At 39.7% G+C, this 576,716-nt stretch overlaps 2 protein-coding genes, 1 long non-coding RNA gene and 1 pseudogene across 3 annotated transcripts; 2 read left to right on the top strand and 2 right to left on the bottom strand.

The window, feature by feature from the left end:
• The first annotated feature begins 709 nt into the window (after positions 1-709).
• Positions 710-31,814, top strand: LOC137770131 (uncharacterized). Its single transcript, XR_011075129.1, has 5 exons — positions 710-876; positions 4,331-4,431; positions 11,922-12,009; positions 25,790-26,166; positions 30,610-31,814. It is a non-coding gene; the product is annotated as an uncharacterized lncRNA (long non-coding RNA).
• Positions 31,815-33,788: 1,974 nt separating this feature from the next.
• On the bottom strand, positions 33,789-34,269 carry LOC137770092 (ubiquitin-conjugating enzyme E2 D2 pseudogene; annotated as a pseudogene).
• A 24,739-nt stretch (positions 34,270-59,008) lies between these two features.
• On the bottom strand, positions 59,009-60,012 carry LOC137770948 (sterile alpha motif domain-containing protein 1-like). Its single transcript, XM_068553987.1, has 2 exons — positions 59,710-60,012; positions 59,009-59,531 (listed from the first exon to the last, which is right to left on the bottom strand). Exons 1-2 carry the CDS (start codon positions 60,010-60,012, stop codon positions 59,046-59,048), a joined length of 789 nt encoding a protein of 262 aa, XP_068410088.1. The 3' UTR covers positions 59,009-59,045.
• Positions 59,209-477,283, top strand: KDM4C (lysine demethylase 4C). Its single transcript, XM_068552402.1, has 22 exons — positions 59,209-59,364; positions 102,064-102,224; positions 107,840-108,015; positions 120,515-120,629; positions 145,412-145,605; positions 167,202-167,251; positions 179,789-179,892; positions 183,712-183,849; positions 282,806-282,999; positions 285,949-286,184; positions 288,567-288,811; positions 292,559-292,667; positions 314,982-315,163; positions 316,822-317,035; positions 318,951-319,027; positions 341,018-341,073; positions 343,281-343,389; positions 393,400-393,585; positions 419,372-419,542; positions 461,106-461,225; positions 464,481-464,573; positions 476,355-477,283. The coding sequence occupies exons 2-22, from the start codon at positions 102,081-102,083 to the stop codon at positions 476,529-476,531; spliced, it is 3,090 nt and encodes a 1,029-aa protein (XP_068408503.1). The 5' UTR covers positions 59,209-59,364; positions 102,064-102,080; the 3' UTR covers positions 476,532-477,283.
• Positions 477,284-576,716: the final 99,433 nt, after the last annotated feature.

Consider the following 576,716-nt stretch of genomic DNA (forward strand, 5'->3'; position numbering starts at 1 on the left):
GTATTGTATTTGATTAATATGGGAATTATGGTTATAACAAACTTATGGTTACCAAAGGGGATGAGGGAGGGGATAAATTAGTTTGGGATTAACATATACACACTACTATGCATAAAATAGATAAACAACAAGGACCTACTGTATAGCACTGGGAACTACATTCAATATCTTATAATAACCTATAATGGAAAAGAACCTTAAAAAGGATAGATATATGTGTACGTATAACTGATTCACTTTGCTGTACACCCGAAACTAACACAACATTATGAATTAACTATACTTCAATTTTTAAAAAATGGTTTTAAAAAAGAGAGAGAAAGCAGAAAAAAAAAAGGGAATTATGTTTTCTTCATAATGTTTGGTTTAACTTGCCAAGAAAGCCTGGGTGGCCTGGAGTCTTCTTTGCGAGAAGGCTTTGGACTCCTCTTTCAATTTGCTTTTAAACTGTTTTCCTGCACATGGACAAAGAGGTTCCTCCCCAGGACTTTTCCATTCCGGGAAGCAGACTGTGCAGTGCTCGGGCCACAGAAGTGAAGCAAACGCACATAAGCTGTGATCACTACGCGCCAAGGGAGAAACCGGGAAACCACTCGGGGCGCAGCCGGGCCGCGACGCCCCTTGCCCCGGAAGCCGCGTTCTGACGTCACCACGCGGCAGCGTCCCTGCAGGACCTCAACGGAGCCTATTGTATCACGGGACACGCATGGCTACACTCTGGTCTTAGAGCGTTGGTGCGGACTTTCGCTCGGTGCTCTATGCACCTGTTCCTCCCGCCTGCTCAAACTTCTTTCCTATTTATTAAGAGGGGGGCGTCCCCATCTCCCGGAAGCAAGGAGATGCGAGAGGACGGCGCCAGTTTAGGTGCAGCTAAAGGTAATGGAAGCTGATCCGGAGCCTGAGACCCATCAGAGGCTCACGTGACGGTCTAAGGGCTACCACTGCCTACTAAGGTTCCCCGCCACCGAGGGATCACGTGACAGATGGCTGGCTCAGCTGTCACGTGATGCCGCGTCGCGCGCGACTTTGCGCTGGAGAGTGCTAGTTCTGGACTGTGTGTCTTTGCCTCCGCGGCGGCTTTGGTGCCCTTCCTTTGCCGCATGCGCAACACACGACTGCCTCCTGCGTTGTCCCCCGAGCCACACTTCCACCATTTCTTCCTCCCGGGTCCAGAGCTGTGTGTCCGCTTGTCTGCCCCTCTTGGGCTCTGGGGGAGAAGGTGATTGGGGAACCGGAGGTCAGGGGTGTCGGGACAAGAGGTCTTCGCCCGCATCTGCTGAGACTGTCGTGATCGCCATGCTGAGGGTTGGGGAAGAGTGCCACAGGCCAGCGGCGATCCCGGGGATTCTGTCTTGTGTAACGTGCTCTCGAGAGAGCTGGAGTGAGGAGCGTGCGTCCTAGTGACTCATGATGCGGCCACGTCACCGTCACCTTCTCTCTCCCTTGGGACTTCCTGGGAGTGAGCCGGTGTCCTAGGAGCTTATTCTCATCCTTAGGAGAATCATTGTCTCCCTCTCCTCCGCTAAGGGGTTTCGGGCCTTACACGACTTTTTTCTGGATTTCTGACCATTAGCTTCTACATCCCCCGAGGCTTAACTCTAAGCTGACCTCCCACTGGTACTGGACCTGCGCCATGGCCCTTATGGGTATATAAAGTATAACTATAAATTGACCTGGATTTTTTAGATTTTTAGCTCCCCAGTTCAAAACATACCTTCCTTGTCCTTGATTTCCATCCCTACACCATGGTAGTAGGACTAATCCACCATTACAGTCCACCACTACCGTCTGTAGACACTTATACTGCTGGACGTGGCATCTCCCATCCGCTCCTCTTATGATATTTGACATAATATTATCTGGCTACTGTATCGAAACAAATGCTTCCAAAATCTCAAAAGTATTTTCCTCTGGTTATTAGGTGTACTGTTTTATTAAAACTTTTTTTTTCTTTGTACTACCTTGGTATTACCAAACAATTCAAACCTGATCCTTACAAGAACAGTATTTTTTATTATTAGTAAGAAGACTATTTTAAAGTGAAGTTGTCTGTGCACCAGACATGCAACAGCGAAATTCCTGTTTTAGCAAATAAAGATGAGGCTGTCTGATCATTTCAAATGTCATGAAAAAGTAATACTTTTAAATGCTTAAAAATAAAACAAATAGCTGCCTGTTTGTCTTTTAAGTTTAGCTTGTTGAAAACACTTTTATGAATCAGTCTAGCACATTGTGAAATGTTCTTATTGAATGAATGAATGACTCCTCTATGTCAGGTTTAAAGATAAAGTATATGATTTATCTGTCCAGTGCACATGTTGGTAGCCTTGTGTTAATGCTCTTGGTAGGTCTGCAGTTCAAAACAATGTTCTTTCACTCTGAACCATGGAATAAAGCATTCAGTGCACTTCTTATCACATTATCAGGAGTTGTTATAAATGGATCTCCTGCTTTTTCTTCATAGTTAAGCAAACTTAATTCTAAGGAATTACTCTCAAAACTTCTGCTACTAAAGGTAAGAGTTTCAGTGATTTTTAAAAATTCAATCTATTTTTAACCTGTTTGGTAAAATGTTTTATAGTCATGTGATTCAAATATTGAAATGTAAAAAAGTATATAGTGAAAAATCTGTTTCACATCCTTGCAACCTATTTGCTCTGTTCCAAATGCACCCTATCCCAAAGACAACTAGTTGGGAGGAAATACAAATACACTTATTTTCTTTCTTTTTTTGACACAAACAGTAAACTATTTTATACAATGTTCTGTATCCTGGTTTGTTTTTGTTTGTTTTTTGTTTTTTGTTTTGGCTGCTTTGGGTCTTCGTTGCTGCGTGCGTGCTTTCTCTAGTTGCGGTGAGTGGGGGCTGCTCTTTGTTGCAGTGCGCGGGCTTCTCATTGCGGTGGCTTCTCTTGTTGTGGAGCATGGGCCCTAGGCGTGCGGGCTTCAGTAGTTGTGGCATGTGGGCTCAGTAGTTGTGGTGCATGGGCTTAGTTGCTCCGTGGCATGTGGAATCTTCCTGGACCAGGGCTCGACCCCATGTCCCCTGCATTGGCAGGCAGATCCTTAACCACTGCACCACCAGGGAAGTCCCTGTATCCTGCTTTTTTCATTTAAAAACATTTTTGTTTTCCATATGAGTATATAGTATTATCCTTTTTTTTGTAGAGTTGTACAGTATTCCATGGTACATATATCCTATAATATTTTTTTTTTACCAGTTTCCTATTGATGGGCATTTGGGATCTTTCCAGTCTTCTGCCTATCATGAATAATGCTGTAATGAAAAATAAACTGTTTTGTAATTGTGCAAGTGTATGATGATATAAATTTGTAGAAGTTAGTTTCTGTGTCAAGTTATACGCATCTGAGATGTTGATAGACAAGTGTCAAACTGCCTTCTGTAAGGATTGTACTAATTTAACTTCTGTAAGCATTGTACTAATTTAACTTCCACGAGCAATGAATATATATTCCCCATAAACTCATCAACAAAATATTAGCATACTTATTTTTTTTAATAAATTTATTTATTTATTTATTTTTGGCTGCATTGGGTCTTTGTTGTTGGGTCTTTGTTGCTGCACACGGGCTTTCTCTAGTTGCGGTGAGTGGGGGCTACTCTTGGTTGCTGCGTGTGGGCTTCTCATTGCAGTGGCTTCTCTTATTGCAGAGCTCGGGCTCTAGGCATGCAGGCTTCGGTAGTTGTGGCACGCGGGCTCAGTAGTTGTGGCTCATGGGCTTAGTTGCTCCACGGCATGTGGGATCTTCCCATACCAGGGCTCGAACCTGTGTCCCCTGCATTGGCAGGCAGATTCTCAACCACTGCACCACCAGGGAAGTCCCTAGCATATTTTTTTGTCTTTGACGATTTGATAAGATTGTCATTGTATCACATAATAGCTTTAATTTTAATTTCTGTTAGGAGATGAGCATCTTATATTTAGGAGCCATTTATATTTTCTTTTCTGGGAACATATTGCAAATCCTTGCTCGCTTTCCTATTGGTTTGTTTTATTCATTAGTTTTTAATATACATTTTACGTCATATTAAAAGGACTTGCAGCAGGGATAAATGTCAATATGATTAGGAAAATTTGAAAGGAAAATTTTCTGCCTGGGTTAATTCATTTGCTGTGATGGAGCATATTTCACTCTGGGCTTCTGTCAAACATGGAAAAAAAAGGGGGCGGGGAGGTATTTGGCAAAAGGAAACAAACAAATGAGAGAGAAAGAGAACCTTAGTGGGTTCTAAAAATTCTAGAAGAACTGTAAAGCTTAGGGAAAAAAGATATCATTATCCTGATTTTATTTGTTTTGTTTCCCCTAGAACAAGAGAAGTTGGTAGGGAAATGGAAAGACAAAAGTTCTGATGATTTGCCCTTAATTTCACCAAGTTAAGTCAACTTCAAGAGTCCTCTTGTCAGAAAGGTAAGAACTGTATCCCCCAAATCAACACAATGTATCTAAAAGGTTCATTCTTGCTTAGACTGCTGAAAAGCATCTCTAACAAGTCAGCTAAAGTACAAATACTTACCTATCTGGTATTTAATTCTACTGAAAATGGACACCAGAAATCCTCTTTCTTTTTAATAAATTAAATTAATAAGATAAATAAAACAATACAAATTGAGTACCTTTGGAAGCATTGTTAATATGAAAGGTCCAAAAATAAAGCTAAATTTCTCCAGTAACAAGCAAGTGGTTAATTATAGCTTGATACGTCATCAGTTAGAAACCTCAAGAAGAAAAAAATACTTAGAAATTTACATGATGGTGTAGGGACATATTAAGAACCCCAGAATTAGTATGAACATTATTTTAAGTTGAAGACTTTTGACAATCAATGGGTGCAGAAAGAAGCATTCTTAGAGCTTCCCTTATTTGACTAAAAGCAGAAACTTCTGGGAAATAAGGCTGCCAAAAATTCCCTCTTCATCGTGGGTCTACTCCCAGGAGAGAGACCAAGAGTAAACCGTTATAAATCCCTCTCCCAGGGGTTTCATGGCCATAAAGAAGAAGAAAAGACCACTCACACCAGCATAAACAAACATTATCACAAACTTTCTTCCCCATTTGTTCTTCTAAAAACCCATTTGTCTTCCCTAAAGAAACCTATTTGTTCTTCCCATAGAAGCCGGTTCTCCCCAGTCCCTTTTCCCTACTAAGTTAGGTATATAAGCTACCTCCTTAGTTAGCTCCAGATACATATGAATAAACCTTTTACTCTTGGTAACGGTCTTTTGTCAGTTTAATTATCAGGTCCCCCTTCTGAATTTAAGAGGTTGGAGGAAAAGTTTTTCCTCCCCAGCAGTGGTCAAAGGGACAGCAGTTTTTTCCGTGAGAAAAAGACAAATAAAATGGGTGGTGAGGGGAACCTCAAACATTTTCCAAAAAGAAGAAATCCAAATGGATTTCTTTGGATAAAATAAATTGTAAAAAGCCATTCAATCTCATAAATATCCAGAAAAATGTAAGTTTAAATCACCCCTCTGGTTGACAAATATTAAGAATCTGACAATAACCAACACTGGCATGTATGATGAGCAACAGAAGCAAACACTGCTGGAGAAAGTGTAAATAGATGCAACAACTTTCCAAACAGTTTCATGTTGTCTAGAAAATTGAAGATCCAGATAACCTATGACCTAGCACATTCACTCCCAGCTAAACATTGAGCATCTCTCAACAATTTGTTAGAAATATAAATTTATGGGCCCCACTGCAGACCTTCTGAACCAGACTCTGCATCTTAACAAAATCCACAAGTGATACATAAGCACCTGTACTCCGGGCTATATGGACGAGAATGTCCCTGGGAGCCCCAAATAGAAACAATCCCATTATCTGTGAACATGAGACGAGTGTGCTATATTCATACAATAGAAATCCGTTTATCAATGAATAGGAACAAATTACAGGTAAATGCAACATGGATAAATATCACAATGTTGAGGGAAAGAGGCAAAGCACAAATAAAATATGTAGAGTGTAAATCTACATACGTAACCCTCAATAACGGTCAAAACCAAAGTGCACTGCTAGGCATGCACACTGAGGTAATGATACTAAAAAGGGGGAGGGGGGGAAAGTAAAGCAGGAAAGTGATTCCTAAGGAAATCAGAGTGGAATTTACCTCTGGAGGAGAGAGGGTTGTGATCTTAGAGGGAGGGTGGCAGTTGTGGGGTTATTACAAAACTAGTATAGTTGTGGATAGTGTTTAAGGAGTTTTGTTTTATGATTATTTCTTTTTTTTGTTTTATGATTATTTAAATAGTGTAATGTTCTATGTAGTTTTCAGTATGTGTGTTATATTTCATATTAGATAAGTAAATGCTATAGACTCATTTCCAATTAGGAAGAAATCAGCTACGTTAACACACGCAAAACTACAGATTGAACTTCTTCCAACCAACACATAGATAGATGAGAAAAGCAAGAAGCAGGAAATAACAGCAAAGTAAATTGGTTCTGGATAGAGAAAAACCAAGGTCTCCCAGTTTCTATTCTACTAAAAATAAGGTCTTTTTTCCCCCAGTAAAGCTATCTCTATCTCTGTTGTCCACGAGGGAAGTTTAGGCACACAGCCCCAGGCCCGAGGAGTGGGTGTGCTCTGGCGGTGGAGGTGGAGGGAAGCAGGGGAATTGCAGGAACTTGGGAGGAGGCTGTATAGGCCATTCGAGGTGGAGGAGAGGTGGAGGCAAGGGAGGGAGGGCATGGCACTCAGAGATCAAAGAAGTGGGCTGTACCCCACAGAGCTAGCCTGCCCCTCTTCTTCCTGCCTACCTCTTCACCTTTGACCCAGAACCCTCACAGGAATAGCAGTTCTGGAGCTCTTTTTCTGGGTCAAACAGTGCGTGGAGGGAAAGGGCGTTCCATATTAGAACTCATTGTCAAAGGAACATACCCCAAATTGAGCATTAAGGAGGATTTAGCCACTAGGGCACCTACACAGGAAGTTAGGTCAGGTGAAAAATCCCCAAGAAGAAAACAGTCAACTCAGGCTGAGCTTCCTGTAGCACTTAACAGTGAGGCCTGACATTCACAGAGTGGCCTTGAAGCCTGTCATTATTATGGCCTTGTTGTGGGTTGGTGCATGTATTATTTTAGTCTAGAGAAAGTTCCTTTCTATAAAAAAGTAGAATATACAAGATAATGAAGTCCCAAGTTGTTGAAAATAAGCCTCACTTGAAAGAAAAAAAAAAAAAAAAAAGAACAGAAATTCCTAAGGATGTGTCCAAACATTAACAGAAGATAACAGGAGCTGAGGACTCTTTTGATTCATGGTCACTTCAGAATACAACTCACTGTTAAGAAGGCTGGGTTTAAAATTCCAATCAGGGCTCTAAGAAAGTAGGCAAAAGGCAGAGGGAAATGAATTTAAGATGGACTTTGAGAAAGAACTACTGAAGAAATCTGAAAAATGTTACAAGTTTCTGAGAAGATAAAACATAAATCAGTACAATTTTCAGAAACAGAAAGGGTCATTAATTGTCTTAGTCCATTCGGGCTGCCATAACAAAATGTCACAGACTGGCTAGCTTATAAACAACAGAACTTTATTTCTCACTGTTCTGGAGGTTGGGAAGTCCAAGATCAAGGCGCCAGCATGGTTGCCTGGTTCATAGCTGTGCCTTCTTGCTATGTCCTCACATAGTTGAAGTGGTAGGCAAACCCTCTGGGGTCTCTTTTATAAGAGCATTAATCTTCCACCCTTGATGAGGGCTTTACCCTCATGACCTAAGCACCTCCCAAAGGCTCCCCATCCTAATACCATCACATTAGGCACTGGGATTTCAAAATATAAATTTTGGGGAGGGGGATATAAACATTCAGACCATAGTATTTTTTTTTAATAAATTCATTTTATTTTATTTACTTTTGGCTGCAGTGGGTCTTCATTGCTGCACTGGACTTTCTCTAGTTGCGGCGAGCGGGGGCTACTCTTTGTTGCGGTGCACGGGCTTCTCATTGCGCTGGCTTCTCTTGTTGTGGAGCACGGGCTCTAGGCACGTGGGTTTCAGTAGTTGTGGCACACGGGCTTAGTTGCTCTGTGGCATGTGGGATCTTCCTGGACCAGGGATCGAACCCGTGTCCCCCTGCATTGGTAGGCGGATTCTTAACCACTGCACCACCAGGGAAGTCCCAGACCACAGTATTAATGAAGCAAAAATCATTAAAGAGACCATCAGTGTGAGCTCTGTCAAGTGCTGGGGGAAAAAATTTAGACTTTGGAAAATAGAGCAGTTGCTATACAAAGTAGAGAACCAGGATGAGCTAGCCACATTGAGCTGAGTAAAACTGCTGAATGTACATAAGAGGTCTCCAAAAGAGAAGGACAAATCTGTTGATTACAAAGAGAATGCCACTTGATATGACTTTGTTTGTGCTGTGGTACCAAAAGTGTGCCTGCCAGAAATTGTACCTTACTCTGACATTTATGTCGCTGTCTTATTTCCCCTATGACTGCAGTGGTCTGAAGGGTAGAGGGTTGACCTTATCCAAATATACTTTCTCATCTCCCACCCTCAGCACCAAGCTGATGTAAGTACCAAGTTGTACACTGTAAATACTTAATAAATACTTTAAGGCATGAATGAAAGAAAAATAGAGAGTAGAGAGGTTTTTTTTTAAAAAAAAGAAAAAGAACAAGCTAAAAAAAACTTAACTTGCTGTTATAAAGAACAACATAATGAGTTCTTGAGAATTGATTCAAGAAGATTCCCTACTACCCCTGCTCCACCCTCTCAATCACCACAAAGATGAAATCACTTTGTGTTTATTATTTTAAAAGGAAAATAAAATATAATAGAGGGAAAGGCTTGCAGGTTAGTTTTTTGTTGGGTTTCTCTTTTTTTAATTTAATCTTCTCTCTCTAGCAGCCTCTACAGATGCTTTCTTTTCTAGGTTAGTAACTATTGTCCTGATGGAGGCAAGTGGGAGGGTCCCTGGGGAAGTGGGATCCACTGGGTAAGAAAGACACTCGGAAAAGACTTCGCTTGGGTTTTGTCAGGAGGGGAAAACAAAAGTGGGCCATTGACCCAGACAATCTTGTCTGAGAGCTGCCATCTAGTGTTCATTTCTGAGAATATGCCCTGACATACTAATCCTGTGGTTCTCTATCTGAAGGACAGTTTTTATTGATGTTTTATCATTGTGCACCAGATTTTAAGATAATTTGGTTACCAAAAGAAATACAATACGAAAAGAATTGTGTTTCTCATCTGTTTAACTGCATACATGTAATACTGCCAAAACAAAACTTTGGATAAATATTTCTAAAAGAAACGATCCCATACTGAACTGATGTAATAGCAATTAAAAAATAAAAATAATATGCAGGTTATCTTCTCCATCCTATTGTTAGTAATTGTTACCAGTAGTTTTTATTGCAGAGAGGGCAAGGAGAGAAGAACCATTTATTGTGTATCATCAGTGTGCCCGACTCTACAAACATTGTCTCATGTAAGTCTTAAAACAGTCCTCTGAGCACTTTTCCCCTCACCTTTATTGAGGTATAATTAACAATTAAAACTTGAGTTAAGGGGAATTCCCTGGCAGTCCAGTGGTTAGGACTCTGCACTTTCACTGCCAAGGCCCCGGGTTCGATCTCTGGTCTGGGAACTAAGATCCCACAAGCCACACAGCGCAGCCAAAACAAAAAACAAAACTTGAGTTAAGTTTTTCTAACACCATTTTACAGATGAGAAATTGAGGTGAAGTAACTGGGCTTTATATCAAAGAGCAAGCTGGGTAAAGAACCCACATACGTGATACTCACAGGCCATGCACTTTCATCTAAAGCACAGTGCCTAGTAAACTTTTTGAAATTCAGGGGAAGGCTTGCAACTCCACGTTTACTGCTTTCATAAACTGTTAGAAGGCCTAATCAACTTCGTTTGGAAATCACTGCATGAAAGGGAAACCCAACCCTCCACATTGGTCTGTAGGGCCACTTCCTTAAAACAAATTGTACTCTTGAGACCTGAACCAAAATACTCAAAATTCTAAGTTAAAAACACTAGGGTGGGTAATTCCCTGGCGGTCCAGTGGTTGAGACTCGGTGCTTTCACTGCTGAGGGCCCGGGTTTGATCCCTGGTCAGGGAACAAAGATCCCACAAGCTGTGCAGTGTGGCCAAATAAATTAATAAATAAATAACAGTGCAGAGTAATGATTTAAAAAAAAAAAAAAACAACCAGGGACTTCCCTGGTGGTCCAGTGGTTAAGACTTCATCTTCCCATGCAGGGGGTGCAGCCTCAATCCCTGGTCGGGGAGCTAAGATCCCACATGCCTCGTGGCCAAAAAACCAAAACATAAAACAGAAGCAATATTGTAACAAATTCAATAAAAACTTTAAAAATGGTCCACATCAAAAAAAAAAAAAAAAGAACCTTGGGACTTACCTGGTGGTGCAGTGGTTAAGAATCCACCTGCCAGGACAGGAATAAAGATGCAGACTAGAGAATGGACTTGAGGACACGGGGAGAGGGAAGGATAAGCTGGGACGAAGTGAGAGAGTAGTATTGACATATATACACTACCAAATGTAAAATAGATAGCTAGTGGGAAGCAGCCACATAGCACAGGGAGATCAGCTCTGTGCTTTGTGACCACCTAGAAGGGTGGGATAGGGAGGGTGGGAGGGAGACGCTAGAGGGAGGGAATATGGGGATATATGTATACATATAGCTGATTCACTTTGTTATACAGCAGAAACTAACACAACATTGTGAAGCAATTATACTCCGGTAAAGATGTTAAAAAAAAAAAAAAAGAATCCACCTGCCAATGCAGGGGACATGGGTTCGATCCCTGGTCTGGGAAGATCCCATATGCCACAGAGCAGCTAAGCCCGTGTGCCACAACTACTGAGCCTGTGCTCTAGAGCTCGAGTGCCACAGCTACTGAAGCCCGCGTGCCTAGAGCCTGTGCTCCACAACAAGAGAAGCCACCGCAATGAGAAGCCCATGCACCGCAATGGAGAGTAGACCCCTCTCGCCACAACTAGAGAAAGCCCGCATGCAGCAAAGACCCAATGCAGCCAAAAATTAATTAATTTTTTTAAATCTTAAAAAAAAAAACACTAGGGTAGTTTTATTCTTGAGTTTTACTAGAGCAAATTCTTAAAATATATGAGGTATTTTAGTTACACTCTAACTTTACTACGTTTCAACTGAAACTTCATGTTTTATATTACATTTATTTAAACTTTTAGCTATTCCATATTATATCAGGAATCCAAATTCTTGCATGGAATCAATCAAATAAGCTATGCCCTCAACTCCCAATTTTGTGTATAAACCGTATTCATCACAATAGAGAAACACGCACAGTTAATTTTTTAAATTAAGGCAAAATATTAAATTTCCTTGGTTCAGGGACTTCCCTGGTGGCTAAGACTCCAAGCTCCCAATGCAGGGGCCCTGGGTTCGATCGTTGGTCAGGGAACTAGATTCCACATGCCGCAACTAAGAGTTCGCATGCTGCAACTAAAGATCCTGCAGGCCGCAACGAAGATCCCATGTGCCACAATTAAGACCCGGCACAGCCAAATAAATAATTAAATATATTTTTTAAATACTTTACAAAAAAATTTCCTTGGTAATGTATTTAATCACCTTTTGAAGTTTGACAAGTATTTTAACACAAAATTCCCTAGCTTGGAATAAATATCTTAGAGCACCAATATGATTCATTAATGAAACATTTATCAGAGAAAAGAGGACTCGTTGATTTGACACCCATCTGTCTAGATCCTGAGCTTTTGTTCTTAGGCAAGATTATTTTTCTTTGCTCCTGACAACAATTCTATAAAGTTTGTAATAATTGTGTGATATTCAGGCGAACTAGTGTTGCAAATAACCCTAAATTTTAGGGGGCTCAACACCATAAAGTTTTATTTATTGTTCACATTATAGTCTAACACGGATCGGTGGGGTCTTGCTCCATGCATTTATTCAAGGAACCTGGCTTCTTCTGCCTAGTGCTCTACCACCTTGAAGGCAGGTAAGATCTTTTTTTTAAAATTAATTAATTAATTAATTAATTTATAGCTGCGTTGGGTCTTTGTTGCTGCGCGCGGGCTTTCTCTAGTTGCGGCGAGCAGGGGCTGCTCTTCGTTGCAGTGCGTGGGCTTCTCATTGCGGTGGCTTCTCTTGTTGTGGAGCACAGGCTCTAGGCACGTGGGCTTCAGTAGTTGTGGCACGTGGGCTCAGTAGTTGTGGCTCGCAGGCTCTAGAGCGCAGGCTCAGTAGTTGTGGCACACAGGCCTAGTTGCTCCGCGGCCTGTGGGATCCTCCCGGACCAGGGCTCAAACCTATGTCCCTTGCACTGGCAGGCGGATTCCTAACCACTGTGCCACCAGGGAAGTCCCCACACATGTATTTTTAATTTAACAAGCTATAATACATTTGTAGCATTCCACATTCTTTTTTAGAGGGGAAAATTATATTATGTACTTTACATGTTAAAACAGAGGTGCTTTCAGTTACACGTGTTTAAATTTTAGTATTTATTAAGTGCCTCCAGCTAGACTAAGATTCTTTATTTCAAATTCTGCGATCCCTGGCCTTTAATTTAGGCTTCCTTTGAATAGTGTGAAATTACACTATTATATTTCCAATTACTGAAAAGTTAGAAAGGAGTTAAATTCATTAAAATATATGTGTGCAGAAGTCTTAGGTCCATTTAATACGAAGATATGTCGTCCTTTGGAGCACATATCTTCTTTTGGCAATTAGCTGGGTACTCTAAATGCATCCTTTCTATGGTATGCCCTCTTAAAGGCTATAGGCTTTTGGTGATAATGCATCAAGTAATTAGTCATATATGTAGACAATTTAGTAGAAGATTCCTGTCATCAAATAGTTCCTGACATCCCCAGAAGAAGGAAACATGGAGGCTTGTGAGTCAGAACAGGGTGACTTTAACAGCAGCGTAAGGGAGTTGCTGAGGTTAATTTGGGCTTTCATTTTTTTCCAATGGCCATGTTTTTACCGTGGTTACATTTGTACTCCATGGTCTGTTGAAAGGATGTGGCCTGCTTAGGGCTTTCATAGGTACCCAACAAGGCAGTATTTACTCTTTGACCTGGGCAAGAGGACCCTGCACTGTAGTGGCCACCACATATCAGAAACATGCTAAACTGCTAAGGCCTACAGGGGAGGGAAAGATTTTCTTTTCCTTCTAGCCATCTTAGGTTCTCTGGCTGGGGCCCTGTATTTAGACTGACAAGACAGACTAAGAGAAAAACAAAGAGTTTATTAACATGGGCTTCCCTGGTGGCGCAGTGGTTAAGAATCCACCTGTCAATGCAGGGGACACGGGTTCGAGCCCTGGTCTGGGAAGACTCCACATGCCGCGGAGCAACTACGCCCGTGTGCCACAACTACTGAGCCTGCGCTCTAGAGCCTGTGAGCCACAACTACCGGAGCCCGTGCCTAGAGCCCGTGCTCCACAACAAGAGAAGCCACCGCAGTGAGAAGCCAGCGCTCCACAACGAAGAATAGCCCCCGCTGGCTGCAACTAGAAAAAGCCCGTGTGTAGCAACGGAGACCCAATGCAGCCATAAATAAATAAATAATAAATTTATTTTTAAAAAAGTTTATTAATGTATGCATCACGCAAACACATGGGAGCAACTCGGAGATGAGTAACTCAAAAGAGTCGTTAGAACTCGGCCTATATAGCATCTCAAAAAAAGAACAATAAATTTTTAGATAAATGACAAGGCAAAGGAAAAGACTTTTGAGTTTCTAGGGCAGCAAATTGTGGGAAGGCAAATATATGGGGGAACTAATGGAAGGTAAGATGTGTTATGGAGATTCCTCTGGTGCTGTCTCTGGGCTGAAAAAAGCATCTAGAGTTGTCTCCAGTAATTAACTTTTGTCCTTCCTGGTAGAGAGAAGAGGGGGAACATGTTAATGAATTTACGTCCTGCTTTTAGGCAAATCGGGGGAGGGCAGAAAGCTTTCCTTATATCTGCTTTTTCTCAATTGTCTTCAGCAAAAAATAATCCTGATGCCAAAGTGGCATATTTTGGGGTGGTATGTTCTGCTACCATTCACGCCCCAGGAGATAAACACCCCAGCATATCTCTAGCTGTGTGTCCTCAAAAGAAAATGACATTGGGTCCAAATGCTAAGAAGCCTCCTCGGTTGTGCATAGCCAACGTCATAGATGGATGTTGCTTCAGAGACTGGAAAGGTTTTGAGTAGCAGAAGCACTTAAGTAGAACGTAACAAATTACTTTGTCAAATCCTTTCAGATAGCATTAACGCAAGGGATTCTTACATAGCACAGTTACGTAACAGTGTGGAGAATTGATTTCTTGCTTCTCTTTATATTTCAATGAGTGGTTCCAGAATTACTCAGGAATTAGGTTATTAGCACAGTATCTGCAACAGCTGTGGCTGAGAAACACTTAAGAATATTAAACAATTCATATTATCTTTAAAGTCCTTTGTATGAATGTCAAGACCTAATATACACAAAATATGATGCTGACTACTAACACTGGCAACTGGATGGACTGTGAACACTAAAATCATATTAGTTTTATTTTTATAACAATATTTAGTAAGATTTAATTACATTTGCCAAAAATTAAGATTGTCCAACTCCGAATAATTTTGACTTAAAATCTTTATATTCTTTAATTATAACACATTTTGCCTTTTAATTTTGGAAGATAATTCGGAAAACTTTAGAAGAAAAATAACTTCTTAAAAATGTGTGAAAATAATTTAAAAAATGTTTACAGTAATTTAATTTACACTTGGGGAAAATATATTAAAATCTATACACTTAGAACACAATTACATTTTACATTTTTAGTCATTTAGGTCAGGGGTTGGCAAGCTTTTTCTGCCAAGCTCTAGACAATAAATAGTATTTTAAACTTTGTGGGTCAGTCTCTAGGACAACTACTCAACTCTGCTGTTATAGCTCAAAACCAGCCACAAACAATACATAAATAAACGGACATAGCTATTTTGAAATGAAACTTTATTTACAAAAAGTTGGTAAACCAGATTTGGCCCATGGCTGTAGTTAGCTGACCCCTGATTTAGATTATTACTGTCAATAGAACCTAAGTAATATTAAAGTCTTAATTATAATAACATAATTAGTAATATTGCTTAAATAAGGGCAAGAAAAATTAATATTACAGAATAAAAAAAGTTTATGAGTTATGTGTCTTAATTTTATGAACCTTCCAAACATCAGCAGTCCATCAACAGAACACCTGAACAGGTGCAATATTAAAGAGAATCAGCAAAAACCTGAGAAGGAGCAGGAAGTGAAGTAGGAGAAAACCAAGAGAACGGGTGTCCTGGAAGTCAAGAAAGCATGTCAGGGAGAAGAAAGTGATCTTATGGATTGATGGAGGGAAAAATCTAGTGAAATAGCTTTGAGGGATCATGGGAGATGAGTCATCTAGACAGTAATTATAGACAGTTTATCCATGTCAGCATCATTATGTTTATTACTGCTCCTCTAATCACTCATGTCGCTTTGCCTCCTCAGTAGAGTTAAAGCCTGATAATTGTACACTGTATTAGGAATATTCCCAACTGTGTGCTAGTGTAGGGCAAATTCAGAAGTTTTGTGTATAAACAGTATTTTTGTCTTATAACCATTAATATCACATTCCTTTTATCCTCACTGCCCCTCAAAACAAAGAAAACATCTGGGACTAGAACCACCGAGGTTTTCAAATAAGCTGAAATTAGAGTTTTGTAGCATTGAAATTGAGTCTTTTCACCAAAGTATAATATAGCTTGAAATAGGAAACAGCAATTAAGAGTCTGCCCAAATCCACCGACCAGCATTAGGATTGGGCTAATCTTTCTTAGTTGAGAACACTATAGAAGAAAAGTCCCATTGGGCCTGGCAGTGAGACGCTTTCAGGCAGTTAAGAAAATTCAATTTACCTTTGCTGAACGTTTGCACGTTGTGCCACCTGCCTCTGGCAGCAGAGAAGACCTAAACTGCACACACTGAAGGGTGTTTAAGTACAAAAACAAGGCTGCCTTTGACACAGTGAATGGAACCAGGGTGCACCTGCACTTCCAAATTTCTCAATTTCAGCGCAAGATGGGCTCGGTCCAAGCGTTCCTGTGGAAGTTCCTGTTCAGGTTTCCCATCTGAACGCTCACACCCGCAGAGACATTAGATGCTCCACACTGGTGCCTCCACACATGGCACTTGTGCTCTCTGAAGCTTACAACTCAGTCGTTGCTTAAGGGGCCTAAGCAAGGGCTTTTAAGCCCGCCCAGCACCTTTCCACTTGACAGAGGCTGTAGGGCCGTGAGCCTAAGGGAGCCCCTTCACACGACGCGAGCTCTTGGATCCAGGGCAGCACCGAGGCCACGCCTCTGAAGTCCCCGCTCCAAATGGCCCGCGCGCGGGCACGGAAACCTATTTCCAAGGGAGGGCGTTGGCTCCGGAGGTCTCTCCCCAAAGGCATCCCGCGGGTAACTGGGCATCAGTTCCTCTTTCCTGCCTGAGTATCTCCCCGTTCTGTGACGACCAAGTCCCGCTCCAAAGGTGCAAGAAGCTTCCGGGCTGTGGATTTAGCTTCTGTGCTGCGCAGAGCGGACCTGGAAGAACCGGAGTGGCGTAGGCAGTCAGTTGACCCACGTGACTCGCTTGGACCCGGCTTAATGGTGCTCGCATTCCTTGGGTCACGTGAGGCCATGGGCAGTCAGGAGGCTGGGCATCCAGCTCTTTCTGCGCGTGCGCTGGCAATCTACTCCCCCACCCCCCACCCCACCCCTGGAAAAATCTTTCAAATGGCATTCTCAATACTGGTTCACTTTGTCCTGCTACCTTCCTCTCCGAGGTCGGGACACCCAAGCCCAAGTTCTCTTCCTTCCCAGCGCCTGGTGCAGGTGAAGGATCTGGAACCAGGCAGTCAAGAGGTGCGGAGACCGCTGGGACGCGGCAGTTTTCCTTCGTGTTCGCGTATGCTGCAGTGTGCTTGCTATCACGTTCAGCGAGCTGCGAACACTGCAAGTTGGCCGGGGGTTTTTTTGTTTTGTTTTTTAACATATTTATTGGAGTATAATTGCTTTACAATGTTGTGTTAGTTTCTGCTGTATAACAAAGTGAATCAGCTATATGTATACATATATCCCCATATCCCCTCCCTCGGGCGTCTCCCTCCCGGAACCCTCCCTATCCAACCCTTCTAGGTGGTCACAAAGCACCGAGCTGATCTCCCTGTGCTATGTGGCTGCTTCCCACTAGCTATTTTACATTTGGTAGTGCATATATGTCCATGCCACGCTCTCACTTCCTCCCAGCTTACCCTTCTCCCTCCCCGTGTCCCTAAACAGAATTTTAAGAAGTTAGACAAGATAAAATGAGAAACTGATTTAGACTTAGGTCCCAAATTTACAGTTTCAATGATTCAGGAGAATTCCTTGGTAGCCATACTGAGCCTGTTTTCACATTTGTAAAAGGGTGAGGATTAAAAAAACTGATACTTTGGAAACGCCTGTCATTCTGAATGGATATTTTTAAAATGTTGACTGAAATTTAAATGGATAAATTATAAAAAGAAGATGACAAAAAGGCCTATTATCATTTCATTACCCAGATAAACCCTGGTGGCCCACTGATAGGAGAAGGGGCTTCTCTAAGTTTTCTTCATCCTGATTTCTGCACACTCCCTTCTTTAATCTGCTTTTGGAGGCAGGGGGTGACATTTTGGCAAGTTTTTTTTTTTTAACATCTTTTTTGGAGTATGATTGCTTTACAATGGTGTGTTAGTTTCTGCTTTATAACAGAGTGAATCAGTTATACATGTACATATATCCCCATATCTCTTCCCTCTTGAGTCTCCCTCTCTCCTGCCTGGGTTTTTGATCCCCAAGCTCGCAGTTCTCTGGAGGTCGGGAGTTGACGGCCGGGCCCAGCGGAGCGTTGGTGCCTGCCCAGCGGAGCGTTGGTGCCTGCGGAGGTCGCTTGGTGCCAGACTCAGTCCTGTCCCTCGCCTCTTGGGCCCTTCTTTTTCTGAAACCATGATCCCTAGAGTTAGTTCCCCCAGGATATTCTCCAGACCCTGTGACCAGCTTTTTCATTTTTCCTTCCTGGGGCCAATGCTTTCTACCGTGTCTACAGCCAAAATATCTCACCACCAGGAGGACCTTCACCACCAACTGGTCATTTAGGACTCTTCCTCGTTCGTGGAAATCCACGGGCCTTTTGCCACTTCTCTTTTCTGGTAGGCTATCTCTCAGGCTTAAGGTAGTGCAGGCCTCCCACCTGTACAAAATGGGTCATCCCTATGGCCCTTAAGACTAATTACACTGACCCCCATCATTTTTTCGACGTTTAACCCTCCAGTTTAGTTTGTTCTTTCCTCATGGTCTTGATTACCAACCCATCTTAGGACCAGAAGAATTCATTCACCTTCACCTTTAAAAGGTGGAGGTTGGTTGGCATCTTTCCTCAGGCTGCGTTGTTAAAACACATGTTTCAAAATCAGGTATAACTTTTCCTTTGGTATTTAGGTTTAACAATTTTATGAAACAATATTTTTCTCTTTGAGCTGCCCTGGCATCATGCACTTCTGAACCAAACAATTCATATCTGATCCTTATATCAAAGGAATAGGTTTGGCATTAGCTACAATGGAAGACTACCTCAAAGCCTGTCCTCTTTGAATGCTCTTCCTTGGACTTAAGCGGCTGCTGTGTGGAATCCCAAATAAACCCATATGGAGGAGAACTGAGGCTTCTGGCCAGCAGCCCCAGCTGAGTTTCCAGCTGGCATCTACCAACAACTGTCTGCCTTGAGAGGGAGGTCAGTTGGGCCTTCTTTCTTCCACACCTCGGAGAATGGAGTCATTTTCAAGATGTAGTCTATGAGTGGCGTTTGGGAAAACAGATATTAGTTGGTATGTTGCAGTGAGATGGGAATGAATGACAAGCAAAAGTTGGCAGAAAGGGAAGAAAGTCAATGAGATCCCCATGAAGTGGGCATTCCAGACAGCGAGAGAGGTTGGTGTTCCAAGACTTGTGGGGAATGGAGACCTATTATGATAAAGTGACAGTAAGCACAAATATTGAGCTGAGAAGTACTGGGAAGGAATAAAGAGCAGGTGACTAAAAGTGCGGACTAAATAGAGATGTCTTGTAGCGGAAAGATGGATACCCAATCACCTGTTGTAGGTGATTGGTTTAGAAAGAATTGCTTCATCTAGATACTTGAAGAGCCATCATACAAGAATGGTAGGGCTTCCCTGGTGGTGCAGTGGTTGAGAATCTGCCTGCTAATGCAGGGGACACGGGTTCGAGCCCTGGTCTGGGAAGATCCCACATGCCGCGGAGCAACTAGGCCCGTAAGCCACAGCTACTGAGCCTGCGCGTCTGGAGCTTGTGCTCCGCAACAAGAGAGGCCGCGACAGTGAGAGACCCGCGCACCGCGATGAAGAGTGGCCCCCGCTCGCCGCAACTAGAGAAAGCCCTCGCACAGAAACGAAGACTCAACACAGCTAAAAATAAATAAATAAATTAAAAAAAAAAAAAAGGTAACAACATTAAATTAAAGAATGGTTAACAACACTATTATTAAATTATACCTTAAAACAAAGGCTGGGAATTCCCTGGTGGTCTGGTGGTTAGGACTCTGCAGTTTCACTGCCGAGGGCCCGGGTTCAGTCCCTGGTTGGGGAACTAAGATCTTGCAAGCCCTGTGGCGTGGCCAAAAATACAAGCAAAAAACAAAGGCTCTTTCATTCTTATATTAAAAAGTGTGCATTTCAAAAGTTTACATCATTCACCAAACAGACTCATTCACTCATGGGTAATTTTTGTATAAATTTCCCCGCTAAGAATTGTTGGGTTCCGTTAAGTATACAGCTTGATATATCATCACCCAGAAATCGCAAAGAAGAACAGAAGGAAATTTAAAGTCAAAGTGGCAGCAGTTTTTAGGGGATAATTTGGATCATGCTCAGATAGAGCTCTGCAGATTTTTTATTGGACTTTTCTTTGCCTATCTAAGAAACTAGTCAAATGAACATGAAATAAACCAAAAAACTTGAGCTTCATAGAACTTTCATCAGCCCAAATAAGTGCATTTATTTAAGATATTATTCTTAGCACTTTACCTCATTAATTAATTTTGGTTTATACAAAATACTCTTCTGAATATCTACAATGTAGCAGTTATTTCTGAGCATTTCCTCCTGGAAACTCACAGAAATGAACAAGCATATTTTGCATGCTGTAGGACTATTGAGAACAATCGTGGCAAAAATACGATAACATAAAAATAGGTGAGGTAATAATTTCACTATATATGTATATATATCAAATTATTATGTTGTACATAATAATTTATTATGTTATTGTTACGTTGTACACCTTAAACTAAATACAAGATATAATTAAAATACAATGTTGCATGTTAATATCTCAGTAAAACTAGGAGAAAAATAGGTTTTGGAGTATAGTTGAAAAACACCAGGAAGATCCTGGAACTAAAAGTCAAAGAATTTTCCCAGCTAGGTGTTTAGTCTGCCTTGGCATAATTACATTGAAAATGTTCTAATATTACCCTCAATAAATCATATTCCAAGTATATGGGAGCAAATGGTAAATTGGGCTGGAAGGAGTTTCCTTACAGGCAGAGATTTTTACCAAACCAGTTAAAGAGTGTCAAAGAATTCTATTTTTCTGGAAATAATGAAAAGAATCATGATGTGTTTAATTTCAACAGTGACGCTCGAAGACGTTTAAAAGTTGAATGAACTGGTTTTTTTTTAAAAATTAATTAATTATTTTTTATTTTTGGCTGCATTGGGTCTTTGTTGCTGTGCACGGGCCTCACTGCAGTGGCTTCTCTTGTTACGGAGCACGGGCTCTAGGCGCGCAGGCTTCAGTAGTTGTGGCCCACGAGCTCTAGAGCGCAGGCTCGGTAGTTGTGGCGCACGGGTTTAGTTGTTCCGCGGCATGTGGGATCTTCCCGGGTCAGGGCTCGAACCCGTGTCCCCTGCATTGGCAAGCGGATTCTTAACCACTGCGCCACCAGGGAAGCCCCCTGAACTGGTTCTTTAACATATTTGTATGTATACTATTGTGGAGTTAATGAATAGAATCTCCTCGCATAAAGGACGCGGTAGGACTCCCCGAGTCCAGGTTAGACACCGCGGCACTGCCCGCCGTGCGGTCTCTGACATCGCGCTTCTGATGTCACCGCTCTGGGGACTCCCATAGGTCCAGGTCGCCACGCGGACGCGTCTGATTCAGCCCAGTGTGAGGCGCTCCCCGCAGCTCCGTTTAGGTCCGTTCCTCCCTTCTGTTCATCTCACCTGGCCAGGGCTTTCCGGGCCTCAGGGGGCAGGAAATTAGGCAAAGGGGGTCCTTGTTCAGGTGAAGCACGGAGGACGGAATTGGACCGAGGAATGTAACGTAACCCCTCTAGGCCATGGAGGCTCACGCGGCGCCAAGTGTGCGGGGTAAGGCGCTCACTACAGCCATTGATCGTCAGGTGATTCGCCTTTATGCACCTTTCGTGTACCTCCAAAAAGTCACGTGACACATGGAGACCGCTGGGTCCCAGGGGAATGTTTCTGTAACTGACAGCAGTCTGGCGTTTGACACCATAGGCGTTCATTGCCTATACAATGGCCCACTCACCTTTTTAGATGGGGTCCTGACCTGTTCGCCCAGAACATTGCTGTTGGGATGGGGGTGCAGGGTGGAGGCATAGGTGAAGGCCTGAGGACCGCTTCTGAACACTGCTTCTTCACGACGGCTTCTGGAGGCACCACGAGGTGCTCACTTTTGGAGCTTGGGGAGGCAGGGGCCAGTAGGGCAGTTTCCACCAATGTCCTTCATTCCTGTTGTGACTGTCAGTCTGGTGGAGTGAGCCGCCAGCTGAACTTTGCCCCTCCTGCTGTCTAAGACTTTTTCTGCAGTGCTTCCTGTATGTGGTCTTAACCCACCACCATCCTCTGGTCAGTTTGGCTCACCTCCTCAATTAAGGCTTAAACCCCCTTCCACTTTCTTTTTTACTAGGCACCCTTCAGGCTAATAAAAACAGGTAGGTCCTAATGAAACTTAAAAGCTTTTGCAAGGCAAAGGAAACTACAATCAAGACAAAAAGACAACCCTCAGAATGGGAGAAAATATTTGCAAACAAATCAATGGACAGAGGATTAATCTCCAAAGTATATAAACAGCTTATGCAGCTCAATATTAAAAAAACAAACAACCCAATCCAAAAATGGGCAGAAGACCTAAATAGAATTTTCTCCAAAGAAGACATACAGATGGCCAAGAAGCACATGAAAAGCTGCTCAACATCACTAATTATTAGAGAAATGCAAATGAAAACTACAATGAGGTATCACCTCACACCAGTTAGAATGGGTATCATCAGAAAATCTACAAACAACAAATGCTGGAGAGGGTGTGGAGAAAAGGGAACCCTCTTGCACTGTTGATGGGAATGTAAGTTGATACAGCCACTATGGAGAACAGTATGGAGTCTCCTTAAAAAACAAAAAATAGAATTACGATATAATCCAGCAATCCCACTACTGGGCATATACCCAGAGAAAACCATAATTCAAAAAGACACATGCACGGGGCTTCCCTGGTGGTGGAGTGGTTAAGAATCCGCCTGCCAATGCAGGGGACATGGGTTCGAGCCCTGGTCCAGGGGGATCCCACATGCCTCGGAGCAGCTGAGCCCGTGTGCCACAACTACTGAGCCTGCGCTCTAGAGCCCATAAGCCACAACTACTGAGCCCACATGCCACAACTACTGAAGCTCATGTGCCTAGAGCCCGTGCTCCGCAACAAGAGGAGCCACCCCAATGAGAAGACTGTGCGCCATAACGAAGAGTAGCCCCTGCTCGCCACAACTAGAGAAAGCCCACGCGTGGCAACGAAGACCCAATGCAGCCAAAAATAAATAAATAAATAAAAATAAATTTTAAAAAATTATAAAAAAAAAAGACACATGCACCCCAGTGTTCATTGCAGCACTATTTACAATAGCCAGGTCATGGAAGCAACCTAAATGCCCATCAACAAGACAAATGGATAAAGAAGATGTGGTACATATATACAATGGAATATTACTCAGCCATAAGAAGGAATGAAATTGGGTCATTTGTAGAGACATGGATGGATCTAGAGCCTGTCATTCAGAGTGAAGGAAGTCAGAAAGAGAAAAATATATTAACGCATATATGTGGAACCTAGAAAAATGGTACAGGTGAACTGGTTTGCTGGGCATAAATAGAGACACAGATGTAGAGAACAAACGTATGGACACCAAGGGGGGAAAGTGGCGGGGGGTGGGGGTGGGGGTGTGATGAATTGGGAGATTGGGATTGACATGTATACACTGATGTGTATAAAATGGATGACTAATAAGAACCTGCTGTATAAAAAAGAAATAAAATTCAAAAATAAAAAACCTTTTTGATATTTTTAACAAACTTCCTAAATATCAAAATCTGAATAAAGCTTTTTAGTCTCCACCTGACTCTGAGATACTTCGAAAGAACGTCTCTGAGACATCTCAGAGAGAGATGTCAAACTAATTTTACTTAGTATGTTAAATTACTTCAAAAACATTGTCAAGTGATTGGAGATGAACCTTAGGTTATGGTGTATGGATAAATGTCATTTATATAGGTATTCCAAAATTTATATGGAATCCCTAACATCTGATATGTCCTGATATGTTATCAGTCGTAACACTAGTTATTCTAAAATGTTATATCCAAGTTTCCTGCTAATTACATTGTACTCAAATCTTTAACCATGCTATTTTAAGTTTTGTCCTGATGCTTTTACAAAATGAAGATTTTCAAGAAGACTGATAAAAAGGAACTTTTTAAGAAATCTAAGTTTCTGATAGCCTTTAGATAATATCACTGGACTGGGTAACATATGACAAAACTATTGAGAAACCTGATTATTTCATCCAGATGAATGGGAATTAATTACATGAGACTGAATAAAGTGGTAAATATGATTTGTAGCTTTATGACTTTGGGAAATATACTGGCTTTAATCTTTGTTTTTCAGAAAAACCTTCTCTTATGCGATGACCTACAAGTTGATAAAGTATGCCTTTGTAAACAAAGACGAAACATTTATCTTTTTCTCTCTACCTGATCCTGCCAGAATTTGTTGTCTCCAGCTGGCTCTCCTGTGGATTTGATATTTATGTCAATCATTGTTTTAATTTGTTCTTTATTTCCAAATTGTTTGTGCTTTGTGTCTCCCTGCTGCACTATGTCAATGTTACTAGGTGCATTACTTATATCCTGTTTTATAAAATTGTTGCCTCTTGCAGTACCCAGTGTGTAACCAGGCCTCCAACAAAACTCCTGTGGCTAAACATCTTAAGGAAATAGATCACTTTTATAACATACAATAATTGTAATAATATGATCTAGGTATGGGAAGAAGCAGCAAAGGAAAATGTCTCCTGGATCATAATTAGAGGATCCAGAGAATCTTTAATTATCAATAGGGCCTAATCCAAAAAATAGCACCTGGAGTGGCATATCAAGAATCTTTGCCTGACCTGGGATGAGCCTTCCAGCACCGTGGGACAAAATTTGATAGTGAAATGTCTCCCAAATATTGGTTAGATTCCTGACCAGGAGGAGAGGATCAGTCATCTGCAACTGCAGCCCTCCAACGTGAGCTAATAAACCCTGAGGAAATTCAGGAAGGTGAAGAATACCTGCCATCTAGCAGCCATCAGACTGCAGCCACTCCCTGTGGTGAGCCCTGAGGACACTCAGGATGTGAAAATACAGGATACAGGCTCCAGATAGCTGTGGTGCATATCAAAGAAATGATTTCAGTGAGCCCAGACTCTTGCATCTTCCCATACATAGAAAAACACTAAATTCCTTAACTTGAGATGCGGCCTCCTGGGCATGAAGCCCTCAAAATTCCTGATAACTCTCAACTTTTAGGTTGTGAATATTTTTAAGTCTACAGGTGTAAAGTAGACACTTCCAAAGTGGAACAGAAGACAAATCTCAACATTTGGAACACTGCCGCCGATGGCGGACACTCTCAGAAAGATCCATCTGACGGAGCAGTTAGAACATTGTCACCCCTTTTTCCACAAGATTGTGGAATGGACATTGACAGTGGGGAATTGTAACAGGGAAGAGCTAAATCAGACTCCACACTGGATCTGTTTCTTTGACTTTAACCTTTGTTTTTCGTTGCTTTTGTTATAATCATACATAATGGCCTGCCTCAGGAAACCCTGCCCACCTGTGAATGGCTGCAAGAAAAAAGAAACTAACACATCCTCTTACTGAGGCTGGTCATTCCAGGAGATGTTTTGCAAGACTGATGGCCCTTTTACTTTACTTCCTCACCTCCTCTCCCTCTCTGATTCTATGAAAGCAACTGGCATCTAGACCCAGATAAGATGGTTTATTGGAGACACTAGTCTGCCATCTTCTCAGTCTGCTGGCTTTCCGAATAAAGTCGTATTCCTTGCCTCAAAAAAAACCAAAAACCAAAAAACAGAACAACAGGTAGGTCCTTCAAATCAGTTGAAGAAGCTGAGTTCAAAATTATATTTGGAATATTTCCAGTGGAGTAAAAAATATTTCAGCAATGCAATTTGTGTTGTGAGTGATGGTGTTGTTGGTAAGATGTGTCTTGATATGCTATACAACAATAAGTTAATGTCTGAATACGTTCCATGGTTTCTGACAACTATGCAGTCAGTAACTGGTGAGAGCCATACACTTATGGACTTTTTGATCCTGCAGGACAAGAAAGATTTGACAGAACAACCCCTCAGCTATCCACAAACATATATTTCTAGTCTGAAAAATTTCAGTGGTCTTCGGCCCTTATTTGGAAATGTGAAAGAAAAGTGGGTACCTGAGATAATTCACCATTGTTTGAAGACTCCTTGTTTGTTGGAACCAAAATTGATCTCAGAAATGTGATACCCTCTATTATCGAGAAGCTTGCCAAGAACACAGAAACCTCTCACTCCGCAGACTGCTGAAATGCTGTTCTGTGACCTGAAGGCTGTCGAATACATGCAGTGTTCTGCATTCTCACAGAAAAACCTAAAGGATGCGTTTGACAAAACACTATTGACTGCCTCGGAGACTCTGGAACTGAAGAAAAGCCGCAGGTGAGTGCTGCTTGGAACATATCTCCAGAACTCTGCACCATTGGTGTTGTCATCAGACTAAAAGCAATGTTTAAATCAAATTAAAAATTAAGGCTCTGAGCCAATTTAATGTACCATTGTAAAAATGTATAATTTAAATGATACGTTACTTTTTTGTGCTATGAATGCTCATAAAGTGTTAGAGAAAAGTTTTTTGATGTCCAAAGTGTTTCCTGTGTAAATAGTGTCTGTTGGTTGACAAATCAAAAGTTTCTGTCTTGATGGCATTATTGCAATGTTAGCAGATGCTTGCCAGCAGGTGTGACTAGTAAACACTGACAATATAGACGCTTCCTGCCAAAAAAAAAAAGTTTGGAGACAATGAAGGTGAATTTACCACACTGAAGTCCTCCAGCAGTCATAGAAAAAACCGTGTCCTGTCAGACGTGTAACTCCTGCCAAAAGTTGACCTTATCTATGGTAAAAGAGGCCATACCATTGTGACCCTTGAAACTTGTCTGTATTATCTTTTATTCGGTGAAAAGTTCACACACCCAAGTGGTTGTAACTGATACCTCTGAATGTATTGTGGGAACAGATGTGTTGCGTATGTGTAATACTTCTCTTGATTATTAGGAATGTTCCCAGTGGGGAAATGCCACAAATTAAACAGTGCTAGTGGGATGAGTATACAACTAGGAGCCCACCTGGATCTTCCAGCCCAGTTATGAGATACCAGTAGAGCAGGACAGGATGCCAGGTGAAGGGAGGAGAGGGGATGAGCAGATAACTATACTGACTAAGGAAGTGGTAGTAAGAGGACACATAAGGAAACTATCTAGCAGGCTATACAGACTGCCCTCCTATTTTGACTGGCTAGTTCTAATGAGCCTTTTGAGCTTCAAATATCAGTGCTTGACAGTGCTTGCAGTAGACTGCATCTGTGGCACTAAGCAGTGGTGCCCACTAGGGTTTTGGACAGAGCATTTTCCTAACACAACTGCCTGGTATACTCCATTTGAGGGGTAATTATTGTCTTGTTATTGAGTGCTGGTGGACCCTGAGAAGCTAACTATGCAATAGCACATGATGTTATTCTCTGACCTGCCCATTCTGGAGTGGGTCAAAAATAAAAATGCCAACAAAGTGGGTATTGCCCAGCAAGCATGCATTATGAAATGGAAATGGTATATCCAGGAAAGAAGTAAGACTTGGTGTATTACTTTTCTATTGCTGCTGTAACAAAGTACCACAAACTTAGTGGCTTAAAACAACACAAAATTGTCTTACAGTTCTGAAAGCTAGAAGTCCAAAATGGGTTTCAGTAGACTGAAATAAAGGTGTTGGCACGGCTGCCCTCCTTCTAGAGGTTCTAAGGAAGAATCAGTTTCCTTGCGTTTTCCAGTTTCTGGAGGGTCTTGGCTCATGACCCTTTCCTCACATCATTTCAGCCTCTTGCTTCCATCATTACATCTCCTACTACCTCTTCTATAGTCAAATCTCCCTCTGGCCTCTTTCTGTTAAGGACACTTGTGATTACATTTAGGGCCCAAACGGATAATCCCCATCTCAAGATCCCTAACTTGATCACATCTGCAAAATCCCTTTTACCACATAAATTAACACTCATAGGTCACAAGGATTAGAACCTGGAAATCTCTGGGGGCTGTTATTCAACCTAGCACACTGGGCATTAATGGAATCTCACAGCTACATTATTACTAGGAAGATGTGGCTATCTCAGATGCAGGATCTATGCTGTCACCTTAGGCTTCTTGGGGGCCTGGGTACAGTACAGCTCCTAAGGATGCCCAAGCCTCATGGATATGCCAGCTAAGTTAAAGGCCAATGGGGTTGTGTAGGAAAGAGTTAACATAGCAGATCTGAGCCTGCTTATCCTTAGGAAGTTCTGCTTACAAGGTTGGCCTTTTGCTGGTGTCTGAGATGTGATTTGGGGAGGGTTCCCACCATCCACAGAACTGATAAGAGTGGCTCATTGTACCTAAAATGTTTGTACAACCAGTGTGGATTATGCTGGATACCTGCTTTCCTCCTGGGAGTCTGGAATTTTGGTATGTGTTAGGCAGAAAGTGCCTACATGACCAGTCCCCCAATAAAGCCTTGGGCTCTAATGTGCTTGCTCCATGTGCGTTTTCTATCTGCTGTTTTGTTTTGTATCATTTCACAGTAATAAATCTTAGCTGTGAGCACAACTATATGCTGAACATTGTCTGTCCTCCTAGTAAATCATCAGACCTTGGGGGAGGGTGGTCTTGAGGACCCCTACCTCAGTTGGTGTCAGAAATGGGATTTGCTAGCCCAACTCTGACTCATTGAAATATGGCAAAAACAGCTTGAGAAAAGTAAAGATGAAGGAGTGAGGGATAACACATCTTTAGTACTAACTATGCTGGCTATTGAGTCATTCACGGGATGAAACAGCAGTATTTTCTGAGAGGTGGAAGTTACCTGTGGAATTTGAAAATGATAGATCCAACTCCAGGAGAGTTGGCTTGCTGGATCTCCTGGCTGTTTCTGGCTGTGCTGGCTGAAGCGAGGGGCAAAAGTGCAGCCTGTGCTAAAATGTGCTGAAGTGAGGGGGAAAAGGTGATGCCTTTTTGTATTTTGTTCTCTCCTTCATGTGGGAGGAGAAAGGGCCCCCAAATTCCCAAAGGTGAGTTTGGATGACCCAGAAATATTAAAAGTTTGTATTGCTTTTTTTTTCCAAGTTGAACGAAAAAAATGTTAGGTCAGTTCCCACGGCTAGAGCAAAGCAAACCAGAGGGGGAAAAGGGAAAAAAGCACTGCAGCCATTTCTTCAGCCTAGTTACCATCACTGGTACAGTAGCCCTATCCTCCCTCTCCTGCCCCCAATTCCAGCTGAGAGCCTTCCTTGGTAGCTCTAATGTTAATCCTGGAAATGTTAAATTTACTGGTAGAGGGTTGAGTAAATTTCCATTTAAAGGTTGAGGGGAGTGCGCTGTGTTGAAATAGCTTTGTGCTTTGCGGTTTTTGCATCTGGATGTAGGATAAAAATTGATGGAAAATATTATATGCTTATAATTTCATAAATGCTACAGGGATCATCCCAGGCAGGGAAAGTTGCAAAGAAAAAGTGTTAGTGGGACACACAAATAAATACTTGCTTTTTGCCATTGGTGGGTGGATTGAAATTTTTTTTTTTGAGTGTTGAAAACAAAGTCAGTCTCTGTAACTGATATTTGTTATACTTTTTGCCTATTGTAACTTCTGGAAAAAAATGAAACAACATGAAAAGAGAGGCACTCTCCAGATAGAAATACACTTTTGGAGTTTTACAAAGCAGATTTGAGTTGCTAATGAGCTTTTGTAAAATCACATGTCTGATCCATAAAGCCTGATGATTTTCCAGCCTGATGTGCATATTTTTGGGTGGGTCTTTTTGGACTCTAAGGCTGACAAGATAAAAAGGGTGTCATAAAGCCTCACTTGTCAGTTGGACTTGGAACATGGCTCTCTGGCCTTGTAGTATCTGGGCTTTGAATATGCTGCTAAAGAAAAGCTGCTGGCTTTTTTGGAATCCTGACGCTTAATTGCCTAGACCTGACTCTAAGCTGAAACCTGGTCTGGGCTATTTCAGCCTCAGCACTAGCTGTGCCAAACTAAAAGCTGACGAAGTTCTGCTCAAAAAATAAAACTCAGATTCTGGAATAGTTACACATTTAGGACACTTCTCTGTGGGCTAAATTGTGGAAACATCATGGATGTTGGCTGGACCATCTGGGTCACAAATGCCCACAGAAAAGGGCTTATTTCTGATGGGGCCGTGTGAAATTGAGCTGCTGATCAGCTCTGTATTTCTGATACAGAGACTGAATGCATTCCTAACAGGATTCCTGCAAAAGCTAGGGAGTGTGACACCTCCACCCACTACTAACAGGTCAGACTCTGGACCCCGTTTCAGGGTCGTCTCAATGCTGTTGACTTGTATTCAGCTTTCTAAATTAGTTGCAGTTTGCAATGGCGGTCTGATAGCCTGGCTCTACTTCCCTCACCTTTTTCCTGGTATACACACCTTAGTAAGGCAGTTTGATTATTAAATGCAGCTGTCCCCAGAAAGGGACTGATATTTTCTAGGCTGTTCCCTGGATAAATGATTAGGACAAAATGGATGGCAGGTTATTAAGCCCATTATAATTATCTTTTAAAAATTTAAGATTTCATTCTGACCCATTTCGAATATGATGTGTCTTTCTGGTTAAATTATACAAAAATGTTCTTCTGTGAAAATGCTTTTATGCATTTTGCATACAATTTTTCCAGGTGAATGGCCTAGATGAGAGTAGGGGATAATTGAAAAAATGTTGTTACCATTGCTGAACAGGACACAACTGATTTTGTAATGATGCAGGAAAAAGTAAAACCCCAGCACCTGGGGATGGGGAGGCAGTGGAGGAAGGGCATTAATTGATCTTTGTTTTTCAGAACTGTTCCTGGAAGCCTTGCCCTCTTCCTAAAGGAGAAACTATATGCCTTTTCAAGCTGCGAGTTCTCTGAATTAAACTGGTTGCTGAGGCTAGGCTCACACCTTACCAGCACTGAGATGGCAGGGGGTGACCCCAGTGCCAGCACTTTCCTGCAGAACACCTATAGATATTGTCCACACTTGCGAAGCTGTTGAACTGATGTTATAGACAGGTAAAACTGTTTGGAACTGACTTGCCTCAGGGAGTCCCTCTGAAATCAAGGACTGAACTGCATAATTTGGACTGGACTGAGAACCCAGAGTGGGAGGTTTGACAGTACAAGGCCACATGGGGCCCTGATAACCTGTGCTGCCTGACTAATGTATGTCCTGCTTGGCATGCCCCAACATTTGTGAACTCTTTGTTTCTATGGTTACCACTTGCGATCTCTGGGACTGTACTTGTCTGTGTGCCCCGACTATCATACTACCTCAGTCCTGGAAAGCTTTCAGGTCAGCTTCAACTTACTGGCTGTGCCTGAATTGATGCCTTGGGCTAGGTTAAAAAAAAAAAAAAGTTAATCAGAAGCTTAAGGATGAAGTCATCTGGCTTTTTCAGATAGATCTGTATAGTTAATGGGACTTGTTTTAATTGGCTAAATAAAGGACCCTGAAAGGGCATAACTGAGATGAGTACTGCAGGCCGCTCTCACCCTGCTGCAGGAGGTCCTACTGATAATACTTTCGCTGTAAAGATGCCTTGGCCAAGGGCCAAGAGCCTGCTTATCCTTTGAAAGTACTGCTTACAAGGTTGGCCTGGTGTCTAGGATGTGTTTTGGGGAGGGTTCCCGCCATTCACAGAACTGATAAGAGTGGTTCAATGTACTTAAACTGTTTGTACAACCAGTGTGGTTTATGCTAAATAGCTGCTTTCCTCCTGGGAGTCTGGAATTTTGGTATGTGTTAGGCAGAAGGTGCCTACATGACCAGCTCCCAGTGAAAGCCTTGGGTACTGTCTCTAATGAGCTTCCCCAGGAGGTAACATTTCACATGTGTTGGCACAACTTGTTGATGGGGGAATTAAGCTGTCCTGTGTGACTCTACTGGGAGAGGACTCTTGGAAGCTTGTACTTGGTTTTCTCTAGGCTTTGCACCATATGCCTTTTTCATTTGCTGACTTTGTTTTGTATCCTTTCACTGTAATAAATCTTAGCTGTGAGTACAACTATGTGCTGAATTTTGTCAGTCCTCCTAGTGAATCACTGAACCTGGGGTGTGGTCTTGGGGCCCCCTATACAGGAATGTACTGGAATGATACAGCTGTGCAGCTTTAAAGAAAACTGTAAAACTATGCATGGAAAAGGGAACTCTGCTGATTGAGCATAGTTTAAGTTGTGGTGTTTGCTCTAAAAATGCCTCCCAAAATATGCCTTGTTGCATTTTCATTGACTCATGGCATTGGGCAATGGGCTAGCAGTGTAGTTTGGTACTTGGCAGCAGGAAAGTTGGATGATCAAGTCTTAGCTCAGAGGGGCCAAACGGGGCATAAGATTGCACAAGACCCATGCCCTCTGTTTGTGACCCATGTGAATGCCTATGGAGAAGGACTCTTGGAGGATGAACATCACTGGAAACAAGCTGATTTGACCTGAGCTTCCCAGGTAAGGACCATAGCCACCTGAACATACTATTGCACAGGGCAGCAATCCATCTACAAGTCAGAACCGGGCCTAAAAATAAGCTCCAGTGATTCCAGCACCTGAGACAAAGGAAGCCTGGCACACATACCCAAACTGCCAACCACGCAGTCAAGTAGCAAAAGGAACTTGGGGACACATAGTCTGGGGCACTGGACCTGGCTGGTCTTGGCATGTGGACTGTGTAATTAACTCATTCACTCTTTTCCTCCCAAGTCTACCTCCTGGGATTCGGGGATACTGCAATTTGTGTGTATCAAAGAAGAGCCAGGAGGTGGGAGATTCTAACTTGATGTCCTTTTGCTGCCCAGCTAAGCTTGCTAGATTTGGGCGGTTGTGGATAATGATGATAATGATCATGGATGTGAGATGACAACTCTAAAGTGCTTCTAGTGTTGCCCACCTATCAGAGGACTGTAGATGTTCTAGGTGGTACAAGGAAGAAACCACTGAGCCACCTAGGAACAAGTCTGGGCGTATGGTGTGAATAAGACATGGGGACAACTGGCAAAAGGGTGACATGATTGCTGTGGGGACTGATGCCAAGCACTTGGGTGTGGTAGCTAGCACAGGACAACCTTAACTGCTGGGGAGGGATGGGACTGGGGAGGGTCCATTCATCTCTTTCAGCTCTGATCTGCAGAGCATCTGGCTAGTTTTTTTTTTTTTTTTAATGTAATGACTGTAGTAATCAGTTTATTACACAGATTAATCATTCTTGAACATACAAGCTCCAGAGGAGCAATTGGGTCTTTAAGTATACCCAAGTATTTCCATCGAATGAATTTTCACCCTTACATCCAGATAGACCTAAGCAGTTAAAAACATAAGAAAAATAAGAGCTATTAGCTATGTATTAACTGAGAAACCACATACAAACCAAAGAATATGGAAGAGAGAAAGAGGGGCTGAAGGACGAAGGTTGAAGTGTGGGGAGATGTAAAAGAGTTGGAAACAAAGCCCGTCACACTTTACTTACTAATAGCTCCAATCCATTTAAATGTTGACCAGTTAAACTTAGACCTTAAAATACAGGATGTAGGTAGAGTTTAATCTGATTGGTCATAACTTTCACCTAAGACGTTAAGTCCTTCGGAATAAAATGAATACAGAAACAGCTTCATGTTCTTCGCCTTGCTTTTCATAATTGTTTTGAGTTTAATGGGATTTCACTTAAAAAACAATCTCCTACAGGTCAGTGGAGCTTTCCTTCCCCATCCAAGCACACACCATACTCACCACCCCTCACTCTGCTGTTATCCAAATTTAAGTCAATAAGGAAAGCTTTTAGTCTCACACCTAGGTTATGCCTGGAGAACTGGCTTGTCACACACACACTTCTCTGCTAGGAGGCAATGTTGGTACAGAAGTACAGTATTTCTAGTTTGTTGTTCCAAGTATGTACAACACACAGCACTGCTGTATCAGGTAAACGTGTGCACAGGGGAAGATGAGGCCTGGGATCATAGAAAGCAGTCAAATGGAAATCAAAAGGACTTTCAGAGTTCCCCTATCTTTATTTGTAGAGGTTATCCAATAATTTCTTTAATGACATCGCATACTTCTGAGTCCATTCCCGAGCTATTCTGTTGTACTTTTCTCTATCTGTTTTGCAGATCCGAGCAATCTCAGGCACTAAAGGATCATCTGGATTGGGATCACACAACAGAGAACAGATGGACAAAAGTACTCTTGAAATAGTGCTGGAAACCACTGTGACTGTAGAATATCAAGACAAATGCTGCCATTACTGTTAATATTTGGATGATAAAGTCTTGTTGTAAATGCAACCTTAGGTGGTTTGAAGGGGTAATCTGCTGGGAAATGAATGTCAAGAAAAATACTCCACCCTGATAGGGACTGTCATTTGGCCCCATTATTGTAGCTTGCCCATGGAACATATCATCTCCAACGGGACCTGCTGAACACTGTGCTGTCCCGCGCCCGGTCGTTCAATTCCTTGTGGATTCTCTTCAGAGCCATCGCGGGGGGCGGGAACAGGGGCAGGGCAGGGACGGGGAAGGGGCCAGGGGGCGCGAGGCCGCCTTGGTGATAGCGGGTCGGCCGGAGAAGATGGGGAGTTCCGGAGCGCGGGTCCGGCGGGACGGACTTGGGGCCGTGGCCCACTCGGCTCCTGAGCCTGCCGTAGGGTTCACCGCATCACCCGGCGGCGGCCCCCTTTATGCGCTGCCGCTCGAGCCGCCCCCGCGGCAGCTGCCGCTTCCTTCCAGGCTCAGCGCCGCCTCCTCAGCCGCCGCCGCGGATCCCTCCGCCAGGGAGCAAGAGCCCAGGCCTCGGGCTCAGCCGGCTACTGTGGGTCGGACGGTCGGAGGGACTGCTTGCTGCAGGGGGACCGAGGGACGCGCGGGCGGGCGGCCTGGCTAGTTTTTAAGGCAGACTGCCACCTCCAACTTGACCACTGGCCGATAGGGAATCTTAATCCAAGAGCTCTCAGAAGCTTCCCAGCAGCTGCTGACTGCAGGAGTTCACAGCTGCCACGCCAGACAGTAGAACAAGATCAACTTCCTCGAACCCGATCCGATTTCCTTTTACCTATTCACAGGCCTGTTTACAGACTATAGCAACTGCTCTAAGTTAAATCGATTGTTGTATCTCTGTTGCCTGGGACAAATTAAAAGGATTTGTATAATTAGGATATCTGATGGAGTGGCCCATGTTTCTAAAGAGAGTTCTTGGCTAGTGATGTGAGCGGTTAGGGGGTGAAGTTGTAGGGAAACTGCTCTGTGCAGGTGTCCTTGCAAATATCCATATAGGCCACGTAGACAAGGCTTCACCTCAGGAGATCTAAGTCTTGGTGAAATGCCCCATAATCCTCTCAGAACTTGAGAGAGTGGGAGGCTTGGGAGGAGCTGCTACAAGGCCATTTCTCACCCTCCTTTTTATCTTTCCTCGAGGCTGTTATGAGACAGTTTCTTACTGCCTCCCAGGCTCTGGTAAGATATAAGGGCTTCTGCCTTGAAACTCCTCTCTTCCCCACACTTTAGGGTACAGCTGCATGCTATAAAATTGCTTAGCAGGAAATACTCAAACTGCTTAGTATAAAACTGGTTCCTGGGACTTCCCTGGTGGTCCAGTGGCTAAGACTCCATGCTCCCAGTGCAGGGGGCCCGGGGTTCGATCCCTGGTCAGGGAACTAGATCCCACATGCCACAACTAAGAGTTCGCTTGTCGCAACTCAAAAGATCCCACATGCTGCAACGAAGATCCAGCACGGCCAAATAAATAAATAAATAAAACTGGTTCCTGAGAACCAGAGCGCCTTATCACCCATGTTGCCTTGTTATCTGACCCCTTTTGCTTTAGTGCTGTCTTGTGGGGCAAAGGACACAGGGAGCTGGCACCTTTGCGGATCTTGCTATTGCTGTCTATGGAAATAAGAAACTGCCTGACTAAAAAGGACTAATTATTTCTTCAGCAGCTGAATGTCTCAGCCTTGCATGAGGGCAAGGACAAATGCTCTGCACCCACCCTTGGCCCGTAAGTATGGATTTCTTTCTTCTCCCAACTCAGTTTAAATACTAGTTAAATTTGAGTATGTTAGAAAAGTGATCAGGACTAGTTTTTGTTTATATTGTTACAAAAATTTTTGTTTTTGGAAGTAAGGCATGCTCATGATGACTTTGTAACAGATGAATTCTAGGCTTGAACTGTTGAGCCTAGAACCACTGGTTCCTGTCTGGAGAGTAATCTGGGACCTCTTAGTGTTTTATTTTTCTGTTTTGGTGGTATGTGTGAAATTGTCATTGTTGTTGTTTTTTAATCTTGTTTTCTGTTGTTGTTTGCTTGTTTTTTAATTCATTAATAAGTGAACAGCCTTTGGAAGGGAGGAGGACAGATTGAGTCCACATTGTACTTCCTAGATCTAGTTTAGAAAAGATACTCCCCACCTGGTACTCTTAGGAATTCCAAATACCTCATTTAATAACATACTTCCTTAAAAAATTTGCCTTTTCTCTTCCACCCATGAATAGGTCTGGTATTTGATGGAACTCATGAAAGTGGGTGAACCTAACTTGCCCCTCTTCTATAGGATGCAGTGAATGCATATGTGACTGTGACTTTTCAGGTAATTTGTCATTTCCTTATTTCTTTGAAATTAACTTCTAACTCCTTTTATTGATAATGAAGAAAAATATTGCACTTTTTGAGATACACCAATTGAATTGAGTGCATAATTTAAATAGTTTTTCCTTGTCAAAAAAAAGTAGATGTAGCAACCAATCTATGTTTCCCATGTATACTTATATTATCATTATCTCCAATTTATAGAGAAGGAAACCGAGGCTTACAGAAGCTCTGTGTGATCACATTTCCACAATTCACAGTGAGTAGAACTGGGACTTGAACTCAGGTCTGTCTGACGTCAAGTCATTCCCTTAACCACTCTGCTCTACTACAGGAAATTACAAATGAACCTCAGAGGAGCTCATAATTTGACAGGGAATTTGAGGGAGGCCCAAGTTAGACATAATTATGAGGCAGGGCCTCCATTTGATTTATGTTGGCAGTTATGACCTAGGGCAGGCTTATAGTAGGGGCTCAAAAACTATGTGTTGAAAATAAATGATAGGCATTAGTACCAGTATTCTGAGGAGCTGGTACATTCACCTCTGAGTGGACATATCATAATGTAGAGGCAGCAGGGAAACCCAGAACAGAAGCTCAGTAGAAGCAGGACACCAAGGTCAAATGGAGAAATCCTAGAAATAATCTCCTGCAGATGTGTTGACACAGGTTTTAAATCTCCCTGTGCAGATTTTTTTTTTTTTTTTTAAAGAAATTCACGTTCTTGGGGCTTCCCTGGTGGTGCAGTGGTTAAGAATCCGCCTGCCAATGCAGGGTACATGGGTTCGAGCCCTGGTCCGGGAAGATCCCACATGCCGCGGAGCAACTAAGCCCGTGTGCCACAACTATTGAGCCTGCGCTCTACAGCCCACGAGCCACAACTACTGAGCCCACGTGCCACAACTACTGAAGCTCGTGTGCCTAGAGCCCGTGCTCCACAACAAGAGAAGACACCTCAATGAAAAGGCTGCGCACCGCATCGAAGAGTAGCCCCCGCTCACTGCAACTAGAGAAAGCCCACGGGCAGCAACGAAGACCCAATGCAGCCAAAAAAAAAAAAAGAAAAAAGAAAGAATAATTAAAATAAATAAATTAAAAAAAAAAAAAAAAGAAATTCACGTTCTTTTATTTATTTATTTATGACTGTGTTGAGTCTTCGTTTCTGTGCGAGGGCTTTCTCTAGTTGCGGCAAGTGGGGACCACTCTTCATCGCGGTGCGCGGGCCTCTCACCATCGCGGCCTCTCTTGTTGCGGAGCACAGGCTCCAGACGCGCAGGCTCAGTAATTGTGGCTCACGGGCCCAGTTGCTCCGTGGCATGTGGGATCTTCCCAGACCAGGGCTCAAACCTGTGTCCCCTGCATTGGCAGGCAGATTCTCAACCACTGCGCCACCAGGGAAGCCCCTCCCTGTGCAGATTTAAATGTCTTTCTTTCCTCTCTTTTAAAAATATGTTTTAGGTCTGAGAACTTAAGATCAGCCTACAGGCAGCCCATTCCAGTCAGCTTGAGTGCCCACAATTTCTCACCCTCCAGCCTCTACATGTGTGTTGATGCTGTACTGAATGTCTGTTTCCTGCCTTTCAATCTCTTACAATTCTTCTATCCTACAGTGCACATACATAAAGTTTCTATTTCTTAAAACTGCAATAAATCACTTTCAAAAATAAAAATAGTAACAGATACTCCCTCTCCCACCTGCTATCTTTAGAGGCAAACAGACCAGGGTTCAACCCTAGATTTTGCTGCTTCCTAACTGGAAACTTGCCTTGGTTACTTATTCTCCTCAAGACTCAGTTACCTCTCCTGAAAAATGGGGATTTTTTTTTTTTTTTTTAACATCTAACAGGGTAAAAGTGATATGAAATTAAATCATGCATGTTGGGACTTCCCTGGAGGTCAAGTGGTTAAGACTATGCGCTTCCACTGCAGGGGGCATGGCACAGACTCAGTCCCTGGTCGGGGAACTAATATCCCACATGCCAGGAATGCTGCCAAAAAAAATTATGCATGTTAACCATCTAGCTCAATACCTGCCATATAATTCGCCCTCAATATATGTCATTTTCATCCCTTTTCACTACTTATCCCAGAATGATATAATCCTTTCCTTTTCATCTGGTAAAACTTCACTTCATGGGCATGTCTCACTTTCTACCTGTACTGTGTTTTGTTTTTTTTTAAATTTATTTAATTAGTTTATTTTTTATTTTTGGCTGCGTTGGGTCTTCGTTGCTGCGTGTGGGCTTTCTCTAGTTGTGGCAAGCGGGGGCTACTCTTTGTTGCGGTGCATGGGCTTCTCATTGTGGTGGCTTCTCTTGTTGTGGAGCACGGGCTCTAGACACGTGGGCTTCATTAGTTGCAGCATGCGGGCTCAGTAGTTGTGGCTCACGGGCTCTAGAGCGCAGGCTCAGTAGTTGCTCCGCGGCATGTGGGATCTTCCTGGACCAGGGCTTGAACCCGTGTCCCCTGCATTGGCAGGCGGATTCTTAACCACTGTGCCACCAGGGAAGCTCCGGTACTGTGGTATTTTTGTAGTTGTCTTATTTTCCCTGTAAGACTACAGTGTCCTTAAGGAGAGAGGATTGCTTAGAATGCAAGATCCAGTCCCCGCTTCCCTACATCCAACTCCCTCACCCCCCATTTACACAGAGTTCTTTGTACACAGTATGTTCTTGTTAAAGACTTGTTAAAACATGATTAAAATAAAAGAGAGGAAAGAAAAAATGAAGAGATAAAATAACAGACTGTGCATTAAAAAATTTATTGAAGTCATCAAAATGATTCAGAAAGATTTCCAACTAATATTTACCTGTCATGTACCCTTCTCTCCCAAATTGTAGTACTAAAATATAACATGTAACTTTTTTTTCTTTGAAAAGTAATGAATAGTGGGAATTCCCTGGTGGTCCAATGGTTAGGACTCTGTGCTTCCACTGCAGGGGGCATGGGTTCCATCCCTGGTCTGGGAACTAAGATCCCACAAGCCGTGGAACGTGGCCAAAAAAACCCCGAAAGTAATAAATATTGTAAAAGTGGATCTAGCTGTTTGGGTTTTAGTGATTGGTATTTGTTCATTCCTTTTACTTGCCTCTTCTAATTTGACTATCTGGCAAAAAGGTTCCCAAATATCTCAACTACCAATATAACTGAACTGTCACTCACAAAAAGGAAATCAGAAGGAGGTATCAACTGGCTAAGCTCCAGGATTGTAGAAAAACCCTAATAATTAGTGACCCAAAAAATACTGTCTAAAATCTGCCATCTAGTGTGGACTTTGTAAAATTACATATTACTGGACACATTAATGCTATGATTACTACTAGGGCTTCCCTCAGTGGACACTAGGTTTCAAAATTTTAATTGTCAAACAAAATGATCAAAAGTAGCATTAAATTTGATTTCCCATTTAGTTTTAACCATAGATATATAGAGAGGTAGAGAGATAGATAAATGCTAAATAGATATAAATAGATTGATATGCAAAATAGAGCTTTTGCTCAGCATAGTAAGGTGGTATTGGAAACCTTTAAATATAAAAACTATCTAATAATGAATTTATATAATTGGTAATAAAAACAAAGAAACATATTCCCCTTGTTTATCCTTATTATTGGTAAATGTCATTCCTGACAGGAGAGGGTGAGTAGGAAAGTATCATTTGTTGGGCACAATCTCTGTGCCAGGCTCTTAACCTACTTTAATCTAATTTAAATCTTATCTTTTGGTCTTTGAGTTAAAATATTACAAACCTCATTTTACATATAAAAAAATTAAGACCTAAAAGGTGAAGAAATTGGCTTTCTATCACAGCTGGTTAGTAAAAGCACCAGGATTTGTACCCATGTCTGGAAACTCCAAAGCTCATGTTCTTTCATCTCCATACTGCCTTTTATACTTTGTGAGATGCTGGAAATAGTGTACCAACTTACACTATGTAGCAATAATCCCCTCTTTCATTTCTGATATCAGTAATTGATGTGTTCTCTCTCTCTCTTTTTTTGTTTTCAGTCTTGCTAGAGATTTATCAATGTTTTTTTATCCTTTCAAAGAACCACCACCTTTTAGTTTCATTAATTTTCTGTATTGTTTTTTATTTTCAATTTTATCTCTGCTGTTATTTCTTCTGACTGTTTTGGGTTTATTTTTTTCTTTTTCTAGTTTCTTTAAGTTTCTTAAGTCTTAGATTATTGATATGAAAGCATTCTTCCTTTCTTTTATTTTTTTATATTTATTTATTTATTTATTTATTCATTCATTTTTGGCTGCATTGGGTCTTTGTTACTGCATGCGGGCTTCCTCTAGCTGCGGCGAGCGGGGTCTACTCTTCATTGCGGTGCACGGGCTTCTGATTGCGGTGGCTTCTCTTGTTGCAGAGCTTGGAATCCAGGAGTGTGGGCTTCAGTAGTTGTGGCTCGCGGGCTCTAGAGCGCAGGCTCAGTAGTTGTGGCACACAAGCTCTAGGGAGCAGACTCAGTGGTTGTGGCGCACGGGCTTAGTTGCTCCGCGGCATGTGGGATCTTCCTGGACCAGGGCTCGAACCCATGTCCCCTGCATTGGCAAGTGGATTCTCAACCACTGCACCACCAGGGAAGTCCCAAGCAATGCATTGTTATTCTCTGGCTGTTTTCAAGATTTTCTTTGTCTTTAGTTTTCAGCAATTTGATTGTAATGGATTTTGATTCAAGTTCATTTGTGTTTTCCTGACCTTCTTGAATCTCTAGGTTATTGTTTTTTTGCCAAATTTGGTAAACTTTTAGCCATTGTTTTTCATACACACACACACACACAATAATGCACTCTTTCCTCTTCTTCTGAAACTCCAGTGACATGAATGTTAGCCCTTTTGGTATTGTTCACAGATCCATGAGGTTCTGTTCATTTTTGGCAGGAAGGGGATCTTTGTTTTTTCCTCTGTTGTTCAATTTAGATAATATCTATTGATCTATTCTCAAGTTCATTGACTCTTCTGTTACGTTCTTCTGTAAGATTTTTTTTTAGTTATTGTATTTTCAGTTCTAAAATTTTTTAAAAACTTTTTGCCTAATTTATTTAAAGAATGGTACTACTTTCTAGTATTTTTTTCTTTTGTATTAGAATCTGCGTTTGAAATGCTAATTTCTCTTCCTCCCAAGGTTTTGCAGCCATCTCCACTACACCGTTAGACTGATGGGCAGTTGTTTGCCAGCCGCAGCTGGTTTTAGCTATGAAGTATACACATGTACTTAAGTGAAATATCAAATCTAGTAAAGAATCCATCCCAAGTTACCTCTACCTTCTTTAAATTTTCAGCTCTTCTGAGATGTCTACCTAGATATGTATCTTCTCAAAGTTTAAATCTCCCTTCTGATATGTTTAAATATGTGTATCTCATAAGGGCAGTTTAAACTTTGGGGAAAAATGTTTCACTTTTACTTCAGATTTCATTATACATTCTCAGAAGCCTTAACCTTCACCCTTTTGATAAATTACAATTCTTTTTTGTTTGTTTGCTTGTTTTTGATTTTTGTTTGTTTGGGTTTTAAAAAATTTTTGTCTTTCTTTTTCTCCAGTTCAACTATTTTTATTTGAATGTTTGGGCTGTTGCTCTCTGGGAAATGACTGCTCCCCAAGAGAAACCAATAAAAAGAGTTTCTAAAAGTGTCCTCTTCACCTTTTTCTTTCTTTCTTGTTTTCATTGAGCTATAATTGACATATAACAGTGTGTAAGTTTAAGGTGTAGATTTGATACACTTACATACTGCAATATGATTACCACTGTAGCATTAGCTAACACCTCCATTATGCCACATGATTAGCATTTCCTTTTGTGGTGAGGACATCTAAGATCTAGTCTCTTAGCAACTTTCGAGTATATAATACAGTATTGTTATATTAACTATAGTCACAATGCTGTGTATTCGATCCCCAGAACTTACATGTCTTCTAACTGCAAGCTTATATCCTTTGACCAACATCTCCCCAATTCTCTCACCCTCTTCCTAATTCCCACACCCTAAAACTTCTATTTGGTTTCTCTTTATATCTGCTACTTCTTTGCTAAGAGTTTCTGTCTTTCCATTCACTTCAAGAGTGTTTGCCCTTGTTGGAGGTTTTTAATAATAGCTGCTTTCTTTTTTTTTTTGGCTGCCCCTCACAGCTTGTGGGATCTTAGTTCCCCAACCAGGGATTGAACCCGGACCCCAGCAGTGAAAGCACCAAGTCCTAACTGCTGGACTGCCAGGGAATTCCAATAATAGCTGCTTTAGATTTTTTTTTTTTTTTTTGGCTGTGTTGGGTCTTTGTTGATGCATGCGGGCTTTCTCTAGTTGCAGCGAGCGAGGGCTACTCTTCGTTGCGGTGCGCGGGCTTCTCATTGCAGTGGCTTCTCTTGTTGCGGAGCGTGGGCTCTAGGTGCGTGGGCTTCAGTAGTTGTGGCACACGGGCTTAGTTGCTTCACAGCATGTGGGATCTTCCTGGACCAGGGCTTGAACCCATGTCCCCTGCATTGGCAGGCGGATTCTTAACCATTGCGCCACTAGGGAAGTCCTAGATTCTTTATCTGATAATTTTAACATCTGTGTGATCTCAGTTTTGGCATCTGTTCATTGTCTTTTCCCATTTACATTGAGATTTTCATGGCTTATCATATGTCAAGTACTTTTAGATTGTATCCTAGACATTTTGAACATAATGTTGTGAGACTCTGTGTCTTGTTTAAATCCTATGGAGTATTTTGATTTTTTTGCTTTAGTAGGCAATTAACCCAGTTTAGTTCAGACCACAGGTTCCATCTAGCCTTCTGTGGGTTGTGGTTTCTATGTCGGTTCCATTTTTAAAGTCTTTGCACTCTATTTGGCTCTGTCCTGTATGTGGCCAGTGTGAAGCATGGGCAGAGGACTGTCACTTTAGTTGTCAAAGATTTTAGTATGCTATTTAGGATCAGATCCATGCATGTGCAGCTCGGGGGTGAGCTCAGGAGTTCAGAAACAACTTTTTGAGGTCACTTTTCCAAAATCGTCTTCTGTAATCTCATCAGTACTGTTCAGTTGCCTAGGCTCCCTTTGTGGTCCTCTCACCAGAAAGCTGGGGCTTTATTTACCTTACTCTGCTGCACACTTTCCCTGACCCATCCAGAATCAATTGCTAGCAAGACAGAGAAGGAGAGAAAAAAAAGCAAAGGTTGTTTTCCCCATTCTCTTGGGACCACAGATCATCCAGTTGGAGAGCGAGTTTCCCTTAGAGTTTTAGGTACCTGTTACCACCACCACTGGTCACTACCAGGAGAACACTTTCCCTCATCACCAGCCTGAACTAGAGGACTTCTAGAGCTATCTTTGTCCACACAGATATGTACTTCCTGGTTTGGAGCTGTGCTGTGACTAGGTTGGGGGATGCAAAAGGGGGAAGGAAGTGGTAAACTCAACTCCAGTTCTCTGGTACTGTGATTTCTGGTCTTCCCCAATTTACCTGCTTTTATTTACTTTTCATAGTCCTTAGACTGTTCCCTGCATTCTGTCTAGGTTTTTTAGCTGGATGAGTGGAAGAGACAGAGCAAAGTGTGCTTACTCTTTTTTACCTTCAACTTGAACTCACGGTGTCTTTTTCTTTTTTTTTTGGCTGTGTTGGGTCTTCGTTGCTGCATGCGGCTTTCTCTAGTTGTGGTGAGCAGGGGCTACTCTTCGTTGCAGAGCACGGGCTCTAGGCATGTGGGCTTCAGTAGTTGTGGCACGCGGGTTTAGTAGTTGCAGCACGTGGGCTCAGTAGTTGCGGAACGTGGGCCCTAGAGCGCAGGCTCAGCAGTTGTGGTGCATCTTAGTTGCTCCTCGGCATGTGGGATCTTCCCAGACCAGGGACTGAACCCGTGTCCCCTGCACTGGCAGGCAGATTCTCAACCACTGCACCACCAGGGAAGTCCCCACGGTGTCTTTTTTATACAAATAAACTTTATGCAAATTTGTTGAACATCTATTAGTACATGAAATAACAATAATGTTAATATTTTCCCCCTAAACCCAAGGCTATATCTTTAGTTGTGTGAAGCGTGAAACTACCATACAAACTCCCATATTACAGAGTATCATGGAGATTTAATTTTTGTCTAATTACCAAAGTAATATGTGTGGAATTCAGAGTTTGAAAAATGTAGAAAAGCACAAATTTAATTTGAAACATAAATCTCTGTAATCCCAACACATAAAAAGAACCATTGTTAAAGTTTGTATAGATTGTTTCTAAGATTTTGTTCATTGTAAATATGTACACGTTTTAAATAAAGGTAAAAACATTATATATTGTTTTGTTTTTTTCTTTAACATAAGAATATATACTGTTATTTTTTCCTTTAACATAGTTATTTTTTTCTTTAACATAGTAATATATTGGCCAGTGTTTTCTATGACAATAAATATTATACACTACAGCAAGCTTTTTTTAAAAAAATTTATTTTATTTATTTATTTTTGGCTGCTTTGGTTCTTTGTTGCTATGCGCGGGGTTTCTCTAGTTGCAGCAAGTGGGGGCTACTCTTTGTTGCAGTGCGCAGGCTTCTCATTGCAGTGACTTCTCTTGTTTTGGAGCTTGGGCTCTAGGCACGTGGGCCTCAGTAGTTGTGGCACGCAGGCTCAGTAGTTGTGCCTTGTGGGCTCTAGAGCGCAGGCTCAGTAGTTATGGCACATGGGCTTAGTTGCTCCACGGCATGTGGGATCTTCCCGGACCAGGGCTCAAACCCATGTCCCCTGCACTGGCAGGCGGATTCTTAACCACTGCGCCACCAGGGAAGCCCAACAGCAAGCTTTTTAATGGCAGCATTGAATCCTATAATTTATTTAGTCAGAACAACACTATGAGGATTTAATATTTCAAAATTTTAGCTATCAAAATAATGGTAGGATAAGGTCTCATACACATAAGTGACTCTCACCTCCAATTGATTCCTTGCACAAAATGCCTGAAGTAGAATTGCTGGCTTAAAGACAATGCACATTTTTAAGGATTTTGATACATCTGTTCAAATTTCCTTCTAGAAAAGATGTTGGAATGTGAATTGATACCTATTTCTTCTTTTTTTTTTTTAATACATTTATTTATTTATTTATTTATGGCTGAGTTGGGTCTTTGTTGCTGCGCACGGGCTTTCTCTAGCTGCGGCGAGCAGGGGCTACTCTTCGTTGTGGTGCGCGGGCTTCTCATTGCGATGGCTTCTCTTGTTGCGGAGCATGGGCTCTAGGTGTGCAGTCTTCAGTAGTTGTGGCTCGCGGGCTCTAGAGCTCAGGCTCAGTAGTTGTGGCGCATGGGCTTAGTTGCTCCGCGGCATGTGGGATCTTCCCGGATCAGGTCTCAAACCCGTGTGCCCTCCATTGGCAGGCGGATTCTTAACCACTGCGCCACCAGGGAAGCCCCCTATTTCTTATTAGGTAGTTTTTTCCTGTTTTTATATTGAATTAATTTTAAATTTACAGAAAATTTACAAGACTAGAACAAAGAATTCCCATATACCCTTTACTTAACTTAGATTTACTATTTTTGACATTTTGCCATATTTGCTTCCTCTCTCTTTCTCTCTCCACACACACATGCGTGCATACCATGCACACATTAATTATTTATACTTTTTGAAACATTTGAGGCTGGGTTGCATACATCATGTCTCCTTTCCCCTGAAAACTTTAGTTTGTATTTCCTAAGAAAAAGAATACTCTTTTACATAACTACAGCGCAGCTATCAAATTTAGGAAATTTAACATCACTAAAATACTTCAATATGAAAATAACAAGGGATCAAGAGGACTAAACAATACATCTGCTAGATAATTAATCCTCTTAAGTAGAGCTAATGAAATTAGGTTGACAGAAATGGTTTTTGTCAGCGCTGGGGGCTCCTGCCTTCTCAGTGGCATCACCGAGGCACTTCATATAGGCAAAGCCATACCTACCTTGTACACAACTATCACCAGCATCTCTGACAACTCAGGGCACGAGGCAGGCCCCCAGTGAATATCCATTTACTGAGTTAATGAGCAACAAGGATTACCCAGAGTTTGCACCTTTAGTCTCATGATTATTTTATTTTGTTCTTTTGTTTGCTGTTGTTAAATAACAGGAAGTTAGAACAAGGGAAAATACAAAATTTTCTGCCATCTATATGGAATCTGTAGCTAATTTTGTTCACTTGAATAGTGGAAGTGGAAGTAGCTAAGAGACTCTCCAAGTCTGACCAAAAATGGGGCTTCACCAGACAACATTCTGTCACCTCTAAGGGGTAGGGTGGGGCGGAGTCAGGAGACGGGCTGACTTCTGCAGTCTCATTACAGACAGTCTTTGGAAAACTTATTTCCAAACCTAGGAGAACTCAGGATCTAGTTCACATGTGACCTCCTTAAAAAAGTAGTAGCAGTTTAACATCTGCCAAGCAAGAGGTGAGAATGGAGAATCTTTGGCAAAAGATCTGGCAAACATGAAGGGGAGCATGTTAGTCTCTTCTTCTATACCTGTGGTGTTTCTTCAACAAGAATTAGCTCATAGGACATTGATAAATAAGCCTATGCCAGTATAACAGTGGAAATTATGGGTTCAAGTGGAATTTTCCTCTGCACATTAATGTTTGGGAGCAATTAAAGGAAAAAAAGCAAAACAAAACAAAAACTTACAATGCAGGAAGACCTTAGGAAAAAGATGAAAATACTACAGAAACCCCCTGTTTAGAGAAAAAAATGTCTGGGTTAGTGATTGCAAAAACCTGGCCACACTTTCCCACATTAAACTATTTTGGGAAGCTGTGTGTGCAGATGAAAAATTGTAAAGATATTTCTCTGGCTGTTACTAAAATTTGATCAAGAATGCTATACCCCAGATAAAATTTTAATTTTTTAAGAAATATTTACTTATTTATTTATTTTGGCTGTGCCGGGTCTTAGTTGCTGCAAGCAGGATCTAGTCCCCCGGCCAGGGATCAAACCCGAGCCCCCTGCATTGGGAGCGCAGAGTCTTACTCACTGGACCACCAGGGAAGTCCCAAGATTTTAATTTTTGATGAAATTAGTCTCTAAGGCCCTTAAGAACCTATCTTGTCTAAGAAAGAAGCAGAAGTCCATAGCGCCTAACGCGGCCAGAGGTCCCCTAAGGGTGGCAGCCCCACACTCCGGAGGAATTTTAACTGTGCCAGCAGTGGAATTGCTAGTGCTCTGGATAGGCTGCAAGTGGTGTGCCCCATTCCTAATTAACCCAAAAGTCCGCAATTGCACAGAACTTGAGGTTTTTTAGGACCGCGTATTTGGAGTTACTGCAGAAACTCCTGTTACACAGCAAAACAATCTCCCGGTTTCTATTTTACTAAAACTAAGTCCCCTGCCAAAGCTATCTCTATTGTTCACGAAGGAGGCATGGGCACACAGACCTGGAGCCCTGTGCTGGGGGGGGGGGGGGGGTGAGGGGTGGGGGAGGGGTGGAGGGCAGCAGGAGAGTCCTTGGGACCCTGGGAGGAGACTGAAGGGTGGAGGAGGTGCCAGGGGCGGGCTGGAAACTCCGGGCACTCAGCCAGGCAGGCGGGAACCAACACTCGGAAGAGCTTTGCCTGGGCGGTGGGTGCGGGAGGGCAGAGAGGTGGAGGCACAAGGCCCGCTCCTTCTCCTCCTGCTCCGGGGTCAGCACCTAGCTGCCCCTTCGCCTTCGACCCCGCGGGTCTCCCCGACGCAGCAGCGGTGGCTTCAGTCGGCAGCCCACGCTGGGGGCGACGCCCCGCGGCAGCAGTTCCGGACCCCTCTTCTGGGTCAAATGCCCCAAGGAAGGAGAAGGCGCCTCAAGGAGGGACTTAACCAAGGAACATCCCAAGAATTGAGTTAAGGAAAATTTAGCCTACGGTTCTCAAACTTATTGGTCGTAGGACCCCCTTAACACTCTTGAAAATTGTCTCTGTGGGTCTATCCATCGACATTTATTATATCAGGTTTTAAAACAAAGAATTTAAACACAGTAATACAGGTGCCTTTCCATTAGCCTTCATGGCAGTGTTGAAATCACTCCTAGTTGTAGCTGCAGACAACCCCACTGTGAATGAGAGCAGAAAAGGCCAATAAAGTCGAAGTATATAATGAAAATGGTTTTAACCTGGCCAATTCCTGGAACAAACTTTGACAAGCACTGCTCCAAAAAAACCCACAGCTTAGAAACAGGGCCTTTATTTCCTGGAACGATTTAGACAGGAGCCCTGGGGAACCTAGACCAGGGCCTGTGCTGCTGGAGTTGGCTAGACAGTGACCTGCAGAATTTACAGGGGTGCCCTGGGATGCTGTGCACGTTTCAGAAAAGGAACAGAACATTCCAAGTAACTAAACACAGCATGCTGAGAAGGATACACTTCACTTGAAAGGAAAAAACCAGAAGCTACTGACAAGGTATCGGAATGTCAATAGCCTCACAAGATAAGAAATCACTTGAAGAGAACAGCCAACAAAATAGGAATGCATCTCTCTGATGAAGGGGCTAGATAAAATCAGCAAACATTTAAAAAGTAATCTAATTCCAGTGAAAAATATACTTGTTATGGTGTAAACTAAGAAGAAAATACAAAGAAATCTGTAGAAAAGTTTTAAGTTTATAGAAAAATGACGAGTAAGAATTTAGTATACCTTTTAGAGAAGATAAGATAGTTCTTAATGAAGCAAAACTACTTGAAGAGAAAGTTAAGTGTACTCTGTCATGTGACAGGAAGAGGAAGTTGAAATGAGCAAAACAGGAAAAACTGAAAGTACATCAAAGGTCTCCAAACGAGAGGAAAGGATCTCTCGATTATAAAACTGATGATGCTAAAGTTTTGAATAATTGTCTTGCACAGATCAGTTATGTGCAGGTCAATTCTGAAACTGAGGGCAAAAAAATGAAGAAAATATAAAAGAAATTGTATTTTCTGAATTAGACAATGGAGGGTCAGGGGATCAGCAAGTTGAGAAAGTTAAAGACAGAGAAGATAATACTATCAGTTATCTATTGTGTCATAATAAACAACCCCAAAACTTAGTAGCTTAAAGCAGCAATGATTTATTATTATCTTTAAATGATTCTCTGGGTGGGTTGACAGTTTATCTGCTGGTTTTACCTGGGCTCACTGGTACAGAAACATTGAGCTGAAAGACAGTTGGGCTGGAAGGTCAATGTGGCCTCACTTACGTGTCTGACAGTTGGTGCTGTCCATTGGGAGCTTTGGTTCTTTCCCATGTGACCATTATTCTCTAGCAGGCGAGACTGGCTTCCTTACATGATGGTCTCAGGGCAGCATCATAAAAGGGTAAATGCAGAATCTGCAATGTCTCTTAAGATCTGGCTTTGGAAGTCACAGAACATCACTTCTGCCACATTCTGTTGATCAAATCAAGTCACAAGATGAGTCCAGATTCACAGAGTGGGGAAATAGATAACCTCTTGATGGAAGGAAGAACAAAGTCATTGCATAGGAGCATGGGAGAAATTTGTGGTCATATTTTGTATTTTATCATAACAGAGAATGAATATGACGAAGACCCAAGCTATATTAACATTAGTTTCAGGAGAGAAACCGTTTACAACTTTATCTGAGTGATGAGATGTCAATTATGCATGATTGGAAGAGCACTTAAGGAAGGTGGAGCCGGATATTTGATCATTGTAGACAGCGCAAGGTCTCTTGAAAATATAAAGCTTCAAGCTGAAAATTGGACTCATTGATCAGACAAAAAACCTTACTGGAAGAATTTGAGCAGAGAAGAAAGATTAGGAGCAGTTAGGTACAGCAGAAGGGAAATATTAAAATTAGTGAATTCAACAAAATAGAGGGAAACTATAGAATATGAAAATATCTTATAAGGCAACACGTTGTTCTGCAGAAGAAAGCCCATGACTATTGGGTCCTTGTTTGTGATACTGAAAGAGCTATTGCCGGAGAGATGAAGCAAGCCACCTTTCTGAGACAGAAATTAATAGAGGAATGAGTTTAAAAAAAAAAGTTGCTAATGCTCTGAAAACTAGGGATTGTTAAAGCAACGTTTCGTGATCTCTTTCCAACTAATACACAAATTTCATTTCCAAGAAGAAGAGTCCTTTATTTTCTGTTATAATCAGAGACTATAAAAGTAGCAATACAATATCTGATGTCTCCTTCAATGAAAGGATCTTTTAAGTTCATGCCTGAGGGTGGAGGGGTACAGTACTCCTCAGTGATGAAGGATCTTCTGTGAAATTACAGGTACTCTATGATCATTAGTAGAAGAGATTTGCTTAGACTGGAACCCTGATGCGGTCGGTACTAATTAGTATCGCCCCAAATTCCTCCCCTTCCACCACAGTGGATGGCTTGGTTGACTCTGGTACAAATCCCAACCCTTCTCAGGTTCACCTCACAAGCTTACTACCAGCAGGGCCTCTGTTTTCTCCTGGTCAGTTTGGACCACTTCCCCACCACAGGGACTTCATGGGCCCGAAACTTTTCTTCTACCTTTTCTTTCTGGCTCCACCTGAGGCCTAAGAGAGGCATACCTGGCCTCTACCTGAAATATATGGCCTGTTCTATGATGATTAAATCTATAAACACTGACCTCTACCTTTTATCTTTAGTAATATGTTTTTGCTAATTACCAATAATGCTGCTCTTAACATGTATTTTGATGCATATATATATGCAGACTTAGGGGAGAAATTGCTGGGTCACAGGGTATACATATGTTCAACTTTAGCAGGTAATGCCAGTTTTCCCAAGTGGGAGTGAGCACTTAAAAGATATATAAACAGAAGTCCTTCACTTCACTTGCTGAAGACCCCAAAGCATTTTTTATGGAAAATAAGTATTAACTTACGATGAAACATAGATAAAGTATGTATAAAAAAAAGAATTTGTTTTCATTTTGGCAGAGACAATAATTTCTCCACCAAACAGAACATTTTGTTTCTATAATTCATACCAGAGTACTATTTCCTAGCATATTTCAATAAAGCTTGAATGAGTGAATTAATTAATAGGTCTTCTCCATAGATTGGTTTAAATCAGATACACTTTAATACACTGGAAATTATATGGTATTTAATGGTTAGATATGTTGTAAGATAGACTTTTTACTCCAGATAATTTTTTCTTGGGTTTACAATGTAAACCAATACACCTTGTTCCATTAAACCTCTGGCTTACAGACTAAAGAAGTTGGTTAACACACACATGGTATTGTCATATGCTGTTGTAAATGGACCTGCTGCTTTCCTTACTAACCAGAAGTGATTTCAGCAAACTAAGGAGAGAAAATATTTTAAAAATCATCCCCCTTTTTATTAAAAAAAAAAAAAATAACAAGGCATACCTTGTTTTTGTTTTTTATAAGTTTATTTATTTTATTTATTTATTTTTGGCTGTGTTGGGTCTTCGTTGCTGCATGTGGGCTTTCTCTAGTTGTGGCGAGGGGGGCCTACTCTTTGTTGCGGTGCCCGGGCTTCTCATTGCGGTGGCTTCTCTTGTTGCAGAGCATGAACTCTAGGCACGTGGGCTCAGTAGTTGTGGTTCACGGGCTTGGTTGCTCCGCAGCACGTGGGATTTTCCCGGACCAGGGCTTGAACCCATGTCCCCTGCATTGGCAGGCAGATTCTTAACCACTGCGCCACGAGGGAAGCCCCATACCTTGCTTTATTGTACTTCGCTTTATTGTGCTTTGCAGATAATGTGGTTTTTACAAATGGAAGGTTTTTGGCAACCCTGCATTGAGCAAGTCTATGGTCACCATTTTTCCAATAAAATTTGCTCACTTCCTGTTTCTATGTTGCATTTTGGTAATTCTCACAATATTTTGAATTTTTTCGTTATTTTATTTGTTTTGATGATCTGTGATCAGTGATCATTGATGTTACTGTTACAATTGTTTTGGGGCACCACAAACCACACCCATATAGGATGGCAAACAATTGATAAATGTTGTGTGTGTTCTGACTGCTTCACTGTTCCCCCTCTCTCTCCCTCTTCTTGGGTCTCCCTATACCCTGAGACACAGCAGTGTTCATACACATACTGATATTTCAAATCCTTTTTAGTTGCAGGCAAAGAATATACAGGCATACCTTGGAGATAATGTGGGGACTGTTCCAGACCACTGCAATAAAGTGAGCCATATGAATTTTTTGGTTCCGTAGTGTATATAAAAGTTATGTTCACACTATACTGTAGTCTATTAAATGTGCAATATCATTACGTCTTAAAAATGTACAGACCATAATTTAAAAATACTTTATTGGCAAAAAAACGCTAACCATCATCTGAGCCTTCAGAGGTTGTAAACTTTTTGCTGGTGGAAGGTCTTGCCTCGGTGTTGACGGCTGCTGACTGATCAGGGTGGTGGTTGCTAAAGGTTGGGGTGGCAGTGGCCATTCCTTTAAATAAGACAGCAATAAATTTTGCCACATCAAATGGCTCCTTTCACAAATAATTTCTCTGTAGCATGCAAGGCTCTTTGATAGCATTTCGCTCAGAGTAGAACTTCTTTCAAAATTAAAGTCAGTCCTCACAAATGCTGCTACTGCTTTATCAACTAAGTTTATGTACTAATCTAAATCCTTTGTTGTCATTTTAACACTCTCCACAGCATCTTCACCAGGAGTTGATTCCATCTCAAGAAACCACTTTCTTTGCTCATCCGTAAGTTGAAGCCAATGCTCATTTACCATTCGGAAAAGTCCTAGGGCCCTTAAGAATCATGCAGAATCTACTCTGCCTGTGCTCTATAAATGGAACAACAAAGCCTGGTTGGCAGCCCATCTGTTTACAAGATGGTTAACTAAATATCTTAAACCCACTGTGGAGACCTACTGCTCAGAAAACCAGATTCCTTTCAAAATATTACTGCTCATTGACTGCTCAATGTACTTGGTCACCCAAGAGCTCTGATTCAGACGTACAACAAGATTAGTGTTGTTTTTATGCTTGCTGACACAACACCCATCCTGCAGCCTATGGATGAAGGAGTCATTTTGACTTTCAAGTCTTATTATTTAAGAAATACATTTCATAAGGCTATAGTGGCCATAGTTATCCTCTGATGGATCTGGACAAAATCAACTGAAAACCTTCTGGAAAAGATCGAGCATTCTAGATGCCATTAAGAACATTTGAGATTCATGGGAAGAGGTCAAAATATCAACATTAAAGGAATTTGGGGGACTTCCCTGGTGGCGCAGTGGTTGGGAGTCCGCCTGCCGGTGCAGGGGACACGGGTTCGAGCCCGGGTCCGGGAGGATGCCGCATGCCACAGAGCAGCTGGCCTGTGCACCACAGCTGCTGACCCAGCGTGCTGCGGCTGCTGGGGCCCGCGTGCCTGGAGCCCGTGCTCCGCAACAAAAAAAGAGGCCACCGCCATGGGAGGTTTGCACCCCGCGGCGAGGAGTGGCCCCCACTCGCTGCAACTAGAGAGGGCCTGCGCGCAGCAGCGAGGACCCAACGCAGCCAAAAATAAATAAATAAATAAAATAAAATAAATAAATAAAGGAATTTGGAAAAATTGGATTCCAACCCTCATGGATGACTTTGAGGGGTTCAAGACTTCAGTGGAGGAAGGAGCTACAGATGTGATGGAAATAGCAAGAGAACTAGAATTAGAAGTGGAGCCTGAAGATGTGGCTGAATTGTTGTAACCTCATGGTGAAACTTGAATGAATAAGGAGTCACTTATGGATGAGCAAAGAAAGTGGTTTCTTGAGATGGAATCAACTCCTGGTGAAGATGCTGTGGAGATTGTTAAAATGACAACAAAGGATTTAGATTAGTACATAAACTTAGTTGATAAAGCAGTAGCAGCATTTGTGAGGACTGACTTTAATTTTGAAAGAAGTTCTACTCTGAGCGAAATGCTATCAAAGAGCCTTGCATGCTACAGAGAAATTATTTGTGAAAGGAGCCATTTGATGTGGCAAAATTTATTGCTGTCTTATTTAAAGGAATGGCCACTGCCACCCCAACCTTTAGCAACCACCACCCTGATCAGTCAGCAGCCGTCAACACCGAGGCAAGACCTTCCACCAGCAAAAAGTTTACAACCTCTGAAGGCTCAGATGATGGTTAGCGTTTTTTTGCCAATAAAGTATTTTTAAATTATGGTCTGTACATTTTTAAGACGTAATGATATTGCACATTTAATAGACTACAGTATAGTGTGAACATAACTTTTATATACACTACGGAACCAAAAAATTCATATGGCTCACTTTATTGCAGTGGTCTGGAACAGTCCCCACATTATCTCCAAGGTATGCCTGTATATTCTTTGCCTGCAACTAAAAAGGATTTGAAATATCAGCATGTGTATAATATGGCTGAGAAAGCTAAAAAATTACTTATGCTAACAAAATTATTGTAACAGAGTATTACATTTCACTGTGAGTTACTGACAACCCTGATAAAGGAACTATCCAAGTAAAGGAAACAGTAGAGAGAAAACTCTTTCAGTTACTGAAATTCTTAAGGGTCAATAGGACCAAAGGAAAAAGGCACTCAGTTTCCTTTTCACTTGTTTTTGCCTTCAAGTTTTCCCCTTTCTAATCAACAAAAAATTTTGTTCAAAAGGAAAGGGAAGGTTCAGAAGTTTTACCCTTTATTTAGCAAGTTAAATCAACCTGGGTGGTCCATTTGTCAAAAGGTGGGTAAGAAAGTTGCTATAAAAAATATACAAATATTAACATACTAAATATTTGAAAACCTTTTAAATTGAAATGTCACTTATATAAAAGTGCACAAATCATAAGTGTACAGCTTGATGAATTATTACAATTATTATCATCCAGGTTAAAAAACAGAACATAAGCCGCACCCCAGAGGTTCCTTTCCCCTCCCCTCCCAATTGCTCCACCCCTTTCTTCTCCTCAAAGGCAACCATTATTTTGACTTTTTTTTTTTAATAAATTTTTAAAATTTATTTATTTTTGGCTGTGTTGGGTCTTCGTTGCTGCATGCGGCGAGCAGTGTGGCGAGCGGGGGCTACTCTTCCTTGCAGTGCACGGGCTTCTCATTGCGGTGGCTTCTCTCGTTGTGGAGCACGGGCTCTAGGCACGCCGGCTTCAGTAGTTGCGGCACGTGGGCTCAGTAGTGGTGGCGCATGGGCTTAGTTGCTCTGTGGCATGTGGGATCTTCCCGGACCAGGGCTCGAACCCGTGTTCCCTGTATTGGCAGGCGGATTCTCAACCACTGTGCCACCAGGGAAGTCCCCATTATTTTGACTTTTAACACCATAGAATTATCTATTTTTAAATGTTAAATAAATGGAATAACACAGCATGTATTCTTTTGGGTCTGTCTTCTTTCACTTACCATTGTTTTTGTGAGGTTGTCATTCTGTTCTGGGTAGCAGTAATTCATTTATTTTTATTGCAGTATAGTTTTCCATTGTAGAAATTTATTGACTTTTATATCTCCGCTTAACTGCTGATAGATACTTGGGTTGTTTCCAGTTTGGGGCCTCACAAGTAATGCTATAAACCTTTTTGTGTATGTGCTTGATGCATATGTATATGTATTTCTATTTGTGTTTCTGTTTCTCCACATTGTCACCAATGTTTGTTTGTCAGTTTTTATTTTTAGCCATTTTTGTGGATGTATGTTGGTATCTCATTGTGGCTTTATTGTGTGTTCCATGAGAGCAAGGCCACATCTGTCCTGTTCATAGTTGTATCATTATCCAAAACCTGTTCATAAAACATAGTACAAATAATAATAAATAACAGTAATACATAATAAAAAGGATTTAAACAACTATAAATACTGAGTTTGCAACTTCAACTTGGGTATGTAGTTTTTATTTGCTAAAATGAATATTTAATTTTTTATTGTTATGACTTGATGTCATAAATAAGTCCCAATGTTTTCCTTGATGTGAAAGAAAACATAAACTACCTCACTTGTTCCCCCAGCACCCCACCCTTCCAAACACACACGTACAAGTTTAGGACAATGGCCCAGGGAGAACTAGAAGCCCTAGGGAAAAAAATGACATGTCTCCCCAAAGCTATAATTTTATTCAGATATTTTGATGGGGAAATTAAATATTTTAACTGGTAATTTTAGGTGTTTTTCTTATATTAAACACAGACATAATGGTATCCAAACTGATTGAATATTTAGCTTATACAGAGAGTTGACTCACTTCAGTGTCTAGCCCACATCCTTGGTCACCATATTCTTCTTGGCCATTGTGACTCCCTTAGTGGAAAAAGACTGGAAAGCTTTGATGATGATGGGGAATTAGTGAAGTGTTTCAGTTGCGTGGAATCATGATCCAATTTTTATCTTAGGAGGGTAATTCTGACTTGCAGTACAGAAGATGAGTTGGAGGGGGAGGGGGTGAGTGGAGAATGCATTGGAGGTAGGGAGATCATTAGGAGACTTTTGTAATAATCCATGTAGGAGATAAATTGATCTGAACTTCAGAACACAGGACACAGAGAAGAACAGGTACCAAGATTTCTAATTTTATTAGGTACTCACTATCATATTAACTATGACACTTTAAAAAAATCATCTGAACATCTAGTTATTGGTTGGTTTGTATTATACCTGTAGAAGTAACATACATATGTGATAATGATAAATGGAAACATTAATGAGTATTACTATTATTTCTTTATATTTGCAAAAGTCTAATGCACTTCAATATATTCAAAATTAGACTATATTATTTAGTAGTGTATCAGTTTATCAATTTGCTGCATTATACATATTTTAAGAAATTTACAAGTATTGTCTCTGAGGTGAACAGTAGTTCACATAACATAAGCTTCAAGGAAAATCTATATATCCATTATACAGCCTCCATCTTATTACAATTGGCGTTTTTAATTGGACCTAAATAAATTAATCTACTACATGGCTAAAATGTTAATTTTCATTGTAATTTACAACAGAGGTATTTCAATACATTAGGGACACAACATTGTCTTCTGTGACATGAATCCAGTTGATTTTCTAGTAGGCTCACTTCAATTTCCAAAACTGTGAAGTGCTTAATAGATTCACAGTGCTTTACAGCTTTTGAAGTGTTTTGACACTGTACAGTATCTTCTTTAATGTTCAAAAATGCTCAAAGTCAGCAAAACTGATATGTCACCCTCGTTTTTCAGATTAAAAAAACTGAGACTCGATTTACTGTGTTCAACAAACGTTATTTGTGCAATATTATGTGTCTACAAATTGTGAGTGGACTGGAATTCAGGTTTCCAGACTTTTAGTTTTGGTGTACTAGGTTCCTCGTCTAATACAGCATATGGCTTCCTAGGACCCTAGTGTTTAGTAGTTGACATATTTCTTAATCTCAATACTTCGGTTTTCATATCTGTAACAAGGAGGTAATAATCATACCTATTCATTGAATGACTTAAGGATTAATTTCATTAATATATGTGAAGCTCTTAAAACAGTGTCAAGTTCACAGTAAGCCCTAAATGAATGTTGTTATATGTTTATTGTTTTAGCATATCCGATTGACTTGTAAGGAGGGTTGGGATCCTCATAGTATACACATTTGGAAAAGTCCCAGTTGAGTTTACATATTAGGGAAGTTCAATCGTGTACCTATGTGGGTAATGTTTCTAATTTAATGACTAAAGAAATGTGGTGACCCAATAATTCCATTAGCTTTACTTAATCACCCATATTTCATCTGTCCTCACAATGCTCCTTCCAGTGAGAAAAGACTTCCAGGGTGCGGTAAGTGGACCTGTTTAGATATTAAAAAAAACAGAAATCAGTGGATTGTAGTAGAAAACTCAGCATATGAGACAGCCCGAGTGTGCTCAGAAGTGTAAGGTTCTGCCCAATCTTTCTTCGCCGAGAAGACGTTAGGGGAAACGTCACAAAGGACCCAGCTGGGAACTCTACAGGAAGTTAAAAAAATTGTTCAGCTTTGCAAAACACCTGGTGCTCAGTCATCTGTCTTTGGTAGTACAGAGACCTTAGTTAAGTAAGGTCTGTGTGGTTCTTTCTGACACCTTGGAAGGCAGAGGTACAGCGCAGAAATAACAAGTTGTAGCAAGCTAATTTAAGTACGTTCTGAGAGGTCCGGAGGTACCTGCACTTCCTGTTACTACAATTCAGGCCATAGTGCTGTCACCACAAGTTTTTGAGAGACCCCCTGTCCGAATTCCTATTAGGGCCGCCTCGGGACTCAAGAGCACACCTGCGCGGGGCGGACCTTGTTCCGCGTAGGTGACTGCAGTACAGGACAGTTTCGCTGTCCTCGACTAACAACACAGCTTCTTGCTTGAGTTACTTGTTAAAGGATTGGCAGGCACACACCCTTCGCTCACTCGGGATCTCCCATTTCGGTCTGGAGGCTCAGAAGCCCCGGCCGTAAGACGCTGTCATTGCTGCCCAGCAGCGAGCCGCGACATCCTAGCCAGGCTCGGCTGGGCATTCCGAGGCCGCACCCAGGGCAACGCCACTCTGACGTCTGCGCTCCGGAGGCCGCCATAGGCCCGCGTCGGAGCCCAGGGCGACGTGTGGCGCGTGGACTCCATCAGGTCCAGCCCTGCGGGAACCCGGTAGGCGCTTCCAGGCAAGGTTCTGTGCACCTGTTCCTTCCTTCTGCTCAAGTGTCTTCCCCTTCTGGGCAAAAGGGGACATGTCCGTCTCCACAAAACACGAAGCGCGGTGGAAGCCTAAGCTAAGAACAGTGCAGAAGATTAAGCCCAAAGCAAGAAGGTGCCTGGCACCTTTAAGCTGTTTGGAAGTTCACGTGACCCACTAAGTGCCGGGCCCCAGCGGTCACGTGATGGCGCGCGCGCCCTCGCGCAGGGAGAGCCGGCTGGCGCTGTGCGCGCGCCTTTGCCGCTGTCTCCCTGCCCCTCGACGGGAGGGTGAGTAGCGGCGGAGTCATCGGGAGACTGGGGCCGGGTGCGCGTGCGCAGCGAACAGCTGTCACCCAGTGCGGAACAAGTCTCCCAAATTTCCCGAATCTCCCTGGGCCGGAGGCCACCGTTTGCCTTCTCACCTTCCTCTTCTGGGTCGTGTCCTCTCCCCCGCCCGCGCGCCAGGTAACCGCTTTTCCGGAGTCCGGGGGATGGGGACGGTGGGGGGAGGGGCCCGGGCGGTCTTCCCGGCACTGCCCCGCTCTGCGCGGGGCAGCAGGGGGTGCCGGCGTTCGGCGGAGCGGAGACGCCGGGCCAGAGACGCTAGGTCCGCGGCCGCCGCGACTGTCACGCTGGCGAGAGAGAGGCCGGCCATGGTCTCAGGGGTGGGAGGCGAGAGCCAGTGACAGCCCGCTCCGGCCCTCCGGGGGTTCGGTCCCCAGGCTCGCCGTTCTCCCGGGGGCCGGAGTCGGGGTCGCGCTCCTTGGAACAGAGGAGCGCGCGGGTGGTCCGGGGATGCCTACTCCTTACCTTTCCCCTCCCAGCCCGGTCTGCGGTGGACTCCGCGGAGGCCGGGCCTGGTGCGCCCCTCGGGGCCATCTCTTCCCTGGGACTCTCATGACCCGCGGGGTGGGGGTGAGGGCTCCTCTCCAGACCACCCCACCGTAGGTAGCCAGCTCCTCTCTCGGGTCCGTCCGTAGCCGCTGTGGCTATCCTTTTGGTTTTTCCGGCGTGGGGCCATTTCTTCCTGCAGTGCCTCTCGCCACGATGCGGTGTAGACAGTGGGTGCTTAATAAGTATGAGTTGGATCGGGTCGCGTGGAATGCCAGGCATGGGACGTGGCGGGGGGTGGGAATGTGAAGAAAGGAGCCAGGCAGGCTGGGGCTCCGGGCTCGAGCTTGGGGTTTTCCTCGGGGCTCAGCCAATGAAACCAGCAGGGCTCGATTCGGATGCTTTCCGGGTGAACTCGGAGCCAGCCTCCCCTTGAGCTGCAACCACGCACGTTTGCACGGTCTGGTTTTGGTTGTGGGCGAATGCCAGGGAGGGTTTTTGTGTGGTTCCTCCCCCTGGAGAAGAGAGGGCAAACTTAATTTTTTTTTTAGCAGTTGGTAAATTACCCTGCGGGGTGATTTATCAAGCGCTGCTTCGGAAGTGTAGGTTAAAAGTTGCAGTCGGTCCACTCTTAACCTTGTGGAAGTTTCTTGGTAGGCTCGGTTCACCTACGTTCGGACCAAACTTTGCCCTATTTCACCCACTTGAATTTGCAGTATTTTTTTATTTTTTATCTCGGGAAACTCAGCGTCACTGTTTCTATGGCAACGGTTACTAATATTCTAATTTCGAAGCGTCGTGTTTGAAAATTAGTGGCTTTAAATCTTAAAGGTCCATTTTTACTTTGTAGCACTCAGTTCTTTATGATCATTAGTCTAGTTCTCCTACCTTGCGGGTCCCCTCCCAACTCTCAGGCTTTGTTTCGGAACGTGTCACACGGTTCGGGTTTTTTAGGCCCTCTTTCTTCCAATTTAAGGTCTTATAAAAAGTTTGCACATAATCTTTACAGCACCCCACGAACTTGGCAATACAGTTTAAATCGGAGACTTGTTTCATTTTATTAACAGACTGTAATCTGTTGCTTTTGTAAAGTTAAAAACATGTTTTAAACATTGCATGTGCGCAAATGCTTAAAAGAAGAGTCTGTTAACATTCAGTAAGAACGCAGATTTTAAGAGGCTGAACAGGTACTTAATTTTAAAAAAAGTTTCTTAGACTTAAATTTCAATTTAAGGACGAAAATCTGGTATATTGAGTTCTCTTCTAGACATCGTAACGGGGCTAGGTTAGGTGCCGCTGGGGTACAGTCTGAATTCTTTGCTTTTCTCATTGTTTTCTAATTGCCTGTTGATTGCCTTTTCTCCTCTACTACAATGTTAAGAGCTCTGAGGACAGGTTTTGTGTGTGTGCGTGTCTGTGTTTTCTTTGTTCTGTTTCCAGCAGTTTACCATAGTGCCCCAGGTGCTCAAAATACCCTCTTTCTTAATAACAGCTTTATTGAGATATAATTCACATACCATGAAATCCACCTATTTAAAGTGGATTTTTTTTCATGGTTTTTAGTATATGTATAGAATTGTGCAACCATCAGCACAATCAATTTTAGGACATTTTTATCACCTCAAAAAGGAATACTTTCCCATTAGCAGTTACTGTCCATTTCTTCCAAACCCAATCTTCACCCCAGCCCCAGGCAAGGGCTAATCTGCTTTCTGGCTCAGTAGACTTGCCTCTTCTGGACTTTCCATATAAATGTAATCATAGTATACTTGATCTTTTGTGGCTAGATTTTTTTCACTTAGCATAATATTTTCAAAGTTCATCCATGTTATATATAGCATATTTCAGTACTTTATTCATTTTTATGGCTGAATAATATTCCACTGTATGGATATATCACATTTTGTCTGTTTGTTGGTTGATGGGCGTTTGGGTTGTTTCTACATTTTGGCTGTCATGAGTAATGCTGCTATGAACATTCATGAACTAGTTTTTGTATGCATATATCTTTTTTTTTAACTCTTGGATATATACCTAGTAGTGGAATTTCTGGATTAAACATTTTCTCTTGAATGAGTGAATGAGCAGGTAGGGATAGTAGTATTGATAGACCCCTTTGAGGGGCCTATTGACTCTTTCCTGCTTCACTACCAAGACCACTTCTTAGAGGCAGAATTCTCTGTGTGTGGCTTTGTCCTGAGTATAGTGCTGTGTTTTTCTTGTCTGGATGCCATTAAGATCGTCCCTTTCTGTTAGCCCAGTCTTTTTTCATATGTAATACTCATAATGATTATTCCCTTGATATTGATTTATTTGTTGTATGTTTATTAGCGATATGATGATAAAACAGGTACATTACATGCTGTCATTAAACTCAGTGTCTAATGCAGGTCTTTCAATCTTTTAAAATTTATATTTTCTTTTTTGTAATATGAATAGTTAATGCTTCTCTCCCTACCTTCATTTCTGATATGAATTTCTTGGGAGTTGTACCATAGTTAAAGTCACTGCATTTTCTTTATCCTTATCAGTCTAGAAGGGTTTTTGGGGCCTAAAGTATAAATTTAAAATATCGGATTATTATTTTTCTCCCTGCAGCTTCACCCCTCTCTCCCCTCCCCAAAGATTCCCCTGTGCCCCTACTCTTTATACCCTTTGGGAGAAGATGCTGATCATCTAAGTCCACACTTGTAGGGCCTAATCCTTTTCCCACCTAAGCAATTGGGACATTCCCTTTGAGGAGTCTGTTTACCTTGTTTCTCTTTCAATGGCCTCACCTCATTCTTTCCCTGAGTCCACTCAACAAGGCTTTGCCCAGCCAGTCTCCTCCCTCTCCCCAGTTGCCTGGCTTGATGGGGTTCGGTACCCAGCACACATTCTTGTTCTCCCTGCCTAGCAGCCTGTGCTTCTTTGTCTGGTTAATTCCATCTCATCCTTCAGATAGCTCAGCTCAGTTGTCACTTTAGGTTAGTCTTTCCTCAGTCCTATATACTTGCCATAGCAGTGTTCTGTAATCTCATTTATAGACTTAAGTCTAGTTGTGTATCACTCTTTACTTTCCATCCCCATGTATGCACAGAAAAAGCTCCACATGAAATATTGAAAGTGGTTACTTCTGGGCAATGGGAGTATGGTTAATTTGTCTCCTTCGTGTTTATGTGCATCTTTGGATTTTTCTCCTATGTATCAGTATGACCTTTGTGAACAGGAGAAAAAACCAGTTAAAATCCATGTTTGTTAGAAAATCTGGAAACAGGAGACTTTGGAGGAAAAAAAATCATTAGTAATTGCCATTTTTAACCTTTTTTGTTTTGTTTTAATAACCTAGATGAGATTTTACTATAGCTTTTCAACATCAAGCTTTTATTACATTTCTATTCTTTCTCATGTGTAGGGACTTCTAGGGATTAGTGAGGTTGCCTGGGGTGGTCTTCCCTAGAAACTTGAAATTAAGCTGATTCTTAGGGACCAGAACATAGCATCTATTTGGGTATGAGAACTGAGTTTGTGCTAAATAACTCATTTCCCTTTTTTTCCCTGAGAAATGTCCTTATTTATACATTTGTATGTTTCATAGTACAGTTTTTCCTTGCAGAATTGCTTGTTATTTGCGCCATTTGTTTTATTTTTGCTGTGGTTTATTCTGCCTAGTAGTGGGTACTTGTCTTCAATAGATCACACCTCTTATGTGCCATGCACTGTGTTAGATATGGAGCATATTGTGAACACAATAGACAAGTGATTCCTTACTATTTCATAAAAGAGGATTATTTTGAATGTGACTGTTTAGTTACACCATTGCTCTTGCTCTGTATTTTCAGATACACATTGGCTTCAGCTACTGTGGTATTTATGAATTGCTGCTCCATAGAGACTAAAATTTTTTTAATTTAATTTTTATTTTATATTGGTGTATAGTTGATTTACAATGTTGTATTAGTTTCAGGTATACAGCAAAGTGACTCAGTTATACATATATCTATTTTTTTTTTTCAGATTTTTTTCCCATAGAGTTTATTACAGAGTATTGAGTAGAGTTCTCTGTGCTATACAGTAAGTCCTTGTTGATTATCTATGTGATATATAGTTGTGTGTGCATGTTAATCCCAACCTCTGATTTATCCTAATTTATCCCACCCCAGCTTTTCCCCTTTGGTAATCATAAGTTTGTTTTTCTAAGGCTGTGAGTCTGTTTCTGTGAGACTTTAAAATTTATTCTAGATTCTTCTGGGTTTGTATTATACATTACTGTGGGTAAATATTTAAGGAGCAGAATAATGTATCATCAAAACCGTTTTGCTGATGACTTCTTTGTTTTATATTTCCATCCAGTTTTAGTTATTAATTTGGCATCTCTACCTGTTAACTATAACAGGCCAAACTGTGATCTTTCCTCTCAGCTCTGGTCCTCTGAGATTTTCTTGCACCTCGCTCCATTTCACTGTTAACTTGGGAAACCTGAGGGTTATCCCAGACACCTCATGGCTCTTCAGCCCTCGCATTTGTACCATCACCAAACCTTGTCACTTCTGCTTCCTAAATATGAATCAGATCAGTCTTCTAGTCTGCACCTGGTACCACCTCTGTATCCACTCTACCCCCCTTGATATCTCTTCTCTACTCAGTGATCTTTTAAAATGCAAATTGGATCATTCTAATGGCCCTCAGGACACTTAAAAGTCCTGCATTATCTCTTCCTATCCCAAGCTCCCCCCCAAGCCTTATTTATCAAGAGATGGTTCTACCTTTCTGCCCAGTGGCTTTTCTTTTTTTTTTTTTTTTTTAATGAAATAAATTTATTTAGGGCTTCCCTGGTGGCGCAGTGGTTGAGAATCTGCCTGCCAATGCAGGGGACACGGGTTCGAGCCCTGGTCTGGGAGGATCCCACATGCTGCGGAGAAGCGGGGCCCGTGAGCCACAATCACTGAGCCTGCGCGTCTGGAGCCCGTGCTCCGCAACAAGAGAGGCCGCGGTAGTGAGAGGCCCGCACACCGCGATGAAGAGTGGCCCCCGCTCGCCGCAACTAGAGAAAGCCCTCGCACAGAAACGAAGACCCAACACAGCCATAAATAAATAAATAAATAAATAAAATATAAACACTGGGTTCAATTAACTGCCCATCCATTAAAAAAAAAAAGAAAGTAAAGTAAGCGCTTACAAATCAAACAATTCTAAATACAAGAAAAATTAGGCTAAATAAATTTCAGGTTCATGTGACCTGGGAAATATTCAATATTAAATTAATACCTGGTATTAAAAATAAATTATTTATTTATTTATTTTTGGCTGCGTTGGGTCTTAGTTGCTGCGCGGGCTTTTTCTAGTTGCGGAGAGCAGGGGTTACTCTTCGCTGTGGTGCGCGGGCTCCTTCTCATTGCTGTGACTTCTCTTGTTGCGGAGCACAGGCTCTAGGCCCGCAGGCTCAGTGGTTGTGGCGCATGGGCTTAGTTGCTCCGCGGCATGTGGGATCTTCCCGGACCAGGGCTCGAACCCCTGTCCCCTGCATTGACAGGCGGATTCTTAACCACTGCGCCACCAGGGAAGCTGCCCGGTGGCTTTTCATTTCCCCAGACCTTACAGACCCTTGCTGAAGGTGCCATTTTCTGCCAGGCAGATTTTCCTTCCCACTCTCTTCCTTTCCAAGTACATCTTTCTGGTCTCTGCTTGAATGCAGTTTCTCACACAATCCTGACCTGTCACCCCTACCTTCTCCCCAATCTAAATCAGCTTCCCTAATGATAACCGATCCTAATTTACTAAACTTTTCCTTCCATAACACTTAGCAGTTTGTAATCTTATATTTATGTGATTATGTGATAGTTTGTTTCTAAACTGAAAGAATTCTACAACGGCAGGGATCAACTATTATTCACTTACATCACACCAGCACACTGCTGTCTCACCAGCACTATAGTGTAGGTGCTCAGTAAACCTTTGTTATACAAATTAATGACATTTACATATATGAAAAAATTAAGGAAATTAAAATCAGGCACACGGTAGGAAATACATTTTACCCATCCTGACCACACACACACACACACACGTATAAAACTGAAACAAAAATTTCACAAAACAATAGTTTGCCACCTGTTCTGTACTCTGATATTGTCTGTACTCTGATATTGTATCACATATTATAAAAATATTGATATAACCCACTAAATCAGGTAGGACTGCTGACTGCAGTTTGAATAGCAGAGGTCGAAGGCAATCCATTAGCCCCTCTCCCCCCTTTTGAAACACAATTACTATTTTCTTAGTCTTATCTGATGGGAAGTATAAGTATAGCTTTAAATACCACCTTCCAACCCCCCTCACACATTTAAAGAATTGGCTATTGCCAGAAGCTAGTTATTCTTAGAAGTTCTGGCCTGATCTCAAAGGAGGGTTGCTTAAGGTCAGGTTGAGAAAAATCTAAACCTGACTCGTTTTAGGTCTTCTCTTCCAGGTTTCTCTGGGGTCACTAATAGCGCTCTTCCACCCTGCTTCCCTGAGCTCATTACAGGTGTGTTTTAAGGCTGGCTGCTCATCAATTTTATTTTCTCAATTTATTACAAACCAAACAATTCCAGAAATGAAAACGAGGGGGTCAAGGCAAACCAGTAAGTATTTGTGAATGTATGAATTAAGGAGCCTGGCCAGGCATGAGTGTCACGTTCAGCGTATCACTAGAGCTTATCCTTAGGGCTGTGGTTCTCATTTGTTCACTTACCAAAACTCCTGCAAGGAAAAGGCTTGGTGCTGTTTAGCCCCACCATGAAATATTGATCTCTTATATATTTTGCTAACTAAATATTAGAAATAACCTAAGTGTCTAGCACAGGGGCTATTTTAAGTGAACTCTATGCTCTGCTATTACTAACTTGGAAGAATATTTAAAAACATTAGGTAATTGCAAACCTTCTTTGTTTAATGAAAAAAAGCAATAAACAAAATTATATACATTGTATGATTCTAGTTGTGTTTAAACATGTTTATAAATGGGTGTATGTCTAGAAAAAATACACTGCAATGTTAACTTGGTGGTGGGATTACTGGTAATTTTGATTTCCCATCATTAAAAAAATTTTTTTTGAGAATGAACATTATTACATTTATAGTAAGAAAGGCTCAGTTGAAAGAACAAATTTCCTATACATTACCATGTATTTGCAAATAGGAAAAATAACACCTTTCTTAAAATGGTGGTTAGGGACTTCCCTGGTGGTGCAGTGGTTAAGAATCTGCCTGCCAATGCAGGGGACACGGTTTCGAGCCCTGGTCTGGGAGGATCCCACATGCTGCGGAGCAGCTAATCCCGTGTGCCACAGCTGCTGAGCCTGCGCTCTAGAGCCCATGAGCCACAACTACTGAGCCCGCGAGCCACAACTACTGAGCCTGCGCACCACAGCTACTGAAGCGCACATGCCATAGAGCCCGTGCTCCACAACAAGAGATGCCACTGCAATGAGAAGCCTGCACACCGCAACGAGGAGTAGCCCTCGCTTGTCACAACTAGAGAAAGCCCGCATGCAGCAATGAAGACCCAACACAGCCAAAAATAAATAAAATTTAAAAATAATACACTTTAAAATGGTGGTTAGAGGCCAGTTTTCTAGTGACTGTGTTTTGGGAACCTCTGTCCAAGTAGGACTTACATTCTACCTTCATGATATGTAATCTTGCACTGCACAGTGTTCTACGTATCTGCTCCTAGCCTGCATATTTTTCCTTTTCTGTCTAAGTTATCAAAGTTTACTAAGCCTTGCTTTTTATCTTTTATTTTGCTGAAATCTCTCCCTGTCATAATCAAGCATGTTGATAATGAATGTTCACTTATGGTTGATAATTTAGAAAGTCCTAATAGCCCTTATTAAACCCTGCAGTCTGGCATGAGTTGAAGGGATGGAGAGGGTTTTGGATGAACTAGGTATACAGGTGATACCTTCCTGTTAAATTTGGAAAATGTCTAGTTATAGTGGGACTTACAAACCAAATTGAAGGAAACATATAGTAATCGTTTGTAATGTGTAATCATCAGTAAAATTTCCCAAAGCTGTATTTAAAATTATTTAGGCTTTTAACACTCAGGCCTTAGTAGATTAAATTAAATATTTGAAAATATATTTGATAACTGTACAAAATACATATTCTAAGTATTGATTTACTATCTACTAGAGAAGGAATGGGAAAAGTTTGAAATTAGAGAGAAATGTCAAAATAAGGACAGTTAGCCAGATAGGACCTTTTGGAGTGTGTGTGTGACAGTGACAGCACTTTTTGGGGATTACATATTCCTGTTCTCATTTTCAGCATTGCAGGTTCAGAAATCTGAACTTTTCCCAGTGATCCAGAGTATGTCAGGCATTGGAGGACTAAGGTCCTCAGTGTCACTCCCTAATCAAACTCACAGGAAGAACCAGAGCTCAGACCCAAAGCATACATGTTTGTTCCTCAGGGCTCTTTCTAGAAAGTCTGGTCCCTGGGAAAGCACACATTATTTGGTGACAGGCAGGTCCCACAGATGGAGATGGTAGCATTGAGGAGTAATCTGAACGGGGGTATTTTTCACCTGCTGGGCTTCTCTTGACCCTTAGAAGTACTCACTTCTGTTCATCAGGACATTCTTCCTGCAGGTACGTTTTTCCTGTTGAAGGAGGTTAAAGAAGACAAATTTCTTCACTTTGGCTCTTTCTTTATCTTCACCTTTTAACTCTTTTTTTTGCACTAGGCATTTGTTTAAATTCTAGTCCTGAGGACATCCCTTTGTTTCTCTGATTGAAAATCAGTCTTGTTGCTTTGGTTCTGTTTTGGGAGTCCATCAAATACTCAGCAAGGTCATGGGCATCCCTTTGAGTGGGAGACTGATGGTACTGATGAGGCTTATTTATTTATTTATTTTTGCTGGTAGCTTATCTCATCCATTTTGTTCTTATTTAATTTTCAAAAGGAACCCTCGCCTAAAATTTGGACACTTTACTGAGAACTCTCAGTCTACAACATTCAGGCAGCTTTCATTAGCAGGAAGAATCTAGCCCTGAGATAGGGGAATTCAATTTTCATTCCTTTTTGATAATTTTATTTATTTTTGTTTATTTTTAAAAATTTGTTTTATTATTTATGTACATATGTTAAAGAAATATTATTTTAAGTAGGCAGTGCAAGATATACAACAAGGTATAAAACTGAGAAGGTGTAAATGGGTAAAAAGTACATATATTCTTACCTTTGGCCATCAGATAGGCATTTCCTCTTATTAGTCAACCATTGTTAAAACTGTTTCTTTTGGGGCTTTCCAGACATAGTCTATATATTCTTTATAAGATATTTTGTACAAGCATATGTGTGTATATGCATATGTATGCATTTTTTACACAAATGGTAGTACCTATACTTATTGCTTTGAATATTTTTTTTTTCATTTAACTGTAACTTGGATGTGACCTTCCCCTCCCCCCCTCAGTTTTATTGAGGTATAATTGACATACAGCACTGTATAAGTTTAAGGTGTACAACATAATGATTTGACTTACATACATCACGAAATGATTACAACAGTAGGTTTAGTGAACATCCATCATCTCATATAAATACAACATTAAAGAAATAGAAAAAAAATTTTCCCTGTGATGAGACTCTTAGGGTTTACTCCCTTATCAACTTTCATATATAACGTACAGCAGTGTTAATTATGTTTATCATGTTGTATGTTATATCCCTAGTATTATAACTGAAAACTTGTACCTTTTGACTACCTTCATCTAATTTCCCCTTTCGCCACCCCCTTGGATGAGATTTTTAAAATATAAATATAGAGCTTTTTTTTTTTTTTTGGCTGCACCACATGGCATGCGGGATCTTAGTTCCCTGACCAGGGATCGAACCCATGCCCTGTGCAGTGGAAGCACAGATTCTTTTTTTTTTTTTTTTTATAAATTTATTTATTTATTTATTTATTTATTTTTGGCTGTGTTGGGTCTTCGTTTCTGTGCGAGGGCTTTCTCCAGTTGCGGCGAGCGGGGGCCTCTCACCGTCGTGGTGCGCGGGCCTCTCACCGTCGTGGCGTCTCCCGTTGCGGAGCACAAGCTCCAGACGTGCAAGGTCAGTAGTTGTGGCTCACGGGCTTAGTTGCTCCGCGGCATGTGGGATCTTCCCAGACCAGGGCTCGAACCCGTGTCCCCTGCATTGGCAGGCAGATTCTTAACCACTGCGCCACCAGGGAAGCCCAGCACAGATTCTTAAGCACTGGACCACCAGGGAAGTCCCTAGAGCTTCTTTTTTTAAAGTGATTGCACAGTATTGCATTGTATGTGTGTATGATAATTTATTTAACCAGTGCAGTATTGAAAGTTATTTTGATTCCTATTACAGCAATCTATTTATGTACCATTACCTCAACGTTTTAATTGTTGTAGCTTTATAATATATTTTTAGAGCTTTCCAGGTTATTCTTGTTTATTTTTCCTCATTATATTTAACTTATAATATGTCAGGTTCTAAAAAACCTATTTATAGTTTTATTGGAAATAAACTTAATAGAGAAATGTAGAGAAATATCTTTAGAATATTGAGTTTTCCTGCCTACAAATATGGTATGCCTTTCCATTTAAGTCTTCTTTTAAGTCCTTATAAAGGATATTTTAAAGCTATCTTTACATAGATCTTGCACATTTCTTAAATTTATTCCTTTGTATTTTAAAAATAATTTTCTTTTTTAACTTTGGGACAATCTCAGGCTTTTAGAAAAGTTGTATTAATAGTACAAAGAACTTTTATTTCCTTGAAAAATTTGCCTTTATGCCCCCATCACTCCTCAATACTTGGGTGTGTGTTTCCTATAAAGACAATTTCCTGCATAACCACAAGTATATACATTAAAATCAAGAAGTTAAATAACATTGATACATTACTGTCATCTAATCTTTAGACCTTTTTACATCTCACCATTTGTTATAGCACTCTTTGTAGCAAAAGTATCCAGTCCAGAATGATGCATTGCATTTTCTTGTTTTCAAGTTTCTTAAGTTAACATCATTCAGTCTCAAATCGTTCTCAGTCTTTCTTTGATTTTCATTATATTGACACCTTTGAAGATTACAAGCCAGTTATTTTAGAGACTCCCTTAATTTTTGTTTGATGTTTCCTCATGATTATATTCTTGAGGCATCTTTGGCAGGAATATCACAGAGGTGATGCTGTATTCTTTTAATTATATCTTATCAGGTGGCATACAACTTCATTTTGTTCTATTACTAGTAATGTTCGATTTGATTGCTTGATTAAGACAGAATCTTCTATGCTTCTCTGCTCCAAAGTTATTCTTTTGTTTCAAAAAACTCTGTACATATCTTGTTCCTTATCAAGCTTTCACGTTATTCATTTATTTTTGTCAATTTGGATTTATGGTTTCCTGTTTTATTCAGGGAGCTATAATTTGTTAATATTATTTATACTGATGCTTAAATTGTCATAGGTTTGGCCCCTGGGAACCCTTCAAGGTAAATTCTCTGTCCTTTTGACATGTCCCATCGTTCTCTGAGCACTCCCTTCCTTTCAGGCACAGTGAGAGATTCAGGCTCATCTTGAACGTTCCCTACCTCAAATATTTAGAAGCCAAGATCTAGGTGCTTGTTGACATTGGGGTGTTGCTCCCATGCCCTCTCAGTGAACAGAGCTAGGGAATATGCGTATGTTCAGATATACTTATCCATATACACACGCACTCAATACACATACACAAAGAATTGTATAACACATGTACTAATACTGAACAATTCTTGTATTCCTGGAATAACCTTTTGGTCATGGTTTATTATTTTAATGTGCTTTGGATTTTGCTTGCTCATTTTTTTTTTTTATAAATTTGTTTATTTTTATTTTTGGCTGCGTTGGGTCTTTGTTGCTGTGTGCGGGCTTTCTCTAGTTGCAGCGAGTGGGGGCTGCTCTTTGTTGCGGTGCGCGGGCTTCTCATTGCGGTGGCTTCTCTTGTTGCAGAGCACAGGCTCTAGGCTCGTGGGCTTCAGTAGTTGTGGCACACGGGCTCAGTAGTTGTGGTTCACAGGCTCTACAGCGCAGGCTCAGTAGTTGGGGCGCACGGGCTTAGTTGCTCCGTAGCATGTGGGATCTTCCTGGACCGGGGCTCGAACTTCTGTCCCCTGCATTGGCAGGCAGATTCTTAACTACTTTGCCACCAGGGAAGTCCCACTTGCTCATTTTTAAAAGAATTCTCATCAGTACTCTTAAATAAAATTGTTTTTCAGTTTTCTTGGGCCAATTGTCAAGTTTTGTTACCCATTTTAGCCTTGCTTCTTAAGGATTTTAAAGCTTATTATTTTTTTTTCTTGTGCTCAGGAGCAGCTTAAGTAACATTGGGTTATGTTTCTTAATTGAGCATAATTCTGTGCAACCATCTGGGCTTGGTGCTGCAGATTTATTCTTAAATTTAGTGGGCTTTGGTTTGTTTGTTTTTGTGGTAGCAGGAGAGTTGAGCAAAGAGGTCAGTTATATTTAGGGTTTGGGTTTGGGGGATACTAAATGTGCAATCATTGTACCTACTTGCTATTAGATTTTAGGATAGGGATTTCCATTTCTGAGCCTTAGTCTCATAATTTCACAGAAAACTTTTAAGAATGGGAATGAAGTATTATATGTAAAAAGCACAGTAAAGAACCAAATGCAAGGCTTTTTTTTTTTTTTTTCTTTAAAAGGTTCATTTTAATAAGATAGTGGTATTTAAAGAGTTGTCAGCATAGTTCTCAGTCTCACACTGTTGAAGGAGTTTGTGCAGAGGGACTGGGCCTCCCTCCATAAGACCAGGAAAATGGAGACATTTGTTTTGCTATTAACAACAAAGAAAAATTATGAGTCAAACAAACCAAGTGCAGCCCAAGTAGAGTTCATTTCTGTGAACACTAATGAAGGTTTGGCCTTATATTTTAATATATTAAACCATATTTTATAATCAGTAAGAAGCATTGGGTAACAGATTATGATTTTTCCTTTGAGCTTGTATCATGATTGTATTTGTGTTTATTATAATTTAGTTTAATATTTGTGAACCTGAGGAAAATTAAACTCATCTAGTAGACATTGAACATATTTTTAGATGCGTTTGCATGTCACGTATAGCTGATACTGCATATGGCTTATGCGATTGTGGATTGGTAGGAATATAATTTCCAAGTTTGCATATGAAATTGCACTTAAATATGTTCTCAAACTGGTTCAACATTTGGCTGTCGTTTTAATATTTTAAACTAAGAACCTAAGAGTAATTTATATGGCCTCCGGTGAGTTTTTCTCGTAGGTATAAATGGTTTCGGTAATCTCAGATGTAAAAGTTACGCGGGCTTCACTGTAGTGTTGGCGGCGACGCGTGTTTCACCCTGGGTGTCTACGCGGCTCCGGGATCCAGCTGGTGTGTGGGCGGCGCAGTGCTGGTTAACCAGCCCGCCTGCAGAGGGCGCCGCGGGCCGGTGGTAGCCAAGAAGCCGCAGCAGGTGCTGTGGGTCCACGGCAGCTCTCGCCCTTCCGCTGAAGTGGCTCCTCCTCCCAAAGCTCCCCGAGCGATACAGTCCAAGCCCAGCAAGCTTTTAGTCAGAACTCACAATCATGTGAAATACAAGTTTTGGAAACTGTTGAAATCGCCTTCTTCGTTTTGTGTGTCCTTGTCACACCGCTGCATAATAATAGAAAGTGCATCAAGTTTCTAAATTCTTCTTGGTCATAGGAGAACAATCCTTTTTTTCTGTTCAAGCAGAAATATTAGTTGGCATTCATTGCATAATTTTTGGGGTCTATCCGGACCCAAATTTTAATGTAATTTTCTTAAAAATTGGAAATAACAGTTAAGGTTTTTTTCCTTAATTCACATTTATTGAAAATGGATCAGAATTTCCCTTTTTAGCCCTTTTCATGACAGACACAAATCTCTCATAATCAGATAGAAGGTTAAGTTTCCATGTTTTAAAAATGATTTTTATTCTTATAACTTTTAAAACATTTTTTTCCAAGTTTAAATGTTTTATTGATATGCAGATTAGAGATTACTTTTGGCTTCAAGTTAAAAATAGTAGGTTTGAAAGTAGAGTCCAACAGTAAAGAAAACATTGGTCATTTTAAATTAGTATTTTCTAAATTCTTAAAAAGAAGATTTAATGCCGCAGTGATGCTTTCTCTGTCTTGTGATCACTGTTTATCAGGTACTTTTCCCCTGAAAATTTAATTTTTTACTTTCTTCCAAAAGAGAATTTAGCAGTATGTCTATATTTATATTTACTGATTTTTTAATCTTATCTTTGTCTTCTCTGTACCTTTGACAAATTGAATCATAATGTCTGTCATGACACTTTCCTGCATTGCAATGTAAGAAATCACTTGCTTTTATGAAACACTGCGAACTATTTCCTAGATAAAGAGATTTCTTATTTTGAATTACTGCTGTTTGTAAACTTTCTTTCCCCTTGCCATTATGATACATTTATGTGACAAGATTTCTTACCAGATTACAGGGTATTAGTAGGATTCATAGTTCTCATAGCTAGAAAAGAATTTTATTCTAGTGCGCAAATGATTTTCTTTTTTTTTTTTTTTTTTAATATTTCTCTAGGCTGGGCTGTGTCTTAGTTGCGTCTTAGTTGCGGCACACAGAATCTTTAGTTGCAGCATGTGGACTCTTAGTTGCGGCATGTATGCGAGATCTAGTTCCCTGACCAGGGGTCGAACCTGGGCCCCCTGCATTGGGAGCGTGGAGTCCTACCCCCTGGACCACCAGGGAAGTCTCTCTAGTGTGTAAATGAATTTCTACACAGATTACCTTTTGATGCTAAAATTATTGTTGATGTTATAGTTGATGATTTTAAGTTCTTCCACCAAAGGAGCCACACTTGATTGTTCATTTAATCTATACATTATAGGTATTTATAGTTGTGTTATTGTTTGTGTAACAGAGTAAGCTGAGGGAAGGAGACCTAAGCAAATTAATTCCTTTTTAAGGGCTTGAATACAAATACATAACCCAGGCCTAGGCTTTTTCAATTAAAATAATGCCACAGTATATAATTTAAAAAACAGTTTCAAGCCCTATGTTGGGGTGTTCATTGGGCTTGCAGGTCTGTCTTGCTTTGGTACCTTTAATATAAAAAAATATGGAGTCACGAAAAATAAAAACTAGGAGTGATTATTTGCTTATTACTGGTAGATTTTTTTATATTAAAGAATAGTTTCAGCATAGAAGTAAAAAAAAATTTCTTGGTATTAATTTAAAGTATGTTTAAAATTTCCAGGTATTTTCAGGAATTCATAACTTATATTGATTGTTTCATCATTTAAAAAAGATTTTATGTAATGCTTGAGGCATGTGAAAGACATGGTATACAGTACTATGAATTCACCCAGATATAAAACTTTGTTAGAGACTGTCATACAGAGTGAAGTAAGTCAGAAAGAGAAAAACAAATACCGTATGCTAACACATATATATGGAATCTAAAAAAAAAAAAAAAAAAAATGTCATGAAGAACCTAGGGGCAAGATGGGAATAAAGATGCAGACCTACTAGAGAATGGACTTGAGGATACGGGGAGGGAGAAGGGTAAGCTGGGACAAAGTGAGAGAGTGGCATGGACATATATACACTACCAAACGTAAAACAGATAGCTAGTGGGAAGCAGCCGCATAGCACAGGGAGATCAGCTCAGTGCTCTGTGACCACCTAGAGGGGTGGGATAGGGAGGGTGGGAGGGAGACGCAAGAGGGAGGAGACATGAGGATATATGAATATGTATAGCTGATTCACTTTGTTATAAAGCAGAAACTAACACACCATTGTAAAGCAATTATACTCCAATAAAGATGTTAAAACAAAGAAAAACTTTGTGATTCTCTTCTATCCCAACTACCTTCGCTTGGCAGCCTTGTCCTGATTTTCTTTTATTGCTTTTTATTTTTGTTTTTGTTTTTTTTTTGGCTGAGCCATGTGGCTTATGGAATTTTAGTTCCCTGGCCAGGGATCGAACCCAGGCCCTCAACAGTGAGAATGCAGAGTCCTAACCACTGGACTGCCAAAGAATTCCCAACCTTGTCCTTATTTTTATGTTCAGTATTCCTTTGCTTAAAAAAAAAAAAATGTATTTTGTATGCATTTATCCTTAAAAAACAAATTAAACTTTATTTTCTAGGTTTGTAAATGGACACGTACTTTGACTAGTCCAAGACTTAACTTTCTGAGGTTCATCATATTGTTGGGAGTAGCTTTGGTTTGTTAACTTTCACTGCTGTATAATATTCCATTGGGTGAATATACTCTGATTTATTGACTGATTCTTCTGTAGATAGACATTGGAGTTGCTTTCTAAATGTCAGTAGAGCAGGGTTGTATGTATGTATTTACCTGGCTGGCTGGCTGGCTGTGCTGGGTCTTCATTGCGGCACGCGAGACCTTCGTTTTGGCATGTGGGATCTTTTTTTTTTTTTTAAATTTTTATTTATTTATTTATTTATTTTTGGCTGTGTTGGGTCTTTGTTTCTGTGCGAGGGCTTTCTCTAGTTGCGGCAAGTGGGGGCCACTCTTCATCGCAGTGCGCGGGCCTCTCACTCTCGCGGCCTCTCTTGTTGCGGAGCACAGGCTCCAGATGCGCAGGCTCAGTAGTTGTGGCTCACGGGCCTAGTTGCTCCACGGCACGTGGGATCTTCCCAGACCAGGGCTCGAACCCGTGTCCCCTGCACTGGCAGGCGGATTCTCAACCACTGCGCCACCAGGGAAGCCCGGCATGCAGGATCTTTTAGTTGCGGCATGCAACTCTTAGTTGTGGTGTGTGGGATCTAGTTCCCTGACGGGGTCAAACCTGGGCCCCCTGCATTGGGAGTGTGGAGTCTTAGCCACTGGGCCACCAGGGAAGTCCCTAGAGCAAGGTTTTTAACTTCTGCACTATTGACATTTAGGGCTGGATAATTATTTTGTTGTAGGTGCTTTTCCTATGCATTGTAGGGCTGTTAAGCAGCATCCCCCCCGTTGGCCTTTCCCTCACTAGGTGTCACTAGCACTCCTCCAGTTGTGACAAACAAAGAGGACTGCAATGGTTTCAGACAATGCCAGTTTTCCAAACAGGATAAAAATCCCTCCCCTCACCTTCTGTTGAGAACCATTGTTGCTTTTGACCCATGTACAGTTTAAAATTATCTTAAGGCTTCCCTGGTGGCGCAGTGGTTGGGAGTCCGCCTGCCGGTGCAGGGGACACGGGTTCGAGCCCTGGTCTGGGAGGATCCCACATGCCGCGGAGCAACTAGGCCCGTGAGCCACAACTCCTGAGCCTGCGCGTCTGGAGCCTGTGCTCCGCAACAGGAGAGGCCGCGATAGTGAGGGGCCCGCACGCCGCGATGAAGAGTGGCCCCCACTTGCCACAACTAGAGAAAGCCCTCGCACAGAAACGAAGACCCAACACGGCCAAAAATAAATAAATAAATAAATAAAAATAAATAAATTAAAAAAAAAAATTATCTTAAAAGTTTCATACATATGGGGATTTAAAATTTATCTTTTAACTCATAATTTTACAATTCCTCTGTTTTAGTAAATATATATCCCACATAAATACAAGGTCTTATTATTGGGTTCCTGAATAATTTTTAAAAGTATAAAGGAGACCTGAGATCAAAAAGTTTGAGAACTCCGCTCTGCGCTTCCAATTCCCCACTTACAGAATAAGGTTAATAATAATACTTACCTCGTAGGGCTGGGCTCTTGGGAGGATTAAATGAGTTAATTTTCCTATATTAGCACTGTTATTATGTGCTCCCTATCCCCCATAGAAGGATAGCTCACCCTTTTTTGATCCAATTTACTTAAGACCCACTTCAAACTCACCTCTTCTTTATGCCTTCCCCCACAGTGGCCATCTGTGGTCTTGCCTTTTCCCCAGGAACTCCTGTAACATTTATGTTTGTACCTTGAGTTTGACTCTGAAGTACATACTGCGTGTATTTGTCAGTTTTGCTAGGATTCCTCATTCTTCTGGATTTTTGCTATCTGACAAAGGGGAAGGAACTTCTGGTCAGTTGGCCAATCTTTATTACTGTTGTTTTCCTTGTGATTTTGGTTGAGTTAGGCAGTTATCCTGGGAGGAATTCTTTTTACTTTTGGTTTCTGCATCTAGAGCCAGGTGGAAGCACATTTCAAGCACCTGAGCCTCCCTTTCCACCTACTTGCCCATTTAGTTATCCACAACAAAATTTGAAAATATCTTTTCAAAGCTTTGTGACCTTGAATGAGTTTGTTAACCTCTTGATGTTAAGTTCTTGAATGTTAGCTGCCTCTGCTGTTAGTAATGCAGAGTCTTCTGCTTCTGCTTGGTCACATATTTGGGGATTGATTGGAGGAATCTTAGGATGACTTTGTGGTCTGCCTCCATTAACTTTTCTGTAGTGGGCATGGCTCTTTCAATAGTCAGTGCTTGTGTTCAGCATTTTTGAGATTGCTCTCATATCTTTACCTATCTAAGATAAAGTTTTTTCTTTCCTCCTTATTGCCTCCAGGTCCTTGAAGTTAAATAATTTTAGCAGGCAAATTCTTTGATTAATCTTATTTAGCTATAGAAAGAGAGGGTTGTCATTTGAATGAATGAATGAATGAATAATTTAGGAGGGATAGTTAGGTCTGAAAATCTGTGTGCTTTAGAGGAAAATAATGGGATTACTTATCTTAAATGTCAAGCTGAAGAATTGGAAATTAAAGTGGTTTGCCAATGTCATTTCAGATTCCACTTGAATGGCTTCCAATTGGAAGCCATTTTTACTAAGAGAATGGTTTGTTGAGAATGTTACCTTTGGAAGTTTCATCCATCTAGGTAGAGGTTGGGGGTCTGTAGAGTTAAAAGCTCGGAAACCAGGAAGGTAAATAAGAACTTCAACTTGAGTAAGTTACTCGATTTTTATTAATGTAAATAAGCAATTCCTTCCATCCCTCTACCCTCTCTTCTTTTCCCTCTCTCACATGTAACGCTGGGCTCATGAAGGATCTTAGAGATCATTTAGTTTATTGGTTCCCAGATTTGAAAAAATAAGCTGGACTGACATAGGCTTGTCAACTTTTAATTTTCTAAAGTAAAAATTATAAAAGAAAACTTACTATAACTTACTGTTCAAAAAAGCACCAAGAAAGCAGAAAGAGCATTCTTCAAGAAGAAAAAGTGTAACTTTATGAAAAATCAGAACACTTTCATTCCTGTTTTTTAGTGAACTGACGGAACCACTGCCCACTAGTGTTTAGGAACATTGAACTTGTTTAATTTCCTAAGTTTAAAGGTTACCAAGACTAAACATTAACAAAGATGAAGTGCTTATACCTCTGGGTATAGATGGAACCACAGCTCAGACCACTTCTGTGGCCATGATCTAGTCCAGTGGTTCTTAACTATTTTTGGGCTCATATGTGATACATTTTTGAGAGTGATGGGAGCTATAGATCCTCATCTTGGAAAAAATAATTGGACAAGAACAGTGTTAGGACTGAAAAGAATATCAAACTATATGTGAGACCATGAAAAACTTATGCTAATACATTCGAATGGACAGTTTTCCAGAAAAATATAAATGCTGAAATGTATTCAAGTTGTAGAAATATACCATCTGAGAGTTTTTATTCTGTAGTTATATGTCTTACCACAAAGAATACCAGGTTCAGATGGTTTTGCAAGCTAGTTCTACAAAGTATTCAAATTATACCTAATTTCAACCCTCGCAAACTCAAAATTTTCCTCTTTCAGGAACACTTCCCAACTCATTTTCTCAGGCTAGCAAGTCTTTTTTTTTTTTTGGCTGCGTTGGGTCTTGCTTGCTGCATGCAGGTTTTCTCTAGTTGCGGCGAGTGGGGGCTGTTCTTCATTGCGGTGCGCAGGCTTCTCATTGTGGTGGCTTCCAGGCACGGAGCACAGGCTCTAGTCACGCGGGCTTCAGTAGTTGCAGCACGTGGGCTCAGTAGTTGTGGCACACGGGCTTAGTTGCTCCGAGGCCTGTGGGATCTTCCCGGACCAGGGATCGAACCTGTGTCCCCTGCATTGGCAGGCAGATTCTTAACCACTGCGCCACCAGGGAAGTCCCAGGTTAGCAAGTCTTAATACCAGCACCAGACAATGACAATATGAATAAGGAAAATTACTAGCCTCACTTATGAAGGTAGGATATGAAACCTTAAATGAAATATTAACACAAATAATTCCACAGTGTGCAACTCTGACAATACATCATCATCAGATTGGATGCATTCCAGAAATATAGGTTAGTTCAACATTAAAATCATATTTAATCTCAGTAGTAAAGGAGAAAACCGATCGTAATAGATAGAGAAAAAGCATTTGATAAAATTCTTTTAAAAGCAAACCAACCCCCCCCCCCCAATAAAACAAAAAACCTTGAGAAAAGGATAGAAAAGAACTTTCTAACCTTTTAAAGGGAACCTATACATAGTAAACATTATTCTGAAGAGTAAAGATTAAAAGCATTCCCTTTACAATAAGACATTCTACTGTCACTCCTTTTTAGCACTAGGATGCCCTAGCCAGGTCAGTAAGATGAGAAAGAGAAATAAAATGAATAAGTATTGTCAAGGAAACAACAAAAAAATTACTATTCTCAGATGATTTTCACATGATCAATGTAGAATCATTAAATAATCTATAGACAAATTTTTGGAAAAGAGATTATTAGCAAGGTAGCTGGATATGAGATCATTTAGAAGTTAATGACATTTTTATGGGGCTTCCCTCGTGGCGCAGTGGTTAAGAATCCGCCTGCCAATGCAGGGGACGTGGGTTCGATCGCTGGTCCAGGAAGATCCCACATGCTGTGGAGCAGCTAAGCCCGAGTGACAACTACTGAGCCTGCGCTCTTGAGCCCACAAGCCACAGCTACTGAAGCCCGTGTGCCTAGAGCCCGTGCTCTGCAACAAGAGAAGCCACCGCAATGAGAAGCCCGCGCACTGCAACGAAGAGTAGCCCCCGCTTGCCGCAACTAGAGAAAGCCCGCCTGCAGCAACGAAGACCCAACGCAGACAAAAAAAAAAAAAAAAAGTTAATGACATTTTAATATACCAGCAACAAAAGAAAACAATACACCAAAATAAGAAATGTTGTATTTAAAACAATTAAATGTTCTGTTTAAATGTTTAAGTGTTTAAATGTAAAAGTGACTGTATTCTTCAAAAATGACAATGTCATTGAAGACAAAAATAGATTCTGGAAATATTCCAGTTTTAAGAATACTAAAGAGAAATGACAGCTACACGCAATACCTAATCCTAGACTGAATTCCCTACTGGAGGGAAAAAAATGCTATAACAGATATTATTGGGTCACTTGACAAAATTGGAACACAGAAATTAGATATAAGTATTGTATCTATGTTAAACTTATTGGAGTTGAAAAGTCTTGTGTCTGTGTGTAAGAGAAGACCTCTATTCTTAGGAAACACACACTAAAGTTTTTAGGGTAAAGGGCCACGATATATGCAACTTACTCTCAAATGGCTCAGAAAAATTACATGTATGTGTGAGTATGTGGAGAGAAAGAGAACACAAATTGATAAAGCAAATAGGGTAAAATACTAATTTGATGAATCTGGGTTAAGTGTAACAGGGCTTTTTTTGTTTTTTATTTTTCTATTCCTGCAGTTTTTCTGTAAATTTCAAATTATTTCTAAAGCAGAAGTTAAAGAAATACTATTTACAATAGCATCAAGTATAAGAGTAAACCTACAGAGCTTTGTGTTTTTCTTTAACTCAAGTTAAGTTCCCTTATTGATTTGACTTTCTCCTAAGTCAGGGATGGAGGGCTTGGCACTATGGAACAGACAAGGGAAATAGCTCTGTTTAGCCACAAGGAAATATTTTGACAAATGTTGAAATTGCATTATTTTTATGCCTGTATTATAAAGGCATAGAGTAGTTTTTCCAAAAGTTCTTGAGTAGTTTTTATTTTAAAGATGTAAATCAGAAAGAAAGATACATCTATTATTTTATTTCTACTTAAAACATAAATATACATTCATTTGCTCATGTTTTGTTGTAAGATAAAGCCTTTTCTTTGAGTAAAGGTTTGAGTCCTGCATTTCCTCTTTTGCATAAGCAATACACTCCCAATATAGCATGTACCACTCTCAGTTTCTGTTTTTTTTAAAGTGAGAGTTTAGACACTTGAAATAATATGAGCCAGAATCCTTCTAGATTTTACAAATCCCTTTACCCCCTAACTTTTTACTACTGCAGTTCCCACACTTCATTTGGCACTTTTTTTTTTTTTTAAATCATCTTATCTATACTGGATTTTTCCAAAATATTTAACTTAAATTTTGTAGAAACAGTAACATTTTTGTATTCAGACTTCATCTACTTAAATAATATTTAATCACATCACATAATGGCACAGTTTGCATAAACTGGATTGGAAATAAGCACTGTTGATTGCTAAGCATGCATTTCAGCTGATACTTAGACACAATAGGTATAGCCTACTAGCCTCGCCTATGTTGTGGGCAGCAGTGACGTTTTTCACAGACATTGCGTTAGTATTTGGTGAATTGGTTAAGCAAAAGGCTATTGAGAGCTTCTACTATGCTAGACCAGTAAGGGAAAGTAGCTGTAGTGGCTGGCTAGTTTGTTAAATGGCTCAGTTAGTAATTTTACTCAATTACTACAAAATGAATTTTGAGTAATTTGGCTTAATTTCATTAAGATACACAAGGAACTGATTATTTGTATACCAGGTTCTTTTCTACTCACCGTTAATTAGTTTATATTTGATAATTTTATCAGTCATGATTCGATTACAGACAGTGGACACGTCCCTGGTTAACTTACCCAGAAAGAGATTTGATATTGGAGTTGTTGAAGGTTGGAGAACAGGTTCTTGGCTGGGACCCCAGGGACCTATCTCCTGGGATATCTCCCAAAACACCATTGCTGGTGGGCCTGCCTTGGGAACTGCCATTTCTGCCACAAATAGAAAACTGAAGAATCAGGGTACAGGATCATAGCACCTTGGCTGAGATCTGGGGAGCAGGAAGTTGCTGCTGCATTTGTTTGTTCCATGGACTCACTATCTAAGTTGTGATCTAGGGGTCAGGAATCATGCCAGAACTGTTAAAGATCCAGACTACCTATGCTAGATCTGTTCCAACAAAAAGGATGCCTCGTGGGTTTCCACCTCTTTCCCCACTCTGCCCAGTTCTGAATTCAACTGTCTTCCTATTGGAAGAATTTAAATCATATCTGGAGTGCCTGTTGCAATGTAGATTTCAAGTCTCCAGACCCTGCAGTCTCTTTTTTTTTTTTTTAATAAATTTATTTATTTTATTTATTTATTTTTGGCTGTATTGGGGCTTTGTTGCTGCCCACGGGCTTTCTCTAATTGCAGTGAGCAGGGGCTACTCTTCGTTGTGGTGTGCGGGCTTCTCATTGTGGTGGCTTCTCTTGTTGTGGAGCACAGGCTCTAGGCATGCGGGCTTCGGTAGTTGCAGCACACAGGCTCAGTAGTTGTGGCTCGCGGGCTCTAGAGCACAGGCTCAGTAGTTGTGGCACACGGGCTTAGTTGCTCCACGGCATGTGGGATCATTCCAGACCAGGGCTCGAACCCATGTCCCCTGCATTGGCAGGTGGATTCTCAACCACTGCGCCACCAGGGAAGCCCCAGACCCTGCAGTCTCTTGAAGATGCAGACTCTTCAGGCATTTACCTTATGACTTACGTTATGCCTGGGTGACTCAGGCTTGGTTTCTTCCCTTTCTTTTTTCCCCTCTAAAATCAATCTTTCTCTCTCTTTCTCCCCACCCACCTCCCCTTCTCTCTGCTCATCTCCTTTCTCTTAATGCCCAAGGAAGACAGTGGCTGCCACAGCCCCTCATGGCTTCCTCTGTTCCCCACTTCTGAGTTCCTGGGGGAGTGATTGATCTAGCACAGGTCAGTTGTGGTCTGCAGGATTGGCTGCCTGGCTCACTGCTGTAGGTGGGAGAAATTCTTGAGGGGAAGGGAGGAGAATGGCTTCCATGGGCTGGGGGGGGTTGGTAGGGGCTTTTTCTGAATGATCTAATTAAAAGGGCTTAGGTACAGTCAATTCTCATTATTTGTGGTAGTTATGTTCTATAAAGTCACTGTGAATACTGAATTAGTGAATTCTGAACCATTGCTCCTAGGGGAAATACAGGTTAGATTCCTATGCGTCTTTGATCACAATGCTTGTCAATGCTTGTCAAGGTGATATATTGATCTTGTGTTATGTGTGCTTCTGTTTAAAGACACCTTATTTAATATGTAATTATTCATTCATTAACAGTGAACTAGGGCTTCCCTGGTGGCGCAGTGGTTAAGAATCCACCTGCCAATGCAGGGGACACGGGTTTGAGCCCTGGTCCAGGAAGATCCCACATGCAACTAAGCAACTAAGCCCGTGTGTCACAACTACTGAGCCTGCACTCTAGAGCCCGGGAGCCACAACTACTGAGCCCACGTACCACAACTACTGAAGCCCACGTGCCTAGAGCCTGTGCTCCGCAACAAGAGAAGCCACCGCAATGAGAAACGGCGCACCAAAATGAAGACCCAGCAGAGCCAAAAATAAATAAATTTATAAAAAAACAAAAAACAAAAAAGAAACAGTGAACTCATGCCAACAATGTAACTGATAACTGAATGAAGCTATGTAACATGTATTTTCATCATAAAGCACATCATAGCTTTCTTGCATTTAGGAACTTGTGCTTGGGGGCTCGTTTAAGCAGCTAAATCACCAAAAAGAAGCACAAAAAAATGCAAAAAACACTGGCAATAAATAGACTGCAAAAAGGATACTTGTTTACAGTATGAGGGCTGAAACAAGAAGGCAAATCATTGCCTTATTTGACCTCAGCTGGATGAACATGCATGTAGGGTGATTCACATATTTCACCACTCCATGCGTGTTTGTGAATAACCATACAAGTGCCGCAATCATTGATTTTGGGGTTATAAATTTTAGCAAATAGGTGAATTTGCAAATGCAGAATCCAGGAAGAATGACAATTGACTGCGGATATGGAGTGAGAGTGAGGAGAGCATTAAAAAAATGACATTGGTAGTTGGTGAGGAGTGTTGTCGGGAAAGGCTTCATAATGCAGTTTATACTTGAGATAAACTTTGAAAGATAGGTTTTTGCCAGATTGCCAATGGAGGAAAGGCCAAGGAAATAGCATAGTAGTTATGAATATGGTAATAGAATTTTAGGTAAGGCTCAGGTCACATCCTCAGCTCTTACTATGGGATCTGGGGCAAGCATTTTAATTTCCATCATTGGTGAATTAGAGATATTCATGATCACTCTCAGTGGAGTTACTTTAGGGTTTAAATAGGAAAGTGCACAGTAATGCACTTTGTAGATGTCTAGCTCACAGGAAGTACTCATTAATGTCATACACATGATGCATGTCTGTATACAGTACAGCAGAGGAGGGAAATAGCCTGGCATCCATGGGAAATTTGGTTAGAATGAAGCAAAGGTTTCAAGTAGGCTAAAGGGCTCTTTGAGGCTGGGGGAGAAGACAAGACCTGGATCGTGGTTTTCATGCTGAAATGGTTCTGAGCTATTAAAGGGTTTAAAATAGGGATGGCGTGATCAATTTTGTGCTTTGAAAGTTTGTTCTGTATTTTTTATAGTGTATAGAGAGAATTGAGGGGAAAATCAAAAGGTATGTAAATCAGCAAAGACTCTTGGAGTAGTTTAGGAAAGAAAGGACCAAAGCTTGACTTAGGATAGTAACATTGGGAATGGAGATTAGAGAATGGATATGAAAGATATTCAGGAAGTTGAATAGACAACAGTTGGCATCCACATGGAAGTGGAGAGTGAGGGAGGGCTCAGGATGGCTCCTCGGATTCTGATGTGGTCCTTGCAGTGTAGGGCAGGGCTTGTGTAGGAGATGTTCTTCCTTCTCCCTTCCCTTTACACTCTTTAAGGTTGGATCCCACTGTTCTTGTACTACTAAAGGCTCTCATGGTGCTCTGTGCTTCTCTTTATTGCAGCACCTGGCCTGTGGTATCATAACCACCTGTGTATTCCCTCTTACACATAAGCTCTTTGAGGATTAGTGCCGGTCAGTGTTGGTCACAAAAAGACAAGCAAGACTATGGATGGATTGAATGAACCAGGATGGAGACTTTGGGATAGAGAAGTAGATTTTGGAGGAAAGATTCCTTTTTATCCCTGTTAAATTTTAGATTCAGTTTTGTCTCTGTTGAGTGTGAGAATCATCTCTGAATGGCTATGCCCAGTAGGCACTTAGATTTACTGGACTTGGATTCAGGGGAGAGAGGTTCTTGCTGTGTATTTCTTTTTTTTTTTTTTTAAATCTCATTAATAGCTTTTTAATATGATTTTTAAAAATTTATTTATTTAATTTATTTATTTTTGGCTGCGTTGGGTCTTCGTTGCTGCGTGCGGGCTTTCTCTAGTTGTGGCGAGCGGGGGCTACTCTTTGTTGCAGTGCGCAGGGCGGTGGCTTCTCTTGTTGCGGAGCACGGGCTCTAGGCACGCAGGCTTCAGTAGTTGTGGCTCGAGGTCTCTAGAGTGCAGGCTCAGTAGTTGTGGCGCACAGGCTTAGTTGCTCTGCAGCATGTGGGATCTTCCTGGACCAGGGCTTGAACCCATGTTCCCTGCATTGGCAGGCGGATTCTTAACCACTGTGCCACCAGGGAAGCCCTGCTGTGTATTTCTGAGGCATTGGTGAGGACAGTTGAGGCCAATGTGGATGAACCCTCCCGTAATGTCTGTGTCTGGTGTAGAGGGAAGACAACCACAGAAAGAACCTTGCAGTCTATCAGTAGTGAGGGGTTTGGCTGAAGAGGAGCATGGAAAGCAGTTCCAGAAAGTGGAGTGACGATAAGAGAGTGACAAGGGGATGGTGTATGTCCCACCATCCCCAGAAGCTGTGGCAAGAGAGGACTTGTCCAGTTATAAAGACTGCAGAGAGGTTGGTAAGAGGATTAAGAACAACATTATTGGATATAGCAATTGGAAAGTCACTGGCAACCCTTTCCAGAATGATTTCAATGCACTGGTGCATGGAGATGTCAGATTGCAGTGGGATTGAAGATTGAATAGATGAAGCAGATAAAATGAGTGTAGGCTATTCTCTGTTGGGTTTTGTCTATGAGGGTTGGGTAAAGAAGGCTGAAGGCTGTAGCTGAGGTCTATGTAGGAGGGGCCATGGTGTACAGGGAGCCTTTAAGAATTATATGGGAGAGATTTGAGCATGTCTGTAGGCAGTGGGGAAGAAGCTAATAGAAGAGATTTAATTTGAATAGGTTTTTTTTTGTTTGTTTTTTAAAAGCCAACATCTGTGCCTACTATAGCCTGGCAGTGTGCTAAAGTGTTCTATTTAGCAACTTATTGAGTCCCCATCATAGTGCTGTAGAGGAGGTAGTGTTATCTCATTTGACTGATGGGGAATCAGGCATAGTTTAAGTAATTTTCTTGATGCCCTGCAGCTATTAAGTGTAGGAGGCATGTGGGAAGGATTAGAATCTGACTGGTTTGACTTTAAGGTCAGGTCTTGCCTCTTTACTTGGTTGCCTCTTAAGTGAAGACAGTCACAATTTGAAAGAAATATACCAAATGATTTAGTTCAACTCCCATTGTGATGGTAATTTTGTATAAGATGCCATTTTCTTTGGTTGATATTACCACTGTGATGTCAGTTTAGTTGAATTGCTAGAAAGTGGAGTAACTGTCATTTGTTACCGTAACCTTTTGTTTTGTCTAGTGCTTCCACCTAAGGATTTGGGCATGGCCTAATTAAGCAATATGGTTACTGGTCTTCGTATATATATATATATTTTTTAAAATAAATTTATTTATTTATTATTTATTTATTATTTTTAGCTGTGTTGGGTCTTCATTTCTGTGCGAGGGCTTTCTCTAGTTGCGGCGAGCGGGGGCCACTCTTCATCGCAGTGCGTGGGCCTCTCACTATCGCGGCCTCTCTTGTTGCGGAGCACAGGCTCCAGACACGCAGGCTCAGTAGTTGTGGCTCACGGGCCCAGTTGCTCCACGGCATGTGGGATCTTCCCGGACCAGGGCTCGAACCCTTGTCCCCTGCATTGGCAGGCAGATTCTCAACCACTGCTCCACCAGGGAAGCCCTATTTTTTTTTTTTTTTAATATTTATTTATTTTGACTGTGCCTGTCTTAGTTGCAGCACACAGGATCCTCACCACAGCATGCGGACTTCTTAGTTGCAGCATGCATGCGGGATCTAGTTCCCCCACCAGGGATCGAACCCGGGCCCCTTGCGTTGGGAGTGCCAAGTCTTATCCACTGGACTACCAGGGAAGTCTCTGGTCATTGTATTGATAGTGATGAATGGAAACTTCATCCCAAGGGAAAAGGATAATAGGATTTCTAACAATTAGGTGGTTATTATGTTGCACAAGCTATAACTGAATGGAAGTTTGCCTCCCCCCCCACCCATCCATTTTCTAATAATTGCCTACTTAGTGGAATCTGATTGGTGATAAAGGAACTCTGATACTCAGCCATTGAACATTGTAAGTTGAAAGTAACAGGGCAGACAGAAAAAAAAAGTCTGAGTATTGAATCCAAAAAGTTCAGTGTTCTAATTTATGCCTTTTATTATTTATTTATTTAGGCTGTGCTGGGTCTTAGTTGCAGCATGTGGGATCTTCAGTTGTGGCATGCAGACTCTTAGTTGCGGCATGCATGTGGGATCTAGTTCCCCAACCAGGGATTGAACCCAGGCCCCCTGCATTGGGAGAGCGGTGGCCCACTGGACCACCAGGGAAGTCCCTAATTTATGCCTTTTATTTTATTTTATTTTTTTAAATTATTGTTTAGAAATTTATTTATTTTATTTTTGCCTGCGTTGGGTCTTTGTTGCTGTGCCTGGGCTTTTCTCTCATTGCGGCGAGCGGGGGCTGCTCTTTGTTGCGGTGTGCAAGCTTCTCATTGCAGTGTCTTTTCTTGTTGTGGAGCATGGGCTTTAGGCATGCATGCTTCAGTAGTTGCGGCACACGGGCTCAGTAGTTGTGGTGCACGGGCTTAGTTGCTTCGCGGCATGTGGGATCTTCCTGGGCCAGGGCTCAAACCCGTGTCCCCTGCATTGGCAGGCAGATTCTCAACCACTGTGCCACCAGGGAAGCCCTTTATGCCTTTTAAATGAGGAATTTTCCAAGGCATTTTCTGGTTTATAACAGAGCAGAGTATTGATATGTATATACATATAAACATATAAAAGACCCTTTTTGTTCCAGTTTTGCTATTTCTCTTTTAATCTTATTTTTTTCTCCTTTGCTCCATCATTCTACTGCTTTTCTATGTAACTATCTGGTGATGCATATAGTTTTAATTCATATCTATCATGTATTTTTAATGCTGTAACAGTCCCTTGTTCCCACCCCTCCCACCTCCCCCTCCCCCATTGGCTTTCGGAATATAGACTATCCCACATTCAGTGTTTAACGTGTTGCTTTCTTGTGGTGGTGTTTAGTTTGTTCCACTAGCCCCTGTATTTCCTGACCACTGGTAGTTAGATTTAATGGCTCGGTTTAGATTCAGATTTACTTTTTTGGGTCAGTATGATTAATAGGTGATGTTATATATTTTCCATTGCTTCATGTCTACTTAGTCCACCGATTGTGAGGCTGATTCCTCCATTATAAAACTTCCTATTAACTTGTCAACTCTTGATTTTAACATCTATTGATGATGTTTCTGTATATTCTTTATGTTATTAGGGATTGTAAAAAAAAAAAGGTAAATGGTGATCATAGAATTGTGTTATTTTTTCTACTTTTATTAGTTGGAATTTTTCTATAAAGAACTTTCTACCATTAATTCTTTGCTTACCCTATGTACTGGCAGAAAAAATTTCCCTTCTTCCCTTCTAGATTCTTTGGTCTAATAATTAAATTGACATAGGCAGATTAATAGGAGAAAAACAATTTTGAAAAATACTAGATTTAATTTCATATGTACAGGAGCCCCAAGTATATGAGACCCAAGGGCAGGTTGGGCAGTTGAGGCTCATATGCCATCTTGAGCTAAGGAATGGGATAGGGGCCTGGGGCTTCAAAGGTGAGGAGGGTAATTCACTGGACAATAAGAAGAGCGGATGTTTGATAGTCGATGTTTGCCCTGTTGTACAGGTAGGTCTTTCAGATAAAAAGCTATCTCTGGTAATAGCTCTCTTTCTGACCCAGGCTCCCTATCTAAATTCTTCAGGTAGTTAAGGGATAGGTAAAAGTTTTTCTTGACTCTGCTGGGTCTTGATTGCCTTCAGCTCAAAAGAATCCACATGCCAAAGTGACATATTTTGAGGTCACAGATTCTCCTCCTCACCTAAAATATCATTTGTTCAGGAAAGACAAGGGCTTGATTCCTTCCTTTTATTTTATTTTACTTTTTTATTATTTTACTTTTGGCTGCTTTGGGTCTTTGTTGCTGCACGCGGGCTTTCTCTAGTTGCAGTGAGTGGGGGCTACACTTCGTTGTGGTGCGTGGGCTTCTCATTGCAGTGGCTTCTCGCTGCAGAGCATGGGCTCTAGGCATGTGGGCTTCAGTAGTTGTGGCATGTGGGCTTAGTAGTTGTGGCTCACGGGCTCTAGAACACAGGCTCAGTAGTTGTGGCACACGGGCTTAGTTGCTCTGCGGCATGTGGAATCTTCCCAGACCAGGGCTCGAACCTGTGTCCCCTGCATTGGCAGGCAGATTCTCAACCACTGCTCCACCAGGGAAGCCCTATTTTTTTTTTTTTTTAATATTTATTTATTTTGACTGTGCCTGTCTTAGTTGCAGCACACAGGATCCTCACCACAGCATGCGGACTTCTTAGTTGCAGCATGCATGCGGGATCTAGTTCCCCCACCAGGGATCGAACCCGGGCCCCTTGCGTTGGGAGTGCCAAGTCTTATCCACTGGACTACCAGGGAAGTCTCTGGTCATTGTATTGATAGTGATGAATGGAAACTTCATCCCAAGGGAAAAGGATAATAGGATTTCTAACAATTAGGTGGTTATTATGTTGCACAAGCTATAACTGAATGGAAGTTTGCCTCCCCCCCCACCCATCCATTTTCTAATAATTGCCTACTTAGTGGAATCTGATTGGTGATAAAGGAACTCTGATACTCAGCCATTGAACATTGTAAGTTGAAAGTAACAGGGCAGACAGAAAAAAAAAGTCTGAGTATTGAATCCAAAAAGTTCAGTGTTCTAATTTATGCCTTTTATTATTTATTTATTTAGGCTGTGCTGGGTCTTAGTTGCAGCATGTGGGATCTTCAGTTGTGGCATGCAGACTCTTAGTTGCGGCATGCATGTGGGATCTAGTTCCCCAACCAGGGATTGAACCCAGGCCCCCTGCATTGGGAGAGCGGTGGCCCACTGGACCACCAGGGAAGTCCCTAATTTATGCCTTTTATTTTATTTTATTTTTTTAAATTATTGTTTAGAAATTTATTTATTTTATTTTTGCCTGCGTTGGGTCTTTGTTGCTGTGCCTGGGCTTTTCTCTCATTGCGGCGAGCGGGGGCTGCTCTTTGTTGCGGTGTGCAAGCTTCTCATTGCAGTGTCTTTTCTTGTTGTGGAGCATGGGCTTTAGGCATGCATGCTTCAGTAGTTGCGGCACACGGGCTCAGTAGTTGTGGTGCACGGGCTTAGTTGCTTCGCGGCATGTGGGATCTTCCTGGGCCAGGGCTCAAACCCGTGTCCCCTGCATTGGCAGGCAGATTCTCAACCACTGTGCCACCAGGGAAGCCCTTTATGCCTTTTAAATGAGGAATTTTCCAAGGCATTTTCTGGTTTATAACAGAGCAGAGTATTGATATGTATATACATATAAACATATAAAAGACCCTTTTTGTTCCAGTTTTGCTATTTCTCTTTTAATCTTATTTTTTTCTCCTTTGCTCCATCATTCTACTGCTTTTCTATGTAACTATCTGGTGATGCATATAGTTTTAATTCATATCTATCATGTATTTTTAATGCTGTAACAGTCCCTTGTTCCCACCCCTCCCACCTCCCCCTCCCCCATTGGCTTTCGGAATATAGACTATCCCACATTCAGTGTTTAACGTGTTGCTTTCTTGTGGTGGTGTTTAGTTTGTTCCACTAGCCCCTGTATTTCCTGACCACTGGTAGTTAGATTTAATGGCTCGGTTTAGATTCAGATTTACTTTTTTGGGTCAGTATGATTAATAGGTGATGTTATATATTTTCCATTGCTTCATGTCTACTTAGTCCACCGATTGTGAGGCTGATTCCTCCATTATAAAACTTCCTATTAACTTGTCAACTCTTGATTTTAACATCTATTGATGATGTTTCTGTATATTCTTTATGTTATTAGGGATTGTAAAAAAAAAAAGGTAAATGGTGATCATAGAATTGTGTTATTTTTTCTACTTTTATTAGTTGGAATTTTTCTATAAAGAACTTTCTACCATTAATTCTTTGCTTACCCTATGTACTGGCAGAAAAAATTTCCCTTCTTCCCTTCTAGATTCTTTGGTCTAATAATTAAATTGACATAGGCAGATTAATAGGAGAAAAACAATTTTGAAAAATACTAGATTTAATTTCATATGTACAGGAGCCCCAAGTATATGAGACCCAAGGGCAGGTTGGGCAGTTGAGGCTCATATGCCATCTTGAGCTAAGGAATGGGATAGGGGCCTGGGGCTTCAAAGGTGAGGAGGGTAATTCACTGGACAATAAGAAGAGCGGATGTTTGATAGTCGATGTTTGCCCTGTTGTACAGGTAGGTCTTTCAGATAAAAAGCTATCTCTGGTAATAGCTCTCTTTCTGACCCAGGCTCCCTATCTAAATTCTTCAGGTAGTTAAGGGATAGGTAAAAGTTTTTCTTGACTCTGCTGGGTCTTGATTGCCTTCAGCTCAAAAGAATCCACATGCCAAAGTGACATATTTTGAGGTCACAGATTCTCCTCCTCACCTAAAATATCATTTGTTCAGGAAAGACAAGGGCTTGATTCCTTCCTTTTATTTTATTTTACTTTTTTATTATTTTACTTTTGGCTGCTTTGGGTCTTTGTTGCTGCACGCGGGCTTTCTCTAGTTGCAGTGAGTGGGGGCTACACTTCGTTGTGGTGCGTGGGCTTCTCATTGCAGTGGCTTCTCGCTGCAGAGCATGGGCTCTAGGCATGTGGGCTTCAGTAGTTGTGGCATGTGGGCTTAGTAGTTGTGGCTCACGGGCTCTAGAACACAGGCTCAGTAGTTGTGGCACACGGGCTTAGTTGCTCTGCGGCATGTGGAATCTTCCCAGACCAGGGCTCGAACCTGTGTCCCCTGCATTGGCAGGCGGATTCTTAACCATTGCACCACCAGGGAAGTCCCCCTTCCTTTTATCTTAAATCTTTGGAGTATTATGTTGATGTATTCCAATGGTGATTGATCTTTTTTTTTTTTTTAAGGAATATTATAGACTTACAGGTTTAAAAATATTTTAGTGTATTTATTTCACTACAGACTCATGGTTTCTTGCTTTATTTCGTTGATTATAGTCTATTATTATCAATTATTTTTATGCTCAGTTCCCCCAGATTTAGCCCGTGGAAGTCCCTTCAAGTTGGCTTTTCTGTCCTTTTGACATGTCCCCATTGTTCTTTTGAGTATTTCCTTACTTTCTAGCGCAAGATATTCCAGGCCCACCTTGTAGTTTTTCTTCCCCTGCCATGGAATCAGACTTTTATCCAAGAAGCCCTGGTTCCTTTTAGTGGAGAATGGTAGTATTTAGCAACAGAGATTTGAGGGATCATTGGTACTGGGGTGTTACTGCTCTCCAAGCCTCTCAGTGGGCAGAGCTAAGGAATTATCTGTACATATACATGTACATATACATATATGCACATAACACACACACACTGTGAGTTTATACCAGTACCTCTAAATTCCCTCCGTGCCGTAAGTTAACTCTAGTTTCCTCCCTCTTTTTATTTGTGAACTCCGTTCTCCGACAGTGAGAATCTTGGCTCCCATTACCAGTTAGTATGTATCCATGTTCTCATTGCTGCTGCTGTGTTTGCACGAATGTCCTTTTCATCCCAGTCAGGCTCTATCATGCTGCATGGGGCCACCATGGCTATCTTCTGCCTCCCAAAGTGTTCCTATGTCCTTTTGACCTGACTCCTGTTAGTTGTTATTTTTTAAACTTTTTATTTTGAAATAAATTCAGAATAACAGAAAACTTGCCAAAAGACAAAGTTATTCCCATACACTTCATCTAGATTTTCCAAATATTAGAGTTGTTCCATGCTCATCATTTTCTCACTCTCACTTTCTCTCTGTTACTCTGTGTGTGTGTATGTGTGTATACACATATTGTTTTCTGAACCGTATGAAAGTAACTTGTAATACCCCTTTACCTGTAAATACATCATCATATATTTCCTAAAAACAAGAATATTCTCTAACCACAGTGCAGTTATCAGGATCAAGAAATTAACCTTGACACAGTTCTATTATCTCATCTACCAATCTTACTCAAATTTCACCATTTGTCCCACAAATATTCTTTGTAGTAAAAGAGAAGAAGGGTGTGGAGAAAAGGGAACCGTCTTGCACTGTTGGTGGGAATGTAAGGTGATACAGCCACTATGGAGAACAGTATGGAGGTTCCTTAAAAAACTAAAAATAGAATTACCATATGATCCAGCAATCCCACTACTGGGCATATACCCAGAGAAAACCATAATTCAAAAAGACACGTGCACCCCAATGTTCATTGCAGCACTATTTACAATAGCCAGGTCATGGAAGCAGCCTAAATGCCCATTGACAGATGAATGGATAAAGAAGGTGTGGCACATATATACAATAGAATATTACTCAGCCATAAAAAGGAACGAAATTGGGTCATTTGTTGAGACGTGGATGGATCCTAGAGACTGTCATACAGAGTGAAGTAAGTCAGAAAGAGAAAAACAAATATCGTATATTAACGCATGTGTGTGGAACGTAGAAAAATGGTACAGATGAACCGAGCAGAAGTTGAGACACAGATGTAGAGAACAAACGTATGGACACCAAGGGGGGAAAGCGGCAGGGGGTGGGGGTGGGGGTGGGGGTGGGATGAATTGGGAGATAGGGATTGACATGTATACACTGATGTGTATAAAAGTGATGACTAATAAGGACCTGCAGTATAAAAAAATAAAAATAATAGATAACTAATAAGAACCTGCTGTATGAAAAAGTAAATAAAATTCAAAAATTCAAAAAAAATACCATTAAGTCGCTTAAAAAAAAAAGAAGAGAAAAAATTTTTTGTTTTTTGGTCCATGATATGAGGATCACATACTACATTAATCTTTTAATCTGGAACTGTTTTTCATTCTTTGTCTTTGATGACCCTGACATTTTTGAAGAGTACAAACCACTTATTTTTAAGAATGTCACTTAATTTAGCCTTTTCATTGTGATTAGATTTAGGTTACATACATTTTTGGCAGGAATAGCCATATACGTGGTGGTGTGTCCTTCTCAGTACGTCATACCGAGAGCTTTTCTTTGCTGTCTTGCTTTCTAACTTAGGGCCCCAGGCCTGTGGGGTCCTCAGATGACAGGAAAGAGCAGCCTTTAAAGCCAAATGCTCTTGTTGTGGTTCTGTACCTGGTTAGGGATGCTAATGGCCGATGTAGAGGCTTGCCACCTCCCTTTCCCACCCAAGTCTAGAACCAATTGAGAAAGATGAAGGAGTCAAATGGAAGGCCGGAGTATTATGAGCTTTGCTACTGATAAAACTGGGGTTGGAGAATGTTGCCGTCTCTACTTCTTTCCCTCCAGTCTGGCCTTTGATGCTGGTCTTTGTTGGTAGGGCTGCTGTAATAAATTACCACAAACTCATATGGCTCAAAACGAGAGAGATTTATTCAGTTGCGGTTCTGAAGGCTAGAAGGCCAAAATCAAGGTGTCAGAAGGGCCATGCGTTCTCTAAAGGATCTGGGAAGAATCTGTTCTGTGATTTCTCTTGGCTGGTTGTGCTTGCTGACATCCCTTGGTTTGCAGCTGCATGGCTTCAATCTGCCTTCATCTTTACATGGTGTTCTTCCCTCTGGGTCTGTGTCCCCTCCCACCTTTGTAAAAAAAATTTTATTGGATTATAGTTGATTTATAATGTTGTGTTAGTTTCAGGTATACAGCAAAGTGATTCGGTTATACATATACATATATTCATTCTTTTTCACATTCTTTTCTCATATAGGTTATTACAGAATATCGAATAGAGTTCCCTGTTCTGTGCAGTAGGTCTTTGTTGGTTATCTATCTTATATATAGTGGTATGTATATGTTAATCCCAAGCTCTTGATTTATCCCTCCCCCCTGTGTTTCCCCTTTGGTTGCCATAAATTTGTTTTTGAGTCTCCTCCCCTTTTATAAGGAGACACCAAAGTCATGTTGGACTAGGGTCCACCCTAATCGAGTTTGACCTCTCTTGACTTGATTATATGTACAAAGACCCAGTTTCCAAATAAGGTCACATTCACAGGTATTGGGGGTTAGTTTTTTTTTGTTTTTTTTTTAAATTTATTTTTGGCTGTGTTGGGTCTTTGTTTCTGTGCGAGGGCTTTCTCTAGTTGCGGCGAGTGGGGGCCGCTCTTCATCGCAGTGCACGGGCCTCTCACTGTCGCGGTCTCTCTTGTTGCGGAGCACAAGCTCCAGATGCGCAGGCCCAGTAGTTGTGGCTCATGGGCCTAGTTGCTCCGCGGCATGTGGGATCTTCCCAGACCAGGGCTCGAACCCGTGTCCCCTGCATTGGCATGCAGATTCTCAACCACTGCGCCACCAGGGAAGCCCAGGGTTTAGTTTTTGACATGTCTTTTGGGGGACACAATTCAACCCATAACAATGCCTCACCAAGGTTGCCTGCAAAGAAAACGCTTACTTAGCTCCCTGTGAAACCAAGCTGGGTGAGCTGCAGTGGTGGAACTGAAAGGCCAGACTTCCAGCTGCCTCAGGTAGGGCCTAGGCCCTCCCTCCGGTGAACCTGGCTCACAGGGACTGGAGTAGAGCAGGGTAGTAGCACCTGCTCTGTCCAGGCCTTGGCTGCTCAATTTCTTTTTAAAATCTCACTGTAGGAAAGGAGAAGTAAGTGAGGACTGGAAAGGATGGCCTCCAGAGTTTGGGTAAGTCCTCATGAGGAGCCAAGGGGAGGCGGGAACAGAGTTCTCTTCGAACACTAGCCCAGCTGGTATTTGTCCCTCGGTTCCTTTTCTTTCTAACCAAGTGCATTATCTGCTTAACTGGTGAGTGCTGTATCTCCCAGGGGGCTGTGCTTTATAGTAGATCCTCAAGTGTCCTCTTCAGTGTAGACCAGTTCTGTGGCAGGCATTGTCTAAGAAACTAATACTCCCATGGTGAGAGCCATCAGTTTTTACTCTTCTCACAGAAATTGTTTAAACAACAGGACACAGGTCAGAAATACAGGTGTATATAAGGAAAGCAATATAGGCTATAGATTGACATTTAGCAGGAAGGCCTCAGCCTTAGTTTCTTTTTTATTACCAAATAGAGATATATTATTAGAATAAGGAGAGTAGATGTTTTCCCTTCATGATAAGGTAAAATTTTTCAGGAAAGAGGCTTGGGTGAGTTGTTTAAGTATGAATTAGTGTTAGAGTTTTTGTTTTTGTTTCCACTTAATGAAAAAGATCTTTAGTTCATTAAAAAAGTTCTTAGGGTACTTACTATAAATATGATTATTTGGTTTGAGTGGTCTTGAAAACATTGAAGGCCAGCTCTGTAGAGGCAAAATAACAAAGTTATCACAGATATTGTTGTCACTCACTTTGGGGACTCAGTCTGTAAAGAGGCGTAGCATTAAAAAAAAATGTCTATTGCATCACCTTCAGTAGAAAATCATAGAGATGTTTCTTGCAAAATATGTCTTTCTCCAACTAGGAAACATTGTTGCAAGAGCACTTTAAACCTTCTTTTCTGCTTGGCTCAGAGAAATAAAGGTAAAAGAGAGAGAAGCGGGGCTGGGAATTTGATCCTAGCAACATGATTAAGTTTAATAATGATAAAGGTGGATTAGGAAAAACTCAAGGAACTGAAAATTTATAAACTAACTTTTAAGGGTATGTAGGCAACCCCAAAATGAAATGAAAATGGTTATAAATGTCCAAAAATGATCAATATCACTAGTAATCAAAGAAATGAAACTTTGCACCAGACTTTTTTGCCTGTCATATTGGCAAAGATTTGGGTGGTGGGATTAACATTAAATCTTAAGATACTTTGACGTTTTAAATTTTATCATGATCATATATTAACTTTATAGATTGAAAAGGTCTAAATATAAGCTATCTAGGTCTTTAGTAAATGTACCTGATTTGGAGGTTAGAACTGGTTTTGTGTAATCAAGGAAGTAGTGACGTTAGGAAGAGGCAAAGTTTACTTCTCAGATGAGTTAGCAAGCTAGATCAAGGGTGAGGGTTTAATTCTGATTGTTATGTATTTGCTGCATATCTTAACAGTCTCATCGCTTGTTTTTCTTTTTTTCAGAAAAAAATATTTATTATTTATTTTTTGGCTGCATTGGGTCTTTGTTGGCTGTGTGGGGGCTTTCTCTAGTTGCGGCGAACGGGGGCTACTCTTCGCTGTGGTGTGCGGGCTTCTCATTGCAGTGGCTTCTCTTGTTGTGGAGCACGGGCTCTAGGTGCGCGGGCTTGAGTAGTTGTGGCTCGCAGGCTCTAGAGCACAGGCTCAGTAGTTGTGGCACATGAAATTAGTTGCTCCGCGGCATGTGGGATCTTCCCTGACCTGGGCTCGAACCCGTGTCCCCTGCATTGGCAGGCGGATTCTTCACTACTGTGCCACCAGGGAAGCCCCTGCTTCAGTTTCTTATCAGAGCCATTGTTCTGTTTTTTAGACCAAAATCTTGACTCCTCTGTTTCTCACTTCTATCACAAAATTTTGTTCAGAAGAGAGCCGCAATCTGACCACTTCTCACTGCCCACCCCGGGTCTAAGTCACCATTTTAGTTTGCCTGGATTTGTGTAAATTGCCTCCATGCTTCTAGCCTTGTCCTTTTTTGATATAACAGCCAGAAGGATGAGTCAGCTCACTTCTCTGCTTAACATTCTCCAGAACCGTTACCTTAGAAAGCCATGTCATCCCCTTGGTGGGAAACACATGTTAGAACATGATGTACAAGAGGGGGAAGAAGCTCAAGTTTACTTCTATCTCATTTAGAGTAAAAACCAAACCCCTTTTCTCCCCTCTCACCCCACGCCCCATGTCCTCTCTTACCATTCTCTCCCTTGCTTACCACACTCACTTCTTGCTGTTCTTTGAAGAGCCCAAGAGGCTCCTTCCTGTTGGCTTAGCCTCAGATGCTCTTCTTCCAGATATCCCATGGTTTATTTCCTCCTTCAGGCCTCTGAAAGGCTTCCCTTGCCCACCCCGTGTGAAGCAGCTACCCCTCCTCTTGCACTCTGTGCCCCTACCCTGGTTTACTTCTTCATAGCACTTATTATTTATTGTCTGTTTCACTCCACTACTGTTAGGGCTTTGTTTCATTCCTTTCTGAATGTCCACCCACCAGTCAGGCACTCAGTACTTTGTTGTTGAATGACCAGCTGAATTTCCAAATTTTCCTTAGTGGCTTCTCAAGCCCTTTGCCTAGAGAAAGAGGCAGGCTGCCCTTGTTCTTCAGCCGTGGGAAAGTAAGGCTGCCTTCCATGTACCAGATGTTTCTAAGAGGTGCTCTGGGGACTTCTTCCCCTTTCTCACTGCTCAGATTTTTATATTCTATTACTCTGGTAATATTACTGGTCAAATGAATCTGTTTTCTAAGTAACTTTTCCATGTTTGGGGCCAATGCTTTCCTTTTTCCTGCATTTGGTATCATTTAATGTAAATACTTCAATGACATTTTGGCATTTATTCCTTCATTCAGTTAGCAAATAGTTATTGCAGCAGATATTATGAGCCAGGCTGGGTACCAGATGGGACGCCAGGGGTTAAAGAGATGGAGGTCCTGCCTTTCCCTTGAGTAGCTTGGACTTCAGTGTTTGGTTGCAGGTGCCGTTGGGACAGGCAGCTGATGTAAGAGAAATGCAGAGAGGGAGGTCGAGAAACACAGGGTGGCTCACCTAGGCCTGCCGCAGAGGGTTGGGAATCTCCATAGTGGACAGGAGTTTGAAAGGTGAGGAAACAGGTAAAGGCTGCTCCAACAGGAGAGAATAATTTGGGCAAAGGCCTAGAGAGCTGTACTTGTTTAGAGAAGCAAAAATCAATGAGTATTATTGGAGCATACAGTGTAATGCAGGCTGTGGTGGTGGACGAGGCCATGATAGTTCTTGCAAGGGCCTGATCTGGATGCTTCTAGAGGGTTATGTGTATCCTGTATAGAGGTGAGACTTTTATCCTGCAGCCCATGGATTTGGGCATGTGCACCTGAAGGGAAGTGGCTGGTGAGTGCAAGGTTTTTAATTTGCATGCCCCCTTTCTGAGGCAGGGAGAATACAGAATATTTTCTGTTGTGTATTAATATATCTCCACACAGAGTATTTTCAAATTTATAAATTCCTGAAGGGTTGGCAGGGTTTAGTTTTGATGTACCTCATTTTCCTTGCATGCACTTTGTTTTTTTGTTTTTTGTTTTTGGCCGCGCTGCATGGCTTGTGAGATCTTAGTTCCCCAACCAGGGATCAAACCTGGGGCCCCAGAGTGAAAGCATCTAATCCTAACCACTCAACCACCAGGGAATCCCCTCCTCACATGCACTTTGTGAGATAGACGCTCATTTAAACCTTCAGTAAATGCTGATCACATCATCTGTAGTCCTGATCTGTTTTAACTTCTTATTATCCCCTTGCATGTTTTCCCCTTTATCTACCCCATCCCTTCCCAACTTCTCTTTTTGTCAAGCAGATTAAATTTATTATAAAAAGACTAGACAAGGAAAGCTTTGTTCTGAGAGGATTTGCTGTCTGAGCTGTTGGATGCCAGGCAGTGTTGCTGCATCTGGAAGTGGGATGGGGCTGGACTCCTTCCTGAGGCACGCATGCCTGCCCATGCTCCTTATCACCTTGGCATTCCCTATGCCTGGCACACAGTAGGTGTTCAATAGATGTTTGTGGAAGGAATCATGCTGTTCATCGACAGCAGGATTAAGTTTGTGTTTTCGCAGCACTACTACTGCCTACTTTTCTACTTTGATCTCCTGTATAATCTTTTCTTTCTAAGCTCCAAACTAACCTCCCCTCTCCATCCCTGCAAACTTCCAAATATTTTCACCACGTAAAGTGTTCTTTCTCTCATCTGTCAAACTTCTGCATCTTCTCATATGGCTTAACTCTGCCTCTTTCTGGGGAAGTCATTTCTGAGTAACTCAGGTGGAGTCAGTAACTCCTTCCTGTGTATAGTTTTGTATTGAAGTTTGTTCGGCCTCTAAACAGTGAGCTTGGAAGACAACCTTACCCCTTTCTGTGTCTCCAGTACTTCAGCCTGGTGTCTGGTGGTTTTGCAGACACGATAGTTTGTAAGTTATTATAGGAAAGCATGTCACGACGAGTAGAAGTGCACCTGAGTAAGCCCTGTGCTGGGGATGTGGAATATTGTCCATTAACCTCTCAGCCAGCACCAGGCCTTTATACAGGTGCATGAATGAGAGTCTGTTTCAGAGCTGGTGCATAGGAACAACACCTTCTGTAAACTTGCAAAGTTAGAAAATTTATTCTTTTTTTAAAAAAATAATTAATTAATTAATTAATTTTTGGCTGCATTGGGTCTTCGTTGCTGCGTGCAGGCTTTCTCTAGTTGTGGCGAGCAGGGGCTGCTCTTCATTGCGGTGAATGAGCTTCTCATTGCAGTAGCTTCTCTTGTTGCGGAGGACGGGCTCTAGGCACACGGGCTTCAGTAGCTGTGGCACGTGGGCTCAGTAGTTGTGGCGCATGGGCTTAGTTGCTCCTCGGCGTGTGGGAATCTTCCCGGACCAGGGATCAAACCCGTGTCCCCTGCATTGGCAGGTGGATTCTTAACCACTGTGCCACCAGGGAAGTCCCTAGAAAATTCATTCTTTCTAGGAAGGACTCTGAGGAGGAGAGCAATATAATTAGGTCAGTGATTTAATGCCAGGAATAGGAGCTTGGGAGGAGGAGTAACTAGAGGCAGTTTTTCTTTTCAGGAGTCTGGGGAGAGATGAGGGAGTCTCCCTAACAGGGTGGTAGAAGGGAATGGTTAAGTAACTAAAAGAGTTTTTGCTGGGGGAGCTTACCTGCTATTTGGGAGAAATGACCACTGACCTCACCACCCAATAACTCAGCACTGATGCCCGCATCATCTTCTCTGCAGAGACTGCCCCAGCCATCATGGAGGTGGCCGAGGTGGAGAGTCCGCTCAACCCCAGCTGTAAGATCATGACCTTCAGACCCTGCATGGAGGAATTCCGGGAGTTCAACAAATACCTCGCATACATGGAGTCTAAAGGAGCCCATCGAGCGGGTCTTGCAAAGGTGATTATCCTCAGATCTTTCAAGCCAGAAAATGATCACTTGGCCTTTCAGTTATGCTTAGTCTTCTTGATTTCAAGAAGAACAAGAAACAAGAAACTTGTTTCTTCCAAAGGAAGACATTTGCAAAATCTTTGTTCTTGTTAATCCATTAGTGCAGTTAATGCAGTGGGAAGCATCGATAGGCTTAAAGTAGAGGAGAGGAGGGATATGGTGGCTGCTTGTTTGTTTATTTGTTATTTTTGTGACATTATTTTGATAAGATCACACTGGCTTCTACATGAAGAATGAATTTGAGGGGGAGGCAGAGCAGAAGCAGGGAGTCTTGTCAGGGGTAGTTGTGATGTGCTCAGGGACATAAGGGTGGTTCCTAAGGCGCTGAGGACTGCATTGCAGGGTTGCCCCCATAAGCCCAGAGTTAGAGCTTTGAAAGAGAGATTGTCTAGATTTGAATTTAACCTGAGATAGGTGTATCTTTCTATAATGGAAATCTATTTCAATTTAAAATTTTCCTCAAGAATAGATTTTATTGATACTTGCTTCGTTTTGTTATTGTTCTAAATGTTAAGTTTATAATCTGGGTTTCTGTAGACTTGTTGGCATCACCACATAAATTCCTGAGCCCCAGCAGAGCCTTCTCTACTGTGGCTCGTCACGGGTTCTCCTTGGAACCCCATCTCCGTGGAAGGTCCAGTAGCATTGAGAGCAGACAGTAGCCTCGGAGAGAACTTGCAGAACTGCAGGGGTTGGTGTTCAAGTCCTCCTCCTGCATCTGGACGCAGCTGCTTGTAACCTTGGACTATTCTGACATCTCTGCCTTGAAGTCTGTTCTTTGATATGTATGGTTCAAGTCACTCCTAGAAAAGGTTTAAAATTTGGGGATATTAAGTTGAGTGAAAGTTGATTAGGGGTGGGTGAGAGAGAAAAGGAAGATAAAGGTTTATAGTGAATTTCTCAGATGAGCTATCCTTAATCTTTTCGTTAGGTTCGCTCTTAAAGATCTCATTTTTGGAAGCTTAACATTTCCGGTTGTCTTTGAGGAGGAAAAAAATCATGCTTAAGTTGAAGAGAATGATATTTCAGAATCATTTGACACACAGAATTTTGATCATAAACTTAAAATGAACCGGTTAGCAAGGTTTTGGGCTTTATTTGGGCAGAGGGGTGTTATGGTGACTGTCTGTCCTCTTCTCTGGGCTCTGAATGCAGCCCTTTGTCCTGTTGTTCTCCCTCTTTTGTTGCCTGAAAACATATATCTTACTGTGTTCCACTGGGATTAGTGAATGTTCTGTGGTCGGGGGCACGTTTAGTAACCTTAGAAGAGGAAGCAGCAACTAGCCTCACAAGGGAGCTGCAGGCACACAGAGGACACCTGTGCTGCCTTGGGTGTTCTCTGACAGAATGACATTAATGAGAACTACAGTTAGTTTTCTGAATGTTAAACCAGACAAACCTGAGTCCAGACTTTTTTTTTTTAAGTGAGACTCATTGACAAAGCTGGAGTTATTCAATCTTGTGGTAATTTCCTCATTTATTCAATCTTGTGGTAATTTCCTTTTACTTATTCAATCTTGTGGTAATTTCCTTTTACTTATACTAGGCATACAATAAACTGTTTTATTCCTAGTCATTTTTGCCATCTTTTACATCAAATCACATGGACCCAGTTTCACCTGATTTCCTTCTTTTTCTGGAAGTTACAGCAACAGCAAATGTATAAAACTACACCAAATCAAATCAAATTGTAAAGATAAAAACTGCATTAATGTTGCTAGTTTACTTAGAGGGCTAGCCCTGGGGACCAGAACCACCTATGAAATTCTTTGTTGATGCACCATTTAATGAATTGGTCTTAATTTATGATTTGAAGAAAGTGGTTGAGAAGTTCCAATAGTAGTGACTTTGGCCTCAGATTACAGTCTGTCTTGCTTGATAACATTTAAAAAAAATCAATTAATTAATTAATTTATTTTTGGCTGTGTTGGGTCTTCGTTGCTGTGCGCGGGCTTTCTCTGGTTGCTGCGAGCGGGGGCTGCTTTTCATTGTGGTGCGCGGGCGTCTCATTGCGGTGGCTCCTCTTGTTGCGGAGCATGAGCTTGAGGCACGTGGGCTCAGTAGTTGTGGCTTGCGGGCTCAGTAGTTGTGGCTCGCGGGCTGTAGAGCGCAGGCTCAGTAGCTGTGGCGCAGGGGCTTAGTTGCTCCGCGGCATGTGGGATCTTCCTGGACTAGGGATCGAACCCGTGTCCCCTGAATTGGCAGGCGGATTCTTTACCACTGCGCCGTCAGGGTAGTCTGGTTGATAACATTTTTTAGATTTATACTTTAGATTTAACTTTTTTTTTCCAGAGTGAGAGGTTTGACACCCTGACTTTCTGTCTACAAAGTTGGTAGTCCAGTTGCGAAAGTGAAAAGTGACAGTGTCCTTAAATGTAAAACTTGTACTGTTTTTGTGGAGAAAGGTTATGATGAAGCATTATTATACGAGCAATGGCTAAATTCTTCGGCAGCAGTGTTCTGGACGTAGCCTGTTCTGGGCCTGAGGTTATGCATAATACAGAGCTTCACAAGTAGCCTGGAGGGTGCAGATAGCTATCTGTGCCCAAAGGTGAAGAAAGAGTGTAAGAAGCACTGCCCTTCCTCCTCCTGCTCCTTTCTCAGTTGGTAGATGGTAGTAATAGCAACATATTTCAGGATAAGTAGTGCAAATACAGATTTTAGCTGGACAATTTTTGCTGGTATAGGGCCCAGGCTGGGGTCGGGGAAATGGTAATATGAAATATATATATATATAAATATATATATATAAAGTCCTAAGTATGGTGTGCTTATGATTCCTATGTAAGAAAATCTGATGTGTTAAGATTTAAAATTATAGTTAAAAAATAAGATTTTTGTCATAGACCTGAACTTACAGATTTTTAAAGTTCTGTCTGAACATTTTAACTGAAGTAAATGAACACATGCACGAAATATTCACAAAGGTAATATTTAGAGTTTTGTAAATGTATTCCTTCTTTAACTTTAGAGAAGAAAATTTTGTTCAAAATTTTTTGGGGTGAACAACTGCCTTGTTTTTCACAACACAGGAAAATATTTAACTCTAAACATAATATTGATTTTGATTGTAGATATATTTCTAAACAGGAGCCTGAATAAATCTATGTTTTATATTTTGGAATACTCACATTTATTTCTGATGAAGAATAAGTTAGTATTTATAACACTCTCAAATACTGCCCTCTCCCCTTTCAATATGTGATCAAGACAATGTAGTATGTTTATCCATATCCATTTGGTGCGATTGTCCGTATGCTTTTTAAAATACTGAGTATGTGTCTCATTTTAAGCTAACATACCTTGGAGAAAATAAAATGTATAATATTGCCATATTGCTGATGAAAATTAAATTAATTTTAGACTTGACTGCTCCCCCCACCTCTTTTTTGAATTAATAGAGTCGTTTATCAGCTGTATAACATTGGCCAAGTCACTCCTTCCCCGACTTCAGGTTTTCTCATCTGATGAAGCTTGACTTAAACCTTTCCCAAAAGCCAGTTGCAGGTGCAGTGTAGATAAAATGTGAAAGACAAAACCTTAAAACTCTTAGAAAACAAAATAGAATGTATTCATGCCCTAGAGTAGGAAAATATATATATTTTAAACAGAAGATCAAGGCAAAAAATGAAGAAATTGGATTATATTAAAGTTAAGAACTTATGTTTATCAAAATATACAGTTTAGAAGGTTGAAGGGAAAGTTACAGGGTAAGAGAAGATATTTGGTATATGTACACACACATACATATAGATATTTGCAAATACACACACACACACACACACACACACACACACATTCTTCTAAGAATAACCAGCCTATATACAGAATCTCTATACATTAATAAGAAAAAGACTGACAGTGCAATAGTAAAATGAGCACGAGGCTTGAATAAGCACTTTACGAAAGAGGATATCTGTAGGATCAGTGAATATATGAAGAGATTTCTTTAGTTATCAGAAAATGCAAATAAAATCCACACCTGAGTACCATTACACACCTTCCAGAAAGACTAAAATTTAAACGATCAACAATGCAAAGTGATGATGAAGATGTGGAGCGACAGGAACTTTCACACATTGCTGGCAGGAGCATGAAATGGTACAACCACTTTGGCCAAAGTTTGGTAATAACGATTAAATTTGATCTGTACGTATCCTATGTCCCAGTAGTTTCACTGTTAGGAGGGTATGTGCGTGTGTGTATTTTAGAGAACCGTGTGCCCACATGCAGCAGAAGATGCATACAGCAATATTAATAGTGTTGTTTGCAGTTGCCAATAATTAGAAAAAAAACAAGTGACCACCAAGTAGTCACCCTTACAAATAAATATTTATACGAAGGCATACTAAGTAGGAATGAAAGTCAATGAACTTCAGTTACCTAGGTCATCATATTTGAATCTCACAAAAATATTGAGTAAAATATAAAAGATAAAGAATGTATGTATATATGGATGCTTACGTTTCTGTACATTTAAAAAACTGTTGTTAGGGTTTACACACAGACATAAAACTATAAAGCCCAGCAAGGAGATTAATAGCGTAAGTGCCATGATAGCGACCACCTTTTGAGTAAGAGAGGGATGTATTTGGAAAAGGGTATCAGGACCTCTGGGGTGCCAGCAGTATCTTATTTCTCACACCTGAGCAGTGGGTACTCTGGTGTTTGCTTTATAATAACTCACAAAGCTACGTATTTGTGATTATGCATTTTCTGTATGTGTGCTATCTATATTTTGCAATTAAGTTTTTAAAAGAAGTTTGTCTCTAAAAATTAGGATAACTTCTAAAGGTGGATAAATTCCAGCTATAAACCATGACTCAATTCATAACTTTGTTCCTTCTAATTTTTGATCATATGAATATGTATTTTTGGTTTTACTGTTGATGATCTTTTCATTGTTAGTAATTAAGTGTTGAAATATTATGGGAAAGCAGTGGTGTGCTGAGCTACTTCATACAGGCACATGAGAATTGAGAGTGCACATCTTTTCCAACCCCATGTTCAGTGACATCACATTGGTAAGCTCAAATTGGCCATGGCGGGAGTAGTTACACCATGGAAATAGGCAAAAACCACAAATCAGGGTTCCCCCACCTCCCCAGAAAGTTGTTGGTTAAACATTTACTTGCACACCGCTCTGATTTGCCATATTGTGTGAGAGGTGTTTAAAGAAACAATATCAACTAAACCAATACTTATTTTTCTCATGGTACTATAAACAGCACTTGAACTCTAGCAAGTTCTTTTACTTTTGTGTGTTTCTCAATTTTACCTTTAAAATAGAGAGGTTAACAGTAGCCACTAAAAAATAAGTTAATACAAGTACAGTATTTTGTATAGTGAGTACTCAGTAAATTTTGCTGTTTTAAAAAAGTCATGTCAGTAAGGTGAATATTTGGGAGAATGTAAGCATTTCCTTTAATGTGAATCTTCACAGTTCTTTTACACATTTGTCATATAAATGCTGAGAAATTCTTCACTTGTATTCTGTTGGAATAGGAAAGCTAAATAACTGCTTGGAATGTTTTCCAAATAATCTTTTATTATTTTCCTTTTAGGTGATTCCTCCTAAGGAGTGGAAGCCAAGGCAGTGCTATGATGACATTGACAATTTGCTTATTCCAGCGCCAATTCAGCAGATGGTCACAGGGCAGTCAGGACTGTTCACTCAATACAACATCCAGAAAAAAGCCATGACAGTGAAGGAGTTCAGGCAGCTGGCCAACAGTGGCAAGTGAGTAGATTCAGTTTACTATTTTTACTTCTTTCAAAGATATAGGTGAACATGGTAAGAAACCAAGTAGATGGGAGCTTGTGGTGAAAAGCAGGAGTCTTCTGCACAATCTCTTTCAGTCCTCATTTAACTGTTACTGTTTTCTGTTTTTCAGGTGGTTGCCTGCCTACTTACTTTAGTCTACTGCTAGGGAAATTGTTCCTCATTTTATCATCTTATTCATAATATTTGTAAATTTTTTTTTCCTATCTTTTAGTTGCCATGAGTTTTTGATTCTACACTTGATTCATCTTTGTTAGGCAAATTTTCTTCTGTGTGTGACAATGTTTAAGTCTTTTTTTTTTAAAAAAGCATTCCTCTTTTTTAATAATTAATTAATTAATTAATTAATTTTGGCTGCGTTGGGTCTTCGTTGCTGTGTGCGGGCTTTCCCTAGTTGGCATCAAGCGGGGGGCTACTCTTCATTGTGGTGGGCGGGCTTCTCATTGCAGTGGTTTCTCTTGTTGCAGAGCATGGGCTCCAACAACTTTCCGGGGAGGTGGGGGAACCCTGACTTGTGGTTCTTGCCTATTTCCATGGTGTAACTACTCCCGCACAGGCACGTGGGCTTCAGTAGTTGTGGCACGTGGGCTCAGTAGTTGTGGTGCACGGACTTAGTTGCTCCGCGGCATGTGGGATCTTCCCGGACCAGGGCTCGAACCCGTGTCCCCTGCATTGGTAGGCGGATTCTTAACCACTGCGCCACCAGGGAAGTCCCGACAATGTTTAAGTCTTAAATGATAAGTTATATATATTAGAAGATGAGTAATTTAAAAAGAAAATCCTTGAATGACTTGAAGGGCCACCATTATTGTGTTAGTCACCTGCTGCTATCTAATGAATCACCCCAAACCTTAGTATCTTAAATCAATAAACATTTAACATCTCAGTTTCTGAAGGTCAGGAATCTGGGAGTGGCTCAGCCAGGTGGCTGTGGCTCAGGGCCTCTCCTGAGGTTGCATTCAAGTTGGCTGGGGCTGCTGTCACCTGAAGGCTTGACTGTGACTAGAAGATTTTCTCCCAAGATTGCTCCCCTTACGTGGCAGCTGGCTGGAGTCCTGAGTCCTTTGCCACATGAACTGCTCCTCATGTTGTGGCAGCTGGCTTCTTCCAACGCAAGTGATCCAGGAGTTACCAAGATGAAGACACAATGTCTTTTCATGACCTGTTTCTTGACTGTCATTTCTGCCATATTCTATTTGTTATAAGCCAAATGCAGCCCATACTTAAGGGGAGGAGAATTAAGCTGTAAGTCTTGAAGGGAGGTGTATCAAAGAATTTGTGGATATATTTTAGAAACTATCACAGTTATGATTATTATTAAATTGCCCTCCCGTTTTTTTTTAAAGTTTCTGATATGGTGGTTAAGGCCTTAGATCAAAATATTAATCTGGAAAAAAAAATACCCCCCCAAAACCAACCAACCAATCATCCAACCAAAAAACATCAGTGTCTAAATTCTCTGGATGGGTATTCATGAGATTAAGTCCTCTGGATAAATTTAGTTGATATCTTTTAAAAAAAAAATTTATATTTGACATAGTAAGCACTTGATGGTACTTGAAGAATCTTTTTTCTGTGTGAAGTTCCTATTATGGAGCATTCTGGCTAATCCAAAGCAATTAGACATTTTATAATTAATTCAAGTCCCTCTTGAATTTTTTTTTTTTAACATCTTTATTGGAGTATGATTGCTTTACAATGGTGTGTTAGTTTCTGCTTTATAACAATTGAATTGTTTTTCATAGGCATTAGTAAAGCCTCATTGTTTCAGATTTCACTGATTGAGAATGTGAAACTTTTATCATGGACTAGGCTTGTTTGCTTTCATACTCTTTAAGAACTCTTTAATAAGTTCAATGCTAAAACAAGATTGCAGAAGCAATTTTATCCAACTTTTCTTTTCCTAACCCAGTGTTAGAAAGATATTTTCTTTTCTTTTTTTTTCTTTTAACTTAATTAATTAATTAATTAATTTTTGGCTGCGTTGGGTCTTCATTGCTGCACATGGGCTTTCTCTAGTTGTGGCAAGAGGGGGCTACTCTTTGTTGCGGTGCGGGCTTCTCATTGCGGTGGCTTCTTTGTGGTGGAGCATGGGCTCTAGGTGTGCGGGCTTCAGTAGTTGTGGCATGTGGCCTCAGTAGTTGTGACTCGTGAGTTCTAGAGAGTAGGCTCAGTAGTTGTGGCACATGGGCTTAGTTGTCCATGGCATGTGGGATCTTCCTGGACCAGGACTCGAACCCGTTTCCCTGGCATTGGCAGGTGGATTCTTAACCACTGTGCCACCAGGGAAGTCCCTATCCAACTTTTTATAAGTATAAACTGTTTACCATATTCTGTTCTCCATCTTCTAGTGCCTATTTCCAGAGTCATTCTTAAAGTATTAAATAGCTTACAAAACCCCCCTCCAGGCTACGTGGGTCCCTGGGGGCATAGGAGGGAGGCCGGGGAGATCAGGAGAGGCAGGTGGGAGGGGCCGTCCAGAAGAAGCTGGAGAGGAGCGGAGGGCGATTGCCCTGCCCACTCAGGCATGGGGAGCCTGCTGAGCTCCCAGGCTGGTCCCCTGCTCTCCCAGGTGCCCCCCCCACCCTACCGGCCATATTGGCCCTGGGGGCATAGGAGGGAGGCCGGGGAGATCAGGAGAGGCAGGTGGGAAGGGCCCTCCCAGATCCCAGACCGGAGGTGCAGGAGAGGAGAGGAGGGCATTTGTCCCACCCACTTGAGCCCAGGAAGCCTGCTGGGCTCCCAGGTGAGGTCCCCTGCACTCTGAGACCAGGGATGGGGGGGGGCACGCCTGGGCCCCTTCTGTTCCTTGAGCCTAAGCCCCACCGCCCACAGCCCACAGGGCCTTGTCCAGACCTGTGGGTCCTGAGCATTAGCCCCACCCACTGCCCAGACCTCACCCTTGCTTAAGCCCCGCTCTCCACAGCCAAGGCCTCCCCCCCCACTTTTTTTTTTTTCCTTTCCTTCCTCCTCTTTTTTACTATTGTGGTACTGATGTACCTTCTGGTTGTTGACTCATCTATATTTTTATTTTTACATTCTTTCTACAATATCTGTTAGTTTCCTAGTCTAATTTTATTTTTTACTTTGTTATTTTCTCTCTTTTTTTTTTTGCCAGCCCATGCAGTTTGCAGGATCTTGATTTGCAAGCCTGGGGTCGGGGGGAAGCTCCTGCGGTGGGAGCTCTGAGTCCGAACCACTGGACTAACAGAAAACCTCAGACCCCAGGGCATATTCATCGAAATGAGGTCTCACAGAGTTCCTCATCTCAGCAACCAAGACCCAGCTCTACCCAATAGCCTACAAACTCCAGCGTTGGAAGGCTCAGGCCAAACAACCAGTAAAACAGGAACACAATCCCACTCATTTAAAAAAAAAAAAAATGAGATGGCAAAAAAATATGTCACAGATGAAGGAGCAAGGTAAAAACTTACAAGACCCAGTAAATGAAGAGGATATAGGCAATCTACCTGAAAAAGAATTCAGAGTAATGATAGTAAAGATGATCCAGAATCTCGGAAATAGAATGGAAGCACGGATTGAGAAAATACAAGAAATGTTTAACAAAGATCTAGAAGAACTAAAGAACAAACAAACAGGTGAACAACACAGTAACTGAAATGAAAAATACACTAGAAGGAATCAATAACAGAATAACGGAAGCAGAAGAACGAATAAATGAGCTGGAAGACAAAATGGTGGAAATAACTGCTGAGGAGCAGAATAAAGAAAAAAGAATGAAAAGAATTGAAGACAATCTCAGAGACCTCTGGGAGAACACTAAATGCACCAACATTTGGATTATAGGGGTCCCAGAAGAAGAAGAGAAAAAGAAAGGGTCTGAGAAAATATTTAAAGAGATTATAGTCGAAGACTTCCCTAACATGGGAAAAGAAATAGTCACCCAAGTCCAGGAAGCACAGAGAGTCCCATACAGGATAAACCCTAGGAAAAACACACCAAGACACATATTAATCAAACTAACAAAAATTAAATTCAAAGAAAAAATATTAAAAGCAACAAGGGAAAAACAAAAAATAACATACAAAGGAATCCCCATAAGGTTATCAGCTGATTTTTCAGTGGAAACTCTGCAGGCCAAAAGGGAGTGGCAGGATATACTTAAAGTGATGAAAGAGAAAAACCTACAACCGAGATTACTCTATCCAGCAAGGATCTCATTCAGATTCGAAGGAGAAATCAAAAGCTTTTTTTTTTAAAGATAATTATTTTATTTTTTAAAAAATTTATTTATTTATTTGTGGCTGTCTTCCTTCTTCATTGCAGTGGCTTCTCTTGTTATGGAGCACGGGCTCCAGTAGTTGTGGCACGTGGGCTCAGTAGTTGTGGCTCGCAGGCTCTAAAGCACAGGCTCTGTAGTTGTGGCACACTGGCTTAGTTTCTCCGTGGCATGTGGGATCTTCCTGGACCAGGGATCGAACCTGTGTCCCCTGCATTGGCAGGCAGATTCTTAACCACTGTGCCACCAGGGAGGTCCCTCAAAAGCTTTTCAGAGAAACAAAAGCTAAGAGAATTCAGCACCGCCAAACCAGCTTTACAACAAATGCTAAAGAAACTTCTCTAAGCAGGAAACACAAGAGAAGAAAAAGACCCGCAAAAACAAACCCAAAACAATTAAGAAAATGGTAATAGGAACATATATATTGATAATAACCTTGAATGTAAATGGATTAAATGCCCCAACCAAAAGACACAGACTGGCTGAATGGATACAAAAACAAGACCGTATATATGCTGTCTACAAGAGACACACTTCAGACCTAGGGACACATACAGACTAAAAGTGAAGGGATGGAAAAAGGTATTCCATGCAAATGTAAATCAAAAGAAAGCTGGAGTAGCAATACTCGTTTCAGATAAAATAGACTTTAAAATAAAGACTGTTACAAGAGCTAAGGAGGGACAGGACACTACATAATGATCAAAGGATCAATCCAAGAAGAAGATATAACAATTATAAATATTTATGCACCTAACATAGCACCCGAATACATAAGGCAAATTCTAACAACCATGAAAGGAGAAATTGACAGTAACACAATAATAGTAGGGGACTTTAACACCCCACTTACACCAATGGATAGATCATCCAAACAGAAAATAAACAAGGAAACACAAGCTTTAAATGACACAACAGACCAGATAGATCTAATTGATATTTATAGAACATTCCACCCAAACGTGGCAGAATACACTTTCTTCTCCAGTGCACATGGAACATTCTCCAGGATAGATCACATCTTGGGTCACATATCAAGCCTCCGAAAATTGAAGAAATTTGAAGTCGTGCATCTTTTCTGACCACAACGCTATGAGATTGGAAATCAATTACAGGAAAAAAACCGTGAAAAACTCAAATACATGGAGGCTAAACAGGGTGCTACTAAATAACCAAGAGATCACTGAAGAAATCAAAGAAGAAATAAAAAAATACATAGAAACAAATGACAACGAAAACATGATGACCCAAAACATATGGGATGCAGCACAAGCAGTTCTAAGAGGGAAGTTTGTAGCAATTCAATCTCACCTCAAGAAACAAGAAAAATCTCAAACAATCTAACCCTACCCTTAAAACAACTAGAGAAAGAAGAACAAAGAAAACCCAAAGTCAGTAGAAGGAAAGAAATCATAAATATCAGAGCAGAAGTAAATGAAATAGAAATGAAGAAAACAATAGCAAAGATCAATGAAACTAAAAGCTGGTTCTTTGAGAAGATAAACAAAATTGATAAACCCTTAGCCAGACTCATCAAGAAAGAAAGGGAGAGGATGCAAATCAACAAAATTAGAAATGAAAAAGGAGAAATCACAACTGACACTGCAGAAATACAAAGGATTATAAGAGACTACTACAAACAACTATGTGCCAATAAAATGGACAACCATGGAGAAATTGACAAATTCTTGGAAAGGTACAATTTTTCAAGACTGAACCAGGAAGAATTAGAAAATATAAACAGTCCTATCACAAGTAATGAAATGGAAACCGTAATTAAAAATCTTCCAACAAACCAAAGTCCAGGACCAGATGGCTTCACAGGCGAATTCTATCAAACATTTAGAGAAGAGCTAACAGTGATCCTTCTCAAACTCTTCCAAAAAATTGCAGAGGGAGAAACACTCCCAAACTCATTCTACGAAGCCACCATCACCCTGATACCAAAACCAGAAAAAGATATCACACAAAAAGAAAATTATAGACCAATATCACTGATGAACATAGATGCAAAAATCCTGAACAAAATACTAGCAAACAGAATCCAACAGCACATTAAAAGGATCATATACCATGATCAAGTGGGATTTATCCCAGGGATGCAAGGATTCTTCAATATACGCAAATCAATAAATGTGATACACCACATTAACAAATTAAGGAGTAAAAACCATATGATCATCTCAATAGATGCAGAAAAAGCTCTTGACAAAATTCAACACCCATTTATGATAAAAACTCTCCAGAAAATGGTCATGGAGGGAACCTACCTCAACATAATAAAGGCCATATATGACAAATCCACAGCAAGCATCATACTCAATGGTGAAAAACTGAAAGCAATTCCACTAGGATCAGGAACAAGACAAGGATGTCCACTCTCGCCACTGTTATTCAACATAGTTTTGGAAGTCCTAGCCACAGCAGTCAGAGAAGAAAAAGAAATAAAAGGAATACAAATTGGAAAAGAAGAAGTAAAACTGTCACTATTTGCTGATGACATGATACTATACATAGAAAATCCTAAAGATGCCACCAGGAAACTACTAGAACTGATCAATGAATTTGGTAAGGTGCAGGATACAAAATTAATGCATAGAAATCTCTGGCATTCCTATACACCAACAACGAAAAATCAGAAAGAGAAATTGAGGAGACACTCCCATTTACCATTGCAACAAAAGGAATAAAATACCTAGGAATAAACCTGCCTAGGGAGGTGAAAGACTTGTACTCAGAAAACTATAAAACGCTGGTGAAAGAAATCAAAGATGACATAAACAGATGGAGAAATATACCATGTTCTTGGATTGGAAGAATCAATATTGTGAAAATGACTATGCTACCCAAAGCCATCTACAGATCCAGTGCAATCCCTATCAAACTACCAATGGCATTCTTCACAGAATTAGAACAAAAAATCTTACAGTTCCTATGGAAACACAAAAGACCCCGAATAGCCAAAGCAATCTTGAGAAAGAAAAACGGAGTTGGAAGAATCAGGCTCCCCGACTTCAAACTGTACCACAAAGTTACAGTAAGCAAGACAGTATGGTACTGGCACAAAAACAGAAATATAGATCAATGGTACAGGATAGAATGCCCAGAGATAAACCCATACACATATGGGCATCTAATTTATGACAAAGGAGGCAAGAACATACAATGGAGAAAAGGCAGCCTCTTCAGTAAGTGGTGCTGGGCAAACTGGACAGCTACATGTAAAAGAATGAAATTAGAACACTACCTAACGCCATACACAAAAATAAACTCCAAATGGATTAAAGATGTAAATGTAAGACCAGACACTATAAAACTTTTAGAGGAAAACATAGGAAAGACACTCTTTGACATAAACCACAGCAAGATCTTTTTTGACCCACCTCCTAGAGTAACAGAAATAAAACCAAAAATAAACAAATGGGACTTAATTAAACTTAAAAGCTTTTACACAGCAAAGGAAACCATAAACAAGAGAAAAGGCAACCCTCAGAATGGGAGAAAATATTTGCAAATGAAACAACAAAGGATTAATCTCCAAAATATACAAACAGCTCATGGAGCTCAATATCAAAAAAACAAACAATCCAGTTAAAAAATGGGCCGAAGACCTAAATAGGCATTTCACCAAGGAAGACATACAGATGGCCGAGAGGCACATGAAAAGATGCTCAGCATCACTAATTATTACAGAAATGCAAATCAAAACTACAATGAGGTATCACCTCATGCCAGTCAGAATGGCCATTATCAAAACTAGCAACAATAAATGCTGGAATGGGTATGGTGAAAAGGGAACCCTCCTGCACTGCTGGTGGGAATGTAAATTGATACAACCACTATGGAAAACAGTATGGAGGTTCCTTAAGAAACTAAAACTAGAACTACCATATGACCCAGCAGTTGCACTACTGGGCATATAACCTGAGAAAACCATAATTCAGAAAGAGACATGCACCACAATGTTCATTGCAGCACTATTTACAATAGCCAGGACATGGAATGAACCTAAGTGTCCATCGACAGATGAATGGATAAAGAAGATGTGGCACATATATACAATGGAATAGTACTCAACCATAAAAAGAAACGAAATTGAGTTATTTGTAGTGAGGTGGATGGACCTAGAGTTTGTCATACAGAGTGAAGTAAGTCAGAAAGAGAAAAACATATACCGTATGCTAACGCATATTATGGAATCTAAAAAAAAAAAAAAATGGTACTGATGAACCTAGTTGCAGGGCAGGAATAAAGAGGTAGACATAGAGAATGGCCTTGATGACATGGGGTGGGAGGGCGAAGCTGGGGCGAAGTGAGAGTTGCATCGACATATATACACTACGGAATGTAAAATAGTTGGCTGGTGGGAAGGAACAGCATAGCACAGGGAGATAGGCTCGGTGCTTTGCGAAGACCTAGAGGGGTGGGATAGGGAGGATGGGAGGGAGGCTCAAGAGGGAGGGGATATGGGGACATGTGTATGCATATGGCTGATTTGCTTTGTTGTGCAACAGAAACTAACACGGTATTGTGAAGCAATTATACTCCAATAAAGATCTATTTAAAAGTATTAAATAGCTTAGTTCATTTAGTGGAACCTCTACTTGACTACTTTGATATTTCAAGAGACTATTTGTACTTGGAAATAATCAGATAATACTTAATAGGAAATGTTGGTTAATACCCTTAAAAATCATCATAATTATTATGAGAAAGTTCTGTGGGGTTTCAAAGGAAGGTAAACCTTCTGTGGTAGTTAATTGGAATGGTGTAATTTCATTTCGTAGGTGTTATGGAGATGGATTTTGAAGGAAGGTCAGAAATGTTACAAAACTAATGCATGCTTATTTAAAAATTCAAACATTATAGAAATACGTAATTTCAACTCCCAGGGACAATCATTGTTAATAATACATGGCGATTCAAAATATTGATGAGTACAGAGTCTCAAAGTCCTGTGTTCTCTTGTCATGGAGAAACTGATTATCATCTCTAGCCCATTTGATTATCGTAGCATGGTGTCAGTTTTCTATTTAGTGGGAATTTATCTTACTAGGCACTTACTTTATTCATATCTCTGTTTTTATTGTGGTGGCTTAGTTGTAGATTGACTCTTCCTGAAGGTAACCGTTCAGGTGACAGTCTCTGTTTTGTGTTCCACTGTGTACGCAGTGCTTGGTACAGTATCTGGGACATGGTAGGTGCTGTTTCAATTATGTTGATTGAAAAAATAAATAGTGTCATGAAGCTAAAATATACTTGAAGTAGTATAAATTATTAAACAGATTGTAAAGATTTACTTATTAACAGAATATACATTTCTTGATATTCTGAAGTTCAAAGATAATTTAAAAAATAGTGGACTCTAGGGACTTCCCTGGTGGTCCAGTGGTTAAGAACCCATGCTTCCAATTCAGGGGGCTCAGGTTCCATCCCTGGTCGGGGAACTAAGATCCCACATGCCACGTGGAGTGGCCAAAAAAAAAAAAAAAAATGGTGCACTATTTTTTCTTGTTACAAAATATAACTATCATGAGAAATTGTCTGAAAGATTATTTCCAGGTTAAATGTTATTTCTTTCAAAGTTGATGTATCTTTTGAGTTGCATTAATTTCACTATAATTGTTGTAATGTTATTACCTTTGAAATTTATATTTTTATATTTCCTCTGTGAGTTTCATATGAAAATTTATTTCAAATGCCAGTGAAATGGGTTTTAAGCCTTAAGCCAAGACTCTACTTGTCCACTCACAGCTACACTAGGATCACATGGTCTTCATAACAGTTATTGAATGGTCCTAAGATGGGACTAATTTTCATGGTAGGCAAGAGGCATTTTTCTGGTCTTTCTGTTCATCTGGTCTCCTTCAGTACATGCCCTTGCATAGGTACACAGTACATAATGTGCTTGGTGGTAGAGAGGATAACACGCTCATTTGGTTAATAACATAACTTAGTCCAAAGAAAATCTGGAGACCTCCAACATATCTTTACTATAAAAGTTTGTGGAGGTGAGTAATACGCTGCTTCCCATCGCTTACATTGTTGATCTGTACTTTCTTCTAGGCATGGAGCTAAGTGCTTTACAGAATTATCTGATGGAGCCTTTACAACAGCTCAATTGTTATTATCCCTGTTTCATACAGGAATAACTGAGGTCCAGAGAGATTCAGTCTCCTGTCCTGGGTTATGTAGCTCATAAATGGCAAAGCCTGGATTTAGATCCAGGCAGTCTGGTTCTGGAGCCCTGTCTCTTAACAGCTGTGCTATAGTGAATAAAAGATTCTGGGTAAGAAGTGTGGTTGAATCAGTTTTGAGCAAGTTGACGCTGGATTTGTGGAATAGGCGTGATTGTTTGGCAGTCCATTAGGGATGGAAACTGTAGCCAGGTTTCATTAGAATCAGGTACCAAGTAAGTGAACTGGTCCCTTTTTCCAAGTTTAGTATCAGTGTTTGTTTCAAATATTCAGTGATTTTAGACTTTAACCTCAATAGCTAACACCAAACTATAGCTTTCTCTCCTAGAGTTATGGGTTGCTAAAAATTGATCCTGAGTGGGTGAGTATATGGTGATAGATTCTTTAGGTCTTCTCATAGTGAAAGGCAGTTTAGGCTTTCAATTTCTAAAATCTAAGAAGTTTCTTTAGAAGTCATAATAAACAGCATCTTTGCTACTTTTTTTTGTCACCTGACTCTGACCTCTGGTTAGCTTGTTTAGCTTCTGCCTGGAATGTTTGTTACTATTGGAACCCTCTAATCAAAGCATTAGAATGAAGTGGAGTGGATTCTTTCATACCCATCCTTTTTATTTTTGGTTGCCCTGTGAGATTAAATCTGTAAATTACTCTGTATTTCAAATACAGTTGTTAAATCAAGTTGTTTGGTATTCTTGCTTATTGCTTAGATAATCAGTTTGGCATCCCCAGTGTAGTAGATGTAGATGTTGCTTGTTCTTCAATCTAAAATGTCCAGTAGGCTTTATAGGGATTGCTGCTTCTGCTAAACACCTTTTTCACTATGTGTGTTCCATTGCTTTCTCAGTTTGTTGATTTCTTTGCTAATTTTTTTTTCCTGTAGAACGTTGTGGTTTTTTTTTTTTTGGTAGTAATATAAGATTATTGTTCAAAATCCAAATAATACAGAGAAGTGCCTTTCTGTAATTCGTATGTAAGAGATAACTATTAGTATTAATAATTTAGAGTATATTTCTTTCTGGCCATTTAATATACAGTTACAGATCTTTTTTTACGTAAATAGGATCATAGTATATTTACTGTTCTGTAATCTGCTTTATTCACTGTGGAAAGATTTTAATGTCAATATACAGAAAGATCTGCCTTATTTTGTGTTCTTTTATTTAACGTAGTCCTAGTTGCTGGATGTAAGCTTGAGGTTTCAGTTAATGCTGCAGCAACATCCTGGGTTATATATCATTGTATACATCTCTGTGTTGTTGAGATGAATTTCTAGAGTTGAATTTTAGGGTCAAAGGGACATTTTTTAAGGCTATTGAAAAATTATACTCTGGTACCAGTATATACCCCGACTCCAGCTGTGTAAGAGAGGTTTCATTCTTTACCACAATTTATATATTAAGCATTTGCCAGTCTGAGAGGTGCAAAATACCTTATTTTAGTTTTACTTTCTTGGATTTTTAGTGAGATTGTCCTTTGTCAATTTTTCTATAGAAAAAGATAAGAAATTTTAAGTGAATTACATATAATTAGTAATAAATATTAAATTACATTATAACAAATTACATATGTAATTATATATATATATAAAATACTATATTCTAAGTTATACATTTTGTCTTTTATATGTAAGTCTTTTATTCTAAGTTATGTGTTTTGTCTTTTACATGTAAATCTCTAAAATGTCCTAGTATACTATAATTGGTTAAAGATTTTAGAAAATATTTTGAAAGCTAAAATACTATTAAGTAGTTTTCTGCTTCTATTGTTGATACTTTCATAAAAGTACTTTTCTTATTCATCAAAAAATGAGGTTTTCATATAGAGTTATTTAGGAATCTTAGAGTCTTCAGAGATCTATGATAAACATTTATATATTTACTTGTCAGATTTGACAACATGAGCTACTGCAGTGTTTTTATTTTGATAGAATTTTGTTTAGAAAGTGATTTAAATAAAATGGGTAGGGAAAATCTTAAAATTGTCTTACTGTTTTGTGCTCTGTTTCATCTCCCTTTTCCAGGTATTGTACTCCGAGATACTTGGATTATGAAGATTTGGAGCGCAAGTACTGGAAGAACTTAACCTTCGTGGCACCTATCTATGGTGCAGACATTAATGGGAGCATATATGATGAGGTATATTTCTATTACAGTGGGTTTTGTAAAGCATCATTTCATGTTACTATTTTTGTTACCGTTTTCGGTGGTCGAGAAGTAGTCATTTGTTGTGCTTTGTGTGACCCATAATCCTTCACAGGACAAGAGGAAATAAAGATACATCAGTATGACTTCTGCTGCTTCTGTTTTTTACATTGAAACCAGCTAATTGTACAAATATCTGAGCCTGTTCAGCAGTAATATAGTATGTGGTTATCTGGCTGATCTTCAAATTACACTCAAAATTTTTAAAAGCAAAGCACATTATAAAAATACCTGGAAAACAGGAAATATTATTCATAATAGTACCATCTTAAGGCAAAAGCAGTATTGTAATATGTATTCTTCCTGTAGTTTTCCCCTAATCGTTTGAAAAAGTTATATTAAACATGCTTATAGGACTTCCCTGGTGGCACAGTGGTTAAGAATCCACCTGCCAATGCAGGGGACACGGGTTCGAGCCCTGGTCTGGGAAGATCCCACATGCCGCGTAGCAACTAAGCCCGTGCGCGACAACTATTGAGCCTGTGCTCTAGAGCCCGCGAGCCACAACTACTGGGCCAGTGTGCTGCAACTACTGAAGCCCGCACACCTAGAGCCCGTGCTCCACAACAAGAGAAGCCACCACAATGAGAAGCCCGAGCACCGCAACAAAGAGTAGCCCCCGCTTGCTGCAACTAGAGAAAGCCTGCGTGCAGCAACGAAGATCCAACACAGCTAAAAATAAATGAATGAATGAATGAATGTATATAACAAAAACAAAACAAAACAAAACATGCTTATATTCTCTTTTTTATCCCCCCAACACACAAATTGTGAGAATTTTTTCTTTTTTAAAAGTACATTTTACAGTTTTTCCAGTTATTTTTCATGAGAGCATAATCTGCTTGATATAATCTAATCCTTCTTGCCTCCCCCGATACTACTTGAAATCCTATTTAAAAAAAAAATCTTTCCTTTTTGAAACCTTTTATCCCCTCTCCCATTGTTTTATTTAGAGAAATTTCTTGCCTACCAAAAAGTTGAAGTGATACAGTGAACACCTGGATGCCCTCACATGGATTCACTAGTCGTTAATATTTGCCACATTTGCTTTTTGTTTCTCTATCATTCTGTCTGTGTCTCTGTCTCTCTGTCTTTATGCTGTAACATTTGAAAGTAAGTTGCAGACATCATGACAATTCACCCTTAATTATTTCAGCATGTTTCTTTCAGTTATAAGGCAATTTAACATTTACATAATGTCATCTAATATAGAAACCATACTCAAAGATCCCTGATTTTCCCAGTAATGTTCTTTATAACCTGATATTTTCCCCATGTGAAGGATCCCGCCAGGGATTTCCCTTTAAAGTTAATAAGTGTGCTATAGGGTAATATTTAGAGGCTAGATGAATATCCTGTTCCCAATAGCCTTTCACCTAGTGAATTTGCCTCCATCGATAATCCTTGACTGAGTCAGTTATTGTACTATTTTTAAACTGTTTATATTTTGAAATATAAAACAAGCTGGAAAGTGCATAAAACATAAACTTAGAGCTTCATGAATTATTGTAAGGTGAATACCTAGATACCATCCCTGACATCAAGGAAAACATTATGGGCACCCTAGATTTCCCCTATCTGTCCCCTTTACCTATTATAGTCTCCTACTTTTCCTCCAAAGGAGTGGTTATAGGGTATACACATGGGTAGTTTTAGAAGAAAACTATTTTCCAGTTTACACTTTTCTATACAGTGTTTGCTACTTCCCATTGCCCCACAGCCTCCCTGACACTTGGTATTGTCAGTCTTTTAATTTTAGACATTCTAAAATTAAATGGGAGTGTGTAGTAGGTTCTTGTGGTTTTAAATAACATCATGATTTTTTTCTTTTATGTTCAATGGCTGTTTGGATTTCCTCTTTATCAAAATGCCTGTTCAAGCCTCTTGTACGTTTTTCTTTTTTGTCATGCTTTTCCTATTGAGTTACAGTTCATTATAATAGATTTCTGGCTATGAGGTAGTGGCACAGTTTTAGTTTTTCTATATGGATCTTCAGTTGTTGAACACTGTTACTGAAAGGACCATTCTTATTTTTGAAAATGGGCCGGGTATGAGATGATACTATGGAATTACTGTTGTCCTATTAGATGTGATGATGACATGGTGGCTATATATATTTTTTCTTGTCAATTGACAATACACACTGAAAAATATATAGGTGAAATAACATGCGGTCTGGGATGTGTTTTGTTTTTTAAATTAATTAATTTTTTTGGCTGCGCTGTGCGGCTTGCAGGATCCTAGTGCCCCAGTTAGGGATCGAACCCTGGCCATAGCAGTGAAAGCACCAAGTCTTAACTATTGGACCACCAGGGAATTCCCCTGGGATTTGTTTTTACAATACCTCAGTAAATAAAGTGGTATGACTTTCGTTGAATAAAGATTGGCAAAATATTGCTAAATGAAGCTAGGTGATAGATACGTGATGTTTAGAATATGTGTATGTTTGAAGTACTAAAAACAAAAGTTAAAGAAAGGGAAAACATCCTTTCTCTTCCCCCTTTCATATTTTCACTAGTGTAAGTAACCTCCCTGTTGAGAATTTTTGTTTAAGTTTGTACATGCTCATGTAGAAAAACTGAAAAATAGAGAAAAAATGAAGAAAAAAATTACTCTTAAGCTTACCAAACAAACATAACCTCTTTATGATTTCCTTTTGGCCATTTATTTATTTATTTATTTTGGGTATCCTATTTTATTAGCATTTAAATTTCACCAAGAGTTCAAGCATATGCTAGCCATATGTTCAGACTTTTGAAATAAAGATAAAATGGGCAAACAGCTTGAAGCGTGCAATGTATTTAACACTGCACAATATATTAACTAACTAGACAATCTAGGGGGTGGTATAACTATACACTTAGGAGCACCAAGTTTAGGAACAAATCCTGGGATTGGAGGAAAAACCCGCCATTCAGGACTGAACAGAGGTCCTTGGTTGCTGACAGAATCTCCCCTTGACTTCAGACTTGAGACAAACCGAGCAAGTCTATCAGCATACAAAACCCACTGATTTCAGGACAAACAGTAACAGCATAGACTGGCCAGAGCCAATTCAGATTGTGGGGATAGTCTGAAGCGATAAGGGCTGGCTGCAGGCTGGAAATGTTGCAGCTGAAGTCCAGGACTGGCAGATGAGAGCAGTCACCTTCTAAAAATCGCTGATTTCTATACAAATTACCAAGACGCTTTTCCCAAACAGGGTGGCCTTTTATTTTATGTTAGTGTGTGTATGTATATGTATGCATGTGCTTGCATGTGTGTTTGTGTTTCCCCATCTCAAAGGCTGAGAGATTTTAACAGTTTTTTTGCTTTAGAAGCATTTTCAGTATTGGTCTCCAGAGGATCATTTTAGTGTATTCTAACCCCAGCCAGTTTTAGATTGTACCTTGTATTAAGTCTTCGCTTTTTTTTTTTTTTGGAATTTCAATTCCAAGTATATTCTTTTTTATTTAAATTGAAACGTAGTTCATTTACAATGTTGTGTTACTTTCTGCTGAACAGCCAAGTGATTCGTTTATACTCCAAGTATATTCTTTAAGTTTGACATGTTATGATTACTTATGTTTAGGAAAATGTTTAGGAGTGCCATTAGTAGTAAAACTTCCTTACAGAAGATGGCACCTTGTCTTGTTAAAACAGCTTCTTTGGGAATTCCACTGGAATGGGTGAGGCCAAGCAAATACGGTTGGTATTTCCAGTTGGGGCCCAGCAAAGTTAAAAGTGTTTTCTCAAAGTTACGAGGCTGGTAGACTGGCTGCCAGGTGCTCTTATTCCCCACACCAGTTTTAAGGAAGTAATTATGTACAGTTAGTCTCACAGTTGTGGAAATGTGTACAACTAGGTCTGGGTCACCTACACATTTCCCCTTAGCTAATGGTTTATTTTGTTCCTTCTCTGTGGTTTCGTCCCTGTGGTATCCTGGCAAGTTTACAGGTTTCTAAAAGGAAGACTGAGCCGAGCAATCATCTGGATCTTGGGCTGAGAGGTTGCATGTCTCAGGACTCAAAAATAAAATAAAACCCAATCCAAGATTTTTTTCTAACCATACCTTGGGATCATTGGGCTCTTTGTTCCTTTTTGCAAATATAATAAAGAGGTAGAAGCAGCATACGATTTTCAGAACAGTCAACATAAAACTGCCCTGAACTGGCTTTACACATTTGATAGTTAAAATAACATAATTGTTGACAGCACAGCTGAGGGTGATGGACATTGGTTTGCAGTGCTTATCAATTTACTGCTTGTGTTTGAAAACCAGTTACACAATGGCATTGCTTCAAGGGAACATTGACTTTAGACTTCAGATTTGAGTAACTTTGGTTATTAAAATCCAATGAACAAAATCCGCTGGTTTGTAAACATGCAGTTTTAAAACGTCCTCATTATTTACAGGTTTTAGAGCCAGGAATCTGTCATTTTGGTAGGACCTACAAGGCATAGTATTTTATGGAATTTTTGTAGGAGCATTTAGTAGCTCCAGAACTGAGCTGACGTTTTCAATGCTTTTGTATCATAAAGAAAGACATAAGAGAGATGTTGTAAACTGCTACTGGTAAATGAAACCAGTCACACTCAAGACAACTGAGTTCAAGCAAATGAAAAATAACTTGTATTTGTCCCCTTGAGGTAGATGGAGAGTAACAAGAGAAAGAGTGCATTAAGGAGAGTGATGAAGAGTGAGTGTAGTAATAACTTGTAACTGTCAGGAACATTTGAAATCATCACAATGAATGTGCATTGAATAAAGCCCATGTATTGTTTTGCTCTTCACTATTGTATCTTTGCATTGTTCAACTGCTCAGCTCAATTTAAATTGTGTTGGGAATGGGTTTGTTATGGTTCACGGCATTATTTTGAAAGGGATTATAGTCATCAAATTGTAGTTCAGTTCCCCCCCTCAATTTCTAGTTACGGCTTTTTCCCTTAATGTTAAAAGAAGGGTTGAAAAACCATACTTTTCTTGGTGGGGATGGGAGTTCTTGGAGAGGGTGTGGGGAAGGTAAGAGAAACAGTCTGTGCAGGGTGCAAAGATGAATAAGGATCCTGGTTCTCAATAATTCACAGGCTTGAGGGGCAAAGGGGCAGTAGGATGTAATGAGCTTGGCTGTAAAGGCAAGTGTGGGGTTCCACCGGAGCCCAGAGCAGAGGCACTTACAGTAGCTTGGCGTTGAAGGAAGACTTTTTGTTGGAGACATGGCATCTGAGATTGGCCTAGAGGAGCAAGTTCAAGTCAGGTAAAGGAAGGGGAGAGAAGAATGGGGCTGAAACTAGGTAAATTTGAGGGTAAGACTGCACTTAATAGTCTTTGTATTTTTACGGAATTTGGAGGCTTTTTGGTGAGCCTGGTCTTGAGGAGGGTGAGGCAGACCTGGAATAGTGGCTGTGGGGTCTGAGGGAGAGAGATCAGCCTGGCCGGTGATGGGGCTGTGAGGGCCCCTTCTGCTCAGATGTTTGTCTTGCAGCACCAGGCAGGTCTGTTAAGGGGCAAAAAGAGGTGCCATTGTAGTGTTGATCCAGGCCTGGGTACAACACAGGAATTAGGAGTGAGAGTGTTCATGAAGGACTACTTGAGGACAATCAGCCTTGATAGTAAAGGGAGTAAGTAGGGCCTGGAGATTCCAGGGAATGAGTCTTGGCCCCTCTTTCATTCGACTGCTGCTTTCAGAGCTTGAATTCCTTAGGATATACTTAAAAATCTCAGTCAACACCATGGGCAGCAGCCTGTGGCAGCAGTATCAGTAACATGATTTAAGCAAGTTACTAGTTTTTTTTTGTTTGTTTTTTTAAAATTTATTTATTATTTACTTATTATTTATTTTTGGCTGTGTTGGGTCTTCGTTTCTGTGCGAGGGCTTTCTCTAGTTGCGGCAAGCGGGGGCCACTCTTCATCGCGGTGCGCGGGCCTCTCACTATCGCGGCCTCTCTTGTTGCGGAGCACAGGCTCCAGACGCGCAGGCTCAGTAGTTGTGGCTCACGGGCCCAGTTGCTCCGCGGCATGTGGGATCCTCCCAGACCAGGGCTCAAACCCGTGTCCCCTGCATTAGCAGGCAGACTCTCAACCACTGCGCCACCAGGGAAGCCCTGCAAGTTACTAGTTTTTAAAGCAAAATGCCAAGACTTTCAAAGGCATGACATGACAAAGCCCAGTCTTTGGGTGTATGATGCAAAGCCTGGCTTGGCAGCCAGATTCTGCGTATTGCTTGTCTTTGTAAATAAAGTTTAATTGGAGCATAGCCTTATTGTTCATCTACATATTATATGTGCCTGGCTTTTTTGCACTACAGTGGGAGAGTTGAGTAGTTGTGACAGAGATTGTATGGCCCACAAAAGCTAAAATATTTACTGTCTTGCCCTTTGCAGAAAAAGTTTGCCAACCCCTAATACAGAGGCACAATTATTTGCTCTTGGGGAAGGGTGCTCAAAACCTTTTTTGACATACAGATGAAATTCTGAATGTTTCTGGGAGAATGAGATTGACTATGTTGATACCTTGAAATGAAATTTGGTGATGTCAGGGACCTTCTGTAAGTAAAGAAGGTCCTGAACTTAGAAATAGAGCCACCTGTATTCTTGGGTGGCCCTAGATGATTCCTTGAAAACAGTAATAGAAGCATAAGAGTCCTAAGATCTGAAACTTTTTTTTTTCTTTTTTTTGGGTTGTGTTTTACTAAGGGCTGGTCCACTGATAAAGAAAGTTTTAATTAAGGAAGTCTCTGGCCGTCCAGTGGTTAGGGCTCCACCCTTTCACTGCCAAGGGCCTGGGTTCAATCCCTGGTCAGGGAACTAAGATCCCGCAAGCCATGCAGCACGGCCAAAAAAAAAAAGGAGAAAGTTTTAATTAGCCTATTCTAACTGTACATTTAAAAAATAAGTCCTCTGATAAAAGAAACATGGGAGTTACTTCAGGAAACAAACACACAAAAAGAAGACAGACAAAGAGAAAAGATGAACAGGTAGAAAAAAACGATATAACTGTGTGGGATGTTTCAGTTTGACTAAGGGACATGAAAATAAACAGATATCTGCAGGGAAAAAAGGAGGTAGAACATTTCTGGGATACCCAATAGCCATGCTTCCACAGACCTTTGAAGACAGAGTGCATCTCTTTGTTCTGTGTGTGAGAGCTAAGAATCGGCATCAACATTTTTTACTTACACTAGTACAGTGACATTAAGTCATTCAGGCTTGTGTTCTGTGCTCTTTGGGGCTGCATTTCTAACAATACCTATCATGTATATAGTGGTAAGCCTCTTAATGATGATAATGGTTCATTAAATTGAGGTTTAAAAATGAAGTCCCACATGCTTTCCTTAAGCTGGCTGTTACCTTCTTGATAACACTGTTTTCACGAGTCTTCCTTGCAAGATTTTCCCTTTGTTGAGTGGTGACAGGCACCTCTTCCCCTAAGCCTCACCTGTCTCCTCCATCGTCCAGGCTTTCTGATTTGAATACTTCATTCATATCCTAACAGGCATTGTTGTCTGCAGTGGCCCCTTTGAGATGATGTTTTCATAGTAGTGTACCAGCAAGGTTCCTACTTCACAGTAATTTAGCCTTCTTTGGATGCTTTCTGTCTAAGTACTTCTTTCTTCTGAATAAACCTATGAGATGGCATGGCATTAAGACTGACCGTTTCCCTTGTGTATAACCATCTTCGATGATAGTTTTCAGCAGTTCACTGGAGGAAGATTGCACATCTCACTGTGAGGGGAAGCTGCTTCACCCGTGATCCACAACTTGTACAGTCTCTCACTGTTCTTAAATCTCCCAGTCTTGCTTTGAAACTCAGCTCCTTCACTGAATCATGTTCCTCCCATTTGCAGCTGCCTCCAGATCACTGAAGGTGTCCGCCCTCTCCTCTACCAGCCTGGTACTCAGTGATCTCCTACACTGAGAATGACTATCAGTCCACTGCACAAGGAGTTTTTCTAGTTTTTCATATATGGTGTTGGTTCGAGTAACACGATTAAGCTTTCAGGAGCAACACTGCTATGTTGTTAGGTATGGACATATCGCGATCATGTGTTTTGTGCTTCTCTCCCTCATTGCACACCATCACCTTCAAGTCTTTCTAATGTGTGGGCTTTTCTAGGACTCTTATGCTCACTTACCTTCTTTTCAGGCTTTTCCACATTTGCAGAAGACATTTCCACCAATAATGATTGGAAGATGATAGCAGTGATGCCCAATGCATTTAATCTGGGCACGAGGCATAATCCTTTTGGGACAAGAGCTGAGATACAACCGAATTGCCGTCTATATTATCTGACCTAGATTTGTATACAACTGAAACCGTTCTGTTGGTTCACAAGTCATTATAGAGAGTTTTTGATTTGGACAGTGAATTTTGGGTAAAAAAATATGTTATTACAGCAGGTATTTGGAAAATTAGTACAGAAAATGAAGGATACCTATATTATTTCTGTTTCTCTCACAGTAAACTCTGAGTCCAGTGATGGCAGGTATCATTTCTTATAGACTCTCCAGCCCCAGCCCCTGTCATAGCATCTGCTTCAAATAATGCACCTAAATAATGATAGAATTGATGAGTGCATGACTTTGGAAAAATAGGCTGAGGCTAGATCATGGAGTTTCCTGAGTATTTTTGGTTATCATTCTCTACATCTTGAAGAACGTTTGAGATTATTCAATAGGGAAGTGATAGGATCAGAATCATGCTTTAGAAAGTGTGATCAGGTAATGGTCTACCAGATGGACTGGTCATAGCAAGAGGCTTGGAAAGTGCTTTGAGTAAGGAGGAAGAGGGAGGGGTCAGAGTGATCTTCTTCAGTGTGTGTTTTTCTGAACACTAGTATCCTGAGATAGTAGTTCGGGTCTCAGCACCCATTTATATTTCTAATAATTTATTGTGGACCTCAAAGAGCTTTTGTTTATGTAGGTTGTATCTATCCTTGTTTATTGTATTGGAAATTAAAACTGAGAATGTTTAAAAGTATTTAATTCATTAAAAATAATGTTACATAACATTCCTATTTTTATAAAAAATGACTATATTTTCCTACACACAAAATTTAGTGAGAGGAGTGGCATTATTTTACATTTGTTTTCAAGTTACTAATGTCTAGCTTAATAGAAAACCCCTCTGGATTCTTATATCTACTTCTGCATTTAATCTGTTGTAATATCATATAGCCTCCTGAAAACTCTACCTTACACTGATGCGAGAATGAGAGTGAAAAAGGAGAATAATGTCTTGGTATAATTGTGAAAACGGTTTTGATGACACAGACCCTGATGGGATCTGGAGGTCTCCGAATGGCCCCCAGACAACATTTTGAAAACCTCTGCCTTAAGATATTTAGCAAAAGATTCCTTCTCTGATCTCACTCTACATAGATGATGCAGGGATCTCCAGGCAAGGTAACAGTTTCCATTCTTGTTTACTGACCTTCAGGTAACTGTGTCCCTGATATGAACCTCAGAGACCTAATCACATTACGAGACAGAGGTTCTCAAACAAGAAGTCATGGAGTTATTTGGGGAGCATCATGCCATAAATTCTGACATATAACTCAGGCAAAATGGGCTGAGTTACAAGCAGAAAGTGGGCTTAGGATGTGAACTCAAGTGCCTGCATCTTAAGATACATAAAATATTTTAAACTGTATTTCCAAGATTTTCCTTTAATATTAATTTGCTAGTCTATTGCTTCTGTCATCCAGTTATTTATTAATAGATAATTGACAGAAAATTCAAAACAGTTTGAAAAATACAGTGACAAACCTTAAGACAAAAAAATATAATGTCAAAAAAATATATATAATGTCTTATACTGCATATTTCTCCTTGAGAGCTGGGGAAAATGTTTTTTTTTTTTTTTTAACTATGCATGTACTGGATGGATGGGTGTGTATGGGGGTCCTCTTTCTAATTTCCCTTTTAAGTTTTCGTTATAGTCTATGATTATAAATGCATAAATTTTATAGGTAAAAATTACCTTTTTGTTAATATAAATGTTAATATAAAAAATGATGGAAAACATTATATGACAGAGAAAATTGAAATCACTCGTAATCCTGGCATTCAGAGACAAGAGCTGTCAAAAAAGTTTAGTGTATTCCCTTCCAATGTTTCTCCTCTACTTTGTGCTCAATAATTGTATTTCTTTTAACAGGCGTGGTATCATGGTGAACATAGTTTGGTTTTGTCTTTTCTCCCTCCCGTTTTAACACATATGAATGCTTTGCCGTGATTACAGATATTCTTCAACAGGATGATTTAACATTTTTTTTATCTCTTATTTTTATTGGTAGGATGGTTTTCTTGGACAGGGGAAGGCCAATTTATCTAAGGTGGAGAGGGACCCTAGGGGCTGTGGAGGCAGGAAGGGTATGACAGTTGTTAGTCTTCTGTGGGTCAGTGTGAGGCTGGGCCACAGTGCACAGTGGGGTGGACAGATCATAGCTAACCCATGAGAGTGGTACTTTGCCACTGACAATGCCTCATTTCCTGCCTTTTCTCCACAGCCTCTTGAAATAGAAGGCTGTATTAAACAGCACAGAATATTTGACCTATTTACTTCTATAGTCAAGGTCTGCCATCCCTAGCTGTGACTTTCAGGAAAGCTCTGTCTTTGCCTTAGAGTCTGTAAAGGAAAGGGATTGAATTTACAGCTCTCTGAGGTTCCTTTCAGCTTAAAAATGTTTGCTCTTTTATAAGATTTCTTCAAGAAGGTGAAGTCATTGACAATGAGTTTTTATGAGTTGTAGATTCCTTTTATATTAGAATTTTGTCAAGAACCCCTTTATAAGAAATATGTTGGCTGAAGCATAGGAATCTTTTCATACCAAAATTGTAGTCTTACTGGCATTTAGCCTTATAGATGACTTTTTTTTATCTTCCTGCACTGGGGTAGCTTAAATACCTTCATCCACCAGATGGTGCTCTTGGACAACAAATTTTTCTGAGGCTGAGCGTTTCCAAATGAGGTAAAACATTTAAACTGTTGAGTCACCAGAGTTCCTTTACATTTTGTATTTTTATCATGTTAGGATATCATTTATCCTGAAATAAGAAATAATTTTAAGCCAGAGCACTAACTGTATGTGTAATTTTCACATCGAAGGGAAAATATCATCATTCTAGACATGTCTTAATGCTGAGAGACGGCTGTTGGCTTGGTATTGTGACTTTTAGATTTTACTTCTGTGAAATAAGGCTTCTAGTTAATCAAAACTCATTACCTGCCAGCATGTTATGGCTGATCTTTAGTAAATGAAGTCTTAGCCTCATGATCTCAAGTTATGCCATCCAGACAGGGGAGGTGATGGTAGTTTATTCACTTGACACATTGCATCTAGAATGTTTCAGCAGTTCTGGAAGCTGTATTTTCGGAGGGGTATTGCTAGGGAATTGTCGATAGAAGAGAGTTAAGCCCAGTTGCAGGCTGACCTCAGAGTACATGGCTACTGCCCTCAAGTATCTATCTTGCACGTTACAGGGTTAGGTGGGATCACTGGGGGGAAAATCAGTTTTGTCTCTGGAAGTGCTAAATTGATAAACACATATGAGTCCCATGCTGAGTAGTTTGTGAGGGTGTGAGAAGTGTTAGGGATACCAGGTGTTTGCCAGTGGAAGGTGCTAACTTGGTAGCTGGAGAGTTGTGAAAGGTTTCCCTAAAGGATAAATAACACATACAGGGCAGACAAGGTGCCCCGTGGGTCGTGTGAATACTATGTACCATAGGCATGGAAAGGGGTAGGCATGGAAAGAGGTTATGCTTCTTGGGAACTGGCACAATCCCTGAGATTGTGGTGAGAATTCAGGGCATCTGTGGGCATCAGGCATGTGAACTCTCTTAGTGAGGATGCTTAGAGAGTTCTGGAGGTACTGAATGGTCACTATGCCTGGAAGGGCAGATATCCCTGGGAAAGTGTTAGGGAAACAGAAGTGGGAATTTACTGAAGGGGAAAGAACATGAAAGGCAGAGGTGAAAAGCCAGAGTTCTAGTGCTGAATTTGGTTGGTGATCATCAAAGCATTGATTATTTCACCTGGAAAGAGTCTTGGACATCATGATGTAGCCAACAAATTTATAGATGAGGAACTTCAGACCAAAATGTTAGGGTTTATCCAAGATGACACCTAGTGACAGAGCTGGGAGATCCCTTTTCCCATTCTCTTTCTACTATTTTATTATTTTATAAATTTATTTATTTATTTATTTATTTATTTATTTATTTATTTATTTTTGGCTGCATTGGGTCTTTGTTGCTGCATGCAGGCTTTCTCTAGTTGTGGCGAGCAGGGGCTAATCGTTGTTGTAATGTGCGGGCTTCTCATTGTGGTGGCTTCTCATTGCAGAGCATGGGCTCTAGGCGTGTGGGCTTCAGTAGTTGTGGCATGCGGGCTCAGTAGTTGTGGCATGCGGGCTCAGTAGTTGTGGCGCACGGGCTTAGTTGCTCTGCGGCATGTGGGATCTTTCCGGACCAGGGATCGAACCCGTGTCCCCTGCATTGGCATGCGGATTCTTAACCACTGCGCCACCAGGGAAGTCCCTCTTTCTACTATTTTAGATTGTCACCAGAGAGGATAATTAGAACTTTGAACTACACTGTGTGCTCTGGATCTCTTCCTCTCTTGGATTAGTATCTGCCAGGGTCTTCATTGGATGCTTAGTGTCTTCAGAAGCAAAAGTTTCTTCTGTTCCCATTGCAGCTGACCTTGCCTGCAGGTTTACAAAAGGACTTTGATAAAAGCATGTTTACTTGAAGCCCTTCCTACTTTGGGCTGTCCCCATTTTAAAAAAAAAGGATGATGAAGATCATCTAGATTTCATCTTTACTATGATTTTTTACAGACATGGAAACTGATTTTTTTTTTTTAAGGAGGAAATTTATAAATAGAGTAGAAGGATTCAAATAATTCTGTTGTCAGAAAGGAAGTATTGATCCACACCTTTCTGCTTCTAGAATCTATTTTAGAAATGATTAGATATACGGCTCGATGTCTGTGTGCCAAAATCATTTTCCAGTGTTTTTTTTTTTTTAATATTATAACAAAGAATGTAAAACAACCTGTATGTCACAAAGGAAAATAATGATGCAAATTGTTACAGACAAGAAGGTGATATATATAATAAAGTAAATGTTAGGAGAATGTTCACAATCCAATAGTAAGTGAATAAACTAAGGTAACTACGTATAGCTGTATCTCCAAGATCTTGAATGCCCACACAGGATTTCCAGTATTGTATACAATTTCCCTCATAAATCATCCACTTGACTATGGGAAGAGAGCAGCAGGTCTGGCTGAGATGGAGAGGTTGGGGAGCTGCTCCCACACGCCAGCTTCCTAGCATCCGTTCCTCAAAATAAGTCGCCACCTGTCAGTGGGCTTTTGGGGTCACTGGAACAGAGTTAGAGCCATGAATTCCAAGAGTGTGATTCTAATTATGTTCTAACTAAAAAAGAACTTTTTTAAAGAGAAAGATATCACTAAAATGATAAAATGATCTTCTTATTTGCAGGTTTATATGTTTGATTTTTTAAAAACTTATGTTCCAAATGTTCTAAATGAGAAAATATAGAATATTAATTCAGGAAAATTGTTAGTTTTTTCTTTTTCATTGAAGAAATAATGTTGAGCCTGTGTATATGATCCAGAATTTTTCACTGTGAAGAATGAAAATGAGACCATTGGAAATACCTTAAGTTGTTTTTCTTCATGAAGAATAAAAGGGTGTTATTTGAGCCCTCTGCCAGGTGTTATTCAAGTGTGTTAAATCTAAAATTGCTTTAATTGAGTGGTGGCATTGAGGAAGAAATGAAGCAAGGTGGAAAAAACAAATAACTAGATTGAGTCCTATAGAGGAACAGGGAGAAAGAGGTGCATTCATTATCTAAATTGAATTTTCCTGGCATTAGTAGTTGTAAAGAGGCTCAAGCCCAGCCCATACTTTGGTACCATTCAAAAGCTAAGTGGCTTCTACTTTTTCTTTAGTAGAATCACATTAGCGTCATGGACTCTGATATATTACTTTCTTACTTAAAACCATTTAGGAATGGGGGAAGTGGGGACCTATGGATTTGGTTACTAAGGAGGAAATGTGTTAGACATTATTTTGCTGTCAGTAGTAGAGACCTTAAAATAAATGGCTGAAACAGATTGTTTAGTTTTCATGTAAAAATTTGAGGCAGGTAGTCCAGGGCCATGTTGGTTCCATGATGTTGCCGTAGACCTGTACTTCTAGAAATTTCTTCTGCCATCTTCATGATGAGATTCTTACCCTTGTGCTCTTGTGGTAGCTGCTGATCGTGTCTGAATGTCTGGTAGAGGGAAGGAGGGCAAAGGAGTTGTGTCTGCTTGAGTCAGCCTCTTCAAAGCTTTCTCCTGGAAGCCCTGCCCAGTGATGTCCAGTTACGTTTCATTAGCCAGAACCATACATATACAGCTGCAGCTACTTTGTTGTTTTGATTAAATGGGGTTCTATTAGTAAAGAAGGTGAAAATAGATACTAAGTACTTAGGCAATCTCTTATAAAAGTTTATTAACAAACAGTGATTTTGAAGTACTGTTTTACACTGCAGTATAATACACCTTAAAGAGTTGAATGAGACAAGGGGCTTAATAGTCTAGAAAATATGAATATATTAGTAAAGATTGTTGTGTTTTTAATTTCCTGTATTTAAAAATAACTTGTCCGGGTCTGGATACGGGATTTTACTATTTTATTAAATGTTGAGATAATTGATCCTCTTTAAAGAAGAATAGGGCTTTTATGGTTCACATTCCTTTTAGGATTTTCTGCAAGGGCCGTGTGTAGATATGTAAAATAAAGTTAACAATTCTGTTTATTATTTAAGTAAGTTTTTTTTTTTTAATAGAATGCATGTCTGTGAGTGAATCCATGAATCCTGCTCTTGGCCCAAGGCAGTCTTTTAAAATCATCTTTTTGATTGGTAGTCCTTAAAAAAAAGAAAAGTAGCAAACATAATAACCAAATTACTAACTTTCCCTTCCAGTCATCGGGGGGATACAGGGAGGTTTTTCCCTCCTTGATTATATAAAAGTTTAGAATTGACTTTCTGGCTCATTGTTTGGCCAGTGAGGCTTCAGACACAGTAGTGTCAACTCCGGTTAGAGTTTTCCATTCTCACCCTTCCCGGCTCCACAGTTAATGAGCTGGGAGATCTTGGGCAAGTTATCTGACTTCTCCTGGGGCAGCTCTCTCATCTATAAAATGGCATTGATAATAGATGATAGTTTTATTTATTCACCTTATAGGATAAAATGAGATGAATAAATAAAACACCTAGGATAGGGCCTGCTCCATAGTATGTACTGAATAATAGCTGCTACTGGTGGCAGTATTAAAGCAAAATGGGACAGAAATCCTGAGGCTGTGATGAGATGTTCAGTAGTTGACTCCGACCAAGAGAATCGTGAAGAATTCTGTTCTGCAATAGTCATTTACTTTAAGTCCAACCTGCATTCCAGCAGTTTATACTTTCTGCCATTTGTCAAAGTCTGTCACGTCAGAGCCATGAAGGATGTTTGTTTAGGGGTTACTAAAGAAAATGCGCCTGCTGTTTTTACGAAATACACCGCTCTCTTCGTGTCAGTGAGACAAGGTGCCGGGGCAGAAATGGTGCCGTGAGATGTGACTCAGGAGATGTTCTCTTTTTCATGACTTTTGCTTTTTCATATTTTTGGAATGTAATAATCTGATTTTATATGTGCAACTTATGCTTTACAGCACAGTGATACACTGACTACCCCAGACCCACCATGGAGTCCCACAGCTAGAGCGTCAACAATACTGCTCATGGGGAATTCCCTGGCGGTCCAGTGCTTAGGTCTCCATGCTTCCACTGCAGGGGGCACGGGTTAAATCCCTGATGGGGAACCAACTCCAAACAATGAACTAAGATCCCGCATGCGATGTGGCGGGGGCGCCCCCAAAGAAAAAACCAAAAAAAACAATACTGCTCATGGGATGCTCTTTCTACAGTCCTTCCCTGCTACCCCACCCCATCACCCAGGGGTGGTCTGAACTTTGTGTTTGATTTCTTGCCTTAAAAAAAAAAAAAGGTTTTCTCACACAAATTTTGTTGCTGTTGTTGAAGTATGGTTGATTTACAACGTTGTGTTAGTTTCAGGTGTACAGCAATGTGATTCAGTTATACATACATACATATGTGTATGTATATATGTACATATGTATATGTATGTATGTAAATGTATATATAAAAGGAGATATATATATATATATATATATATATATATATATATATATCCTTTTTCAGATTCTTTTCCATTGTAGGTTATTACAAGGTATTGAATAGTAGAGCCTTGTTGTTATCTGCTTTATATCTAGTATTGTGTATCTCTTAATCCCAAATTCTCAATTTATCTCCCTCCTCCTTCCCCTTTGGTAACCATAAGTTTGTTTTCTATGTCTGTGAGTCTGTTTCTGTACAAACACATTTTTTAAAAAAAATAAATTTATTTAATTAATTTATTTGTTTTTGGCTGCATTGGGTCTTCATTGCTGCGTGCGGGCTTTCTCTAGTTGCAGTGAGCGGGGGCTACTCTTCGTTGCGGTGCATGGGCTTCTCACTGAGGTGGCTTCCCTTGTTGTGGAGCACGGGTTCTAGGTGTGCGGGCTCCAGTCGTTGTGTCACGATGGGCTCAATAGTTGTGGCTCGCGGGCTCTAGAGCACAGGCTCAGTAGTTGTGGGGCACGGGCTTAGTTGCTCCGCGGCATGGGGGATCGTCCCGGACCAGGGCTTGAACCCGTGTTCCCTGCATTGGCAGGCGGATTCTCAACCACTGCGCCACCAGGGAAGCCCACAAACACATATTTTTAAACAATATATTTAGTTTGGCTTATTTTTGACCTTATTAAAGGTAGTATCACTTTATGTAGTCTGCTGAGACTATACAAAACACTAGGTTTTCTGAGTTTATCCATATTATTGTGTGAGCTATTGTTCAGTCATTTCCATTGCTGTATAACATTCCATTTTGTGCATATACATTTTATTTTTTATTATCTCGTCAGGGGATATTTTCTTTTTAAAATGAATATTGCTGCTATGGACACATTCCTGTATATGATTTCTGGTGCACTGTATACAAGTTCTCTAAGGCACTTATCTAAGAATGGAAGTGCTGCCTCCATGAGTGTTCAACTTTGTCAGATACTGTTACCTTGTTTCTCAAAGACTTTGTACCAATTTACCCTCTCCCAGCACTATATAATCATTTTTAAGACAGGTTTACTGAGGTATAATTTACATACCACAAAATTCACTGATGTTAACACATAATTCAATGATTTTTGTGTAACCATCACCACCAACCAGTCTTAGAAGACTTCTCTCACCTCCAAAAGTTTCCTCATGCTGACATACATCCTCTTCAGCACTTAATATCGTTCATCTTATTACTTATTGTCAATGTTGTGGCTTTAAAATATCTTGTGTGTGAATTTGCATTTCTCTGACTACAAATGACGTAGAATAGCTTTTCATATCTTTTTTTTTTTTAATTTTTAAATTTATTTTATTTTATTTATTTATTTTTGGCTGTGTTGGGTCTCCGTTGCTGTGCGTGGGCTTCCTCTAGTTGCGGTGAGCCGGGGCTACTCTTCGTTGCAGTGTGCAGGCTTCTCATTGTCGTGGCTTCTCTTGTTGCAGAGCACGGGCTCTAGGCGCACAGGCTTCAGTAGTTGTGGCACGTGGGCTCAGTAGTTGTGGCTTGCGGGCTCTAGAGCGCAGGCTCAGTAGTTGTGGCGCATGGGCTTAGTTGCTCCGCGGCATGTGGGATCTTCCCGGGCCAGGGCTTGAACCCGTGTCCCTTGCATTGGCAGGCGGATTCTTAACCACTGTGCCACCAGGGAAGCCCCAGCTTTTCATATCTTTGTTGGCCATTTGTGATTTCTCTTTTTTCCTCTGCCTATTTTTCTATTAGATTGTTTGACTTTTCCTTATTATTTGGAATTTTTTATGTATTCTGGATACCCAAACTATGCCATATTGTTGAATTACATTTGTTGGATTATTTGCTTCAGTAGTGGCTTGTTCTTTCCAAAACTTTTTTGTTTCTTCTATTTTCAGTGTCTTTGTGTGTGTCTGATAACAGGTCAGTTTTAATTCTAGCACCTGAAGCTATACAAGGGTACACCTTATCAGCTTCCTGGGACTGTTGTACACATTCTGTAAAGTGACAACTGTGCAATACCACTTAGTATCTCAGAATCAGGAATATAATTTTGAATTATTTAAACACAGTCCATAGAGTTAAAAACAAAATCAGAAGCCATCTACAGTTATATAATTGTCAATTAAATGCTATACACCTAATACTTGATATAATAGTCAATATCTAGCAGGGAATGTTGAAAGCGATTTTAGATTTTCATCCTATTGTACTCTGTTGGGAATGTTTCTTGAGTAGGTATGTGACTTGCCAAAGATGGGACAACCAAGACCAGAACAAGTAAAGTTCTACCATGGTTTCTGTAGTGTTCACTTTTTTCCTTTGTCAGTTTTAAAAGTGAACAGCGAGAATTAAATACTTGACTTTACATATATACAGGTATGTTGTAAAAATATATTTGTTTACAAGCATGTAAAAATACTTGGTAACTAGTTTGATAAGAAAATAATGTACAAAGGTATATAGCAAAAACATGAATCGTCTGTGACCCTGCAAAATCAATTCCATATTTTATATTACATCAAACAAAAACAGTTTTAGTTTTAAAAGGAAGATGGACAGAAATTATTATTTTTACACTGAACATGGCTGTGGAAAGAGTTAAATTAGAAAGACTAAGAATATTGGAATGCCAGAATGAGCCCAAATATTTGTCCACATAGAATATTATTGTCTTCAAGAGTAGGCGTAATAATGAAGGCTTTATAAGCAGTTTTTAATCAATAAATGTAATTGGCATTTTGATGTTTTGGTCACTGTAAAACAAAAGCTGTAGCATCACTAAAGGTCTGAGAAGTCTGTTTTGTAGCTTCAACTCAGTGTATTTAAGGTTAACTAAAGTTGACATCAAAATTTTTGGAGATGGACTTATTTACAGTGTCTTTTAATGAACAGATTTTAATTTTAACGTAATTGGTTTCATCAGTCTTCTCTTTTAGTGACTTTATTTATCAATAATTTTGTATTTTTCTCTCTGCTGGGACTCTGAATACATGAACCTTAGACATTCTGTCCTAAGTATGCTTAACTTTACCTTTCAGATATTCCTTCTCATCTTTCTGTACTGCATTGTGTGTTCATGTCTTAAATCTTATACTTCTCTTGTTTAATCCTTTCAATGAGTTTTTAGTTTAATAATGATATCTTTCATTTCTAGAAGTCCACCTCTCCCCCCAAATCTGACTGGTCATTCCAAATAGTTTATTTTACTTTCTTGTCTTTGTGATTCCATTTTTTATTTCTTTAAACATTTCACATTCTTTAGTGTCTGAAAATTCTGATATCAACAGTCCTTGGGGTGGTGCAGGGTCAGTTGTTTTTGCTAGCTTTCTGCAGTGAGGTCTTGACTCCCTGTATGCGTAGTGATCTTTGGTTGTATTCTTTGGCTTGATCTTAATTTGTGGAGAATTTACAGGTTTAAGTGAAGGATGCTTTTCTCCCAAGAGGATTGGAGTTGCTTTTGCCTGGAACCAGGGATACCATTAACCTCAAAGCCTCAGTGGTCCAGAATCAAGGCAGGAGTCCCAAGCTCTCTGCTATCTTTTATTTGACTGGGCATTTCCCCCCTTTTCTTCTCTGTCCTCCTTCTTGTCATATTCATGTTTACCTTTTTAAGGTGAACAGGCTTTTTATATGGTACTTTTTGTTGCAGAATTTTTTTGTTACTTCAGAACTTGCTCTACATTGGTTATTGTCTAGACTTTCAGAAAGAAAAGAAAGCACTGCTGTAAAATTGTAGGTATTTTGGTGTGTAAAAATGCAAAAAGGAAAAGAGGTTTGTTTTAAAAGTAGAAAGTTTAGAGAATGTGATATTTTCATGGAAAGGAAGAAACAAAAAGAGCTATCACATCACACATTGTAATTAACTTTAAAGCAAATTGAATTTCACATGGGTCTAATTTTATTCTTACTGTGTAAAGATCCTAAGGAAATCCTCTATTTTAAAATGTGGCCAGAGCTTTCGTTTTAGTTATTGAAAGGTGCAATTTTCACACATTACTGTGCGAAATGGATTGAATTTTGAAGTCTTTAAAACTAACCAAGTTTTATTTTTCTTTCTTCATTTGCATTACCTTTGAAACTTCAAGGGCTTGTTACAGGCATATGAATTGGTGGCAGTAATTTACATTAGCCTAGCTTTAAAAGTAAGTGGAAATTGGGTGGATGGTCTTTTGTTTGTATCACAGTACTCGAGTAGGTGTTGGCTGGACTGCATTAAGGGTCATAGAAAGTGATGGCAAGCCAAATGAGGAAAGCATAATCTTTTAAAAAATACTAAATAAAAGTACCTGAAAACTTTAGTTAGAATCTTTAATAATATCTTTTAGTATTTTCTCAGAGTTTTACAGTACCTAGGAGGTGGATCTTCTTTTTTTAATAATTGGATTTTCTAATGAAATGATGTTTTTCCCCATAAATTTATAGATTTCAGAAATTATTGCTGGTCACTTTGAGTCCAGCTTAGAGCTGGGCATGTGGCAGTGAAACTTTACAGAGATGGAGGCTCAGAGCATTGTTTGGAAAGAGCCCCGTGGGGATAACGTTGAAGGTGCTGAGGATGATGGCAGGAGTCGGGGCAGGGCGGGTGGGCAGAGGAAGAGAAACATGTGCGTTGGATATTGACACTGTTGAGGAAAGATAGTAATGTCTTATGTAAACAAGGTCCCGTGGTCAAATCACATCTGGGAAAAGTGGAGTTAAGCAAAGTTAAACAGGCTTCCTTATAGCATGGCCTCTCAGAACCTTCGGAGTGCCTATTGGCACCGTGACTTTGTAAGAGGAGGAGAAAAGGATGCCAACGTTTTTTGACCACAGCCTCTTGTAGAAGTAATGTTCATCAGAAGGTTATTTTGGGAAGAATTGGTTTGCTATGATTTTTGCATTATTTCTCTGTATTAGGTGGGAATGAGTCCTTATTGGTAAGTTTTCCAATGTGGCATGTGGCTGCCCTGTCCTCCTTCAGTCACCCAGTGACTGAGCGTGGTCACTAAAGAGGGAATCCCAGATGCTCATAGTCCGGAGACGAGTGCTCCTGGCCTGGATGTGGCCTGTGTTCAGGGACCCAGGCCCAGAGCTCAAGGGCATGAACTCAAACTGGGCACAGTCTCTCTGCATAGGTTTATAGATGCATCGTTCATGCTGATGCCAGTTTGGGGGTACTTACTTCCTCTGTGAAGTCCGAAGTCCAAAGCCTGGTCCTCAAGCAGCTCCTGAGTGCCTATGGTAATGAAAATTTAGGAGTTCTTTCAAATTGCCATCTGATTCTTGATAGGCTGATGATACAGAGATTGAAAGGAAAGATCCTTGATAAACTTCTCATTTACACATATGTGTACAAATTACGGTCCAATGGTGAATTATTTCAGAAAACCAGGCAGATACAGGGTAAATAGACCAACAGGGCAGGGCAGGCTTAGAATGCACTGGGTTATTGGGGTGAAGGGAGGGGTGGGACCAGGAAGGAAACATCTGCCCAGCGGAGGTCAGGTGAGTTACAGATATTGCTCAAGCACCTGCTGGACATTGTGTAGAAGAGCTTTATATGAAGGGATGGGATCTGGGAAGAGGCATTTGTCTATGAACTTGGGCTGGTGTGCAGACTTTCTGCAGAGACTTGACGGCTTTAAGCTTTGAACGGTTTGGCAAATTTCAACCTGTCGTTGTGGGGCTTGTTTGTAACTGGGGTCTTTCTGGAGGCTACTTTTACACTAAATTCTATCACCGACTCCCAAGTGAAGCAGCTTTTCTTATAGGCTTTGCCATTGTTTGTGTAGGGCGGCTGTATGCCTGGGTGTGGGAACAATGTAGCAGCTTTATATGTTTGCCTGTCCTAAATTTTAGCTCCTTGGATCTTTGTTGGTAATTGATGCTGAGAGAAAAGGATGATATGCTGTATTTAACATGGTCAGAACTGGAAGCATAGAGTTTATAAGTGAAAGCCTAGAGTCAGGTAGATTTAGGTTTATCTTTGCCTCCCACTATTCTAGGAGCACTGGTTTTTTTCCATCTGTTCATTTGGGTATAATGTTACCTGTGTTACAGGATTGTTTTGAATAGATGTAGTGTATATGTGTGTGTAGAGTAGTGAGGTAGACTGTGGTGTCACACTTCTCCTAAATGACAAATGAGGTGTACTCCTTGTCTGAATCTCTGAAGGAGACCTGGTGCTCTTCAGAGTTTGAGTAGAACCTGTCCTTGGAGGTAGCTAGCCAGTTCAATAGATAGTAGAGAGCAGAAATTGGAGAAGGAATTTGGAAATAGTAAGATTTATTCTCAGCCTCTGTTATACCAGTTATCCTTAATATTTTAATAACCTCTTTTATTGAAATTATATGACTTTTTATTTTAGCAAAAGAAATTAAGTTTTAACATCATGGCAACCTTGGCCTTGCCCAAAAGAAACTGCTGCAGACATATTATTTGCCCATTAATGGGGAGAATTTCAATAGTAAGTTTCATAGGACTTTATTATCACTTATCATGTCTTTGGCTTTTGTTTTGGTGGAGGCTTTCCAGTAAGATTTACTAGAGAATAGTGGAGACATTTATTTAATCAGTTCTAAGACATAGTAAATTTTATTTTTCCAAAGGTTTTATGTCCTTCAGCCTATTCAGTACTCTGAACAGCTCTGGGAGGGTACCGTAGCCCTCAGGCTTTCAGGAAGAAAGACTAGGAGCTCAGAAAATCTCGGTGATTTTTGCCCTGGGCAGTGGCAGAGCTGGAGCCATAATCTGGGTCTTTTCGCCATCACTCATTCTTCTCTTCCATCATCCCTTTACACCCACAGGTCTAGGCATGTCAAGGGATTCGGCCTCAGTTATTTCTGAAAGATAATATCAGTCAGAAACAAAGATAAGACTTCTCCAAATGTAGGAATTTCAGAGGGATGGTTTGTTCCTAAATTTGCAAGCTCATTCACTTTAAAAATGATTCCTATAATATTGTGCTCATTTATTACTTCATATTCATTACCTCAGTAATGACTTTTAAATAGGACTCTATTATTAGAGTGATTGGACTGAAGTCTGATTGGACTAGAGTTAAGAGATTGCATCACTATAAATAGAGTGAGATAAAATATTTTACATGATTTGATTGAACTTTTATGAGGTCTTGTAAGTTGGAACCTAGGATCTTCTCTAAAAGGATACTTACTTTGAACAATTTCCAAATAGCAAACTTCCTACTGTGGGGTTTAAGTTGTAGATAGAGTGGCTACCTTGGGGAATTTGGGAATTAAATTATTTCCCCTGGCACTTTCAATTATATTACCTGAGGCAGAACTTCATTAACTGCCCCATCAACAATTTTCCTGACCCAAAATCTCAAGGAGGTAAGATCAGGACACTGATTATATTGTCATCTAAAGACCAGAATGAAAACAGAACAGCCCTGAAAGTTTTTAGTGCATAAGGGGACTATTAGACATGGTTGTCTGTGAGGCCGTTGGCATAGTTATTGGGGAAGGCCTTTTGGGTATACATAAATAAATTTAATGTCCCTCTTTAATAGCACCATGAAGAGGTTGAACTAGTTTTAAAGACATTGCCATTTCCTCATGATTGCATAAAAATAGACCTAATCTCTGATATTTAGAATTTGATTATTAGAAAAGTACATGGGAAAAATACATAGTTGGTAAAAATGGTAAGCAGTTGTGAATTACAGTGAATTAATAAGAGATTGGTAAGTTTTAATAAAACTGGAATCTTTTCCTGTCACTTTAACTTTTATATCAGTGACTCAAACTTTTCTGTCTCTTTCTATCACCAGCCATGTTGGGTTACTGTTATAAAACTACATTATTCCAGCAATTTTACCAGAGTTTGGATAAGTATTTTTAGCAGTTATTCTTTGTTTAAAATTTCCCATCAACATAAGAGGCTAATATTTAGTTGAAGAAGCAGTAAAAGCATAATGATCTGTGGCTTAGAATAGTGCTAAGAATTTTCCCAATAATTAGAGCTGAATTTTCAGGAAATGATGTATCACATGCCAAAATTGAAATGGGTGAGGGTGAGAGAGGGATGACAGAAGATATATTTTGTTAGTGGTATCTTGAGATGATGTCTGATGTTTAATATGACTTCTTAAGTAATGTACAAATAAACAAGCAAGCTAAAAAACAGGAAACCCCCAAAATTAAATGGTGTGCCAATGATGGAAAGCATGCTCCAGATCATATGCTTTGAATCAATGATTTTTCTTACTAACAGCAAATGGGGAGTGGGGCCTTAATTCTCTGTCATTTGGTACAATTTTATACTAATGTTTATATAGAGCCACATTACGTTGGTAGTAATCTTAGATAATTAATCATGGATCTGTATAAATATATGTGTGTGTGTGTGTGTGTGCGCGCGCACACGTGCATGCCTTGGATAATTGTTGCTTTATTTTTTATTTCTAAGTGAATTAAAATACACAGTGTAATAATTTTGGCAGATGATGGTTTGAGCAGTAAATGTTATCTTTATGAGTTTATTAATGTTTGCTTTTTTTTTCTCCTCTCTCTCCCCTGATTCCAGGGTGTGGATGAATGGAACATAGCTCACCTAAACACGGTCTTGGATGTGGTTGAGGAAGAGTGCGGTATTTCTATTGAGGGTGTAAATACCCCTTATCTCTATTTTGGCATGTGGAAAACCACATTTGCGTGGCACACCGAGGATATGGACCTCTACAGCATTAATTATCTCCACTTTGGAGAGCCCAAGTCTTGGTAAGTTGCATGTTTAATATTCATTTGCTTTGGAGTTTTGAAATTTGGGCAATATGAACCCATTGAAGATGAATTTTTTCCCTTTATCTGGTGGATTCAGATTTATATGAGCTGTAAGATAGTTTTTTTGACTGTAACAATTAATTATTACAGAGTCTTCCACTCTGCCTAGGGTTTTGCTCAAAACCATAAAGCTAATGGTGACTTGTATATCTAAAATTGCCTGTAGACCACTTTTGTGGGCCATGGATTGATAGGTATTTAGTCTCGAAGAATTTGTTTGGGACTTCCCTGGTGGCGCAGTGGTTAAGAATCCACCTGCCAGTGCAGGGGACACGGGTTCGAGCCCTGGTCCGGGAAGATCCCACATGCCGCGGAGCAGCTAAGCCCGTGCACTACAACTACTGAGCCTGCGCTCTAGAGCCCACGAGCCACAACTACTGAGCCTGCGCTCTGGAGCCTGCGAGCCACAACTACTGAAGCCCACGCACCACAATGAAGAGTAGCCCCTGCTCACTGCAACTAGAGGAAGCCTGCGTGCAGCAATGCAGACCCAATGCAGCCAAAGATAAATAATAAATAAAATAAATAACTTAAAAAAAAAAAAAAGAATTTGTTTGGCATCTTTACTTCTCTGAGATTTGCTGGAAGGTATGCGGGCAGCAGTTAGGAGTGAAAATCGACTTCCTGGATGTAGAGTATCAAGTAATCCTAATGATTTTCTGGTCTAGTCCCCTCTGAATAAATGACAAGTTCCATTTAGTATGTGGTGGCTAGAGGGAGAGGAGGGATGAATCAGGAGGCCTATTATCGCTCTTTGGATGATGGATGTGGGGAAAAGAATAAGTTAATGTGAATATGTGTTCTTAACTTGGAATTTCCTGTGTTTGTGAGCCTCTTTCCTCATCTTTCTGAGCAACGATTTTAAGATTTATTGCTCTGTAGAATGCATCATATGTAATGCATCATATGTAATGCATCAAATAATTACACATTTGTAATTATTAGTCTGTCAATCACCCTGGAGTCCTTTGTGGTCAGCCAGTTTCACGTTTAAACTTGTTTTTGTGGGTTTTAGTCTTAGGAGAGTTTCAATATCAGTTGTATTTTGTAAAGTACACATACATGCAGAATAATTCAGAGACAGAAGCATATGAAGTATCTACTTGACAAGCCAGGAAATATTATGTTTCTGCTGGTATTCTGTTGGAACAAGATAGGATGCTCTTCAGGTGCTTGTGTTAGCCCAGTAGCTTTCTTGCCTCCAGTTTAAAGATAATGGCCTCTTTTCAAGTTCTCCTGCTGATTAGGTGTTGAGTACAGTGTATAATTTCTATCCCCATCTTGCCATTAGTTGCCCTTGAGGTTTTATCATTTGGCAAAGTGTGAAGTTGTAAGCTTTCTCCAGCAAATTCAAATACAGCAAAAGTTCATAATGATCAAAAATGACATTTAATCAGCAGGAAAGCTTTAGGAGCAAGGGCAAAGCTCTTAGGACATAGAAGAGAAATCCAGGTATTTTCTGGTTTGCTCTGGAGTTTTAGGATCTGAAAAAAGTTAGTGAGAAGCTGTGTAACTTATTTTTAACAGTGTTTTACTTACACATTTTGTTTGATAAATTCTAAGCATTCTGCTCTCTTAATGGAATAAGTAAAATGTAAACATTTTTAATAGGTGGTCTAGGACCTAGAGAGTCTTTGGTGACAGAATGGGGCAAAGAAATAATTCCTTACAAGGTGTTTGTCGAGGACCAGCTGTGAGCACAAACTTTAGAACCTGTGAGTCTGTCATATTTCTTCAGCACCCACTGTAGAGTCTGTTGGAGGGTCATCCTTTAGTACTTTTGGGACTTGGCTTTGAGAGGCTCAGAGAAATATTGTAAACAATGTGTAGGCTCCCGGGCAGTTTTTTAGCTGCATAGTTATCCCCATGATCGTTCCGATCCTTTCTTTTGTTGTGGATAAAATTATGTGAAATTGGTAGATTCAACATCTTGCTGAAATCTAGTCTATAGGCAACTATATAGTATACTTCCCTTAAGAAATCTGAAAAGTTAGGGAATTCCTCAGCAGTCCAGTGGTTAGGACTCCGTGCTTCCACTGTAGGGGGCACGGGTTGGATCCCCGGTCGGGGAACTAAGATCCTGCAAGACGTGTGGTGCAGCCCAAAAAAAAAAAAAAAAAAAAATCTGAAAAATTAGTGGCAAAGCTCTCCTGTAGGTTTGGAGAAATTCATGACAATGCCTGGGACATTAATTTGAGTTTTTAATATTGGAGGAGTCGAAATGAAGTCTCTCCTTTCTTAAAGAAAGGTGATTCCCCCCCACCCGGGACAAGGATTGTCGTGTCCTAAAGATTGCTTAGAGGAGAATATTCTGTCTGGGATAAGACTGATTATAGAGTCTTGTGTCTTTGGGAGAGAGCACCACTGTTTATGAGTGACAATGAGTACGCTGGATTCCAAAGTATTTCTTTCTCTCTGGAATGTATTTATATTTTCTGTATTTAGTTACTCTATTAGTTTTTAAGCATATAGACTCCATTATATGCATTAAGAGTAGATTTATAATGTCACTATTATCTTTAACCTTGGCCATTATTTATAATGATAAAAAAATAAAACATAGCAGTGAATTATGACAGTTAATCTACATTCCATTTACTAGGATAACTAGTGTAGGACAAGAGTGATATAAATGACTCTAAGGATGTTTCCCAGTAGATTTATGAACGATTATATTAGCACAGCATAAATAATTTTGAGGTAAACTTTATCATTAAAATTCACTTCAGTAGTCATCATAACATATTTGAAGTCAGCTTTGAAAGGTGGTAGAAGCAATACAAATTCATGCAAACACTGAAATGTGTGTGGCAGACTCAGACTCAAGGGAACAGCGATCAGGGCTCCAGTCCTTACTCTGCCACTGACGTGTGCGGCTTGGGGCAAAGAACTGTACTTCTGTGACCAGTTTCCTCACTCACAAAAGGGCAAGACTAATCAGGATGCTCTCCAGTGCTCTAGCTCTGTAATGTGTGATCACAACTATTGGAATATTTTTACCTAATCTACAAAGTGAGAGGATGACAAGGTGACGTAAGGTTCTGCGTGTGTGTGCGCGCATGCCTGCACTGGTTTCCTTTTCCGGTGTCCTCTCCTTGTTCGTTTGTTTGTTTGTTTGCCTCTCCGCAAGGCTTGCAGAATCTTAGTTCCCCGAACCCGTGCTCCCTGCCATGGAAGCGTGGAGTCCTAACCCCTGGACTGCCAGGGAAGTCCCTCGTGTCCTCTCCTTGTTGAGTTACCTTTACTCTTCTCCAGGGGTGCCCTCTCTCATGCTTAACATCTCTGGCCCCGGCAGTGTGTCTTCCTCCTCTCTGGTCTTATAGTCTGGCATTTAATTTCAACTTCCTTCTCTTCTTCAGTTCTCTCAGGCTCCAAGTTCTGGGTACGATTATTGCAGAGACTGCCTAGGATTCTCTCCTTACTTCCATGACTGCACTACTGTCCTCTGCCCGAGTATTCCATAGATTTTTGCCTGAAGGCTTCCTGGACCATGCGTTGCCCCACCTTAGACATCTGCCTTTGCACCTTTCAAGGGGTTGTGACCACCCCTGCTGGCCCTTTCCTGTGCCTGCTTTGAAGTTCGGGGCTGTGTTTGCCTTTGAATCATCAGCACTTAACACAGGGCCTGGCTATAGGATTGATGCTCTGTAAGTAATTCTCATTTTGAATCAAGAGAGTTTTAAATTGTTTTGGATCAGTCTGTTCAAGGGCAGACAAGATAATATATAAAATGTTCTATAAAGACTCTTGTCTCAAATGTAACTGTTAAGAGCACCAAGTTTCCAGAGATTTCTGAGTAGCTGCTGATAGGCCTGGCTCCAGGTAGAAGCCGTGAAACATGCTTTTCCGTGCACAACATGTAGCAGATTTTGCTGAGTTAAGTGTTCGTGAACACGGGTTTGGACTGAAGAGACTTTAGAGGAGCTAATGATTTATTTAAACATTTCTGGCATGAAGGTTTAAGGAAAAAAGAAAGCTTGAAGTAGGCAGATAGAAAACTGCTTTGGCAGTCGTTGGTAACATATTTATTTTCTGGGAATTAATACTGACTTTGGAGCCAGAAGACCTGTTTTAAAATCCCAATCTGGGGCTTCCCTGGTGGCGCAGTGGTTGGGAGTCCGCCTGCCAGTGCGGGGGACGCGGGTTCGGGCCCTGGTCGGGGAGGATCCCACATGCCGCGGAGCGGCTGGGCCCGTGGGCCACAGCTACTGAGCCTGCGCTCTAGAGCAGCAAGAGAGGCCACCGCAGTGGGAGGTGCATGCACGGCGATGAGGAGTGGCCCCCTCTCTCCGCAACTGGAGAGGGCCCATGCATAGCGGCGAAGACCCAATGCAGCCAAAAATAAATAAATAAATTAATTAATTAAATTAAAAAAAAAAATCCCAGTCTGTCACTTACCAGCTGAATGACTTAGGGCAAATCACTGTACTCCTTCCATCATGAATTTCTTTAACTGCCAAATGGAGGCGTGATTTATTCTCTATCTACTTAATAGGATTTCTAGGAGGGTCCAGGGATATACTGTGTATTACAAGTCTTTTGTAAAGTGTAAAGAACTATGCAAATATTCATAATTACTATTGTCTTAATAACATTATAAAAATAAATAATTTTTTGGTCATAGTAATTACCTAAAGCCTGAACTTGGCATGATGTATTTCTGTATATGATAGAGTGGGAGTTTCAAGGATAAGCAAAATATAATTTTCTTTCCAAGCATCATGTGGTAGTGGTTAATTGCTGGGGAAATAGAATTTAGATGGTGCCTTGAATCTTTCTTTCTGAGATCATGTCCAAACATAATGAATAAGTTACTTTCAGATTTAGTACTCTGTAGAGAATGAGAAAGGTAAGGTTTAAGAGGACATGTCTTAAACTATGAAAGGTCTAAAATCAGGAAAGAAATTTCTCCTGGATGTTTTTTAGAAAAATTAAGGATGGGCTGCAGCATTTTGGACTTGGCTAAATTTTATTCAGTAAGCTGTGCGATTTTGTTAAAGGTAGCAATAAGGAAGTGTCAGATTATTCAGTATAATAATATAAACTTAGTTCCATGCTTTTTCTTTAGATCGATTTGTTTAGTGCTGTGTAATATTTAAGAGCACAGGTTTTTGTACCAGAGTCTTGTGTTTTGAGTTCTGGCATTGCTTTTTTACTTAGTATATCACCCAGGACAATTATTACATAACCCCCATGCCTCCATTTTCTCTCCTAAAATACTCACATGGTTTGGTGCCCACCTTATAAGGTAGTTGTGTGGATTAAATAAAATACAAAGCGTATACCACAGCTCCTGGCATATCATAAGTGCTCAATGGATGTTAACATTTCATACGTTTACTTAACAAATATGTATTGCATGTCTTATGTATAAGACCTTATAGATCCTGTATTAATAAGGATTCTTTGTTCTAAATGACAGAAACCGAATTTAAGCAAAAGAACATTTGGCAGTGTGTATAATCGCGATAAGCTAGAAGCAGGGTTCAAGCCCGAGAGCGGATTCTCGCATTGGGTGTCTGTCTCAGCCTGTCCCTTCTTTTCTCCCCACCGCCCTCCCCATTCATTCACTCCCTCCCATCTCACCCTTACCCCTTCTTGCTGTTTTTCCTTTTCCTTTCTTCCTGGGGTAGAGAAGGAGCTCTTTACTTATGAATAAATATTTGATTATTGCTGAATTTTAGAATTCAGGGCTGTCTTTTTAAAAGAACAAATGAATTGTATGTCATCGAGTTGACCTGAGCTTGTTTGTTGTACATCTTCTCCATTACAGTGTGAGCTCCCAGAAAGGGGGACCCTCACTGTCTGGCTCACTAGCGTGTCTCCAGTGCCTGCAATGGTATCTGGCATGAGCTTGGCACACAGTGGGTACTCAATAAGTATTTGTTCAATGAATGGTCTTACTGAAGGAATTCCTTATTGAGGTTTTTTCCTTTAAACACCCGGAGCGGAATGTTACTTTAGGGATTGGACAGCTTGATACTATTTAATGATACATTGAATTAACAACATACAGTACTAACTCCTGTTGTTGACTTATCTGTTTAGTAAGTTTAGACTCATTAATGTATTCTAATTGGAAATGTTAAGACTAACTGAATAATGGTAAAAGCTGTATCCTTCTGATGGTTTGTATAGAAAAAATACTCTAGGAATTAACAATGGTTTGCTTCTGGTTTTAATTATTCTTCCTAGAGAAATATGACCTCTAAATAAGCAAAATACCTACTGTGTAGCATAGGGAACTCCACTCAATGTTCTGTAATAACCTATATGGGAGAAGACTCTGAAAAAGAAGAGATATATGTATATGTATGGCTGAATCACTTTGCTGTGCACCTGAAACTGGCACAGCATTGTAAATCAACTATACTCCAATATAAAATAAAAATAAAACAAAGAAAAATAGACTTTTATAAATATTTTTTAATTGAAGTATTAATAAAATTAATTGCATAAGTTATTTTGATCACTTCTAGGCATATCTATGTATATATTTTGAGATAATATTATTTAAAAAGGTTTAAAAAATTGGAACTATACCCCAGAAATATGGTATTAATTTTGTACTCAGCTGCTAGCCGTATTTGTAGGAAGAAAGAGAGTACAGAGATAACAGGAAGCAAAAATTTTTACTGATCAGATGGATAATATTTTAGTTAGACCTGAGCCTGATTTGGAGATAAAACACAACCACACTGGTGCACACACACATACCTGCAGTCCAGACAGTGAGTCCTGAAGACCCCTGCTCAGCACCGAGTTTTTTAAGGAAAGTCAGTGAGGTCTAGCGTTTGTGATTTTGAAAATAAATCTCACTCATTTCCCTGAAGTGATGAGATGTAATGCCTTTTCACTAACTGATTGGCGACTGTGGGTTCTCATACAGGAAATCTAAACTTATATTAATTAAGTACTTTTGATACCCCTGATAAGCATAGCAGGGGCTTGTAAATTCCTTCAGGATGCCTATTTCCTTGTTGCTACCCTTTCACTTAAAGCCACAACCATCACCACCGACAAGAACCCCAGAAAACCCTTTAAATGAAAAGAGATTGCTGAATCAAATCCGTAACTCTTAGGGAAAAATCAGAAGGTTAATGCAAATTTATATACTATGTAGTTCATGGAAAACAAGCATTAGTGCTGTTAGCCTTGCTAATTACTGTGGCAGATATAGCAGTTCACAAATTATGTTGCTTAACTTATCTTTTTCCTCCGTATTTCTCTTCCTCCTTTTCAGACTGTTTAATATTGCCTTTTAGATAGCACTTTGTAGAAAATATTTATTACTTAATATTTGTTTTATAAAAATTATTCTTTGACTTGAGCATATAGGAAAGCAGCTTTTTTTTTTTTTTGATTGCCCTTCTGCAGGTAGGCTTACAAATGGATTTATAAACGCTACTTCTGTGACCCCAAATGTGTTCATTCTTTGTCAGCTTACTTTTCAAGGTGTAGGTCTTGACTAGGATGGTGAAGTATGTTCTTTATCTTTGGTGACTCAATTTCATTTAGTATGTACCTTTTATATGTGCCGGGAACTGTGCTAATCATTTTAAGAAATCATTTCAGGTAATCCAGACAACAGATGTTTCAGGTAGGTGTTTTTTGGCCACATTTGTAAACTAAGAACTCTGAGACTGGTGCTTAGTGAGTCTTGCAGCTGGGATTTTTAACTTTTATTTGTCTGACTCTTCTTATAGATTTAAAGAGAAAAGGAAAGAGTAAAGGTGAAGGAACAAGCGAGAAGAAAGTGTGCCTGTCTTTCTTGTTTATACCATCAACTTTCTTTTAATGAGATTTTCTGCAGAACCAAAAGAGAAACCAGCCTCTTATACTTTGGGACAAAACTATGGCATAAAAGAGATTTTCAGAAGGGTGAAATGTGGCTAGATTCTAATCTTGTTATAATTGATAGCAGTTATTTGGATGGGGGAACCATTGGAGTTGAGAGTGGGAGAGACCACTGGCCCAGCTTCGTTTGCTTCAGATTTGTTCTTTAGATATCCCTGGGAAATCTACTTGAAATCAGAAAGAAAACCCCACATTTTAGAAAGAACGAGTTTTACCTTAAGGATTTTGTCTTCCTCTAGGGAATGGGTGATGATTCTTCAATTAGATGCTTACTTTCAGTCCCCTCAAATGAAGTTTTGGAAAAAGCAAGTCTGTTCCTGTTGAGAGCTAAGAGTGCTTTGTCTATCAAACCTGTCAGATAAGAACTGCTAGGATGGGGACCAGCCTAACTTCCGAAGGCTATAACACAATCCTTACTCTTCCAGTATTTCGGGTCAACTAATTTTTACTTTAATTTTCATGCATTTCCTCATGTTATTTGGAACCTTTTTTATTTATTTATTTTTTTAAAATTTATTTTTATTTATTTATGGCTGTGTTGGGTCTTCGTTTCTGTGCGAGGGCTTTCTCTAGTTGTGGCAAGCGGGGGCCACTCTTCATCGCGGTGAGCGGGCCTCTCACCATCGCGGCCTCTCTTGTTGCGGAGCACAGGCTCCAGACGTGCAGACTCAGTAATTGTGGCTCACCGGCCCAGTTGCTCCGCGGCATGTGGGATCTTCCCAGACCAGGACACGAACCCGTGTCCCCTGCATTGGCAGGCAGATTCTCAACCACTGCGCCACCAGGGAAGCCTTGGAACCTTTTTTAATCCATTTAAAAAATAATGTCTGCATTGGATGTCTCTGGATCGAGAATGTTTTGTTGAAATTGTCTTGGCTCCTTGAAATATAAACTCACTATGAATCAGCTTAGCCAAAAGGAAGAATTTAATTGGCTCACATAGCCATGAATGGTCAGAAACATCTGGAACCCTTGGAAGTTGCCAGGGTGTGTTGGATCCTGGGCCCCACTTCTCTTTGTGTGTTGCCTTCATTTTTCTCCCTGGCTCATATATTTCTCCCTGTATCACTAGAAAGGAAAGCTGCCCTATTTGGGGAGGGACCATGGAATCTCCTGGCTTGGATTCTATGCCGATCTCTTGTTTAAATCACTGAGGCCAAGTGTAGGAAGGTATTGGGATTGTCCTGGCTTGGGTCACAGGCCTGCCTCTGTGGCAGTGAGGGCAGAGGCACGAAGAATGGCAGCCCCCATTAGAATTACATGTTTGTGTTTGGAGGAGATGGTTCCCCATTAAGAAGGAGAGTGCTATTACCTGAATTATGCTGCACGAAGGGAATAAAACTCGATGTCTCCTACAGATACAAGGCAAAGAAAATCCCAAATAAATGTTCAAGTATTTGCTTAAAAATTTTAGGAAGGCTGATTCAATTACTTTAACTGGCTCTTAACTTATTTTCTGTAAGATTTGAAAAGATGTCCTGTGGGGTTATTTCCTTAAGATGGAATGAATATATATATTTAAGATATTAAAGTTATTAAAATGTATGTTTGTTTAACTTATTAAAAGCATTTCTAGCAATTGATCAGTAACTTTTACCCAAAGTAGAGGCAATTGGCAAAAATAAATCTTTACACTGGACTTGAAACTAAAGAATCTATAATTTGTTAAGTTTTTTTCTGACTACTTGAACCAAAATTGCTCTTTTCTCGTGACTTAAATAGTCACAGTATCTAATAGTTTTTCCACTTTATTATGTCCTGTACTAATAGTCAGTTTTACCACTTTTTTATGTCCTGTTCTTTCAGAACTCTTTTTTTCATTGGTTTGTGTGTTTTGGTCTTGTTTCCACAAGGAGACTTGCTGCATCTTGAGGGCACCACCACAGCACCTTTGTCAAGCCAGGCACCACCGTAGGCTCATAGGCCTGTTTAATTATTGAAGCAGGATTCTGCTTCTGTTTTTTGGGATCTGCTAACTTGTATATCACATATCTACAGCATCATGCTTTTTTTTTTTAATTTTATTTTTAATTTTTTTACTTTTTGTATTTTGGCCATGCTGTGCGGCATGCAGGATGGTCCCCCGACCAGGGATCGAACCCGGAGCTCTGCAGTGAAAGTGCCGAATCCTAACCACTAGGCCCCCAGGGGGCTGTGCGGCATGCTTCTTTCAGTCTTTATTGATCTTTTTATAATACTCTTTTTGGTTTCTTATGGGTAAATATTACAAAATTAACCTATAAAATAATATAGTCATGTATCTTGTGTGATGCCTTGTATAGAATTGACCTGATGTATAGGAAATTTTTAGAAGTTACAAAAACCTGTTAGAAAGTTTTAGACACTCTACTATATTTTGACTGTCAGCGATAATAACAGATTTGATAGCTTGCCTAAGAGAAATCCACAGACAGTACACTCCAAATTTAATATAGCCAAATGTTGTGTCCACCCCTTCTTCCCTTCCTCCAAATGACTGATTACTTGTGGGGGCTCCATACGTGGTTTCTTTATTTAAGGATTCGTGCACGAAGCTTCTGGAATGTTATTTTATAGCATATATTTCTGAGAGGACATAGCATCCAATTGTGTGATCTCTGAAATGATCTTCTGACCAGAGACCAAAAAAAGCCCATTTAACAATCTTCCTTGAAAAGTGAATGTTCTTTGGCAAGGCATTATACATCAACAAGGGCTTGAATTAGATGGGTTGCCGTCATCATCTTCGCTCTTATAAGTTACCTCTCTCAGCCCACCTGAGTAAATATGAACATCATTTAGGGAATGTCAGGTGTTGGCAGAAACACGTGACTATTTACTGTCTCCCCGCCCCCCCCAATTTTATTGAGAAATAATTGACATACAGCACTGTGTAAGTTTAAAGCATACAGCATGATGGTTTGATTTACATATATTGTGAAATGATGGCCACAGTAGGTTCAGCTAATATTCATTTTCTCGTATAGATACAATAAAAAGAAAATGAAGAAAAAAAATTCTTCTTGTAATAAGAACTCATAGGATTACCTCTCTTAACTTTTCTGTGTATCATACAGCATTGTTGGCTATAGTCATCATGTTGTTCATTGCATCCCTGGTACTTATTTATCTTATAACTGGAGGTTTGTACCTTTTGACCACGTTCCTCCAGTTCCGCGTTTCCCCACCTTTGGCCTCTGGTAGCCACAAGTCTGATCTCTTTTTCTGTGAATTCGTATCTTTTTTTAAAAAAAAATCCACATATAAGTGAATACTTCTTTTTTTAAAATTTAAGGTTGTATACCTTTTTTGTTTGTTTGTTTTTTGCATGTTGCTTGAGTTGTCTTTGGGTAGCTTGGTTGCTTTGTGTAACATGCGCTTTTGAAAGACTCTCAATTTTCAAAGAGGTTTCCAACTGTACAGTGGCTGTGTAGGTAGTTTTCCCTTGAAGATTAAACATCAATCACAGGAAATCTCCTTGAAAATGCTTCAATACTTTGTTGGAGATAATTGTGGTAGAACTCTGTAAGCCAATTGTAGTGGAACTCTTTAAGCTACTTTATCTTATTCATGGATGGTTCGAGTATCCTTTGAATAAATGATAACTTGGAAAGGATACTGCCCTCCGAAGATTTCTGTATAAGGTAAGTTTGTTTTTCATTGGGAAAATATTGGATTTGAAAATTTTTGATATGGACAAATAGCTTCTTACAGGCATGTTTTTGTTTATTACCAATTTTTGAAGTTACTATATTTTTGATTCTTCTGGAAGTGGCAGTTTGTTTCTGTTTTATTAATGCTTGATCCTGTAAAACATTGCATCTGTGTTCGGTGACTTTTGGTTTTGTTTGTTTGTTTGTTTCCTGTTTGTTCATTAAATATTTATTGAGCCACCCACCAGTCAGATACTGGGCTCGGTGCTAGCGATACCATGGTGAATAGGGCAGAATGGTCTTCATGAAACTTACAGTTTAGAAATATAGCTTTTAGTACCCCCACCCTCCCCTTTATTTTCTAGCAGTAGCAGAACACTTGTTCTTAGCACAATTTTATTGGAATCCAAATCTTACATTAATTCAAATCTTACACAGAATATTCATGCATAAGCCAGAAAAAAATTTTCTGTGATGGGTCCTCACTTTGGAGAACACTGGCCTGGCACAGAGGTTCTCAAACTTTCCATTTGAAAATTTCTTCAGAAGGGCAATTTATACAAAATTGAAAATAAAGGCAGAGCTGACCTGGCTGAAATGTGTTTGGTGGGACCCTCTCCCTTACCAACTCCTTCCTTGAGGTACCTTCAGGAAACCCTGGGGCCCTGGGGGGTGCCATGGAAAACAGAAAATCAGTCATTTGATCATCTAGTACTTGAAAAATCACTTTGCTACTGAATATGTTATGTGTTGAGTATTTTGGAGAGGTCAGTGTTAAGACGTAAAGATTTCTTTTATGTTGTTTATGGGTGATATCAACTAATAATTTATAATATCTTTTTTCTTGCTGCAGTTGCCTTACTTACGATTGTCTACAGATGTGGCTGCTAGACTTTTTTTTTTCCATCTAATTGTTCTGTCCGGAAATGGGCCACAGGTGGCATAAGGGTGAGGCCAAGCTCTGGCTGAATTCCTTTCCTCAGGGGCTTTTTATATGGTGTCCCTGTAGGGCCTCAGTTCAAACACCTTGTCCTCCGGTCATAGTTAGAGACTCCCAGCTTCTGTTTTCAGGACTGGTGTTTAAGAGACACCTCCTTACAAATATGTTCTTTGTAATTGTTTGTTGTAGCTTGTGTCACTCAGGAAGCCAACTTTGAGACTCAGATTTGTGTGCTGGAAGCAGCAACCTTGGGGAGGGAGGAAGGCAGGACTAGGCAGAAGGGAAAGTTGACTGCTTTCGAGCCCTGGGCAGATCTCAGAGGCAGCTCTGGACCTGGCAGGGCCCTTCAGAATTGCCCCAAATGGAGGCAAGAGGGCCAGGCCTTAATACTCAGGCTTGGACCATTCATTGCGTACGGGCCACCATCCCCTCTCTCGCCAGGGGCATGATCCTGGGGGACGGAATGAGACCCTGGGTGAGCATGATGTGGGGCAAGGATCCTCCCTTTGGTGAAGGTGCTGAGGGCCTCATCCAGAAAAGGAGAGTCTGGGCACCTAGCAAAGCATCCCTTACAGTCACACATTCTGTTTCTCACATTCATCTGTTTTTAAGAACTGAAAATGAAGTAAGCAGTGTTCTGTTTTCCACAGTTAACTAATGAGACTTCATAGTATAAAATAGTAATGCTTAAACTTTAATAAATGAACAAATGGTAAAACTTGTTAACATCATCAGTAATGTGAAAATGTAATATAATCACACATACAAAATCTATAGCTGTTCAGCCTTCTTTTTGACACAGGAATATGCCTTGATTAAAAAGTATATTGTAAATTACTTCAGAAATATTGAGTTTTGTGAAATATAATTTAGGCACTTTGCTTTTTGATTCGTGAAGTTTTTTATAACAAGAACTAAAGAAAAGTTTTGAGTAGTGGTTTGATGACTTTGTTCTTTGTATCTGCATTTTATCAATATTTAAAATGTCATTATCATTTGCCTGGTGTGTACTATAACTTTAATTTCAAAGGCTAGTGACTTTTTTTTTTTTTTTTCCAATTGTGAATTTTAAAAGTGGGTAAATGTAAGAAGGATAGCTGGAAGAACTATTCTGTGTGTATATTGGAACTTTGGCCTGTTAGCAGACAGAAAACTTTTTTTTTTCTAAAAGTTGGATCACTCTGCAGTGATTGCAGTGATCATTGTAAAGGGTGTGGGTATGTCCTGGGGAGGGACAGACTTGGTAGCACCTGTCACTTCCTTCTTCTTGGCATCTTCCTGTGATTGATGAGGAAACAGGAATGGAATATGGGTCTGGAGAGCATGTCTTGGGCTTTGGAGTCAGATCTGGGGTTGGGCTCCAGCCCTGTCATCGACCTTGCTCAAGTCGCAATTAATCCCTCTAAGTCTTAGTTTCCTCATCAGTAAAATGGAGGTGTTAGTAGGAGAACTTTTATCACAGGATCTCAGCACAAGGCTTGGCGTCTTAAAAGTGCTTGATAAATGGTGGCTGTGATAAGCGATATAATCATGTTTATTGGTCAGATATTCTTTTCACTCAGCCTTCAACACTTTAGTAACTGTTGAAAGCAAATCACACGTGCTTATGCCAGTAAAAGAGGGGAGGGTCAATTTAGAGTTGCTGTTTGTCAGAAAACTATCCTTGTGGACTTGAGCCTGAATCTTCATGGGAGGTGACTGAGTAGCAAGAAGAAGAGGAAATATACAAAGGAGGAGGAAAGGGCCACTTCACACACAGCCTCCGTTAGGGGAACGGAGTAGAGGGCAGTGCTGTTTCAGGACTGACCTACCTGAGCGTGGCCTGGACCTGGAAGGGGATCTCCCCTCTGTGGCCCTGGGCTTGGTAAGACTGCCCTTGATGTCACAGGGTGGCGGGGGTGTGTGGTGGGAGTGGGCCAGTGGGAGGTGCCAGTGGCCAGGGACCTCTGCAGCTGCCTGTGTGAGACAGCACAGTGACAAAGGTAGGGGTAGCAGGACAGCTGAGGACATTTATTTCTGAGTACATTGTGATAGCCCCAGGGCTCCCAAAAGATATTAGGGAGCCCCTGGGGGATGATCTGAGAAATAGGAGTTACCCTTTAGTAGTGCTGGTAAACACTTCTGCTAGACTAATGGACTGAGCATATCTTGAAAGGAGAAGTACAGAGACCAGTTCATAGAGAAAGCCTGAATCAGAGGAATGGATCTAGTACATTTTGAAAAATACAGCTTTACCTACTGACAGTTCGAAATGTCAGTCTGATATTATTCAGTTAAAGATAGTATTTGTATTACAATCACCAGGATAACATCATTTTAGGTCTATGAGAAAACCACCCAAAGATGTACTTGGGGTTATTCCGTTTTCCTTGGCCTTCAAATTAGATCTTTTTCCCCCTTAGTTATAAAAGACTCTGGTTTTAAATAAAACACAACCCTGTAAATATCTAATTAGTGTGTTCATAGTTCATTAGTGATTCATAGTTTCTTTTTATTTATTTATTTATTTATTTATTTATTTATTTATTTTTGGCTGTGTTGGGTCTTCGTCTCTGTGCGAGGGCTTTCTCTAGTTGCGGCAAGCGGGGGCCACTCTTCATCGCGGTGCGCAGGCCTCCCACCATCGCGGCCTCTCTTGTTGCGGAGCACAGGCTCCAGATGCGCAGGCTCAGTAGTTGTGGCTCACGGGCCTAGTTGCGCCGCGGCATGTGGGATCCTCCCAGACCAGGGCTCGAACCCGTGTCCCCTGCATCGGCAGACAGATTCTCAACCGCTGCGCCACCAGGGAAGCCCCATAATTTCTTAATGTTAGCAGAATTGTTTGCAATATTCCTTATATCTGAAACAAAAACACTGTCCTAAAGGTTAAATGAACAGTTAATAATTTCAGCACACCAGTGTGTACTTGAGGGTATACAATGGTAGGCATCTTATTTGGTGGTTTTCAAAGGACACAAAGAAGTGTGAGACACATTTATATCCTCAAAGAATTAAGAATTAGCTGCCTAACTGAGCAGTGGTGGCGCAGAATAGAGTGCTTGGCTGTAAAGCAGACACTCACTATAAAAGGTAGGTTAAAATGGATAATTTGTTTGAAAATTTCTGGGTGGTGGTAGGCATTCTCTCCCTCACAGAACTCAGTGCCTTTCCAGACAGAAGTGATTTATGCACACCACACAGCAGCTAGCTATGGAAAGTAGTAGATGATAAATACTACATGAGAAATATAACGGAAGGGCTCTGGGAGGATGAAAAGGGGTAGGATTGCCGAGATTTCCAGTGGTCAGAGAAAGCTTCAAGGAGGAGGTGGAATCTGGGAAAGGCTTGGGAAGATGGGATTTGAAGCAGAATGGAGGGGCTGTTTGTGGTGAGGAGTGAGGTCAGAAAACCCCTGTGAGGGATAGAATAATTCATAGTCCAAACTGTGGAGGGTGGACTGCTGCTATTTGTGGCTGTGGCTAAACTGTGTGTGTGTGTGGGGGGGGGGGCATCCTGAAAGCCAAGCAGTAAGGAATAAAGGTTTTTATCCTATGATAGTGATATGAGGTCTGTAGCTGCCCAAGGAGATAGACAGTTTAGTTATGGTAATGGTCTAGCTGAGGCAGATCAGGGTTGGAATTGAGGTTTTGCTGCAGGGAGGTGGATATGAGGTTTTGAGGGTGTAGAGTGGATAGGACTTGTGACTGGCAGTGGGAGCAGAGAGGATGACAAATTAAAGAAGGGGTGACTCTGATAGTTCCAGTATGAGATGCTAAGGGCAAATGGAGTTCTGAACTGCAATGGGGAAGCTGGGGGAGATAACCAACTTAAAGGGGGAAATCACAAATTTGATCTTGTTTGTTGTGAGTCTTTTGAAGTGATAGGATACTTTCATAGAAAAGTCTAGGAGATGGTCAGAGCCATAGAATTAGGACTCCCCTGACTGAGGTCACTAATTGTCTGTAATAAACCCCTATGCATACGGACCTTCTAGCTTGCCTCTACTTAGTCACCAATTCCTGCTTCAGATAGATTTTAAACAAGTGAAGGAAGTGACATGAACTGATTGGCTACATGGACTAGAGAGGGTAAGGCTGCAGACTAGCTAAGAGGCTGCTGTAATGATGTGTGTGACAGAATGGTGCCTGGACCAAGGCGGTTGTAGTTAGGATAGAGAAATGTAGACAGGTTCATGAGATTTCTCTTGTATAAGTTACAGGTGGAGCACATAAAACTTGGGGATTGATTAGATAGGGGAGTACAACCACAGACAAATTCCGTTTCTCTGGGCAGTTAGATGAGGAACTCTGTAAAAGAAGCAGGTCTGTCTTGAAGATGCTGGAGGATTAAGCTTTGGACAAATTGTGTTTGAGGGCTGCTAAATGGATTTGTTCAGTAGCTGGTTGGTTTTTGAAGTGCAGAACTCAGAGGGACACACATGGGATGGAGATATGGTTCAGCAACATGTGGGTGATCTTGAAGGCTTGAGGGAAGGTGGTTCCCTTAGGGAAGAATGTGGAAGCACTAAAGCATGGCGCCCTGGGGAACGTTAGGCAGCCAAAAGGTAGGTTTGGCAAGAGCAGAAGGTGGAAAAGCACTGGAAATGACTTAAATCATCAAACTCAAGAGAAGTGAGTGTTTAAGGAGCTAGTTGAAAATTCCAGAGAGGACAAGGTAGGTAAAGACTAAACAACGTGGCAACCTTTGTCCAAGCAATTATAACTGAGTGTGATGGGGATAGGATCCAGATTGAGCTGGACTCCAGGGTGAATGGGATAAAATGAGGCAAGTACTGGAAGTGGTGTGTGTAAAGGGAAGAAAAGAAAATAGATGGGTGGTAGCAGGATGAAGGGCCCAGAGAAGGTATTTTTTTGAGGCAGAAGAGATAAGCATGTCTAAATGCTGATGGGAAACAGTCAGATGGGTGGGCAAGTAGGCAGTATTTTTATGCTGTTATTTCCAAATAAATGCTGAGAATTGTTTAATGTTTCCATGAAGTAGTAGAATTTACTAGAAGACAGAAATTAATAAAACCTTGTATGTTAGAGCAGCAGGATTTCAAACTTCTTAAAAGCATACGAGTGATTCAGGTTTTTAAGGGCTTTTATCCCCCCCTATGATTGCTCTCGTTCAGGGCATTCTGTTTCAGTTATATTCTGATAGTTGCGTATATTGATTTTTTAAATTGTTTAGATGAAAAATATTAACATTCTTATGAAGCTGGAACTTTTTTCTGGTTGACTTGTATTTATTACCCTTTTTTTTTTTCTTTGTATAAAGAAATTAGATGGTACTTTTCTTTGCTGGCTGCTACATTCATAGGAGCTAAGTTTTTAGGGCAGTTACATCAGGAACTTATTTTTGCCCCATGCCATTTAAGTGGAAATTAAGTGCTCCAGTCCTGCCCATCTACCTTGAGCACACTTTGTCCTTCACAGTGTAAGATCCAGGGGGGATGAAGAGAAGGCAAGGCAAAATGGGGAGACCATACTAAAAGTATAGAGTCCTGGGAGAAAGATTTGATTGAATTAGGTATTTGAACGGATTAGGAAGTTGAAACTGGTAGAGTTGATCCTGAGTATGCCAGGCTGACCCTGTAATTAGGAAATGAGGTATTGGCTTATATAATTTCTTACCTGTTCTTCCAATTTCCCACTTTCATGATTTTTTCTTCTTGCTGTATCCTTCCTCTCCTTCCACATCTTCCATCCTGGAGGGTCAGCAACATGATTCATCATTTTGAGAGCCACAAAAGTCAGCACATACTTTCTGAGCATCTGCTTTTCTGGTGCTTTGTTCTACGAGAGACACTGGTCCTTGCCCCTAGGGAGGTTGAAAGGAGAGAGGGAGGCAGAAAGGTAAAAAAATTAAATTCTGAGTACCATGGTGGAAACCTGTCTTCTGTGTGGTTGATAGAGCAAAAGGAGGAGTGTGGAGCTCTCCCTGGGGGTGACTCAAGCTGAGTGGAGAAAAAGGAGTGGAGGTTTTGTTGGCCGGACAGGGATGGTAAGGGTGTGTAAATCCCAGAAATAGGGGATGGAAAGTAGTGGAGGTATTAAGTAACAAAGACACTGGAAGGGCATTCAAGTGGTTTGGTAAACCAAAGAGCAGGATTTGATTGGGACATTGGTCAGTAGGTGCAACTGAAGAGGTGTCAGGATTGCTGCAGGTCTGTGTGCCCTGCAAAAAAGTTCAGCTTCTATCCGTCAGATAAGTCAGCCACTGAAGGCCCAGGGTTTTGTCATGATCAGATCTGTAGTTTGCAAAGATGACTTTGGCGCACCATGGAGGGTAGTTTGGAAGGGTACAACAGAAGGTGGGCGCCCACCTGTAATGGTCAGTTACAACTTAGTGACCTGAAGGCCAAACTGCACTGAGGGGACACACTCAGTGCCTTTTAAGTCATGTGTCTAATTTAAAGAATTTTTGATAAATGTATAATGTATGGAAAAAATCTTTCTGATGATTAGCCTCCAGAGAATTTTTACTAGAACCCTTTTAAGAGATGTGTTTACTATGTGTTGGCTATGTGATTTTTGTCATAGAGTTGTGAAGATCAATTGAAAAACTATGTCAAGTGTATTTTTTATCCTTATATTTATGTTTATATATACATTTATATTATGTTTTCTGTGAGCAGATGGTTGAATTTCAGGTTAATGAACTTTAACTCTGACACCATTTTTTTAAAAAAGTGAACCTGGAGATATAAATATCTCCATGTCCAACCCTTACATGAGTGCATGCCTGTGTGTGTATACACGTGCATGTGTTAGCATGTATGTTATGCTTGTCTGGGTCATGTATGTGTATGTGTGTGTGTGTGTGTCCTTTTCTGGGTATATTTGGCAACGTAAACCAGGGATTAAAAATTGCTGAGAAGTGGCCAGTGTATAAATATACGTTGGGTGATTGTCATTTAGTTATGCTAAAATTTTATCTTCCCAATTCAGTTGGAATAATTTCATTAACAGTGCCTGAAGCAACAGGATATATGGTTGAATTTTCTTTTAGAGAATTGCCTAGTTACAACGGATCCAATTAAGTTCTGCATATGTTATCAGTGGCATTAAATGCAACCAAGTGTGGTGTTAAGTAAAATGAGAAGTTATTTTAGTAAAAAAGTAACTTGTACTTAATATATATTGAGCTAGTAAACAGCAAATGTAGGTCTGAAGAGTAACATATTCTTATTTAAAACATGAAATGGGGCTTCCCTGGTGGCGCAGTGGTTGAGAATCTGCCTGCCAATGCAAGGGACACGGGTTCGAGCCCTGGCCTGGGAAGATCCCACATGCCGCGGAGCAGCTAGGCCCGTGAGCCACAACTACTGAGCCTGTGCATCTGGAGCTTGTGCTCTGCAACAAGAGAGGCCACGATAGTGAGAGGCCCGCGCACCGCGATGAAGAGTGGCCCCTGCTCGCCGCAACTGGAGAAAGCCCTCGCACAGAAACGAAGACCCAACACAGCCAAAAATAAATAAATAAATAAAAAAAATAAAAAAATAAAGGAATTCCTTTAAAAAAAAAAACATGAAATGATCATTTAACTTGAGATTATTGTTTTAAAATTTGTTAGTAAGTTCACAGTAAATAAAATCAAGTATGTAACTTTTGAAAACACCAGGAACTAGAAATGAGTAATACTTGAAGACGAATTTCTGTTTTCTAAGGGTGAACAATTCTTTCTTTCTTTTTTTTTTGGCTGTGCCACATGGCTTGCAGATCTTAGTTCCCCAACCAGGGATCCAACCCAGGCCCCGGCAGTGAGAGCACCGAGTCCTAACCACTGGACCACCAGGGAATTCCCAACAATTCTTTTTTCTATAATCAAGATTTTAAAAGTCACATAATTGTGAAATAAATCAAAGCTGCCTTTTTTATGGCTGGTAAATTTTTATTTAAAATCTATTTGAAAAGTACAGTGTTCTTAGAAAGGTTTGGTGGAGATACAAATGTTACTATAATAATTTCATGTTCTATCCTGCTTGTCAGTAAAAACATTTTAAAAGGTTTTTATTTTTAAAGAAAACTTTTTTTTTCTGGACTTCCTTGGTGGCGAAGTGGTTAAGAATCTGCCTGCCAATGCAGGGGACACAGGTTCGAGCCCTGGTCCGGGAAGATCCCACATGCCGCGGAGCAACTAAGCCCGTGCGCCACAACTACTGAGCCTGCGCTCTAGAGTCCGCGAGCCACAACTACTGAAGCCCGCGCGCCTAGAGCCTGTTCTCCACAACAAGACAAGCCACCGCGATGAGAGGCCCGCACACTGCAACAAAGAGTAGTGCCCGCTCGCCGCAACTAGAGAAAGCCCGCACGCAGCAACGAAGACCCAACGCAGACAAAAATAAATAAATTTAAAAAAACAAAAACTTCAAAAAAAAATTTTGCTTAAAAATAAAGGCCAAACTAACCAACTGCAAAACAAAAAATATACAACCAAAAATAGCCCTGGATCGCTGGGGTGCTGTGAGTGTTACAAGGGAGGTTCTAAACTCCATGCTGTGGCCAGGTGCCCCTTGTCCAAGCAGTTTGCTGGCCTTGGGCCTTTGTTCCCTAATGTGTAAAATGTGGTTGGAATCGTGAGCTGGGACATTGAAATAGGTGATTTAAGTTTATTTTTCTTCTGTTTAGTGTCCAAGAGATACAGTTCTGTATTTGGTTCTCTAATCTCTGCTTAGTTCATCTAAGTGGAGTTTGGGGTTGACCTTTTTTTTTAAAAATAAATTTATTTATTTTATATATTTTTTATTTTTGGCTGCATTGGGTCTTCGTTGCTGTGCGCGGGCTTTCTCTAGTTGCGGTGAGTGGGGGCTACTCTTAGTTGTAGTGCGCGGGCTTCTCTTTGCGGTGGCTTCTCTTGTTGCAGAGCACAGGCTCTGGGCGTGCAGGCTTCAGTAGTTGTGGCACGTGGGCTTAGTTGCTCCGTAGCATGTGGGATCTTCCGGGACCAGGGATTGAACCCGTGTCCCCTGCACTGGCAGGCAGATTCTTAACCACTGAGCCACCAGGGAAGTCCCTGGGGTTGACTTTTTTTTTTACATGACATTATTTAGGAATAGATGTCCTTAGGATACTAGCTGAACAATTATAAATCTAAAATTTTATTTGTGTTTAAAATTTTAGGTATGCAATACCCCCAGAGCATGGAAAACGACTGGAAAGACTAGCTCAAGGTAAACTTGCTTTCTGTTTCTCATCTAGATAGGTTTTTTGTTTTTGAGGTATTGGGTTGGTCAAAAAGTTCCTTTGGTTTTTAAGTAAATATAAAAGACACATTTTTCATTTTCACCAAGAATTTTATTGAACAACATATTCACTGTTTTGTTCCATTACCTTCTGCAATTTTGGGGGCAACTTCATAATTCCATCTTCCCAAAACTTTTTATCTTTTTGAGCAAAGAACTGTTCCAGGTGCCTTTTACAGTCTTCCCAGGAATTGAAAGTTTTTTCATTAAGAGAATTTTGTAAAGACTAAAATAAATGGAAATCCGAAGGTGCAATGTCTGGTGAACACCGTGGATGAATCAGAACTTCCCAGCCAAGCTGTAAGTTTTTGCCTGGTCATCAGAGAAACATGCGGTCTTGTGTTATCCTGATGGAAGATTATGCGTTTTCTGTTGACTAATTCTGGACGCTTTTCGTCCAGTGCTGCTTTCATTTGGTCTAATTGGGAGCAGTACTTGTTGGAATTAATCATTTGGTTTTCCGGAAGAAGCTCACAATAGAGGACTCCCTTCCAATCCTACCATATACACAACATCACCTTCTTTGGATGAAGACCGGCCTTTGGTGTAGTTGGTGGTGGTTCATTTCACTTGCCCCATGATCTCTTCCATTCCACATTATTGTACAGTGTCCACTTTTCATCACCCGTCGCAATTCGTTTTAAAAACGGAACGTTTTCGTTAGGTTTAAGTAGAGAATCGCATGCAGAAATACGGTCAAGAAGGTTTTTTTGCTTAACTTATGTGGAACCCAAACATCAAAACGATGAACATAACCAAGCTGGTGCAAATGATTTTCAATGCTTGATTTGGATATTTTGAGTATGTCGGTTATCTCCTGCGTGGTATAACTTTGATTGTTCTCAATGCCTCGATTTGATCGCTATCAACTTCAACTGTTCTACCTGACCGTGGAGCATCGTCCAGCGAGAAATCTACAGCACGAAACTTCGCAAACCACTTTTGACACGTGCAATCAGTCACAGCACCTTCTCCATATACTGCACAGATCTTTTTTTTGCATTTCAGTTGTGTTTTTAGCTTTCTTGAAATAATAAAGCATAATATGCTGAAAATTTTGCTTTTTTTTTCTGTCTTCAATATTAAAATGGCTACACAAAAATTCACCAATTTTGATAAGCTTTTTTTTAAAATGCACTCCTGATATGACAGCTGTCACAATACAGTCTAACAAAATTGTTTCGAATGAAGTTAAAGACAACTAAGCGCTACTAGAGCCATCTTACGGAAAAGACCTAATGAACTTTTTGGCCAAACCAATATTTTTACAGTGTAGGATATCACTGTGTTAATTTTATTCTTTTCAAGTTATTGGCATTTAAGTATTTCTCTCATTGAGTAATTTTAATTTTTTCACATTAATGTGTGCATATTTTTCCCAGTTGCATAATCTTCATGATTATTTTAGTTGGCTGCTTAGCTTTTCGTCAACTGATTGCACTTAACCTATTTTGGTTATTTCCAAATTTTTTTCTCTTTTATATAGTGTACTTAACATCACTGTGCCAATAATATTTTTTCTTCCTTTAGTTGTACCCTTGGGATAAATTCCAAGGAGTACTGATGCTGCATCTTGGGCTGTAGGTGTTTTATGAGTACTTTTCATGTTGCCATATCATTTCACCAAAGGGTTGTGTTAAATCTCTTTTTTGACCCCCCCATTTTTATTTGGCCCCCTGGGCCTGAGAGTGCCTGAAGTATGAAGGTGAATGTCCCCAGCTAACTGGATGAGCATGATATTATATGCCTTCTTAGACTGTTAAAATTAAACATACTTTACTGGAACTTGAATTTTTATTTTTTAAGGCTTTGTCCATCTTCTTTTTTTCTTTTTCTAGTTTTGTTGAGATGTACTTGACATATAGACGTTATAAGTTTAAGCTGTTCAGCATAATGATCTGACTTACATACATCATGAAATGATGACCACAATAAGTTTAGTGAACATCCACCATCTCATATACATACAAAAATAAAGAAATGGAAAAAAAATTTTTTCCTTATGATGAAAACTCTCAGGATTTACTCTTTTAACAGCTTTCGTATATAACATTCAGCAGTGTTAATTATATTTATCATGTTATATATTGCATTTCTAGTACTTATTTATCTTATAATTGGAAGTTTGTACCTTTTGACTGCCTTCATGCAGTTGCACCTCCCTCAACCCTGTCCATCTTCTTAAGGGCCAGGTTGAGTCATTCTTCTGGGAACTCTATCAATTGCTTTCACTCTGTGACCACTTGTATCTACAGAGAGCACCTTCTGCTCTTCTTCCCTGCCTTAAAGATACGCCAGGCAACCTTGTTCTCATCTGCTCCCGCAAGGGAGGAGAATCATATTTACCCCCTGTTACCCTCTTTTTCTGTTTTGCTAGCCACCCTAACCAAGGACGACGTAGACTGGTAGTGACTTATTTCCAGGGGAAAGTGGAGTTCCACTGAGTGACAACTGAAGATAAGACAGAATGTCTTATTCAGAATGCCTTTATTCAGAATTGAATCCTCAGGGAGCATTGTCTTTTCAGTCAGGTGCTGATCTAAGTTTCATTGGTATGTTAGGTTTGCCTTCTAGTAGAAAAGGAATTTTGTTCCTGCATTATGTATGCTTTCATTTAATAATGAAATGGGGACACTGAGAAACCCCGTCCTTTGACTTGACAGTTCTGAACAGAAATTGTTAATGATATCTAAAAGTTACTTTCCTCCAAATTAGAGTTAGAGTATCACGTTTGTAAGAATACGCATTATTATAATTTTGGCAGGCTAATAACTATAAAGACTTAGTGTTTTCATAATGTAATACGTTATAGTAATAATAGCAATGTAATTGTAATCTTGAACTTTGTTAGGGACTATTTTCATGAATATTAAGGTGGGTGAATCCTGGTTCTGGATAATAGATTAGAGCACAGCTTAGAAAATGATTACCATAATCCTTAAATACCCTGGCAATGAACTTTGTGCTAAATCTATATGCTGTGAACTATCCTCGTCCCTGTGATAATTATTCTACCATGTTCTGTTCACCTCATTGCCAGAGAACTTTTAAAATGGAGCCAGTGTAAATTTTACGGTATGGACTCACATGCTAAAGTTTTTGCTATAAACTGTCTGTAAACACTTTGACGTAAACTGTCTGAAAATGACATTCCAGGAAAATGGATGCCATTTGCTTAATCAGTAAGAGGTTAAGAAACTTGAAGGTTGAACGAGAACTTTAAACTCAATTGCATGTTTTTTGAAAACTTTTTGCAGCATTATTTTGAGAAATGATTCAGGGAAAAGACCCTATAGGACAGTGGAGGATTTCTATCTGCTGACCAGATGCCAGCCAAATTAATTGAGTTCTGCTAAGTAATTAAAATGATAAAATAATGCAGTAAATGAGATGGAGCATTATAGGTTGTCTAGGTCAAGGCAGCACTTGATACATAAAATGAAAAGCAGCCTCGGATATTTTCCATTATCTTGTCTGAACATCATAATTATCACACTTGCCTTTTATGCATGAATGCTTTCATCTTTGGTTTCTATTGAAATCTTGATTGACTGTGGCACCTACAAATATTTTATCTGAAAGACGTTATGCCTGCATCTAAATAAAGCCAGGAGTTTGATTTTGCCCTTCAGCTGCTTTCTCATCTATATAGGTTTTTTTCCAATATTATGTAGACATAACTGTAATAAAAAATCTCAAGTGAATTGCTGCAATTTTTATACTTGTTATGTTCGCCTATAATGCCATTGCATTCTCTCTAATTTTTGGCTTGATACAATTGAATGGAAAGTATAAAGGAGAATAGAGATATAATATTAAATCATAAATGACAGTTTTGAAGATTTTCAGTTTTAAGAATGTCTAAATCTCATCTATTTTAGAAATAAGACAATATCTTTGTGGTTCTATTAAGTTAAGCAAGATATGGATTAAAGTAAATTGGGAGCAGCTAAATTTTTTTTTGAGTGACTGTATTCCATTGGTCTCTCATTGTTAATAAAGTGCTAATATTTAAGAAAAATTGAAGATGCTTTACTTTGGTCAAAATTTTGGTTACTGGGAAAAGAATATGTGAGTTAGGACTTTGTGCAGCAGATTTTGGAAGTGTGAATGATCAGCAGGAATTTTGTTTTAAGTGACAGTATGGTAGAGTTAGTTGAATACACTGGTTCTTTTGGAGGCTTATATTTACTTGTAACAAGTGTTTTCGTTTTGACTCCTTAAAAAAGCGACAGTAAAAAGGAATGGATGAATCATTGTTATGAAGGATTAATTTAGTTCAAGTTTTCTTAAGCAGTTAATTTTGGTGTGTGTGTGTGTATGTATGTTTTTAAATGACTGGAGTTATCTTGAGTCTAAACCTGTGGAACAGAGTCTTAGCCTGATTTGCAGGGATCCCTATTCCAGGAGGTGGACAAAGGGTCTGTGGGTGGGATGCAGGCAGTCTGTGGACTCTCTGAAATTATATTCAAAATTGGGCATATATGTGGATTTCTGGGACGCTATCATCAAATCCATTAAGAGGGTTTGGTCCAAAAGAGGTTATGAACCACTGCTATCAAGAGACTAGAAGAGTAGCATTAAATAACAAGTCATTTTAATTTTATAAACATTCTAAATTGACCCGTTCTCATACCTCTGACTTGGAATTAGGAAATGTACTTTTATCAGCTCTCAAAATGATGAATACATTATTCCCTTAAGCATTCATTTACATGATAGCCTGAAAATATTGTATTAAAGTGCTTGGTTTTGAAAGGATAATAAATAAAATACCCTTGATTATGAATAATCAATTTTAGGGGGCCCCTAAGCCCTAAAAAATGAAAAAGTCCAGTGATATATCCTCTGCCTTCATGCCTAACTCATGCTTTAGGCATGGAGATCAATGTGTGGTGTGTCAGGGTATGTTTATTTTCATCTTACTATCAGTTGTTACATTAAGAATGGTGAAACAATCCCTAAATTTAACTTCCTCATATTTTGATGTCAAATATCACACTGTGTTTAATTTTGAATATTTTATGTCCAACCATGTTCCTGGTAGGAATTTAAACATTGGACAGTAATACATAACATACACCAAGTTAGAGTAATTAGAATGTGTGGTGAAAGACAGTTCTGAGAAGTGACAGGTAGGGAATGGGGAGGAAAATTCAGGAAGGGAATGCCAGCTAGCCGGGAAAGATTACTATGGAGGGAAATTAAGAGTTCTTTGATTCTGTGGGGGGTGTGTAGGGGGGAAGCTGAGCCAGGAAAATCCTGTTTAGCTTGACTGATCTGTTTGTGCCAAAGTGCTTGGCCTGAGGCGTCCTGGGTGACTTCCGCGTGTGTGGTCCATATGCCGTGTCAAGGCGGGAAAAAGCTGGAGCTGAAACAAAGCGGTCTCAGGAATGCAGTAAAACCATATAATGGTCTATAGACCATGTGTAATGGTCTATATGCCTGTTAAATTAGGTGGAAATTTTAACTCTAAGTGTTCTGCCAACCAGTTTGAAGTGGAAAAAACTTTCCCATTACTCACTGCACTGTGTTCAAGAGTTAAAAATAAGGCAGTTGTTTAGGAGAACCACCATCCTTCTCGATACCACGGTCAGTATGAATTTCTCCTGGCGCCCCTCCTGGAGAGCTGCATGGAGCTTTGTCTCTCCAGTAGAGATGTTGATGGATTATGGGACACGTGGAGCAGAGTGAAGCCTGCAATGTGATAACTTTCTACCCAATTATTAATTGCTCAGCAAACGGTAGGAAAAACAGAGAGGTCACCTACAGCTTAAACCTCTAATGTTGACCTCTTAACTAGGAATGTGGGTAAAAATACCAGGTTTCTCCCCACATAATGTAGCTCATTAGTTCTTTTCATTAAGAAGCATGTTAAGAAATTGCATATGTGAATCAAATACATCTTTCTAAAAGTATTTCCCACAGAAGCATTCCTTCCATATTCTTTTCCTATGTCCTTTTCCTTACCATTCATTCGCTTATATGGCTACTATATTTTTTAAGCCTCATATCAGTCGTATGAATATTGCAAAAACCATTACAGGCCTACCTCATTTTATTGTGCTTCGCTTTATTTCAAGTTGCAGATAATGCACTTTTTTCTTTTCTTTTCTTTTCTTTTGCAGATTGAATGTTTGTGGTAACCCTGTGTTGAGCAGGTCTATTGGTTCCATTTTTCCAACAGCATTTGCTCACTTCTTGTCTCTGTGTGACATTTTGGTAATTCTCACATTTCAAACTTTTTCATTATTATGTTTGTTTTGTGATTGGTGAGTTGTGAAAAGATTACAACTCACGAAGGTGTTAGATGATGGTTAGCATTTCTAGCAATAAAGTATTTAAAAATTAAGGTATGTACATTTTGGGGGCATAATTCTATTGCACATTTAATAGACTACAGTATAGTATAAACATAATTACATATGCACTGGGAAACCAAAAAAATTCTTGTGACTTGCTTTACAGTAATATTTGTTTTATTGCTGTGGTCTGGAACAGGCGGAACCTGCAATATCTCTGAGGTATGCTTGTATAAAACTCTATCAAAGCATACTTGGGTAAATTTCAATTATATTCAAATTAAATTGTCTTAAATCTATTGCTAGTATGGACATACACTCTACATGTCTGATTTCTCCATCTTTCCCCTCTGCTTCCCTCTCTTTTTCCTTTCTTTCCTAAGCAATTAATAACTAACGTCAGCTTCTCCAAACTAGTGTTTGTATATCCATAGAAAATGTTACTGAACTTTGATTTTTAAATTTTTTTCCAAGGCTAAAATTTTGTTGGTTTAATAGTAGCAGCATGTGTTTGTCATATGAGATTGGGATTCAAAAATAATTGCTTAGTTAGTAATAGCTAATATATTAGAAAATGTAAACCAGTTGACAGTTGGCAAAACTTCTTATTTGAAGGAAAGAACACACTATTTATAGAGTATATCTGCTCTATTTCTAAAACAATTTAAAAACATTTAATAATTTTTTAGGTCAGATTAATTGAGGTAAAATGCACTTACAATAAAAGCCACCTCCTTTAACTATACAGTTTTGTGAGTTTTGATAAATATATACAATGGTGTAACTACCACCACTATCAAGATATAGAACATTTCCAGTACCCCCAAAAGTTCTCTTGTACCTTTTTGCAATTAATTCTTCCCCCCAGCAACCACTGGCAGCCACTAATCTGATTTCTATCTCTAGAATGCCATAAAAGTGGAGTTATACAATGTGTAGACTTTTCTGTCTTGTTTCCTTCAGTTAGAATAGTGCTTCTCACATCTGATCACTTTTATGTTGAATACAGGGCATCCTTTGATGTGTATAGCACCTGGTTCTTGAGGGGGCTTATGTGATTCTGTACTTCCTCATGCTATAAAACTCCCAGCAGAACTTTGGCAGTCTTAGCAAATGTTATTGTGGGATGCTTTTAGGGTTTCAGGGCTCTATTGGGATTGCTGGAGTACATGTTCCTTATCATGGTGGAAATGGAAGATTTGTTGAACTAACATGATAACTAGAGTCAACATGGTGGAAATGAGTAACAGGGATAATAATAATGGCCACTATTCATTGAATGTTACTATGTGTCAAGTAGACTAAGTTTTATTATTTTTTTTAATTGAGGTAACATTCACAAAATGTAAAATAAACCATTAACCATTTTGAAGTGTACAATACAGTGGCATTTTAGTATGTTCATATTGTGCAACCATCACCTCTATCTAGTTCCAAGAGATTTTTATCACCCTAAAAGGAAACCCTTTATTTATTTGTTTATTTATTTATTTATTTATGGCTGCGTTGGGTGTTCGTTGCTGCGCGCGGGCTTTCTCTAGTTGCGGTGAGCAGGGGCTACTCTTCCTTGCGGTGCACGGGCTTCTCATTGCGGTGACTTCTCTTGTTGCGGAGCACGGGCTCTAGGCACGCAGGCTTCAGTAGTTGTGGCTCGCGGGCTCCAGAGCACAGGCTCAGCAGTTGTGGCGCACAGGCTTAGTTGCTCCGAGGCATGTGGGATCTTCCTGGACCAGGGATTGAACCTGTGTGCCCTGCATTGGCAGGCGAATTCTTAACCACTGTGCTACCAGGGAAGTCCCAACCCTATATTTTTTAATTGGTCATGCTATGTTCCCTCCCACGCCTCCCCAGCCCCTGGCAATTAGTAGTCTGCTTTCTGTCTAGGTATTTACATATTATGGATGTTTCATATACATGGAATCATATAATATGTGATCTTTTGTGTCTGCCTCCTTTTATATAGTGTTCTTCTATGTTATAACTTATAGCAGTACCTCATATTTTTTTATAGCTGACTAATATTTCATTGTAAGGATATACCATATTTTGCTCTTCCATTTATCAGTTGATGGACATTAGGTTGTTTCCACTTTTTGATAATGGCTAAGTTTTTGTGCATTATCTCACTGGATTCCCGTAAGGATCCACCCAGTGAGGATAGCCACTGTGGAAAACGGTATGAAGGTTACTCAAAAAATTAAAAGTAGAACTGACATATGATCCAGCAGTTCTACTTCTAGATATATATTTGAGGGAAATGAAATCACTGTCCTAAAGATAAATCTGCACCCCTGATATTACAGCATTATTTATAGTAGCTAAGACATGGAAACAACCTAAGTGTCCATCGACAGGTGAATGAATAAAGCAAACTGTTATATATATATATATATATATATATATATATATATATATATATATATATACACAATAGACTATTATTCAGGCATAAGGAAGAAGGAAATCCTGCTATTTCTTTCAACATGGATGAATCTTGGGGTCATTACGCTAAGTTAAATAGTCAGATACAGAAAGACAAATACCGTATGATGTTACTTATGTGTGGAATCTAAAAAAACCAAACTTATAGGTACAGAGAACAGTTTGGTGGTTGCCAGAGGCAGGGGGTGGGGAAAATGGGTGAAGGGGGTCTAAAGGTACAAACTTCCAGTTATAAGATGAGTAAGTTCTGGGGGATGTACTGTACCGTATGGTGACTATAATGAACAATACTGTATTGAAAGTTGCTAAAAGAGTAGATCTTAAAGCTTCTCATCACACAAAAAATTATAACTGTTTTTAGGTGATGAATGTGAATTAAACTTAACGTGGTAATCATTTCACAATATATACATATATCAAATCATTATACTGTATATCTTATATGATGTTATATGTCAATTGTATCTTGATGCTGGGGGGAAAAAAAAAAAAGACCCCACTGAGGAAGGTAATACTAGCATCCTGATTATATGAACGGGGAAATTGAGGAGCTGAGAGATTATGGGACCAGACAAGGCTATATGAGTTGTTGGACTTGTGTTAGGAATCCATGTCTCTGTAGGGATTCTTAACTGTTATTCTCTTTTATTTTGCTAGCCATGTGGACAAGATGAGGGTGACTTCAAATAGTTCAAACAGTTACGTTTTTTCATCTAAAACTTAGCTCTGCTATTTAATAGCAATGAGAAGGTGTATGTTGTGAGCAGTAAATGAGAGAGGAAATTTGGTGTTCAAGTAAGCGTGTGTGTTAGGTGTCTGTAAGAGGAGATTGGGCAAGATTTACACAAAATCCCATAACATAGTTTGCACCTCACAGTAGGCTGCCTCTCAAGTGCTTCCACCAAAATATCTCTACAATGGAGGAGAGTGAAACCCTACCACTCCACAACACTCATGCAGATTTTGCATCTTGCTCCCTTAATACATTTGTTTGTATGCAAATATAAACCACGTAATTTAGCATGACAAAAGTAGATGCTCAGAAAGATGTGCCAGGTTTATTCTGTGTATTCTTCTACACCTGGCATGTTACCTGATGGCCATGGGGTATGTGAGGTGTGGTAGTGAGTTGCTAGCTGCTGTGTCCACTACTAGATACTTGAGGGGTCAGTGTAGAACTGTTTCTTTATTGGAACTTCCTGGTTTTCAAGATTATGAAAGAGTGGATTCTCCAATTATGTGACTGGTAAATTGGAAAGTCTTACAGAATGTTGCAGTAGTAACATTCAAATACGGTAAGTTTAAGAGCAGACTTCTTCAAAATAAATTCTTTCCAAATTGAAAACTTAGAAAAAAAGCACATTAAGAAAGTAAATATTAGAATAGGAAAAAAAGGTTCTGAAAGGCATATTTTAAAGAACTTAACTTGCAAAAATTTTAACACATACCTTGTTTTCTCTTTATTTGGTGACTTTCAAAAAACTCTGATTGTCTTAAGTTGAATTTTTAGTTAAATTTTATCTTTTCTATCAGATCTGTTTTTGTTATATTTCATACATGTGATTCCAAATTTGTTTTTTTCACTTGTTATGAAAGCTGCTAACATTCCTTTAGCCAGCATAGTTCTGAGTTTTGAAAGATACTATCATTTTGTATCAAATAGTATTCTGGTTATATTGGCTTCTTTATATATTGAATAAAATATTTTTAAGAAATGGTGGAGTGAGGGTGAGTGTGAACCATGTACTTCTGCAAGTATTTTGAGGTAAAATTCATTTTGAGACACATACATTATGTCATAATTTGTGGTTTATGAGGTGTTTTCCAGGGCGATGTGAAATATAGTTCTGATAGCCTATTGAAAATATAAATTCTGAACCAATACGAAGTTCTTAACATATGGCAAATTGCCTTCCTTCAGTGGTTTTCCAATTTAACTTACGACCAGTCATCACATTGTTCAGGTCCTGATTACAAATCCATATCAAAAGAAAATTAAGTAGACTCCTCTTTCTTCATTGATTTTAATTTAAAACTTAATTCATGCAGTGCTGCACAGAGTTACAGATTTGAAAAGCTTGATAGATCTATTTAAATTGTATTGCTAAAACTTTTCCGTGGGTTATGTGTTTGGGGACTGCCCTGCTGTGCTTTACTCTCTGTGGTGTAGACTCAGGACATCTTATTGTATAGATACGGCTGTTGCATTATGTGGTACTTTCTCACCATTCACTAAGGTCTGCATTCTTTCAAAGGTTATTTTCTATTTATGTATTATGAATATTAACCATAAACGGAGGGCTGCATTAAATGACCAGATAGGGTACAATTATTCCTTTTATTCCCATTGGTATTGTAGCAAATGATAGTATTTCTGATGTTTCTGTTGGATGTACTTTTTAAATATTTCTGTCTGTTGTTCATCTTAAAAATCCAGGTGTAGATGCTTAAGCAGAATATACTACTCTTTGCAGGTGGTTCTTTATACCCTAATGGCTTTTTCGTAGATGTTTCATTTGTTTCCTTCCGATGATCTGTGGCCTCACATACTCCATGGTGGCATCAATAAAGGCTTGTTTACTTTAAAACTATCCCTGTAAAACCTTGCTATTCTATGAGGTTAAAATGGTTCATGATTAGGTAATGAGTGCTGGTAATTCTTTCATCAGATTGGTCATATTCTGGAGCTATTTATACGTAGTGAGCCACAGAGTTAGGTAAGTAACATTTCCAGTGGCCTTCATTTTGGTAGTGGGAGTTAAAGAGCATCTGTGCTTCTTCCCACTTTACCCAGCTACATCACACATGCTTTCCTGGTGATTCTGTGTTCCTTCTGGGTCCTCTCTCTGATTCTCCTCTGTCTCTTCCGTGTTTCTCTTGTCTTTCTCTTCTTGCTTTCCCGTTCTCAGTGTGGTGGTTTTTCCCTCTGTGTGAGGAAGGTAAAGAACAGGATATCAGGCACATTCATTTTCCTCTAGCTTACATAACTGAGTTAATGAGAGTCTGCCTCAGACAGACTGCAGGATTGAAGGCAGAGATGGAGAGAAACAACTGTGTTTCAGTGCATAATATACTGTTGAATGAAAGGGTTGCTGCATGTTTAGCTTCTTCATTTAAAGGTGTCCTCAAAACAGTATGTACTGTTCCCATACAGGCTGGTGAGACAGGTTTCCAAGCTTTTGACTGGCCCTGGCTGGGAGTTACTTCAGGAAACTAGAAGCAGTTAAACTATTTAAAATCGATCAGAAAGAAACAAAGGTGGGAAACTGCTGTGTCTACTGTATGCCGGGCATTGGGACAAGTGCTTCTAGAATGATTGCTTCTAGGAGTCTAAAATGAGAGATTTCCTCTGTTAAAATGCAGATTTTCCTCTTCTACCTTCCCTTAATATTTTGTCCATTTATCAGTTAATAGGTAGATTGAGTTCAAAGCTGTTACAAATTGGAAGTTGTAGGTTTAGTCATTTTATATCATGCAAACAACTCTTGGCAGATCTTTTTTTTTTGTAAAAAAGGTCAACCCTTGGTGATATAAATATGTATTGTTTAATTTTTAAGAATTCTGACTCTGGTTTTTAGTACCAGGGTTTTTGATGGTGGACTTGGTCTATATTTGCGTAAAGCTGTCATTCTATAAGAGTACTAGAACATAAGCTTAAAAAAAGATTTGAAATTTTATCTTAATTGACACATTACTGCTTATAATTACTGTTTCCATTTAGGTTTTTTCCCAAGCAGTTCTCAAGGGTGTGATGCATTTCTTCGCCACAAGATGACACTGATATCTCCCTCAGTATTGAAGAAATATGGTATTCCCTTTGACAAGGTATATTAGTGTTACTCTTTAACAAATTCATTTAATGTGTGTAGTATTCGTATTTAAGACAAATTTAACATAAACTAATATATCTTTGACTTCAGGTAGGATTTTTAGGATGTGGGGAGAAAAATTCAGATTCATGTTTTACTTAGGTAACAGTTATTTACCTAAATATTAATTTGAAGCTACTTTTATTTCAAGATGCATTACTAGAGATTTCATGCAGTTCTAGTTCACTTACAACAATACTGAAAGTAAAATGTAGCACATTTGACAGAATAAGATATATAGCTCTTCTCCATTGAAGTCTCTTATATGAGCAACAAAATTTATGTGTATGTGATCTATTTTTCTTTTTTTTAAAAGAAATCAGAGCAATTTTTATTAGCAGTTTGGTTGGTTAGAATCAGTGATTATGGTGCCAGTATGTTATTTCTAAACACATTCAGACATAATACAATTGAGATTTCATTATGGATAAAATTGCCTGATGATTTAATAATCAGATATTGCTTCTTTGGAGTATTTCTGAAGATTAAGTTCTGTAAGACGCTGTACAGGCTAGATCCCTCTTTCTTTGTGTCCGTGGGTAGTTACTGGGTCAGAATTATTACAGAGCATGAGCATTTTTATGTGAAGAAGCTGAAATGAAAAAAGCTTTTGACCAGATAAATAAAAGGTCTCTCTCAGTTGGAGGAGGATTAAGTCCTTAGCTACTTCAGAAACATTAAAAAAAATAGTTCCACTCTCTTTTCCATTTTTTATTTGACTGTCTTCCCATAATTCTTGCTGTTTTCCACCTTAGAAGCTTTTCACGTGTGACTAAATCTTTCCCTCTTCTTAATCTCAGGCCCTTAAAGTCCTGTCTTCCACCTCCCTGCCCCACCACCCCCAGCCCAGGCTTTGTTGAAAGTAGAATTTTTGCAAGGACCAAGAAACATTCTCCAACTTGAGGTGGTCCCGCTGTCTCACAAACAGGCTGTGCAGTAGTCATGCATGAGACATACTTGTGTTATGTGATGAGGATACTTTCAACACTGGTTTAGTCACATACTTTTACCCATGACAGAAAGTGTGCCTTGGAGATGTGCACTGTGGAGAAGGTCCACAAGTGTGGGTGGCTGCAGCACTGCTGCAGGTACAGAGGTCAGAGGCTGCGCCCCGCCAGAGGGGCCGTTCCTTCTGGGGGGCCTTGTCTTACTCGCAGATGCCTCTGGGCATCAGGCTTTCCAGTCTCAGACATATCGTCAGTGCACGTTCCTTCAGGTGGTTGGCATAAGCCTGACTAAGCACTTTTATTTAAGTTGGAATATTAGAAGGCAGAGGAGAAGGAGTGGACTGGAGTCCTCCAAGACAGGAAAACCTCTGCGGGTTTAGGGCTGGTGATAGGAATTGATCAAGCTGTTCTTTGGAGAGGGGTTGTATGAAGTAGCAGGACTGAGGGATTGGCTCATTTGCCCAGGATGGAGGACTTTGGAGTTTGTAGCTTCTTTCTCAAATCTGGGGAGAAGGAGGCAGGTGCCTCACACCCCTTTCTGGGCCGAGGCTCTTCAAGCACTATTTGGTAGTTCACTAGATGCACCAGGCTCTTATCTGGTCTTTTGAGGATGGGACATTTCGTGGCTTTTGTGGGAAGTGGAAGGGTGAGTGCTCGTCCACAGATGGTGAGACACCAGCAATTTAGAGGGCTGATTGGCAGTTGCAGTTTTTCATATGAAATACTGCCACTTCCCCTTCCACCTTGATGAAGTGTGTGTGATGATTGTGTGCTCCTCAAGGAGCTTATTCTCTGATGATGATAATGTAACTTGGGACAGAGTAGCACAAACTTCAGAATTATACCTCCCAAGTTCATTTCTGATTCCATCACTTGGGTAAATTACATAATTTTTCTGAGCCTCAGTCTCTTCATCTGGAAAATGGGGATAATAATAGTACCACTTAATAGGGCTATTATGAGAATGAAAAGAGATGATCTATATGAGAGGCTTTGCACAGTACAGGTTATATAAAATAATAACACAATCTTCCTCCTCAGTTTAACCTTCTCTCTTTAGGCAATCATTTCGCAGTTGGACTAACAATTTTTTCTTCTTCTTTCAGTGAATTTGTACATATTCATACATATATATGAAAAAGTATGTTTAACAAATAGCTAATTTCTGCTTTTTGATTACGTACACTACCCTTTCTGACATTTTTTGCCGTATGGAATTATGATGCTTGGTTAGTCTTATAATAAAAGGGACTTGTTCTTGTCTACCCCTATATCTTTTTTTTTTTTTTAAATATCAGTTTGTTACATAGAGGCGGTAAATTAGCCTTATATTTTGGCTAACTGGGATTGACCTGTTTCTAGAAATTATATAGAGGCATAACATTTAGGGTCCAATTTAATGGGAACAGGTAGTTTTTCAACAAGGCAAGAACAGGGTTTTCTAGGGAGAGTAGAGAAAGATTGTAGGTGGAATTCAGTGGAGCAGTGAAGCTAGTTTCCTTATCCCACTGACAACAGACTTACCCTCTTCCTCCACCTTATAGGGCTAGAAACAGTTGAGCAGAGTGAGTTTTGTTTTATCACATGGTACAAGGAAGTGCCTAGTTTCCAAGCACAATTATAATTAATGAGATTCAGTGAGACCAGGAAAGGAGAGGATCAGGCTTTGTTCTCACGTGGCTCGGAATGATGGAACTGGAACCATGTTGAACACTGATAAGCCATTCTCTGCCTGCCAGGTGGCAGCTGAGTTGCTGCTCATTGCAATAGAACACCTGCTGGGGTGTCACAGGGGAGGGGGTGATGAGCTAAATTTCAGAATTGTTGGGAAAGAAAATACTTCCACACACAACATTTTAGCATTCCTAAAATGGTAACTGAATTGCAGTGTGTGCACCTGTATTTATACAGTGTGTCTCCTGTATGTTTCCACACAAGTGCATACTCACATACTCATTTATCAACATTTTAGGACTGAAATGAACCAAGGTAACTGAATGAATCAGTGAGTTATATATTTGATAGTCTAGCATTGAGTAGACAAGTTAAAAAAAAAAACACTGAAAAATTTAGCTTCCCTGTATTTCTATAGCTCATGGTGTGTTTTGTATGCTTTGGTGATTATAAAAAAACCAAATTTCTGTAATCTGAAAATTAGGAATGGACTGAATACATTTTTCATCTTTGCTTTTAGGCTGCTGGCTTATTTACCCAAGCTAGTTTAATTATATTTGAAAATGCACTCACTCACTCATACATACTTATATATTATACATATATTTGAATAACTGTTTGGTAGAAATTTTACTATTAAATGGAATGCAGTTAATTGAATGTTTTCTAAGTATTATGAAAGGATAATTGGTGAATACTATCAACTCTTTAGCAACAAGAATTCATAATACTCAGCGTGTGTTATCAAAGTTTTTATAGCTCTAACTTGAAAAATGTCAGTTATGATAGTCCTGTTATATAATTCCAGTAATGTGAATTTTTAAAGTATTAAAATATACATAGTGAATGCTAATAAGAACAAATTTATTTGAATAACATAAAACAAAGACATCTTCAAATAGAATATAATTTCTTTGATTATAGACTGAATGATTGAACTACATTGCCAGAAGGTCACACCCTGTTTAGAAAATTCTTTTAAAAGTCTCCTGAAAAACTATTAAAGGATTAAGTAAAGGATCTGGGGGGACTTCTTTTATAGCTCGGACATCATAACATTTTTTCTTTTTTTTTTAATAGGAAATATATTTTAACTGTATTTGCAATTTGGGAAGTCTTATAATGGGAAATATTATATGTTTTCTACCCTGCAGATCACCCAGGAGGCTGGCGAATTTATGATCACTTTCCCATATGGCTACCATGCTGGTTTTAATCATGGTTTCAACTGTGCAGAATCTACAAATTTTGCTACTGTCAGATGGATTGACTATGGGAAAGTTGCTAAATTGGTAAGTTATGTCTCAAACGCTTAAATTAAATGTGTATTCTGATTATTATAGTGGGAAAGCTAAGAGCACATGCAGCATTTATTTTTTTCCTCAATGATGTATGCTTGTCACCATAGTAATTTATTCCAGACAGATATATTTATTTTACATAGGCTATATTAACATTTGTAGCAATGTTTTCCTGTTTTGAGATTAATGTGGAGCAGTTTACTTTGAGAGGTAATTTTATGCAACCAGTGCTTTCTTTCTTAAGGCCACCAGTTGTTTTTTCGTGAGATTTTCCAGTGGCTCCGTGTGACTCCATATTAGGTAGATGTGGCTCCTTCCATGTTAGAATTCAGTCCATGGCTTAGAAAACAACTATTTACAGAGGAAAGTGGTAAAATTGTTAACAAGAGGTTCAGGGAGGATGGTAAGAAGAAATAATTAAAACTGCCTTTAGTGCAGAAATGAATTTTTTGAAAGTAATAGTATAGAATGTATTTTAACAAGTAATATATCTTAATGTTAAATTTGGTATAAAAATTTGCATCTCCTACTCAGTATATTTAATTTAGTTCACAAACTGCGTATTTTCATTCACAAGCAACTTGTGTTAAATTTCATTAATTGCCCCCCTGCAGCGTTAAATAGAGGACATCTTCAAAGTGATGGTAGCTTCTATTAGGTTGCTTCCTTTCCTGTGGATTTTAAGGCAGATGTACAGGCTGGCAGAGGGCAGTTTCTTAATGAAACTGTGTGTTTTACTACAGAGTATGTAAAATTGACGTATATTTGGTGGAAAATGGCACATACAGCCAATGTAGCCTTATCTTGGCCACTGCATGGTCCAGGCAAATATTATTCACTCTACATTGATAAAACTTTCATGTGGAACCATTGAGTGAACTTGGATAGAAATATATTCAGGGAAGACAACTCTAGGTTTATTTTACACAGGTATTTAGAAAATTGCATAATATATTAAAATAAAAGTATAGCAGCTCAGAAAGCATTTGAATGAATTTGTGACATAAAAGAAATCTCCTGCTATTAGAAGACTTTCTCTGTTCTAAGTAATTTTTATTTATGAAGGGTAATTTAGAAAGGAGCAGAACTGAACTACTTCTTTCCCTTACGCATCCTTCATATTACAATAAACCTAATAAAAAAACAGAAAGCCCGGCGTACGTACCTTGGTCAGCTACTGCCGTGCTTTTGCAGAAAAGTAAAGCTTGTATCTGCATCAAAACAGTGTCATAGCCCTGAGGTTATAACAAGGTATGTTATTTTATGGTTTGCATCTTTAATCATTGACATAATAAGTCAGCTATCCCAGCTGTTCAGTCACCAGAAAAATTAGTTGGTTCTTGTTTACTACAGCTTTCAGTTCTAGTTCTGAGTATTGGCTTCTTCCCAAGACTAAAATGTCCTGAGTGCATTTCCACCTTTCCGGGTGGTCAGAGTGGGAGTGGAGTGTGACCAAGTAAGAGAGGTCAGGAGTGCTCCTCTCTGAGGTCTCAGCTGATGGAGCCCAGACCTGTGGGGCTGTTAGGAAGCAGAGCCCCATGGTGGAAGAGGCAGGGATTTGAGGCCCAGCTCGTCTTCTTGCTAGCCAGAGAACATCAGGAAAGTCATTTCTTCCTTTTGTTTCTTCCTATAAATTAAAAATTCCTCTCTACCTCATAGATTTGTTGTGAGGAAAAAAACTTAGGTATGTGGATACCCACTCATGCTGTGTTGATTTATATCATTCAATTTAGTCAGGGGATATGACTGTCTGGGTTCTGGTTTTTTTTACTGGGTTCTGGTTTTTTTATGGCTATAATGCAGTTTTGGCCGGTTAATTTAAAATTGTAATTACATGTGTTTGAGATGTTTCTAGGTGTTGTCTCCACTCTTTCCTTACTTTTGGTGAGGTGGTGCTATTCTGAGAATGTATTAGTTTTCCATTGCAGCTGTAGCAAATTACCATAAAATTAGTGGTTTCAAACAATACTCTTGTACTGTTTCGTAGTCCTGTAGGTTATACATTTGACCATTGGTCTAACCAGCAAAAGTCAGGGTGCTTGCAGGGCTGCATTCCTTACTGGAGATTCTGACAAAGAATCCACTTCCTTGCTCAATGAGATTGTTGGTAGAATTCAGTTCCTGGCAGTTGTAGGACTGAGTTCCTGTTTCCTTGCTGCCTGTCAACCAGGTCTTTGCTCCTAGAGGCCTCTCTCAGGTCCTTGCTGTGGTCCCCTACATTTCAGAGCAAGCAATCCACAAAATCCTTTTTGTCATAAAAAATAACATATTCACAGATTGCAGGAACTAGGACATGGATATCTTTGCTGTTAGGGGTGGAACCGAGTGGGGGCGTGTGTGGGCGTCAGCATTCTACCTACCACAGAGAGCTTAAACTGATAACTGACACGGTGACGTATTAAGAATCTACTTTGGGACTTCCCTGGTGGTGCAGTGGTTAAGAATCCACCTGCCAGTGCAGGGGACACGGGTTCAAGCCCTGGTCCGGGAAGATCCCACATGCCACGGAGCAACTAAGCCCGTGCGCCACAACTACTGAGCCTGCACTCTAGAGCCCGCGAGCCACAACTACTGAGCCTGCATTCCACAGCTACTGAAGCCCGCACGCCTAGAGCCCATGCTCTGCAACAAGAGAAACCACTGCAATGAGAAGCCTGTGCACTGCAACGAAGAGTAGCCTCCGCTCACTGCAACTAGAGAAAACCCGCGCACAGCAACGAAAACCCAACAGAGCCAAAAATAAATAAATTAAAAAAAAAAAAAAAAGAATCTACTTTGATTCGTGTAACGAATTTTGGTTATTCTGCATAAAAATAGGAAACTAATCTTGGATACAATTTTGAATGTTTCACTAAAACATCCTTAGGCTTTCTTAAATTTATTCCTCAGTATTAATGTTTTTCTTGGCTATTCTAAATTGTTTGCTTACATTATAATGTGCTGTGATGGCATTTTGAGGGAAGATTTTATTTTATCATTTATTTGACACATATTTTTATTGATTTTCAAGTCTGTTTCTTTAGGGAACCATATAATTTACTACATTGTGTGTGTGTGTATGTACGTGTGTGTGTGAACATGTGTAATTTTTAATCTTAGGAAAATTTGTAAATTGGGCAGTTTTTGTATTTTGCTGGGGACAAATGTAATGTATAGTGAATTAATTATGAATTGTACTTAAAGACTTTTAACTTTGATGATGGCCAAATTGGTTAGTCTTAATTCTTTGTCTTCTTCAATTCATTCTAAATGATAACTATTTAAAAAACAGTAATTTTTCACAAGTGATGATGAGTTATGCATTTAGGGGGGATAATTTAAAAAATAATGGCATACTTTTTATAGTTGAAGCACTGGGGAATGACATCTGCTTTACCTGTCGCATGTTGATTTGAGTATATAAAAGCATCTGATAAAGTGTCTGTGGTGTGGCATTAATTAATTAACGTGGTGCAGAGTGAAGGATCTCTACTGATAATATTTCATATATTACAAACCAATATTTCTAATTTCATAACATAGACAAGAGCTGTTAGGAGAGGTTATTTTTTTAAATTAATTAATTTTATTTATTTGGCTGCATTGGGTCTTAGTTGCGGCACGCGGGATCCTCGTTGCGGCATGTGGGATCTTTCATTGCAGCACGCGGGCTTCTCTCTAGTTGTGGCGCGCGGGCTTCAGAGCGTGTGGGCTCTGTAGTTGTGGCACGCAGGCTCAGTAGTTGCAGCATGCGGGATCTTAGTTCCCTGACCAGGGATCGAACCTGTGTCCCCTGCATTGGAAGGTGGATTCTTAACCACAGGACCACCAGGGAAGTCCCCAAGAGGTTATTTTTTAATTTAAAAAATAATTTTGGAAAGATAACCCAAGGTTCACTGATATTATTGGTGGTCTTTGTTTAACAGCCAGCAGGCTTTGGTTAATAGGAACCTTTTAAGCCATTTCAAGTGGCTTAATGTAGATGGGGACAGAGCTCTGTTTTTTCAGGTAATGCTTGTCTGCTCTATACCAGGCCCCATGTATGTTTCTGTGAATTCATCACTTGGAGGCTGACCTATTTGATGGGAGCCAGAAGTGAGGGTAGAGTTGGCACTGCAAGGGATCCAGGACTGCTTCCTTTGTTGTTGGCTACTTGACCTCTGGTGGCATCTCTGGAGCAGGACAGGAGGTGGGGTTTCTGTGGATTTCCTTTGAATGTATTACTGACCTCTTGGTATGTGGTATTGGTTCATGAAACCTTCCCTTTGTTTAAAGTATAGCTTACATTGACTAGAACTTCCATGCCATTATTTGTGGTGATCCCAAATACTCGTCTTCCAAATTTCAGCAAATTCCTGAACCTTTGATATTCTCAGCTAAATAATAATAATAACAACAATAATTATTATGTGGATATTCCACTGCCTGTCGGTATATTCCCTGTATTCTAGCACTTAGTCCAGACGGCTCTTTATTATAGTATCTACCCAAACCGCCTCACCTCTCACATAAGGCTTTTTTTGTGCCTAGATTGTGGAGAAGGTCTTTAGGAAACAGGCATAGGTAGAAATGAGCCATGATAGCAACTTAATTTGACTATCCTTGTTTCTAAAAATTCCTACTAATACCCTTGGCCTTGACGTTCCTCTTGTTTCTGTCTTTCCCTCTCTTCTCTTTAGGATCATTCAGCTGTTTTTTGCCTTGACCTAGTAAATATAGCAAGCCAAATCCTGCATGATACTCCAGAAGAGAAGGGCCTTGCCTTAAGAGGGCCCACCTACCTAAGAAAGTGGTTATATAATTTCCCCCCCATTTAATTTATCAGAATTAAGGTTTTCACTGAAAAAAATTGAGAGGAATGTTCCAGGTGGCCGCGTGCCCATATGCCTACCTATAGACGGAGTTCATCTTTGGTGAGTGCCTGGCGAGTTTCTTCTCTGGAACAGGAATTGTGCTACATGATTATACAAAAGGACCTGTTTTCTTTGTCTTCAAGGAGCGTTCATAAAGAGCAGAAGGGCTTTTAATAAACCTCCATTTGCAAAGCTATAGTATGCGTGGAACATATCATCCAGTTATTTTAGGCATTTTTCTAGCTTTGAATATCAGAGTAATCTAGAGTGAAACACTGTATATTTTTTTCTAGTAGAGATTTAAAAATATCTACCAGATTGCATAGCAGTTGAACTAAGATATTGGTGTATATTCGAGATGAATGTTTTCTGTTCCTGGAACGTTCTTTCTGTCTGTGGTGAAATGGAGTCCGTGGTAACTTCTGTGCAGCAGCTGTGGTGGCATTCACAGGTCTGCTTCCTAGCTAGGACGGATCAGAGAGCTGGCCTGCAGGTTGTATTTCATTTTTCCGTTTGGTGGGATGAAGTACAGTTGTTTTAATGTTAGGTTTGATGGATTTGTTTGCCACTGCATTCATTAGCTTCACATCAGAAAACTGACAGGCTGTTAAATGAAACTTTGGCTTAGATTTTCAGCTTGACTGTTTGGAGACATTTGTGAAGATATTATGTTTTTGTGTTGCAGCAGCCTCCAGCACTATGATTGTCTCTAAGGGAAGAAAAGTTATTTACTGTACTGATTTTCTTGAGTAAAAACGAATCATTGTCTGGGGGACGGTCATATCTAGCCTACACCATCAGAAGCAGTGTATTTATGACAGTGTGTGCAGCATGAGAGACTTATCTATGGCATGATAAATAACATTATCTTCTTGGAAGGAAAGGTAATAGTTGGTGACTCTAAAATGATATCTCATATTTTACATTAATTTTATTTTAAGTGATAATCTATTAACATGATATGCCAGAAAGTTGAAAAAGTGCGCTGCAGAGCTGGGAATGTTCTCTTATGAACTCCAAGAGCATTACTTCACTATCTAACTTTAAAGCATTCGGGCATTTGAATTCTCAAACGTTTGAACAAGTTTAAAAAGAGATGATAGAATGTTGAAATTGATTTCCTTTTAATCTGGAAGGGATTTCAACTATTAAATTGTCTTTCAAGCAAGAACCATGATATGGGTTCATTTTATTTTATATTTCAATCCTTCTCTAAAATTAAATTTGGTTTTTCCTAAATCAGGTAGCAATTGTCCTAAAAAAATCTTTAATCTTGGGCAGTCTTTATTAAAGCAATCAGGAATCATTTTAACAGTGAGTCTCTAGGTTATATTTTAATATGCTTTAGATCGTAGAATACCAGTATAGTGACATTTCTCTATTCTTATAGCTTGTGAAGGAAAGAAAATGTAGACAGTGTTGCACATTGCTCATTTAACAGTTCTTGGCATTCTGATTTTAAGTGTCTGGTATGGCATATAAAATATGAACTTCGGGAGTTTAGTGATTTTATTCTGCATTTTATCTTTTTACCTCTACTTTGTCTCTGTTTCCTGAGTCCTGGTGGTACAACATAGCAGTGCTGATGAGTGACTCTCCTCTGCCTTTTTTACAGAGCTTAAAGGAAAGAAGAGAAAATACCATGAAAATACCAAGAAAATACCATGTAGAGAAAAAGAAGCATACAAAGTCATGTCTTTAGGAGTTTGTACCCTAACTGGGAAGTTAGTATTTATGTATCAAGAAGAGGTATTAAGAAAGAAAATAGTCACATTATGTCCCCATTTTATTCTGATGAAGTATTGAGTTGTGGGATTCAGAAAATCTGAGACTTCAAGTAGTATACTAGGAGAGCCAATTGATTAGTATATATTGTGTCTGCAGGAGAGATATTTGGGGCTTGAGTCCTCAGAGATAGGGAGCCTGATTTCATTCAGTGCTAATTTAAATTTGCTGAATTATGGGATTTGAATGGAACTAGGTATATGGCTTATGACACTGATGTTTAGTTGTTAACCTGAAATCAAGGTAATATCTGTTTTTGAGGCTTTAGTTAACTCAATACCTTAAAAAAAAGTAAATTGGCTTTTTGAATAATGTGTACACTATACTGAGAAAAATTAATTTGTCTTTAAGCCATGCTACTTTCATCTAGTTTGATAGTAGTAGTAGCCGACATTGTTCACAATCTGCCAGGCGTTGTGCAGGGCACTTCACACATGTTACTTCTTGCCATCTCAGAGATAATGCATCTTCTGTCTTCTACTAGCCCCCTTTCTCAAACCAAGGAGTTGGGATGATGCCTAAAATGAGGTTGGTGAGGTTGAGATTAGAGGCAGAAGGTTGGCCCCCTAGTGCCCCATATCCTTCTGGATTCATCTCCTTGGATGCGGTGGATTAAACAGGTGCCAGCCAAGTATGTGATTTGTAGGATCACTTTTAAGATACTTGAGGCTTCAGAATGATCCTGTCCCACGTAAGTTGTAGTTGACAATCACCACCAGGTGGTGGTGATTCTCTCTGGCATTTGTTTTTGTTTGGATTCTTAAAGCCAGTGGACACTTCATTCTGTATTCTTATGATCTGTTGATCAACCTACATATGAATTCTTTTTTAGCCCATCGTTAACCTCTCGGGCTTTGACCACCCTACTCTTTGATTAACTTGGGGGGAAAAAAAGGTTCTTTGCTTCCTTCTTCATTTTGAGGAGTGAGGGGGATCCTGAGGCATCAGTCTGGACAAAAAGGTGTGTACGTAGAGAATCAGAACAAAGTTTAGTATGCTCCTACCTTGACATATTTCATGATTATCAGGGACCTAATTTTATTGAAGCACTTTTTGAAGCTTTGGGGAATTTTTTGTTTACCATTTCTTTTGCCTTTTCCATGTTTTTTTTTTTTCTTCAGTGTTTATAACAGTAAACACAGTAAAAAAATTCCATAAAAGGCTGTGTCCTAGATAAGTGTCTGGAGAAGACGGTAGAAGTCGGGAGTGAGTATTCTGGCCAGTGGTGATCCAGAATTCTAGGAGAGTAGTGGGAAGAACACCTTGGTGGTATTTGAGGGAAGCAGGTTGGCCAGCCCCTCGAGGGAACAGAGGGATAATGGGAGAGTCATTTGGGCTCTGGGCACCCCCAGCATTTATAAACAACCGATTTCCTGGTTCCCCACAGCTTCTCATTCTCTCCCACACAGGGTTTACTGTGTTTTCCTCCTTCTGCAACTACCACTGAGAAGACAAGCAGTGGTTTATCTAGTAAGGGGTGGTTTCCTCGCTTGAGGGATTTGCAGCCAGGTGGCCCCAGGGTTGGTGCAGCTCAGCAGTGTCTTGAGGTCTCATGCTCTTCCCCTCCTTCTGTCTTATTCTCCTCCGTGGGAGGGTATTTATTAGCAAGCTTGCCACTATAGCTGTGCTTACTCCAGACGTGTTTCTTCCAGGGAGGAAGGAGGGGGACAATGCAGGAATGTGGCTCACCCACGTCTCTCTACCTGGGAGGAAAATCTTTCCTTGAACCCTACCTGAAAGAACTCTTATATCTCATGGCCAACCCAAACCATAAGGAAGCTAGGAAAGTAAATGGCAGGTCATTTTGGGAGAGCACCTGTTATGTGCTGGGCCCTGTGCTTCAGTTAAGAAAGTAAACAAGACATGTGTGGTCTCTGTCTGGTCGATTGATCCACATTTAGAGTCTACAGCAGCTGTTCTCAACCCTGCGGAGCTTTAAAAGCATGGACCCACCCAGACCAATAGGATAAGAATCTCTGGTGAAGGGATACGGCATTTGCGTTTTAAAAATCCCCCTAGGTGAGCCTGGTGGATGCTTTGGGTTGAGAACCACTGGTCTTTAGTGAATTAAATAGGCCTTTGTTGTTTGGGTTGATGTTTTCTTTTTTACATTTCAGCTAAAGGTTCACTGGCAGCTCTATCAAACAGACCAAAATAATTATAAATGCAATTTATATATAAATGTAATGTATAAATTTACCACATTTAAAAATTTTCTTCTGAGAACCTAAAGCTTTCCAGTCCATATGTGACATCCATTTTTACAACTTAACTCATCGCGTCAATTCAGATGATGAAGGCTAAGATTTCATAGCAGGAAGGGAAATGATCGATTTGGAAGGTTTTCGGACAACCTAAGAAAAAGGAAACATGGACCATTAAAATAAAGTCAGTTCTTCTAACACCAATAAGCTGATTTTCTTTGGGAAAATCACTTTGCCTTGCTAAGACTGTACTGTTGAAATAGTGGTCCTGTTCCTAAATTTATTCAAAAGCTGTGGTGGAAATGTCCACATATTGGTTAGGAGGCAGCATGGCGAGGGGTAAAGAGAGCACAGTTTGTAGCTAGTGGGGCTGGATTTGAATATGGGGACGACTGCTTGCTAGTGATTAATCCTAGCAAGGATTCACTTGATAACTTTATGATCTGGTTGCTAATTGTTTGTTCTTACAAGTACCTCCCTCAAAAGATCTATATAATCTTTTGATTCAATGCTGTAACTTACAGAAAAAGCTAGTTATAGGAGGACTCGGGAAAACTTCTCAGGTGGGGTCTGAACCCTTGGCCTAGCCACATAGTGATTTTTCTTTCTCAGTGGAAGAGCTAAGTGTGAATTAAGACTTCTTATATAAGGCATGCCAACCAAGGTCACTGTTCCCTTTCCTTCAAGATACTTGTTCTCTGCTGATTGAACAAAAGCAACATGTGCAGATGCCCAGTTTGAAGTTTGATGTAGGCATCTTGCCTACTTGATCATTTGCTGTGACCTCTTTGAATCAAAAGAGAGCTTTAATGGGATTTCACTGAGGTCAGTGGCTATAATTAGACTTTAATCTGTGGATCCACAGTGTATCCTCCCTCTGCTGTGAGCAAGATGATAGAAAGCGTGAATACACCTCTCTTCAGAACTGCTTGTCAGGACTGTAGCCCGGAAATTCCCACGGGGGCTGTAGCCCCGGAACACTCTCTCACCAGAGCCCCTTCTCAAGCAGAAGGTTGAAAGTAATGAGGGTAGTAGCTGAACAGGGTGTTGATATTTAAATATCAAAGGGAATAAAGAATGGGTGAAGAAACCCCTGATTAATCTCTATTACTGTTTTAACAGTTCCGCACTTCCGCAATTAGAAGAATCAGAGCGTTAGCCGATTCAAAGAGGAAAGGTGCCCCCAGTTAGGCAGACCCTAAAAAAGTCTGATATAATATAGAAGCCCAGTGCTTGGTTCTCTCCCTCTTTCAGCCATGCCCAGTATTTTAAATTTACTATGCTTTTATTCCCTACAAACTATGCCTAGTAATATTTTTTTTGCCTCTTTCCGAAATGAGGAAGGTAAAGCAAGAGTATCTTCTGGACATTCCAGATACTCTGGAGGGATGATTTCCAACATGATAGCTTAGAGCACTGATGGATTCTTTGTGGCTCTATCTGTGATATTTAGTGCTCACAGCTAATTCCATCTGGCATTATTTTTGTCTTTCATTTGTATTGATCAGCTTGCTGATCCTGCCAAGTGCTGTCCTTAAGGGCGCGCAATATCAATACTTGTATGCCTCTTGCTTATAATGCTGAGTGCAGTTTTACAATGGTGTTATGTTTCTCTTACTGTCTGATATTTTGATTTTTATCATACTTGAGTATGACCAATGAATAAGTAGCTAAGTAAGGGAAGTTTCAAATCAGTGTTAAAAATATGAAGAAATAAAATCGTAATATTGGGGAACTGTCTATTTTATAATCATAAATAGCAGTATTTTGGCAGATAGGGGATGAGGATTGTATGTATATATTTTACCAGTATTGCTATTATTTTATAGTCTTTTAGTAAAAGGCTAGAGAAACATTAAGGAAGAAAAATTTAGCATGCCTTGTGTTCCATGTATAATATCAAAGTTAGTTTTATAAAATTAATTATATGTTGTATCTTCCTTCAAGATGCTTCATTAGAAATATACCTCAAGTAGTTATTGAGATTCCATGATCTGCTTAGTATTGCCATCAGGATCACTCCTGACGTGACACAGGGTAGTGGAGGCGACTGACACTTTGGAGAGTAACAGACTGTCTTGAATCCCTCTCAGGCTGTGTGTAATTCTGCTGAGCTTCATTTTCCTCATATATTAGGGAGGCACTGTTGTGCATTGAAGGCGGACAAGTTCAAGGCTTGGCCAGGCTCTGACTTGAATTCTGCCTTTTCCTTTTACTAACTGTGTGATTGGAGCAAGTACTTAATTAACCTCTTTAAATACCTTTTTCCCATATGTAAAATGGAGATTATAGCCTCTTTAAGTTGTTCTGAAAAATAAATGAAATTAAATCTGTAAGGAGCCTTGCAGAGTTGTGGTGGGGACCTGATAGATGTGTGGTGGGTTAGGATTGTGTTTCTTCTGCATCTTTCTTGCAGAATTCCAGTTTGGGGAATTGACCTTGGCTCAGTGGTGGGCCTGGCTGGTCTAAGAGAATTCCCGTTTCCTTTTCCAGCGATGTTGGATCAGATCAGTGGACCAATCTTGGCCAAATAGAAAGGAGGAGGAGGGTAGGATTGGTGGAGAAATAGAGGAAAACGCCAGCTTGCCCTAGGAGAGTAATGGGAGGCTCGTCTCTCTAGATGAGGACAAGGAAGCACTGAAGTCTCCAGCCTGCGATCTTAAGGGGACCAGACCTAGCTTAAAACCCATGCTTTGGACACCAGGTTAGGGAGCTGAAAGGCTTCTGTTTAAAATCGAAGCCTGGAGAAAGCAGGCCAGTGTTTTATTTTTCATAACTCTGTCAGAAATACAAGTGTTTGTTGCTCCATCTCCAGGGTATTTCTTTCCTTACTAAAAGTGTTTTGATGGCTAATTTGAGTGCAAGCAAACAAAAACCCAACCCAATCACACAGACCCGTGTTAGAATTCTGGTTCTGTGTGTGGTACTTGTGTAACCTGCCTCTGTGAGCCATAGTTTTCCTACCTGTAAAGAGGGCTTTAACTGGTGCCACACCAGGATGGGGGCCACAGTGGGGGCAGGCACCTAGCACCATGCCTTTCTCACTGAGTACATTTTTAAAAAGCCATTCATCATGGTCATTTCTAAGTCAGGGAACTCCCTAATACTATTTGGGGAAGACTGGTGGGGTTCAGGCCTGAGGTGCTGAGAAACAGTGGCTATGGGGATAGTATTTGCAGCATACGTGCTAACAGCAGGCTGGGCAGATGGATTGCTTTATATATTTCTACTGAATTCTCACATCCATTCACTTTTACTTTCTGCCAAAATGAGGGCAGCATTTGGAGTTCTGTGGGCCAGATTGCCAAGAGGAGGAATTTGAAGGAGCTGTTGCTTATGTGTTCAAAAACATACTGTGGCTCTTGGGCCCTCTGTTGAATTCGAAAGACCATGTGTTGTAAATTCTTGGAAAGAAAACCATCATGGACGTTGTAGATTCCTGCTAAGTTTGACTCTCATCCAGACATGGCTTTTACATACTGCATGCATATTTGAATTAAGATAAAAGAATAGGTTGTTTCCAGCAACTTTCTAAATTTTCATAAACTATATTTTTATACGGCTTAGTCATAATTTTCAGTGTTTCTTATATTCCCAGTTCCCAGGAATGTGTATTTTGTCCTTTAATTTTAAGTATTAATTAACAAAAAATTGGACTGTTCTGATGACTATTGAAATAGCATGAAAACCTGTTTCTTTGAAAACTGAAAAATTGTTCAAACTTCAGTAGTATTCATAGTAATACTGAAGGATTTTTTTTTTTCTTATCATATTAGTAAAGACATAAGGAAAACTCTCATTACTCTTGAGAATGTACTTGTTAGAGTGATCACTTTGCACTTCTGTTGGTGGTGGTGTAATTGGGATAAGTATCCTGAAAAGCAGGCAGGTAATATGTATCAATACCCCTCAACATCTCCATGCCCTTTGATCCATTTCTTACATTCCTAGGAAATAATTGGAAGTGCAGGCAGAAGTACACTTAAAAAGATGATTGTTGTAGTGCTAGTTTTATCAGCAAAAATTGAATTATAACTAATATGTCCAATGATATGGGAATCATTGAGTAAATTATGGTGTGCCATGTACTAGAATCCTTTTAATTTTACAGAAAATTATTTGAAAGGAAATCATGATGGCTCTTAGTATTGTTACCTGTTGTTAAAATGTATAAAAAATTAGTATATGTCCATGGCTAAAAAAATTAGAGTACAGAAAAATATTTAATGGCACCCTTTCTAGCCCCTTCCTTAAAGGTAAAACCTTTTAACAACTCCTTGTATATCCTTTCAAAAATATTAGCATATGTTTCTCTCTGTCTTTTAAAAAATGTACACAAAGTTAATCAATGCTATTCACATTGTTTTCCAATGTCTTTAAACAGCTTTCCTTTTAATACATCTTTCATTTATGGCAAGTAAAACATTTAGAGTGTAAATATTTATTAGAAAAATCTTCTAGCTTATCCCAGTAGAGTAGGACAGGTGGTTGCCGTAGATTTTTTGTGTGGGCCATCACAGAACCACAGTAGTGCATAAGAGTTCATTGCACAGATCTCGTTAACAAATCAGGACTTTGAAAACGAATGCCTTAGTTCATTGCTCTGTTTCCCTTCCCCCCGCCCCACCCCCCCCCACCCCGTGCAGAGCAGATGGCTAGGTGGACCTGGAGCACTTGCACGTTTCCAGCCCTGTCTTTGTTGACGGGCCCTGCCTGCACCAGCATCTCAGCTTATTCCACCACAGTTAATACTGGGAGATAGTTAATGCCATCATAGTTTCTGTTTTACTGAATGACAGCATTTCTAACCCGTGTCCTCATACTTGAAAGATTGGATTGGTTAAGTAAATTTTAATAAGTTCCTTTAGAATTGCATTTCTCCGTCCTCATAAAGGATTATCCCAGTGAATTTGGAAGACACGACAGGAAAAAGTAACTGAGTGACTTTTGTCAACAGTTATGTGATAATGGGAAATTGAAAATAGGAATGGCACAAAGAGGGGATAAAACCCAGCCTGGTTGCTACGTACAGATGTAGGCAAGAAAGGATACATAAAATAAGAAAATGCCAACTGCAATAATCATAAAGGACACTCTAGATTTAAAACACGTACATGAAGTAAGACAATCAGGAAGTTATTGCCCATTGTTTCAAGAGAGCAGATGGTGCTTAAAATATCCCTTAATTTTATGTCATTCTTAAAAGCAAACAACCAAAGAGCATATACAAGCTATATTTAGAAAGTTAAGTGCAAACTTTTCTATTTTGGGGGAATGCTAGAGTAGAGCTGAAGAAGAACAAAAGTAGCATTAAATCTGCCAATAAAGATACACATTGGAGGCTGTCTTGGCGGGGGATTGGAGGCATAGATGAGGGGAAAGATAACCAAGAGAGCAGTAATCCAAACCCTGCTCAGCTCCTGTATGAAACTCTTCTCTGTTAACATATTTTCCCTCTCATTGGCTCTAGTAAGTGACTTGATGTTTAAGTTTTGAAATGTCTAGATTATGTCTCTAAAACCACATCCATTTAGGTACATGTTCATAATTTTTAGAAAACGTGATTTCATACTTTAGTATTTCACATTTGCTTAGAGAGAATTTTAGGAAGGTTTTTTGAATTTTGGTGCTGTTTACACTCAGGACCTTCTGAATTAGTGCTGGATCATAGATCCTGGAGTGTTTAGTTTGAGTAAGCATGACCAAGGCCTCTCAATAGATAAACTGCTGTTCTCAGATTTGTACACGGTTTACACTATAGCAGTGTGTCTTAAAAGGCATTTCTGTAGTGTAGTTGCCTTATGATCAATTCATGGTGCTTTTTTGCCCAGTTACTACACAGATGTATTTGTATAGAGATGGAAGGGGTCTGTGGCACCTCAATAGAGATGGAAGGTGTCTGTGGCAAAGTTAAGTCAGTCTGTGATATACTCAGCCGCTCAGGGCTGGACTGAAAAGTGAACGCAGATTCCTTTACAGTTCCCGTTTACCACTTTACTGTTTGTTCTCATCGGTGATCCTGCCTGTCAGAGCAGCCTAAGTGAAAGTGAAGACAAGGAATTGGAAGCTCAGATCCATATTTCTAGAAGTATCCACTCTTTGAGTTGTGCAGTGGAGAATCTGAAGTCCATACTCAGTTACTGAGTAACTGATGGAGCTACTTACTGGGAAAATTGGGGTGATGCAGTTCACTGTGTTTTCAAAGAAACATTTTGAGGTTGGGAAGTTTACAAACCTAGAATTTCAATAAGCACATGTAGAGTTTAGTTTTTATTAGATTGATATAATGCAGTTTGGGCTGATTTCATTCTAAGAGATCCCCCTTTCCCCCTGTTTATATTCTGCATTTACCTTTTGGAACTGATTGACATGATAGCAGATTGAATCAGACTTTATAATTCTTAGACTTTATAATCATTAAGCTTTGAAGTAAATGGTGCTTCTTATTTAAGGAAATTCCACAGGATAAAGCCAAACAGGTACCACTATGGAAGGGATTGTCTTCAGTGGATATCATGTGTTCAGCTCCTAGATGCTTATTGTCTTAATAGGGTCTGTGGACAAAGTAGTCCTCAGTGTAACAGTGGTTCTGGGCCTTCTGCTTCGATGTGTTTGTCTCTGAAGCAGAAGGCCTGGAACCACTAATCAGTGTCCACCAAATTTCTTAAGACTGGCATTCAGTTTAATTCAACATCTGTTAATTACCTGCTGTGTAATGACCTGTGATGGACTTCTGGGAGGAGGCCCCAGTTATCCTGAATACTGTGGGTGCATAGAGAGTCAGTTTGATGAGATCTTGGACCCACTTCCCTAAACCAGGCTTTCTGTCATGCATATAAGAATATTAAAAAAAATTGGGGGCTTCCCTGGTGGTGCAGTGGTTGAGAGTCTGCCTGCCGATGCAGGGAACACAGGTTCGAGCCCTGGTCTGGGAAGATCCCACATGCCGCGGAGCAACTAGGCCCATGAGCCACAATTACTGAGCCTGCGCGTCTGGAGGCTGTGCTCCACAACAAGAGAGGCCGCTACAGTGAGAGGCCCATGCACCGCGATGAAGAGTGGCCCCCACTTGTCGCAACTAGAGAAAGCCCTCGCACAGAAACGAAGACCCAACACAGCCATAAACAGATAAATAAATAAATAAATACATAATTGGAAAGAAAAAAAAAGGAATATTATCAAATATATAATTTTACATTTTGCTTATATTTTTATTGTTTTTGAATATTTTCTCATGCCACTTCAGCATTCTCAAAAATACTATTTAAAATAGCTGAGGGGGCTTCCCTGGTGGCGCAGTGGTTGAGAATCTGCCTGCCAATGCAGGGGACATGGGTTCAAGCCCTGGTCTGGGAAGATCCCACATGCCACGGAGCAACTGGGCCCGTGAGCCACAATTACTGAGCCTGCGCGTCTGGAGCCTGTGCTCCGCAACAAGAGAGGCCGCGATAGTGAGAGGCCCGCGCACCACGATGAAGAGTGGTCCCTGCTTGCCACAACTGGAGAGAGCCCTCGCACAGAAACGAAGACCCAACACAGCCATGAATAAATAAATTAATAAAATAGCTGAGGGGCTTCCCTGGTGGCACAGTGGTTAAGAATCCGCCTGCCAGTGCAGGGGACATGGGGTCGAGCCCTGGCCCGAGAAGATCCCACATGCCGCAGAGCAACAAAGCCCGTGCGCCACAACTACTGAGCCCGCGTGCCACAACTACTGAAGCCTGCACGCGTAGAGCCCATGCTGCACAACAAGAGAAGCCACCACAATGAGAAGCCCGCGCACCTCAACAAAGAGTAGCCCCTGCTTGCCGCAACTAGAGAAAGCCTGCGCGCAGCAACGAAGACCCAACACAGCCAAAAATAAATAAATAAAATAAATAAATTTATTTTAAAAAATAGCTGAGTATTTTATCCTATGAATGTACCCTAATTTAACCGTTTACCTATTGTTATGGAGTTTGGTTATTTACAAATTTCAGTATTACAGATTACACACTGTAGTAAAGAGCTTTATGAATTCATTACTGTCCAACTCTCTTTTTTCTCAAGAGATATAATTTTAGAAGGGTAATTTTTTTTTTCTGTTTAAGGATCTTTTTTTTTTTTAACATCTTTATTGGAGTATAATTGCTTTACTATGGTGTGTTAGTTTCTACCTTATAACAAAGTGAATCAGCTATACATATACATATATCCCCATATCTCCTCCCTCTTGCGTCTCCCTCCCACCTTCCCTATCCCACCCCTCTAGGTGGTCACAACGCACCAAGCTGATCTCCCTGTGCTATGTGGCTGCTTCCCACTAGCTATCTGTTTTACATTTGGTAGTATATTAAGTCCCTGCCAGTCTCTCACTTCATCCCAGCTTCCCCTTCCCCTTCCCCGTCCCCGTGTCCTCAAGTCCATTCTCTATGACTGCGTCTTTATTACTACCCTGCCCCTAGGTTCTTCATAACAATTTTTTTTTTTTTAAGATTCCACATATATATGTTAGCATACGGTATTTGTTTTTCTCTTTCTGACTTAGTTCACTCTGTACGACAGACTCTAGGTCCATCCACCTCACTACAAATAACTCAATTTCATTTCTTTTTATGGCTGAGTAATATAGAAGGGTAATTATTGAATCAAGTAGTTTTTGGGTACAGGTTGTCAGATTGTTTCCAGAATTTTTACTCACAGGTCACAAAAAAATTATCTTTTGCCAACACTGAGATTGTTATTAAAATAATTTTCCTTTTTTAAAGAAAAAGCATAATTGTATTTTTTTTTTTTTTAGTTAAACTTTTTTTTTTTTTTTTTTTCACACACACACACTGTATTTTATTTTTACAAGGGATAAATAGACTGACACCAAGTATTGTACATGGATGACCACAACAAAAGCAACAATGATTGCAATTACCAAACATGAAACACACTCATACTATGTCATAATATTGACATTCAGTCCAGTAATCCTCCACTGTAACAGCTCCTTTACTTTGCAGTGAAAATTGATTTGTATATTCTTTGCCTCTGAGTCCTTGTGGGATTTTTTTTTTTTTTAAATTCAGACAGAAAGTCACAAAAATTATACTCATCCTCATCAGTTCACTCAGTCCCATGTAATTAATTTTTTTTTTCATCTTGATCTTTTGTTAGCACTTTTATGAGTTCATCAGTTTTTCATTAGAGTTCTGAAAATGCTTATTCATTCAGTTCAGCAGTACAGTCAGTTACCAGAAACCTGTACTTGTCATAGTCTTTTCCATGAATTTCTTGAAGATGAAACCCTTTTATAGGAACATATTTGCAAAATCATCAGAGTACACCCAGAACTGTCTGTAAATGACAAAAGACTTAAAAATGACCATGGTTAAAGATTTGACAAAAGTTCATAATAATGCAGTTGACAAGAAAATTAGTTATTTCTGAGATATACATTTTAAAGTAATAACTAGGATTATTACTTATAACATTATACCAGAACATATAAGATTTTTAGAAATTTCATGTAATGTCTGAAACATTTATATTAACATATTTCCATACATATTTCCATACAAATACAAATATAAGATTTTTAGAAATTTCATGTAATGTCTGAAACATTTATATTAACATATTTCCATACAAATAACCCAATGAAAGTTTAGTATTAGTTGTTTTGTTTGTTTTTTTATACTGCAGGTTCTTATTAGGCATCAATTTTATACACATCAGTGTATACATGTCAATCCCAATCGCCCAATTCAGCACACCACCATCCCCACCTCACCGCAGTTTTCCCCCCTTGGTGTCCATATGTCCATTCTCTACATCTGTGCCTCAACTTCTGCCCTGCAAACTGGCTCATCTGTACCATTTTTCTAGGTTCCACATACATGCATTAATATACGATATTTGTTTTTCTCTTTCTGACTTACTTCACTCTGTATGACAGTCTCTAGATCCATCCACGTCTCAACAAATGACTCAATTTCGTTCCTTTTTATGGCTGAGTAATATTCCATTGTATATATGTACCACATCTTCTTTATCCATTCGTCTGCTGATGGGCATTTAGGTTGCTTCCATGACCTGGCTATTGTAAATAGTGCTGCAATGAACATTCGGGTGCATGTGTCTTTTTGAATTACGGTTTTCTCTGGGTATATGCCCAGTAGTGGGATTGCTGGGTCATATGGTAATTCTATTTTTAGTTTTTTAAGGAACCTCCATATTGTTCTCCATAGTGGCTGTATCAATTTACATTCCCACCAACAGTGCAAGAGGGTTCCCTTTTCTCCACACCCTCTCCAGCATTCGTTGTTTGTAGATTTTCTGATGATGCCCATTCTAACAGGAGTGAGGTGATACCTCATTGTAGTTTTGATTTGCATTTCTCTAATAATTAGTGATGTTGAGCATCTTTTCATGTGCTTCGTGGCCGTCTGTATGTCTTCTTTGGAGAAATGTCTATTTAGGTCTTCTGCCCATTTTTGGATTGGGGTGTTTGTTTCTTTGATATTGAGCTGAATGAGCTGTTTATATATTTTGGAGATTAATCCTTTGTCCGTTGATTCATTTGCAAATATTTTCTCCCATTCTGAGGGTTGTCTTTTCGTCTTGTTTATGGTTTCCTTTGCTGTGCAAAAGCTTTGAAGTTTCATTAGGTCCCACTTGTTTATTTTTGTTTTTATTTCCATTACTCTAGGACGTGGATCCAAAAAAGATCTTGCTGTGATTTATGTCAAAGAGTGTTCTTCCTATGTTTTCCTCTAAGAGTTTTATAGTGTCCAGTCTTATATTTAGGTCTCTAATCCATTTTGAGTTTATTTTTGTGTATGGTGTTAGGGAGTATTCTAATTTCATTCTTTTACATGTAGCTGTCCAGTTTTCCCAGCACCACTTATTGAAGAGACTGTCTTTTCTCCATTGTATATCTTTGCCTCCTTTGTCATAGATTAGTTGACCATAGGTGCGTGGGTTAATCTCTGGGCTTTCTATCTTGTTCCATTGATCTATGTTTCTGTTTTTGTGCCAGTACCATATTGTCTTGATTACTGTAGCTTTGTAGTATAGTCTGAAGTCAGGGAGTCTGATTCCTCCAGCTCCATTTTTTTGCCTCAAGACTGCTTTGGCTATTCGGGGTCTTTTGTGTCTCCATACAAATTTTAAGATGATTTGTTCTAGCTCCGTAAAAAATGCCATTGGTAATTTGATAGGGATTGCATTGAATCTGTAGATTGCTTTGGGTAGTATACTCATTTTCACAATGTTGATTCTTCCAATCCAAGAACATGGTATATCTCTCCATCTGTTGGTATCATCTTTAAGTTCTTTCATCAGTGTCTTATAGTTTTCTGCATACAGGTCTTTTGTCTCCCTAGGTAGGTTTATTCCTAAGTATTTTATTCTTTTTGTTGCAATGGTAAATGGGAGTGTTTCCATAATTTCTCTTTCAGATTTTTCATCATTAGTGTATAGGAATGCAGGAGATTTCTGTGCATTAATTTTGTATCCTGCAACTTTACCATATTCATTAATTAGTTCTAGCAGTTTTCTGGTGGCAGTTTTAGGATTCTCTATGTATAGTATCATGTCATCCGCAAACAGTGACAGTTTTACTTCTTCTTTTCCAATTTGTATTCCTTTTATTTCTTTTTCTTCTCTGATTGCCGTGGCTAGGACTTCCAGAACTATGTTGAATAATAGTGGTGAGAGTGGACATCCTTGTCTCGTTCCTGATCTTAGAGGAAATGCTTTCAGTTTTTCACCATTGAGAATGATGTTTGCTGTGGGTTTGTCATATATGGCCTTTATTATGTTGAGGTAGGTTCCCTCTATGCCCACTTTCTGGAGAGTTTTTATCAGAAATGGGTGTTGAATTTTGTCAAAAGCTTTTTCTGCATCTATTGAGATGATCATGTGGTTTTTATTCTTCAATTTGTTAATATGGTGTACCACATTGATTGATTTGCGTATATTGAAGAATCCTTGCATCCCTGGGATAAATCCCACTTGATCGTGGTGTATGATCCTTTTAATGTGTTGTTGGATTCTGTTTGCTAGTATTTTGTTGAGGATTTTTGCATCTATATTCATCAGTGATATTGGTCTGTAATTTTCTTTTTTTGTAGTGTCTTTGTCTGGTTTTGGTATCAGGGTGATGGTGGCCTCATAGAATGAGTTTGGGAGTGTTCCTTCCTCTGCAATCTTTTGGAAGAGTTTGAGAAGGATGGGTGTTAGCTCTTCTCTAAATGTTTGATAGAATTCACCTGTGAAGCCATCTGGTCCTGGACTTTTGTTTGTTGGAAGATTTTTAATCACAGTTTCAATTTCATTACTTGTGATTGGTCTGTTCATATTTTCTATTTCTTCCTGATTCAGTCTTGGAAGGTTATAGCTTTCTAAGAATTTGTCCATTTCTTCCAGGTTGTCCATTTTATTGGCATAAAGTTGCTTGTAGTAGTCTCTTAGGATGCTTTGTATTTCTGCGGTGTCTGTTGTAACTTCTCCTTTTTCATTTCTGATTTTATTGATTTGAGTCCTCTCCCTCTTTTTCTTGATGAGTCTGGCTAATGGCTTATCAATTTTGTTTATCTTCTCAAAGAACCAACTTTTAGTTTTATTGATCTTTGCTATTGTTTTCTTTGTTTCTATTTCATTTATTTCTGCTCTGATCTTTATGATTTCTTTCCTTCTGCTAACTTTGGGTTTTGTTTGTTCTTCTTTCTCTAGTTTCTTTAGGTGTAAGGTTAGATTGTTTACTTGAGATTTTTCTTGTTTCTTTAGGTAGGCTTGTATAGCTATAAACTTCCCTCTTAGAACCGCTTTTGCTGCATCCCATAGGTTTTGGGTCGTCGTGTTTTCATTGTCATTTGTCTCTAGGTAGTTTTTTATTTCCTCTTTGATTTCTTCAGTGATCTCTTGGTTATTTAGTAACGTATTGTTTAGCCTCCATGTGTTTGTCCTTTTTACGTTTTTTTCCCTGTAATTCATTTCTTATCTCATAGCGTTGTGGTCAGAAAAGATGCTTGATATGATTTCAATTTTCTTAAATTTACTGAGGCTTGATTTGTGACCCAAGATGTGATCTATCCTGGAGAATGTTCCGTGCGCACTTGAGAAGAACGTGTAATCTGCTGTTTTTGGATGGAATGTCCTATATATATCATTTAAATCTATCTGGTCTATTGTGTCATTTAAAGCTTCTGTTTCCTTATTTATTTTCATTTTGGATGTTCTGTCCATTGGTGTAAGTGAAGTGTTAAAGTCCCCCACTATTATTGTGTTACTGTCGATTTCCTCTTTTATAGCTGTTAGCAGTTGCCTTATGTATTGAGGTGCTCCTATGTTGGGTGCATATATATTTATAATTGTTATATCTTCTTCTTGGATTGATCCCTGGATCATTATGTAGTGTCCTTCCTTGTCTCTTATAACATTCTTTATTTTAAAGTCTATTTTATCTGATATGAGTATAGCTACTCCAGCTTTCTTTTGATTTCCATTTGCATGGAATATCTTTTTCCATCCCCTCACTTTCAGTCTGTATGTGTCCCTAGGTCTAAAATGGGTCTCTTGTAGACAGCATATATATGGGTCTTGTTTTTGTATCCATTCAGCCAGTCTATGTCTTTTGGTTGGGGCATTTAATCCATTCACGTTTAAGGTAATTATCGATATGTATGTTCCTATGACCATTTTCTTAATTGTTTTGGGTTTGTTTTTGTAGGTCCTTTTCTTCTCTTGTGTTTCCCACTTAGAGAAGTTCCTTTAGCATTTGTTGTAGAGCTGGTTTAGTGGTGCTGAATTCTCTTAGCTTTTGCTTGTCTGTAAAGCTTTTGATTTCTCCATCAAATCTAAATGAGATCCTTGCCGGGTAGAGTAATCTTGGTTGTAGGTTCTTCCCTTTCATCACTTTAAGTATATCATGCCACTCCCTTCTGGCTTGCAGAGTTTCTGCTGAGAAATCAGCTGTTAACCTTATGGGAGTTCCCTTGTATGTTATTTGTCGTTTTTCCCTTGTTGCTTTCAATAATTTTTCTTTGTCTTTAATTTTTGCCACTTTGATTACTATGTGTCTCGGCGTGTTTCTCCTTGGGTTTATTCTGTATGGGACTCTCTGCGCTTCCTGGACTTGGGTGGCTATTTCCTTTCCCATGTTAGGGAAGTTTTCGACTATAATCTCTTCAAATATTTTCTCTGGTCCTTTCTCTCTCTCTTCTCCTTCTGGGACCCCTATAATGCAAATGTTGTTGCGTTTAATGTTGTCCCAGAGGTCTCTTAGGCTGTCTTCATTTCTTTTCATTCTTTTTTCTTTAGTCTGTTCCGCAGCAGTGAATTCCACCATTCTGTCTTCCAGGTCAGTTATCCGTTCTTCTGCCTCAGTTATTCTGCTATTGATTCCTTCTAGTGTAGTTTTCATTTCAGTTATTGTATTGGTCATCTCTGTTTGTTTGTTCTTTAGTTCTTCTAGGTCTTTGTTAATCATTTCTTGCATCTTCTCAATCTTTGCCTCCATTCTTATTCCGAGGTCCTGGATCATCTTCACTATCATTATTCTGAATTCTTTTTCTGGAAGGTTGCCTATCTCCACTTCATTTAGTTGTTTTTCTGGGGTTTTTTCTTGTTCCTTCATCTGGTACATAGCCCTCTGCCTTTTCATCTTCTCTATCTTTCTGTAACTGTGGTTTTTGGTCCACAGGCTGCAGGATTGTAGTTTTTCTTGCTTCTGTTGTCTGCCCTCTGGTGGTTGAGGCTATCTAAGAGGCTTGATGGGAGGCTCTGGTGGTGGGTAGAACTGACTGTTGCTGTGGCGGTCAGAGCTCAGTAAAACCTTAATCCACTTGGCTGTTGATGGGTGGGGCTGGGTTCCCTCCCTGTTGGTTGTTTTGCCTGAGGCAACCCAACACTGGAGCCTACCCGTGCTCTTTGGTGGGGTTAATGGCAGACTCTGGGAGGGCTCATGCCAAGGAGAACTTCCCAGAACCTCTGCTGCCAGTGTCCTTATCCCCACGGTGAAACAGAGCCACCACTCGCCTCTGCAGGAGACCCCCCAACACCAGCGGGTAGGTCTGGTTCAGTCTCCCCCAGGGTCACTGCTCCTTCCCCTGGGTCCCGATGCGCACACTACTTTGTGTGTGCCCTCCAAGGGTGGGGTCTCTGTTTCCCCCAGTCCTGTCAAAGTCCTGCAGTCAAATCTCGCTAGCCTTCAAAGTCTGATTCTCTAGGAATTCCTCCTCCCGTAGCCGGATCCCCAGGTTGGGAAGCCTGACGTGGGGCTCAGAACCTTCACTCCAGTGGGTGGACTTCTGTGGTATAAGTCAATTGTATTTTTTTTGAATTTTATTTTATTTTATGTTTTTATACAGCAGGTTCTTATTAGTTATTATACATATTGGTGTATATATGTCAATCCATAATCTTGTTTTTTATTTTCATTTTAAAAATTACTAAGGAACTTGAATAATTTTAATTGCTTATATTTTCTATTCATATTTTAATATTCAAAATATTATTATGAATATTATTATGAATTAAGGAACCTTTGGCTTTATTTTCCACAAACATTATTCCCAGTTTGTTTGCTTTTAAATTTTATTGGAGTATATTTTATGTTTTTATTTACAGGAGTCAGTGTTTGCTTATGGCCCAAGGATTGAGCCTGTGTTCCTTTTTTCCTCTTAGCTGCCACTATACACCCACCTGGACCTTCTTTTTTCCAAATATTGACAGTGGAACGGGCGTAGCCTTCCTAATTCCCACTCTGTTCCTGCAGCAAATTGTAGATGTCATTTGTATTAAGATTTGTACTGCTAGTAACTGCAGGGCAACAGAGGATTGAGAGTCACACTTTGTGGGAGTCTCAGAGGTTTTAGGTCAGATTATGTCCTATCTACCTCATAGGGATAAGGATGTCTTTCCCCTGGTTCCTCTGTCTGTGCAGTTGAATAAGGAGGTCTTTACTGTTTCCAGGTTCTTGACCTACATTTTTCAGCTCCACTGCCCAGTTTTTACCCTCTTATGCTTCAGCTTTGCTTTATTGCGCTCTTTTCCCTAAACAGGTTTACACTGCATACGTTATTGATTACATGTGGAAAGATGTCTTGAAAAAGCTTGCAGAAATTCTAACATCCTTCGAAGTTCAGCTTAGTATCCCTTCTCTCCCATGAAGCCTTTCTTGGGGCAGCTATATTCTTTTAATTTGTCCTTGCTTATCTCTCTTCCCTGGACCTACCTCTGTTAAATAGATGCTTTTTATTGGATTCATCTTCGCAGAGCAGGACATGTTATCTTGTCTCAAGGGGTCAAGAGCAAGTGTTTCTCTGCTTGCCATTCCCAGATGCAATGAGTATGAAACCAAACCTAGTCCAAACACAGTGATCTTGATTTGAGGTAAACGCTGGGAAAGCAATCAGTGAGGAAATTACAGTCTTGGGGAAACAGAAATAGGACACAGAGGGAAATGGGTATTCAACACAGTCAAGACACAACTGTAGATTGAATGTTCATTCATTCACTAAGCTATACATTTAACAGAGGATGATAAACTCTTTGGGACTGGGCAGTTTGCAAGGGGGGAAAAACTTGATAAAGATCAGTTCCAATCTAGATGTGTGGTTTTTACAAAGCCTGTGTGTAGAGATGTGCAGACAGTAGAGTAAGTGCTTCTGTAAATTTAATAGGAAGGAGCCTAATGACAGCTTTGGTGTTTGTGACTGTGCTGTTCATTAATAAACCTTCAGAGTAAATTTATAACTAAGTGAAAGGAGGACAAAGCTAGCCTATTTTATGGCATTTGTATGTTATGGTTTAAGCCCCACAGCAGAACTAATCACTGGAGTTGTATGGATTACTGAACAAAGATGAGGAACTTTGAACTTCAAGGAAAGGTGCTATTTATAGAGTTAATTGTATTTTCAGTTGGGGATTTTAGCTGTGGCTTAAAACAAGCCATATATTGAGGAAAGATCAATGGGATGCTATATGGTTGCAAAAGAATGTCATTCTTAGGGTTACATGCTTATTATTTTTATGAGACTTTGATAGTTCTTTACTATAAGGAGAATATTTTTGAATAGTAAAAAACATATGAATACTCAAATATATGATATGTGTTTTCCTTCTGTATAGGTACAGCTTTTGGTTTTTAAAGATTTTTCCTTGAGTCACTGAAAAAGGTTGGCATTACATGTTTTTAGGTACTTAATTGTGTACAGCTATAGACTCAAGTGGGTTTTAAAATCAAGTTGCTTCTAAATGTTAGTTTGGCAAAAATAAAAACTGCCCTGCATTTCTACTGTGCAGCTGCTAAAAATAGTGGAATACATCTGTATGTACTGATACAACAAAGATCTCCAAAATATATTGTTAAGTAAAAAGCAAAAAGCTAGTTAATGTGTACTTTGTATAGTGTGAAGCTATGTTTCTAAAAACAGTCTTAAAAAAAATGTAAATAGTTAGAAAAAGAAATGAAAGGATTCATATGGTTAATTATGGTGGCCTTTGGCCAGTGGAGTGAATTTGAGGTATGTAAAGCAGGGACCCTCACCTTTTATGCACTCTACTTCTGTGTTGTTGGAGACTTTTTTCTTTCTTTCTTTTTTTTTTAAAAACAAGACTGCTTTCATATATTATTTTGTGCTATTTAAAAAATATCCAATAAAATTATTTCTTACAGTTTTCAGTAGTATCTTTGTATGGAGAGCCCTAATGTCTAATGTCTAAATGTGTCTCATAGATACATGGTAGAGATATTCTGAAATCTCTCTGCTTCAGGATATTTAGCTTGTAACCAAAATTTCACTGTGAAGGAGGAGGTGGTAAATATATGTGTCTATACATGCTCATAGTACTTTTTTTTTTTTTTTTTTAAAGTGACTCAGCCCTTGCAGTGTTGTTTTGGGAGGTCACCACTCTTTTTTTAAAAAAAATTAATTTAATTAATTAATTTATTTTTGGCTGTTTTGGGTCTTTGTTGCTGTGCGTGGGCTTTCTCTAGTTGCGGCGAGTGGGGGCTACTCTTCGTTGCGGTGCACGGGCTTCTCACTGCGGTGGCTTCTCTTGTGGAGCATGGGCTCTAGGCATGTGGGCTCAGTAGTTGTGGCACGCGGGCTCAGTAGTTGTGGCTTACGGGCTCTAGAGCGCAGGCTCAGTAGTTGTGGCTCACAGGCTCTAGAGCGCAGGCTCAGTAGTTGTGGCACACGGGCTTAGTTGCTCCGCAGCATGTGGGATCTTCCCGGACCAGGGCTTGAACCCGTGTTCCCTGCATTGGCAGGCGGATTCTTAACCACTGCGCCACCAGGGAAGTCCCCCTTATAGTCCTTTTTCTTTTTTTTTACGATTCCCTGGGATCATCCTTCTTTTTTTTTTTTTTATTCAAACAGAAAGTCACAAAAATTATAATCATCCTCATCAGTTCACTCAGTCCCATGTCCCCCTTATAGTACTTTTAAAACGTTTAAAACTTTATCCTATAATTACTGATTGATGTGTAATTAAGGTGACATTCCTCATTGATTGAAAAATGGAAATAAACAACATTGATACACATTCAAACAATTGTTGAAAGAATTAAAGTGGAAATTTGCCTTGAAATTATTTTCAGATAGAATATGTGTTCTGTATTTGTTGTAGTAAAAAAGCCTGAAATTGCATAATGGCTTTTTCTAAGACATATACCATGTGTGTGTTTGTCTTTCCCATATAATCCAAACTCACTAGCAGATTCTGTAAATTGTATCATGGACTATGGTGCTTAAATATTAATGTATTTTATTTTGTTCTCAAAGTGAAGATTCATGGACAGTGTGTATCATTCACCAGCAGAGGGCAGTGTCTCTTCACAATTTTTTTTTCCTGCAAAGTCCTTTGGAATGAGTGGGTTTCCCTCATAGCATTTGACCTAATTTGAGGTATAGAGATGTAGAAAATATTATTGATTATGAATTTGTAATATGTTTTATATGGAAGAGAAGATGATAAAATCGATGTAACTTAATGTAGGAAGGGGTATTTATACTCTTGTTTATATTCCTTCTGGATTAGTTGTTTCTTAAAAGAAATGCTCATTTTATGTGTAGGAAGCATTTAGCTGAAAATATCATCAAATTGAAGTGCTTTCTTTTGTGAAATGAAGTTATAATTCCCCCAGATCTATTGCAAGCTGTTCATGGGTTTGGTTCCTACATGTTGTATAGTTTGGCCACTGTGCAAAGGGAGAGCATACCCCCCACCCCCACCAAAAAAAAAAACCACACACACACACTCTCAGCACAAACATATTTATTTGGAGGAAACTTACATGCTGACAAAGTAGCAGTGTAAGTCCCCGCAGGTCCTATTCTCCCAGGGTGAGGTGGTCTTGAATTGGGGAGTATTGCCGGGAAAGGGCTTCAGTGGAAGGATCCAGCCTGGACCCTGTCATGTTGTGCTCCCTTATTTACAGAGAACCAGGAGCAAAACACGTGACCAGGAACGGCAGGAGATTCCTAGGCGAGGAAGTAGTCTTCATGTGAAGAGATGACACTTAATTTAGACTGCCTGGGCTTGAATCCTGGGTTGGTTGTTTGTAGGTAGTATCATTTTGGACAAGACATGTATAATTTGGGATAATAATACCATGTCATATAGGTTACTTGTAAGGACTAAATCAGGTAATTCATATAAATTTCTGGAATAGTGACCGACACAGGGCATGTAATAAATGTCTCTTTTCTCTCATGAGGTTTTGACATTTATTAAACTTTAGAAAGCAATTTGGGATCCCCATCTTCTCAAATTGTGCCATGGCAGTGACCATCAGTGCATTTCTGTATTTTGCTTCCCAGATCTGCCCCAGGAACTGGTTGTAAGCCAGGGCTCCTTGTTCTGAAATAACACCTTTGGTGGGTGCAGATCTAATACCATGTCACTGTTGGGCAACTATCATTGAAATACATACCAGCCATGCCATGTTAACTGTCTTTCAGAATAAACTGTGAAGGTACCCAACATGGGGATGCATTCTTATCATCCGTGTTCTGAGGGATTTCAAATGGGTCAAAATATTTATTCTTTGGTTTTCATTTGGCTGTGTCCAGAACATACCAAAGGGCTGTAGTTCTAGAATAAATTTTTATCTGTCATACATCAGGGACAGAGACTATCTGGGAGAAAGGTTCAGTGTCGAGACACCTGTTCTAAAACATCCCCCCACCCCCAACTGATCCCTTTCTTTCTTTTTAAAATAAAGCAAGACGATGAAAGATTTTGAAAATACAAAACTCTACTTGAGAGTATTTATAAGTAAAAAAATGTAATTCTTTAATTTGCTGGATATGAACACCCAGAGGAAGAAGGGTTTGTTCTTAGTCCAACTCTGGCCCTACATTTGTGGAAGGATGTCCTTTATTCTGCGGCTGTGGCTAAGAGAGCAGGTGTACAAATGCAGGTGGGAGAAAGGGGACAGAGAGCTGCAAAGATCAACACTTGCCCTCTCGACTCGCTTGGTCCACACAAAAAGGCTCGAGCATGCAACAGGTTTCTTTACTTCCACAGATCATTAATCTGGATGTGTTATGACTCTCTGATCTAGCACATCCAGAGGCATTAATGCATTGGGGATAGAAATTTAATTTGATAAACTCAAGGTATTCAGCAGTGGCCATGAAAAATCACCAGAGATATAGATGAATCTTTGCCACTGTGAGATGTTTCAAAGATTTCTTCTATTAAATGCTGTTTCCAAAATGATAAAATGCTCTTCAATTTTTTAATATAAAATAACATACCTTAAATGTATATAATTTTATTAAAAAATATAAAAACGCAAATAAAAATTGAGGTAAAAGACCTTGGGTAAATTTTATAAGATGTGAAAGAGCAACATAAATCAGAATAGAGAAACAAGAAGGAACTTGAAATAAAATTAAAAATCATTTCACAAAAAAATAATTAAAACTCAAAAGTAAGTTTCCGTTTGTACTTTTTATATAGCAATCTTTGTACACCATTTAATGAAACAAGTACTTATATTGAATGAAATACGTACTTATATTTTAAAACCTTCAGTATTTTAGGGTAATTTCCATAGAGAAAAAGAGGGTGAGGTTGGAGGGCAAGTGAGGGAAAATAAGTTGAGATTTCCATCTCACATCCAAACAAAATTCTGTATGGCTGAAATATTTCACATGTTAAACATTTTAGAAGAAAATTTAGGGGAATATTTATCTGATCTTTGGGTTGAGGAGGACTTTCCAAGCAGGACACCATTGCTGGATACCATGAAGGAAAAGATGGTGAGATTGGAATTACATTTTAAAAAGTTGCAAACTAAATAAACAAGTGTACTACTGGCATTACCTGAGAGATAGTGGATTAATGTCCTTAATAGGGTGCACCTCCAGTTAATCCCTCAATGCTGCTTAATAGCAAATTAGTTGAAAAAGAAAGTCAAATATTGATATAATTTGAGGCAGAATGTGAAATTTACAGGAGTATTTAAAATAAAACTGGATAATTTAGGGAAATTTGGCACATCTGGGATGCTGCTTGGTCTTTACCTTCTGATTGCATGAGGCTACGAGCTTTTCTTCTTTGCCATTAGGTGTACTTCAGCAGGCGAGTTTGAGAGGTGGCACCACATGAAGAACCTCTCATTCTTTTTTTTTTTTTTAAATAAATTTATTTATTTATTTATTTATTTTTGGCTGCGTTGGGTCTTCGTTGCTGCGCACGGGCTTCCTCTAGTTGCGGTGAGTGGGGGCTACTCTTCGTTGTGGTGCGCGGGCTTCTCATTGTTGTGGCTTCTCTTGTTGCAGAGCACGGGCTCTAGGCGCGCAGGCTTCAGTAGTTGTGGCACGTGGGCTCAGTAGTTGTGGCTCGCGGGCTCTAGAGCTCAGGCTCAGTAGTTGTGGCGCACGGGCTTAGTTGCTCTGCGGCATGTGGGATCTTCCCAGGCCAGGGCTCGAACCTGTCTCCCTTGCATTGGCAGGCAGATTCTTAACCACTGCGCCACCAGGGAAGCCCGAACCTCTCATTCTTGTCATTAGTAATTACCGTGGCTAAAATTCAGTGAGTGTTTACTCTGTGTCAGGCATAAACGTTTACACTAACTCATCTAAGTTTAACAATTGTTATATGAGATAGGTAGTATTACTACCCCCATTTTATGGTGGGGGATATTAAAGTGCAGAGAGGCACAAATGAGGATTAAAACATGTTGGTGAAGTGCTTAAATGGAGGTAAAAAGACAAGAGGGGCGCTTTAGAAAATATCCAAGATGAAGAATCTGATAAATCAAGGGTTACATCACTTGCTAGATTTGAGGCTTTGGGTAAATTACTTATTTTCAGCTTCAAACAGCAGTATAAATATCAGTAATCCCTGAGTGCATATAACTGTATCTAATATTTCTAGTGATGACTGTGAGCCATTAAGCTAGTTAATGATTTTTTTTTTTTTTGTACCAGTTGTGTTTTTTTTTAAAATTATTTATTTATTTTGGCTGTGTTGGTACTTCGTTTCTATGCGAGGGCTTTCTCTAGTTGTGGCAAGCGGGGGCCACTCTTCATCACCATGCGCGGGCCTCTCACTATCGCGGCCTCTCTTGTTGCGGAGCACAGGCTCCAGACGCGCAGGCTCAGCAATTGTGGCTCACGGGCCCAGCTGCTCCGCGGCATGTGGGATCTTCCTAGACCAGGGCTCGAACCCGTGTCCCCTGCATTGGCAGGCAGACTCTCAACCACTGCGCCACCAGGGAAGCCCTAGTTAATGATTTTGATGTATCGCATACCCTGGTAAAGAAAGAAAGCAAGTATATTAGGGACGGATGGAATTAAGAGTGTCAAATAGTTGAAATTCACCCCCACCCTTCTCATGGTGTATTTCACTACCCCCATGTGCTAGATAAATCAGGCCTGTTAATAATGTTAGCAGTTTTATACAAACGTTCATATTTCAAGCAAAAGGGGGGGATTTGACTAATCTCTTGGATCTCTAAAATAACTTATTTTATCTGGAATCTTAATTAAAAATCTTTTTTTTTTTTTGGTTGTGAGGCTTTTTTGGAGGTATTTGAAAGGCGTATTTATGAACCCGTATGACGTAGCTGGCCGCCTGTGGTCCTGCATAGGATGGTAGGTGCCGAGGGACGGCAGTGGCAGGGGCTGGACACGGTCCACTGAGAGAGGAAGTGCTGCGCCCGGCCCTCCCTGGGGTCTTAGTGGTGAGAGTCTTCTTCAGGGCTTCACCCCTGCTTTGGTCTGGGGCTGCGAGTTAGGTTCCTACTTTAAACGGCTGTGAAGGAGTAAGTTGGGAACCTGGTCCTGAAGTTCCTTGCCAGCCATTCCATTTCTAAGGTTTCTCCCAGCAAGTAGGGACAGACAGGCAGATGGAAGGTGGCTTTTGGGAACAGATTTTCTCAAGGTGCAGGCAGAGCCAAGGAGGGGCCTGCAAGGTGCTATCCTGAGACCTGCCAGCCCTGTTCCTCCTCCTACTGCACTCCAACTCCTCCCTTTTGGCCGTCCTGCACCTCTTTACAGCAGGGAGCAGGGAATGGTGCTCCTCCCTCACAGTCTGATGAACAGTATACACTGCGGGTCTCAGCTTTGCTGTCACGTCTTGCAGGCAGCATTCCTGACCCCACAAGCAGGTTTATAGGATTCATATCTGTCTTCAGGGTTATTCTGCAGGTTACATGAGAACGTGTGCCCATGGTGCTTGCCTTCCTGGCAGTGCTCCTGCAAGCTGCTCTTCTCTGAAGCAGAGTTACAGGAGCCCACAGAGCCCTGGAATTCACTGTAGAAGGGACGCAAATACCTCAGCCAAACAGGGGATCAAAACAGAAAGGCACTTTTACATATGTAAATAGAGTAGGTTGAAGGTACAGAAAACCCATGTACAAAGTTGTTCGCTTTTGTATCTGAAGGGCAATATGCTTGGACATAACCTTTTCTGTAGTGTCTGGTGAGATTCACAGCTTCGTGTGTTAACTAATTTTTGTTTTGCTGTATTCCAATGACATTTCTTTTTGTTTTACATATACCTATATATATATATATATATATATATATATATAGGTATATGTATATATATTCTTTTTCAGATTCTTTCCCATTATAGGTTATTGCAAGATATTGAATATAGTTCCCTGTGCAATACAGTCGGTCCTTGTTGTTTATCTGTTTTATATATAGTAGTGTGTGTCTGTTAATCCCAGACTCCTAATTTATCTGCCCCCCACATCCCCTTTGGTAACCATAAATTTGTTTTCTATGGCTGTGCGTCTGTTTCTGTTTTGTATCATTTTTTAAGATTCCACACATAAGTGATTTCACATGATATTTACCTTTCTCTGTACTTCCAAAGACATTTCTGTTTAGATGAGGAGGGCTTTCTTTCCCCATTAACTGGCTTCTAACCAGGATAGCAGGTACCAGTGTCTTCTGAACCGTGAGCTGCTCCCGGAGGTGCGTGTGTGCTCCCTATGAGTTTCAATAGGATGTTTTCCCTTTCTTTTTGTACTAATTTTGCTATTGAACTTAGAAGGAAAGAATACATTTTCTCACCAACATTTCTACTGTTGATGTTTCAAGAATTGTGATATTCTATTCTTGGAGTTCTTTTCTCATATGGTAACTTTTCCATATTGTTGCAATATGGATAATATGGATTGTTGCAGTGGATATTTCCAGTATGTTGAGAAATTTAACAAAACGAAAGTAAACAGCAAACAGAATACTGGCTGTCTCTGTCCTTCATCTGAAAAGAAATGGGACATGAAGATTGAAATGCTTGAGATATAGCCTTAGTTCAGTAACTGACAGTTTCAGTTCTGTGTTTTCAAATAAACAAAACACCAGCACTCATACCGGGAAAAGTAAATGTTCAGATTTCTTTCTAGGTAATATAACTTGATTATATTCTTTTAAAATTAGCTGCCCAGGGATAGGAATTGAAAAATAAAAATTCCTGCACAAAAATGTTTCCCTAGTATTAAAATTTAAATGCAAGCAAATTGGTTTAAAACTTAAAAAACAGGTTTCAGTGTTCTTGAAAGCATATGGTGAAACAAACACATTTTTTGTAATGTAATGCACCATTTATGGAACCTAATGCACTGCCTTAGGCTCAAGTTTGTAAAATGGATTTTTATGAAGTATATCTTTCTTTAGTCCATGCCTTGTGCCAGCTGAGGAAGAATACATGTCACATTCAGAGTGCTTCCGCAGCGGGGTTGGGGAGAGGCAGGGAGAGGAATGCTATTTGGCACTTCCTCTTTCTGGTGTGGGGCAGTGGACTTCACCTTCCCTCCTTCTCTGGGGTGGGCTTGGCCAAGGCTCCTTAGCAGGGGAGCTATCTCAGCTCTGCCGGATGCCCTGACAGCCTCTCCACCTGCCTTCTTTCCTCTTCTTCCTTCTCTTCCTTTATTCTGTTCTCTTCTTATCAGCAAAGCTAGCACTTGGGAAAAACTGGACAGGTTTTACTTTATTATGATAATACATATAAGCAAAATTGAAAATTCCCAGATGAGAGTTCCTACAGTTACTATTAAGCACATTATCTGTACCTGCTGTTTAGATTACGCAAGAATGGGTGTTCTTTCATCTACCTACCAGCATTTGTCTTAGGGTTTTCACATTTCTTTGAGGGGGTTAGGGGGTTGCATGGTAAAAGGGATAGAAAACAAAAGAAATTGACCTTCCTCTGAAGCAATCATGTTCAGTGCATTCTCTTCTAACTACCACCATGATGAGGAATTGGAGATGCCTGACACTTTGAGATTGGAGGTTAAGTTCCCTTTCAATTCAAAAGAGACAGAAATGATTGTTGCAGTCTAGTCATTAAGAAGTCATTGTCCTCCTTGTACTTGGCACTTTTTATGCTATTTCACTGTCAAGATTTGATTGTTTTTAACCCTTCAGAAAGAGAACAACAATTTAGGGGAAAAATCCATTTGTCTGTCTCAAGAATAAAGAGATGTCTTGGTTTGGTTTTGCTTTCCTTGAATATTGTAGCAACCTATTTATCTTTGACTTGGACCTTATGTAGCTTTAATCTTGATGGGTATACATTGCATCCCAAGGTATAGCTTCTGAAGAACAAGGAAAGGGCCATTTAAATGCTTTCTGTTTCCATTGTAAATGGTCCCTTAATAGAGTTAACATCAGCTTGTGGTAGTGCAAGGACTATGCTGGGTGTGAGAAGCTAAGACAGTTTTTTGGCACTTGAATATGTAAGAGGCTAGGCTTTTATCACTGATAAATGCTCTAACAAAGGTACAGGTTAATACAGGAATATAGGATGAGGAGAGATTAATTCCAACATGGCAGGGATCTGAAACTTTTTTTTTTTTTTTGAGAGGACTGATATTTGAGCTGGTGAAGATTAGATGGGATTTTGGTGGTTTGGAAGTATGTGTCTGAAAGGGAATCAGCAGCTTGAGTGAAGTCTTGGAGGCAAGAGTGGTAGGATATTTTTGACAATTGTCTCTGTGTGGTTTGAGATGTAGTACATTTAGAATGGGGGGGGGTGGAAGCAGGCCACGAAATACCTTGAATGTTAGGTAGAGGCATTTGGACCTTTTAATTCTGTGTGATGGGGAGCCAGTGAACATTTTAGAAAAGAGTTTCAATATAAACTCTTTAGAAAACACAGTGGTGAAAATACAACAATAGGTAAGTTTGCAATTTTTGTTTTTTAATGATTTCATTTTTTAAAATTAATTAATTAATTAATTAATTTATGGCTGTGTTGGGTCTTCGTTTCTGTGCGAGGGCTTTCTCTAGTTGCGGCAAGTGGGGGCCACTCTTCATCGCGGTGCGCGAGCCTCTCATTATCGCGGCCTCTCTTGTTGCGGAGCACAGGCTCCAGACGCGCAGGCTCAGTAATTGTGGCTCACGGGCCTAGTTGCTCCGTGGCATGTGGGATCTTCCCACCCGTGTCCCCTGCATTGGCAGGCAGATTCTCAACCACTGCGACACCAGGGAAGCCCAGTTTGCAATTTTAATAAGAGCATTTTTCTTTTTTGGCTAGTTCTTTTGACCAAATAAATTCTTTGCCATTTATTCAGCAAATATATATTAAGTTTCATATACATACAAGATAGTTTATATGTGGTAATAAAACATGAATAAACCAAATCTGGCCTAAGAAGAGCTTTTATCAGGATGTTTCATTTTATTTCTATTTTAAGTATTGAATATTGCATACCTGTTAAGAGGATTGTGTCTTCTAAAATAAGCTTACATTTTAAAGAAATTCTGATAGGCTTTGAATATTTTCCATTTTGGTCAAGTGACTTTCAACGCAGCAGCACGGTGTTTCCCTGTGCTTGTGTGGATGGCCAAATGATTGCAGGGAGACAGTGGGAACATCCCTGTTCCACTTATTTTTCTTTCTAAATTTTAAGAAATGATATAAATGGGGGGGTTCATATTCCATCCATTAAAGATTATTTAGGTCATCAGGCTTTTTGTTTATTTGTTTAAATGCAAGAGCGAAGAGGGTTAGGTTAAATCATTTACACTGGTATTAATTATTTTCATTGGCAGGAATGACTTAGAGAATACAGAAGATTAGGCATAAAATGCAGGCTGTGAGAGAGATGTTCAGAAAGGCCTGAGGAAGTCACTGACGGGGAAGCTCCTGCCTTGACCTTCTCTCTTCTGATAATCTTGAACCCACCCTACTCGATCAGTAATTCTTGTGGTCTTAACACATGTACTATCTTCATATTCCCAGTTTCGGGCATCCCATCCTGTGACATCCATCTCCTGCCTTTTCAGCTCATTTCCTTTGCTACCCCAACTCCAGCATGCCTGTGGACCCCAGTAGGGACTAAAATCTATTGATCCTGCTTTTCGTGGTCACTCACACCCTCATGCTCTTACTTCCTTCTCTATCAGGCTTATATTCTGTTATCCATTGTTGTATACTCTCCCTTGCCTCTCTCACTGTGTCATACTCACCTGGCAAAACCCCCATCTTATTCCATCCAACTATCTCCCTGCTCTCCATGCTTGTCCCTGGGCAGCTGCTGTGGCTGGGGACAAGTATACAGCCATCCCAACTGTTCTTCCCAGATCTAAGACCTCATTTCATTCCCAGAGATCCAACCACATTCTCCTAGTCCATTGGCTCTCCTCTTCTCTCTCTCCATCCTCATTCTCTGCTAATTACCTTGCTTTTCATTTCAGTGAGAAAACAGAAATTTCCATGGATTCCCACCAGCACACCTACCTACTTACCAGGCCCAATGCCCGTATACTTGACCTCCCATTCCAGTATCCCAGGTGAATTGTTTTTGCTTTTGAGGCCATTCGTGCACTTGACCCCAGGCCATCTTGCACCAACTTCTTTTTTTTTTTCAATAAATTTATTTATTTATTGGCTGTGTTGGGTCTTCGTTGCTGTGCGTGGGCTTTCTCTAGTTGCAGCAAGCAGGGGCTGCTCTTCGTTGTGGTGCGCAGGCTTCTCATTGCGGTGGCTTCTCTTGTTGCGGAGCATGGGCTCTAGGCGCGCGGGCTTCAGTAGTTGTGGCACGAGGGCTCAGTAGTTGTGGTGCATGGACTTCGTTGCTCCGCGGCATATGGGATCTTCCCGGACCAGGGCTCGAACCCGTGTCCCCTGCATTGGCAGGTGGATTCTTAACCACTGTGCCACTAGGGAAGTCCCTTCCACGGTGATATTTCTATTTTAACTTCAAAGATAGTTTCATAAGGAGATTTCTCAATAAATCCCCTCATTTCTTGCTTTGTCATATCCTTTAGACTCTCAGGTGTGAATTTTCTTCTCTCTAAATTAGCCTTTTTTAGGATATTTATTTGGTAAAGCCTGTGTGATTTAACATTTGTACTCTTTACTGGGTTTGGAAGACCCCTTTTCTTCCACTTGTTGACCAAGATTACAGTTACATGTTAGCTCTTTTATTATCATAGAGCATTTGAATCAGATAGATTCTTAAACTCTTCAAAAAATTCTCTTTTAAAAAATGTTGCACTGATGTTGTATCTGACTCTCCTTTCTGATTAATGTGACTGAGAATTGGGCTAGTAATGTGGTTCATATTTGTAGTTTTTATTGAAGTGCTGTTTTCTTTGTGATGCCGAATCATTTTATACTGACCTTATGTTTTTTTTGAGTGGTTACCTTACAAATGCAGTTGAAATCTTTGTAGTCCATAACGACTGCAGTTTAAGTTTTGTGTGAATGTACATTGCTAGTGAATTATATTCTTGGGTTTATTTGAATGAGTGAATGAATGAATGAGTGATTACAGTGACAGAAGAAAGGAGGCAAATTTTAACCTTTCATTGAATTCCAAGAAATGTCTTCTTGAGTGTATGCGCTAGTTCTGAGTCTTGTGGGTTTGGTATCTGGCCTAATTGCTAATAATTAATGATCAAAGAAAAAGATGTTCATATAATCACAGCAAATGGCTCTTATCTTTGTTGTTTGTTTCAAATGCTTTCTGTGTCACTGACTACGGAACCCAGAATTATCTATTTGGGGGCAGGGAATCAAAGGGGTACCGCTGTGTCTTTAAGCACGTCTGTTTTTGTCTTCATCTGCAGGAAAAGGAGCAGAGTCTGAGAAGACACTGGTGCTGCTGGCACCTCTAGCCTTTTAGGTGGGGCATGTGACTCCTTTCTTTCCTCTGATATTTGGACATTTCTTGGTAATTTTGGGGCGCATGTCTCTCTCCAGTGCCTTAGGCAAGACAGTGTTTACTTCTTACAAACCTCAGGTATGGTAATCCAGAATCTTCTTTCACACAGCTGCCGGAGGAAATGCAAGCTGAGGTTTTATACTTAAACTCAGAATCAGAACACTAGGAAGGAGGAGATGGTTAATGGTTGCATGAGCTTTTGTTTGTTTTAACTCACTGAGGGCGTGGGCTAGTTTCCTATACTGCACAGGATTTATGCCCCCAGGTCTGCTTTGCACAGGGTCTCCACCCTGCTGCTCTGTAGGCCACAACACAATCAAATTAGCCCTTTGGCTCCTGGTTGGAGGCAGGCGGTGGAAACAGGCAGGAGATTGAGGGGGGTGGAGAATGCAGCCCACCCTCAGGGTTGCCTCAGGCCATCCTCCAGGGACTCTTCTGGATTCTGATCATTGCTCCCTCCTCCAGGCCTTTTAGACTGAGCTTTAGTGAAAACTTGGCTGTTAGCCGGCCCAGGGTACTACTCTGCCTCTCTTGTTTCATATTGTTTTTTGAATTTTATTTTATTTATTTTTTTATACAGCAGGTTCTTATTAGTTATCCATTTTATACATATTAGTGTATACATGTCAATTCCAATCTCCCAATTCATTGCCCCCCTCCCCCCCACCACTTTCAACCCCTTGGTGTCCATACGTTTGTTCTCTACATCTGTGTCTCTATTTCTGCCCTGCAAACCGGTTCACCTGTACCATTTTTCTAGGTTCCACATATTCCTGATGGGAGGGACTGGTGGTGGGCAGAGCTCAGTAAAACTTTAATCCACTTGTCTGCTGATGGGTGGGGCTGGGTTCCGTCCCTGTTGGTTGTTTGGCCTGAGGCGACCCAACACTGGAGCCTACCCGGCTCTTTGGTGGGGCTAATGGTGGACTCTGGGAGGGCTCACGCCAAGGAGTACTTCCCAGAACTTCTGCTGCCAGTGTCCTTGTCCTCATTGTGAGACACAGCCACCCCTCCCCCCCCCCCCCCCCCCCCCCCCCCCCGCCTCTGCAGGAGAGCCTCCAACACTAGCAGGTAGGTCTGCTTCAGTCTCCTATGGGGGTCACTGGTCCTTCCCCTGGGTCCCGATGTGCACACTACTTTGTGTGTGCCTTCCAAGAGTGGAGTCTCTGTTTCCCCCAGTCCTGTTGAAGTCCTGCAATCAAATCCCGCTAGCCTTCAATGTCTGATTCTCTAGGAATTCCTCCTCCCGTTGCCGGACCCCCAGGTTGGGAAGCCTGACGTGGGGCTCAGAACCTTCACTCCAGTGGGTGGACTTCTGTGGTATAAGTGTTCTCCAGTTTGTGAGTCACCCACCCAGCAGTTATGGGATTTGATTTTATTGTGATTGTGCCCCTCCTACCATCTCATTGTGGCTTCTCCTTTGTCTTTGGATGTGGGGTATATTTTTCGGTGAGTTCCAGTGTCTTCCTGTCGATGATTGTTCAGCAGTTAGTTGTGATTCGGTGCTCTCGCAAGAGGGAGTGAATGCACATCCTTCTACTCAGCCATCTTGACCCAATCCCTCGCCTCTCTTGTTTCTTTACACCCTGCCTCCACCTGTTCTGTCCCTTCATTCAAATTATTCCAAAGCTTCATTTTATCCCTGTTTTCTGCTGGGACTCAGACTCATACAGTGTTGACCCAGGAATCTCCTGTGGATTTTGTCTGAGGAGTTTTTATTAAACATAAAAACTGAAATTGTTTGAGGTCATTCTTCATAGAAAACTATTCTTTCCTTTGGTCTCTGGATTCTGCTTTGCTATTAATATGGACACAAGATAGGTTACTATATGTATTTGTTGAAATTAAACTCTTTTTAAAAACACATTCTGGTAACAAAACTAGAATGTTGATATTTTGTGTTAGTGGGTCTCAATCTTCCTACTTTGAGGTTCTGAGATGAACCGTGTATATGGCAGTGAAGATTCAGGGAAACCGATATTCTTTTTACTATTTAACGTTCTAAACCATTTTTGAGGGTTCAGTATTCCATTTTGAAGCTTGCAAAGTGTGGGTTCTTAATTTCAGGCCACTTATTGTTTCTTCTTTAGCCGCTTTTGTGGGTGCCCAAGTTGCGCTTTGCTGGGACTTGTTAAGATCATATGTAAACATTTCAGGGCTGCCACTGCTGGTGACATATCTCACCCGATAGCCATGGAGGAGCTTCTGATGGAATAATTATTATATGAACAGCATTGTAGGAGGTTGTTACCACAGAAAAATATGATGTGGATCAAATGAAAGAGACACAAACTTTAATAAATTGCGCTTGGTTGCTTTCTTTTGCCCAGGATAAGCTCACTTCCAGAATTCTCCTGGCCCGCTGTAGTGGAATGATGGTTTATCACAGGCTTCTTCACTGTTTTTGAAAATGCTGTTATAAACAGGTTTTTAAGGGAAACTTTTACAGTGAGTCATTAGTTTCACTTCTCTGTCCATCTTTACCACCCCCCTCAATTAACACGCTAGTTACTTAAGTTTTTAAACTGAAATTCAAATTCAAATCTCGGTTGAGATTTGAGGTGTTTTTCTGTTGAGATTCAAGTTCAAAGTCAAGTTTTGTTTTTGTTTTTGATTTTTGTGGTAGCTGAAATGATGTAGTACCACCTGTTGAGAAGTCTAAAGGTCTAAAGTTATATTTTATAAGAGGGCACTGGGATGTGAAAAGGCACTGTTTTTTTGTGTGTGTTGAACTGCAGTTTAGCCTGGAGTACTGGTATTACTAATCACTGCAGCAGATCTTTGCAGATGGATCCTTAATGGATCCCAAATTCCCCTTCCTTGGATTACTAGAGAACAGCTTTCTGAGAACAGCCATTGTGAGCAATAAAAGCTTGTGGTCAGAGACATCCTGTATGGGCACCATGGCTTCAGTTTGCTCTTACAAATGACCTAGTGATCAGCTGGTGACAGTGAAAATACAGGTCCCCCCCCCACCCCCCCCCGGCCCCGCCCCGCCCCGCCCTTTGGATGGTGCTTTGTTGATGAACCAGGTTTTTCTCCTCTTTGTGAGATTATCCAATGTGATGGCAAGTGGGTGTCAGGCATTGGGTCTTACAAGAAAACATTCCTGAAGCTGTGGGCTTCAGCTAGGAGAGGCATCTATAGTGATGGTGGGGAAATAAAACTGGCCTTGTCGGAATTTGATAGACTGGTCCACTCATGTCTTTGAGCTTCAGTTTTCTCATCACTCATATGAGAATGCCTGTAAAATGTGCTGGTATGAGAATTAAATGAGCTAATATAAGGGGGTTTGTAAATGTAAACAAGTATGAGATAGTATTAGAGAAGCAGATGTAGAGAGAAAATTAGCAAATGAGAGATCAAAGTAAAAGTGAAGGAGCGAGAAATATTAGGTGAAAGGTAGAATCTTATCTCTGAGTGCTTGTTTCATTTTTTGCTTTGAAAATATTTTGTAGCCATATTCAGTTCTTTGCATAATCAAAGTTATTTCCTGTGAGTGGCAGTTACAATATAAAACTGATTATATCCTTCTCAGTGAGAAGCCACAGGATCTTTCCAGTATTAACTTCAGACCCTCATTTATATCTCATTCTACACTCTAGGGTGAATAAGGCCTGGTGCTAAGAACACACGCTGGGAAAAACAAATCAAATGCCTCCAAACGCTGTTTATCACAGATATGGACTAGCGAAATGGATGCTCAGAATTCCAAAACAATTGGAATATTTTCAGTAGTTTACAAATTATTGAAAGGTTCCTGATATTTTGACTTATCTGAGGGGCTCTGTATTATAGTGATTTAGAATTTGTAGTTCAGCATTGCAAATTCTATTCAGATGATCTGGTCATAATTAGTGGCATTGTTGCCTTTTAACTATTGCTCACTTTCATATTCATAAATGTGCCAATATTATTGGTACATGCAATTAAATATACGTGTTCATTTTTAAAAATTATTGTTTCTGTGATTGATGGAAAATGTATTAAGTGACTATAGCTTTTTGGTAAAATCAGTGCAGGCTTTTTACCATTATTACTAGAAGAAAATAAACTCTTCAGGCTTTATATTTAGTAACTCCCTTGATCATTTTGACCTAGAGTCTAAAGTGATGGTGGTAAAGGAACTGATGATAAACAACATTAATTAGACTATGAGACGTATCAGATTTACCTCCCAAGGCAAGAAGCTTCCCTTGAGGTGATCATCCATCCTCTGCGGGGAGGCTTCTGGCCCTTCCAAGGCGCTCTCATCATTGTTTTGTCTGACTACTCCTTTGAAACTGCTTGAGCCATTGGCCTGTACCTTACCCCAGCTCAACAATCAGCCTGTGTTTTTATCTTATTTGACCTTTTGGTAGCAGGGGGCCCTTCTTCTCTTCTTAAAAAACTTTCTTATCTTGGCTCCCACGCCCTCAAACTCTGGGAAGGAGTCTCACTGTCCCTATTTCGTCCCCTCTGATGGCTTCTTTAGCGCACTCATATTGGGCTGTCGCAATAGCTTTTATCCAGTTTACCTCTGGGCCAAAGCCAGTAGTCAATCTCCATCCTCACTTTACTCAACTCCTCAGCCTCCCCAGCCTTGAAACACCATCTTCTTTCTCCTCATAACACCATACTCACCTGGTTTTCTTCCAACTTCCTATCTGTTTCTTAGCCTCCTTTATCAGGCCTCCAAATATTAGAAGGCCACGGAGCTCTGTCCTTGGCCCTCTTCTCTGTCTTTAAGTTCTTTATCGATTTGGTAATTTGTCTTCCCTGTACAAGGATGTAAGTCCCTTGCGAGCAGGCACTTTTATCTGTCTCGTTTGTGCTTGTATCTACTGTGCCCAGAGCAGAGCTCTGTAGGTACCGACTGACTGGCTCGACCCTTCACCACTCCTCTCATTACTTGGACTTGTGTGTCCTAGCTCCCCGTAGTTTCACAAAGGTTGTAGCCAGTGGTTCTGTGATCACTTTGAATGTGACTTCAGTGTCCTGGAATATAGTTTATATAGTTTATTACTTCACTTGACCTATGTCCTCTTTTTCCAATAATGGTACTACCTCTTTGTGGCAGGTAAAACCGAGGCCTTTTGCTGTGTTATCGATGCCTCCCTCATTTTTTATCCCCTGTGATCAGTTACTTTGCTTACTGCCTTATTACCCATCCATTCCTTTTCAAGCCTTTATTTTTTAACCACCTTGGAGGTTGATGGTTAGTTACCCCTTGTCTTGACCCTCCCTCTTAAAATCTGTCAGATTATGCTGAGAATGCAAAACTCTGAAGTTCCTTTATGAAAGAAAGGATTTTGAACAAGGAGTCCCAGTTGCCAGTATTCTAAGTCTCTGCCTCCTTACACGCATGTTCAGGTGCCCTCTATAGCTTTCTGTCGCCTGTTTCCCAGTCTGTGGGCCCAGCACTGCCTACAGCCTACGCTTTAGCAAGACTGAGTTACCTTGTACCCCACACCTGTGCTTCTTCATCTCCCTGCTTCGCCTCGTGCTGTTACCTGGAATATGGTCTTTATGCAAACTCCACACATACTTCAAGACCATTTCACTGCCTCCTCCTTTGTGAAGATCTGTCTGCTCCCCCTAAGCTTGAAGTAATCTGTCTCTACTGTGAAATCCCTAGTTATCTTTACCTTAACGATAGTGCTCAGATTTTTCTTTTTTTGTGTTTGCTTATGTCTTAGCTCTCTTGTAGGTCATTGAAGAGAGATGCTTAGCCCTTGCCTTTTGTTCAATAAATATTGAAGGAATAAAGGAGACTCAACTCATGAAAAGAAAACCAACTGCCCTTTTACTATTTACTTACCTATCCTGGGTGTCAGTTCTCTTTTAATTGTGTTTATTCTTCCATTTCCAAGTTAATAACAGCTAACATTTGAGTGTAATGCTTTACTTTTCACAAAACATTGTACATTTATCCTGCTTGACTTTTTCCCTTCAACAGTTCGGTAAGGAGGCAGTGTATGTAAACCATAAAAGAAGGCAGAAATTGAAGTGCAGAAGCTGTTTCTCTGGTTAGGTGCTACTGTGCCTCAGTCACTGGTCCATGAACTTTTCCTGTACTATTGAGCTGACTCTTCTTAGCAGCCCATTTTTTTCCTAATAATTGAGGTATAGTTGATTAGCAATATTATGTAAGTTTCAAGTGTACATCGTAATGATTCACAATTTTAAAAGATTACACTCCTTTTATAGTTATAAAATATTGGCTATATTCCCTGTGCTGTACAATACATCCTTGTAGCTTATTTATTTTATACATAGTAGTGTGGCAACCCTAACTGGTACTTCAGTCAGGTTTCCAACTCAGGTATATTCTCTTGGGATGTGGGAGAAGGAGGAATATATTGTGGGTGCCAAAAGAGAATATTTAAGAGGTTCATCTTCCCTATTTTGGAGAAATTGTAGAGATTTTCTTTCAAGTGTTTTCTTTGGTTTTTAAGGATTAAAATAGACTTGATTTCTACAACCCTCTGCCACTTCTTTCTTTTATGGCTCATAGAGTCTCATTTCTGAAATGTCATTAATTTTATTGGCCCCTGAAGGATGTTACTCACTTTTGATGAGTCCTGAGGGTCTTTGGGATATTAGTCTCATTTTAACTGTTCCTGGTGTAATTGGATCAGTGTGATGCTTTTGACTTAATTGGTTCCAGTTTGTCAGAGGAGAAAGACATTCTCCTTGGTGCGGTGCTAAAGTGTCTCTATCTCCCAGGACTCCTTACAGAAATCACATTATTCAGAGTCAGCAGTTCTTGGGATCTCCTAGAGGTCAGATTCAGCCACTGGTGGGAAATTCCCCAGGGGAGCCACAGGTAGGTTTTAGGGGTATGTATGTTGACTTCTCACATCCTCAAAATAACTTCTGTCCCATCTGTCCAGATGAACAGAATTATCAATATTAGTTGCTTTTATAAATTCCCTCTATAACCTTTTCATATAAATCCATTTTTAATTTAGCATCTAATATAGAGAATGTCTAAAAAATAAAACAGCTGTTGAATTTATTTAAAAATATATTTTCAAAGGCTCTGCATAGCGTAATTCCTTCCTACCTCTTAAGTAATCAGTATTCCTCTGTTGTAAAAGAATGATCTCTCTAACCTGGTAGTCCTTTCACTTTAGTGTACATAGGAAACTGGAGAACTTGTAAAAAATATGGAAGCTGGGTCTTACTCTTCTGCACCTACATTTTGCAGGACGCACCTCAGAGTATTCTGATGCCTGTGATCCTCTGAGTACGTGTTGAAGGTACACTGCTGCAGTCTCACTGTTCTTTGCCTGTGACTACTGTCTTCTTTTGCCAGAATCCTTCAGGACAGCACTGACATTTACACAGGGTTGCTTCACCTCTTGACTCTTGGGTGTGTGGAGTACTCTGTCTCCCACCTCGCCACACATACCTTAGGCCTTGATCCCCTGTCATGAGTGCAGCAGGCATTGCTGGTTATTCCCCTTGTTTTTTCATTTAGGGAGCCCCCCACCAAACCCACCCCACCAGCATACATACCGTGTGAAACTACTATCACCTCACTTCAGTAGATTTATAATTGCTTGAAGGGATATATATATTGAACAAAATGATTTTGGTGAGAAATATATTGGTTAACAACTATGTGCTGATACACAACAAGTAGAGTTGCTAAAAAATTTAAAAGGTTTAAAGAAAGGTCACAGTAGTCATGTTTTATTAAGAAATGCTCTTCATTTGGTTAACAGGGATACTTTTTGTACTCAATTAATGGCCCTCAACTAAAATTCATGCTTAATAATCATTCCCTCCAGGTTTTTTTTCTTTTTTTAAATAAATTTATTTATTTTATTTATTTTTGGCTGTGTTGGGTCTTTGTTGCTGCGCACGGGCTTTCTCTAGTTGCAGCGAGCAGGGGCTACTCTTCGTTGTGGTGCGCGGGCTTCTCATTGTGGTGGCTTCTCTTGTTGCGGAGCGCAGTCTCTAGGCGCATGGGCTTCAGTAGTTGTGGCTTTCAGGCTCTAGAGTGCAGGCTCAGTAGTTGTGGCGCCCTGGCTTAGTTGCTCCACGGCGTGTGGGATCTTCCCGGACCAGGGCTCGAACCCGTGTCCCCTGCATTGGCAGGCGGATCCTTAACCACTGCGCCACCAGGGAAGCCCCTCCCTCCGGGTTTGAGTGAATATTATTCTTGAATATTACTCTTGTTGGGGCTGTGGCTGTCAGTAAGCACTGGTCATATCTTAATGGCAGTGTTATCTGAGAAAGGTGTTTACCGTGTAGTTTTATGTAAGAAATATATTGGCCTATAAGAAAATTGCAATCCATTCTCTAAGGTAGTTGTGCAATTAAAAAGAAATCTTAAGTAATAATGTGGCTAGGGCTCTGGCTAGACCCTGCAGGGTAGACAGAGGAGTAAGGACAAAAAAGGCACCTGAGGTTTGGTAGGGAAATGAGTCCTGATGGGCTGTAGCCATCAAAGAGTCATTCGTGCCCTGAAGAGTACAAGTACTATGAGAGAGGTTCCGCCAGAGTGTTTGGTGGTTGGGTAAGAGAGAGATGATTCGGATGCCATCAGGAAAATACTTCATGAAAGATGCTGGGATCTAACAGGTGTATAGGTACACATGTGGTGGAGTTATGTAGCCCATCAGACAAGAGTCACAGTTGGAGTACAGAGGGGAAAGTATGTGATGTGTTCCAGTGACCAAGTAGATCATCCTGGTTCTCTGGTGCATAGGCTATAAGTAGGTAGTAGGATTTGGGATCATATTCTTAGAGCCTACAAGCCTGGGCTTTTAGGAGAACTCTCTTAAGTAATACATAAACCTAGTAATGCCCCTCCCCCACTTCTAAAATTCCTTAGTTTTGTATCCTTAAGAAAAATTTTTTTGGAAAAGTACACATTTGTAGCTTAGGGAGTCAGAAGTAGAGAGAGGTGCTGCAAAGTCTACAATCAAAACAGTCATAGCAGTAGCAGTAGTCAGTATTCAGTTCTTTTCTCCTTTAATCCTTACAACATTTATTTGAAGTAGGGAAGACTGAGGCAGAGAGGTGGAATGTCTCCCCCTGGTGCGTACGCAAAGGAGCAGAGCCAGACTGCACCCTGCATGTGGCCATTTCCACTAACACATCAGTTCTGAACCCTGGGATAATCTTGTCCACAGTGGACATTTGATAACATCTGGGGACATTTTTGATTGGCATGACTGGGGTTAGAGCCACTTGCATCTAGTGAATAGAGGTCACAGGTGCTGCTAATGCACAGTGCACAGGTTAGTGCCCCGCCACAAAGAATTATCTGGCCCAAAATGTCAATTGTGTGGAGACGGTACTAACTGTACTACCAGACTTAGTAGTCACCGTTCATGCAGACCTCTATTAAGTTTTCCTTTAAGCTGTAGAGCTAATTTAAGAAAAAAAGCAGTTTATTTTATTGTTAGTTTTTTGATTGTGCAGGAGGTATAGTGAGTTCATTTATATGTCTGTGGTAGTAAAATCTTAAAATATTTTAGTTCCATAAGAAATATGTATCTCCTGTGCTGAGTATTACTGTATTGAAATGGAATCAAATAGACCATCAGCATAAATTGAATCAGCTTTTCTAAAGCACATTCTGGAATTCTCCTATGGGAGCAATAGGTATTAGGATGTTAACTTGAGAAAGCCTCTATTAGATTCTGACAGGTAATTATGCCTACAGGTTCCAAATCCCTTGGTTTCTTTAATTCTGCAGGTGGTGCTGTTTGCCTAAGGGAAAGATAAATGCCAGCATTTCCTGCCTGTTTGAAGCAGATTCTAGTTATCTGCTGCATGCACTGCTGGTTGAGGGGCATAGCTACCAATGGTTGAAATGAAACAGATTTAGGAAAGGAATGGCTTGGGCCACGTTCAGGGTTGACTTTCCTCATGGAAAAAAGTAATTCTGATGAGCAGTGTTCTCTGCAAATAACTTTTAGGCTAAAATTTTACATAGAATTTAAAAGAGAATGCTATGTTAATAATGAACTTTGAAAGGGCAAATAAAAGTTCTGCCAGTACAATTGAACTTGAGGGTAATTTGATTAATATTTACTTACATATAGTTTTTTTTTTTAATTAATTAATTAATTTATTTATTTTTGGCTGCATTGGGTCTTCCTTGTTGCCCGCAGGCTTTCTCTAGTTGTGGCGAGCAGGGGCTACTCTTTGTTGCAGTACGCAGGCTTCTCATTGCGGTGGCTTCTCTTGTTGTGGAGCACGTGCTCTAGGCACACGGGCTTCAGTAGTTGTGGCATGCAGGCTTCAGTAGTTGTGGCTCGAGGGCTCTAGAATGCAGGCTCAGTAGTTGTGGCGCACGGACTTAGTTGCTCCGCGGCATGTGGGATCTTCCCGGACCAGGTCTTGAACCCATATCCCCTGCATATGCAGGCATATTCTTAACCACTGCGCCACCCGGGAAGTCCCTACATATAGTTTTAATACACATGTAAGACAACGTGTAAATCTCAAAAGGAGTAAACATTTTAGTCAAGAACATAGAGGTTTGACAGTCAAATAAGGAATATAATATGATGGTAAGGATTTTGGCATGTTTGTTTCTGGAATGAATGGTTCTTTGAATTACAGTTTTTCCAGATCTTCCACATTGTAAAACTAATTATCGAAATTAGAGTTGGATAATTTTTTCTAGAATTAAATTTCTATACTATCTTACATGCGCTGATCCTTTTTTTAAAACAAGATTTTATAACCAAGTTGAGGATCATTATTAATATTTAGGATTTTAAAAATATTTCTGATATTTAATATGTGCCTATATTCCTACTTTTCCAATTTCTCATAAACAACGTTTTTTATTATGAAAATCATACAGGACTTTGTTTATATTAGGAAGTATGGTATAAAACAAAAGACATTATAAAAGGCTAGTAAATATATTGCTTTAATGTATCTCTTTGTTGTTTGTGTTATTTCTGTTGTCACTGAACAGCATTAAGTTCTTGTAGGGAATCACTTGCTGAATAGGAAAGTCCTGATTCCTGCCGAAAAAGAATGTAAATTCCAGATTTAAAGCTTGAATTTTTTGAAGACATTATGAAAAATAGTAAACAGTAATAATTTTAAAATGTCAGCTTCCTGTTTAATAAAACCTATTGAATTACATTGGCAGACAAGTATACTTATGTTTATTTCACATAATTTGTTTAGATTTAAAAAAATAATTTTGTTTAATTTATTTTGGCTTTCAAGCGAGAACTAGAACTACTTAGAGCCAGAAGGTAGCTCTAACACATGAAGTTTATTCAAATCCTAGGGAGAAGAGAAACAAATTCATAAACCAACAACATAAAAAAAAAGATACCTTGTGATTTCAAGATATCCAGATGTTCATGTGTTTTCTTTTTAAACTCCATTGCTTACTACCTTGTTGTTTTTACTTAAGTTAGAAAGATTCCACCCCCCCCATAATTATGTAACTTTGCATCTATTTTTAAAACTACGTATGCTATAAATATTGGAGATCTGTAGGTATGTGTGTATAGGAGTACTTTGAAATATTGTGGGTTTCGTTCCAGACCACTGCAATAAAGTGAATATCACAATAAAGTGAGTCACAAAAATGTTTTGGTTTCCCCATGCTGCCTATAGGAGTTATGTTTACACTATAGTTTATTAAGTATGCAATAGCATTATGTCTAAAAACAATGTACATTCCTTAATTAACATACTTTATCGTTAAAAAATGCTAACCGTCATCTGAGCCTTCAGCTAGTCATAATCTTTTTATAATAGTAACGTGAAAGATCACTGATCATCATAACAAACATAATAATAATGGAAAAGTTTGAAATATTGGAAGAATTACCAAAATGTGAAACAGACATGAAGTGAGCAAATGCCGTTGGAAAAATGGCGCCAGTAGACTTGCTTGATGCAGGGTTGCCTCAAATCTTCAATTTGTAAAAAACAAAGCACAACAAAACGAGACATGTGTATATACACAGTATTGCTTTACATGGACTTGATTTGCTTAGCAAGTCAATGCATAGATACATTTATCCATAGATAACAGGGCTTGAGAAAAAGACATTGACATTGGATATTTAATATTTTCACTTTTCATTTCAGTGAAGATATCATCTCTCTTGATAGTCCAGTAAATTAGATACTACTGTCTTAAGATAAATGGAAGGTTTCCTACTGGAAATCATTCAGTCCATTCGCTCGAGCTTTCTGGATTGCTCCTGGTGTTGTAGTTGACTGGTTCAGGTTGCATACTCTAGCATTCTGATAAGTGAGAATGACCCTTGCTCTGATTATTTAGAAAATGGAAGTGTTCATTCTCTGAGAGCCAGTTTGTAGAAAGGCTCCCATGTGGGAATAGTATTTTGGGAGGTACAGAGTATAATGGTTACAAGCAAAGGCTTTAGAGTAACAGCCTTTAACTCTCATTTCTGCCACCTAGTAACTGGGTGCCCTTATTTAGGTATTTATCTCCTCTGTGCTTTAGTTTCCTTATCTGAGATAAGAGCACCTACCTCCCAGAGTTATTGTGAAAGTACCTTATGTAAGGATTTTAGCACAGTGCCCAGCACTTAGTATTGAGGAAACGTTGATTAAATGTCTGTTATTACTGACTTGGTTTCAGGTACTGATTCTAAAACCAGAAACACATAGTTACTTAAAATCTTTTGGCCATTTTACTATGTAGACTATGTGGAAATCATAGACACTTTTATCAGAGAAGTAGAAAAAGGGGAACCCTACAACTAATTTATTACTGTAGTCACTAGGAAAGAGTAGAAGGAAAAGTTTATTGATGTTCTCCTTGTTCATTGTATTTACAGGACTTAATGGTCTCTTAACTATATAGCTTAAGTGGTTTTAAAATGGAAACTATATAGCTTTCTAGGTTTTAAAAAAGAAACATCATCATAAAAACTTAAAGTTATTCCTACAAAAGCAGTGGCATCTGTAATATATGGTCAGAAGGCTCTTGCTAGCTTCATGGTTCAAACCTTTTTAGGGAGATAATCTTTGTAGCTCACACCGTAAGCTCTATGTGCTTTTGGGGTTTAAACATTGATCAGTAAAAATAGATGTTAAGGGCTTCCCTGGTGGCGCAGTGGTTGAGAATCCGCCTGCCAATGCAGGGGACACGGGTTCGATCCCTGGTCCGGGAAGATCCCACATGCCACGGAGCAACTAATCCCATGTGCCACAACTACTGAGCCTGCGCTCTAGAGCCCGCGAGCCACAACTACTGAAGCCCACGCACCTAGAGCCCATGCTCCACAACAAGAGAAGCCACCACAATGAGAAGCCCGTGCACCGCAACGAAGAGTAGCCCCCCCCCCCGCTCGCCGCAACTAGAGAAAGCCCGTGCACAGCAATGAAGACCCAACACAGCCAAAAATAAGTAAATAAAATAAATAAATAAAATAAATAAATAAAATAATTTAAAAAAATAAATGTTAAGTGGAAGACTGTAACCCTGATTTTGTGTTTCTAGTGTTAAAATATATTTGTTTCACTTAGAAATTCTGTGTTAGTAATTGAATATCAGTTATGTGTGTGTTTGTTTTGAATCTCAACATGGGAGTTCAAATTAGACTGCTGTCATGGAGGAGGAGTACAAGAGCCTGAGATGTTCATGGGAGGTGAGGAAGAAAGACTCCCTAAAAACCGCAAAAAGGATGGGATAAGGATATACAATATAGATTTCTAAAGAAGTTAGAACTGGCAATCTATACATAGCCTTTCCTATTTCCTCTCATTGTTTTTCTTGCAAAATTAGGTTTCACAGTTAAAGTTTGAAACTCTGAAAACCGAAAATGCAGATCAGATTTTAAAAATAAATGGCCATTTGGTTAGTGGAAGCATAAATAATTGAAAGGTGCATGTCAGATTCTCCTGTGGATTGTACATAACAGTGTACCCATCAGGAGGGCATTTCCCTTGGAGGTGATTTCATGCAGTTAGGATTTGCTTTGGGGATAATGCCAAGTATTCAGTCTTCTCACTTGTTTTTTATTTTATATATATATATATATATATATATATATATATATATATGTAATTTATTTATTTATTTTGGCTGTGTTGGGTCTTCGGTGTTGTGCGCGGGCTTTCTCTAGTTGCATTGAGCGGGGGGGGGGGCTACTCTCCATTGCGGTGCATGGGCTTCTCATTGTGGTGGCTTCTCTTGTTGCGGAGCACCTGCTCTAGGCACGCGGGCTTCAGTAGTTGCGGCTCATGGGCTCAGTAGTTGTGGCTCACAGGCTCTAGAGTGCAGGCTCAGTAGTTGTGGCGCACAGGCTTAGTTGCTCCGCGGCATGTGGGATCTTCCCGGACCAGGGCTTGAACCCGTGTCCCCTGCACTGGCAGGTGGATTCTTAACCGCTGCACCACCAGGGAAGCCCCAGTCTTCTTACTTGTAACATAATAAGATTAATCTTGTGAATTAAAACAATCTTTATTGTAATACTATATATTATTGGGTATTGAGCTTTCTTGTAGCAGAGCGAGCAGTTCTTACCTCTTGTGCCTATGTAGCTCTCCCACACTGAGAGTCCTCCCCACAAAGCCAGCTACAGAGTAATACTTTTGTCTTTTGAGTCCTGGGAGCACCCCTCCCCACCTTTCCCCTTTTCTGCTGCAGAATATATGTTTTAAATTTATCATCTTAGTCAACTGCTTTCAACACTTTTACAAATTGATGACATGTCTCATGTAAATGGGACAGAACAGGGTAATTTAATAGTTACATGCACAAGGTGTTCTCCAGATCTCCTTCACCTCCTTCCTCCAGCCACAGGTTTCATGTTTGCATGAATGATATGTATATGTGTATGTATATATAATTTAGTATATATTGCTGTATCACAAATTGAATATGTCATGTTTATATATTTGATATATAATATATTTTAAATAAATAAATTTATTTCATAGCTTCATTCCCATGACATAACACACATTTTCAGAGGGTTGCTGGTGATCATCCAGAGAATACTGTAGCTGGGTAAGGAAGATGATGGTTTTACTAAATGAGTAAACTCAGGTTTAAAACTTTTCAGGAGGATGAAAAGAAACAGTAAGTCTTTGGTTCTCTTCTAAAGGAAGTTAATATTTTCTTTGCTCCTGTGTGAAGGCTGAAAAGGTAGCTTAACTGTGTCAAAGAAAGGGAAAATTGAAACCAACCATATAAAGCTGTTCTTGGAAGATACTTTAAATGAGAACAATCTTCCAAAACAGCTGGCTTTTTAGTCAGCTAAGCCATCTGTTTAGTTTTTCAGCTGGTACTGTCTTCAGTCTCCCTGATTTTTATAGCTTCCCCTTGGGAAACCACAAGATTCCAAATCATCACAACATTGCAGAGCCCTTCGAAGAGCTGTGTGTGACTTAGAGGATTATTTGTAGTCTTCTTTTATATAATTCTGAATGGTTTTTACTTCTGTGGAACTTGTGGTTTTATAAATTTTGGGAAGAGGGAGAGTCTGAGGAAAGAAGAAAGACAGTTTTTCTTATATAAGCATTTATTTTCCAGTAATACACCACTAATAAAACGGTAGCTCTTTCATGTTTCATTTAATGGGAATGCATAAACCTGTTAATGGAAGTAAAATTGTTTTAGATTTTTCAGTTCTACCATTTAGTTGGTTTCATTCTTATGTCAAATTCAGTGATGTTACAGTTTTGTTGCAAACATTCCTTAAAGGGTGTTGATGTTAAATTTATTTATACCTCATTACAATGATTACAGTTTCTTAGAACTACAGAATGGATATTTTAAAATTGATGCATAGGTATCAACCTGTTTTTAATGAATGTGTTCCTTTTGTTTTAAAAGTTAATCATATTTGTAAGGATACATTTTAATATTATCATATGGTGATCAACAAGTGACTTCCACTGTCTCCCGGCTATATGTATATATATAAAATATATTTTGGCAGAGGAAATAATTGGCAAAGAGTTATGCTTTATCCTGTGTGTAGAAACTACATTTCTTGTTCGCTCACATGTGCTCTAAACATAGAGATAACAATTCTCAACCTGCATATTGTTTGAGCTTCAAAATGTGAACAGTTACTACCCATTATCGTCACTACTCAGGAGAGCAAGATGAATATAACTTTTAAAAAGTCTCTGTGAGAATCGTGACAATTCTCAATTCCACCCTCACAAAAATAGGACCAAAATGTTAGGGGATAAATACTAATGCAAATAATTTAATGCTTGAATTTGAAAGACTCACAATCATCCACATGGCAGGAATAGTCTTTAAAGTCATTTCAGCTCTAAAATTTCATACTTATATTGAAATATTGGGAAAAAATAGCCAATATTTATATAACTTTTCATTTCCATTATATATTTCATTAACATCATAAAACTCATGTTTTATAGGCATATATATATTCATACATCACTAGATGTATAATTGTACCACCTTTCTTCCCTAATTGCTTTCTTACCATCTTAGTTGCTCTTTAGCTGCCTTCATTGAGTGAGGCTTTATAAAATATTTATTCTTTTACTTGATTTTGAAACCTCACAGTACCCATCCTTCGGAATTTTTCCTCATGCCTGAGAGGTGAAGGTGTCTCTTCCTTTTCAGACTGAGGTGTGTGTTCTCATTATCCTTCTCCACCCAGTTTCCTTGGATCTTCACCTCAGGGGCTTCTTACTGTCTGTCCACTTGCATGTCCGGGCCCAGCTTCAAGAGGGTTCCTCAGCTGTGGAACTGTTCCTGGACACGTTCATTAGCAGTGGACTTGCAGGTTTCACTCCTCAGATGGCACTTACTGTCTCCTCACAGAAATTAGATTGCTGCCTTGTATATATTTGCTGTTCAGTTCATGATTTAAAAATTTAATCCCATATAAAAACCTTTTTTAAAATGTTGAGTTAGTTTAATTATAAACTATCTTGATGTAGCAGGGATGAAAGTGCTTTTTCCTTTCTTTTTTGAAGAACAGTGCTCAATAACTCATAAGACTTGATAAAAAGTACTAATCTAGTGAAGATGTGAATATTGATTTTACTCTTCTTTCTCTGATGAATGGTATCATGGGCAGCTAAGATAATGCATTTTTATTTTAGGTGAGACTAATGGCTGATGAAGAATGAAGTTACTATATTTCTATGAATTTTATCCTAAAATATAGGTTGGTTGTAATTTCCTGTTCTGTGAACAGACCCTTAAAGAAGGATCCTTACTCATTTTGTTTTAAGTCAAGATGTGTAAAATTTTACTGTTTTGGTCCAGCATGGGTCCAGCATAGGATATTGGATGCATTTTGTTTATTCCATTTGCAATTTTTGCTATTTGAAATTGACCTTCTGTTTTTTTTTTGTGGTAACTAATATTTTTTTTATTGACGTATAGTTGATTAACAATGTTGTCTCAGTTTCAGGTGTACAGCAAAGTGATTCAGTTATACATACATATCTACCTATCTATCTAATCTATTTTTTTCAGATTCTTTTTCCTTATAGGTTATTACAAAATACTGAGTACAGTTCTCTGTGCTATACAGTAGGTCCTTATGGGTTATCTACTTTATGTATATCAGTAGTAGTGTGTATGTTAATCCCAAATTCCTAATTTATCCCTCCCATGCCCTTTCCCCTTTGGTAACTGTAAGTTTGTTTTCTAGGTCTGTGGGTCTATTTCTGTTTTGTATAGATGCATTTGTGTCATTTTATTTTATTTTTTAGATTTGACATATAAGCGATATCATATGATAATTGTCTTTGGCTTACTTCATTCACTTAGTATGATAATCTCTAGGTCCATCCACGTTGCTGCAAATGGCATTATTTCAATCTTTTTTATGGCTAACACTCCATTGTGTGTGTGTGTGTGTGTGTTTGTGTGTGTATATACCATATCTTCTTTATCCATTTATCTGTCGATGGACATTTAGGTTGCTTCCACTTCTTGGCTATTGTAAATAGTGCTGCAGTGAACATTGGGGTGCATGTATCTTTTTGAATTATGGTTTTCTCCAGATATATACCCAGGAGTGGGATTGAAGGATCATATGGTAACTCTATTTTTGTTTTTTTAAGGAACATCCTTAATGTTCTCCACAGTGGTTGTACCAATTTGCATTCCCACCAACAGTGTAGGAGGGTTCCTTTGGTAATTAATTTTGCCTCTGCTTCTGTCTGTAAAAATGTCTTTGTGCTGTCTTCTGGAATAGTTTTCTCTGCTTCCTATGGCTTAATATCATAAATGATTATTTTCCTAAAGCATTAAAATTTTAGAAATGAATGTACAATAGCCCCCAAATTATGTAAAACAAATTCATTCTGAGATTATTAATGGAATGTATTCATGGAACAATGGAATGTAGAAACTAAAAAAAAAAAAAAATCCTATTTCCCTTGAGTGTTATTAGGAGAACAGAGCATGCCTGTAGACAAGAGAAGCAAGAGAGAGAAAATGGAATGACTTGCTTGTTATCACGTGTGTCATCGATAGCTTCATACTTGTCCTCACGGCAGCAGAGCCATCAGAGATGGCTGTCCACTCCATGCCACGGTCATTCTCAACCTGAAAACCCCAGATTCCCCTGAAAGTTCAAGAATCTGTACCTAGCAGTCATGTAGCCATGACCAGCTTACGTGTGTGTGTGCACAGTGGTGGCTCACAATGTTCTTTACATGTTTCAATTATGTTAATCGCCAATGTTTAAATATCAGGAGATTTCACAAAAAACTCTGGAGTTACAGGTTCTCTTAAACACTGGGACGATTTGAAAACATTGCCCCCATATTCCCTCCCAGGCAACGTTTGGCTGGTGGTGGAGGCCTGCTCCTTTAGACCATGGAGGCTCTCTCCATTTCCCCCTAGTTCTCAGCTTGCCTTCTGCCAGTCACACACAGAGGATTTTTGGGCCCTACTGCCACCTGTGCCTACCTAGTTATTTTGGGGACACCGGACCCACTTCACTCATTGTTACTTGCTTGGTTCTGTGGCTATTTGGATTTGCTCCCTTCCAGTTTCAGGGTTCCTTCAATCGACCAGACAGTTAAATTTATTATTTTGAATGTGTTATTGTAATCTAACTCTTTGAAAATTAGATTGAAAATTGATTGTTTGAATAAATGCTGGAGAGGGTGTGGAGAAAAGAGAACCCTCTTGTACTGTTGGTGGGAATGTAAATTGATACAGCCACTATGGAGAACTGTATGGAGGTTCCTTAAAAAAACTAAAATAGAACTACCATACGACCCAACAATCCCACTACTGGGCATATACCCTGAGAAAACCATAATTCAAAAAGAGTCATGTACCACAATGTTCATTGCAGCTCTATTTACCATAGCCAGGACATGGAAGCAACCTAAGTGTCCATCGACAGATGAATGGATAAAGAAGATGTGGCACATATATACAATGGAATATTACTCAGCCATAAAAGGAAACGAAATTGAGTTATTTGTAGTGAGGTGGATGGACCTAGAGTCTGTCATACAGAGTGAACTAAGTCAGAAAGAGAAAAACAATTACCGTCTGCTAACACGTATATATGGAATTAAAAAAAAAAAAAAAAGGTTCTGAAGAACCTAGGGGCAGGACAGGAATAAAGACTCAGACGTAGAGAATGGACTTGAGGACACGGGGAGGGGGGAGGGTAAGCTGGGACAAAGTGAGAGAGTGGCATAGATACATATACACTACCAAATGTAAGATAGATAGCTAGTGGGAAGCAGCCACATAGCACAGGGAGATCAGCTCAGTGCTTTGTGACCACCTAGAGGGGTGGGATAGGGAGGGTGAGAGGGAGAGACAAGAGGGAGGAGATATGGAGATATATGTATATGTATAGCTGATTCACTTTGTTATAAAGCAGAAACTAACACACCATTGTAAAGCAATTATACTCCAATAAAGATGCTAAAAAGAAAAAAGACCTTTGTTTGGGGCCCTTGATAGTAATCAGTTAGGATTAAACTAAAAAAGCCATGAACATCTGTGTGCACAAAATATCTCATTAGTAATGCTCATACCAAGTTACAGAAAAATTAAGCAGTGGTGAAAATTCTAAAATATGAATCAGTATTCCTTCGAATTTCTGAAAGAAGTCTTTATAAAAGAACCTTCCCCACCCCAGTCAGTGAAGGTGACTATTTGTGTAGACACAGAGGAGCTTGTGCTCTTTCCCTCGATGCTGCGTGGGTTTGCCTTCCTGCCTCCTGTACTGCGCTCCTCCGAAGCGCTCTGCGTCTGCCCACTGAGCTTGGTGGCATGGCACTACAGCCTCCAGCCCTGCTGCTGTGACCCCTGCAGCTGTACAGCTGAGAGTCCAGGTGACAAGGAGCCCTTTGAAGGGGATTGTGAATATTAATTGGCAGAGCAGTTATTCTGCTTCTATCTTCTTTAGGATAGGTTTTACCATATTGAGTTTGGAGGAAAATATAATTGCCTAAGAGTTTCAGGGAAGCAGTAGGGTGATTATTAAACTAAGGTGAAACTGGTTTATCTTTTTTTTTTTTTTTGAAGTATATTTGATTTACAATGTTATGTTAATTTCTGGTGTACAGCAAAGTGATTCAGATATATATATATATATACACACACACACACACATATACATATACATAACATATACATTCTTTTTTATATTCTTTTCAATTATGGTTTATCTGAAGATATTGACTATATTTCCTTGTGCTATACAGTAGGACCTTGTTGTTTATCCGTTCTATACATAACAGTTTGCATCTGCTAACCCCAAACTCCCAATCCCTCCCTCCCTCACCCGCCCCCCCCTGCTTGGCAACCACAGGTCTGTTCTTTATGTCTGTGAATCTGAAACTGGTTTATCTTTATCAAATGTATACCTACATTTGGTTTCCTTTCCTCTTCTTTTTTATTGTCTGTTTTGCCGTGTCTATTTTTCTGTTTCTAGTCCTCAGAATTTTATTTTTTTCTCTCTAATTACTTCCAAATCTAGTAGCACTAACACTTGTAATTTAGGAGGTTAGGTACTGAATCTTATGGCTACTGCTTTTACATCAGACAGCGCCCACTTGTGTCTTGAACTTCATAGCATGTCAGTACTTTTCTGGTACCGAGAAGGCAGGAGCTGAGCATAAAGTGTGCTACGCTGTGTTTTGTTATGATACTTCTTTCTTTATGGTTTGTGAACTAATTGCTTTTTTCCCCTTTGTTTTAGCCCTGTGGACCTCATTATGAATATGACTGTGTGCTTTTGTAAATGAAGGCCTCCATTTAGTGGCCATCTACCTTTCTTTTGACGATATTACCCTAATGTTTTATATAATGAAGCAAAGCTCAAGATAGAAACATAGAAGCATGGAAAGAAGAAAAAATAGCATATTCTAAAATGCTAAACATTGATTAACTCTGTAATAGGATTTCAGGAGATATTTAATCTTTTGTGCTTATCTCTATTGTCCAAGTTTGAAACATTTGAGCATGTTTTCCTTTAATCAGAATAAAACCTATAGACATTTTTGGAGCATAAATATTAAGAGAAGTAAATTACTTTTCTTTAGAAATTTATAAACATTTTAAGTTATCATTATCTGAAAAAAAATTATTAAAAAATTTTGTGCTCTTTCTTTGACAAAACAGAGGACACCATTTAAAAAATTGTGCAAGTAACTATCTGCCCTGGTGGAAATACTTTGGTCTGCTACTAAAGGGTATTTCCATGCAGTGTGTATAAGTATTGGTGTGTATAGGTATAAGACCAATGGCCTTCGGTATCAGAACCAAGTGAAATGGTTGTTAAAAATGTAGATTTCTGGGCCTCATTTCATCACTCACTGAACAGGAAGAATCTTGAGACTACTTGAGAAAAATGTTTTCTTTTTTTTTTTAAAAACAAACTCTCCAGGTGTTTCTCATGCTTGCTAACGTTTGAGATCCACTTCCCTTTACTCCGCTGCCAGGAGAGCAGTGTTAAATTCTAAACTTGATTTTTATCTGGTTCCTTTCAGTCATTCCTGGCTTAAGTGTAAAATGTTATAATGTGTTCTTTCAGGTTAGTTTAAATTTATATAACAGATAAAACTGCACAGTTTTAAAGATTGATTTTGTTAAATTATGATGTTTAAGAAATCCTCTAAAATGAAATTAATTATCTACAATTAATTATCTACAAAGCAGGTGCTGTTGAATTGGCTCTGTAGTCTGAATTTATTATTGATTGAACATCTTTATATTTGAATTTATGCCAGGTTCAGAAGGTCTAGGTGGTACCAGGAAGTGGTTAATATTTCAGTGACAGTCAAACCTTTAAGTGCCTGAAAGCTAGGGTGTTAAACTCCCTCCTGCAATTGATTTTCAGTTGCAGGATTTCATGCACATCAATGACAGAACGGCAATGCCTTTTTTACTAGTTTGAAATCCTGGTTCAGTAGATATGCAAATCTATTTTGCTGAGTTTTGGTGACTTTTTAAGAGTTTGGTTCATGTCTTTTTTGCTTTTTTCACCTAAATTAGGGTATAATCAAATATATGAAAGCTATCAAAGTATTTTATTTTATTTTTTAAATTTTTGGCCGCACCATGCAGCATGCGGGATCTTAGTTCTCTGACCAGGGATTGAACCTGCGCCCCCTGCAGTGGAAGCGCGGAGTCTTAACCACTGGACCTCCAGGGAGGTCCCTCAAAGTATTTTGGCACTCATTCTCATCGTGCAAATTCTGTTCTTTTTTTCCTCAAACATATGGGTTACTTTTGGATAAAAAATTAGCTTGAATATACTTTCTGTAGGTTCCCTCTAACCAAATCACTTGTAGTCAAATAAAGCAGAACCTTTTGCCTCTTTGCGACAAAGGAAACAGCACAGCATGGGAAATTATGTATGCTAGGAGGGGCTAATTATTGACTTCGGGCTTGTTTGGGTGTTTTGGGGGAGGGTTCAATGGAATAGTGGTTTTGGTTTGGATTGGACGCTGGCAGAAAGTGGGAAATTGTATGATCTGATATCTTAATTTTATCTATAGGGCAATAGAAACAGTAGGCTAAAGCTGTAATTGGTAAAAAAGTAGCAGTTACTCATATTAGCTGGAACTGGGGATGTTAGGTTATGGTTGCGGTTTGTATAGTGTTCTTATTTTTGTCTGTGTGTCAACACAGTTGTGCAGTGATTATGTTTTTGTCTTGCTCTATCCTGATCACGGAGTGGTCTTTTCTCTCGTTCTCATTCTTGCTTTACACACACACACACACACACACACACACACACACACACACACACACACACAGACACACCTACCCCACATATGGAAGCTTTCTCTCTCTTGTTTTAGTCAGCTCATTTAGGTAAACAATAAAAAGTGAATATAATTTATCTTTTATTAGTTAGAATCAGTCCAACCTTCCTTCTTAAAATAAACAGACCATTTTTACCTGACACTCTGGCTGTAAATATTATTTTGGGCAGGATAAATTCAAATTGATTTGGGAATTATAAACCATCTAAAAGTAGCATTGATGTCTTTGTATTAATATTCATTTGCTTAAGTGTCTGTTTCTTGAACTCATAATTAAGGAGGAAATAGCACAAGATTAAATTTATTAACTTAATTTTGACAAAATCATCAGCTTTTAAGTAGGACTTATTTGATAAGGTTAATAGTGTGCCTATTAAATTTATAATCAGAATCAATCTGAAATTAGATAGATTTTAATACTTAGAAATAATATACATGTTTATCATTTCAGATTTTAAATATGGCTTAAACCTAATAATGTTTTATTAATATAGTTCGACTTTTAATCTGAAGTACATACTAATATTTCCTCAAGGTAATGGAAATAAATTTTTACATGTTAAAGTCTTGAATCACAGGCAAAGTGTGTTTTCATATGTGCTCTCAGAGATGTTAAAGGAGCTTTTTCTGGTCATGTAAGGGGATGAACTATCATATTTCATGTAGGTCAGAAGCAGCACAATTAGAACCCACAGATTTTAAGATATTTTGTTTGATGCAGATGTGTCTTTTCTACTGGTGTTTATGGCAAAATTTGTACCATTCGAATGAGAACTTGATTGTGGTAAATGAACATAATTTTTAATGACTTTCTTGCCACAAATTAATTATGTTCTGGGCAAGCATGATCTCATAGTGTTGCTCAGGGATGCTAGAGGTTCCTACTGATAGGAGAATATGAGGTGGTTGTAATTGATACTATAGATGCAGGAATTTTAATAGTCCATATTTAATGAAATTATACTTACTGTATTTTTAAATTTAAAACAAATTATGCAAAGTGGAGTTCTTTTACTATTATGTCAATATTATACTTTAATTTCATATTTTAGTTTTATCTTTTGATAAATTATACAGAGATGTACATGGTGCCTTTCCCTAACACTTTTCCTTACTTTTTTTGGCTGCCTGTCATTGATCTCCATTTCATACCAGCAATTTTGTAACATTTTCTAAAGAGAATATAGAAAGATGACCAATTTTTTGCTCTAGTATAGTTAAAACTTTTTTATGGTTATTTAGTTCTAAAACATTTCCTCTATTGTCACAACTCATTTGCAGGCCATGCAGATTTTCAGGTTTGATGTCCATATTTGGGATAAACCTCTGTCTAGTTCTTTTCATATGTGAGCTGAAATATTTCCAGGCTTTTCAAGGTGTGTGTTTGTCTGGTGTGTTTGTGTGTGTGCATGTGTATACAGTGAATAATTGCATATTGAATATATTCTTTGAATTGATGGCACTCATTAACCAGTATGTCAGTGATGTTCTTTTATATACCTTATGAATTTTACATTATTTTTGTTGATGTCAGTATTTAATGTCCCATAGCAGAACACTTTTTTTTTCACTCTTCCTCATTAATTTGATAATAAAGTAATCCTAAAGCCTTGTCATTACTTATATTTAAAATTTTACCTCTAATCTCAAATTAAATGCACCCCAACTCAGTTGCTTCTTGGCCAGATCCCAAATACTCCAGCAACACTCTGATGCCACCTGGCATAAGGTGAAGTGGGGGAAGAAAAATTAAATGGAAGAGGTCAGTGCTTTTAGCAGAATCAAATGAAAATCTTTTACTGTTGTAAATTAACAAACAACACATAACCATGTGAATACGTATCTGGGTCCTTCCCAGGATAATCTATGGAAAATATTTATATTGACTATTTTGTGCCACATTTCTCTTAAGAATGTCAACTTATAATTTCTATGGCTGTGTTCCTCTGTATCTGTAATGGCTGTGAATGTGAACACTATATGTTTGTTCTACTTTTACTGGGGAAAATGGAAATTGTTTCAATTTGCATTTCTTTCATTTCTATAAGATAGTCAACATTTATCATCTTTATTCATTTTATGTTTTAAAAATTTTTTCCCATTTTGTCCTTTAAATATTATTTTCCCACTAGTGTTTTTCTTGCTGCATTCTGTGAGCTCTTTGTTTAGTTAAAGACAGTCATATCTACCAGTTTTCTTTTTTAACTCATATATTACACATTTGGTGTTATGCTCAGAAAGACTTTCTTTACTGTAGTATGTCACAGCAATTAGGATTATCATTTATTAATTTTATAATTTCTTTTCTTTAAACCATCTAGAATTGACTTTATTGTATGGTGTGAGGCAGAGACCAAACTTAATTTTTTCACAAGTCTTCTCATTTCAAATTGTTTGCTTGAAATTTTGTTTTAACTAATTTTTTAAAAACTGAAGTCTAGGGCTTCCCTGGTGGCGCAGTGGTTGAGAATCTGCCTGCCAATGCAGGGGACACAGGTTCGAGCCCTGGTCTGGGAGGATCCCACATGCCGCGGAGCAACTAGGCCCGTGAGCCACAATTACTGAGCCTGCGCGTCTGGAGCCTGTGCTCCGCAACAAGAGAGGCCGCCATAATGAGAGGCCCGCGCACCGCGATGAAGAGTGGCCCCCACTTGCTGCAACGAGAGAAAGCCCTCGCACAGAAACGAAGACCCAACACAGCCATAAATAAGTAAATAAATCCAAAGTTTAAAAAAAAATTAAAAAAAAAAAACCAAAAAAAACCCTGAAGTCTAGTTGATTTACAATATTGTGCTAGTTTCAAGTTTAAAGTCATTTTTTAACCAGTTTATCTCTAACCTATTTATTTTCTTCTAATATGGCTGTGTATTAGAGTTACCTGGAGAGTTTTTAATCAGTATTTGGACCCTCATCCCAGAGTGAGTAAGTCTGAGTCTCTGGGTGTGTGGACTGTTCATTGATATTTTTTCCAAGTTTGTCAGGAGACTGTAATATGTTCCTGAACTGAGAGGCACTGCTGTAAACTTTCATAATCATTTGCATTTGTGCTTCAGTTTTCATTTTGTTTTTATTGGTCTCTCCATCCCATATTTGTTTCTTATTCATAATGGATTTTACTCATTGTTAGGCTTCCAAATGTAATTTGATTTTGTTTTTATTCTACGAGAGATGCTATAGCTTCTTTTATTCAGTTGAGTTTGAATCTAGCTTTATAAATTGAATTCCCGTTTTTATGGTACTTCTGAAAGGAAATAAAGTTACCTGATATTAGTTGTAGTATCAGTATTTTTAATTTGTAATCTTAAGAGTTAACTAACTAGCTACGTTAAAAAAAAAGTTTACTGTTTTGTGACTTACGCAAAAATTGATTTTTTTCTGCCTAAAGGATTACTTTTTATTTTATTAACATTTTTTCTTCCAGTTTTACTGAGATATTGACATTCAGCACTGTATAAGTTTAAGGTGTACAGCATAATGATTTGGCTTACATACATCATGGAATAGTTATCACAATAAATTTAGTGAACATCTATTACATCATATAGATATAAAATTAAAGAAATAGAAAAAAAATTTTCTTCCCTCATGATGAGAACTCTTAGGATTTACTCTTTTAACAACTTTCCTATGTGACAGCAATGTTAATTATATTTATCATGTTGTGCGTTACATCCGTAGTACTTATTTATCTTATAACTGGAAGTTTGTACCTTTTGACTGCCTTCACCTAATTCGCTTTCCCCCAACCCCTGGCCTCTGGTAACCACAAATCTGATCTCTTTTTTTTTTTGAGTTTATTTTTGAAGTGTAATTGACCTACAATACTATGTTAATTCCTGTTACACAACATAGTGGCTCAATATTTTTATACATTTCAAAATGATAACCATGATGTCTAGATTCGATCTGTCACCATACAAAGATACACATAATTTGATTTCTTTTTAATATGAATAAGTTTGCAAAACTGCCTGAATTCTACAACAATTATTAGATAGCATTCATTAGCTTCAGCTAACTCCTTAGCAGAGATGCAGCAGTAGTGGTAATTGTACTAGATATTTATATATGTTAACAGTAGAATTATGCTCTGATATATATATATCATATAATATGTAATATACAATATCACATACATGTATATACAATTAGACCTTGTAGAAAGGCAAATGATAATAATATAGAGATGATATATATGACTTTTCCATTTTTCTCTTTCCTCACTTTTTTTAAATGAAGAAAAGGGATCAGAATATTATAAACTGATGTTCTTTTTGGATTTTAAGATCCTGTATTCAACCTATGGATTAATGGGTTGAAGAGGAAGCAGAGGCGTTTTATACTTTTATTCTCTCAATATATTATGTTTTATTTAATGTGCCATTTTCCAACAGGTCCTGGGTATCTTTGGTTTTTTCTAGCCTAGAGGATTCACATTTCTTGATAGTTAACTTTGAAACTTCCAAGGCCACCTATATACCTTTAAGCTATAAATTAAAAGCCCACGATAAACCCTGTTTTCTGGACTCAGAAGCCCAGTATCAGTTTCTTCCAGGCATGATCTAATTATGTTCAGTTGCTCATAGGGACACTGATACAGCCCGTGACATTTGGGCACCACTTGTTGCATCTTGTTTGCTATTGGGAGTTGGCTTTCTAAGAAATTGAGGGATGTCTTGGAAACTGCCATCAAGAATGCCTACGTATGGTGGAGGCTGTTAAGTATCTCCTGTAACCGGAATTAACTATTTTAGTTGACTGTTAAGCTGTGTGCAACCTATAGATCGTTATAATAGGACAGTGACATATAGGTATACAATTTTAGAAATAACATTGAAAAAACCACTACATTGAGAATTTGACTATTATTTACATATTTTATACATTTAAGTATAAAGTAAGCATGCAGCATAGAGACATTCAAATTAATTATCAAGTAAAAGAAAAATTTGTGTGATTTACTTCACTTTGATACTTTGTTAGTAAATTGGGAATAAAATCATAAAAGCAGTAATTAGCAGCACTATTTAAAAGACATGTTATTAATATACAGTTTATGAGAATTGACATGTTTTATCATTTTAAGTATATTTAGATGTCTTCTCTTCATTCTTTTAATATTAGGAGTAGAGTAATATGATTTTTGAAAATTGGCCTTGCTATTACTTAGTTCATAATTTAAGAAATATAATAACTAGCAGTCATAAGAATGAACTTGAATTGGTTTAAAACATATTGCTGGTGACATCATAAACTAATCTTTATGAAATAGAAGTTGAGAAAATGTCTGAAAAACTTTAAAAAATATGCATACCCTATGATCTGGCATTTTACTTCCAAGAATTTGATCTAAGGAAAGAGATATGAAGAAATAGTTATACATGCAAGATTTTATTTGTAAAGATGTTCAACACAGCATTATTTACAACAGTAAAACAAACCAACAACCTGACAGCACCTGTGTGTAACACTAGAGGATTAGTAACATAAATCAGGGTACTGTTATGTTGGAGAATGCAGTTGGCCCTCCCTATCTGTGGCTTCCGCATCCACGGATTCAACCAATTGCAGATCAAAAATATCCAAAAAAAAAATTCCAGAAGGTTCCAAAAAGCAAAACTTGAATTTGCTGGTGCATTTATTTACATTGTGTTAGGTGTATTATAAGTAATCTAGAGATGATTTAAACAATATAGGAGGATGTGTGTAGGTAATATGCAAATATTTTTAAAAAATACCCCATTTTATTTTTATTTATTTTTATGCATTTCTTTTTTATTAATGTTATGACTTCTACATAATATTACTGCATAATAGGAAATGCATGTCTGAAACACATTATCCCTTCAGTACAATATGAGAAGTAAGTACAGATTTGCCATCCCTTGCAATAATTCCATCTCCATCTACACCTCTGGATCTTAGGAAAAACACAGAACTGCAGTAGAATCCAGGTGACCCCCAACACCTTTACTCTGACCATACTGACAAAGCCTAATGCACAGGAATATGTTTATAACTTCTGTCACAAAAGCTCAGACTTTAAGGATGTCCCAGAGTAAATGCAAACTACCCATATGAGTGCACATGACAGTGGCCTACAGGTGCCTGGGCTCTTGGATTAATTACAAAAAGTGAGGGCAGGACCAGCTACATAATTTGCAGGGTCCAGTGCAAACGAAATGCAGGGCCCCTTGTTCATAAATTTATTAAGCATTTCAGAATGGTGACAGCAGAGAATTCAACCAAGTGTGGGGAACTTCTGGACATGGGGTCCTATTTGACCTATGAAACCAGCCTTGAACTGGGGCCAGGTATACACCGAGATGTGTGCTGCACACAGTGGACTTTTATGCTCATCCAACAAAATCTGTCAGCATTTAGCAAAGCAAATGTAATAGTGGCACCTACTATGTGCCAGGCCTTCCTCTAAGTGCTTTGTGTGTTATGCTACATTTATCTGATGAAATAGGTATTATTATTCCCATTTCTCAGAAACCAAGACCTAGATAGGTTTAGTAACTTAACTAGTAACCTGCTGTATAGCACAGGAAGCTCAGCTCCGTGCTCTGTGGTGACCTAGATGGGTGGGATTGGGCGGGGGAGGGAGGTCCAAGAGGGAGGGGATATATGTAAAAATACCCCATTTTAAATAAGGGACTTGAGCTTCTGTGGGTTTAGGTATCTGAGGTGTTGGGGGTGGGATGGGTTTCCTGGAACTGGTACCCCCAATGGAGACTGAGAGATGACTGCACTGGGGAACCATTTTAAAAGAAACACCACGTGCGGTATTGTTCCACTGACAGAAGTGCGTTTGGAAAGGTGAATGCAAGAAAATCACGTTAAGTGGTTATATGGTTCTCCCCAGGTGGTTATTATTTTCCTCATGGTATCCTTTGGCATTTTTCAACATTACTCCAGTGAGCATGTTTCAACTTTGTGGTTGGGGTAGGGGACCCAACGCATATTTTTAAAAGATTTTGCTTCTTGAGATGACTAGCACTTGCATTTTTATATCATGTCCTTTTATAAATGGCTTAAGGTGCCCAATATGATAATATGTAATAAAATGTAACACATCATCTGAGCCACTTTTATGATTAATTGATACTTTTGTATTTTAGATGTCACAAAGTTCCGTGCCAACTTTTCTCTGTGAAATGGCTGGAATTGGCCATAGATCTTTTTTGTTCATTTCAGCACATTTTATGAATGGATATTTATTATGAAAAGTATCAAGCATCTTCCTTTCACTAAGACAGCCAGAGTGTTCTCACTCGATTGAGCTGACGGCTTATAATAGTCTGTTTATTTAATCACTTTTGCTTACTCAGCAACTTGATCCACAGTGGAGTAAAGGCTCTCCCAGCCTTTATTTTTTGAAGATAAGATTGAGCGATTTAAACATGATTTATTCTTCTTTGACCTATGGTTTGAATTAACTTGGCTGTTTGCTTTCTTATTTTTAAGAGAAGCATTTAATCCTTGCAAAGCAATAATCTAATCAATCCCTTTGTTTTTCAAATTGCTCTGGAGACAGTCCTAAACTGCCTAGATTATAACGCTTTCTTTTATTAGAGTATGAAATGCAAAATTGATTTTGATAACTCATTTGGAAAACAATATGTATTTAAGAGAGTAACATTTCGTTTCAGATAAGTCTCACTGTGCAATGTTATACAAACATTTCCCCAATTCATACTGACGTTTTCCTGCTGATCCTCAGGTATGATTAATGAGCTTTGAGAGAACTAAGGATTTTTTTCAAGTGCTGTTATGGGATTAGTTCTGGGTGATAGTAAATGCACTGATTTTCCTAATGTTCTGCTATCCCACCTCTTTTTTTCTACCAAACTTCTTGAGTGGGTATCACATACTTTCAGGTGTAGCTGTTGGGGAATCAATAAACAGTATTTCCCACAGAGGCCATCTGTGCTCTTTTCTTTTACTCCATTCTCAAATACTACGTTTCATTCTATAACCACACTGAACTGACCAGGCAGTACCCCTTCTAACTCAAGTGTGCTCTCCCTACGGTCTCCTTTTATTTTCTATCGGTTTTGATCCTGTGTATCTTTCAGTGTCTACTTCAGGTAGCCTGAGCCCCCTTCCCCATGCAGTATGACTTGCTCCTGGGACTCTGTTTGAATCTGTTTAGTACTGGGTCATGTAAATGTCTTTGTAGTGCAGTTGTTTTTATGCTCTTAAAAGAGTGAGGCTGTGCTTTTATTTATCTCTGGGCTTTCTTAGAACCCTGTGGGATTCCTGTACGTATAATCCCTCAGTGTCTTCTATATTGAATAAAATTAAAGATGTTATGTGATAATGAACTATTCTGGTAGCCACACTTGCCAAGTAAGTTAGACAAAATGCACAGGACATGATCTTTACTCTTCTTTTCAGAAGTACTTAGGGGTCCAAGGAGCCCTATAAAATTATATGAAAAATCCTTATATATGTTCCTATGTGTATTTTTCTGAAGTTTAGATTCATAGCTTTTTATCTGATTGTAAACAGCATATTTTACCAGGTTAAGAACATCTACTTTAAATGATTTAGGTTTCTAAGTAATTTCATAAAAGCACATAAGTCCAACAAAGGAGAATCAAAGCCAGTAACTCTTGTTGGGTAGTTCATTCAAAATCTCTGGTCCAGAATTCATGTACCCTCTCCCTATTTCATAGATTTCAGAACTTGGAAAAATCAGAGAATTCTTACTCAATTCAATTTTGGGTTAAGTTGACCAGGGACAGAGTATGGCAACTTGAGAATTGAAGGCTGGATCCTGGTCCTAATTACTTTGCTTCCATCTCTAGTACCTCCAGAGGAATTTCTCTTGGAAGAATGGGAACTCTTAGTTTGCTAGTGTGAGCAGTCATATACTCATGGTGGTTCAGTACTAGATCATTGGGCCTCCTCTTTAGAAACAGGTGAGTGCACTGCGAGTTTAAATGGCACAGTGCTGGTAACTGGATGGTGGAAGCGTCTGGACTTCTAATGCAGAGCTTATGTCTGGATGCCTCTCTATGTTTTAGCAGTAATTCTACTATGGGGTGAGAGGAGTGGACACACAGGTTTAAGAGGATAATTTTTTGGTTGGTGTTATCACCAAACATATCGTCGATTCCAAGAGCAATCAATCGATTATTTAGGTGGGATAAAGCACAGAAAGATGAAAGGCTCTCTGCACAGCTGTCCGTGTCTGTAGGTTGTTACTTTTCATCCCTGAATGGAGACAAAACTGTTGGCTGTTTCGTTCCTTGCCCTTGGTTCACCCTTTCTTTTTCATGGAGGGCAGTGGACCATGACTGAGGCCCCACAGAGCCGAGTGTAGAGTTTTCTTCTCCAAAAGCTGAGCAGGAATTTCTTGTCTTGGATTCACGGAATCATTTGGCTCTCTCATTGTGTTGCTGGCAGATTTGCATGGAATTTGTGCTGCAGCCTTGTCAAGTATGTTTCCCGGAAAGGCAAGTGTGACTGGCTTCTAATTAATGGCATGATCATGATGGCTTTTAAAATTAGGCACTTGGAAATTTTTCAGCTTCCTTTTTTTTTTTTTTTTTTTTTTTTGATTTGTAAAATAGTTATAATCTTTTGGCTTCTTTCCACATTTACCTTACCAGCCAGTACCAAGTCAATTAACTCAGTTGTGGGGAAAAATACTCTCTTTATATCAAAGTGTCTCATAATTTGATGTATTAACTTTAATTTCCATGGCAAGTCATTAGCTTCGAATGGCATATGGCTACATTTTTGTCTAATGCAAAATTATTCTCAATCTTTATAATGTGAATAAAAGAGCACATTACAGCCAGTTGCCTTTAGCTTAGGTTGGAAATATAGCAGAGCTGCACCCCCTCTGTCCATGCCTTGTTTCCAGAGCCTACTTTAGTTCTTTTAGAAGTGGTGATGTGGGTGCTGATAACTCCTGTCTTTTGATTTTGTGTTGGCTGCCCGTTCAAAAAGTCAAATGCCACCTCACCTGTTTCTCTGAAACTACATTTTTTTCAGGTCAGTGGTTGGCAAGCTACGGCTCCCTGCCGTTTTTGTGATAAAGTTGTGTTGGAACAAAGCCATGCTCATTTGTTTGTGTATTGTCTGTGGCTGCTTTTGTATTACAATGGCAGATTTGAGCAGTGTGGCAATGATCATATGGTCCACAGAGCCTAAAATAGTTACTACCTGGAATTTTTCAGAAAAAGATTTTTGACCCCTTCTCTGTGAGATCTGACTGGGCTCAGATGTTGCATATTCAGGTGTTGTCTACACGGCTTTGGCAAAGAACCTGCTGGCCTGCTTTATGCTTGTTGGTAGCAGAGAAATGTTTCTTTCCTTTCCCAAAGCATGCATAGTGGTGTCCTGTTCTTTGGCCTGAGAACTCAGCTGGGTCTCTGTTATGCTCTGTGGCAGTGTTCCTAGTCAAGCCACAGCCTTTTCCAGCATATTCAGGCTTGGCTGTATTTCTGAAAAGGTGTCTTAAGGTTCAGGCTGCTTTGAGGTACACTCGCTCACAGTGAGTGTTGCACTGTCACACTTGGACAGACAAGGGACCTGCTGGCTTTGCTGACTCATTTCGCAGTGAGGCTGATTAGCATGGAGCATAGATCTTGTTTGTGATATTTTTTAGGCCACAACATCTAGAGGTAGAAAATAATGACTTTGCATAAACTCTTTTATTTGTAGTGCCCTGCAAACATGTGTGCAAATTCTCCCTGGCACACAGCTGCTGAGGAAGATTATGCTCTGCATAATGCCATCCGTCATCACTTTTTTTTTTTTCAGTAGTTACACCTAAATGTTTATTTTCTTTCTCCTTACTACAAATCAAAAATATCTGTTTAAAAATGTTTTTCTGAACAAAACATTCATCTAACGTTGTTTTTCAGTTAAATAGAAAAGACCATGAGAACATTAAAGCTACAAGGCTGGGAGGATCTAGGCAAGTCAACCGACTTCAGAGTCCAATAAATCATATGTAATTCATGAAATCCTTAACGTTGTGCATTACCAATGTACCTTGCTCATGCTTTAGAAGTAGAGGGAATCTTATCCCCAAATATTTGATGAATGAGAGAATATTAACTGCACAAATAAGTTCTAAGAAGCTTGAAGTGTAGCTTTTACATATTAGAAACAGAAGGAAGGAGGAGAAATAGAAACTAGAAACAGGGGGAATGAGGTTATAATAATAAGGTTCAGCTAAGAAAGGTCCACAGTGATTGCACTTAAAGCACAGTCACTTTCACTGCCCTGAGGGAACACTGCTATGCTATGAATCCCCAGGAAGAAATGCTGTTACCTCAAGTAATCGTACTTGGGCCATGAAAATAAGAAAAAGTGTACCTTTGTGCTAAAATCACAGCATGAAACCATTCTAGACAAGAGCCAGGATGATTTTTCAATAATGATACAAATTACTTATAATTTAGTAGTAAACAAAGAGACAAATACCAGTTACTTCATCTACTCATATACTTTGCATACTCAAAAATTTCAAATGTTTTTAACCTAAGATATTTCAAAAATGGAAACTGCAAAAACAATAATACTCACAGCCCCCCATAAAGGATTCCTTTCAAACAACATCCAGCAGTGCCTTTTATTCTTCTGATTAATCATACTTATTTCCTGCTTGTGGAGGAATTCGTTGGATATACAACTTGTGGGTAAAATCTATAGGCATTCTGTATTTAGACACCAAACACGCACACATCTTCTGTTCGACATGGTAAAGAACTAACTAAGGGGAAGTGCAGAGCTATGTTTCATAACTCCTCTTCTAGCACTGATGCAGCCTCAAAGAACTACGCAAGTAACGAATTTCAAAATTCCACGAAGGTATTTCAAAATGTATTGAGAGAACTCTAGAATACTGTGGTAAAATGGGAAGGATGGGGCCAACTACATGAGATTTTATTGTAGTTATAGTCTTTAAATTTATAACAAACTATCCTTTAAAACTAGGTCATAAAGAATCTTAGCATATTTTTTCATGGTCATAAGAAAGTCATCAGAAATGCTGAATAGCAAAACCGTATCCATCTCTCCCCAAGCAAAAGGACTTCCTGTTTCCTTCCCAGGTTACTAGCAATCCCAAATGACTTCTTCATTAAAAAAAAAAAATCAGGATTTTAAAGAAGGAGAGGCACCAATGAGCAAATTTCCCATCCCTGCCATGCTTATAAGAGAAAATTACTAATTAAAGTCAATGTTTTAGATAATATATCACATAACATAGACTTCTCAATGTCATCACTTTTGATATTTATTTCTATCACAAATCCTTCACGATGTTTTATAATAAATAGTACAAACTAAACCTACCATTCATTTTCTTAACAAATGAGTAGTTGCACGACTGAAATCTATGTCTTAGCTTTCATGGAGGTTTTTGCCATTTGCCTCTCCGTTCATCATTGAAATCTTTCTGATGGGACTTTATTTTTGGTCTCCTGGCAAAAGAGAGCTGCATTTTGGCCATTTAGAGCTGGTCAAAACCATAATGAAATTAGAGAAAGCTTTTTTCCTCTGTGGTAATGGCAGCCAAGTAGCAGTAGTAGTCATGTCATCAAAGAATGTTTGTGGATGATGATCCCACCACCGTGGTAAGAGATGAAACACAGAAACTGCTGCTTCTCAGAAGGCTGTGCCATTCCATTCTTCTGTGCACAGAACCATTGCTCCATCCCAGAAGTATGGTGTGTTGCAAACGATCCCTGACATGCATGCCTCTGACCAGGTATTCAGTCTCACAAACTTGGTGCCGTGGTGTGGTGAGCATTCTCTAATAGAGATACAACTTTATTGTCTGTGCAATGGAACCAGGAATGGGTCCATGTTACAGAGGAGTCACATCATGCGAGGCAGGGTGATGACAGGGTGCTATGTGCTCAGGTTTGGAGGCAGAGAGCTGGGCCCACACACTGGCTGTGCTCTTTATTGGCTAGACAACCTTGTACAAACCACTTAGCCCTTCTGACCCTCACATTCCTCTACAGTAAAATGCATACAATCTGAGTATATATGTTTATGGTGGCAATAATAAAAAGTATTATCATCAGAAACCTACAGAATCCATGCTTAGGGCCACAGAGATGTTGGGTGGTGAGATGGTATGACCTTCAAGTGTATCACTCATTCAAGGGAAAGAGAACAATTGTAAACATACAAGCATTAGTGGCATTCAGCTAATCCTATTTTGCAGCCAACGTTTGGGGCTTTGCTATAGCAAAGTAGCCTTTTGGTTTCTTTTTAATTGTTTGTAGATTTTCTTTCCATTGCAGGGCAAAGAATGGTTTTATCCAGCAGGGTGTTTGCAAAACTGATTCATAATGCTGTCCTTACCCTGTCAACTCCACAGTCTTGCCAAACTATTAACAATAACACCAACACAATTACCAAACAACTACTAAAAGTGTTTTTAATAGAAATCACTTAATTATTGCTATTGCAGTTAGGGACAAATAATAATATAGCTCTGAGTAAGAAATCATTATTTCTTTTCCTGATTAGTTCAGCTGTAAAGGTTAGGATACATTTGCCTTCTTTCATATGTAACTTTATGATAACATTATGATGATAGGAGAGAGGAAATAATAGGGTTTAGTAGAAGGTCTTGTAGAGTCCTAAAGGGAAGTCATAGGATCTCTCCTGTGCCTCCTTTCAAAGCCTAAAGCCTGGAATAAAACACTTACAGTCATTCCCACACTTTCTCTTCCCTTTCTGAGATACCCAGGAATCCAAAGACCAGATAACTTAGCTTGATATAGTCCTACCCCAAACTCTTTATCTAAGAGAAAAAGGTGAGAAGATGAGAGCTGGATAGCCCCAAGTTTTCTTCCTGGTTTTACAGTCCTTTAAAATACCCTGCGATCTTGCACCGTTCCCCATACGTGGCCACAGACAGAGGAGAGGATGTTGGCTGCCCCTTCTCTCTTTAAAATGTTGGTCTGTTTGTTTGCATCATTGCCATTTTCTCTTGAATTTTAGGCTATAACGTCTGTCAGGGGCTCTTGGAAAATATGTCTTGTATTGTTATTTTTGAACTTTTACTTGCTTAATAAATGTTAAGCGTTGTGACTGTAACTTGTCTGTGGTTATCATAGCACAGTTGTACCTGATGTCACATCTTTAGTCTGAACAACTTGAAAGCCATTTAGTGGATTTTTTATGCCAGTCAGATCAACCAAGTATATATGCAGCTACTATCATTCTCTAGATTTGTTTCAATTTATGAGTTCCTATTATAGTTCATAAGACAACTCCAAGGAGTGTAAATGACTTGTAATTTATAGCCATGGTATGTTAATTCTGTGAAATTTAGTCTAGTTAGGCTATACGAATTGTGATGACACTTATCAGTTGTTTACACGAAACAACAGAATAGATATGTATGTCTTCCTTTGAGAAGTAATAAAAAGAAATGCCTGTCAACTTAATTTGTCACCAGACATTTTCATATTTAAAGCCCTTTATAGTGAAATAAAAGCTTGACCTAAAGATTATGGTTACTGCAGACTTGACAGCAGCTGTGACTGTGGTGTAAAATACTGTAAGGGCCTCGACTGCCATAATAAAAGCTGGGAAGCTCATATGAAAAACTGTTACATGAGGTGAATGTTCTTGGATATAGAAACGATTAAGTAATCCTTCCAATCAGAGATCTGAGAGGTCATCTGGTTGTTTATGTTATATCAGAACTGTGCCTTTTCAAGCACTAAAAAATTTTGTTTGCTGAAGGAGGTATCTAAAATTCTTTTTCTCTTTTTTGAAAGTTTAAATATTACTAGTACTGAATAGCCAGGAAATATCAAAGGATGATTTTATAGTTATCTAGTGGTAATTGCATTGTGCAGTTCTGCCATCATGTAGCTACATACATGCCACATTGACCAGGGGCTGATGAGTGGAAGATCCTGTACAAGCACAGAAAGAAGAATTAGATGGTTTGCTTACAAGTTTAGCACATGGTATTTATTATTAATGGCTTACTAGGTCTAGCTCCTGAAAATTATCCAGTTACTTTCCATCAGAGATAGAAGTCATTTGTACAAACTGTCAAAAGTTTGTAAAGTTTCTGTTTTTCAGTAGAAAGTTACATTTTAACTATTTCTTATCAGAAAGAATGTAGCATTTATATACAGCATAATTTATTGGTAATTCATAAACTGTCTTTTCATATCTTCTTATATCTTAAACTGTGACTTAAATTAAAAATTATAATAGTAATGTTTATTGTTAGAATTCAAACTTGCAGTCATAACGGGCAAAGTAAAGGTCTGTGCCCCTCTCAAACAAAAATAAAAATAAAAACTAGTAACCTCTTTGGTGGTATTTAACATTGTTATCTGTCTGTAATCTGTTCACTGCCATGGTTATTTTTCCATGTAATTTCTTTCCTCCATAGAAATTGCCATCATTTTATGCTTTTTCCCCTACTGGCCTATGGTGTTTGACGGATGTTGTGAATGCGGTTTCTGTGCACTACTGAGTATATGCATTAATCAGAGACTGTGAAATGCCCATTGTTCTCTCAAGTTCATTTATAAATCATTATAAATCATGACCAAGCTACTGGCTAGGTTATGTTTGCTAACATTCACTCTATTATGTACTTATGTCTGAGTGGTGGGGAAACGTGGAGTCATGGCGAGCACAGGTAGCTCCATGGGGTATTATTTTGAAGAAAATGAAATAAATTGAATGACTGATAAAAGCAAGGATAGGACTGATGATGATTAAATTTCTTATACCCAGTAAATTCTCAGCTGAATCTGCAACAACATCCCGAATTAGAGGCCCTTACATCATAGCATAAACCCCTTCCTATGTTTGCTCAGGTTAGCAGTGTTACCGACCAAACTTGGGTCCACTCACCCAAGCGCAGTAAAGCCAATCTACTGACACCAGGTTGTGGTGAGGAAAGTGTAGCGTTTATTGCAGGCGCCAAGCAAGGAGTCCAGGTAGCTAATGCTCAAAAAACCTGAACTCTCCAGTGGGGTTAAGGGAAATGTTTTTAAAGACAGGGTGAGGGAAGGGGGTTGTGGGGTACGTGACCATCTTGTGGGCATTCTTCTGATTGGTTGGTGGTGAGGTGATAGAGTCAACATCATCAACATTCCGGTTCCAGTTGGTCTGGGGTCTATGTGCTTGTGATCAGCATACAGTTAACTTCTTCTACCTGGTGGAGGTTTCAGTATCTGCAAAACAGCTCAAAGGACATGGCTCAAAATATTATCTGTAGTCCTTGAGGAGGAACTAAGCATCTTTGACTTTGTTTAATGGCTAAACTATTATTATTTTGTCTTGCTTGACTGTTTTCCTTTGTTTCTGCATTTTCTTACTTTAATTAAATTTATTCTTTGGAACCTGGGGAAGGCCTGGGAGGCTAAAGTTTTTCTACAAACAAGAGACAGGCAGAGGATGGGATGGGATGGGAGTGAGTCAGTGGCAGTGGAGGGGTCCCAGGAAGGTCCCGTAGGGTCCTGCTCAGTTACAGCAGTAGTTAAAGAAAAATTTATATCTAATACATTTGAAGACCAGGTATTGATAACCTATCCAGTTTTCTAGTTTTAGAAATACAAACTTTTTAGAATTTTTGTATTTAGAAATACAAACCTTTGGATACCGAAGCTATTAATGTTCATGTGAGTTAAAGGCTAACTGAGATTTTCAACTTTTGTGGTAATCACATAGTTAGACCATATGAAGGCAACTTTTTTAAATGAAATATGTTCAATGATCATTTTAATTGGTTTGATTTTATTAAAGGAAAAAGGTGTACTATAAATAAACGTTTTTAACATCTACATTTTTACAAAGTAAATCTTTTATAGTCAAAATGAGAGATTCAGTAAAATAAGATGCTTATTTCTTTGTTCCATTAAAGGGGAGGGGAAAAAAAAGACATCAGCTTAAAGAACTGCCTCAGCCCTTAATGTAGATTTGTTTCTATTTCAATAAATCCTCTGGGCATTAGTATTATAATATGTAAAAAGCAATAGGCAATGTGAAAACTTTATCTATTTCTTCTTAAAATCTGGTGTAATATTTTCATTACCAAAAAAAAAAAAAAAAAGAAGAGCTCAGCATCAAGAATCAGTTACTGACATTTTCCATAATTCACTATACATATACGAGAATTGCAGAGCTAAAATGTGAAACCCCAGACCTCTTACATATTTTACAGGATACTTTTCTTTCAAGTAGCCTTTAATGGACATTGTTTTCATAGCATTGTCTTAAAATTACTTAGCAATGAATTGTAGAACCAAGCTGCCTGGGTTTGAATCTTGCAAAGACCTTCGGCAAACTACTTCACCTCTCTGTGCATTGGTGTTCTCATTAGTTAAATGGGCATAGTAAGTATACCAGCCTCCTAGGGTTGAATTATTAAATGTAATGTGCTTAGAACAGTCCCCGGCATTTAGCACATGCATTCTACAAGTGACAAATAAGTAAATGAATGTAGACAAATGCTTGTTTTAGTGTTAATTTATTGTTGAAAATGTAGCCAAAGGACACGTTTTTTTCATTCAATTTATTAATTCATGCAAAAAGTATTTATTGACCCCCGCCCCCTTCGTTGAAAGGCACGGTGATGAGCAGGACAAGCATGATCTTTGTCCTTTTACAGGCAAGGCTTAGAAACTGCCATTTATAAGATAATTATACAACTAATTACTTAATTATGATGTCATTTGTGTCACATATTCAGGGTGTTGAGTTATTTTGTAGTAGGGGGAACTGACCTAGTCTGTATGCATTTAAGGTGAAATATGAAGGATGTTAGCTAGATAAATATGTTTGGTTATAGCAAGAGGATGAGAATGTTTCCAGTAGGGGCAGCAGTACGTAGGAAGATTTATAATGTAGCGTAGCAAATACCGTGGAGAAAAATGACAACGTGAGTCGATAAAGGTGTTTCATTGCTTTTTACATTCGTGAGATCCGCTCTTTCCCCTGTTATGTGCCCTGTTGTCTGTCCTCCTGCACATTCTTCCGCAGCAGCATCCCCTTCTCTGCCTCTCAGTCTTCCTTGTGGCTCAAGGACTGCACCCCCCCCCCCCCCCCCCCCCCCCCCCCCCGCCAAGCAGAGTCTGTACATTCTTCTGTTTGATGGTGCTGCCATCATCCTGTTGTTTCCTTGACACACTCCTACTCCTTTTTTATCCTGCTTTTTCTTGCTCTCACGTTTTCAACTGTTCCTAGGTCAGCTACTTCTTCTTCAGTCCAAATGAACATTTGAATATTTGAAAAATGGGTAAAAAGAAGCTTCTTTTGCAGACTGTTGGAGCTAATAATTTAGGCTCTTTGAACACTAAGAACATAACTCTGATGGTATTTTATTGACTAAGGAAGTCTTGCTTATTTTTTGCTTATGACCTAAGAAATATTCTATTTCAGAATTTTTCCTGATCGTCAAAGGACTAGCTTAAGTTAACTTCTACCTGCATTATTCTCCTAAATAGTCTTTTTATCTCTACCCAGATTTTTTCTCTTTTGATCTCTGTTTCTTGAATGCCAATCTTACAAAAATGGGAATTTCTAAGAGGCTTCTTTATATGGTTTATTTCTCCATTACTACATCTTGGGAATTATATCAATTAAAGAGAGAATAATTATTAGTAGGAAATAAAAGAGAAAGGTGGTTCTGGCTGTGTAAGCATAAGCATGTGTGAACTTAAATTAAGACAATTTGCAGGGAAATACCTAAAACCATATACCCCTTTTATGTTTCTTAATATAGATATGTTATAGCTGAACTGTGGTAAAGTGAGGGTAATTGATGACTAAGTGGCATTTATCTCCAGAACACAAGAGTATTACTCAAGTTTCTCCAGAGCCAATAGGATGCGTATATGTAAAGAGATTTATTGTAAGCAATTGGCTGTAATTATGGAGACTGAGGTGTCCCAAGATCTGTAGTCAGAAAGCTGGACATGCAGGAATAGCTGATGTTTCAGTTCTAGTGCAGAGGCAGGGCAAAACCCTTGTCCCAGCTCAATCAGTCAGGCAGGAGGAGTTCCCTCTTATGCCTGGGATGGTCAAACATTTTGTTCTGTTCAGGCCTTCCCCTGATTGAATGGCGCCTGTTCATATTAGGGACAGCAATCTGCTTTATTCATTGTACTGACTCAAATGGTCATTTCATCTAGAAGCACCCTCACAGACACACCCAGAATAATGTTTGACCAAATGTCTGGGCACCCCATGGCCAAGTCAAGTTGACACATAACGGTAATTATCACAAAAAAATTTGGTCTAACATTTAAAAATCAAATCAGTTTAATCCATCACATTAACAGAATAAAAGAGAAAAAACATATGATCATTTTACCAAATGTAGAAAAAGCAACATTCATTTCAGATAAAAATGCTCAGAGGGAACTTTGTCAATAAAGTAGGTATAAGAAACCTACAATGAATGTCACACAGAACGGCGAAATATTGAACAGTTCCTCCCTAAGATTTGGCGCAAAGTGAGAAGTTTCATTCTCACCACTTCTGTTTGTTATTTCACTGAAGACTCTGGCCACTGCAGTAAGTCAAGAAAAAGTAGTCAAGGGCATGAAGATAAAAGAGAAGTAAAACTGTCCCTATTTGTAGATGATTGTTTATGAAGAATATAGCTACACATAGATCTAGATCTTCTCCGATAGAAGAGAAGAGAGAACCCAAAATAGACCCACACTTACATGGCATTTAATTTTTGTCAGTGGCACCAAAGTGATCCAGGGGGGAAAAAGAGTCTTCAACATTGGTGAAAAAAATTAACCTTGAACCCCACCATATAAAACTACTAATTCAAGATGAATCCTAGACCTGAAGGAGAAAACTGAAATATGAAGCTTTTGGAAGAAAATATAGGAGAATATCTTTATAACTTGGGGATAGAAAAAGGTTTCTTAAGTCATAGAAAGCAATAATTATAAAAGACAAGAATTGATGAGTTAGACTTCATTAAAGTTAAAAACTGCTCATTAAAAGACATCATTAAAAGGACACAAGTTAGGAGAAAACATTTGCAAAACATATATTTGATAAATGACTGGTATCTGGGATATATAAAGGACTCAGACAGCTCAATAATAAAACAACAAAAATATCTCAATAAAAAGTGGACCAAAAATATAACAGACTCTTCACAAAGGAAGATATACAAAATTAAAACGTGTTCATGAATGTACAGTTGTTCCCAGTAGTTTGCTCCTAGTAGGAGCTAGGCTGCAACATTGTTGGAAGGACTGGAGGAGTGAAAGGGTGTGTAGGGAAGATGGTGTTACCTGAGCTCGGGAACAGCCGGGACCTTTGTGCCCCTGTGTTCCTCAGCCCTGGCCTGCTGCTGTCACTTCTCCAGCAGCCTGCTGCTGAAATCTTTAGACTCTCTTCTGCCTTCCGATCTCTGCAAGTCTCCTTAATATCAGAGCCACATCAGAACCCTTTGGCCTGGGGCAGCTCCATACAGGGAAGAGTTCAGATGGACTGGGATGGTGCTGAATATCAGCACTGTATATCCTGTACTGTCGATATATTGTCCGTTTTTAGGAGCACTGATACTGATGACGAAAGGATGTAGACTCAAGTCTTCATTCTACCACTTGCTTAATTCATGACCTTTCGCAAATTATTATTATTATTTTAAAAAATATTTATTTATCTATCTATCTATTTATTTATTTAGGTTACGCCAGCTCTTAGTTGTGGCCGGCGGGCTCCTTAGTTGCGACCGGCGGGCTCCTTAGTTGCGACCTGCGGGCTCCTTAGTTGTGGCATGCAAACTCTTAGTTGCAGCATGCATGTGGGATCTAGTTCCCTGACCAGGGATCGAACCTGGGCCCCCCTGTATTGGGATCACGGAGTCTTGTCCACTGTGCCACCAGGGAAGTCCCATGACCTTTGGCAAATCATTGATTCTCTGTATCCTACATTAGTAAAACAGAGTTATTAATAGTTCCTCATAGGGATGTGAAGATTAAGTGAACTAATAAAGTACCGATGCAATGAGAAAATGCTTTGCATTTATCACTGTGCCTGGCACATAGAAAGCACACAGTATGAGATGTTTGCTATTATAACCATCAGCTTGAATTCTTATTTTTTACTACAATCAATTAAAACCTTTTAAAAACCAAGAACTGGTATTTAAGATAGGTCCCCCTTCCTCTTATACTTAAGAACTTAGGAGACTAAACATAAATGAAAAAATACCACGAATAACTTGCCATTGGACACAAGAAGCCATGAGTACCATTGCTGCATTTAACTGATCGCTCTTGGTGAGACAGTTCTTCCTGCTGCATCCACTGTAGGAGTTTCACGTTCTGCTCAATCAGGCCTTCTCAGAGGCAGGACTTCTGGTCTGTGATTGACAAGATTCTTGGATGTTGCTGCTGCTAAATAATAATTAAGTTAAACTGTTTCATTAAAAATATAAAAAGGAAGTAGTTGAATATTAAAAAAAAAATTACACATTTACTTTGTTTGAATTGCTGGAAGAAGTCCAGAGTAAAGATTCTTTTTTAAATTTGGGATTCCAATAGCCTCTGTAGTTCAATACCAGTAAGTTAACATTATCCTTTGATATACGTAATTCATTTTCAGGCACTTAGTAATTTTATGTCTTTGTGGTTACAGGTTGCCGTATTTCTGACATTTTATTATTACAAGTAGTATTTAGATCTGAGTATCAAAGTGAGATGGTATTTTAGACTAGGCTTTTAAAATAATGTATTTTACATTGGGTTTTTAAAAATTTAATATTGGTCCTGGGACATTGGAATATGTAACTTCTGTTTGTTTTAACACTACTTAATTGCTATTTTGATGTTTCTTTCTTGATGATATAGAGACAGAAATGTATTTAAACGAGTGTAAACTTTTCCTGTTGAAGGCTTTTTTGTGTGTTGTGACTGGCATTTAAAATCTTAACTGGTTTAGACAGCCATATGGATTCAAGTCTCCAGATTAAAAACATGGGGCTAATTTATCTGTTTATCTAAACATGCTAATTGACCTTAATTGTTTTGAACATATGTAAAAGTGGAAATTTGAAGTAGTCTTCTGCTTTGGCAAATTCTTATTATAATCTGTTACTGATTTTCTTGTTAATTTAACTTTTATGACTTGTTCCTGGCTCACAGTATATGTCTGTCTTACCTGATAACCCATTTCATTTCATTCTGACTATAAAATCATTTTCTTGTAAGTCAAATGCTAATTGTATTGCTCTGGTTTCAACTGTAGATACATTTCCAGTAACAATCTGGAGAAGTAGATTTAAAAATCCTTCCTATGCTCATAGATGATTTTAACTTTTCTTCTGAGTATGTCATGTACTTAGTTAAGTGTATAGATTCTGTCTTAAGATGATCTTAATGGGTCAACATTCTCAAAAGTTGTAGCCTTCCACCTCCTTTTGGCGCAGAAAGAAAATGGACTACCTCCTTGATGTATATCTTCAGATATCTGTCTGGTTCCTCTTACTGCACTTTCTTCTCTCTGGTTCTTTTATCACACTTGGCTTCCTTCTCAGGCTTTTGTTCCCCATGTTGTGGCATAGATGACTGTTGGCTTTTTCTAGGTTAGTAGACTAGGAACAAGTCCTGAGATGAATCCCCTTGGCCTTCCTGGGTCGTGTGTGGATCCCTGAACCAGTCACTGTTGTCATTGGGATGGAATGTTTGATTGGCTCGTCCAGCCTCACCTAAAACACAGGCCCTGGGCCTGGGGGAGAATTGTTTTTAGTGCTTATTTTAGTCAGAAAACATCCTAATAAAGAAAAGTCTTAGGAGTGAGCCACGTAATAAAATTTAGTGATTTAATCCTGCTACATCAATTTCAGTAACATTTTTTGAACAAACTAAATAATGAATAGTAAATTATAAATAAAAACAGCCCTATTCAGTTTCACAAAACTTAACCAATGGTGAGAATTGCAAACTTTTTCCAGATTTCTGCCCTCCCTCATGTAGCTGCTTATTTATGAAGTTTGGTAACTGTGCCCATCATACCTCTTTGCTCATATTAGTAGTCATACCTCTTTGCTCCTATTAGGCCCTGAAATGTTTGTGGAATGAATGCTGTCATAGCTTGTTACTCTGGGCATTATTGCAGCAGCACAGGTATTAAATTGAATTGAGAATGGATGTAATTTAATATTTGATTAAAGGACTGGGCCTTCTACTGTTAGTTTTCTTCTCCATATTCATTTCACAGAGAGGGGAGATAAAAGCTTGCGGTAGGGTAGGCTTCGTGCTTCTGCACTTGGAAGGGGAGGCTTGCCATTTACAGTCTTGGGCCAGAGATTGTATGGATCAGGTGGACAGTTTGAAGCAGAATGGATTTCCCGCACGGAATTAGAGTACTGGGAAGCCATTTACCACTTATTTCCTATGTTCTTGGACAAAGTCAAAAGGCAAAGGATGAGCAGACATGGTATGTGATGGTTGTTTATTGCTATAAAAAGTCCTCCCTGACCCCTGTCCTGCCTTCCAGAAGACCTCAGCAACAGTTCTTGGAATGTAAAATGAACCAGAACTGAAGTGATGAACTAGTGTCCTAACCCTGCCATTCCCAGTGCTTTACCTTCCTCTCCCCTTTAGTTGGGGCTCTCCAACCCCATGAGGAAAGGTTTTTGCATTTTCATTTAAAGGCTCACTGCTACAGCTTGTATTTTATTCACTAGCGAAGGCAGAACATTCCTGGTTTTTTGTTTCTTGACAGTTGATGGATTGTAGTAGGCAGCCACATCTGAGGAAATAAGTGAAACTACAGCCCTGAAATAATTTCTTATTACACGTATAGATGAATAATCTTTACTCTGATTATTGTGTAAGTTGTACAAAGAGGGGGCTTTTTTTTGGCACCAGAAGTTTGGTTGGATATAATTGTTTTAAAATGGAGTGGTCTTTAGTACTTGACAGGATTTGAGGCTGATATCAGCTGTGTTTATGATTGCTTTCTGGACTCAGTCCAGTTTGAATTTAAATATATTTAAAAGTATATGTGAATATGAGGGAATGTAGATCATTAAAATTGCATTTATTATGTAGCCTTTCTTTTTTTTTTTTAGACATTTAGACTGATTAATGAGTTTCTGTAGAGTAAAAATAGAACACATCCTACCAAATCACTTCCTAGATTTTATTAGTAGACCCATTGCCCCTGGGGTAGTGAAGGACTTCTCTTGTCCAGAGCTTGTTAATGATCATTGCAACAATGACAATTCTACATTTTATTTGTATCAACCAAATTCTTAGAGAGTGGATACAAAGTTAGAAATCTGAGTTGTAGTTTGTAGCTGTGTGTCATTTGCTGGACAAAAAAAGCATTCCTTAACATTTATGACATGTTTCCATTAATTAAGGCAGAGTCCTCATATTTGCTAATGAAATACTTTGAGGTCTTCTAATGAAAGGTTCTACATAATGATAAAGTAATTCAATTTTTAAATAAATTATGTAAATAGAAATGAAGCAAGTAAATAATTCAAATATAGTAAGGTCAACATTAGATTTCATTTTCATTTTTGTTTTGCTTCTTACATTACGGGCAATAGTCTAGTGTTTGGCAGTCATTCAGCTAGTATTTATGGAGCACATACTATGTGTTGGTGATGGTAAAACTGATCTGAACCCTGTCTTCACAGAATGTAGGTTCTAGGGCAGGAAATAGACATTAACCAAGTAAACATACAAACATACGATTAAAAATTGTTATAAGTGACCTGAAGGAAAAGAACAAGGTGCTAGGAAATGAAATACTTCTGGTTTGGATAAATATAGAGAGATCAAGAGTGAGAGAGAAACTTCATCACTTAAGAAAGGGATTCATCTATTTATGGATATTTCCACTCCAAGTGTAGAGCTTTAGTCCAAGCAACCTCTTCATGCCATGCCCACTTCTACTTATACCCACCACCTCTGTCCCCACACCACTCTCCCCAGTATCAGATTTAAAGAAATGGATCAGTCTCTAACATATGTATGGGCATTATAGGTAGATAAACATATATATTACATATATGATCATGTATAACCTGTTTTCTCCACCTACTAGTAATGCTTTTCCATATCTCTAAATGTTCTTCCATAAGTTATACCATGAGTTTTTAAAGGAATACCCTCTTTTTTCTAGAAAATGTTTTTTTTTCCCTTTTTTAGATCTTTGATAAACGCTGCTGAAATGAACATTCTTAAACATAAGCTGGTACATTAAGTGATAATTATTTTCTTAGGATAAGTTCCCAGTTGTTAAATTACTGGTCACAGATTATTCATATTTTAAAAGTTCTATTACATATTTAAAAGTTCTGTGTTGCTAAGTCATTGGCATGATTTATCCTTAACATGTCACAGATTGGTTTAATGCAGCTTCATTTTTTGCTATTTTTTAAAAAATTTAAGCCATTATTTCTTTTTTAAAAAATTTATTTTATTTATTTTATTTTTGGCTGTGTTGGGTCTTTGTTGAGCGTGGGCTTTTCTCTAGTTGAGGCGAGTGGGGGCTACTCTTTGTTGCGATGTGCGGGCTTCTCATTGCGGTGGCTTCTCTTGTTGCGGAGCACAGACTCTAGGCGTGAGGGCTTCAGTAGTTGCGGCACATGGGCTCAGTAGTTGTGGCTCGTGGGCTCTGGAGCCATGTTTTGCTATTTTTGAGTCTAAAGTCAAGCAAATAATAGTAATAGTCATGGAAGTTAGTTCTGCATGTTGGATCCCTATTGGCCTTAAACTGATTTAAATCCTGTTTTTTCCATCTTAATTTCTTAGAATAACAATGAATTCTCTTATAAGAAATGTTTTTCCATAGACTTTCCTATTTATGGTTTTCTAAATTTGGCCAGAGAGGAATTGAAGAAACACAAATCCATTGTGTGTTTTTCTATCTTCTATTTGTTTTTCTACTGGTTCAATGAATATATCTACCTTTTTCCCCTGCTTTAAATCATCTCACAAAATTAATAACAGAAGAGCTAATAGCAGTGCCAGACATATTCTCACACTTGAATGGGAATGCAGGAATTGCCAGATAAAATGAATCTGAGATGCTGAATTATTTACTTATAGTGCTGTGTGGTTCTCTAAGGAAGTATTGCTGAAAAAGTATCTGTTGTCAATTTAAATAATTTTATTTCCAACAAAATTATTTGTTTTCCTTTGATTATTTAATGTTAAATTTCCAAGCATATTGTTAACATTAGAAAGCCTGAAATAAATTATACTTCTTCCTAAAGGCATTAATTTTTTGACCTAGTTAGCTTTCATCCGGTTGTCTCTTGTTTTGGAAATAGTGCCAGAGAATTTTTTATGTAGCAAGAGACATGTGATCAGAGTGCATTGAGTGTGGGGTAGTGTTTATGACATGACTGTTAAATAAATAAAGGTTTCGTTTTTCCTGAAAAATATATTAAAAATTCAGTATGACATATGGGATTTAAAAATATGGTAACCTAGAATTTATTTGAAAAATAACAAGTTATTTTTGTTTCTCCCAAGCGAGAGCACCCTTGATATATACGGTCAGCTCTCCGAATCCTTGGGTTCTGTATCTGTGGGTTCAACCAATTATGAATTGAAAATATTAGGGAAAAAAGTCTAGAAGTTTCCAAAAAGCAAAACTTCAATTTGCCGCCCACTTTGGTAGCTATTTATGTAGCATTTACATTGTATTTATAACTATTCCCATAGCAGCTACATGGTATTAGGTATTATAAGTAATCTACAGATAATTTAAAGTGTGTGGGAGGATGTGCACAGATTATATGCAAATATTTACTATACCATTTTATATAAGGGGCTTAGGCATCTGCAGATTTTGGTGTCTGAGGGCAGTCCTGGAACCAATCCCCCAAGGATACTGAGGGACAATGGTACTATCCAGAGCTTCCATTCTGGGGATTACATTATGCATACATGGCCTTTTTATTCATTTTCCTCCTCATTTACTCCTCCCTCTCCTCTTTAGAAAAACGGTATTTACTTATTAATCATATTTCCTACATTGATAATAGTGTTTGAACTGTACAAAAAAAGGTGGAAAAGGGTTAGAGGATGTTGCCTTCATCTCCAGTTCCACAGAAGTGAAGAGGTGAACATCTCCAGCATTAGTCAGATGGTTCTTACCATGGCCAGTGTTCTATCGTGAAACCTGGGGCGTGGCTAATTCTGCATTCAACCCCTTGAGTTACTCAGCATGTTCCTATGTGCTTAGTGGCTCAATGAATGGGAAGCTGAAAATCCCAGAGATGCTGGTAAGTAGGATGAGTCTTGCATCACTTGAACTTTTTTTTCTACTCACTATCCTTGTGACATTCCTCAAGTGACTTAGTATTTTTGTGCCTCAGTTTCCCATCTATGAATTATGATAATTAGAGTGGATTTTTTATTTCCTAAGGTTCATTCCAGGTGCAGGATGAACTTCTAATTGTGTCCAATTAGTCATTAAAAAATATTTGAAAGATTCAAAAGTCAGTGTATCTGAGCATCATGGGAGAAGGATTATATGTTGTATACTTCTATGCATTTCTTTTGGCTCTCTCGCATATGATCTTACAGACTCTTAGGAGCAAATATTTATATTCATAAATCACTTAGATCCCTAAGACTCTGCAGAGCCCTATTTTTTATCTGATCTTGCCCAAATTTATCACCCATATAAAGTGTGTGACATGCAATGCATGAATTCAGAACAAAATAACTTCATCTGTTCCCCAGTACTAAAGAGTTCAATTTCATGCTGTGTTTTACATGGCACAGTGGGAGTAGATTGTTTAATGTCTGTAACTCTGAACTTCCTTAACCTTTCTATCAGATACTTAGGTAAGTGTTGAGAAGCAGAAATTCTAAAAATAATTCCTACAGTTTTTTAGAGACCCCTGGAGCAAGCTATTTGAGCCCATTCCCCTTCTTTTTGCATAGTTTTTCATTGTCTATTTGAGCAGTGTTCCCATGGGTCAGAAAGATAGAGTTTCTAGTCTCATACCTTAAATTGCTTTATAATTGCCTTACTTTATAAGGGAGATATACCTTATAAAGTATGGTGAAGCCTGAAAATATTCAGAAGAAATTAATCTGAATCTATTAAAAGTAGGGAGAGCGGAGGAAACATATTTCGGAAGGTTGCTAGCTAGACTGGATAAACTCTTATCAACACAGCGTGATGTCATGCATAAAAAGCTAAAATAATGAGATCCAGGCATTTATTCTCAACTACGATTTCAACTTGGTTATGGGTCATAGAAAAAGAAGTTTAGAATGGAAAAATGTGGCCCATATTTAAATTAGAACCATTTAAAATGTGTTAAATATGGCTTGGTTTTGAATGTCCACAGTAGATTGGTTAAGAGTATGGGAGTTATTCTAGATTTGAATCTGGTAAAGGCTGTATTACTTGTTAGCGGTGTGACATTGGGCAAATTAAGTAAAATTCTCTGAGCCTCTGTTTCCTCATATGTTTATAAAAGGTTATTTATTGAAAAAATATTTTTAAGGGCCTCCAATCCTCTAGGCAACTAGAATGTACTTCTCAGAAAGACAGACACAATGTATATTTTCATGGTTTAAAATAAACTGGGAGGGGAAGGTCAGATATGGCAAAAGTATCTGAAATAATTCACAATAATGATTTATTAAAGTGAGAATAAGAAATTTAGTAGTGGTATCAGACTTTCTTACTATGACTATGATTATCTTTTTGGCCATTAGGGATATTTTAAAGCTACTTTCTTCTTTATGTCCGTGAGAACAAAACATTTAGAAAATTTCTCTGGGTGTGTATCCTGGGATCCCCAGAACCTTTAAATGCTTTGTGCACCTTGACAACATCAGGGTTATGTGAGCTCTGCAGAGCAGTCTGGGGAAAAACAAGGGATGTGCAGGTCTCCTGCAGAACTTGCTTCATTAATGGATATAAGGACAAAAGAAATGACCTTTGCATTCTTTATATACTTTCATTGTTGATTAATACTGATCTTAGAATTGTATTTCTTTTATCTCTCTGCTCAGTCAGTGTAAACATAATTATATAGTTTACTCTTCATGTAATCTGGTGAAATAGCCTATTACTTGTCTTTGACCGATATTATATGAAATGTTACTCAGGAAATCAAAGTGCTGTTCAAATATTATTTTCACCTTAATTAGTTCTAAGTATTTAACAACTCTGTTTCTTGTATTAAAATAATACTTATAAATTGTTAAGGTAATTATAATAATTTTCTCCCAAAATTATTAATGAAGAAAGTACATGAACAAATGAGCAATGATTGAATAAGTACACGGATGAAGTAAATCAGTATTATAATGGATATTACATATGACCAAGGGATGAAGGCCCATTTGGTGTACAGTGATGGATGCCTAAATATGTTCCATAGATAGGAACTGGCAAGAAATGGGGCATTTTCTGTTCTACTGTTACATTAATTTCACGCAATTTCTTTAGCTCATTTGAAGAATCCCATGGCTCTACCATCTTTGAAAATCAGTTCTGTAAAATATAAGTATTTGAGCCCAGACTGAAACTTTAAAGCATTACATTGCTTTACAACAGCATTTTGAGTTTCCTTCAGTATTTTGTGAGGAAGAGGGTTGGGAGGATCATAATCATAATCACGTTTAAGGAGCTCGGTTGATCAAGTGTATTTACACACTTAAATTTTTTTGAACCTGTGTGAGAGAGCCAGGAAGACATTTTTATATGAGGGAGCGGACTCAGAGCTCAAGACTTACCATTTTTACTCAGCTAATAAGTAGAAGAGCTGTAGTCAGTTCAGGGTTCAACAAGTATATAGATAGAGTAATGTGGCTACTGCTTATTTATTCATCATATTAAACATAGTTGTATTCATTAATCTGGTGGAATAATCACCAGTGTGGACTTTAAAATTGCCTGGTTTCTTTAGCTCAGCACAATGTATGTTAGATTCATCTACATTCATTATACTGATTCTGAATTCCCCTTTTTCTAATGTATACTTAGTTTTGAGTCAGCTAAGAAATACTGATCTGTTTGGAGTACTCCAAGGAGGGTGAAATTCTGTTCAGATTTGTAACTGGCAATGAAAATTTTATGATAATAGAATGAATTGACTACAGAAGTAGAATATTCTACTTTTTAAAAAAATTTATTTGGAATAATTTCAATATGAATAGGTTCCTTTACATTTTTTTACAGTTAATCAACACATTAAATAGTTTTATTCATTCTTAATTGTATGGTGAATGTAAAAAGAACAAAAGTTCCTTCAAAAATTTTTGTTGTATCTCAATAGGTTAGATACTTCTACAGATAGTATAATAATACCCTGTCAATAGATGTTGGCTTCATTAACTGCATAGTGCATTTATTTTCTAAAATTGTTTTTATTTAATGATTCTTGGCAACCGTTTAAATTAGGCCATGTTTCTGTTAAAATAATTAATTAAATTCCATAAAAAATGAGTGGCTTCTCCATTGGAACACAATGCCAGAAAATATTGATCAGAAATACTACCTTAAAAATTTGAGTGCATATTGGAAAATTTTGTTTCTCATTCATATTTGAAATGAGAGATAACTAAGTATAATTGTACCAGAAAAAGTCTGGGTTTGCTGGACTTCTGCAAATTTAATATGGGTTAACAGTGTGGCAGTTTTCCAAAGAGCTGGGTCCTTTCTCTCCTATAAGTTTGGTATGATGCAGTAGATTGGATGTATGTTTATGTAGTTGTGAGATGAAGATGGAGATTCCAGAGTACTAGTGGATTGATAGTAACATAGTTTGTTTTAATGCTAAAAAATTTACCAGCAGGTTGTTTTTTTACATGTGGAGGGAAAGAAGAATGTTTAGGTTTTGGACATGACTAAGTTGAAAACAGATAAAAGGATTAAAAACAAATAAACAAAAACAAAACAAAAAAAAGTTAAAGAATAGGAAGGAATGAAAGAGATGTAAATCTGGAAGAATAAAGAGTAAATCATAGATCAGTTGGTCAGAGATTTCTCTTGATGCTCTCACGCTAGAATTGTCTAAACCTTTTTTTTTTTTCCAATGAGGTATCTGAGCTTCCTGAGTGCTAAATTATCTATCTATTTACTATAAAAGGTAGTTTGATGGTTTAGAATATAATTATATTTCAGGCCTAGTTACTGCCTTTGGCTCTAATTAGTTATCACCATCAGTCACATTCTTGGTTAAATAAGAGGTTGCTATGCCTAAGTAGTATCTTTGTTATTACTTAGAGTAAACAATAATGAATGGTTGTATCTAATTATGTTAATAACACATTCTTCTTAATTCTTGTTGTCATAGCTAAAGAAAGTGTGTTGTTAGAAAACAACGAAGTGGAGAATATTTCTCTTCCCTTTATTCTTTATTTATGATGTTTTTTCTTTTCTTTTTTTTTTAATAAATAAATATTTATTTATTTATTTATTTATTTATGGCTGTGTTGGGTCTTCGTTTCTGTGCGAGGGCTTTCTTCTAGTTGTGGCAGGCGGGGGCCACTCTTCATCACGGTGCGCGGGCCTCTCACTATCGCGGCCTCTCTTGTTGTGGAGCACAGGCTCCAGACGCGCAGGCTCAGTAATTGTGGCTCACGGGCCCAGTTGCTCCGCGGCATGTGGGATCCTCCCAGACCAGGGCTCAAACCCGTGTCCCCTGCATTGGCAGGCAGACTCTCAACCACTGCGCCACCAGGGAAGCCCTATGATGTTCTTTCAAAGGGCAACTGGTAATACAAACTTTTGGGTTCTCAAAGCAAATGAATGGTGATTCCATTGAAGGTTTGGCATTTTCCCATTTGATACACAGTCCCATATTTTCATAACTTCTGTGTTTGGAGATGTAAGACAGTTTTGCTATGTGTTGGATAGGAAATGGATGCTTCTTTCTTACTGTATTTCTGATTTAATGTAGTAATTTGGTTGTACCTTGAAGATAATTAACAGATAACCTTCAAAAACAATAATTTTCTTGGAGGGGGACTAGATTTTGATAAAAACCTAACTTTTCCAATTATTGATTTGAATTTTTGAAGGAAATAGGAATTGATATGCTTGTTGTGTTTTTAAAATGAGTCATTTTCATTGCTAAGTACAATTAAAATGGTTATCATAAAGGACAGTATCTTACAGTGTTCTTAGGTTTTAAGATACACCCACTACCTATGTGTCAACAGCAGACAGCAATATATGCTTCATCAGACACTTACAGATATTCAAAACAAGAGTTTGCCATCATTGGCTCCTTTCCTCTTTTTGATTGTCCTATTCAGTAAATCTGTTTCATCCTATGCATTGGTCCCTTTTTATAATTGTTGAGAAATTAATAATTTATAAGAAAAATTTAAACATTATCCTCTTTGGGCTATGATATACTGTGGTTGACATTCATTGGAATTTTGTATGTAAAAAAGAGAACATTTTCCTGTATATGTACAGAAAATTAGTTTTTAATTCTGAGATTGATAGTATCTCATGTCTCTTGAAACTACATACATGGAGCCATCTAACACCAAGCTCTTATATTGATAAGAGGCCCCTTTTTGGGAGATACAGTAGAGAAGTCACATGAATTCATCCCCCACCCTCACCTTATTCTACCTTACAGTATCCTACCTGGCAGGATTCACTTGGGTCATGGTGTTTCCCCTCATAAATGCCTGACTTCTGTTGATCCTTCCGTTTCTGTTGTTTCTTCAAGAGGGGAAGCCGAGCGGTTGAGTCTGATAGGAAGGACCCAACCAGGAGCTGGATGTGCATCGCAGTGGGTTCCACCCATGACAAGGGCCCAGTCCTCTCACGTCATCTCTCAATCCCCTGCAAGGTCATAGTTGCTCTCGATTCTTCAAAACCTCTGTGCACTTCTCCTTCACTCTTAAGACCACTTGTTATACCGGAAGCCTGATTCTTACTTCCTCAGTTGCTTCAACTTTCCCAGTAAGGCAAAATTTAATAACACTAAGAACCTCTATATTCTTGTAGTCAGACCAATTTAAGGCCTTGTCCCCTGTGTGTCTGTGTCTCTTCTTGTCTGATAAGGGCACCAGGCCCATTGGATTAAGGTCCCACCCTACTCCAGTAACCCCTTATGTAATTACTTCTGCCATAACCCTTTCTCCAAATAAGGTCCGCATTCTGAGGGGGGGTAGCACTTCAACATACCTTCTGGGGGTTGGGGAAGGGAGACATAATTTAACCCATAACAGCCACATCAAGTGGCTATTAGGCTTGTTATCTTATTTTAAGCTATTCTTTCCTTAGTTCCTTCCTAATTATCATTTAATTGTCATAAATAGACTGAAAAGCAGGATAATTTCACACATTTTGCATATCTTCAAAGCCTTCCTTATCAGACATTTGCACGTGAGAGTTTTTTTCCTCCCATAATTAGCCATCCTGTGTGTCACAAAGAAAATATGTTAAAGTAATACCTCAGTTTGGGTTTTTGTTAAGCATCAACTTCTTATTTTATTAATCATATATTGTGGTTATATGAAATTTCCAATTCTACAATTCAGATGACTAACTGAGTATTTGCTGCCTTAGAAAGTTGCTGATTTTTAGAAACATTTTCATCTTGAAATTCGATTGCTGGTTTTCAGTATAAATAACGGAGAGCATGAATTTGATTTCCTGGGAGATAGGAACAAATAATCATGATTCTGTGTAACAAGTCTTAGGGTGGTGAAATATGGAAGAATTCAGTGCTTAACAGACTACTGACGATTCCCTTTAAATTTGGACTTAGCCATTGCATACATTACATATTACATAACTAGTATGAATGTTCTTAAAAGAAACAGTAAGAAAAGCCATTCTTATTAGTGTTTTGAATTCATATCCAAAATAGATTACTTAAGAAGTATTACCTAGTATTGGTTATTGCTCTTTGTACCAATATGTAGTCTGTAAATTTCTTTGTTTCTAAATGGGAGTTTTAATGTCTTCCATTCCTACTAATAAAGTCACATAGCACGTTCTATTAAATGATCTCATCTAATCTTTAGGGCTTTAGATGAGTGTATTATTTGTCACTACTGACAGGAGTAGATTTTCTCTGTGCTGTTGAAGTTTACTACAACTATTTTTGACTCTGGCATTGTTCCCTTGCATTATTTTGGGTATTTTATGACTCTATTTCTGAATATTTAGAATCGAAGGTAAGACATATATATGTTTTATTTTAAGGAAGTCTTAGAATTTATTTTTTTCTTAAACTTTTTATTTTCAGATAATTGTAGATTCACATGCTGTTGCAAAAGATAATACAGGTAGATCCTGTGTATCCTTTATCCTGTTTTCCCCGATGGTAACCTCTTGCAAAACTATAGTACAATATCAAAAAAGAGGAAGTTGACAATGATAGAGTCAAGATACAGAAAATTTCCACCACTGCAAGGATCCCTCACATTGCCCTTTTATAGCTGAACCCAGTTCCCTCTCACCATCATCCCCTCCCTTAACCCTGGCAACCATTAGTTTGTTCTCTATTTCTATAATTTAAGACATATGTTCTTGTATTGAGTCAAACAATCAGTTGAGTGGTAGATCTTGTTGCATGTGTACAAAATTCAAGACTTCTAGGAAAGAGGAATGGGAAATTAAAATCTAGGACAAAATTCTTGCTGTGGAAACTTATATCGTTTATATTGTCCACTCCTTTTTCTTCACGAAGCAAATATTAGTAACACTATACGAAAATAAGAGAGTCTCTGCTGGTGAGTCTAAACTTCATTTCTTCCTTTAGTGAAAGGTTGTGTCTTAAACCAAAATATCTTTAAATTTCTCAGAATCCTCATTTTCCATATTTCTAAGCTAATTATAGTAAAAATGACTTAGAACTCTCTCTTTATAGGCATGCCTCAGATATTGTGGGTTCAGTTCCTTTCCCCACAATAAAGTGAGTCACACAAATTATTTGGTTTCCCAGCGCATATAAAAGTTATGTTTACACTGTACTGCAGTCTATTATGTGCAATAGTACTATGACTAAAAAAAAACAAACAATGTACATACTTTAATTAGAAAATACTTTATTGCTAAAAAATGCTAACCATCATTTGAGCCTTTAGTGAGTTGTAAGCTTTTTGCGATAGTAACATCAAAAATCACTGATCACAGATCACCGTGATAATGAAAAAGTTTGAAATATTGCGAGAATTACCAAAATGTGGCACAGGGATACAAAGTGACCAAATGCTGTTGGAAAAGTTGATAGACTTGCTTGATGCAGGGTTGCCACAAACCTTCAATTTGTAAAAAGTGCTTTATCTGTGAAGCGTGATAAAGCAAAGCGCGATAAAGCGAAGTGCACTAAAATGAAGTTTGCCTGTACTTAACTAATAATAGAAAGCTGTGGTGTAGATAAATAGTACTCTATTCAGAAGAATAATTGGTACAACTTGCATTCAGTGTTTAGGATGAATTTTCTTTGGATGGCAGAATGGTGAGCAGGAAGGCATTATGGTAGGAGCAAAAGCACTGAGGTAAGGAAACTCATGGTGACTCTGCTCCCTGGGTTGAAGAGGAATGTTCATGTTGACTTGCAGTGGGAGAGAAACCTGGAAATCTCACTAATGGAGTCCAAGCTTAGAGCCCTTGAATGCTGGGCTCAGGACTTTATTTTAAAGGCAGAGCAGAGTATTACACCTTATTGAACTCCAAAGTGAAAGATTATGATATATTTGAGGGAGAGTAAAGTGACAGCTATAAAGATGAATTGGTGCTAGGAGAGACTGCAGGCAGGGAAATTAGTTAGCTTTGTTATGCTAGGTTTTAGCATCTGACAGTGAAGGTGTCCTGGTAAAAGGATTTCTGCAGGTAGAGGAAGAGCTAATTATAGATGACGACAGACTGGATTTCTAGGGGTAGAAGACGGGAGGGATTAGGAAATGTTGATTGTGAATATAGGAGAATAGAAGGATTGTCATATCATTTATAATAAAATTTTTGTTTGCAGTTGGAGAAGCTGGTTTTAGGCATACTGACTGTTAGCTGTGTCCTGAACTGGTTTTTTTTTTTTTTCCTTTTTTCTTTTTCCTGAACTTTCAAGGCAAGATTGGAACTCTCTGGAGGAAGTTTTGGGCTGGAGATTATTAGGAAATTTAAAATTAATTTGCATGGAGATGATAATTGTATTGCCAAAATATTGAAAGACTTACTGTTTCAAGGCTGTTGTTGAGTCAACCAGTCTGTCGCCAGGTGTGTTAGGGATGGTTAAGGTATGTTAGTTACATCTTTGAGACTATCTCTGTTTCACTATTTGAATTCTATCTGTCGCATTGCATGGAGTATTAACCTAGACACAATATAACCTGTGTGAGGTCTTTATAGGAAACTTGCTTTATACGATATGACTTCTAACCATGTATTCATGAGAATCAAAGTTCTAGTGGATTCAAAATAATCTTTTCTTTGAACTTCTTATCTTAACACTATTCCTTCTTTCTAGTGGATATGATTGTAGTGGTGATGGTGGGTGTTTCATGTGATATGATGTAGAAGAGACTGTTTATTTGCTCCTAATTGTTGGTTACTTTGTGAGAGTATATTTGTTAATAAACATTAATGTGATTAAAATATATCTTGGAGAAAATTTATCTCAACTTATTGGTTAAATTATTCTAACCACACATTTATTAGCTACTTTTATTCATTGTCAACCTAGGTTTTCAGCTTTACAGTATTCAGCTCACTGATGCATCCTTGTGCTGGGAGGGTAATCCTTCTGTTGCAGGCATGTTTTCAAATGTGTGCTCTTTCCCTTCAGTTGTTCTTGGTACACAGTTTCCAAGAACTCTACAATGCATTTTAACATCTTATTCTACTGTTTATAGATGTGAATATACAGGTTGTCACCTCCATTCAGAAGAAATTGAGTTTATTACTCACTGAATGTTTTTCTTAAAACTGTTTTTTTAATATTTATTTTATTTATTTATTTTTATTATTTTTCGGTTGTGCCAGGTCTTAGTTGCGGCACATGCGGGATCTTCGCTGTGGCATGAGGGATCTTTTTTAGTTGCGGCGTGTGGACTTAGTTGTGGCATGCGGACTTCTTAGTTGTAGCATGCATGCGGGATCTAGTTCCCTGACCAGGGATTGAAACCGGGCCCGCCTGCATTGGGAGTGTGGAGCCTTACCCACTGGACCACCAGGGAAGTCCCTACTCACTGAATGTTTGAAAATGTACAACATTATTCTCCATTATGTAGTGACTAAGTATTCGTGTATGGTACATTCAAAGGACAACTCAGTGTGACTTTCTGTAGTTAGCAAAATGTTTAAAGCACTCCAACCCCATTGCGTTTCAGTGCACCTGCAGGAAAGACATGGTGAAAATTTCAATGGATATCTTTGTGAGGAAATTTCAGCCAGACAGATACCAGCTTTGGAAACAAGGAAAGGATATATATACCATTGATCACACAAAGCCTACTCCAGAATCCACCCCTGAAGTAAAAGCATGGCTGCAGAGGAGGAGGAAAGTAAGAAAAGCGTCCAGGAGGTAATGATCCCGCCCACCCCCCATCCTACTTGTACTTACTCAGTTAAAATGGGTCCTTGAACATAATGTTCTCAAAGACTATTTATTTGCTTTTTTTTCTGTTTATTCACCATCAGTTTACTTAATATCTTATGAAAAATTTGAGGCAAAGTATTTTTAATTCTTTGGAAGTATAATAAATAAATAGAATATAAACAAAGATGTATATTGTATTTGAGAATATTTTTGAAGTTGCAATGCATGAGAAATAGAACAATTCTGGACTTTCTAAACCCCTTACATTAATGTATTTAAAGATTTATCAGTGCCCTCTATTCATCTCCTTATTTTTGTCAACTTCAGTAACTCGATTTCCAACTTTTTTATTTTGCTACTGATTCTGACTTTTAGTAGTTTTCTTCTTCATTTGTCAAACATCTCAGATATTACTTTTCTCATTGGGATGCCTATATATTTTGCTACATTATACACACTTGGCTTTATTCTTTCACAAGATGTAAATCAGAGCATGTGGTGTTTCTGTAACGTGGTTGTCCCTGTGTACTTTAATCTACATTCCATTTTTGTGGCCAGTGCCATTTCAAAAGGCTTTAGGCCTGTCGTGGTCATCTTGCTGTCTTAAAACACATTAAATAGTGTGTGTTACTTTGCTCAGGTCCTCAGGCAACCTTTTTAGACTTTTATATTTTCCAGGTTTATATTACATTTTTACTCTCCAGTATTACTCATTGTTTTTCTTTCAGATTGTAAAAGTAATATTTGTGCATTGGAGAAAATTTGTAAAATAAGGAAAAGAATAATGAAGGAGTCCCAAATCACCCATAACCTCACAATCCAGAGATAACCAGTGTTAACATTTTGTATATATCCTTTACATATATATTTTTATTTATTATATAATATTATATACATTTCCAAAATTGGGGCCATGCTCTATTAATAATTTGATGACCAGTTTTGTGTTTTTTCATGTAACTGAATGATTTGCTTACAACGTAATTTCTAATGCCTGCATGTATTTAATCTCCTGTATTTGGACCTGTAGCTCGTTTCTAGTTTTTTGCTACTAACCAAATAACACTGTAATTTTAAGTCTTTGCCCACACTTCTGTTGCTTATTTTCTGACTCTCTCTCTCTTCCCCCTACCCCCAACAATTTATTTTCTGCTATTTTAGAATGCTAGTGATTGGAGGAACCTTAAGAACATGGAGTCAAACCAGCATTTTATAAGAGATATACTTGACGCACAGAATTAGTTAGTAGCAGAATTAAAACCCAGGTGTTCTTATTTCACCCTATAGTCTACAGCAGTAGTTTTCAAACTTTTAGTTTTCAAATCAGTTTAATAGGTTAGGAACAACATTTTAAAATTAGGAAGTAAAAGAGAATAAAATGCATTGTAGTTCTTCCCATGAGGTAAGGGTAAGTATTAATTCATGACATGTGTGAGCATGTGTGTCTGTGTGTATTGTGTCATCATCTGAAATGTATAACTTACTGTGGGTTGCATTCAAAAAAGTTTGGGCAACACTGATTTAGAGAGTCACTGTGTTTTGTAAATGTGCGAATCCGCATTGCCAAAAAAGTTCACTGTGGAAGGAGGCAGTAGTCAGTCTTGAGTTCAGTAGCCAATAGCACATCTTGAGAATTGTTCTTTAATGGACAGAAAACACAATACTCTCATTAGGTGTATGATCTGGTCTCTTAGTTACTAACCACAGTGGTCCTTGTGGGTTGACATTGAATATAGATCTTTGACATTGAACAGATTCGAAGTGCCTTTCAGTAGGTTAAAATAATCAGTGGTCTTTGCTCACCCAGTTAGAAAGCCTCATGTTAAGGGGCTTGTTTATTATGCTCACCTTTGTGGTTTGATCATCGAGTTTGCTGATCTCCCTTAAGTAATATGCTATATCTAGGAAAATCTAATGAAGGGAATGATTCACTGAAATCTCAAAGAGATGTCAGCCATCTTATTGTAAGTGTACTATGCTATTCATAATGTAGAGATATTCCACGTAGGCCACTGCATGGGTTCTCAATAAAAGTGATGATGATACCAATACTGTTACTTCCAGCAGCAGCCAAAGCTAATTTACATAGGTTATCCCTGGCTACCCCCTTTATCTTATCTGTGACTTCCTATAGAAAAACACTAATGTGTTTTCTTGTGTGTGTGTGTGTACTCTGAAGTACATGTGGTTTTGATTTGACTTGTAATTCTTCTTAAATGAAAGTGTTAGAAATGTGTCATATACAAAAGGCATCTGCAACAAAGCTATCAAGTGACTTGCTGGAAAATACTAGAAGAGGAAAAATTTAAAAACAGCATCCACTCTGAAAATAAATAATACATTGATATAAGATGTTAAATACATATGGTTAGCCTTCCTCCTCTCTTAATTCCTTTAGCTAATGATAATTGGCATTTAATCTTAATGCTTTTCATGCATATTTCAGAATTATACGAAACTCAGGGAAATATAGCCACCAGTTCACCTTGGAATGTAAATAATCTACTCAAATTTTAACAATAGCTTTATGGAATCTCCTCATTTCCTTTTTCTTTCTTCATTATCTAAATAATATTTGCTTTTATCCTTATGTCATCATTTTTCACTTTATTTTTATCTTGAGCTTTAATATTATAAAATTTTAAGTGATTTTCCAATAATGTTTAATAATCAATAATATTTAATAATCAATAATGTTTAACAATTTAGAGTTGTTTTAATTTTAATTTTTAGTAAATTGTTATTAAGACTCTTGTTAACATTTCAATTTCAAATTTGATCTATTCATTGTGAAGATTATCTTTGTATAATGTGATTAAAAACCAATCAGTTTTTTCTTCTCTTTTTTCATTAAGTGAAAATAAAATTTGTATATATGTTTTTTCCTGTCCATTGGAAACATTGTGTTCTGACTCTAGCTTCTTTTGTTAAAAGCTTCCAGTGCACTAGTTCTCACTCTAAGAGGCCTAAGAATGAGGAGGACGAGGAAGTGTCAGCTGCAGTTGATGTCAGCTGCCCCACTCCTGACCCAGACCCAGATGAGCTCAAGGACAGTGAAAAGCCAGAAGAAGCAGTGAAACTAGCAAACACAGAAGCACCTTCAGAGGAAGAGGCCTCTGCTAGCAGAATGCAGCTGGATCACAATTTATCAGATAATATCAGATTCGCAGGTGAGAAACTAGCTGATTATGTTTCACATATTAGTAGATGATTGTTGATCTGCCTTAAATCTGTGTTTACTAGGGCAGATATGTTACTTTTCCACGTAGCTTAACCAATAAGCTATCTAAAACGAAGCGGTAACTCAATCAAAAGGCCAAGGGAGTGTTATGAAAATCAGAAGCACCACTGCTACGGGTAATGGAATTTTGAGACAAGCAGCCAGCAGTGCCTATTTCGTTTAATAAAAAAGAAGATTCTAAAATGAAAAAAATTTATTTTTAGTGCAACTCAATTTATAATATACAATACGTTTTTTGGAAAGCTTCTCTTGAATTCACATGGAATAGAGAAAACCAATTATAGATAATTCTTTGCAGATTCTTAGCTTCGACTTAATTTTAAGAAGAAAATAAAGATTAAGGTTTTACAAAAGAACAGCAAACATCATTCAGTCCTGTGACATGTATATATAGTCCCCTGGCTGTTTCTCTGCACCAAAGCCATCATCTGTAAATCTCAACTGCTTTACTTTTCCCCTCTTTTATAGCATATTTCTCTGAAACTGTTTTAATGCTTTGCCTCTTTAATAGTTGTTGGAGATTTTGTCCTTTTCGTAATCGAGCTTGGTGGTAATTCCTGTCTCTCTCTCATACCCCTCCTCTATTGTATCCTTCAATTGTGGGACTCTCCCAAATCCAGCCACCCCCTTGCTTCCTCTTTGTTCAAGGCACGTTATCTCTTGTCTGGACTGTTGCAGAAATTCCTTCCTTCCTGTTTTGCCTGTGTCCACTCTAGTCACCCCTACTAGTCAGCTCTCCATACGGCAGTCATAGTGATCCATTTAAAAGACATGGTTTGTCTTGTCCCTACCACCTTCTTGCTCTTATTGCACATAGAGTAAAAGAAAAGGTCTTGATCATTGTCCTAGTTAGTCGGATCCTTGGCTGCTTCTCTATTCTTACTACCTTTTGCTCTTGAAATATCTATGCTAACAGAGTTTAAATCATAGACATTTTTTTCACTGAGTTTATATTTAATTGGAGAGCTAGACAAATAAATATATAATTCCTATCTAGTGTGCTAAGTGCCACTAGTAGAGATGGCATAGGGTGTTCCTGGAATACCAAGGAAAGACCTGAAACAGACAGGAGGCTGGACTGGCAGGGTTTCTTGGAGTAGGTGATATCTGAATTGACTTGTGATGAACACATGGAAGATAGAAAGCAAAGAAGGTAGGGAAGGGAATAGCAAGCAGTACAGAGAACAGGTATGCAGTGCATACAGATATTTCTTGATAGTCTCTCACCGTAGTTTTTGGTTGTTGTTTTTAATCACACCAGGTTAAATTAACTACTTTACAAATTACTGGGTAGTTTAAGCTAAGGGTACCCAGGTTTATTATTTCTGTCACTGCCTGGTCTCTTGCATTTTGACTTCCAGGTTTTGAGACCTGGCAGAGCATTTAATAGAGGACTTGGCTAGGTGCAACATCTGAGCTACTATGTGATAAGTGAAATGATGCTTGTGTGTGTGCGCGTGTGCGTGTATGTGTAAGGAAGGGAGGAGGGTGAATAGAGATGGCTGTAGAAGAGAAGTGCATGTGATATTCTTCTTTCATATGCTATCATTGTATGATGCAGGATTAGTGTAGGAAATAATTTTTATTCGACCTCACAGTTTTACATGTGGTTTTTTTTTTTTTAATATAAATTTATTTTTGGCTGCGTTGGGTCTTCGTTGCTGCGCATGGGTTTTCTCTAATTGCGGCGAGCGGGGGCTACTCTTTGTTGCGGAGTGCGGGCTTCTCATTGCGGTGGCTTCTCTTGTTGCGGAGCACGGGCTCTAGGCGTGCGGGCTTCAGTAGTTGTGGCTTGTGGGCTCTAGAGCGCAGGCTCAGTAGTTGTGGCGCACAGGCTTAGTTGCTCCATGGCATGTGGGATCTTCCCGGACCAGGGCTCGAACCCGTGTTCCCTGCATTGGCAGGTGAACTCTTAACCACTGCGCCACCAGGGAAGTCCCTACCTGTGTTCTTGAGTTACATCCTCTGAGCTGGAATGTTTCCTCAGTAGCATATATTGGAATTAAATTCTTATTTTTAGAAAGATCTCAACTTGCTATTGCTTGGGTAATTATTGTTATTGCCCTGGCTTTTGACATTGGTCTGCAGTGGAATGTCTTTTTAAATCCCTCATTTTGTCAGTAAGTATATTATTTTGCCACCTTAACAATTACAAAGGCTGCATGGTGCTTTGGTGACCTTTCCCACTCAGGTCTTTAGTGGAAATTTGGAGGGAATGTTTGATGATAGAAATTTAGTTGAGAATAGTTCAACAGTTCTCAGCAATAACACAGTGTAAGATTTATTAACAGTCTTTTGTTTTACTCCTCAGGAAACGTCTGCCTAAGCACATCTGTGGCAGAGAAAATCAAAACTGAGGCTGACCAAACCTGTGCCACAATTCCGCCTTCAATTCCCAGTGATGCTGACGATTCCATGTCTAGTGGCCATGTTTTGTCTAAGGAATCAGAGCCACCCAAGCTTCCGTGGCCAAAGTCACCTGAGTCGTGCTCCTCTGTGGTGGAGAGTAACAGTGCTTTGACAGAGGGAGAAGAGAGTGATGTGGAGAGCCATGGGGTAGGCCTTGAACCTGGGGAAGTCCCAGAGGTCCCCAGTGGAGAGAGAAATGGCTTCAAAGTCCCCAGTGTGTGTGGCAGTGTCAATTTTTACCATATTTATTGCGTTGTCAAGGCACTTTCCGAAAACAGAATGCTGTGCATCAAAATCTTGCTTTAGGGCAGAAATAACATTTCACATTATGGGTCTTAATCATATTTCCTTCAATGACCGGGAGGAAAGCCTTCTGTGAGGTCTGGCTCACATGGTAATAATTCAGAGAACATGGAACTTTTGGCCACATATTGGAGCTTAATTTTCTTACTTTAAAAATTTTTCTAACACTAAACTCTTTATTTTGAGATAATTGTAGATTTATATGCAGTGGTAAGAAATAGTATAACAAGGTCTTATGTATCCATTTTCCCCCAATAGTGTCTTCTTGGAAAACTATAGTAGAATATCACAATGATACTGACATTGATCCAGTCAAGATACAGAGTGGTTCTGTCACCTCCAATAGTAGCCAGGCTGGAAATAATTTCAGCTGCAAGGCTCTGGCCTCCTTCTGCCAACGCTTAATACCTCTGGGTTGCAGGCTTCCCACAGCCTCTATTTTAAGATTAGGGCTCATCTGGTCATGCTTTTCCCTGACTCTTTCCTCGTGGACTCTGAATCTAGGACCAGGCTGACCCTTCTGGTCCTGCCCACCGCGGGAACCGGGCCTTTGCCTCTTGGAAAACTCAAGATCCCTCTTGATTTCCAGCCTCCCCATTCTAGCCCTTTGCATAGGGCCTCCCTGTTTCTCATATGTTCTTGTACAATGTTAATATCATATGCTTTCAGTGTAAACTTTCACTGTAACTTTAAGATGGTGAGTGTATCAGCCAAGCTACGATTGCGTGTAGTGATTGTCATAATTTGGTAACCTCTTTTGACCTGTACAACTTGATAAAGGAGTTCAAGTGGATGAGTAAGGGAAGCCTCAAATGTTTGAGCTGATAAATTGTGCTGCCACTGAACAGACCCACTTCTGGATTGCTCCTGCCCATTTCAACTCATCACAGCCTTTCGTAGCTTTAGTAGCAAGGGAGAGTAAATAAAGACATCAACTTGGAATACTCTGTTTATAAGTAGTTTTAAAATGTCCAATAAAATATAGATGATTTCCTAATTTCACCCAATAATTTTATCATTTTTTTGCATGATTGTCCTACTGAACTATAAAATATTTCTCAGAAATATCTGAGAAATAGAAAAATATGATCTAATTTATTTGAAAAGGTTGCTGAGAAATTTGAAAATAGTATTCACATACCAGTAAATAAAATTTACAACTTAATTTCACATAGCGATTGTAGCTGGATAGATATTGGGATTCTGGAATGGTGAATAAGTCAAATGCCTGTTTATATTTGGTCAGCTTCTTTAGACTAGAATGGAACTGAAAGTAACTTTTCTGTTGCCTTGCTTTCAATGGAGGCAATTCGATTCTCAGTGCTGTTAACCTTCATCTTTATCATTTCTCTGAACAAAGCCTGACGGCCTGGGAAAGCAAGAGCTGCTGTTGAGGGCTGAGGGACTTGGTTTGCTCTCATCAGAAACGGCTGTGTGGTATTCTTTTCTCATACCATGGTGTCAGACAGTCCTTCTAAGTAATACAGACCCATTTCATTTTTGTGTAGTGTGACCAGTGCTTCTTAGTATTAAGCATAATGCTATGTGTATGCTGGTAGCAGTCAGTTTTAGTCAACCTTCTCAAGAAACATTGAGTTATTCTTTAAACAGTGTCTGTCTATCTGTCTATCTGTAACTGGACTCCATGCTTTTCCTGGAATAAATCAAATGTGTTCACACCTTACCTGCTATTCCTGCTGTCCAAAATACTCCTGCCCTAGAGAGCTAAATGTACTTTTCCCTCATTGCACTCAAGGCTCCACTCAAATGTCTTCTTGTCAGAAAGGGCTTCTCTGATGACCCCATATAAAAGAGCCTTCTCCCCATCTCTTTCCATTCTTTGTCATGCTTTATTGTTTTTGTTGCATATTTGCTTAATAATACTTCATAAATATTTACTTTCTACTTGTTTATTGTCTGTGCTCCCCCCCCACCCCCCACCCCCAATCTATATTGCACTCCTTGGAAGCAGGGACCTTCTGTAGCTCACTCTTAGAACAGTGTGGCATGTAGTAAGGGTTTAATAAATATTTGTTATTGTTGACTAAGTTATAATTCCTCACATTAATTTTTAGCTGTTATAAACTACAGGTAAGTCTCATCCTGTATTATACTTTGTGATCCCAGCTTTGATTAGAACGTTCTCACACATGTTCTCACAATTCTGTTTTGGTGTCAGATGTCAGCATAGTTTCTCTCCTTCCGGGCCCTGCTTCTTCAGCTTCCTGGGAAATTCCTGAGACTCCTTTCTTTTGCAGTCAACTGTTGATGCAAACCCACTAGTTTCGAACTCTTTCTCTAAGCACACCCCTGCCTTTTATGGGGGGTTGCTGCATGGGCAAGAAAGCTTGTAAGTAGTTTCTGCCTGGAAGATGTCAGGATGCACATGACTTTTTCCTTTACCTTTGAAGGGAAAATGTAGTCTGGGCAGCTCAGGACAAAAGATTTTACATAAAATTTAAGTGGTTTCAAGATGACAGTAATGTGCCATATTAAACAACAGAAACAACTTTTGATTTCCTGTTTGATCCTCAGAGAAGTGGCGATTCATTTTTGAATGGAAGGAAGAGTACAGGCTCACCTTGGCAGTATTGCCTCCTGTGTGAGGATAGAAAGCAAAATAACCTGCCACATAGTCACACATGACCAAATGCCATGGTCCTATTTTGTTATGAATGTATAATCCTAAATTTAAATTAGTTTTAAAGAACTTTTGAAAACTAGCTAACTGCTGAGTTTATTGTAGGTTTGAGAAGCGTACTCTGCACTACAGATAGTGTTTTTGTTTTTTTAAAAAAATATTTATGTGTTTATTTTGGCTGCACCTGTCTTAGTTGCAGCATGCGGGATCTTCATTGCGGCATGAGGACTTCTTAGTTGCAGCATGCGGGATCCAGTTCCCCAGCCAGGAATTGAACCTGGGCCCCCTGCATTGGGAGTGCAGAGTCTTACCCACTGCACAACCAGGGAAGTCCCCAGATAGTGTTTTTGTTTTTGTTTTTTTAAAATTTGTATTTATTTTTTGGCCGTGTTGGGTCTTCATTGCTGCGTGCGGGCTTTCTCTAGTTGAGGCGAGTGAGGGCCACTCTTCGTTGCGGTGCATGGGCTTCTCACTGCTCTGGCTTCTCTTGCTGCGGAGCACAGGCTCTAGGCACATGGGCTTCAGTAGTTGAAGCATGTGGGCTTCAGTAGTTGAAGCATGCAGGCTCAGTAGTTGTGGCTCATGGGCTTAGTTGCTCCGCGGCATGTGGGATCTTCCCGGACCAGGGCTCGAACCCGTGTCTCCTGCATTGGCAGGCCGATTCTTACCCACTGTGCCACCAAGGAAGTCCCTCCAGATAGTATTTTAATATGAAGTGGAAGAATAGTTAATTGACTCCCCTGTCAGTAAAATTATTAATAGAATGGATTTCTATTTCTTTTGACTTGTAGGTTTAAATTCCTTTAACGAAGTGTTAATTCCTCAGCAGGTGAATAAGTATAAGAGTTCTTCATAATTAAATTGTTGTAAATCATCATAACCATAGTTTTTTGTTTTCAAACAAGTCTTTAATGGTGGCTGTTTCTCCCCCATTTGTGTTCTGTAACCAGAGAATAGAAGGAGAAACCAAAACTGCTAAAAGTTGGCGCCATCCACTTAGTAAGCCTCCAGCAAGATCCCCAATGACTCTGGTGAAGCAGCAGGCAACGAGTGATGAAGGTGAGCTTGTGTTGTTTTCCAGTATTTATTCCGTATAGACTGTATAATACTCAGAATTTATTCTGTCAGTTTGTTGTAACAAACTTTTCTAAAAAATGGCCTGGTAGAGAAGAAATCTGACCAAGTGGCAAATATATATACCATAAGGAGATCATAAGTAATACATAATTTATTTGGAATTTATATTTTAGGGATACATACTTGATTCACATAATCTAGCCATGTTAAAGTCTTCCTTTTTTTTTGTAATTATACAGCTTTTTTTTTTTTTTAAATTTTATTTATTTATTTATTTTTGGCTGTGTTGGGTCTTCGTTTCTGTGCGAGGGCTTTCTCTAGTTGCGGCAAGCGGGGGCCACTCTTCATCGTGGTGCGCGGGCCTCTCACTATTGCGGCCTCTCTTGTTGCGGAGCACAGGCTCCAGACGCGCAGGCTCAGCAGTTGTGGCTCACGGGTCTAGTCGCTCCGCGGCACGTGGGATCCTCCCAGACCAGGGCTCGAACCCGCGTCCCCTGCATTAGCAGGCAGACTCTCAACCACTGCGCCACCAGGGAAGCCCCAAAGTCTTCCTTTTTTTATATGATGGGGTAAATTGGTCATTTCTGACATTTGCCTTAAGACCCTCCAGAAGAAGCTGACAATCATTTTTCTCAAGGTATCAAATTACAGAATTAACATGCTTTGTGTTTCTTTGCATTGCCTTTGTTTTTAGCTTGAATCCTTTAAATTTATTAACACCATCTGAGTAAGAAACTACATGCAGTACTTCTATATCCTGTTACACCTGGTGTGTCATGAAACATCCTTTCTCATTAACTAGATTTTACTGATGTGGCTTGGTGTGAAGTAGTTTTATTTACAACCAGTTACTATTCCTAGATGTAACGTTTATCTGTTTGTCTTACCTAGTTGCCCCTTTTACCTCTCTTTTTCCAAAAATGTTTTTTTGTTGTCTTCAATCATACCACTGACCAGCTGTTTCTTCCTTGCAGGTGTCTCATAGCATCATAAGGGTCTATTTTTTTTCCATCTCTAAAAGGATCAGTTCAAGCAGGTTTTCTGTAAAAAGCCCTTCTTTGAGATGTTCTCCTTTCCTGGTGGAAATTGTTAATCAAGTCCTATGTCTGTGAGGATGCTGTCAAGGGAATAACGTGAATCTTGGGTTCAGGCTTCCATTTAGTTTAAATCCAGTTTATCAGAGTACACATCTTTAGCAGATTTTTTTTAACTTTTATTCACTGTCTTCTTTTATGCCACATGTTTAGTTAGAAAAAAAGATCATCAGTGTAGGGATCAGGTAATGATGGTAGCAGTCTCTGTAATACCAATTCAAGGTAGAATTCTGCCTTGAGTAATAACAGTAATGAAACATATTTGCCTTTATTTCCGTATATCATCATGTTCAGTTTTTGTTTCTCCAACTTTATCAGATGCAGCACAAACCGTTTTCCCCTTAGTGCCAAGATAAAGGACTGTTCTGTATAAAGTAATTAATACTTAATTTACATTACTTATGGATTTTCATTACCCTTCCCCATCATAGCCTCTAACAGCATAGCTTCTTGGAAGGGAATGGGCTATCCTAACACATAAGGAAAACTGCCTTCTCCTGTGTCATTATCTTCCCAGGAAGTTTATTTCCATGTGAATCATCATAAATTGGCCCAGAGTTTCTCCATGGAGAGCAGTTCTGATTTCGATCAGTATAGCTTGCAAAATTTCTAAATGGATTGGTTTAACGAAGACATCTCAAAAGTCTGAGGTTAAATATCTTGCTGAAACACTGGTGATTGTAGCTTTTGCAGCAGTCTCACCCTCTATTTTAATATATTAAGGACTGCTGGGGTCCTCTGGGGATTTTTGAGAATTGAGAGGAAAAATCAGAGAATTACAGTGATGGCTAAAGATTTGTACAAGCTTCCAAACAGAGAGTGGATAATATTCCATGTCCTGGAGCAAATTACTTATTTATTGGGCAATGAATGTTTTTACCGCAGCCTTCTCCCTCTGTGTCTTGTACATCTAAAAGTGAATGGAAATCATCATTATTATGATTATAATTATGTCATTATTAGACGCCATTATTAGAAAGTGACGAAGAGTGGGATTAGTGCTCATTGGGAGCACACAACTCCAAATCTAGCGTCTTTTGGGAATTTCCTAGCATAACTACTGGGCTCCTTTTGCACTCCTCTTACAGAAGTAAGTGTGTATGCCAGACAGGAGCATGACTAGATTGGAGCATCTGAGAAATTGCATCTCTAAACAGCAGTGTCCCTTATTGGTGAATGAGCATTTCTCTATTCAAGCTGGCATTTGACTCCCTAACAGAAAAGCAGCAGAGGGGAAAGATATTGATCCGGCACCTCTGGGAGCTCATGTGCAGCTGGGAGATAAGAGTCACCTCTAAGCTGCTCTTCTCAAAGGACAGTGCAGTGGCTCTTTGATACTCAAATGGCCTGAAACTGTAGAGATCATTCTAATTGGTGGCAGATCCAGTAATTACAGGATCAGCAAGGATTTCCTGACTCTTAGCCTGTTCTTTCCTGGAAGAAGATTTTCCATACTTAGCAGAAAAACACGAGGGTCTGCAGTGGTGGAGCAGAGTGGGGAGATACCTAAGAAATGAATTGATGTTTCAGAGTATATAGCATTTTTACATAAAAACTAATATCTAATTCATTCTTTTTAGGAGGATGAAAAACTGTCTCAAATGTATACTACATATTTATTATTATTATTATAAATTTATTTATTTATTTATTTTTGGCTGTGTTGGGTCTTCATTGCTGCACGCGGGTTTTCTCTAGTTGCGGCGAGCGGGGGCTTCTCATTGCAGTGGCTTCTCTTGTTGTGGAGCACAGGCTCTAGGAACACAGGCTTCAGTAGTTGTGGCATGTGGGCTTAGTAGTTGTGGCACACGGGCTCAGTTGCTTCACGGCATGTAGGATCTTCCCAGACCAGGGCTCGAACCTGTGTCCCCTGAATTGGCAGGTGGATTCTTAACCACTGCACCAACAGGGAAGTCCCTGCATATTCATTATTTGTAGTTTAAAAGAAATTACTAATCTGTCTCTGTTTTTCTTTTAACTGAAGTGTTTTTCAGTTCTCTTTTCCCTTAAGTCAGGCAGCTGCACAAGGTGATCCTGAAGCATGGATTAATATTCTATATATTTTTCTGTTTTTTAAGTTAATTATACAATGTTGAATTGAAACAGACTTGAAAGAGAAGTGCTTGGGTGGGTCATTTTAGTTTTGAAACAAAAAACTACAGGGTATGTATCCATTCCGGGTATGTATCCATTCTCCTCTTGTGATGTGTCACTATAACAGCATGTTCCTGTTCTCCGATTTCAGAGCTTTGTGGTTAAGTGTCTACAGGGACTGGGGTGTGTATGCAGCACGGGTGAGCCAGGGAGGCTCTGAGAATAACACCTTGCCTGGCCTCAGAAGGCCCTGAGTGTGAGAGGATGGACCCTGGCTGGGCGGAAAGCCCAGAAATCTGCCATAGTAATTCTTTTTCTTTGGTTGCCGAAGATGTCTGCCCAAAGGCTCTCACATGTTTCCCTTAATATTACAGATTCGATTGAGGATAAGTGACTTTAAGGCTGTTCATGATCTAGTACCAACTTCTCTCTGCAGCTTCATTTCCCTCAACTACCCAACGTGAATCCTCCTTTCCATCCATTCAGACAACTGTTTGTTTTTTCTCCTGAGTATGTCTGCTGCTTTATGCTTTCGTGCTTTACCTGTGATGCACCTTTCCGTCTTGGAACCATTCTCACCTACTTCTCACCACTTACCCCTCCTTTCTCTTCCTTCTCCTCTACTGTCCTATTCCATCTATACTTAGCTCTAGCATATCGCTTGTCATCTTACATTGTGCTTCATTATTTTTCTCTATGTCTGTCTCCTCACTCTCACTCCTTTTGTGTCCCCACTCCAAGTCCAAGGTCAGTCTGTGGCTTAACTCACCTGTGGATCCAAAAGCAGGAAGTCCTTGGTGATTAGTAACCTTGAAATCAGCCATTAAAAAAGATAATGAAATACTTTGATATAACGTATGCTGTCACGTTAAAAGGAAAACCAAAATTCTTGTCCAGGAAATATTCTCTCTTTATATACGTGCATAGAAGAACATACAGTTTTAATTAGCTGTAGATAAAATATGTCACCTAACTCAGTTTTGTATCCTGAATGTGTGGGAATCCTCTTTCTACTGTGCCAAATCCTAGAACCTACTCAAAGTTAATATGAAGCTGACGTGTTGCAGATGTGGCCAGTGCTTTGGAGACCTGAGGGCCCCCAGAGTAACGATTGGGATAGTTGCTTAGCTAGCACCTTGGTGTGTATGTAGGGATGTGTGTGTGTGTGTGTGTGCACACGTGTGCACGCATGTGCGTGCGTATGTGTATTTCCTTCCCAGTTTGAAGGCATTCTTATTCAAAAATTTTTCACTCATGTATGCTTTTTCTGACTAGTTTTCATTGGCAGCAGTTTGTGCTGACACAAACTCAGGACTTTTCCTGAACTGACATTAGGCTAATAAACATTGTACATTGACTTCCATATTCTGAACATGCATTTTATCCATCCCCCTGCCTTGCCCTTTATGGTTCATTGTTTGGTCTTTGAACTTCTCCTGCACACATGTGTGCGTTTTTAAAAATTGAAGTATAGTTGATTTACAGTGTTTCAGGTGTCATGTATGTGTTTGTTTCCCACCTAAAATTTTTTTTTTACTACATTTGTTTCCAGTATAAATTTTCCAACTTTTCCTACTATTGACTTACAGTATCTTCACTGCTTTTGTACTTACTGTGCACATAACCCCCTTGGTGAAGTGATAAGGTTAATGTTGTTTCTAAAGCAACTGTAAAGGAGAATCCCTGCAAACATACAGGAGACCTCATGAACGTGGCAGTGGCTGACGCAGTGATACTCTACTCAGTGATTCCCGTGTTTGTTGGTGTTAATTTGAGTTGACATACTAATGCTGTCTGTGGAGTTTTGCTGGAGACTTAGAAAGTTAAGTTGAAAGTTTATAAGAAAATATACAAGATTGTTATCAGGTGATTTTTGTTCTCTTTTCTTTGCTGATGACTTTTCAAACTTTTTGTAATAAATACATTTCTCTTATATTTGGGCAAAAAAATATTTTAAAGAGACAGAGAGTACGGTTGTGATGTACTGGATTACCAGATAATCCTCCAGTTACAAAAGAATCAGAAAAATAATTGATAAATAAAACAATCAACCTTTATACATGCATGGAGAGGCAAAAGTAACATAAAGGGTCGTATTTCTCCATGTCTGTGATCATGGTCAGCCAGCTCCAGTGCTCCATTAGCCGCATGACCCTCCATGCTTTGGCTCTGTGCTTACCAAGTGAAGATTATAGCAGCATCCACCACATGGAGTTCTTAGGAGGGTTAAAAGACTATGTGTAAGCTACCAAATGTAAAATAGATAGCTAGTGGGAAGCAGCCGCATAGCACAGGGAGATCAGCTCGGTGCTTTGTGACCACCGAGAGGGGTGGGATGGGGAGGGTGGGAGGGAGGGAGATGCAAGAGGGAAGAGAAATGGGAACATATTGTATATGTATAACTGATTCACTTTGTTATAAAGCAGAAACTAACACACCATTGTAAGGCAATTATACTTCAATAAAGATGTTAAAAAAAAAAAAAAAGACTATGTGTAAGGCACTCAGAACAGTGTCTGGCACATAATGAATGTTTGTTGTCTTTGTTGTGGCATGATGCGGAGGAGCAGGAGGTGGGTGATAGCTGAGCTCTCGAGAAATGAGGGAAATCCGGAGGGGATTTAGAGCGAGATGACATTCAGGTGGGTAGGAGAGCGTGAATGCCATGCCCTTTGGAGGAAATATGCCGGGACTGGAGTGGAGGCTGGGAAGTCAGAGTTAAGACCTCATAGGATCCCCCAGACTCATCAAGCGGGACTCCTGAAAGCCTAAGCCCTTAGTTAAGGGTGTGCTAGGGAAAAACTAAAGACCAAAATGGACCATAGGCCCAGGCAGAGGACAAGAGGTCCTGCTGCTGGGTATCGGCTTGGGTGGGGAAAGAGGATAGGATAAGAGAAAGTCACCCTGACAATTCTTAACCATAGGGCTACCATCACATTTATGCCTCTTATTCCAATCAGAAATTTAAAGTAAAAGTGCCTCCAGGGCATCTAGCAGAAGCAATTGCAAAATCTTTTGAACCCACCTGAATAGGAGTTTAGTTGACTAAAAGACAGTAGATGCTGACTGAAGTCCTGGCTTTGTCCCTTAGAAGTTTTTCGACTTCTGGCAAGTCTTCTCTCTGGCCTCAGTTTCCTTTTGTGTAAAATGTGAGCCTTGGTTTTGAGTAATTAGGGCTCCTAACCTACAGGTCCATGAATGGATTTTTGACATTTCAAATACCCTGAAATAATGTGGTGATATGTTGAGCTCATCACCCTGGGACCAAATTTTTATTTGTAACTCTTCAACTATAATTTTATACGGAAAGATTGAAAGACGCCAATACCCATCTGTACTGTGTTTACCCAAGTGCAGAGGTGACGCCACCTACACGTTTGAATATTGACAAGATTCAGATTAAAGCTCTGGTTATGGCTCTGATTTTCTTTAATCTGAACTGTCTGGATAACTCTTTCTAAATCATCAGTTCAGCAAGTGCAGTACTGTAATGAGCTGTTACGGATCTCTTTGAAATTAAAGACAGCTTAGATCCTGATCCTATCTCTGTAATGTCTGCATGCCTTGAGGGTTACATTAAAAGTGTATTTCAGGCAGTGTTACAGCAATTTATTTTTTGGACAGTCTGTCTATATTAATATTATAATTCAGTTAGTAATAGATTAAATATTTAAATATAGAGATGGAAGAGGTGGAAATTGCTACATTAATTAGAGATTATTCTTGGAGTTTGGCCATTATGTAACCTATTTAAGCTACATTTTCAGTTATTTTGAAGAATGAAATGTGTACATTTAAGTACATTTAAGCAAGGAAAATCTCAGGAACTCACATCTGACAAAATCTGATTAATTCCTCAATGTTTTTCTCTGTTTCACACTCATTTTGTGAAAACATTTGTGTTTATAATGCAATTGAATGATAAATTGGTCCTAAATATGTTTTCCCAAGACTGATTTCACTTTATTAGAGATTTTTGTTTTCTTCTGGGATTTCCTGATATTTCCTGGGTATTTTCTGAACTTTACCCTGTGTCATTTGGTAACTGTTAGTTCTGTTGGTGCAAAAGCTGGCTTTTGGGCACTTTGTCATCATCCCTCAAATAAAAGGACATTACTTTGAATTGGCTGTTTCACTTTATCTTTGGCAGACAGATGTTTTGGAGAATTATGCCCTCCTGCCCCTGGCATGCTGTAACTCCCTCCTTTCTAAGAGCATTGGTATAGGTTTGCCAATCTTCACTTTGTAAAAAAATTTTTATTTCAAAGATTTAAGTGGATATATTGACCAAATATAATAGTGATGTCATTTATTGATTCAAACTTTAAAAATGTTATTCTAAGTATTAGATTAAATTAAAAATTTGTTTTAATACCAAAAACATTTTTGCCAGATGGTAATGGGCACCTGACTCTGTGTTTGGTTAGCAACCTGAGACCTGCCTTCTAGTCTCTCCTTGGCTGTTAATGGCTGTGTGGCCTTGGAAAACTAAGTCATGTAACCTTCTAAGGCTTATCATATGTTTACTCATATGTATGATGAAATTGTTGGATTAATGATCCCAAAGTTTCATTCAAACTCTAAAAGTCTTTAATTCTATCAAAATATAATAGGAAGAAACTATCACAACATTTAAAATCAACTATACTGCCCCCCTCCAAAAAAAAATAAAATAAAATGTAAGGTCCCCAATCCTAATATATATATGTAATAGGAGAGGATACTGTGTAGTCCTCTTGCTTCATGCTAGCCTTTCTTGGAAAAGCAAAATAGTGAAGTATAAGAACATTCCTCATCAACAGTGTTTCCCCTCTGTAAAAAGTCCTTTTCTCTGCCAGTTTTGAAAAAGAAATGCTGTTTTATGATCGTTGCATGTCATGCTCCAAATGTTATTAATTTTTACATAACGATCTCTTCTTTGTTCCATCAATTCTTATTAGCTTGAGGTAATATTATACTTTCATAATAAGCACAGTTATATTTCTGTTTGTTTAAGCAATAAAATAGCAACTTCAGCAGATTACTAAGCAGATTGGCTTGGAATGTTTGTTGATAGGTCACAACCAGTGTTTTCCTGCATTATGTGGACATAAAACATTAGATGTTGTTGGCACTCAGATTTAATGGATATTTTATCTAGCACTTAGCTTTGTAATAAACGGGCATTCTCAGTTTAGCTTGATTTTTCTGTTAGCAAATCCCATTGGGGTCCCAAGGGCATTGACCTTTTCTGCAATATAGGGAATAAAAATTAAAAACACTTTGCCCTTATTATGGAGTGGCTTGGTAAGGGTTTGATTGAATTAGACAAAAATGCACTAGCTTTTTAACTCATGTTACACGGTTGCTTTCTGTAGTTTTCAGAATCAATCTTGAGACTTTTTTAAAGTGGTTGGCATGAAGTCTTATGATCAGATGTCTATAAGTGCTGAAAGCATTGGGACTGTAAAATGATAGTCAAGACTGATTTATCTGAATCCATGTGTGCCTTGCTTTGCTCTTAAAGTCTTGTAGAAAACATCTGAGGAACAGCTTTTGATATTATAATTGTGTGGTTCATTCCATTCTTGAGAAAAATAAATTATTGTATTAGGTTGAAATGTATGAAATTGCTGATATTTGATTTTCATATATCTTCATGTATTACTTTACATTTCCTTAAACTTGTACACAGCCCCTTCTCCCTGGAGACAAGGATGTCTTACCCTATAGACCATTGAATTATCCTGTGTTTTGTACTACATTTTCGGCATTTTTAGTTCTATCTTTTGTTTGGTTGTGAAACTATGAATATCGAGAATAAGCATGCAGTTTGCAAAGTTAATGCAGCTTTTAAAATTTAATTTTATAATTACTTTATGGTCTTCATTTTCTTTGTTTTGTCTCTGACTATTGAAAACTTAGCCTGGGCTGGCAATGTTTTGCAGGCTGACATTTGGGGACCATTGTCATGGATTTTAGGAAAAGACTATTTACTTCTGGGAGGGTTGTTAAGTAATATGTGTAAGGCCCCCAAATAGTGAGTGGTTAGGAAGTGGCTCACTTTATCATCATTTAAATTCGATATAGTATTGTTTTATTCTTTTTCTTTTTTCTGATTCTTAGGTTCCCAGTTTTAGGGAAGTGATGAGGTGACTTTTTTTTATACATACCACATGGACCTCTAAATTCTACATTGTTTTACTGTTCATGTTTGGTTTGGTTTTGTTATGGGGAGACATTTTCAAGATTGAAAAGTGTATGGATTTTTGTTTTGTTAATAAAAAAGTAGAAACCAAAGGAGAAAAGGTTTGTGATGATATATGAACATATTTGAATATTACTCAAATATTTCTATAGTTGTTAAGGTCTTTCCTTGAGGAATCATACTTTATGATGCCTTTAAATGAGTTAGCCAAGGATCTAGGGTAAGAATCTTCTTGGGAGAAAACAGTGAGTACAAAGACCCCAAAGGAAGGCAGTTAGTGTGGCGTGTTTGAAGAACAGCAAGAAGAACCCCTGATGGCTTTGGATGTGGAACAACAGAGTGAACGTTTGCTGCCTTGTCCTCTTCTTATTTCCGTACATCCTCTCGAGTAGTCCACACCCTTGTTTCTCTAGTAGTTGTCATTGTGGCTGCTCTGCATGAAGTTCTCTGTCTCCTTAGCAGCCGTTTTGTGTGATCTGCCAAGTGACACCTCTGTTAGTTCTTGGGTCAAAGTGTCTAAGGGTCCTGCTGTCCTTTACACAGATGACCAGAGCTGGCTTTTAGCTAAGAGGAGCAATTTTTTTTTTTTTTTTTTTTGCAGGTAAAGTGCAACATACCAGTTGTTCTTTGCTTGGAGATCTTGTTTTGGCCATTTTAATATAGATGCTGTTAATGAAATAGTTTAAGAAACTGAAGGGTTCTTCCATGGGAAGTTTTGAACTCCTTGAAGGCAAGGGACTGTTGATTTTTGTTTCTTATCTCCAGCATCAGCCATATTGCCCAGTACACAATAAGTTTCATATGCTGTCTTTCACCTATCTTTGATTTGATTCTCAGAATAACTTCCTTTTGGTGCCATGTTGTCAGCTAGTTTTCCAAAGATATGCCAGCTTTTTTTTTTTAACATCTTTATTGGAGTATAATTGCTTTACAATGTTGTGTTAGTTTCTGCTTTATATCAAAGTGAGTCAGCTATACATATACATATATCCCATATCCCCTCCCTCTTGCATCTCCCTCCCATCCTCCATATCCCACCCCTCTAGGTGGTCACAAAGCACCGAGCTGATCTCCCTGTGCTATGTGACTGCCTCCCACTAGCTGTCTATTTTACATTTAGTATTGTATGTATTAGTCCATGCCACTCTCTCACTTTGTCCCAGCTTACCCTTCCCCCTCCCCGTGTCCTCAAGTCCATTCTCTGCGTCTGCGTCTTTATTCCTGTCCTGGCCCTAGGTTCTTCAGAACCATTTTTTCTTTTTTTAGATTCCATATATATGTGTTAGCATACTGTATTTGTTTTTCTCTTTCTGACTTAGTTCACTCTGTATGACAGACTCTAGGTCCATCCACCTCACTACAAATACCTCAATTTCGTTTCTTTTTGTGGCTGAGTAATATTCCATTGTATATATGTGCCATGTCTTCTTTATCCATTCATCTGTTGATGGACACTTAGGTTGCTTCCATGACCTGGCTATTGTCAATAGAGCTACAATGAACATTGTGGTACATGACTCATTTTGAATTATGGTTTTCTCAGGGTATATGCCCAGTAGTGGGATTGCTGGGTCGTATGGTAGTTCTATTTGTAGTTTTTTAAGGAACCTCCATACTGTTCTCCATAGTGGCTGTATCAATTTACATTCCCACCAACAGTGCAAGAGGGTTCCCTTTTCTCCATACCCTCTGCAGCATTTATTGTTTGTAGATTTTTTTTTTAAACATCTTTATTGGAGTATAATTGCTTTACAATGGTGTGTTAGTTTCTGCTTTATAACAAAGTGAATCAGTTATACATATACATATGTTCCCATATCTCTTCCCTCTTGCATCTCCCTCCCTCCCACCCTCCCTATCCCCCACCTCTAGGTGTTTACAAAGCACCGAGGTGATCTCCCTGTGCTATGCGGCTGCTTCCCACTAGCTATCTATTTTACATTTGGTAGTGTATATATGTCCATGCCACTCTCTCACCCTGTCGCATCTTACCCCTCCCCCTCCCCATATCCTCAAGTCCATTCTCTAGTAGGTCTGTGTCTTTATTCCCGTCTTGCCACTAGGTTCTTCATGACCTTTTTTTCCCCCTTAGATTCCATATATATGTGTTAGCATACTGTATTTGTTTTTCTCTTTCTGACTTACTTCACTCTGTATGACAGACTCTAACTCCATCCACCTCACTACAAATACCTCCATTTCTTTTCTTTTTATGGCTGAGTAATATTCCATTGTATATATGTGCCACATCTTCTTTATCCATTCATCCGATGATGGACACTTAGGTTGCTTCCATGTCCTGGCTATTGTAAATAGAGCTACAATGAACATTGTGGTACATGACTCATTTTGAATTATGGTTTTCTCAGGGTATATGCCCAGTAGTGTGATTGCTGGGTCGTATGGTAGTTCTAGTTTTAGTTTTTTAAGGAACCTCCATACTGTTCTCCGCAGTGGCTGTATCAATTTACATTCCCACCAACAGTGCAAGAGGGTTCCCTTTTCTCCACACCCTCTCCAGCATTTGTTTATAGATTTTTTGATGATGGCCATTCTGACTGGTGTGAGGTGATACCACATTGTAGTTTTGATTTGCACTTCTCTAATCATTAGTGATGTTGAGCATCCTTTCATGTGTTTGTGGGCAACCTGTATATCTTCTTTGGAGAAATGTCTGTTTAGGTCTTCTGCCCGTTTTTCGATTGGGTTGTTTGTTTTTTTGATATTGAGCTGCATGAGCTGCTTGTATATTTTGGAGGTTAATCCTTTGTCAGTTGCTTCCTTTGCAAATATTTTCTCCCATTCTGAGGGTTGTCTTTCCACCTTGTTTATGTTTTCCTTTGCTGTGCAAAAGCTTTTTTCATTAGGTCCCATTTGTTTATTTTTGTTTTTATTTCCATTTCTCTAGGAGGTGGGTCTAAAAGGATCTTGCTGTGATTTATGTCATAGAGGGGCACATTCTTTTGAATACTTCTGTAAAAGATATTAATCTTTTTATTATCATAAATATACTCAGTGATGTTTTTGACCGAATGGGAGAATAAAGGCCTTTTTTTTTCCTGAAAGGATAAATCTTGAAATATTTTTATATAGGAGATAACTGGGTGTCTGTCTAGATTGGCTCTTTCTGTTCCAACCTGTCTTGTCATGTTAAAAGTTAAGTGTTTAGGGCATACATTTTAAGTAATTTTCTGGATGATCTTTGAAGAGATTTGCTGGAGATCCTACAGGTTATGCTGGAGACCCAGAAAGGAAAGAATCATCATCTGTTGAAGCCCTAGGTCTGTCTTAACTAATGAATAGCAGCTGTACAACTGGTAGCTCGTATACTCATTTGGCAGATGAAGGAATTGAGGTTTAGAATTATAACCAAACATTAAGACCACATAGATTACATGAATGAAACATTGTTTTAATTTATTCTAATAGGTTTGGATCAGAGGTCTACTCTTGTAACCATGCTTACCTCAAAATAGTTGAATAACCATTGTTCTAGGCCACAAAGTCAGGGCTTTTATAACGTTTCTTTCCTAATTTATTACTTTAACTGTATAATGTTTGTTATAGATTTAATCTTGTGATCACTTAAACGAATATTTTTAAGTATTATTTTTTAGTTTCACTGTTTACTAGTTGCACTCTTTAAAAACTTATATATGCTTTTATATGACGAGCAGTGTAGTTGTTTTATGTAGAAAGTAAAATATAAACCCTTAATCATTAAAGTTAACAGTGTACATCTATAATAATCCCTGTGATCACGTCTTAGTGAGGCCCCCACCACGTCTTGGGAAGTGTTATTAATTGAGGGGGAAAGTTGCTCTCTAAACAATGGGGTATGCCTCTAGATTAGTATAAGTAGAAGTCTCAAGAAGGTTCTCTGAACATCTTAAGATTCTCAAGTGAATAGCAGCAAGCCTGACTTTCTTTTCAGAACCAGAAAGTTTTCTGAATTCCCTGAGCTCCCACTTTTCTAGGGACCTCCTCCTCCTTCTCTTCATATGCTCTGCAGGATTGACTCTTTTCCCTGCAGTACGCTTGTTGCTGCTGTGGAGTCTCTGGGTCAGCCTGGGATGTACTACTGACTTGCAGACTTTATAGTTATGTATGGACAGGACACATTTCTAGTTGTCCCTTTGAGACTGATCTTTTGAGAAACAGCATTGTTTATGGTCGTGAGGAGAGGGGGGGGTCCTACAAGCGAGGGTACTTCTGACAGCAACGGTGTGGCTTACTTTTCCCAGGCGCCAACTGGTGTCCTACAGTTTAGTTTCTTTCTGACACTAATGACTCAGCGTTAGCACAGCCCCTGCAGGTTAAGGACTCAGTCCAGTCTCACCAGTTGTCCCCACTTCAGATGCCAATTGCAAGTCCTTACACCTGACCATTGAGCTATAAAGTCTGGGGGCTTCCTATACAGTTCCCTCCTCAGGTTTGATAATTTGCTAGAATGGTTCACGGAAGTCAGGAAAACACTTCTTACATTTACTGGTTTATAACTCAGGAACAGCCAAAAAGAAGGGATGCACAGGGCAAGGTATGAGGTGGGGGTAGGTGTGTGAAGAACTTTCATGCCCTTTGCAGGTACATTACCCCCTTGATCCCAGAAGCTCTCTGAACCCTGTCATTTAGGGTTTATGTGGAGGCCCCATTGTGGCTACACGATTGATTAAATCACTGTCTATTTGGTGATTGACTCAATCTCCAACCTCTCTCCCTTCCCCTGACGTCAGAGGTGGGGCTGAAGTGCTAACCCTCTACTCATGCGTTGACTTTGTATTCATGCCTTGGTCTTTCTGGTGACCAGCCCCAATCCTGAAGCTATCTAGGTGGCCCCAGCCACCAGTCATCTCATTAGCTGACAAGAGACACTTTTCAGTTCTGCGATTCCAAGGGTCTTAGAAGCTCTTGTGTCAGGAACTAGGGACTAAGACCAAATATTAATATTTTAATCAGTGATGTTCCTCTCACCCATATCATTCAGGAAATTCCAAGGGTTTTAGAAGCTCTGTGCCAGAAACCAGGAAAAGACCAAATATATGTTTCTTTTTATGTCACAATATCATAGCGAGTATGATTTAAATAGCAAGCAGGGAGGATCATTTGGGAGAAGTATTTGAAATACATTGGCGGGACCTCCTTGGTGGTCCAGCGGTAAAGAATCCACCTTCCAATGCACGGGACGCGGGTTCGATCCCTGATCAGGGAACTAAGATCCCACATGCCGTAGGGCAACTAAGCCTGGGCGCCACAGCTATTGAGCTCGTGCGCCGCAATGAGAGAGCCTGCGTGCCACAAACTACAGAGCCCACATGCTCTGGAGCCCACAGGCCACAACTAGAGAGAGAAAACCTGCACGCCACAGCTAGAGAGAAGCCCGAGCGCTGCAACGAAGAGACCGAGTGCCACAGCGAAAGATACTGCTACTGCAACTAAGACCCGATGCAGCCAAAAAAATAAAGAAAATAAATAAATAAATAAGATAAATAAATATTTAAAATACATTGGAAGGATCGAGGGGAGTTGTAAGCAGGCTGCCTGTGAGGGGCTACTTACTGTGATTTTATCTGCAAGTAATTTTAGAGGCAGAAGTTGTGGTCGACCTCTTAGTACACAGCTGTCACAGGTGTAAATCAAATATTGTGGTTTAACTTTTATTTCTTTTTTTTTAACTTTTATTTCTTCTTGAGCACTCTTAGTGGGTTCTATATGCATATCTATGTCTACTACCTTTCTCCAAGAGCTTTTATTTCTGCCAGAAATATTCAGAGTTGGAGGCAAAAGCTTGGTTTCCTAGGTGTAAGTCAGAAAGAATATTTTTAATATTCTGGGATACTGTGTGCATGATCCAGGAGCTTGGTGCTTGGTCTGTAGGCAGGCAGGTTCTACTGATTGATTTTTAGTGATGTGACGATTGAAAAATTTCAGAGCAGCCATTGAGGGTGCTGCTGGTATGACAGCAGTGTTTTCAGTGGTTTACTTCAGTACGTTTATCCAGGGTCGTGTCTGTTTTCCCCATTCCCCCACTACAGTAGTGCTTGTCAGGGGGCTAGCTATCCTTCATAGGAGGCCGCTTAAACAGAGGAAACATGTCTCCTCTCGTGTTTCTGTAAATACAACAGTCCAGGAGTCTAGATTTCTGCCATGCGGTAAGAGGCTCACCAAGAAAAAAGATAATTAAGTGTCGGCATAGAATTTTTTTTTTTTTCCCTGCTATAGCTGGCAAACCTTGCAGACCTTGAAGAAATGAGAGAAAAGAAGGCCTTCTTGCAGTATTGACTTGTTTTCTTTTTGCTTAAGTATTACTCGCTGATTGAGGAAAACAGTTTATGAGATTCTTGCTTGGCTGTGAGAACACAGTCTACACCAGCTTTATTAGGGCTGTGTTGTTCAACAGGGACTCTGTGATACTAATACTTTTGGGTGAAAATGCACATGTATACGCCAGTGATTCTCAATCTTTTCCTCAGGACTCCCTATGCCCATAATCATTTTGAGGACCCCAAAGAGGTTTCATTTCATCTCCTTTCTTTTCATTTCCTTTCTTTAACTCCCTTCCCTTCCCTTCCCTTAGCTTCCCTTCTCTTCTCTCCCCACCCCATTTGCCCCCTTGCCCCTTTGCCCCCTTTTCCTTCCCGTGGATTTTCCTTAATGGTACTTATTTGCTGAAAGTTAAAACAGGGAAACATTTAAAGTAACAATCATAAATGCATAAACAGTTACATTTCTTTTCTTGAATTCATCCATTAGTTTTATTTTCTAGGTTAAAAACCCCAAATTACTCTCATCTTTATTGCTGTTTTCTATTATTAAAACAATTATTATTGTTTTTTGTTCTTTTTTAAAAAAATTTTTTAATTAAAAAAATTTTTTTATGGAAAGGCATTTTATTTTAAATATAGCAGTGTGTACACGTCAATCCCAAACTCCCAGTCTATCCCTCCCTGCCCCACTTCCCCGCCCCGGTAACCGTAAGTTTGTTCTCTAAGTCTGTGAGTCTGTTTCTGTTTTGTATTTATTTGCTGAAACTTAAAATGGAAAAATTTAAAGTAACAATAATAAATGCATAAACAGTTACATTTATTTTCGTAAGAAAATAACAGTTTTCACAAACCATAAAAATAAAGAGAAGAACAGCATTGTTTTACATTTTTTGCAGAGCTCTTTAATATTGGGTTTAATAAAATTGGATTCTCATGTCTGCTTCTGCATTCAGTCTGTTGGACCATGTTGTTCTGGTTGAGGTATATTGGAAGAAAGTCCAGCTTACCAAGGATACATGGTTAGAAGGGGTGCAGTATTTTAATAGCCTTTTCAGATAATTATGGATATTCTTTGATACTACATAAAACTTGACAGATGGTGTTTTTTTTTAAAGATTAGTTGCAACATGAAATCTGAAATCCCATCAGTGAACTTTTTGTTCTCTATTAAGCTAAAAATTCATTGGTCTATCTTGCACTTTGAGTGGCTCTTCTATGCATGCGTGATTTTGTAACGTCATGCATTGGTAAACAAAGATCTGTGTCATACAGGTCTTTTTATATAATATAAAAAAATTACATTTGTTATTATCACCATCAATTCCATCAGAAATAGCTTTAATTATTGGGAAGCTGTCAAGCTCCCAAAAGTGGATACAAATTTTCCAAAGTTCTAATTTTGACTCAGAAGCTTGAATTTCGCCATTGTCAACAAATACTGTCAGTAGTTTTTTTGTTAAAATGACAGCTTTCTTTGTTCACTTTCATTGCTGCCAGATACCCAAGTCTGAATAACCATAGCTTGTCTGTTAATCATTCATTCAAGTAAAAATGCTGTTCCATGAAAAAGGCAGCTCATTCAACATGCGATTCAATTAATTGCACACGTGCTTTTCCCAAGACAACCATTGAACTTCAGTGTGCGGCAGAAGTGCTTTATGCATACATCCCATTTTATTGCACATTTAATAAAATTGATACTTTTTTCTTTTTTTTTTTTTTTTTTAAGGATAAGTCACATATTTTATTTAATCCTTCACCCAGGCTTATTTTCACACGTCAAACTTCACAAACAAATCCAGAAGAAAAAAAAAAAGCCATTGCCAAAGCATTCCTTAACATAAAGCAACCACAGAAATGTACACTTTACAATATGTCATTTACATACTTCTAAGAAACAACGGCCCATTAGAAATGATATAGTTTGCAAGGCAGAAATAGAGACACAGATGGAGAGAACAAACGCATGGACACCAAAGGGGGGAAATCGGGGGGTGGTGTGGTGGTGGTGTGATGAACCGGGAGATTGGGACCGACATATACACACTAATATGTATAAAATGGATAATTAACAACAACCTGCTGTATAAAAAAATAATAAAATAAAATTCAAAAAAAATGTAGGGAAAAAAGGTAATATGGGGGCATTAGACGTTAATAAAAATACTCTTTTCTAGAAAAAAAAAAGAAATGACATATATCTATATCTATCTACCTATCTACCCATATATGTATATCAGCCATCTGGTTCATCAAGGCATTGTTAAGAGAATAACCCCCGACCGCCAACTGCAAATTTGAGATAGTCAAGAATATAACAACTGCATTGGTGCCACTGCCTTGATTCAAGCTAAGGCACCAGCAGTTTTACCCTTCATTGCTTTTGTGTCACCATTACAGTTGTCAGCAGTGTGACACAGGCAAATAACGTCTTCGTGTTATTATTTTTTCCGTTTATTTTTTTAATTAATTTTTATTAGAGTATAGTTGCTCCTTCATGTTATTATGAAATCGACCATACAGACCTCATGAAATTGTGTTGTGTATCTCCTGGAGTACACAGACCTTACTTTGAGAACTGCTGTTACACTATTAGCTCTTCTTTTTTTCTTGTTGAGAATACAGTTGGGAAAGAAGGGAGTTCTATGCTGGTAACATTTTCACAGATTTCCCAAACTTTGATGCATTTGCACCAAGGGACCTTTCCTTTGCCTCATTCTCTCTTGATTCTACAGCAAACTGTGGCATTCGGGGTGAGACTCAGAGCTTCTGAATGTTGCTGTGCTGGTATATTAAAAAAAGAGATAATTATAGTAATAAAAACATTGGTATTCATTGAATGCTTACAATGTCCATGTCCTTGTATGGTTTTTTTTTTTTTTTGATTTGATATTTGTATATAGTGTGGAATGATCACCAAAATTAGTCTAGTTAACATACATCACCACACAGTTACAAATTTTTTTCTTGTGGTGAGAAAATGATCCACTTTTAAGATCTACTCTGTTAGCAACTTTTAAATATACAATACAGTATTAATCAGTCAATCAATCAATTACTAGTTAACTATTAATAGTTAACTACTGATACTGTTGATATCTTAATATTATATAATAGTTAACTGTTTTTTTTAAATATCTTTATTGGAGTATAATTGCTTTACAATGGTGTGTTAGTTTCTGCTTTATAACAAAGTGAATCAGCTATACATATACATATATCCCCATATCTCCTCCCTCTCCTTGTATGTTTAATATCTGCCCCTGCCCTCTTCTTTTGTGAAGGTGTTGTGAAAACTAATTTGATATTTAAAAAATCTTTAAAACAGTGTGGTCTATTTTCATTGCCTGGCATCTTACAAACTGCATCATATAGGGAAGTAAATATATACCAACGAGATTACAGTGTAACTTTAGAGGTTCATTAGTTAACTATAGTTTAAGAAGAGGAGGAGGAGAGGAAATTCCTAGGCATGGTGATTCCAAATGATCAAAACATTTAGAAGCTACGACGCAAAAAACATTTTCCCTCTACCGTATATTGGAAGACAGAAAGTATTTTTTTCAAAATTAACCGGATGAAGAAGGTACACTAAAAAGAGACCAGAAACAGGAAAGGTGTTTAGAGGCTGAAAGGGAGGATTTTCATTTGGAATTGTGTGATGATGAGAGTATTTACATATCCTGAAAGTACTTTGCCCCCCAGAATATTTAAGACTTGTAGTTTACATGAATATCATGAATCTGGGAGAGGCAATAGCCAAGGTTAGTCTATTCTTGAACAATGCCATGGTTCAAAGGTAAGCAAGAGCTCTTGGAGATAGTGGAGGGGTGAATAATTTGATGAGATAATTTCAGGAAGACAAAATACCGTCAAGAATGTGCCAATGTTTCTGACTTTTAAAACTAAGTTAAAATCTGAATAATCATTATCATGTACTTATGATTAAATGCCGTCTCTTTTTCCCCTCTCATAAAATTCAGCATGGAATTGACAGACAGATCATATGAAAATAAGATAACTGGATGGATTTTACGTAATAATATATGCATTATATAATCACTTTAGAATTTACAAAGAATTTTAGCACTTCAGAATTTTAAAAGAAGTTTTACATTTACTATTTCATTTTAATATTAAAAAGAAAAAAAAAAACCCTGAAATAGGTGAGAAGGGAATGATCACCATATGAGAATCTATCTTATGGAAAGAGTTAGAATTTAAAGCTAGGTCTTTGGGGGAGTTCCCTCGCGGTTCAGTGGTTAGGACTCAGCGCTTTCACTGCCGTGGCCCCGGGTTCAATCTCTGGTCAGGGAACTAAGATCCTGTTAAGCTGTGTGGTGCGGGGGCGGGGGGTGGGGGGAAGCTAGGTCTCTGGACAGACAGTTCCTGTACTTGGGACTGCACAGTGTTCCTGCCATGCTGCTTTGCATACTCTGGCCTGGAGAGCATCCAAACAGAAGACAAATGCTCTTTGGGCCAGGATGTGACCTCATTTTGGGGCAGGACAGCTGTAGAGCAGGGTCCTCTACCAGGTCAGTGTTGAGTCTGAGGACAAGCTCAAGGTGTGTCCTAGATCAAGTCTTAGACCAAGTCTGCCGGAGGGCTTGGCACACACACTTTCCTGCTCTCTGGCTCCATTGTTAAGAATTGTTCTTTTCCTGTACTTCTTGTTCATTTTCACTAGGCTTTTAGGAATTAAATATTTCCTTAATCCCTAAAAATATTTTGAGAACTCATCACCTTAACTTACGACCATCTAAAGGAATAAAAGCATCATCCATCTTATGAGTTTCCATCTTTTTTTTTTTTTTTAAGAATCTTGAAGCATCTTTTTTTTTTTTTTAATACTTTATTTATTTATTTTATTTATTTATTTATGACTGTGTTGGGTCTCTTAGTTTTCGTGTGAGGGCTTTCTCTAGTTGGCGGCAAGTGGGGGCCACTCTTCATCGCGGTGCGTGGGCCGCTCTTCATCGCGGTGCGCGGGCCTTTCACTATCGCGGCCCCTCCCGTTGCGGGGCACAGGCTCCAGACGCGCAGGCTCAGTAGTTGTGGCTCACGGGCCCAGTTGCTCCGTGGCATGTGGGATCTTGCCAGACCAGGGCTCAAACCCGTGTCCCCTGCATTAGCAGGCAGATTCTCAACCACTGCGCCACCAGGGAAGCCCCATCTTTTTTAATAAAGCAAATGATATGATAAATTCACTGTGAGCCAATAAGTAGAGTCCAAGTTATTCAAACCCAAGGATTTTTTTTTTTCAGTTTAGATCTCATTTTTAGTATATATGTTGGAGATATTAGCTATTAGACTTTATGGAATTTCAAGTTCCTGGTTAACTTTCACTCCCATCTTTCATTTGTCAAATTTTGGTCTTCACAGTAAGTCTTCTATTGTGTATTATAAGGAAACTGAGGTGGAAACTGTTAACGTTTAGTGTCAGATTACTTTATTTCAAATGTAGGCAAAGGTTCTTACCTTTTGTTTTGTTTCAAACACTGCCTCTGACTGAATGCTAAGCATTTTCCATTGTAAATAATAATAATGCTGCTGCCGACGATACCATCACCACCACCAGCACCGCCATGGAAACAGGAACGTCCCCTTTTGCTTCAGTTGGCATTTGATGTCTTTTGAATTATTTTCAGCCTAATTTAGCTCTTCCTATTTTCCACTTGAGCAAATCCACTTTGACTTTTTCTAAAACAGGTAAGTCAACAAGGCAAGGACAGGAGCACATTAGTTCACAGGTATACCCCTTCTGGGACTTGAGGACATTGCTCTACAGTATTTATTTGTAGCACTGAGACAGCTACTGGTGAGGAAGTTTACAGTGTATCACAGCTGTATAGACATCAAGTACTAGAGGTAGCTGCGGTTGCTGCCACCCGCTTTGATATACTGTCCTCTGCTATAGGCGTGAGGAATTTTTCCTCTTAACCTGTTATGTCTTTCTGTATTTTTCTGGCCTTCTATAAATTTTTGTAAAATGTCATTTTTGTGGAATTGATCTATGCCTCTTTCATGTTAACAGATATACATGCTTGAGAGATTTGACCCTCTGGGAAATCATATTGAACAAATGAGATTTGGCATAGGGATTGTCTTTTATATCCATGTAATGGCAGTATATCGCTTGGCACATGATAGGTGCTCTGTAAATGTTATTTACATGAATTTTGAACCTAAAAGTTAATTAAATGAAATACAGTTAATAAATTTTTATTAAATCATGCACAATGTTAGGTCAGGAAACTAAAAATATTGGTAAGACAGGTAGTGGCTAGCAAATTCCTCTGCTAGCTGGAAGATAATCTCACACATATGAACCCTTTTACCCTGGGAGGTATCATGGTAGCACAAGAAACACGGAAGGAGTGGAGTTGAGAGGAGGGAGCGGTCTAGTGAGTCCTGGCAGGGATGGGGAAGGAGTGGAAAGGAGGGTGGTCTGTGTGGCCGTCGGATCTCAGGTAGTCCTTGATGATGCGGACGATGAAGATTTTGTTTCACCTCTCGGAATATATTTGAAAGATAAAATAGGTTTCCTGTCTGACATTAATATCACAGACACTTTGGAGTGTGTGCTTCTTTTATGATCAGGGTTATTGTTTTTCCCTGAGTCCCCTGCTCACTGTGTTTTCACACCCTTTCTCTTAAGAGTTGCCCGAGGTTCCATCGATTGAGGAGGAAGTGGAAGAAACCGAGTCTTGGGCAAAGCCTCTGGTCCACCTTTGGCAGACGAAGTCCCCAAACTTTGTGGCCGAGCAAGAGTATAATGCAGCCATGGGCAGAATGGAGCCGCACTGTGCCATCTGTGCTCTGCTCATGCCCTACTACAAGGTAGCCAGGGGGCGGGGCCCCTGCCCACGTTTCCTTTCACTGCAGCACTTTCTGTGTGACTGTGGAAGCACAGGTGAATCTCTGTAAGGTTAGTAGGCACATGAAGAGGAAGACATTAGTACTTCTGCAGCTGATGGCTATCATAGAGCAGCAAATGGAATTCCTGAGTGCCACTTGAGAGGCTTTTCTCTGACAGTGCTTTATCATTTTTGAATGTCTTGGTTTATTTCAGTCAAGGGGGCATTTCCAACCTTTCTTTCTACCCCTTTCACCAAGAAACACAGAACTTAAAGCTTAAGAATAGTAGAAGCTTACAAAGAGAGAACTTAGATCTAGTCTCTGCTTTATGTTTGAAAATATTACTCTCAATCATATAAATGTTGGCTCTGGGCCCACATTTAAAATATCTCTCTTCATCTTCCCACGTGGAACATGCAAAAGACACAGCAGGACTCAGTGCAAACTGAATTGTCCAGTTCACCCTCATCAGCCAGCCATTCATGATATTATTTTCAGATGTCATTTTGTATATGTTATGCTGATAGCATCTTAGGTCACAGAGGGCCACATTCTCCAGCAGTAACACAGACAAAATGATCTTTCAGAATCTGGTAAGAGTAAAACTACCAGATCCATTTTTAGATACAATATATTTTAAAGTCTATTGATGTGAACATTGTGTTCTGGGTTATATTTTCACTGGTAGAGTCAGAAATATTTTACTCAAGATCACATCATTCCTAGAGTTCCACATTAAGTAATTCTGGTTAGACGTTTCAGAGCATGAATATGTATGATGTGCCACATTCTCAGACCTTTGTAAATAGAGGAAGTAGTTCCTTCACTTGTCTTTGAATGTGACACTGGTGAGTGATTAACCTTATTTTTATTTCCCATTTAGTCACTAAATTTCTGTGTTTTCTTGGAAAAACTTACCTTTATATTGATTCTTATTTCTGTATCATAATCTGCCTGTATATTTCCCCGATAATTAAAAAATTCCAACTAAAATGATAAGATTTGGGGAAATTTATTAATATAAGGTCTCTGGGGATAATAAGATAGTTCATTAATTAGTTTCAAATAAACACTGAATATTTGTTGTATATTTTGGTGAGAGGTGACGATTTCTTTTTGAACATTATCGTTTGTTATTTAATGACATTTGCTAGATCTTTCTGTCTTGCTGTTTTAAAACTTTGTGGTGAGTCAAAAAGCCTTCAAACACTCTCTAAATGCTGTCGTACAAATTAAAACGGAGGTCTTTGAAGATGCTCCTTCAGGTGTAACCAGGTAAGATTCTTCAGTAAATGAAATCAGATCTGTTAACCTGGTGCAAATAAAGAAGCAAAAAAAGTTCATCAGAAGAATTGATGCTTTTCATGAACTATGTATTTAAGAACATAGTTTTTGTAGCTCATCGATTTCTGTACCAGCAGATGTACAGAATATCCTCTCACTCCTACAGCTTAGCTTCTGGATGGGAGCCTGAGGAGCAGCACTGATAAAGAGCGAATAGTTGGGTCCGGGAGAACAAGAGAAGTACAGAAGCTGGAAGTTGGTGGATGAACAGCTATTAGTGGATTTGAGTGACCAGAGCAAGTGATCTGAGCTCTTTTCCATGTTTTTCGCTCACGTGGAAATATTCTGTTTTTCAGCCAGATAGCAGCAATGAAGAAAATGATTCTAGATGGGAGACAAAATTAGATGAAGTGGTTACTTCAGGAGGAAAGACTAAGCCCCTCATTCCAGAGATGTGTTTTATTTATAGCGAGGAAAATATAGAATATTCTCCACCTAACGCCTTCCTGGAAGAGGATGGAACAAGTCTTCTGATATCCTGTGCAAAGTGCCGCGTACGGGTTCATGCAAGTAAATGAGTCTATCACTCATTAATCGCTGGCTTTTCAGTGCTTCACAAAGTCTCTATTTCTCACCCCTTTGTAACTTGCCAAATCTATCACATTGTACTATTGGCGTTACTAATGGTTAGATCATTCTTTCTCACATTTCTTCTAATGAAAGTATGAATAGGTATAATCATCCTTTTTCCTCCAATTTTATGTGGTATCAGTGGAGAACAGGTCTGGTTCTGTTTGTTCGTTTGTTTGGGGTCCAAATGTGGGGTCATTGTGGGATTCCTTTCACATGCTTGAATTTTACTTATTTTAAGTTTGTAAAAACTGAGTTTTAATCTCTAATGTTGATTCATGACTGTTTTCCTTTGTTACTTTTGAAAGATAAATGAGTATTCTTTTGGTGATTTGGGGAATTATTGTTAAATTTAATTATTGAGTTAAAATTTTATTCTTTGTAAGGGTAGGGAGATCTTCATTGCCTTCCAGGGGGAAAAAGTGCTTAGAGTTGTTTTCCCCCAAGACTGAGAAGGTTAGGCTCCATACCTGTCTCAATTTGGTGTTTTTACATAATTGTGTAAGTGGCAAATACATTATTTTAGATTGGTCTGCCATATAAACCCTCTAAAATATATAAAATGGATCTATTAAACATTGCAATTCTATTTTAAAGCATTTTAATATTCCAACTCTTACCAAGTCAGATGTTCTGTTAACGTTCTTATGTATGGTGTGAGTCTGTCAATGTAGGATGAATGATTTATAATAAAGGTATTACCTTCTATATTTACCCCAGAGTAATACCAGTCTTGTGTTAAGGTTGAAATTGCCTGGCTATCTAGCATTTATTTATTAGATACTTTCATCTTCCCCAAGGGATTTGAACATGATGTGCTTGAAATGTAATTATATAAAACTTCTTATTTGTTTCTATCAATTTGTAACACACATACACATATATATACACACACACATTCACTCTACGTGATTATATTTATATGAGAAACAGTGCACCATTTCACAAACAAGTTTGGATTTAATCTTGACTCCAGAATGCAGTAGCTATGCAATTTAGCCATAATATTTTATAAACATGTGCTTGAACCAAACACTTTATGGTCTTGGGTAACTATGATAGACTTTTCTTTGGGTAATTACATTTCTGTTATTTTCTCTTCCCGTGTCAAATGTAATAGAAATTTGATATGAAAAATTACTCCTTTAAATTTTACTCATTTAAATCTTTCAAAACTCTTTTTTCAGGAAACCAGAGTAACACATGTTTGTTGATACCGTATAATTGCTACATATATTTATATCATCAGCTATCTCTTTACATCGTTATTTTGAGTCACGCATGTACTGAATGGACAAATAGAATTGAAGACAGCTCTTCATCACTAACTATGAATTGTACATCCTTTGTTCCTATCACTGAAATTAAAGCTAATTAAACATAATTTTTGAAATGTAGTTTTACATTACATTAATTTTATGCACTGATTTTATGTACATAAATATTATGTCACAGTTTATTTATTGTGTCATTTTAAAACTTCCCCAAACTTTGCTTCATAAATTGCAACTTATTTTGAAATATGTTTTGCATGAGTAAAGGACTAGACTTGACAATTTAGAAATTTTCTAATCACGCATTATCATCAGTATTCTCTATAATAACTGTTGTGAGCACTGGTAACTATTAAGATGCACACTCTCATTTTTTCTGGCAGTGATAATCCTATTAGCTATGAGGCATGGGAACCAAAAGTATCTTTGAGCCAGCCTTGCTAATGTTTTGTTCTAAGCAGTGAGAATCAAAAATGGTATGGTAGGCTGTTGTTCCGATTTTATTTATTCAGTGCTAAAATGTGTAATATTGTCGAAATGCAAAAGACTTTAATTAATGGATCCATACTGTTATTTTATAGGTTGTTACGGTATCCCTTCTCATGAGATCTGTGATGGATGGCTATGTGCCCGGTGCAAAAGAAATGCATGGACAGCAGTAAGTGGCTAATTTTAGTATCTTTTAACTCCTTTTCTCACTCCATCCACTGTGGGTCCATTTAAATCTAGTGGTCAGGTAAGATGGTACACATGCTTTTGTGTGCCATTCCAGTTACCTGTATTTCTCGTCTTCTCTTTCCAAATCATCCTACCTGGTAGCTCTATATCGATTGTGGAAATGTTAAATACATTTCTAGGCATCACCATTTGCTCAGGAACCTATGGAGACTACTGGTTTGTTAGAGCATGTCCAAAGTATTGCTTCATGTTCTTGCCCAGGTCTATTTTGCAATTCTTGAAAATAAGTCTTCTAAGTAACAGTGAAGGTGGGAATCTTCAGTGACCTCTCAGGAAACTGTGCTAATTCACAACTGTTCCACTAGCGTGAGGTCTTCCCCGCTTATTCATTCGTACATTCATACTTTAGAAAATTTTAGAGTGTTCTGTGCTAGGCATTGCTGTGAACTTGAGACAGAAACTTCAACAACAAATGATTCCCCACTTGGAGAACATAGATTTCTCTTCACCTAAACTTTTTCCTGAAGACCCTGTTGAAACTTTAGCTTACATCCAAGCGTTGCGTTCCATTCTGTTAATCCACCATGTCACCCATTTTGTCATTTGATTATGTGCTACCTTAACTTTTCTTAAAAATTCTCTTTCAAGAGGTATCAGAACATGGTTGAAAGTGGAGACCGATCAGATCTCAAGACTGTATCCCTCACTCTTGATCCCAGAGCAGATGCTCAGCTTGATTTTGATTGTAATAGTAGCATTTGCTTTATTCCTTAATGATCTCTAATGATAATGAATTAAATTTCCTTGCAACCAGAGTTAAAAACCTGAAGGACAATATAAGGACAATGCTTTACATGAGGAAAATTTATGTCATGATTATGTATGTTTAGCTCTCAGTGTTGAAATAGACATATGGTGACTATAAATTAAAAGCATCTGTGAGAATGTCTTTCTGTATGATTTTATTGCTGGCATTCACTCTGGGTAGTGAGGGGAAAATGGGGCAAAATATGGACACTCTTTATAGTCCAAATAATCTGATTTCATATTAGAGGTAATATCTCCAACTTAAGAATTCTTTTCATTAGTGGGCCCAGATAACATTTTGGTATTTCCTTTGGTGTGTTGTTCATTATGTTAACAAAAACTGTATAAATGTACAGCATCTTTAAAACAGCCATGAAGTCCTGCTATAATAAATATATTCAGCTCTTGTTTATCAAGCTGGTTCTATTCGTATTATATGAGCCAAAGTAAAGCCTTGTAGAGTCAGTTTTACTAATGATATCCCCTCATTCACTCTGAAGTATAGATTTAGAATTTAGAGATATTCTAATCCAGTTCACCAAGGCATGAAGAGTTCTCTGTTCCATCCACAGTTACTGCTTGGCTCCTGTGCTCACACACCGAGCAGTCCTGTTACCCAAGGTACTACTGTCCTTTGCATGGCAGAGCCAGGGCCAGGCCTAGCCCAGCCACCCTGATTCTAAGGCAGCTTCTGATCAATTATGTCATTTTCCTTTAGCATGTCTACAGAAGGAAATAATCACTCTCTGCAACTGATTTGAAGCATCTTTCTATTAATCTCAACCCCTCCGCACCCTCAGAAAATACAGTGTGCCTTTTGTATTTTAATATTGATACCATGTAAATCTCTTTTAATTTGCAATAAAAATGGGAGCTCTTAAATACAGCTTTGCATTGATTTTTTTAGACCTATATAATTTCTTAGTTCTAATTGGAAATGATCTGAATTCACAGTGAGCCAATTGTTTTTTCAGTTTATTCATTTTGAGTGAACTTTGTCCATGAAGCTCTATTTCTAAATTTTTCTCCTGAAAAATAATTGAATTTTATTTTAAGCGTTGCCGAGAAGTAACTGATAATATTGATATTTTGGCTTTAATACCCTTATTTAGTGTGGCATTGAGTGTTGCAATATTAATTTTTTACTAAGCACTTAAGTATGATTCTTTGGATTTTGTGGCTGGAATGATTGCATTTTGAAAGTACACTTAGACTTGCTTTCTTAGGAATCAATCTCACACTGTTAGTTTTAGGTTCCAGAGGAGTCCTAGACCTCCTTTTCTTATTGATAAATAGAAGCTCTAAAAAAGCTAATGGAAATCTAACGAAGCAGCTGAGGTCAAATGCTATTTCATTGCTGGCTTTTATTTCACTAACTCTAATTACTAATTATTTCCTGGGATTTTCTTTTTAAACATGGTTTGTGAAGGTAAGGCTTATTCATCATGAACACAGAACACTCCAAGAGCATATTTTGCTTGGGATATGTATTTATACAACAAATGTGATTGTTTCAGTTAATTCTGTTTCCTTTTATGATTAGTGCTTTGAATATCTTGAGGGTAAGAAGAGGGTAGCCTGAAACACCTTGTATTCATTTTCATAAGGTATGTGTGAGAATTGTATGTGGTAGTTCTATTTTTTAAAGATTCTTCTTAAAAAGAGTGTCTGTCGATGGGTGAATGGATTAAAAAAAAGGTGGTGTGTGTGTGTGTGTGTAGATACACACACACAAACACACACACACATACGTACAATGAATATTATTCAGCCATAAAAAAGGAAAGAAATCCTGCCATTTGTGATAACATGGATGAACCTGGAGGGTATTATGCTTAGTGAAATAAGTCAGGGAAAGGCAAATACTGTATGCTCTTACTTCTATTGGAATCTAAAAAAAAACCTGAACTCATAGATACAGAGCATAGATTGGTGATTGCCAGGGGCGGGGGTGTTGGGTGAAATGGGTGAAGGTGGTCAAAGGGTACAAACTTCAGTTACAAGATGAATACGTTATGAGGATCTAGTATATAGCATGGTGACTGTAGTTAACAATGCTTTATTAGATACTTGAAAGTTGCCAACAGAGTAGATCTTAAGTGCTCTCACCACAGAGAGCAGAGTAGATCGTAAATGATTTAATCACAAAAGATAATTATGTGAGGTGATGGAAGTGTTAACGAACCTTATTGTGGTAATTATTTCTCAATATATAGATATATCAAATCATCACATTGAAGAACTTAAACTTATACAATATGTCAGTTATATTTCAATAAAGCTGGGCAAAAAGAGGAACACTATATCATAGAGATAAGTATCAATTATTTAAATTTTGGAAGCAAAGGCATCTCAGCGATTATTTCATCCAGTCCCAGACCATAACTAAGTAAATAAGTTCATACATTAGAAGATTCTGTCAGCTTCAACTTGGGCTTGGTGGGTGAGAATGTACATAAGGCTGGAATCAATGTTCACAGACCAGCTGTCTTTTTATTTACCAATTCTAAAGCGTGGAAGTTGCTCCGGACCAAACTGCCCTGCTAGTTTTTAAGTAACTGGAGGCCAGAACTTTGTCTCATTTTTCTCTATAACACCCCTAACACCTGGTATAGTGTTGGATCATTTCTGAACTTGCAGAGCCTTTATCTGTGACCTTGGTCTGTGACCTTCAGTGCTCTCACCATTTCCAGTTTTGGTTTAGTCCTCACTGTTTTTCATGTTGCTACTATTTCGTTACTTTAGCCACTTATGTCATCTAAAATAAGAAACAACAAGCTGTATTGCAGCTTTAGCTGCATGTGTTAGAGGGAGAGATTAGTTACAAATTTTGAATAACACCCTAACTTGGATTCTAGAATCCTAGCTCCGTGCTCAAATTCAAATGAAATGAAACAGTGAAATAATTCCCCACAATACCTGTCTCTCCTGACATTCGGGTTGTATATCTCATAGTTCTAATTAAATATCATTGCTTTGTGCTTGTTTGTCCCATTTCAGTACTGCTCAGATAAATAGATCTGTATGAAAGCTATGTTTGCGTTTATGGCTTATAACCCAGCTTTATTAGAGTATTTTATTTTCAGCTCTGTTTGTTTCCAACCCTTTTGTGATTATGTAATTCATTTTGGAGCCATTTTTACTCCTTCATTATAGTAGCGCTTTAGAGCGCATTCCAAACATTACCAAGTTCTGTTTTTAGGTGTTGAATGTCATTACTCTGATTCTAGAATGTGTTTCTTGCTATTTTGAGTCTTAATTTGAATCTAATCACTTTTGACCTAAATTACTAGAGTTTTGTGTCTAATCTGTTTATGGATTTCCATTTTATAATGACTACAAGTTACTGCTAATTAAAAACATAATGTAATATTCTCACTGTAAAAATACAGAATTTGTATTGCTTTCTTTCAGGTTTTTTTCCCTACCATTTTCTTTTTTTAATATTTATTTATTTATTTATTTATGGCTGTGTTGGGTCTTTGTTTCTGTGCGAGGGCTTTCTCTAGTTGTGGCAAGTGGGGGCCACTCTTCATCGCGGTGCGCGGGCCTCTCACTATCGCGGCCTCTCTTGTTGCAGAGCACAGGCTCCAGACGCGCAGGCTCAGTAATTGTGGCTCACGGGCCTAGTTGCTCCGCGGCATGTGGGATCTTCCCAGACCAGGGCTCGAACCCGTGTCCCCTGCATTGGCAGGCAGATTCTCAACCACTGTGCCACCAAGGAAGCCCCCCATTTTCTTTTTTATCCCTATTTTGAAAAATTGTTTTTGAGTCTGAGTATTTCTGTAAAATTCCTGAACTCTACTTTAGGGCTTCACTTCTAATTATGAAGGAGGATGTTAGTTAAATGTCTGGAAATGAACTGGTAACCTAAATACTTTTATTGTAAAAAATAATAATCTATGTGCTGAATACTCTGTAGAGTATTAAGAGGTAATATGCTAATAAATCACAGGAGGATTTTCTATACTATCTTCTAAAGAATTTATAAATGGAATTCTAAAGAATAAAATATAAGCAGGTTAAGAGGTTAAAGAGGAATATGGATAAGATTTTCTCTTTTTAAAATTTAGGAATAATGTAGCTTTTTGGTGGTTGTTTCTTTGCAGGAAATTTGGATGTTTCTTTTGCGGTGGGGGTCACTGTGAGGTTTTGTTTTAGTGCCAAAATGGGAGTGAAAACTTCATGGGAAGACTGGTAGTTTAACATATGGGAAGTCACGTCATACTCAGATTTATGACTCTGACAAATCTTGAGTTGCCAGTCTTCTGTCCAGGGTAGCATTAAGCCTGTGCTGTAGGTTTTCATTGTCAGTGTGAAAAAGTCCAAATAAAGTATCATTTGTGCTGTGCCTTACTAGGGAGCTTTTTTAATCACCATATGTAATTCCTGGGGGGAAGGGAGGGGTAAACACAGTAACTCACATACCTGTAATCTAAAATCTTAATTACAGGAAGATTTAAAAGCAACATAATGAGAAGGTTCGACTAGAGATATATATCTAAGACCTCTTCTCACCCTAAAATCCCTTGATTCTGTGTTGTTTTTTATTTCCATTTTGCCTTAATTAGTTTTCCTTAAGAATTGGGCACCTTCAAGAAATCTAAATTTATTCCTGTATTTCTTAACCTGGTCAGAGGTGCTGAGTAACAGAAAAGTATAGGAATAGAAGTGACATTGGTAATTATTGGCTGGATCAGTGTAGTTTTTATGTGTTCAAGGAAACTTTCATTGTTTTTTAAAAAGTGACTTTAAGGCCTTACTATGACTTTATCTACCTGATGTTCAGGAATCTGTGGCAATGCACATCATCCTCGGGATTTCTTTTTATTTCAATATATCCCTTTGCTCTTAATTTAGGAGTATTTGTTTAAATATTTTCGTTTCAAAGTAATGCAGTAAAATACACAGTTGTATATTATATTGTTGGGTGGATATTGTGCTATCAAAAGGTAGATTTTGAAATGGAAAATTAAAATAAAACACCTTAAAGGTTAGAATTTTCATTCTGTATAATGAAATACATGAACTAGGTAATTGTACACATTTATTATCTATTGAAGAGCATTTATTATACTCTGTAGAATAATAAAGTTGTACTATATATGTTTAACAAGTATAGCATTCTGTTTTTTTTTTTTTTCAAAATGGTTTTAAGAAATCAAAACCCAAACATGAAATAGGTTTTCACCTTGGCCACCTATCTATTCACTGTTCTCTTTATTTTGCTTATTTGTTTTTTTTTTAAAATGGACTAACAGATATGAGCACAAGCTATACCTTGATAATCATTTGGAATTAGCGTCTTCTTTCCTCTTACAAAGAGTGGAATAAGCAATTGCAGTGATTAAAAATAAACATTTTGGTGCTGTTTATTTATTTTTATTGCTTGATTATAAATAAGTGGCATCTATAGATTGAGTAGTGGTTGCCATTCATGCCCTCCAAGGCTGCACATAGCTATTTTTTGGCTTTTGAAAGAAAGTGAAGTGTTTTCTCTGCATGAATCATAGTCAGAAAGTTAAAATCTGGAAGTACCTGAGGTAGTGGTCTTTAAAAAACCCAACCCCACAGTGTTGCTAAAGCTTGTGAGCTAAAGAATCTATGTCATTTGTTGGAACACGTTTATCTGAACTCTTAATCTTTGGAATATACCTTAGTCTTTATTTTTTTTTTAATTAATTTCTTTTATTTTTATTTATCTTTGGCTGTGTCAGGTCTTCGTTGCACGCGTGGGCTTTCTCTAGTTGCGGCAAGCGGGGCCTTCGTTGCGGTGTGCAGGCTTCTCATTGCGGTGGCTTCTCTAGTTGGGGAGCACGGGCTCTAGGCGTGCGGGCTTCAGTAGTTGTGGCACTTGGGCTCAGTAGTTGTGGCTCGCAGGCTCTAGAGTGCAAGCTCAGTAGTTGTGGCAAACGGGCTCAGTTGCTCTGCGGCATGTGGGATCTTCCCAGACCAGGGCTCGAACCCATGTCCCCTGCGTTGGCAGGCTGATTCTTAACCACTACGCCCCCAGGGAAGCCCATAGACCTTAGTCTTAACTCCCTACTCTTAAGGCTCAAGTAAAAATGATCAACTTCTTGGAAAGTTGGTAACTCATCTTTGGGAACAATGAGGTCCCAATCCCTATAACTCTATGTACTCTGGCTAATAATGGAGGAACGTGGTCTAATAGGTAGAGTCTGGCTCCTACTTTGCATTGAGGCTGGTCCTATAGACAGGGGCGTGACTGATACGAAGCAACCCTAACCGCACTCTGTTAAATCTGAAGGCAGTGCTTTCTCTTCTTTCTCTCTGACATGGGAATTCTCTTAGGGTAGAGAAAATTAAGGAAAATGTATGTGGCTGAGGATTATGTTACCCTTATCGCATAATACAACCATTATATCTCCTCTCCAACTCCTCAAATAAAAATAGTGGTACTGATAATAGATGTTAGAATTGCCAATCATTTGGCTCTTGGAAGCCTTGTGTTTTAAAAAAAGTAATAGTTTCATTTTAAAATGTTTGACCTACAGTTTCAGAATAACTGCTGATATAAATATAAACCAATATAAGTAGCAAGGATAGAATTTTTCTAGCTTCCATAAAATTTAGTACTGGCAAAGACTAAAGAATTCTTCATCTATCTCAGAAATTTCATTTTACAGATACTGAGCCAGGGGTTTGAGAGAGTAACTCCTTTGTCCAGGATCACCCCTGTATATGGTAAGAGAGCCCAGATTCATGGCAGTACTCAGGCCTGTAGATTCTCAGGCCCACACTCTTTTTTTTTTTACTCTTCTCAGTTACTTGTTTTTAGAGTGGAAAGAAGGCTGAACAACTGGCCTAATTCTGAGCAATGTATTTGAATGATTTTTGTTTGTTTACATTGAAAATAAAGTCAGCACTAATAGTGTAATTGGTCACATACTTAATATGGAATGATTAGTGTTATTGGGTGGTTGAGTAGAGCAGTGTCCTTACTCTTTCATATTGACTCTAGTTTCTGCCTGGAGGACCTTTCCCAGAGCTGGATAATCTCCTGAATCTAGTTTCCCAATTGACAACCGAGTTGGCATTTTTCTTTAACAAGAAGCTCTGAATTGGCTTTGTAGATCGGAGCCATTGACGTTTAGATCTGATTGGCTATATAGCCTTGAGAGGTCATGGTGGCACTCCCGCTCCCTGTGATGTGTTTTATGCTGGTTTTTTTTTTTTTATTCCATGGGATACTGTCAAGACCAGGTGGTGAGAGGCTGTCAGTCTGAAAGGCTGACTTTGATCCTCAGACACAGTAAAACTAGTAGAAAAAGGAAGGCTGTATTCTTGTTAAATGCCATGACTGTGTGTAGCCAAGTGGTTGCTTGTGCCATTTCTCCTCTCCAGTGAGGTGTCCCTGGAAGCCGCTAGCCAGACCACACTCTCCCATTTGAGGTGACGCATTTGAGTTCAGAATTACCTTTTCCCTCCTGAGGAGGCAGATTTTTCTGAACAGCTGCAGACTTAAACCTTGGCTCACAAAGGCCAGGGTGGTAATAATTATTTTACTTTAAGCAAACAGAACAGCACATTTGAGGATATCAATTATCCTGACAGCATAGCTATGATGTGGAGGCCTTTCTGTTAGGGAACTGCTTACAGGCTAAAAAAGTCACAAATCTTTTTTTTTTTTTTTCTGTTCATTCTTCTCCCTTTTGCTCAATAGACACAATCCCTCCCTACCCCACTTTGGTAATGGAGAGAGAGAAAGAGAAATCTACAGAGCTTATTGTAAGTGGAACTATATTCATAAATAGCTTCTTGATTGAGAACAAATGCCTCATTAATCTTAAGTGCTTCGACCAGAGAGCACAAGTAAAGTCAGGAAGAATAATGACTGACATTATGGAGAGCATAGCATACTGCAGTGCACACCAGGATGTGCATGCCCGGAGGTCACTGGGCTAAAAGGCACATCTCCTTAGCAATGAGGAAAGAGATCCCTAGGAGGCATGGAGGGGAAAAAAAAAAGTGCAGTGCAGGCGTTTCTCATGAACGGCAAAAACTAGCCCAGTGGCAGGATGAAGAAATCATGTACTTTGTTATTTGCTATCGAAGGTCATGCTGGGAAGAAAGAATAAACCAGCTGGGTTTTTATTTGAAAGCCAAATGTTGTACAGTTTTAACAAAGTAAGATGTATGTTCAATTTGAAGTACTTTGCTTAGGATCCTGGAAATACTATTATGTAAATGCCATGAAGTTCCATGTAGATTACCTCTGACCAGTCAATTATAGAGGTGCTTCTCCTTGCTATCGAGCATATGCCTGGCTTGCTATCACATAGGTGCTCTGCAAACCTCAAAGTAATTTTTATACTGCTGTAAGGAATGGCATGAGAAAGATAAATGGTTGGGGGGATGTAATTTGAAACAGAGTACGATTTCCTCTTCTTTTATCGTCCTTTCGTACAAATGGCTGTATGATAGTATTTAAATTGTTAAAATGTAGTGAGAACATCTCCCCCCTTCCCTGCCGCCGGCATGTCTACATCCTAATCCCTGGAACCTGTATGTTATGTTGCATGAAAAGGGAATTATGGTAGCAGATAGCATTAAGGTTGCTAATCAGCTGGCTTTACAAATAGGGATATTATTCTGTTTACCTGGGTGCATTCAGTGCAATCAGAAGGGTCCTTAAATGAGGAAGAGGGTGGCAGAAAAGGTTAGAGTAATGTGATGTGAGAAGTGCTTGGCCTGCTGTTGCTGGCTTTGAAGATGGAGGAGGAGGTCCTAGGACCAAGGCACGTGGGCTCCCCTAAAAGCTGCAGAGGGCAAAGAAATAGATTCTCCCTGAGAGCCTCCAGAAGAGAGTGACCTGCTGACACCTTGATTTTAGCCCAGTGAGACCCATTTTGGAATTCTGACCTACTGAACTGTACATATTTATGATGTTTTAAGCCATTGTATTTGAGGTAATTTGTTATTGCAGTAACAGAGAACTAAAGGGTGTACAATAGAAGGACAGCCTTTTGAAAGGGTAATTAGTTTTCACTCTTAACCATTCGGCATTCCACTAGGTATGTTGTATTTTCAGTGTCATCTTTCATTTTCAGGCATCTTTCTCTGACTACCTTCTGTCTGTCTAGCCCACACCCTCTGGTTCTGGGACTCCAGCAATCCTTTCACCTCACTGTGACATATGATTCAGTAATGCTCCCAACTTTTCAGTCTCTCCCTCCCCTCATGTCCTTACTTCTGTTTAAGCTGCTATATTTCCTTGCACATACTCTCAGCTCCCTTGCCACTCTCTGACTTTGTTACTCTTCCTTGGTATAACTCAAGCCTGGTAAATCCAACTATCTATCTACTCTGTACCTGCACCTCTGTAGCTGAGCATGGCTGTGGAGAAACACCCAATATGCAGATTGCTCTTGCTTTCAGTTTGTAACTGGAGGTTGGTCCTCAACGGTGTGGGTAATTCATGTTGCATTCCCATCACTCATTCACTCTACTACTCTCCTGATTGACTGTTTCGTATCTTCTTTCTCCTCAAGCTTCCGCATCTTCCCCATCCTCACCCTCACCTCATGAAGTCTCTTCATATTCATGGAGAAATGGGAAGACACCAGTAGAGATCTTAATGTTTCTACCTGCTTCATATCTATAATATCTCTTCTCCTAAGGCCATCCGCTCTCTTATACACAGGATCATAGTTACAGTAATTCATCCCTTTCTCGCCCACATCCCTTCTCCAGATGATTCTCATTATCATCCACACAGTCCGTTATTTTTTCCATCTTCAAGTAAACCAAAAAACCCTCTCTTGATCTTTCTTCCCACTAGCTCCCACTCTATTCCTCCACGCCCCTATATATATAGTAAAACTCTTGAAAAGACTTATCTTTATTCACTCTCTCCAACCCTTCTCCCCCACTTCTCTCTTAAATTTATTCCAGTCATAGGCTTTGCCCCACTTTTTCTTAGAAACTTCTGTTGATCACTGTCTCCTGTTTGAAGCAGTCCTCACTTGGCTTCCAGGATCCTGCACTCTCCTGCTTTTCCTCTCACTCCCCAGAGTTCAAAATGTGGGCCTCTTTTCTACACTAACCCATTTGGTAACCTCATCCCATCTCATAGCTTTAATGGTTGTAAACAGCATCTAGTCATTGATGGCTTGGGCATCTCTAGTCCAGCTCAGTCTCACCCTTGTGGCCAACTTTATGACAGCATCTCCTCTAGCATGTCCAATAGCTCAAATTCACCCTGTCCTGAACTGAATTCTAGATATGCTGCAGGCTTCCTTATCTCCAGGCCTTCCAGCTGCTGAGGCCAAGAACTTTAGAGTTAGATTTGATGCTTTCTCTTTCTCATACCTCACATCTGTCTGACAGTAGATCCTGTCTTGTCTACTTTTAAAATGAGTCTAGCATCCTGTCCACTTCTTAGTCACCTCGGCTGACATAATCCAGACTAATCTGCTCATTACCTCTCTCCTGGATATGGTAGTAACCTGCTAACTTCTCTTCACCCTTCTGCCCTTGAGCCTTTATTGTCTGTCAACACAGCAATTGGGATGATCTGATTAAAATATAAGTCAGGTTCTATGTCCTTGGTGCATTCAAACCTTACAGTGGCTTCAGGCCATCGACTTTTTTTCATGGCTTATGAAACCTTACCAGATATTCTTTCTCTTACTTCTGATAACCTTTCCTATTAGAAAAGGCCAGGATCTGCTGCCATCACCTTTCCCTAGAGAACTCCATGGCCCACTCCCAAGTGCTTAACATCCTTTACTTTAAATAATCTACTGATTTAGTTTGTCTTCTCTCCTAGCCAGAGTGTATCTTTGTCATTCATTGCTGTTGCCCAGTGTCTAGGACACAGCATGGTGATTCACCAATATCTGTTGAATGAATATATATTTTCACTTATAATACAAATTAGGTGTGAGCATCTAAATTAGGGAACTCACTTGCTGGTATAAAATTTATTGGACCCTGTGAAATTTCCATTCAGAAGATTACTGCAGGAAACTTGTCATTCAATTTCCTAATCACTCAGAATTCTTGCCAGCCCCATCCTAACATGAGATTCCATCCTCTCTCCAACCCTGGTAACTGAGCCCCATCTCCAGAAATTGTTCTTCCATGTTTTGTTGATCAGCACTTTGTAAGCTAGTTTTCCGTTAATGTGATTAATTAGTCTTTGTTTTCCCAGCTCAGACAGCCCATTTTATGGTTTTGCATTTCTGTTATGAACACGTCAGATAAATAAGGCTGTGGGGAGGTACTTCAATCTTGTAATTTTTCTATAGCACTGAAAATTGGCTTTAGTGTCACTTATGGATATGTCAGCTAAAATGAGAGCTCCTTACAAGGCAGCTTGAGAATGTTGGTATTGACATTTCTTTAATTGATGTTTTATAGAAGAGCCATTGGAACATGATTTCCCTCTAGGACAAATGACAAACAACTATGATAGCCATATTCTAACAATGCCCTTCTCACCATTGTTGTTAACGTTGTGTCAGCACTTTGATTATAAACACTCTTTTTCAGTTTAATAACTGAGCTGTAAAGAAATCATTCAGTGTTGTAAATTGGTATACTAGCTGTTCATCTCAGCGGTGATTTTTTATGAAACCAAATATTAAAAGTAACTTGGTATTGCTAAAAGGGGATTTTGTGAATGGTATTAGGTGAGGGAAAGGGACCTAAGTAGGAAAGGTACAATGTCCAGAATATGATCTCAGTTTATACTTTTTCATTCAGCTTTTAGCTGCCCTGGGGGGTGGGTTACACAACAGAATGGCTCTTTAGATGCTGTCCTTGGGAGCCAGGAATAACAGCTGCTCATAGAGTAATCATTTTGTAACAGGCATTTCAGCATTTTTTTGTTTTGTTTTAGGAAACATTAGTTGACTAGCAATATATCTAAATCTTTATAATAGTGAGTCATTTTACCCTGGGTGTTATTGTTTCTAGAAGAGGCATGCTCATAAACATAAGATAAAAAAAGCCTGGCAATGAGTGTTCACTATGGAATTTTATTTATTTGTTTTGTTCTGCAAGGCTGAACAACTTTGGTATCTCCTCAAGTTAGGTTGGAAAGAAGTTTCCATACACTGAAAGACTCTAGTAGAAATCACAGATGCCTGTTTAAAATTTTCATTTAAGTAAAAAAAAATTTAGGAAAAAAAGATAAACCTCCATGATTACATTAATTTTAAATTACACATATTTGATGGAAGAAGGTTTCTTTTTGAATTTTTGAATTTTATTTTATTTATGTTTTAATACAGCAGGTTCTAATTAATTATCCATTTTATACATATTAGTGTATATATGTCAATCCCAGTCTCCCAGTTCATCCCACCACCACCATCACTTCCCCCCTTTGTGTCCATACGTTTGTTCTCTACATCTGTTTCTATTTCTGCCCTGCAAACCGGTTCATCTGTACCATTTTTCTAGGTTCCGCATATATGCGTAAATATACGATATTTGTTTTTCTCTTTCTGTCATACAGAGACTGTCATACAGAGTGAAGTAAGTCAGAAAGAGAAAAACAAATATCGTATATTAACGCATATATGTGGAACCTAGAAAAATGGTACAGATGGAAGAAGGTTTAATTTCTTTGTGTGTCTGTGAGTTTTCTTTTTTTAATGTAAGAGTAATAAGTATCGTTAGGAAGGTCTCCCATTCCCAACATTCTCAGATTCTCAAATCTCATTTTTTTTTTACAGAAAACTACTCATACTGTTTAGTCAATCAGCCTTTCAGATCTTTTCTGTGCATAAACTAATGCTATATTTTGTTGTTCTTGGGAGACCCAAATGGTGTCAGTTTATTTAAACATGCCTTAGTGTTTTCACTTAATATTTCATTGTGTAATTCTTAGTAATTCAGTAATTTTTGGATTTACCATATCTTTTTCATCACTATTTTAAATTTCAAACCTGAATCTAATTAAAAAATTCAGACAGTACAAATAAAATCTAAGTAACTGACAATTCCAGTTCCTCCCAGAGGTAACTGTTTTCTCTATTATGAACAGAAATGAAATGATAGTCATTGTATATTCCTACTTCTGCATAGATGTAAATGTTTAGCTAAGATAGATTCTAAGAAGGTGAATTGCTTGTCGTAATTTATGTACATTTAAAATTTTGATTGATAATGCCGAATTCCTCTCCACAGCCACCATAACAACTCACATACCCCCAGACTATAGATATTCTGATTTAAAAATCTGAGGTTAACACTCATTATTTCATTTTTCATTTTCTTTATTCTTGAAATTGTGTATCTTTCATGTATTTATTGGCAATGAAGAGTCTTTGAATTTTCTGCCTATTTTTCAAAAGTGTGGCTTTGTAAAAATTATTTTTTGGATAACAATTTTTGTTTTTTTATTGTAAATTTTTAATCTTATTTTATATTAATTTATATAGTATTTTATCCTTTAGAATTTAAAAATTTTGATGTAGTCAAACTTTATTAAAGTTTTCTACATGCCTTTTGTTTTTTAAATGTTATATCAAGAAGTCATATTTATCCTAAATTCATCAATATATTTGCCTAAAATTTCTTTTAATACTTCTGTAGTTCTGCTTTGTTTTTGAGTTTAGGTCTGTAAATCAATTGGAATTTATTTTTATGAATCAGAAATACATACACACACATTCAATTGAATTCATTTTTGAATAGTTTGTGGTATTAATTTTTGGTTATTTATCCAGCTCTAACTTTCTGTTTTCTAATTTTCTCTTCAACCAAGAGTAGTCTGCTGTTTAACATATCACTAAGTTTTTAATTTCAGGGGTTTTTTTTTGGTTATAGAATTTTTATATTGTTTTTAAAAATCTGATTTGTTATTTATTTATAGTCTCTCACTTACATTCCTAATACCCATATTTAATTTTTAAACATATTAAAATGCTTATTTTACACCTTATATCTGAGCTCAATGTGCATCTAATTCTACTGTCTTTTTTTTTTTTGCTCATGTAACCATATTTTCTTGGATGCTTTTTGAGTTTTTATTGTGAGCTTATATTCCTTCGAACTTAATATTTGGGAATTTCTTGAGGGCTTTGTTATAGGTGGTTGCTGAAAATTACAGTTTTCATTTTTATATTATCAAAATCCACCTTCCAATAATATCATCCTACTTCATGAACAGTGTAAGAACCTTACAACAATATAATTTGATTAACTTCCCTTCTGTTTGTGGTCTTATCTTACATTTTACTTCTGCATAGACTCCACTCCGTAGTATCGTTATTTTTGTGTGAAACAATCAAGTTTTTAAATGAAACCTGTATAGTCTCTCTGTCTCTCTCTCTTGCTCTCTTTGTTTGTATGTGTGTGTTTTGAAGATACTGAAGCTTTATTTTATATTTACCCGTTTTAGGTGTTCTTCATTCTTTCCTGCCACTTCATGGTTCAGGCTGGTGTCATTTTCCTTCATTCTGAAGATTTTTTTTTAGTGGTTGTTATAGTGTATATTCATTCTCATAGATTTTTGTCTCTATGAGATTATTTTTATCTTCATTTTCAAAGGTTATTTTCCTTGGAAATAGAATTTCAGGTTGCCAGCTTTTTTCTTTCAGTATTTTATGGATATTGTTCCATTGCCATTTTCCTCCAATGTTTCTGGTTGGATTTTAGGTGGAATTTATATGGTTGTTTACCAAATGTGTCTTTTTCCTCTGCTTTTAAGATATGTTCTTCGTATTTGGTTTTCAGAGTTTTGACTGTTAAGTATTTAGATATGTTTCCTTTGTAGTCATCTGCTTGTGGTTTGCTGGGCATCTTGGATCTATGGGTTGATGTCTTCTATCAACTTTGGAAAGTTCTCTGCCTTTATCTCTTCAAATATTTCTTATCATCCATTCTTTCTTCCCTGTTCTTCTTGGACTCCAATTATACATAAATTGAATTGGTTGTTATTTTCCCTTAGATCTCTGTTAATTCTTATAACTACTTTTTTCCTTATATTTCCTATTCATGTCTTTAAATTAATTGAGCTTTTACTCTGCCAATTTCCAGTCTGCTTTGAAATCTGTCTATTGAATTCAACATTTCTAATGTCATATTTTTTCATTTCTACCATTTTAATTTGTTTTTAAATTAATTTCTATGACTTTGCTAAAATTTTCCTATTTCTTCACATATGTTGTCTGTTCTTTTCATTAGACCCTTTAGCAATTCAAGCATACAAATTTTAAACTCTTCATCTGATAATTCCAGTATCTTGTCTATCTTGTGTCTGATTTTATCGATTATTTCCTTTCTTGATCATAAGTCATATCTTCTTGCTTTTTAGTGTACCTTGTACTTTTTTTTTTGATTGTTTGGTGGACATTTTGTCTGTAGCAAATGAAGTTAATATTATTATTTCCAAAAAGAGCGTGCCCCTTTGTATGTCAGATTTCTGGAGTAGAAGCGAAGTGAACCTGATTGCACCTGAGTGGGGTCTGGGCTTTTTTGCAGCTTTTGTTTGATTCAGTCTGCTCTGATGTCAGGTGTTTTGAGGGTGGGATTAGGACTTCTGCCTTTAGCAGTGTCTGTTTCTGAGACTATGGAGACTCTAGCATTTGTCTGGTTTCCATAGCTGGATTGGCAGCTTTTAAAACTAGGAAAGATTTCTCTTTGCTTTAGAGCCCAGCTACCTGGATTTTGGGTTCCTGGAGAGTTTTCTTTTCTCTCTACTTCTTTGTCTTGCTTTTCGTACCTCAAGAGAATTATAATGACAGATCCATATTTTATTCCCTGCTAAATTACTATACCCAGCTCATCCATTGACAATGTTATAGTGGTCTGGAACCACAATTAACCTTTCACATATTTAACTACTGTTCTTCTTGTATTGATTGTGTGTTTATGAATTGCTTTATATTTATAAACTCATTTAGGGAAGTAGTAGTTTTTTCCTCTTTTATAGGTAAGATATCTGAGGGGTAGGGGGTAGGTAAGTAACTGACCAAAGGTCATATAGGTAAGATATCTGAGGGGTAAGATATCTGAGGGGTAGGGGGTAGGTAAGTAACTGACCAAAGGTCATATCACTAGTAAATGGCAGAACTGTGATTTGAACCTTGGCCATCTGCACTTTGTTAAGCACCCGGATATGGCTGGCTCCCTAGTTTTACTGTTCTTCCTCTCATTTAAATTGGATTCATTTAGCCTGAGGTTTGATTGCACAGACCAACTAAAACACTGCTTTTGCCTGAAATGGTATCATTTTTGAAGGATGAAGTGGAGATAAATTTAATATCATACCAATGAGAAGTTTTATTATTAGCTAGGTTAATGAAACAAATGGGAACACAGATTGTTATGTAATATATGCTGCTTGGTAACAATTTTTTATGATATGAGTTCTTTTGAGGGGATTAGTTTAAAAAATGAATTCTTAGTTACTTATAGAAATGAGGAAATGGGGACTTGGTTATGCCCTTTGTCATTATTTTCTTCATAGTATGGTTAAATACACACAGGTCTTCACCCCTTCTCAGTTGTGAGCTTCCCAGGGCAGGTACAGTTTCCTGTTTATTTTGTCTCTCTACCTTGTGCCTTGCCTTGTACATAAGGGCAGAAGATGCTGGAGAAAAAAAGCATGGACATGTGGTCAGGAAGGGCTGAGCTTGAACCCAGTTGCTCCTTTTGCTAGTTTGTTAGGGGTTGGAAAACTACAACCTGTGGGTCTAAGCCGGCTCACTGCCTATTTTTGTAAATAGCATTGTTATTGGGATACAGCCACATCCATTTGTTTACATATTGTCCTACAATGGCAGAGTTGATTAGTTGCAGTAACTCTGTAGTTGTGCAAAGCCTAAGTTAGTGAATATTTGACCATTTACAGAAGAAGTTTGATTACCCCTGGATTGGATGATTTTATCAAGTAACTCAATCTCTTGCATCTTAGTTTCCTCATTTATGAAGTGTGATATTAGTTACCTAATAAGTTCATGTTAAGGAAGGGAGGTGAAGTACATGATGTTTCCGGCATGGTATCTGGAATGAATTAGGCCTTTAATATAGTCTCTGTTCTTCTGATGGAAGAATTTTTATTACTGATAACCAATTCAATGATTTAATGCCCTGAAGGACACTATCACTTCCTACTTTCTCATTCAATTCTTTCACTGAATTTGAAGATGATCAGTACTTAGTACAATTAGTATATTTGGTAGGTGCCAGCCTTTCTGTATATCACATTGTATACAACCCTTCTGTATATCAATCTGTGTATCTGTACAGATTCTTAAGAAAACTTGGGCTACTTTTCAGGTAAGGGTTAATCTATTAAATTTTTTTGTTTTCTGACAATAAAGTACTACTTAGACAAAGGAAAGAAAGGTTAAAAATTGTCCTATCTGATATTGTCTTCTACTGAGCTATGAACATAGGCATTTAGTTCAAATTAATTTACAAATGAATGACTTGACAGGTTGACATCTTTGTGTTTCTATCAGACCAGCTAGTTTCACCCATATGAGTGATGGTGAGTCAAAAAAACTGATGTAACTGGACATGACATTTTCTTTCCTAGTTATTTTTTCCAAATTAAGGGAATCAAATAGAAACTATGATATCATATAATATCATGTAAATCAAAATTACTTGGCCATGAATATTTTTGTACTCTACTAAGAAATATGATTTCTCACTCAAGTAAATCATGGCAAAAATAACTATGTCAAATCACTGTTTCTTTTTTCTTTTTTTTTTTTTGCAGAATTTTAAAGTTTTATTTCTTTGTAAAATATTTACCAAGAGTTTAAACAGTGCTTGCATTCTTCTCATTGTATAACTTATTATTATTTTTTAAATAGATCTTTATTGGAGTATAACTGCTTCACAATACTGTGTTAGTTTCTGTTGCACAGCAGAGCGAATCAGCCATATGCATACACATGTCCCCATATCCCCTCCCTCTTGAGCCTCCCTCCCATCCTCCCTACCCCACCCCTCTAGGTCATCACAAAGCACCGAGCCGAGCCGATTTCCCTGTGCTATGCTGCTGCTTCCCACCAGCCAACTATTTTACATTTGGTAGTGTATATATGTCCATGCCACTCTCACTTCGCCCATTTCTTAACTCCATGTTAAGTCACTGGAGCCTGAAGCTTTCTTTCCTTAGTACACCACCAATATGTGAAAATGGTCTTGGCAATTTTGTGATGCTTTGGTGGTTTTCAAGATTTTCGCTCTGCCCTGTTTTGCCATATTTTCTCATTTATTTAACAAATTCATATGGAGGGTGCACTCTCTATTGGCTGTCGTGATAGAGAAAGAGTCACCTAACATATTCTCCCAGCACTCATTGAGCTAACAGTTTAGTGAAGACAGCAGAGGGGATTCAACAAATAGTAAACAAGAGTAACGAGAGGGAAGTAACTGAGCAGGGGATAAGGAGAGCCCTCTTTGAGAAATCAACATTTAGGTTGAAATGTCATGGATGTGTTCAGTTTAATGAAGAACGGAGCAGCGTGTGTCTGGTGTGTTTGGGGTCAGAGGGAAACTCATGGAAGGTGGGATTGACAGAATTCAATTGATTGGACCTAGGTTGAGAGGAAAATTATGTCTTAAAGCCTGAGCTAGACTGGATGGTTGATGCCACTGCTGGGAAACTGGCTTGGGAAGAAGGCATGAGCTCAGTGTTGCACGTGTATTTGAGATGCCAGTGGAGCTATCAGTGAGACATGTCAGGAGACATGTTTGAGTCAGCGGCCTTTTGGGAATCAGGGGAGTAGATCAAATGCCTAGCAAACAGGTGTGGAGAGAAGAGTGAATAGGCCCTGCTACAGAAATGACAGTGTTTAAGGAGCATGAAAGAGATGCCTGTAAAGGAAGCTGAGTATCAACTAGAGATGGAGAAGGACAATGAGGAGAGTGTCGGGTCATAGAAACCACAGGGAGAAACTGTTTCAGGCACAGTTGCCAATGTTGAATGCTGCTAAGAGGTCAGGCGAACCAAGGACTTGAAATATCCATTAGATTTGGTGACATGGAGGTCGCTTGTGACCCTAGAAAGAACAAGTTTCATGTTGTGGCAGGTGGGAGTCTTCTCAACTCCACTTAACATCTTGAGTCTACAGATTCCACTTCAGAGGCTGTTTCCTTCTGTTATATTTGGCTCTGCAGCACGTGTACCTGTTCATGATCCTAATCAGATGCATGGAAGCAGCTTCCATGCTGCTTTGCTATGTTTAATTCTGCTCACTCATCCCTTTAGGCGTCTTCTCACCACTAGTTTCATTAATCAGACATCTAATTCTCTCAGTGTCTGCGCTCCTCACCGTCCACAGCTCTCCTTTCCTGCATTCCCACTTCTGTATTAACATCTCTTTATGCTAGTTTCAGTGAAAACATTTGACCTCCTGTTTTGTTTTCATTTTCATCCTCTCTCTGTAGAAAGTGTGTTAAATTACTGAAAAAAGTAAAATCAGTAACATTTTATGAAATTGTTATTGAATAATTTGGATATTATTGAATAATGTGAATGATTGGATTTCTCATTTTCAGTATTTGGATTGTGAAATTTTCCTTTCATTGTGTGTTTCATCAAAACCAGTCCTTTCAAAGGCCACTGGAATATGGCTTTGCAATAGAGAATGTTCTCCATCAAATCATCTTCTTGAGCTGGGTTTATAATGGATTCAAATGGATATACACAGGGCAGCTTTTGCTACTCTGAACCTTTAATAATCACCAGGGAAATTTCAAATAGGTGTGCAGAGACTTTCCAGACAAGTAAAACCATTGAATATTTCTAGTCTCTTTGCCTTTTTTGCTGCCTATCAAGAGTTCTACAGATATGTTAATCCTCCTCAGTGGTTTTGGTGGTGTTCTCAGAAAAAGAAAAGCTGTGGAGTATGACACCCCATTATTAATAGCAGATAAGTTAGAGGGATTCCCTGTAAAGCTGAGCAAAGCTGTCAAAATCAGTTAAGGGAGATCACCTTAAAGAACAGATAAAGAAATTTTATATAGACAGCTTGGAGGGAAAAAAAAACCCACAAAATAACCTGTAACTATTGAAAAAAAAACCCAGACTATTAGCGCAGTAAATTGGGAGGACAAGCTTGAGGTTGAAAATAAAAAATTTACTTAGGTATTTAATTAAAAATTCTAGGTCAACAAGGCATTGCATTACTTTCTGGCCCTGTTTTCTCGTGGACTTTTTCATAAAATTGTAATGAGAAATGATAAAGTCTATGTTTGTAGTAAAGGGAGTCATCTTGGAATGAAAAGTCTGTGCCAATCTAAGATATGGGCTTCCCTGGTGGCGCAGTGGTTGAGAATCTGCCTGCCGATGCAGGGGACACGGGTTCGAGCCCTGGTCTGGGAAGATCCCACATGCCACGGAGCGACTAGGCCCGTGAGCCACAACTACTGAGCCTGCGCGTCTGGAGCCTGTGCTCCGCAACGGGAGAGGCCGCGACAGTGAGAGGCCCGCGCACCGCAATGAAGAGTGGCCCCCACTCGCCGCAACTGGAGAAAGCGCTCGCACAGAAACGAAGACCCAACGCAGCCATAAATAAATAAATAAATAAAATTTAAAAAAATTAAAAAAAAAAAAAAAGAAGTGCCAAAAATATAAACTTATGTGGGGAAGATAAAGGAAAACATTTTATGGCACTGTTTTCTGGGACTGGAAAGCCTGGGTTTATCAGAGCAATTTTTCCAACACTATTTGCCCATAGAAAGACCCAAGAGATAGTTTTGTGAAGAGTGTCTTTTAAAAAGAGCTTCCTTCATATCCACATATCAGAATGAAGCCTGCCAATACCGTTTTTTAGCCATCCTGTATACAGGAGTGGATTCCCAGAACTCAAGGGAACCGAGTTGTATGTGTATTTCTCTGTTCTAGAATTTTGGTACCTATCTCCCCACCTACCAGTTTCCCTGTGTCACAGCTTTCCCCCAGCGATGGCAATTGAACATGATACTAGGATAATGATGGTTTCCCCTAGGAGATACATACACTGAGAACACTTTTGGGTGTCCCCTCACTTTCCTACCTCTCTTTTCCTCTCTCTTCTTGAACTGTTTAGAGATAGTCCTTCATGAAGTTCCTGATAACTTTAATTTTAAAATAAAAAATTAGCATTTATGGGGATATTTAGATAAACAGTACTGACTTTTATTACATGGCTCTAATAATTGTGTGGTGTTTTTTCTGCCCTAGGAGTGCTGTCTCTGCAATTTGAGAGGGGGTGCTCTTAAGGAAACTAAGAACAATAAGTAAGTAGTACATTAATTGTGTTGAATTTCATCGTTTCCTTCTCTCTCTTGAGTGTTGAACCTCTGGGTGACAGTGTGCTCTGCCTCTCATTGTTGTACACGTTGTTCCACAGCTTTTGCTGTTTCGGTCTGAGGTGGGGATTCTGTGCATGTCTCCAGAAACCATTACTGACAGCACGTTCACCTCTGCTGGGCAAAGGTGTTCTAGGTCAGCTTCTGTTCTGTGTCTTTGACATCATGAGGAATAACCCCTCTTTCACTAACAGAGTTTGAAGAGAGCCCATATCCTCTAGGTGCCTTTGGAATCCTTGTGTTTAACATGATGAATGCTTTCATTGTAATGAAAACAGAATATGCCTGAAAACAGTGAAATCTGTTATCTTCAGGTAAATAAAATCAATTCTAATCATACTCTTAGAATAAAACCATTTACTTTTAACACCAGCAAATTAACAAGAAAGTGTGTATTCTAAAATAGAAACACAGGGAGAAAAGATTGATTTTGCAATTTAAAGGGGACAGTTGGAGACTATGAAGAGAGTCATAAGTGAACATAAAAGAAAGTCTTGTTTCTATGGCGGTTGTTGAAATATATTTTTGTGTGAATTTTGTTTTTATGACCCGATTTAAATATTTAAAATGGGGCCAAAGCAAATTATAGGTTCCTATGGAAATAGAAACATGTAGAAATGGTTTAGGTATAGGTTGTATTATGGTACTTGAGAGCCAGATCCAGCCCCAAGATATGTTTTATTTGACTGACACACCATTTTATGAATTTAATTCAAAATTTAAAAGTTGAGAGATTTTATATAAAAATCCAGATGTTCATCTTTACTTAATAAATGATTGTGTATCTCTATATGACAATAACAAGCTAGGATGAGAACCTGGCCTAAATGGGGCAGGCGCTCCTCGGGTTACCATCATTTACCAGTATGTGTGTATTTGGTTACATCTTGCCTGGCCCCATGGGCACTGGAGTTGGTACCCTTGGAATAATGTCATGTCCTTTCATGTAATGATGGAGTTGGCATAATTATGTGCACGTGCATGTTTCTGATTGTTTATAAGGAAGAGTGAAGGCACTTATTCCTACATTGATAAAGTTTAGTCTAAGAAGCTGTATATTTGCTTAATTTTGGATGTTCTTCTCTCACAGTCTTAGTTAATGTCATTGGCACGATGCTGAAAACCATTGACTAGTCCTAGGATGTTACACGGGTTATGCAGACTGCGAGATGACTTAGGCAGTTCCTGTAAAGACAGAGGTGACAAGAACTTCTCTTCCTTCCTTTGGGCAGGACACAAAGAAGTAGTGTGTGCTATAGAAGTATAGTATTTATTTAGATACGAAAGAATGCCCTGATGGGGTTGACACTCACCCTCTGTCCCTGTGGTCTTTAAAGGCAGGATGGAGTCTTATATTTAGAGTGAAATAATATGCTTTGACTTAAAAATAGGTTGACAAATTCGATAATTCTTTCAAAATCTCTTTAAACCTCAAGAGTCTCTATATTTATTTGAGGCATAAGATTTATGAGAGACTTAATAGTGTTAATGAGGACGTTGTCTTTTTTCTGGAGTAATTCAGAATTTGAAAGGAGATATTCTAGGTTTTTAGTAGGAAACAAGGGAACAAGCTAAATTTCATTTCTCCTTATCTCTTGGTTCCTTTGATTATAGTAGGATTGCAATAAGAAACAATTTAATTAAAGACTTAATCGGTATTAATTCTGTTAGAAAACTTTTGCTATTTGTTCTAGTTTGCTTCATGATATTCGTATTATGTAAAAAAGATTATGTGGTATACCCGGTTTATACCTTTTATTAATTGAACTAATCTTTTGCCACATACTAATTATAATTAGCTTAAGTATATTAAACACCTCTATATTTCAGTATCAAATGAAATAGCAGACCTACATTTCAGTATTTTGCAGGTCACGTGTAGAAAAATATAATGATAGTGTTCTTTGGTTTTCACCTAGTTCTTCATGTCACAGTTGTGGGCAGGTGTGGTACTGAATCTATCCAGGTATCATCCAGTAGGTTTAAAATTCAAAGAATCTGTGATGGATATAGGCTTTGGGCTTTCTTTCTCATCTGTGTGTTTCCCATCCGAGAGAATTGCCATCCTCTGGTTGAAGTATGGGATACATAAGTTTAGGGAACGGTTGTTTACATTTATGTCTCCTTTCCTGTAGGTGGGCCCATGTCATGTGCGCCGTTGCAGTCCCAGAAGTCCGATTCACTAATGTTCCAGAAAGGACACAGATAGATGTAGGCAGAATACCTTTACAGAGGTTAAAATTGGTGAGTGGCAAAGCTTCTTTTTTTTTTTCCCCTCATAAATTAGTGTTAATTTCAAGTTCTGAATATTTCTATTTATGCACGCACTCCAAGGTAATTTTTTTCTTAGCTTCATTGTTTCATTCTACCTTTTTTTTCCCTTTAGCCTAAACTTACTTATCTGTACGCACTCTTTTCCTGTTATATTTTAAGTATGCCTATAACTTTCTTCAGCTTCTGTTTTCAGTGAGGCAAAGGAATACTGCATTTCCTGGATTAATGTGAATTTTCAAACTATAGGCTAAACGGTGAAGTTTGTTAGAACTGAACCGAGCTATCCAACTATGTCTATTTGAATTGCTTAGTTTTTCTCTCTCTTGCCTCTTTTTGGTTGGCCTTGACTTGGCAAAATGCATCTAACCTATTTCGTCATCTCTTCACCAAGAAGAGACTTGCAGAGAAATGCAAAAACTTTTAATTATTCCGAAGGGATTTTCCCGCGAATAGAGACAAGTCATTTAATTTGCCAAACTCTCTGGCTGGTTATTTTCCATTGTTTCTCTTTGTTAAGAGTATTTTTTTCATTGAAAAGTTAGGCCTTTAACATCCTCAAAATTGAGGTAACCTTGGAGTTCTGTTAAATTGTGAGCCAACAGATCATTAGCTTAGGCCCTTACATTTCATAGTTAATGAGAATTTTCCCTGAAGTTAAATTGCCTGACCTTAAAATACTGAAGCCTGTCTTACAAGTGGACTTAATACCCTACAGTTTCTTCAGCCCTTGTTACGTCTAACTTGGGATCTTTCCACTATTTCAGAGGCTGAGCTGTAACTCTTTACCCGAGTGTTACTTGCTTTGTTATTAGTCGTCTCTCCCCCACTGGGGAGCTGGGTGCTTTGTCTCTGGACTTCTGTCTCAGGAACTTAGAATCTATTCTGCTGTCTTTCAGTGAACACTTATGTTCCACTATAGCTCCATCAGGAATTTCACATAGCTAGAAAATATGTGGCCCTTTATGGGCCTGATGATTGCTGTTGGCAGATAATGAGTGGTGGGATCAAGGATGCTCAGGGTGTGGTAATGGAAGTTTTGTGAATGAGATGGAAATGATTGGGCCATTTCAATGGTCCCTTTAAAGCTCATAGTGACTATCAGAAGAGAGTAAGGTTGTTCAGCTCATGGACTTCCATAGGAAAAAGTTTGAAATCTTATATCTTGTTCACCAGTTTAAAAAAGAAAACAAACACTGACACGAGAGAGAGGCAGAAGTCATCTTCGGTGACTCTTCAGACTGCTGTTTCTACTTGCTTTCAAGAAATCTCATGTTTAGCCTTTATTTTGCCCTTTCTTTCGTTTTACTGTGCTGTTACTTTGTTTATAAGTGCATTCTGAGTGCAAAAACCGTAACACCGGAAAGGGTGAAAAGTTGTGTAAAAATTGGTGCAGAAAGAAGAAAAAAGAATGAATACAATAAACCTTATATCACATTACATTTTATGCGCAAACTGCTTTTCAGCTATTGCTGTTTACTTATATAAACTTGTTTTCATTATTCAATTGATACATATTCTATCTGTGAATATTGTTTGAGCCTTTATGATTGGAACAAAATGCATTAGTTTTTTTCCATTAAAACTAATAAAAATATTTTTCACTGGGGAAAAAAAAAACACCAAAAAGAAACAAAAACATTTGCCAGAATTAGGACTGTAGGGCAGGTTATAAAGAAAAATGTTGAGTTCATGACATGCTACAACATTTAATGCTTAGTGTGACAAATCCTAACAAATGTCTTACGTTTTAATATTTTTCTGATTTACAAGTAATATATATTTGCAAAAATTCAAACACTACATTTAACAACCACCTTTGGTTCTCTCTTCTGAAAGATGATTTCTGTTATCAGTTTAATGCCCCTTGGAATAGTGGTCATTGCTCTTGATGCTTCCCTTTAAGGACCTATGTGCTTGGCTTCTCTTGTCCACAAATGCCTCCTTAGTGACCTGCCGTCACTCACACCAGTTCCAAAGGGGTTTTAAGGGAACCGCAGGGAGGGGCAGCATGGATCATTTTCCGTGCCAGTCAGCAAATTGTATTTGCTGTATTTCAGAAATCTGAAATCTGATGGTCGCATCCGAAAGTGGTAAAAGGTTGCCACCTTGATTGTGCATGTTACATGTTCTTTATAGAAGGTTTTCCGTCCTTAAACAACTGGCACCTTTAAAAGAATATGTCTTGACTGAATTTCAGATCACCTAAACTCTATTTCAAATGACAATGGAGAGCTCCTAATTGACATACAGGTATTCATGACACATATTTGAGTGAAAACAGCAGGCTGGAGATCAGATTTTTTTCCTGTTTTTAATATAATTTTATACGCATGGCGAGTTTTTTGGAATGATGTTTATCAGAATGCTCAAAGTGGTTATCTTAAGTGGGAAAATACAAGGGGAAATTTCATTTTGGGAGGGAAAAAAAAATCACTCAAAAATACTGTGATAGTTTGAAAGGGGACAATGGCCAGAAAGAAGCGTGGGTGACTTTTTCACCAGAAATCCTCAAGAAAGCACCATGACTCTGTTACATCTCCTGTAGTATGGCGTCTGTGCCCCAGCCTTGCTCACTGTCTCTTGGTGATTGGACTCAGGCTGGCTCTGAATAACAGAATTTATAAATGATCGCTTGTGTGTGGGGTGGGTGGAATGCACCTTTCCAGGAAATAGGATGCTCTGCCCTGAACATATAATCAAGTGTTCCTAACATCAGCATTCTTTTGAAGTTTAATTAAGCTAATAAGTGCACATCCAGCTAGAAGTCAGAGCAGTAGTTTTGTGGTATTTCATCCAGGCCAACCTAAGTCTAGATGGATTATTTTACTATGTCTATTTAGTGGATGTATGTGTGTCTCCTAGTGTCAGTTTCAGTCTTTTTTCTGGAGCTGTAGCCAACTCTTTTCTAGATGCTAGGTTGTTCACCCACCTTCTTATTTACACAGATATGGGGGGGCGGGGAATATAAGATTTAGATGTCAGTATCAATGTATTTCACCAAACAGTTATTACCTTACCTCGCCAAATACTTAGTGTACATTTTTGAGTAAGACATTGTTTCTGTCTTCTAGCATCTTATAGTCTAGACTGGGCTTTCTCAACTTTGGCCCTCTTGACCTTTTAGACAAGTTGTTTGTTGTGGGTGACTGTCATGTGTATCATAGATTCCAGCATCCCTGACCAAACAGGCAATACCAAAAGGTATAAATTTCTAGTTATAAGATAAGCACTAGGGCTGTAATGACAACATCATGAATATAGCTGAGACTGCTATGGGATATGTAGGAAAGTTCCCAAGAGAGTAAATCCTATGAGTTCTCATCAGAAGGGTAACTTTTTTTCCTTTTTTCTTTTTTTATTTCTTTTTGTTGTATCTATATGAGAAGATGGATGTTAGCTGGACATACAGTGGTAATCATTTCACAGTATGTGTAAATCAAACCATCATGCTCTATGCCTTAAACTTATACAGTGATGCATGTCAATTATTTCTCAATAAAACTGGAAAAAAGTAGCCAATGCCAGATATCCCTTGGGGGGTAAAATCATCCCCATTTGAGAACCCACTGGTCTACAGGGAAGACATAAACATAAGGAGAAAATTTTCATTTTTGTCATTTTCAGAAAGATAATATCTTGGTTGAAAGAAGTAAGTTGGAGACTGAGAGAATGGAAGTTCTTAATTGCTTTTAAAAACATTCCTAGGGATTTTTTTTGGCAAATTGTTTGAATTTCTTATTTGTGAATAAAGCAATGAAATTTGGCAACCTATGTGTATATTTGCTACTGTACAATTATTAATTTTATAAGCTGATTTAGTATTTTAACATTACCTGTTTTTATAGAAATTGAACAACCTTGATTAATAATCCAGTATCATAAAGATTTACAGTTCTGTAATGTGTGTGTATGTGTACATATGTGGTAGTTACTGAGTAAATATTCATGAAATGAATAAAAGGCAGCAAATTGTTACTTATTATTTGTGCTTCTGGCTTAAAATTATTGTGGCTGGAGGGTTTGATCAGACAATACCAAATGACTTGTTTTTTTAAGGCAAAACCCTTTAAAGGTCACAGTGGTAAATTCATGCACATCTCTGTGCGTGCTGCTTTAAAGCAAGGCATTGGTTACCTTATCTGCGTCACGGGGGACATATGATTAGGCCATAGCGCCGAGCAATAATTTGGAGAGCCTCTGAACACCCCTGCAGCCCTTGCCCTGTTGTCTGAGAGTTCTGATCTTGGAACCTCTGGTCAGTTGGGGATTGAAAACTGGAGTGACCTGACTGAAGCAGTAGCAAGGGAAATCTGAGCCTCTCTCCAGTGCCCACCAGGTGGTGTTGCTGTACCAGTTTCTCATCCAGTTGCCCTTAAATCACCTCCTTTAGCAAGTGCCTAATCGGAGCCTGGCCCCAATGGTAGAGGGTGCATGTGTGTGAGATGTGATGCATACTGGGTTGCTCTAGCCCAAGGGATGACAGCAGAGCAGAAAGCGCTGCTTGCTGCTGTGCATTCAAAGTGCTGAATTCCAGAGGGCAGTTTTTTTTAGTTCAGGTTTTGATTTAGCCGTATAAAAAAGAGCTGCTTTCCCTTGGGGCAAGTTAGTGTTTTTCTGTATAAGTAATAAGCAACACTAGTAAAAGCTAGTAACTGCAAGAGTCTTAAAGGACAACTTATGGCAAACATGAGTTTAAAATGTCTTCTGAAGTATGAAAGCTGTATATAAAAAATGCTTATTATTATTAGCGGTCTTTCTAGAATATGGAATACTGGAGTTTATGCAGAGGTATTTGAATATTTTGGTAATATTGTTGTTAGCCTTTTATTTATTCATAGGTTCAACTTGCAGCTTTTGAAATACTCCTCTGTGCAATTATTTGTGTAGGAAGATGTTTGTAGAGGATGTAAGAAAGGATTTGTTTGCTTTAGCAGATTTTTCCTCCTATAATGACCATTGAAAAAAAGAGACAGCAAATAGAAAACAACTCTTTCAGTGCTCTTCAATGTTGATCCTAAAATAGTGTGTGCTTTGTGAAGAACCTTTATCTCATCCAGCCACCTTGTTTGCTATTATCATAGGTGTGGCCTCTACTCATCAGATAATTAAATGGACATCAATGATGCCACTGGAGTTATTTTCAAGACATTGTATTTTATTTTATTTATGTGGCTGTTAATTTAAAATACTTTAATAAAATTCATTATTTTTAAGCTAAACAAAATACTGCAAAAATATATTTGGCTACAGTGGTATTTATCCAATTAGTTTGTTCTTTTCTTTCTTTAACAATATTTTGCTTTTGTGTAGAATAATTATCTCAGGGGTTAATAAAGTAATTTCTGCTGCATCTTAAAAATGCTAGAGGTTGCTATCTAAAAGCACCAGGTAGACTTCCCTGGTGGCGCAGTGGTTAAGAATCCGCCTGCCAATGCAGGGGACATGGGTTCGAGCCCTGGTCCGGGAAGATCCCACATGCCGCGGAGCACCTAAGCCCGCGAGCCACTACAACTGAGCCCGCGTGCCACAACTACTGAATCCCGCACGCCTAGAGCCCCTGCTACGCAACAAGAGAAGCCACCACAATGAGAAGCCCGTGCACCGCAATGAAGAGTAGCCCCTGCTCGCCGCAACTAGAGAAAGCCCGCGCACAGCTGTGAAGACCCAACACAGCCAAACAATAAATTAATTAATTAAAAAAAAAATAAAAGCACCAGGTTATTAAGCAGAACCATCCTTTAACAGGAAGGAAATGGCTGAAAGTTACCTGAATAGGCTTTGTATCCAAAGCCATGTTCAAAAGGGAGAACCATTTTCTCTGTCAGTTTAAGCATTCTTCTGATTATTAATGCAGGTTCTAGATTACCTAGTATTTTTCTTATCTACTCATTTAGAATGAATTTCTTTGCTTCTGAATAACTTTTCAGTTTGGGAAAAATTATACTTGTGGCGAGTCCTGTCATCCCCAACCCCTTCCCCATGTCCTCTGGTACCTTCTCCGCTCATCCAGAGAACATCAGAGCTTTGGCACCTGGTAAGAAAAAGAATGAGGAGGATGCCGGGGACATCTCCTACTCCTCACTTGAGTGGTGTGCTCAGGGATAGCCAGTCTTGGGGCTTGTTTGAAATCACAGATGATTGGTATGCCTGAGGACAAAAAGAAAAAATTGCCCCCATGTGGTATAGATTTTAAAATGTACTCAATCATTTCCTTTTCTTATTTCTTTCTGTCTTGTTTTCTCTACTAATTGATTGGTTGGTCATGGTCATAATTGAATCTCTGGAAGAGAAGCAAAATTGTGCAAAAATGATAACAGCAAAAAAGGAAGTAGAGAGATATAAAACACACATGAAATTAGAATGTCTTTTAAAAAAAATTTTGTAATAGAAAAAAAGACGGCAAAAACTTTCAGGAAGAATTAAAACAGGAATTTTGAGAGGACAATGCTTTTATAATATGATCACACAGAAGACAGCAGTATCGTCAGGAAGCAGATCACCAGTCTTTAGATCTGATTATAAAATTTAAGAGAAGAACATTAAAAAAAAAAAAAAAACTCCAGAAAAAGGAGTAAATCAGCATGAAATTCTGGTATTTGTTAGATATTTAGCTGTGAATGTCCATTACATACATTCATCACTTCTTGAAGATTAAATTAATTAAATATTTATGGAATTTATAGAAATGAAACAAGGCAAGTTTGTGGATTATAAGAAATCTTGGAAAATTGCAGCAGACCCAAAATGCAACCATTAGTTTAAACAGTCTTCCCTTTTGGAGAGAAAGTTCTCAAATAGAAGTGTTGTGAGAATATTTACATATTAAACTGTACATATCAAAGCAAATGACGTCTATCTTGCTTGCTGTCAGTGCATAAAGAACTTGGTGGTGTTCGTTGACCACACACCTTCCTCACAGTGGCATGGAGGGTACCTCTGATTTCTGTGTCTGCAGACATTCCTAGGATTTTACATTTGAAATCCTATTTCTGCAACAAAATAGAGGGAGAAATGATTTTTGGAATAGCCGAAGTTGCCCCCAGGCATTTGATGACCTCCGATTTGTATTTGACAAATGAACCAAGCACAGGCACAAGTGTTCTCCGAGCGAAGAACGTTATTTTGAAAAGGAATTTACACTGCAATGATGACTGAGCTACAAGCCTTTCAGTACCTGGCTGAGGCCAACTATTCTGCTTAGAAGCCTCTATACACTTTAAAATTTGTACCTGAAGGCAAATAATAGTGAACTTGAAAGCCAAAGATTATAGTTTTGAAAGGTACATCAATTCTGAGAATAGAGTGATTTCACTGTGGTATTCCATCTGAAGAGCTGAATCAAGGGGAAGAAAATACATTCAGCCTTCCTATTTCTTAAAGGAAGGCACTTGATCCCTTGCTAACTGGCTTATGTTATCAGATGCATTGAATACTAAAAATAGAATTACTGAGATATAGAGATGGGGTCTGCCTCTCATGCTGTAAGATCACTCTGAGTCCTATTTAGTTGAAGATACAGCAACGTTGGAGAGAAGCTTTGCTTTCTTTCTAGAGGAAATCATGGTCGTATTTGACAGAGCCTCTGTTACTGCAGTTTGGGAGATGCAAAGACATACTGATTATCCTTCATCACTTTAAAAGAAAAAAAAGTAGCGTTGTAAAGGCAATCGGAAGTCATTATGTTCCACATTAGCTCATGTACTGATTTATTCACGTCTTCAGTTATTTTTAAAGACAAAGAGGAATTCTAAGAAAATAATAAACATTGACAATGATGAGCAAGTTTATTGGTTAAATGCAGTTGAGGGAAAATTTGCTTGTAATAGTGAACTACTGAAGGGGGAATAAGTGACACCACAAATGACAGAATCGTGGTGTGGTGTGTAGGGTCCTATTATTTCATATGCTCAGTATAAAACTTATTATATCATTAAGAACATTCTTCAGGATTTCAACATACACATGTCCCCAACTTTGTAAGATTTTTAAATGAGTGTGGTGTAAAAAAAAAAGTACATTAGTAGCTGTATAGTACTTTACTGTCAGAATGATTTGCTACAGGGACTAGATCCTATTGCAAGCTGTCAAATTTGTATATTGCTGTAATACCAAACCATAAAATCTTTTGAGTAAAATGGAAAATGTCAGATGGGCATGACTACAAATAATATACTTTCTGAAGGCTGTAGATGTCTATAGGAGAAAATGTGTAAATGCATGAAATATTATCTTGTTACTATGGATTTTTCTTTATCTGATGAAAGAAAACTGTGAGGCGAAAGGAAATTGATTGGAGCCTTTAAATTTTTTAGTTTTGAACTCATTTTTCCTGAGGACTAATTTTAAAAACATTATTAAATAGATAAGTAGAACTTCAGATAATTCATGATTAAAGAGTATAGTGCGAGAGTCATCTCGTTTTTTAGCTTACATTGCTGAATGGTCCATTTTTGTCTGATCTTGTCTGTGTGAGTAGTGATTACTGATGGATCTTTTAATTGAGTGAGTTGGGGTCGGGGTTCCAGAGATGGGGTTACCCCTTTCATTCCAACATCGACTGAGTCAATACCAACAAATGCTTGCCAAACCGAGACAGCTGCTAGATGGCTCTAAACAATCCATAGGGTTTTGCTTGGTCAACAGTGATTGACAGCAGAGAGGTTATAGTTTTTGAAAGGTACAGTCATTATTGTAAAACAGTGGGTCCATAATTATTTATTTTTCTAATATTTTAGTATAAATTATTTATTCCCTTGGAAGCGGCTTTTAAAAATCAACAAAAAGGTTATATATAAAGTGACAATCTTTTCATACTTGTAATTAATTTAATGTAAGTCAGTGTGGTATATTTTAGGCATGTTCCCACAATTTAGTGATGTCATTTTCTAAGATGAGCTCATAGATACAGGTACCAGCCCAGTTTGCATTTATGGATTTAAATATCAAGGGTTCTGTGCATTCATCTGTATTGCCCTTTGGGTCATGAATTCTAAGTCTCTGCTACATTGAGATCGAGTGTGCAGGCTCTGGACTAAGACTGTTGGAGTTCTGCGTCCACCACTTAAGCAACCTTGGCCATGCAGCTTAACCTTTCAGAACCTCATCTGCAAACCGGGGTGGTTGTGAGGATGACATGATGCAATGATGCAATGCATTATCGGCGAATGACGCAACCCCTTGCTGCATAAATCTCTGTAAACTGCCTTTTGGCCAATTAGGATTGGAGTGGATAAATATTTATAAGGAGGGAGTAGGTTCTTTGTGCTATCTCATTTGTTCATCCATTTGCTCAATAAATATTTCCTTAGGACTTGCTGTGTGGTTAGGTGATAGATGTATGTCATTTCTGCTTTTATAGATATTACAGAATAATGGAAGTTATTGAAAATTAGATAAGCAGTTACAAAGCAGCATGAAAAGTTCTACTGTAGTAAAAACCCAGAATGCAGTGAAGGATCTTACTCAATTTGGGGTTTGAGGGCAGTAAAGGGGTGTAGAAAAGCTTCCTGGAAGAAGCAGTGCCTAATAACGCCTCATCTGAGACCTGAAGGATGAGAAGAGGGCGCTGGAGGAGCGGTCAGGACCAGGAACAGGATGCTCGGCATCCTGGAAGTGGGAGGGAACCGTAAGGTCTAGGAAATGAAATTTCAGCAGAGCTGGAGCATGAGGTATGAGGAGGGAGAGATGAGTCTTGAGAAGGGGAAGCCTCAGATGATGTAGCACCGTGCTGTCCGGTACGGCAGCCTCTGGCCACTGACGGCTACTGAGCACTTGGGATGTGGTTAGTGTTACTGAAGAGCTGAACTTCAGATTTTATTTAATTTCAGTAAGCTAAGTTAAAAAACGGAAGCAGCATAAACACATGAAGTACAACTGTAGTTTTGGTAGGTCCACATTTTACATTTCAAACACCCTTGAAAATTGAGCGTCCAAATTGAGCTACATTGTAAGTATAAATACACAGCAGATTTCAAAGACTTACTATGAAAAAAAAAAGAATGTGAACTATCTCATTAATAATTTTTATATTGGTTACATGTCAAAATGATAATGTTTTGGATTTGTTAAGACGTATTGATGTATTATTAAAATCAATTTCACATGTCTTTTTTATTGCAATTACGTATACTTAACATAAAATGTATCATTTTAGTTATTTTTAGGTGTGCAATTCCATGGTGTACAGTGGCATTAAGTATATTCACATTGTTGTGCAACCATCATGCCCCTCTATCTCCAGAACTTTTTCATCTTTCCAAACAGAAGCTCTGTACTCATTGAACAGTAACTCCCTATTCTCCCCTTCCTCACCTGTGGCACAGGTGTCTCCTAAAAAAATTAAAAATTGCACATGTGACTTGCATTTTATTTCTACTGGACAGTGCCATTCTAGAGGACTTTGTACTTTATCCCAAAGAGGTGGAAGAACCTTTAATGCCCATTAAGAAGTGGAATAATATGATCAGATTTGTGTTTCAGAAGGGTGTTGTGCTTCTGGTGGGGAGAATGTATTCAAGAGGGTAGAACTGGAGCCAGAGAGGCCAGTTTCAGTAATCATGTGAAAGATGATTTTGGTGTGAACCTGGGATGGAGATCAGTGAACTGATCATAGGCGGGGTTGGCTTGGACTAGGTGTGGGGGGAGCTGGGGTTCTGGCATAAGCAGCTGGGGGACTGGTCATGCCATGCGCAGGGCTCGTCATCGCTGGAAGGGGACCGGGTTGAGGGGGAAGTACAGCTGGACATCCTTAATTTGAGGTCCTTGTAGTCCAGCTGGGTGTAGCACAGGGGAAGCATGTGCCAGAATTCTACTTCTTGTGGGTATGTAGCTATTTACCAGCTGCTCTTAGGTTGTTAGGACGAGAAGCATATGAAGTTCAGTAACTATTACTGGTCAGAAATTCAGGAACAGTGAGCAACTGTGCTTTGTATGGATGTGAATTTGGTTTGTGATAATATTGTATCTGCCTCTCTGTACTCTTTCTGAAGTGTAATAATCAGGTAAAACAACGTTAGCCTTGGGAGTTTCATTTCTGTCTTCTCTCAGAGCAAAAGAAATGAAGAACATTGAAAATGGAAACTAAACCTATAGAAATGGAATAGTTTGATTTGCAAAAAAATGAGCAAGAAGGAAAGTCCAAGGTTCTCATGAAAGATAAATGTGTCCTGCAACCAGTAAAAACACAGCCTACATGGGGCTATCGTTGCCAGGATGAGTGGCCACAGGGGAAAGGGGATTTGCAGTAAGAATCACGAGGGTTTGCACAGACTCATGAGGAGGTGTTCATTTCAGAATGGCCTTTCCTTTTAATTTCAGTTGAATTTTAGTTTAAAAGCATCTTTTCACTAATAGTTTTTGAGATAAAACTGCCTTTAGGATCAAATTTTAAATCGTAGATTTTTTTTTTCTGTTCAGAATATAAAATGCATTCCACCTTTCTTTAGTAACAACATATTTTACTTTAAATAAATGGAAAAAATAGTCAAGTTGACCACTTCATTGTAGCAATAGTGCTTAAGGTTAATTAAAACTTTCAAGATTTTTTTCTTAGAGCCATCTGTTCATAATTGATTTTTAAAATTCATCAATTTTAAGCACTTATTTTCTTTGGACAAAGCAAAAAAATTGCAAAGTCTTTTCACTAAATGGCAGATATTTTTCAGTAAAAGAATCATGACATCCTGGCAAAGGTATAATTTTAATAGACTAATGAGCTTTCTGACCAGAGCCGACTGAGCCTCATCTGATTTTTACAATGATAAATTGGCTGTGTCAAAATTTGCAATCTAGTCTGGTGAAATATTTAACTATGAAAGTTTAATTCTCATTTTTTATTTATGAAAGCAGTGGTAGTGTCATAGCAGCTTATAATATGCTGGCCATTTGGTATGATTTATTTCAATGAGTGTCACTTGTTGTGTTTAGTGGTTGTTGACCTATATTTAATTCTAAAAACTCTTAAGTGGTGTGAAATGTAATAAGTCAGCCACTGTACTTAAAAAAAAAAACCCCCAAAACAAATCATGATCCACAGATCTATTCAGTTGTCTTTTCCCGTCTGTAATGATGTCACAGCTTTATATTTGACAGCTGTTGATGCAGGGGCACTGAATGAGTAACAGCTTTCTTTACAATTGTGGGGATCTACTTAGAGTAATTTCTACCACAAAACATATACTTGAAATGTCATAAAATCATCTTTCATTGGTTCATATGGGGATTCCAGCTTGTCGTCATTTTAAAGGTTTTGAGGAAACTTGCGGAATAAAGAGCATTTCTTTCATTTATCAATCTTTTTATTCAGTAAAGACTTATGGAGGTGATCATAGTGTTTGGTGCCTGGTGACAAGTGCTATTAGGTGGGCAGGGTCATCCCTCTTGTGAGGTTTATATTCTGGAAGAATCTAGATACAGATCTTCCAAGAATGTCATTTGTGTTTTTGGTTGTTTTGGAAGGCAGACAGGAAGGGCTAGATTAAAGCATTTTTCTAAGGCATTTCTTTACAGAGAGGTATAATAAGCATTTCTGTCTCCTAATGTCAGGGTATTTATCTCATGTAGGTAATTTCTAACAAATAGGTTAAAATATCAAAAGAAAACATTTTTTCAGATATTATGAAATTAGTTTGATATCATTTTATAAATAATAGTAAGCATCTTCAAAAAACAAAAAGTTTTAAATGGTGGTATATTGTTAACATAAAATTTCAAATTATTCATAGCTTACAACAAAATGAAATATCTTATGAATAATGAAACATTCATAATAATGAAACATTCTTCATAATATGTACTGTTTCAAATACCACGTCTTGGATTTTTTTTCTTTAAAGAATTGAGTTATTGTGTTGTTGTTATTACTTCTTTTATAATGCACAATAAAAGGTATAAACTCATACTGCTGCAGAAATTTGCTGTAAAATTTCTCAAGGAAGAGGCTATCCAGAGAAAATTATCCTCTGGTATTATCCTTTTCTTATGTTTCTCAAAGCAATTCATAAACATTTTTCAAATAATAATGTAGCATTACAGAACATTTTAGTTGGCAGGTCAACTTAGAACTAAGGGGGAGATCAGTGACCCAAATGTTTTTAGAAACAGCAATCAAATTTAAATACTTCTAATTCTCAGGTACCGTTTCTTTAAGAATCCCTTTTCATAATTAGAAAATGAAGAAGCCAGCAACAGGAAAATCACTGCTTTTCCTGGCAGGCCCAGCAGCTAATATATGTGCATTTTCAGCCTTCTCATTTTGACAGGGGCAATCACCATTTAATTTCAAAATTCCCTTTATCTTAGTGATAGCCTTAGAACTATTGAGTCTCCCTTTCCTGTCTGTGACAGTATTACTGTTTCTGTGCTCTTCGCCACACACTGATTTGGTAGCCCTACCCCGCAGCTATGGCACCGTCGCAATGTACATTCTGCATAGATAAGACATGACAGCCTTTTAACCTCAGCTTGCTATTTGTGCAGAGGGTGACAGCCCACCTGCACTGGGGAAAGCAAACAAGCAAGCGTGATGCGTTTGTCTTAATCACATTCCATTTCTCTCAGAGACGTTCCAAGAAAATGACAGGCCAAGCTCAGAGTTCAGGTTATCAGCCTGAAACATAGAAGGCGCAGGGCATCTCCACAGCAGATAAGGTTAAACTGTACTATTGAACTTTGACTTGTTTATTTAAAGTTAGAATTTTAATATATAGATCCTATAAGGTTCTTGTTCCTTATTTTAAAATTTTATTTTCAAAGACCTGTTATTTTAGTTATAAAAGCAATGCCTGTCATAAAGTTTTTTTTTAAAACTGAAGTGTATAAAATACAAAATGAAATCATCTCTAGCCTCATGCCATTCCACAGAAGTGGTCATGTTTAACATATTGGAGTAATGATTCCTGACTTTTTTCTATGGAGGAAACAGCTTGGAAGGATATAGCTTTATCGTACTGTGTTATAATTAAGAGAGTGTTTCAGTAGCATACTATATACGTATGATACTCAGACACATATACATAAATCTGTTTTATAAAAATATCAACCCTCTCTTAAGGGTAGTCATGTTTTTCCTTTCCTTTGGTCTTATTATGAACCTACCGGCATTCATGACGCTTCGCACACCTTTGCTTATGTCACTCACTCAGAACATTTTCAGGCTGCATTTTTAAAGTTTGTTTGGTTTTTTTTTATTGAATAGAACTTAATCACCTGAACCACGTAAAGGTAGTGCTGAGTGGTCCTCAGGTGTGTCATTTGCTGCAAGTGTAAAAGCAACTGAATGCAATAATAAAGCATATGAGTGTTGGGGCCTGACAACTTGGGTTCATGTCTCAGCTCTGCCACATACCAATTACTTGAGAATATGTCATCCTCTTTGGAAGTCTGTCCTTGATTTTCATGACAGCTGTCCTTGATATCCCTTCTCTCTCTTTGGCCTCTTGGTCTCAGGCTTCTTTGCAGGTTCCTCTTCCTTTGTCTGACTCTTGAATGTTTATGTCCCCCCAGTTTCTATCTGAAGCTCTTTGCTCACTCTTTGCCTTCTCAGTAACAATTTGTAAAATTAGAATCACAATAATAGTACTTTCTTTTGTTGTTGTGAGTATCAAATAAGATAAGGCATCTAGAGTACTTCACCCAGTGCCTGGCCATAGTAATTGCTCAATAAATGTTCCTTCTTATTGTTGTGATTATAAGTACACTACCCTAGTAATACCATTACAGTAACAATGATATGAAAATAAAGCAATAATATATAATTAATTAATAATATTATTAATAATGTAAATTAATAAATAAATAATAATAAGTTTGTTTTAAAGTTTACTTTTATTGCTTGGAACATTTTCTCATATATAAAATATTACAAGTAATTAAGTATCAATAAAGCTCACAAATGTTTAATTTTTAAAAAAAACTTCTTGATTTTTAAATAATTACAGATTTGCTGGAAGTTGTGAAGGTAGTACAGAGATTCTTGTGTGCCCTTCACCCAGTTTCCCTCATTGGTTACATGTTATATAACTATAGTACAATATCAAAACCAGAAATGGACATTGGTACAATATGTGCCTTTAGTTCTATGTAATCTTATCACATTTATAGCTGTCATTTTATTGCAAGGAAATGTGGTTCTGCAGAAACGGTTAAAAGGGAGGTAAAACAAAAGTAGCAGCAATGTATATGGTTTATAGCATGTGTAAAAGAACTCTATTAAAACTGTGCAAAAATTTGATCTTACCCTTCACCAGAGGACAGAGTGCTTGATGACATTATTCATTAAGTAAAGCAAGTAAAACCACAATGTGGTGCCACTACATATCTGTGGAATAGTTAAAAATCAATGAAACTGACAATACCAATGCTGATGTGTAGCAGCTGGAACCCTCCTTCATTGTTGGTGGGAACGCAAAATGGTACAGCCATGTTGGAAACAGTCTGGCGGTTTCATATTACGGTACACATACAATTTACCATACCATCCAGCAATCCCACTCCTAGGAATTTATCTCAGGAATGAAAATTTATGTTCACACAAAAATTTGTGAGAGTTATAGTGGCTTGTTCATAATCACCCAAATCTGGAAACAACCCAGTGTTTTTCTTTTTTTATTTATTTTTTTAATTTTTTTATTAAGTATAGTTGATTTACAATGTTGTGTTAATTTCTGCTGTACAGCAGTGGCTCAGTTATACACATATATACATTCTTTTCTATATTCTTTTCCTTTATGGTTTATCCCAGGAGATTGGATATGATTCCCTGTGCTTATTCAGTGGGACCTTGTTTATCCATTCTAAATGTAATAGTTTGCATCTATTAACCCCAAACTCCCAGTCCATCCCTCTGCCTCCAACCCAACGTTTTTCAGCTGGTGACTGAATTAACAAACCATGGTACGTCAATACAGTGTAATACTTCTCAGTAGGAACAAGCTACTGATACCATCAACATGGATGACTTTTAAATGCATCATGCTAAGTGAAAGAAGCCTGACTCAAAAGGCTCCATACTGCGTAATTCCATTCATATTGTACTCTCGTGAAAAATAAACCTCTGAGGGCAGAATCCAGATTAGTGCCAGGGACCATGCCGGGTGGAGAGGTTGACTGCAGAGGGAATAAGGGAATTTTTTGTGCTAGTGGAACTGTTGTGTATCTTAGTTGTGGTGGAGGTTGTGTGACTGTATTCTTTTGTCGAAATTTGTGGAAGTGTACACATTAAAGGGTGACTTTTATTACATGTTAATTACATTGCAATTAAAACGTTAAGTATAAAAACCATATTTTTTTTCCACACACACACACTGTATTTTATTTTTACAAGAGATAAATAAACTGACACCAAGCATTGTAAATGGATGACCACAACAAAAGCAACAATGATTGCAATTACCAAACACGAAACACACTCATACTATGTCATGATATTGACATTCAGTTCAGTAATCCTCCACTGTAACAGCTCCTTTACTTTGCAGTGAAAATTGATTTGTATATTCTTTGCCTCTGAGTCCTTGGGGGATTTTTTTTTTTTTTATTCAAACAGAAAGTCACAAAAATTATAATCATCCTCATCAGTTCACTCAGTCCCATGTAATTAATTTTTTTTCATGTTGATCTTTTGTTAGCACTTTTATGAGTTCATCAGTTTTCCATTAGAGTTCTGAAAATGCTTATTCATTCAGTTCAGCAGTATAGTCAGTTACCAGAAACCTGTACTTGTCAGAGTCTTTTCCATGAATTCCTTGAAGATGAAACCCTTTTATAGGAACATTTTTGCAAAAGCATCAGAGTACACCCAGAACTGTCTGTAAATGACAAAAGACTTAAAAATGACCACGGTTAAAGATTTGATGAAAGTTCATAATAATGCAATTGACAAGGAAATTTAGTTATTTCTGAGATATACATTTTAAAGTAATAACTAGAATTATGACTTATAACATTATACCAGAACATACAAGATTTTTAGAAATTTCATGTAATGTCTGAAACATTTATATTAACATATTTCCATACAAATAACCCAAAGAAAGTTTAGTATTAGTTGTTTTTTTTGTTTGTTTTTTTGTACTGCAGGTTCTTATCAGTCATCAGTTTTATACACATCAGTGTATACATGTCAATCCCAATTGCCCAATTCAGCACACCACCATCCCCACCCCACCGCGGTTTTCCCCCCTTGGTGTCCATACGTTTGTTCTCTACATCTGTGTCTGAACTTCTGCCCTGCAAACTGTTTTATCTGTACCATTTTTCTAGGTTCCACATACATGTGTTAATATACGATATTTGTTTTTCTCTTTCTGACTTAACTTCACTCTGTATGACAGTCTCTAGATCCATCCACGTCTCAACAAATGACTCAATTTTGTTCCTTTTTATGGCTGAGTAACATTCCATTGTATATATGTACCACATCTTCTTTATCCATTCGTCTGTCGATGGGCATTTAGGTTGCTTCCATGACCTGGCTATTGTATAGTGCTGCAATGAACATTGGGGTGCATGTGTCTTTTTGAATTATGGTTTTCTCTGGGTATATGCCCAGTAGTGGGATTGCTGGATCATATGGTAATTCTATTTTTAGTTTTTTAAGGAACCTCCATACTGTTCTCCATAGTGGCTGTATCGATTTACATTCCCACCAACAGTGCAAGAGGGTTCCCTTTTCTCCACACCCTCTCCAGCATTTGTTGTTTGTAGATTTTCTGATGATGCCCATTCTAACTGGTGTGAGGTGATACCTCATTGTAGTTTTGATTTGCATTTCTCTAATAATTAGTGATGTTGAGCAGCTTTTCATGTGCTTCTTGGCCATCTGTATGTCTCCTTTGGAGAAATGTCTATTTAGGTCTTCTGCGCATTTTTGGATTGGGTTGTAAAACCATATTTTTAATGTTACTAGATTGACTGTGGATGCTATTGAGAGCTCAGTGGTATGGGGAGAGGGGAAATGTGGTGAAGAAGACTGGGAGGAGAGGAAGTGAAAGGAAAGAATGTGGGTGACAGTAGAAAGGGGAGTGTTTGGGGAAGTGAGAACTGGAGTCCATGACGGCCCCCATCCCAGGCCACAGAAAGATGTCCATGCCTTCTGCTCTAAAGGCTTTTCACATAAATCTCCCTCCATTCAGAAAGTTGTGATCTCAGGTTGCTATTTCCATAGCTGAAATCTTACTGCCAAAATCAGTCCTGAGAAAGGTATTAATTTTAGTTTCTCCTGCTTCATCATAATAATCATTATCTCATTGAGGGTTAAATGAGATATTTGTTACATTTGCACAATGGCTGGCACTGAATAAGTTTCAATAGTTAACTGTCATGAAGTGATGAGGTCAACTTTTATTTAATAGATGAGAAATCAGAGGTTTAAAGTGGTTTTGTTTTATAGATTATAACTGAAGAGCCATGTTAAACCTGGCCTCCTGACCCAACTCCCATGCTCTTTCCTACTAAGTTATATTCATCTTGGAGTCAGGTAGCTTTCTGATCTTCCCAAAGGCTGAAAACAAACACTGACATGCAGAAGTTAAATGTTTGCAGGATTTTCCATGAAAACCATCTTCACAGTTCAGGTATATTATCTGGTTTTCATTTTTTTCTGTTTTCCATTTCAGAGGACTTTAAATGTGTGCAGTAGTATAAGATGATGTCTGGGTTATTTAAGTCCTTGGGAGAAATAGGTTGCAAGAGAGTGGGGGAAGTATTCTTAAATTAAGTGTAAAAATATTCTCACACAGTGCCATTAGCCTTGCGGGGCCCGTCAACCTCCAGTTCACTCTTGCCTGGTGTCAGATGTGTTGGAAGGCTTTGACAAACAGTTGATATGCCAGAGACAGCTAAAAGCCTCAGAGAGGTGCATAGAGACGTAAATCTATCATCTAAATGAACTCCACTAGTGGCAGGTGTCTCAGAACTCTAACTCACGGTGATGTGGGCACATGGGTTTTGTTAACCAGAAGCAGCATTTTAACACTGACAGCTTCTAAAAAAGACAGCTCTAGATAGGAATTTACTATCTGCAGAACTGCAAACTAATCTTGCCTTCAAATGAAAAGATTGTAGTGCAGCTCACTTTATAAGAGCGGAGAAAGATGTCATTGTTGTGTTTATTTCCTAACATCTGAATCTTTTAATGCATAAGCAATTTTTATATTCACCGTTCTTGAAACTTGACCAGAATGAAAACTTTGGTTATGGAAAGTTATGTACAATTAAGGTTTGACCACTTTATTTTTAGGCTTGTGAGCAAGTCTTGGAAAAGTCTGCAGTAATTTTTTTTTTGAGGTTTATTGGTTTTTAAAAATGCTTTTTTTTAAAAATTTATTTATTTATGGCTGTGTTGGGTCTTCGTTTCTGTGTGAGGGCTTTCTCTAGTTGCGGCGAACGGGGGCCACTCTTCATCGCAGTGCGCGGGCCTCTCACCATCGCGGCCTCTCTTGTTGCGGAGCACAGCCTCCAGACGCGCAGGCTCAGTAATAGTGGCTCACGGGCCCAGCCGCTCCGCAGCATGTGGGATCTTCCCAGACCAGGGCTCGAACCCGTGTCCCCTGCATCGGCAGGCAGATTCTCAACCACTGAGCCACAAGGGAAGCCCTAAAAATGCTTTTATACATTTTTTTTAAATCTCTATTTTCTTTTTCTTTTTTCTTTTTCATGGAAAGGCATTTTATTTTAAATACCGCAGTGGGTACATGTCAATCCCACACTCCCAGTACTATCCCTCCCCACCACCCAGCCTCCACCACCCTTTCCTCCTGGTAACCATAAGTTTGTTCTCTAAGTCTGTGAGTCTGTTTCTGCTTTGTAAATAAGTTCATTTGTATCATTTTTTTTAGATTCCGCATATAAGCGATTATTATCTTTATATTATAAAACAATTCTGGTTCTTTTGAAGCATGCCAGGCACTGTGTTAAACTCAACATTAACGTTTCACCTGTCCATCCTTCGTAATTTTATTTATTTGAGAATAACCTTAAAAGGCCAGATCATTGTAGTTCGTAGTTTTGCCGAGACTTCTGTGGCTGTTGTCTAAGGCATTAGTGAGTGAGCCTAGCTGACCATCTAGCGTCGATATGTAGACACAACCTTGTCGCCTCTGTATGTCAGAACACATGTTATGTTCTACATGGAAAGGTATGTGCTCTATTGCTTCTCATGAATTTGGGAGTTTACAGAGGTCTTAGAACCTCTGACAAAATCTTCTACCGTATATGGTGAATGGGTGATTTGCATCCTTGAGAATGATGGTCTCCTTCCTTTTTATATATGAGGTGGTCAACAGAATTCCCCCTTTCTTGAGCAAAAGAAGGGATATGAAACAATTTTCTCCTCAAGCAGACCCTGGAGGAAAGCACCCCAGCTGTGATGGGTGAGCGTGATACGGAATGAGCAGATGGTCAGCCAAACAACTCTGCATTCAGATGTCTTGTCAGTGTCCCCCAAAACAGATCTCAGAGCTTAATACCTCTTTGCATGTAGGAAGTTAGTTATAATTCTTTCTGTGTATGCTGAATTTTTTAATACTTTAGTAGAAGATTCAGCTGACCTGTTCAGTTGGTTTGACCTGACTTATCAGGATGGATAAGCTAGCTGCTGAAGAAATTAAAGAGATAACCTTTCTCTTAGATATTTTATTTAGTCTTTTTGAAAGTTTTTTATTTGGGGGATGAATTAAATCTTGGGGGCAGTGATTTGTCTTGCTAGTATTCTTAAAATAAGTCAAGCCTCACTTGTCCCCACTCATGGAAAGGTGCAGTTAGCAACACAGCCTGTGGGATGGAACTGACATCTACCATGTGTGTGCCCTGCACTGGGTGCTCTGCCACTGCCGTCATGTGCATCACCCTTGTGGTCCTCAACAGTTCTGCATGTGTTTAGGATTTCAGTCCTCTCTTTTCCATGCCTGTTGTGGGCACCCTACTGAAATGAAAAACAGTAAAAACAGCAACGACAAAAGCCCAAAGTTCTTGCCTTCATAACATTTTATGCTAAGCATTATTCCAGCCCATTTTTACTGGAAATTCAGATGGTTTTAAGGAAATTGAGATACAGGACTGTTCATTTAAGATGTACATGTGGGAAGTGGTTGAGCTGGGATTAAATTGATCTGTATCACACTAAAGCCCTTGCTGTTTGCACTAAAATTCATTAATGTCTGGCATATTAGACTTTTTAAACTTAGAATATACTGAATTTTTTAGGGTAGGCTAGGAATCTAGACACAGAACTACACCAACAATAATAATGAAGGCTCACTGTGAAAACTGCAGTTCAGTAGGAAGTGGACAGTTGTGTGGGCACCCCACCCCCAAAATCTTGTTTAAGATGCTCTCATTGTAGATGGGAATAGTCAGCATCATCTCCAGGATGGGGACACAATAGCCTGAGCTCCTGTTGGAGTCTGATATCCATGGATTTTTTCCTAAGATAAAATGTCACCTGTCATTTTCCCCTGGAACTTTAGGACTTTGTGTTCAGTTATTTTAAGTTTTGTTTGTTGCCCTAATGTGTGGATAAAGCTACTTCTTTTTGTTTCATTTATTTATGTATGTATGTATCTACGTATGTATGTATGTATGGCTGCATTGGGTCTTCGTCACTGCGCGCAGGCTTTCTCTAGGTGTGGTGAGCGGGGGCTACTCTTCGTGGCGGTGTGCGGGCTTCTCATTGCCATGGCTTCTCTTGTTGTGGAGCACAGGCTCTAGGCGCAGGGGCTTCAGTAGTTGTGGCACGTGGGCTCAGTAGTTGTGGCTTGCGGGCTTTAGAGCGCAGGCTCAGTAGTTGTGGTGCACGGGCTTAGTTGCTCTGTGGCATGTGGGATCTTCCCAGACCAGGCCTCGAACCTGTGTCCCCTGCATTGGCAGGCGGATTCTTAACCACTGCACCACCAGGGAAGTCCCAAGGTACTTCTTTTGACTAGTGTACTTTCCCTACCCTGGAATTTCTCTTTTCTTTTGTAATTGAGCCTAACATATATCCTATTATAGCCTGATAAATTGTGATTGGAATCGAAATCTTTCCAAGGTGCATTGAGTTAATGGTTTCGATACATCCTGGGGGGGTCACCTCTCATAGCATGGAGGCATTTTAATGGGACCCTCAGAAGTCGAGCAGTTAATCCTGCCACACAGCACAGGCCAGAGGCTTGTTTCCTGGGGAATCCACTTTGTATCTCTCAGCCTGACTCCTGCCCTCTGGCAGCACATCAAAGCAGCTGAACATTTTGAGTTTTGGTGCAACTATCACTCATTCATCAAAGTTCTGTCTGGGTGATATATGTTTTTGAAAACAGATGTGGAAACTGAGGTGACAGACGTTGAGAATGGACCTGTTGTTGAAGCTCATATTGTCACACATGCTGTAGGAAGACAGGTTGTTAGCATTCAGAGTGGAGCACCTACAATCTGGTGAATTCAACATGTTGTTTGCATAGCTCTTGGATTAGTCTTTGTGGTTTGATTTGCATTGCTTTGGAGGTAATTAAAAGCTGTCCTCACCCCTACCCTCTGTGCGTGCGCTAACAAATAGTAAACATGAAACAGGGTAGCTTACTATATTTTAGTGTTAGCAAGATATACCAATGTTCTTGTGTTGAATATTCTTTTTCATTTTGGCTGCTCTGTGCCAGGCATTGTCTAGGTGATCCTACAATAACTCTTTGAGGTTGATATCATTGATCCCATTTTATATTTGATAAAACCGAGGCTAAGAGGAGTTTGGTAATTTGAGTTTGTTCAGCCACTCAGCTTAATCCCAACCACTGTGCGGCCTGTACTGCTTCTGGAATGTGATGTGGCGCAAAGTACCAAATGGAGAAAACGATGCTCTGTGACTCACAGGAACACCTTTAAACGGCATCACGACTCCTGAGTCTCTCATCGCTGTGCCCCGGACCCCAGCTGTATGAGAAGTCAGCTCATCAAGGCAACACAGTGTGTGGTCCACATTTTCAGCCAGACCAGTCACTCTAGGGAGAAAAGCATCTGTACTCAGTGTTCATTTCTGTATCTTGGTCAAATGTCGTCCTGAGCCATGGCAGCACGTAGGCACGTGCTCACCTTGGGTTTCTCAGGTTCCAAGTAGATACCTGGGCTCAGGGACATCTGAGCATCTTTAGTACAGGTAAAGGAAGAAAAAAGTTCTTCAACAGGCCTGTTTAATCCACGTCACTAATAAGTTTTTCATAACCATGCTTTGATGAGGAGGAAATTTAAGAGAAATTATGCATACAGAATGTTCCCAATTATTATTTTTTTTAATGAACAGGGAAATGACTTGAATGCCATATTGTGGTTGCCTGTGGGTGGCAGGATATTAGGTGATTAAAAAAAGTAATTTTTTACATACTATTGTGTACTTTGGAGTTTTTCTGCAGGAAGCTTCGTATTGCTTGTAAAAAATCAAAGGAAAAAAAGTACAATATAAAATTAGGGAAAATGTTTTTTGAACACCTTGGTCTTTTATATGACTTTTTGTCTAGTGACCCCAGTAGGAGGGATATGGGACCAGCTTACGGCAGAGAGAGTCCTCATTGGTTTCCTCCCTTTGTCTTCAACACAGACACCCTGAGTCATCTTCCCTCCCTCCCTCCCTCTCTCTCTCTCTCTGTCTGTCTCTGTCTCTGTCTGTGTCTCTGTCTCTCTCTCTTTCTTTCTTTCAATTCTGGGCACATTTTTTTCTTAGTGACGTTCAGAATTCCATATTCATTTTCTCCTTAATGGTTCAATATGGAAGGTTCTCTTCTGATGTCTTTGGTAGTAATTTTCAGGGAATCCTTGTTTTGCTTGCTAACTAAGACCAATATCTGTATTTTAAATTATTTTCGTCTGTCATTTTAAAAGTATGTAGCTTAAGTAAGTCGAATATAAATTGCCTTCACCCTTTTCTAGAGGTTCCATATCCAAAAAATAAATTTAAAATGTACTGAAATTTCTTTCATTACTTACTATGTTCTTAGTATCCTAAGATCAATGTATTCTTGTCTGTCAAACCTGATTCCTATGTGTGTTGGCAGTCCCCAAACCACTCCCAGTTTCGGTGATTCACGAGGAAAACTCAGCACTCAGCATACAGTTGTTCTCACAGCTGTGATTACACCAAGCAAACTCAGCAAAGGGAAAAAAAGGCACATGGGGTGGAGACTGGAGGAATCCAGCTGGAAGCTTCCAGAGTTCTCACCCAGGGAGGCACACAGTGCTCCTTAATTCCCCCTGGAATGAGTCATGATAATACGTGTAGAATGTTGCCAACCAGAGAGGCTCATTAGAGAGTCGGTGCCCAGAGTTTTTACTCGAAACTGATCACATAGGCACCCTCTGCCTAGCATGTATCACAATTCCAGACTCCCAGAAGGGAAGCAGTTGTTCAGCATAAACCATATTGTTTGTACTGTGCAGTCTAGGCACCGTGAGCCATTCTTTTCAGGAGATGGAGGGAATTCTCCTGAAATTCAAGTTCCCAGACACCTGCCAGGGGGCCAACCTTGTCAGCAGGACTCTCAAAGGATAGCATTCACAGGCCTGTTAAGTTAATTCCTTTCTACACAACATGCAGTAGAAAGCTAGAATATCCATTTATACCAAAGGCAAAAATAAGTTTGCTGGAGCAAAGAATATGTGCATTAACCTCTTTAAGAGTGACTTTGGACATCTTCCCTCTAGCTCACTTTTCACCTCTGTAAGATGCGCGAGTACTTTGCACTTTAGAATTCTGTGATCCTCTATGTTTTCTAATACTCTGTACATCAGTGATTCTCAAACTGGGGTCCATGTACGCTAGGGTTATGTGAACACTGTCTCAGAGGTACAATGCAGTGATAGTTCTTTGAGGATCAACTTCCAGATCCTCGACTTTTGTACATGCTGTTTCCTCTTATTGGTGTGAAGGAGAGAGAACCTTGGAAGGAGCTTCTGGTTCTCCTTTCTCATCACCCCTTTTGCTTTACAGAATAAATGAATTACTCTCGGGTAGGTAAACAAAGGGGCAGATTCTGAGGGCAAGTGTTCAGAGACCAAAGCAAAGATAGATTAGGTAATAAATACTGAAGAGAATAGCACATTATTTCTCTTAGGCCATAAATTTATTGCAAAGGTTGTGACCTTGTCTACTAGCTGCTCACTGAAATCCATGGCCTTCTCTTCCTTGGGCCACAGCTAGTTCACATCACAGCCTCCCTTGCAGGAAGGAGCTCAGCCAAAGGTATGGGAGGAAAATGATGGGTGACTCCCAGGCTTGGCTTCTAAATACCCCCATCTGTCCTCCTCCTTACTGTTTTCTGGAAAGGAGTTGACCCAGAGAGAGACCCCGGAACCCAAACGCTGAGATGGCAGCGCTTTTGTCCCTAAATGACTGTGGAGGAATGTTAGCCCACTGAACTGTTTTCCAGCCCAATACTGTTATGTGAGCCAGAAACAAATTTCTGTTACGTTTAAGTCATTATATCGTTGGACCTGTATTTTACCCTAATACACTAAAGATTATCTCTTAGAATTAGAATTCAGAAATGAGGTGCTTGATATGGGGATGCGTATTAATATGCTTATTTTATTTTAAAAAATGAATTCAGTCTTTTTCTGATAGAAACTAAATCTGTTTTGGCAGATTGGTTTGATAATGAGGACCACCTTTGTCTGTCAGGTTATATATATGGCTGACATTTCACATAAATTTGGCTTAATTTGCAGTCCCAAAGTTTGACAAAAATATATTTAAAGCACACGTATAATTATATCCTGGAATTCTATGCTGGAAAAGAGTATCCTTTACTTTTTTTTTCCAATCTTAAAATTAAAAAATAAAATTTATAAGAGTTAACTTTAACATATGCAAGGAAAGATACAGTTTTCCAAAACTCTTTTGAGGGAATTGTAAGCAAAAACAATTGAAGACTGCTGGTATATAAAAGAGGACTGTTAGCAAGTAGTTTAAATGAGTCTTGGTTGATCTGATTAATTAACAGGCAGTTAGTTATTCACTTGTGTAAATGAGCTAAACCTAAAGCAAACAACAGGGACTAATGCTACAGCTTGAACAACTTGTACTCTTGTAAGTCTTCCAAATTACCCTCTTAAAATATTTGTATAGATCTCATCAGGCAGGTGAATGGAAAGGTTGAATAAGTGAGCTTCCTGTAAGAAAAGTGTATGCATAGGGGGATTACTTCACTTAGGGTGCCAGTAAACCTGAAATTTTATTGTTCCCTCTCCTTTCCTTAATCTCTTTTATGTGCTGAGGAGACACATAGATATGGGATGAACCTCGGGACCTGGGCCAAGTGTTTGTAGGAAAGAAATTGAAGAATAACTAGGTGACTAAAGTGCTAAGGGAAGGACTTAGTCTAACAAAATGCAATTTCCTAAATTTATGATTTGGCAAGCTTGGCACCTGTAGGGTTTTAAATAACTTCAGGGAAACATTCCTACTTGTGTCCCATACAGCATGTCACACTCACTGCAAGCAAGGAACAGCAGAGTGCAGCCTGAGCATTTGTCCTCCGGGTAGATCAGCTGTAAAGGATCAGAGACACTCATCACATCTCACAGGAGGCACTACCCCGTTGACTAAAAGTGCTCCAGGAGTGTGTCTCTGGCATCCATCCACTTTGAAAATGTTGGCAGTTATAAATGCCAGAGTCACACCTGGCATTTCTGTTGAAAAACACTGAACACTCCATGGGTCCAGAGCCTGAAGGGGTTAGGGGGAAATCTGGGAAGTAGAATAACTGCTCTGCATGAGGAAGTATGAAGACAGACCTCTTCCAGTTGATGGAAGGTATCCTTTGTGTTTCCAGCATCTGTAAAACAAGTATCTAAAACCCTGGAGATGAGTTCAGAGGGGCAAACAGTGGAAGGTAGGCCAGGGTGCTAGTAAGGAATGGCATGTGTTACCTCAGAAACTCAAGGGACAGGATGAACATCCCATGTTTCTCGCACTTCTTTAGAAACTGCATGAGAGCAGGAACCTAGAGAGCTAATTGCTGGCTAAAGGGACTTTGTGGGAGGTATTTGGTGGACGATGTTTAGACGTTAGGTGCCTTCCACTTGGCCTGGCCTATCGCCCTGTGAATGGCATTGAGGTGGCTCTGGGGATGGAGTCATCAAAGTAATACTCCTGAGACCTCCTTCTGGAGACTCTGTGATTCCTCCAGGGCAGACACCACCGTGATCTTCGGCTTTGTATCATCAGAGCCTCAGGTGGGGCCAGAGTCTATACTCAGAAAAGGTTTAAACGATGAATGAATGGACCGGTTATAAGGTTTCCCTCCAACCTTGCCCACTAAAATGGCACAAAGGGAGGGACTCGGACCAACATTCCATTAGGACTGGTGTGTGCTCACCTGAGTTTCATTTCAGCCTCCCTAGCAGGTGAGATTCAGGAGGAGTCAGGCGGAGAACCCAGTCAGGCATTGTCACTGCTACTGTGATCAAGATAAGACACTAGAGGCATCCCATTTAGAGCGACTCCGCAAACCCTCACTGAGTCTTCCAGAGCCTTGCTCTTGAGTCCTCTCTGAGGGTGATGATGGAAAGGATAGTACTTGTGTAGCCATTTGCAGAGACAGAGCTCTGACTGCTTCCTGCCTGTGGGACCCAGGGGGCCTCCATAGGGCTTCGGGCAGTCCTTTCCCCGAAAGAGTCGGCCCCGCTACTGCAGGCAGCCTTGTCTGCTGACTTGACACTTCATCTTGAGACTGCTGGGTTGTCACGCTTGGCTCCGGAGCTCACACTGCTTTAAAGCTGCTTCCTTGAGGGCAGGAATATCTACAGGGAATAAAAAATGAAACGGGCAATTTTGCCAAGGATTTGCGGTAGCAAAACAGAGAGCTGACAATAGGAACATTCATTCTATATAACAGAATGAATGATCATGTTGTATGCACTAAAAGGAAAGTGTCAGAGTTAGGAGAAATGATAAAGTAGAGCACCAACCATTAAGGGTTCCTTCCTTATTTAATATTTATATTCCTAGCCATTGTTAGGGTTCCATCTCAAGCAGGGATGAGACCTGACTGAAGTTCCCTATTGTCTATTTTCCTGAAGAAGTGTTGCACAGTATTTAATAATTTATCAAATAAGTAGAGTTCTCTCAGTTCAGCAGTCACTATGTACTCGACAGTTCAGGAACATTTCCCCCCCATTCCTAGTTGGTATTTTGTACATGTGTTTGTATGTGTGTATTTTATATAAAACACACACATAAAATATATTTAGTATGTGTGGATGTATGCATTTGCGTATGTCAGGGGAGAGAGGAGTTGATGTTTACTCTGGCTCTGTCTTAACTTTAGCTCAAGATCATCAGAAAGCCTAGATGAGCATTTCTATTGCAAAGGGCAGAACATCAGGAGGGATCTTGTCCTGGTTCTGCTGTTGGCTACGAGACCTTAGGCAGGGAATTTAATCTCCAGGTGTCTAATGTTATTTGCTACCTGTAAAATGAGATAGTCATACCTAACATCCAGAGACATAACGAATCATGAGTTACTGCATGTAAAGTGCCTGAGGCAAATGGAAGTTACATTCTTTGTGAGACAGGGCGGTAGCACTTATACAATAAAACTGTGGGACAGTTTGGGTTCCTTCTACATCACCCCTTCTCTCAAAAGAAAGATAGGGAGGTCTCTCCACCATACCTCTATGAGAATTTGGGTCCAGATCCTTAAGAGGTTTTTTGTTTGGGAGAAGATAGAAAGAGTAAAAGCATTATATGAAGAGAAGACTAAAAAGCTACGAAGAATTATAGGAAGGATTCAACTGGTAGCGCATGGTGTGCAGGGGCAGAGAGCTACTCAGATTATCACCTTTAGATCCCTGCAACCAAGTGCCTAGAGGAGACAAGGCTCTGAGGGACCAAGTATGTGCTGCCATAGACATTTTAGTGAAGATAAGGAGTTGAATGGAGGTGGCTGGTTGCTTCTAATGCCCTGGGGAACTTAGGGGAAGAAAATAACGAGCTTGGGGCTTTTAATTTAATGTGAGTGGTAATGACCTGTGCTGCTGCTGGCTGAAGCTCTAGGAGCCTCTGCGTGGTGCCACCATCTCTCCGTTCCGATCTGTGAAAACGGCGTGGTTCAGATAGGGGCGCTCCCCCAGCCCGGGGCCCAGATTAAAGACCTGCAGCAGAGTCACAGCCAGCATTCAACATGAGCAAGAAACAAACATTTCATGAGGCTTTGGAGACTGTTGCTGCTGGAGCATGAAAGATGACTAATATAAAGTCTGTTAACATATTCTTTTGGAAAATGCTCACATAGTGTCCGATATCAGGGCCCACTATGCTCATAGCTTGTTCTTTAAAAATCTTTCCAAGCACTAAGTTCTCATGCAGGTCTCCATTGACCCTTTATAAAGCAACTACCATAAATGTTACCCAGGGCCATGACTGTTCCACTTATGAGCTGTGTGATCTTGGTGAAGTTCCTGAACTGCTCTGTGCCTCAGTTTCTACATCTATAAAATGGAAATATTACTATTGCCTATCTCATGGAGTTTAGAGGAATAAATTAAGTAAATAATGAATAGTATATGTATTACCCTCAAAGCAGTATTCAACATGTAGTAAATATTTATTAAATTTATTTATAAATATTTAATGAGTGTTTACCTTCTTCCAGGTCCTGAGCTGTTACTTATAAGGGCTTACATGTAAGGGCTTCTAAGGATGAACCAGAACATATTGGTTCCAATGTTCTTGGAGCTCTTAGGTCTAGGAAGAGAGATATATTAAAAAATGACTATTTATGAAAAGGAATTGTCCCATGACAATGTCCATCAGGGAGACTAACCTAATTTGGAGGGTCAAGAGTGGATGACCTTGAAGGAATGACATTTAAGAACTAAAACGTGAGGAGGTGCAGCCAAGATGAAGGTAGGGATGGTGGGGGGAAGTTATGCAAGTTAAGGGAGTGGTATATTCAAGGTCCTTGAGGCCGGAAGAAACGAGGTGCATCAGAGAAGAGAAAGGAACCAGTGGGGCAGGAGCAGCAGAGGACAGAGCTCTGAGCCGCGTGGCAGAGGAGAGAGGGATGCCTTTGGGCGCGTCTCAGCCCTGGGTGTGTGACTGTGGGCAAGCTCATCTGCTTCAGGCCTCAGTTTCCTTATTTCTAAGATAAACGATCCTTTCAGTTCTAAAATTCTTATTCTGGGATTTTTCTTACCTTTTCCTGGTTCCAAAAGAGCCAGTGAGGCTGTGCTCAAAGTTGTTTCTAATCAAGTCTAGTTGTGTAGGGTGAACTAAGGGGAACAACCAGAAAGGGGGGAGGGTAGGCTCTTTCTGGTCTGATGCTTAACCTGACTTTTATACTGTAAAATGCAGAGTCCTGACGGCTGACCCTCCAGCAGCTTTGGGTCCTTGGGTGGCATTGCAGTGAAAGCTCCCGCTAGAGGCAGAAAGGCAGGAGTCACGCCTACGCTCCCGCTTCCTCCTCTGCTAGTAGGAGTGTGGGCTTAAAAATTTTTTTTCTGTTGTGTTTTTCTTCTCAGACTGCATGGTGAGATAATTTTAGCATTTATAGAAAATGGTGCTCCCCACTGGGCTTATACATTAACCCCTCCTAAAGTGAATGGAGCATGCAGTGGAGGAACTTAGTTTTTTTCTCTTTTTCTTTCTTTTATTACTTTTCATTTTAAAAAGTTATTCACATGTGGTACATTTGAACCCAAGAGCAAGCAGAAAAGTTTTAAAAATTGGTAGATATTTCTGTATCTTAAAACTCCACTGGCCTCATTGTGAATTTCTGAGTTAGGCCACACAGGGTTTTTGGTTGTGTGTCCTCTTACATACATTGATTGCTGCAACACCAGCATCAGAATAGTTATTACTCTGTTGAGTAAATATGACTCTGTCACAGATGGGAACAATTTTAGCCACAGTCTGTGCTGTGTTTCTCAGTGGAAACTTTACAGAAAGTTTAGAGGCTGGGGGAGATGGGAAAGTTGGGAGAATACACTTTGGAACAGGCTGCGCTGAGAAAGATGCCCACCTTGCTTCTCAGCTCCGTCCCTCCCTGAACCAGCTGCCGCTCTGCCCTTGGGAAGTAAATGTTGCCCTGGGCACTGCCCTCTTCAGCCCTTGGTCCTGACCGAGGTGCTGTCAGAGTGCTCTTCACTTTTGATAACTGTAGCTGCTACCAGAAGACCCCTGGGATCGTGAACTACAGGACCACCTGGCAGGCACTTTTGAACTGATGCCCACGTTCCCGCATATCTTTCCTAAGAACATGTACAAGGATAATCCACACTTTTCCCTGAAGTCGATCTGCCCAAGAACAGACCTGCTGTCTACAGGTCTACAGCGTCTCCTGTCCTCCTCCCCCTCACAGCCCGTCTCCTACTTGGCTTGCGTCTGTCTCTGATCTTACTGTGGTACCCTGCTTCTGTCGGAAGACCTCTGGCATGTGAAACAGAGGAATGATGCAAAACGCTCGTCTTACTAAAGTTGAAAAAGGGAATGAATGTAATGACTGGGTAGCAAGTACTTATTTGCAACTCAGGTGGCTCCTTTTTGTTACTTTTGACAAAATTGAAGGACTACCCAAAGGAAGTCAGCTGATAGATAGCTGATGGATGGTAGTTGAGAAAGAGTTCAAAAGAACTGAGAAACATTGCTGCAACAGAGCTCCTCCAATCCTATCCACTTATTAATGTGAATTTTTTTTTAAACAAAAATATAATTAAAATAACGCTGGAACTATATCACTAGCAGTGTGTGATATTATCTGTATTTATACAAGCTACTTTAAAAAAATCTTTGTATATCAGGTTAACAAATATATATCCAATAAAAATTTACTTTTTTACTTTAATAATTAACAACATTGTAATGTATATGTAGCTCCGATCAGCTATAAACTGAAAATAAGTGTAATTATTCAAATCAGAAGATTTTTTTTAACTTAGAGCCTGTCATAGGAAATTTTAAAAAATGAAACTTCAATTAAATGCATATTTCTTTTGACAGAATTATGGTGGAGTGGTCAATAAAAGACTTTTGAGCATAGAAGTATCTTGTCTTCAGATAAAATTCTGTGGGGAAAGTGGAATAGAGGTAATAGAAGTTTAAAGAGAATAAATAATGCTATAAAATCTGTTAAAAAAAGAGGTTGTTCTTTTATGTTTTTAAATGGATGATGGAGGTATCAAATCACCATAGTATTTAGAGACAATGTATTTTACTTTTTTTTAAATTAATTTATTATTTATTTATTATTTATTTTTGGCTGTGTTAGGTCTTCGTTTCTGTGCAAGGGCTTTCTCTAGTTGCGGCAAGCGGGGGCCACTCTTCATCATGATGCGCGGGCCTCTCACTGTCGCGGCCTCTCTTGTTGCGGAGCACAGGCTCCAGACGCGCAGGCTCAGCAGCTGTGGCTTACGGGCCTAGTTGCTCCGCGGCATGTGGGATCTTCCCAGACCAGGGCTCGAACCCGTGTCCCCTGCATTGGCAGGCAGATTCTCAACCACTGCACCACCAGGGAAGCCCTGTATTTTACTTTTAAAAGTCAATATTTAATACAGAGAATTATAACTTTCACAACTTAAGGTTATGATGAGAAATTGGATGTATCTACTTAAAATTACTCAAGGGAGTAAGTACATAGATTTTCAAGAATTATCTGCTTCTAGTTCGTGAAAGATTTGGGATGTAGTGATTTCCAAATCTGGCTTGGGAATGTGTATTAAAAATACAGATTTCTGGGCTCCTTTTCATACTTATGAATCAGAAGTTCTAGCTGTGGGGAGGATGGGACCTTATTTTTAACACAATCCTCTGATCCCCAGTGGTGCTGGTGCAGCCAACCCCAAGACCAGTGTTCGGCCCCTGTGTCCACTTGCTTCTACTTCCAGGCCTGAAGACCCTGCCCTATCTTCCTAGGAGGGACTCATGAAGCAGGAGGTGACAGACTGCTGTGGAAGTGGTGCAGTGGCAGAGACACAGGTGGGAAGGAACCACGGAGCCAGAAGTTCCTGAGGTGTCAGCCATAGAATGGGGACCTAGATCCGAAGCCATTCTGTCCATTTACTTTTAGGGGCAGTTCACATTGTCTCCTTAAATCATCTTTGCCTGGCTCATCCTAAGATGTGCCATTTTTGAGCTCTCTTTAAGAACTTTCAGTTCTTTACTGCAATTTTCTAGATTTATTAAGCGGAATTAATAATGGCCCAAGATCTACCTGGGATCGGTGAAAAAACATTGATTTAAAAACTATTTGACTTGCAAAATTTGAGTCCATCAAAAAATCAGAAACAGTCAGTGATTTGTAGCCATCCTTCTGGATCTTTTGATTGTAAAAAATTCCCTCAGAATACGAGATGTGGCTATTATTAGGCAGTATAGAATATTCTGAAGGGTTTGACTTAATGGACTAAATTTGCTACACATTGCTAGGGGTGCATTGTCTTTCTCTATACTTTCTTTTATGTGAGAAATTTGTTGCCATTTCCTGTGTCTCAACAAGATAAATGAACTAATTTAAAATATTTTCCATGCCTCATCTGTCCACTCCACAAGCTGTCAATGGGCTTGGATTGGGGGTTTGCGTGCCAGCAGTTCTCAGCCCGGAGTACTGTTATAGTGAAAAAAGAATGTCGTTTCCATAGCAGCTTGGAACGCCTTTGCAAGTGTGCTTTTACATTCTTGCAGGATTGGGTAAGAAAGTCGATACTTGCTCGAGCTTTCTAGAGCCCATTTGCTTGACGTAAATGAGGTCACTGTTATTTTTTTTTTTTTTAATTGAGGAAGTGGGAGAACATTTTCAAGAACTGATGAAGGGAAAACAATTTGACATGAGTTAACAACCAAAACAGAAAGAAAAAGAAAAATACTGGAGTTATTAAAATTTCAGATTATAAAAATTAAAGTGGGAAAAGTTACTATTTTTCTTCAAAATAATCTTTCTAATTTAACATACTTTAAAGTGTTTTGTGGGTTGAATAATTTAAAAAACATCATGGCCTCTTCACAGGTTTATTATTTTTTATAGTCACCGGAATTCATCATATATTCCTCTGTAGCACATTTAAAGGAAAAATCATATGCAGAGCATCATAGTGGCTCTTTAGGGCATTTTTCATCCTCTTTTTCATCAGGATCGAGTTCTTCGCAGTATTTACTGAGTGGTATTTGTAGAGGAGGCAGAGTGAAAGAAGTGATAAGTTGGAAAGAATTTTTACTGTTTCTGAGATAGTACAGACGGGTTCCTCGTGGATTTTCCCAACTTTTTTATACTTAATAATACATTTTAATGAGTCTTTGGGGGAAGTCATAACTTTGCTACATTGCTTATCTCTGCCGCCTGCTCACATGACACAATACTCTTGTGAGGTATAATATTAAAATCATCTCTGGCTAAAAGTGGATTTTGGCTTTTAGCCTAACACTGAGCAAATAACCTTTCCATTCCAAGTTAAATGTTCCCATAAGCTCCTTAAAACCAAATTTTCCTTGTTAAAAAAAGTTACCTAATATAATTCCCAAAGGGTAGGGTATGGAAGCTATTTAAATGAGGCTTAAAAAAAAATCCTTCCCACGTTTTGCTGGCTTGGTCTTTCTTTTGCTAATATTTGATGGGTGTTTCTTTGCTAGGTTTGGAGTGAGAGGTCAGAATTCTCACAAGGGAGTTTGATGGTTCATCACATGGGTTCATTTCCTTAGCTCAAATTGTGGCTTAAAGCAGAATGCAGCTGCCTATTGCCAGTATGCCTTCACTGGGGAATCACTGCAGAAACTCTATCAGGCCCCATCTTTGTACTTGATGGTGACCCCATTATTGTCCAGAACTCTAAACCTCCAGCTCCCTCATAGCACAAGGCCAGGCTTTCTATGGTTTCCCCAGTATGTCAGCCCCAAGGTAGACGAAAATTTGATAGATGTGCTTATAACCTCTTTGGAGTTTTCTGTAGGAACTTGACAAGTAGATTCTTTCTACTAAATATTTTAACACACAGCCTCTAAAATGACATTTACCTCTTCTAGGACCATTTTTGACAGTGGCATGTAGTAGTTTCATTTTATTTGAAAACATCATTTGGGGTTTTATAGAAAAAAATAAAATATTTATCTCCACAGCTTGTTATCAGCAGGGAGGATAGGCATTCTTGGATGGATGGATGGAAGGTTTATTGGTGGAAAGATTCGAGAAGCTATTTTGTGATAAAGGATTTCTTTGCATTTTTCCTCTAGTCAAGTAAATTGCTTGTGGGTTCTTGCTAGGAAAAAATAATCCCTCTTGTGCTGCTTTTAATTTGATCAGGTTTAAAATGTTTTCAGAAGGGTTAAGCTTCCCTTGCGTTAATGTCTGGTGTGGTCAAATGGAGGATGGCTTTGGAAAGGGCTTTTTTATGATGTTCTATTCAACCTTGCCACAGGAGGTTCAGTACAGTGGACCAGTCAAAACAATAACACCATTTTCACTTGACTTTAAGATGTGTGGTGTGTCCCCTTTCCCCCGACAGATAGTTCCTAAGCATATTTTTCTTTGACTCATGTGGTAAGGGTTTATGTTTCCTATGTTATATATCCAGTGTGCCCAGCTGTCACTTTCAAAAAATAGGCACATACCACAATATTAACCCACTGTCATGATTTCTCATATATGTCTGCTGATAACTAGACTTCACTTGCAAGGGGAAGAATTAACTGTACATCCTGTTTTTGTTCACTAGGTAAAAGTTTGCAAGATAAACTATAATCCTGGTCGGGCATAGGAGCATTTTTATGAGCAGGTGGGCCAAGTTGTGAAAAGACCATCATAAAGCTTAAAGCTTGGGGAAAAAACCAAAACCTCCTGTGCTTGGGGGCTCTGTTTTTAATCTGATCCTCTGCTGAGTTCATGAATATTTCAAGGGAACCTGAACAGGTTACTCTTTCTTCCCTGGGGGCTACTGGGTGGTTTTCAATGGAAACATGCAGTTTGTCACTTTCGTAGGAATGGTTTTAACACTATGTAAGTCCAAAGTGGAGGTCAGATTTCACTTAAGAGAAATAGGGAAACCCCGTGTGACATTTTGCCAAACTTCACACAAGTCTAGTAATAGAATAGAATAAATTTTCCACCCCGGTAATATAGATGTTGTTGAGCTTTTCTTTTTTTCCCTAAAAAAACTTAACATCATTAGAAAAAAAAAAAGAGTTTTCCCTCTGGAAGAAAGCAGAAATACATGCTCCCTATAGTTTAAGAAGGGTCTGTGAGTCCAGGTGTTTAGTTTCTTACATTTTGATGAATACTGGATAAATGTATGATTTCAGTGACACTGCTTTAAAAAATAGTTAACTAAACATGGCTATTGCGGAAAAAATGAAGAAAATACTCAAAGTCCTGGATGAAAACCCTGAATCTAGTAAGAAGATTCCCCCCAGCCCTTCTTAAAAGTAAATCTCAAAAAAACACACTGGTGATAAAGAATTAAGCTGTGGTCATCACACTTGCCATTGAAATGGGAAGCCAGGATTGAAGAATGAGCACATTGGCTCACAGCTGGGAAGACATCAGCAGGGGGAAAAAAGATCACGTGGTGCTGAGGGAGGCTGAAGAGGGGAACTTGGTACAGACTAGTTTGAGAAGAGTTGTTGATGCTTGTCCGGACACGGGGCTCAGCCATAGGCTCAGCAAATGGGGCTACACTGTTCTGTGAAGATTTGTTGAAAAATCACACCCTTTTTGTTCCTCAGTGGTATAATCCCCTTATAACTGGTGCAATCTGATTTTCTGACTCATTCGTATCCTATGTTCAAGCTCTTGTGCCTTTTGCTGTGGCAACCGGAAAGGAACAGATACATTGTCACATTCTACTGTTTCTTTTCCCTTTTTTTCCTCATCTTTTCAAGGGTACAGTAACAATGGCCATGTTTGCAAAGCCTTTTGTGTTTAGATACTTTAGATACTAATGGATACTTTTGTATCCATTACCCCCTTAATTCCCACGGTGATCCTATGAAGTGCAGCTGTAGAAGCTGAGGCTCAGATGCACATGGGAACTCACCCAAGCACCCCGCTCCCTAGTGGGGGAGCTGGAGCTCAAACTGCAGTCTCCCTCAGTGCCGCTCCTCTGTCAGGGAGCTGGATGGGTGTGAGTTAGCCTGAAATTTGCTCAGATACCGGCAAGCATTATGAGCCCCAAATCTTAACCTTTAGTACAAGAAAACCTAGAGGTCTTGAACTCTTCTTTCTGTTTCCTCACTTTGCATTCATTTGACCACAGTCATTTGAAGGGGATTCCAAAGAATACTGTTTTTTCTTTATCGTTTACCATTGAAAAGTACCACTTTGGCCTCAAACTTGTAGCACTGAAATTTATATGTATACATACTTAGACAAAAGCAGCTTGACTTTTACTACCTGAAGCTTGATGGACTCCTGTTCCACGGATCAGCTGAGGGGCTCTCTCATCGCACACAGGCATACACATAAGGGAAGCAGGGCTGTGAACTTCAGGATGAAACGGATTATCCTCATCTTTTAAAAAAGTAATGTGAACGATAGAAGACGACCACACTTTAGTTTTACGATTGCCAGTGAGCCATAATAGAAGCAGTAAATGTCTCTTAGAGTTCTTTCACGCATCTGCTTTGGTAATTCACTGTTCTGTTTGAACAGATCTCACAGAAATGGAATTTTTAAATATTGAGAAAATTCCATTGAGAAATAGAGGGAGAATGAAAAGCTCACCATAAAAGCCATGCCAAGAATAAGCAAGATGTGGCCCACATCTGAAAAATGTTTACTTTTAATCTAAATGAACTTTTCAGAGAAGTTAGTGTTCTCACCCTTTTGCTGAAGAGTCAGTTGCTGGGCCAGTCTAATACCTGTTTGACGTTGTTTAGCCAATTTTTCATGACAGAAAAACATTGTAGGTAATGTTGTAGGTAGTAAACATTGTAGGTAAATGTATTGTTATTTTCATGAAGAAAATCTGCATGGTTAGAATTACTTGACTCCTCTGTTGCCGCTATACACCTTTTTATGACCTGTTCATGGCTAGTTGCAAAAACAGGGAAACTGAGGGTAATGCACAGTGTCTTTGGTTCGTTGTGGAAACAAATCTGCCAGTTCTGATTTTGAAATGTTAGGAAAGAAAAAAAAAAAGCTCTAAAGATACCATGGTTTTTATGCTCTAACCTTTTTTGATTATTATTGTAAAAACAGTAAAGCAACAGCCTTAAGAAAGAGAAACCTAGGGTTCCAGTAATCTAATCATGATGTTTTCCATTTTTGCTTATTCACTGAAATATTTGTTCTTATGTGGTGATTGTAATCACTGTGTTCATTCATGGTGATTTTAGACATTTTTAATTGTTCTGTGTCAGAGATTCTTAACTTGTTGCATGGACTCTTGGCAGTTTTTGGTAAAGGCTGTGGATAGTTCTTCAGAGAAGTATTTTAAAATATTAAAAATAAAATACATAGGATTACAGAGGAAACAATAATATTGAAGTACACTTACCAAAATATTAAAAAAATTAGTTTGTGACATGGTAACATGTGTTTTTTTTTTAATCAATGCATTAAATAACAAGATGCAGAAATCTATAGTTACCTAGCGTCTGAATGATTACGAGCATCAGTGTTTTGAAACTGTGGCTCTGAAGATGAAGGGGAGGGCAGGGCGGTTGTGGAACTTCATGCCTGATGGTCCCTATTATCTGGGTGAAGGAAGAGGCTCAGCTGTCTTTAGAATGTGAGGGTTTGGGCTTGGGTTCCAGAGTGGTAAGGTCTGGGAACAGATGGGGCAGCCTTGCTTAGCTCTGACGATGTCCCAGGGACTGAGAAACCTTTTACAGATGTTATTTCTTTGAAGCCTGAGAACAGCTTCCTGAGGAGGAGTTGCTGTTGTCACCTTTACTTGACCAGTGAAGCAGCTAAGCTTGGAAAGATTACCCACAAATAGATCATTGAAAAAGATGTTGACCATTTACTCGTCCTCAGAGGAAGTCCACCTAAATAATCCAGAAGCAATATCCTGGTTAGTAAATCAGTGCAAGTCAGGGTTAGGATTCAATCCTAATCCTTTGACCAGAGCCTGTTTTACCGCCTTTTGCCCATTCCCTCAGCTGGGAAAGATAAAAGAACTTCTCGGTGACCCTAAGGGCCACTTGAGATTGAAACCCCACATTTGTCTAATCTAGAAGACAAATCCCCAAACTCACTGTTAGGTGATTTTTCCTCCAGAAGCAGGAGGAGGGAGGGGCTCTGGACTGGACAGTGTCCACACAGGGGGCTGTACCCTGACCTGGCTCTTCTCAGGGCCACAGTTTTCCCCACCGGAGAGGGGAGAGGGTCTTCCTCTGAAAGGCCACCTGTGGCACGTCTGCTAATGTTGACCTAATAGCTTTTCATCACTGCTTCCTCAGTTTTATTTGGAGACATGGTGCTGGGGTGTTTTAACTTAAGCATAAATTTTCTCAATGTGGTCTGCTGCTGGTGTAATTGAAAGACAAGAGGCAAAGAGGTTGCAGCAGGCCACAGAGAGAACCGTTCATGGGTGACAGTTCCTCACAAGAGTCAGATGTATTCAGGGGCCTTGGGGCAGCTTCTGGTGTTTAGAGCAGGAAGTACACCCCAGCATCTCGGTTTGTGTAGTGATCAAAAAAAAATCATGAGATCTCTTTATTTTTCCTTTTCCCAAACATTCAAATAAGTACCATTCACCAAGATTAGTATATGTAGCAGGAGTGTACATAAATGTTCGTTTAAACTGTTAAAAAGTGCCTGTGGGAAGTCAGATAAGAGAGGCGGTTGAGACTTGGCTCCTGGGAATCAGTTCCTTCACTGCCGATTAGAGATGCCTTTACAGTTTCCTCTCAGACCCGACCAGTGAACGCAATTTCAGGAAATATACAGAAAACAGGCATTTCAGAAACATACACTCCTCTATAAAAAAAACCTTGAACAAAACAACCCTGCAACCTTTATAGTGTTGGATGTTTGCACTGTCTCAAAACAAATATTGCTAAGGATAATTAGTCTTTGTCTTTGATTTATTCTGTTTTTTTGTCAGATATCTTAAGGCCTTCAGGCTTGAGGCCAGAAATAAATAGAAAATGTGTCCTAGTCCTTGATCCGATAATGCCAATAGCAAGTCGTATCAGATATTCATAATAAATAAAGATTTTTTTTTTTTTTTGCCTGTCCTTGGAACAGCAGGAAGCTTGTAAGCCAGCCTCCCTAAACTGTGACAAACAGGAAAATTGTGTTTCTTTTTAGATTTAACAGAGAATGAAATGATTAAAATGCTATCATTTCCAGCATTAATTCAGAGCGATCTATAAAAATTCTTCTAAGTTATAAGTAACCTCACAAATTTGTGTTGATTTTTGTAGGGTGGAGAGCACATATCAGTGACTAAGCAGGACCTCCTTGTATCAGAAAGGACAGAGTGCCTTTTTTTTTTTTTTTAAGTAAGTACGTAATTCAGTAATTCTGGGTTCAATTAAATGCTTTATTCGAGGAGAGTAAGAATTTCTGTTTGATCTCTTGTAAACAATAATTTCAAAAAATGAAATTTCCTCTAGGAAACAGGTGCTCTTTAATATTAACATAAAAAGAATTAAAAGTGCAAATAAAAAGTACTTAGAAAATGTTTATTTTGTGGTTTAGGAGGCTTGCTTTCCCCACCCATCAGCTGAAAGATGTTTAGTGACACTTAATAAGTACTCAGAATAAGATTTGTTCTAAAGCTCTCTATATGCTATAGTTGTATGCCCCCTTCGCCCTTTAAATCTGAAATAAACTTGGAATGAAGTATAGAACCCAAACAGGCTGTTAGAGAAGTAGAAATGATAAGTGATTGATTTTTCTCAGCATAGATAACATTGCCTATTTCGTGATTCAGCAAATGCTGCTTTATGCTATTAGTGAAGTGCCTCTTTCAACATGAGGTTGTGATGTTGCCTTTAATATTTAATTTACTTGCAAATGCTGCTTATATGTCTGGCTTTTCTGCATAGCCCAGGTAGTAACTGCAGAGGAGAAGCTCTGTTTTCTGCTGAGGGGGTGTCAGGAAGAAGGGCAGGAGATGTTCAGGGGCTAGCTTGCTGCCCCCATGACTTCTCACCACTTCTGTTTATTCAGGCCATGTTATTTTGGCTGTTTCTGTGACTAGCCTTTGTGCCTGTGCTGAGCTGGATTCAAAACCAGGTCTGTCTGACCTCCCAGTCCATGCTTCTAATAACCGTGAAATACTGTCCACGTAGGGAAGACCAGGAGAGTGTGGTGTTTGGTCAGGGCACTCCCCAGATATTTAGTTTGTACACATGCCAGGTGCCTTCGATAACGAGACGAGTAGAATTTGTCCAACCCTCAAAGAGCAAAAGATGGATGAGCAAAGAGACATGCCTGGGCAACAGGCATTCTTAGCCCAAGGTTGTTGAGATTTTCTGGGCTGCTCTGGAGACTTGCTTGGTTGCTGAAGCCACTCAGAAGCCTCTTAGCTTTGGTACATCCATCTAGAATGTCCTCCCTCCCTCCCTCCTCATCCCGCTGCGTGTGGGCTGGCTGAAACCTGCTAGTCCTTCAAGGTGAACTCAAAGGCAGCCCGCTCTCGCTGGCTCCCCCAGTTCTCTAAAACCCGCTGGACAGCTTCCCTGAGCCACGCGGGGGACCCCGTGTCCCCGCCGCCACTGCAGGCTCAGCCGTCATGCAGCACGTCCCCAACACCCTGCAAGGCAGCATAGGATCTGGCGTAGAAGCATTGCACGTAGCCTCTGAACACCAAGAAGTTAATTACAGGGAACTTCTGACTTTGGAGAAACCCCCTTTTTACTTTATTATGAGTTCCCGGGAGCCAGCCTGTGGAACTGACCCAGAAGTGCCTGGACTTGGTGACTCATGGCCCTCAGTTCAGAGCGGTGCACAGGTCACCTGCCTGAGCAATCCTGCCACCTGGCCTGAGCCGTCCAAGCAGAATCGCACCTCCTTCCTCGTCCTGTGTTTGGTGTCCCTCGGGTGGCTGTCGTGAAGTTCCTTCTTCGTTGCCCCTCTTTCTCAGTTGAAGAGTGGTGAAGAGCGGGGCGCAGATGGGTAACTGTGCAGGTGCACATGCCGGCCTCCCCTTTGTCCTGATGGTCCAGCCCCATCTCCTTCCAAATCCGTAGCCCTTCATCTTGCTGATTGTGATGACCGTGGCAACACTTCGTCACAGCTCTTTTTATTTGCCAAGTTAAGCTTCTTGAATAAATGGATGGCATCTTTTTGGGTCTCCTTTTGCATTTTTTGAAATGCCTTTCATATAGAAGATATTTAATAAATATCGAGATAGCTGAAAGAATGAATTGACGTGTTATATATAATAAGGAAACCTTCACGTGGTCAATGGATATTTATTGAGCACCTACTGTGTGCAGTCAGTGTTCTATTACTGGATTTAAAAGGTGCTTCCAGAGGATTCCTATTTGGTGATCTTCCCGGCGGTGTTTCTGCTGATCCAAAATTTTAAAAAAAAAGTGTGACTGGGCTGTTGACATAATGCTTTTCAAGAGTCATTTGTTAATTTGTCAGTTTGTGTATGAACTGCCATGGCCTTTCCAGTTCTAGAATCCTTTTGTGATTCTTGTTTAATATTTCTCGGGGCCAACAAAGCCTCCCTTGCTTGTTTTGAATAAGTGCAGCCTTCTGGCTGATCCCCACCACCTCTGCCCGTTTTTCTGGCTCTGTCTCTTGGCCTGGCTGAGCTCATTCCTCTGCCCTTTCCTCTTTAGCCTGCTGCTTGACTTTTTCTTAGCTTCTCACCTTTTGTGGGGTGAATCTCACTAAACAAAAAGCAATGAGATAAATGGCTTCTGATACATATCATAAACAATGATTTAATTCAACACACTTGACACCGTGAGCCATTTATTTTAATGCTCTGAACTTGAAAAGTAGAAATAACTTTTCTTGATGGGGGTGTGGAGAGACAGAGCGCTCACCATGTTACGAGCTGGTGCACAAGTATTCAGAATTGAGTTTTACTGTATCATTTCATGATGTCTGCCATTTGTAACATCCTTAGACCGCTGAGATCAGAACAATTCTGTCTGGCCCGAGTGGTGTGAGACTGCATATTAATTGCTGCCCCTTACTATAGCAGCACACACCCTGCAGTGTGAGTTCCCCATGGACACCGCGGGTTTCAACCTTCCCTTCTCCCTTCCTCCCCAGCCGCTCTTTAGCTCTCTGGGTAAACTGATTTCTCTCGGTATCAATCTACTCCTCTCTCTGCTCCTTCTGAATCTTGCTCTCACAGGACAGCTCTCGTGTTCTGCTTTTCCTTCTGCCTAAGTTGTTTACACGTCTGTTTCCTCCCCTGGACTGTAAGCTCCTTGCTGTAGATCTTAGACTTCATCATACAGTGTTCCCCCAGTGCTGGCCATTATTGGCACGTGAGTGACTGACTTAATGAATATTTATGAGCAGAACATAAATTTTACAGGTAGAGTAAAAAAAAAAAAAAAAGGGTTTCTCTTTTAAAACCTATATTTATGGATGTAGAGCAAAATCAAACTTTCAGCCTCAGTCCTCTGACTTGCCTGCAACAACAGTGACATCCATCGAGTCCAACAGTATTCCCTGTTGGAGCTGGAAATGTCAGCTTGCCATGGAGTACCTGGAAAAAGTGTCTTTGGAGAGCAAAAGGAAAAAGGAATTAGGTAATATCAGCTTGTTACTTGTCTGATAAGGAAATACTAATTAAAATAAAAGTATTTGTGCCTGTTTTGAAATTACCAGCTTATTTATGGAAGAAAAAAGACTCATAAAATTGGCAAAACAACAATAAAATCATACTACAAATCATATTAAAAGAAAAAAAAAGAAGGGAAGGGGATGTGCTTTGAACCTGTAACTCCTTCACAGCCCATCGTTTCTTGATGCCCTTTGCCAGGCTGTGTGCTCAAGGAATCTAATGATACACAAAGCCTCATTGCCAGATACTTCATTAAATCCTCAATCCATTAGGAGCTTTAATGGCCTATGCCGTTGGAATAAGTATGGAAATCCAGTCCCCCAAGAAAGTACAGTGATCTATAAGTCATACTTGCCTGAGGATTCTCTCAGCCCTTGACACAGAAGAACAGATGAAAAAACATTGTACTTCCTGAATTGCCTTATACTAGAGCCTCTCAGAATAAGCCACACCCTTTAACACTTTAACCCTCCAGCCCAGTGGTTCTCAAAGTGTGATCCCTGGATCAACAGCATCAGTATTACTGACAACTTGTCAGAAATGCAAGTTCAACAGCCCCAGCCCAGACACACTGAAATTCTGGGGGTGGCGCCTGCAACCTGCGCTTGAAGCAGGCCTCCCAGTGATTCTGAAGTCCTCTAACATCTCTGGTGGCATAGTTACGTGTGGGGTCTTTTTTCACTGTTGAGGAAACAGGTGAGCAGGTCTATAGCTTGACCAAAATATACTTGCCTGGATTCAGTTTAATTCAACAAACACTGAGCAGCTGTTATGTCCCAGGCATCCTTACTAGAAAACCATAAAGGTGAATGACACCTTAAAGTCACTCTCCAGTGTCATCTGTGTCAGCATTTTCCTACTATGCTATGTTGGTCTCCCTGGACATCAGCCCTCCTCGACTTTGTTCTGAAGCACCCCAAGTGATGGCTGTCTAGGCTGCCTCATTTGACTTCTCAAACCTCCTTTATTTATCGTCTTCCAGAAATTGGTTCCTTATCCCTTTCCCAGTGGGTCACTGGCATCTCAAACAGGAACTGCAGGAAGAATGGCCCTGTCTTTCTGAACCTTCTGCGATTTTAAGTGCCCAACAGTCTTACTGTTCACACATTCCTTTCAGTCCTCATCCCTCTAGAAACTGGTCACCTCAACCCTCATCTATTTCAAAACTAGAGCAGCTGCTAAAGAGGTTCTTTCCCACAGCACACAGACTGTCCAGCCCTGGCCTTGAGTGAGTAGCTCTATTTAAAGGAAGATATAGAATCTCTGTCAACAAAGAATAGCAAGAGTGAAAAACACTTAACATTTACCTTCCTCCTAATAGCCACTTCCTTAGTCCAAGTCCTCATCATCCTTTGCCTCAGTATTTCTGTGGCTTCCTAACAGTTTCATTTCCCACCAGTCTGTTCTTTATTCACCTTGCTGCTAGAGTGATCTTACTTGAATACTGATTCCATCATTTCACAGCTCACTATCTTCAAATACATGCCCATGGCCTATAGCTGGGGTCAGCACACTAGGGCACGTGCTTGTTGTTGTAAATAAAGTTTTATTGGAACACAGCCACACCCATGATTTGTGAATTATCTGTAGTGGCTTTTACACTACAGTTGACCCTTGAGCAACATGGGTCCATTTATCTGTGGAATTTTTTTTTCAATAAATATATGGGAAAATTTTTTGGAGATTCGTGGCAATTTGAAAAACTTGCAGATGAACCATGTAGTTTAGAAATATGGAAAAAATTAAGAAAATGTTAGGTATGTCATGAATGCATAAACTATATGTAGATACTAGTCTATTTTATCATTTACTACCATAAAATATACCCAGATCTATTATAAAAAGTTAAAATTTATCAGAAGTTACACACACAAACACAGACCACACATGGCGCCACCCATTACATTTGGCTCCCATAGAGCAGTCATATTACTGCTTCTTCATTATTAATGCATGAATCATTATACCTGTAAATAAATGTGAATTTTTTTTAACATTATCTTTTCATTTTTGATGCCTAGTATTAGCAATATGTTTAACATCTACAGTTTTTCATATCATATAAGACAATATTGATGTAGGTACTGACAGACAATTCACCTTGTAAACAGATGATATAAACTTAGGTATGGATAAATATAGTACAGTACTGTCAATGTATTTTATCTTCTTTGACTTTTTAAATAACATTTTCATTTCTCTAGTTTACTTTATTGTAAGAATAGCGTGTATAATACATATGACATACAAAATACATGTTCATCGACTGTTTATGTTATGGGTAAGCCTTCTGGTCAGCAGTAGTCTATTAGTAGTTAAGTTTGGGGTAGGCAAAAGTTACATGATTTTTGACTGTGCAGGGGTTGGGGTTGGTGCCCCTAAGCCCCACATTGTTCAATTCAACTGTACAATGCAGAGTCGAGTACTTGCAACTGGTACTGTATGGCTCACAGGCCTAAAATATTTTTCTGGCACTTTAAGAAAACTTCTGCTACCCTTGGTCTATAAGATAAAATTTAGTCTGTTTACAGTTAACTTACTGATATGTTTGGGTTTAGCTCTACCAATTTACAACGTGCTTTTTCCTTTGCTCCCACCTGTTCTATGTTTCTGTTTCTTTCCTTTCATGTCTTTGTTTGAATTTATTATTTTTCCTTATTCTATTTGTTCTCACACTATTAGTGAATTGGTACTTTTACCCTTTTTCCAGACAATTCAAGAACATTTAGAACATTTAAAACTTCACTTTTACTACTTCTTCCTTATATGCTACAACTGTCATCTATTCAAATTCTCTCTCTGTTTTCAAACCCAGAAGACATTACTGTTATTGTTCATACAGTCCATATTCATTTAGATTTATCCACATATTTAGCATTTTTGTTACTTCTTCATTGCATACTTCTGACCCTTGAATGTGAAAAAGAAAAAATAATCTTTATGTTTGCTCTCACATTTGAATGAAAATTAGGCTGGATGTAGACCAAATTTAATTTTCCTCCATAAATTGGAAGACATTGTTTCATTGTCTTTTAGCACTCACTATTGCAGATTAGAGATCTGATAGTAATCTGATTTTTCTCTTTTATTCTTTGGAAGATTTTGGGATTTTCTCTTTTTATTTGGAAATATAAGATGTATCTAAGATGTGTTTAGGTGATTAAAAAAAAAAAATTAACCCTACTTGTTGGGCCTTTTTTCAGGTCTGGAAAATTTCTGTTATTTTCTCTTTTTCTATTCATCTAGAATGCCTTTTAGAGAGATAATAGAACATCTGGATCTCTTTTCCATACTGCTTAGCATTTGTGTTCCATTTTCCTTCTTTTTTGATCTTTTCTTCTGTGTTCTGTACAATCTCTGGACTCCATCTTCCAGCTGCTAATTTGATCTTCAGTGGGATCCATTTCAGAATTCAGCACATCTTAATTTTTTTTTTTTTACAATAATATTTTTAATTTTAGAACTGGGTGGTTGTTACGGTTTTTTTCAATTGATGGGATCTGTTTGGGAATCTCTATCATAACACGTGCTGCATCTCTTTTAAACTCGTCTTCTGTTTCCCCTTACCTGATTCCTTAGGCCAGCTATTCTTCTATTTATTAATTATAGTACCTCTTGTTCATGGCATTGTTTTCCTTCAAGTGTTCGTGATTTTTAAAGTATATGATTGTATTTTATCTTGGGTGCACTATTTTTTTTCCTTAGCCCAAACGAGAATTCATTTGTCTTATTGGCAAATGATAGGTCAGGTCACAGGACTCGGATTCAGATCGGATCAGGTTACTTCACCTGCTGATGATGAGTGGGGGCAGGTGGGCCATGGGGTTGGCCTGACAGTGGGTCCTTGTCTTTTAATTATTTGCTTCCACTCTTGACGTTGGCCTTGCCAGAACTGCCTCCTCAGGGATACCTACTAATAGTTTTTTGCTGGGGCTCTCCTCCCTGGAATTAAGTGCTCTCTTTTTTGTTAGTCAGTGCTCTTGTGGTTTCATTCTTTTTCCTATCTCTGTTTATTTAGGGTTTGGGGCTGGTGGGTTTGTAGCAGGGGCTGAGGCCACCATCTTGATCCAGTCAGTCATTGCATTTCTTTAAAGCCTTCTTCCCTATGTTGCCCCCAAGCATACCTCATTGCACTGGTCATTCTAGTTTCATATAGCATTTTGTTTCTACTTTTTTCATAGTACTTAATTCTATTGTAACATTCTAGGAAGTGTCTTATATGTCCTAATCTTTGCCCTATTGAATTAAATTCCGCAGCCCAGCAGTACAGGTGTTGAATTGCCATAGATGCTTTAGCCAAGGTAGAGAACAATTGGTTTAGTAGCAAGCAAGTGAAACTGGGGTTTGGAAATACTATGTAGACTGTAATACAGCATACGGAATGGCTCCCCTACTAAGTTTTGTGGAGTTCTCTATCTCTGCGAGAACCTATCAGATGTTTAAGCCAAACTTCTCAACTCTGTGAATAAACATCTTCCAAAGCATTGCATCACAATAGTCTGCAGGTTGGCTTTCTAAGGATTCTGGTTTTATCCTTAGAAATGGCCACCTCTGGTCTTCCTGGGAAAGGAGGCACTTCCCTTACTAGATTCCAAGGAGTGAGTTATTAGTAGGCCTAAATGTATTCTCTCTGTCTCCTTCCGTCTTTCTGGAGAGCTTCTGTTTATTGAGGAAGTTAATGGTAGAAGAGGCTGGGAGTTACCAGTTCATTAATTAGCTAAGTCATAGTACTCTTTCTTACTCTTAATCCTATTTAATTGGTAAAATAGGAAACAATTTCTCCTTTCGTACATCTGTCAATATCTGAATTTATTCAAACACTGACCTCTTTGTGGTGTGATTAGGCTCTTAAAAGATTATCTGATTATGCCTGGGGTTCCTGATATGAGGTCTTTCTATTATATCTGTCATCATATTTCAAATGGTTGGCATTGACAAAAAGATACTGGTAAACCAAGAATTACCAGGAATATATTGAAACTGATACCAAGAATTGCCAAAGAGATATCAAGATGTTAGATAATGCTTTTGTTTGTATTGTAATGGATCTTTTTTTAGTTCTATGGGAAGATGAATCAAAATGGCATGAAATAAAAGACTGCGAGACTGGTTAGGAGGCCATTACTACACTGGACAAGACACCATGGACAGAGATGGTGAAAGTTGGTATAGATGGGTAGGTGAGATCAGAGCAAGATTAAGGTGCAGAATCTATAAGACTGAAGATGCTGATCAGATGTGAGGGCAAAGAAGAGTTAGAAGTTTTGTCCACATTGATTCTTACAGGTCTGTTGATAAAATATTACAGTCCTCAAAAGGCATTGAGTATAAGTACCTTTTTTGTCCCAGGTAGGAAAATGTACCTATAAAAGAAGAACATTTGCATCATCATTTGATCAGATTGCAGACTTACTTTATCCTTAGGAATGAAAAGTTGAGCTTTTTGATCATTCTGTTTCTTCTGCTTTCTGAACCTGACCCTGTGTTGTTCTACAACTATTTTTTCCTAACCTTCAAGTATTAGTTCACAAATCTTGCATTTAGTGAAGCTGTTTGATTTTTTTCCATCTCTCATAACAAATGTACTGATAATGTTTAGGGCTAATTGTATGCAATTTAATTTTCATATTGTGATAATTATTATTGCAGTTTTTATTTCCATTCTTTCTTCCCCAGGCATAGTCAGCTATAGATGTTCAACAGAATTAGGCCCTTTGGGGTGATTTTCAATTTTCTCACTTTGGGAGGCATATTTTTGTTTCAGTCATGAAGGGTTCAGATTTGGATTATTAAACACTTGAGCCTGCAGTTTCCACATTGGACCATTTAACACTTTACGTTTCCTTGTAAATGGAAACGTGAGCCCAGTTGTGTGCTCTTTGGGTATTTCTGAAGACCTCGTCTAACTTAGGAGAGTATGTGCCTGTCTGTCAAACCCATAGTCTATCTCTTGATGTACAGAAAGGCCTGGCATGCAGAAGGTAAAAGAGAAGTAGCTTCAGCATTCATGGGTGATTTACAGGAGCACCCGGGGGGCCTCTTCCTCAGCTCTGTGCCTGGAGAAGCATGTGCAAAAGGGCTTGGCTTTCCTCACCACAAGGATTATTTCAGCACGTGTCTGGTAGTATGCGGCCGTAGCTGTGTATTTCCTTGAAGGTACGCAGCTTATGTTGTCACAGTCACTCTCACCATTAGGGGCCCTGGAGGTCAGGCCTTGTTGATGTAATCAGGTTTTTTACTCTCTAATAGCTATTATGCTGTGAAGTGTGGAAATTGGCTGAGTTAACTGAGTTTGAATTGATGCTCTTCTTTGTTTTAACCCTCCAGAAATGCATGTTCTGCAGGCACCGGGTGAAGAAGGTCTCTGGAGCCTGCATCCAGTGTTCCTATGGCCGCTGCCCGGCCTCATTCCACGTCACGTGTGCTCATGCTGCTGGGGTGCTGATGGAGCCTGACGATTGGCCGTATGTGGTGAACATCACGTGCTTTCGACATAAAGTCAACCCAAATGTGGTAAGGCCTGCTCTCCCTTTAGCGATGCCAAGACTGCATATGAATCCCTTCCTGCACACCTCCCAGGGCTAGCGTGCTCTACTCTGTAATGTTACTCATTGATGATGTGTCTAGACTGTGAGTTTCTTGAGGGCAGGTATTATACATTATTATTTACTAGTATTTGCCCAAGACCCATCAGTGTCTGGCACATGCTAGATGCAATAAATATTTATTGAGTTGAATGAGTGAATGAACAGATGAATGGATAAAACTCTTTATGCCTGTTCTGGTTTGGGGTCTGTATACAGGGCTGCTGAGTATGCTTGTACAGGTTGTGTCCTGCACATCTCTGGGATGAGGGGGAGAGCATTTCTGGGAAGAGACTAATGTGAAAGCATCTCCTGAGATCCTGCAGTGTTTAATCCAGACACCTGTACACTCTGGCCTTAGGGGTTTATTTAATCCCTTCTAGAGAAAACAAAGAGCAGCAACCCAGTAAAGGGAGGGAGAGGGTGATCACAAGTGTTTGGGGACTTGCTGTCTGAGACGGGATAAGTTAGGGGCAGCATCGAGGCCCTGGGAGGAGTGAGGACAAGCTCAGAAAAGCAGAAATGCAGAAGAGAAGTTCAGAGGGCAGCGTTTTCTGCCTTTTCCATTTCACTCAGGACTGAACCTATTTCTGGGAAAAGAGTGTTTGCAACTAACTAACATGTGAATTTAACTGTAAGTCAGTTGACCTGTCCTTGGTGAATGGAGTCTTTCCTCTGTTTCAAAGGCTTAGAATCATTAAGAGGTAGTTGCTATGCCTTTGTTAGCTCTCCTGTTCATCGTCATTGTTTTTGGCTGCCAGTGAGGACTCTAAAGCATCCTATCGACCCTCAGCTTTGCTAACGTGCTGCCCCTTGTTATCCCTGGGAAGCTTGGCCACAGATTATTTGCAGACTAACATGCTTGTCCTATGTCTCTAATCACCTCCTGTGAGCAGCCTGCCAAGTCGTCGGTATGGGCTTGGGGAGCCGTGACGCATACACAACAGATCTCTCGGCTTTTTAATGATTCTGGCAACTTCCATTGGTGTCTTGAGAGATGCTTGATGTTTGTGGGTTGGAACTCGGTGTGGATGCATGCGAATGTGCAAATGTAGAAAATGACATCACCAACTGTCACATCTATTTTAAAGTCATTTTCCATACTTTTCCATTGTCTTAGGTCTCAAGTTACATATTCATTCGTGCTTTTTCCTTAGTTTCTTGAGTTGATGGGCTCTTGCTAAGAATAGTATATGTACTCAGCAGAAAACACACTTCAGCAGCTTAAAAAAATTACACTAATAACACATTGCATTACGTGGCGCTTTGCCATTTACAGTGAAGTCACTAGTATTACCTCATTAGATGACACATGTGAATACATTTTGAGATGTGAACCAGGTCATGGCCTCTGGAGTCAGAGTTGTTGGTGTTCACACTTAGATTCTGCCAGTAACACATGTGCAGCCTTGTGCAAGTTCTTCTCTCTGAGTCTCAGCTTCCTTGTCTACAATGGCATGCCTACCTTACCACGTGGTTTTCAATCCACCGGACACTGTAAGCCCTCAGAAAATGAAAGTTGTACTACTGCTTTCTCTTTTTGCTACTTCTGCTGCTGTTGCTGCTACAATCCTACGTGAACTGGGCCACATGAGTAATATTATCCCTGCCTCAAGGATAAGAAGCTCAAGTTCAGAGAGGTTCAGTTTTTTGTCCAAATAGATTCAGTTAATGAGCGACAGGTGCTGGAATGTAAATGTCTTTTCAGCCCCTACTCTACTATTTGTTGAATTCCAAACCCCAAACCTCCAGTGGTGCTAGAGGTGTTCATCTAAAGCTTTGCTTGGGATCATACATTCCCTTTTTAATATTCCAGAGCTCTGTGGTTACTGATGATTATATTGAAGTTGCTATTAAAGAGATCCAGGTGTTCAATCAGGACCTCATTCCTCTTAACTCTGATGTGTGGCTCAGTCAGGTTTATGTTACTAATGTGTTTCATAAATGATGATGAAAAGGAAAATATTTGACTTTGAGGTGATTTAGAAACTACTCTCCCCTACAGATTACTTTAAGCTTGGTATACTTTGTAAAGGGTAGGGAAAAGATCGTATAATTTACATTACATGTGACAGGTTTTCCTTATGAGGAAAACATTTTAGTGATCGTAAATTGCGTTTGCAAAGCTCTCTAGGGGGAAGCACTATGAATACTGGATTTCTAAAATACATTCCTGAGAGCGAATACTTATCCATTATTCTTTAATTAGACTTCAAGTATAGATTCCTCCCCAAAATGTTTGACAACTAACTAGAGGGAATTCATAGAATCTGGCAACTTTGGTTAAGAGCATTGTAATTACCCTTACTGCGTTAAGTGTCCTTTCATTTTTCAAGTATAAAAAAATTGAACTTCACTCAAGGATCTCTCTTTGTGTAAACTGTGAGTGCCAGGGGACACACTCCCAAGAGTCGGAAGTATAGTTTGTCTATGTTCTTAACCATGCCTTGATTGTTTGGGACTAATGGGCAATCACTGAATCATAGCAGTGGAAAAAACTCTGAGATAAATTTCAGGCTATCTTGGCGAACCAACACAGGCATTTTAGAGAGTAGAGGATGCCTGTACAATTTAGGTGAAATGAAGTATAAAGCTATAGTTACTTCAGTATTCCATTTTTACTCACTTTAGAGTTTTTGTTTCCCTTTTTTTTTTTTTGCTTCTTACATTATTTGCTTTTTTGCATCCAAAAGGACCATTTTAAAGTAAATTCTACTCCTCCTTTAATGCCATAAATTATTTAAAATATACTAGCTTATTCAGTGTTGTTGAGCTTTGGGTGTAAAGTCATTCTGGATAATGGTATAAAAATTTTGTCTGATTTATTATAATGCACTTTTCCAGTAGACAGTAATCATACTCTGTAATTAGAATGATAGTATTTGGAAAAATAGGTAGCTTTCAAATTCTTAAAGTAGAAAGGAGCATATTACAGAAAGTGTTCAGCTAATCCTTGTTAATCTAAATTTTAGTTTGCAGTTTTCAGTGTTTTTGTCAAACATATTTTTTGACTGGCACCTTACTTTCTTTCAAATATGAGGTTTCATTCGTGTGTGCATGTATGTGTGCACATGTGTTTAGGTGTGTAGTGTTGTGGTACTTGACCATCCTTTGCCGTGAGCCACTGTGACCTCTTTTCTGGCTCTATTTCTGAAGGTTCCATTGGATGTATTCCTAACCCACTTACATGCATGTTGCACAGATGTTTATAAGGAAAAGACAGAGAACACAATAAATAGTAAAATGGCTTTGAACCTGGGAGCCTTGAAAACATTTCTTCTACAGAGCAAACTACAAGCTGCTCATAAATTATATACTTCCTGCAAAGTACATCCACCACTGGGCCATCTCCTCACACCTGAGTAAACTAGACAGGTGTCCAATGGAAGAGATGCCTGAATAATGAAGGGCAACAGAACTGAGAAAGATGGAATGCACAGATTTCTTTTTCAAGCAAATTACTTCAATATTAGATTTATAGTGTTTGTTCCATATATGCAGTGTTGGAGCTCCAGAATCACTTGTACTTTATGCATTAATACACTGTAAGGAACAAGGCCTGTCTAATACAGAATCTTATACAAGGTACATCATTTTCATCTTAATACTCTCTCCTATCAAAGACATTTGAGAAATTTATTTCCTTTATAATTTTCTAAGTTGTGGCTATTAGCAGGGAGACAGACACCTATTCAAAAAAGAGGAAGAACTTGAAGTAAACATCTTAGTGGTCAATTTTTTTCCCGCTATTTTGTGTACCTTTTCTTCAATTTTTTTCTATTATTTTAACTAGATCATTATATTAACTGATTTAACCAGTGTTTTATCTTTTAAACTAGTACTCAGCCTTCCATAGAAGCTGCTTGGTATAAATTTGTTGAAATAACTCGCTAATGCTAGGGAATGAGCTTAGTGGACAGAAGAGAGCTAGTGTTTATTGAACATCTTTTATGTCGTGTGTGTGTTAGATATTTTATATGGGCACCTTATTTCAAGGCAGTGTTCTTGGTGTGGGCAATGGAAAGTAGTGGTTATGTTGGCTTCTGTATGGCACCCCCCCACACACTCTGAAAGTTTCTCTTGTTATTCTGCCCCTTTAGCTTGCCTTCATGTTCTATTCTAGCACTCACCTTTGTAATAGAACTTGAGTTCTTGCTCAGCACGTACTGACTTCTTTCCCCACCTGTGTCTTCAGGCCAGCTGCCCAGACAAGCTTTAGCACAACTCCTTCCCTGCTGGCACTATGCATGGCTCAGGACAGGAGGGACACCCGCATTGCCCAGGATCTGGTGAAGGGCTTATAGCAAAGCAGCTCTTCTGGTTAATCTATGCTTACATAACTAACCTTTGGGTGGTAATGGGGTGAGGATACCTGTCATCACTGACAATAAAACCTTTCCTTGGTGTGCAGAAACAACTTTCACCTTGCCAGCATGTGGAGCAATGGACGATCAAGGCCCCTAAATTCTAAACCCTAGAATATTGTATAGTGTATTGTACTTTCGGTATCAGTTGTTGAGAAAACACCAAGTGACCAAAAAAAAAAAAAAAAAACCATTAAGAAATCAGTAACATTTTATATGAATTCATTAATTATAAAAAGGGTCTGCAGTGTTTCAGGTTGATTATGGATTGATAGGGAGAGACCCCAAATACTCATTCCCACTCTAAATCCCCACTGACCATTTTGAGCATCATTATGGGTTCTAGCCTTTTAGAGATCCAACAGGTACCAGTTGACTGTAATTTTCTTCTTGGTGCTTCTGTCACACTTTGACCATGTGGTTTCAAAACCAGGCACTCTGACACAGAACGAGGCTCTTAGCTGCTATGCTCTATTCCATAATAAGATAGGGTAAATAAAGATATGAATAAAATGTTTTGGGAGTGCTTGGAAGGAAGTCACTAATTCTATAGGGGGCAGCCAGGTAGAATTCACAGAGGAGGTAACATTTGTGCTGGTTCTAAACAGAGTTTGAGTTTGCTGAGAGTTTGAGTCGATGTGTTGACCCTGTCGGAGCCAGGCAAACTCGCTGGGATCGGAAGGCCACACTGAAAGCAAACTAAACTCTCACTTGTGATTAGTTCTCAGTTATCCAGTTGTCTCTTGATTCAAACTATAGTTTGAATCCATCAGTGTTTTTTTTTTCTTTTTCTTTTTCTTTTCCCTCCTTTAGTTTGGATTTCCATTCCATGGCTTGACTCTGTCCCCTTCTAGTTTCTCTTCCATGCTCTTAAGAAAGAGAACCAGGATTTAGCTAACACTCATCTAACAATGATCTGAATGGTGCCATTTCCACAATCCTCTTCCTGCCCCCCAGATCTGGGTGTCTTTGTGTTTAACTGACAGTGTTTGGTGGTTGTTGTTTTTCCTATAACAATTTGGATATTGCTAACTCCCTTTCTGTTCAGTCAGTAAAGTTTGCTATGACCAGATAACAAGCTCTTCTTAGACTTGCACATAATAATCTGGTATTTGTATATGATTTGTTTCTTCTGTGTAAATTATTTTTGAAATGCCCTTCTGAATTTGTACTGTTACTGAAAAGCAGAGAGAATTCTGACCAAAGCAAATGTCTGGAGTAAAAAGTTCTTAGCAAGGGTTCAAACAAACAAACATACAAACAAACAAACAAACAATACGGTGATTCAAGGATGAATCTGATCAATCTTTCTAAATCATACATACATTTGGAAAAAGAAATCCCTTACCCTTTTATCAGTAGGAGTGTTTTGTTGAGATCTCAATCCATGTATCCTAGATGACAGAAAGGTAAGGCCAGATTTGCCTGGGAGGAGAAATATTTAACACAGACATTTTAGAATATTTACAATTGGAACCAATTTTTCCCTTGTTCACTCTGTCAGGTAGAACCAGTGAAGACAGTGTTTTTCTTAATTATATCAAGAAAATTAAGTATATCCCACTTCAAACTTCTGTACTCTATTAATAACCCTCATTTTAATTTCCTGCTCCTCCTTCTGTAGACATTTCCAGGGGAAGGACGAGGCCAGTGATCATGGAGCTTTTCTCCCCCAGGCTTCCAGTCAGTAGAACAAGGGCTTCAGAGGATCTGTGGCACATCCTCGGTCCCTGGGGTCCCATTGTTATTGCCTTCATAGCTAGTGTAGTTAGGGAATCTCTCTGAGGGCCATCCTACCTTCTGCTGGGCCTGGCTGTGGGGCATAGAGGAAAAGTTCCACTGACACTGACACTCTCCCCACAAGCTCCCTGCAATCACCTCATGGTCCTAGGCCAGAGGCTCTTTTGTCTCCATTGAGCCATCTTTAGCTTACCCTTCTGTCCCTCTCCATTTTCCAGCTCCTTTTCAAAGTCTGGCCACTTGGTAAGGGTCTTTGTGCCCGTCCCAGCTCGGGCACCAGCTGCAGAGATTCCAGACCCATTTCTGATGCTAATTAAAGTGTTTCAAGGGATTTTTGAACTTGTGGGAAGAGATTACAGGTGCCTCCATTGCAGATTCCAATTTTAATACAGTCAAGGATACAGAAACTAATCAGAATGGGGAGACCATGCAGGCAGAGAAAGGCCAAATGCCTTGGTGTGCCACCTCTCCTGCACACTGTTCCCTAGTGGGCTACCCAGTTGTGGCAGTATCTGCATGGGGTTGGCTGCTGCTGGATCTGAATCAAAACTGTATTTTGCTAGCATATGTCGATAGTTGCTCTCTATTAAGGGTTTACATTCCCATTCTGGAAGAATGTACTGTTAACAGTCTGGGTCTTTCCATTTAAGGAAAAATTTGCAAGCAACTGGCTCTGGAATCAGACTTCTGGTCAGCAAAGCCACATCCTCATCTGGGGGCTGAAAGCAGAGTGGGTTTCCAGGGGCTCAGAACAATATCTCTGCCTTTAAGTACAGCATTTCTCCAGACCCTGATTTCTTATCCTTTATCCTTTAATCTGGTTGGGTAAAAAAACATTATTTCAAATGCTTCCCGGAAACATCCAAATGCATTTGAAAAATGTTAGGACATAGGTTGTGTGGGACGCCCTATTTATTTTGCAAATAGACAGCACTTGCTCCTAAGGGCCTGAAGAGCCCCTGAAATAACTCTGAAGCCATGTTGGCTACTGAGGCCTTAAGTGTTTTTGATGTGAGTGTTAGCAATCACCCTCTTTGGAGCCTTAATTTTCAGGAGCTCTCTTGTTCGACAGCCTTGGCTGTCTTCCTCTCTCTCAAAATGCAGAATAAGGTAGCTTTATAGGAAGGAGAATTTTGCCTGAACTTTTTTCAGCCTTGTAAAACTGCAAATTAATCCTGATTTAAACAAGAACATTTCATGAAAAAAAAAAATCTGCATCTTGGTACAGGTGTTTGGTTTTTATCACTAAAGCAGACTCATCAGAAGCCCCAGGAGAAACTTGTCAGTGTTGTATTTCCTGCTTGGCCCTGTTATCCCCACCCCCTGCCCCAAAGTGCATCATGGAACCAGGGACCAGTCAGCAGACCTGCCGCAAAGGGGCCAACTGCAGGAAGGAATGTTTACATGGGACGGTGGATACTTGGCAACTTCAAGGACCACACGTACTGAGGAAAATCAAGTCTTCCACTCTAACAACCACTTATGTGGCTACGTTTTTTAGCATAGGTAAGATGTGTTTCTATATGAAACACTTGCTCAGTTTTTCACAGAATTAATATTTCTCAGTTCCCAGGAAATTTTAAGCTTTTCAGCAATTTATACACCTTTTTTAAAAAAGTAATTAAGGCTTGCATTATTGTCTGATAGCTTGTTAAGAAAATTAAGTAGTGACACTAAATCCCGTATTTTAACATGGGTATTACAGTCAAGCACCATGGATACAGTAGAGAAATATAAATGGAATGTGCCACAACAGCAAAGGGTATTTGACATTCCAACATCTTGTAAAGCATAAGAGGCAGGATATTTAATTCCTTCATTTAGAAAACAGTAATTAGATGCCATAGTCGTAATGAAATCCATAGATACTGACAAAATGTAATGAGAGTATAATTTTATGAGACTATTAACTGCAAGCAATAGAAAAGACACTTAAATGAGGTAAGTTCCAAGGTTCCTATCTGAAAGTCTAGGTCTATGTTCTGTGTCCACTTTCAGCAAACATGATATATAAAACTCTGGATTAACTAGAAAGGCCTCTTGAGGTCTCTTGGCAGGAAGCCAGGCAGCCTGGGGCTACTTCCCCCCTTTCCACAGAGTGTTGGTAGCCATCCTGGGCTCTGACACATTTCTCATGTGTAAATAAATACTTCTTTCCGGGTATAAAAGGGATGGTTTCTTGACCATTCCTTATCTGAAGTTGGCTTGTTTTCACCGTGAGGTTTCATGTATCCTCCCTGTCTTGTCCCACACTGGGTATAGTGGGTCAGTGAAATTATAGTTATCTGAAGGAACATAGGAAATTCCTGTTTCTACATCTTTCAATAAAACATTCTTTTAATTTTTCTTTCAGCCATTACTGGGCTGACCTGTCACTCAGAAGCTTTTTCTTGGGGCAGGAGGAAGGGAGAAGTGAAAAGCCTCTTCTTTGTGGGCATCGGATACGCTCATGGGTTATTTTCCATTTTGTTTGTCTTTCCTTGAGAATTAGGTAGGCCTTTTAGTTAACTTTGTCCCCCTTTTCTCATATATTTCTTAGGAATTAGAAGAAAATTAAAAATTTGCAAACCCTTATATTAAACAACTTTTAACTGTACCTTAAAGTGTGTTGTCATGTATCTCTATCATGTATTTTGAGAAAAGAAGAGCATCCTTAATAGATGCAAAGGAGTAACTTTTGTCAAGGCTGCAGAGCCCATAGAGATTAAAAGGGGGGCGACAAGGCACGGGGCTGGAAAGCAGGGGCTGCTCCAGGGCCTCTCAGTCCTTCCCCTGCCCTTCCTGCCTCCACTGGAACCCCACACAGCTCTCTTTCAAGCACAGTTCTGGGCACATAGATGCATTTAATTAACACTTGATAGACTGACAGATGGATATTAGCTTGCTTGCTTAATAGCGGACGTTAAAGACTGGATTTGTCCTCTTTGATTAACATTGATGATTTGATTAACATTGGTGAGCCAGTGAGGCAGAATCTGCACTGTTCCTGCTGTTGTTGTGATGGGCAGTAGAAAGCTTTTGGCTGACTTCTCTGCCACTGCTCCTTTGGCTGTTTCTCCTGAAATTTCAAACGAAGCTTAGGAAGCTTGCACTTGTTCATTCTCAATCTCTCTCTCTCTCCTCTGTCTCTCTCTACCTCTCCCTCCCCTCTTTCTCTCTGATGCTCATGTAAGTAGTGTGCCTTTGTAGAATCAGAATTGCTTGTCCCACCCTGATTTTCTCTCCTGTTCAAGGTGACTTCCCCCTTTTGTTGAGAGCAGCATATCAAGGTAGATGAGGTAAATAAAATTAATAATAGCTAATATTGGTTTAGTGTCTTTTAAAGTTTATTGAACGCTTTCATAAGTATTGGGTTGGCCAAAAAAGATTCGTTCAGTTTTTTCCTTAAGATGCCTCTAGTAGTACTTAGTTGTCTTTAACTTCATTTGAAACAATTTTGTTAGATGGTATTGTGACAGCTATCATATCAGCGTACATTTTTAAAAAACTTATCATTTTGATATTGGTGAATTTTTGTGCAGCCATTTTAATATTGAAGATGGAAGGGAAAAAGCAACATTTTTGGCATATTATGCTTTATTATTTCAAGAAAGGTCAAAACGCAACTGAAATGCAAAAAAAGATTTGTGCAGTTTATGGAGAAGGTACTGTGACTGATCAAACGTGTCCGAAGTGGTTTGAGAGGTTTCGTGCTGGAGATTTCTCACTGGGTGATGCTTCACGGTCGGGTAGACCAGTTGAAGTTGATAGCGATCAAATCGAGACGTTAATTGAGAACAGTCAACGTTATACTACGCAGGAGATAGCCAACATACTCAAAATATCCAACTCAAGCATTGAAAATCATTTGCACCAGCTTGGTTCTGTTCATTGCTTTGATGTTTGGGTTCCACATAAGTTAAGTGAAAGAACCTTCTTGACCGTATTTCCGCATGTGCTTCTCTACTTAAACGTAACAAAAACATTCTGTTTTTAAAACAAATTGTGACAGGTGATGAAAAGTGTATACTGTATAATAAAGTGGAATGGAAGAGATCATGAGGCAAGTGAAATGAACCACCACCAACTACACCAAAGGCCGGTCTTCATCCAGAGAAGGTGATGTTGTGTATATGGTGGGATTGGAAGAGAGTTCTCTATTATGAGCTCCTTCCCGAAAACCAAATGATTAATTACAACAAGTACTGCTCCCAGTTAGACCAGCTGAAAGCAGCACTCCACGAAAAGCATCCAGAATTAGTCAACAGAAAATGCATAATCTTCCATCAGGATAGCGCAAGACTGCATGTTTCTTTGATGACCAGGCAAAAACTATTACAGCTTGGCTGGGAAGTTCTGATTCATCTGCCGTATTCACCAGACTTTGCACCTTCGGATTTCCATTTATTTCAGTCTTTACAAAATTCTCTTAATGGAAAAAATTTCAGTTCTCTGGAAGACTGTAAAAGGTGCCTGGAACAGTTATTTGCTCAAAAAGATAAAAAGTGTTGGGAAGATGGAATTATGAAGCTGCCTGAAAAATGGCGGAAGATAGTGGAACAAAATGGTGAATACATTGTTCAATAAAGTTCTTGGTGAAAATGAAAAAATGTGTCTTTTATTTTTACTTAAAAACTGAAGGAACGTTTTGGCCAACCCAATAGTACATTGTCTCATTTGGTCCACACAGTAACCCTCTGTTGCAGGTGTTCTAATTGTATCCATTTTACAGATGATGAAATGGAACTTCAGAGAGGTTCAGCAGTCATTAAAGTTACAGAACCTCCGTTTCTTCAAAGTCAGAGCACATGGTGTGTCATTTAGATGGTGCTGATTTGGCTTCACTTTTCCAGTTTGAGACCATGCCTTGAATTAGTTTACATGGTTTTATTATTTACCTGGGCTTCCTTCTTGGTGACACAGAAAAACTGTTAAAGCCTTTAATTAGTCTGTTTTGATTTGGGGCACGTTGTTAAGAAAATCTTTGCATCTATTTTAGCTATTTTTACCCCATTCACCTACTGTAATGGAGATTCAAAAATCCTTATAGGTAGGAATACCATATAGTAATGCCCCATGTCCCTTGCTTCTCTCTGTTGAAAATGTCCCATCTGAGGTAATTTTTAAAAATTCCATTACCTTATAAATGAATGAATGAATGCTTTTCCTCCTCATTTCCCCTAAATTGTAATTCATTCGAGCATTGTTTGTATATTTTAGGTTCTTTGCATTTTCACATAAATTTAAAAATCAGCTTGTTGATTTCTAAACACACACACAGCTGCTGTGAATGATTGAGATTTTGTTGAATCTATAGGGTCCCCGCCCCCATTTTACTGTTACTACCCAAGAGGCCTGAAGAGCATCTGAAATATAAAAACCCAAAGCAGAGCTTCTAGTGCCAGGCATCCAGGGACTCATATGTTCTCTTACAACTAATGAGATTGGAAATGAGTTGGCAAGAGCTCACATCAGGTCTTTCCTGTCTGCTCTTTATGAAGTATGTTTGCTGAAAACTATTCAGAATAGAAAGCAGGTGGTGCCTACCTGTTGAGAGTTTCCTACATTAACACAGTGAAGCATCTGAAGATGGTTCTCCCATCCCAGTCCCCTTCACTTAGCTCCTGAATAAGACCACCACCTCTGAGGTGAGCTAATGACTCAGATGGAAAAGAAATTCATTTTTTTTCATCTCAGTATCTTCTGCAGCCTGTTAGTTATACTTCTATAGGTGTTAAATTGAATAAGACCTTAAATCTGCTGGGAAACTGCTTACCACCATTTCCCACTGTATTATATGTTTGTACTTAAAACCCCACAAGAAATAAAGTACATGTGAACAAACAGACATGTCGGAAATTAAATACTTGTGACATTTTTATGAGCCTGCATGTGCATTTGTGCTGTAAGAGCAATTGTTTCTTCATGAAGCCCCAGGGATTTAGGTTTTTCTGGGTAAAATATTTTTACCTAGTTCTCGTAATTTTATAAAGAAAGCTTTCATTATTACAAGGCAAATTTAGATGAGTGATTTTTGCTGCATAAGTTTGGTAAAAGAATAATAGTTTGTATTAATTTATTTACTCTAATACCTCTAGGATTTTTTAATAAAATGGATACCTTGAAAAAAATACAATAATATCTCAGTTTATTAATTCATAGAAATTATGGAGAAATAATAAAGTTGAGAAGGCAAAAGGGTTATTGGATATACATGGAAATGTGCTTTTTGGCCTGTTCATTGGATAAGTTGCTTAGCTTTTTCCTTCAACTCCCCAGCCTTGATGAATGAATGATGGATGTACCTGTGAGCCTCTACATATACTATCGTATTTGGATTTGCACCCTTTATTAACATCATTATTACAGATGGAGAATCTATTCAGGGATTTTCCTAAGATAACATCTCTACCCATGACTCATCTCATCAGATGGTGGGTGATTCTCCTTCAGGGTGTGAATGCACATCAGCCTTCACAGGTCCAAAAAGAGAAGACACATCTTGCAAAGCATAGAAATATTCCTTCCTCTACCACACAGAACTCCTCTCTGAGCCCTCACTTTAGAGGTCATGTTTGAACTAAACTCCTCTCTGTTCTCTGTCAAAAAGTCACTGGGGAGAAATGATATTTGAGGTTGCAGTACATATTCCAATCTCAGTGCTTAAGTTAGATTGCTGTTTCAGTTTAGGTCACCCCAAAATTACCCACTTTAGCCTCTATAACTTCACCCTTCACAGAGGTGCCTTCATGGAGTTTCATTTCATTACTATGTCCATTTATTGACAGTATGTACAAGCACCAGACGTAAATAACATTGTTGTGATTTTTATAAAGACTGTTGTTACAAGGTTGAGTGCTGTGCCTTTAAATGTTCCTGGTGATAAAATCTTTTTAACAATTTAGTATCAAGAAAAATTTGTCTGTTAGAGCCTGAGGGAAAAAATAGCAATTTTCTTTCTAAGTTCCAGCTAGAATTTAACAGTTCTGTCAGTTTTGAGCATAAGCAAAGGTGGCATTAGCAGTTCCTGTGACTCTGTCCACAATAGAAATCACATTACCATTGTAAGAGAGATCTCAAAATATTACTATGCCTATTGTAACTTTTTTTTTAAACAGCAGGTTCTTATTAGTTATCTATTATTTTTATTTTTTTATACAGCAGTTCTTATTAGTCATCCATTTTATACACATCAGTGTATACATGTCAATCCCAATCTCCCAGTTCATCACACCACCACCCCTACCCCCACCGCTTTCCCCCCTTGGTGTCCATACGTTTCTTCTCTACATCTGTGTCTCTATTTCTGCCCTGCAAACCAGTTCATCTGTACCATTTTTCTAGGTTCCACATATATGCGTTAATATACGATATTTGTTTTTCTCTTTCTGACTTACTTCACTCTGTATGACAGTCTCTAGATCCATCCATGTCTCAACAAATTACCCAGTTTCGTTCCTTCTTATGGCTGAGTAATATTCCATTGTATATATGTACCACATCTTCTTTATCCATTCGTCTGTCAATGGGCATTTAGGTTGCTTCCATGACCTGGCTATTGTAAATAGTGCTGCAGTGAACATTCGGGTGCATGTGTCTTTTTGAATTATGGTTTTCTCTGGGTATATACCCAGTAGTGGGATTGCTGGATCATATGGTAATTTTATTTTTAGTTTCTTAAGGAACCTCCATACTGTTCTCCATAGTGGCTGTATCAACTTACATTCCCACCAACAGTGCAAGAGGGTTCCCTTTTCTCCACACCCTCTCCAGCATTTGTTGCTTGTAGATTTTCTGATGATGCCCATTCTAACTGGTGTGAGGTGATACCTCATTGTAGTTTTGATTTGCATTTCTCTAATAATTAGTGATGTTGAGCAGCTTTTCATGTGCTTCTTGGCCATCTGTATGTCTCCTTTGGAGAAATGTCTATTTAGGTCTTCTGCCCATTTTTGGAGTGGGTTGTTTGTTTTTTTAATATTGAGCTGCATGAGCTGTTTATGTATTTTGGAGATTAATCCTTTGTCTGTTGATTCGTTTGCAAATATTTTCTCCCATTCTGAGGGTTGTCTTTTCATCTTGTTTATGGTTTCCTTTGCTGTGCAAAAGCTCTGAAGTTTCATTAGGTCCCATTTGTTTATTTTTGTTTTTACTTCCATTACTCTAGGAGGTGGATCAAAAAAGATCTTGCTGTGATTTATGTCAAAGAGTGTTCTTCCTATGTTTTCCTCTAAGAGTTTTATAGTGTCTGCCCTTACATTTATGTCTCTAATCCATTTTGAGTTTATTTTTGTGTATGGTGTTAGGGAGTGTTCTAATTTCATTCTTTTACATGTAGCTGTCCAGTTTTCCCAGCACCACTTATTGAAGAGACTGTCTTTTCTCCACTGTATATCCTTGCCTCCTTTGTCATAGATTAGTTGACCATAGGTGCGTGGGTTTATCTCTAGGCTTTTATCTTGTTCCATTGATCTATATTTCTGTTTTAGTGGCAGTACCATACTTTCTTGATTACTGTAGCTTTGTAGTATAGTCTGAAGTCAGGGAGTCTGATTCCTCCAGCTCTGCTTTTTTCCCTCAAGACTGCTTTGGCTATTTGGGGCCTTTTGTGTCTCCATACAAATTTTAAGATTTTTTTGTTCTAGCTCTGTAAAAAATGCCATTGGTAATTTGATAGGGATTGCATTGAATCTGTAGATTGCTTTGGGTAGTATAGTCATTTTCACAATATTGATTCTTCTAATCCAAAAACATGGTATATCTCTCCATCTGTTGGTATCATCTTTAATTTCTTTCATCAGTGTCTTATAGTTTTCTGCATACAGGTCTTTTGTCTCCCTAGGTAGGTTTATTCCTAGGTGTTTTATTCTTTTTGTTGCATTGGTAAATGGAAGTGTTTCCTTAATTTCTCTTTCAGATTTTTCATCATTAGTATATAGGAATGCAAGAGATTTCTGTGTGTTAATTTTGTATCCTGCAACTTTACCAAATTCATTGATTAGCTGTAGTAGTTTTCTGGTGGCATCTTTAGGCTTCTGTATGTAGACTATCATGTCATCTGCAAACAGTGACAGTTTTACTTCTTCTTTTCCAATTTGTATTCCTTTTATTTCTTTTTCTTCCCTGATTGCTGTGGCTAGGACTTCCAAAACTATGTTGAATAATAGTGGTGAGAGTGGACATCCTTGTCTTCTTCCTGATCTTAGAGGAAGTGCTTTCAGTTTTTCACCATTGAGAATGATGTTTGCTGTGGGTTTGTCATATATGGCCTTTATATGTTGAGGTAGGTTCCCTCTATGCCCACTTTCTGGAGAGTTTTTTATCATAAATGGGTGTTGAATTTTGTCAAAAGCTTTTTCTGCATCTCTTGAGATGATCATATGGTTTTTCTTCTTCAATTTGTTAATATGGTGTATCACATTGATTGATTTGCGTATATTGAAGAATCCTTGCATCCCTGGGATAAATCCCACTTGATCATGGTGTGTGATCCTTTTAATGTGCTATTGGATTCTGTTTGCTAGTATTTCGTTGAGGATTTTTGCATCTATATTCATAAGTGATATTGGTTTGTAATTTTCTTTTTTTGTAGTATCTTTGTCTTGTTTTGGTATCACGGTGATGGTGGCCTCATAGAGTGAGTTTGGGAGTGTTCCTTCCTCTGCAATTTTTTGGAAGAGTTTGAGAAGGATGGGTGTTAGCTCTTCTCTAAATGTTTGATAGAATTCACCTGTGAAGCCATCTGGTCTTGGACTTTGTTTGTTGGAAGATTTTTAATCACAGTTTCAATTTCATTACTTGTGATTGGTCTGTTCATATTTTCTGTTTCTTCCTGGTTCAGTCTTGGGAGGTTATACCTTTCTAAGAATTTGTCCATTTCTTCCAGGTTGTCCATTTTATTGGCATAGAGTTGCTTGTAGTAGTCTCTTAGGATGCTTTGTATTTCTGTGGTGTCTGTTGTAACTTCTCCTTCTTCATTTCTAATTTTATTGATTTGAGTCCTCTCCCTTTTTTTCTTAATGAGTCTGGCTAATGGTTTATCAATGTTGTTTATCTTCTCAAAGAACCAGCTTTTAGTTTTATTGATCTTTGCTATTGTTTTCTTTGTTTCTATTTCATTTATTTCTGCTCTGATCTTTATGATTTCTTTCCTTCTGCTAACTTTGGGTTTTTGTTCTTCTTTCTCTAGTTTCTTTAGGTGTAAGGTTAGATTGTTTGTTTGAGATTTTTCTTGTTTCTTGAGGTAGGCTTGTATAGCTATAAACTTCCCTCTTAAAACTGCTTGTGCTGCCTCCCATAATTTTTGCATCGTCGTGTTTTCATTGTCATTTGCTTCTAGGTATTTTTTGACTTCCTCTTTGATTTCTTCAGTGATCTCTTTGTTATTTAGTAGTGTATTGTTTAGCCTCCATTTGTTTGTCTTTTTTACGTTTTTTTCCATGTAATTGATTTCTAATCTCATAGCGTTGTGGTCAGAAAAGATGCTTGATACGATTTCAGTTTTCTTAAATTTACTAAGGCTTGATTTGTGACCCAGGATGTGATTTATCCTGGAGAATGTTCCATGCGCACTTGAGAAGAAAGTGTAATCTGCTGTTTTTGGATGGAATATCCTATAAATATCAATTAAATCTATCTGGTCTATTGTGTCATTTAAAGCTTCTGCTTCCTCATTTATTTTCACTTTGGATGATCTGTCCATTGGTGTAAGTGAGGTGTTAAAGTCCCCCACTTTTATTGTGTTACTGTCAATTTCCTCTTTTATAGCTGTTAGCAGTTGCCTTATGTATTGAGGTGCTCCTATGTTGGGTGCATATATATTTATAATTGTTATATCTTCTTCTTGGATTGATCCCTCCCTTGATCATTATGTAGTGTCCTTCCTTGTCTCTTGTAACATTCTTTAAAGTCTATTTTATCTGATATGAATATTGCTACTCCAGCTGTCTTTTGACTTCCATTTGCATGGAATATCTTTTTCCATCCCATCACTTTCAGTCTGTATATGTCCCTAGGTCTGAAGTGGGTCTCTTGTAGACAGCATGTATATGGGTCTTGTTTTTGTATCCATTCAGCAAGCCTGTGTCTTTTGGTTGGAGCATTTAATCCATTCACGTTTAAGGTAATTATCTATATGTATGTTCCTATGACCATTTTCTTAATTGTTTTGGGTTTGCTTTTGTAGGTCCTTTTCTTCTCTTGTGTTTCCCAGTTAGAGAAGTTCCTTTAGCATTTGTTGTAGAGCTGGTTTGGTAGTGCTGAATTCTCTTAGCTTTTGTCTGTCTGTAAAGCTTTTGATTTCTCCATCGAATCTGAATGAGATCCTTGCCAGATAGAGTAATCTTGGTTGTAGGTTCTTCCCTTTCATCACTGTAAGTATATCATGCCACTCCCTTCTGGCTTGTAGAGTTTCTGCTGAGAAATCAGCTGTTAACCTTATGGGAGTTCCCTTGTATGTTATTTGTCGTCGTTCCCTTGCAGCTTTCAATAATTTTTCTTTGTCTTTGATTTTTGCCAGTTTGATTACTATGTTTCTCAGCTTGTTTCTCCTTGGGTTTATCCTGTATGGGACTCTCTGCACTTCCTGGACTTGGGTGGCTATTTCCTTTCCCATGTTAGGGAAGTTTTCGACTATAATATCTTCAGATATTTTCTCGGGTCCTTTCACTCTCTCTTCTCCTTCTGGGATCCGTATAATGCGAATGTTGTTGCGTTTAATGTTGTCCCAGAGGTCTCTTAGGCTGTCTTCATTTCTTTTCATTCTTTTTTCTTTATTCTGTTCCGAAGCAGTGAATTCCACCATTCTGTCTTCCAGGTCACTTATCCGTTCTTATGCCTCGTATTCTGCTATTGATTCCTTCTAGTGTAGTTTGCATTTCAGTTATTGTATTGTTCATCTCTGTTTGTTTGTTCCTTAATTCTTCTAGGTCTTTGTTAAACATTTCTTGCATCTTCTCGATCTTTGCCTCCATTCTTTTTCTGAGGTCCTAGATCATCTTCACTATCATTATTCTGAATTCTTTTTCTGGAAGGTTGCCTATCTCCACTTCATTTAGTTATTTTTCTGGGGTTTTATCTGGTTCCTTCATCTGGTACATAACCCTCTGCCTTTTCATCTTGTCTATCTTTCTGTGAATGTGGTTTTTGTTCCAGAGGCTGCAGGATTCCCATTGTAACTTTGAAATTAGGATATTCATAGTTGTTTGACCTGCCACTAGGTATTAATATTTAGTACATTATTAAAGAATTATAGATATTATACCAGAAATTTGTTTTTTTCAATATTATTTCAATATAATTTTTTTTAGTGGGGGAGGATAATGTTGTATTATTTTATGCATTTAAAAACATTTTTCTGAGTAGGGATCCACAGGCTCACAAGTTAACCAAGGGGTTCCATGGCAGCAAACATTCCATTCTCAATGGCCTTCTGGGCACATGTGCATATAGGCTTGCTGGCTCCCTTAGGCTTGGTTCCGATGGTCAGAAAGCTGTGGTGATAATAATTAAAGAAATACAGTTGACTCTGGAACACCATGGCTTTGAACTGCACAGGTCCACTTATGCATGGATTTTTTTCAATAAATATAGTACCTGTATTTTCATTTTTTAGATCTTTAAGTGTGGAGAAAATTTGTGTTTGATTAGAGATCACAGTATGTGGCATCAAAAGAGTCCTGATTCCATTCAAACTGTTTCAGCTTCCTGCCCTTGGTTGAGTCATGTACTAATTCTTTTGTTTTTGAGGCCGAGATAGCACTATGCAGATATTTTCACTGTGAAGGGGATCAAGGTGCCCCTGACCCCTGTGTTCAAGGGACAACTGTGTATAATGGAAAGTACACAGAAGTACATAAAGAATCAAATAGACAAAATCCCATTACCTAACATTGTATATAGCTAACAGTTTAGTATATTATTTTCTTAGTACATTTGACCCTTGAACAACATGGATTTAAACTGTGTGGGTCCACTTATATGTGGATTTTTTTCCATAAATACATACTGAATTCTGTACAATCCTTGACTGATTGAATCCATGGATATGGAGTGCCGACTGTAAAGTTATATGTGGGTTTTTAACTGTGCAAGGCCGGGGTGTGGTTGACGCTCCTAACTCCTGCATTTTCCAAGGGTCACTGTATTCCTTTTTCTAAGTTGTGTATGTGACAAACCATCCCAAAACTTAGTGGCTTAAAACAATGACAACTCTTTAGCTGCTGATTCTGTAGGTCAGAAGTTAAGGCTGGGCTCAGTTGGGTGGTTTTTCTGTTTCAGGCTGGTTGCCTCATCTGTCTGTGGTCAGCTGCAGAACAGCTTGCCTTCTTTTGGCTGGGTTCTCTCATATGTGTAGGGCCTCAGCTTTGGTCAGTGTGGTCTCCAACCTGCCAGCAGGATAACTTGAATTTTTTCACATGACAGAATCTGGGGTCCCTAGGGAGACAGCAGAAGTGTGCAAGAGGCTTTGAATTTGCACACCGTTACTTCTGTTGTATTCTTTTGGTCAAAGCAGGCTAAGCCACAAGCCTAGCTCAGATTTGAGGGTTGGGGAAATAGACTCCAGCCCTAGATGTGAGGAGCTGCAAACTCACATTTCAAAGAATGTGGAAAGAGGAAGGTGTGAAGGTATGTGAGCATTTTTGCAATTTACTGCAGTGTGTATGCGTGTCATGTGTGTACACATAGGAAAACTGAGAGCATATGCAATTATACATTCTGCACTTTTCATCTTCAGATAGGCTCCAAATCCAAGTTGCTAATTCAACTCTGTGATTATACTGGGTAGATTAAATGAAGTGCCTCAAAAGGTATGTAGAACAGAGGAGGTTCTAACTCAATAAGTCAGTTAGAAAAGAAAGAAATGTAACTTCTCTGGGAACTGCTTGAATTCCATTAGTCTCACTTCCTGGTTAGTTTTATTTCTCCTCTGATTTCTTTCCACGTGTGTTCTCCTGGTTGATGATACCAAGGCACTTGTGGTGGGCGAGCATCTGCTTCTGGGCCCCACTTCAGCCTCTCACCAGCTCTGAGATCTTGGAAAAGTCACTTGACCTTGTACCTCAGTGACTTCATCTGTTTAATGAAAATAACAACTGCTTCACAGTAATTGGGAGAGTTTAATTAACTCATGTGTATGGACATGTGTTGGTAACATATCTGTGTTATGTGTACCAGTGACTCTTTGATGCTTTTGCAAAATGTCTGTAACATTTTCTGAGTTAACATTTTTTTTTTCACATCCCCAGAATTTTGAACTGGTTCTAGCTTTTCTTTAAGTCGTGTTTTTTCTTAAACCACTGTTTGTTGATTTCTGCTTAGTGCATGTTAAAGAAAATGTGACTTTCACCAGCCTTAGCCTGTGCACTAATCTTAAAAAAACATAGCCACTTCTATAATCTGATTGAGCCCCTTGCATAATGTCCGTCTTCTCTGATCAGAAATGACATTCTTAACATCAATAGATTCTTAGGCTTTTCTGACAGGAAATATTATTGAGGATGTATAATCAGTTATGGGATATGCTTGTCAATAAATTTTTCCTGCAAAAATAAATCAGAAATCATATTAAAGTAACATTATGAAAAAAATCTGTTTTCTTTAGTACTCCCCATGAAATGGTCATGCTTGAGGCTTATGAAAATTTGTATTTAGATGAAGGCTGTATATTTAATTTGTGTGCTGGCCATCTTTCCAACCAGCCAGTTTGCATAAATTTCGTGTCCTAGCAGGAAGAAAGTGGTTGTGGTCTAGAATCAACCTTTTCTCTGTCAAGTCTTTGTCACTTTTCTTTTCCCTTGACTGGCTGCTTCTACTTTCCAGACCTTGTGAATCTCACTATAAACCTTCTTTATTTCCTCCCCTTACCTACATACATGTCTACCCACCCTAAGAAAGAGGAACTTCTTCCTAAAACTCCCCTTTGTTTCTTTTTGCCCTTTTCTGGACAGTAAATAATTAGAATTAATCTTCTCCCATTTAAAAAATGTGTCTCTACCCCTCCTCACAGTTCATTTATTTAGTTTTTTCCTGTTCATTCATTTTTCCATTCATTTATTCATTCATTGTTCATCTGACAGCAACAGTGTTGTATGCAGTGTACTGGGTGCCACAAATAAAAAGACAAAGAGGTCCTGGCACTGACCTGTGGATTCTGCCCTGTTATAGGAGGGATAGTCAGTGAAAGTGACATTTGACCAGAGCCTTAAGAGAGTTGTAAACAAAGGCTTTGAGAGCCTTGGTGGTGGAGGGAGGAGACCACATTATTATGCCTTCCTTCCTAAGAACCATAGCTATGTGCCCCTGTTTGACAAGAATTAGAGTCAGAAGGGGATGAGATAAAGAGCAGGACAGTGATTATTTAGAGCTGGATTGAGCCTTGTCATGTGAAACCAGGGTGCTGCACAGTTGTATATGCTAGTTACTGGGGTACGGTAGGGAAGAGTGGTTTATTAACCTGGGGCTAGGTTCTCACATATGTTCTCCAGTTCTTAAAACGAAGCCAGTTAACAGTTGCCGAGAGCCAACTGCCTATGAGTCTACGCATTTTATGTACTTCATCTTATAGGAAACCTTTAATGTAAGTATTATTGTCCCTTCTACAGATGAGCAAACTGAGGCTGCTAAAGGTTATGTAACATCCCCAAGATCACACAGCTAGGAGGAAGCTGAGCTTATAATTCAAATCCAAAACATTGTTTCCTTAGAGGGTGCATTCCAATTTTAATAAAATATGCACAATGAAACTATTATCATAGTAAAACACAGTACGTGCAATTCTGACTATGAGTGTTTTTAAGGTGGTTTGACAAAGAGGGACAGCATTTGCAAAAATGTGCTGCCAACATGAAGCCTTTTCTGGCCCTAATCCAGGTCACTAAGGACCACTGTGTTCAGCCAAACAAGTTGCAACCTTCGCCTCCTTGGGTCAATTGTAACTGATACAATCTTTTTTTTTTATTTATTTATTTTTGGCTGCATTGGGTCTTCGTTGTTGTGTGCGGGCTTTCTCTAGTTGTGGTGAGCGGGGGCTACTCTTCATTGCGGTGTGCAGGCTTCTCATTGTGGTGGCTTGTCTTGTTGCGGAGCACGGCCTCTAGGCGCACGGGTTTCAGTAGTTGTGGCACATGGGCTCAGTAGTTGTGGCTCACAGGCTCAGTAGTTGTGGCGCACGGGCTTAGTTGCTCCGCGGCATGTGGGATCTTCCCGGACCAGGGCTCGAACCCGTGTCCCCTGCATTGGCAGGCGGATTCCTAACCACTGCGTCACCAGGGAAGCCCTGATACAATCTTAAGCAGCAGTCATGGGCCCAATTTTGGAGTTACAGAACTCTGCAGACTGTGCCCTCACTTGAATTTATTATTACATCTAAGTTGTTCTCTTACTTTGAAAGGTTAGATATATTTAAAGGGGTTGGGCAGAGGAATGAAGTGGGAAACTAGGGAATTATTTTGGCATATGTAGGGTACTGTGGCCTAGCTGTTAAAGATTTCTACTTCAAGCAAAGTACGTTTAAATCACTACAGGCTTCTTGCTCTTGTCCTTTGTCAAAATGTTTACACAGCTAACTACACCTAAAGGCACAGAAAAATTTCCCAACCAACCTAGCAATCAGTAGGGAATGATTTCAAGAAGGAAAAGATCCTTTTGTTTTGTTAGGCATGTGAGAAACTAGATGGCAGAGCTCACTCTACAAGGAGGGGACTCTTAGGAACACGTTTGGGAGAGAGTTGGCCCTCTGCCCAAGTCATGAGCATCTTTGTCTGTAGGCCCTCATCTCCCACCTGGAGATGCCCCTTCTCCCCTAAAAGCCACACAGACCTGGATCATTTTTCTTCTATGCTTAGTCCTCTCAGTGGCTTCCTTAGGCTCACAGGGTAATATATAGACTCCTTAGGATGGCATAAGAACTGCTCTACTCCCCTCTTCCCCCATAGCCTGACCTCTGGGCCCCAGGCCATTTCTAAAGTCTTCTCCTTCCTCCACTCTTCCCCTCCCACACAACAGCAGATCTCTTGCAGTTCCCAGAACAGAATGGGCTGTTTCCTGCTTCTGGGCTTCTGCTCATGCCCATTACTTGGTGCTTGATTGCTCTCCTCCCCTAATTCTGCCTGTGAGTATGAAGACATGCTGTAGATGGCATGCTAGAATATCACCAGTCTTGAATCATGCCACCTGTAAGAGAACTTCATGGCACGTACCTCTGTGGGCCTGTTTCAGGGAACAGGAATCAAGTCTTAGTGGTTTTTGTTTGAGTCCCCAGCACCAGGGGAGGTGCTTGGTGTCCACTGGCTGGCAACACATGACTGTTGAAGGAATTAGTGAATCATTAACTCTCTGGGCATTTCTTCTTTGGTTTCCAGAAGGAAAAGATGAAGCATAGCACTTTATATGTTTCCTACAAGGTGTTTTAGCCTTTTTTGAAATTCAGGGAAAAAATAAGTAAAACCTCTAATTAAACCAAGATTCTGAATTGATGACACTTTATTTCCCAGTGATGTTATAAATACCGCTGCCAGAAGACACTGGGGTTTAATGAATCTTGGCTTTCTGTAGGTTAGGGGTGACATGTCAGACTAATGTTGGTATCTTGGGGATCTTGAGACTGTGCCTTCTAGGGCCCATTTAGCAAAGGTCTTGAACCTTCCCAAGTGCTTGATTCAGGGCCCCCCTAGTGGGTCAGAGCTTGTGGCATCAAAAGAATAAGGGTGATGAATGAGACTTGGAGCTGGGGAGTAAAAGGGACTGAATGTTTGAGAGCAGACTTCCTTGTAAGATGTTGACTACCCTCTCCGCCTGGCAGGAATGGGGTTTGTATGAGTTCCTGACAGGGAAGCAACAGCCTTATTCTGAAAAATAAAACAAAGCAAGCAAGCAAGCAAACAAACAGAAAGCCCCAAATACAGCAAGCTAACGTTTCTGGAGTACTTACTCTGAGCCCAGCACTCTGCCAAGCATTTCCTGAAGCATTTATCCTGAAGCCTTCTGCTTCCATAGCATGACACAAGTACTCTGAGACCTAGTCCATGGTTTTCCATGGTTATACATATGTGCATGTATACCTGTAGTGTGATAGTGTCTGTGTGTATGTATACATATACACACACACACACATATATCTACATGCATATATTTCTTTGCTCTGTCTTCTGAAAGGGTCAAGAAACAAAGGTGCTATTGTAGTAATAAACACACCTAAGCACCTGGATCTTATTCTCTAATATCACTGCCCTCTAAAATGAACCACACTTCTCAGGGAAATGTTAATTCCAGGGCTGAGGCAAGATGATCTTGAGACATCTTGTTAGGCCAGAAAGTAAGGAACTGATAAAAAATAAAAAGACATCTTAAGGGGCACAGGAAAACAGATTGAAGAGGCTTCTATTGGCCAAATCTGAGATAATCTGAGCACCAAAATTACTAACTATAGTATGAATTCTAAACAGTTGGGGAGGAGGAATTAATAATTCCATACTGATGATGGATGGATGGATGGATGGATGGATGGACGGATGGATAGATGGGGGGAAGGTAGGAGATTTTTGCTTAATAACTGCCAGGTGCCAACTGGTAAATGTGGAGGGAGTGCTGGAGCAGGAAAAATCAGCATATCATCACCATCATAGTAAAATTGGATCAAGCAAGACTCATCAATGGTTGCTAAATCTAAGCAGAAATGTGGAGGAACAGGATATTTACTTGGTGTTAAAGTCCCTCCCACAGATTGCTTATTAGTTGGAAGGGAAAAATAGTCATTACAAAATGAAGAAATTGGACTACTCTTTGACCAGGATTAAAATTAAAATCACCATTGAAAGGTGGACAAACATGTGCCTCCAGATGTGATAGCCTGAGAAGAATACAACATTGTCTCTGTGGTATTCTGGCCAGGAATGTATAACCTGAATCTAATCATGAGGAAACATCAGACATATGCTCTACTGAAAAAGCAGGGGGAGGGAGAGCTGTATCCTTCAAAAGTATCACGATCATAAAAGACAAAGAAAGGCTGTGGAAATGTTCCAGATTAAAGGAGGTCAAAGAGACTTGGCAAGTAAATGCAGTATGTGACTCAAGACTGCATCCTGTACATAAAGGATGGGGGACATAAAGATCGTTATTGGCTCACTTGACGAAATTGGAATATGCATGGTTGATTAAAGTATGGCATCCATGTTAAATTTACTAAAGTTAGTAACTGTACTGTGGTTATGTAAAGGAAAATCCCTGTTTTTAGAAAATATACACTGATGTATTTAGGTGTTAAAGCCCATGATTATTTGTAGCTTATTCTCAAATGGTTTGTGGCGTGCACACACACACAATTTTATATATACTTAAATATACACATATGTAAAATAGAGAATAGGCAAAAAAAAAAGGGAAATGGTAAAATGTTAACAATAGCAATAAATAACAATAGATGAACCTGAGTAAAGGGTCATGAGTATATGTTTGTTTTTGTATTATTCATATTCTTGCAACTTCTGTTTGAAATTATTCCCCAAAAAAAGGTTTAACAATTAAAAGTGTATATCATGACCACACCAATGATGTTTTCTAAATAAATATTTCTTTTATTTTCTGTTCTTTCTCCTGTTTCTTTTCTCTCCTCTTTCTCTGCCCCTTCCTTAGAAGTCCAAGGCTGGCGAGAAGGGCATCGCCGTGGGGCAGACGGTCATCACGAAGCATCGCAACACCCGGTACTACAGCTGCAGGGTGATCGCTGTGACGGCGCAGACCTTCTATGAGGTCGTGTTTGATGACGGCTCCTTCAGCAGAGACACATTCCCCGAGGATATCGTGGTGAGTAAGGTCCTGGGTGCCTGCTCCCCAGTTTACTTTTTGTGTAACTAAACCAGCTGAACCTCTCGGGAATCTTTACTTCGGCTCTTGAAGTAACTCATTTCATTTAATATTTGATTCAGGTGTTCTGTTTTCCTACCACAAAGAGTATTGTTTTCTAGGAGGTTCCTTAGCCGTCATTATTCTAAATAGTAGATGAACTTAGACTCATCTTCCCAAATTCTTTTAACTAAGTGAAAAATGTGTGTGGTCAGAAACATAAAATGTGAATTCACCTGTTCTTTTCTGTTACAAAGTGTTTACATATTTGAATTCCTTTATTCTTTTTCTTTCTGCTTAGCTGGAGAATATGGCTTTTATTAATCTGACCTGACAGTGACATCTGTGATCAGACAGAAACATCTGTGGATGTTTCATATGGGAGTAACAAAAATCACGCACGAAAAAGGCTCTGACTTTTACTGAGTTTCTTAACTGTGGTCTGGAGTGGGAAACATGCATGCCAGTCTGTCTGTTTGTGTGTCTCAGGGACTTGCTTTTGAGCAGGATGTTTCACAAGAAAAGCACTTTCAGCAGAAGGTTTTTTGAAACTGAGATCCAATCAGATAACTGAGACCAGGGTTAGTCTTCTGGTCATCTTGTTATCCCTTCTTCATTTAAGGGAAATGTCCATCTGGGGAGCCAGGCCTCACTAATGTAACTTCTGCCTTGTCCTGGGTCTGTTGATGATATGCCCTTGTTTGTATTTGGAAAGATGTTATTCTTTAAAAGTAATAATTATGCATTATGTGCAACTGATAATTAAATGTAACCTTATGAGGTTGCTCATAAATATTTCTAGAATTTTGGTCTCCTGGGGCCGAAGAAACATTGATTCAGTTAGCTTTGTTAGGCTTACTTCTCTATGCCTTTAAGAAGGACAAGTATGTAAACAAAAGTTACCTTATTTGAAAGATTTTAAAGCAGATGAGTTTAAACAAATTAAAAATCCCAGGACTTGATCGTACACCAAAAGGGTGAATTGTGTTTCTTTGCAGAATTCCACCTGGAGCTTTGCTTTACTGCACTGCCATTGCTCTTCATAAGCAGCAGCCCTTAGGTACCATGCTCCCCTTGTTAGACTAGGCCACCCCTTCAAGCACGCAGTATCTGCTGTGTGCCAAGCGTCACACTGGGTGCTGGTAGAGATAATGAGAAAGAAGGTGTGATTCCTGCTCAGTCTGGGGGGAGGCAGGCTGGTAAATAGGTGCTTTCTAGACAGTGCAATAAATGCTATAAATGAGCCAGAAGCAACTTCCCACCTGTTGGGGTCAGGAGACTTGAGTCTGAGAGTCCACAAGGTCAATAAGGGCTGACACTGCCGGACATGTACCACATGCTGCCAGGACTGCTTCAGGAGCTTGACACGCATGAATCATTTCATCCTCACAACCTTACATGCTTACAAGCCAGATTTTCTACATCTGGTTACTGAAGAAACTGAGGCACAAAGCAGTAAATAACTTTCTCAAGGTGACCCACAGCTAGTTAAGTGTCAGAAAGCGTATTCAGTCCCAGAGTTGGGCTCCAGAGCCTCTGTTCTTAACCCCTGGGAAGAAAGGACACTTAGAGTGGAAGATGAAGAGGTATGTGAGGGCAAGAAAGGCAAAGAAACGCGCAGGCTCTCGTCAGCCCTGCCCAGCCTACACACTTATTTCAGAATCAGTCAGCCTTCTTTTGAGCAGGCTGTCAATATTGAGCCAGCCAAAGAGAGAAAACTTTGCTGGGGAGCATATTGGGGATGGGACAACAGACTTCTGAGCACTGATCCCAAAACCTGAGCAAATAGTTAGGTCTTTATCCATGAGAGTATTTAATGAATCCTAAATTCCCTTTCACTTCACGAGCCTCCACACACCCAGTTGGTCTTAAGCTTTCTTGGATTGTCTTCTACTTGTACGTTGGAAAAAAGTGGCTGTGATCCTAGGAGTTTTTTGAATCCACAAGCCTTCGCTTTGATAACTTCGGTTCCCACTCTCTGTGAACCCAAACAAGTTTGGTTTAAAGTATTTGTGGGTGTTGTGAGAACAAGGCTGTAAAATTTATAAGATTGTTCAGAAGCACCTTGGCATTTAAATCAACAAGAATGGAAAAGCAAAAATTCTTTACAGCTTGATTAGCTATTACTTAGCGTATATGATAAGGATTTGCGGTTTAGCAGTGGGGCGTTTGTGTGTACGTGTGTGTGCGTGTACGTGTGTGTGGCCACAGCTCTAGCCTTGGAGGGAGGCGGTGCTCATGGTGGCGTGAGTTAATGTAGATTGGAGAGGGGCATCTGTATGAATTTGCGTGAATGATAATATTTTTCAGGGAAAAGAATTATAATTGTCTTTGTGCAGGTCTTCTCTCTTTCATCCAGCCTTTCCTCCCTCGATATTCCCCACCGCCCTTTCCTGTCTGGTACATTTTTGGTTACTCGTTCCAGGCCTCTTACACCAACCAAGTAGGAATATTTGTCATGCTGTATTTTCAAATTTCACATACTTTCTAATAATGTCACTGTTTGTTGGCTGCTGTGGCCTCTTCCTCTTTGTTCTCTTGGTGCTGAATGAGACATCCCCAGCTTTCCTTCTTTGGTGGTGCCATAGGGAAGGTTTTATTTTTCCTTATAATATTGTATTAGGGTTCTCCAGAGAAATAGAACCAGTAAGAGTAGTGTGTGTGCGTGTGTGTGTGTGTGTGTTTAATATATTACAAGTAAATATGTATAATATGTATGATTTATTATAAGTAGTTGGCTCATGTGATTTCGGAAGCTGAGAAGTCCCAAGATCGTAGTCAGCAGACTGAAGATAGGAGAGCAGATGGTGTAATTCTAGTTCAAGGGCCAGCAGGCTCAAGACCCAGGACGAGCGTCAAGTCCAGAGTCAGGAAAAATCTGAGTCCCAACTCAAAGCCAGTCAGGCAAGAAGAATTCCCCTTTATTTGGGAAAGAGTCAGCCTTTTTATTCTCTTCAGGCCTTCCCTTGGTTGCATGGGCCCTAGGAGGATCGTCTGCTTTGTCTATCAATTCACATACTACAGTCATCCAATAACACCCTCACAGACTCACCTCGAATAATGTTTGACCAAATACCTAATATCTGGGCACCTGTGGCCCTGTCAAGTTGACGCATAAAATTAACCATCACATATGTATTGTCCTGGGGCATTTTAGGAGACTGCTTACCTTGTGGTGCCAGAAGCGCTGACTCATAGGCAGAATGTAATTTCCCTTTCTGTAAAGCAGCCACGCTGTTTTTGTCGGTTTGCAGCACTCTGTAGATCCACTCCATTAGCTATGTGCTCCGTCCTGCTCATCATCCAGGTTCCCAAAAGGCAAAGTCATGGATTTTATAAAGCAAGCTTTTAAAATTTAAAGGACTGTCAGGGATGGATTGGGGTCTGTGTTTCCCACCGAAATTAATGAAAGCTACATGATTAAATGCCCTCATAGTATGTCAACTAGACTTCACTTGGATATGGGGAATTTGATGTTATATTTCAAAACATAATGTATGTGTATAATTATGTATGTTATAAATATATTCACATATAAATCATATATATATATTTTTAAAAATGCTTTGCTGAAACCCTTTGGAGAGATAGGGGTTTTGGGAAGCATGAGCCACCCATTCTCCTTGCGTGGCCCTGCAATAAACCTATCTTTGCTCCCCCCCAGAAAAAAAAAAACGTACTTATTCTCATATGTGATATAATGTAACTACGTTTATATCACCGTTTTTCAGCCCATATGGGTTAATTCTTATGATTGTCCCACTTCCACTTTTGATATCCATCAACATCAGAACTGTCTTCTGGGAGATGGGAACGCTACTTGGTTCCCTAATGGGGAGTTTCATCAGGACATAAGAAAAATGTGACCAGGTCTGCCTCTGTCTCAGCATCTTGCAGATTGTGGCAGAATAATTATTTGTGTGGAAACATTAAATGTATTCCATATTCCTCAGAGAAATCTTGTTTTCATTAGATAATATACCTGTGCCGTCTGAAGCTGGGGGTAGAAAATGATTTTTTCTTCTGTTTGTCTGAAAACTCTCTAATCCACACAATGTGCTTAAACGTGCGTGAGTGCTTTTGGGAAGGCCCTTTCATCAAATGCAACGTGATGTCAGTGTGACTGGCTAGCGGAGAACCAGCTTCTCTAAGCTGCGGGTACTTGCTAACTAGAACTGCCGTAAGGGTACAACACAATTTCAGTTTTTTAACTATGAAAATAAAATCTAGAACATCAAGTTTAATTATCCCAAAGTGTTTATTTACATATAACATAGTCTTTTATGAAGCCTGATGCTTTAGTAAAGAAATACATTCCCTTATTTATAGAATCACTGATTATGATCACTTTATGCTTCCAACAGAAGAGAAACCTTTAATGCAGGCTGGCCTATCCATGTTTGAAAATAAATTTGCTGGGCATTAAAATGCCTTTGTTAGGGTTATGTGACTAGAGGGAGTGTTTGGAGTTGTAGAAAGAAACATTCTTTGGACTACCAGAAAATTTCTTTCCAGACCTAGGTACTTTATTTCTGTGATAGCCAGAAAAATGTCCCGAATCTTTTCTCTCAACAGTACACCTGCAGGATATGTGTATCAGCCCAGTTAAACACAGCATGCAATCTGTAGCTGTCAAGGGAAGTAACAAAAGATGTATTGCTACACGCCTCCATCTGTCAGTCTGTGAAATTGTGACACACTTCCTGATGAATTTTTTTGTAGTCTCCTACTATTTTGATGGGAATAAAAGTTGCCCACAGGAGAGAATTCAACGGGCATGGTGATTCCAGGGCCCCCTATTACCCTTTGCTAAAACCTGGGATCCTCTGGCATGCCTATGATGACCCTAGAATGATGGCTGCTTCCCTTCCTCTGCACTTGGAGCTCATTTCGAGGGAGGAAGGTGGTGCAGTGTGATCCGGATAGTTTTAGGACAAGCACTTAACATTCACCACTGGGCTTGAGAAGAGAAACAGGACCATTTAGAAATTCGACAGCAAGAGTCCATCACTGAAATTTCCATGAAGACTTGCTACATTTTTCAGCGTCCTTTGAAATGTGAAAAAAGCACGAGAACTGTACACTTCAGGATTCTAGGGATGGACTGTCATGGCCTTTAGTTTTTGTGGGCTTTACAGTGCAAACTGAAATTCTTAAAGCTAATTTTTTCCTCAGTTATAGGCAGGTTGCTCAAACCTGTTTGAAGCCTGTTTTTTCCCCCACTAAAAAGGGAATAATAATTTATACCTTCTGAGGTTATTGAAAGGACTAAATGAGCTAATTTACCATGTAGCTAAATGCCTACATGGTAGGCACAAAATCAAAATTTTTAGGTAATTAACTTCAGTCTGTAGAACTTTTTTTTCCCTTTTTCCTCCCCCATCTAGTTTACGCTGCCCTTTTCTGGTCTTGATGAAATTTGGTTAGAAGATGTGTCCTTAGAACTTTATTCCTACTTGTTAGGTTAAATGGGTATCTGTACAGGTGAGATTTCATTGAGTCAGATTACTGTTTCCACTTGCTGTAAAGCAGTCCTGGCATCTTTAGACTTTATAATAACCCAGTTCTCTGCATTTGTGCATGTATTTTTCTGCATGTTTAAAGTGTTATTTCATTGGCTTTTCATGACAAACCTGGCTCCAGAATAAGTTCGTGCTCATTTCATAGATGTGATACTTGCCAAGTCACAAAAACCCTATGATTTGTGCGAGTTCCCCAAATTAGGGGTGACAGAGTCAGGTGCAGAATGTAGGTTGGCCCCCTGCATTCCATTGCTTGTTGCCTCTGTGCTTTGGGGCACCTTTCCAGGAAGTCTGCTCTCTGTGACTTCAGCGTCGCTGTGGTAGAAGACCTTGTACCTAACTGCTCAGGGTTCAGCACCTCCACAAGTCCCCACTTGGCAAGTGTAGGCGTAGGGGTGACTCTGGATGTTCAGGATACAAAAGAAAGTATCTGAGGGTGTTTGAGAAACTAAGAAAAAAGTTTTCCAAGAAACTCTATCTTATGTTATAGGATCCTGGGAAGTGTTTTTGGATTCCTGTTGGCTTCTAGATTGTGAGGTACCCTGGATTTTTAAGTCAGGTGGAAGTCACGCCCCATCCCAGACCATCTGTGTTATGTGTGCTCCAGACTGATGCTCCCCCCCACCCACCCCCAGTCTTGATTCTTCTAGAATCAATGGAATTTGCCAGAGAAGGCTCCAGGAACTTTTACTGGTTTAGGATTCTGTAGGTGTGGCCCACATGGCATTTAACTGCTCAAGAAGGGCACCCTTGCTTCTCTTTCTTGGCTGTAGAGCTGAGAGTCTGTGAGGTGAAGGGCTTTGCTAAATTCCTGTTGATTTTTACATCCTTGGGAAGCCTTTTATATATGTAAAAAAAAAAAAAATCTGTTATTACTTTGATTTTAATCAATATTCAGTTTAAAATCTACTTTTTTAAGCCTTCAAATTCAGCTAACAAATTTTCTTATTTATAAATCTAATAATTTTTTACATAAAAATTTAGAACAAACTCATTTGTTCCTTGATTAATGTTTATATAATGTATAAACTGATAGATCAAATTCTAACCATTTTACATTTAAGTAATCAAATTTCCTTGGACATCTTAACTATGCTTATAGGTTTAATATATGTAATTCTCACAAATGTCACAATTTTTTTAAGCACTCAGTGTCCATAATGCTAATAAATTAGACATTAATTTAGTAGTTCAAATTCTTCTGTTTTAAACATCTTCAAAAAGCAAACAACACATACAGCAGTACAATATTTATAAAGCATATTACTGCACCTTTATATAAACACAGTTTACATTGGATAATCTGTTAAATACAATCTGTATTTAAACACATTTTAATGGTAGATAAGTAAATAGAATCTACCCACCAAGGGGGAGTAGTATTACTATATTGGCTAGGCGTTTACTAAGAAAAAATAATCAAAGAACCTCAAGGCCATTCAGAGGCATAGAGTCTGGTTATATCTTTGAAGACTAAGCCTGCAGTTGCTGGGCAGGGGCGCCTAACTAAGGTCAACTTTCATCTGATTCTTCAACTCTCTAAATTATGTGCTCTTCACTGAGGCTCTAACTAGTTTCATAAGTTTCATGAACTGTCTCAAGTTGGTGGGGGTGGGTACTTACCAGATCCTGGAATTTTATTCTCTTTTGTGTAATTCTGGTGTGGCTTTTTGCCTTGAAACCTGGGGCATACTAATGGAATGTTGAAGCCCTTATTTGAGTTGGACTCCCTTTCTGTTTTATAAATTGTATGCATCTCTGCCCATGATTCTGTAGCTATCATATTGACAATTTCCATTCAGCATTGTGATCCTCTGAAGAAAAGTATGTCATTGCCCTGGTGTCCCATGCAGGATATTAACTAGTTGCCCTGAAGACACAATGTCAATTACATTTTCCTTCAAATACATACCTCCTTCACTTGACAGTATTTCTCTTATTTCTCTTTTGGCAATTATCTCAAGGTGATTGGTTTGAGGAACTTATTCCCAGGAGACAGTTTTTGGTGTTTCTTTCCCATCCTTTTCTTTCCAAGGGAACTCAAAGGTATATAGCATCTCATCTTCACTCTAACAAGATAAAAATAACTACATTGAACTTGGGGGCAGTGTTATTAATTTCCAGGACTTTATCGTCTCTTCTCAACGCAGGGCTTAATCCCAAGGGTGGCAGTCACCATGATCCAAATCTACCCGTGTTTGGGAATATCCAATCATATCATTCTTTTTGACCTATGTATTCAGTGCTGTTTTAGGCACCATGGAGGATTCAAGATGTGTAAGCATAGGTGAAGGAGTGATCCTGGGTGTTCTGGAGGCAAAATAAAATACCCAAGTGGGTTTGAAAGACTAAGAAAAATGTTGTTATCAGAAACAGTCTATGCTATGGGATTCTGGGAAGCTCATGGATTTTCTTTTCTTTTCCAAGTTTTTAAAAAAATTTATTGAAGTAGGTGATTTACAATGTTGTGTTAATTTCTGCTGTACAGGAAAGTGATTCAGTTGTCTATCTATACACATTCTTTTTTATATTCCTTCCATTATGGTTTATCATAGAATATTGAATATAGTTGCCTGTGCTATACAGTAGGACTTTGTTGTTTATCCAGTCTATGTATAATAGTTTGCATCTGCTAGTCCCAAACTCCCACTCCATCCCTCCTGCACCTGTCTCCCCCTTGGCAACCACAAGTCTCTTCTCTGTGTCTGTGATTCTGTTTCTGTTGCATAAGTAAGTTAATTTGTGTCATATTTTAGATTCCACATACAAGTGATATCATTTGGTATTTATCTTTCTTTTTCTGACTTATTTCACTTAGTATGATAATCTCTAGGTCCATCATGTTGCTGCAAAATGGCATTATTTCATTCTTTTTTATGGCTGAATAGTATTCCATTATATATATGTACCACATCTTCTTTATCCATTCATCTGTTGATGGACATTTAGGTTGTTTCCATGTCTTGGCTATTGTGAATAGTGCTGCTATGAACATAGGGGTGCATGTATCTTTTTGAATTATAGTTTTGTCTGGATATATGCCCAGGGGTGGGACTGCTGGATCATATGGCAGCTCCATTTTTAGTTTTTAACAGAACCTCCATATTGTTTTCCATAGTGGCTGCACCAATTTACATTCCTACCAACACTGTATGAGGGTTCCCTTTTCTCTACACCCTCTCCAGCATTTGTTACTTGTAGATTTTTAAATGATGGCCATTCTGACTGCGTGAGGTGGTACCTCATTGTAGTTTTGATTTGCATTTATCTAATAATTAGTGATGATGAGCATCTTTTCATGTGCCTATTGACAAGCTGTATGTCCTCTTTGGAGAAATGTCTATTTAGGTCTTCTGCCCATTTTTTGATTGGGTCATTTGTTTTTTTGTTATTGAGTTGTATGAGTTATTTGTATATTTTGGAAATTAAGCTCTTGTTGGTCATATCGTTTACAAATATTTTCTCCCAGTCTAGGTTGTCTTTTCATTTTTATTATGGTTTCCTTTGCTGTGCAAAAGCTTATAAGTTTGATTAGGTCCCATTTGTTTATTTTTGCTTTTATTTCTATTGCCTTGGGAGATTGACCATTGATCATTGGTATGATTTATGTCAGAATATTTTGCCTATGTTCTAGGAGTTTTATGGTGTCATGTCTTATATTTAAGTCTTTAAGCCATTTTGAGTTTATTTTTTTGTATGGTGTGAAGGTGTGTTCTAACTTCATTGATTTACATGTGGCTGTCCAACTTTTCCAACACTGCTTGCTGAAGAGACTGTTTTTTTCTCCATTGTGTAATCTTTTCTCCATTGTATAATTTTGCCTCCTTTGTTGAAGATTAATTGACTGTAGATGTGTGGGTTTATTTCTGGGCTCTCTATTCTGTTCCATTGACCCACATGTCTGTCTTTGTGCCAATACCACACATTTTGATTACTTTATCTTTGTAGTATTGTCTGAAGTCTGAGAGGGTTATGCCTCCTGCTTTGTTCTTTTTCCTCAGGATTGCTTTGGGAATTCTGGGTCTTTTATAGTTCCATATAAATTTTAAAATTATTTGTTCTAGTTCTGTGAAAAACACCAGGGGTAAGTTGATAGGGATCGCATTAAATCTGTAGGTTGCTTTGGGTAGTATGGCCATTTTAACAATGTTAATTTTTCCAATCCAAAAGCATGAGATATCGTTCTACTTTTTTGAATCATCTTCAATTTCCTTTATTAATAGTTTATAGTTCTCAGCATATAAGTCTTTCACCTCCTTGCTCAGGTTTATTCTTAAGTTGTTTTTTTTTTTTTTGATGCATTTTTAAAAGGGATTTTTTCTTTTTAAACATTCCCTTTCTGATATTTCCCTGTTAGCGTAAAGGCATGCAACCAATTTCTGTATGTTAATCTCGTATCCTGCTATCTTGCTGAATTCGTTTATCAGGTCTAGTAGTTTTTGTGTGGAGTCTTTAGGGTTTTCTATATATAGTATCATGCCATCTGCATATAATGGCAATTTTACCTCTTGGGAAGCTCCTGGATTTTCAAGACAAGTGGCCACAGAGACATTATAGTGATAGAGACCAAGCTGATGAAGAGATACCTCTTGTTATGAGGCCACCTCAGCTTTGGGAATTCATGCCCCATCTCAGCCCATTTGTGTTCTATTTTCATCACTGATGCCCCTTACATCCCGTCACCCCAACCAGGAGCTGATCTGAAAGATTTTACAAGAAAAATACCCAATGAAGGTTGTTGAAAGTAAGTTCAGAGACGGAAGCAATGGTGATGGACCAGAGGGTTGAAGGAAGTCACTTCAGGGAGGAGAGAGAGATGAACTAGGTTACTGACTTGTAAGAGTTCTTTGTGTATTTTAGATACAAGCCCTTTGCCAAATATTTAGCATTTTTTCTCCAAGTCCGAATAATATTTCATTGTATACAATATTTTGTTTACCCATTTGCCAGTTGATGGCTGTAAATCCAGTTGATTAGATTATTTCTAGTTTGGGGGCTATTATAAATAATGCTTCTATGAACGTTTGCTTTCAAGTCTTCTTTCAAGTCTTTGTGTGGACATGTGTTTTCATTTCTCTGGGATAAATATCTAGGAGTGAGATTACTAAGTTATATGGTAGATACATGATTGGCTTTATAAGAATATGCCAAACTGTTTTCCAGACTGGCTGTACCAGCAATGCGTGAGGGTATAATTTCTCCACACCCTTACCAACACCTGGTATTGTCAGTCTTTTGGATAATAACCATTCTAGTGGGTGTGTAGTAGTATCTCAGTGTGAGTTGAATTTTTATTTCCCTGATGACTAATGATTTTGAGCATCTTCTCAAGTGGTTATTAGCTATTCATACATCACCTCTGTTGAAAAGCCTATACTGATATTTCACTTTTTTAAAAATTGAGTTGCAAGTTTTTTTTAAAATATTCTATACATGAATTTTTTGTAAGACATGTGATTTGCAAATATTTTCTCCCAGTTTGTATGTTGTCCTCACTTTCTTAAAGGTGTTTGAAGAGCAAAAGTTTTAAATTTCAATGAAGCTTATTGTATCAATTTGTTCTTTGTGGATCATCCTTTTGGTGTCATAGTTTAAGAAATCTTTGCCTAACTGAAGGCCACAGAGATTTTTCTCTTATGTTCTCTTCTAGAAGTTTTATAGTTTTAGGTCTTACATTTAGAGCTATAATCCATTTTGTGTTAATTTTTGTGTGTGGTGTGAGGCCAGGGTCCAAGTTCCATAAAATGAAAACCATACAACCTAACTTAATCAATTAATTGTAAGGATTGAGAGAATGTCTATAATCATCATAGTGCAGCAACTTTTACATAGTAGGTGCTGAAAAAAACGTCATTCTTCTCTGCTCCGTCACCTAATTTTCTCAAAATTGCACTACAGAAGGGAAAATTAGTTATTTCTTTTAATATTCTGAACTTCTAGAAAGCCTCATGGATGGCTTGTTTGCACGTCTACCTAATAGCAAGAATATTTTGTAGATATGTATTGTATAAACCTTCAGAAATTTAGTTTCAACATAATTTCTGTACCTTTAAGGAAAGAAGAGTAGAAAATACCAGAGAAAACGTGGTTGCATCTGCAAAGAGAACTGGAATATGGTTAATGTGCTTAGACCTGAAAAATACTTGATAGATTTTAGATTAGTCCAAGATCGTATTTCAAACCAGGACATGTTTTGTTTTTCCAAAGAAAGAAAGGAGGAAGGAAGAGAAAAACAGAGGAAATATTTTTTTTTGGTTAGTAATATAAGGGAAATTAATGAAGAAGTGCTTACTTATAGAAGAAATTAAACTCCAGATTTTCCATTTTAACTTGATCTTGTTTGTCATAACACTTACCTCAGTTGATATATGATAGCCATTGAACTTTGAGCTTCTTGAAAACAAGGGCCGTATCTGTTTGAGTTACTGTTATGTACCTAGTTCTCAGTACAGGGTTTATAGTAAGTGGATAATAAATAGTTGTTGAATTAAAGAGTAAATAAATTAATAGCCATCACATATTCAAGTATTAAATTTGTTATTCTAAGTCATACCTTAGACAATTGGTATGTTATTTTATTTTTTAATTTTTATTTATTTATTTATGGCTGTGTTGGGTCTTCGTTTCTGTGTGAGGGCTTTCTCTAGTTGCGGCAAGTGGGGGCCACTCTTCATTGCGGTGCGCGGGCCTCTCACTATCGCGGCCTCTCTTGTTGCGGAGCACAGGCTCCAGACGCGCAGGCTCAGTAATTGTGGCTCACGGGCCTAGTTGCTCCGCGGCATGTGGGATCTTCCCAGACCAGGGCTCGAACCCGTGTCCCCTGCATTGGCAGGCAGAATCCCAACCACTGCGCCATCAGGGAAGCCCCCGGTATGTTATTTTAAAATCCATAGTCAATGTCAAGAATTGTTTTAGAATTTGAGTCCAAGTTCGTATTGTAAGTTTCGTGTCCTTTCCAGGTAAAGAATATTTATCCTTAGAGCAGAGCTTTGCTCCAGCAGTAGTCCCTGGGAAAACCCAAGCCTTCAGTGTTTGGCTTCTACCTAAGATTTCTTTAAAGAAGAAGGTCTCGAGCCCTGAAAAAAATTAGAAAGCACTGGTACAGATGAAGTGAATAGTTATGTACTGTCCCTCTGCCACAAGAGTGAGGAATCTGTCATGAAGAGGTGGCTAAGGGACCCATGGTGTTAACGCAGCTGCTGGTACCTGTGTGTGCCTGAGAGCAGGACTGTTGGGAAAAGTCACCTGTGGTCTTAGCAGGTTCCACCATGAATGTTCAGCTCAAAACTGTGAATATAAGTGACATCATTTCTAAATTTCAGAGTTGGGCTGAATCAACTTGCATTGAATTGAAAATATAAGCATAATGAAAATTCTTTATTCCTTTTGATAAATACATGGCCAGATGTCAGTGTTGCTTCACATCATAGTATTATGTCAGCGTTCATTGTTGACCCTTCTCTTCTTCTTTAAATGAAAATGGCACACTAGCTGCCTTTGATGGCAAGGTCTCAAACTTTTAAATCTTTCTTTGCTCCGACTACATTTTGATCTCAAACCTAGATACTGTGACCCTGAGTGTGGTATAATCATGCATGTTTCATAAGTGCCTTAAATTGTCCAGAGCTGACCGTTCCTGTAGCACATTTGTAAGCATAACGTTCTGCATGCAATTTCTGAAATATATAGCTAACGCTGAGATCTTCCTGAGGCAAGCAGTCAACAGGGAGCTGCCTGTTTACAAGCCTTTTTTTACATTATCCTTCACCTCTATCCAACCCCAGGTGCGAACACACTGGGACATAGCACATAAATTGGTGACACATCCCAGAAGATATTGGGCTCATAAATCAACAGAGTTTATGTTCTGTTTGACCATGGGGTTTAAATTATTTTGGTAATGGAGTGAACTTAGATTATTATCTGATAAGTATATCCAGAAGAAGTCAATACTGTCTATTGGTAGACCGGCACTGCCTTCATTTTATTATTTCCCTTTCATACCTTGTTTGAAAGAGGTTAGCTGATTTTCATGGGTGAGAGAGAACCAGTAATAAATCTTGCCTTTCATTTCATTAAATGAATTATATTTTGAGGTCAGGCTGTGGGAGTAAAGGGAGAAGAGGAAATGTGGAGAGGACGGAGTGAGTGCGATTTTTCCTTCCATTTCTAATCTTTCCCACAGTCAGAAAATGTTCTCTGCTAAGAAGTGAGTGAAAAACCTGGAAGTTGTGACCTGCTGTAGTCTTTGTTGGTTGTATGTGTTTCTGCAGATCAATTGCCCTGCCCTATCTGATTTCTTAGCTTCTGTGAAATGGAAGATATTATGTTTGCAAGTCTTCTATGCTTATTTTATCCAGTACCATTAAACATAAAGAATGTTTTAGCTTTTTCTAAATGTTATAATATTGACAGTACAATATGTTGAATAATGTTTTATGCATGGTTTTTCAGATCCAAGTAGGGTTTTCTACTACTTGGAAATTTCCGTAATTAATGGTGATATGATCTGTGCCTGAAAAAGATGCCTTTTGCAGATTAATGGCTAACAACTCAGCTAAAAGGGAGGGGGGGGTAAAATTATGCATGTTTCTAGTAGTATAGTTATAAGAATATACTTGTAAGTTATTGTTTTTAAAACAAGCCTGATATTTATCCTTTTTATTAGCCTTTAATTAAAACTAATCTGAACTAATGTTCTATTATATGTGATATCCTCTTTTTTGAGGGAGTAACAGATAATATTGAATCTTCTAAACAGTTTATCTGATTTATACCATAAAAGTAGTGACTAGCACAAAACAAGTCAGACTTTGGTCATTGCATTCTAAGCAGCCCATATCTGAAGCCCTGTTAAAATAGGAACTATAAGAGAACTGGTATGAAATTTAATATTTTATTTACAGTTTTAAAATTTATTTCAATACTAGTAAAACTCCTTTCCTATATTTATGTTGAAACTCTACCCTGTGTCATTAGTTACGTTTCTAATGGGGTTTTGTTTGTTTTGTCTTGTATTTTGTTTTTGTCTTTGTTTGCAGGAGGTTGGAAGGGCAAACATCTAACCAGTATCTAAGAGTGGGTTCCCTGCAGGAGAAGTCTAATGAGGATGGGAAGCAGCGTGTGTGATGCTCAAATCCTCCTTCTTCTCCAAGAGTGAGGGGCTCGTATCAGTGTGGAAGGCTGATGCTTCCCCAGGAGGCCCTTCCTCTTGTAGAAAAGGAACCCCTGCAGCTCCAGGTCTTTGATAAGCCACATCTGGGTACTTGATTGGTGATTTATGGATTCTCCAGCCAAGGGATATGTTACTCTTCAATAAGTGGAGCCTTACTAAAAATTTTGCTTCCAGTGAGCACCTGCTACATGCCAGGCATTGTGCTGGGCCCTGGAAATATGATGGTGAGAAATAAAATTGAAATGGTTTTTGCTCTCATATAATTTATAATCTAATGGGAAAGAGTAACATATGACAATCACACTAATAAAAATGCACTTCAAATTGAGATAAGTCCTGGAGTGATAGGAATGTAATCCTATAAGAACAGGTAGCAAAAAACCTTATATAGACGTGTGATCAGTGCGACTTGAGCTAAAACCTACAGGATGCGTCACTGGACAAAGGGCAGAGGACAGTGTCCCAGCAAAGAATGTGTGAAGGCTGCTGTTGACAGGAGGAAGCATCTTGCTCAGGGTGCTGAAAGAAGGCAAGTGTGTCTGTTGGCAGAGGTAGGTGGTAGGCCTGGAGAAGGAGGAAAGGGGCAGGCTAGGCTATGCCTTGAAGACCATGTTAGAGGGTTGTATCTTTACTCCAAGAGCAGGGGGAAGCCACTGATGGTCCTAAGCAGAAGTCAACATGAAGAGATTTGTTATGAAGCATTTTCTTTGGCTGTCATGGAGAAGATGAATCGGGGAGTAAGCTGTAGTGTATGCTGGGGGACCAGTTAGGAGAGCACTGCAGTAGATCAGAGGAGGAGTGTTGTAATTTGGACTAGGGAGCAATGGAAGGATCTAAAATACATTTAGGAGGTGAAATCAAGAGGAGTCATGGTGTACTTATACTGGGGCTGAGGAAGAAAGAGGTGTCAGCATGACTTGCAGGGTCCAGCTTGCTCAGCCAAATGGAAGGAAGCCCAAGTTTCAGGACCAAGGTTATGAGTATACACTTGGCCATTGTTGAGGTTTCCTCCCTTCTTCCCTGCTCTTCCCATCTAGAGCAGTTACTGTATTTATGGCCATCCCAGGACCCTGGGGTTGCAAAGCATAGGACTGTTTTGTTTTGTTTGTCTCTCACAGAGCTGAAGGGACGCTGAGTGAAAGGCCCCATGTCACAGTGTGAGAACAGACATCCCATATTTCAGAAATGGCATGGACAGTCACTTCATTTTCATCTTTAAATGGATATATCATAACATACACACTATTACCTAACTCTAACCCGTTTGATAAAATAGTATTTGACCAAATTAATTCTCCATTAATTTGGCCACCCAAATCGATGAGTCCTGTTTACCCTTGATGGGGCTTCCCATCTTGACACACGAACATTTAAATTGGGCATAATCACACATTTGTAGACTTGGTCTCACTGTATAGCTCATTCTAACTTACCTTACTCCATAGTTCTCCTCAGCACTCATTTACCTGACTTTGCTCCCATCCCTGTTTCTGTACACATAGCCTGTGGGCTCCTCTCTGGGACTTTTACTTCCCCTCTGCCTTCCGTGCTCCCTCCCCTTTGGCTGTAGGCTCTGGGAAGAGCTCTCATTTTCTGAAGGAGACGGAACTTCCAGAGTCTTGAGCATCCTCATTTTTGAGTTTCACATACCATTTTTAAAGGGAAAGGGTCAGTGACTTACTTTGGTAGACAAAATGTTATGGTTAGCAGTAATAATAAGAATTAGCAGCTAACATTTAGCAATCACGTATGCGCAGTGTTTTATATAACATTCCCATGGCTGGCTAAACCTCAAGAAATATAGAAGGATGTGAGATGAAAGGTACAAGTCTCTGGAGCACCCCACATCTGGGTGCAGTCCCACCTGCTGCTTATATATCCTCCCAGGATTTAAAAAATGCATATATAGTCCTTATGTGTGTGTATATGCATGTAGATCTTTGTTTATTTGAAGGCACCTGGCATCATACTGACTTGTTAGAAGCTAGGAATTGCATCCCATGTTCTATTAATGTTATTGCTGATTGGTAGTTAGTGATGGACGTTTAAAACCATTTGCTGGCAAAGCCATCTCCTTTTATCCCTTATCTTCTCTGCCTCCATTTCTACTTCTTCATAGTAGCATCCCTGGGGTCTTCTTTCTCCTTCTTTGTTTAACCTATAAAAGCCAGGCTCAGCTGTTCTGGCTCCAGCATCACCTCCACTGACACCCCCTTTACAGCTGCCCATGTACCCTGGGATTCTCCCTTTGGCATGTTTTTGGTTCACAGTTGCTAGTACATGCCAGTCTACATCCATTCAAAACTGTGGGTGTCTGTTTCAAGGAAAGTAACTGACAATGCTAACAAAACCTTGTTTTTTGGAGGGAGATGGGAAAAAAAGACCATATCATAATTCAAATATTAATTGGCTGACTGCTTAGTTTTCATTAAGCAAATCAGATATTAGCAAGAATCAGGCTTCAAATAAAGATTAATATCTATCATGACAAAGACAGAGAGGTTCCTACTTCAAAGGTTCATTAACTATCAGAAAAAAGGGCACAACGTAATCCTCAATGTAATTCTGAACCAGGCATTCCAGGGCTTGAGCGTGATCAATAAAGCTAAATTCACTGCCCTCCTCTAATGTGTTTTTAAGCCTTTGGATTAAAAGCTCTTGTTTTGATGAATCTGACAATAGCATGTTATCTATATATCATTTTCATTCTTTTCCGGGAATCTACAAACAGCAAAATTCTTATTTCGATTTGACAGCCTTTGACAACACAAGAATCATTTGGGGAATTTCTGAAATTTCTGACTTCTCTTTAAGGTTAATAGTGTTGAGTAAATAGATTGATTCATTATCCTCTCCTCAACCATCTTATTTATCTGTCTACCATTTGTGACAGACTGGCCTCTGTGGAAATAGGCTGGTAGTAATTACACACGTCCTGTTCTTCATAAGACAGTCTGTTATGAACATGATTGTTTAAGTTTATGCATTTGCATTAAATCTGAGAGGAAGGACATGTTAAATTAACAGAGAGAGAAGCAGTAGGTTCCATGGGAAGCATTTATAGAGTGAGTTCATATTTTATTGCTATGCTTAGACACATCTGCAACTTGGAAGAAATTCTGGATTACTTCATTTCTACATATATTCATTTTAGGACTCCTCTGCTTCTGAATTTAACATAATACTGGCTGACATTTTTTGACAAATCATATTCTCACAAATCCTTAAGTTTGTCTTCACCCCTTCCTGGTTCTTTTTTTTTAATCCTCTGTTTAAAATCTTCCCCAGATGTTACTCATTTGCTCAAAATCTTGCACTGCTGAGCTGTGAAAGGCAACATTAACTTAAATAATAGCCAGCTCTTGGTGAGTTGTGACTCTGGGCCAGTCACTTCATTGTTCAGCCCATTTCTTTTCTTCTTCTTTTTTTTTTTTTTAAAGATATTCGCCATGTATTTCTTCTTTAGGTCTTTTTTTTTTTTTAATTTATTTTTATATTTTTATTTTTGGCTGTGCTGGGTCCCTGCCCCTGCGCGAGGGCCCCCTCCAGCTGCGGCAAGCGGGCGGCACTCTTCATCGCGGTGCGCAGGCCTCTCGCTATCGCGGCCTCTCTTGTTGCGGAGCACAGGCTCCAGACGCACTGGCTCAGCAGCTGTGGCTCACGGGCCCAGCCGCTCCGCGGCATGCGGGATCCTCCCAGACCAGGGCTCGAACCCGTGTCCCCTGCATTGGCAGGCAGACTCCCAACCACTGCGCCACCACGGAAGCCCCAGCCCATTTCTTTAAAATGGGACATTGGCCTAGAAGATCTCGTAGGCGTCTTCTGATTGTGGCAGGGAAGAAACACATTGGGTCATCCATAATCATCTCTGACTATAAGCATTAGAATGTGCCCCCAGCCCAGCGGTCCACTCATTTACACACACATATGCCCCTTTCCCGAGCCCAGGCCTTGATGACCACCTACCTGTGTGGTCATGTGAGGGAGCACATGCTGGGCCAGCTTGGGTGAGGCCGTTTGTTTGGGCACATAGCCTCACTCGACAACATGGCATGCCACTTGTATATTGCAATATCATTTGGAGACTAGAGGGCCAAGCTCTTCTTAGGCCATAGCCCAAGAGTAATTAATCCTTGACATATTTTTATACACCGCGATGTCTTTTTGCAGTTGTACATTTCACTGCAAAAGCTTTGTAAAAAAGACTTTTCCACAGAGGTAGGCAGAGGCCTCACACCGGCTTCTTTCATCACTTCTATGCTTTTGCTTCCCCTGTTTGCGAGTTTCCTAGTTGTTAAGTTAGAACCTTCTGTGTGCCCACCAGAGGACGAGGCGGTGCTGCGTGAATAGGTCCTCTTCTTGGGGTGTTGATCCAGAAGGATGCTCCCTTTCTTTGGCCATAGAGGAAGCTGATATTATAAGGAGCTCAAGGAGTGTAGCCAGAGAGTGACTGAGATTAGATTAGGGGAAAAGATTATTTTCCATCTAGGTCTGATTTTTCTTCTTGTTTTTTTTTTTTTTGCATACTCTGTTCCCAACATTTTGGTGTAGGAGGAAGGGCACTGGACAAGGGCTTGAGAAATTTAGAAACCATAATCCTAGCTCTGCCTGTAACGTCCAGTGAGACTTGGACAGGCTGTTCAATGAGAGAATCTTAGCCAGCGGGTTTCTTGTCTAGAAGTTCTGAGTAACCCTGGCTCAGTTCAGGGCTGCTGCATAACTAAGACAGGCTAAGGGCTAAGTGTGCAGTCTGCTCCCACCACAGCCTTTAAACCACCCTACTCCCTTCCCCGAACCCTCCTCTGTGACCCCCTCAGATTCCACTCTCTGCAGAAAGTATCTACTACCCTAGCCCTGGAGAGTGGTTCTCAGGTCCGTTGTTGATACTCAAGTGGCAGGGAGCGCACTTCCAATTTGTTGCTGTAACTATTAGGGAGCATCAGCTTTGCGTGGAGTCTAAATGCTGCCTCTGAAACACCCCAAGAACCAGTCAGTTCTTGACCTTTAGATCAAAACCAAATACCCCCATTTTCTCTTTGTGGCAGCTTTTACATGCTATCAGGTTCCTCCTCAGTCATCTCAAATTCAAACAAAGCGGTCGTCCTGCCTCAGTCACTTAATACATATTTGTTCTGGGAAGGAATGAATGATTCAGTGAATACAAAGTGGTTTTCAGAATGTTCTTCCTCCAGGACACTCTCAAGATGAAATTTTTGGGGACAGCGTTCTACACAAAATGCTGGTCTCAGATGTACGAACACAGTGCCCGAAACCCAAACTGGCTGTGCAAGCGTGACGACTCGTTGTTCCCTTAATCTGGACATTTGAACACTTAGACAGTTCAGCTAGATGGAAGGTTAAATGAATTATTTATGCTGCTATTAAAAATCATGTTTTAAAGGGATATTTAATGAAAAATCATGTTTTCAAGGGATATTTAATTGTAAGTGGAGAAATCAGGCTCAGAATTGTATATACAGTATGATCCCAATTATGTATAAAAATATAAATATGCAAAGAAAAAATCCTCAAAGGAAATGCATCAAAACGTTACTGATTATCTCTGGAGAGTGTAATCATAGGTGATTATGATTTTCAACCTTATCACCTTCTTATAGTTTCCATATAAGCCTGTTTTATTTTTATCATCAGGAAAAAATGTTATTTGTTTAAAAAGATCTGAACCCTTCTGAGAACTCTTTATATTGTGACTCGTTTTTCCTGATTTTCCTTATCAGGATTCTTTCAGAATCTTGTGTCAGAATTTCATTTTAGTTCTCCCATCTCTTGGGGCATCTTGAGGCTGTCTGGGATACAGTAACCATGTAGTGTGCCAATAATCCCTCTGTTAAATGCTTCTGCTTTATACTGTAAGTTCTATGATATAGTTCTTACACTTATCTTTTTGTTTTGTTTTGTTTTTTACTGTTTAATTGCATATGAAACTACTAATATTTTAGTATTTGTTTTACAAGAACTTAGAAAATTTCAGTTCAAAAATGATTAAAGAAAGCATATTTATTTTCAGTGTCTGATCTACGAATGAATCAGGTTCTGGGGCACACGTGGTCTTGTAAGACTATCGTCATCCAAAGTGGTCCTGAAGCAAGTTAATGAAAGGACATTAAAGCTAATACATGTCTTGCACTTATCTTTATTATTATTATTTTAGTTTAAGGCCTTCATTTTCCACTAAAGAGTTGCATGAAGTAAAACACCGCACCTGTTTTTCTCACTACTAATCCCACTATTCCTAGAACATAGGAGATGATCAAAAGTTACATGTTGAGTGAAAGGCTGCCCCACTTGTCTACTTACTAGCTGTGTGACCTGGGGCATGTCACTGTGCTTCTTTATCTGTATGGGAGATGACACCTGCCTTCCTACCCCATGGGGTTGTTTTGGATTTTCAAAGAGGGTAACATTGTCTGATCATCTTTAACAGTAGGTTCTTGGCTTCTCAGTGTGTCCTTTCTTCATGATTTTAAATGCCAAGAACCACCTTCTCCCAAGGCTTTTTGTCCCCTGCCTGGCGTCCTCCAGATGTTCCCTGTTGAAATGAATTAAATCCAGTCACAGTTCACTTCAGACTCACCAGCTGCCAGCCACTGTGCTTTGCTTTTCTCTTCTCCTCTCCTTTTCAGTATATATTAGCTCTCGTTTGCCCAACAACCCTGCAAGGTTGTATTGTTATTTTGGTTTTATTGCTGAGGAAGCCGGGACATAAAGAGGTGAAGTCCCCTGTGCACGGTAGCAGCTCTTCTTTGACCCTGGGCGGCGTGACTGCAGGCCTGGAAGCGCTGCCCTGGGCCAGGTCGTTGGGCCCAGCCGCGTGCTCTGGGAAGCGGTGCACACCCTGCGGAACAGAGGGGAGCGGGCAGAGGCTGGCGCGGCCCGAGCTGCTGTCCGATCTCAGAGCCCCCGGCGTGACGTGTGAGCACAGGACAACCTTTTCTCCCACAACGCTGATCCTTATCCTTCCTTTCATCTTTCTTTTTTCAGCTTTTGGAACTGACATTTATTTTTAGAAACCACTATAGAGAAATTCACCTCAAGCCCTGCATTTCTTTTGCAACATACATTTTTATTGACGTGATAAATTATTTTGTTCCCCTCATGCTTTAGCCTCTGCCGACAACTAAAAAAGGGGGAAAGACCTGTCCCCTATAGATGGGAAGTTTTCCCCTTTTCTGAGTATGAGGAGTTACAGCTCTGGGGTGCTTATGCATTAGTGTCTATAGGGAAGACAGCAGGAGGATGCAGCCAGGCCAGGGGCAGCCTTTAGGAACGGTGTTGGCTGTCTCTCTGAGGTGGGAAGAACTGGTTGTGTAGCAGACAGACCTAGTATACATCTCTGCTCCGTAACTAAACATGCGACCCAGGGCAAGGGAGTTGACACCAGTTACTTTATCCACAAAATGAAGATAATAATAAATGCTAGGATTGTTGGAATTATTGAAATATATTGTATGAAGCAGTTAGCATAGTGCCCAGCAGCACATAATAAACACTCAGGTAGTGTTTATGTTTATAGTGGTGGTTATTATTATTGGTGGTGGAGGCTAGTAATTTTCGGTCAATTCATTGGTCAAGAGAGTCCCTAAGCATAAGATTCCCAGTAATACTTGGGAATTATACATCTTCCATACCTTTATAAGAGGAGAGGTTACTAAAAGAAGGATCTAAGAGGAAGTTTCAGAAAACTTTCAACATACAAATCCCATTTTCAAGTAGTTTGTACATCTGGGGCTTTGGGGAGTTTAACTGGAAAGATTTCCTGCTTTGGCTACTGGTGTGATGGGGAATCAGCCCAGGGATCATTGGTGGGATTATTCTAGAACACTCTTGAGAGGCAGAGAAAGGGTCAGGCTACCGCTCTGTCTTCCTGGCTTGGCTACACCACTCAACATAGTCAGTGTGATAACCAACTATGGAGCCCCAATAAAATCAAGCTGCCATGCCAGAGCCTCCAACAGTGATCCCCACAAAGCGCTGCAGGAGCTGCGAGCTCCCTCCAATGTCCGCCTTTAAGGGCTACATCACCGCTTTCTGCACAGCTTACAGCGTTCAGATAGACCTAGCCAGATGAGTGCAGGAGAGTCCTGAATGGGGACTCTGTGATTAATTCAGTTTATATGGCAGGGGATTTAACATTGAGGGGAAGGCCTGAGGAGTTTGGTTAATCGTAAGGAGAAGGTCCTTGACACAGGTGATGTCAAGTGAGCATGAGTCGTGAACACAGAGTTCCCACCTCCCTGCCCACTTACCTATGATCACATACGGTACATCATATTGTGGATATTCATGTACATATTTGAGTCCCCAGTGGATTCTGAATTCCTTGGGAGAAAGGACTCAGAAAGGACTGTTTTTGTCTCTGTCTTCCCAATGCCAAGTTCAGCGCAAGGTGCCAGGAGACACTCAGTGTATGCCAGAGAGGGAGAAGAGGCAGTAAAGGAGGGAGAAGAGGCAGTAAAGGAGGGAGAAGAGGCAGTAAAGGAGGGAGGAGAGGCCTCTCTCAAAGGCAGGTAGTGGTGAATAAATGATCCTTTCAGTTCCATTCATACTCTCCAATTACGAGGATGCGGAAAACCCCTGGCCAGCACTCCAGAGCTGCCTCGCTAAGGCCTCGCGTGCTCTCTGCCTGCCTGTGTCCATCCCTCACAGGCCTGTGCCGTCAGGTCAGCTCCCCAGTGTCACCCCTGATTCTCGTACTGACTTCTCTTATGCTTCCTCACTTCAAAAGAACCAGAAAGATAATTCCAAAAGAAATTGCCTAACTTTGTATACTTTCTATGATTTTAGAAGCTTTTCCATGCCAGAATCTCACCTAGTTCTAATAACAAAGATGTGACTTCTTTTAGCACTATACCTTCTGAGGCTTAATGCTGTAGTAACTTTCAGAAGAATAAGACCGCCTCCATCTCTGGGACCTCAGTACCTCTACCAGGAATTGTGTTCACTCTTGGCTTATAGCGGAAGGGAAAGTGTATACTAACCAATTGGCCCTCAGGAATTTACCAAATAAGTGTCAGTACTGTTTAGTCTCTGAAGAAGATACAATTGTTTAGAAGACAGGTGTGGTTACGTGTCAGGGCATTGGCGAAATGTGGCTGCTGGAAAGGAATTTGGCTGTTGGAGGGAATAAGGAGGGTGTCATGCCAGCTTAACAGAGATAACCAGAGCGTCTTAGAGAAAGGGTGCGTGTGTGTGTGTGTGCGTGTGTGTGTGTGTGTGTGTGTATATATGTGTCCCTTAAAAAAGAATTAAAAACCTATTATAAAGGAAAACTGGATATCAGACATAGAATTTTCCCAGAATGATGGCTGTCAGTGTGGAAGCAGGTTGGCTTGAATCCATTAACCCCCAGGCTGAAATGACAGTGTTTCACAACTAGCACAGAACAAAGATAAGAGGTATGTTGGAAGGCTGTCACTGTAGAAGAGCTGTAGTCAGCGGAAACAGCATGGAATTAGTTCTTCCTTTATAGGTAGGATGTATAGTTTATGCTGGGAGAGAGAATCTTCTTGTGCGGTGATTCTCAACGTGGCTGAGCATCAGATGGCTTGGGAGGGCATTTAGCCTGGACCCCGCCTTGGACTGACTGAAGCAGAATTTTCTCTAGTGGCTAAGAATAGATTTGCTGCACTACAAAAGTAAGTCTGATGGTGAATTTTTCAAAGCTGATGAAATTAACTTTATAAATAGTTTATATACCTTTTCACCAAGTGATTCTGGTTCTACAAGTCTATTCTAAGAATATAGACAGTAATTTGGACAAAGATTTATGGAGAAAAATATACAATAGTATTATACATGATGGGGAAAATTGGAAAGACCTACATATCTCACAGTAGGAGCATGCTTAAATTAATTGTGGAATATCCATAATGTTGCATATATTCAGTAAAATGGAGTTTTCAAAGGATAATTAATAAGATCCTCTTAATTACAAGTGATAAATAGCAAGGTACAAAATTATGTATGTATATGCCAAAGGGAAAATATATTATTTCACTTATGAGGTGCCTACAAATAGCCAAATTCTTAGAGACAGAGAGTAGAATGGTGGTTACCAGGGACGGGGGGATGGGGGGATGGAGAGTTATGGTTTAATGGATACGGAGTTTCAGTTTGGGATGATGAACAGCTTCTGGAAAGGAGGGTGGTGATGGTTGTACAGCACTGTGAATATACGTAAGGCCACTAGAATGTGTACTTGAAAGTGGTTAAAAGGCAAGTTTTATGTTTTGCCTGTTTTACCACAATAGAAAGAGCCCTCCCCTCCTATGGGATGTGCCATGGGATGAGTGAGGAACACGGTGGGAACTGCAGTGTGAGCTCTTCACAACAGCAGCCTTGCCTGATTCTTCAGAGAGAGGTCAGTTGTGTGCTCATGTGAAAGAAAATAAAGGTTGTAGCTATGAGGGAAAATATTTAATCTGTACAGGAAGCCCGAATTTTTTTTTAAAAATGCATAGAAGCGTAGAGAGAAAATCCACATGGTAACAGGATTTACTTCTAGGTGGTGGAAATATGGGTTGTTTTAAATCTTCTGTCTTAAAAAAAAAAAAAGTCTATGATTTCCCCCAAAGGAATATATAGTAGAAGCTCAGAACAAAAAGTTATTTTTAAGAAAAAGAATTTTAAAATGTTTTTCTATCTTTGTTAATTTCTACATGAAGGTTGATAGCAAATCATTATGACTTATATTCAACGAACAGTCCAGAATTTTATCCATGCGAACATGGTGCATCCCTTTGAAAGCAGTCCCCACGAGAGTCCCCTCTAAAGGGCTACCATTGCAGAGAGAAATCTTCAGACTGTGGGGAGTATTGGAAACTTGGGGACAGTCACAAATCATCTAGGGCCGTGCCTTGTAAACAGGTGGGCGGTGACATGAATATGTCCCCTTCCTTTGTGAGGGATGGTTTTCCTCATAGGCCCTTTGAACGAGGATTAGATGGTCGGGGAAACCCTCCATTTTTATATTCCACTGTTAAATGAAAGGGTTTTTTCCTCACTTTGTGAGGCAGGATCTGCCATCACCCAAACTAGCCGTTCCTTATCAGTCAGGGTCGTTAGTGTCGAGCAACAAAAACTGTAACTCAGGAATTCCTTGGCGGCCCAGGGGATAGGACTCGGCGCTTTCACTGCCGGGGACCCGGGTTCGATCCCTGTCGGGGAACTAAGATCCCGCAAGCCTTGCGACGTGGCCAAAACAAAACAAAACAAAAAACTGACTGTAACTGATTTAGGCACTACAGGAACTTAGTGGAAAGTTATAAGGATGCCCGCAGAATCTCCAGGAATGCAGAAAAACAAAGTCAAAAAACAGGTGAGAATGAGGGAGGCTGCTCGGCTGGAACGTGAGTAGGACCAGGCCACTCCCCTTTCGGTCCACCTGGACCAGGGTTCTGCCATCGGCACGTGGGAGCTGCCACTGCTGCTGCCGGCCTGTGAGAGCATTCTCCCCTCCACTGTTTCTCTACATCTCTGGTCACAGGTTCTACATCTACTGGCAGGATGTAGCTAATTGGCCGGGCCCCGCTCCATACCTGCTGCTGGTCAAGGGAGTATCTGGCATCTTTCAGCACTCGTAATGGCAGGTGAGCTCTGCCTTCCGCTGAGACTCTGAAGGGGAGAAGGGGGTTCAGATGCTGGGAAGCCAGATGACAGACAGCCAGTATGATTAGCACATGGCTTTCAGTCAGTCTTGTTAATCTCTGCCCGAGTCCAGTAATGAGCAGGTGATTATCCCTTACAATGCCAGCAGCTGCTGGCTTCAGTTTGCTCTCGGTCACTTAAGCATTTTCTGCATGGGGGACTGTAAGAGGTTCCAAACTATATGCTGATTAAGTACTGGGAATTCACATACCGTGTCTTCATCTGGTGCAGCAGGACTGATAGACGGGGCAGCCTGCCCTGCGGTTTATACTTGATAGGAGTAGAGGTGGGAACTGGGGGAGGGAGGAAGGCAGGCAGCGTGCAAGGACAGCTGCTCCTTCTAGAGGTCCCTTTCAAAGGGCCTAGAGGCAGTTCAAGAACACAGTGACTTCAGAATTCAAATAATCAGACTGGCAGTTGGGCTTTCCTCTTTGTTGGGAGAGCAACTACAGGAGCTTGGCCCTGACTTTGGCAGGAATGAGATATGACACCGTCCTCTTGCCTGGGATTATGACTCATCGCAGTCCTTTAATCACAGCCCTTTAATCATAGGCAGAAGTCCACTCCTGACTGCGATGACTATTTCTGTCTTTAATGTTTACATCATCTATGTAGTACTCTAGCTACAGGCTTACTGGCAGCTCCAGACACCTGTGTCCCTGTGGAGAGGGCTCTGGCAGATTTCAGGGGAGTTCACACATCCCTGGAGGCAGTACAGCAAAGGGTAAACAGGTATTTCTGTCAGGCGAAGGCAGACTTCTTCTGAGGGTCTAGACAGCAACTGAGAAAAACGCATTAGTCAAGGTTTTTAATGCATATACTTTTCCAGCAAAGTGTTACTTGCTCCAGTAACACGCTAAGAACTGCATCAGGAAAGGTCTCTTTAACATTTTACATCCTTTGGTAGAACAGATCTCAAATTCTATAATGCTTTAAAAAACCATCCAGGTCACATAGAGCTGTGGGCAGTGTGGGCTGGAATCTTCATTTTTAAAGTGTGTCCCCAGCAGTTGGGACCGCACTTTGAGAAGCTCTGCTCTATTGTCTGATTCCTCATGCACAGCCAGGGAGATGTGAGCCGCTGAAGGCCTTTAAGAGAGAGGCAGACCCTTCAAGCCATTGCTTTCCGTAAACTGAATCCCCTCATCTTCAGACATTTTATTTATTTTATTTCATTATTTTCAGACCTCTCATTTTTAACAGAAACTTTTTTTTTTCCTCCATGAAGTCCTACTCAGAAACCCAACGTATAAATCAAAAATTCTGTTCTGAAGTGATCATGGTGGCCAAAGCTCATGTACTCCACATGGATTCCAGCCCTTGCAGGGAGCCCTGAGGCTCCAGCTGTGGGGCTCAGTGTGACAGGCTTCCAGGTATGGACAAGACACCCTCTGTCTGTCCCTAGCTTGGGGAGCTGGACACTGTTGGCTCCTCTAGTGTCTCACACAGGTGGTCAGTAAATAGATATCAGATTAGTGACTGTGACAGTTCTGGGGACACCCAGCAGCTTCTATGCTGGAGGGGTCAGGGAAACGTAAATATCAGACTTTTCAACTTCTTTTCATCAGCCCACATGCTCCTAATCCCGTTTCTGTCTAAATGCTTTATATGCCATGTAGACATAGAAAATTTCTGGCAGACTCAAGAATTGAGACAGCTGATGAATTGAAACCACTTCTCTAGGGAGGAAAATAGATGTTACAGAAATTAACTCTTGTGTTTTACTATGAGCTGCCTTAGGTCCATTTGGGAAGTAGCTGGGGTGTAAATAATGAGTAATACTCACTAAATGAAGTTATATGCAAATCCAGGTACATCCACTTCCAGCTAAAGGACCTGGCAAAGGGTGAGAAATTGGGCATCATGACCGACAATAATGCCGCCTGGTGGTGGAGGGGGAAGGGAGATTCTCAGAAAAATTTTATGTTCTTATGTGTTTGGTTGGTTATTTTTCTTTATTCTTCTCCTATGAATAAAGAGAAAAAGTTCTGAAGCCAAGAAATTGAGAAAGCAAACCGAAGTGTCTTCCCTAGATTTTGACGGGAAAACGTGTGAAGTGACTGTGGCTGATCCGGAGCACAGCTGGGTGGAGGCTGAGCTGGAGGAGGCTCTTGGAGGTCACTGTGCCTGGATGCCGAGCTGGAGGGGCTCTTGAAGGTCACTGTGCCTGGAAGCTGAGCTGGAGGAGGCTCTTGGAGGTCACTCTGCCTGGAGGCTGAGCTGGAGGGGCTCTTGGAGGTCACTGCCTGGAGGCTGAGCTGGAGGAGGCTCTTGGAGGTCACTGTGCCTGGAGGCTGAGCTGGAGGGGCTCTTGGAGGTCACTGTGCCTGGAGGCTGAGATGGAAGAGGCTCTTGGAGGTCACTGTGCCTGGAGGCTGAGATGGAAGAGGCTCTTGGAGGTCACTGTGCCTGGAGGCTGAGCTGGAGGGGGCCCTTGGAGGTCACTGTGCCTGGAGGCTGAGCTGGAGGGGGCTCTTGGAGGTCACTGCCTGGAGGCTGAGATGGAAGAGGCTCTTGGAGGTCACTGTGCCTGGAGGGGCTCTTGGAGGTCACTCCCTGGAGGCTGAGCTGGAGGAGGCTCTTGGAGGTCACTGTGCCTGGAGGCTGAGCTGGAGGGGCTCTTGGAGGTCACTGTGCCTGGAGGCTGAGATGGAAGAGGCTCTTGGAGGTCACTGTGCCTGGAGGCTGAGCTGGAGGGGCTCTTGGAGGTCACTGTGCCTGGAGGCTGAGATGGAAGAGCTCTTGGAGGTCACTGTGCCTGGAGGGGCTCTTGGAGGTCACTCCCTGGAGGCTGAGCTGGAGGAGGCTCTTGGAGGTCACTGTGCCTGGAGGCTGAGCTGGAGGGGCTCTTGGAGGTCACTGTGCCTGGAGGCTGAGACGGAAGAGGCTCTTGGAGGTCACTGTGCCTGGAGGCTGAGCTGGAGGGGCTCTTGGAGGTCACTGTGCCTGGAGGCTGAGATGGAAGAGCTCTTGGAGGTCACTGTGCCTGGAGGGGCTCTTGGAGGTCACTCCCTGGAGGCTGAGCTGGAGGAGGCTCTTGGAGGTCACTGTGCCTGGAGGCTGAGCTGGAGGGGCTCTTGGAGGTCACTGTGCCTGGAGGCTGAGCTGGAGGGGCTCTTGGAGGTCACTGTGCCTGGAGGCTGAGCTGGAGGGGGCTCTTGGAGGTCACTGTGCCTGGAGGCTGAGCTTGAGGGGCTCTTGGAGGTCACTGTGCCAAATTAGATTTGCTGTGAGTAAAGCGCTCATTGACAGTAAGCAAGACGTCAAACTGTATCTTAGACATTTAGTTCCAAAGAATTTTTCAAAAAGGAATTGTTCCTCACTTGGTAAAGTTGTATACATTTAGTTTACTAATAAGGATGTAAGTTTATGATAAATTCCTCAAGTATACTTTATACTTTCCTCAGGCCACATTTCTATGGCCATTGCCACACCTTGGTGTTATGGTACGCAGAATTGCAGGTCAGGATTGGTTTGGGGTAGTTATTTTAAAGGCTAGTAAACCTCTGTTGAAGGTCAAATCTGTGAAACTAAGGGCATAACTCTTCTGCTTGGAGGTGGCTTGTGGTGGGTGAGTAGATGGGGACTGTGGCCTGGTAATGCCTGAGGCCTTGACTTGCCTCTGTTGGGATTGAGGAAGGGCCCAATAGAAAACGTCTCATCCTGCCTGAGGACAAGCAATTTAGAGAGAGAAAGAAGTCAGAGTTTGAAAACTTAACATATCTCCTTTGTCATAAAGCAGATGCTGGAGAGTGTGGCTTACATCTGTGGGCAAAGAATTTTCCTGATACTGGACCTGAGAATTAGGCCTCCTAGAAAGGTAGTACAGGGCACCGCCCAGATCCTCTCTGTGAAAGGAGCAGAGCAGAAAGCAAGTTCTCTGCCAGCAGAGGGGATCCAAAGAGAAACGGAAGGTGAGGGGTAAGCCAGAAGTTACCAGCCTTGCTTGGCTTACAGACCCTGGCTATCTCAGCACATTTTTTATAGCGCTCCTAGGCCAAAGGAAATACCTAACAGTTCCATCTACTAGTTTGGTCTAAACAACTTAATAGTAGTAATAAGCTCGGTGTCTGACAAGTGTCCCTGTGTTTCCCCTGAAAATATCCCTATTTCAGAACCCCAGTGAGTTCGCTGTGGTGCCCCAAGGCACTGTAGTGCATAGTTTGGAAAATGCAGTCTCCTTCAGAAAACTCAACAATAAAATTGTCACTCCTTATTCTCTTGGAGAATGAGTTTGTTTTCTATAACTATTTCTGTTCTGTAGATAAGTTCATTTGTACCCCTTTTTAAGTTTCCACATATAAGTGATATCACATGATACTTGTCTTTCTCTGACTTATTTCACTCAGTATGACAATCTCTAGGTCCATCCATGTTGCTGCAAATGTCATTATTTTGTTCTTTTTAATAGCTGAGTAATAGTCCATTGTATATATGTACCACATCTTCTTTATCCATTCCTCTGTTGGTGGACATTTAGGTTGCTTCCATGTCTTGGCTATTGTAAATAGTGCTGCAGTGAACACTGGGGTGCATGTCTCTTTTTGAATTATGGTTTTCTCCAGATATACGCCCAGGAGTGGGATTGCTGGATCATATGGTAGCTCTATTTTTAGTTTTTTAAGGAACCTCCATACTGTTCTCCATAGTGGCTGTACCGCCAACAGTGTGAGAGGGTTCCCTTTTCTCCACACCCTCTCCAGCATTTATTATTTGTAGACATTTTGATGATGGCCATTCTGACTAGTGTGAGGTGATACCTCATTGTAGTTTTGATTTGCATTTCACTAAGAAATACTGATGTTGAGCATCTTTTCATGTGCTTTATAGCCAGAAATATGTCTTTTTTTTTTTATTAATTTTTATTGGAGTATGGTTGCTTTACAATGTTGTGTTAGCCTCCACTGCACAACAAAATGAATCACCCATATACATACAGATATCCCCTCCCTTTTGGACTTCCCTCCCATTTAGGTTACCACAGTGCATTAGGTTCCTGTGCTATACAGTATGTTCCCATCAGTTGTCTATGTTATACATAGTATCATTAATGTATATGTGTGTCAATCCCAGTCTCCCAATTCATCCCACCCCACTGCTTTCCCCCTTGGTATCCATACATTTGTTCTCTACGTCTGTGTCCTATTTCTGCTTTGCAAATAAGGTCATCTATACCATTTTTCTGTATTGCACATATATGCATTATTATACAATATTTGTTTTTCTCTTTCTGACTTACTTCACTCTGTATGACAGTCTCTAGATCCATCCACATCTCAACAAATGACTGAGTTTCATTCCTTTTTATGGCTGAGTAATATTCCATTGTATATATGTACCACATCTTCTTTATCCATGCGTCTGTCGATGGGCATTTAGGTTGCTTCCATGACCTGGCTATTGTAAATAGTGCTGCTATGAACATTGGGGTGCATGTGTTTTTTTGAATTATGGTTTTCTCAGGGTATATGCCCAGTATTGGGACTGTTGGGTCATATGGTAGTTCTATTTTTAGTTTTTTTTTTTTTAAACATCTTTATTGGAATATAATTGCTTTACAATGGTGTGTTACTTTCTGCTTTATAACAAAGTGAATCAGCTATACATATACATATATCTCCATATCTCCTCCCTGTTGCATCTCCCTCCCACCCTCCCTATCCCAGCCCTCTAGGTGGTCACAAAGCACGGAGCTGATCTCCCTGTGCTATGTGGCTGCTTCCCACTAGCTAGCTATCTTACATTTGGTAGTGTATATATGTCCATGCCACTCTCTGACTTCGTCCCAGCTTACCCTTCCCCCTCCCCGTGTCCGCAAGTCCATTCTCTATGTCTGCGTCTTTGTTCCTGTCCTGCCCCTAGGTTCTTCAGAACCACTTTTTTTTTTTAGATTCCATATATATGTGTTAGCATATGGTATTTGTTTTTCTCTTTCTGACTGACTTCACTCTGTATAACAGACTTTAGGTCCATCCACCTCACTAGAAATAACTCAATTTCGTTTCTTTTTACAGCTGAGTAATATTCCATTATAAATATGTGCCACATCTTCCTTATCCATTCATCTGTTGATGGACACTTAGGTTGCTTCCATGTCCTGGCTATTGTAAATAGAGCTGCAGTGAACATTGTGGTACACGACTCTTTTTGAATTATGGTTTTCTTAGGGTATATGTCCAGTAGTGGGATTGCTGGGTTGTATGGTAGTTCTATTTTTAGTTTTTTAAGGAACCTCCATACTGTTCTCCATAGTGGCTGTATCAATTTACATTCCCACCAACAGTGCAAGAGGGTTCCCTTTTCTCCACACCCTATGCAGCATTTATTGTTTGTAGATTATTTGATGGTGGCCATTCTGACCCGTGTGAGGTGATACCTCACTGTAGTTTTGATTTGCATTTCTCTAATGATTAGTGATGTTGAGCATCCTTTCATGTGTTTGTTGAAAGTCTGTATATCTTCTTTGCAGAAATGTCTATTTAGGTCCTGCCCATTTTTAGATTGGATTGTTTGTGGGTTTTTTTTTTGATATTGATCTGCTTTTAAGTTTTGGAGATTAATCCTTTGTCAGTTGCTTCATTTGCAAATATTTTCTCCCATTCTGAGAGTTGTCTTTTCGTCTTGTTTATGTTTTCCTTTGCTGTGCAAAAGCTTTTGAGTTTCATTCAGTCCCATTTGTTTATGTTTGTTTTTATTTCCATTTCTCTAGTAGGTGGGTCAAGAAGGATCTTGCTGTGATTTATGTCATAGAGTGTTCTGCCTATGTTTTCCTCTAAGAGTTTTATAGTGTCTGGCCTTACATTTAGGTCTTTAATCCACTTTGAGTTTATTTTTGTGTATAGTGTTAGGGAGTGTTCTAATTTCATTCTTTACCTGTAGCTGTCCAGTTTTCCCAGCACCACTTATTGAAGAGGCTGTCTTTTCTCCATTGTATATTCTTGCCTCCTTTATCAAAAATAAGGTGACCATGTGTGCATGGGTTTCTCTCTGGGCTTTCTATCCTGTTCCATTGATCTATATTTCTGTTTTTGTGCCAGTACCATACTGTCTTGATTACTGTAGCTTTGTAGTATAGTCTGAAGTCCAGGAGCCTGATTCCTCCAGCTCCGTTTTTGTTTCTCAAGACTGCTTTGGCTATTCGGGGTCTTTTGTGTTTCCATACAAATTGTGAAATTTTTTGTTCTAGTTCTGTAAAGAATGCCATTGGTATTTTGATAGGGATTGCACCGACTCTCTAGATTGCTTTGTGTAGTATAGTCATTTTCACAATGTTGATTCTTCCAATCCAAGAACATGGTATATCTCTCCATCTGTTTGTATCATCTTTAATTTCTTTCATCAGTGTCTTATAGTTTTCTGCATACAGGTCTTTTGCCTCCTTATGTAGGTTTATTCCTAGGTATTTTATTCTTTTTGTTGCAGTGGTAAATGAGAGTGTTTCCTTAATTTCTCTTTCAGATTTTTCATCATTAGTGTATAGGAATGCAAGAGATTTCTGTGCATTAATTTTGTACCCTGCTACTTTACCAAATTTATTGAGTAGCTCTAGTAGTTTTCCAGTAGCATCTTTAGGATTCTCTATGTATAGTATCATGTCATCTGCAAACAGTGACAGTTTTACTTCTTCTTTTCCGATTTGGATTCCTTTTGTTTCTTTTTCTTCTCTGATTGCTGTGGCTAAAACTTCCAAAACTATGTTGAATAATAGTGGTGAGAGTGGACAACCTTGTCTTGTTCCTGATCTAAATGGAAATGGTTTCAGGTTTTCACCATTGAGAACGATGTTGGCTGTGGGTTTGTCATATATGGCCTTTATTATGTTGAGGTAGGTTCCCTCTATGCCTACTTTCTGGAGAGTTTTTATCATAAATGGGTGTTGCATTTTGTTTAAAGCTTTTTCTGCATCTATTGAGATGATCATATGGTTTTTATCCTTCAATTTTTTAATATGGTATATCATATTGTTTGATTCGTGTATATTGAAGAATCCTTGCATTCCTGGGATAAACCTCACTTGATCATGGTGTATGATCCTTTTAATGTGCTGTTGGATTCTGTTTCCTAGTATTTTGTTGAGGATTTTTGCATCTGTGTTCATCCGTGATATTGGCCTGTAGTTTTCTTTTTTTGTGACATGTTTGTCTGATTTTGGTGTCAGGGTGATGGTGGCCTCATAGAATGAGTTTGGGAGTGTTCTTCCCTCTGCTATATTTTGGAAGAGTTTGAGAAGGATAGGTGTTAGCGCTTCTCTAAATGTTTGATAGAATTTGCCTGTGAAGCCATGAGGTCCTGGGCTTTTGTTTGTTGGAAGATTTTTAATCACAGTCTCAATTTCAGTGCTTGTGATTAGTCTGTTTATATCTTGTATTTCTTCCTGGTTCAGTCTCGGAAGGTTGTGCTTTTCTAAGAATTTGTCCGTTTCTTCCAGGTTGTCCATTTTATTGGCATATAGTTGCTTGTAGTAATCTCTCATGATCCTTTGTATTTCCGCAGTGCCAGTTGTTACTTCTCTGTTTTCATTTCTAATTCTATTGAGTCTTCTCCCTTTTTTTCTTGATGAGTCTGGCTAATGGTTTATCAATTTTCTTTATCTTCTCAAAGAACCAGCTTTTAGTTTTATTGATCTTTGCTATTGTTTCCTTCATTCCTTTTTCATTTATTTGTGATCTGATCTTTATGATTTCTTTCCTTCTGCTGCTAACTTTCTGGATTTTTTGTTCTTCTTTCTCTAATTGCTTTAGGTGTAAGGTTAGGTTGTTTATTTGAGTTGTTTCTTGTTTCTTGAGGTAGGATTGTATTGCTAAAACTTCCCTCTTAGAACTGCTTTTGCTGCATCCCATAGGTGTTGGCTCGTTGTGTTTTCTTTGTCATTTGCTTCTAGGTATTTTTTGATTTCCCCTTTGATTTCTTCAGTGATCACTTCATTATTAAGTAGTGTATTGTGTAGCCTCCATGTGTTTGTATTTTTTACAGATCTTTTCCTGTAATTGATATCTAGTCTCAGCGTTGTGGTCGGAAAAGATACTTGATACGATTTCAATTTTCTTAAATTTACCAAGGCTTGATTTGTGACCCAAGATATGATCTATCCTGGAGAATGTTCCATGAGCACTTGAGAAAAATGTGTATTCTGTTGTTTTTGGGTGGAATGTCCTATAAATATCAATTAAGTCCATCTTGTTTAATGTATCATTTAAAGCTTGTGTTTCGTTATTTAGTTTCATTTTGGATATCTGTCCATTGGTGAAAGTGGGGTGTTAAAGTCCCCTGCTATTATTGTGTTACTGTCGATTTCCCCTTTTATGGCTGTTAGCATTTGCCTTGTATGTTGAGGTGCTCCTATGTGGGTGCATAAATATTTACAATTGCTATGTCTTCTTCTTGGATTGATCCCTTTATCATTATGTAGTGTCCTTCTCTGTCTCTTGTAACAGTCTTTATTTTAAAGTTTATTTTGTCTGATATGAGTATTGCTACTCCAGTTTTCTTTTAATTTCCATTTGCATGGAATATCTTTTTCCATCCCCTCACTTTGTATGTGTCCCTAGATCTGAAGTGGGCTCTTATAGACAGCATATATGCAGGTCTTGTCTTTGTATCCATTCAGCCAGTCTATGTCTTTTGGTTGGAGCATTTAATCCATCTACATTTAAGGTAATTATCGATATGTATTTTCCTATTACCATTTTCTTAATTGTTTTGGGTTTGTTATTGTAGGTCTTTTCCTTCTCTTGTGTTTCCTGCCTAGATAAGTTCCTTTAGCATTTGTTGTAAAGCTGGTTTGGTGGTGCTGAATTCTCTTAGCTTTTGCTTGTCTGTAAAGGTTTTAATTTCTCCGTCGAATCTGAATGAGATCCTTGCTGGGTACAGTAATTTTGGTTGTAGATTTTTTCCTTTCATCACTTTAAATATGTCCTGCCACTCCCTTTTGGCTTTCAGAGCTTCTGCTGAAAGATAAGCTGTTAACGTTATGGGGATTCCCTTGTATGTTATTTGTTGTTTTTCCCTTGCTGCTTTTAATATGTCTTCTTTGTATTTAATTTTTGATAGTTTGATTAATATGTGTCTTGGCGTGTTTCTCCTTGGATTTTTCCTGTGTGGGACTCTCTGTGCTTCCTGGACTTGATTAACTATTTCCTTTCCCATATTAGGGAAGTTTTCAACTATAATCTCTTCAAATATTTTCTCAGTCCTTTTCTTTTTCTCTTCTTCTTCTGGGACCCCCTATAATTCGAATGTTGGTGCATTTAGTGTTCTCCCAGAGGTCTCTGAGACTGCCCTCAATTCTTTTCCTTCTTTTTTATTCTTCTCTGTGGTAGTCATTTCCACTATTTTATGTTCCACATCACTTACCCATTCTTCTGCCTTAGTTCTTCTGCTATTGATCCCTTCTAGAGAATTTTTAATTTCATTTATTGTGTTGTTCATCATTGTTTGTTTGCTCTTTAGTTCTTCTAGGTCCTTGTTAAACGTTTCTTGTATTTTCTCCATTCTGTTTCCAAGATTTTGGATCATCTTTACTATCATTTCTCTGAATTCTGTTTCAGGTAGATTGCCTATTTCCTCTTCATTTGTTTGGTCTGGTGGGTTTTTACCTTGCTCCTTCATCTGCTCTGTGTTACTCTGTCTTCTCCTTTTGCTTAACTTACTGTGTTTGGAGTTTCCTTTTTGCAGGCTGCAGCTTCGTAGTTCCCGTTGTTTTTGGTGTCTGCCTCCAGTGGCTAATGTTGATTCAGTGGGTTGTGTAGGCTTCCTGGTGCCTGTGTTCTGGTGAATGAGGCTGGATCTTGTCTTTCTGGTGGGCAGGACCGCGTCCAGTGGTATGTTTTGGGGTGTCTGTGACCTTATTATGGTTTTAGGCAGCCTCTCTGCTAATGGGTGGGGTTGTGTTCCTGTCTTGCTAGTTGTTTGGCGTAAGGTGTCCAGCACTGTAGCTTGCCGGTCGTTGTGTGGAGCTGGGTCTCAGCATTGAGATGGAGATCTCTGGGAGAGCTTTCGCCATTTGATATTATGTGGAGCCAGGAGGTCTCTGGTGGACCAGTGTCCTGAACTCAGCTCTCCCACCTCAGAGGCTCAGGCCTGACACCCGGCCGGAGCACCAAGACCCTGTCAGTCACACGGGTCAGAAGAAAAGGGAGAAAAAAAGAAAGACAGAAAAAAATAAAATAAAATAAAGTTATTAAAATAAAAATCTTTTTTAATTATTAAAAATTTTTTTAAAATTGAAAAGTAATGAAAAAAGGAAAGAAGGAGCAACCAAACCAAAAAACAAATCCATCAATGATAACAAGTGCTAAAAAAGTATACAAAAAAAACCAAACAAAAACCAAGGAAATGGACAAAACCCTAGGATAAATGGTAAAAGCAAAGCTATACAGACAAAATCACACGAAGTCCATCGCTTCAATTTTGGGATGATTCATTGTCTATTCTAGTATTCCACAGATGCCGGGTACATCAAGTTGATTGTGGAGATTTAATCTGCTGCTCCTGAGGATGCTGGGTGAAATTTCCCTTTCTCTTCTTTGTTTGCATAGCTTCTGGGGTTCAGCTTTGGATTTGACCCCGCCTCTGCCTGTAGGTTGCCTGAGGGCATCTGTTCTTTGCCCAGACATGACAGGGTTAAAGGAGCAGCTGATTAGGGGGCTCTGGCTCACTCAGGCTGGTGGGGAGGGAGGGGTACGGAATGCGGGGCGAGCCTGCAGCGGCAGAGGCTGGCGTGACGTTGCAACAGCATGAGGCGCACCGTGTGTTCTCCCGGGGAGGTTGTCCCTGGATCACGGGACCCTGGCAGTGGCGGGCTGCACAGGGTCCTGGGAAGGGAGGTGTGTGGACAGTGACCTTTGCTTGCACACAGGCTTCTTGGTGGCTGCAGCAGCAGCCTTAGCGTTTCATGCCTGTCTCTGGTGTCTGCGCTGAAAGCCATGGCTCGTGCCCGTCTCCGGAGCTTGTTTAGGCGGTGCTCTGAATCCCCTCTCCTTGTGCACCCCAAAACAATGGTCTCTTGCCTCTTAGGCAGGTCCAGACTTTTTCCCGGACTCCCTCCCGGCCAGCTGTGTCACGCTAGCCCCCTTTAGGCTCTGTTCACGCAGCCAACCCCAGTCCTCTTCCTGGGATCTCTATTTTTAGTTTTTTAAGGAACCTCCATACTGTTCTCCATAGTGGCTGTATCAATTTACATTCCCACCAACAGTGTATGAGGGTTCCCTTTTCTCCACACCCTCTCCAGCATTTGTTTATAGATTTTTTTGATGATGGCCATTCTGACTAGTGTAAGGTGATACCTCATTGTAGTTTTGATTTGCCTTTCTCTAACAATTAGTGATGTTGAGCATCTTTTCATGTGTTTGTTGGCCGTCTGTGTGTCTTCTTTGGAGAAATGTCTATTTAGGTCTTCTGCCCATTTTTTGATTGGGTTGTTTGTTTTTTTTGATATTGAGCTCCAAGAACTGTTGGTATATTTTGGATATTAATCTTTTGTTGGTTGCTTCGTTTGCAAATATTTTCTCCCATTCTGAGGGTTGTCTTTTTGTTTTGTTTATGGTTTCCTTTGCTGTGCAAAAGCTTTAAAGTTTCATTAGGCCCCATTTGTTTATTTTTGTTTTTATTTTCATTACTCTAGGAGGTGGATTCAAAAAGATCTTGCTGCGATTTATGTCAAAGAGTGTTCTGCCTATGTTTTCCTCTAAGAGTTTTATAGTATCCGGCCTTACATTTAGATCTTTAATACATTTTGAGTTTGCTTTTGTGTATGGTGTCAGGGGGTGTTCTAATTTCATTTGTTTACATGTAGCTGTTCAGTTCTCCCAGCCCCACTTATCGAAGAGACTGTCTTTTCTCCATTGTATATTCTTGCCTCCTTTGTCATAGAATAGGTGACCATAGGTGTGTGGCGTTATCTCTTAACTTTCTATCCTGTTCCATTGTTTTATATTTCTGTTTTTGTGCCAGTACCATACTGTCTTGATTGCTGTAGCTTTGTAGTGTAGTCTGAAGTCAGGGAGCCTGATTCCGTCAGCTCCATTTTTCTTTCTCAAGATGGCTTTTGCTATTCGTGGTCTTTTGTGTTTCCATACAAATTGTAAAAAATTTTTTGTAATTCTGTGAAAAATGCCATTGGAAATTTGATAGGGATTGTGTTGAATCTGTAGATTGCTTTGGCGGGGGGGGGGATAAATTGAGAGACGGGGATTGACATATACACACTGCTATATATAAAATATAGTAGTAGATAACTAATAAGGACCTACTCTATAGCACAGGGAACTCTACTCAATACTCAGTAGTGGCCTATATGGGAAAAGAATCTAAAAAAGAGTGGGTATATGTATATGTGTAACTGATTCACTTTGTTGTACACCTGAAACTAATACAACATTGTAAATCAAGTATCCTCCAATGAAAATAAAAAAAAAAAGTGAATGAATGAGGGAGTGGGAAAAAAAAAGAAAAGCCAGGAGTATTACCTTAATGGAGCTTCCTCCACATGGAATAAAACTTCAGGAGAAGGAAGAAACTTACTCTTGTTCTCTCCTTGCCACCATCACCAAACCATCTGGGTTTTAGCTCAGAGTTATCCCTGAGCTGACGTAGCTTCCTATCCTAGGAGACAGCGTCTATTTAGAAGCTACACCTTCTAGTCTTCTTAGTACCATGTACATCTTTGGAAGGGAAGGGAAATGAAAAGTGATGATAACTCCAGGGGCATATATAGAATACAATTCTTCATCCTACCCTTTCAATTCTGTGTAGCCTGAGATCAAATATTATGAAGGCCAAGAAGAAACTTATTTTCATTTGACTAAGATGCAGACTGTCAACTCTGCAGAGCCTTTGAGCACACACTTTTTTTTCTTTGCCCATAGCTTTAAATGGAGGCATAGTCTGCAGTGAGAAAGATGAACCTCTCAGGTATACTCTGAACCCAACAGTAAAAGGCCCACTCCTTTATGATGCAAAATTTCTGTTAATAATGAAAAGTAATACATGGTGGATTTATAATCATAAACAACTGAATATTTCCTGTGTGTGCCTCTCATTTAAACCACAGAACCCTGCCCAGTCTGTATTTAAAGCTTGACTGGTCAAGTGTGCATTTCAGTCAGTCAGATTGGCCTCATCAGTAAAATACCAGGATTAGCAAAACATGAATTGCTAAATGTGCAAAAAATTTATCAAAGTCGTCAAGTATTTAATTCCTTTGTATTAAAATTTTATTGTGTCATTCTCAATACATACAAACTTAAGTTTGCAAAATGTATCCCTCCCCCTCTAAAAAGCACCTTCCCAGGATGAGCTAGTGGGAAGTTTGTTCTGACTTGCTGCCCGAGGAGGAGGCAGTGCTGAGTGGAAGAAGTGAGGTGAGAAGACTGCTTGTGGCACTGCCAGGATTACCTGCGGAATGAGGTGGACTACTCAGTGGATGGGAGGTGCAGGCAGAACCAGACCTGCAGGGGAAGGTCCAGGGGTCTTCAGAAGAGGCCTGCTGAGCAGGACCCAGGCCTTACAGCTTCCCCTGCTGCACTCTGGAGGCTCCTGCATTTTTTTCCCTTGCTGCTTTGTCCGGGCCTGCCAGCTCTGATGACAGTCTGCTTCTCTCCTGTCCCCAGGTCCACCTGGGTGTCCTCAGTTCTTCATCTCTTACACCGCTTCACTTCTCCAGAGATCCTGACAACTGAAAGGAGCCTCCTTGGAGGCTCAGTTTCCTTGTCAGTAAAATGGGGGTAATTAATAGTCTCTGCCTACCTCATGGAACGATTGTGAGGATCAGACGAGATGTATGTTAAAGCATTCCGATAACTGCAAAATGCTGTATAAATGTCAGGTGTTATAAATCATTAGCCAGTCTATTTCTCAGCTAAAGCAGTTTCTATGCACATTTTACTTACCCTCTGAACAATTCTTTGTCAAATAGCAAATGTAAATGCTGTTTTTTCCTTCTTGGATCATGGTGGTTCCTTTGTAACTTTATGATGTAGGCTGAATCTTTAAGTACTCCTTTGGCTTATAGCTCTTCCCCTGAACACCCATGCAAGATCATAATCCATAAAACACAGAGGCAATAACTCCTTTTAATTGCCAGGAGTTCATCATTTGCTACGTTCTAAATGCAGTCACTTAGACATTTGCCTTGAAAAGCCTAACTCTATTTATTATGCAGAGCCGAGACTGTGTGAGGCTAGGCCCTCCTGCCGAGGGAGAAGTCGTTCAAGTCAAGTGGCCTGATGGCAAACTCTACGGGGCAAAATATCTCGGATCAAATGTTGCCCACATGTACCAGGTGAGTGCCGCCCTGGGTGTGATGCTTGCTGAGACGGACAGGAGAAGCCAGAGGGCAGACAGTACAGCCAGTGTACTGCTGACCAAGAAGCCACGTGAATTTGGAACACCTCTTGTTTTATAAAAAAGGCAAAAATTCGATGTTTGATGACCTAGATATTAGACTTTTATTACCGAGTTCGATACTGGGAAACTCTAGTAACATTTGATGAATGGGTTAAGTTAGGTCAAAAAGATTCCCAGCTGGATGGTGGGCTGCTTTCTTGTGTTTCTGCTATACGGGGAGAGACTAATTGGCGGGATTATCTAACTGTAAGCCAAATCAGTGATGGCTGTTCCTCATCCAGCAGCCCCTGAATGGGTGGCTTTTCCCTGAGAGACATCATCCCCGTCGGGCGTTTCAGCAAACCTAAACCAATGGTGCATCGGCACAGATGTGGCCATTTGTGCACCCGAGCGTAAAGGAGTGCTTATTTAATGAAAAGTGCAGTTATCATTTTGGCATTCTGTTACTGAACAACTCTACATATTATTAAAGAATATATATACAATTTAAAAATGAATTGTATCCCTATTAGAAATGAGGATGAGTTAAGCTCTAATAAGGAAAACAACATGGATGGCGCATGTGCATTTATTTATATTCCTTCAGAAAGACTTTAAAAAGGAACAAATTTATTAGAATCAATAAATTATAGTACTTTTAGTAACACGATGGCAGAAATCAACATTCTAAAGCTAAGCAGTAGTGTAAAAACAGGAAGATTGAAGTAAAAGGAGAAAAAGCAAGAAGGTTCAGGCCTGTGAAGTTAAAAACAGCTTGAGAATGATAAGACCTCCAGTTTCCTCAGAGAAACTGTTCAAAGACTGATAAAGGGCTAGGGCTTAAATGGAACAGTACATTAAAAGACACTGCACTAAAAACTGGAGCACAATGTAATTAAAAGTGTTCAAAGAAGTTTGGAAAACTTAGGGGAGAACATTTTTTTAAGGTGTAGAAAAAGCAAACGGGGTGGGGAGGGGAGGATGTACATAACCAGTGTTTGTGTGTGTGTGTGTGTGTGTGTGAGAGAGAGAGAGAGAGAAGGCCATTTCCCCTTTGTATTGGTGACAAAGTGTTAAGTTGCAGATTAAGGTCATTTACAGCAGGGTAAGTGCTGGAGCATTTTTGTATCAGAATGTCCAAAATTAGGCAAAAATCACAAGACAGGCTGGTAATACTGGAGACTCCTAGAAAAGAAGTGTTTACTACATCATTCAAAAGAAAATAATTACATTTAATTAAACAATAAATGCAAAAGTGAAGCATCTTACATGTAGCAAAGCTATTAGCTACATGAAAAGTATCATAATGAAGACATGTTGAAATTCAGGCTAATTAGTAATCAGTGTGCTAACTTCAGTTGAATTTATGATGGCCTATCAACATAGAACTGTGAGCATATTTACAGACTCAATGAAAAAGTTAAGACTAATATTAAAATTGTCTCTCGAGGAAGTAGTTTAAAATTCCTCATTAAACCAACTGGCCTTTTGAGATCATTTTGTGTTTTGTGTCTATTTATTCAGCCTCACCATTGAATAAGCAAAGATATTTATAAAAATGGAACTAAATACCTACTGCACAGTGCTAAGTATCCTAAGTATATGCATTTTGGGGGCCCTCACAGTAGCCCTGCAAGATAGATGTTTTTGACTCCTGCTTTACAAAGGAGGGAAAAAAGGCTCAGTGAACTTGATAATTTGTTCAAGAGCATACAGCTGGTAAAGGGAAGGGCCAGAATTTACTCTTGGCTCTGTCCCAACTCGGGTGAACACTCGGGTGACTGTCCTTGATTTTAGCACTGAAAGTCTTGCATCCTGGGAGACCCCTTCAGTCCTGGACAAACTGGGATGGTTGGTTACCATACCATACTCCCTCTTAGTTTTAAAATTGCCTTTTTCTCTTTTAGAATTTTCAAATGATCTAAAACAGAAGAAAGGTAGGCACAGGTAGTTCTAGCTATGCTATCAAACTGTATAAATTGCATGACACCTTGGCCTAATTAAATGTTACAGAAACCATTTTGCTGAAACAAGGCCAGGAAGAAAAGCCTTCCCATCTCAGCGTTCTGAGAAGTAGCAGGGAGAGGTCTCCTGTGACCGAGACCTAATTTTGCCCCTTGTTTGAGCTTAGTCAAATGTGAGCAGTACATGGATAATAAATACGAAGTTTAATTATATATTTTATCTTTAGTATTTTTTAAACTTCAGCAGATTTTTTTTTATTAACATAAATAGCACAGCTACATGGTTTAACTTATCTTTTAACTGGAATTGCAAGCATATACTTATTTCTTAAAAGTAAATAATTCAGACAGACAAGTTAGGGATTTCAAAAATACCATAAGTGGTTCAGAGTTAGAACATATTAGATATTCTACCCTGATTGCATCCCTTTTGTTGTTTTCTTCTGGAAGAGTTCATGTGGGATTGAGCCTAAACCAAGATCACTTTGAGTAGGGCATTTGATGAATTTCCCCCAGATGCTCTGTTTGTTATTCAGTGTCAGTTTTTCTCTAACAAAATATCCTAAAATATTGAAAAAACTGGATAACGAAATTACTTGCTGCCATTTGATTAGCTTGAAAAAAAAGTTTTAAACATTTTCATTTAGATGATAATGTATTTTCACAAATTGAGGTGGCTGACACGTGAGGTTAAGGAGAACCTGAGATCTTCCTGGCCATTTGTTTGAATTTAACAAAAGTGAGTTTTGAAAGTTAAAGCTCCATAAGAACTTGAGAAATTATTTTATCTGGGAGGATTATTATACAAGAGTAAATATATCATCACTTCTTTCTCAAAGAGAAACTGTCCTCCCTCTTATGTTGTCAGAGCCTCTTAAAGAAACAATCAATCAGTATTTACAGGCCCCACCCATCTTAATGTTAAATTGGCCACAATCTCATGTTCTGAGAAATCATTTGAGCAGCAGTTACTTTTCTTTGTTTTTGCTTTCGGGGGATAAAGTTTTCATATCACATATTGCAAGACACTCATTTTCAAGAATTTTAGCCTGTTTGAAAACATACTTTGTTCTTAGTTTGATAAGGGAAAGAGCTTTTCTTCCTTCCTTGGCTGTTGGCTAGTTCTCTTGTTTGTTCTGCTTGAATCCTTTTTTCTTTTTTATGTAGCTAATTGGAACCCTGAAGAAAATGGTGAGTGCTTGCTTCTTTTTTAAATAGATCATGCTCGATGTCTTATTTTTCATTAGGTTGAATTTGAAGATGGATCCCAGATAGCAATGAAGAGAGAGGACATCTACACTTTAGATGAAGAGTTACCCAAGAGAGTGAAAGCTCGTTTTGTAAGTGCTCAATAATCCCTCTGAGGGATCTGCCATGTGAATCTCTCCTCTCTCACTGTGTCCCAAGCCCAGCAGGAAACATACTTAGGCTTTTGGATTGATTTTGAAGAAAGCCTTTTTTTTCTCTTTCTCTTATTGAAATCTGTTTAATCCAAAGCTCAAATGTGGCCAGAAACAGGGAAACTGGTGCAAGTTCCTCATCTTTCTTTCTAATGAGGTCAAATGATGCTTCTTTGTGTTAACATCTATTGGCATACAGAAAGTTATTGAATATGTGTTCTATGCAAGCTAACTGGGAACATATAAAGATACCATCCAGACATTTACAATCTTGTTAGTGGAAGCAACGTTAAAAGAAAGCTTTCAGTAGGAGATTCAAGGGGACTCAGCATAGCGAACATCTAGTTTCCTATGGCCTTATCATATACAGTTCACCCTTTAACAATGTGGGGGGTTGGAGTGCTGACCCTCCACACGGTCACATACAACTTATATAGTCAGTCCCTTCCTGCCCACAGTTTCGCATCTATGGATTCAGTCCCTCGCAGATCGTGTAGTACCATCATGTTTATGATTGAAAAAAAATCCATGTATTAAGTGGACCCATATATAGTTCAAACCCATGTTGTTCAAGGTCAACTGTATTAACTTCTCTCTCAGAAGCTGATTAATGTTTGTGTCAATTTATAACTAAACTAAACTCTCATTTTTATAACAAAAGGAATAAACAAAGCCCAAATACTTGTTGTGGGAATACTAAAGCAGTTTTTTTTTACAAAAGAAAACGTTATTAGTTTCAAGCCCTGTACATACCATTAAAAGACAAATAACATGGACAAATAATCAAAACTGAAGTTGTTAAAAAATATAATTCACAATAACCTAGTTTTCATTATTGTATCATAAAATATTTACTGGACCCTGAAATGAAGTCAGTTTTACTCATTTAGAATTGCATCTAGTGCATCTGTGAGATGATAAGTCCTAAACTAGGAAATTTGAATGAGGGGATTTTTCTGACTAAAATGAAAATTTTTTTCTGAATAAATGACATCCTTAGTTTTCATTGCATGCTAATGGTATACTTTTATGCAGTGATAGAGTTACCCTAGATTACTTTGGAAGAACATGGGTTTCCTTAAATGTTCAGTTGTATGTTCAGCTCCTCTCCTGTCAGATGGGATCCTGAGAACAGGGTAACCGCATCAGGTGTAAACTGACTTTTCCTCCTCAGCTGCATCCTTGAGGGGAAGGTCCTTCAAAGTGAAACAGTCAAGAGAAGAGTGATAGTAACAGCACTGCTGCCCACCCAGTGAGGCAATGTGGCATGCAGGGGACCCACACACCTGAAAACAGATTAACCCCCAGATAATAAACAGCAGGGAAAGGGAAAAGAAAATATTCCTATAGTAAAGACATCTGTTAAACCTTAACAAAGACCTAAAAACCTGGATAATTGGTCAGTGTTCTAGGTCTTGAAATCTCTTGAGAAAAACTTGCCTTTTCAAGATGCTGGAGGTGACTGCCTCTCATCCTGTTTCCTATCTTCCATGGATTCTCTGTCCCCTCCCATTCCCTCCCCCCTTTTTTTAAAAAAAAAATCTAAAGATTTAGAGGTTGGGAAATGGAGTAGGTAGCCCTCTGGAAGTCTCTCAGGTCTTTGATTTTCTAATCCATGTACGGTTAAACATCCTACCAGCTGGGTCTTATAGATTTCAAATACCATTTCTTAATCACATTAAAAGAAAGCTTTTTGCTTTCTGCTCTGATCACAATCTCTTTGTTCCACAGTAGATTTGGCTCCAGTACCAGTATGCTTTCCCATGTAGCTTTACTTGAGCACGAATTTTCTAAGGTCCATTTCCCAGAACAGTCACACCAAACTGAACTGCTTTTTAAAAATTCTCATAGAAAATTTTTAATTTAAAAAATAGGTACTCTGAATCTAACCTGTTACGTTATGTTGAGCCTAGTAGAAAATTTCTTCAGAGACAAAATCCAGTTTGCTCACTGTCCCTAAATCCAGTTTGCCACCTCTGTTTTTACTGAATCAAAGACTTACGTGCTTCTGTTGTAGAAAACCAGCTTTTTCTTAAGGTTTGTATATAACCCTCTGGCCCTTGGCTAGTCTGTTCCTGACTGCTATTTTTTTTCCAGTTGGTGAAACAAATCTAATTGGAAAACTTATTGATGGAAGATACTTTATAATTAGAGAAATCTTTTGGTTTTTTTTAAGGTGGGGTGGGTTGCAGCCCCCACTGGGAGGCCTTCATGTTTTAATGACTTGTGCTCACCCAGACATATGCTGACTTGGGGAGAAATTTTTCTAAAGAGGCAGTGACTGTGCTGGGTTCCTTTCCACTAACTTCAGAAACAGCCCCATTACCTTTTATGGTCTCACAGAATAAGCATAGCAATGGTGTATGATTAACTGATGCTGCTGGTAAACTGGTTTTATTATTGTATTTGAGAGGCTTACTTCTGCTGTCCTCACACAGTGGCAACGCTTTCACAGATGTTTTATTTTCTCCTTTAACTTTAGCACTTATAAAAGGGAAAGATTACTCAGAGGAAGTGCTTTGCCAAGAATGAATGAACCAAAACAGTTTTATCCTAACGGTAGAGGGTGCCCAGCCCATCCACAGTCTCTTACTTTTCTTCCTGAGTGAAGCTAGGAGCATCTGGGGGAATCCATGGAGGGAGCCTATCACCCTGGATGACCATCTCACGAGCTAGCAGGGAACATGCCCAGCTTTGCACTTGGGTCCATTTTTAGTTTTCAAGCTTCTTTGTAATTGTTCCATTGTTTCTCTCTTCTTCATGATTGACCATGTGCTTTCAAGCCTTAAAAGCTGGACCCTGCCTGTGTCACTACCAGGGGAGGGGGCCTCTGTGACACAGTTGGTGTCATCTCAGTAAAAACCAGTTGGGAACACGTTTGAGGGGCAAAATAGGAAATTAGGAAGGAAGAATAGTACTTTAAAGTAAGCTTTACCTGGAGGGAGGAATCAAAATGGTGGAGGAATAGGACTTAGAGCTCACCTCCTCCCACAAATACATCAAAAACACATCTACAAGTGGAACAATTCACACAGAACATCTACTGAACGCTGGCAGAAAACCTCAGATTTCTGTAAAGGCAGAAAAACCTCCACGTAAACCAGGTAGGACAAAAGAAAAGAGGAATTGGGATGGGACCTGTGCCCCAGGGAGGGAGCTATGAAGGAGGAAAGGTTCCCTCGCCCTGGGAAGTCCCCTCACTGGTGGGGAGATCAGCCTGGATGGAGGGGGAGCTTTGGAGAGCTCAGCAACCAGTTTGAGGAAGGCAAAACAGAGAGTGACCTACACAGATGGTTGGTAGTGCCGCCCTGAACTCCCCAGCCTGAGATGCTCATCTGCCAGAGCAGGCAGGGGCTGGGTGCTAAAGCTTGGGCTTTGGAGGTCAGACTCAGGGAAAGGACCAGTGCTGGCTGCACAGAGACAGCCTGAAGAGGCTGGAGTGTGGCAACTGAGGATGCACTCAGAAGAAGCCTGGGTCTGCCAGAGAGGCAAGGCACCATTGTTGGGGGATGCAGAGGAGAGGGGCAGGACTTGCCACAGGAGCTTCTTTCCCTGCGTGCACTCTCAGGCAACAGGACACCACCTATATGAGTTCTGGGGGCAGGCATGAGCCACCGCTGTCATCGTGAGCTCCAGAGGTGGGCATGGGCTGCTGCGGCCACTGAGAGACCCATGAGCAGGTGCCAATCGCTGGCCCTGCCATCTTGCGGGCATGCAGGCCACTGCTGGGAGACCCACAAGTAGGCACTGATCACTACCCCAGGGTACCAGGAGTGAGCACGGGTCACCACAGCTGCCCACCCCATATCAAGGGGATAACAGCCAGCACACATTGAGGAAAGAGCAGGAAGTATCCAAACTAAAAGCAGCCCCTCGATTCCAACAACATGGCAGAGTAGAAGGACTGCAGCTCACTTCCTCTCACGAAAACACGAAAATCACAATTAACTGGTGAACAACCATTGACAAAAAAGACTGGAACCTACCAAAAAAGATATTTTACATCCAAAGACAAAGAGGAAGCCACAACAAGATGGAGTGAGAGTTCTGAGCCTCACGTCATGCTCCCCAGCCTGAAGGTCTGGCATTGGGAGGAGGAGCCCCCAGAGCATTGAGCTTTGAAGGCCAGTGGGGCTTGAGTGCAGGAGTTCCACAAGACAGGGGGAAACAGAGACTTCACTCTTAGAGGGCACACACAACGTGCACTGGAACCCAGCACAAAGCAGTGACTCCATAGGAGCCTGGGCTAGACCTACCTGAGGGTCCTGGAGGGTCTCCTGGAGAGGAGGGTGTTGGCTGTGGCTTACTGTGGGGGCAAGGACTCTGGTGGTGGAGGCCCCAGGGAATACTGATCAGTGTGGGTTCTCTTGGAGGTTGCATTTTTTGGCACTGAGACCTGGCCCCACCCAATAGCCTGCAGGCTCCAGTGCTGGGACGCCTCGGGCAAAACCACCAGCAACGGGGGGGGGGGGGGGGGGGGACACACAGCCCCACCCATCAGCAAACAGGCTGCCTAAACTTGTACTGACCTCACAGCCACCTGTAAACACACCCCTTGACATGGCCTTGCCCACCAGAGGGACAAGACCCAGCTCCACCCGCCAGTCCCTCCCACCAGGAATCCTGCACAAGCCCCTGGACCAAGCTCACCCACCAGGAGACAGATACAAGAAGGAAGAGGAACTATGATCATGCAGCCTGCAGAAAGGAGACCACAAACACAGAAAGTTAGACTAAATGAGACAGTTGAGAAATGTGTTCCAGAAGAAGGGACAAGATAAAAACCCAGAAGAGCAACTAAGTAAAGTGGAGATAGGCAAATATACATGAAAAAGAATACAGAGTAATGATAGTAAAGATGATCCAAGATGTTGGAAAAAGAATGGAGGCACACACTGAGAAGATACAAGAAATATTTAACAAAGACCTAGAAGATTTAAAGAACAGAGAGGAACAATACAAAAACCAAAGTGAGAAATACACTAGAAGGAAACAATAGCAGAATAAATGAGGCAGAAGAACTAATAAGTGAGCTGGAAGAAAGAGTAGTGGAAATCACTGCGTTAGAACAGAATAAAGAAAAAAGAATGAAAAGAAAGGAGGACAGTCTCAGAAACCTCTAGGACAACATTAAATGCACCAACATTCACATTATAGGGGTCGCAGAAGCAGAAGAGAGAAAGGACCTGAGAAAATATTTGAAGAGATAATAGCTGAAAACTTCCATAATATGAGAAAAGAAACAGTCACCCAAGTCCAAGGAAATGCAGACTCCCATACAGGATAAACCCAAGGAGGAACACACCAAGACATATAGTAATCAAACTGACAAAAATTAAAGACAAAGAGAAAATATTAAAAGCAACAAGAGAAAAGCAACAAATAAAATGCAAGGGAATCCCATAAGGTTATCAGTTGATTTCTCAGCAGAAACTCTGCAGGCCAGAAGGGAGTGGCATGATATATTTAAAGTGATGAAAGGAAAAAACCTACAACCAAGAATACTCTGCCCAGCAAAGCTCTCATTCAGATTCAATGAAGAAATCAAAAGCTTTACAGATAAGCAAAAGCTAAGAGAATTCAGCACCACAACCAGCTTTACAATAAATGCTAAAGGAACTTCTCTAGGCAGAAAAGAAAAGACCACGACTAGAAACAAGAACATTACAAATGGGAAAGCTCACTGGTAAAGGCAAACATACAGTAAAGGTAGGAAATCATCTGCACACACACAAATATGATATCAAAACCAGCAGTCATGAGCAGAGGATAGTACAAATGCAGGATATTGGAAATGCATTTGAAATTAAGAGACCAGCAACTTAAAACAGTCTTGTATATATAGAGACTGCTATATCAAAACCTCATGTGATCTGAAAACCAAAAATCTATGATAGATATGCACACAAAAAAGAAAAAAGCAACCCAAATACAACACTAAAGATAATCAGATCACATGAGAAGGGAACAAAAGAGGAAGGGAAGAAAAAAGACTTACAAAAACAAATCCCAAACAATTAACAAAATGGCAATAAGAACATACATATTGATAATTACCTTAAATGTAAATGAATTAAATGCTCCAACCAAAAGACATAGACTGGCTGAATGGATACAAAAACAAGACCTGCATATATGCTGTCTATAAGAGCCCACTTCAGATCTAGGGACACATACAGACTGAAAGTGAGGGGATGGAAAAAGATATTCCATGCAAATGGAAATTAAAAGAAACCTGGAGTAGCAATACTCATATCAGACAAAATAAACTTTAAAATAAAGACTATTACAAGAGACAAAGAAGGACACTACATAATGATCAAGGGATCAATCCAAAAAGAAGATATAACATTGTAAATATATATGTACTCAACATAGGAGCATGTCAATATATAAGGCAAATGCTAACCGCCATAAAAGGGGAAATTGACAGTAACACAATAATAGTGGGGGACTTTAACACCCCACTTACATCAATGGACAGATTATCCAGACAGAAAATCAATAAGGAAACACAGGCCTTAAATGACACATTAGACTATATGGACTTAATTGATATTTATAGGACATTCCACCTGAAAGCAGCAGAATACACATTCTTCTCAAATGCACATGGAACATTCTCCAGGATAGATCACATGCTGGGTCACAAAGCAAGCCTCAGTAAATTTAAGAAAATTTAAATCATATCAAGCCTCTTTTCCGACCACAAGACTATGAGATTAGAAATCAATCACATGAAAAAGACTGCAAAAACCACAAACACGTGGAGCCTAAACAATATGTTACTAAACAACCAGTGGATCACTGAAGAAACCAAAAAGGAAATCAAAAAATACCTAGAGACACATGATAACAAAGAGACAACAATCCAAAACCTATGGGATGCAGCAAAGCAGTTCTAAGAGAGAAATTTATAGCAATACAGTCTTACCTCAGGAAACAAGAAAAATCTCAAACCTAACAACAACCTAACCTTACAGCTAAAGCACCTAGAGAAAGAAGGACAAACAAAACCCAAAGTTAGTAGAAGGAAAGAAATCGTAAAGATCAGAGCAGAAATAAATGAAATAGAGATGAAGAAAACAACAACAAAAATCAATGAAACTAAAAGCTGGTTCTTTGAGACGATAAACAATTGATAAACCTTTAGCCAGACTCATCAAGAAAAAAAGGGAGAGGGCTCAAATCAATAAAATCAGAAATGAAAAAGGAGAAGTTACAACTGACACCACAGAAATACAAAGGATCATAAGAGACTACTACAAACAACTATATGCCAATAAAATGGACAACCTAGAAGAAATGGACAAATTTTTAGAAAGGTACAACCTTCCAAGACTGAACCAGGAAAAAATAGAAAATATGAACAGACCAATCACTGAAATTGAAACTGTGATTTTAAGACTTTTAACAAACAAAAGTCCAGGACCAGATGGCTTCACAGACGAATTCTATCAAACATTTAGAGAAGAGGTAACACCTATCCTCTGAAACTATTCCAAAAAAATTGCAGAGGAAGGAAAACTCCCAAACTCATTCTGTGAGGTCACCATCACCCTGATACCAAAACCAAAGATACCACAAAAAAAGAAAATTACAGGCCAATATCACTGATGAACATAGATGCAAAAATCCTGAACAAAATACTAGCCAACCGAATCTAAGATCAACTGGGATTTATTCCAGTGATGCAAGGATTCTTCAATATTCGCAAATCAATCAGTGTGATATACCACATCAACAAACTGAAAAATAAAAACCATATGATCATCTTGATACAGAAAAAGCTTTCAACATCCATTTATGATAAACACTCTCCATAAAGTGGGCATAGAGGGAACCTACCTCAACATAATAAAGGCCATATATGACAAACCCACAGCTAACATCATTCTCAACAGTGAAAAGCTGAAAGCATGTCCTCTAAGATCAGGAGTGAGATAAGGATATCGACTCTCACCACTTTTGTTCAACATAGTTTTGGAAGTCCTAGCAGGGCCATCAGAGAAGAAAAAGAAATAAAAGGAATCCAAATTGGAAAAGAAGTAAAATTGTCACAGTTTGCAGATGACATGATACTATACATAGAAAATCCTAAAGATGCTGCCAAAAAACTACTAGAGCTCATCAATGAATTTGGTAAAGTCGCAGAATACAAAATTAATACACAGAAATCTCTTGCATTCCTATACACTAACAACAAAAGATCTGAAAGAGAAATTAAGGAAACAATCCCATTTACCATCACATCAAAAAAGAATAAAATACCTAGAAATAAACCTACCTAAGGAGGCAAAAGACCTGTACTCTGAAAACTATTAGGATGTTGATGAAAGAAATTGAAGATGACACAAACAGATGGAAAGATATACTGATACCATGTTCTTGGATTGGAAGAATCAATATTGTCAAAATGACTATACTACCCAAAGCAATCTACAGATTCAACACAATCCCTATGAAATTACCAACGGGATTTTTCACAAAATTAGAATGAAAAATTTTACAATTTGTATGGAAACACAAAAGACCCCAAATAGCCAAAGCAATCCTGAGGAAGAAAAACAGAGCTGGAGGAATCAGGCTCCCTGACTTCAGACTATACTACAAAGCTACAGTCATCAAAACAGTATGGTACTGGCACAAAACAAACATATAGATCAATGGAACAGGATATAAAGTCCACAGATAAACCCACACACCTATGGTCACCCAGTCTATGACAAAGGTGGCAAGAATCTACAATGGAGGAAAGACATTCTCTTCAGTAAGTGGTGCTGGAAAACTGGACAGCTACATGTAAAAGAATGAAATTAGAATATTCTCTAACACCATACACAAAAATAAACTCAAAATGGATTAAAGATCTAAATCTTAAGGCCAGATACTATAAAACTCTTAGAGGAAAACATAAAGAGAACACTCTTTGACACAGATCGCACCAAAATCTTTTTAATCCACCTCCTAGAGTAATGACAATAAAAACAAAGTAAACAAATGGGACCTAATTAAACTTAAAAGCTTTGCACAGCAAATGAAATCATTAAAAAAAATGAAAAAACAGCCCACAGAAATGGGAGAAAATATTTGCAAACGAATCAACAAAGGATTAATCTCCAAAATATATAAACAGCTCATGCAGCTCAATATTAAAAAATACAAACAACCCAATCAAAAAACGGGCAGAAGACCTAAACAGACGTTTCTCCAAAGAAGACATACAGATGACCAAGAGGCACATGAAAAGCTGCTGAACATCACTAATTATTAGAGAAATGCAAATCAAAATACCATGAGGTATCACCTCACACCAGTTAGAATGGCCATCATTAAAAAGTCTACAAACAACAAATGCTGGAGAGGGTGTGGAGAAAAGGGAACCCTCTTGCACTGTTAGTGGGAATGTAAATTGATACAGCCACTATGCAATACAGTATGGAGGATCTTTAAAAAACTAAAAATAGAACTACCATATGATCCAGCAATCCCACTCCTGGGCACATATCTAGAGAAAACCATAATTCAAAGAGATACATGCACCCAAATGTTCATTGCAGCACTATTTACAATAGCCAAGACATAGAAGCAACCTAAATGTCCTTTGACAGAGGAATGGATAAAGAAGATGTGGTGTATACACACACACACACACACACACACACACACACACACACAATGGAATGTTACTCAGCCATAAGAAGAATGAAATAATGCCATTTGCAGCAACATGGATGGACCTAGAGATTATCGTACTAAGTGAACTAAGTCAGAGAGAAGACAAATATATGATATCACTTATATGTGGAATCTAAAAAAAAATTGTGTAAGTGAACTTATTTACAAAACAAACAGACCCACAGACTTTGAAAACAAAAGTATGGTTACCAAAGGGGAAATGGGGGGGGGAGGGATAAATCAGGAGTTTGCGATTAACACATACACATTACTATATATAAAATAGATAACAAGGACCTATTGTGTATAGTACAGGGAACTCTACTCAATATTCTGTAATAACCTATATAGGAAAAGTATCTGAAAAAGAATGAATATATGTATATGTATAACTGAATCATTTAGCTGTACACATGAAACTAACACAGCATTGTAAATCAGCTACACTCCAATATAAAATAAAAGTTAAATTAAAAAAAAAGTGAGCTTTACCTGAGCGTAACGGAAAAAGCCCACATTCCTTTGCCTAGCTATCACTTACTGAGCAGTGACTGTATCAGGGCACATTCCTTGCTGTTGGGAACATGTATAAAATTCAGTTCATAGTCCCTAATATCCTCACCGTGAAGGGGTTCAAGGCACCCCCTATGGGGAGACACTTACCTACCCCTTATCTCTGCCACTGCCCTCATTCTACTGCATTGACATGTGGAGTGTTACAGGAACCCAAAAGAAGGAACCTCACGCTTGTCAGTGGCAGAGAGGATAGGATATCTTCTATGCAAAGGAAACAGTACATCTAAAGATGGAGGGGCATAAACCAGTAAGGTGTGGCCGGGAATTGCAAATAATTCAGTCTAATCCAAGCATGGGGTAGGATTATGCCTGGTTATGTATGTCCAGCCTAGGAAGCGTAGACATCATCTTGAAGGCAGTAGGGCTACTGAAAGACTATTAGCAAGGCTGTCATATAATCAGAGATTTTAGAGAGCTTTCTTCTAGTGGTGCTGTGAAAAATAGACTGGGGTGCAGCATTTGTTACAGTGGTTTAGGAGAGGAAGTGTGAGGGCCATGGGGTCAGTAGGGTTAAAGAAGAAAGGATGGAGGGCTTCAAGGTACATGTAAGAGGGGCCCTGGATAGGGTAGGGACAAGGGGAAGTTTACAATAACTTTCAGGTTTCCGATTAGTGTAGCTAGAATTGATGGGGATGGTGCTGCCGTTCATTGAATACAGGAAGGACAGAGATGGAGAAGGAAGACTTGGAGTTCACTTTAGGTTGGGTTGGTTCAAAGTGCCTCCAGTATAAACACTTTGAGATGCCTGCTGGGCTGTTGGACATGTTTGCAGGCCTGAGCACAGGTGGAGGTCTGAACTGGGGCGAGAGATGTGAGCATCTTTGTGGTTGATGTTGAAATTGAAGTTGTGAGTGTGGGCAGGCAGGCCCGGGGAGCATATGTGGCAAGGAAAAGGCCACACGCAAAGCCTCAGGGGCATGAGAGTTGAGCAAATAGTTAAGAAAGGGGAGCCGCTGAGACATCCACGGTGAGCAGCCAGAGGAGGAGGAGGAGAGGCAGGAGGAGGGCTTACAAAATGACAGCTTCATGCAAGAGTTAGGTGACAGAGTAGTCACATAAATTTAGGGTAGAGAAGTGTCCTAGGAACTAGGACTCGAGCAAGGACAGTTTCAGGGAAGTGGTGGGGACAGAGGCCCAGAGGTAAATAGGAATAGGGGTGAATTAGAGATGACTGTGGACAAATTTGTCATATACCTGGTTGGGCAGGAGCCAGAGGGGGCATGAAGAGTGAGGGAGATTTAAATGAGAAGAATTTAGTCCTGCTCATGTTGGGGAAAGTCCCTGGGGGTTGGTGATCCTGAAGAAAACTGAGCTAAATGGAAGCAGGTGGGGAGGCTCCAAGGCCCCTGCATGGGGCCTTCTCTCTGGGCCTCAGCACCCTCCCCACTGCTGACTGAGTCCGATCTTTGTCCGTTCTTATGCTGTCAAGTGCCTGCCCTTCTGCAGTGTAACACTGGCTGTTCTTAGTCCACAGCCTCTGATATGCGATTTGAAGACACATTTTATGGAACAGACATAATCCAAGGGGAGAAAAAGAGACAGAGAGTGCTGAGCTCCAGGTTTAAGAACGAATATGTGGATGACCCCGTCTACCGCACGTTTTTGAAGAGCTCTTTCCAGAAGAAGTGTCAGAAGAGGCAATAGTCTACCTACACTGCTGCAGGCAACAGAATGACTTGGGCTAGAAGAGGAACGATGAAGGGACAGCCTGGGACTGTGCCATGTGTTTCGCTGGGGTAGGTGACGGGCTGTGTCTCTGACAGTGGAAAATTAGGCTTCCCAGAGTTTGGTCACCAAAACCACAAAATACGCATTATTAATTGGATACCACAATCTGAAGTTGTCTCCTAGTCAGTCTTGCATTTACTTCTGAGCAGTTGTCTCCTGTGATCCCAAAGAATTTTTCTAAGTAGAAGGGAATAATAGTGAATCACCCATCAAAAAAAGCCACTGCCAGAGGAGGTGGATCCCCACGTGTGGCTTACTTAGTCCCTATTCAGGAGCCACATGGAGACTTCTCTCCTCAACCCTAGCAGGTGGGAGCCTCGATTCCCAGGTGGGAGGGTGATAATTTATATATTTTCCACAGTCAGGGAAGGACTCTCACTTATTTGTTTTAAATGGCAGTTTTTATAAAACATTTTTAAAACACAAATGGCATGTATGGTAATAAGATTTACCCATATGCTATCTGCATTTCCCTTGTACAGAAATTTTACATTTTTTAATATCCGTTTTACTTTTGATTGTGTCTGATGAGAACTGAGTTGTTGGCCTTTGTGAAGTTTTTGGCTCTTGAGAAAGAATTCTTATGAATTGTATGGGAATTTTATATATTTAAAGAGGGAGATCTGGGGCTGTTATTTTTAAATACTTTTTTTCCATAATACATATTCTGAGTAGATATTTATAAAATATATGTTTCTTTCATTATGTGTTTGTAAGATTAGAGTTTAAAATAAATATGCTTTGATGCATAGTTTTGAAGTAATATGATTTTTCCTTTTTGAAACAGCTTGGAAATGTACTAGTGTTTAAAAATAAAGATTTCCATTTTCTCCAATCCTGTCTTCTAACTTGCTTATTTGTCTAGGTTTAAACCTATAGAAAACAAGTTTTTTGGGGGAGCTGCCTTTGTGGACATTCTGGAGCCCAGGTTTGTCAGAACTTCTTCTCTCACTGTTTACATAACTGTGGACACACTGTGAGACATTTATGGCTATACCACTGGGGACAAGGCTCCTCTACCTGCCCACAGTGCCTGATGAAGTGTTTTCCTCAGCTCCATCTTCAGGCCTGGAAGAAATCTGAGCATCTGGAGTCTGGAGCTCTTTTCATCCCAGGTTTCTTGGTCCTCAGCTTCATTAGAAGGGGCTGTACAGATCCTCCAATCCCTCCCATCACTTTACAGATGAGCAGTGGAGGAGAGGAAGGAAGAGGGCTTGCCCAAGGTCACACAGTAATGCTTCAGTTAACTATGGCCACAGTTATGCTGCATAACAAACAACTGCAAAATCTGTGTCCTGTGATGAGAAGCACTTCTTTTGCTCATGAGTCTGCAGGTTGTCTGATCTAGGCTGGGCTTGGCTAGGCAGCTGTGCTGACCTCGGCTTGGGCCAGCTCACACATCTGCTCCATGTGTCCCCATCAGCCCACTGGACTCAGTGGGCTAGCCCAGGTATGTTCTCAGGTCGCTGGCAGAGGCAGAGAGGCCAGCCAAGTAAGCAAATTTTAGATCTGTCTGTGATGTTGGTTAACATCCTGTGGACCAAAGCCCAGAGCTAGGCATTTAGAGGGCATTTCAGAGTTTTATGGCAAAACGTGAGGATGTATCATGTTACTGGGTAGAGAGTGAAGATGAAACAGTAGTGACAGAGCCACAGTTAAAACTTGGTTTTGCAGACTGCTAGCTGGCTGAGTGCTCATTTTCCAGAGAGCCTCATGGCTGAACTCTGAGCTGGGGAAGAGCCCATCAGCCATATTTTTACAAGGACTGAGCACTCCATGTCTTCTGCCAGTATAGTCATATGTTTTATCAAGTAATCAAGCTTGCCTTTTCTATCTCCACATTTTGAATGGAACTGACCTGCTGTCTCCACAATATGCCAGGAAAGTAGGCCTGTGTAAGGCATTAAGAGGAATTAATCTAAATAGGATCATTTGTTTTGTACAAGTTCGCCTGTCAGCAAGATTTCTGATTGGCTGCCACAGGGAGAAAATGTGCAGAGTCCTATGTGATTTCAAATACAGCTGTTTTTTATGGTCTCACTTAACTAATGTTCCTATAATCAAGTACAGCTGTATATAGCCTAAGCAAAATAGTGCTGGCCACAAGTGCACTCTGGCTCTTGAGAAAGATACCTTTGTTTCACTGCATTCTGCATAAAGTCATTATTTAGCTCTATGACCAGACAGACCAGTAAAGCTGTTTTACTTTACCGTGTGACACCTCAATTGTAATTTTAATTTCTTTGCATTAAACTAACTACATTTTTAGTGTGTATGTGTAGCGTGAAATCAGCTGAAGTCCTTCTAGTATTAAAAAAAGAATTTCTGGCTGGATAATTATTATGTAATTCTAATTACAAGCCCTTTTTCTGGAGGTTAGAGGATTAGTGAAACTGCCTGACATATTTCACGACATTTTAGTTCCTTTATATGTGTTTGAAATGAGAACAATGTGATTCTTGTCAGTTTACTTTTATTAAGGTACTTCTGTTTAGTTCATCTAAAGAGAAATTGAGAAGAAGCATCCACTAAAATATCACATGGCTTCACAGAATATATTATAAATTGCTACTGGGTAATGGTATATGAAAACGTGAAGACTCAGAATACAAAAACAAGTAGGAGTGAATGGGTCTGCCACTTCTCCTTGTACCCATCCAATGTGAAGCAAGGCTGAATAGTGATTGTTACTGTAAATGACCTGGAGGTCTTACGAGTAATCATATTAGAGGAGTATATGCTGCAAGATAACACTATTTTATTTTTGCCTTTAAATAAAAAGGATCTGAAATGAAACAATCCTCATTTTAGATATTAATCAGCCCCATAAACTTGAAGCTAACTAGAGATCCTGAGACATTCTCATTACATGAAGTAACTGGTTGGTTGCAATACTTGACTGTACCACAAACTGCTTCTGAGAATTCAGATGTGCAGTCATCGGAACTCTCGCACAACATGTTGTTGAGACATACAACACTGATGGGCCTCTGAGGAGCCTGTCCTCTCCAGCAAGTGTGCTAGAGACTCAGAAGCCCCATGCTCCATCCTCAGACGGTGCAGTTCCCCTTGAAGAAATGGAACTTCATCAATGATATTAATGATGTACTGAGAATCTATTGTGTACACAGAGCCTGGTAGACTCCTTAGTGGCATTTGTCTTATTTAATCTCCCCCAAGAAATCAGCAAAGGAAATATTCTTCTCTTTCATGGAGGGTAACAAAGGTTCAGAGAGGTTAAGTAACTTTTGAATCACTCAACCTTCTTGATGCATGAAGAAAAGTAAGGATTCTAAACTTCTTTTTTGAATCAAAAAGACCCAATCAAGACATTGGGTAGATGACTCTGAACCTCAAAAGACAGGTCAGCACTGTCAGGTCAGCACAGGTTAGAGGTATAAATATGGAAAGTATCATCTTTATTTTGTTTAAAAATACATGAAATTCACCTTCTGGCAAAGGCAAAACTATGGGGACAGAAAAGAGATCAGTGGTTGCCAAGGACTGGAGGTGAAGGAGGAAATTGACAACAGAGGGTCAGCATGAAGGAACTTTTTTGGGGCGATGGAAATATTCTCTATCTTGACTGTGGTGGTGCTAACAGGACTCTATGTCAAAATTCATAGAACTGAACACAAAACAGGTGGATTTTACTATGTGTAAGTATCATCTCAATAAACCTGCCTTAAATAAATAAATAAAATCAAGTGGAATGATGGTCAGGTAACTCAGGGAGAGAATATGTTGCGTGAGAGGAGGACAAGAAGTGAGAAGAAATCAGAACCCTGGGAAATAGCTACACACAGTTGAGTAGAAAAAGGGGCCTGTGAATGAGCACTGAAAGGGGCCAAGAAATGGGAAACCATGATGCTGTGATGTCATGGACTTCAAGGGAAGAGAGTATTCCAAAAAGGAGGAGAGGTCAACACAGAGAAAATGCTGCAGAGTCCCAGATCATGTAATTCTTCATTAGAAGGCCACTGGTGTCCTTCATGAGTGCATTTCACATGGCTTCAGATGAGAAACCTATTAATATTCAAATTGGTGAGGAGAGATCAAGATGGCGGAATAGAAGGACATGGAGCTCACCTCTTCCCACAGATACATCAAAAATACATCTACATGGGGGACAATTCTCACAGAATACCCACTGAACTCTGGCAGAAGATTTCATACAACCAAAGCTGCAAGAAAGATCACCACGTAACTGGGTAGGATAAAAGGAAAAAAAAAAAAAAGGAATCCTGGGAGGGAGCTGTGAAAGAGGAAAGGTTCCCTCACCCTGGGAGCCCCCTTCACCAGTGGGGAGATCAGCTGGGACAGAAAGGGAGCTTCAGAGGTTCAGAGGAGAGTGCAGCAACTAGCTTGCAGGAGGCAGAATGGAGAGAGACAAGCACAGATAGTCCTGGCCACCTTGCTGCACTCCCCAGCCTCAGCGGTGCATCTGTTGGTATGCGTGGGGGCTTGGTGCTGAAACTCGGGCTTCAGAAGACAGATGTGGGGAGACGACTGGGGTTGGCTGCACAGAGAAGCCCGAAGGGGCTAGAGTGTGGCCCTGGCCACAACTGGGGGTGTGTGCAAGATGGAACCCGGTCCACCATAGAAGCCCCATTGTTAACACACACACGTGAAGAGAAGGGCAGGGCCCCACCATAGCAGCCTCATTCTCAGCAAGCTCACAGTGGCCAGGGCTCCACCTCTGCAAGCTCTGGGAGCACACAAGCAGTTGCCCACATGCAGAGGCAGGACTAAAATCTGAGCCCTGTCTGGCAGCTTTGTGACTTTGGTGGATTTATGCCATTGGTGCCTTTGTAAACTCAGTGCCTCTGGGACATCCCAGAAGATTAATGGTGCTCCCGTGGCTGGGGTGGGTCTGGAGTTAGCAGCTGAGGGCTTTGGGGGCATGAGTGCATGGAGGCGGGGCTGGGGTCTGTGCTGAATCTGTAGCTCCCATGATGGGTCCAGGTGAGTGACTATGCACGACTACTGTGAACCTGGTACCTTACTTCAGTGGATCTGTGCCTATGGATCTGCACTGGTGGCTTTCTGAGCACAGTGCCTGAGGGACATCTGGGCCAATTGCTTGCACTCCCATGGCTGAGGTGGGGCTGATGGCAGTGCCAACAACATTGTTCGCTGTGAGCCCACACAAAAGGTGACAGACAACACCACATAGTTCTCTTGCTGTTGGACAGCCTCTGCAGAGGAATACTCAGTGGCTCCTCTCCCAGTGGAAGTGCTCCAGTCCTGCCTATCCCACACTGCAGCTCAGAAACAGATGTGGTGGCTTCTACTCCAACAACTGGGGAGCAGACCCTGCCCCTGACAGGACTGTGATGGCCAAAGAGCAAAGAAGACGCCCTGCTCAACATCTAGTGCAGGCTCTGGTCACCACAACACCAATCACACCACCTATCAAGGGGATAATGGCCAGCACACACTGAGGAAAGACACGGCAGGCACCCATATTAAAAAAAGCCCTTGCACCAAAAATACCAGACTCATGCAGGCTACTCAGGGACACTACCGTAAAAACAGCCCTTCAAGACCACAGCAGATAACTGTTTCTCCTACATTCATAGAGTCAGAGAAATAAAAGTAAAATGAAAAAGCAGACAAACTACTCCCAATTAAAGGAACAAGAGAAAACCCATGAAAGAACAATGAAACAGACCTCTCCAGTCTACCAAATCCCAAGTTCAAAACAGAGATAATGAAAATACTGAAGGAATTAAGAAAGGCTATTGATAGAAATGCAGATCACTGTAACAAGGAACTAGAAACTATAAAGAGGAGCCAGTTAAAGTTTGAAAACTCATTTGCTGAGACAAAAGCTGAGCTAAAGGCAATGAATAGCAAACTGAATAATGCAGAACAACAAATAAGTGATCTGGAAGATAGAATAATGGAATTCACCCAATCAGAACAGCAGACAGAAAGACAAATCTAAAAAAATGAAAGCAATATACGAGACCTATGGGATAATATAAAGCAAGCCAATCTATGCATAATAGGGATCGCAGAGGGAGAAGAAAGAGAAAAGTGATTGAAAATGTATTTGAAGAAATTATGGCTGAAAACTTCCCAAACCTAAAGAAAGAAACAGATATCCAGGTACAGAAAGCACAGAGGGTCCCAAACAAGATGAACCCAAATAGACCTACACCAAGGCATATTATAATCAAAATGGCAAATGTTACAGATAAAGAGAAGATTCAAAAAGCAGCAAGACAAAAACAAAGAATTAGTTACAGGGGAACCCCCATAAGGCTCTCAGCTGATTTCTCTATAGAAACGTTGCAGGCCAGAAGGGAGTAGCAAGATATACTCAAAGTCCTGAGAGAGAAAACCCTGCAACCTAGAATACTCTATCCAGCAAGATTATAATTTAGAATAGAAGGAGAGAGAAGGAATTTCTTAGTCAAGCAAAAACTAAAAAAGGGGCTTCCCTGGTGGCGCAGTGGTTGAGAATCCGCCTGCCAATGCAGGGGACACGGGTTCGATCCCTGGTCCAGGAAGATCCCACATGCCATGGAGCAACTAAGCCCGCGTGCCACAACTACTGAGCCTGTGCTCTAGAGTACACGAGCCACAACTACTGAGCCTGCGTGCTGCAACTACTGAAGCCCGTGTGCCTAGAGCCCATGCTCCACAACTAGAGAAGCCACCATAGTAAGAAGCTGCTCACTGGAACTAAGAGTAGCCCCCGTTCACTGCAACTAGAGAAAGCCCGTGTGCAGCAATGAAGACCCAACACAGCCAAAAATAAATAAATAAAGTTAAAAAAAAAAACTGAAAGAATACAGCAATATTAAACTTATCCTAAAATATTGAAATTTTGATCTTTTCTAAATAAAAAAGCAAGAATCTATAGGAAAGAGAAAATCACAATTGGAAAATAAATCACTTAAATAAGCCAGTACATAGATTTAAAAAATTTTTTGTGAAGCAATTGTAACTACAGTGAACAGCAGAAGGATAATTATGAAGACGTAAAAGAGGACATCAAAATCATAAAATGTGGGGGAGGGGAGTAAGAAAATGTAGTTTTTTTTTTTTAGAATATGTTTGCGCTTATATGACTGCCAGTCTAAAGCAAGTAGATATAGTAATGGGTTAACATACTTGAAAAACAAGGTAACCACAAATCAAAAACATGTAATAGGTTTACAAAAACCAAAAATAAGACAACTCAAGCATAATACAAAAGAAAACCATCAAACCACAAAAGGAAAACCAGAAATAGAAAGGAACAAAGATGAAATACAAAATCAACTAGAAAATAAGGTTTAAAGTGGCAATAAATACATATCTATCAATATTACCTTAAATGTCAATGGACTAAACTCTCCAATCAAAATAAATACAGTGGCAGATTAGATAATAAAACAAGAGCCTACAATATGCTGTCTACAAGAAACCCACTTTAGGGCAAAGGACACACATAGATTGAAAGTGAGGGAATGGGAAAAGGTAATTCATGCCAATGGAAATGACAAGAAAGTGGGGTTACCTATACTCATATCAGGGGACTTCCCTGATGGTCCAGTGGTTAAGAATCTGCCTTCCAATGCAGGGGATGAGGGTTCAGTCCTGGTCTGGGGACTAAGATCCCACATGCCACGGGACAACTAAGCCCACATGCCACAACTAGACAGCCTGTGTGCTGCAACTACAGAACCCATGTGCTCTGGAGCCTGCATGCCACTAGAGAGAAGCCTGCATGCCACAACTAGAGAGAAGCCTGTGTGCTGCCACAAAGAGCCCACGCACTGCAATGAAAGATCCCGCATGCTGCAACTAAGACCTGAAGCAGACAAAAAATTAAAAAATAATTAATTAATTTAAAAAAAACTCATATCAGGCAAAGGAGACTTTAAAACAAAGGTCATGAAGAAAGATAAAGAAGGACACTGTATAATGATAAAAGGATCAATACAAGAAGCCGATATTACACTTGTTAACGTACATGCACCCAATATAGGAGTACCTGAATACATAAACAAGTACTAGCAGACAAAAAAGGAGAAATTGATGGGAATAAAATAATAATAGGAGACTTTAACACCCCACTGACATCAATGGAAAGATCTTCCAGACAGAAAGTCAATAAGGCAACAGAGACCCTAAATGACACAATAGAACAGATAGAGTTAATTGATATTTTCAGGACATTCCATCCAAAAAACACACACCCAAAAAAAACCCCCAAAAAACAGAATACATGTTCTTTTCAAGTGCATATTCAAGTGCATATGGATATTCTCCAGGAGAGACCACATACTAGGACACAAAACAAGCCTCAATAAATTTAAGAGGATAGAAATCAAGCATCTTTTCTGACCACAATGGCATGAAACTAGAAATCAACCACAGAAAGAGAAATGAGAAAAAAACCAATTATGTGGAAACAAAACAACAGCTACTAAAAAACCAATGGGTCAATGATGAAATCAAAGAGGAAATTTAAAAATACCTTGAGACAAATGACAATGGAAACACAACCATAGAAAATCTGTGGGATGCAGCAAAAGCAGTCGTAAGAGAGACCTTCGTAGCGATAACAGTCCTTCCTCAGAAAACAAAAAAATCTCTAATAAACAACCTAACCTACCACCTAAAAGAATTAGGAAAAGGAGAACAAAACAAAACCTAAAGTCAGCAGAAGGAAGGAAATAATGAAGATCAGAGAGGAAATAAATAAAATGGAGATTAAAAAAAATACAAAACTATTAATAACACCAAGAGCTGGTTTTTTGAAAGGGTCGACAAAATCAACAAACCTCTACCCAGGCTCACCAAGAAGAAAAGAGAGAGGACCCAAACAAACAAAATAAGAAATGAAAGGGAGTAATAACAACCAATACCACAGAAATGCAAAAAAAAAAAACCCATAAGAGAATACCATGAACAATTATATGCCAACAAATTGGACAACCAAGACAAAATGGACAACTTCCTAGAAATATACAGACCACCAAAACTGAATCAAGAAGAAATAAATAATTTGAACAGATTGGTCACTAGCAGTGAAATAGAATCTGTAATAACAAACAAACAAACAAAAAAACTCCCTGCAAATGAAAGTCCAGGACCAGACGGCTTCACTAGGGAATTCTACCAAACATACAAAAAAGAAGTTATACCTATACTTCTCAAACTCTTCCAAAAGTTTGAAGAGGAGGGAACACTCCCAAAGTCATTCTTTACCCTGATACCAAAAGCAGACGCTACCAAAAAAGAAAATTACAGGCCAATATCTTTCATGAATATAGACACAAAAATTCTCAACAAAATATTAGCAAACCAAATCCAACAACACATAAAAAAGATCACACCCTATGGTCAAGTTGGATTCATCCCAGGGTCACAACATATGCAAATCAATCAATATGGTACACCACGTCAACAAAGAAAAGACAGAATCCACATGATCATCTCAATAGATGCAGAAAAAGCATTTGATAAAATTCAACATCCATTAATGATAAAAACTCTTACCAAAGTGGGTATAAAAGGAACATATCTCAACATAATAAAAGCTATTTATGACAAACCTACAGCCAACATAACACTCAATGGTGAAAAGCTGAAAGCCTTCCTGCTAAAATCCAAAAACAGACCAGGATGGCCACTCTCACCACTCCTATTCAACATGATATTTGAAGTTCTAGCCACAGCAATCAGAAAGAAAAAGAAATAAAAGGTATCCAAATCAGAAAGGAAGAGGTAAAATCGTCATTATATGCAGATGACATGATACTATATGTAGAAAACCCTAAAGACTCCACACAAAAACTACTAGAACTGATAAACAAATTCAGCAAGGTAGCAGGATACAAGATTAACATACAGAAATCGGTTGCACTTCTTTACACTAGCAATGAAATATCAGAAAGGGAAAGTAAAAAAACAACCCCTTTTAAAATCACATCAAAAAATAAAATAAAATACTTAGGAATAAAACTGTTTAAGGAGGTGAAAGACTTATATACTGAGAACTATAAAATGTTGATAAAGGAAATTAAAGACGATTCAAAGAAAGGGAAAGATATACCATGCTCTTGAATTGGAAGAATTAATGTTGTTAACGTGGCCATATTACCCAAAGCAATCTTCAGATTTAATCCCTATCAAATTACCCATGACGTTTTTCACAGAACTGGACCAAATAACCCTAAAATTTATACAGAACCATAAAAGACCCAGAACTGCCAAAGCAATCCTGAGGAAAAAGGACAAAGCAGGAGGCATAACCCTCCCAGACTTCAGACAATACTACAAAGCTGCAGTAATCAAAACAGCATGGTACTGGTACAAAACAAACATGGGTCAATGGAACAAAATAGACAGCCCAGAAATAAACCCACACACCTACAGTCAATTAATCTTCTACAAAGGAGGCCAGAATATACAATGGAGAAAAGACAGTCTCTTCAGCAAGTGGCGCTGGGAAAGCTGGACAGCTGCATGTAAATCAATGAGGTTAGAACATTCCCTCACACCATACACAAAAATAAACTCAAAGTGGTTTAAAGACTTAAATATAAGACATGAAACCATAAAACTCCTAGAAGAGAACACAGGCAAAACATTCTCTGACATAATTCGTACCAATGTTTTCTTAGGTCAGTCTCCCAAGGCAATAGAAATAAAAGCAAGAATAAACAAATGGGACCTAGTCAAACTTGTAAGTTTTTGCAAAGTATAGGAAACCATAAACAAAACAAAACAAAAAAAACAACCTACGTACTGGGAGAAAATATTTGCAAATGATGTGACCAGTAAAGGCTAATTTCCAAAATATACAAACAGTTCATACAACTCAACAACAACAACAACATGACAAAAAACAAAGAACCCAATTGAAAAATGGGCAGAAGACCTACATAGACATTTTGCCAAAGAAGATATACAGATAGCCAATAGGCACATGAAAAGATGCTCCACGTCACTAATTATTAGAGAAATGCAAAAAATCTACAATGAGCTACCACCTCACACTGGGTGGAATGGCCATCATTAAAAAGTCTACAAATAAAAATGCTGCTGGTGGGAATGTAAATTGGTGCAGTCACTATGGAAAACAGTATGGAGGTTCCTCAAAAAACCTAAAAATAGTGTTGCCATGTGATCCAGCAATTTTACTCCAGGGCATATATTCGGACAAAAATATAATTCAAAAAGATACATGCACTCCTATGTTCATAGCAGCACTATTTATAGTAGCCAAGACATGGAAGCAACCTAAATGCCCATTGACCTGGATAAAGATGTGGTATATATATATGTATACACAAACACACACACACACACAAAATGAACTACTACTCAGCCATAAAAAAGAATGAAATAATGCCATATGCAGCAATATGGATGGACAAAGAGATTATCATACTAAGCAAACTCAGAAAAAGACAAATACGATATATCACTTATATATGGAATCTAAAATACGATACAAATAAACATATCTATGAAAGAGAAACAGACTCACAGAGAACAGACTTGTGGTTGTCAACGGGAGGGGGAGTGGGGAAGGGATAAATTAGGAGTTTGGGATTAGCAGATGCAAACTATTATATATAGCATGGATAAACAACAAGGTCCTACGCTATAGCACAGGGAACTATATTCAATATCTTGTAATAAACTATAATGGAAAAGAATATGAAAAATAATATATATATATGTATAACTGAATCACTTTGCCCTACATCAGAAACTAACACAACATCATATATTAACTATACTTCAATAAAAAAACAAACAAAAACCCCCAGATTTGGTGTTCCTCACTGGACATGTATTGTGCCACTCTCTCTCTCCTTCCAAAATTTTCTTCTTTGTCTTTAGTTTCAGAAGTTTGATAATGTGTCTTGGCTTTGATTTCTTTGGGTTTATCTTGTTTGGGGTTTGTTCAACTTCTCAGCCTTTCACCAAATCGGGAAAAATTTCAGCCATTATTTCTTGGAATTTGTTTTTAACCCCACACCCTTTCTTTGCTCCTTCTGGGACTTTAATGACAGAAATGTTGGATCTTTTGTTGTTACACAGGTCCCTGATGATCATTTAAGCCTATTTTCTCTTTGTTCAGACTGGGTAAATTCTATTTATCTTTCCTGATTCCATCCTGTGTCACCTCCAAACTATTACTGGGGCCATTGAGTGAGGTTTTTAAATACTGGTTGTAGTATTTTTCAGTTCTATAATTCCTATTTGGTTCTCTTTTATATCTTCTATTTCTTTGCTGAAATTTTCTATTTTTTCATTTGTTTCAAGAGTATTCATAATTGTTCATTGAAGCATCATTTTTTTTCTGATGGCTACTTTATAACTTTATTTTTCAGATAATTCCAACATCTAACTCATCTTGGTATTGGTGTCTGTTGATAGTCTTTTCTCTTCAAGTTGTAATTTTCCTGGTTCTTGGTATGACAAGTGATTCGATTGTAACCTGGACATTCTGCGTATTATGTTAGAAGACTTTGTATTCTATTTTAAATCTTTTCTTTTAGCAGGGAGTTACCCTGTTTTGAGTTAGTGCTCCTGGTCAGATTTTGTGGGCTGTGGTTCCAATGACAATTTAGTTTTCAGAGATCTTACAGTGCCCTTCTGATCTGCTTTGTTTGCATGCTACCCAGAGGCCACCCTGTAAACCTGGGTGCTATTCCCCACTTTAGTTCATTCTAAGACTTTTTGTTGAGTTAATGTAGGTCAGTTCCATGTGTTGGTCAGCAAGATCCTGAGCAGGTTTAAAGAATTTCTTTCTCTAGCTCCTTGCTGTTCAAGAGCTTCCTTCCTTCCTCTTTCCCATTCTCTAGTTGGGAAAGTGAGGGATGCTGCCTCCCACTGTTGGGAAATCCCACTCAGTCTCCTGCATGCTGGCATGGACAGAAATGCTACCCAGGACCTCCAGCTGCTAAGTGAGCAAGTCCAGCCTTTCCCCTCAGTCTCCATGAACACAACAGTGGGGGTGGGGGAGACGGGGTGGGAAGCACTGCTCTGGCTCACTTGCTGCCACCAAGTGAGGGTCAGAAATCCAAACTACCTACTTGGTCTCCACTGAGGCTCTATGGGCAGGGACCGTTCATTATGTTTGGGGTGGAGTACTACCAAAAAGTTTTTGTCCTGCTATGCTGCTCTTTTCTGGGTCCCTTGACTAGAAAGAGTAAGATTTTCTTGGGTCTTAAAAAAATTTTTTTTTTTCTGCGCCTGTTGGTGGTTTCAGTTTGCAAGGCTTCTCCAGTTCCAAGTCCAGGATATAAGAGAGATACAACAAAACCCCAGAGAACTCACCACTGTGTAGTCCCTAAATCCTGAAGTCTTTAGCTTGTCTGCTTGCCTCTTTCAACATTTCATAGTCCTCTTATGATTGTTTATTGTATTATGTCCATGGTTTTTAATTATACTTAGACAGGCAGAGAAGGAAGAATTAAGTCTACTCTGCCTTGCCCAGAACAAGTAGTCCTTTTAGGTGGGAGAAGTAGTTCTTTTAGGTGGGAGAAAAGAATTTATTGCTACGGGCAGGAGTCTAGTTGAAAGTCAGATATTGAAGATCTAAAGGGAATAACTGATGGAGGGATCCTGAAGGGAGGGAAGGGGTTTGAGATCAGAGGTGGAATGGTTGGCCTTACATAGGAAAAGGGAGATTCATCCAGGAAGACTGAATCCTGATTATAAGAACAGAGAAGACAGATTATAGAATTGTTTCAGGAAGGGGCTTTCTAGGTGGTTTTGGTATGTGGAAAAGGTTGTAAGAGAACTGAAGATGCTAGAGAGAGAATAGTTTCTTTCTACCCATGAGTCTGGGTTGAATAAGAAAGGTAGTTGATGTCAAGAGGGGATTGACTGGGAGAAAACAGAGGGATCTAGGAAGTGGATGGCTATAAAAGACTGAATAATGCCCTCCCGCCACCAAAGATGTCTATAGCCTAATCCCCAGAACCTATGAATATGTTACGTTACATGGCAAAAGAGACTTTGTAGTTGCTATTAAGTTCAGGATTTTGAGGTGGGAAGATTATCCTGGATTATCTGGATGGACCCAATGTAATTACAAGGGTCTTTAAAAGAGGGAGCCAGGAGGGTCAGAGACAGAGAAGGAGATATGATATAGTAGCAGTGGGTGGAGCGATCTGCTTTGAACACAGAGGCAGAAGCCAGAAGGCAAGGATTGCAGGTGGCTTTTGGGAGGTGGAAAAGGCAAGGAAATAGTCTCCTCTAAAGCCTCTGTAAGGAACCAGCACTGCTGAAACCTTGACTTTAGCCCAGTAAAACTGATTTTAGACTTCTGGCCATCAGAACTGTAAGGAAATACATTTCTGTTGTTTTTAAACCACTAAGGTTGTGGTAATGTGTTACAGTATCCATAGGAAACTAAGACAATTGCTAAACAGATATAGCAGGAGGGAGGGTGAGAGAAAGCGTTCAGTGGTCAGAAGGAGGGGTATTAGTGTAAGATTTCTGCAGTTGAGATTTAAGTATTGATAAGACATAGGGTGTGGTCATGGGAGTAGAGTGGAGCTGAAAGTCATTTTACCAAATTAATTTGTTTCTATTAACTATTTAGTTTTTTAAAATTGACAATCCATATGGCAAAAATTCACCCTTTTAAAATGTACAATCCAGTGGTTTTTAGTATATTCACAAGGCAGTGCAGCCATTACCACTATATAATTCCAGAATTAAATATTTAGCTTTGATTGACTAGTATTCATTATGTCTTCATATATTACAGCATTTTAAAAAAATGTTCAATTTGTTTCTGCTGCAGCTCCTGGAGACTGAGAAGCACAGGAAAATATTTTCATGAGTATATATTCTTGAATATGAAGAATTCTTCTAAACATATTATTTACTATACTCACTCATTTGAAAAGATGATACAATTGGCCAAATGGAGGCATGCCTCCTGTTGATTCGCCAGGCTTCTGATTGTGGTGCTGTGAGTCTTTTCAGTGGAAGACAGACCACAAAGGGGGAGGGCACACCCTGGCTGCAGAGCAGAGTTGCCCTGGAAGGTCAGGACCAGAAGACTGGCGGAAAGTGTGGCCCTCAGCTCCAGCAGCCACCAGGAACGCTAGAGCACAGCCTTTTTGCAGCAGCTCTTTGGAGAAAGATGAATCCCTGGCCCCACATTCAGTGATGGGCCTCTCACATCCTCCTGGTAGGAGTCCCAGGGGTTCCAGTGGAGGTCACCTTTCTCCATTCACTGTACCTTGTTCCCTTCCAGGAGTATCATGGATGATCCGGTCCTCTTTTCTTTCCCTCCTGGGGGTGCTCTCCTCTCCTGGGTGGGTGTTCTTTTGCTCCCAGAAGCTTTTTCATAACTCATAAATCATTTAGAAGCAAACCTGACCTAACCCTGAACTGATTTGAGGCTGTTTACATTCTTAACTCATTTAGTATGAATATTCAAACATATCACAATAGAAAATTCATGTTGGGTGTTAGGCAATATATGATAATTGGTATGAAACTACTTTTCTAAAATCCTGAAAATTCTGAACTTACATACAATAAATCTAGCCCCAGGGATTTTGGATAAGGGAGTGTGGCCCTCTTATTTTATACCCATTACTTGCTGGGTAGTACTCACTACTTACAGGGCCTTATTCACCTCCGTATTTCCTGTGATTCCCCTGCATGTCACAGGCCCTCATTGAGCCTAGTTGTATGCCAGCCACTCAATTGGTTGAATGCCACTCAGATGTGTGTTCTCACTGGGCGAGGAACTGATGGCATTTGTCTTAGCTTTGGGCACTGAATTAACATCACCAGGCTTGAAAGTCACAGTACTGCTGACCAGGGGAAGACACTCTGCCATCTGAGGTTAATTGTGAAATGGTGGCATCATCCCATTCTGGCTACTCATGGAAAGGCCCAGGTGTCGCCAGAGGGTGGGAAGGCTCATTCACCAAGGCAGACTCACGCTACCTAGACAGGTTGTTCCTTGCTTTCATGACTCAAGAGAGCAAACCAATTTCTCCCTGAGGCTGTAAAAAGGCATGGGATAGACCATGTAGGGAGAAACGTTTCTTGTTTGCCCTGAAACAGAGATTTGGACTCTAGGGGAGAGGCTGAAGCCTGCAAGGCTGGAAACTGAAATGTCTGCTTAGTCCATAGAATGCCCTGAATCAAGGCTTTGAGGCCACCCCCTGTGGGCTCTCCATGTGTGACTTCACTGTGATATGATTATGAAGCTATTTATCTCAAGCTTTCCCCCCACCCCAAATCAAAGCCATAATGAGTAAAAGGGCCTCATAATCATTTCTGCATATTTTGGTAACAAAGGAAATGGCTGTTGATGATAAAAACTGCTGTTCATAAATTTGCACCCTTTGTTGCCATTTAAAAAGAGATCTTGTATTGCAAGCTCATTAGTAGCTGAACTTTATTTTATCAAAGGAAGTGGAGTCAAGAGAGATTATGTTTCATCTTTAATACAGCTGTTCCACAACAATGCCATTATCCTGAGTTTCAGATGAATTTAATTGAAACTTAATGAACAAAATTAGTTGTTTTATGCAATTACAATCCCATTTAAATAGGTTAGAAAATAAGTAGGATGGGAAACGTGGTTGATTTGATTTTCCTCAAGACTGACTCTCTAGGCCTCCTCGGCCTCTACGTTTTCTCCCCTCACTGAATAAGACACTAATATTTTTAGAATTTAAGAAGAATTTTGACTTGCCGAGTTTTTTCCCCAGGCAATAGAAAATGCCTGGGACCTCCAAGGAGGTGGGGAGCAAAGGGAACTGGCCAATGGGAACCAATCACAGAGAACTAAGGTAGAAACACTCTTTCAGCCCAATGTGGTCCTTGCAACCTGAACTCCCTTCCCTTTTGAGATAAGGAAGAGGTTATTGAGCAGCATCTAACAAAAGGTAAGGAAGGATGATCTGAGCGCAAAGCTTCCTTCTGCCACTTAATAACTTTGTGACTTGCCATATATCTCTTGACATGTGGACCTCACTTTCTCCATCAGTACAGTGGGAATAATAACATCCATTTCTTAAAAGTGATGGTAGAGAAATTGGTTCAAGATGGCAGAGTAAAAGGACGTGCTCTCACTCCCTCTTGCGAGAGCACCGGAATCACAACTAACTGCCGAACAATCATCGACGGAAGGACACTGGAACTTACCAAAAAGATACCCCACATCCAAAGACAAAGGAGAAGCCACAATGAGATGGTAGGAGGGGTGCAATCACAATAAAATCAAATCCCATAACTGCTGGGTGGGTGACTCACAAACTGGAGAACACTTATACCACAGAAGTCCACCCACTGGAGTGAAGGCTGTGAGCCCCACGTCAGGCTTCCCAACCTGGGGGTCTGGCAAAAGGAACAGGAATTCCTAGAGAATCAGACTTTGAAGGCTAGCAGGATTTGACTGCAGGACTTTGACAGAACTGGGGGAAAAAGAGACTCCACTCTTGGAGGGCACACACAAAGTACTGTGCGCATCGGGACCCGGGGAAGGAGCAGTGACCCCATAGGAGACTGAACCAGACCTACCTGCTAGTGTTGGAGGGTCTCCTGCAGAGGCGGGGGTGGCTGTGTCTCACCGTGAGGACAAGGACACTGGCAGCAGAAGTTCTGGGAAGTACTCCTTGTCATGAGCCCTCCCAGAGTCTGCCATTAGCCCCACCAAACAGCCCGAGTAGGCTCCAGTGCTGGGTTGCCTCAGGCCAAACAACCAACAGGGACGGAACCCAGCCCCACCCATCAGCAGACAAGTGGATTAAAGTTTTACTGAGCTCTGCTCGCCAGAGCAAAATCCAGCTCTACCCACCACCAGTCCTTCCCATCAGGAAACTTGCACAAGCCTCTTAGATAGCCTCATCCACCAGAGGGCAGAGAGCAGAAGCAAAGAGAACTACAATCCTGCAGCCCGTGGAACAAAAACCACATTCACAGAAAGACAGACAAGATGAAAAGACAGAGGGCTATGTACCAGATGAAGGAACAAGATAAAACCCCAGAAAAACAACTAAATGAAGTGGAGATAGGCAACCTTCCAGAAAAAGAATTCAGAATAATGATAGTGAAGATGATCCAGGACCTCGGAAAAAGAATGGAGGCAAAGATCGAGAAGATGCAAGAAATGTTTAACAAAGATCTAGAAGAATTAAAGAACAGACAAACAGAGATGAACAATACAGTAACTGAAATGAAAACTACACTAGAAGGAATCAATAGCAGAATAACTGAGGCAGAAGAACGGATAAGTGACCTGGAAGACAGAATGGTGGAATTCACTGCCATGGAACAGAATAAAGAAAAAAGAATGAAAAGAAATGAAGACAGCCTAAGAGACCTCTGGGACAACGTTAAACGCAACAACATTTGCATTATAGGGGTCCCAGAAGGAGAAGAGAGAGAGAGAGGACCCGAGAAAACATTTGAAGAGATTATAGTTGAAAACTTCCCTAACATGGGAAAAGAAATAGCCACCCAAGTCCAGAAAGCGCAGAGAGTCTCATACAGGATAAACCCAAGGAGAAACACGCGGAGACACATCATAATCAAATTGGCAAAAATTAAAGGCAAAGAAGAATTATTGAAAGCAGCAAGGGAAAAACGACAAATAACATACAAGGGAACTCCCATAAGGCTAACAGCTGATTTCTCAGCAGAAACTCTACAAGCCAGAAGGGAGTGGCATGATATACTTAAAGTGATGAAAGGGAAGAACCTACAACCAAGATTACTCTGCCCGGCAAGGATCTAATTCGGATTCGATGGAGAAATCAAAAGCTTTACAGACAAGCAAAAGCTAAGAGAATTCAGCAGCACCAAACCAGCTCTACAACAAATGCTAAAGGAACTTCTCTAAGTGGGAGACACAAGAGAAGAAAAGGACCTACAAAAACAAACCCAAAACAATTAAGAAAATGGTCATAGGAACATACCTATCGATAATTACCTTAAATGTCAATGGATTAAATGCTCCAACCAAAAGACACAGGCCTGCTGAATGGATACAAAAACAAGACCCATATACATGCTGTCTACAAGAGACCCACTTCAGACCTAGGGACACATACAGACTGAAAGTGAGGGGATGGAAAAAGATATTCTATGCAAATGGAAATCAAAAGAAAGCTGGAGTAGCAATACTCATATCAGATAAAATAGACTTTAAAATAAAGAATGTTACACGAGACAATGAAGGACACTACGTAATGATCAAGGGATCAATCCAAGAAGAAGATATAACAATTATAAATATATATGCACCCAACATAGAAGCACCTCAATACATAAGACAGCTGCTAACAGCTCTAAAAGAAGAAATCGACAGTAACACAATAATAGTGGGGGACTTTAACACCTCACTTACACCAATGGACAGATAATCCAAACAGAAGATTAATAAGGAAACAGAAGCTTTAAATGACACAATAGACCAGACAGATTTAATTGATATTTATGGGACATTCCATCCAAAAACAGCAGATTACACTTTCTTCTCAAGTGCGCACGGAACATTCTCCAGGATACATCACATCTTGGGTCACAAATCAAGCCTCAGTAAATTTAAGAAAATTGAAATCATATCAAGCATCTTTTCTGACCACAACGCTATGAGATTAGAAATCAATTACAGGGAAAAAAAACGTAAAAAACACACACACATGGAGGCTAAACAATACGTTATTAAATAACCAAGAGATCACTGAAGAAATCAAAGAGGAAATCAAAAAATACCTAGAGACAAATGACAATGAAAACTTGACGATCCAAAGCCTATGGGATGCAGCAAAAGCAGTTCTAAGAGGGAAGTTTATAGCTATATGAGTCTACCTCAAGAACCAAGAAAAATCTCAAATAAACAATCTAACCTTACACCTAAAGGAACTAGAGAAAGAACAAAGAAAATCCAAAGTTAGTAGAAGAAAAGAAATCATAAAGATCAGAGCAGAAATAAATGAAATAGAAACAAAGAAAACAATAGCAAAGATCAATAAACCTAAAAGCTGGTTTTTTGAGAAGATACACAAAATTGATAAACCTTTAGCCAGACTCATCAAGAAAAAGAGGGAGAGGAATCAAATCAATAAAATTAGGAATGAAAAAGGAGAAGTTACAATGGACACCGCAGAAATACAAAGCATCATAAGAGACTACTACAAGCAACTCTATGCCAATAAAATGGACAACCTGGAAGAAATGGACAAATTCTTAGGAAGGTATAACCTTCCAAGACTGAACCAGGAAGAAATAGAAAACACGAACAGACCAATCACAAGTAATGAAATTGAACCTGTGATTGAAAATCTTCCAACAAACAAAAGTCCAGGACCAGATAGCTTCACAGGCGAATTCTATCAAACATTTACAGAAGAGCTAACGTCCACCCTTCTCAAACTCTTCCAAAAAATTGCAGAGGGAGGAACACTCCCAAACTCATTCTACGAGGCCACCATCACCCTGATACCAAAGCCAGACAAAGATACTACAAAAAAAGAAAATTACAAATCGATATCACTGATGAATATAGATGCAAAAATCCTCAACAAAATACTAGCAAACAGAATCCAACAACACATTAAAAGGATCATACACCATGATCAAGCGGCATTTATGCCAGGGATGCAAGGATTCTTCAATATATGCAAATCAATCAATGTGATACACCTTATTAACAGATTGAAGAAGAAAAACCATATGATCATCTCAATGGATGCAGTAAAAGCTTTTGACAAAATTCAACACCCATGTATGATAAAAACTCTCCAGAAAATGGGCATAGAAGGAACCTACCTCAACATAATAAAGGCCATATACGACAAACCCACAGCAAACATCATTCTCAATGGTGAAAAACTGAAGGCATTTCCTCTAAGATCAGGAACAAGACAAGGATGTCCACTCTCACCACTATTATTCAACATAGTTTTGGAAGTCCTAGCCCTGGCAATCAGAGAAGAAAAAGAAATAAAAGGAATCCAAATGGGAAAAGAAGGAGTAAAACTGTCACTGTTTGAAGATGACATGATACTATACATAGAGAATCCTAAAGATGCCAGCAGAAAACTACTGGAGCTAATCAATGAATTTGGTAAAGTCACAGGATACAAAATTAATGCACAGAAATCTCTTGCATTCCTATACACTAATGATGAAAAATCTGAAAGAGAAATTAAGGAAACACTCCCATTTACTATTGCAACAAAAAGAATAAAACACCTAGGAATAAACCTACCTAAAGAGACAAAAGACCTGTATGCAGAAAACTGTAAGACACTGATGAAACAAATTAAAGATGATGCCAACAGATGGAGAGATATACCATATTCTTGGATTGGAAGAGTCAATATTGTGAAAATGACTATACTACGCAAAGCAATCTAAGATTCAATGCAATCCCTCTCAAATTACCAATGGCATTTTTTATGGAACTAGAACAAAAAATCTTAAAATTTGTATGGAGACACAAAAGACCCCGAGTAGCCAAAGCAGTCTTGAGGGAAAAAAACGGAGCTGGAGGAATCAGACTCCCTGACTTCAGACTATACTACAAAGCTACAGTAATCAAGACAGTATGGTACTGGCACAAAAACAGAACTATAGATCAATGGAACAGGATAAAAAGCCCAGAGATAAACCCACGCACCTATGGTCAAGTAATCTATGACAAAGGAGGCAAGGATATACAATGGAGAAAAGACAGTGTTTTCAATAAGTGGTGCTGGGAAAACTGGACAGCTCCACGTAAAAGATTGAAATTAAAACACTCCCTAACACCATACACAAAAATAAACTCAAAATGGATTCGAGATGTAAATGTAAGACCGGGCACTATAAAACTCTTAGAGGAAAACATAGGAAGAACAGTCTTTGACATAAATCACAGCAAGATATTTTTTGATCCACCTCCTAGAGTAATGGAAATAAAAAAAACAAAAACAAATGGGACCTAATGAAACTTTAAAACTTTTGTACAGCAAAGGAAACCATAAACAAGATGAAAATATCTCAGAATGGGAGAAAATATTTGCAAATGAAGCAACTGACAAAGGATTAATCTCCAAAATATATAAACAGCTCATGCAGCTCAATATCAAAAAATCAAACAACCCAATCCAAAAATGGGCAGAAGACCTAAAGAGACATTTCTCCAAACAAGATATACAGATTGCCAACAAACACATGAAAGGATGCTCAACATCACTACTCATTAGAGAAATGCAAATCAAAACTACAGTGAGGTATCACCTCACACCAGTCAGAATGGGCATCATCAGAAAATCTACAAACAACAAATGCCGGAGAGGGTGTGGAGAAAAGGGAACCGTCTTGCACTGTTGGTGGGAATGTAAGGTGATACAGCCACTATGGAGAACAGTATGGAGGTTCCTTAAAGAAGTAAACATAGAATTACCATATGATCCAGCAATCCCACTACTGGGCATATACCCAGAGAAAACCATAATTCAAAAAGACACCTTCACCCCAATGTTCATTGCAGCACTATTTACAATAGCCAGGTCATGGAAGCATCCTAAATGCCCATCGAAAGACGAATGGATAAAGAAGATGTGGTACATATATACAATGGAATATTACTCAGCCATAAAAAGGAACGAAATTGGGTAATCTGTAGAGACGTGGATGCCTCTAGAGACTGTCATACAGAGTGAAGCAAGTCAGAAAGAGAAAAACAAATACCACATATTAAAGCATATATGTGGAACCTAGAAAACGGTACAGATGAACCGGTTTGCAGAGCAGAAATTGAGACACAGAAGTAGAGAAAAAAACGTATGGACAGCAAGGGGGGAAAGCGGTGGGGGGTGGGAGTGGTGGTGTGATGAATTGGGAGATTGGGATTGACATGTATACACTGATGTGTATAAAATGGATGACTAATAAGAAAAAAAATACATAAAAGTTGAGTGGAAATATAAAGAAAATTCCTAGAACTTAAAAAAAAAAAAAGGTACTTGTGAGGGTTCCAATTTCTGTACATCTTCACCAACACTTGTTATTTTCAGGTGTTTTTTTAAATGCTGTCCTAGTGTGTGTGAAGTGGTATTTCATTATGGTTTCGATTTGAATTTCCTTAATGACAGATGACATCAAGCATCTTTTCATATGCTTTTTGGCCACATGTCTATCTTTTTTGCAGAAACGTCTATTCAAGACCTTTGCCCAGTTTTTTTTTTAAAATAAATTTATTTATTTTATTTATTTAAAAAAACCCCAAAGAAATAGCAGAAAATAATATAAATAGCAGAAATAATCTATAAGCAGATTATGTAAAGTAATACCAAAAGAATCAACTAAAAGAGGTGAAAAGAATTGCCTCTGGGAGAAGGTAATAGTGAGGTGGAGAGTTGTTGGTTGTGTTTTGCCTTTTAACAAGACATAGAGAACTATTGTCTCTAAAGTATGATCAGGTATACATTTGATAAAAGTAGAACTGATTTTTCTTTAAAAAGGGGGGAAAGCAACTAACCTTCTAATTCTTTTTATTCCCATCTCAAATCCTAGAACTCCCTAAATTCTCATGCTGCCTTCCAGAAGAACAAAACTCAAAACAAAAAGGTCCAGGTAACAAAATGAAAGAGAAAAACCATATGAAAATCTCAGTAGATGCAGAAAAAGCTTTCAACAAAATTCAACACCCATTCAACACCCTCCAGAAAGTGGGCATAGAGAGAACTAACCTCAACATAATAAAGGCCAGATATGACAAACCCACAGCCAACGCTGTTCTCAATGGTGAAAAACTGAAACCATTTCCACTAAGATCAGGAACAAGACAAGGTTGCCCACTCTCACCACTATTATTCAATGTAGTTTTGGAAGTTTTAGCCACAGCAATCAGAGAAGAAAAAGAAATAAAAGGAATCCAAATCAGAAGAGAAGAAGTAAAACTGTCACTGTTTGAAGATGACATGATACTATACATAGAGAATCTTAAAGATGCTACCAGAAAACTACTAGAGCTAATCAATGAATCTGGTAAAGTAGCAGGATACAAAATTAATGCACAGAAATCTCTTGCATTCCTATATACTAATGATGAAAAATCTGAAAGAGAAGTTAAGGAAACACTCCCATTTACCACTGCAATAAAAAGAATAAAATACCTAGGAATAAACCTACCTAAGGAGACAAAAGACCTGTACGCAGAAAACTGTAAGACACTGATGAAAGAAATTAAAGATGATACAAACAGATGGAGAGATATCCCATGTTCTTGGATTGGAAGAATCAACATTGTGTAAATGACTATACTACCTAAAGCAATCTACAGAGTCAATGCAATCCCTATCAAACTATCAATGGCATTTTTCACAGAACTAGACAAAAAATTTCACAGTCTGTATGGAAACACAAAAGACCCTGAATAGCCAAAGCAATCTTGAGAAAGAAAAATGGAGCTGGAGGAATCAGGCTCCTGGACTTCAGACTATACTACAAAGCTACAGTAATCAAGACAGTATGGTACTGACATAAAAACAGAAATATAGATCAATGAAACAGGATAGAAAGCCCAGAGAGAAACCCATGCACATATGGTCACCTTATTTTTGATAAAGGAGGCAAGAATACACAATGGAGAAAAGACAGCCTCTTCAATAAGTGGTGCTGGGAAAACTAGACAGCTACATCTAAAAGAATGAAATTAGAATGCTCCCTAACACCATACACAAAAATAAACTCAAAATGGATTAAAGACCTAAATGTAAGACCGGACACTATAAAACTCTTAGAGGAAAACATAGGCAGAACACTCTATGACATAAATCACAGCAAGATCCTTTTTGACCCACCTCCTAGAGAAATGGAAATAAAACTAAAAATAAACAAATGGGACCTAATGAAACTTAAAAGCTTTTGCACAGCAAAGGAAACAGAGAAATGTTTGCAAATGAAGCAACTGACAAAGGATTAATCTCCAAAATTTACAAGCAGCTCATGCAGCTCAGTATCAAAAAAAACAAACAACACAATCCAAAAATGGGCAGAAGACCTAAACAGACATTTCTGCAAAGAAGATATACAGATTGCCAACAAACACATGAAAGGATGCTCAACATCACTAATCATTAGAGAAATGCAAATCAAAACTACAATGAGATATCATCTCACACCGGTCAGAATGGCCATCATCAAAAAATCTAGAAACAATAAATGCTGGAGAGGGTGTGGAGGAAAGGGAACACTCTTGCACTGTTGGTGGGAATGTAAATTGATACAGCCACTACGGAGAACAGTATGGAGGTCCCTTAAAAAACTAGAAATAGAACTACCATACGACCCAGCAATCCCACTACTGGGCGTAATTCAAAAAGAGTCATGTACCACAATGTTCATTGCAGCTCTATTTACAATAGCCAGGACATGGAAGCAACTTAAGTGTCCATCAACAGATGAATGGATAAAGAAAATGTGGCACATATATACAATGGAATATTACTCAGCCATAAAAAGAAACGAAATTGAGTTATTGGTAGTGAGGTGGATAGACCCAGAGTCTGTCATATAGAGTGAAGTAAGTCAGAAAGAGAAAAACAAATACCATATGCTAACACATATATGTGGAATCTAAAAAAAAAAGTTCTGAAGAACCTAGAGGCAGGATAGGAATAAAGACGCAGATGTAGAGAATGGACTTGAGGACACGGGGAGGGAAGGGTAAGCTGGGATGAAGTGAGAGAGTGGCATGGACATATATACAGTACCAAACGTAAAACAGATAGCTAGTGGGAAGCAGCCGCATAGCACAGGGAGATCAGCTCGGTGCTCTGTGACCACCTAGAGGGGTGGGATAGGGAGGGTGGGAGGGAGACGCAAGAGGGAGGGGATATGGGGATATATGTATATGTATAGCTGATTCACTTTGTTATACAGCAGAAACTAACACACCATTGTAAAGCAATTATACTCCAATAAAGATGTTTAAAAAAAAAAAAGGTCCAGGAACAAGGAGGTAGAGAAGAGAGGAAGGCTTTGTTTTCGGGTGGCTGAAAACCCGCCAGTGACAGGGTGGGGGGCCAGATGGAATCTGTAACCCAAAGAAGCTCAAAGTAGAAATAATCAAAGGACCCAAACAGAACAGGCTGAACTGTCCTATATATCAAGAGGTAACCCTAGAGGAAGGAGCCCTGGAATTGTACAGAAAGCCAAGTTCCTTTAGCAGGGCTTCAAATCTGCTGCCAAGCTTTTGGCAGCTAAAAACCCAAACTGGGGCATAAACTGTTACAAAGTCTTTATGATCAGAGAGAATTATGGAAAGTTCCTCAGGGGAGGCAGAAGAGCTTTTCTTAGCAGTAAAATCTCAAAGAAATATCTAACATGGGGCTTTTATAGGAGACGTTGTTCTGTGATGTAGGTGACAGACAAGGCCCTCAATAATGCCGCTGCTGCAGGAAGTGTAGGGATGAGTTGCCTGGGGCTTCCTGTGACAAAAGCCTAAGGCAGGGAGCTCTGCAGGGGTTAACGTAAGATCTAGCAGCCTGGATGTGGGGTTTGATCAGAGAAGTGCCCAACGATGTCTGGCTATGGGGTTGCCTAAGTATCAAAGACAGAAGAATATGTTTTTAAAAATCTGAGAAACACGGAGACTGATGTGAACAGCAAATGAAGCAGATATTGTGAGCAATTTTAAAGCTAGAAAAGTAAATCAGGAAAGTGAGAGGAGCATCCCGTGGGTATGAGGATAGCCAGGCTGTCCCAAGGCTGCCTGGCGAGGAACTGATCTAAGGTTTAGACAGAAAGAGCTCTGCTTCCCCAGGGACTGGAGAAAGACAAGGAAAGCCCCAGGTAATTGGGAACTAGTCACTGAAGGCTTGAACCTGCTGCCTTGGGAATGAAGCACAGGGCCAGGGTGTTCTGGGCTTGATGACTAAGAAGGGGTGGCTTAATTGTGTCCTGTGTCCCTTCTCAGTGTATTATTATACCCAGAGTACTGTAAACTTGGCAGAAAAGTTGTTATGCCTTTGATGTGCTTACATTTCAAAGGGAGAGTTGAAAAAATAGCCTTCTGGATTCACTGACCTTAAAGGTGCTGTGGAAGCTAAGAGGAGGACAAGTTTTATTCTAATTTGGGTCAGAGAGGCTTTTTTTTTTTAAACATCTTTATTGGAGTATAATTGCTTTACAATGGTGTGTTAGTTTCTGCTGTATAACAAAGTGAATCAGCTATACATATACATATATCCCCATATCCCCTCCCTCTTGCGTCTCCCTCCCACCCTCCCTACCCCACCCCTCTAGGTGGTCACAAAGCACCGAGCTGATCTCCCTGTGCTATGGGGCTGCTTCCCACTAGCTATCTATCAGAGAGGCTTTTGGATTTAAGGCTTGAATGATGTGGAGGATGTTGACACTGGTGGAGGCACAGACAGCCAAGGACTCAGGGACAGGAAAGATAACAGTGGGGGCATGGTCAGGTATGGCTAGAGCATCAGCTGTCTGAAGAAAGTTGAGAAAGATGAGGACTGAAAGCAAGGACATGCTTTGGAGAGTCTTGAATGTCACGCCAGAGAGCAGCATGTATCTGGTGGCTGGCACCAGCTCTGAGGGACAATGGTAGGACTGCAGATTCAAAAGTAGGGTGGTAGTGGTGGTATATGTGTGTTAGGAATGAGACTTCTCTCTCCTCTGTCCATTGCCTAAATACCATGCCTAATGTCTCGAGCAGCCATACTGTAATCTCCTTAACAACTGCTAACATTATTGGAACTCACACTATGAGCCCAGGCACTGTACCGGGTGCCTTGCATTTCTTATTGTTTTATGATAATTTTATAGCAAATGAAGGCTGATAAAAGTTGGGCATTTTGCTCAAGATCACAGAGCTTGTAATGATGGAACTGGGCTCAGAACTCAGCCGTTGCTTTTTTGTTCATTAGCACTTTAATGCCATCCTTACAGTCAGAACCAACCCTTTTTTTGATAGTCTCGCTGAACCCAAAGATCAGTTCAGAGCAAGTGCTCAAAATATTCCTCTTGGGTCTCTCACTGCCATAGTAGGATGTTAGGAAGACCAGCTTGGCTCAGGTAATGGGGACTACTTCCTTAGAGACAGGATGGGACTCAGTTGCTAGGGGTAGCAACTCATGTCTCCCCACCTGTTTTCCCTGCCCCCTCCCAGGCCCAGGAAACTCAACTAGGACCCTTTGAAGACCCACTTCTGGGGACAAGGCTTAGAAGGGCAGGTGAGTGGCTGCCCGCCTCTTGGTGGGTCTGTGGGAAAGGGCCCTAGCTCTGCTCTTGGCTTCTAGACATCTAGTTAGAGAAGGGACTAGGCCATGATAATGCCCTTTAACTTGTTTTTTAAATTGAGGTATAGCTGATTTACCATATTAGTTTCAGGTATGCAACATAGTGATTCAAAATTTTTAGAGATTATTCTCCATTTAAAGTTATTATTAAATATTGGCTATATTCCCTGTGCTGTACAATGTATCCTAGTATCTTATTTATTTTATCCATAGTAGTTTGCCCTTTAACTCTTGAGGCAACTGCTCCTGAGGGCTATGGCCTCAGCAGCACTAAGTTGATGTCGGCTGAGAGTTCAGGCGCAGCCAAAGCAGTCTATCAGTGGAGACATTAGCGCTGGGATGTTCTGTTCTCAGTTCCTGAGTCAGGGTGGGGCCGGGAGGCAGTGATGCGGACTTCTTATGATAATTCCTATTTCCTTGCAGGAAGCCTGGCCACTGGGCCAGCCTTAGGTCAGGGAACAGGAAATTACACAGGTTTTCTCCCTACCTCCTACTATGGTGTCTAAAATTCCATTACTAGAAATCTATATACTTTCTGCCTTTTGGAACATCCTATTAAAATGCAGCTCCCCGGGGCAAAGACTATATTTTAAGTACCTATTAACTGACTTCTCAGCTAGGAATATTTGAGTGAGATAATTATGGGAAACTAGAGTAAGAGCTTTAAGGGGAAAGGATGGAGGTGGACTTGAAGAACTGGGTTACTAACAGCAACAGGAGTGGAAGGACATTGAATGGAGAATTTCAAGGCACTTAGGGGCAGCTCTACATAACCATGTCAGTAAGGACAGGTTCTAGAACTTAAATAGAACAAAATACATCATCCAAAAAGTTTTTAAGCCAGGGATAGCTAGGGAATTCATTTACCCATCCATCCATCCATCCATCCATCCATCCATCCATCCATCCATCCATCCATCCATCTATCCACCCATACTTCAAGCCTTTAACAAGGGCTTACTTTATGCCAGGTGCTGAAAGAGCTAATTAGATGATTTAGACATGATCTCTTTCCTCTAGGAGTTTCAAGTCTGGTGGGAGAAGAGATAAGATATATGTAAAAATGGTCTCCAAACAAGATAGTGTTAAGACAGGGACAGGTAAAGCACTCCAGGAATTCCGAGGTGGGCAAGCCCAGACACACTGGGCGAAGCTTCCTAGAGTAGGTGGCATCTGAGCCGGGCCTTGAAGAGTGGGTAGGATCCCAGCATGTGGAGCCAATGAAGGGCATCTGGACATAGGAAGGACGTAAGGAAAGAAAAGGAGACAGGAAATTTCAGGGTATACTGGGGGGGCTAGGAAGGGCCTGTGTGGCTTCACAGAGCTTGTGAAAGAAAGATTGGAGAAAAGGCTGGAAGGACCCGGAGGTTTGGCTCAGAGTAGTCTCTGTTCTCAGGAAGGGGCTGCTTTGCTGTTATGCCTGGGAAAGCTTGCGAAGGGCTGGTGATGGTGGCAGGGCTTTGTGCAATGGAAAGGGTGGAAGGAAGGGTGGGAAGGGTGCTTAGAGTCAGACAGACCCCAGTGGGATTTCCACCTTGTCTTTTTGCTTTGCTGAGAAATTAAGAGCAAGCTATTATTAGGTTTGCTGTTCCTTCACTTTCCCATCTCTAAATCTGTTTCTTAAAAGAAAACATTTAACATATCTAGGCCTAAAATGTTTTCAAGACTTCTGGGGCTGGAGGCTAAGGCTCCATGATACTCTTCAAGATTTTTAGCACTTGTGAGTTCCAGAGGGGGCAGGGCAGTTTCTGTTTCAACTCTCTTGTGCCCTGCCTGCCAGAGAATGGGCACATCCCTCTGGGCGGGGGAAGTGACATGATTAGCAGGGGACCAACTGATTCTTCCCATTCATGCTCTGGATCTTGAATGTATAGCAAAATTTCAGTCTTAGAGGGGAGATTGATCCTGGGCAGGGGCAGCCCCATGTTGAGAACTGGCTCAGGATGACTTGCAAGAAGAAGGCAGTCAGGGTACCAGAGGTTAGGAGCCTGGTTTGTCATTGTTTATAACAGTGAAAAATTGGAAACAACCTAGATGTCCAAGAAGAAGAGATTGATAAAATAAATTATCGAAGAGGCAGGCTCTGAAATACTGTCTGACCATGGTATTGATCTACATTTATTTATGAAGTAATATTATTATTATAGAGCCAATCAAGATTTTAAGACAGCATACAGAGTATGAGCCCATTACAAATATCTGTTATGTTCCCTTCGATTACAATTAACAAAAGTTCATTAGCCTAGAAAAGATGCATTGCTATACTTGTGTAAAAATCCTATTCATTCTATCTCCTCTAGGGCACGGGTCCAGTCATTCGGTCCTCTTTTTATCATTAACCTTTCCCCTTCTCCTCTGGATAATTACCATCACCTTAAAGATGTGCCATACTATGACTTATCCAAAAAACTGAAACAAAATATCAAGACTTTCTTGACTCCTCCATCTCCTACCAGTTATCATGTCATCTCTCTGCTTCCCTTCATAGCAAAACTTTTTGAAACATTTATATTTGCCTCTATGTCCCCTCCACTCATTCTTTCTTAAATTCACTCTGACCATGTTTTTGTTCCTACTGCTCCACCAAAACTACTCTTGTGAAGTCATCAATGCCAAATCTGGCTCTACTTCGTCAATCAAATGCTCAATTTCCTCTCCTCATCTTATTTAACCTTTCAGCAACCTTGTTCCAGTTGATCACACCTGTTTATAACACTTCCTTTATTTGGCTTCTGGGACATCAAACCCTCCTGGTTTTCCCCTTACCTCTCTGGCGGTTCTTTCTTAGATGATTCTGCAGATTCCCCTAATTTTCCTCACTTTTTAATGTACTTCTATGTTGCTTTGCTCCAGGGTTTAGTCCCTGAATCTTTTCTCTTTTCTATACTGTCTATAAGTGATCTCATCCAGGTCTATGGTTTTAAACACCAACAATATATTGTGAATTTCAAAATGATATTTCTAGTCTCAACACATCTCTGCTTGCATGCTTAATAGGCATCTGAAACCTAAATTCCCCAAATGGAACCTCTGGTTTTCCCTGGACCTGCTCCTTCCATGCTCTACAACCCATAAAGCATCCCTCTATCTACTCAGGTCATCTTGACTCCTAGGTTTCTCTCACATTTCACACCAATGCCTCGTTAAATTCCACTGGTACTCTCTGAAATCTGCTCTAAATGCTAGCAACATCTTAGAACATTTTCTGAATCTGACTATTTCTCATCACTCTACAACTCTCATCTAGTCTAAGCTACCAATATCGTTCTTTTTCCAGTCCTACCTGATCACACTGCCTCCTCTTTTGCTTTCCCTAAAAAGCAACCACACTCATTCTTTTAAGGCATTCACCTCTGCTTACAACACTCCAGTGACTTTTATCACACAGGATAAAATCTAAAGTCCTTACCATGCTCACAAGACCCTGTGATCTGGCTCCTGCTACCTCTCTGACATCATCTCCTACCCTTTTCTCTTGACCACTGCTTTCCACCTATACTAGCTTCTTGGCTGTTCCTTGATCATGCCCAGAACATTCCAGCTTTAGGATCTGTGCATTTGCTATTCCCCTGCTTGAAATCAAGTCTCTTCTCTCAGATTGCTGCTCAGCTAGCTCTATTTCTGTAGGTAATTCTCAAATATTCCTTTATCAAAGAGGTATTTTCTGACCTGTCATTCCTTACATAATATCTCTCCTTTATGTTGCTTCCTGTCTCCTATCAGTATCCATTATGTGGTGTAGGAGTTGTGCCTAACTCTTGAGGAGGTCATTCACCTCAGCTGCAATGTGATTGGCCCCTCCAGAAGCCTGCAGTGTACAACCTGCATAGCTGTATACGGCACACATGCTAACACACGTAATACCATAAATGTATTCATTTATTTGTTTATTTTCTGATTCCCCCACTGCAATGTAACCTCCTCCAGAATGGGGACTTGGAGTATCCCAGCATGTGGAACAGGACCTACAACATAGCAGATGTTCAAAAATTATTTGGTATATGAATTAATATGTGCTTGGTGTATGTGTGCGTCTATATAGATGCATGGGGGAAAATGTCTAAAAAGAAATACACCAAATGTTGATAGTGATTATATCTGAGCAATGGAATTACATGTGATTTTTCACTGTCTTCTTTATTCTTTCCTTAGGGCATAGATGTTTTAATAAGAATATACTATTTTTACAAAGACGAAGGAATTTTGGAGTCAGATAAACCTGAGATTGAATCCTGGCTCCATTCTTTACTTGTTCTGTAAACTTGGGCAAACTTATTACCATCTCTGTGTCTCTTTAAAATGGAGATACTATTCAAATCATTGGGTTGTTGTGAGAATTAAAGAAGATATGTCTGTCAAAGCTTGGCACAGCATCTGCCTGAAAGTAAGCCTGTAGTAAATAGTATTCCCTCTCTTCCTCTGAATTATTATTGTTTTTATTATTCTTTTGGGGGAGGAGATCACTGAGATGTAAACAAGAGCCCCCAAGCCATGAGGGACTAATGGGTCTGTGCTTAACCCCAAGTGTCCTTCCGTGACGGCTGATGGGAGTCATTAAACTGGATTGACACCAAAGGCAGTGCAATGTGGTGAGTGAATGAAGGAAGAGCCAGGTTGGTGTCATTCGCATCTCATGAAGACTCATCATTAATAGGATTTTAAATCTTTTAGGACTTCTATACGCTTATCTATTTTCTGTGGATAATAGCAGTAAGATGGGCTGCATGGGCTAGAATTCCCTATTCTTCACTGGGCCTGGGAATACTGGAAGCCCAGGTGAAAGAATGACTGAGGTGCTGGGAGCAATATACAGGAGCTCTAGTGTCTGCTGGAGGGAAGACAAGCTGCAGGGGAGCCTGTTGGAAGCCCAGTGTGCCCACCTTGGGCCAAGTGCCAGAGCCAGGAGAACTTCTCTACCCTGGCCCAGAGACCTAGGAGCACAAGCTCCAATCTCATCATGCCATCCTTTAGCTCAAACAGCAGAGAACAGACGTTCCATTAATAGATTTATGGTGATATTTATCTTGGTCAAAACTCACGCTCATGTCCATTACAACGATGAACTTCACTGCTCACCTGCTGGCTTTCTGGAGAGCCCACCAGAGAATGTTTCAGCCAATGGCTCAAGTTGTTAACTCTGGCAACACTTCTGGCCTGAATCCTGCTACCTCTCGCCATAGGAAACTCAGTTACATTAATTTAGAGTGAAACCTTAAGGTCCTGCTTCCTCTCTCTCCTTTAAAACTGGAACAAGCCTTAAGCAGGATCCCTTCCTTTGTCCTCTGACCCATCCTCATTCCTATAGGATTTCAAAAGCCATTCTAAGCAGAATATGTCCCAAACCGTTAAGAGTATCAACAAGAAGAATTAGGAAAAAAAGATAAACAAAACTTAAAGTCATTAGAAGGAAGGAAATAATAAAGATCAAAGAGGAAATAAATAAAATAGAGATTAAAAAACAATTAAAAAAATCAATAAAACCAAGAGCTGGTTCTTTGAAAGTGTAAACAAAATTGACAAACATCTGGCCAGGCTCACCAAGAAGAAAAGAAAGAAGACCAAAATAAACAAAATAAGAAATGAAAGAGGAGTAATCACAACTGATACTGCAGACATACAAAAAACCATAAGAGAATACTATGAACAATTATATGCCAACAAATTTGACAACCTAAAAGAAATGGACAACTTTCTAGAAACACACAGCCCACAAAGACTGAATCAACAAGAAGTAGATAACTTGAAGAGACCAATCACTAGAAATGAAATAGAATCTGAAAAAAAAAAAAAACTCCCTAAAAACAAAAGTCCAGGACCAGATAGCTTCATTGGGGAATTCTACTAAACATACAAATAAGAACCTATACTGATCCTTCTCAAACTCTTCCAAAAGGTTGAAGAGAAAGGAATACTCACAAAGACATTCTATGAAGCCACCGTCACCCTGATACCAAAACCAAAGATACTACCAAAAAAGAAAATTACAGACTAATATCTTTGATGAATATAGAGGCAAAAATTCTCAACAAAATACTAGCAAACTGAATCCAACAACACATAAAAGGATCAAGTTGGATTCACCCCAGGGTCACAAGGATGGTTCAGCATATGCAAATCAATCAATGTGATATACCACATCAGCAAAAGAACAGACAAAAACCACATGATCATCTCAGTAGATGCAGAAAAAGCATTTGATAAAATTCAACATCCTATCATGATAAAAACCCTTACAAAAGTGGGTACAGGGCTTCCCTGATGGTGCAGTGGTTGAGAATCTGCCTGCCAATGCAGGGGACACGGGTTCGAGCCCTGGTCTGGGAAGATCCCACATGCCGCGGAGCAGCTAGGCCCGTGAGCCACAATTACTGAGCCTGCGCATCCAGAGCCTGTGCTCCGCAACAAGAGAGGCCGCGATAATGAGAGGCCTGCGCACCACGATGAAGAGTGGCCCCCACTTGCCGCAACTAGAGAAAGCCCTCGCACAGAAACGAAGACCCAACACAGCCATAAATAAATAAAGAAATAAACCCAAAGTTTAAAAAAAAAAAAAGTGGGTATAGAGGAAAGATATCTCAACATTATAAAAGTTATTTATGATAAACCTACAGCCAATATAATACTCAATGGTGAAAAGCTGAAAGCCTTTCTGCTAAAATCTGGAACAAGACAACGATACCCACTCTCACCCCTTCTATTCAACATAGTACAATATTAGAAGTCCTAGTTACAGCAATCAGACAAGAAAAAGAAATAAAGGGTATTCAAATTGGTAGGGAAGAGGTAAAATTGTCATTATATGCAGATGACATGATACTATATATAGAAAACCCTAAAGACTCCACACAAAAGCTACTAGAACTGATGAATGAATTCAGCAGGGTAGCAGGCTACAACATTACCATACAGAAATCGGTTGCATTTCTTTACACTAAGAATGAAATATCAGAAAGGTAATGTAAACAAACAATCCCTTTTAAAATTGGATCAAAAAAATAAAATACTTAGGAATAAATCTGACCAAGGAGGTGAAAGACTTATATGCTGAGAACTACAAAACATTAATAAAGGAAATTAAAGATGATTCAATGAAATGTAAAGATATCCCATGCTCCTGAATTGGAAGAATTAATATTGTTAAAATGGCCATACTACCCAAAGCAATCCACAGATTTAATGTGATCCCTATCAAATTACCCATGACATTTTTCACAGAACTAGAAAAAATAATCCTAAAATTTATAAGGAAGCATAAAAGACCCAGAATTGCCAAAGCAATCCTGAGGAAAAAGAACAAAGCAGGAGACATAACCCTCCCAGACTTCAGACAATACTATAAAGCTGCAGTAATCAAGACAGTGTGGTACTGGCACAATAACAGACATACAGATCAATGGAGCAGAGTAGAGAGCCCAGGAAAAAACCCCACACACCTAAGGTCAATTAATCTCTGACAAAGGAGGCAAGAATATAAAATGGGAAAAAGACAGTCTCTTCAGCAAGTGGTGCTGGGAAAGTTGGACAGCTGCAAGTAAATCAGTGAAGTTAGAATACACCCTCACATCATGTACAAAAATAAACTCAAGTCTCTCTGCCCCGGGTTGCCGCAGCCTCCGTCGCTTTCGGGCCTAGCAGCCTGAAGAAAAAAAAAAAAAAGAGAGAAAAAGATAAAAATAAACTCAAAATGGCTTAAAGACTTAAGCATAAGCTATGAAACCATAAAACTCCCCGAAGAGAACACTGGCAAAACATTCTCTGACATAAATGGTACAAATATTTTCTTAAGTCAGTCTCCCAAGGCAATAGAAATAAAAGTAAAAGTAAACAAACAGGACATAATCAAACTTATAAGCTTTTGCACAGCAAAGGAAACCATAATAAAAATGAAAAGACAATCTATGGACTGGGAGGAAATATCTGCAAATCATGTGATCAACAAGGGCTTAATTTCCAAAATATACAAACAGCTCATATAACTCAACAACAAAAAAACAACCCCATCAAAAAATGGACAGAAGACCTAAATACACATTTCTCCAAAAAAAACATACGGATCGCCAATAGGCACATGAAAAGATGTTCAACGTAGCTAATTATTAGAGAAATGCAACTCAAAACTATAATGAGGTACCACCTCACAGTGGTTGGAATGGTCATCATTAAAAAGTCTACAAATAACAAATGCTGGAGAGGGTGTAGAGAAAAGGAAACCCTCTTATACTGTTGGTGGGAATGTAAATTGGAGAAGCCACTGTGGAAAACAGTATGAAGGTTCCTCAAAAAACTAAAAATACAGTTGCCATATGATCCAGCAATCCCACTTCTGGGCATATACCCAGACAAAACTACAATTTGAAAAGATACATGCACCCCTATGTTCATAGAAGCACTATTCACAATAGCCAAGACATGGAAACAATCTAAATGTCCATCGACAGAGGAATGGATAAAGAAGATATGGTATATATAAATACATACAATGGAATATTACTCAGCCATGAAAAAGAATGAAATAATGCCATTTGCAGGATGGACCTAGAGATTATCATACTAAGTGAAGTAAGTCAGAAAGAGAAAGACAAATACCATATGATATCACTTATATGTGGAATCTAAAATGAGATACAAATCAACATACCTACTAGACAAAAACAGATTCACAGATACAGAGAACAGACTTGTGGTTGTCAAGGGGTGGGTAGGGAAGGGAAGGAATGGGCATTTGGGATTAGCAGAGACAAATTATTATATATAGAATGGATAAACAACAAGGTCCTACTGTATAGCACAGGGAACTATATTCAATATTCTGTGACTGGTCACCTAATCTATGACAAAGGAGGCCAGAATATACAATGGAGAAAAGACAGCCTCTTCAATAAGTGGTGCTGGGAAAACTAGACAGCTACATGTAAAAGAATGAAATTAGAACACTCCCTAAAGCTATACACAAAAGTAAACTCAAAATGGATTAAAGACCTAAATGTAAGGCTGGATACTATAAAACTCTTAGAGGAAAACATGGGCAGAACACTCTTTGATATAAATCGCAGCAAGATCTTTTTGACCCACCTCCTAGAGTAATAAGAATAAAAACAAAAATAAATGGGACCTCATGAAACTTAAAAGCTTTTGTAAAGCAAAGGAAACCATAAACAAGACAAAAAGACAACCCTCAGAATGGGAGAAAATATTTGTAAACAAAGCAACTGACAAAGGATTAATCTCCAAAATATACAAACAGCTCATGGAGCTCAATATCAAAAAAAAACAAAAAACCCAATCAAAAAATGGGCAGAACACCTAAATAGACATTTCTCCAAAGAAAACATACAGAAGGCCAACAAACACATGAAAAGATGCTCAACATCACTAATTATTAGAGAAATGCAAATCAAAACTATAATGAGGTATCAATCACCTCACACCAGTCAGAATGGCCATCATCAAAAAATTTACAAACAATAAATGCTGGACAGGGTGTGGAGAAAAGGGAACCCTCATGCATTGTTGGTGGGAATGTAAATTGGTACAGCGACTATGGAGAACAGTAAGGAGGTTCCCTAAAAAACTAAAAATAGAACTACTATATGACTCAGCAGTCCCACTACTGAGCATATACCCAGAGAAAACCATAATTCAAAAAGACACATGCACCCCAATGTTCATTGCAGCACTATTTACAATAGCCAGGACATGGAAGCAACCTAAATGCCCATCAACAGAGGAATGGATAAAGAAGATGTGGTACATACATACAATGCAATGTTACTCAGCCATAAAAAGGAATGAAATTGGGTCATTTGTAGAGACGTGGACGGAACTAGAGACTGTCATACAGAGTGAAGTAAGTCAGAAAGAGAAAAATATCGTATATTAACATACATGTGGAATCTGAAAAAACTGGTATAAATGATCTTATTTACAAAGCAGAAAAAGAGACACAGATGTAGAAAACATACATATGGATACTAAGGGGGAAAGGGGGGTTGTGGGATGAATTGGAAGATTGGGATTGACATATATATACTATTGATACTATTTACAAAATAGATGACTAATGAGAACCTACTGTATAGCACAAGGGAACTCTACTCAGTGCTCTGTGGTGACCTAAATGAGAAGGAAATCCAAAACAGAGGGGATATATGTATATGTACAGCTGATTCACTTTGCTGTACAGTATAAACTAACACAATACTGTAAAGCAACTATACTCCAATAAAAAAATAGATTCATAATAACCAAAAAACAAACAAAAAAACCAACCAAACACAGTAACAAAACAAAAAGGGGCAGAAGACCTAAATAGACATTTCTCTAAAGATGATATACAGATGGCCAACAGGCACATGAAAAGATGCTCAACATTGCTAATTATTAGAGAAATGCAAATCAAAACTACAATGAGGTACCACCTCACAGCAGTCAGAATGGCCATCACTAAAAGGTCTACACATAACAAGTGCTGGAGAGGGTGTGGAGAAAAGGGAACCCTCCTACTCTGTTGGTGGGAATATAAGTTGGTGCAACCATTGTGGAAAACAGTATGGAGGTTCCTCAGAAAACTAAAAATAGAGTTACCATATGATCCAGCAATCCCACTCCTGGGCATATATCCAGACAAAATTATAATTCAAAAAGATACATGCACCCCTATGTTCATAGCAGCACTACTCACAATAGCCAAGACATGGAAACAACCTAAATGTCCGTTGACAGATGAATGGATAAAGAAGCTGTGGTACATGTGTACAATGGAATACTACTTTGCCATAAAAAAGAAAGAAAAAATGCCATTTGCAACAACATGGATGCAAGTTGAGATTATCATACTAAGTGAAGTCAGTCAGAAAGAGAAAGACAAATACCGTATGATATCACTTATATGTGGAATCTAAAATATGATACAAATGAACCTATCTATGAAACAGAAACAGAATCACAGACAGAGAACAGACTGGTGGTTGCTAAGGGGGAAGAGGTTGGGGGAGGAATGGAGTGGGAGGTTGGGGTTAGCAGATGTAAGCTTTTATATGTATCAGTAGAATGGATAAACAAGGTCCTACTGTATAGCACAGAGAACTATATTCAATATCATATGATAAACCATAATGGAAAAGAATATATATATATATATATATATATATATATATATAGAGAGAGAGAGAGAGAGAGAGAGAGAGAGAGAGAGAGAGAGAGAGGGAGAGAGAGATGTATATAGAACTGAATCACTTTGCTGTATGGCAGAAATTAACACATTTTAAATCAATTATACTTCATTTTTAAAAAATTTAAAAAAAGAAAAAGAAATGGTATAGATATGAATTAGGTGTGAGCCTATATTACAAACAGATTGTTTTTAAAAAGAGTTCACTAAATTTTTCTAGAGCATTAAATAATAATACGTATTATTTTACGTCCAAAAATCAATTAATTTTTTATTGAAGAAATACATAAAATGGTATTAGGGATGAATGTAAAAGACTGCTGACAATATAATTACCCAAAGATAACTACTATTAATAATTTGGTATTTGTTCTATTTCATTATATCTGCACATATGTTTAAGTGAAATAAGAATTATATTGTATATTTTGGATTGTAAATTCCTCTTTTCCCTTAACAATATGCTACAAATATTTTTCCATATTAAAAAAAATCCTGTGACAAACTATAATGGAAAAGAATATCAAAAAGAATATATATGTATAACTCAGTCACTCTGCTGTACAAAAAAAAAATAACACAACATTGTAAATCAACTATACTTCAATAAAATTAAAAAAACAAAAAGAGTAGCAACAAGAAGTACAAAGATGGTCACTGGCCAAAATTTCTAATTAAGCAAGTGTTTTCAAATCCAAAAGGTATCTCTTCACGAACCCTGAGCCCCCATTATTCATCCCTGGGTATAATTAAAGGCAGATAAAGAAGGCTTTGTTTCTAGTTCATCTAGAGATGCTCCCAAAGATCCCACTTCCTAGTCTTTTGAATGCTCTTCTTGATGAACAGGGGAGAGGGCAAGGAAATGAGTTTGTCCTTTCCAGGTCTCTAAGGTTTCTAAGCCAGGTGTACCAAAAATGTCCATCATGGTTTCTGTCATATCCATATCTCTTTCCAAAAGAAACTGCCCACCCTTAGTACCTACCATGTTTAACTGAGCATTAATGCTTCCACCGCTGCTCCAGCTGATTGGACCAGGAGTGTGGATCTGACCCAAGGGCAGGTAAAACATTGGCTGGCCAGGGGCCCATGAGGTGGTGTGGTGCTAGAAACTCTACTCCAATAGGAAAGAGCAGGGGCAGTGGGATTTTTGCCCTCAGGAATTTGAAATAGAGAAGATCTAAGGCTGAAAGCATGCATCTCACAAACCAAGAGGGATCATTAACCAGCTGAAGTTGGGATAAACCAAAATTATGAGAAAGCAAAAAGCACAATATAGAGAAGATATATATTAAAGGTTTTGAGGCAGTTGCTGGGTTGTTAGATGAGGAGTGGACATAAGTAGACACAAACACGGTTACTGGGAATCAGTTGTCCTCAGAGGAAATGCTTGTGAGTTTGATAGTTACACAGTCATAACTTTGAGCATCTCCATAAATTGTAGTAGAAAGACTGAAGCTAGTTTTGCCAGATCTTTTTTTTTCTTTTTCCAGTGAATGGAAAATGTGATGTCAGTGTCCCCCTGGGTCCTCAGTCTTCCAGCAAACATCACTAGCACATTCTTAGTGTTCAAAATCAGTCTTGGCAGCCTTGCTCTTTTCTGACCACCTCTGGCCATCCATATAGCTATTTTCCATCAAGCTCCTTTGAGGCTCACATGAAGATGACATGAGAAGTAGTTTCCATTTTTCTTCTTTGGCTCTAAGAGCACATTTGGTCTACAATTAGGCATATTTGCCTCCTTTCACGTGTTCCCACATTCCCCCGGGGGAAGCCCCAGTGGATTCACAGTCCAGCCAACACATTTTACATTTGGTAACAGAGTCCCCAGGGATTATGTGTGAAAAAAGTATGCGACAGAGATCAAATCTCCTCAGGCACTTTGCTTTATATTAAAGCTTGGTTTTTGCCTTAGGTCCACCAGTTTTTGCCTTTAAGTATGTCCACAGAATAACCCTAGAAGTTGTAATCAATGAGGAGATCAAGAGGGTAATTGGAGGTCATTTATTTCCTAAAAGAAGCTTAGCCCTAATTGGGAGAAGATGAAAAGATTGTGGAATTCCCTCCAAGTCAAAGGTTTTCAGGGATACACATAAAAACAATTTAAATCTTTTAAAAGTTAAGAAGTGTAGAATTCAATCAATACAGAAGCTTGAGTAGATGTAGCAAATTTGCTGAAAAGATGAAAGAATGGGAAAACGGCCCCTGCCATAGACACGTGGGAATCTAAGTGTCCCCTCAGTGTTATGGCAAAAATCTAGTCATCACCTCATGAGGACCCTCTCCTGTAGCTCACAAATCACGGCAAGAATGGATGGCAAGTCCAAAAATATTTGGGAAGATGATCCCAAAATTGTTTGGGATTTTATAATTAGCATCTTTTAACCTCAGATATATAATTAAGAGTAGAATTTTTAAAGAAAACTAAATAGACATTATTATTTTTGCATTAAGGAATCTGTGAATATTTTGTTATTTCCGAAACTTAAAAATAATTTAGCCTGCTAGAATAAAGACATGTCTGGTAATTCTAATTTCTCATTTATGCTTCAGTGAATTATTTAAATTTATGATCTTAAGTTGAAGTTACTTTATAAATAGTATTGGGACATGTAAAAATTAACATTCACTGAGTTTATGAGTTTGATTAATAGCTTTACAAGGGTTAAGTAGTCAGTGTTATAAACTAAGTCAGACAATTGGCGTGCTTGAAAAAGCCATAGGATGGTAATAATGGTGGATTTAACACCCACATAACTTCCCTCTTTCTTGCAACTCCACTAAAACAATAGCAAAGGGATCATCATTATTATTTTTTTAAAGATAGAAGCCCAAAAGGATGGGGAGAAAGGCAAGAAGACAATGGCAATAAATTCTGGAAGCTAAAAAGCAGATGGATGACTGTTAATTTACTTAGCAAATACAAAAAACCTGAATCTTAAGCCTAAAATGGAGAACGCCAAGAATATCCTGATCTAAACCACAGAACCCTCAAAAGACTCAAAGCAGAAACTGGGGAGGGAGGTGGGGCATAGTGGCCAAAAAAAGAGCATTGATTAAAAGTAGTTAGAGCCCTGGATCTCACCCCACCACCCCCAGCTCCTGCAAGCCTCTAGGTGAGTGCCTCTCCCCATCCCTGGCAGAATAAACGTGGAGGTTCTTTTCTGAGCAGAATCAGAGGGGCTCCAGACTGGAGGACATGAAGCCTCAGGTGACTGTGCTGAAGAAAGGAGAGGAAATGAATGTACGCACGTGGCGTGCTGAGACCCCCCCCCAACACTCCTACTTCCCCCACCCCCATCCCAGTCTTTCCCTTTCACTTCTAAGAACCACTGAGCACTAAGCCTCTACCCATCAGTCAGGAAATTGGGAAATTGCACCAGCCCAAGAGGAAAGATCTAGAGATAGTGGCATCAAGGATCCCTCATTAATGGCCCAGCTAGACCCATCTAAGTGAAGCTCAAAGTCGACAAACTCCACCCATATCCTTAAGACTTCCAGTTTGCTCTTTTACTCACTTTTACACATGAGCAGACAAACGAAGTTTGCCGGACATCTGAGAAAAGGTTGTAATATGGAAGACAGAGACCAAGACAGACAAACCAGTGAGTGGGAGCAGAGACTATACAAGGGAAGGACACTTACATAAAACATGATTGTTACAATAATCAGAAATAAGCACAGATATTGCACCCATGAAACAAGAACAAGATGGGATAAAAGGAACATTCAGGGAACAAAACAGAGCTCTCGGAAATGAAAAACATGACAGCACAAATGAAAGAAATCAAAGGAGTCGGGAAATAAAGGTGAAGAATTCCTCCAGTTAATGAGCAAAATAAGACGGAAGAAGAGGATAAAGGAAAAATAATAAGGGACAAATTTAGGACAAGCTACATCCAAATAATGGATGAGAAACAGAAATAGAAAGAAAGGGGAAAAAAAACCCATAACTGAGTTAATCATCAAAGAAATAATTAAGAAAAATTTCCAGATCTGTAAGACAGGAGTTTCTATATTAAAAGGACTCATCAGGTTGCCAGCACGATAGTTGAAAATAATCCACATCAAGCCACAGCATCGTAGAATATTGGAATTGTGGAGATACATAGGTGCTAGAAAGAAATTAAAAGTTGCAAGAATATTTGAAATGGGATGAAACTTTGCAACAGCCATAATGGAAACTAGAAGACAACTGAACAATGACTTCAAAATTTGGGGGGGCAAACATATAATTTCCAACCTAGAATTTTCTACCCAAACCACAATTAAGTGTGAGTATAGAAAGAAGGTATTTTCAAGAACAGAAATATCAAAACATTTAGCTCCCACACACACATACTCGGGAAGCTAGTGGAGGATGTCCATTATCAAAACAAGGGAATTAATTTGCCCTAATCAGGAAACAACCGGAAATGGTGAGTCGCTATATTTTGATTTTCTTTTAGGGTGAGAAAGTGGGTCACTCAGCTCTGTGTTAGAATGTGGGGCATTTAAGAAGTATTCGGGTTTAAATAGGAAGAGAGAATTCTAAAGTGTTATATAAATTATACAGGGACAAGAAAACTGGTGTGCAGCACATGACACAGGTGGAGGGAATCTCCAAGATAGTAGTGAAGGGAGGTATCAGGGAGTCCTACATAGGGACTACATCGAAATTGTAGCAATAAGACTCCAGAGGTAGACAGACTCTCATCACTACATCACTGACCATCATGCCCTCTTTCTAAATCAGCTAAAATACTGAATGATATGCTCCAACAAAACAGGGGACTAAACCACGAAGGAGGGAGACATGAGCTCCAGGAAACAGGGATTTTTTCATGAGAAGACAAAGGGAATTCCTGGGATGACAGTAAAGAGAAGTCACAGGTGACTGTATGTGGTAGGCCTAGACCGGCACAGGTAGAAGGAGAATGAATTTCTCCTGAAGGGCAGTCTCCAGGGGGAAAAATGGCAGTGTTAGATCCTGGCATGATAAAATTTATGAAATACTGTACTGAGAGATTTGTGAAAATTATGGGACAAATTAGCAAAATGTACAAACAAACAAAAACTCTAGGCAAATTTTTTTAAAAAGCAAGCAATTGTTAACTTCAGGGAAAACAAAATAAGAAATAAAAGTCATAGTGCCATACAATGCTTAGCTTAGAATTACATTTATATAGACAAATACTGTGACCACTGAGAATTACTGCAACCAAAGATCTTGATATAACTGTAGTGAGACAATGATCTGGACGAGCAAAGGGGAAGGTGGCATGAGAGAGCACAATCCTCCTCGGTTATTACAGGTCAGGAGAAATGAGTCAAACTGAGGTGCCAAAAGTTAGCAGTAGATGCATATTATTTAGAAATATGGAGAAGTGTATATTCCAAAAGAATGGGTGAAAGGGTCAAGAGTAGCTGCCTCTGGAAAAGCGGAAAGCGGGAAGTGGGAGCAGTGGGGCAAGGAAACTACCTTTTTTTGTTATAAGGCTTTTTGTACTATTTGTGACGTTATGTGCATGAGTTATTTTAACAAAAATAAAAACAATTTAATAAAATAGAATATATTAAACTTATAAATACTATTTAAAATGTTTAATGCTTAAAGAAGTTTATAAATGGGTCCAAGTTTAACCAAAGGCTCCTAAAAGTGATTGTCAGGTTTGTTGAAATTATATATAAAATAACGATGTTTGTAAGTTGAATTTAAAAGCTTAAGGAAAAATTAGGTTCAATTAACTTGAATAAATTTAATATTATTTTTTAAAAAGTAACTTCTGAATATCCTTTTCTGTGCAAAAAAGTCCATCTTGATCACATGAAATTCCCTTGTATTGCCAGATTTTAAAGCCTGTGCTGAATTCTGGAGGAGAGGGAGATGCCTGGGGATGAATGACTGACTCAGCTTTTAAAAAAGAAAGAAAAATCTTCAGCTATGGTCTTTTCATCAGTTCCTGCCATCTGTATACTGGGGAGATGGACTGATGTGGACACCCCAATCTCTCACCAGACACTCCAGTCTCTCACCCACCCAGGAAGCTGGCTTCCTCCAAGCAGTTCTGCATCAGATGAACAGGATGGGTTGTTTGATCTTGAAACTGTCTGGTCATTCCTGAGTCATATTTTGCGCTTAAGCAGCCTTCTCCCCAGCTAGATAGGAAGGCTGACAAATTGCTTTCCCAATCCTGTTAGTGACGTTTCCTGCCCCAGTCATTAGGCTCAGGGAAAATGAGCAGTGGCTGCTAATTAGAAATAGATTGGGGTGAGGGTGGGCAGGCAGCAGGGGATGAGCGGGGATCCAGGGACACAGTTCGGAGACTTTTGTCTAAAGAAATCCAACCTGAAACAACGGACAACTGTTGAATTAGCCCACACCACTAGGCACTCATTTTAAAAGATTACAAGAGATGTCCCTACAGTCACCCTCAGGAACCAATTTTTTCTACACTGCATAGTCCTCCAGCTCTTCAGAAGGCAGGACTGGGCAGGCTAAATTTAAATAGGCAGGGCAACTCTAAAACACTGTACTGAGCAGGATATCAGAGGGACTTCTTAGACAGGGGTCTGCACATATTTTCTATAAAGGACCAGCTAGTAAATATTTTAACCATAGGATCTCTGTCACAGCTGCTCAACTCTGCCATTTTAAGCACAAAAGCAGCCAAGGGCGGTATGTAAATGAATGAGCATGGCTGTGTTCCAATAAAACTTTATTTACAGAAATAGAGGTGGGCTACATTTTTGCCCACAGACAGTAGTGTGCTGATCCCTGCAATGGATGAAAAGTGTGAAGGGGTAGAAATGCTGAGGATTGAATCTCTAATGATGGCATTTCAGGCTGTTTGACAAGTGGGTGAATATCAATCAGAATCTTACTGTTGCAACTACTGGAAGACTATCCAAACTTGTTTAAGCCAAAAGGGAATTTTTTTGTTTGTTTATATTGTATAACTGAAAACGTAGAGGTAGAACTGGTTTTAGGAGACGTTCTGAATGACTTCTCTTTTTTCCTCACCTTTGGGCTCACATTCTCCTCTGTAAAGGGCATTCTCAACCAACTTCTCTTCTCAGAGTCATAAAATGGCTGCCACCAGCTACCAAGGCTAGACCCTTCCAGATTCACATCCTGTAGCAAGAGTTTAGAATTCCTGGCAGAAGAATTGGGACACAATCAAATTAAACTGGCTTTAAGCCAGGTACCTATTCAGTCTCAATATCTGCTAGCACGAGGTTCTTTTCTTTGGCTTTCTGTTTCAAAAAGGTTCTGATTACTCTTGGGCCATATTCTTCCATATGAACACTGCAATCAGCTTATCAAGCTCCAAGGAAAATCTTGCTGGGCTTTTGACTGGAACTGTATTAAACCTATAGACCAACTTGAGGAGGATCAACATCTTGACAATATCGTCTTCATATTTATGAATGTGGTATAGTTCTCTCCATTCTTTTAGGTTTTCTTTAATATCTCTTAATAATGATTTATAATTTTCCCTGTAGAATTCTTAGATACATTTTGTTACATTTATTCTTAGATTCTTGATATTTTTTGATACAACTGTAAATCTTAACTTAAAAGAATTAGTAACACAGCAATAAACATTTGTTATCTTCACAGTTGCATGGATCAGGAATGTTGGGAGTATCTTAGTTCTGACTTGGATCTCTCATGACATTGCAGTCAAGCTGTCAGCTAGGGCCGCTGTCATCTGAAGGTTTGACTGGAGCTAGAGAATCACTTCCAAGGTGATACTCACATGCCTAGCAAGTTGGGGCTGGTTGCTGGTGAGAGGTCTCAGTTTCTCCCCCATGGGGGCCTCTTCACAGGCTGCTTCAGCATTCTCACAACATAGCAGCCAGCTTTCCTTAGAGTGAGTGATTCAAGAGAAAGAGAAACCCAGGAAAAAGCTATCCTTTTTATGATCTAACCTCAAAAAATCACATAGCATCACTTTCTGTTAGAATTGAGACACTCGTCTGGCTCATTTTCAAAGGGAGTGGAATTAGGTGCCATATTTTGAATCTCAGGAGTGAAGAAAGTACAGTCCCCACAGTCTAAGGTTTCTGTTTTGTTCTGTTGTTGGTTTTTTGCAAAGAGACCTCTAGGCTCATACAGAAATGGACATTTGCTTTTCCTATTTTTACAATGTGCTTTCACCAGATTATTTTGGTAAATCCTAGTAGAAGAAAATATTGTTTTCTTAATACTGTTGTCACCAGAGCCCCTCTTGGTCTGAATTCCAGCCATATGGTACTGATTGTAGCCTCCCATAGATACTCTAGTTTTGCTGTCATTCTTCCGCATGTGCTTTTCTCTCTGCCTGGCTTATTCCCACTTAAGCCTTCCCTGACCTGAGTCTGGGTAGGATCCCCCTTTACATGCTCCCATCACACCCCATACTTTCACCTTCCTAACACTAATCACACTATAATGCAATGGTCCTCAGAGTCTGTCCCTCAGGCAGCATCAGCTTCACTGGACATTGTTAGAAATGCAGATTTTCAGCGCCCCCCCCCCAAGCCCCTTGAATCAGAAACTCTGGTGTAGGGCCCTGAAATCTGTGCTTTAACAAGCCTCCAGGTGATTCCGGTGCTCACTCAGTTTGAGAACCACTGCTTGCTCTAATGTAATTGCCTATTTACTGTTTGGACCCCATACCAGAGGGAAGCTCCATGGGGTAGGGCTCTATCTGTCCTAGTCACCTCTCTGTCTGCCAAGCCAACAGTGGGTGCTCTGTCAATTCTATGTGGAATCTGAAAGACAAAGGTAAGAAAAGGTGAGGGGACCTGGTCAGAGAGAACTGCCCAGGGGCCAACCTCCACCTTCCTGCTTCCACTTTCTTCCACTCATCTCCAAAGTCAGTCACACTAGATGCTCCAGCCTTTTTGTTTGCTTGCTTACTTTTATTTTATTTATTTTTATTTTTAACATCTTTATTGGAGTATAATTGCTTTACAATGGTGTGTTAGTTTCTGGTGCATAACAAAGTGAAAAAGCTATACGTATATATAAATATCCCCATATCCCCTTCTTCTTGCATCTCCCTCCCACTCTCCCATCCCACCCCTGTAGGTGGACACAAAGCACCAAGCTGATCTCCCTGTGCTATGCGGTTGCTTCCCACTAGCGATCTATTTTAGTTTGGTAGTGTATATATGTCCATGCCACTCTCTCACTTCGTCCCAGCTTACCCTTCCCCCTCCCCGTGTCCTCAAGCCCGTTCTCTATGTCTGCGTCTTTATTCCTGTCCTACCCCTAGGTTCTTCAGAACCTTTTTTTTTTTTAGATTCCATACATATGTGTTAGTATACAGTATTTGTTTTTCTCTTTCTGACTTCCTTCACTCTGTATGACAGTCTCTAGGTCCATCTACCTCACTACAAATAACTCAATTTCGTTTCTTTTTATGGCTGAGTAATATTCCATTGTATATACGTGCCACATCTTCTTTATCCATTCATCTGTCGATGCACACTTAGGTTGCTTCCAGGTCCCGGCTACTGTAAATAAAGCTGCAATGAACATTGTGGTACATGACTCTTTTTGAATTATGGTTTTCTCAGGGTATATGCCCAGTAGTGGGATTGCTGGGTCATATGGTAGTTCTATTTTTAGTTTTTTAAGGAACCTCCATACTGTTCTCCATAGTGGCTGTATCAATTTACATTCCCACCAACAGTGCAAGAAGGTTCCCTTTTCTCCACACCCTCTCCAGCATTTATTGTTCGTAGATTTTTTTGATAATGGCCATTCTGAACGGCATGAGGTAATACCTCATTATAGTTTTGATTTGCATTTCTCTAATAGTGATGTTGGGCATCTTTTCATGTGCCTCTTGACCATCTGTATGTCTTCCTTGGTGAAATGTCTATTTAGGTCTTCCACCCATTTTTTAACTGGTTTGTTTTTTTGATATTGAGCTCCATGAGCTGTTTGTATATTTTGGAGATTAATCCTTTGTTGTTTCATTTGCAAATATTTTCTCCCATTCTAAGGGTTGTCTTTCCGTCTTGTTTATGGTTTCCTTTGCTGTGCAAAAGCTTTTAAGTTTAATTACGTCCCATTTGTTTATTTTTGTTTTTATTTCCATTACTCTAGGAGGTGGGTCAAAAAAGATCTTGCTGTGGTTTATATCAAAGAGTGTTTTTCCTATGTTTTCCTCTAAAAGTTTTATAGTGTCTGGTCTTACATTTAAGTCTTTAATCCATTTTGAGTTTATTTTTGTGTATGGTGTTAGGTAGTGTTCTAATTTCATTCTTTTACATGTAGCTGTCTGGTTTTCCCAACACTGCTTATTGAAGAGGCTGTCTTTTCTCCACTGTATGTTCTTGCCTCCTTTGTTGTAAATTAGGTGCCCATATGTGTGTGGGTTTATCTCTGGGCATTCTATCCTGTACCACTGATCTATATTTCTGTTTTTGTGCCAGTACCATACTCTCTTGATTACTGTAGCTTTGTGGTATAGTTTGAAGTTGGGGAGCCTGATTCCTCCAACTCCGTTTTTCTTTCTCAAGATTGCTTTGGCTATTCGGGGTCTTTTGTGTTTCCATATGAATTGTAAAATTTTTTGTTCTAATTCTGTGAAGAATGCCATTGGTAGTTTGATAGGGATTGCATTGAATCTGTAGATTGCTTTGGGTAGTATAGTCATTTTCACAATATTGATTCTTCCAGTCCAAGAACATGGTATATTTCTCCATCTGTTTATGTCATCTTTGATTTCTTTCATCAGTGTTTTATAGTCTTCTGAGTACAAGTCTTTTGCTTCCTTAGGCAGGTTTATTCCTAGATATTTTATTCTTTTTGTTGCAATGGTAAATGGCAGTGTTTCCTTAATTTCTCTTTCTGATTTTTCATTGTTGGTGTAGAGGAATACAAGAGATTTCTGTGCATTAATTTTGTATCCTGCAACCTTGCCAAATTCATTTACTAGTTCTAGTAGTTTTCTGGTGGTATCATTAGGATTTTCTATGTATAGTAATCATGTCATTGGCAAACAGTGAAAGTTTTACTTCTTCTTTGCCAATTTGTATTCCTTTTATTTCTTTTTCTTGTCTGATTCCTGTGGCTAGGACTTCCAAAATTATGTTGAATAAGATTGGCGAGAGTGGATATCCTTGTCTTGTTCCTGATCTTGGTGGAAATGCTTTCAGTTTTTCACCATTGAGTAAGATGCTTGCTGTGGGTTTGTCATATATGGCCTTTATTATGTTGAGGTACGTTCCCTCTATGCCCATTTTCTGGAGAGTTTTTTTCTTAAATGGGTGTTGAATTTTGTCAAGAGCTTTTTCTGCATCTATTGAGATGATCATATGGTTTTTATTCCTTAATTTGTTAATGTGGCATATCACATTGATTGATCTGCATATATTGAAGAATCCTTGCATCCCTGGGATAAATCCCAGTTGGTCATGGTGTATGATCCTTTTAATGTGCTGTTGGATTCTGTTTGCTAGTATTTTGTTCAGGATTTTTGCATCTATGTTCATCAGTGATATTGGCCTGTAGTTTTCTTTTTTTGTGGCCTCTTTTTCTGGTTTTGGTATCAGGGTGATGGTGGCTTCATAGAATGAATTTGGGAGTGTTTCTCCCTCTGCAATTTTTTGGAAGTTTGAGAAGGGTCGGTGTTAGCTCTTCTCTAAATGTTTGATAGAATTCACCTGTGAAGCCATCTGGTCCTGGACTTTGTTGGAAGATCTGTAATTACTGTTTCAATTTCATTACTTGTGATAGGTCTGTTTATATTTTCTAATTCTTCCTGGTTCAGTCTTGGAAAATTGTACCTTTCCAAGAATTTGTCCATTTGTTCGTGGTTGTCCATTCTATTGGCATATAGTTGTTTGTAGTAGACTCTTACAATCCTTTTTATTTCTGCAGTGTCAGTTGTGATTTCTCCTTTTTCATTTCTAATTTTATTGATTTGCATCCTCTCCCTTTTTTCCTTGATGAGTCTGGCTAAGGATTTATCAATTTTGTTTATCTTCTCAAGGAACCAGCTTTTAGTTTTATTAATCTTTGCTATTGTTTTCTTTGTTTCTATTTCATTTATTTCTGCTCTGATCTTTATGATTTCTTTCCTTCTACTGACTTTCGGTTTTCTTTGTTCTTCTTTCTCTAGTTGTTTTGAGTGTAGGGTTAGATTGTATGAGATTTTTCTTGTTTCTTGAGGTGAGATTGTATTGCTATAAACTTCCCTATTAGAACTGATTTGCTGCATCCCATAGCTTTTGGGCTGTCGTGTTTTCATTGTCATTTGTTTCTATGTATTTTTTTATTTCCTCTTTGATTTCTTCAGTGATCTCTTGGTTATTTAGTAGCATATTGTTTAGCCTCCATGTGTTTGTATTTTTTACAGTTTTTTTCTGGTAATTGATATCTAGTCTCATAGCATTGTGGTCGGAAAAGATACTTGGTACGATTTCAATTTTCTTAAATTTACCAAGGCTTGATTTGTGACCCAAGATATGATCTATCCTGGAGAATGTTCCATGAGCACTTGAGAAGAAAGTGTATTCTGTTGTTTTTGGATGGAATCGCCTATAAATATCAATTAAGTCCATCTTGTTTAATGTATCATTTAAAGCTTGTGCTTCCTTATGTATTTTCATTTTGGATGATCTGTCCATTGGTGAAAGTGGGGTGTTAAAGTCCCTACTATTATTGTGTTACTGTCGATTTCTCCTTTCATGGTTGTTAGAATTTGCCTTATGTATTGAGGTGCTCCTATGTTGGGTGCATAAACATTTATAATTGTTGTATCTTCTTCTTGGATTGATCCTTTGATCATTATGTAGTGTCCCTCCTTATCTCTTGTAACAGTCTTTATTTTAAAGTCTATTTTATCTGATATGAGTATTGCTACTCCAGCTTTCTTTTGATTTCCATTTGCATGGAATATCTTTTTCCATCCCTTCACATTCTGTCTGTATGTGTCTCCAGGTCTGAAGTGGGTCTCTTGTAGACAGCATATATATGGGTCTTATTTTTGCATCCATTCAGTGAGCCTGTGTCTTTTGGTTGGGGCATTTAATCCATTTACATTCAAGGTTATTATCAATATATATGTTCCTATTACCATTTTCTTAATTGTTTTGGGTTTGTTTTTGTGGGTCATTTTCTTCCCTTGTGTTCCCGCTTAGAGAAGTTTCTTTAGCATTTGTTGTAAAGGTGGTTTGGTGGTGTTGAATTCTCTTAGCTTTTGCTTTTCTGAAAAGCTTTTGACTTCTCCATTGAATCTGAATGAGATCCTTGCTTGGCAGAGTAATCTTGGTTTTAGGTTTTTCTCTTTCATCACTTTAAGTATATCTTGCCACCCCCTCTGGCCTGTAGAGTTTCCGCTGAAAAATCAGCTGATAACCTTATGGGGATTCCTTTGTATGTTATTTTTTGTTTTTCCCTTGCTGCTTTTAATAGTTTTTCTTTGTACTTAACTTTTGATAGTTTGATTAATATGTGTCTTGGCATGTTTCTCCTTGGATTTATCCTGTATGGGACTCTCTGCGCTTCTTGGACTTGATTGACTATTTCCTTTCCCATGTTAGGGAAGTCTTCAACTATAATCTCTTCAAATATTTTCTCAGAACCCTTCTTTTTCTCTTCTTCTTCCAGGACCCCTATAATTCGAATGTTGGTGCATTTAGTGTTGTCCCAGAGGTCTCTGAGATTGTCTTCAATTCTTTTCATTCTTTTTTCTTTATTCTGCTCATCAGTTATTTCCATCATTTTGTCTTCCAGCTCACTTATTCGTTCCTCTGCCTCATTTATTCTGCTATTGATTCTGTCTAGTGTATTTTTCATTTCAGTTATTGTGCTCTTCATCTCTGTTTGTTTGTTCTTTAGTTCTTCTAGATCTTTGTTAAACATTTCTTGTATTTTCTCAATCTGTGCCTCTATTCTATTTCAGAAATTCTGGATCATCTTTACTATCATTACTCTGATTTCTTTTTCAGGTAGATTGCCTATTTCCTCTTCATTTATTTGGTCTTGTAGGTTTTTACGTTGTTCCTTCATCTGTGATATATTTTTTGCTCTCTCTTTTTTTTTTTTTTTTAAATGAGCGAGATTTTGTTCCTGTCCTACTGGTTGTTTGGCCTGAGGCTTCCAACAATGGAGTTTGTAGGCTTTGAGTAGAGCTGGTTCTTGGTGCTGAGATGAGGAACTCCGTGAGACCTCACTCCAATGAATATTCCCTGGGGTCTGAGGTTCTCTGTTAGTCCCGTGGTTCGGACTCAGAGCTCCCACTGCAGAGCTTCAGCCCAACCCCCAGGTCGTGAACCAAGATCCCGCAAGCCACCTGGGGTGGCAAAAAAAAAAAAAAGAGAGAACAATACCAAAATAAAAAATAAAATTAGACTAGGAAACTCACAGATATGTTAGGAAAAATATAAAAATAAAAATATAGATGAATCAACAACTGTAAGGTACATGAGTACCACAATAGTAAAAAAGAGAGGAAGCAGGAAAAGAAAAAAAAAGAAAACTATGGGGAAAGGCCTTGGTTGTGGAGAGCAGGGCCTAAGCAAGGGTAAGGTCTGGGCAGTGGGCAGAGCCAATGCTCAGGACCCACAGGGCTGGAAAACGCCCTGGGGGCTGTGGGGGGTGGGGCTTAGGCTCAAGGAACAGAAGGGGCCTAGGTGTGTCCCCCACCCCTGGTCTCAGAGGGCAGGGGACCTCACCTGGGAGCCCAGCAGGCTGCCTGGGCTCGAGTGGGTGGGACAAACGCCCTCCTCTCCTCTCCTGCTCCTCTGGTCTGGGAGGGCCCCTGCCATCTGCCTCCCCTGATCTCCCCGGCCTCCCTCCTATGCCCCCAAGGACCTACACAGCCTGGAGGGGGTTTTGGAGGGCAGGGGATTGGCTCCTAGGAGCTCAGCAGGGTCCCTGTGCCTGAGTGGGTGGGGCAATCACCCTCTGTTCCTCTCTTGCTCCTCCTGAATGGCTCCTCCCACCTGTCTCTCCTGATCTCCCTGGCATCCCTCCTATGCCCCCAGGACCCACGTGGCCTGGATGGGGCTTTGGAGGGCGGGTACTGGCTTGGGAGCTCAGCAGGCTCCCTGTGCCCGAGTGAACCAGGCAATCGCCCTCTGCTCCTCTCCCGCTCTTCCTGTAGAGTCCCTCCCACCTGCCTCTCCTGATCTCCCCGGCCTCAGGGGCACTGATTCTGTCTGGCCTCCACTTCTCCTCCCCCCTCAGTCCCCCTACGTCCTACCGGTTCACTTTGGGGTTCCCCCCGTCTCCTTGGGCGTCAGAGTCCCCCACCAGCGGCCAGCAGGCACCCTAGTTGTGGGGAGACACTAACTCCGAGTCTTCCCACACTGCCATCTTGACTCCGCCTCCCCTGCCTACACCTTCTCTGAATATTGTGGTCATGCCACACATTTGGAGATAATGAGGTATGTGACTGACCCCCAGGGAGATGGATTTCCAGCCCAAACTCTTTACTCTCTGACTGAAATGAGCCCGAAAGAGCTCTTTCCATGATGGACCTCAGTCCTAAAGAGAAAATGTATGTCAGTCCCTTTATCACTCTGAGAATTTGGAAATGTGGGGATGAACAAGGACCTTGGAACCTAACGAACAGACTTGGAAGCTGCAGATCTGGGGAGATCTGAGCCTGGTGAATTAAGGATCAAATTCATACAAATTAAAATTAATTATGTTAATTAAGGCTACAATTTAAAGCATAATTAGTGATCCTTTTAAAATAGAGAAATATTTTTGGTTAGTATACATGTGTTAAATAAAAATTTATACTAGAGGCAATAAAGTTTGATTTGTTATATGTGTAACATATATAATATATATGTAATCTTGCAAAAATGTGTGTGCATATATAAAAATATACCATTTAACCGTTTATTCATTTTCTTATCAATGATTTATTGGTCTATTGTGTGCAAAGTACTGGGGATGGAGAAATGAATCACACATTTCTGGGGATGCTGGGATGGACCATTTTGCTGTATTAAAGAATTTGGATTTATCTTTCAAAAAGTATTATTCTCACTGGCCCTGACCTGGGCCTAGAAATTCAGGCTTGAAATTTCGACCTTTCTGGAAAATGTGATGCTTGGCAACTGTCTGTGGCTGGACTGAAAATACTGGTAAAGGGTTTAAGTCTCTGACGACTCTTCAAGAACAACCAGGCTGACAATGAGTAATATGCAGTTTGATGTGAAAATTAGAAAACTGGCAGACGAACATGCAAGAGGGAAATTGGATTTCCAGAGAGACGAATGGGAGGCCATGCGGCTGAATAGGGTTCACAAGATGCAAACGCATGCAGGGGAGTTGCAATCCTTCCTCTTTCTCAGCGTGCAAAATAAGTCCCTATTATTTATTTATTAACGGGTGAAAGCGGGAGTTCCGTGGTCCTGGTGTTTATGACCAAAATGGAAGGATTCAATATCGAGCAATGATGTGTTCAAAACGAAGGCATGTCATTAAATGTCACAGGTATTTATTAACACATTTTCTTCCTTATTCGAATAAAACAAGCATTATCCCACCAGGTCCGTGACTTTCTTGCCTTTTCTTGTCAGGCTTTAGCAGATGCTTAGTTTCTGGGAGGCAGTGTGGTTGAAAGCAAATCTGGGAAAAGCAGAGATATCCGGGGGGATGTGATGAGGAATGGAAAACGCTTAGATGGTAGCTTTAACAAGGAGGACTCCATCTTCTGAAAGTACAAATGTGGCTTTCTGGCTCTTTCTCTTAGCTTCCCCCATCATCTGTCCCATTAGGTCACCCACTGGTTTCCCATCCCCTTTCTCCTCTCTCGCATATCACTGACATCAAGAAAAGGCTTCCATTGTCATGAACTGTGACTTCTTCTCCCCACAACAGTTGGTGGGGGAAAGTGGCAACCTTCATCTCAGGATCCTTTGAACGGCTCCATGCCCAGAGCAACTCCATGCTAAAAAGACTACACAGTTTTGAATGTTTGTGCTCCAACTGAAAGAAACCAACTTGGGAGAAAGGACATAAATTCATTTTTACTGCACTGAAACCTCTTTCTGCTCCAGGCAGAGAAGATAAATTACCACCCAAGTGATATAAAGTTAGTTTGAATATATTTTTGGATCAAATGTATCACAATGTCTGGAAATCTCTCCTCTTTCAAGTTGGAATTAAAGAATGGTTATCAGACCAATAATAGACGCTCTCATTTGCATACATTTCATCTCAAGGCACTTCTGAAGTTATGCAATACTCAAGTGGTTAATTGTTCTTCATACTCCTGACATATCAAGTTACAGCTCAGATTAGGGAGGACCCATTGGTGATTGAGATGATTGGCAGGAGCTCACAAGGGGGGCATCTTTTAGGCCTGAAGGAGGATATGGCCAACAGGGGTGCTGCTAGGCCCTTTAAAGTGTTCCCACGAAGAAGGTGAACTTTGCAAATTTTACTTAAAGTAGGTCTTCTCCATGCTTTATGATGCCAAACAACTGGGCATTCAACGCTGACAAAAATGCTAGTGTTTTTTCGTTTTAATTGTCCCTTTTCATCAAAGACTTAAATTTCTTGAAATAGCTTCTAAAGTTGTCATTGATTCCATTTCCTCCCCCAGAATTCTTACTGAATAGGTCTCTGGTCTCAGAGATTGTTCTATGGATGGAATTAATAATCAGTGTTTACTTGGTGCAATGTCAGTAGGCTGATTTTTGAAAATCCTCCCTGATTTCTTCATAATCCCAGGGGACCTTCAAGAAAGAATATACTCCATTTTATTTACTCTGAGCCTCCCAAGCCCAGCACAGAGGCAGGCGTGGGAATGATATGCCTTCCTTGTTGAGTAAAGAAGTAACTAGCCCATTTCCCATGGTGCCATGTTGGGCTGCACCCCACAGGCCTACAAGCCCTGTGCTTGCTCAGCTTCAAGAACAAAGAAAGAGCCCTGAGTTGGCAACAGAGACATCAATGGTTTAATTATTAGGGAACCTTACATGTCTGAAGCAAACTCCTGCTGTGACACCACACTGTGTGTGGCAGACAGTGGGCAAGACATGGCAGCAGTCTTTGCTCCCGGGGGGGGGGGGAGGGGGAGGTTACCAGTTATAGGGAGAATTGACATCAGGTTGGCTCATTGGTTACCAGGTAGTTGAGACTAGCAGAGGGACGTGCCCCTCACCACCTCTCTTATAAGCTATCATAGTGAAGATGTTCTGATCTACAGGTTGTAACAGTCGCTAGCTGGGGCAGGGGCAACTGTGTAGGATGGTCAGTCATGTGAGTAGGGTGTAGGTGAAGCAGACACTGGTCAGCAGGGGATGTACAAGGAGCAAGAGAACAGCCATCTTGGGTGGCCTGATCATACACTCCACGCCTACATACCCTGCATGAGCCTTACAATCTTGGTCCACCCCTCTTCTGAGATATCCCTGGGGTCAGGTATGTAGAGGGGCACTGCAAACAGATACCACAAATACAATACAGACACGAGCAGCTAAAGAGTATCAACTGAAAGATAACTAGTAGGCTAGGAACAGTCGTTTGCCAGCATGTGGGCAAATTCTGAAGCCAAGCACTTACTGGGTCAATGGAGAGGGAGTCAGTGATGGCAGCATCCTGTCCAGTTTATAATGAAGGTAAGGCCACTGCGGGTTTTCACAAACCCAAAGCCACCCCCATGGTGGCCGCGGGGAGGCCCTGGCTCTAAAAGAAACATTCTGTTGGCCTAGCCAGGAGTCAGCAGTCACAGTACAGGGCTACCACCCCATGTTATGTCACATGCCATTAGGTGTGGACCCATTAGGTCTTTCCAAACAAAAAACAGTTAACCCCACTTGTTGGACTTGTGTGTCCAAAAGCCAGCCTATTCTATTCCACACAGCATAGACCGGGGGGCTTGTGGGCAGTCAGTTGTACAGTAATGTTTACCGATGGGGGTCCTTCTGATATATTGGCATGTGGGACAAAGAAGGTGGTGAGAGTCTTTCTCCCCCATGGTCGGTAGCCCCACATAGTCACATTAACCAGGTCAATTTTCCGTGGAAGTCCAGAGGAGGACGACAACAGCATCTCACTGTAGACCCAGCAATTAGACTCATTTCACAGTGAGGCCAGTGTTGCTGCTCAGTCCTCAAATAGATTTCTTCTGCTCAGACTACGGATGAAATGTAAGATATCTAACAGGCACAGCACAAGGGAGATCATGACCATTAAGCAAAATACAAGCAGTACCCACATTCTGAGATGATACCACACCTGCCTGTGTTTTTTTGTCCTCTTCTGCAATACAGTTCAGAAAACTCAAGTTTTCAGTAACACAGGAGCATGTCCAAAATAACCTCTAAAATGGCCACCTAGTTTTACCTTGGATGTCAGAATCACAGCTACTCCACTTTGACTTTTGAATGCATTCCCCTCCACAATGGCCAGAGCAGATGTAAATGCATATTTGATAGGCCACAAAACAGGCCACTTTAGTCAGTAAAGTTTAAGTTAAACCATGTATAAACCAGAATGACCTCCCCATACCTCCATATGTGAAGATTTTTCCATCATTTTCCCTTTTGATTGTAAATCTTTTGATAGACCAAAGTATATATCCCTCGAAGGGAGAATGCTGTCTGCCCTGGGTCCAGATCATGTCCCTTGGTGCTAGGCCTCCTTTATGTTTGCCTAGTTATCCATGTTGGGGGAAAACTGATCAGATACTGTGAAAAAGCTCAGAGGTATGTTAATGGGGAAACATTTTATAGGCTATACATTTTATCACTTATACCAAATTGTTACACAAACATTGTATATGTGCCTTTAGCAGCAGACTTACAGTGATACATCATGAGTAGTTATACTCTGTGACAATTTCACTAGATAATTTTCTTTCCATCTTGAACATCAGGGCATAAGTATGGCTAACACAATAACTTTCATAAATACAGACCTCAATTAGCAGAACTAGAATTTAATATCCACTGAAACATAATATTTTTTCTCTCTAAAATTACCCTCAACTCCAACAAACACAGCCAAATCGAGACTAATTTGTTTGCAAAATGCGTTTGGTCAATTGACCACATAGGCTCTTCCAAACTGGCTGTGGTAGAACTCCCCAGAAGGAGTCTCAGACTGAATTCCCAAAATGCCTCTTAAGGCCAGGAAAGCCATGCCAAAGGCCTGCCATCAGGCTCTGCCTCAGTGGATTTCTCTCTTCTAGCGGTCCCCAAAATGTTGAGATTCCTGCTTGCCAGGAGACAGTCATTCCCATTCACCTGATAAAGCTGCTTAGAACCCAAGAGTCTCCAATTTCTGGAGGGCCAGCCAGAGAGAAAAGAAAAATGTTCAATTCTACCCACAGGTATAGTCTAACAAATTGCTGTAAGTCATAACTAACTTGAGGGGAAGGGCTTCCCTATATCTATTTTTATGAAGCCATCAGGTTTTCCATTAGGATTCTTTCTCACCCAGTTCAGCAGTATAATCTAAAATTTATCAGAGGACTGTGCTTGTCATAAGGTCCTTCCCATGAATCTTCTTGAAGATGAAGTACTTTTGCAAAAGTATCAGCGTACAACAATAACTGTCTATAAATGACCAAAGACTTAAAAAGTCATGGTTAAACACCTGATTACAATGTAATCGATAAATAAACTTGGTCACAGTAACTAGAATTATGACTGATTGTAACCTTAACCTTTAAAAACCTTAATCTCTGGCAAAAACCAAGAAGCAAATAATTGTGAACTGCTTGTCATATCAGCACTTCCTGATTGGGAAACTGATGCTTTAGTCTTCCTCTCCTAAGAAGGCAAAGCTAGGTAAACTTAGACCCACCCAGCAATTAATGTTCCAATATTTTATCCTATTTGAAATGACCCAGATAGTCAATGAATTTTCTTCATTTAACTTAGCTTAGTTTCAAGTTACCAAAACCTGATAGATATTCCCAAAACATAATTATGCCTAAAGAGTTTGCCTAAAAGTTCCTATTTCATTTACATTTACTTAAAATTTCATCATATCAAGTTATTTTCCTTGCTGAAAAATTTGCAACAAATATAACAAGGTCTTATTTGACCTCTAGTAAACCTAGGTTAAACAGAAGTGTTATACTTAACACTGATGACTCTGAAGACATGTCTATATTAAATCAAACCAACAAGCTTAAGTAGTTTCAATACCAGATGTCAATTCAGTACTGAATAGCTCCCATATCATGTGAACCTGAAATTCATTCAGGACTGTTTCTTTTATATTTTGGAGAATTTTATATTTTTGAGAATTATTTTATATTTCTGAGAATTTATATAAGCACTTAGTTTCTTTTAAGCCAATTAAACAGAGCTCATCCACAAACCAGTATTGGCAATGCCATTTGGAGGCAGAGACACCTTATATTTATAAGGTACATATAGACATACATGTATCTATAGACACAGAGATCTCACAGTTTTCCTGCTAGAGTTTAAAAGGCCTCTTTTTTTTTTATTTTTAAACTCTCATGGATTAAAGATCCTGAGGAAGCCCAGGTACTTCCTCTAAGGACATATGCAAAAACCAGTTTTAGAATGTCAAAAGAGTCCCATCTTGGCCATTTTCAGGGATTTTTTTCAGTTTCTAAATAGCTAATTCAGTTTAAACAAACAACAGTAATAGAAAATAGTACATCTCATTCATTCACATGCCTCACTTTCAGGGGAACAAGAATCAGCATTCAAGTTAACCTTTGCCTCAGCTGTTAGCTAAGCCTCTGTGGTCTTTCTTAATATACAAAGCAATGGCCAATAACACCCAAAGCAATCTACAGATTTAATGCAATCCCTATCAAATTACCCATGACATTTTTCACAGAACTATGACAAATAATTCTAAAATTTATATGGAACCACAAAGACCCATAATTGCCAAGCCATCCTGAGTAAAAAGAACAAAGTTGGAGGTATAACCCTCCCAGACTTCAGACAACACCATGAAGGTACAGTAATCAAAACAGCATGGTATTGGCACAAAAAAAGACACATGGATCAATGGGACAGAATAGAGAGCCCAGAAATAAACCCACACACCTACAGTCAATTAGTCTTCAACAAAGGAGGCAAGAATATACAATGGGGAAAAGAAAATCCCTTCAGCAAGTGGTGCTAGGAAAGCTGGACATCCGCATGTAAATCAGTGAAATTAGAACACTCCCTCACACCATACACAAAAATAAACTCAAAATGGCTTAAAGACTTAAATATAAGACAGCGCACCATAAAACTCCCATAAGAGAACATAGGGAAAACATTCTCTGACATAAATTGTAGCAGTGTTTTCTTAGGTCAGTCTCCCAAGGCAATAGAAATAAAAGCAAAAATAAATAAATGGGACCTAATCAAACTTACAAGCTTTTGCACAGCAAAGGAAACAATAAACAATACAAAAAGACAACCTATGAACTGGGAGAAAATATTTGCAAATGATGTGGCCAACAAGAGCTTAAGTTCCAAAATATACACAGAGCTCACACAACTCAGTAACAAAAAAACAACCCAATCAAAAAATGGGCAGAAGACCTAAATAGACATTTTTTCAAAGAAGACATACAGGTGGCCAATAAGCACATGAAATGATTCTCAACATTGCTAATTATTAGATAAATGCAAATCAAAAACTACGAGGTATCACCTCACACTGGTCAGAATGGCCATCATCAAAAAGTTTACAAATAATAAACGCTGGTGAGGGTGTGGAGAGAAGGGAACCCTCCTGCACTGTTGGTGGGAATGTAAATTGGTGCAGCCACTATGGAAAAGAGTATGGAGATTCCTTAAAAAACTAAAAACAGAACTACCATATGAGCCCACTCCTGGGCATATAAACAGACAAAACTATAATTCAAAAAAACACATGCACCCAATGTTCACAGCAGCACTATTTATGATAGTCAAGACATGGAAGCAACCTAAATGTCCACTGACAGATGAACAGATAAAAAGATGTTTTATATTATATATATACACACACACACACACAGTGGAATATTACTCAGCCATAAATGAAATAATGCCATTTGCAGCAACACAGATGGACCTAGAGACTATCATACTAAGTGAGGTAAGTCAGACAAAGAAAAACAAATATCATATGATATCACTTATATGTGGAATCTAAAATATGACACAAATGAACTTATTTATAAAAGAGAAACAGACTCACAGACACAGAAAACAAACTTATGGTTACCAAAGGAGACTGGGGGGAGGGGTAAATGAGGAGTTTGGGATTAGCAGATACAAACTTCCATGTATTAGATAAACAACAAGGTCCTACAGTATAGCACAGGGAAATACATTCAATATCTTGTAATAAACTATAATGGATAAGAATATGAAAAAGGATATATATGTGTATAACTGAATCACTTTGCTGTACACCAGAAACTAACACAAAATTGAAAATTAACTACCCTGGGGGTCTCTGGTGGCGCAGTGGTTAAGAATCCGCCTGCCAATGCAGGGGAAACGGGTTGGAGCCCTGGTCCAGGAAGATCCCACATGCCAGCAGAGCAACTAAGCCCGTGCACCACAACTACTGAGCCTGCGCTCTAGAGCCCGCGAGACACAACACGAGAAGCCATCGCAATGAGAAGCCCACGCACCGCAATGAAGACCCAACGCGGCCAAAAAGAAAATAAATAAAATAAATAAATTTAAAAAAAAGAAAATAAAATAAACTACACTTCAATTAAAAAAGAATAAAAAGAGCAACAGCCAGCCCACAGCTGTGGCCACTGTTTTCCCACTGTAACGGCGGCCAATATCTCCACAACAGCCTTGGGGTGTCTGTGAGAATTCTGTGAACTCTCTTGGTGGCCCCCATTCATCAAGGACAGCCACTACAGGGCCCTGCATACTAGTGGACGGCCCCCCCCGGGATTTCTGCCGCAACTTTCGAGATTACCCCTGCAACTTCCAGGCCCCCATTCCCCACCCTTACTTCCCAACATCCCTGCGCTCACGGGAGTTTCCTCCATCTCCTGGCTGCTCCTCCAGTTGTTAGGCTGCACCCCGCGGGCCTGCTAGGCCTGTGTTTGCCCAGCTTCAAGACCAAAGTAAGAGCCCGGAGTCGGCGACAGAGACGTAACGGTTTAATGGATGGGGGAGCTTACCTGTCTGAAGCGAGGTCCTGGAGCGACATCCCACCACGAGCGGCAGAGAGCGACGGGCAGAACATGGCGGCAAGCTCCCACAATGCGGTGCGGCGGGAGGTTACCAGTTACAGGGGAAATTGACGTCAGGTTGGCTCTTTGGTTACCAAGGAAACTAGCAAAGGGGCACGCCCCTCACGCCCCTCACAGCCCTTTCTGATAAGCTCTCACGGTGGAGGTTTTTTTTCTTCTTTAAAGCAGAAATGTGTTTATTAGGCACCCTTTTTCCTCACAGAGGAGCAAGACCCACGATAGAAGTGCCTGCAAAATCTCGAGGTTGCAGGAATCTCTCAGAAGATTCCAGAGAATGTAGGTGCTGACTGGCCACCACCCCGAGAAGAGCACCATTTGGCTGGAGCATGACTGCTGGAGCAGCATGACGTGGAGTTGGCTCCTGGACTCCACAAACACTGAGGAGTGAAGGGGGGGCGGGGGGCGGGGGGCCGGGCCCCGGGACAACCATCTGAACACCGGCAGCCGCGGAGGCCTTCACAGCTGAGGCATATCACCTGCCTGAGCTAGCAAGCAGGGGAGGGGAGGGGAGGGGAGGGGAGGGAGAGTGCCGGCTCCCGGGAAGGCCCTCCCCCGGGCCAGGTCCAAGGGCCCTCCCCAAATCTGCAGCCTCCTCCTGGTGCTGACTCTGTCCCACGAGTAGGGGTTTCTAAAGACCCTAAAGACCTGGGAGTTCCTGCCTTCCTTCGGCAGTGTGGCCTCCTGGTGACTCTGGGCTGCGTCTGTATCTTCAGGGCAGGGTGGAATTGGCACTGCCCATCACCTGGCTGTTGGCGGTGGCTCATGGGGGGATGACATCGTAAACTCCTTAAGGATGGGCCTCTGTGCGTCAGGGTCATCTCAGATGTTCTGATCTCAAGGTTAGAACAATCAGCAGCTGGGGCAGGGAAAAGTATGTAGGAAGGTCAGTCCTGTGAGTAGGGTGTAGGGGAAGCAGGCACTGGTCAGGCAGGGGGTGTACAGAGAGCAAGAGAACAGCCATCTTGAGTGGCCTGATCATACATGCCATTCTTCTTATAGTTCGCAATATTATCCACACAGCTGTAGCGTATTCTGTAGAGGTACACTGACGCTGAGCTGACGTGAATGCTAGCCCCATTAGGCACTTTGAGCTTCAAATGAGAGACACACCAGATTACCATTTGTCAAGTGGGTTTCCTGCAAGGGTATGTGAGGTGTCATTGGAGGTCATCTTTGGGATGCAGTCACCTCTGTGGCATAGACAGTGTCACCAAATGTTCTGTGTGTAACCCTGTACTTTAGGCGTCCCTCAGATTAGTGCCACGTGGCTATGCGTGGCCAATGGACTGTGAGAGAAAGTGGTAGGTGTTATTTCCCAGCAGAGGCAGTTGAGACCCAGTGTCCCCAACTCCAAATTTTCTGTCTGTTTCATGGGGACCTTGGAGACCACAGTTTTAGACTGTTTCATTCTAATAGGATGGAGACTTCATGAGCCTGGATTCCCCAGTGAGTGGTGAGCAATTTCCCCACCGACTGCATTAGAATGACAATGTGAGAGAAAAATAAATCTTTGTTGTGTTAGGTCACCAAGGTAGAGTTAATTTGTTACCCTAGGGAATTCTGACAAATTCATCCCCAGCAGATTTCCCCTTCCATCTCATTGGCCAAACACAAGTTATATTGTCACTCATAACTGCAAGGAAAGCTGGGAAAAATGGGAAGAGGATTGCTAATTTGGCTTAAATGAATCATGGCCTCCCCTCTGGGGCTGTTTCACCCCAGACAAAAGTTGGCGTTCTGTTACAAGGAGGGAGTGAGGGAGACATTGGGTAGGCACTCTCACTGTCTGCCAAATCACCAGACACCATTCAGCCTAAACAAGGAAAAAGCTAAAGCCGTAAAGGCAGTAGTGGCTACCCGGGTATTTCTATAATCCCGCACCTCAGACAAAGTGTCCCAGAAAAGTCTGATCCCAAGTGGCTCCTTCTCCTCTGAGCTGTCAAGATACCTGGTTAAGTGACAGTTCAACAGCCTCTGCCTCCTACCTTCTGCTTCCCACCGCCCAGGAGGCTGCCCTGGAGGTAAGGAGGGAAGTGATCCCGTTATCCCTTTGCTAGATCTCTCAGAGAGGTTATGAGGCTGAACAGATTTGTGTTCGAAAAGGGCTTTGAGGCTCTGGTGTGAAAGGCACCACAGAAGTGCAAATGCCTGCAGTTCATTGCCTGCTGAATGGAACGGAGCTGAGTCGCTCTAAACTGGAATTTCAGGGCCGGTGGCTGGTGTGTGGGATCCCCCCCATGTTTTTTTGGACAGGTTCTCTTCTGCATAGACTGCTTGTTCCCATGGTGGTTCCCTACCCACTTTAACACTCAGCGCTCTCCTCACCCATCTCCTTCTGGAGGAGGTAAAACTGCAATTGATTCAAATTTGACACTCAGCACTTTTACCATCTCCTTCCCTGACCTTCTCTGGTACTCATCCCTTCCACCACTTAGCAGTTCTCCCCCCACTCAGGGCCTGATTGTTGGGAGAAATTGAAATCCTATTAGCTAGACCCGGGGATTGGCCCCTTGGTGGAGGTGGATGAGTTCTGAGGATAATGATCTGACCTGCCTCAGCAAGCTACTGGGAGGGGTGTTAAAAGTGCACATTCCGGGCTTCCCTGGTGGCGCAGTGGTTGAGAATCTGCCTGCCAATGCAGGGGACACGGGTTCGAGCCCTGGTCTGGGAAGATCCCACATGCCGCGGAGCAACTAGGCCCGTGAGCCACAACTACTGAGCCTGCGCGTCTGGAGCCTGTGCTCCGCAACAAGAGAGGCCGCGATAGTGAGAGGCCCGCGCACCGCGATGAAGAGTGGCCCCCGCTTGCCGCAACTAGAGAAAGCCCTCGCACAGAAATGAAGACCCAACACAGCCATAAATAAATAAATAAATAAATAAAAAACAAAAAAACCCAGGAAGACAGGGAGTTCAAAAATTAGATAAATGTATTAAAAAAAAAAAAAAGTGCACATTCCCAGGCCCAGCCCAGAGTATCTGATGCAGGATCTTCAAGGCCTCTGTGGTTTCCAAGCACGTGAGTGTTTACCAGAGAGGAAGCTCAATAAAGATTCCTTAAATGATGAATGAATTGTGAAACGCTCATAATGTGAGGTCCTATGCTGTCTTCCCTATAAGCTCTCATTTTATCTTCCCCGAGCCCTAGGAGGCAGCTATAATTCTCAGCGTTCCTCCATTTTCCAGATGAGGAAACTTGGCCAAAGAACTCAGCCAGGATTGGGACCCAGGCTTTACACTAACACCTTAGCATGATTGAGTTGTCTGTTTCCTCTCCCCGAGGATTAACATTTTTTAAAGGATTTCAGGGCAAGAACCCAGTGGAATGGACCTCCAGTGGTGACATTTCTGGCAGCAGAATTGGTGAGAGGCTATTACCCAGTGCTGCAGTGTCAGGAAAAGTTAAATCTTTTTGACAGTTCAATGGCCCCCTTTGGGTTTGCCCAAATGGCACCTGTTGTTGAGGTCAACAGAGCTTAAAATTTAATTTCATCTGCCTACAGACAATCCCTCTCATTAGGGGGTGGAATGATGATGGGATTCTCCCAGCCATGCAGTTTCACTTTCTACAGGGCAATGCATAAGTACAGTCACTGTTTCTGCAGAGAGAGGGGGAGAGTTACCAGGCCCCTCACCAACCCCCCAGACTGCTTGTAATGAGGAGGCGAGTGTCTGGGTAAGGAGAGATGGGGGGGAGCAATGAGTTGGGGTGAGAGGGGTGAGAAGAGGTGAGAAGAGGTCAAGCTACACACAGGGTTCCTAAGCGGCAGCTCTGCTTTTTTCCTCTCTGAACCGTCACCTGTCCTTGAAGGCTAATCATTATGTTCAGCAGAATTTGAATGCTTCCATGATCCAAATGACAAGGACGTGGTTTTTCCATTTATTAGAGATGAACTCACAGCTGGACATGAGGGACTCTTTTCTGTTTTCAACTCTGAGCTAATAGGACCCTTTGGTTCCATAATAAAGATGATGGTAATAACACTAGTAATAACAGTGCTAGTAGTAGTTACTATTTGCTTGCTACAATACGAGGTTCACTGCATACATTTTGCTATTTAATTCTTACAATAGCTCTGCGAGGTAGGAATCTCATGCCCATTTTACAGGAAGAAACTGAGACTGAGCTAGAAGAGGTAACTGCCTAATGTCACACAGCCAGTAAAAGACAGAGCCAGAACTGGAACCCAAGTTTGTGTGACTTCAAATGTGTACCTTTTCTATCACCCCGTCATCACCTATCCTCCAACTGTGTTTCAGTAATGAGATAAAGACCGTGCGTCCCAACTTCTCTCTGTGGATCAGGACGATATCCATGACAACTGAAAAACACTGCACATTGCATCTGGAGTGTTGAGGGCATTTAGACACTCCCCTCCCCTCTCCCTAGGGAATTCCTTGGAGAAACTGGGGTGGGGGGGATACTGTTGGAGATTTCATTTTCTTTTATGAGTTATTGGTGATAGAGTGTACATGTGTGTTTGCATGTTCTGGTAATACTGGTGTCTGATGTGTGACCTGTTTTTTATTAAAGTTATAGCTTTTGCAGGGAATTGGGGTTATTACTGGTGGTTTGGGAGAGCAGGTGTCAAAGTTGGACTCATTCTGACATGTGGAAGGTGATTTCAGGTTCTTTGCCCTGGAGATGTATATGCTAATAGGAAAAATGCTCTTGATTTTCTTCAGGCCAAATTCTGAAAGATTATACTAGCTCTGTGGATTGCAAAAAGGAAAATAAAAGAACAGACATGGCCTGGGAGGCAGACTTGGGAGGGAAAGAAGAAAGGAAGAGACTGATGTCACTGAAGAAGGCTGACAAAGGGCAGGTAGTGTCCCTTTCCACAGTGCTGCGGGGCATGTGTGGTATGGGGCAAACCAGTGAATGCCAGTGTACCTCATTGAATGAATGAATTGTGGCACTGAATTCAACAGGTTATTAGAACCTAAGAATTAGAGCTATGGAAAAATTCAAGTCCTATATATAACTTCCCTTTCTCTAACTTAATGTCAAACAAAAACCTTTTGATGGTACAAGATAAGCCTGTCTCCAGGTCATGCTGTGCAGGGGATATTTGTCATAATCGTGACCACCCTATATCTTTTGCACTCCCATAGTACATTTGGTGATTTTTCTCATTGAGATTTGCACCTTCCAACAGTTGAGGCAAGAAAACTTGTATTCCAAGCCACTGCTGAGGCTAAGGCCAGACATGTGAGCCAGCTTCCACCAGGGAAACGGGCCATATAAAGAAGAAGGTCACATTCAGAAACTACCTTTCCAGAGGAAAGGGCAGGAAGTGACTGGAGTAGTAGTAGCAGCAAAGCTCCTAATAGTAAAATCTTGTGGCCAACATACCACACTCAGTGTCTCACACTCTCTGTCCCCCAGGGGAGCTGTGGTGCTGCATCCACAATGCCAATGGCACTGACCAATGAGTGGTCCAGTGTTGGTATTTGGGTTTTCTTCTTGGCTGTAGAGACTCTGACCTTAATTCACTGTCTCTGAGTTTCTGGAAATCCTGTAAGTTTCATAGTGTCTGTAGTGATTTTCCTTTTTATTTCAACTAGTTAGTATTGGTTTTATGGTTTGCAACTGAAAATCCTGATCTGCTTAGGTGGACATTTCTTTTTTTTTTTTTACTGTGAATTAATAAATGGCATTTTGGTTTTCCTGAATCTAGCTCACTGTTAGACACTGATGAGATCCAAGTTTCTGAGTCTAAAAAGCAGAGAGTTATCAGGCCCTGGACCCTGGATAATGGTAGATTTTCCAAGGTAAGTCCCATTGGGGACATGTCTGCTTGATCATCTGGCTGTCTCTAGGTAGCACTTTCAGCATTGCTGTATTTTACACTTATTCTCCATTTACAACATTTATTAGTTAGAGTTCTCCAGAGAAACAGAACCAACAGGATTTATATAGTTATATAGAAAGATTTATTATGAAGAATTGGCTCACATGATTATGGAGGTCAAAAAGTCCCATGATCTGCTGTCTGTAGGCTGGAGGCTCAGGAGAGTCAGTGGTACACACTCAAAGGCCTGAGAACCGGGGAATCCAGTGACGTACATCTCACTGGAGTCTGAAGGCCTAGAAACCAGGAGAACTAATGTTCAAGGGCAAAAGAAGATGGATGTCCAGCTCAAGTAGAGAGCAAATTCACACTTCCTCTGCCTTTTTGTTCTATTCAGGCCCTCAGCTGACTGGAAGATGCCCACCTACACTGGTGAAGGTGATCTTCTTTACTTTGTCTACCAATTCAAATGCTAATCTCTTCTGGAAACACTCACAGACCTACCCAGAAATAGTGTTTTACCAGTTATCTGGGCAGCCCTTAGCCCAGTCAAGTTGATACATAAAATTAGCCATCACAAACTCATTATATAGTTGCTAGAATTTAAAAGGCCACACTTGCTAGAATTTAAAAGGCCACACTTTTGGAGGAATCATATTGGTCTCTGTTTCTATCTTCTTGGCTTTTACACTGCTCTGATAGCTTCATCACCCTATTCAGAAATCCTTAATGGCTTCCTGTTGTCTATGGGAAAAATTCCGAACCTTGGACTCTGGCATTCATGGCTTTCCACACTATGGCTCCACTTTCCACTTGTATTCCCAATACTTTAATGCCACTACCAGATGGTGATGTTTGCTTTTCTTTTTTTTAAACTCTGGCCTTTCATTATGCTATTCTCTCTGCTTGCAGGAATCCTTTTTCTTTTTTTTACAGTTGGGATATATTTTATTTATTTTATAATTATACCACAGTTTATTCAGAATTTTTCATATTGATAGTAAGTTGTTTCCAGTTTTGCATAGAATAGATGCTTAGAGTTGCTATTTGCTCTGACCAGAAAACTCTTTTTAGTTATTTTTATCAGAGATGCTTGCAGGAATCTATCCTACCTCTCTGTCTACCAGAATCTTCCCCATCATTCTAGATTCCATTCAGATTCCATTACTTCAGTGAGGACTTTTCTAATGACACCCTGCAGAAATATTTGCTTCATCACCTGAAATCTTCTCTGGCATTGAGAGTACTTATTTCATAATGGCTTGTTTAGACATCTTTCCAACTATGTTCCCAACTATAACTCCTTGAGGACAGGACCATGACTTACTATTCATTTTGTTTCTTCTTGTATCACTGAATATTGAAACTTGGTTATGGTAGATGCCAACACAGTGAATAAATTCTTTAATTAGTGAAGCACTCACAGTAGACACACTATTTGTCAAAACAGAAAAAAACAAAACAAAACATAGTTCTTTTTAGAGATATCTGGGAATTTTGCAAGAGTTTCAAGATTGGGCTGTTCTTGTGGACAGTCCATGGGGTCATAACTGTTTAGTAGCACAACTTATAAACCTAGAGACACATGCATTTATAGTGTTGGAGGAATACCATGTCAAGACACATTCAAGCCACAGTTCAATGCTAAATTGTGGGCACGAGAAAGGTGTGTCCTTCCTTTAATGTGTAGCTTCACACGTACACTCAGTAGTGAATGGGGGTCCCTTCAGAAGAGTTGGAAGAACAGAGGTCTTAAGAGTCCAAAGTCCTGGTTTCTCTGGTCTTGATTCTGCTGCAAACTAGAGGAGTGAACTTGGGCAAGCCCTTTATCTTCTTTGAGCCTTGATTTCCTCATCTAAATATTGGGTCATGATCATATTTCTGCCCCATTTGATTGCTGAGAGGCCAAATAAGGGATGAACACCTTGAAAGTAAAGGAGGGGAAGTTTGGGTAGAGGTTAGTGGGAAGGAGACAGAGAAAGAGAATAATAAGAAGGCACCAGTAAGTCTGGTGGGAGAAAGAATGGTATAATAGAGCCAGAAACTGGCCTAGAGGCACTATCAGTGGAGGGGGCCCTCTTCCATCTGAAAGACACCAGGGAGTTTTTCTGAAAGTCTTCCTAAGGGCTGTATCAGAGATTGCTATTTGCCCACCAAAATGTCATCCTCCCCTCTTCTTCACTATCAGAACCCCTATATTGTGACAGGGTGCCACCTTGGAAAAAGCAAGGGTTTTTTCCCCACATGTTGCTTTCTTCTCAAGTCTTGGGCCTGAGGCCTAGGAAAGCATTTGTGTCTTGCAGGCATTCTGCGTGCCTTGGAGAATCAGTGTGGCCAAAAGAGCAATTGTGAACTTTCTCCTGAAAAATCAGTTTGGAACAGAGCTTAAATAACATGAAACTGGGTCTCTTTATGGCTTAGGGTATGGAAAGATCTCTTTTTATCTCCTGGGGAGAGCCTTGTCTTCCTCTTTCCCTCCCTCCTTCTTTCCTTCCTTCCTTCCTTCCTTCCTTCCTAATACAATCATGTATCCAGTGTTGTTAAGTGGCAGAAAGCAATGCTAGAAGACTTATCATAATAATTCTAAAATAAAAGACATCATAAGAAGAATCTGAGTTTGTCCTGTGAGCCCAGGCCAGCCCATTTTTACCTGCACTCTTCACTATGGTCATTACTACTGCAGCCTCCCCTTATTCATTATGATGAATTTTCATCCCACTGCTTCCCAAATGAGGAAAGATCGTAAAACAGTCAGATACAGCCTCATCCCTGGTCCTGCTTTGTACCAGCCAGACGCAGAACAGGGCAGGACATTTTCTCCTCATTATCACCTCATCACTCAGTTCCCCTTGTCTGGGTAGGGTCAGCGGATGTGGGGCTCAGAGCTGAGTTCAGGAACCGAAGTGCTAATGAGGAGAAAGTGTTCAAGTGGGGATCCTGCCCTCTCACTCAGGTCCCATTGAAAATGGTAACACCATGAGATCATCTTTCTTTCTACTGCTAAGTTTGAATGAATTTTAATGCTGCTGTTTTCTGAAGTAAGTAGTATGTAGAAGGCTTTAGTTCTAAGCAATAAACTGTCCCATGGAGAGGGAAATTAACCAAATATTAAGGTGGTACAAAAGATTCTTACCTCTTTATGAAAAGAAAGACATAATTTGAGTTGGGGGAAATGTTTTAGAGAACAAGGCATAGCTATGTGTTAAGCTTTGGGCTAGGTGGTAAGAATACAAATAAATATTTACCATTTATTGTTTCCTTTAAGACAGGAGCCATGAGCTGAGAGTCTTTGTGATGATTTTATTCTTTGTCAATTCAGCTAAACTGGAACTGTGTTTCCCAGATTTCCTTCCTGGCATGGTTGTGGGTTAGGGTTGACTACAAGAGAAATTTGCATGAGGAGTGGAAGGTAGAATTAAAGCAGCAGCAAGTATGCTCTGGAGGTCCAGGCAGGGCACCAGGTGCTGCTGCAGCCCATGCATGTTGTCACCAATCTGCCACATGCCTTGCTGGCATGGGGTGACAGCTGAGCTTGCAGATCTTCTGGCTCCTGTAGAATCTCGTCCTTCAGCCTTCTGACCCGGCTGTATGTGCATCTTTGTGGTGAGAGAATCAAGTCTTTGTGGTAGAGGTGATGAGAGACACGAGGGTTTAGTTTGTCCTGTGGGTTCAAGTTTGTCCTTATGGGTTCCAGTTTTCCTCCTCTCCCCACTTCATAGCCAGCTTTTCTGATTGCTGACCCTGCCGACCTATGTATAGCAACTTCAGACCCACCCCCAGGTATAGAGCCAACAGCCCTGCACAGACTTCTTCACTGTTGTTTCTTTTGCGGTTCCTGTTAGTGACTTTTCTCTGATCCTCCAGCCATCCTCTCTCTCCTGGATTTGTACTTCACTGGTTTCTTCCACAGTTACGTAAGGTCTAATCTGTGTAATCAATCCTTTATTCCGTATCACTCATATGACATTGGTTTTGAGACTGGCAGAGGCTTGAAGGATCTCAAGGAGACTAGCAGTGAAGCTTTGGAGGATAGGCAGGAAGTTGATATTCGAGGATGGAGAAAAGGCAAACAACCCATAGTGTGTAACGGTGAAAAGTTTGGCCACGCTGCTGTATGCAGTCATGTGAAAAATAGAAAATATACCCAATGAACTGGTAGGTTTGGGTAAGGAGATCTCCAGGATGAATATTGAATGTGCCAACTGGTTTCTTTTCACAATGTATAAGGTAGAGCTAGAAAGAAATGAGCTTAAAAAGGAATTGTTAGGTTTTCAAGCAGAATTTAGAAGAAATATAGAAGGCTCAAACAAAATTCAGCAAAAATACCTCAAAGTAAGAAATGGTCTCAGGGCAAGGAACAAACTTAGGGCAGTAAAACATTGTCTTAGTGTAAAAATAAGTACTTAAGTGTGTGTCTTGTAGACCTCAGATAAACAATAGGACTTCTAAGAATCCTGATGTACCTGTTAGATGTTCTTTGTTTGAAAACAGAGCTTCTAAGACTCTTAAGGGTCTCATAATTTCTTGGCACAAGATAGAAAAGGAATTATCTCAGAAAGAAATCTGGATGTGCCATTTGCCCAGTAGAGTGGAATATAATTTGATACATAAGAAACATAATTTTTTAAAGGAATTGTCTTAACTTGAACTGAAATGAACAGAGATAATTCAAAATGAAAAGAGGACTCTGAGTCTTTAACCTTCTGGCAGGAAGCAGGCTGAGAAGGCTACTCAAATGTAAACCCAAGCTATTTCTGATGGAAAAGGAAGGATAACTCAAGAGAGTGGAGCTGACTGCCCAGGGGAAAGAGCCAAGAGCCACTTTATATGCCTGCATCTTTACCTGATGGCTTTTTCCAGTAACACGGAGCTTGCTCAGTCCATTCAGGAGAGCCAAGATGTGTCATAGACTTCGTGTTCTCAAGGACCACCCTCAAGCAACGAGGGGCAGGAGTCAATGGATAAATGCTTCAGCTTCTGTGTTTCTTGGTGAGCTATTTTTCATGGTTCCTCGAAGGCTGCCCAGTGGGAATGGGCTGCAGTTGTCAACAGCAATAGCCTACTCATTAACATATTTTACTGGCTTTTCTCATTTAACTGTCTCACTTTCATCATTCCTTTATTTATACTTCTTGGGATCATCCCCCCAAATAAACCCCCTGTACCCAATTCTTGTCTCCGGGCTTGCTTTTGGAGGAATCCAAATTAAGACCAGGAAGAAATGATTAACTCTAACTGGGAATATGTGAGGTCGTGTCTGAGAAGCGTTCTCAAGGATTAAGAAATGTAGCAGGCCAGCAGGTTGTGTGGGATGGGAAGGGCACTGCTGGCAGAGTGGTAGCCTGTGTCAATGCCTAGAGGTGAGAAATGGGGGGACCACATTTGGTGAACCATTAGTCATTTGTATTGCTAGCCAGTACAAGCCTTTGTGTGGAATCGAAAAATGCAAATGCAGCCTGGGGAGCATAGTATGTTTGAATTAGAAAAAGGTGCCTAGAGATAAAAGGGCACCCACTTTTCCAAAAATATGCAGCCTATCCCCAGAGATTAAGGCTTGGCAAGTGGGTTGGGCTGGATTTCAGCCTTCTCTTGATCCTTGTGAGATGAGACTGGACAGGCAGGCAGAGCTGTTGTGAGGTGGGCATATGCGTCATGCCAAGAGAAGTGTTCTGTATACAAAGGGCTCTGTTAAGGTGTTTTAAGTGGTGAGTCCAACAGTATTAGGTTGTGTTTTAAGAAGATCATTGTATCTGCTGTAGGTAGAGGAGTTTAGGTTTGGGGATAACACTGAAGGCAATGATGATGAGGGCTTGAAATAAGCAATGTGTTTGGGGATGGAAGAAATGGGCATATTTTCTAAAAATGGGCAAGGTAGAGTGAGTAGGCACTGATGACAGACTGGTCAGGGGTGGGGAGCTGGGGGTGGAGAGACATATGACAGACATTTTGAGCAAATGGTGGTCACTCAGAATTTTATCTGGTCGCTGCATTCCCCTGTCCCCTTGCAGCTAGGTGGGGACTTGTGGCTAATTCTGCCCCATGGGCTGTAGTGAGACGTGCTGTATGAAATATGTATCAGCCCTCTGCTCATCCACAATGGACAGCATAACCTAGGCTGTTCTTCTGAGCTATCAGGAGACCTCAAGGGTGATGCCTGGCTTCTGATTGGGATGACTGGGTGGAGAGGTAGGTCCCTGAGCTATCTTGGAAAGGAGGGGTGCTGTGTCAAGATGAGAGATACATTTTCAGGTCCCTAATGCAGAGGATTGTTAATGCCTTTTCTGGAAATAAAAGCATCAGGACAAGAGTAAGAAGAACTGGTCATCGCACCGGACACTAGACTCATTGAACATCTACTCAGTGTCCTGGCCTATGCTGACGCTGTGAGGGAAAGGAGAGTGGTTCAGGACATTGCCTTTGCCTCCTGTGAACTCACAGTCTGACTGGTGAGATGAAGCACGTACAGAAGAAAGACTCAAATAAGCCAGGTCAGCAAGTGGTCCAAAGGGGGAGAGAGACAGCCACTGCCATGGGATCCAGGGAGGAGGAAATAACTGAGTAGAAGACTAGATTTAAGTTTCCTCCAGTCAGAAGGAAGCCGAGAGGACCCCCTGGGACACATCGTACGACAACAGGAAAACTAAGCTTAATATACATGTGTCTAAAGGACTTCAGAAGAGTCACAGGGGAGTATAAAACAGAGCCTAAGCCTGATGCATATTTGCCCCAAGGAAGACAATTGGAATGAACATGAATCTCACGTCAGTGGCAGGGAAGACTTCATGGCCAGACCAGCCATTTAAACTTTCCTCCACATCATCTGTTCTATATCCCCAAGACAGGCTCCTAGATATTCATGTGATAAATATCTCCATGGGCAGGTGGTAGAAAGAGGTACTAGTGTTGGGGGCTGCTACATGGCTTACAAAGGAGAATTAGTATTTTTTATGCATCTTTTATTCCTACTGCCCATCAGCAATCCTCCACCTAACAGGAACATGTGCACATACACAACACACACACCCTCCAATTCCCAGTCAGGAACACAGAGCTGTGGCCATAAAAGCACACACAGAGCAACGCCTCAGATTCCCTCACTAACATTATGGATCGCTTTACAGGAAAACATGGAAAGGGAGATTTTCCCTAAAGGGGCATGTTTACTCATCGCATGTTAGCAGAAGAACATCCAGGGTTTGTGATCTGTGTGCTTATCTTATCTAACGCCTGCATGTACGGCGGTGTCCGTGCTAACGTTCCTCACTTGGGCTGGCTCTGAGCCTCGTCACCCCTGGGAACATCTGAACACCCGGCTCCCCAGTGCTGTGGAGGCTATGAAATTAGCTTAGACAGCAGGTGGGCACTGAAGAAATTGGAAGACAGCAGCTGATCTAAGTCACAGGGCACTGTGCTCTCCTGAGAGGGGTACGTGAGACATAGACCCTGTCATGAGAGCCCATTCGGCAAGCGACCACCTTCCCCTCCACAGGCCCAGAAATACCAGCTCCAAACAGTCAAGAGCAGAGGAAGGAGGAGTGCTGGGTTCCTGAGCACCTTCTTCCGCATCATCTCTCCGTGGGGTCATCCAGCCTCTATACGCTGTCCTGGGCGGTGGGGTGTGTGTGTGTGTGTGTGTGTGTGTGTGTGTGTGTGTGTGTTGGCGGAATGGATATGGAATGTGATTGATCCTGCCTCGTATTGGCATCAAAATCCAGGAGCTTCCGTGCTACAATAATGTAGATGGAACTGAGAAAAAATAGGGGAAAATATATAAAAAGAGCCAACATTTGTTGACGGATCCACCTGTGTGCCAGGCACTGTGCTTTACCTGCAGTGTTTGCATATAACGTTTCATTTAGTTTTTCTAACGACCGTATGATGTAGGAACTATTGTTTACACGCATTTGACAGAGGAGGAGACTGGGGCACAGAGAAGAAACAACACAACCAGCATGTGAAGCTCGGCACTCTCACTCCAGAGCTTGTAATTTCCTGCTCTGTTGGCAGGCAGCAAAATGGAGAGGGGGTAGCAGCAAATAGAGAAATGCAGGGATAAACCAGCCCTAGTTCCTGGGAAAATACCAAAGCAGGACCTAGAATGTTCAGTGGAACTGAGCAAAGAGAACGTTTACTGCCTTTGGGTCTTTGACTCACTCGGGAGCATGGTGTAGATAAGGGTTCGCTGGCTCTGCAGAAGTGATTCCGCCCCTAAGCTCTCCACTTACTGAAGATAGATTCCTTGGATTAGGTTGGTAGGGAGCAGAGACAATTTTCCCAGAGTCTTCAGAATGGCTGGCCTGGAATAAGACGAACCTGAACAGGCAGCTGCACAGCACAGGGAGGTGGGGAGAAGCTGGTCCAATTACTGCTCTTCTCATCAGGGGCCCTTCCTATGGCGTCAAGTTCCTGGTAATAAATACTGTAATAGTAGTAAACTACTATGTGTACGGTGCTTTATTAGATGCTGGCACTGTTCTAAGTGCTTCACCATATTAGCCACTTAATCCTGTTAATAACTCTATGAGGTAGGTATCGTTATCATTTCCACTTTATAGATGAGGAAATAGAGAAACAAGAAGATTAAGTATCTTTCCTACAGTGCCCTAACTAGAAGGGGGCACAGCTAGGTTTGACTCAGGCAGGGGGGCACCGGAGTTCAAGTCTTTAGGCACTCAAGCCACCGTCAGGGGTTTGCCACCTGAGAGATGTCACGGTGGTTGATGAGTGTGAAGGAGTCCTTGCGCCCAGCTAGAGAGAGCTCAGCACACGAGCAGAGGAGAGGAAACCTTATTCCGCATTTAAGTCAAGGAGAATAGTGCTGGAGCGGAGCATGACACGTGAATGGGGACCTGTGGCTGGAGCTTGCTGGGGGTCCATGGGGGATCTGCATATGTGAGTCACCTCTGCTTTCTTGAGCAGTCTGGTTCCCTTGTTTCAAGATTCTACTTTGGGCTCTGTCAGAGGAAATAACTCCCTTTGAGCCAAAGGAGCAGCAGATGTGGCCAATTGGGAGGAGTGGCATGATTAAGCTGTAAGTACACCATCTTGTTGCCCAGCTCTGAGACTCTGTTCTCTGTCCGGCTGGGGAATTCATCAACAGAAGGATGAGAGGCTGAATTGCCAAGAGTCCCACCTGACCTGTGCCACGGAGGTATGGAGCTCACCACTATAGGAGAGGAGGGCTCAGTGTTGCATTACAGGAACCCTGCTGCACCAGGGAAGTAAGAAGGAGTGAGTGAAGCAAAAAATCCCCTTGTGGGGAGAGAAGCCAAGAGGTAGGTTAACCCATCCAGAGCCAGTCTTCTCACCTTCTGTGTGAGGGTATTGGTATTTTATTGTTCTCATTTTACGCATAAGGAAACTGGAGTTCAGAGAGGTTAAGAAACATACCCAATGATGCTCAGCTAGTTAAGGGCAGAGCTGGGGTTTGGCCTTTAATGCTCACTGACTGTGGATGCTAAGCTAGTGCACCCTACTGCTCTGTGCAGGTAAAGCCAGGGCACCTGCTAATCTCTGCAGGTAAACCAGTGCACTCCACTGCTCTGGGCAGGTCAACTAGCACATCCCATTGATCTGTATACGTAGACAGAGCATCTCACTGATCCGTACGGGTAAATAGCACACCCCACTCATCTGTGCAGGTAAAGCCAGGGCACCTGCTAATCTCTGCAGGTAAACCAGTGCACTCCACTGCTCTGGGCAGGTCAACTAGCACATCCCATTGATCTGTATACGTAGACAGCACCTCTCACTGATCCGTACCGGTAAATAGCACACCCCACTCATCTGTGCAGGTAGGCAGCACACTCCACTGACCTGTACAGGTAAACAGCACACCTCACTGATCTGTGCAGATAACCTGAGAGTTATCAGGCAGGGTGACCTAACCGACAGATGGAATTTTACAGGGTAGGATATAGCAGAGAGAAACCAAAATGCTCACTTTACAAGGGAACATTATGGGGAAAGTTGAAAGCCCCCTGCAGGGATTGGGTTTAGGATCAAGAGGACTGGAGAGCTGTATCCATAATAGCCTTAAGGATTTAGAAGTTTCCTTGGTGGCGCTTTAAAGATGCATTTGTCCTGAGAATAGGAGATGAGGGACTCCCGAGCATATTTAGGTCAGAGTCTAAGGGGAAAATTCCTTTTTCACTGCAGAGGGAGTTACATTCTGGAGATTGTATAATCTCCTTCCCCAAGCCTTTTAAGTAAAATAGGCGTTTTGTGTGTTAGTGAAGGAGGGTAGATACTGAGGCTGTTGACTCCATCTGGGCTTCCCAGCCCTAGCCTGTGAGCTGAGTGAAATACAGACTTCCGGGCTCCCTGACAGACTTTGGGTCAGATCTGGAGGCAGGCCCAGGCATCTGAGTAATGAGCTCAATGTGATTTTGACTCTGAGAGACTGATGTCCATTGCTGGAAGTCTTAAACCTGCTCTGAAGCTATAACTTCCAAGTGAGTGTGAAGTTCTTCAAGGCCACTTCTGTTCAACCACTTAGGCGTTGCACTAAATTAGGTTTTCTTAACCCGGGGTCCACTGCTGGCTCCAACAGCCCTGGAACCTTGTAAAACTGGAGGTAAAATTCTGTATGTGTGTCTGCTTTTGTGGAGAGAGGGTCTTTTATATTCATCAGATTCACAGAGAGATCCATGATTACAACAGGTTAAGAACCTTGGCACTGTATGTTTTGGCAACTGCTCTGAACCATTTAAGATCCTTACAAGAAAAGAAGGCTCATTGATTTATAGACACACTTTTGATTGTGTGTGTGCATCTGTATGTGTGTGTATGTATATTGGTGTGTTTTGTGGAGTACAGAACGATCCTACTCAGAGAAACCTCTCAGGATTCACACTTAACTCAAATTACTTAATAAAAAATTATATGCAGTAAAAAAAGCCCCAAACAATCCATTTAGAAAATGAGCAAAAGACATGAACAGACATTTCACCAAAGAAGATATTCAGAGGGCAATAAGCACATGAAAAGATGTTCAAGATCATTAGCCATTAGGGAAATGCAAATTAAAACCACAGTGAGATATTACTACATACCTTTCATAAGGGCTAAAATAAAAAGTAGTCCCTCGTGAGTATGCAGAGAAAACTGGATCACTACTACATTGCTGGTGGGAATGTAAAATGGTATGGCCACCCTGGAAAATATTTTGGCAGTTTTTAATGCGATTAAATATATAACTACTGTATAACCTAGCAATGGCACTTTTGTGCATTTATCCCAGAGAAATTATAATTTATGTTCACATAAAAATCTGTACATGAATGTTAGTGGTACCTGTATTCATGACAGTCAGTATCTAGAGGTAACCTAGATGTCCTTCAGTAGCTGAACAGTTAAACAAGAGGAGGTGCATCTTTGTAATGGAATGTTACTCAGCAATAAAAAGAGTAAGCTATTGATACATGTAACAGCTTGGATAAATCTCTAGGGAATTTTGTTGAGTGAGAAAAACCATTCTTTTTTTTTTTTTAAACATCTTTATTGAAGTATAATTGCTTCACAATGGTGTGTTAGTTTCTGCTTTATAACAAAGTGAATCAGCTACACATACACACACGTTCCCATATCTCCTCCCTCCCGCATCTCCCTCCCTCCCACCCTCCCCATCCCACCCCCCCAGGCAGTCACAAAGCACCGAGCTGATCTCCCTGTGCTATGCGGCTGCTTCCCACTAGCTATCTATTTTACATTTGGTAGTGTATATATGTCCATGACACTCTCTCACCCTGTCACATCTCACCCCTACCCCTCCCCATGTCCTCAAGTCCATTCTTTAGTAGGTCTGTGTCTTTATTCCCATCTTGCCATTAGGTCCTTCATGACTTTTTTTTTTTCCTTAGATTCCATATATATGTGTTAGCATACTGTATTTGTTTTTCTCTTTCTGACTTACTTCACTCTGTATGACAGACTCTAATTCCACCCACCTCATTACAAATACCTCCATTTCACTTCTTTTTATGGCTGAGTAATATTCCATTGTATATATGTGCCACATCTTCTTTATCCATTCATCCGATGATGGACACTTAGGTTGCTTCCATGTCCTGGCTATTGTAAATAGAGCTGCAATGAACACTGTGGTACATGACTCTTTCTGAATTATGGTTTTCTCAGGGTATATGCCCAGTAGTGGGATTGCTGGGTCATATGGTAGTTCTATTTTTAGGTTTTTAAGGAACCTCCATACTGTTCTCCATAGCGGCTGTATCTATTTACATTCCCACCAACAGTGCAAGAGTGTTCCCTTTTCTCCACACCCTCTCCAGCATTTAATGTTTGTAGATTTTTTGATGATGGCCATTCTGACCGGTGTGAGGTGATACCTCATTGTAGTTTTGATTTGCATTTCTCTAATGATTAATGATGTTGAGCATTCTTTCATGTGTCTGTTGGCCATCTGTATATCTTCTTTGGAGAAATGTCTATTTAGGTCTTCTGCCCATTTTTGGATTGGGTTGTTTGTTTTTTTGATATTGAGCTGCATGAGCTGCTTGTAAATCTTGGAGATTAATTCTTTGTCAGTTGCTTCATTTGCAAATATTTTCTCCCATTCTGAGGGTTGTCTTTTGGTCTTGTTTATGTTTTCCTTTGCTGTGCAAAAGCTTTTAAGTTTCATTAGGTCCCATTTGTTTATTTGTGTTTTTATTTCCATTTCTCTAGGAGCTGGGTCAAAAAGGATCTTGCTGTGATTTATGTCATAGAGTGTTCTGCCTATGTTTTCCTCTAAGAGTTTGATAGTGTCTGGCTTTACACTTAGGTCTTTAATCCATTTTGAGTTTATTTTTGTGTATGGTGTCAGGGAGTGTTCTAATTTCATACTTTTACATGTAGCTGTCCAATTTTCTCAGCACCACTTATTGAAGAGGCTGTCTTTTCTCCACTGTATATGCTTGCCTCCTTTATCAAAGATAAGGTGACCATATGTGCGTGGGTTTATCTCTGGGCTTTCTATCCTGTTCCATTGATCTATATTTCTGTTTTTGTGCCAGTACCAAACTGTCTTCATTACTGTAGCTTTGTAATATAGTCTGAAGTCAGGGAGCCTGATTCCTCCAGCTCCATTTTTCATTCTCAAGATTGCTTTGGCTATTCAGGGTCTTCTGTGTCTCCATACAAATTGTGAAATTTTTTGTTCTAGTTCTGTGAAAAATGCCATTGGTAGTTTGATAGGGATTGCATTGAATCTGTAGATTGCTTTGGGTAGTAGAGTCATTTTCACAATGTTGATTCTTCCAATCCAAGAACATGGTATATCTCTCCATCTATTTGTATCATCTTTAATTTCTTTCATCAGTGTCCTATAATTTTCTGCATACAGGTCTTTTGTCTCCTTAGGTAGGTTTATTCCTAGATATTTTATTCTTTTTGTTGCAATGGTAAACGGGAGTGTTTTCTTAATTTCACTTTCAGATTTTTCATCATTAGTATATAGGAATGCAAGAGATGTCTGTGCATTAATTTTGTATCCTGCTACTTTACCAAATTCATTGATTAGCTCTAGTAGTTTTCTGGTGGCAGTTTTAGGATTCTCTATGTATAGTATCATGTCATCTGCAAACAGTGACAGCTTTACTTCTTCTTTTCCGATTTGGATTCCTTTTATTTCTTTTTCTTCTCTGATTGCTATGGCTAACAGTTCCAAAACTATGTTGAATAATAGTGGTGAGAGTGGGCAACCTTGTCTTGTTCCTGATCTTAGTGGAAATGGTTTCAGTTTTTCACCATTGAGGACAATGTTGGCTGTGGGTTTGTCATATATGGCCTTTATTATGTTGAGGAAAGTTCCCTCTATGCCTACTTTCTGCAGGGCTTTTATCATAAATGGGTGTTGAATTTTGTCGAAAGCTTTCTCTGCATCTATTGAGATGATCATATGGTTTTTCTCCTTCAATTTGTTAATATGGTGTATCACATTGATTGATTTGCGTATATTGAAGAATCCTTGCATTCCTGTGATAAACCCCACTTGATCATGGTGTATGATCCTTTTAATGTGCTGTTGGATTCTGTTTGCTAGTATTTTGTTGAGGATTTTTGCATCTATGTTCATCAGTGATATTGGCCTGTAGTTTTCTTTCTTTGTGACATCTTTGTCTGGTTTTGGTATCAGGGTGACGGTGGCCTCGTAGAATGAGTTGGGGAGTGTTCCTCCCTCTGCAATATTTTGGAAGAGTTTGAGAAGGATAGGTGTTAGCTCTTCTCTAAATGTTTGATAGAATTCGCCTGTGAAGCCATCTGGTCCTGGGCTTTTGTTTGTTGGAAGATTTTTAATCACAGTTTCAATTTCAGTGCTTGTGATTGGTCTGTTCATATTTTCTATTTCTTCCTGGTTCAGTCTCGGCAGGTTGTGCATTTCTAAGAATCTGTCCATTTCTTCCAGGTTGTCCATTTTATTGGCATAGTGTTGCTTGTAGTAATCTCTCATGATCGTTTGTATTTCTGCAGTGTCAGTGGTTACTTCTCCTTTTTCATTTCTAATTCTATTGATCTGAGTCTTCTCCCTTTTTCTCTTGATGAGTCTGGCTAATGGTTTATCAATTTTGTTTATCTTCTCAAAGAACCAGCTTTTAGTTTCATTAATTTTTGCTCTTGTTTCCTTCATTTCTTTTTCATTTATTTCTGATCTGATCTTTATGGTTTCTTTCCTTCTGCTAGCTTTGGGGTTTTTTTGTTCTTTCTCTAATTGCTTCAGGTTCAAGGTTAGGTTGTTTATTCGAGATGTTTCCTGTTTCTTGAGGTAGGCTTGTATTGCTATAAACTTCCCTCTTAGCACTGCTTTTGCTGCATCCCATAGGTTTTGGGTCGTCGTGTCTCCATTGTCATTTGTTTCTAGGTATTTTTTGATTTCCCCTTTGATTTCTTCAGTGATCACTTCGTTATTAAGTAGTGTATTGTGTAGCCTCCATGTGTTTGTATTTTTTACAGATCTTTTCCTGTAATTGATATCTAGTCTCATAGCGTTGTGGTCGGAAAAGATACTTGATACGATTTCAATTTTCTTAAATTTACCAAGGCTTGATTTATGACCCAAGATATGATCTATCCTGGAGAATGTTCCATGAGCACTTGAGAAAAATGTGTATTCTGTTGTTTTTGGGTGGAATGTCCTATAAATATCAATTAAGTCCATCTTGTTTAATGTATCATTTAAAGCTTGTGTTTCCTTATTTATTTTCATTTTGGATGATCTGTCCATTGGTGAAAGTGGGGTGTTAAAGTCCCCTACTATGATTGTGTTACTGTCGATTTCCCCTTTTATGGCTGTTAGTATTTGCCTTATGTATTGAGGTGCTCCTATGTTGGGTGCATAAATATTTACAATTGTTATACCTTCCTCTTGGATCAATCCCTTGATCATTATATAGTGTCCTTCTTTGTCTCTTGTAATAGTCTTTATTTTAATGTCTATTTTGTCTGATATGAGAATTGCTACTCCAGCTTTCTTTTGATTTCCATTTGCATCGAATATCTTTTTCCATCCCCTCACTTTCAGTCTGTATGTGTCTCTAGGTCTGAAGTGGGTCTCTTGTAGACAGCATATATATGGGTCTTGCTTTTGTATCCATTCAGCCAGTCTGTGTCTTTTGGTGGGAGCATTTAATCCATTTACATTTAAGGTAATTATCGATATGTATGTTCCTATTCCCATTTCCTTAAATATTTTGTGTTTATTATTGTAGGTGTTTTCCTTCTCTTGTGTTTCTTGCCTAGAGAAGTTCCTTTAGCATTTGTTGTAAAGCTGGTTTGGTGGTGCTGAACTCTCTCAGCTTTTGCTTGTCTGTAAAGGTTTTAATTTCTCCATCAAATCTGAATGAAATGCTTGCTGGGTAGAGTAACCTTGGTTGTAGGTTTTTCTCCTTCATGACTTTAAGTATATCCTGCCACTCCCTTCTGGCTTGCAGAGTTTCTGCTGAAAGATCAGCTGTTAACCTTATGGGGATTCCCTTGTGTGTTATTTGTTGTTTTTCCCTTGCTGCTTTTAATATGTTTTCTTTATATTTAATTTTTGATAGTTTGATTAATATGTGTCTTGGCGTGCTTCTCCTTGGATTTATCCTGTATGGGACTCTCTGTGCTTCCAGGACTTGATTAACTATTTCCTTTCCCATATTAGGGAAGTTTTCAACTATAATCTCTTCAAATATTTTCTCAGTCCCTTTCTTTTTCTCTTCTTCTTCTGGGACCCCTATAATTCGAATGTTGGTGCATTTAATGTTGTCCCAGAGGTCTCTGAGACTGTCCTCAGTTCTTTTCATTCTTTTTTCTTTATTCTGCTCTGCAGTAGTTATTTCCACTATTTTATCTTCCAGGTCACTTATCCGTTCTTCTGCCTCAGTCATTCTGCTATTGATCCCGTCTAGAGTAGTTTTAATTTCATTTATTGTGTTTTTCATCGTTGCTTGGTTCCTCTTTAGTTCTTCTACATCCTTGTTAAATGTTTCTTGCATTTTGTCTATTCTATTTCCAAGATTTTGGATCATCTTTACTATCATTATTCTGAATTCTTTTTCAGGTAGACTGCCTATTTCCTCTTCACTTGTTAGGTCTGGTGTGTTTTGCCCCTGCTCCTTCACCTGCTGTGTGGTTTTTTGTCTTCTCATTTTGCTTATCTTACTCTGTTTGGGGTCTCCTTTTCACAGGCTGCAGGTTCGTAGTTCCCGTTGTTTTTGGTATCTGTCCCCAGTGGCTAAGGTTGGTTCAGTGGGTTGTGTAGGCTTCCTGGTGGAGGGGACTAGTGCCTGTGTTCTGGTGGATGAGGTTGGATCTTGTATTTTTGGTGGGCACGTCCACGTCTGGTGGTGTGTTTTGGGGTGTCTGTGGCCTTATTATGATTTAGGCAGCCTCTCTGCTAATGGATGGGGCTGTGTTCCTGTCTTGCTAGTTGTTTGGCATAGGGTGTCCAGCATTGTAGCTTGCTGGTCGTTGAGTGAAGCTGGGTCTTGATGTTGAGATGGAGGTCTCTGAGAGATTTTCGCCGTTTGGTATTACGTGGAGCTGGGAGGTCTCTTGTGGACCAGTGTCCTGAAGTTGGCTCTCCCACCTCAGAGGCACAGCCCTGATGCCTGGCTGGAGCACCAAGAGCCTTTCATCCACACGGCTCAGAATAAAAGGGAGAAAAAAATAGAAAGAAAGAAAGGAAGAGGATAAAATAAAATAAAATAAAGCTATTATAATAAAAAATAAGAAAAAAATTATTAAGAATAAATGTATTCAGAAAAAACATTTTTTTAATTTTTAAAAATAGATTTATTAATTTTTTATAGTAAAAAATAAGAAAAAAATTATTAAGACAAAAATTTATTAAGAAAAAATTTTTTAAATTTTTTAAAATAAAAAATATGAAAAAATTTATTAAAAAAATTTTTTTAATTTCTAAAAATAGAAAATAAGGAAATAATTATTAAGAAAACATTTATTAGGAAAAAAAATTTTTTTAAGTAAAAAAAAAAAAACAAAACATGGACGGAAAAGGGGAAAAATTAATATATCCTGCTCCCAAAGTCCACCTCTTGAATTTGGGATGATTTGTTGTCTATTCAGGTATTCAACAGATGCAGGCACATCAGGTTGTTTGTGGAGCTTTAATCCGCTGCTTCTGAGGCTGCTGGGAGAGATTTCCCTTTCTCTTCTTTGTTCGTACAGCTCCCGGGGTTCAGCTTTGGATTTGGACCCGCCTCTGCGTGTAGGTCGCCTGAGGGCATCTGTTCCTCGCCCAGACAGGACGAGGTTAAAGGAGCAGCTGCTTTGGGGGCTCTGGCTCACTCAGGCCGGGGGGAGGGAGCGGTACGGAGGAGGTGGGGCGAGCCTGCGGCGGCAGAGGCCGGCGTGACGTTGCAGCAGCCTGAGGCGCGCCGTGCGTTCTCCCCGGTAAGTTGTCCCTGGATCACGGGAGCCTGGCAGTGGCGAGCTGCACAGGCTCCTGGGAGGGGCGGTGTGGAGACTGACCTGTGCTCGCACACAGGCTTCTTGGTGGCGGCAGCAGCAGCCTTAGCGTCTCCTGCCCGTCTCTGGGGTCCGCGCTAATAGCCGCGGCTCGCGCCCGTCTCTGGGGTCCGTGCTGATAGCCGCGGCTCGCGCCTGTCTCTGGAGTTCGTTTAGGCGGCGCTCTGAATCCCCTCTCCTTGCGCGCCGTGAAACAAAGAGGCAAGAAAAAGTCTCTTGCCTCTTCGGCAGCTGCAGACTTTTTCCCGGACTCCCTCCCGGCTAGCACCGAAGCCCGAGCCTCAGCTCCCAGCCCCCGCCTGCCCCGGCGGCTGAGAAGACAAGCCTTTCAGGCTGGTGAGTGCTGGTCGACACCGATCCTCTGTGCTGGAATCTCTCCGCTTTGCCCTCCGCACCCCTGTGGCTGCGCTCTCCTCCGTGGCTCCGAAGCTTCCACCCTCTGCCACCCGCAGTCTCTGCCCACGAAGGGGCTTCCTAGTGTGTGGAAACCTTTCCTCCTTCACAGCTCCCTCCCACTGGTGCAGGTCCCGTCCCTATTCTTTTGTCTCTATTTTTTCTTTTTTCTTTTGCCCTACCCAAGTACGTGGGGATTTTCTTGCCTTTTGGGAGGTCTGACGTCTTCTGCCAGCGTTCAGTGGGTGTTCTGTAGGAGCAGTTCCACGTGTAGATGTATTTCTGATGTATCTGTGGGGAGGAAGGTGATCTCCGCTTCTTATTCTTCCGCCATCTTGCCCCTCCCTCCCCAGAAAGGCCATTCTTAAAGGTTACATTCTTTTTTATTTTTAATTTATTTCATTTATTTATTTATTTTTGGCTGCGTTGGGTCTTTGTTGCTGCCTGCAGGCTTTCTCTAGTTGCAGTGAGTGGGGGCTACTCTTTGTTGCCGTGTGCAGGCTTCTCATTGTGGTGGCTTCTCTTGTTGCAGAGCACGGGCTCTAGGCGCATGGGCTTCAGTAGTTGTGGCCTGCAGGCTCAGTAGTTGTGGCTCGCAGGCTCAGTAGCTGTGGTGTACAGGCTTAGTTGCTCCACGGCAAGTGGGATTTTCCCAGACCAGGGCTCGAACCCGTGTCCCCTGCATTGGCAGGTGGATTCTTAACCACTGTGCCACCAGGGAAGTCCCAAAGGTTACATTCTATATGCTTCCATGTATATAACATTCTTGAAATGACAGAATTATAGAAATGAATAACAGCTTAATGGATGCCAGGAGAGAATGAGGGTGGAGAAAGGTAGATGTGGCTATAAAAGGACAAGTTGAGATAGATATTCTTGTGGAGATGGAAATGTCTTCTCTCTTTAATGGCAATACCCTGGTTGTGATGTTGTACTATGATTTGTGAGGTGTTACCATTGAGAGGAAACTGGGTAAAGTATAGACAGGATATCTCTGCATTATTTCTTATAACTGTGTGTAAGTCTACAATTATCTCAAAATAAAAAGTCTAAAAAATTGTATCTACCCCAAAAGGATAAAGGTTTACCATCACTGAGAGTATTCCAAAAAATGTGCCCTATGCTATGAAGGCAATTCTGAAAGAAAAGTTGCAGAAGTTCCTGGGGTAGAGGTGGCAATACCAGGAGAGTGTGCAGCCTCCCAGGACCCCCAGGAAGGACTGCTCATCACCTGGGTGTGTCAGCTCTGGCCTGCTGGTTAGACAGTCAGCCTCATCACCTTAGCCTGGCTCTGTGTAAGACAGAAAAATGTGGTTCTGCAGGGTCTCATACGTGGTTTTGCTTGCTCTCTCCAGCATCTTGGGAGTCTGGGACACTACCCCAGGATGGATGTGAGCAGCCCTGAATGAACCAGTTTGGGTCACATGATCAAATGAAAGTGAAGGAACTTATTGAATGAGCATGAGTGTTGTGTGCATGCACGTGTGCCTGTGTGTGCATAAAAATCACATTTACAGTGTGTCAGCAAGGTGTTGGCTAAGTGCCTTCACATGCATCATTCCAATGAATTCTCATGACAATCCTATGAGTCATTCCCATTTTACAGATGGGGAGATAGAGGTTCAGAAAGGTAAAGTGACTTGCCTTAGGTCGCATAACTGGAGAGTAGCACAGAAGTATAGAAACCAGGTTTTTCTGACCTTGAAATCTCTGGGGCCTCCAACTCAACATGTGGAGGTCTTCTTGAGCGCTTACCTGCAAAGGAGAACTTGCAGGAAGCAAGATAGGGGAGGAAACCTAAGGACTTTTTCCTTTCTGAGCCTAAGTTTTAAACTGGTGGTTTGAATGACTGTGGAACTAAAAGCTGTGTCAGGGAATCTTCCTGCACAAAAGTAGAAAGGAATGCATTTTCAGTATCTCTGTGAAGCCAAAAAGTCACACTGATTCTTCTGGCCTTTATCAGGACCTTCCTCTGCTTCCTCCTTGTGCTGACATCCGTCTGGCACTTGGTTGCATGTCCTAAGGTGAAAGTGTGTGTGGATGTGCCGTGAGTATGCACTGCTGGCCTGTCACCTCTGTGCTTCTTGTCCTGGGCTGTTCTCTGGGGCCACACCAGGGGACCGCAGGCAGCTTGGTGCTGCTCATCAGTGTGGGGCAGATAGGATAGGGGTGGCAGCCTTGGGGCAATGGCCTCCTGAATCCCTCGACCCCACCCTTTCCTTCTTCCCAGTGGGAAGAGAACTCCGTAGAACAAATGAGCAGGACCAAGATGTAACAACACAGCAGGCATTTAAAAACAAAATAACAATGCAGCAATTTCACAACAAAAGCATGGACAAACGTGACACCTAATAGTAACGATATTAAAATAAGGGTAGACACAAGAAGAGCGGCAACTGGAAAGTCACGTATTTATAATTTCATTTATTGAACATCATCACTAGTGACTGTGCAGAGCATTTTGCATGGGTTGTGTCCTTTAGTTCACCCAAAACCCATGAGGTGGGTACTATTATTCTTCCTACTTTACACTCGAGGAAATGAAGGCACGTAGAGAAGTCAAGTCGCTTCTCAAGGTCACACATCACAGGAGAGACCAGATTTCAAATCCAAGTAAGCTGACTCCAGAGCCTTCTAATCTTAACCACACCCTGCTACCACCTCAAAGAAACATTGATGATGCCTGATTCCAGAGCATTCTCCTCACTGATTTAGCAGGAGAACTTTTGTGACTTTTTAAGGTGTTGCATGGCAGCCAGACTTCTCAGAATGCTGAATTAGTGTGTTTCATAAACTCTAGTGATCTGCTAATTTAAATTTGTGAATACCAAACTTTAGTCACCCTCAGTAACTCACTCAATGGATTATTGTTAAGGACCTCTTTGTTGCAGGTAAATATTGGAAGTTTCTTGAATTGAGCAGCAACCTGAGATCCAAACAAATGACTTGCCTTTTTTACATGTGTTCAGAGCCATCAGACAATTCCTAGGAGCCCCAGATGTTACTTTGAGAAATATTGACATATAGGATTGCTGGAAAGCTCATTTCCCTAGTACCCAAACTGGTGAGATCTCTGGGAACTGGGTAGAAACAACTCTCCAGCCAGAAGACTGGGAATTTGCTCAGCTTACAAAAACAAGGCAGGGCAGTTGTGTCGCTGACTGCAGTGGTCAGGGGGTGGAGCCAGTCTCCTCAGGGACCCTAGTTCAGGATTAGGTCCCGTGGAATAGTTTGCATTATGCCTTGCAGCCCAGAAGTCCCTGAATTTGCATGCCTGGATAAGCAATGGGGACAATGCCTCACCGATAACTTAATCATATTTTCCCTGATGCCTGGAGAGATCTTTGTGGCATACAGTACTTAAATATAGATGGTCTCAGGCTCTCATTAGGAAGTGGTTTCAGTAATTAAAGAAAATAGAAATTTTATTCAGATTCAACATTTCCCATTTGTAATTATCCTCTTGGAGTCCCTTTGTAATTATTCTTTTTGTAAAAAAGATCTTCTGTATTAGCATATTTAATCTAAATTGTTTAATTAGGTGATGGCTTGCTCAAATTAGAGATGAATGTTTCCTATGTAACCCTCAAAAAAAATTATTGTGTGCTTTGATACATTGATGGAGAGAACACCAAAAAGCACGGAAGAAAGCCAGGATTGTGCAGATTTTGCCAGTTAGTGATGCAAATTCCACATCCATACTTAAAGCCCCATCCACCTTTATGTCACAAGCAAACATCAAACTAGGCACTTTGCATTTTGCCAGTTGCCCCTAGTTAGGCTGTACATTGATCCATTGAGTACCTACACTGTGCTGGACACTTACACTAGTATCTGGGCTTGGTGGAATGAAAATAGCAAGTGAAAACTTTCATGACCTTGCAGTCTTTTGGAGAGACATTCATCACATAATCACAGTGAGTTGTACTTTCAAACTGAAATTTAAATTAGGAAGCAGAGTAATATGGTGTCATGAGAGAGTATGCAAAGGAGTGCTGGGAGAGCATTCTTCATTGGTCCTTCACATTTCTGCATGTCTTATAACGGCTTTTGTTCTGGACTATGTTTTCAAGGGTATTTATATAGCAAGCAGCCTTAGAAGATAGAAATAGTATCTTCCTCTTGGGCAGATGGCAGTGTTGTTTTCTGGCCAGTATAATAAAGATGTCTCCCTCTGGGCAAAGATTGGGCAGGTTTTCTAACAGCCCCTTTATAAGATTGGGGGTTTCCTAAGATTGGGGTGCCTTAGCTGTGGTGTAAACCCAGTGCATTCACAGTATCCTCCTGGGCTACACTGCATCTCCCTCATGGGACTTGTGACTTGGGGAAAGAATGCAAGCATGGTGCTCACGCAGCTTGCTGTGCAGTGAGTAATGAAGTTCTTTATCTCTGATCCTCGAATCTCGTGTCTTCTGCCTACATCTATGAAACTGTGGCAGGATAACTTGATAGCTTGCAAGTAGGGTAAATTCCCAGACCTTCTGCAGTTCTTGGCACAAATGGGAGTAGGACTAGAGCCCAGTATCACTCACACAGAGCTGCTTGCAGGCTCATTGGTATTGAGATAGCAAAGATAGGTCACTGGTGGACACCCATCTTTGGGGGCAGAAAGTGAACAAGGCCAGAGTTGCCATCCTGACAGCTCCCCCCACCTCTGCACCCACAGAGCTGGACGTCCTATGCTTCCCTACTGCTATAGAGTATTTAGAAGGGTAGAGAAAGGACAAGGTGCCGGACTGCTACTCATTTTCATCAATATTATGGAAGAGATAGGGAACAGATCCTATCTCGCCAGATTTCATCAGGAAGAGGTCAGGTTCTTGGGGGACCAGTGACAGCTATTCCCCAAGAAAAGATTCAGGGTCGGAGACTGCTCCCTAACTTCTGAACTCAGGGTTGAGCCACCCTCCAACTTCTAGTTTCTATTTTTTATGAAATGGAAGCTATTTGTCTCTTGCCCTTTTTGCAGACTGCGTGGGACCATGTAACACCAACCTTTCCCCACAGCTGTATAAAGTTTAAAGTAGTGAGGAATGAGGTAGGGTGTAGGGGCCTGGCTGAGTCAGATGCCAGGGCTGGGTTTTGATTTTCTCACTTTGACAAGCCTCTGAATGCCTTTTTAATAATAGTTTTCCTTATCATTTTTTTCCAATGACAGGTTCACACACAAAAATTATGTATTTCAAAAATATGTCATTCTGGTAGATAAAAGTGAAGGAACCTGGGATGGTGATGAGTATGCAGAGACCCTCTTAGCCTCCCTCCGTGTGCCTGGCCACTCTTGAATCTTCTAAATTATGTTTGACTATTGAAGCAAAAATTAAAATGCTGTCTGATGTGGTTCTAAATGTATGTAGAGGAAATATTTAAAATCATGTCATACGTGGGACAGGGTAAAATTTCTATACTTCATGATGTAGAAATTGGTAATATTTCAACACCAGCAGACTCAGAGGACTGAGGATGACCCAGGCCTTTTTCACGTTGGTACCACAATACCGGGCACAGTGACTTGCAACAGTACAGTTACTCCAAAAATATATTATGAATAAACCAATGAGGAATAAAAAAATAATCTTAAGGTCACACACTGAATCAGTTTGTTTTTCCTCACATCAATCTACCCATTAGGCAGTTTTACCCCAAACAGACCTTCCACGGGAACCTCAGAATTTCCCCTCAGGTGGTAGCTAGCAATTGCTAAATTTGCTCTTGCCCTTCAGGAATTACTATCCTTTGATCCAGGGAAGTAAAAGTCCTTAGAAGGGCTGGTATTGAGGAGACAAGTATTAGTTAGGTCCCTCTCAAGGGCACCCTGCATTCTGAGAACTTCTTAAAGCTTCTAGAGCACATTTACAGCAGCACAAGAAGCATAGGCCCACCACTTTTCGGGTACATTTCGGGCCCAACGTTATTTCCTCCAGAACACATTCACCTTGATCTTCACTCTCAAACAGCTTTTAGTTTTCAAAGGTCGTACCTCTTTCTTTCCATACCTTTCCCTGTCTGCTCTCCTCCTCCTCTTTCTTCTCTCTCTCCCCCTCCTCCTTCTTTTTTAACTTACACATTTCCAACAGATTTTTTTTTTTGAATGGAACATTTTGGGGAGAGAAAAACATGGGGTTGGGGGGAAGTATGAAATACAAAATAAATACAAATGTAAGCTCTCTGGATAATTGTTTTATAACCACAACCAACAAGTACAGAGAATGCCTTGTATAAGACAACACAATAAAAGTTTAAAGATTAAGGTATTCCCTTAGCAAGGTTGACGGTTTCAGCATCTGGTATTTGGGCCTTAGGCTGCAGCTTTTGTTTTTGGCTGGATCACCAGGTGTATGACACTCAATTTGCTGTTGCTGTGGCTTTTTCTAAGAACAGGTGAAAGCCCCTCAGGGCCCTGTCAACGGGACAGTCACTTGCTCTAGTGATGTATCTCCTCATCTCTCTTCCAAGGAGACGGCTCAGCATTCCCATTTTTCTGATGCGGATGGAGAAGTTCTGCACTGGTTTCTAAAGCTTAGTCACAGAACTGTAGAGCCAGAATACTGTTCACAACTTCTCATCTCTTGGTGGTATGGTTTATGTATCTTTCTCACAGGGTAGAAGAGACATTTGGTGTTTGCTGGGAAGCACTTGGATGTGGTGGTAAAACCTCTCTAGAGGGAACTCAGGGCATGGTGATAGAGGAAAACTCAACTGTAACAGATCCATGGTGCTCTGCAGCCAAAAGCTACCTCTAGGACATTTTAGTCAAGTCTTTCTGATACAGAAGGCATTGGACAGTCTGGGACTGGGTTCGAGTCACTGAAGGATGTGAGACTTTGGGCAAATTGCTTAAAACTCTCTGAGACCCAGTTTCCAAATCCATGCAGCGGCCCTCTCAACAGAGGTAGGTTCCATGAGCTGACACGTCTGATAATACATACCCAATGATAGGCGGCCCCTAGTTGTTACGGCAATGACACTGTCTTCAGGGACCTGGGCTCCCTACCAATCTTGTCAGCATGTGGTTGCCATTTCTAATGTCACCTCCTGGTCTAAGATGTTGCTGGAACTCCTGTCTTCTCCTCTGACTTTCAGGAGATAGGAAAGAGAGGGAGAGCAAAAATGTCACACACCTCCTGAGTCAGTTCCTTTTAAGCATATTAGCTCCAAGGGAGGCTGGGAAATGTAATCTTTTAGTTAGACTACAGGTGTTCCATTAGTAGGGAAGGGCAGCATGGTGGGAGGAGTTGGAAATTGGGTGGATTACCAGCGGTTTCTGCCACAGGCAACAATCTGGACTGGATGGGTACAGGGAATAGTAGTCAAAGGGTCAAAGTGGGGGGACATTGTCCAAGCGAAGGTGAGTACTTTTCCTACAGCAGCTTGGCGTTTTGTATTTTTATTCTGTCAGTTAGTTGAGCAAGAACATATTTTGCTCTGCAGAAGGGACTTTTTCAAGGTTCTCTTTGGTCCAGTACAGGAGATAGAAGGTTTCTATGGAAAACAAACAGTCCGGCTGGCAGCTGGGCACACATGATAAATTACTGCTGGGTTATGGGGAACACAAAGGAGCTCTGAGCACCAATTCTCAGCTCTCCTCCTCTTTTATGAACACAAGGACACACAAAGTCCTTTACTGTGACATTTGTTCTAGCACCATGGTTCATGACTTTTGGAGAATTTCAGAATAGAATTTTATTTGCCATTTCTCTTATCTGGGAGACACTGGGACAAGATAATGACATTCTAGATGGGAACTTTCAGCTATAAGGGCTCAAGATCTTTTCCACCACCTTCTCTTTTATCCTTTATATGCATCTAATCAATAACGTTGGTCATTTTTTTCTTTCAAGTATCTCCTGCCTTCATCATTTCCTCTATGGTAATATTGCTAACAGGTCTAGATTACTGTCCCGCCCACCTCCTAACTAGTATCCCACATGCATCCTCTCATGCTAACTAAGCTACCAACCCTCCAGAGCAGATAGCTCTTCATCAAATATATTTTTCATTCTGTTCCCCACCTGCTCAAAACCTTTCTGCTACTTCCTCTTTTTACGTGAAATTATCTGTTTATTCATAGGCATAATGATAAAAATGATTGGGGGGTACGGAAGTACAGATTAGTAGATATAGAAGTGTTAGATTTCTCTGTAAGATGGCATGCCTAGGCTTTATTTTCTATGTTGATAAAAAGTTGTTAATTTAAAAATTTACCTCCCCTCCCTAAATAGAATAACAGCCTGTGTTGTCTTTCATGTGGATTATTTCATGTATTTTGTACAGCCCTATCAGTTTTCTGATGTGTGTGTGTGTGTGCCCGTGTGCATGCGTGTGTGCTCATGCATGTTTCTTCATGACAGTGGGTAGGAATGTACTTCTACCCTCCACACTACTCATTCCTTCATTCGCTTATTACTTATTCTAATAAGCACTTTTTTTCCCGGAATTTTCTATTCACCAGGCATTGTGGTAGCTGCTGAGTTTTTATTTGTATTATAGTTGTGGTGCCATTACTCAAGTTGATGTGGATTGTTCTCACCTAGTCAATTTGCTTATCTAAATTCTATCATCTTTCAAGGCCCAGTTCTAGTTTAAATACTACCAGGAATTAATCCCTCCACCCCTCCAGCATTCACGGGTTGATTCTGAATGTCTGTAGGGGTGTGGTGCAACTATATTGGTAAGACAGAGCTCTCTGAGTGTAAGTGACAGAAACCCAACTCAACTTAGTTTAAGCCAAGAGGGGTTGTATAGACTCTCAGAACCAAATTGTGGGAAGGGCAGGAGCTGACCCTTTGGATTATTTGGAGTAAGGAAGTCTAAGGCTCTCAGGGATCTCTCTCTGTTTTCCTCTATTTCCATCTTTGCTTCTCTCTGACATTCTTGTTGTTTTCTTTCACTCCTAGAGCACACTACTGGACCATTGGGTGGAGTTGAAATATGACCTATATAAGCTTTGAACTTACACCCTATGGCTTTGTAATCAGAGAAGGAAAAGATCCCAGAGGAGGTTTCTGATTGGTCCAGCCAGAATCCCAAGACCATCTCTGTGGCCTGTTACTATAAGAAAGGGACATTGAATACTGGGTTGACAGGAACAGTAACCACTATAAAGGCTGTCCTGAAAATATTTATGTAGTCTTGTTTTGAAAAAGATAAAAGACTCTTGTGTTGGTTATTCTGTGTTAATTATCTCCTGTGGCTCAATATGCAGTCCCTGAGGAAAGCAATCACAACTTGTGTTCTCCTGTAAGATCAGGTCTGGTCCTAACTAATGTGAGGAAGAGCTAGGTTAGGGCTCATTAGACACACCCACTCCCAGGAAAGAGATCCTGAAGGGCCACTGGGGTCTCTTTCATTTGAGATCCCAGAGCTCTTTGGAGACAAGCCACAGGGTTTTCAAACCCTGTCAATAGCCATTTGTACCCAAGTCCCCTGGAGATTGCTGCACATCCACTCCAAGTTAAGTTGGAATCAGCAAGTATTATTCTGGTCCTCTTTGGTCTGAGAGATGGCCTGAGCAATGGTGTGGCACCAATGAACACAGACTCAAGGTAGTTATTATGTTCCAATGTTTCTGCCTGGTCCTGGTAAGGGAGACAGTTCACTCAGTATCTCTCCTGGGGCCTTCTACTTAGAGTCACTCAAAGGCCAGTCTGCTTTAGGACAGTCCATGGAGCTGTTCACCAGGGCTGATCAAGGTGGGTCAGGAGGACAATTTGGGATGAACTCCCATTGAGAATTTTGATGAGGTACGGTGGCCAAGTCTGAGGTCAGACTACTGAGTTCAAATTTTGTTTCTGTAGCTTATTAGTTTTGAGATCTCTTGTAAGTTACTGTACCTTTTTGTGCCTCAGTTTCCTGACCAGTAAATTCAGGATAATAAGGCATAATGTTAAACTCTGATAATCTTCACAGGTACTGACCAATTAGACCAATCACAGTAGACACTGGCCATGTCCTGGAGTGGGGATCTGGGGCCCTCTGCTCTGCTAATCCTTTAGTTGCTGAACGTGGGAGTCCAGATGGTCCTAAGGGGGGTCCAAATGACCAGGGTGGCTGCAGACACATTGAGGGGCTCAAGTTTTGAGTTTTACCACCAGTAAAAATTTCAATATTTTGTACTGCTGTTCCTGTGGGATTGGCGAAATATTAACCCTGGGGATAGCAATTGTGCTTCACAGGGCTCTTGCCACATCCACTAGTTACTGTGGTGTAAGCCATGTCCTGCTAAACCCTAGGGGCATCATTCACCCTGGACCCACTGTAGATGTGTGGAGTTATAATGACAGTTTTCTGGCAGACAGAAAGAATTCTGTCTTTCTCTCAGGGAAAGAATGCCTTTTTCTAATTTGCAGTGTGTTGCCATATGGGTTAGTTGTGGAGCTGGTTGCTGTGAAGATTAAATGAGATAACCCATCCCGTGTGCTTAGAATAATGCAGGTGTATAGAAAAACCTCAGTGGAGGTTAGCTATTTCTCTCTGTAAATGAAGTGATGCAGACACACTCACAGCATGCAAAGAAGTAGCTCTGTATCACTCAACTCGAAACTTGTTGTACAACACTATCTGCAGTGTAAAATGAATTCACATTAAAAAATAAATTCTGCCTTTATCTTTTATCCCCAACATTGAAAAATTACAAACATTCAGCAAAGTTGAAAGAACTATACACTGAACATTCGTGTGTCCACAATCTAGATTTATTTTTATTATTATTATTTTAAAATATTTATTTATTTATTTATTTGGCTGCGCCGGGTCTTTAGTTGTGGCACGTGGGATCTGCGTTACTGCGTGAGGGACCTTTGTTGCGGTGTGCAGGATCTTTTAGTTGCTGCATGTGGGATCTTAGTTGTGGCATGCGGGATCTAGTGCCCTGACCAGGGATCAAACCCGGGCCCCCTGCATTGGGAGTGTGGAGTCTTAACCACTGGACCACCAGGGAAGTCCCCACAATCTAGATTTAAACATGAACATTCTTCCGTATTTGTTTTGTCATATATCTATTTACCTATCCCTCTATCCATCCACCAATTCATTTAAAAATGCATTTCAAAGTAAGTTAAAGGTGTCAGCATACTTCACTCAAACTTCAACATACATGTCATTGACTAGAGTTTAATATCTGTTTATGGTTCCTTTTTGAGGTAAAATTTACATACAGTGAAATATACAAAGTTTAAGTGTGCCATCTGATAAGTTTTGACAAATTGTTGGAGAAGGTCATCGAGAGGACAAGAGGGCGTGAGCAGGTCGACCTGTGAGCTCATCTCCGGGCAGGGGGAGGCTCCTCACCCCCACCTCTACCCTTGGAATGTACGCTCTGCCCACTGTTCCCACCATGGGAACCATTTTCAAGGACGTAGCTTTGAGAGAGTAAGGTGTCACTGAGACCATCTGGACAGTATATGTGTCTGAAGCCAGTAAAGCCTCTTTATAAACCTTTAAGATTTGTCTTTCCGACGCCCAAGGCAAGACTGGTATGTAAATTCCCTTGCTTTTTAGAACTGCCATCTCCCCATCTGGAGTGGTCGCCTCTGTCTTCCATGTCTCTTTACCTTCCATGTATGGGGGCTGGTGTGTGCACCAACACAAATGCATACACCTGGGTAACCCAGGTGTCCCCCCTAAAACATAGAATGTTATCATCACCCAGAGAATTCCTTGTTTCCCTTCCCAGTCAAAGACCACCTCCACGACCCCCAGAGGCAAGCACTGCTCTGATTTTTTTCCCCCTCGCTATGGATTAGTTATGCCTGCTTTAAAACTTCATGTAAATGGATTGATAAAGTATTTATTCTTTCATGTAGGACTTCTTTCACTCAGGATAATGTTTTTGAGATTCATCCATGTTGTTGAAAGTATTAGTAGGTCTTTTTCTTTTAGTTTATGAGTAGTATTACACTGTATGAATTCAACAGTTTGTTTAGTGTTCTCCTGTTGATGGACATCTGGAGTTTCAGTCTGGGGCTATTACGAATAAACATTCACTGTGAACATTCTAGTACACATCTTTTTGTGGACGTATGCTTTCATTTCGTGGGATATATATGTAGGAGTAAAACTACTGGGTGATAGGATATGTGTATGTTTAGTTTTTTTATTTTTATTTATTTGTTTGTTTATTTATTTATGTCTGTGTTGGGTCTTCATTTCTGTGCAAGGGCTTTCTCTAGTTGCGGCAAGTGGGGGCCACTCGTCATCGTGGTGCGCGGGCCTCTCACTGTCGCGGCCTCTCTTGTTGCGGAGCACAGGCTCCAGATGAGCAGGCTCAGTAATTGTGGCTCACGGGCCTAGCTGCGCTGCGGCACGTGGGGTCTTCCCAGACCAGGGCTCGAACCCGTGTCCCCTGCATTGGCAGGCGGATTCTCAACCACTGCGCCACC

This window comes from Eschrichtius robustus, chromosome 10 (genome assembly GCF_028021215.1).
Source record: "Eschrichtius robustus isolate mEscRob2 chromosome 10, mEscRob2.pri, whole genome shotgun sequence".
Classification (NCBI taxonomy): Eukaryota; Metazoa; Chordata; class Mammalia; order Artiodactyla; family Eschrichtiidae; genus Eschrichtius; species Eschrichtius robustus.

Excerpts from the sequence above, each read along its gene's own strand:
- LOC137770948 (XM_068553987.1), bottom strand. The coding sequence starts at position 60,012 with ATGCCTGGCATTCCACGCGACCCGATCCAACTCATACTTATTAAGCAC. Across the intron at positions 59,532-59,709 it reads ACCGGGCTGGGAGGGGAAAG|CGTGACAGTCGCGGCGGCCG; the intron begins GTAAGGAGTAGG and ends CTCTCTCGCCAG.
- KDM4C (XM_068552402.1), top strand. The coding sequence starts at position 102,081 with ATGGAGGTGGCCGAGGTGGAGAGTCCGCTCAACCCCAGCTGTAAGATC. Across the intron at positions 102,225-107,839 it reads ATCGAGCGGGTCTTGCAAAG|GTGATTCCTCCTAAGGAGTG; the intron begins GTGATTATCCTC and ends TTTTCCTTTTAG. Across the intron at positions 167,252-179,788 it reads ACTGGAAAGACTAGCTCAAG|GTTTTTTCCCAAGCAGTTCT; the intron begins GTAAACTTGCTT and ends GTTTCCATTTAG.